The 493,231-nt window shown below is 35.8% G+C and overlaps 3 protein-coding genes and 1 pseudogene across 21 annotated transcripts; 3 read left to right on the top strand and 1 right to left on the bottom strand.

The window, feature by feature from the left end:
• Positions 1-6,738: 6,738 nt before the first annotated feature.
• MAP4K4 (mitogen-activated protein kinase kinase kinase kinase 4) lies at positions 6,739-284,076 on the top strand. Of its 19 annotated transcripts, none has more exons than XM_074192232.1 (32): positions 6,740-7,710; positions 8,407-8,472; positions 136,185-136,241; positions 191,627-191,752; positions 193,938-194,048; positions 203,928-204,018; positions 205,894-206,024; positions 207,897-207,951; positions 210,512-210,590; positions 215,512-215,687; positions 219,621-219,693; positions 223,087-223,297; positions 232,808-232,969; positions 236,016-236,102; positions 236,777-236,992; positions 237,880-238,041; positions 241,306-241,539; positions 242,426-242,532; positions 245,870-246,021; positions 246,483-246,580; positions 249,401-249,576; positions 250,041-250,161; positions 251,268-251,459; positions 253,830-253,947; positions 254,283-254,453; positions 259,773-259,916; positions 266,462-266,596; positions 271,070-271,170; positions 275,457-275,630; positions 276,250-276,409; positions 278,434-278,573; positions 279,831-284,076. In XM_074192232.1, exons 1-32 carry the CDS (start codon positions 7,654-7,656, stop codon positions 279,912-279,914), a joined length of 4,167 nt encoding a protein of 1,388 aa, XP_074048333.1. In that variant the 5' UTR covers positions 6,740-7,653; the 3' UTR covers positions 279,915-284,076. The 19 variants fall into 19 exon arrangements, with proteins under 19 accessions (XP_074048338.1, XP_074048344.1, XP_074048333.1 ...); XM_074192233.1 differs by having other exon boundaries at positions 6,742-7,710; positions 275,457-275,606; XM_074192237.1 differs by lacking the exon at positions 251,268-251,459 and having other exon boundaries at positions 6,739-7,710.
• A 94,407-nt stretch (positions 284,077-378,483) lies between these two features.
• Positions 378,484-387,524, top strand: LOC141491969 (zinc finger protein 770-like). The gene is given in 6 exon segments (XM_074192670.1): positions 378,484-378,500; positions 385,470-386,217; positions 386,219-386,300; positions 386,303-386,724; positions 386,726-386,911; positions 386,913-387,524. Coding segments are annotated over 6 exon segments (2,067 nt in total).
• On the bottom strand, positions 382,380-382,895 carry LOC141491529 (vacuolar protein sorting-associated protein 29 pseudogene; annotated as a pseudogene).
• An 11,176-nt stretch (positions 387,525-398,700) lies between the features above and the next one.
• Positions 398,701-441,347, top strand: IL1R2 (interleukin 1 receptor type 2). Its single transcript, XM_074192231.1, has 9 exons — positions 398,701-398,976; positions 419,365-419,489; positions 420,955-421,210; positions 426,264-426,444; positions 429,558-429,732; positions 433,102-433,164; positions 436,556-436,691; positions 438,816-438,958; positions 440,539-441,347. The coding sequence occupies exons 1-9, from the start codon at positions 398,963-398,965 to the stop codon at positions 440,703-440,705; spliced, it is 1,260 nt and encodes a 419-aa protein (XP_074048332.1). The 5' UTR covers positions 398,701-398,962; the 3' UTR covers positions 440,706-441,347.
• Positions 441,348-493,231: the final 51,884 nt, after the last annotated feature.

Below are 493,231 nucleotides of genomic sequence, written 5' to 3'. Positions count from 1 at the left end.
TTGTATTATTTCCCACCTCATCCCTTAAATATTGATGGCCTTGGGATGATGATTTATTTAGATTCAAAATAAAATTCACTTCCCTGGTGTACTTAAGGGGAGAAGTTGCTCTAAGCTTATATACACAGCTTATTTTTTCCCACCAAACTGGCTACTCAAAAGAAAATGAAGATTTTCACAGATTAGAATATGCCAGAAAAATACTCCAGTAAATGAGTCCTATCTTGAGATGAATCTTAGTCAACAAAGAAAGAAGCTCAATATTACCCAAAGACAAATTCACCAAACTCTCAAAGGAGGCAAGTTGGAAAGCAAGGCTATTTTAAGGAGCTGGCTTCTCCTAGATGCCCATAGCTTCTAAAGTCTTTCCTTCTTTCTCCCTGTAGTCAGTTCAAAAGACTGTCTGGAACCATGCATATTATCCTGCAACCTCTGCCTGGAGGAGGGTGTGAGAGAAAATCCATTCCTCATCCTGGCAGATTTCTTCTAAGCTCCTGAATTATTTTGTTTTTATCATTGTATGCCCAATGCCTGGCACAGTATCTGACACAAAATAGGTACTTTATTTGTTATTGTTTGAGGTAATTTATGAGATACTGCTGTCAGCATCCTCTCCACTATTAGGAAATTCTCATTCAATATATCCCAGCCTTGGCTATGACTTGGGTCAAATTTGGTTAATCATCTTTCCTTGGCACTGTGGAAAATCGATTCCATGTGCTATGATTGCATGATTAAGACCCAGAAAATATAATAAATTCTGGAGAAAGAATTTGTCAGAGATGAGGTTTGGAGAATTGATTTTTTGACCTTTCAGATAACCAGGAAGAAATGACTTCTACAAGTCTCTACAGAGAGATGGGACCAAATGATACAAAATCTGATACAAAATCTCTCTGAGATTCATAGAGTTTGCTGTCTACTCAGTATTTCTGTCTAGCAGGTAGATTTATGTATGTCTATACATCTATGTATTCTCACATACACATACACAAACGTACCTCAGTGAGCGTGGGGATATCCTGCTCTGAAACTTTTCTGTTGATAAGCATCAGGCTAGTGAATAATAAATTAAATTTTATCTGTTGAGATTGGAAAAAAAGTATCTGCTGATAGTAGCTACTAACTAGGGTAGGGAGATTCTCTTAATGCCTTCTGGAGTTAAGAGCAGCAAGGTGTCTTTCTATATAGCTAGAAGTAGGAAGGAGTTATAGAAATCAGTTTTGGTGCCTACAGAATTTAGAATCTTTGAGCAGGAAGAGATTTTATTTTTTCTTTTGTTTTTGCATCTCCTACATCTTCCTTGCTCTCCTAAACAGCCTTTCCTTAAAATCAAAAATTTTTAACAAGAAGAAAAAAGTTCCACAAAACTGATCAACATATCAAAAAACCTCACATTATATGTAGTAATATGTTGTGTATAATAACGAAAGTTATGGGCCTTCAACATTACAGGAATTGGGCATGTCCAGACCAATCCTGGTTACATACAGTCCTCCAATTCTCAGAGAAGTGGGAGATGTATCTTCTTAAATCTGATGACTTTTTAAATTAAAATAAATGTGTATATATACATACATGCATACATACATATATACATATATGCAAAATGTTCTGGTTCTCCATAAAACTATCAAACTAATGTCCAATGACTGAGAAAAATATGCCTGGATATTCAGCATTTGCTTAGTAGCTCCACATAATGGGTTCTCAGTTCAGAAATGAGATCCATATTTTAATCTAATCCCTTAATTTAATGCAAAACTGCATCTTCTACTTTATGATATCTCCCTCCTCACCTGTGGAATCTGTAGCTTTCAAAGCTCAGCTCAAGGATCACTTTCTGCATGAGGTTTTTTTCCCTGACATGACCCTCCCCCTAGTTCTTTCCTTGTTGTTAGTGCTAGTTCCCAGACGTTACTTTGCATATGTTCAAAACAAAATTCTCTTCCTTGGAGTTTATATGCTGTATCTCTCTAATACAAAGCAAGCTTCTTGAGGACACTTGTTAAATTGAAGCAAATTAAGTTAAATTTCAATAACATAAATTATTTTCCCAGGATCATTCACTGGGAAAGCAGAGGCCAGATCAAGATTATAATTCAGGTCTTTTTCACCTCTCAAGAAATGCAATAAGCCTTTTTGTTTGGATTACACTTTATAGTTTTCCAAGCATTATTAGATATGTTATCATATATAATCTTGAGAAAAATCCTGTAAAATGAGCATTGTGGTTATTATCTCCATTTAACAAGAGAATGAGTCTCAGAGAGGTTGTTTTAAGGTTAAGGGAAAAGGGCAATGGAGAGTGAAAGAATAGATGTGACAATGAGCAAGTCACTTCACATTGCTAAGCCTCCATTTCCATATTTGTAAAAAAATGGGACAAATAACTTATACTTTGCACTCCTTTGGGTTATTGTAAGGAAAATGCTTTGCATATTATAAATTTACTTCCTTTCAATCACTAGTTATTATTATTATAATTATTACTGTGGATGTACCTACTGATGAATGGCCCTCTTCAATTTAATAGGAGTTGCTATAGAATAACTGCTTCCTCCCCCCCCCAAAAAAAAAACCCCAATCAATCTCTCAATAATTTGATGATGATCCCTTCTGGATTTAGATGGGTTAGGCCTTGCAGTGACAGATCACCAGTCCACCACTGACTCATACTTAAAGCAATTCCTGTTTGATTTGTGTTGTTCTGTTGTCATGGTTTTTGAGAACACAAGATCACCTCCACATCATTATGAAGCATTGGAGTGGGATCTTACTGTTGGTAAACTTTGAAGCACTATAAAAAAATGTCACCAATAATGATAATAATAATAATAATATTAACTGCAATTATATATAAGAACACGAGGTCAACACTGAACAGTTTAGAGAATTAGGTTTGCTGACTTTGAAGTCCATTTCTCTTTTTATTTCCATTATTCCAAGATGGGAAAGGAAATGTGTTTCTTTTTATCTAAAACTCTTGTGCCCCCTTCCCCTTCACCTCAGTCTAACAATACAATCTAATTTAATCCATTCTAATATAATCCATTGCAACAAAAATTTATTTATTAAGCACTCAACTATGTACCTCATGCAGAAAGTGATCCTTGATGAAGGGTCTTGGCTTTTTTTAAAAATTTTTATTTATTTAAGGCAATGGGGTTTGAGTGACTTGCCCAAAGTCATACAGCTAGGTAATTATTAAGTGTCTGAGGCTGAATTTGAACTCAGGTCCTCCTGATTCCAGGACCAGTGCTCTATCCATGGTGCCTCCTTGCTACCCCTAGTCTTTGCTTTTTTAAGGAACTTGCTTGCTGGGGGAAATACAACATGAAAGAAAAAATCACTAGCTCTCATTCCAATTAATTCCAAAATGCATTTAATGACTACCACTTTCCCACTTCCTTTCAAGCTGGCCCAAATTTCCAAATGACCCTAACCTCTGAAAATCTTTCTTATCTCTCCAGAACCCTTGTTTAATCCATTCTGAGATAAAAAATATATTTTGACAATGGAAATTAGGAAATAAATAATGGGTGTAGATATAGACAGTTGACCTAATTTAAAACTATTGTTATTACATATGCATTGCTCTGACTGAGATAAAAATTCATTGCCTGTCTGTCTTGTGTGTTGTGAGGATATACATTTATATTTGTCTGCTTGCTAAACTCATTAGTCATCTCCTGGACCATCAAAGTCCTAACTATTAAATCCAGGATATTTTCCATTAAGCTTAACTAATTCTCAGGATTTCTGGGTTTTGTTTTCGGCCCTGTTTGAATCTGAGTAGGACATTCAAACATTCCGTATCGAATTTTCTTCATCTGGGCCTAAAACGATATCTAATCTATCTCCAGCAATAAACCTTCATGGGGGGGGGGGGAGCTAGTCCATGGCCTTAGTCTAATCTTTGTTTATACTATTTCTCTTGCCTAAGATAACCATCTGGTGATTAATTATTTCAATGCTTTGCATTGTTATTCATAGTTTCATGTGTTAGTTATATATTTTATGTCTTATAGGGTGAAAAGAGCACAAGAATTAGTAGATCTGGGTTTTAGTTCTTATCTGTCACAATACCTAGCTTAGTGTATGACCATAGGCAATTGGTTTAATCTCCCTGACCTTTACCTCTAAAATGTGCATAAATATACTCTTATCAACTCTCTCCCTAGGTTATGATAGGGAAAGGATTTTTTAAATTACTAGTAGTTACAGAAATGTGAGTAATTCCTTTATTCCTAGCAGTATTATAAACTCCAGGAAAAGGACCTCAGGGACAAGCACAATGCATTTCACAGTGGTTTTTTTTTTTTGGTAACTTTTTTACTATTTCAGGAAAGGTCAGGCTTGCTTTATCTCATTTCCTCCTCTCTGGCCTACCCCTCCACTTCTCCACTACTGCCACCCTGCCAAACATAAGGTACCCTTTCCTTTCATTTCCCAGTTTTGTAATCTTGAAACAGGAACAAATTAAATTCTGCCACTCTCCCTGGATGGAGTGTATCAATCTACTTCTCTAGGATGCTGTTCACTATCCCTGTCCTTTCCAAATCAAAAATAGTCCTCCTTTCTCTGTGTGTTATCTACCCCTGTAGCTGTTCAGTTTGTTTTTCAGTTCCCATTTGAGGTTTTCTTGGCAAAGATATCAGTATGGCTTGCCTTTTTCCTTTTTTAGATGAGGAAACTGAGGCAAACAGGATCAAGTGATTTGTCTAGGGTCACAGGCCAGATCTGGACTCAGGAAGATGAGTCTTCCTGATTCTAGACCCAGCAAGTACTCTGCTGTTCAGTTTCCTTCCACTAGAATATGTTTTTTGAGGGTGGGGACTTGTTTTTTATTCCATTTCTATCCACAGCAATGAGTACAAGTAATTAATTTTTCATTCATTCGTGGATTTATTTCTATATACAAGGAGTTTACAATTAAATTGATAGAAAAAGTATGTCTATTACTTATGAAAAGACAAAAAAAGGTGTTAAAATGGTAAGTCTAGTGAGTATTGTTCATTGCAACTGCTGATGTTTGTCCTTTGTTTTTGAAGAAGGTCAAGATATCAGGAAAGTGATGCCATGACTTACACAAGAATTAGATTTTAGTGAGGCAGTGCTATGCTCAGTCCTCAGTTTCACTTTATCTCCAGAGTCACCTGGTTCCAGTGGCCAGATGTGAATCAGGACTACTGGAGAGAGTTCTAGATTTGAGGCAGTCAGATTTAAGTGACTTGCCCAGGGTCACACAACTAGTATCTTAGGTCACATTTGAACTCAGGTCCCACTTCACTCCTAGACCAATGTTCTATCCACTGTGCCATCTGTATCAATCCATAGCTGCCCCTATACAACTGCTATGAGACTTTGGAAGGGGTCATTATAGTCCAGGGTGGTCAGAAGTTGAATTTAAATAAGCCTTGAAGACTGGATAAAACTTGGTAGGTAAAGGGGAAGTAGAGAGGTGGCAGCAAGGGAGGGGATATTAACGCAGAGATGTGGAAAGTCATAGGAAGATGAGATGTTTGGAGTATTTATTGTTGGAAAGCAGAGGGGGACCAATCTGAAAAATTAAGTTGGGGTGGTCGGATAATAGATGGTTTGGAATGCTAAGGAAGTTCATCTGTAAGCTGTGGGGAGTCCCTAAATACTTTTGAGCAAAGGAATACCACGATGAAAACTTGCTAAGAGAGTACTAAGCATATGGTAGATACCCAATAAATTCTTGTTTAATTGGATTGAATTGCCTGACAAACTTCCAAGTTTGCTAGGAGTCAGTTAGGACCTTAGGAGCCTGTTGGAAGACTTTCTGAGAAATACAACTCCTTATTCTGGATGCAAAATATTAAGGTTCACAGTTAACAAGAGTGGGCATCATAAAGAAAAGTTAAAATGACTATATGGTGGGTCCATTTTGGTTGCTACTTCCTGAAGTCCGTGTAATAATAGAATCTTGGAACTACAAAATCCTGGTAAGAAATAAACTTGAGGACAATAATTGAGTGAGAAAAATATTTAGGAAACCAGAAGTGGAGGCCTGAAAAGAAGAAGGCACATATGTCCACAAGAGGAAGGTGGGAATCAGGCAGAGATTCTCCAATCCTTAGAGAGAACACCAGAAGGCCCGGCCAACTCTCAGTGGGACACACCCACCGCCCGAGGTGACGGAGAGGGGGAGGGGTTCATCGTTTTCTGGTTCTTTCTTGGGGAGTCTTTGGGGGTTTTTGGTTTTTGTCTCTCTTTGGTGGCGGCCCGCATCTACATTGCTTCCATTTATTCTTGGTGTTTTAAAATCTGAAACACGACGTTCCAAACCCAGGTCCATCCGGCCTTGATTTCTGTCTGATAATTACCAAGCTCTCTCAATGTTTCAGTCGGGTCTTCCCTTGGATCTTCCTGTGTGGGAAGGCGACATTTCCCGGCAAGTGTGTGCGTGCAACACACTCTTGCCTTCCGGATTGTGTCTATAGCTTGGCTTTTTCTTTTCTTTTTCTTTTTTTTGGGGGGGTCTAAAACAACAACCCCCCCCCAAAAAAAAACCAAACAACAAAATTCAGAACTCCCTCCCAGGCTGGCTGAGGAAAGGCCGGGAATGCCGGGCCGCCGGGGAGTTACTAAGTATCTATTGTTCTCCGCCACACCCCTGTTGAATATTGATACATCCGTTCAAGTAGCGACTCCGAAGCCCAGGCTGAGAAAGGGGACTGGTTAGGATTTTTTCCCCTTCTAGTTTACCCAGAAGGGCTCTGGGGTGTGTGTCTGTGTGTGTGTGAATGTGTGCGCGTTTCCGCTGGCTTTTCCTGTTGGAGAAGGAAAGGGGGAGCTGTTTTCTCTCTCTCTCTCTTCTCATAATCTATTTTTTTGTATCCCTTCTCTCCTCCTCCTCCTCCTCCTCCTCCTCTGTCTCCTCCTCCTCCCGGTTATCTTTGTCTGGCTCACTCAGTCCCGAACTCTCCCAGCGCTGCAGCTCCGACCTCGGCCCGGGCGGATCTGTGCCGTGCCCTCCCATGCTACGGGGGCAGGAGCCGGAGCAGCGGCAGCCGCAGCCCCCGTGCCCGCTGCCGGCCGACTAGCGCCGAGAGGGGGGCATCGGCGTGCCCCTGAGCCCCGCTTCGCCTCGCCTCGCCAAGGCGGCGGCGGCGGCGGCCGGAGGAGAGGAGGGGAGCGGTCCGGGGCGACCCTTCCCCCTGCCGGAGCCTTCCCGGAGGCCCCAGCTGCCGCCTCGCCCCCAGCCGCCACCTTCCTCGCCCGTTTCTGGGGGGAGGAGAGGGGGGGTGTGGGTGCCAATGCAAGCGCGGCCCCTGGGCGTGGAGGAGGCTGAGGCTTGAGCCCGGGCGGGGGGAGAGCCCGGCGGCCGGCGCTGCCACCTCAACATGGTGTGACCCGCTTGGGCGCTCGCGCTCCAGGCTCGCCGGCCCCGGCCCCCGCGCCGCCCTCCTCGCGTCCCCCGCGCGGACGCCCAGCCTCGCCGCCCGCCCCGGGGGTGACCGGAGCCGCTGGGGGAGCGAGCAGCCGGCGGTCCCGATGAGCAGCAGGCTCAGCCTGGCCGGGCTCGGCGCCGCGTGAGGAGCCGCTGCAACCCACAATTCACTTTTCAAAAAATTCAAACTGAATTAAAAATTATATAAATATATATTTTTGCAAAAAGAGAAGATGGCGAACGACTCTCCTGCAAAAAGTCTGGTAGACATAGACCTCTCCTCTTTGCGGGTGAGTGCAAGCCACAATGAATCCTTCCCCCCACCCCCAATCCCAATCCTCCAGCTTCCAGCCCCACTTCCCCCCACCCCCCACCCCCGCCCATGCCCTTCTGCACCCTCCCCCCCTCCCCCAGTTAGCCTGCCCTCGTGGGTCCAGCCCTGTGCGTGTTTCTGGGGTTGGGGGGATGGGGTGGGGGTACACCGGGGAGGCATCGCCTGCCTCTGCCGGTCTCCCCTGGGTACCGCGCTGCCTCCCTTCCTGCCCCGCTCTGGGTGGTGCTGCCCGGGCGGGGGTGGGGGGTGGGGGTGGGGTAGGGGGAAGAGTTGGAGGCTGCTGGGCTGATGCTTTTCCTTTGTTTGCATGTATTGGCATGTGCGTGGAAAAATTAGGGCGCAACAGCTGCACCCAACATCCTCCAGGCTTCAGACACCGTTGTCTGTGTCTGTGTGTGTGTGTGTGTGTGTATGTGTGTGTGTAATTGTTGTTGTTTTTTTACAAAACTCCCCCCACTCCCACTCTTCCCTTTGACCCATTCCCTAACCCCCGGCTCCTCCACACACACTGACTTAAAACAACTTCTTTATTCCTTTGCGTTAAAGGCAAAACTAACTTCTTTTGTATGCCTTCTCATCTTTCAACTCCACCCCCCTAAAAAAAAAACCAAACCCCCTCAAAAAAACAAACCCTCCCTTCTTTCCTCTCCAGGATCCTGCTGGGATTTTTGAGCTGGTGGAAGTAGTTGGCAATGGCACTTATGGACAAGTCTATAAGGTTGGTTGGTGTCTGAACCCCTTTGTTTACCATGACATTTGGGGGGAGGGCAGGAGGAGTGTACATAGCTAAGTAGACCAGTTGGTCAAGTAAAGTTTAGAAGGTTTTTTGCAGTAGTTTTTTTTTCCACCCCCTAACTCCCCAAATAACAGGTTTATAGTCATATTGGCCTTAAAGGACCTCATTTCCTGACTTTCAGTTAGGGAAATAAACTATAGTGGGGGGACAGAAAGAAGAAAAATGTTTGCATAAGACAATTTAATTTTTTTAAAAGACCTACTCAGTTGAGTTGTGTAGGTTAATTAAAATTCAGGAATGTTTTAATAGGCAGCCATTGCTTATGTTCATTTTAAAGCGCTGCCTTGGCCTTCTTGAAATTGTCATTCTGTTTCCATGTTTGATTCTCTCCCAAGTGCTCAAGGTGCAGTTTGGTATTAACTGATGCTGCTTTGTAACAGCATCAAACACTGTATTGACTGATGTATATACCTTGATTGGGGTGGAGGGACAGGGGCCCGGGTCCAGAAAATTGAGGCAACAAGAACAGGAAGGATTATGGTTTGAACATTATAAAATCAGAATTCCAGGAATAACCTGTTTGACAAGTGCACAATTAAAACAAATCAGGGAGAGTGAGAAGCGAAAAGGATGCCCTTGTTTCACACTTATCCCAAGTCTTAACTTTTTTTTTTCCAAATGAACAGTGAATGGAACAGACAGGTCTTGAGACTGCATGACTCTGCAATGAGTAGCAGCTACTTGGTGTGACTTAACAGTTATCATTGTACGTTTTAATGTGGTCTTAATACTTGGTCTTAAAGAAGAAGCTATAGGAAATAATAGCTTATTTTATGTAGCATTTTAAGATTTGCTAATTCTTGCTAACATAGTTCTGTTAGCTAATGCAAGTATTGTTATAGGATCATAGACCTTGAACCAGAAGGAACTTAAAGGCTATCCAGTTCAACTCTCCTCTCCCCCCCCCCTCCCATTTCACAGATGATTAAAGGTCACAGATGTTAAGTCTCACACAGTAAGTCTGAGAGTAGGGATTTCTACCCAGATCTTCTAAATCCAAGAGCAGTGCTCTCTCTATTAAATTATACAACATGAGAAGTAGGAACAAAGCTTTGAAAACTTAAAGCAAAAGGTTAAGTTCTCCTTTTTAATCACTATATGACCATTCTTGTGAAAAAAAAAAAGTTATATAAGTTATATGACTATTTTCTTCTAACATATATTTGAAAAGGTACAGGAATAGTTTTAGATAAAAATATTGAAACTTTAGCTTTTGTACTGAAAAATACAAAAGTTTAGAATTGCCACCATATACATTACTCTGTCTTAATTAAAAGGTAGCTTAGATATTTATAACCTTAAAAGTCTAGAATAGGTGGAAGTGAGTCTTAGGGATTTCTTTATGCCAACCCCCTCATTTCCCAGTGACCAATCATTTCTTCTTCTCTATATTTACATCTGTCAATCTATCTAGGTAGATAGATATCTATATATGTTTCTATATATGTTTCTTTGCTCCTCCTTCAGTACTGTGATTTCAGTTAAAATATTAATGGATGTTTGTGGATGGTCTCATGAATGAATTAGCATGTATTTTGTTGTGCTAACTTATCTAGATCTGGGTAGGGGAATTGGGAACACTGTTGACTGTTGTAATCTGCTTTCCATCTAGAAACAAATTTGCCTAATTCAATTTAGAAGCCTTGGGAAAATGTTCTTTCTACTGTGTGGTAGCTTTTTCTGAAGACTCAAATAACTAACTTAAATGAACTGCCCTTATGACCAACAGAATGGTAACTATAGAGTGAGCGCTCACTCTAACCCATTTTTTCAGATCAAATTTTAAATTGTGAATGGATACGTAAAGATGATTTTGCAAAAATTTGTTGATCATCTGCTTATCCAATTCAGTTTGTTTTTTCTTTTAAGAGACTTAGGTTGGGGAGTGTGGGCCCTATGGAAGCTTATTTCTTCTGAAAAAGGATTTTTGCATCAGCCTGCTTTTAAAATATAGCTCAGTGAAAGAGTAGATTAACATGAACTAGAGGCAGGTCATGTGGGTGTACAAAAGGAAGATAACTTGTTGAAATCAGCAGGGTGGTGGAGAATGGGACCTTTTATTGCAACCAATAGAAATAGTTTAGACAGATTTATTATTATTAAAACTCGAGTCTGCAAGTGATTTGTATTCTTTTGTCTTCTGGATTCCTAACTTCTCTCTCTCTCTCTCTTCTCATCTCCTAGATCCTTTTTGATTTTGAATCAAATTGGATGAATATTTACCTTTGGGCAGTATTTGGAATTTTGGGGCTCAGGTCTTTATTTAGGTTGAAGGACTATTGCTAACCATGCAAAATATAAGCAATTCTAGGTAATTATGTAGATATGGCATACAATTTAGAAGCTAATGATACTGGCATAGAGACTTGGATCATGATGTTATTATGCCTCCTATGAGGAAAGCTCATATTTTCAATGTACATTTTCTTAAAATAATTTTCAAATTTATTTCTGAGTCCACTATCAGTGTATGTTCACTCCATTTCTTACGGATTTTTATTGTTATTTGGTGACATAAGTTTAATAAATAAAGGAACTGTGAACTGTGCCAACCCTTTACAGTGTTAATCTCTTGTTTGGGATAGTTATTCAGGGTCAGATAGATAGTAAGTTTCTAAGGCTAAATTTGAATGTGGGTCTTTCTGACTTCCAAGTCCAGTATACTTCAGTTTGATAATTGATTATTGTAGCTTCAACATTTGGTGGTTGCTAAAAATCCTGCTGGGAGTGTGCAGAATTTTTCATGTGGAATATGTGTCACCTTGTGTTACTTAGAACTTTTATTTTCAGTTCTGATTCTGGACTGGTACAAACTGTGTGATCCTGGGCAAGCCACTTCTCAGTGTATTGGACAACTTTATTGAAATTATAATTTGCAGAGAATGTACTGACCTGCATCTTCTCCTGGGAGGCCTCTGTGCCACTGAAAATCTCCTATCTATAACTTTTGATACTTTTTGCAACTAGAGCAATCTGTTGAGTGATCTCTCTCTCTCTCTCTCTCTCTCTCTCTCTCTCTCTATCTTTCTAATCTATACCTATACCTATACCTATACCTATACCTATACCTATACCTATACCTATACCTATACCTATCTATATATCTATAGCCTTGTTTGAAGACATTTCTCTTTACCATTCCATATTGAATATATATGTATGTATCTATATATGTGTACAAATGAATGTATTTTATCCTGTAAGCTTATAGTAAAATTCCTTGAATTTACAGCTGTTTTCATAGAAGAGATATTTAAGAAGCATGTGTACAAAAAGACTAGTTGGTGACTAAATTTTGTGTGTGTGTGTGTGTGCTTGTGCCTCTTACTTATACTAGTACTATATGTTTGAGAAAGTCACTTCCTTTCCTTGGCACCAGTGGGGAGGGCAATGATGTGAAAATCCAAAACAGGAAATTTAAAAGCTCTAGCTCCTGTTTAGATGTTGTTAGTATTCATTTGGTATATCCCCATACTCCTCCCCACATTAGGCTTATCTGACCATTTGTATTTTTTTCCTTAGGGGTTCTTAAGATTCTTAATGACCATTCTTGTGTATTTCCAAAGCATATACTGGTTGATAGATGTAGAAGGTCTAGAAACTTGGTGTGATTGGGGAAGTCAAACAGAAATTGAAAATTTGACACACGCAAGCTACAAAATAATTGAGATACAGATATGAAAGTGAATTTTATTATTGTTAAGGATATTAGGAGTTGAGGTGTAGAAGTTATTCCTGACTGCCATTGACTTCTGATATAATCTGGAAATTTACTTTTCCAGACAATTAAATGGGAATGACATCTGCCTACTTCCCTTTTCCTAACGGATTAATGAAGCATTTAGATTCCTTAGAAAATACTCTATAAACTCAGACTTTTAAAAATTGTTTTTTAAAATTTGGACTTGAGCAGTTGAAAATATGTGGGATCCTGTGTGAAATTCTTCGAATGTTATTTTCTTTCTTCCTTCAGTTGTTTGAATATCCTTTCTGTGTTATTGTTTTTATAACACAGAATGTTCTCTAAAGGAAATGATTGCAGAATGCTTCTCCAGCAGGTCATATCAGCTGATCTTCACTATAGTGACATGTGTGGACTTGTTCTTAAACATGGGTCCTTCTGAATGACTGTGTAAGGAGAAAACTCCAATAGCCATGTGTTCCCTTCTATTGTTTTGGTCATTTTGAACTTTAGAAAACTTTATGTGACTTAAAAGCAATATATAGATGCAAGGTGATATGATTGCCATTTGGTTTGCAATTGGATAAAAATCTATTCTAGCTACTCCAAATTTCCTATTTTTTAAGATTGGAAGATTAAAAAAAGGAGAAAATGACATTCTAAATAAAATCTCTGTGCTTTGTTAATGTACTTTTTTTAACTTAAGATGTACATACTTGCTACATTTATCTTTCCTTTATTTCTTCTCTTCTTCCCTTTTCCCCATTTCCCAAACCCCCAAACTTTACACTTTCTATATGTCAATTAAAACTAGTTTTGAAGTATTAATTTGTTTTAACATAGCACAATTTACTTAGCTATTCCTTTATTATAGGACTTTTATTTCTTTTTTGGCTAGGATTCCTAAGGTTTTTAAAAAAATTATTATTATTATTAATTTAAGTTAATGGGGTTAAGTGACTTGCCCAAGGTCACACAGCTAGACAATTCTTAAGTGTCTGAGGCTGCATTTGAACTCAGAGCCTCCTGACTCCAGGGCCAGTGCTTTATCCACTATGCCACCTAGTGCCCCCCCCATTGTTTTTTGCAAATCCGTAATGACTTATAGCTTTTAAGCTATAAAAAGATATACAAGTTAATGCAAATAAGATTTCTGGTAAATTGTCAAATATATTTGAAAAGTTTTAAAGTGAATTTTGTGCACAAAGGGATTCTATTAATGATAAACAGTCTTTGTTACTCTTACTGTGAAGTTTTACTAATAGCACTAGTTATAAGTACTCAATTGAAGGTAATTTCTGTTAAGTGATTTTCTAATTTAGACTTTAAGTAATTTAAATTCCTTTATGCTCAATATTAGCCCAAATTAACAAGTTTTACTTTGTACCCCTGAAAATGATGTTATTGTGAAACTATTCTAAAATAACATCCCTATAGTAAGATTATAAATTATTATCATAAAACCTTGAGGCATCAGTGGAATGACTGGCATTAAATTCTTTTCCTACCAAATTTCTTTGCTGTTTTGTAGTTTTGGGGGCAGCTAGGTGGCCCAGTGGATAGTCAGGTCCTGGAGACAGGAAGACTCCTTTTCTTTACTTCAATCTGACCTCATACACTTACTAGCTACCTGACACTAGGCAGATCACTTTACTCTGTTTGCTTTTCTTCTGTAAAATGGGCTGGAGAAAGAAATGGCAAACTACTGTGTTATCTTTGCCAAGGAAATTCCCAATAGCATCACATAGAATTGAACACATTGAAATGACTGGATGACAATAACAAAATAGGCTCTCTTTTGAACCAACTATCCTCACTAATGTTTTCATAGTTAAATGAAAATTGAGGGTAAATAAATACACACATGCTAGATAAATGTATGCTTTTCCTATTTGTAATAGGGATTGATTTGATAATAAAGGGATCAACAAAACTCTTATCTGTGCATGTCAGTGGATTTTAGATTGACAGATGGAAAGGAAGTACATCTACTCCATTAAGATCATTAGTCTAATCTCTTCATTTTAAATAGTCACTCAGAGAGTTGAGTAGGTTTTGAACCTGTAACTCTAACTCCAAATCTAGCACTCTTAATCACCATACCACCTGTGGCTGGGCTTGAGAAATATGTTTTTCAAACTAGAGCTCTACCTGAAATTTTGGAAATAGAAGGTTGGTTTATTGTTTTTTTGTTTGTTTTTTAGTTTGTGCAGGGAGGAAAACATATGTATTAGTTCCCAACCTTTGATCAAGGCCCAGATTGATTTCATCAAAAATCTATTATAGAAGAATTCTCTTGTATGAGATCAATGATGAAGGCTCTCTGCATCTGATCTTGGTGCTTCGAGGTTTGTGTATAGAGGATGTGAAAGTCTTGTGGCTTTGGGCCTCTCCTCCCTCCCTTCCTTCCTTCAAAGGCTTTATCTCCTCTGTCCTGAGCAGAATTTGAATAATCGAGTCAGGTGAAAAGAAGACTGAAGAATCTTTAGTCTGGATGTTCCCAATCTGTTGTCTTGGACTCATCTTCAAGTTGATGTGAAGCTAGTTTTGGGTGAGGTGGTGAAAGTGCTAACTGCCATGGTTACTTGGCATCTGTGATTTGTCAAGCCCTGCTCTTCATTGAATAAGTTGATTATCCCATCAGTAGGTCCAGGAGTATAGGGTTTGGGAACACTGTCTCTCCATTGTGTGTGTTAAAACAACTGATTCTCCTTTCAGCTGTTGTGTGAATTGGGAAGTCAGGGCACATGGCTTGTTGTACTATGCTTCATTTATTGTAGATGTCCTTGATCCTCGAGGTACTATAACTGTCCCCTATGTAGTTATTATCCTGGCAACTTGACACCTGACCCATAAAGTTAAAAGATTCCCTTCCCCACTTTTGCATCATCCTTACTGAGTTAAAAAATAATAGCTCAATCTCAAATCTTTCTGAATTGTGCCTTTGTTTTCCCAAAGCTGATTAGTTTAAAATTTTTTACTTCTCTTCCTCAAATGAAAAATGATTTGTATATTCTGGTTTTATTAGTTTAGTAAATTCATTTATCCTTAGGAAGATGATGGATTTATCTACAATTGTGAACTAGGGGCAAAGGGCTAGGGGTGAACAAGAATGAGTGAAACTTTCTGAAAAAAAACTAACCACATTATTCATGTGATTTGGGAGGCTGGGAAGGAGGGATTAAGAGAGAAATAGGAAACAAGTAAAAGTGAAAAGGAAGGGGAAAATTGGAGGACAAAGAAAGAATTATAGAATTAGAGCTGTAAGGAATTTAGAATCCATCTAGCCCAATTTTTCTCTTAGGAAATTGAGACCCAGGGAGATAAAATAACATACTTAATTAAGGTCATATAGATGTAAGCATCAGAACCAAGGTTTGAACCCTGGTTCTCTGGATTCAGAGCCAGTGGTTTTTCCATTGAACCATGCTGGGGGCTGGGGACCTAAAGAATTGAGGCAAGACCGATTCCACTCCTAATAATTAAATTGTGCTCTAAAAGTTGATGAACTCCATCGAATCAGAGACTGCTTCTCTGGTGAATCCTTGTATTTCTCCCTCATTTCCTAGTACAGTAATCTCCATGTAATAGGCACTTAATGAATGCTCATTAAAATTGATTTGATAGTAAACGATAGACTTTGGCAGGTATTAGGTTTTACTTGTAGAATAGACTGATCAAGGCATCCCTGTTAATAAGTTTTTATTTATCTTCTCCCCCCCCCCCCCCAAATGAATGTTTGAAACTGAAAAAGCATTAAGTGCCAGACATTGTCCTGGTTAACATTGTTGTGTTGTTTTCAGTCATTTGTGATTCTTCGTGATCTGTTTGAGATTTTCTTTGCAAAGATACTAGAGTGATTTACCTTTCCTCATCCAGTTAGTTTTCAGAAAAGGAAACAGGCAATCAGGGTTAAATGACTTGTTCAGGGTCATATGGCCTGTATCTAAGGCTGGATTTGAATTCAGGAAGATGAGTTTTCCTTATGTCAGTCCCAGCACTTTTTCCTCTTTGCCACCTGGCTGTTCTGTCATGGTGGGTGATCCAAAAATGAGGCAAGCTTTTTCCTCTAGGAGCTCACATTTTAGTGGGGGGTGCGCAGTGGGGAGCAACAAAGAAAGGAATTTGTGTCACTGTGATGAATGGAGCCATAAGGCAGTCAGTCCATTGCCATATCCTTTTCAGAAGCAATGATGGTATAGATTTGATTACTATTTCTAGAGCAAGACTTGGATAGGGATGGGGTTGGTGCTGAGCTAGCTTCCAAGTGTGCATGTGAAGAGTTATTTCAGCATTTAGGTGTAGTGGGTAATCACCTGCAGTAGAATTCTGCCCCAGGGTGGGCTTGCAAAGCCAAGTAGGTTAGCTTAACTTTAGGAAGGAGGTAGATTCTTTAGTCCAGAGTAAGGAAAGGGAGAGAAGCCTATGGGGAATCTAACAGGAATTGTAAAAGTAGCAGAAAGTTTATTTCCTGAAGTAGCAGGATAGAAAGAGGGAAAACAGTGTATAGACCATGCTGGTGTGCTTGCTTTTGAAAACTGAGCTTAGTGAAATTTCTTGGAATGCCTTTGACCTTTTAATAGTTAGTGTGTTAGTAAATAGTCTCTTTTGAGTAAAGAAAGCAGTGAGAGTTTCAAGGTATTAAGTGACACTTGATATAGTAAATACAAAGAAGGTTATAAACAAGCAGTATTTTTGTAAGAATTCCTGATGTTCCCATTAGTAAAAATCCTATCTTCCTGCCATCTCCTCACCTGTCAACGCCCACCCATTTTACCATAGCTTTTTCCTTTGGGATAGATAGGCCATATGAGTAAGAATCTATGATATTGTTGAGGGTCTCTGATTTTTCTCTACTTCTAATCCCCCTACTCCCATTAATAAATAGTCATTCTTGTAAATTCACATTTTTTTAAAATTAATACAGTTCCTTTTTTATCACTATAAAGGCAAACTGTTCACCATCTATGAAGTCACTGATATCAGGAACTCTTGGCCAAGCAGTTTGTCTCTCTTCTCTCCTTTTCTAAGGAGGATGCCATTATGTAAGAAGAAGCTAGAGGGTTATCATGTGATTCAGAAAAATGGTATTTTCCTTTACCCAGATCAGAGCCTGTTTTACAACCAGTTTTTTTTCCAAGAGCTAACTTTGGTAGAGAGGATATACATTAAATTAGGTTTAATTTTCATTTCAAATGAGAAACTAAAATTAAGGTTAGTGATTGTAATCTCCATTGCTTATGGAATTACTCAAAATCCTTTGCCTGACATCCATTTTCCACAGTTTGGCATCAGTTTGTGTTTTGTTGTTTATCTAACTATTCCTGTTCCTCAGAATCTATTCTTGACAAACTAGACTACTCACTGTTCCCTGAACACGCCTACCTTTATTGCCCTCTCTCCCTTCTTTACCTGTTGAATTCCGGTTCATTCTTTGTAACTCAACTCAGAAGTCACTTCCTTTATGAGACCTGTCCTAATTATTTTCTGTCACCTTTTTTAAATTTGGATCTTTCATAATAATTTGTGCCTCTTAGAAGTTTTGTATAGGTTATTTTTTTTGTTTGTTTCTATCCCGTATGTGTCTATGAGACTTAAGAGTAGGGTAAACACAGACTCTTTAGACTTTACATGTTATCCCTATTGTTTTGCGAAGAGGCCCATACTTGATGGACAGTTAAGTAAGTTTTTATTGAATTGAAATTGGAGGAAAAAACTATATACTAGGATATTTACCATGACTTTTTTATTTCTTGCATAAATTCATCATTTCATTTTTATTGGGAGATTGCCATGCCCGATCAACTTGGCAAAGCTTAATTTTTTTTTTATTTTGAATTTTGAAAACTCTTTTACTTGGGAGTTTTCACTTGAATTCTTATTAATTTAAAGGGAGTTGATTTTAGATTTTTAGAGAAAGCATATGGATGAAGTTGTTATTTGAATGCTAAATTAGAATTGAAAGAGACATTAGAAATGATCATATCTCACCCTCTTTTCCTTTTATAGATGAGGAAACTTGACCAAAGTTACATAGGAAGTAAGTAAGGGAGACAGGATTTTAGTATATTAACTCTAGAGTCAATATGTTCATTCCATTACCATGCTGGAATTTGAAGTTTCTTGATTTGAGAAATTCATGAGTAAACTATAATACTCTTTGGCACTTCATAACTGTACAGTTGATGGATTGTATATTTCTTCTTGTGTACCTGAATGTTTGTAGTTACTTGATGTACCTGTGGTTAATTGCTTTTTACATTCTCAAGGACTCAGCTCTAGTATTCACTACATTTGGCAAATCTGTAGTGTATAATTTTATAACTAATATATTTTGGGCAACACTCATAAAATAGTGTTTATTTGGATGTTGGAACCTGAACTATGTAACCAAAGGATTTTGATTTTGTTTCAGTTAAACTGAGTGGTTAGTCTCTTTCTTTTCTCCCTCAATATGTAAATTCAATTCAGAGAAGTGAAGATACTTGCTCAAGGGTTCTTTCTGAACTCTTAGATGGTTCTGTATTTAGGCTTGATGACAGAATAACTAGGTGTTTTTTTTATCTTATTGTATTATGGATGAAGATAATGAGACAGAGAGAGAGAGGTTCAATAACTCACTTAGAGTCACCCAGTTAGTGAGGCAGGATTCAAACTCCCTACTCCATGATGTATGACATAATTAGATCTGTGCTTTAGGAAAATCACTTGATCATTGAGTTATTGATTGTGAAAAATGAGAGACTAGAGGTAGGGAGATCAATTGGGGGGCTATTGTGGTAGTTCACTGGGGAGATTAGTATGCCTAGAGAAAAGAGAAGGACTTGGAAGGTAGGGAGATCTCTCTAGGATTTTGCAACCCATTAGGTCCTTATGGTAAGGAACAATGAAGACTAGAAAGATTGAGGTGGAGAAGTTAGGTGTCCTCTACTTAAGCTAAGAAAGGTGTATTTTTATTTATAGTGGAGATAAAATTGCTTGTACCGATCCTGGCTTTGATAATAGGATGTTTTTGATTTGATGTAGTCTTGGTGGATACCCTCAAGGAACTCATAGTCTAATGAGAGAGATAGTAAACTAACTACAGTGTTACAAACAAGATACATCCTAACTAGAAGATCTGCTATCTCTGAGATCTTCTCAGAGGGCGGGCACTAACTGAGGACCGGAAAGGCCAGAAAGGTCTTGCAAAAGATGAGATTTTAATTGGGACTCAGAAGAAATAAGAAATTGGGAAATATGCCATGTTTTTTGGTTCCCATTATACAATCACTAACTCTTTTGATGATTAGTACAAAGTTTGTGAATAGGCAAACTGCTTCTTCACTGAAATATATAGACTGACTCACCCCACTTGAATGGGGTCACTGCATTCATTAGCCCAAGTCCCACAGGATGGGCTGATGAGGACTATGATATCAGAAAGTAATCTGGCTGCATGATCAGATTATTTCATTGGAACATAGTTTCTTTGAGCAGATTATGTCGATTCAGTCTCTGAGGGCTCATTTTACAAATATACACTTGAATCATGTCATTTGAATAAAGGGAAAAATCACTTCTAGTAAATGTTGCAATAATGAAGTATTTATTCATATGCATTTTGAGATAGGTACTTCATTTAAAATGACCTAATTAGAAATTAACAAAGAAAACACATTCATAAAATCTTCAGGTTAAATAGGAAATAAAATTACTTTACAATTTTTGGAAAGAAGAAACTATTTTCTTGATAAAAATACATGGAAGGAGTTCTTTGACTATCTAGGTCAAATGCTTTTTTGCATTGTAAAGTTCATGGTATTAGCTAAATTGAATGGAATTTCTTTAAGGTGGCTTAGGAAAGAACTGGTTATAACTGAAAAATCTTTATCCTGGAGAAAAAATTAGGAACTTGGTAATGTATTAGCTTATTTTAAATGGAGGAATTATATAACTTTTTTTATCAAGGATGAAATTCTGAATTGCTGTGTAACATATCATTACTAGCTTACTAGACAGTTTGATTCTGCAAGACTTTTACTAGGCAACATCAGTAAACCATGTGGAGTATGAGAAACCTTGTTACTCTTTCCTTTAGATCTTCTACATTGATGCTTTTAAAGTCTCAGGGCAAACAATTTTGGGTTAGAAAATTAATTTTAATATTTCAGTTCTGAATTTGATTTTCAATGTGAAAAAATGAGTTACAGAATTCATTTCTCATTTTTTTTTTTTGGACCTTGCCATTATCTTTGGATAAAGAGATATCTTGGACCCTGTCATTGTAGTTATTCATATGAGTACTTCTTTCTATTTTTCTATTGTAGGGAATGTATTATTATTATTGGTAACTTTCTTGTAAATTAAAAAAAACACATGATTTTCTTAAAAATCTCCATTTCCCTGTGGTATAAATAAATGGTTAGATTGTGGTGTTCTGGGTGGGTAGAATCTATGTTCTTCCTCTTGTTCATTATGCTGCAGTTACTTGAAGTCATGAATAAGCAATGAAAGAGGTGAGTGAAAGCATGTTTTGAGCGTTAGGAAGGGAATGATAGAAGCAAATCCTGACATGTCTTTATCATGTTGTGTTATCAGAGAGATTTATGGGCACTCCCTCCATGAAACAAGACTGTGAATTAGTTTAATAGTCATGCCCTTAATGTATAGATTAAGGAGTCAGGGACATTGAGAAACTAAGCAATTGGCTATATTCACAAGGTCATTTTAAATCATGAGTTTTTGATTGGGCTAGAGAGCTTTATGTTTATTTCTCTTGGGGAAGGATTGGCAGGGGAGGGAGAGGTAAGAGAGTCAAAAGAGTCTTTATTTTTCAGTCAAGATGGAGTGTGGGCGGTTGGTGGTGGTAGCAAATGGTATTTAATATGTTAAACATTGGACTTCTTTGCTTCTATCTTTCTGATGCTACACAGGAGGAATGTTTTTAAAGAATACTTTACACTGCCTCTGAGAGGGTAAATCACACTTTTTTTTTATTTTAACACAGCAGGAATAGTTTAAATTGTGTAATGTATTGGTTCAAAACTTTTCCAAGGCTTTTATCATTTCAAGAAACAACAAATTGTCTTCACTTGGTCAATTGTAGAATTCTGTGACCTTATAAGATCTTTTCCTGAGAAACTTATAGTTTTAGGTGCTTTTGATTCTGAAACTAATAAAACTTGGAGTTGGTATATATATGTTGGAAAGGTTTTCTTGTTGGAATTGATTTAAAAAATGACTATTAAAATTTTGGACTTAGAGAATTTAGTTCCCTTTTCTTAATTTTTTTTTCTGATATGATAAATGAGGTAAGATGATTTCTGAATATTCTGGGATTTGCTGTTTGCTATTGCTTTCTATCTTCTTCTTGGGTTGTTACTCTTATTGAAAATATTTGAAGATTTGTGTGTCTTCTTGTCAGATCTGGAGGGATTTGGGTGGAAATTTAATGCAACCCCTTTTGGAACCCATTTGTAATTAGAGTAAGGTTTTCTAATCAGTGTTACTGGCTCTGGCTTGGCAGATTCATTTCCTGTGTCTCTTTGTCATACTTGGAAATGTTGATTTCCCATCCTGCCTTATGTATGGGATGATCTTTGCTAGAAGAAATGAGATTTTCCAGTTACAGTTTTTTAAAGGCCTAAGAAGAAGGTCTGGGAAGAAGGGTTGTGGAGGGTTGGACTAAGACTCCCTGATCTCTAAGGTCCTTCTTGCAAAAACATTTTATGACAGGATGATTCATGTGTTGCCTGTGTGGACCTGATTTTCTTAGTTTAACAGGAAGTGAGAGAGAGCCGGTAAAGGTGGAGAACGTCATGCATGCACATCTGGCCTCGCTCTGCCACCTCCTCATTGGGTGTTTTGGAAGATTAAATGAAGTTTATCTCTTTTCCCTGAGAACTGTGAGTGGGTAGAGGAAATGAGATAGTAAGTACAGGTAAAAAGACAGAAGACTGCCCTGGAGATCAGTGACTTGTAGAAAAGAGGCTAATGACTCTTCCTAATGTAGGAGAATGAACTGTAACTTTTTTTTAAAAGATTATTTCCTGGAAAGTACTATGATTGGCTTCTTAAGTGCCTTAAGTTAAAATTCTTTTGCTATTGAAGGACAAACAGGCAATAATGTTTGCTTATTTTTGGTATTAAAACATACACCTTTCTCCAACATTGGGCTTATTTATTGGATATTTAAAAAATATCTATTCTTCAAAAGGAGATAATATCTTCACACAATATAATTTTTTTAGGAGGTTTTGGTCATGGTCAGATAATACAGAGTTTACAATGCTTGACCCTATTCTTTAACCTGAAGGGGAAGGAGCTGTATGAAATGACTGGTAATGTAAACTTCATAGTTTAAGATGCATAGGAAATGGGAACTGGACTGGACAGATTTCATTGGTTTAGAGAATTTTGGGATAGAGAAAATTTTTTTTCTCTTCAGTGTTCAGAATGGCACAGAAGTCCATCTCAGTTCCAGAAATTTTCTCTGGCTGTCTTTCCCCATGCCTGGAATGCTCTCCCTCCTCATCTCTGCCTATTGGCTTCCCTAGATTTCTTTTTAAGTTTTCACTAAAATTACATCTTCTACAGGAAGTCATTCCTACTACTTCTTAACATTAGTGCCTTCGCTTATTTATCCTTTGTACAAATATATTTTGTTTTTATATTTTCTGTTGTCTCCTCTCTTATATTACATAGGGACTGTCTTTTGCCTTTTTTGGTGGGGGGGGGCGGATATCCTCAATGCTTAGTATAGTGCTAGCCTTAAAGTAGTTGTTTAATAAATGTTGATTGATTTATTTTAAGTCTTAGAGAGTTGTCTAGAACCCTGGGCAGTTGTGTAAGTGACTTGTTGGGGTCATATAGCCAGTATGTGTCAGAAAGAGGATTTCCTGGCTTCAAGACTGACTCTTTAAAATTACTGAAATATTGACCCCAGAGGCTCTTGGTAAATTGTAAGTTTTGGATTCTGATCCTTTTTTTTACTATGTTAAATAAAGTACATATCTGAATCACATATATCTAGTAATGACTATTGTATGACTTGGTTAAGTATAATATTAGTGCTTGGAAATCATTAAGTATTTTATATGTTGAACATGAACCTGAAACATTTAGTCAATGGGATATGTCTGGGATATGCCTTTTTGAAAGCAGTTGAAATATTGTTTTTAAAAATGACATTAATCTCATTTGTATTCATTGAGCCATATTTCAGAATGATGTAAGATTGTTGTCCAAAGGAATGCTTTTTTATAAGTGAATTTATCAGTTTGCAGCCAAATATATCTATCTATCTATTTATTTATTTATTTGTTCATATTTATGTGCTGTGGCATAGTGGACAAAGAGGTCATTTTTCAGTCAAGAAGACCTGGATTCAACTTCAACCACTGACATCTTGTATGACTGAGCAACATATATCTTCCAGTGTACATGGACTGGGTGCTCAGAGTCTCTGTATGACTCAAATAGAAAATGGGTATTATTAAGCTGTACATAGGGATCCCCATGGGTCACATGTCAGTCTACATATTACTATTATAATAGCTAGGAATTCTTATAGTATCTAATGTTTTATTGTATTTTTAATTATTTTTTGTTAAGTATTTTTCAATTGTGTTTTAATCTTGTTTGGGCTACACTTTGGGAGAGTTTGATATCTCTTTTATCATTAAAATAACAAATCTAGTACAAAAAACCCAAAACATCTAAATCTACATTTCTAAGATTCACATGTTGGCTTTTTCTCCCATCAGAAATATGGCATTGTATATAGTTTATTATGTTGGAGCTAAAACTGAAGTGCTCATAAGGACTGATAATGTATTTCTTTTCTAACATTTAAAAATGTGCCTGACATTGTGATAAAGTACTTTACAATTACTATCTCATTTGTTCTTTACAACAGCTTTGAGAGGTAGGTGCTAATATTATTTCCATTTTACAGATGAGGAAATTGAGGTAAATAGAGGTTAAGTGACTTGCCTAGGGCCACACAGCTAGTAAATATCTGAGGCCAAATTCGAACTTGGGTCTCTATGAGTCCAGACTGGGTATTCTATCCACTGCATAAATGGCTATATTATATTTTGCAGGCTATAATAACTCCCATTATGTAGCAAGTGCTTCTTTCTCTCATTTGATCCTCAGAATCATCATATGAGGTGTTTTTACAGATGAGAAAACTGAGGCTCAGAATTTGTCACTTCTCAGAATCACATTCACATCGACTAGTAAGTTTCTGAGATGGTATTTGAAATCAATTCTTCTTGAATTGTTCTCTCTGCTCTATAATATATTGATATACATGAGCTCTATTTAGCTATCTCCAAACTGATATTTTTGAAGAAGAAATATATTATCTCTAGCTCTTGCTTCACTAAAATGGGGATTAAACAAGTTGAGTTAGTTCAATTAACCAGTTACTGTCTCTGCCTTTGTGTTAAGGTTTAGAATCAGGAAAAGGGACATGTTGTCGGACCTCAGGGAACTTAGAGGTTGTCTTTCTTTTTTTGGGGGGGGGAATTCAGAATTCAGTGACTTGTCTGAGGTCATACAGCTAGGTAATTAAGTGTTTGAGGCTGGATTTGAACTTAGGTCCTCCTGACTCCAGGGTTGGTGTTCTATCCACTGAGCCACCTAGGTGCCCCACAGTATTGTCTCTTAAGAGAGAGATGAAGCATACACCTAAGAATAAGGCTAGCTTTATCTACTGGTAATGCTAAATTGTATGGGTAGACAATTAGAGAATAATTGGCTGGTATAGATAACTGGAAAAGTATTTATAGGGGAAGGATCATTGTGGAATGGATCATCAGAAGTGGTGAGAGAGAGAGAGAGAGAGAGAGAGAGAGAGAGAGAGAGAGATTAGTAATGTGAATTTGGCCTTTGGTCAAGATCTTATCTAGATGGGAGGGAGACAGAATGTTCAGGGAATATGATGATGAAAATGCCATTTGAGTTGAGCCTTGAAAGTCAGGTAGGATTTTGACATGTGGAGTTGGTTATGAAGGGGAAAGGGCATTCCAGTGAGAGAGAACAGTATGAGTAACAAAAGGGAGTCATGTCCAACATTTGGGAGGGGGAAGGAGGGATGGGATTGGAAATTTTCAGCCTTAGAATAATCCTTGCTTCCCTAGTATTCTAAGACAGAGTGATACTGAATTGTGGCAGATAACTGAACCAACATTTTGTTATAGCAGACTATCTCATTTCAACTGGGATGATCTCTAGTCCAATATATACTGTAAAGTGCTTCATGTAAGCAATAAATATTGATTGATGATAACTTTGGTTGACTAAATGCTTAAGATTGTTTTGTGGTTGTTCTTTCCATAATATATCTTAGAACTGGCAGAGATATTCAGGGCCTCTTGGCATCATTTCACAGATGAGGAAAAGACAACTTCAAATGGTGTGACTGGTCAATGATCACACATCACTAGATTTTTACCTTAGAAGTGACCAAACAGTTCAACCAGCCCATTCAGCTTTTCAGTTTTAGACTTGAGGTCTAGAGGAGTAACCTACTGAGGTTAAGTAGAAGTTTCAGAGAAGAGATTTGAAATCAGACCTAACTCTAAATTCATTATTTCCCCATACCTTTCATGGTTATGTATCTGTGCCAGAAAGCAGTGGTCACAAAGAATATTCCTTATTGAACTCTCTCAGTGATATATAGCATTTTTTTTGTAGCCTTAATAGGTGTCCAGTATCCTGATATGAGGTCATTTATTGGGAAGAGTAGTCACTATGAGTATCTGAAAGGTTAGGATGGTGTATTAGGAGGCTGAAGACTGTGGTAAAGGGGAGGAAGGAGTTTATTACAGAAAAGAGGATGACATCTGATTGAGGAGGTTCATAGAAAATCCTAGAATTGCAGGTTTATAGCTGGTAGGGACTTTAAAAATCATCTAATTCAACTTTTCATTTATTATACTTATTACAAGCTTAACATTTCAATAAAGATAGACATTCCAGTATTTAAAATACAAAAGAAGGGATTATGTTATGCAGTTTGTCTTTTACATTTTGGTATTGTTTGGTTGTCTCACTCTTTGTGACCCCCCCCCCCCCCCAGGGTTTTTCTTGGCAAAGATACTGCAATGGTTTGCTATTTCCAAGGCCAGATTGTTAAGTGATTTACCCAGGGTCATCCAGACTCTTCTCTTCTTGACTCTAGGCCCTGTGAGCCACCCACCTGCCTCCCTATTAAATTTAACTGGGTATTAAGGAAAATGCCTTTTTTTTTTTTTTTTTAAAGAACTTGTTTTTCTTCAATGTACTTAAAAATGTTTTTTGACACTTTTTTTTTTTTGGTTTGGTGAATCTGTCACTATAAATTAACTCCTCCCTCCACTTGAATGTAGTCAAGTAAAACAGATCAATATATTGTCTGTATCTGAAAATGTTATGTCTCATTCTGTCCTACTGCATTACTTCTCTTGCCAGGATGAGGGCCATGATTCATCTCCAGTTCTCTGAAGTCATGATGGGCGATTGTATTGATGAGAGTTCTGAAAGTCTTTCAAGATTACTTTCCTCTATATTTCTGTAAATTGTTCTCTTACCAACCCTTCATTTTCTAGAGTAGCGGGTCAGAGAGGATTAATGTCCATAGTCTAAATGACTAAGTCTAAAACAGTCACCATACCTTGTTGCTGCTTAGATTACCTAAATTATAGCATTTAGTTTCTAGATAGTTTATAGATGATATCATCTCAGTGTTGGATCTGATGGGGGGGATGGCGACGAAAAAGAGGCAGAGGCAATGTTAATGTGTGGTGTGTGCCCCACTCAATAAATTTTGGAGATATCTTGAGGTATAAAGAGAAAAATTTTTATTTGATTCCCATCGGAAGTGGGCATCAGCTCCACATCCCCACATCCATATGGTGGAGGGAGGCAATGGGTACAAGCAGCAGAAGGAATATATGTGATTCCTAATGCCCCCCCCCCCCCCCGCCCAACTTTATTCTCATTGGCTGAGAATGTGGTCTTACATTCTAGGAGCGAAATCTAATTCAAAGCAGGGAATTGGGGAGTAAAGAAATGTTTAAATGAAAACATACTTGGCCCCTTGGGGCCCAGCTGCCTGATGGACATATGGCAAGGGGATAAGATAAGCCACATTCTGTGAAATGTTTGTTCATTTGCTAAGAATTGTTTGTCCAGTAGGGCAGGAGGATGGAGGAAGGAGAAGGGCAGGGGAGAAAAAGACCCTGTAAGAAATCTCACAGCTTAATCCACTCATTAGTCTTTAAGTATGAAAGAATGATCAGGGAGCCAACAGGACTGGTAGTTGTGGTGACATTGTTAAACAGGGTAGTCATTCATTTATTCAACAAAAATGGATAGCTCATTGTGCTCAGACAGCATTGTCAGGTATCTAAGTGAGTAAGGCATGGACTGTGCTGTTAAATTAATTATCTGAAATCAATACTGATTTCCTTTTCACTCCCCTCAAGGAGCTTCAGATCTAGTAAGAAAAATAAGAAAAACATAAGCACATGTATGTGTATATCCATATACACACATATTTAGGGAAGGAGAGAGAGAGAGAGAGAGAGAGAGAGAGAGAGAGAGAGAAGCAGAGATGTTTCATTTTATGTTTCAGTATTTAACAGGATACTCTGAGATTTGGAGGAGGGTATGATCACACTCATTTGTGATGGGATAAAATAATTGTCATTTGAGCTATTCAAGAACATAAATGATACAATCAAAGATCTCAGACCTAGAAAGGCAGAAGTGATCTAGTCCAGACCTCTATTTTGCAGATAATGCAACTGACTTTCAGAGATGTTACCTGTGACTTTCCCAGTCACACAGTAGTGTGATTTGAACCCAAGTCCTCAGGGTCAAACCATTATAATCAGTACAATTAAGATGGAACATAGGGTAGACATTGGAAGAGGAAAGAAGGAATTTATTAAGTGGATAGAGCACCGGGCCTGGAGTCAGGAGGACCTGAGTTCAATACTGGCCTCAGACACTTAATAATTACCTAGCTGTGTGGCCTTGGGCAAGCCACTTAACCCCATTGCTTTGCAAAAACCTTAAAAAAATAAAAAGCTTACATTTTTAAAAATTAAATTTATCAGTTCTGAATTCATATCCTATAGTGTTTCCCTCTCCCACACATTGAGAAGGCAAGAAAACAAAACTGTTCGAAATATTTAGTCAGGCAAATCAAATCCTCACATTAACTATGTCAAAAACAAAATGCTTCAGTCTGCCCTCAGAATCCATTAGCTCTCTATTTGGAGTGTATATGATGTGCTTCAACATAAGCCCTCTCTGGTGGGGGTGATCATTGTGATGGTCAGAGACTGCAATGATATCATTAATGTATAAATTGCTTTATTTCTTCTCGTTCCTAGTCTTGGCATAGTAGTATTCTATCACTTTGATATATTAAATGAGTTAAACCATTCCCCCATTAATGCACACCTTTTCATTTCTAATTCTTTGCCCCAACTAATAGAACTGCTCTAAATATTTTTGTATATATACAGATCTTTTTTTGTTTCTTTGATCTCTTTAGGATATAGAAAGGAACTTACATTATATTGGAGGAAGAAAACACACAAAAAAGGAGTTTTAAGTGGGGAGGGTAGCCAGTGCAAGAGCATGAGCTTTTAAAAAAATTATTTTATTTTTAATTTCTGGAATAAAATTAGCATTTCCAAAACATAGTATAATAAAAATGATGATTGTCCATGAAAATGCAAATCTATTATGTACAACTTGCTATTCCTTTAAAAAATATAATAGCTATGTAAATTTTTCCTTTTTTCTTTCTTTTCTCCCCTAGAGATGACTGCTGTTAGACACAAATAAGTATTTTTCATATATATAATTATTTTATACATATCTATATTCATATTTATCAATTCTTTCTTTGAATGCAAATAGTGTCTTCTTATGTCTTTTATAGTTCATTTGAAAATTTATAAAATCAGAATGAAAGTCCTCCTTAAAACAATATTGGTTACCATTCTCTCTGTAATATCATTACAATGTTTTCTTGATTTTTTTTTTATTAGTCCAAAGGACCTAAAAGGAAAAGAATGGAGGCTCCAGGTGGACTTGGCTAATGGGAGAAGGGCCTTAGATCGGATATTCCTGACTGAGCTTGTAGCTGGCTGTTAAAGGGCAAGGAGAGACCCTGGGCACTCAGGGAGGTGTGAATAGAGGTGAATCAAACTAGTGATTGGAAACCATTCATGGAAGGTCTTAAATGGCAAGCTAAGAAATTTGGACTTAAGTTATCAGGCAGCCTAGAGTCATTGGAAATTTTAAGGACTCAGAATGAGAGCTTTATTGTAGTTTAGTGGGTGATGTGATCAGAGTTATGTAAAGGATGTAGAGTATTCAATTGTGAAGGTAGTGAATTGAGGCAAAAACATCAGTTAGGATGGTTGCTAGTACAGGAGACTTATTCTTAGTAATATGGAAGTAATTTCTAGGATTATCTGTCATTAATCTTTTTCTGTTTTTGAAATCGGATAATACAAAGAAAAACGTTGAATTCATGTACAAGTTAGTCTTCTCTGGTAGGGCTGATGTCATAAATAGCTTAAAATTTTCAGTTTATTGCATCAGACTGATCTTTAGAGAATAACATTCTTAGTACTCAATTTTCCTATGAATCACATTTAATCAAAGACATATTTTTAACAGTCTCCTCTAAAAGAATGGCATACTGACTGAAGTAACTTTGATTGAGAACTTTCTAAATCAACATTACTTTAGTTCTGTTATCCTGCAGGTTACAGGGTTTATTATCCTTTTTTTTTAAGAGATAATGTATTTGAGGTAGAGACACAGAATTTAATGTCTCTCTGTAGATCTCTGGTCAGAACTTTGAAAGACTATGAAAAGACTTTGAAAGACTTTGAAAGCCCCTTCCCCCTATGTTTTTGTAGTGAGACCTTGTTATAGAGAGTCCTCAACAGCAGGAGTCTTTTCTCTTGAGGTTTATAAGAGACCCCTTAGCACAATGCATTGGGCAATGACCCTGAGTTGCTGGGAGGAGTGTAGGGCTTGTGGTTTGTTTTGACAAACCAAAAGGACCTTAAAAACAAGGGCAGTTTTGATTTGGATTTTGTATCCCCAATAACAAATACAATGCTTTGCATATGATAGGTGCTTAATAAAATATATGTTGAGTCACTTTCATAGGATGTTCTTATCTGATTGGCTTTCTTCTTTTACTCAGGTTATTGTTAAAAGTTAATATGCATTTCTGGAGTATATACAAGTTGGAGGAAGTACTCAAGCCTGTGATGTTTAGGGATGGGTTGATGAAGCTGGTTTGAACAGAATAGTGTAGTAGAAAGAGCTCTGGATTTGGAATATACCAGGTCTGGGTTCAAATACCAGTTTGGCCACTTTGTGATCTTGGGTAGGCAATTATCTCAGTTACCACATCTATTAAATGAGAGAGTTGGACCTAGATGGCCTTTTAAAGAGTGTTTTGTCTAACCTTCTTCATGGAACATAGTAGAGTCTGGATTTGAATTCTGACTCTCAAATTCATTTAATTATTATTTTTTTTTGAAGTACAATTTCCTCAGGTACTTCTGGTTATTTTTACTCATATCTGTCATAAATCTTGATCCATTTTTTTCCCTTAGTTTAGAAATAACTACACCCACTGAGTTTGGTAAGGCTATATTATTTAAAATATATATGAGGTAGTAGAGTGGATACTGTCTAGGCCATTCTTATATTTGCATTAGGTCATCACCTAGTTTCCCTGAGGAATGGATTGGGATTTAGCTGAAAAACTAGTTAGCTTTTGAGTTGTACTTGTTCTTGCTGCATGCTGTCTGATCTTATGAATGAAGACCATGCTATCTAAAGCACTTATGTAAAGTGTTTTACAAGCCTCAAAAAAATGTTGTTATATATGACAGCTATCATTATTATTCCATAGCAGTTAAGCTGGCTTTCCAGTTATTTTGTTATATTAGCATGTTAGTATTATAGAGCTTTTAAAGGAGACACAAGTTCCTTCCTTTCACTATCCCATTTCTTCTTGTGAAATAAGCCTTTTTTAAAAAAATGTTTTTTCTTTATTTTCCAATTACATGCAAAGATGGTTTTCAGCATTCATCCTTTTACAAGTATTTGAATTCCACATTTTTTTTTACCACTTTCCCTTCCCTCTTCTCAATAATTTAAACATAGGTTTAACAGCAAACAATTTAAAGTAGGATGGATATATACAATTGTGCTTAACATATTAGTTATGTTGTGAAAGAAAAGGGGGGAAAACATGAGAGAAAGAAAAACCATAAGAAGCTTTAAAAAGTGAACATAGTGTGCTTTACTCTGCATTCAGAATTCAGTTTCTTCTCTGGATGGCATTTTCCTTAACAGGTCTCTCAGGATTGTCCTTTCTTTGAACTGCTGAGATAAGTTGCTTCCATCATAGTGGATCATCTCATAATATTGCTACTAATGTGTACAATATTCTGCTGGTTCTGCTCACTTCAGTCAATATCAGTTCAGTCTTTCTGAAGTAATGATTTCTTATAGAACAATAGTACTCCGTATCATTCATATAACCACAATTTGTTCAGCCATTCCCCAATTGATGGACATTATAAGGAGTGTTTCACAAAATTTCATAAATACATCTGTTAGCCATAGACTTTGCAATGTCTTTTTCTTTCCTTATCCCTTTTAATTAAATCTATTTTTTGTTTTTGCTTTCTCTGAGATCAATATTGTAACTTATGTTTTTTTTTTATTTCAGCTCCAACCTTTTATTTTTGCCTTGTGTATATCTCTCTATTTTAAATATATTGGATGTAAATAACATTGTAGGATTCTGATTTTTAATCTACTCTGCTATCCATTTCTGTTTTATGGGAGAATTCATCCCTTTCACATTCACAGTTAAGATGACTAATTCTGTATTTCCCTCCAACCTATTTTCTCCCTCTTTGTACTCTCTCCTTTTCCCTTATCCTAACTGTTGCCTCTCTCAATCTACCTTCTTTTTATCAGTCCTCTTCTCTTTTCTTCTTTCTTTACCCCTTTACTTTACTTTTCTCTTTAACTTTTTTTTTTTTTTTTTTTAGTTTTTTGCAAGACAATGGGGTTAAGTGGCTTGCCCAAGGCCACATAGCTAGGTAATTATTAAGTGTCTGAGGCCAGATTTGAACTCAGGTACTCCTGACTCCAGGGCTTGTGCTCTATCCACTGGGCCGCCTAGCTGCCCCTACTTTAACTTTTATATTAACTTTCTCCTTCCTTTTTATCAGCCTTACCTTTCTCTTTCTTTTCTCTTCCTTCCTCTTTCCCCCCTTCCCTGTAGGGAAAGAGAAATTTCTAAACCCAATTGGGAAAACATATACGCATACACATACATATACACATGCATATTCATACATATACACATGCACATGTACATACACATACACATACATATTTATGTATGTTATTCCCTCTTTTGAGCCAGGTCTTTTGAGAGTAAGCTTTACTCAGCGCTCATACCCTCTCTTCTTTCCCTTTATTAAAATAGATCCTTTGTTCCTCATTATTTCACCTTGTGATATTCCTCACTATTTCATCTTATTTGTACTCTAATGCCTTCTCCTAATATCATTTCTTTTTCATGTTTTATACCTTTATTGTATCCAGGTTCTCTGTCAAATATACTCCTTTTATCTGTCCTGATAGGAGTACAATTCTCAAAGATTGATTGATTTATTAGCTTCTCATATCATAATCATGTCATACTGAGACCCCTTGTCCAAGTATTTTTCCCTCAACTGTCCCATTAGAAATATAATTCTCAAGACCTATAAACATCATTAAATTACAATCAATTTATACTACACCTAAGTATCCCAATAGAAATACAATCCTTAAGAGTTAAAAGTTTGATCACATCACAGTTTTTACCCACACCCTCTAAGTTATACTCCTTTTGACTGTCCTAAGAGAAATACAGTTCTCAAGAGTTATAAGTGTTGTCTTCCCATATAAGGATGTGGACAATTTAGTCTTATTGACTGATATTTTTTCCTCTTTCTGTTTACTTTTTTATGCATTTCTTGAGTCTTGTATTTGAAGATCATATTTTCTGCTCAGTTGTGGTCTTCTTATCAGATAAGTTTGAAAAACCTTTCTTTCATTGAAAGGTCCTCTTTTCCCCCTGAAAAAGTATGCTGAATTTTGCAGGTTAGTTGATTCTTGGTTGTAATTCTTTGTCCTCTGAAATATCATATTCCAGACCCTCTGATCCTTTAATGTTAAAGCTGGTAAGTCCTATGTAATTTTGACTGTAGTTCCCTGTTATTTAAATTGCTTCTTTCTTACCTGCTTATATTATTTTCTCCTTTAGCTGAGAATTCTGAAATTTGGTTACAATATTTGTTGGGAGTTTTTATTTTGGGGTCTCTTTCTGGGGATAATCGATGGAATTTTTCAAGGACCACTTTATCTTCTTGTTCTAGATTATTAGGAACAGTTTTCCATGATAATTTCCTGCAAGATATTGTCCAAGTTCTTTTTCTGATCATGATTTTTAGGTAGAGCAATAATTCATAAATTATCTCTTCTAGATCTGTTTTCCAGGTCGATTGTTTTTACTAAGAGGTACTTTTCATTTTCTTCTATTTTTCAACCTTTTGGTTTTGTTTGATGGAGTCTTGTTGTCACATTTAGTCATTAGTTTTCATTTTATCAATTTTAATTTTTAGGGTTTATTCTGTTAGCTTTTGTGTTTCCTTTTCCAGTTGGCTAATTTTACTTTTTGATGAGTTATCTTCCTTTTCTAGTTGGTCAATTTTAGTTTTTCATCAGTTAAATTTCTTTTTCAATTAACCATTTTTACTTTTTAAAGGAGTTAAAGGGTTTTTTTCCAGTTTGGCCAATTTTACTTTAAAAGTACTTTTTCTTGTCAGTTTTTCATAATTCTTCTGCATGATTTTCATTTCTTTTCTGTTTCTTTTCTACCTCTTTGATTTTGAAAATCCTTTTTGAACTCTTCTTAGAGGTCTTTTTTGTATCTGAGACACTTTGAGGTCATACATGTAGATATTTTGTTCCTGCTTTCCTCTTCTGATATGTTTTTATCCCTATCAGAGTAATAGTAACTTTTTATGGTTAGCACTTTTTTTTGGTGTGTATGTGTGTTCCCCCCCCCCCCCCAGTTTGATAACTGAGGCCTGTTGCTGGAGCACAGAGAATATGGCCTCAAGCCTTTTGGTGCTTTTGGCCAGGGTCTAGTTCTTGGCTTACTGCTTGCCTAGGGTGTTGCTTATGTTTTAGTTGCTAGCGGTTTCTTCCCTGCATTGGGATAGCCCAATGCAGTCCTGCCTGTTGCTGCAGAGTTCCCTGGGGCTGCAACTTTGTCTTCTGAACTTGGGTAGGATCTGTCACAGCTGACCTGTTCCCTTGTGGGCTTGCTTTATTGGAACTTGAGCTGTAACTGAGTCTCCCCTCTGACTTTACAGCTTACCCACCAAACTGGGCTGTTACCCGGGTAAGACCAGACTTTACTGAAATTCCTCTGCATTATCTTGAGCTGACAATTTGTTTCATTCTTCATTTTGTAGATTCTGTAGTTTTAGGATCCCTTTAGAGGTTTCCATTGAAAGCTGGTTAGGGAAAAGCTCTGTGATCTTACTAGCTTTGTGTTGCTGACTTGGCGCCCCGCCCCCCCAGTCCCAAAATAATCTTTTTTTTTTTTTTGGATTATAGTCTTTGAAGCTTTTCTCATAGAATATGATGCTCTTGGCTGCAAGTTCATCTGATTTTTCTTTAGAGTAGGGGAAAAAAAGTCAGAAGTAGAAATTTGGCCCAATTAATTATACACCTGCTTTCATTTAAGTTTCCTTCCCTATGCTGTTTAGTTTGTCAGGTGGAAGGTATTTGTACTGTTGAATTAACTGTACCTGGTCAGCTAGTGGCTGTGATAGAAATGAATTAATTGAATGTTGAAATGTACTAGAACTAAAAGTCTAAATACCCTCTTAATTTTTTTCCTCTGTTCCCCAGACTTTTTTGAGCCATTTCACTTATGATTGTGAATTGTTTTGTGAGGAATGACAATCCTCTGGTTCTGATGAATTACTCTCAAGCAAGCATTTATGAGAGACTGTGGGACTTTTGAAGCCTCTTAATGTTTTTCCCCTTTTTCCCCCCTTCTGTGGTTCTGTGGTCCCTAGATGATTGGTCATCCTTTAACCCGCTTCCTCATTGAAAACTTATAAGTAGTTCTGAGGGTTTTTTTTGGGGGGGATGAGACAAATGTCTGTTTTAGTTAATGGAAGTTATTGGTAAAATTGGTACATTATGTTCACAACTCTGTTGGAAGTATTAATTTGGTAAAGCAGGAATTATCTGTATTGGATTTGGAAGGCTGTTCATGAATTTATCAAACATTTGTTAAGCATCTACTCTATGCCAAGTGGAGGGTGGGGATACAGAAAGAAAAATGAAGTGACTTATTTTGCACATCTAAAATGAATAATGATAATAACCACTATTTATGTAGTACTTTAAAAATTGCAGAACTTTTTACAAGTATTATTTTATTCTCACAACACCTGGGATTAGCATCATTTTATCCATGAGGAAACAGAGATAGACATTTCTGAGTCTTTATTAGAATTCAGATCTTCATGACTTGGTTTCCAATGCTTTAAGTAAATACATTTCTTGAGGAGACACCAGGAGCTTCCTTACAGATAAGGAAAGGATGATGGGTAGATCTGTGACTTAAGAGTCAGTTTAGAGGCTTCATTTAAAGTTGATTAGGAAAAGCCCTTTGGTCCACATATAGTTGAGTTAGTTTATGTATACACACTTTTATGTACAAGAAAATAGTCAGCACAATACAACTTCTTATATCTGGATAGTCTGCCTTGTTTTTATATACACAAAGAAAAGTTGTTTTGTAAGATGGTATAGCTGGGACCTCTCCAAGACCCTCTCCCTCCCAGTGCAAATTCATATTAGTGTTGTTATAAATACCAAGGGCAGAGATCAGATCTTGTAGTTATGAAGATTTATGAAGCCAGGAACTAGATAAAGATATTTTATATTTATCTTAGACCTTTAATGCATAGTCATGCAAAACCTAGGTTATCCCTTTGGCTAAGACCAAGAAAATCAATGTCTATTGTGTACTTCTGAAAGGAGGTGAGTGGATTGGAAGGAGGTGAGTGGAGTTTTTAGCTGGTGATTGAAGAGGAGTTGAAGTTAGTAGATTTCTGTCTGTTAGGTTACATGAACCTTTGCTTCTGAAGAGTTTCAAATAAAGATGCTTTTTTTTTGTATTTCTTTATTTTTTACTATAATATTTTTCCATTTACATGTGCAGGTAGTTTTCAACATTCATTTTTATAAAATTTTCTCCTTCCTTCCCTTACCTCCTCCCTCCTCAAGACAGTAGGCATTCTGATATAGGTTATACATGCGCAATCATGTTAAACACATCTCCATAATCATTATATTGTGCAAAAAGAGTAAAAACAAAAGGAAAACAAAAAAAAATTTAAAAAGTGAATATAGTATGTTTTGATCTGCATTTAGACTCTGTAGATGTGGTTGGTATTTTCTTTAACAAATCTTTTAGAATTGTCATTGATAAGAAGATATAAGTCTATCATAATTGATCATCACCCAAGGTTGTTATTACTGTGTACATTGTTCTGGTTCTGTTCACTTCACTGAGCATCAGTTCATGTAAGTCTTTCTGGTTTTTTGGAAATCTGCCTGCTCATCATTTCTTTTATTTAATTGAAGTTTTATTTTATTTTTACAATTACTTGCAAAGATAGTTTTCATCATTTATGAGTTCCTTTCTGCCACCCTTCCTTCTCTCCCCTTTCCCCATGGCAGTGAAAAATCTGATAAAAGTTGTACATGTACAATCATATTTACCATATGTCCTTATTAGTCATGTTGTGAAAGAGGAATTAGAACTAAGGAGGAAAAAAAAGCATGAGAAAGAAAGGAAAATCATAAAAGAAGTTTTAAACAAATGAATATAGAAAGCTTTGCTCTATATTCAGACTCATAGTTTTTCCTCCAAATGTGGATGGCATTGTCCATAGCAGGTATCTCAGGATTGTCCTTGATCTCTGAACTGCTGAAAGGAGCTGCATCCATCTTAGTTGATCATCTCACAGTGTTGTACAATGTGTATCATCTTCTCTTGGTTCTGCTCACTTCACCCAGCATCATCATTTCTTATAGAACAATACTATTCCATTACATTTACATAGCACAACTTATTTAGCCATTCTGCAAATTGATGGCTATCTCCTTAATTTCCAACTCTTTGCTACCACAAAAAGAGCTACTAGAAATAGTTTTGTACATGTGGGTCTTTCCCCTCCTTTTTTTCTGATCTTTTTGAGATACAGACTTATTAGTAGTATTGCTGGTTCAAAAGGTAGGCATGGTAGCCATAAAGGTATTTTCTAATTATATCAGACATTAATTAGCTTTTATCCTCTTTCCTTTCTATACAGTGGGGGAGGGAGAGACATGGTTTACCCTTAAAACACTGTTGGGGGTGGTAGAGGTAGAAATGGAATGTTGTCCTGTTCTAGTCATTGTGACCCCCTGTGTCTCACTAGTTGTTTTTCTTTTCTTCAACTCATGGACTTGGGGCTAAAGTAACTGAGTCCCTCTTGTTTTTCTCCATTCTTTTCTCAAATTTGCTGAAAAGCCATTTGATAAAAAGCTTATAACATTTAGAAAGAGAAGGCATATCTAAAAATTATAATTCATCGGTGCTTGTGTACTGTTTTTAATAATCTCATAATGGAAAAGAAAATTATCCTGATTAGAACTAAACTTCAAAGTAAGAAATTTCACTTAAATTTATAGGTTCCCATAACTATTTTGTGATTCTGGATGCTTTCTTTCTGGCTTAAGAATATACCTTATCTTTTTTTTTTTCCCCAAGGCCACACAGTTAGGTAATTATTAAGTGTCTGAGGGCAGATTTGAACTCAGGTGCTCCTGACTCCAGGGCCGGTGCTCTATCCACTGCGCCATCTAGCTGCCCTATACTTCTTTTCTTTAGCTTTTGTAATTGGTCAGAAAAGTCAGCAAGTTATATACAGGATAATTGGAAATAACCAACAAAAGGAAAATATTGATATTCAGTTTCTAAGTCATTTTGTCTGGTGAATTTTGTAAATATTCTTTGAATGAATGTTTTGAAATTAATGCTTTGAAAATGGTATTTTAGAAATAGTCTTATTGTGAAATGAAAGATTGATGAAGGGAATAGAGATTTAATTTTTCCCCATTGTAATCAGTTGGTTCCAAATTCTCGTTTTTATTGATTTGAGAAATTTTTACATTTTTACTAATACTCACTGAATGTTGACTCACTAATTTCATATATTTTAAAGTATGTTAAAAAATGTTTGAACCCAGAACAAAAACTATTTGCTGTCTGTCACAAGTATCTCCCCACTCAAAGTGATTTTCCTGAAGTGCAGGTTGTTTCATGGTCTTTATCACTTGAACTTCTTGAATTAAATTCAAAAGATTGATGTTGAAAGCTGTTTATAACCTAATTGTCTTTGACCCTTCTTGTCTTCTTACATCTTACTCCCTACCCTTACCATGTACTAAACTTTATAAATTGCATAGAGTGTGCTGTTCTGCAATGGTATAGAGATTGTATACTTCATTCAGGAATTCCATATCAGTAAAATCACTGCCTTACTAGTGTCACACACTTGTTAAGTGCTGAGGATACAAAGAAAATAAAACTGATCAGCTCCTAGAAAAGTAAGTTACACAAGCCCTTGGTGTAGATGAAATCTAGATTTCTAAGTATGATTATTACTCAGTCTCTGTACGTATCATTTTTTTAAAAAGAATCTTTACTGTAAACATCTAATCCATAATGATAGCCTTTGGGTATATTAACAATAGTCATAACTTAAAACCAGGCTGTGCCATTGGCTTCCATTCTACCAGATAACCTGAAAAGAGACATTCTCTCATGGGGCTCCTTTGCCAACATCAGCATCCCTACATTGTTGAGCTGTGAAAGATAAACAAGAAAACTCACATGGGTGGTAGCTGTGTTGACAATTTGGGAGGAACTTTTACACCTGTGAATGTGATATCATGATCATGTGGCAGAGTTACAGCTTTTGACATAATAGTGTTGCAAGATGATTAATAATGTGGTTCCTATCTCTTAACTTTATGGAACTCAGTCCTTGTATAAAGCAACCGGTTGTCTTTTATTTATTTAATTTTAACTTGGATCCTAGGTAGCAAGTCCAGCTCTGATGCTTTTACTTAATCCTAGGAAATCTTTTAGTTCAAACTGAAAACTTAATACACTATAGATTTTATCCTCAGAGGTAGACTGTTTTGAAGAGGCTACTTAAAGACTGGTTTTGGACCACCTCTGTATTCTTGACCTAGTTCTTCCTCCTATGGAGTCTCTTGAGATTCACTGATATTGATGAATTGCCTTTAGCTCCAGTTTGGGGAATGTATTTAATCATTTATCTATTTATCTAGCTTATGTGCCTAGATAGTAGGGAGGTAAAATATGTCTCAGCAAATAATAAATTATGTATATGCTAAGTGCTGGGGATGTTGTTTTTATGATACTCCTTTAAAAAATTTTTTTTAATGTCACTTCCCATTCACACTGTGCTCCCTTAAAGGATATTTGCAAAACAGATCTACACATTGGTCATGTCTACCAACATATGTTTTGTTCTATATAGTCTTTTGAAATCCCGATTGATTATAATATATTGATAGAATTCTTTAGTCCTTGGGTATTGTTTTTGTATACATTTATTGTGGTCATTGAGCAAATTATTCTTCCGACTCTTACTCTGCGTCAGTTATGTAAGTCTTCTGGAATTTATCAGGATTCTTTATATTCACTATTTTTATTGTATTCAGATAACAGTTTGAACAACTATTATTTAGGCACCTATTTTATTTCTGGTTCTTTTCTACTCAGAAACTATTTCAGTATGTATTGTGTGTGTAGGGGTGGGGTTGGGAGTTAAGGTAGAGTAATTTTGTGTGAGAAGAATGAGATAAAAGCTGAGAGAGGTCCAGGCAACGAACTATGAGAAATTTAGTGTTGGGTATAGAGTCATGAAAACCTGAGTTCAAATTTGATCTCAGATACTTGTGTGACTCCGAACAAATCACTTAACCCTATTTACCTCAGTTTCCTCATCTGTAAAATGAACTGGAGAAGAAAATGGCAAACCACTCCAGTATCTTTGCCAAGAAAACCTCAAGTGGGATACAAAAGGTTGGACAGGATTGGAACCATTGAACACCACCATTACTACTACAAACACCAACATCCTTTTTTGCTTGGGGACAAGATTGAGAGATTGGGCAGGGAAAATTTCTTGGAGAAAATACTTGGGAACTACTCTTTGTCTTTGAAATTAATATTCCAGGGCCTTCATACATCCTGGTTGACTTTATACTTAGCATTTTCAACTCAACACAGTTATCCCATTTGGTACAATCAGGGAAGAATACAATGCAACTCTTGCCTCACCTTGTTAGTCCTGGAAACTAATTCTCTCAATGAAGCCAAAAATCACCTTAGCTTTGGGAACTGCAATATCATATGCTGGTGACTCATAGCACTTGTATTCTATCAAACCTCCCCAGATCTTTTTCAGTTGAACTGATGATTAAGTAAGAGGTGAAGAAATGAAGTCTGGACCTGGGGTGGTTTTAGTGGGAGTAGAAAGGAACCAGATGCCAAATAAATTACAAAGGTAGAATTGAAAAAACTTGGACTTAGGAAACTAATTGGATGTTGGGAGTAAGTGAGAGTAAAGATTCAAAGATGACTTTGAGGTTGGGAACCAGGGTGAATGGGAGGATATCAACAGACATAAAAGGTGAGGGAGAGGGGAAAGGTGTGTTGAGATTTGGGTGTGCCTAGTTGGAGGTAGTGTTGGGGCATCCACATATTTTATATATGTACATACATATGTAGTGTATATATATATATATATATATTTACATGTTTATGCATGTATGTATTTGTAATTATCTTCCTAAAGATGATAATTAAAGTCATGGAATGGATATGATAGTCTGTTGTCTCCATTCTTTTCCTTGGCAAAAGATAAGCCCTTAGAGCAATACTCAAACTAAAACTATTTGTGTGCGTGTTTAAATGTTCCTACTTTTGAAAAAGAAATTGAAAAAGCCATAGAGTTTCCTAAGAAAAAAATTCCTAGAACCAGATGACTTTACAAGTGAATTCCAGTACTTAATAAACTATTCGAAAAAGTAGGAGTTCTACCAAATTCCAGTATGAAACCAGAGGAGGACAGGGTTTGAAGAAAAGGAAAGATTGTTTTATTAGGTCAGATTCTATAGAGATGTCAAAATGATGATAAAACAAAAGACACTGGATTTAAGCAATTAAGAATGTCATTATTTCATTATTTATCCCTAGAGAGAACAATTTCAGTAGAGAGTAGGTGTGGGTGAGGAATGAAGAAATAGAGGCCAGTTAGTGTTGCCTCATCTTTCTAAAAATTTGACCAAGACGGAGAGGAGTGGACAGTAGTCTGAAATCATCAATAGAAATAAGGGCTGAAGAAAATTTTTTTCCCATTTTTAAAGTATAGGGGAAACAATGTATTTTGTAGGCCACTGGGGAAGGAATTGTTAATCATTTGCATTTACACAGACTTTTCTGCTTTGTATGTTTTTCTCACTAACCCTTGTGATGTGGACATTAGTTACATTTTACACATGGGAATACTGAAAAGATTCATGAGAGATTGAATTCTAGTGTAGGTAGTTTAAATGGAAGCCAGAAAGTATGAGTGAGGATATGGAGAGGTTAAGAAGGAGCAGAGTTCTAACAGTTCATTTTTTGTTGACCTCAGACTTCTAGGTAAATTAGGAAATGAAGTGAAGCTTTGATAGTGAAAAGAAAGAAGGGAAAGAACAGGGAGGAATGGTGTTGTCTCTTGGTTAGAAGAGATGTGGAATATATGTTGAGAATAACATGAGAGGTAATGGGGGAGATGAATATAGTATTTTGTAGCATTGAGGACCCAGTTGAATTGAAAGAGCTAAAACTGGGGAAGAAGAACTGAGTTATTTGAAAAATCATTTATGGCCCCTGAGAACCAAGCATAGTTCTTTTGCCACACAGCAAAGGCAAGATTATTAAGGTAAAATGTTGTGTGTGTGTGTGTGTGTGTGTGTGTGTGTGTGTGTGTGTGTATACATATATATATATATATATATATATATATATATATATATATATATATATATATATATATGTATTGTTAGCTGCTGGCATTGAATAGAAAGTTTTTTGCTTAATTTTATTTTATTTTTTGTTACTAGAGGGAGAAGATTTAGGGGGGGGGTAGGAGGGACTTCCTTCTCCCACCTAGAAAATGACATAGTAAAAAAAAAAAGAATAATCTCCAACTAATTTCAAGTCAAATCTATAAAAAACAGACAAAAACCTTTTTCGGACCCAGATTGGCATGATTTTGTGATTTTTTTTTTTCCTCTAGCATTAGTAGTTGATAGGATTTAGATTCTCAGGGTTTGGGGTGTTTAGCAGAATGGGAACAAGAAAAGGTCAAGGGGCAAGAGATTGGTGGGCAGAGGAGAGACCATATATCAAAGATATTTACAGAGCTTTCCTTTGAAAAGAAGACCTTTGGAACCCTTTTTTTCTTTATAGTGTAGAGATTCAAAAGAAAAAGAGGGCTTTGTTTGGAATTGATTGTTGCTCAGATGATGATGCACAGGGTCATGGGGCACTGTCAAGGGGATTACCTAAATGAGCATGAGGTTTTAAAACCAGTGTGGCCATCTGTATTGGTACCACAGCTTGCGTGACCTTTTTGGAGTCTGAAAATTAAAGATTTAGCCTTACTACTCATAGCATAGAAGAGTAATTAGAAAATTCATGTCATTCTGTTTTATTTCAGTTGGAAGCTAATTGTTTAGCACAAGAGTTTCTCATTTTATTACTGGCTATTATAAATGAAACTTCATTCAGATTACACAGCCCTGGCACTTGGCCAAGTTCAGCTAATATTTTCATGTGCTTTGATAAAAGCTTAAAACTTGACTAAGAGGATAGCAATTAGCTTTTAGAATAGTAGCATGAATTGGGAAGATGCTTGATGGACTTCTTAGTTTTCTCTTCTCAATGAGTAGAATTAAAGAATGTTTTCTTCAAAGGGTTTAGAGTTTTAGAAAATTTTCTTTGTCACTGTATGACTTTTTTATCTGCATGAACTATTTTTATATCTCACAGGAATAGTGTGGTCAGAGTTTAGTCCTAATTTGGATATCAATCAGTCAACAAAATACTAAGTATTTACTACTATAACCTGTATGGTAATTGTAGAATTCACAAAATAGATCAAATTTGTTAATTATGTCTTTGTTTTAACTTTGACACACAGAAAGTGGATGCTCCTTTTGAAAGGAAACTCCATTCCATGAAGTTGCATGCTTTCTCTAGTGCTCTCAACTTAAATGATCCTTGTTTAATCATTTACTCATTTAATCCCTAATTCCTCACTGAGAAGAATACCATTCTGTGAGAGGAAAAATGTTTCAGAACCACTAGTCTTAGCTCAATGGCCAGGATTTATTAGTTTGATTTAGTTAAATTTAGCCAGTGCTTATTAAACATCTACTATGTGTAAGGTATTATAACCAGTTTTTTTTAACCAGATCTACCAACTTTTCATTTTTTCCATTCATCTTCTCTCGAGGCTTATCCTTCCCATTCATCAGTAAGATTAGGAAATGGATAATAAAAAGTCAGTGATCAGGACGACACTGGAGACAATCCAGAAACTTAATGATTCCTATAGGAGAAAAAATAAGGACCTGAAGGTGGGAACAAGGAGAGGAATAGATAGCAGATAATTTGGAAGTAGAACCATAAGCTCATATGTTTGGAGCAACTCGTTAAATGTGGGATTGGCTAGAAAGGGAAAAATTAAAGACTGAGTTTCATCAACAGAAATAGTGGATTTAGGCATGGGGCAGGTGTTTTTGGGGAAAATGCTTAGTCAAGTTTTGTAGGATGAAGTTCTGGTAACTCTCCAGACAGTTGGTTTGTCTCACCAGATCCTGGATGGAATAGTGAGGGTGGTCATAGGGAAGAGATGGGACAGAATGCTTTCTGTCTCAGTTTGGGACAAAATGTCATTTTCTTGAAATCTCTGATAATAAGAAATTGTTAGAAGCTGCAGAAAATGCTGCTAGTATACTTAGAAAATAAGATTAGATTTCCACAAAATTATATTTGCATCTGCCTGTTTTTCCTCTTCTTCCTCTCCAATGATTTCTGAAAAACGACTGCTTTCTGTTTAGTGATCTATGTAATAATACCAGGACCAGAAAACTTAGCTGTTTTCTCATTATAACAGGATTCTGTCAAGAGTATGTGTTTTTTGAATGTTAATGATTTTTAATATTCTAAAGGTTTATACTTTCTACAAAGCTCCAAAAAAACTTGTAGATTTTAAAATTACAAAACATAATTTTATGAATGAACCAAGTGTATAAACCTAAAAATATATATTGAGTTTTTAAGCCCATAAGATGACGTCAGATCCCAAAAGGGTTTTAAAGTATTGCAGGTATTTCAGTTTTTTGGGAGGAGAAAACTTTTTTTGTCTTTTGACTTCAAAATTTGCATCTTTTTTTTTATATTTTATTTCCTAGCTGAATACAGTGCTATGCCCATCCTTAAAAGGTGATTAGGGAATATTAAAATATTCTGATATTTGGGGAAGGGACCCTTCTATCATTTTAAGGGACTATTAAAGACTGGAAATTATTTCAAAACGGAGTATTTGTTATATTGTTATCACAATACTTAGAATCATGAGAGCCATTGCATACTTTTGTTTTGTTTTTGTAAGGTAATGGGATCAAGTGACTTGCCCAATATATCATGGCTAGGTAATTATTAAATGTCTGAGGCTGGATTTGACACCATGGCCGATGTTCTATCCACTGGGCCACCTAGCTGTGCCCATTACATACTTTGAACAAAAATACAAAATGTAAAACTAAATTTTAGCCCATAGATTAGTTGTGGCATTCATGAAAGACTGATTGTTTCAACTCCTTTTGGGTAGGATGTATACTGGAAATGTTTTAGCTTACTGATTAAAACTTCATGTTGATTAAAACATTGGAAAAAAAGTCTTTTTTCTCAGTAGGTGATTCGGTTTGTCTACAGAGTTAGACTTGGAGGAATGCAGATAGGTAGCTTCTTGGGTGACTCACCATCTGGTGACTCCTGATTTCCATTAGTTTCTGGAACATATCTCTTTATCTAAAGATGAAGTTAAAGTAGGTATTATCATAGGAAGAGGTTAGAATATTTAGCAGTATATAGCTAATTGTTAATTAACCTTGTCAGAGGATATGGGACAGGGACATGTGGGTAAGTGAAATTCACAGATTCACCAAATTTCATTTTTCACCTTCACTTGTCTGCTCACAATAAACTTACTTTCTAGTAATGGTTTCAAGGTACAGGTCACACATTACCTTTTGTAATCTCTCTCGTGTGCTCTCCGTTGACTCCCTTGTATCTATTTTTATTATCTCTCTCTCTCTCTCTCTCTCTCTCTCTCTCTCTCTCTCTCTCTCTCTCTATATATATATATATATATATATATATATATATACATATATTAATCTTATTTACTATGTACATTTTAGCCTCCTTGTAAACTTTTTGAGAGTAGAAACTTTCATTTGTCTTTTTGGCTGACTCAAAAGTAGGTGCTTGCTGAAGTTTGTCTTAGCTTCTTGAAGAAGACTGTGACATCAGGCTGGTGATGACATGACAGGCATGTGAATTGGATTTGAGTGAGGGGATGTTGTACTAAGTAGCCAGGCTCACTTTCTCCTGGAGTCATCTGGGTCCAGGGGTCAAATATGAATTAGGATGACTAGAGACAGCACAGCGGCAGTCAGGGTTAAGTGACTTGCCTAAGGTCATACAGTTAGTAATTATCTGAGGCTAGTGCTTACTAAATGATTGTTGATTGTTTGGTCTTAGTTCAACCCCCTGTTCATTTTCCAGTTTAGAAAAATTGAGCCCCAAAGGTTACAATAAAGTACCTCTAAATTCCATGATTTCTCCTACTGTAGTCCTGCTTGCTCCCTTGTCATTAATAAAGGTTGCCTAGATAAGAAGTCCAGAAGCAGATCTTTCTGACCTCATCACAGAGATCTGTCTTCAAGTAAATACTGATCCAGTGGTTGCTCATGGGGTGATCCAGTTACTTTTGTTTTTGAAGGCAATGGGGTTAAGTGACTTGCCCAAGGCCACACGGCTAGGTAATTATTAAGTGTCTGAGGCTGGATTTGAACTCAGGTACTCCTGACTTCAAGGCCAGTGCTCTGTCCACTGTGCCACCTAGCCGCCCCCTAAGAAAGGCTGTTCTGCTGCCATTTTGGCTCCACCCCCAATAGATTCTTACTAAATGCAAAATGAATTACAAAGTAAACTTTATTTTAAAAATATCTATGTTCTAATTTTTTCATTTTCTTGTATTTTTCTCATTTGTTAGCAACATGCCTAACATGGAAATATGCTTTGCCTGATTTTACATCTGACATCACATTTCTTGCCTTCAAAATGTGTGGGGGAGAGGTGGGCCAGGGCAAAAGAATTCAGAACTCAAAATTTTAAAAGAATGAATACTTAAATCTTCACAGGGCAGCTAGGTGGTGCTGTGAATCTCAGAGCATTGGCTGTTGAGTCAGGAGGACCTGAGTTCAAATGTGGCCTCAGACACTTAATACCTAGCTAGCTGTGTGACCTTGGGCAAGTCACTTAATCCCATTGCCTTACAGAAAGCAAAAAAAAAAAATCTTGGCCACAAAGATATCACTCAAAACTTTGCTGAATTCCTTGTTAAAACCCATGTGTTGATGGGACAGTGGATAGAGCACTGGCTTTGGAGTCAGGAGTTCAAATCCAGCCTTAAATATTTGCCACTTATTAGTTGTGTGATCTTGGACAAGTCACTTAATGCTGATTGTCCTGTATCCAGAGCCATCTCTGGATCCTGTCCTGAGCAATCTCTGTCCTGATCCATGTCTGGACACTGGACCCAGATGGCTCTGGAAGAGAAAGTGAGGGTGATTTAGCACAGCACCTCCTCATTCAACTTCATTTTATGTGCTTCTTATGGCATCACCTCATGGATGTCATGATCTTGGAGAATGAAGGCAAACATCTATCCAGTAACTCTGTCTAGGAAAAATAAAAAAGCAAATTGTTTATTCTGCCATGATTTTTCCCATCTTTCTTTTTTTCCCTCCAACATGTTCTTGAAAAATACATCCTGGCTGTCAGGGATCCATTGGAGCTTTTAGTTCATATTATTTGCTTATTTATGTTATATGTTAATATTTACAACATATATGTATTCATGTTTGTCTCTTTAGGTTGGTCCCCTTTTCATTAAGTCATCTAGAAATACGTTTGTGTCCTTAAATCTTTTGTTGAGTGTTCCATCAGATTTCCCTAAGTTGAATTTAAAATTCCCCAGTGAAATTCAAGACCTTTTTTGTTCACTTGTTCCTACCCATCCCTCCTTGAGAGTGTTCTTCTGACCCATTCCAGAAGCTTTTACTGACTACTGTGGTTCCTAATGAAATTTTCTTTTTTTCCAAACTCCTGTTGTACTTAACTACACTGTATCTGATGCCAGATTATAGATTGTATTCTCTAGTTGGTTGAATGAGTGTTAATCTTGTAAACCTAAGGCCCATTTTTCATCCCATTTCCTCTCCTTTCCACCCCCCTCCATTTATTATTAGTTTCTGGAGGCCAGGGATCACTTTATACTTGAACACATCCCTCATGGGATAGTGTAGTCTTGCCACTTAGTAGGTACTTCATAAAATAGAACACCTGCTGAATAATCGGAATCTGGCCTTGCTCTTTTTTTCTGCTCTTCCCTTGGACCTTTGAATGTGATTGAAGGAGGGATAATGTCTCCCGTGGGATGTCACCACAGGGAGAGGAGGAGTGGGGTTAAGGGAATGCAAAACATATTTTTGGACATAACCTAAGGGGAAAAGGTTTATCTTGTGACCTTAACTTGCATCATTACTTCATTTGTTTTTTCCTTTATTGAAGAGAAAGAAGTGAATTATGCTCAATTTTCAACCAGAAAATCTCTGTCACTTGAATGGTTTCTGAGGGCTTATGATTCTAAATACATGTTGGCTGCCTCATCAGTTTTTTAGTGGTGATATATGGAAGAAGGGGAAATGAAACCTTTCAGTGTTTAGCCATGTAACTCTGGCAAATCCTATAACTCTGATTCAGTTTGTGTGGTTTAGATTCTAGAATAGAGAGGGTGATTTCTGGACTTGTATACAGGCTCTGTGAATATAGACTCCATCAATACTTGAATACTGGGCCCTGATTCTTCCATGTCACTGTTCCCTACCTCTGCGTAGGCAGAGAGCTTTCCTACTTTTGAGCAGGTTGGAAGACAGGTTGCAGATTTTGTGGAGTTTGCTTGTGTAGATGACTCTTAACTGCCTGGAAAGGGTGGAGAGATGGTGATACTGACAGGTTTGGGGGTTACTTTTCTTAACTGGTTTCTTTAAACTCCTTTGACTGTTTTCATCCTTTTGCTAGAGAACCTGACTCTTGTTGTGCAATATATTGTGAGTCTATAAAGTAAAGCCGGTATGTGAGACCAAGCAGCAGGTCTAGACTGCTGCCTAATTCAGGGAGTTGAAGGGAGTGTGCTGGGGTGGGGTAGGGGATTGGGAATTGGGAGGAGAGGGGAGAGCTGACTGGGGTAGACTACCAGAAATGTTAACAAAAATCATTTTTTATGAATGTGGTTCATGGAGTATACATTTTCCTTTAGTATTTTGACTATATATATATATATATATATATATGAAATGTAATTTTTTTTCAGGTTTTTGCAAGGAAATGGGGTTAAGTGGCTTGCCCAAGGCCATACAGCTAGGTAATTATTAAGTGTCTGAGTCCTCATTTGAACTCAGGTACTCCTGCCTTCACTCTCTATCCACTGTGCCACCTAGCTGCCCCCTCTTAGTCTTTTTTAAATGTTTAAGTCTTTCTTATTTGGAACCTACAATATTAAAATAGCCATTCAAGATATCAGCTGTCAATTCTCAGTTAATTCTCAGTTTCATAGATGAAGAAGCTGAAGTTCAAGGTTAAATAATTTCCCCATAATCACAGTTATTAAGTGTCAGGAACATGATTTGAACCCAGCTTTTCTCACTTAAAAGTCAGTGTTCTTTCCATTTTATCATGCCACCGTAAATGTTTTCTGAGCTCCTAGGAATTTTTAAAGGAGGCTAAAACTGCTGATTGTAAATGAGGTTTGGGTGGTTGATTTTGAAATTTAGTTGTCCTTTGTGACTCTGAGCCTTATTGTCTTAGTTAATTGCAAGTTGATGTTCTCTAGTTTGCTGAGGTTCCAGGAGGGAGAAGAAGGGGAATGAGAGGAAGAGTATTTACTAATAATGTCTGGAGATTTTATTGGGGAGGGACATTACCGATTCTAGATCATAATACGATGTCTTTCTAGTTTTTCTTTGCTACTGATAAGGGGGTATGAGGTAGGCATTTCTAGTTTTCTAAAGTTATGTTGAAATTCTCAAAACAAAACTAGTTTTAATTCATTTTTAGAACTTTATGTGAAGAAGCACTTTTTAGAGGTTACAGATTGAAGGGAGGGAACTTGCTGTGAACTTTAAAAAAATGAAGCAAACCTTTTTTCTCAGGTTCTTTATAGAACTTGTGGAAATGGGGTGTTTGGAGGGAAGGATTGGTCAAAATTTGAAGGTGCTCTGCCTCTGTAGTTTTCTTTTGGGTTTCCTTTTTGAATAGAATAACCAGCATTGATTTTTTGAAAGATGGAGCTGCCTTTTTTTCCCATAGAAAAAATTTGGAAAGTTAATCACTCTCCCCTTTTGAGGTTTTATTCTTTTTTGGGGGGAGGTAATTACAAATTTATTTTATTTTCAATTCATGGAACAAAACAAGTATTTCCATAACATAGTAAAGTTAAAAAAAAGATTGCACATGAAGCTACAAATCTACCATATACATACAGCTTGTTATTTCCTCTAAATATATAACAAAAATCCCTTTTTAAAAAAGGTGATGTCTTTTCTAGCTATTTTGTCTCCTTCCCTGTTCTTTTCATCTATCTATCTCTCAAAATTTTGATTATTATTTAAGATTATTTACTATAAACTATAATTATCACTATACTAATTTATAAAAGCAGGAATAGGGAGGTGCAACAAGACTGGGGAGGAAAGAGACTTGTTATATGTGCTCCTTGTCCTTAGAGTAACATGCACCAAGTCAGGAGGACATGACCGGAGTACACTTTTTTTTTTAAACTCAGTGGGAGATTAAATGGGCATGTAAAGCCCACATAACTAGCTAGTATGTAATTTATAGTTACCCTGAGGCTGTAGTAACTTAACACACACCCTTCCTTCATAAAACTTTCACAGAGTTTTTCCCCAGTGTCCATGTTATTTGTTTCAACTGAGAATGCTCTTTTTTATGCTGACTGTCTCCATTTGGGAACCAGCACCCTGCAGGTGTGTAACCAAGAAGAGGTCATGTGGGGTGTGGCTGAAGGAAGGATGACAGGCAAGCATATGCAGGAAGAGTAGGCTTACTGTCTTTGAGGTGAGTAATGTTGAATATATAGGTTAGAGGAAAACAATCCTTTAAATTAGAAGGGTAGTGGTGGTGGTGGTGGTGATGGTATTTTTCCTCTGCTTTTTCTTTTAGATTCCCCTTGTTCTCACCGTAAGTACACTAAAAAAATAATAATGATAATAATAATTTGACATTTATATAATACTTTACAAAGTATTTTACATGTATTATATCATTTGACCATACTTCTTTTATAGTAGTGATAATAATAATTTGACATTTATATGATATTTCAGAGTTCCCAAAGCACTCACTTTACATGGATTATCTCATTTGACTTGATACTCACAACACCCTTGTGAGATAGGTGTTAATATTTTAACTTTGCAGATTATGTTAAATTAAAAATTGGAAGAGACTTTATAGGTCATCCAGTCCCACTGTCTCATTTTTTTTCTTTTAAATTAATTTTTTTTGTTTTTTATTTTAAGTTACCACTGTCTCATTTTAGAAGTAAACTGTGACTCTATTGACTTACTCAAAGTCATTGGAGTACTAAATGACAGAGTTGAATTTTGAATTCAGGGCTTTGGATTCCAGATTCAATACCTTTACTGTGCCACTAAGTGAAATCCAGTGATTTCTCTATGGCTCCACAGACATTTAGTAAATGTCAGTCATGATTTTCAACCTAAGTTACCCTGACTAAGCCTGAGATTCAGGTATTGCCTTTTCTATGAAGCCTTTCATGAATTTCCTAATTGAAACCATTCTCTAATTTCTTGAATTTTACTAAGAAGGTTTGTCTACATTCTTCAAAATACTCTACCTTGCATTATTCTTGAATTGATATCTTAGCTTTACCTTTTTTCTCTACTTCAACCCCACCAAATAACATATTAAAGAGGGATGGAAGCAAACAAGTATCAGAAAACAATTAATGATGGATACAGTTGCCCTTGGGTCTGGCACAGGGTTGGGGAGAGAGTCAAGTCAACAAATCTATTTACTAATAGTCTCCAATGTGCCAGTCACTCTGCTAAGAGAGGGATACAAAGAAAGGCAAAAACCCAGTTCTTTCTCTTAAGGAGTTCCTAGTCTAATGAGTGAGATAATATGCAAGTAATTACATATAAACAAGATATAATGGATAGGGTGTAGATAATCTTAGAGGAATGGCTCTCTAAGATTAAGAAGACTGGGAAAGACTTTCTGCAGAAAAGATGGGACTTGAAGAGACTATATAGATTATAGATGAAGAGGGGAGGGAGGGTCAACCAACAAATCACTGGATTACAGTGTATATGGAGGAGGAATAAAATATTTTTGGTACTGTCTTTATTTTTAAAAATATTTCATTTTTTCCAGTTTTCATGTAGAGTTAATTTTCAACATTGATTTTTTTTTTTCTGGTATGATTTTGAGTTCCACATTTTACTGTCTCCCTTTTTCCCCCCCTCCCTATGACAGTGAGTAAACTGACAGTTTAAATACTTGCACTAATGTCTACACATTTTCATTTTAGTAATATTATGGAAGAAAAAATCAGAAAAAAAGGGAGAAAACCATGAGAAAGAAAAAAACAAAATAAGTTTTAAAAAAGTGAGAATAGTATGCTTTGGTCTGCTTTCAAACTCCATAGTTTTTCCTCTGGATGTGGATGACTTTTTCAGGGGATTAATAAAATTAGAAAAGTAGGAAGGACCAGGTAATGGAAGGGCTTTAAAAGCTAAACAGAGGATTTCCATATTTAATTCTGATGGTAATAGGGCATCCTTGGGATTTATTGGATAGGGGAGAGGCATGGTTAGAATTTACTTAAGGAAAATTGATTTGACATCTGTGAGGAAGGATGCATTGGAGTGAATAGGGACTTGATGAAGAGAGACCAACCAGAAAGCTGGGCTGAACAGTGTTAAGAGGAGAAAGAGGATTACAGCTATCTAATTTTACTACTGCTATATTGGTATAATGATTAGTATGGACTAAAAGTATTTGTATCCCTATTTTGCAAATGAGACCCAGAAAAATTGAGTGACTTGGTAACATGACTTGTAAATGGAAGAGAAGCAAGATTTTGACTGCAGATATTGTTCCACTTCATCCACATTACTGTTAATTACACCTAAAGATGTCACAGAAGACAGTGTCAAAAGCATATTAGTTATAGATTTTCTGTTTCATGATCATGGCAAAATCACCCAGATGAAGCAAGGTTAGTGTCTAAGACTATCCTTACCATCTTCTTCTCTACTTACATTATCTCATTTATGATGTCTAAGTTGGAATGTTACAAGAGAGATTTTATAAGAAAGTTTATTCATCATTGAGGAATAATTTAATTTTTTTTAACATTACTCTTATTTATCCTTTCTTTACTATCATCCATTTGATTTACCAAGGTCTGTCAGGTCTACCTTCACAACATACTCTTGTTTACCTGTTTCATATTGGATAAATTGACATAAGTTATTTGTGAAGCATTTTGCAAACCTTAAAGTGCTATATAAATTCCTTCTACTACTGTAACTTCTATTACTACTACTTTTCTTCCTCTTTTTCTTTTCCAGTTTTCTTTCTTTTTTCTCCTCCACCTCCTTCTTCCCACTCTACAACAGGCTTTCATAACCATTTGCCTGGACTATTAAAATATTTTTCTTTCCTTCTCCTTTCCAGTCAATCTTTTATATTTATGATCTGGCTATGTGTCTTCGCAATTCATAATCCTTCCATGCTTTTCTATTGACTCCTTTGTCGATTTCAAACTCCTTTGCTTGGGATTTGAAATTCTGAAATCCTACAACATATACCGCCTTTCTTAGGTGCCTTGTATAGTAGATATGACACTGGATTTTATGTCACTGGACCTGAGTTTAAATTCTGATTACCAGAGCCTTTTTAAATGAAATTCTTAATGACTGAATGTCCATTTCTTTTTTTTTCTTTTTGCAAGGCAATGAATGGGGTTAAGTAACTTGCCCAAGGTCACATGGCTAGGTAATTATTTAAGTGTCTGAGGTGGAGTTGAACTCAGGCCCTCCTGACTCCAGGGCAGCTGCTTTATCCACTGAACCACCTAGTCACCCCTGAATGTCTCTTTCTTAACTTTTCTATTGAATTTACTTTTCATTAATAAAAAAAAGTATACTTGTTAAAAATCACAGCCATTTTCTGATGTCCCTATTCAACTCTCTTGTAACACGCTAAAACAGTTATGGGGAAAAAATTGATTCAGTGACTACAATATTCTAATACCTATTTATCCTTTAAAGTTCAACTGAAATATTTAACAAACACTTGTCCTCAGATCTCAAAAAAGACTTTGATTAGACAGTTCCTTTTAAACACATTAGATTGCGTGAGCTCCTGGAGGACACACTGAGTGTTTTTGCTTTTCTTTATATTCTCAGTACATACCAGAGTGCCTGGGACATAGGAAACAATAAATAATTGTTGACTAAAACATTTTAAATTATTAGTAGTCTTTTGAATTTTACACAGAAGATACTTTCTAGCACAAAGGTACTCTTTCCCATACATTTATTCCCTGAAAATATTTAAGTAAAACCTCAGTAAGGAGTATTTGTGACTCTTAGTAGATGTGGTTTTCTATTTTTATCCTTTACCATTTTAACACAAAGGATGTGTGGGTTTACACCTCTAATGCACTTACCATGAATTATTACCTCCTGTTATCTGTTTATGTATGATTTCCCAACCAGATTTCAATCTCTTATGTGGTAAAGGACCAGTGTTCTGCATAGTATCTTAATAAATGTTTGTTTTGCTTTACTTTAAAAAGGAAATATTTAGTGTCACATATGCTTAGGATTCTGTTCATAATCAAACATTTAGGAGTACTCAGTGAAAAATGTGACCTTTTGTATTGTTCCTTCTAATTTTTTCTAGAAGTAAGGCACGTGGGTCACAATGACATATACATGATTGCTAGACTGGGCTTGGAGTATAGAAATTTATTAGATTCTGATTCTGATTGTGACCTCTCATTTATAGTGTGATTTTGGACAACTGGATCATTTAAATTCTTTGGACCTTAGTTTTCTCATCAATTCAATAAGATTATCAGCCTTAATTTTCTTTCATTATTTGAAAAAATGTCTTTTATTAACATTTAGCTAATGTTATATGGGCTAGAAATATTGAACAGATATGTTCCCCACATTTATGAACTTAGAATCTTTACTTTTTGTTTCTTTTTTCCCACAAGGCAATGGGATTGTGACTTGCCCAAGGTCACACAGCTAGGTATTTATTAAGTGTCTGAAGTCTGATTTGAACTCAGGTCCTTTGACTTCAGGGCTGGTACTCTATCCACTGTGCCACCTAGCTGTTCCTTAGAATTTTATTTTTAAAAAATAAATTTTTATTTTAGTATTCATTCTTTTAAAATTTTGAGTTCTGAATTCTTTCGCCCTGGCCCACCTCTCCCCCACACATTTTGAAGGCAAGAAATGTGATGTCAGATGTAAAATCAGGCAAAGCATATTTCCATGTTAGGCATGTTGCTAACAAATGAGAAAAATACAAGAAAATGAAAAAATTAGAACATAGATATTTTTAAAATAAAGTTTACTTTGTAATTCATTTTGCATTTAGTAAGAATCTATTGGGGGTGGAGCCAAAATGGCAGCAGAACAGCCTTTCTTAGGAGCTCTCTCCAAAATATTTCAAAAACCTTAAAATTATGGCTCTAACTAAATTTTCGAGAGACAGAACCCACAGATAGATCCAGTGAGGCAGTTCTCTAGCCCTAGGTAATCTGGAAAATAGTGGGAAGGCTTTGTTCCATGTGGTTGGAAGGTGCAGCAATGTGCTGGAGTGAAGGAGTTCCAGCCTTCCAGGAACAACCCCAAGGTGCCTGGGTCCCTGGGAGCCAGGGGTAACTCGGGGAGCTCCAAGTATAACTTGGAAGGTCAGTGGGGGAGCTCTTTCAGAGTGAGTGTGAAGCCAGGCCAGCGTGATCCTCCTCAGCACAGCCCAGACCCCAGGAAACGGAAGCAGACACATAGAGCTGCCCAGCAGGGATCCCCTGACAGCTGCTTCCAGAGTGCTCAGCTCAAGGAAGGTAAGGGAGTGGAGGGAGACTGTTGAGGTCTCTCCTCTGTCCCTGGGACAGGACTCTGGGACTTGGTCCATATTCAGACCTTAGTCACAGTCTGGGTCCCCATACTGTCATAGAGTATGGACCCTCCTCCTCACAGCCCCGGGGCAGAAGGGTGTGCTTGTGATCATCCACAGACCAGAGCACAGGCAGGAGAGCAGTCAGAGCTTCCCATAAGACCTTGAAGAAGGTCCTTGCAGGGGTATCCCAATAATACTCAAAGCTTAGGAAGCACCCTCAAACCAGGCACATACTGGGGAAATGAGTAAACAGAAAAAAAAGAACCTGACCATAGACAATTACTTTGATCCCATGGAGGATTAAAATATACACTCTGAAGATGAAAAAGACCAAGCTTCTATATCTAGAGTACAAGAAATATATACATTGGTCTCAGGCTATGACAGAGCTCAAAAAAAAGATTTTGAAAATCAAGTAAGGGAGGTAGAGGAAAAATTGGGAAGAGAAATGAGAACAATGCAGGAAAAACATGAAAAAGAAGCTTAGTCAAGGAGATATAAAAAATGCTGAAGAAAACAACATGTTAAAAACCAGTTTAAGTCAAATGAATAAAACAGTTCAAAAAGTTAATGAATAGAAGAATGCCTTAAAAAGCAGAATTAGCCAGATGGAAAAGCAGATAAGAAACTTCTCTGAAGAAAACAACTCCTTCAAATGTAGAATGGAGCTAAAGGAAGCCACTGACTTTGTGAGGAATCAAGACACAATAATTCAACACCAAAAGAATGAAAAACTAGAATAAAATATGAAATATCTCATTGAAAAAACAACTCATCTGGAAAATAGATCCAGGAGAGAAAATTTAAAACTTATTGGGTTACCTGAAAGTCATAATCAGATAAAGAACCTTGACCTCATTTTAAAAGAATTTCTACAGGAAAATTGCCTTGATATCCTAGAAGCAGAGAATAAAATCGAAATTGAGAGAATCGACCTATCTCCTCCTGAAAGAGATCCAAAAAAATAACACCCAGGAATATTATAGCCAAGTTCCAGAACACCTGAGTCAAAGAGACAATATTACAAGCAGCCACAAGGAATCAATTCAAATATCGTGGAGTTACAGTTAATGTCACACAGGATTTAGCAGCATCCACATTAAGGGCTCTTAGGGCTTGGAATATAATATTCCAGAAGGTAAAAGAGCTTGGAATGCAACTGAGAATCAACTGTCCAGCAAAACTGAACATCCTTTTCCAGGGGAAAAGATGGACTTTCAATGATTCAGGGGAATTTCAAATGTTCCTGTTGAAATGACCAGAGCTGAACAGAAAGTTTGATTTTCAAGTACAGGACTCATTGAATCAGAGAGAGGCTGGATGAGAAGGGTAAATTATGAGGGATTTAATGATGATGAACTACATGTATTTCTGCATGAGAAGATGATGCTGACAATACTCAAATGAACTTCTCATTTATTAGAGCAGATAGAAGGAGCTTTTATAGTCAAAGCACAGGAGAGAGCCGAATTTGAAGGTATAATATATTGTAAAAAGAGAAAGGAGAGGTAGAATAGGCTAAGATATTTCATATAAAAGAGTCAAGAAATAGCTTTTGCAATAGTATGGAGGTGGGGGCGAGGTGAGGGGGAATGAGGGAGCCTTCATTCTCATTGGAAATGGTTCAGAGAGGAAACGGCATGCATGCTTAATAGGATATAGAAATCTAGAAGAAAAAAGCAGAAAAAAGGGATGGGAGAAAGGGGACAGGGGAAGGGGGGCGTATAGGTAGATAGAGGAGAGGGTAGATCATGGGAGGGGATAGTCAGATATAACACATTTTATTTTTGCAAGGTGGTGGGATTGGGTGACTTGTCCAGGACTGCTGAGTCTCTGGGGTTTGATGTAGGCTTGGGGCCCCTTGTCCCCAGGGCCAGTGCTCTGTCCACTGCAATACTTGGCTGCTCCACAGCACGGTTTTGAAGAGGGACAGAGTGAAGGGAGAGAGAAAATATAATAAATGGTAGTGGGGAGGAATGGATAGAGGGAATTACAATCAGCAATACCAAGAGTGGAAAAATATGGAAGTGACAGACTTATGATAAAGAATCAGAGACAGAGCTGATGGTATCAGAACACAGACTGAAGCACAGATTTTTTTTCTTTCTTTCACTTTATTTCTCATGAAATTTTATGTTTTTGTAATGGGAGGGGGATTATGTTTACTCTTACAGCAAGACTTTAGTAATCTGTAAATAAATAAAAAAAAAGAATTACAAAAATAAGAATCTGTTTTGTCAGGCAAACTATATACTCCCTCTGCTACCAAAACCCCTTAACTTTGTAAGGGGAATGGCAATATGTACATAAATTTAAAAAAGGGAAATTACATATATATATATATATATATATACATTTTAAAAAAACACTAAAAACCTAAAAACTGGAGGCAATGGGAAAAGTCCTATATAAAAAGCAGTTCTTAGGGAGAGACATCATTCCAGACCAAATTTGCAGAGGCACAAAGGTTGGAGGATGGGTACCTTACGGCATTCACAGAGAAGCTATTGAGGTCCTTCAGCAAACATTTTTTGCTACCACATAGGATCATAGATTGAAAGGTGGAGGGGACCACAGAGGCTACTATCTGACCCCCTCACGCCCAAATTTTGCAGATGAGAAAACTGAAGTCCTCCAACAAGGTTAAGTGACTTGCCCATGTTATCCAAAATCATTATTTCTTTCCCTGAAATATGTTGCCTCCCCATATTAAAACAGCCTGTAACTGTAATTAGTATTACTTTTATATAGCCAAATGCATTTTACTATTTTTTCTGTACTTTTATTAGTTTTTATTATCTTTAGTTAATATTAGTATACCTGGTAATGCATTAATATAAGGGGATGTTGATAAACATTGTTTAATCATTGAGACATAGAACTGTTAAAAGGACCTTTGAGGTTGTCATCTAGCCCAGGGGTTCATGTACTCATTTTGGCAGTCTAATGAAGCCTAGAGACCCCCTTTCCAGATTTATGTTTTAAATGAATAAAATGGAATATAAAAGATTTATAAATGAAGCCCATTGCATTGAAATTGTTATTTAAAAAAAATAAATGTAGAAGCAGGATGTGGTAAGTCATGCCTCCAGTTTCTTCTCCTAGGACGCAAGACTGGTTGGATTTGATTCTTCTAAACTTCGGTCAGTCTCAAGCCCATAGGGTATCTCCTCCACATTAAATTCAGTATGGTCAGTGATTTTAGGCAAGACTTTTTGCTTAAAATTCATTGTCTTTTTTCTTCTAATTACAAACAAAATGTTTCATTTCATAATTGGAAGTAATAAACAGTAAAATGTTGGTGCTGTAAAAAATAGAATTTGAGAGTCAATATACATTTATTAAGCATCTTTTATGTATTAGGCACTGTGGTGTAAGTGCTGGTTGAAGTGTAATTAAAGAAAGGGTCCTCTCAGTGGGAGTACCTAAGTTCAAATCTGGCCTCAGACACTTAATAATTACCTAGCTGTGTGGCCTTGGGCAAGCCACTTAACCCCATTTACCTTGCAAAAAACCTTAAAAAAAAAAGAAAAAGAAAGAAAGGGTACTCAGTTTAGCCAAAAGTTGACTAGAGAGCTGAAAAGTATTGGGAGGTGGGCATAGGGATGATGATGACTATTACTGCTCTTAAAAAATAGTTCATATTTATGCAGTTCTTTAAGGTTAAAAACCTATGTGTTTGTGTTAAAAAAAATGATTTTGCTTAACCAAGAGCATTGTGAAATGGTGCAGCTATTGTTTCCCCTCATTTAATAGATAAGAAAATGGAGACTCAGAATTTATGTGCTTTTTCTGTTTTGCATTGTCATACTACACATTAAACATGGAGTGGGACTGCTTTAGACAGGGAATAGATGCTTTTTTGGACTTCATTGTTTTTCTTTATAGACTGTTTATTTTCATCTCTGCTTGGACAATAGTATATGATTTATTTTTGAAAGGGTCTTCTGATCCACAGCTTTTCTTATTACACCCCCCACTTTGTCTCTCTCAAGCTGTGAGTACAATTTACTGAGTGAACACATAAACCTTAGGAGGAACTTAATAGCCTCCTGTTGTATCTGGGAAATTGGTTTTGATTGTGCTAAAGAATTGGTAGATTTTTTGGAGTTAAAGCCACTCCCAACAACCTAAGTATTCATACAGGGAGCTCTCTTCATCCCATAAAGAAACAAAACTTCAGTGAGTTAGAAAAGTAGGTGAATGTTTGTAGATGGTGTTTTATAGGTATGCTGTATTAGCAACCCAGAAATCAAAGATAATGTTTTCTTCCTGGCAAGTCAAAGGGTGCTGATAGCACCAGTGAAGATGACTGGTAATTTTATGTAGGGTGAGAAAAACTCCTTAAGAGAGAATTGTTGATTTTTTATTTCTCTAATGTTGTAAAAAAGCAACTAGATCATAGCTGTGCTTTATCTCACCTGTTTGAGAAAAGGTCAGATAATCCCCAAAGGAACTGAGAACAGGGGCTTTTTTTCCCCATGGAGAGTTTAAAGTCATGTTTGACCCTTTATCTTTACATGATCTGCATCTTCAGCACAGTAAAATAACTAAACCTTTTGAATACGATCCTAACTCATTTTGCAAACATGCAGTTATGTTACATAGAGTGTTTTTAAGACAGCCAGGAAGTTTTTATCTAATTTAAGAACTTTTTTCTATCAGCAATTAAGTAAAAAGTGTTACTCTTAGATTATAGAAGAAATTCAACTTTTTAGAAGGACACACAATTCCATTGTTTTATCTAACCAGAGTTTTTTAACTTTATCTATTCTGTGCTTAAATGAGACTGTCTGAGGAAGCTTAGAGAATTTGAGAACTCAAGAACCATTGGGAAATTAAGAGTTTTGATTATGAAAGTTAAATCATCATGACACAGTGGTTGCAAAATGTAAAAATGCAGATGATAAAGTAACTAATAAAATTTATTATTGCAAAATGATTTGTCATTTGGGAGATTTGCATTACTGATATTGGATGCTTTGATTTTCCTAGTTTAAAAAAATGGAGGGTAGTTAATCATTCTTTAAATAGTACTTGAGGATTTCATTAGTTAGTTCTACTCTAGGAGCAATGCCTTCTTATATTTTGTTTAGTTGTTACCATACAACCAACTTAAAAAAGGATCTTGAGTTCCATATTACTTTAACTATAGGACTTATCTAATTTGGTATTTCTCTTCTGGTTATTACTAATTGCCATTTCATCTGATGGATCAAAGTATAATGTTGAGAAATGTCTGATAGTAGTGTCTGAACAAAAGCCAGACCTGGAAACAGTCTGTAGGTGGAGTGACTCTGCTTTATAAACACTATGATTAACATACACGTAAAAAAAAAATCCTAGCACAGTCCTGTTTTCTATTCACTCCTATTTTTCTTAGGCCACTCCTTTTGGATTGCTCATGGCTATGATCCTATACTGAGTGTTTGGAACAGGTGACTCACATGAAAGAAAGTATGAAAAAGGAAGAAAACTGGCAGTTTCTGGTCATTTAATCTCATATTCTTTGTTTTTTCAGTGGCATTAATTATAGTGATCTTCTATTCTCTCTCCAGTTTAAATAACCCTTGTCAGTGACCAAAAGAAAAACCATCCAGCCACTTCTTGGGGTCTCCTTCAATGCAGTTTGCCTCAGATAATTAGGAATAATATCTTCTCCATTGATATAATTGTTACAGGGCAAAACTAAGCTTGGCAATCAACTTCATTGGGATGGGAGACTCCTCTCTAGTGACATCATTCAAAAAAAAATCTTGTTTATAGTATGGAAGACACATGAGTGTTTGGTGTATCTTTATCAACTTGAATTTCTAATTTTCATTGAAGTAGTATTGGTTGAAAATAATGGTTCTGACTTTCCATGACCATCAGTTAGTTGTTCCTATAACTATTGTTAATAATTGAGGGGCCAAGTAGAATGTTATAACTTTAAATCTTGTTGTATTAGTTAACCTTCAAAACCTTAATTAACTTTGTTAGATGTTTCATTGTAGTTTGTTTGGAGGTGATAATAGCATCTTGAAGACTATAAATTCTGATAGGTCCTATAAACAAGAAAAACTTCAGGTATTGACTCTGTTCATACAAAACTATTTACCAGATTGATGAACTTTCTGGCCTCAGCAGTTCTCTTTTTAAATTTTTTGATTGGTCCCAGTTCTTGATGACTATATATAAATTTTCTTTTGATTATTACCGTGTGCCCAACATAATTTAAAGAGCCTCTTTCTTAATTCAGTTACCTGTTGAATTATTGGTCTGTTGTTGTCTTTCAAGCTGTTTATTAGGACGGGACTGTGTTCTATAGAAGATGAGTGAATAGTCAACTACTTTGAAATTATGTATTGAATGACTACTTTTGAAATTAATATTGAAAAACTATTGTTGGCCAACAGTGGAAGAGCCTCTGACCCTGAATTACCTATTAATCATATAGGGCTTTTAAGTTTTTTATGTTGGGCATCTAATTTGAGTCAATTGGCATCTAAGCCTTTTGGTAGGTGAAGTTGTCCCTGAAACAGTGATATAGATGGTAAAGAATTAAGGGTAAAGGAAGGTTGCTTTTAAGGGGAAAGGAAGATTGCATTTAGTTGAAACCTCCAATTTCGTAATCTCTACTTCTTGACAATGCAAAAAATGACTAAACAGAATGACTGATTAAATTGATGCTGGTTAGATGAGACATCAGTGAGGAATATTGAAGGGAGTTATTTCATGTCAGAAAGAAAAGCAGACAATGTGGTGCCTACAAGTACCTGGAAGTATTGCTTATTTGCAATTCTAATAAATGGTTCATGGGGGCTGAATTTTAGAAGTATTGGTGGTTCCACTCTAGTATTCATCATTCAACAAGTAGCTGCAACTATTAAGTCTAAAGGAAGGAGATTCTTTTATTCCTTTCAGTTATGTGTTTAAGAAATGGAATGTAGAGAAAAATATGAGTGAATATGACTTTTGGCTTGTTCTTTACAGTAGGATTGAGTTCTGTATTTCTACCTTGTATTTGCCAGGGCAGAGCTATTCTATGGAAAACTTTGTTTTTGATATTTATTTATTATGACTTCCTAAAATTTTCTGACACAGTGAATTTGTAATCTGGTGAGTATAATGTATTTTGGGTTCTTGATGTTTTGAATTCATCAACTAATATTGAAATTTAGCATTATTTGGACTCTTGGGAATTGCCACTGAAACTTCACAGTTGGGTTCCTGTGGCTTGAATTATGTCTTGTTATAATGATATTAGCTTTTCATACTAAATGAGGACAAAATAAATCTGTGTTTTGCTTGCATGTTTTATAGTTAAATTTCCAGCCATTAATCTTCCTTAGTTGATTTGTAGCCTGCTTAATTCAAAATACTTTCTATCAGTTTTTACCCAAAACAACAGAAAAGAATTATTCTGCAGATAATATAATAAAATTATTTTCTTCTGACTTCATTTGAAGAATGATTGGAGAATTTAGGTTTTCCGTAAGGCAAACGGGGTTAAGTGGCTTGCCCAAGGCCACACAGCTAGGTAATCATTAAGTGTCTGAGACCAGATTTGAACCCAGGTACTCCTGACTCTAGGGCCAGTGCTTTATCCACTACACCACCTAGCTGCCCGAGAATTTAGTTTTGAAAGAATTAGAGTTGTAAATCTTTAGACTTTACCTGTAAATGCCATGCATAAGTGACTATATAAATTTTCCTAATTGACAAAATGGAATTAAACTTTATTTCATTAGTGTTATGAGGAAAAGCACATATAAATGTACTGTTTATTATGCTTCTTTGCACTGGCATATGGATTTTTGCAGTTGTCATAGCTTTTTTAATCCCATATATGGAAGAAGGTTTTTTGTTATTTTGTTTTGTTCTGTTTTAGTACCACTGGGAAGTCCTGATTTTTTTTTTTTTTTGATAGGGTGAGAGAGGAAGATATATTGCATAGATCTATACCTTAGGTTCTATGATAATAAATATTTAATGATTAGAGAAAAGAAATAATTGATCCTTCTGTGAAATCACGTTATCTTGGGTTCCAGACATTTGGCCATTGTAATTTAAAGCCAGTTTTAATTGGTCTTCATTCCCTTTTCTTTACTAACAATACCATCTTCCTAATTCATTTATTTTATTATCCTGAGTTTTCTGTAATAAAAAAAACATTTCTATAGTATGTAGGCTGGTCAAACTTTGAAGTAATGTGTTCTGACCTTGTCTGTTTCTGAACAGTGACTGTAAAACCCAAGCTAGTTGTGAAGACTGGAGAGGAATTTTAGTGTTCACAATGTGAGAATACATATTTGAAGACAGACTTTTGTCTGCATAATTTGCACTGTCAGCATTAGTCAACCCTTTCTCTTGTTGGCTGTCATGAGGGACATTCTTTTTTACCACACTCAAAAGATGTATTATCTAAACTGCCCCCTTTCAGATGCTATTCTGTATGAATTAAATGAGATAAACCTTTCCTGTTTCTCTTCCCCCATCCTCCTTATTTTCTTCCTCACCATACTCTCTAGTTTGTAATTTGAGACTTTTTTTTTGTTTTTCCCTTGGATGATCCCAATATCTCCCAGACATCTTTTAAGTGAGTAATCATTTATTTATATGACTAGACAAAAGTTTATTTAGACCAGGGGTTCTTTGTTTCATTTTTTTATCTTAATAGTATTTTTTTTCGTTTACATGTACAGATAGTTTTCAGCATTCATTTTTGTAAAATTTCTTCCCCTTTCCCCAACACAGGAAACAATTTTGGTATGTTATAAACTGCATAATCATGTTAAACATATTTTCATATCAACCATATTGTGAAAGAACAATCAGTAAAAGGGGAAAAAGCCAGGAGAAAGAAAAAAACAAAAAATTTAAGAAAGTGAACATTGAGTGCTTTGTTCTACATTCAGACTTCTTAGTTCTCTTTCTGAATATGAATGGCATTTTCACCTCTTACATGTCTTTTTGGCCTTGGGCAAGTCAACTTCCTTAGAATTCAGTTTCCTTTTAACTCTAAAATGAGGCATTAGATTGGATAATTCTTAAACTATTTCTTTCCCTCAATCTGTGATCCTGTTACTCTTTTAAGAGATCACTTTCTGTTTTTAGTAGGCCAGAATCTTGATAATCTGATTGTCATTATATTTGGGGATTATTTTTTTCTACCTGCAGAAGAGTAGGGGGGGAAAACAGGTTTGTAGAGCTCTTAGACTCAAACCTGATTGGGAACCACCTCAGTTTCCATTTTGGGACATTATCACTGGGTGGTATGCTTTTTAACTCCAAACAACTGTGTTTTCTTTTGAGTTCAGTCCTTACTTTGGGGAAGAGTGATTCACAGCCGGCATACTTCCTGTTACATCTGGAGTTTCTTTTGGAACACTCCCAAGCAAGTACTGACCAGTTCTGACTCTGGAGAGATTAGGGGAGTGTTGAGACAATAGCCTGAGGCAATGTTGATTCCATCCAAAAATTTACTGGCCACTGAGGGAGGTGTGTTTTTTTTCCTTTTTGGTGATCTTTTTGTCTTGATCTGATATTATTTATTTCCCAATTTTTTTTGATTCTATTTTTTCTACTCCTTTTTTTTAAATTTAGGGAAAGGTTGGAAGCTGGAGGGGTGGTGTAGATGTTTATAGTAAAGTTATTCTGTTTTTACCAGATTCAGGGGAATCCTTGTTTAGTATTTAAACATGATGAATTTGTTATAATCTTAGTATTTATGAATTGGGCAAGTTTCTTTGTCAACATTTATGGGTCCTCTTTTTCAAGCAGTAAAATGAAGAGATTGGAATATTGAAGAAGAGATTACTTTTTAACTCTTGGACTGTTGTTCCTTTCTGGCTTTTGTTCTTTAATTTTGGGATTGGGAGTGCAAGCTAGTGCTTCCTAGGAAAAGTTGATTATGAACAAATAGGTTTAGTCTTGGCAAATAATTAACATAGATAACTTAGAAATTCTGATTTCATTTCTTAGCCTGTGGACTATTAAAAATCCAAGGTTTAGCTACTATTTAAATGGGGGCGGGGTTACTGTAATTACAGTGATATACAAAAACACAAGCATATATATTTATACTTATACACTAATACTATTAAACCTTGTTTTAAGTTTCCATGTGGAGGACTATGACAAAGACCAATGAAATAAGCTTTTATATTTTTTTTTTTTAAAAAGCCTCCTTCCCCCTTAAACTAGTCTATCTTTATTATAAATTGGTTACTTTCACATTGACTGGCAGTTGTGGGAACTAGTTCCCAGTTTCGAACTCGTATATCTACAGTGTACTTTCTAAAATGGAGGGGGTGGGGGCAGTAGCACTGTATATTTTTTTGATTTCAGTGTTTTAAGCATTTCATTAAAATTTGGTGACTGTTCTCCCATCTCCTTCTCTGCCCCTCTGTTCCTTCCTCCTTTTTCTTTCTTTTACTTTCTTTTCCTCTTTTTCTTTCTCTTCTACCCTCCCTCCCTTCCTTCCTCTCTACCTCTCTTACTTTCTTTTTTTCTGTTCTCTCCCTCCCTACTTTCCCCATCCTCCCTATTTTCTTTTTGTTTGTTGTGCTTTCTATGAATAGTGACTTAAAAATAGAAATCTATTTCCTTTTTGCCATGGCTGAACTAACTCAATTTCTTTTTTACTGGGATGTTAAGGCAGGAATAATTTTACTCCCATCTTTCTGCTTCATTCAAGACTCAAGTGCCCCCTTCTGCATGAGACTTTTATGATTGCTGGTGCTTTCTCCTCCAAGGTTAACTAGTATTTGCTTTATTTATGCTTGCTGTATTGCCTGGTTAGAATGTAAGTTCCTTGAGGGCAGGAATTATTTGCTTCTGTCTTTGTCTCTTCAACATAAGTATTATAGTAGATGCTTATTCAATACTTGTTGATTTGTTGAAAGGAATATTACTATCTTGACTTCATTTTAATGTGGTGACAATAACTAAGACTTATATATCATTTTAGAGTTTGCAAAGCACTTTACAGTTATTATCTTATTTTAAAATAGTGGACAAAAAATGACTAGAGAAATGTAATTGCTCTAGTTTCTAGCCCAGCTTAGTAACTCTCTTCTGAAAATGTTAGTGTATCACAGAGAGCTTTAAATAGATCCTTTCCTTTCCCATTTAATGATTGTTATAAAATATAAAGGAATGGGCATACATGGGTACACAAGTAAAATCCTGTTACTGTGACAAATACTCTTGCAAGAGAGTTCTGTATACTTTATTTAAAGCAGAGAATGTCCCTCAGTAAGTATGGATCTGATTATTCATCTAGGAAGTATCTACTGAGTGATCAGTTCTGTGAAACTAATAATCTTGTGAAATAAATGTCTTTTTCCTGGTTCATCTAAACAGGATTGTATGCAAAAGAAATCTGATAATCTTCATACAGCTTTTTGTTTTGCTAGTAAGAAGCTATTACTCAATTCAACTGTTTTCACCTTAGACATTCTAAACATTCCTACTTTTTGCAAATGCACCCCGATTTCCCAACCATTTACTGAAACAGAGCACATCACTTAGAGAAAGATATATCTTACAATCTGACAGAAGGAAATGGAAATATGACACTTGACTATTTTTTCCTGATGTGTTTAGCTTTTTGTTTTCAGTTTGCTAGGGGATATGCTGGGTTCTTGATTCCTGAAGATTGGACTTGAGTGAGGGGTGGAATGTTGTAATGACTTCATCACATATAAAAGATTTAGATATTCTGTGGTGCTCCTCTTATTGAGAGATTTGACTTATTTCTACCCAATAACATCTAGACATGCTGATTTATTGGAGGACTTATTATTAGAGATTATAAGTTTGCCCTTTCTTTGGTTTTTTGGGGTTTTTTTTTTTTAGGTTTTTGCAAGGCAAATGGAGTTAAGTGGCTTGCCCAAGGCCACACAGCTAGGTAATTATTAAGTGTCTGAGGTCGGATTTGAACCCAGGTACTCCTGACTCCAAGGCCGGTGCTTTATCCACTGCGCCACCTAGCTGCCCCTTGCCCTTTCTTTGTAAAGAGGAGACAAGGAAAGTAAAACAGTCTGCAATTGGTAGAAAATATTCAGAAGAAAATACACCTTTTTTTCTGCAGCACTAAGATTTATTGTTTCCCTTTCATCTACATCTACTTTTTTTAATTTATTTTTTTATTGCTTTTTTTTTTTTTTTTTTTTTTTAGGTTTTTGCAAGGCAAATGGGGTTAAGTGGCTTGCCCCACACAGCTAGGTAATTCCCCAAGTGTCTGATGGTGGATTTGAACTCAGGTACTCCTGCTTCCAGGGCTGGTGTTCTATCCACTGTGCACCTAGCCACCCCACTCTTACTTTTTTTAATGCTAGATTTCAACTTGAAAATTTCAAAAGTTCAGCAGATTTTCAAAAGAAATTTTTTTGTTTTTTTCAGTGAACATCATAACTCAAGTAGAAATGTCCCTAAGACTTCCCTTGAGTATCATAGAGAGCTTTGGATAATTGCTGTGATTTAATAGGCACCATATATTAACTGACCTCCATAGCTACTGTGACAACAAATTTCAGGAAAAGCCTTTTTTGAATACCAAATTTTTTTTTTGGTGAATAAGACTGTATGCTTTTCTAGGCTTATTATCATTTTCCAAAATTGTTTGAAAGCACCAACCCACTTTTGTGTCAAGTACTATGCTGAACACTTTGTATAATTATGATTCTTGCTTGCAACCACACTATGGGGTAGGTTTTCATATTATCATCATTTTACAGTTAAGGACACTGAGGGAAATAGATTAAGTAACTTGCCCAGGGTCACTTGAGACTAGATTTGAATTTCTGACTTCCAGACTCTTAAGACAATTGCTAGATCTACTGCATCACCTAACACCCTCTATATTTCTGTTCCCTTCAACTTTTCTAGCTCCTTTAAAAAATATACTTATTATAAAAAAGATTAATAAATCTTAAGTGACATTGATCTATTTATGTTAAGAAAGAGGAAAGTTTTGAAGGGAAATAAAAAAGAAGGTAGTTCTTTAGTTAACCAATCACCTCTATCTACCTTTAAAAAATATCTAGAAAAGTTTTTTTCAAAATGACAATTCTCCCATTTACTTTGCTATTTCCTTGAAATCATCTTTTTTAAAATGTTATTTTATTTTTGAAATTACATGCAAAGATAGCTTTCAAAGATTATCATTTTGTAAACTTGTACGTTTCACATTTTTCTACCTCTTTCCTTTCTTTCCCCTTCTCATGGCAGCAAGTAATCTGATATAGGTTATATATGTGCAGTTATGTTAAAGATATTTCCATATTAGTCATGTTGTGAAAGAAGAATTAGAGCTAAAGTGGGGAAAAACCATGAGAAAAAGAAAAACCCCATAAAACAAGTTTTAAAAAAATGAAGACAGTATGCTTTGATCTGTATTTAGCCTCCATAGTTTTTTTTCTCAGCATATGGATGGTATTTTCTATGCAAAGTTTATTTGGAATTATCCTTGATTACCAAACTACTAAAAAGGAGTTAAGTCCATAGTTGATCATCATATAATGTTACTGTTAATGTGTACAGTGTTCTTCTCATTTGGCTCATTTCACTTAACATCAGTTCAAGCTAGTCTTTCCAGGCTTTTCTGAAGTCAGCCCATTCATGATTTTTAACAGAACAACAGTAGTTCTCCAGTGCATTCATAAACCATAATTTGTTCTGCCATTTCCCAATTAATGGACATTCCCTCATTTTCCAGTTCTTTGCTATTACAAAAAGGGCTGCTATTAATATTTTTGCACATGTGGGTCTTTTCCCCTTTTTTTGTGATCTCTTTGAGATACAGACCTAGAAGTGGTATTGCTATTGTACTTTTTATTATTCTTTGGGCAAAGTTCCAAATTGCTCTCCAGAATGGTTGGATCAGTTCACAACTCTACTAACAGTTTATAAGTGTCCCAGTTTTCCCACATCATCTCCAACAGTGGTCATTTTCCTTTTTTGTCATATTGGCCAATCTGATAGGTGTGAGGTGGTACCTCAGAGTTCTTTTAATTTGCATTTCCTTATTCATAATGATTTAGATAATTTTTATATGACTATAGATAGCTTTCATTTCTTCATCTAAAAACTGCCTGCACATATCTTTTGGTCATTTATCAATGAGACAATGACATGTATTCTTATAAATTTGACTTACATATTTTTGAAATGAATTGTTTATGAGAAATGTTGGCTATAAAAATTCTTTCTCAACTTTCTGCAATGAAGTTATGCATCTTTAGAACTGGGAAATATCTTAGAAGTCATCTAGTCTAACCCTCTTCATTTTCAGATGAGGAAAATGAGGCCCTTTGAGAGAAGTTAACTGATCTAGACTAGAAGTCCTAAACATATGAAGCACCAACTATTCTCCAGGCAATGCTAAACACTGGGGATAGCAAAAGAGGTAAAAAATAGTCCTTGCTCCTCAAGACTGAAGACCTTGCTCTCCCAATTGAATTAAAAGAGGACTCTGATTCTTACATTCTTTGAAGTAGCATAGTGTCCAGCACATAGTGGATGTTTACTAATACTTAATATTTTTTTCTTTTAAATGCCAGTTGACAAATAAGCTGTTTCTTAATCATATTGTGTTTAATTACCATGTACAACAGCAACCCTAGGAGAGTGGATAGGTAAACTGAATTGGGAAAACCTGGGATTAAGGCCTGCCTTTGATATAAATTAGTTTCCTGAAATCTCTAAGGCATAAATTGCAGAATAGTTGCTTATCTGAATTATTAAGGTTTCCTTGAAGGGGGGCGGGGGGAATGTCAGGACTAGATTTTAAAAAAAGCTAACAGTATTGCTATTGTGCAATATCATTTCAGTGTCCCATTTATTGTTCAAATCTGGCATTTCTGCCTGGGAACCTAATGTTTTTAACTTTTTCTTTGAGAAAAATGCATTCAGAGTTCTAAACAATGGCCATAAAAATGAATGTTGAGGACAGAACTCAATACATTAGACACTTGCTTTTTTTTTCTTTTCAGTTGCTTTGAGAAAAGTTTTTTTTTTTTAAATTTATTTTGTTTTATTTTTTCTGATTACATGTTATGGAAGATTTTTAACATTCATCCATCTGCATATTTATTTTGCACATTTTTTCTCACTCCCCCTCCCCTCATTAGTGAACAGTCTGGTAAAAGTTGTACATGTACTTTTGTGTTTAACATATTTACATATTAGTTACTTTGTGTATGAAGAGTTCTAGGACTAAAGGGAAAAGAAAGAAAAACTATGAGATAGGAAAGAAAAACATAAGAGAAATTTTTAAAAAAGTGAATATAGTATCCATTCAAATTCTGTGGTTTTTCTTTGTTTTTTGATTTCCTCTGGATGTGGATGTCTTTGTCCATAACAGGTCTCCCAGGGTAGCCTTAGTTCTCTGAACTGCTGATAGGAGTTGCATCCATGATAATTAATCAACTCAACAGTGTTGTTGTTTATGTGTACTCTACTCCCTTGGACAGAAGTTTTCTTTTGGTTTTTGCAAGGCTTAAGTTGGGCTTAAGTACCTTGCCCAAGGTCACACAACTAGGTAATTATTGAGTGTCTGGGGCTGGATTTGAACTCCTCCTGACTCCAGGGCTGTTGCACTCTATCCACTAGGCCACCTAGTTGCCCCAAGAGAAGTTTTTTGAAACAAATACTTAAAACACTTCTCTTGCTTTGGTGAAGATTTAAGAGTGAAGTTTTGAGAGGTCTATGGAATTGATTTCCCAGTTATTACTGCATCAGAGGGGTCAGTGGAAGACACCTTAGACTTGAAGTTATTTAACTTCTTTGGGCTTTGGTTTCTCACTTGCAAAATAAAATTGAACTAAGTGATTTTTGGGTTATATTTCATTTTGGATAATCTGCTTCTCTTTATTAATAAGAAGAATTCACTGAGCCTCCTTAATTTCAAGGTTTCTTCAAGACTCTTCTGAGAATTCTACCAGTGTCCTTGTTCTCTGACAGCAGTGAAGCCTCTCTTGTTTATTACTTTAATCTTTTAACTTTGGAATGAAGTTGGGGAAAGGGAACAGGAAAAGGTGGGTAGGGAAGGAAATAAGCTCTTATATAGGGCCTTCTATGTCACAAAACTGTGCTGAACTCTTTCTATAAATATTTCATCCTCAAAAGGTTGGTGCTGTTATTCCCAGTTGAGGAAACTGAGGCAAAAAGAAGTTAATTGACCAGGGAGGGTGACTGAACTACTGTTTGAGGTTGTATTTGAACTCAGGACTTACTGACTCCAGGCCCAGTATCTAACTTCTGTGCACCATTATCCTTTTCTTGTTTCAGTTAATTATCTAGGATATACCCCTTCTCCATTTCCATTGTTATTGAATAGAATTTTATACATGTGAACTGAATATTTTCTAGAGTTATTGTTCAGTGGTTATCTGACTGTTTGTGATCTTGTTAACCACACTGTTCATGTGATTTTCTTAGCAAATATACTGAAATGATTTGCCATTTCCTTTTCCAGTATTTTTTTGGAGTAGCCTGAGCCTGTTGTTTGGGAAGTTGATTTTGATACAGTCCTATAGAATGTGACTTTTATGAAATCTCCTGGAACTTCCTTTATAGCACCATTTTATATTTCAATCTATATTTGTTAGATCATACCATGTATATTGCTCAATATGAGACATGGGCATCATGAAAAAGATTAACCTGTAATTTCAGCAATCATTTATGAAGTACTTTTTTACGCATCAGAAACCCTGCCCATAAGTTTAGGTTCTACAGCTATTGAGGGGTTTTTGACGCCCAAGAAAAAGGAAGGGTTTTAAAAAAATAAATGAATGCAGATAACTCAGCTTTATAACATTTTTGAGACGGTGACTGTAGTATGTCAAAGTGAGAATTCAACAAACATTGTGAGAAAACATTTTCCTATTGGAGCAAAATGGAGAAATTGACCCAACAGCAAAGGATGGTATTCAAATCTTGTGGAGGAAAAATATAGTTCTTTAAAAGGGGCATTGAGAATGCTAAAAAATTGTCAAAGTAATAAATAGCTATGCAAAATAACTTTCACACTAGTAAGGACCTTCAAAAGTGAGATAGCACATAACCAGTTGCTATGGTAGCTAAAGTAAGCTTTCTTCTGTCTTCTTTCTGTGTATAGTTTTAGAGTATAGTTTGATGCATCATTCCCCCATTCCTGGGCCAAGCTAGTAGCTGGACTGTGCAGTTCTTTCTTCCTTAAAAAAAAAAAAGAATAGATACTTGATGGAAACTGGTTCTAAAATTTATTGAGAGAAAAATGATTGGAGAAGCTGATGGCCTTATTTCAGATGGAAAAACTCTCCTAACAACCACAGATATACAAGCACTCATACACTGCAACTTGGAGGCAGTAGGTCTTTGAAAGACTAGGTGGATATGAAAAAGAAACCCAGATCAGAATGATCTCCATGTCCCATTAACTATTCTTGGTCTTTCTGTGGTTCATTCTGGTCTATAATCATATGAAATTTCTACCTCATTGTAAATTTTATTCCTGGGTAACCCTGAGTTTTATAAAAGTGTGTAGTGATATTTCCTGGGATGTGATTCAGTTAGTTAACAAAGGGTATCAGCTCTTTTATGTGAGTGCTCCTGTTAGGAGAAATCAAGATTACCTTTTTTTTTTCTTACTCAGTGACTCAAACCATAAGAAAGTAACTGACTAATTGACTCTCACATCCTGCTTTCCTTCTTCTGTTCTTCCTTCCCTCCTTCCTCCCTCCAGTAGTTTTAAGTTTTGGGACACTCTGTGTATTTATATACAAACACACATAGATATATATGGACAAGGAATAAAGAGAAAAGATACAAAATTAATTAAATGGATGGCAGGGAAGGTACTGTGGTAGGTGACACACCCACATGCATATGTTTTGTTAAGAGCAATTAACTACTTTACTGTTGAACCATAAGTGGCTGCTATGTATGGATTCCCAGGACTGGGGGATTTTTTTTCCATTCTGTGTGCTGAGAAATGCTAATTTGTTTCGAGGTATTTCTTACAGTATTAAATCCTACAATACTTAATTCATCTTTAAAAGACCACTTTAAAATTGGTCACCTGTGGTTAAATAGATGAGCCATTTTCACCTTCAGATGTCCAGAAGTAAAAGAATTTTAACCTCAACCCTCCAATTAAAAATCTATTGGTCTTTTCTCCCCTTTTTGCTGCAGTGATTGTGTTCTGAATCAGGACTACTGGAGGGAATGATTTAATGGGGTAGGGGAGCAGGGGCTTGATTTTCTAAAAAATGATGGTGTGCACCTACCAAGATGTTTACTTCTGGATCTTGAAATAGTTGGGTGGGATGGGGAGTGGGAGATGCACATACCTGAAACTGGTCACTGAAGCCAGGAGAGGGGGGAACCAAGTGTGGAGTAATTAAAGACTTCCTTAAGTTACTGGTCTGCACCGTGAGTGACTTCAAATTTAAACAATTCAATTGGAATATAAAATCTGGAAACCACGCCCCAAATGGACTTTTATTTTGCATTTCCTTACCTTTCCTTTGCTTTCCTTTCCAAAGAGCTGGTGAAATTAGCTATGTACTATGGAGGTTAAAAAAAAAGCCTGGGGGGAGCGGAGTTAAGTGGCTGCTAGGGTGGTGCAGTGGATAGAGAGTACTGACCCCTGGAGTCAGGAGGACCTGAGTTCAAATTTGACCTCAGATACTAAATAATTACCTAGCTGTGTGAACTTGGGCAAGTCACTTAATCCCACTGCTTTTCAAAAAAAAAAGACTTGGGGGGAAAAAAGTCTGATAGAAGAATTTTTTTTTCCATTAGTGCAAGTCAATGAAGAACTTCCTTTGTTTACCCTAATCTAGGATCTTCTCTGAAGTTAACTTATGAACTGAAAGATTAAATATAGGTGAATTTTCAGAATTTGAGCCCAGGTCTGTCTTCTGAGATTATCTCTATTTTATCCCTTTATTGTTTATATTTTGATTTTTACCGATTAAACTGTTAGTGAGTAAGCTTACTCCTCGAGACAAAGAACTGTTTTTACTTTTCTTTATATGGACCATCAGTCCATAATAAATACTTTCCTTCTTACTTGACCTAATTTCACTTCTGACTCAGAAACTAACTCTATCCACTATTCCAGGTGTTCTTTATTTTTAAAAATAATAGTAGTTCTCATTTATGAAGCACTTTAAAATCCTGAGGTAGGTGCACATTTTACATGTATAGAAATTGAGACTCAGAAAAGTTGTTACTTTTCCTATATATGTCATGCATATGTCTCTAGCTTAGGACACTAGGCAAGTCACTTGACCATGAATTTAGTTTCCTCATCTGTAAAAGAAGTATAGCCTCTCAGGGCTGATGTAGGGATCAAATAAGATAATAATTATAAAGTGCTTAGGACAATGCCTGGCACATAGTAAATCCTTTATAAATGGAACTGCAGTGGTGATGATGATGATGATGATATGCAGGATCATGAAGATGAAAGATGGAGAATTGTGAAGTGAGGTCAATTTTGATTAGGCAAAGCAAAATAGTTAAATAAATTTGGGGGCAGCTGCGTGGTACAGTGGATAGAGCACCTGCCCTGGAGTCAGGAGAACCTGAGTTCAGATCTGGCCTCAGACACTTGTGACCTTGGGCAAGTCACTTAACCCTATTGCCTTGCCCCCTCAAATATTTTGTGTTTGTGTGTGTGTGTGTGTGTGTGTGTGTGTGTGTGTGTGTATGCCTTTACTATTTAAGTTTCTCAAAAAATTTGATTTCTTTTATTACAGAAATAAAAGTCCCCCAGTTAAGACATATTTAAAATATATACATAAATGTTTTATGAAAATTTTAAGTAAAAGAATAAAGAAATTAAAGATAATTGATGCGATTATTTTTGTTCTACTTATTTTTCTCAGCTGTGCTTGGGAAAATAGCAAGCCTGGATTCCAGGTATTTCTTTGCTTTACTTGTCATATGTTTTCAATTTTTTTTTCCTGCTAGCTATTCATTTTTCCCAACTAATAAACACTTTTTAATAACTACTCTTTGGATCTTTTGAGAGATTTTAATTTAAAATAATTTTTTGGTTCATTTTCTAATTCTGAATATTTTTCTTTGAATGATGCTTTAAAGCTTTGATTGCTTTACAAGCTGTATAATGTATATCTTTCATTTTGGAGAAGAAAATCAAGTAATGTCCTTTATACCCCCCGCCCCTGTGTGTATGTGGGGTGTGTGTGTGTGTGTGTGTGTGTGTGTGTGTGTGTGTGTTTTATTTTCCAGTTATCTGTAATAGTAGTTTCTACCTAGCATTTTTTGGTAGGGGTTTGAATTTTACACTCCCCCCCCCCCACTCTCCCTTTCCTCCTCCCTCCCCCCTACAGAAGACAATCGGATAATCTTTGATATGTATTGATAGGAATTGAATGTGTTGAGAGAGAAAAACATATCCTTGAGGAAAAGATAAAATATTAGAGATAGCAAAATTATGTAGTATATAAGTCAATTTTTTAAAAAACAATTGAAGGTAATAATCTTTGGTCTTTGTTTAAACTCCAGATCAGGATACAAATGGTATTCTGTATTGCAAAATTGTCTCTGATTATTGCACTGATGGAAATGATCATCACCCCCATGTTGCTGTTATGGTGTACAATGTTCTTCTGGTTCTTCTCATCTTGCTCAGCATCAGTTCAGGCAAATCCCTCCAGGCTTCCCTCAATTCCCATCCCTCTTGTTTTCTAATAGAACAATAGTGTTCCATAACATACACATAATACAGTTTGTTCAGCCATTCCCCAATTGATGGACATTCACTCAATTTATACTTCTTGGCTACCATAAACAGAGATGTTAATAATATTTTTGTAGAAGCGATGTTTTTACCCTTTTTCATGATTTCTTTAAGGTATAGACCCAGTAGTGGTATTGCTGTATCAAGGGTTTCACATTTTTATTGCCCTTTGGGTGTAATTCCAAATTGCTCTCCAGAAAGGTTGGATCAATTCATAGCTCCACCAACAATGCATTTGTGTCCCAGATTTCCCATATCTCTTCCAACATTGATCATTGCCCTTTCTGGTCATATTGGCCAATCTGAGAGGACCCACATGTATTTTTAATTGCTTACATTTTATTAGTAATTCATAATCTGATTTATAATAAAAATCACTTGTAGAGGTCTTTAAATTTACAAAGTGGTTTTTGAGGTAGTTAGGGCAGGTATTTCTGTTCTGCTGTTGAGGAAACTGGGCTTTAGGATAATTTTTCAGTCACACAGATAATATAATAAGCCAGTGGGACAGGGTTCTCTTGATTACAAATTCCTTCATCATTCAACTATACCATCTAAATTCACTTTCTCTTCCTATTATGAAAATGCAACATTATTTAGAATACACTTGATATATTGATTTAATAAAAGGTACCAATAATAAAAATACCTACTTGACCCTCTTTCCCTCTCCCCCCTCTTTTCTCTTCCCATTCTCCCTTACTTTCCCACCTCTTCCTCCCCCCCCCCCTTCTCCCCACAATCATACACAGATTATCTTCTGTTCCCTTGTTGGTAAGTGATTGTATACAAACTCGAGGATAAATGTAATTCCTTTGCTTGTGTGGTTACACCAGCATTAAGTTAATGGAGAATTGGCCTATATTCCAATGACCCACCTTAAGTTAGGTTATAATTCACCTCCCGTCTAGACAGTTTTTGAAAGTTTATAAATTTTTATAAGACCTTTGACAGAAAGAATTTGTAGACTAGTACCATTTGCCATTGGTTGTGGCTGGGGTGATTTTGAAATGCTTTAGAATGGAATGTATTCCAAATGAAGTGAATTAAAATTAAATTTATTTAAAAAAAATCATGATTTCTCTTAGGCTAAGCCTATACACAAAATAGTGCATTGCAGAACTCAGAATTTCCTTAAAATGAAAACATATCCCTCTAAAGGAAACTGTGGGATTCATACTTAATAACACACACAAATATACAAACATGCATATATATTTTTCCAAGTTTATAATTTTCCCAGGTCAAAAGGAAATTCCTGTTTTGTGTTATAATACACTGGCATATCCTTTAATGAATGTGAACTATGTCAGAGTTTCCTTTCCCTCAGCCCAAAGGCACCAAGAAGCAGCATCAGTACCTACCTACCTACCTACCTGCCATTCCAGTGATTGCTTCATATTTGGCTAAGGGGTAATACCACTCCCTGCAACACATGTACCTACATTTTCCTTGTCTCTGTTTTATATTCTTATTAAGCCCAACCCTTTGACTAATTACTGCCGTTGACTAGCTTGTATCTTGGCCAAAAATTACCATCCACATGAATCTCCTGTACCACTTTGTAGTCATGGGACATTATCACCTGCCCTTTATTGCATATACTCTTAGGAGTACAGAAACAACTAAGGTTGCTCTCCAGGAGTTGACAATTACATTGAGGAGATAAGATGTGTACACCACTAGCTAGTGCAAAAAAGTATTGCTTAAATGTTTGAGTGTTTAGGTGAATAAGCAAATTCAAAACTTTTGCAGACCCATTCCACAACATCTTCAAAAGCAGTTACTACTGTTTCTCTCTTCCTTGTTGGTGTGTTTGGTGCTAATCTAACCTGGTCCTCCCCTAGGTGTCTTAGTGATACTGAGGTTAACAAATGGATGATGGCAGAAGGAAATGTGATATTGAATGTTAGGAGCCAGGGTCGTGGGTGGAATTAGTCAGTGCTCATTGAATTGAATTATGGTTTGTTTCTGTTTTATATCTTACTTCTCTTATATACTCATTGTTAACTGCATGGTTGCTCTTTCAGTAAATGACCACTTAAGAGTATCACTATTATTTGAGGAAACATGATTTGTATAATGAGAGGATTGAATCCCATGATCTGCAGGGTCCTAGCTCTTTAATACTGATTCTAAACCGTCTTAGAAACTGCTTATTGTATGTTCGTTTTTAGCAAGCATTTAAGTAACATTGTTAGAAAGACAACTATAATGGGGAAATTATTCCCAGAGGAATTATTTATTTAATTATATGGAAGGGTTGCTTAGGTGTGGGGAGATGAAGAGAACAAGAGGAGGAGTTGGTTTTCTCCTGAAAGTCAGGTACTAAGACATGTTTGAAAAATTAATATAAATAGTGTAGCTTTCCTCTAAATTTCAAAGCAACTCTTTATTTAAAAACAATATTTCTGAAATTTGCCTTTGCTGAGGTTGAACATAAATAATAGTATTTTGTTGCTGAGAGGCCATGACATCTCCTTCCTCATAGGTCTTAGCAAAATAAAGAAGATGTATATCATGGGCTGATTGTTTAGATAGCTGCTTATTGCCTAATTCAGTTCTGTGATTTTATTTAAAAATAAAAACAAACAAAAAGACAGACTGCAAATAGCCCAAGTATGTACATATTACATACATACATATTGCATAGACAAGGGTATTACAAAGTAACGAGACTAATTTGTGCATTTGGATGGAATCAATCTCATAAAGTCTATCTGTAATTTATATATGGATCATATTCATAAACATTTTATTTGATAGGTGTGAGGCAAACCCTTTTGTTGTATAGTTGTTTCAGTTGTGTCTGACTTTGTATCCTCATTTGGGATTTTCTTTGTAGAGATACTGGAATGGTTTGTCATTTTCTTCTCCAGCTCATTTTACAGATGAGGAAACTCAGGCAAGCAAAGTTAAGTGATTTGTTCAAGGTCACACAGCTACTAAGTGTCCTGAAGTCAGATTTTAAACTCAAGAAGATGAGGTTTCCTGATTCCAGAATAGACACACTATACATGGCACCCACTAGCCGAACTCAGAGGTGGAAATTTAGGATTGCCTTAATTTGCATTTCTCTAATTATTGACAATTTGCAGCATTTTAAGCAATGGAGTAAGTGACTTGCTCAGGGTCACACAGCCAGACAATTATTAAGTGTCTGAGGCTGAATTTGAACTCAGGCCCTCCTGACTCCAGGGCTGGTGCTCTATCCACTATGCCCCCAGCATTTTCTTTTCAATATGATTATAGTTAACTTGGATTTCTTTCCATGAGAGCCTACAATTTATGTTACTTCTGCAGAGATTTTTTAAAAGCACACTTTCTCTTGAAATTGAAACTATTTCCAGAAAATTCTAGTTATGTCATCTTTCTTTTCATATGGGATGGGGTAGTCTTCGTTTGAGCATTTGTAACTTTAGGATTATTGGGGAATGGAATTATACTATTTTGTCAGTCATTCTTGTGGGGAGTGGGTTTGCAAGGTGATGGGGTTAAGTGATTTGCCCAAGGTCACACAACTAGATAATTATTAAATATCTGAGGGCAGATTTGAACCCAGTTCTTCCTGACTCCAGGGCTGGTGCTCTATCCATTGTGCCACCAAGCTGCGCCCTTGTCAGTCATTCTTAACCTTTTCTGTATCTTAGCTCTCTTTTTCACCCCTTCTCAGAATGATGGTTGTAAATGCAAAAATAAAATACATGAAGTTATAAAGGAAACTAATTATATTGAAATATAGTTAATAAAATCATAAAATAATAAAAAGCAAGTTTATTGAATATCCTTCCCCCCTTCTGCCCCCTAAGTTAAGAACTTTTGCACTGTGTTGGTGGTTTTATCCACATAGAGAGATTCTTATATTGAGTTTTTCATGCTACAGAGGAGCAATTATAAGATTCAGAGAGAGGAAAAGGTCAAATCTGTGTATAATAGTACATAGTGAAAGCTTATAAAACAAAAGTTTCCAAAGTCCAGATGATAATCCATTAAAACTAAAAAACCTCACTGATCCCTGGAATTTTTGCAATTTTGCAATATTGAAGGGAAAATAAGTTATATTAATGTAAGGAGTCTAGTTTTTGTGGCAAGTGTTCAAGTGGCCTTACAAGAACCTTGGTGATGAATGACTTCTTTGTGTGGACATCTTCTGTGCTGTGGGCCTCACTCTGTCTTTGACCCATGACCCTCTGTTTTCTGGGCAGGCAGACAAGTACCACTGGGGCCCAACTCCTTGTATCAAGGCTGCCAGTGGCCTTCCAACTAGGAATAGTTCTGCTACTGGGACCTTGTTCTTTACTTTTCTTGTTATTTTCATTTAGTTCAGATGAGGGGGGATAATTATTGATTTGGCATATGACTTTTTTAATTTTGAAGGAGCATGTAAAAAAGTAAATTGCATTTTTTCATTATTTTTTTATTTTTTATTTCTTTTATATTTATTCAGATGTTACTTTTGCTTATAATACAGTTGTGAAATAATTTGAAGGTACAAAAAAGAAAGTAGTTAAATCTTGATTTGAATTGTGGAGATTTAAAAAAAAATTGGATAGTCGTGTCTGTGGTATTGACTTGATTCAGGAAATAGTTACTATCTGATTTTGTGGGAAATAATTTTTAAGGATTGTGACCTCATTCTAGATACAACATGCTAAAAGATATGACTTGGGGGGAGAGGTATTGTTCATACATCATTTTCATTGCAACAAGGGAATTGGTAAATACTGACTTTGGCATGACAAGTAAATGAGGTTCAAGTTGCACAATAGACTGCTACAAGTGGTGAAGTAATGATTTTAATTAGCAAATAGACGTGTGTGTGTGTGTGTGTGTGTGTGTGTGTGTGTGTGTGTGTGTAAAAGCAATCAACCTTCCAGTCTACTATCTACTATTATGTGTTTGGAAAACAAGGGAATGGTTAGTTGCAAGAAAAAGGAATTTACTTAAATCTTTTACTGCTAGTTGGTACCATGATTAGAGTATTAGACCTGGAGTCAGGGAGGCCTGAGTTCAAATTTTGACTCAAGACAGTTGCCATGTGACCCATGGGTAGGTCATTTAATCTGTTTCAGTTTCCTTGTCTGTAAAGAAGGGGATTAAGTAATGGATCAAATGAGATAGTTGGTATAAACTTTGAAACATGTAATTGCCAGCTGTTATTATTATCATTACTGTTTTAAATTTAAATCATTTGGTTATTAATTATTTTTTTTCTGACCTTGGACCTCAATTTTTAAAAAATTTTTTATTTATTTAAGGTAATGGGGTTAATTGACTTGCCCAAGGTTATACCTTGAACTGCACTGTGCCACACCTAGCTTTCCCCCCTCAGTTTTCTCCTAAGTAGGGTATAAGGGTTAGACTAGAAGGCCTTTTTGAGGTCTGTTCCACTTTTAGTTCTATGATCCAGATTATATGAACTTCTCTGAGGAAAGAGAATAATAGGGGGAGGTTGTTGGGGGCTGTTGTAATATTTTTAATATTTGAACTGATTGAAAACTAGTTATAATTGAAATTTTAAAGGCAGTGATCTAAACTCAGCTTAGTTTGTTGGCATCTGATGTGATTTTATGAGATAATGTAGTCATCATGAACATTGACAATATTTTTAAAAAATCAGTATATCAATTAAGTAAATTCCAGGAGGCATTTTGCTTCCTTTGTAAAACATTGGAAGTGAACAATGTAAATTCTTTTCCTCCTAAGAAGAATGGGGAAAAAAAACCACCTTGTAGCTTTTTATTGAATTTGTGAAGGGCTAACATTGTTTCTTAAAACTTTTTTTTAAATTTTGGTGTCAGTTTTAAAGAAAAATTGGAAAGATAGTTGTATTCTGTGCTGAAATTCCTAAGATCTCCTAGCAAAAGCCTTTTGTTCACTATGCAGACATTTTTCAATTCACATGACCACTGCTAGGGGATAAATAATTAACTTATTTCCAGAGTTATGCCTCCCTCTCCCCTCTCTATAACAGATTTCTTTATTTGGTGTGGGCCAACCCTCATCTCTCCTCTGTTCCCTTATCCCCCACACCCTCCAAATTTAATTTTGCACAGAGGAAATACTCACAGTAATTACTACAGTTTCCCACATAACTATTTTAGAAATGTTAACTAGATAACTAAATTTTGAAAATCGAACTATATTTTGAAAATCGAACTGTATTTTGAAAAGTCTCGATGACTTCCATTTCAAAGTATAACTTATTAGAAGTCCCATTTTACTTACACACACACACACACACACACACACACACACACACACACACACAGGTACATTTTTGTCCTAACACTAGATTTTATGAACCTTCTACTTTTTAATTTTACAGTTCATGTGCCTAATGACAGGTATTACCTTCATTACCTAGCATTTGCTAAAAGTGCTAATACTGTCTACTCAATACCTTCCCTTGTATCATTGAAAGTTCATATTCTCAAAAAAGAGCACTGATGTTACCATTGAGTTTCATGTTTGCAAAATGGGTATAATAATACTTGCACAACTTGACTGGCAGGGTTGTTGTAAGGAAAGTGTTTTAAAGCCCTTTAACAAATGTAGATTTGCCTCTTGGTAATGACCATTTCCCTACTAACTACATGCTCAAATATTTTGAGTACTTAAATGATAATGATGATATAATAATGAATCCACAAAGTACTGCTAAGATTTGCAAAGTATTCTACAAATATTTTATTTGATCATCACAGTGACCTTGAGAGGGAGTTACTGCTATCATTCCCAGTTAACAGATGAGTAAATTGAAGCAGGTTAAAAGACTTGTCCAGCAAGGTCACAGAGCTGGCAGTTATCTGAGGCTAGAGTTGAACTTGGGTATTCCTGACTTCAGATCCAGCACACAGCCAAATTTAGTTATTTAAAATGACATTTGATTGCTTTCATTCCCTAGTTTAAAGTTGATTTGCTAATTAAAGTTCATACTCATAGTAGCTAATTTATATTTGCCTTATGGCTACTAATGAATTCAAGAAATAATCATAAAACTTTAGGTTTGTAAATTACATTATTTTTAAATTTAATTTTTCCAGTTAAGTATTTTCTTCCTACCAGATACTGGACAGTTTTTTTTAAGTCTTCTTATTTTCTTGCTACCACCCCACTGTGGTGGGTGGGAGGAATACTATTGTAGCATAAATGCTTAGTCAAGCAAAACAAATTCCTTTATTTGTCATTTCCAAAAGAAATTTCTTTCAGCACCTTTCTTTCTGCAGAAGAACTTTACAGAAAACATCTCATTTGGTCTTCACAACTTTATGAGGTATATTTTTATTATCCCCATTTTTCTTATTTTATTTTTTAGGTTTTTGCAAGGCAAATAGGGGTTAAGTGGTTTTGCCCAAGGCCACACAACTAGGTAATTATTAAGTGTCTGAGGCTGGATTTGAACTCAGGCACTCCTGACTTCAGGGCTGGTGCTCTATCCACTGCATCATCTAGCCACCCCATCCCCATTTTTCTGATGAAGAAACTGGATCTCAGAGAGTTTGAATTTCTTTTTTTCAGGATTATTGTGCTAAGTATCTGAGGCATAATTTTAACCCAGTCTTTGACATCAAGTTGAGTGCTCGATCCATTATGCCATATTTTTAAATCAACTTAAATTCTGAGCTTTCTCCTGACTTTTCATAGATGACTGTGACTTTGTGATTGAGTCTTAGGACCTGCAGTGTGTGTTCCCTTCTTTCTGTTGTATCTAAAAGTCCTTGGTAGTGTCAGTGGCTGCAACTGTCTTGAACAAATAAGTTCTTTTCATTAGTATCAGTTTTTCTTCTTTCATAATTTGTTTTAAAACCCTCTTTAATTGGTAGAAGGTCTGGTTCAGAGTCTCTAAGTGCATGTATGAACCATCTGTCTTTAATGACGTTTATTCCATTTTTCTTTTGCCAGACAGGAAAACTTTCAAAATTATGCCTAGAAATTTGCTGTTTCAAGTCCTCCAAGCTGGTTTTCTTCTCTTTATTGGCTACTCCTGACCACTGTTTGAGCTGTCTTTATAGATGCAAAGTTTGTTGTTCTAATTTCAAAATTTTAATCAACAGTTTGTTCAGACATCTTTCTCCTTGCCTTTTTCCCCTTCCCAATATCTTTAGGCTAAGTATTTCTTTTCAGAAATAAAATGCCTAGACCTATTAATATTTCACTTTTTGGGGGGATGGGGATTAAGGTTTGTCATTATAACCATATGTCAGGATTTGAGACTGAGCAGTGTAACTTAAATATATTGGGTATTACATCTCTGAGCTTTGCCATTAATTTTTATTGAAGGAGGGTTAGGTTGCTGCACATTCTTAACCTATATGCCCTCTTTCTATGCTAGGAAAGAAGGATTAAAATAGAGCTCGGAATTTTTTTCTTTTGGAAGAGAGAAGTTGTAAACTTGAACCTTGTTGATGCTTTTTGAAACTATAGATGCATACATGAAAAGTATTAATTCTTGGCAGCTGTAATTCTCAGGCTGAAGCACATAATTTTATAGACATGATGCAATTTAAAAATAATAATATGCTGTTTTCGCTATTTATTTTAAGTAGTGGCATAGTGAGAATTGGTAATAAATAGTTTTAATACTGGAATTATCTATTTTGGGGGGTGAGGATACTGCAGCTTGCTTACCCTTGAGGACTCAGGTTTTTTCCTCTTCTCTCTTGCATTTTTATTTTAATTCACAACAGCTAAAGCAAACAAAACCAGCAGGGTCTTGAGCTTGGTTTGAGACTGGTTTAGTTATGAATATATTATTGAGTGATTACCATACTTCTTCCTAGTCAGTAGTTTCAAAGATGTCAGGAGAGCTCATAGACCATCAGATACAGTTTGTTCATTAAAAGCATGGACAGTTTTTTTTTAATCTTAAGCCAAGCATTATATTTAGATAGAAATAGTAGCAGAAGTGTTATGTGGTTAGGGATGCAACAGAAGTATAATGAAGCTTGGCCAAAGAAAATCTGAAATTCATAATTTAGTTATTGAGTTCATAGTTGGCCTAATTTAATTTGTTATTTATTGTGAATGTTTTGTCTCTTGGGAATCAAATTTACATCCCATTTTAGTTCTTCTTTGTTGACTGTGACTTCTCTATCCTTTCAATGAAGAAATTCTTATATCTAACTTGGAAACCAAGTTACCTCTTCATGTCCCTACGTTTTGACTGTTTTATGTTGCTTGCATTACAGGGCTAATTTGTTACCAGGTTTTCTTTGGTTGTTACTTAATAAATTCAGCTTTTTGATCCAGAAGGGACTTTAGGAATCATCTATCTGGATGGTCTTTTATATGAGGAAGCTAAAGCCTAGAAACTTTGACTTGCCCAAGGTAACACAGGTATTTAAGTGAAAAAATAGGGGATTTCAACCAGGTCTTCCAAATCATTTGACTATGGAGTTTAGAGTTTTCCCCTACCACTTTTTGTCTTAAGGCTAATGAAGAACAAAAGTTTTTCATGCCCAGAGTCATCTGGTTACTATGTGTCTGAGATCAAATTTGAACCTTGATCTTCTTGACTTGAGGTCTGGTGAGCTATCTATTACATCACCTTACTGCTCCATTGAACTAGATTTCAGAGTTAAAAAAATATATTTATAATAACTATACATAATATAGAGTAGATACATAGGTAGACTGTGATACATTGAAACCTGACTCTGAAGATAGAGGACTCAAATCCTGGATATACATCCTTACCTATATGATGTTGACCAACTCATTTTCCCCCAGAAAAATGAAAATTGGACATTAGATAATCTAAGACCTCGTCAAACTCAAAATCTGTGGTCCCATGGTTCTTTGATTTTATTTAATAAATCTTTTTTAGTCTTTCTCATATTCACAGATACATGGTTTCTATTTGGCGTGATCAGAAAAGTGGTACTCTGCTTGGTTCATCAAATATTCTGTTTAATAGAGATCTGTCATTTCTTCAGAAGACTCCCTCTATCAGTTAGCATTGGTTGGAACTTTTCTGTGATTTAATGGATAAGAACTCCATAGAATTGGTTGAGGACCCTATAGAGTTAACTGACCTTCCTAGGGTCAAATTTGGGCAAGTTTATGAGTCACTTTATGAGCTCGGGTTTTCCTGATATCACATCCTAGTGTTCTTACTACCCTTCCAGGTTACTTCTACTCTGGTTAATATTTAAACATATATATCATAGGAGGGAAGGAGAGAAAGTGGAAGGAAAATGGAAGAAAGGAAGGAGGAACTAAGGAATGAAGAAGGAAGAAAGGAAGAAACTTTAGTTTTTTTTTAGTTCATGTTCCAGACACTCTACAAATATTATCTCATCTGATCCTTGCACAACTCTGGGAAGTAGGTTATTATTTCTATTTTATAATTGAGGAAACGGAGACATACAGGAGTTCAGTGACTTGCCCCTCCAAGATTGCCTAGTTATTAGTAAGTATTTGAGGTCAAATTTGAATCTCAAACTTCTTGATTCCAGATCCATAGATCTAGTGATCTAACTACACTGTACCACCTTGCTGCTCCATAGAACCAGAGTTCAAAGAGAGTTCAATAAAATATATTTAAAATAACTATATAGAATATAATGCAGTAGAACAAATACTGACAGAAGACAGAACACTTATGTTGGAATTTTGGTTCTTCATGACCTTGAGCAGCAGGTTGTGAAATTTCTCCAGGCCTCAGTTTCCTCATCTGCCATGAAAAAGTTGACTATGTGAACTCTAAGGCTTCTTTGAGCTTTAAATCCTATGATCCTTTTTTGATTTGGAAAACAGTTTAGATCCCATGTGCAATTCAGATAGGTAGAATTAGGGAGATTTCTTATAAATTTTATGCTGAGTAGCAAATTTCGTTAGTGAAATTATTTTTTAAAGTTACAGATATTTAGTTGTCTTTTACTGGGTGTAAGTCTTTTGCTAAATGCCTTGGAGTATACAGAAGTAAAGTATAAGTTAGAAGCAGAAGGTCCCTTTAATTGGTTCATCGGAAAGAATAGGTTTCCATTTCTGAAGAGAAAAATTCTAGCTGGGGAAACAGGACTATTTATGTAGGGACTTGACTTTGACCTTGCATTTGTCTAGATGTAAAATGGTGAAGAATGAAGTGTCTCAATAAGAAGTATATGAGAAACTAATGTATATACTGAAACAAATTTTATCAGTTTTTATCATTGGCATGGTCTCTCATTTCCATTAAAAATGAATGAATGAATGAATGCCCTTAGACTGAAAAATGAGAGAGGTGGAAAAGAAGAAAGACAGAGAAAGAGAGAGACAGGCAGACAGACACACACACACACAGAGAGAGAGAGAGAGAGAGAGAGAGAGAGAGAGTGTGTTAGTGTGCTAGTATGTGTTTGGAATAGAGAACTGCTTTTGTTCTCTGTGAACTTTATGAATATGCTTTTTATTCCCTGAAGAGCATGGTACTATAGAGCTTTTTTCTAAAATTAAAGAACCTTGGACTGGTAACCAAGAGACTAAGTTTTCTATCTGTACTCATTGGTGTGATGTGCCAGCTTCTTTTTAGAATGAAGTGTTGGGATGAAATAATTTTAAAATTCCTTCCAAGTGCCATGGTTGCTCTTAATTGGTTGATAGTGGAGAAGACAGAAAGGAAAGGGTGTTCTTTATTGTAGCTGGAAAACATTTATAAGCAGCTTCTTGGTTTTATGGATGGAGGCTCCCCATATATTGGGTGCTTAAATAAATAGCTATTGATTGGCTGAACAAGGGAGCCAGGAAAACCTGGGTTCAGATCCTGCCTCTGACACATTTGAGCTGTGTGACCGTGGGCAGGTTAACTTTCACATGCGTCAGATAACTCTCTGAGACTCTATAACTAAGAAGTTGGTGATCTGAATTGATGAAGTGCATTTCCTTTCCCATACTAACAAGAAAGATGAAAGCATAGGTCCATACTGGGATGATGAAAGGGAAAGTGAGAACAAGTTGTTTTAAGAGTTTTAGATGATCTGATTTACACAAATCATTATATCACTTTTAACTCATAAGACACATTTGTGCTTTGTGATATGAATTTTAGGATTTGTGAGATGATATGAAATAATGGTACTTTGAAATAGCCTTTTCTTTTGGGAGCTCAAGCTTTGTATCCAGATTGATTTCCTTCCTTCCAGAATTAAGTGACTTAACCCAAAGTCACACAGTTAGTAAATATCTGAGGCTGGATTTGAATACTGGTCCTTCTGACCCCAGGCCTAGTGTTCTATCCTCTGCAATACTTAACTGCCCTGATTGAGCTATTTTCTAAAACTTGGGAGAAGAAAGCAATCCTAGTCACTACTTCCAAGCAAATGAGCATATACAGAGGTAAAATGATTTGTAATTTGTTGAGTGGCAAAGTAGAACTTCAATGAACTCAATACTAATATCCCGTCCATGTAATGCTAGGGCAGAAGTAGAATGAAAACTATCTTTTTGGATTTGCCTTCATGCCTTGAGTCTTGTCTTATAGCAAAATATGGGCTTGAAACTTTGGGAAAGACATTATTATTTTTTTCTTTGTTAGCACTCTTGGAATAGGAAATTAAAGATTTTTGTTGTTCAGGTGTTGTCAGTTGGGTTCCATTCTTCATGTCCCCATTTAGGGTTTTTTTTGGCAAAGATACTGGAGAGGTTTGCTGTTCTCTTCAACTCATTTTACAGATAAGGAACTGAGGCAAACAGGGTTATGTAACTTGTCCAGGGTCACACAGTTGTCACACTGCTAAGTGTCTGAGACCAGATTTGAACTCCCAAAGGTGAGTCTTCCAGATTCTAAGCCCACATAGTTGCCCATTTATTTAATTGGGAAGTAGCACAAATACACTCACATAATCCCATTAATTAAAAAAAAGGGGGGGAAATGATTATGAGGTTGAGACATATTGAGAAGGACATACTGACATGGGAAATTATCATTTTGTATTTCGTTTTTGAGAAATGGTATCCAAAGTAGATGAATGACAAAAGGACAAAGTAATATACCTAGATGTCAGATTTTTAAAATTTCTCCAAAGCAAATCATAATATGTCCAAAGAATTCATTCTATATTCTTAATTAAATGTTGAGAGAAAGCAGGTTAGTCCTCTAGCACATTAGATGTGCACCCCTTGGGTAATTACGACAGGACATAGATAAAAATTGCATTGGATAGGCCAGCACTACTGAGTTGCCATCTGTATCTCTAGGAGGAATGCTCTTTTTGATCAGGTAACAGTTATTTTCTTAGGAGGAAATAAATAATTTGAATTCCTCAGAGAAGATTATGGTAGAGGGACAAAAAAAATTCTAGAGAATGTTTTGGAAAATTTAAAAATTAGCTTTTTCTGGTATATTTTTTATTTAATTGATCTTTCTTAGATGCTTAACATTATCAGCAATTTTCTGCATTTTTCATTTGAACTCTGGATATTTAAAGTGTGTGAATTCTTATTTTCTGTTTTTGGTTGATAGAGTACAAATGCTCCAATCAAATGAGATGTTGATTCTTTACTGTTCCTTTGAAAAAGAATGCTTGTTTCTCTGGTGTCCTTGGGCACTCTCCTAGAAAGAGGTCTTATCTATTTTTATTTTCCCTAATGACTTTTGTATGACACCATCCCTTTGGTATTTCCTCAGAAAGTTTGCTGCCTGAAGTTCTTTGACACCAGAGGAAAAGGATTGTTTATTAAGGACAGCAATAGGGAACAGAAAGATTTAAAGAGGTTTTTCTTTAAGTCTTTTTCTTTAGAACTTGAGGTAATTTTACTTAAGCTTTTTAAGACCTTCCTTGTTTTCAGTATTCCTACATGCTGTTTAGTATTGCGTCAAACCTTTGAATCCCCACTAGATAAGATCTTCTGCTTATGATTTTAAAATGACCAGTGTCTTTGAGAGGCAAGGATGAAATATCATTTGAGAAAAATAACATGCCTAGCCAGTTAATGTTTAAACTTGTGAAGTACAAGTTATGAAAACAGGTCAGCTTGAATTTGCCCAAAGAATCCACTCTTCCATTTGGAACTGTAGGGTCTTATAGCTTAAATTAACTTTTCTGCTATGATTTTCCCTGATTTTTTTTTTTGAAAGTGAGGAAAGTGTCTTTCCATTATATATCTAGTAAAAAACTGATTCACTGTTTTGTTTCATTGTTTAAGGAAGTAATAACATTGCAATCAAAAAGGATAAGTCTGTATTTTTGTGATGATGTCATTTTTTTTGTGGAGAAGGAATATAATTAGACTAAAAATCCAAATATCTCCGTCTACTACTAAGTAACTGTTTGACTTTAGACAAGTTCATTTAACTTATTCTTAGCCTCTTTTTTTCAATTCTTAATTTCCATGTTTATTAAAATGGTCTCCTTTTTTCTTGCATTGGTCTTTTCTGCTATGATTGATTAGACTTGTTTTTCTACCTTTTTCAGTTCAAATCATTTGTAAATTTAATAGAATTTACCAACCCATCCATTTGTTTATAACTTTCTCTCCCTTCCCCTTGCGCATATATATATATATGTATATATATACATATATATGTATATATACATATATATATATATGTATGTATGTATGTATGTAACACTTTTACCCTCTTGTTAAAATTTAAGAGGGCAACTAGGTAATGCAGTGCATGGAACACCCATTCCTGGGGGTCAGGTGGACCTGAGTTAAAATCTGGTTTCAGACACTTAATAATTAATTACCTAGTTGTATGACTTTGGGCAAGTCATGTAACCCCATTACCTTGCAAAAATAAAATAAAGTAAAATTTAGTCAAGAATGATGAAAACATGTATTATGACCCTTAAGAAGCTTAAGACCCTTGAGAAAAAGTAGGGAGGACTGAGCTTCCTTCTCAAAGAGGGTCAGAGGTGAGGAAGATTCTATCCTTTTTTAACTAGATCAACTTAGTTTCCCTTCTGTTCTACAACCAGAGATTCCATTCCTTCCACCATGAAGACAATTCATAAATGCAGGCCATTGCCCACTAGAGTGGGGGTGGAAAAGATCAGGTGAGAAAATATAGTATCAGGTTTAGAACAAATCTAGCTTCATTACTGTGAAACCAACCTGCACCACATATTCTGCTGATGGTGGTTCAGTGGATTTGTCAGTCAGTGAATATGATGCTCGTTTGCCAAGCTCTGAAATTATAAATAATGTAAAAAAAAATAGAAACAGGGACCCAATTATCAGTAAGCACACTTTTTAATAAGAGAAGGCAAAAATGCAAGTAATTAATACACCTTATCTATCTATCTGTCTATCTATATCTATGTCTTAATGTGTCCTGTGTGTGTATATATAGATATGTATACACATGTAGATATGTATGTATAAAATGAAAGATAATCTCACAGGCCAGGCTTTAGAATGGAGGGTGTTTGTGTAGAGAGGACCAACAAAGGTCTCTCTCTCTCTCCCTCTCCCTCTCCCTCTCCCTCCCCCCCCCAACAAAAGCCTCATGCAGAAATAGTCAATGAACTAAGTCTTTAAGGACACCCTGACATGAAAGTGAGGGGAGAATCTTCTAGGCAAAGGGGACAGCAGATGAGAAGGTCTGGAGTGTAATATGTGAGGAACTTAGCTAGAGCACTGAGTCAGTGTAGCAGGATTTTAGATAATGTGGAAAGGAGTAAAGTATAAGAAGACTGTAGAGATAGGAAGGAACTTTGTGAAGGGCTTTGTATTTTGGTGAGTGGGAAGGGAAAAACACATTTATGTTGAGTAACAGATTTTGCCTCCCCTCTAACCCCTCTCTATGAGTCAAGGTTGTATTAGACTGTTTTTAGAGATAATTAAGTCTTGTTGAGATAATTTTTATAAGACATTTGTCCTTAGACTTGATCTACTCTTCATTCAGGATTATGATCCACTGTAATTAATCAGTGTGGTGGTTTTGTGTGTGTGTGTGTGTGTGTGTGTGTGTGTGTGTGTGTGTGTGTGTGCTTAAACCCCAATGAAGGGGTTTCCCTTACTGTGGTCTAGTAGTTCTGGTTCCTGAGAAAAAGAAAATGAGAGGAATTTTCAAAGTCATCCCATCTGAATAGACTCTCTGTCCTGCCAGGATCCTCTCCTTCCCATTCATCTTTGAATACAGAACCACTTTTGATACCCTCTGCTGACTCGGCAGCTCTTGTGGAGGTAAAACAGTTAAGAGTGGCACCCGGGTAAGGACAGGGGAAGACTTATTAAGGGTATAACTGTCTAAATGGAGGCTCTTTTTACAAAAGTCTGGCACTGTTGAATTTCCTTACTCAAACTGACTGTGAAGTCAAGCCCAAGAATGTGTTGTACAATGCAGTTACTGTTGTTTCCAGTGGGAGCTTCCAGAGCCCCACTAGGGCTTTCTTTGGCTTCTAAAATCCCCCATTTACTATAGGCTTTACATACCTTTCCTCTGTGTGGGTGTAATTGGAACTGGGGAAAGAGAAAGGATTAAGGAAAGTAATAGTTTGTAATAGTTTGCCCCCCCCCCCCCCCAACTTCTAGCAGTTGATTGGCTGGTTAGGGAGGGGAGAGTGTGTTCTCTCTGTGTGTGTGTGTGTGTGTGTGTGTGTGTGTGTGTGTGGAGAGAGAGAGAGAGAGAGAGAGAGAGAGGTCCCCCCCCAATCCCTGGCATTTAGGTGATGCCTTATAACTAGGCCTGTTGTTAAATAGATTATCTCTAGGAGACTGATCATGGGTCTGCTGGATGTCTGCCAAATTGAAATTCATAAAACACAAATCTAACCATGTTCTCTCCCTTTCTTTACTTCTTTACCCCCCCCCCCCCCCCCAATCTTTAGCGGCTCCTGATTGCTTCTAGGATAAGATACAAACAAGAATGGTTTGGAATTTTTAAGCCCTTTACTATATTGTTCCCATCTACCATTCCAGGTTCAGTTTATATCTTTTCACACATTCTTTTTCCTTCAAACTGGGCTAGTAGTTGTTGCCAGTGCTTGACATTCCAACTCTTATCTTTGCACGTGGTTCTCCATGCTTAAGAAATAGACTCTTATAATCCCAAGCTTCCTAACAATAGCACACAGTTTAAGTGCCATCTCAAACAGGAAGTCTTTCCTGATTCTTTCTCCCTTCAACTCATATATACCCCATCTCCTTGAATTTATTCCTTTGAATTTAATTTAATTTATTTTATTTTTTGCTGATTATTTATAGGATATACAAGCATAGACTCTTTTATTTATTTACTGTTTTTGTTTCCTATTTTTGTGTTACCTATGGCATAAGGAGTGCCTTAGTGTAGCAGATGATTAATAAACTTTGTTGGAATTAATTGAATGTAGGAGAAATGGGTTGAGGTAGGGAGGATAGATTTCTTCTGGGGGAGCCACTGAGAGTTCCATATCTGTCAGTACTAATGAGCTATAGGAAAGACTCCAGATCATATTAAAGAATAGAAAAATTCTGAAATACTATGATGAACAGTTTTTCCTGTCCTCTACTCAACCCCCTTTCCCTCCCATTTAAATTAGTAGGGTTGTTGGAAAGATATTTATGGACTGTAAGCTCTGTCTGAACAAGGGTGGATGCTAACCTGTTATCTTGAATAGTGTCTAACCTTGTTGATGCTCAGTAAATATTTGTTAAATGAATGCAGACACTTTGAAAAAAGTGCTCTCGAGTCACAGCTAGATTTTTTCCCCCAAGGCAATGGGGTTAAATGGTTTGCCCAAGGCCACACGGCTAGGTAATTATTAAGTGTCTGAGGTCGGATTTGAACTCAGGTCACAGCTAGATTTCTAGAAGGTTATGTATACTGTGGAGTTTTTGTTCTTTAGGGTTTCATCTTCAAGACTCTCAATTAGCTTTTCTTTTTGGAGTGTTGAGTTTATTAACATTATCAAAGAATTCAGTAAGGTGAGCTTTACTTTTTATTAATTATTATTTGGGGAAAGCAATTAGTTAGGATATGCTATGGATAACAAGAATAATTGGGAATCTGTTTTACATGCATAGAAAAGCTGAATCTTAACAAGAAAACTAAAAAAATTTTTTAGAGGTTGAATTTATATGTTTGATTTATAGAGCATGTAATATATAATTTATATTGATTTAATGGGTAATATAAATTATATAATTTATTATATATATATGTATGTATATAATGGGTAATAATGTCTCTTGCTAATCAAAATCTCTTGGCTCTCCAAAAAATTCAGAACTTTTTATTTAAGGCAATGGGGTTAAGTGATTTATTCAAAGTCACACAGCTAGGCAGTTATTAAGTATCTGAGGCAGGATTTAAACTCAATTTTTCCTGACTCTGGGGCTGGTGCTCTGTTAACTTCGCCACCTAGCTACCCCCAAATACTGAACTTCGTAGGATTTCTCTACCCCCTCAAAAAATCGATGTGAATACAAATATAAGGTTTTGTTTTGGTTTGGTTTTTTTGTTGAGGGAATTTGGGATTTTTCTAATTAGAAAAATATTGATTGGTTTATAGAAACACACTTTTAAGGGCTCTTTTAAAGAGGGCTTATTTAATACTCTGTAACTTGTTTTGCAAAACAAAATAATCAATCTTTTTTCCTTTATCAGTAAAGTTTTTAATTAGAAAATTAAGAACCAATGGTATTGAAAAAGAGTGAGAGAAATGAAATAATGAAAAAAGAGTTGTCTTCCTAGCATGGTTTTGATATTTTTTTTCCCCCATGGAGAAAGAAGTATGGATTAGGGCAGACTTTTTGCTTCTCTCCTATTTTTATTTGGAGGACCACCAAACGATATTATAATCTTCATCACAATATCTTATCCTCAGTAAATGCCCAACACTGAGAGATGAGTCTAATCATCCACACTGAAAAAAAAAAGTGAATGAAAAATGCATCATTCAGACAGACAATTCAATAGGGTAGTCCATCATTAGGCATTGTGTTCTAGGTGTAGATGTTGACTTTTGGTATCAGGAAGACCTGGAATCAAGTTTTGCCTCTGATGCACACTGGTTTACTTTATTTTGACCAAGTCATTTAATCTCAGAGTCTTCTAGACAAAATATAAACTCTAGTCAGGTATCTACAGTTTGGTGTGGACAATTTCCACAATAGGAAATTGTCTTTTGGAATTATTTTAGAAAGAAAATCATGGATCTAGGAGTGGGAGAAATTAAATAAAAACAAAAATACATTGATTTTATAGGCATAGCAATAGACTTGTGAATTGTCCAGAACTGAGTAAAGAGAAATCAGACTAAATTGCATTTGGGAAAATATCTCATGCTTTTAGTTATGTAGGACATATCCGGGACAAAGCCCCCTTCTCTTTCAGTGATGGTATGTTGTTGTTTGTTCTTCATTCTTGAAGAAGACTATGACATCAAGGAGGTGATGCCATGACAAGCTCATGAATTGGATTTGAGATCTCCTTCAGAGCCATCTGGATCCAGTGGTCAGATTTGAGTTGGGACCACTGGAGATGGCCCTGGATGCGAGGCAGTCAGGGTTAAGTGACTTGCCCAAGTCACACAGCTAGTAAGTATCAAGTGTCTGAGGCTGGGATTTGAACTCCTAGCCTCCTGACTTCAAGGTCAGGGCTCTATCCACTGCGACAACTAACTGTCCTAGTGATGGTCTGTAGACACAGCATTTCATTTATTCTAAATCATGGAAGTATTTCAGGTAATATTATCAAAATATGTAAATAGTCCATAGAACAGTGGAAAGACATATTTGGCATAATTAAATAGTGTCATGTGGCTAGGAATTATTTCTATTTAAAAAGTGGTATAAAAGGTCATTGAGATGAGTAAAAAGGGAGCTAGTCTAGTTAGGTTATGAATAAGCATATCCTAATGTGTACAGTTAAGCACAATGATGACCTCAGGTTATTAGCCAAAGGAAGGTCTCCAACTTTTTGGATAAATCTTTTCTTGGGAGATTTATGAAAAAGAATTGAAGAGGAGGAGAAGCTATGGTCCACATAGCAGCAGAAGGATCACCTGCATGAAATCATTGTTTAATCAAAGAGCTAGGGTCATGCTGGAGTTAAATATATCTGGGGATACAGACAGACTTTATCTCCTAGAAAACAGTGAGTTTACTGTCTACTGTAGTGCTAAAGAAACGTTTCCAGTTTGAGTTAGATTTGATGTTTATAAAAAATAGTTTTACAGATTCTAGGAATGGAGAGATCCCTTTCATTTAAAGTCTTATTGATGGACTTTTTTTTAAATGCCACTTATATTGGTTTTCCCCCACCCTCAATTACAACCTTACACCAGTATTTGTATCCCTAATATTTAGCACAGTGCTTCCCACACAGGAAGTGCCTAATTAGTGCTTGATGACTGGATTAACCACAGATAGGTATAGGCAAAACAAATCACCTATGAAGCCAGTGTCCTCAAAGGTAGACTTTTCTTTTAACCTTTAATCCTGTACCTAACATCTAAAAGCGGTGTTTCAAAATCAGTCTTCTAAAGTCATGATGGGGCACTGTATTGATCAGAGTTCTTTTGTCTATCTCTTGTTTTCCTTTACATTATGAACAGATTCCCTTTGACAAATGCAGCCTAGATAATACATACCTTGAGTAGTTCTCAAATAAAGCTATAAATATATGTATATAAAACCTGTATAATATCAAGTCAATTATTAAGCACTTATTAAGTCCTTACTTTATTCCAGACTATGTGGTTAAGCTTACTATCTGGTGGGAGGGGCAACATGCAAACAGCTATGTACAAGCCATGTTGGATCTCATTTCTGTGTTCTGCCTCAATGATGTAGTAACATTTCACCTCCAAAAGTGAACCTGAACTGACAGCAGGGTATTTCATCTAATAAATTTCATAAATTTCATCTAATAAATCTAATAAAGTTCATCTAATAAATAATTCATAGCAACTCAATGCATCTTTGAATGTGCTTTTCACAAACTTAATAAATTGATAGTTCTTACAGACCTTGGGAACATTTGTAGGCAGGGACAGGCTAAATGTTTAATGGTTGGCTCTGGGGGAAACAATGAAATCCACTTAAACACACTTTTGAGTTTAATCTGATATATCATTTTCTCCATCACTTTCTCATGTGTGGACAATTAACAAAACTATAAATCAAGCCCTGATTTGTAGCATTTACCGATTTCTCAAATGTAAATATTAACTCTTTATATTTTAACAATTGACTCTGGCATACCCCTGATTTTAGGTACCCTGTGTAACCTGCCCTCTAGCTCTCAGACATCTGAGAAATACAGCAAATTGATAGCCTGGTATGACCTTGATTCAGATAACTGTTTGCATATGCCAGCATTTGAATGTTGGCTACTTCCAAGGTCTACAAATGAAGTGTGTGACAGGTTGTTTTAGACAGGAAGTACAGTTGAATGATTGTTGTGATATCCAGATTTTGTTAATAACTGTGCTAGGAGAAATTGTTAACTGTTGCTTATTTTTACCTTTTTTTTCTCAAGCTCTCCAGAATGAAATTATCTTTTGATCTGGGAGCTTTTCTTTGAATGCTGTTTTTCCTATAAAAGATTATGTTTGAAATTTTTCTTTGAAGAGGATAATATAATTACATATTCTCTTTAATTGATTTGCATCTAACTTTTTTATACATGGCTCATTATGATTATGTAAACTGTCTCCCTAAGTATTTGATTATCTTGAATCTTAGGAATATGTTCATATCCAATGAATCAGTGACTACTAAAATCACATTTTGTCCACACTTATGACCCACTCAAAGGATGTGATTTTTTTTCTTTAAATCAGAATTTATTTCTTGTATAGATAACCATTGGCTTTGGTTAATAGATCAAAATGCATAATAGACATGGATTGTTAATGCTACTACTAATAGCTGTGACCAAAATTTAGGCATCAGAAATAAAAAAAGACAAAACTGACTTGGAGGAAGAAGGGAATGCTTCATTTCTGGCCATAATAGGTTATTCTGTCAGTCACCAGACATGTAATGCCTATTTTATGCCAAACATTGTGCCAGGTGTTGGAGATAAAAATAAAAGGAATGTAACATTGACCCTGGACAAGTCACTTAACCCTGATTGCCTACCAAAAAAAAGTGGGGAGGTGGGGAGTGGGTGGCAGTTAAGTGGTGCAGATTCTAGATTCTAGAGAAAGGAGGATCTGAATTCAAATGTGACCTCAGACACTTGACACTTGCTAACTATGAAATCCTTAACCTTAAATCACTTAAACCTCCATTGTTTAGCCAAAAAAAGGAAAAAAAAAGATGAAATCCTGCCACCCTGAGTAGGGAACCCAACCATAATGTGTCAGCTATTGTTTCTTCTTTTTAATGTTTAATATCTTTTGTTTATCCTTCACTTTCATTTCCAAATACTACACTTCTTTTCCTTTTCCTGTCCTTTGAGGCATCCCTTGTAAGAAAATTTAAAAAAATAGGAGGGAATAGACAATTCAGTAAAACTAAGTGTATTAGTCAAGCCTGCAAATTCATTTGCTATTTGACATCCATGGATCCCTCCCTCTACAAAGAAGGGAGGTAAAGCACATTTACTTAATTCTATTTAGATCAGGGCCAGTTTTGGTCATTATTTTTTTTTTTTTTTTTTTTTAGTTTTGGTCATTATTAACAAGCATTCAATTACTTTTTAAAATCATTTTTGCATAGTCATTTGTTTGAGTGTGTGTGTGTGTGTCATTTTCTCATGCTTCTGAATTAGCACACTAATATTACACTACTTTCATATACCACATTCTCCAGTTAAATGAAGGTTAAAGGATTGGAAACAAAAGCCTTCATAAATATTTTGGTATTGGAGACCATTCTTTATGTCTTTGGAAGTCCTTGACTTCCTTTCAGTATATGACTATCAGTGGGGTGCTAGGGCAAAGGTTTTGGGCTTACTTTCTTAACATAGTGCCAAATTGCTTTCCAGAATAGATGTACCAATTACAGCTCTTCTAGCAGAATATTAATATGCCAGTATCTCTTTAACTCTTCTAGCATTAATTTCCCATCTCTTGTTTGTTTTGCCTATTATCTAGATATAAGGTGTTTTTGAATTTCATTTCTCCTATTAGTAGTTGGAGTTATCTTTCATTTGACTATTAATAGTTTGCAGTTCTTTTGAGAACTGTTTGCTTATATTTCTGTTCTTTGAACATCTATGTGTCCAGTAAATATCTCTTCCTTTAATTTAATGCCTGTCTCCTTTAAGAAGTTGTTTGAGGCAACTAGATAGCACAGTTAACAAAGTACTAGAATTAGAGTAAGACCTGAGTTTAAATCTTCCCTCAGATCCATAAATGCTGTGTGTCCTTTTTTTATCTGTAAAATGATATAATAATAGAATTTACTTCACAGGATTATTGAGAGAATCAAATAAGATAATATGTGTAAAGCTCTTTGCAATCATTAAAGCACTATATAAATGTTAGCTGTGTTGATGGAGGAGGATGAGGAGAAGGAGGATGATGATGATGATGATGATGATGATTCCATCACCCTTGCCTATATGGATGACTACTTTTTTCCTTCTTGGAATAGCACATTATTTTTGCAGCACTAATAATGTATACTTATAATTTAATATTACATATCATGTTCTTTGATTACTATCTTAGTGCCCTAGTAGAATGCAGATTCGGTGAAGGATAAGAACTGTCTTATCTAAATTTTTTAGCTCTTGTAATTATACATACTGTTTTGTATACATTTTGGTTGACTTAATGACAGGGGTGATATATCTGGGTATAGTATGGAAAAAACACTGAATTTGGAGCCCTAGGATTATAATTACAGACTACTACTTTTGTTAACTTGTATGACCTTGAGTCAGTCACTTTTCTCTGGTGACTCTGAATTTGGAATCAAAAGACCAAAGTTTAAATTCCAAGTTTGATGCTCCTTGTCTCCTATGTGACTTTGGGGACCTAGCTGGGAAGGTACCAGTTAAGGTACAGTGGCCTGACAGGAGTTCAAATTCAGCCTCAGACACTTGACCCTTACTAGTTGTGTGACCTTGGGTGAGTCTCTTAACCTTGATTGCTTCACATCCAGGGCCATCTCCAGTTGTACTGATTTATAACTGCCACTGGACCTAGATGACTCTGGAGGAGAAAGTGAGTCTGATGACTGAGCACAGCCTCCCTCCCTCCAATCCAGTCCATGTGCTTGTCATGGCATCACCTCCATGATGTCATGGTCATCTTTGAGAATGAAGGACAAAAATGAAATGACCTTGTTAGACAAGTCACTTGTCCTTTATTGCTTCATTTCATAGAATAAGGGGTTTAGTTTTGAAGATATCCTAGATCTTTTTGAGCATAAAGTCTTTGATCCTTCCTAGGCCTTAGTTTGTTCATCTATAAAACTAGGAGTTTGGTCTAAGTAATCTCCCTTAAATTCTATGAATGAAAGAACAGTTTGCCTTGTAAACGGGTGAGAGCAGAACTTCCATTTTAGATAGGATCTCTTCCTTCCTTTTCTTGTTTCTGAATCCCCCTTGAAGATTTTTGTGGTGGGCAGACTTTGTGGCAAGTGCGTTGTCCTTCTAGTTTATAAAAGCAGATCATAGGCATTTAAAATTTTTTTTTTCCATGAGGTAGAAAATGCAGTGATAATGTAGCCAACAGAGGTGCCATGGTTCCTTGGCAACCTGCCTCTAGGGTTAAAGGAGCTAGTTATATATCCAATAGAAAACCCAAGGAGGTATTTTAAATAAGTGGTGCCTTCTTCTCTCTGGGCAATGTTCCTTCATCTGCTTTCTTTTTTTCTCAAAGCTTGAATGCTTTTTATTCTTTCTCTCAGTAGTAAGGTAATAGTGCCAGATCTCAGTAGGGCACAGGATATAAATGGCCACAGAGGGTATTAAGCCTGCTCAAACCCTTCCTATTCAGAGCTGTGTTGGCCCTTGATTATAAACCTGAAAAGAAAATGGAATTTATGTAGGTCTGAAATTTTACTTATGTCCTACATTTGCTTCTTTCAACACAGTCACATCATCTTTACTTTTCATTTTTCTTATTGATCATTGAAGGTGTGAATTTATGTAAATAACTCCCAGTCAGGTAAATACAAAGTTTTATCATTTGACTTTAAAAAACTAGAATAAAATAAAATATATAGTTCTTTTTTTGGTAACTTTATTATTTTTAATTTTTTTCCAATAGTTTTCACCATTGATTTTTATTAAGATTATGAGTTTCACATTTTTCTCCTTCCCCCCTTCTCTTGACAGCGAGTAATCTGATATAGGTTATATATGTACAGCTAAGTTAAGCACATTTCCCAATTATTTATGTTGTGAAAGAAGAACCAGAACAAAAGGGACAATAACCATGAGAAGGGAAAAAGCATAAAAGTGAAAATAGAATGCTTTGATCCGCATTCAAACTCCATAGTTCTTTCTCTGGATGTGGATGGTATTTTCCATCACAAGTTTTTTAGAGTTGTCTTTTATCATTGTACTGCTGAGAAGAGCTAAGTCTATCAAAATTGATCATCACACAGTGTTGCTGTTAATTTTATACTTCTTTTAATATTCTATCTGTTGCATTTTAAAGTAGCCTTGGTTCCTTGTTTTGTTATAATTCATCACCATCACTTTGTAATAATTTCTCCATCTTTTAGAATCATTCCTTGTAACCATTTATTCCTCTGTTTTTTGTTTATGTAGTCTGAATTACATAGTAACTTTTTAAATTTTTAAGTGTTATGTGAAAATCTAATGTGCTAATAAAGTTTAAAAAATGTACAGGAGAAAAGGGAAGAGACTTTGTCCCTTTATAATATATAATAATGAAGAAAAAGATAGAGGAAATGGGTAAATTATTAAGGGATTACAATTTACTTTTGTTGGTCTGATATAATAATTAAATGGGGCCATTCCAATTTGGAACATGTTGAGTTATGATAAAATTATAACTTTGTGGTTTTCAACAGTAGAAACCTGGAAGCTCTAGTATAAGAAGTATTTATTTATTTATTTAGTGTGGGGTCTAATTTGAAAAAATAGAAAGACAAAGACCTTCAATAACAAACACCCCAACGAAACCTTGAATAAGATAGTTGCAACCTAAATTTTGCTGAGTTTGCTGTAAAGTAATTTTATTAGATTGTTACTTCCAAAAATTTTATTCTGGAATACTCCAGAGCTGTGACTGTGTTCTTGAAAGCATGTAGGTTTCACCCAGTTTTCCCATAACCATCAATTTCTGATTTTGTATTCATAAACTCATCATCTTTTTTCCTCTTTTATCAAAGAATTTTTGGTATTGTAGATTTCCAGCTAGAAGGGACATGAGTTAGAAGTCATCAAATTCCACTACTCCATTTTATAAACAAGGAAATTAGACCTTATTGTTGTTATTAATTGTTTTTAACTAGTGAGGTAAGATGAGAGAGGCAAAATAATAGATCTAAATAATAATAAAATAAATTATTAAATACAATAAATAAAATGAAATCCTAATATTCAGAACAACTTTAAAAATATTTTGTACAGTATTTTGGTAGAGATGCAAAATTCCCTTTTGTATTAAAAAATATGAACAGGAAAAATATTACGTGCCTTAAAAAATCTAAACAACAGAGAAGTTGGCCTAGTGCCTAGATGCTCTTTTTAGCTGTAGCACACTGGGGGCTTTCCCAGCCTCTTTTGTGTAGTATTGAAGAAGTATGTTCCAGATTAAGTGTCCCCAGGGATGTAGCTTTTTCCTGCACAAAACTACTTTTGACCTTCTTGAGTCCTTAAGGAAAGGGGGTAGATGTGAAGGAAGCCAGGATTTAAGAGGTGAAGGGAAGGAAAGAGATACCAGGCAAGGCTGAAGGTGCTGAGCCATTGGGTGGGAGATGAGTTCTGTAGTTGATTGGGACTTCATCCCAGTAGATCTCCATTGATCTGTTTTTTAGGGAAATTGATTTCTAACCAATATAAGGGGATGGCTTGGGGACACTACCAAGTTAAATATTTTACCTTATTCATTCCCTTTCTTTATCTACGATATCTTACTTTGTATTCTTATATTTTCTGTTTTCTCTATATTTGGGCTGTTGTCCATATTCCATTGGACACCATGCACTAGGTCTTGAGGGCGTGAATGACTCCAGAACTGTTCCTATTTTGTTGGCATTGAACACAAAGCCGCCATCAGCTGAACTTAGGTGCCCCCTTCTCCCAGTTTAAAATAGAACAGGGTAAGTGTGGGTGGCAGATTAATAGTTGTATCTTGGTTCCTGTTATTAATGAGACCAACACACCATTGCTGTTTGTTCATTCAAATCATGATTTAAGACACCCAGCTCAGTGATGAATATGTTGGTTTTAGGAATTGGAAACTGTAATCAGCAGACTCCACTGACATGGTTAGCTGCCATTCTTTAAATAACAACAAAAATTCCTACATAATTTCCTAGGATCACTCTGAGTGAAATACAATGGCTTGTTGCCTTGTGATTGATGGTTGAGAAATCTAATTGCTGCTGGTGGTGACTTTAATGACCATTATGCATACAGTTGGAATTCAGTACCTAGTGCTCACTATAACTTCTCAAGGCAAAGAAGGAGTAATTTGACCATATTTGTGGCTTTATGCATTTTAGTTTAAACTTTTGTGTAGAGTTTATGATTTTGTTTAGAGATGTTATCAGTCAACAAATCAAAGAATAACAAGGAAAGAGTTCTTTTCTATCGATTTGAACCCTCTTGCTGTTCTTCCAGTCATTAGCTGGCTTTGCTCAACTTCTTATCTAGTCTTGACTCAATAGCTTGACTCAAAAGTCTGCTATTTCAGTTGTGCTTATTTGATTGGTAGTCATCTATGTAGAGCACCCATCGCATTGGCTGTTGAATTGTTTTCAATTGCTCCCAAATCTTTATCACCCTCCCATTTGGAGTTTTCTTGGCGAAGACACAACACAGGGATGGTTTGCCATTTCCTTCTCAGCTAATTTTACAGATGAGGAAACTGAGGTGAGGTTACTTGCCCAGGGTCATCCAGCTAGTAAATGACCCTATGGGTCATCTAATCCAGAGATGTCAAACACATGGGATTCTTATGTGCCTTTTGACTTAGACACCACTGCTCTAGCCCAACTCCCCCCCACACAGCTAAGTAATTATTAAGTGTCTGAGGTCGGATTTGATCTCAGGTACTCTGGACCCCAGGGGCTGTGCTCTATCCACCACCTAGCTGCCCCACCACCTAGCTGCCCCTTGAGGCAATAATTCTTTTTTTTTTAGGGTTTTTATTTTTGCAAGGCAAATGGAGTTAAGTGGCTTGCCCAAGGCCACACAGCTAGGTAATTATTAAGTGTCTGAGACTGGATTTGAACCCAGGTACTCCTGACTCTATGCCACCTAGTTGCTCCAGAGGCAATAATTCTTACTAGCACCCTGTAAAAATTTGTATATCAGATTTATCTTAAAGATAAAGTAGTTGTCAGAAGTTAGGCAGCCCTGTTGCTCCCCCTTTGATATATATATGAAGCTATGAAGCTGTGTGTCCCCAGGTTAGGTCCTATTGCTTTTCTCTAGATAATTCTCTAAAACTTTTGAGTTACAGAACAGGTGCTTGTTCTTTGTTAGAGGGAATTTCTTCACATGGGGAAAAGATCCAGACTCTTCCATGTCCCCTGCCCCCTATCACTCTTAGAAAAGACTTGACTCCAAGTTTTCTATAATATAGCCAAGTTCCTGGTCTATTTGGAAATAAGGTATGATGATTTGTTTGGAACTTTGGGAGCACCCTATTGGGTAAAATGAGACTCACCACAGAATTAGTGGTTTCCTTAATAGAAAAGTGTTTTTCCTTTCATTGTGAACCATGTTAATTATGTGATTGTGGCTGCCTTTCCAAAGGTCTGGATTCAATTCCTTTCTGAACCTATAATCTCAAGTCAGAAAAAAAAAGTTCTAAAGTTTCCAATCCACTTACAAAATTCTCAGCTCCAAAGTTTTAACTTCAAAATATCTTGAAAAGTGAAAAAGTTGTCTCCATGTGAATAAATACTCTTTTTTTTTTTTTTGCTTCATGTTTCTTCTGTATTTGGTTTTCCTGAAGTGAAGGACTTCTGCAACATTATGCACATAGGTGTTTAATCAATTCTAGCTAAGTTATCAGATCCCTTTCTAATTCTGGTCCTTTTTGGGCATAGTTTATGTAGTTTCCCACCAGCCCAAGGAGACAGGAATTCCCTTCTTGGACAGACTAACCTCCAGGCAAATGCCACAATTTAGTAACCTGACTTCCTTCCCCTCCTTTTCCCCCCCTGAGATCCTGTAAAATGTGTGAGCTTTCTTGCATGACAGTATGATAAGAAATAGAAAGAGGAGGTGGGAGAGAGGAAAGAACAGTCAACAAAGCAAAAACCCTAAAGCGGATGTGTCTGTCTGAGGCACCTCTTGCTGAGCAAACAGGAAAGGAAGCTGAAAGTCTCAATGTGTGCTGTGTTCTGAATCAGTGCCAATGTAGATGACTTCATATCAGCTCTGGACAGGAAGTAGCTGTCCCTCAGAAGCTGTCCAGTTCTCTACAGGCAGGTGTCCTTCCTAGGTGGGATCTATGAAGGCAAACATGGAGTTGCATGTTTGAGGCTGAAAAATTATGTATGACAGTAGGTGTTTGATAGTTCTATTACTTAATTTTATTACATATATATATGTAATTAAATTCACAGTTTCTTGCATTAGTTAACTAATTTTAAGTGTTTCTTGTCAAGGTACTTTCCCCATTTGATCTCTCTTATAAACTTTCTTAAATGGTCTTATCTTTGCTGATGAAAATGCAGGTTTATTTATTTTGAGAATTACTCATGATACAGTGGAACAAGCACTGGTCTTTGAGTAGGATTCCTGATTTAGTTCCACTTTATAATTTTATAACACCGAGCAAGTAATCTTACCTCTCTGGTTTCCAGCTTTCATATCTGTAAAATGGGACTGATACTTGGAATTACTCTTTCATATCACACAATCACAGAATTTGAGAATTGACTGCAACTTAATCTGTTCTCTGGTCTTAACTCATTCACAAAAGGAATTTCTATGACACCATACTGGACAAGTCTGCCTCTGAGGAGACAGAACTCACTAACTTGGGTTTGGTAACATTCTACTTTTCTTTTTCATTTTTCTTTTTTTTCTTTTGATCTTTTTATTTAAGGCAATGGAGTTAAGTGACTTGCCCAAGGTCACACAACTAGGCAATTATTAAGTGTGTCTGAAATTTGAACTCTGGTCCTTTGGACTCCAGGACCAGTTCTCTATCCACTTTGCCACCTAGCTGCCCCTAACATTCCACTTTTCAAAAACTAATTGCTAGAATATTTCTTTTGACTGAACAAATTGGCCCCTTTAAAACTTTTATCTATTGTTTAAGACTTTACCCTCTGGAATCAAACTGTAGGAGTCTAATCCCTTCTTGTATGGTAAATAGTTTAAAACACTTAGCCTAGGGGGTAGCTGGGTGGTGCAATGGACAGAGCATCTGGAGTCAGAAGGACCTGAGTTCAAATGTGACCTCAGACACTTGAAAATTACCTAGCTGTGTGACCTTGGGCAAGTCAATTAAACCCCATTGTCTTGCAAAATCTACCCCCCCAACAAAAAAAAACCCCACCAAAAAACAGTTATCCTTTCTCTAGGTTAAACATGCCTAATCCTTTCAGTCTTAGCCTATGTTGTGAACTTCTTGACCTTGCATCATCCTGGATGCTTGATGATGATAACATAAAAGTGTGCTATTATTTTTGACAGTTTAATAAGTATTATAATTAGGGTATGAGTTCTCTTCTTTTTCTCTGAGTGCAATTCCTTCAAGCCTTGGTCAGTTTCTGTTATTTCGATGATATGTTTCTAATCTAAGAATATAGACAGCATCAGCTCAATCAGTCATTCAATCAAAAAGTATTTTATTAAGTAGTTGCATCTATTCTATACCAGGAAATGTGCTGGGGGTGGGCATGATAGATGATTTGTATAAATCATGTGACTTATATACAGTAAGGTTTAGCCACCAGAGGACTCTAGTCTTCATTATCTTCAAATTCAACTGATTAAAACAATTGAGTACTTGGAGAAAAACTACTTGTGCCTGGTATGTGACCATAATTTTTCTCTATAGTAATTGTGAGGCTTTCCAAATGTAGAGAATGTAATGTAACTAATACAACAAGAAATTTTGAGTTTGCAGAGAAATTTTGTTGAGCTCTCCCTTTGAGTTTCATCCTTCTAAACCAGCTAGAAGCCAACTGAGTACAGTCTGCTTCTGATTTCAGTGGGGGGATAGTGACTAGGACCTTGGAGGTCCAACCAAAGTCACAGGAGGAGAACCACCTGTTCTAGATATGTGCGTGGGTGATTGGTTGTCTATTTTTATCTTTGCTTATAGCTTGTCCTATTTCTTAGCAGCTATGTCTGTATCTAACAGTACTGTTTTTGGGCAGGAATGAGGAGTTGAGGTTTTGAGTGAGAGAGCATCCTAAGGATTTTTGTTAGACTGACTTTTTTTTCCTTTCAGAGAAAAAAAGAATCCTGTTTTATTGTGGTATTATGTATACCAGAACCTTGCCATGACCTTGTTGAATTGCAGTGATGATTTGAGTGGATATGGTCTAGACCCTTAATTTTGTTTTTAAACTTTAAAAAAAAAGCATAATAATTTGCCTGAATTTCCTCCCTTTAGAATAGTCTTGACTCAGCATTCATTGTGTGAATATTTAAGCTCCTACTGTGTATAGCACAGCAATCTGGTTAGTAATAGTTTTTCATCCTCAGACTTTCAGCTTTTTTGTATTCTTGTGAGGAGTTTATGATGTAATATTGAACGTTTTTATTTTGTACCTGTATTTTATAGAGGCATTTACCAAAATCTTCCCTAGTGTTAAATTCACTGCTTTGTACCTAGAAGGCACTTATTTGTAATTTTTCTTTAAAGAAGTTTGAAACAGCAACTAGGTTATGAAGTAGAGAGAGAAAACACTGGCCTTGAGAGTTTGGAGGACTTAAATTCAAATTTGATCAGTCACTCAACCCCATTTGGTTTTTGAAAAAAATTTTGACAGCTTTTTTTTTTAACACCATCAACTGTCTTTGGAATGGATAATATTTTTCTCATAAGTCCTTCAGAGTTCTCTTGGATTACAGCATTACTGAGAAAAGATGATCATCCTGCAATATTACTATTAGTTTGTATAAAATACATTTCCCATTGCATCTGCTCAAGTAAGTTTTTTTACTGAGGGCATCCTGTTCATCATTTCCTATAACAGAATAGCATTTTATCTCTATCATATACCACAATTTGTTCAGCCATTCAGCCATTCCCCAACTTCTGGGCATCCCCTCAATCTCCCTAGCACCAGAAAAGAGCTGCTATAAATCTCTCTCTCTCTCTCTCTCTCTCTCTCTCTCTCTCTCTCTCTCTCTCTCTCTCTCTCCTCTCTCCCTCTCTCCCTCCCTTTATTTATTTTCCCTCCCTTGTATCTCATCTCTTCCAGAACATAGACCTTGCAGTGGCACCGTTAAACAAATGGGTAGGCATGATTTTATAGCTCTTTGAGCACAGTTCCAAATTACTCTACATAATTTGTTATATACTACATAGAAAATATTTCTACATGCTTGTTGAATCATTTCGCACTTTCTCCAACAGTGCATTAGGGTCTCGATTTCCCTACATCCCTTCCAACATTTGTCACTTTCCAATCCAATGGTTATAAGGTAGTACTTCAGAATTGTTCCAATTTGCATTTCTCCTATTAATTGTGAGTTAGGACATTTTTTAAAAAAATGATTTAAATAGATTGCATTGACAACCTCATCTAAAAACTCTTCATATCTCTTGATTATTTATCAATTGGGGAATGGCTCTTATTTTTATTTATTTGAGGCAATGGGGTTAAGTGAATTGTCCAAGGTCACACAGCAAGGGAACTATTAAGTGTCTGAGGCTGGTGTGGAACTCAGGTCCTCCTGATCCAGGGCTGCCAGTGCTCTATTCACTGAGCCACCTAGCTACCCCCTTTTTTTTTTGTAAATTTGACTCAGTTCTCTAAGTTTGAGATATATGTCCTTTATCAGAGAAACTTGTTTTGATATTTTTTTCCCACTGTTGCTGTTGCTAGCAGTATTTCCCTCCATCTTAGTCCCCCACCCCCATTTATTCCATTCTCTCTTTTATTTCACCCTGTTCCTCTTAAAAAGTTGACCCTTTTTTATAAAATGATTTTAAAAAAAATCTCATCTCTTACATCATTCCTATAGAGGTAATAGAGAATATATACTGGAGAATTATAGAGAATATATAATAGAGAAAAGCAATTAAGAAAAGCACACTGATAGAATTACCTGAATTACCTATCTGTTAATGGGTTTGATATGTGCTGGGATACTGGTTTCCTGACCAGAAATCAATATCACCATTTAATGTGTATAGATTTGTGAAAACTCTTGTTCAATTAATTACTCAAAAGCAAAAATTTCCACAAATATAAATAAAACTCCTACTGTGCATATGGTACTACAGTGGGTCTTGAATTGTGTATTTTCATTCAGGAATTCTTTTAGAGGTTGGAATGGAGAATCCATAGGAAAGAGAAGTTGGAAAAATGCAGTGATCCATACATATAGAAGTTGAGCAAATTAACAGGAAGACATACTTCATTAGGTAACAGAACTGATCTATGGGCAGAGAGAGATGGTTACTGTTGGTGCAGTCCAAAGCACTTTTTTTATTTAGTTGTGGATTTCTTTGTCTTACTATAATAAGAGAATTGAAGCTTTTTGTTGTCTTTGTTTAATAAATAATTCATGAAAATCTACACCTTAACTTTACTTCATGAACCTCTTCCTTTTGAAGCTGAGAGTGCTGTCTCTAAGAGTCATTTCAGAAGCCCTTGTAGAAAACTTGCATACCTTAATTGAGGAGGACTCATTAAAATTTTAAAAATCAGTCATGACCATTTGTACTATTAGTCTAGCAGTCAACATTTAACACTTAGTGTGTTATTTCATCATCAGAGATTGGAGTGAAGAGAGTTATGGATAGATTGTTAGAGAGATATGAGATGAAGACATGGGTCCCAGTTTTTTCAATGAAGTATGAGGCTCTATATTCAGTAGAGAGAGCATGGGGATGTGGGAGGAAGTGTTGTAGGAGACTTAAGGAAGCAATTAAAAATTGGAATCCGTGTGGGTGGGATTAGAATGGGGTATGAGAAATAATTCTAGTGAGGCTCCAGTTGAAATTATCTTAATTTGTAACAAACCTGATAAAGTCTAGATTTTCTTTAGTTCAGCAGCACCTGAATGGAAGTGAATGGAATCTAAGAGTGGAGGCTTAGTATAGAAATGAACTGGGTTCACCAGGAAGTCAAAAATAGAATAGAAGAGTAGTCACATCTTTGGTATTGGCCTGGGAAACACAGATGGATGGAGTGATTGGAGCTTACAGTGAGTCATAGAGAAAGATGGAAAAATAAGAGATTAGGATCAGATGAAGGAAAAGCAGAATTCTTAACTGTAGAAGTAGAATATTTTTGACCAATGAATAAGATCAAGAGTATGACTATCCCTGTGTGACCGTGGGGGAATAGAGCTATAGATCACAGTAAATGAATAGAATAGGAAGTTAGGATATTTGAAGGAATTTTGTTGTTGAAATACTTTAGAATAAGAGGAACTGGAGTAGAGAGAAGACTGGGAGCTGAGCATTGAAACTTATCGAGGAATAGTTCTCTCATGTCTTGGGAGTTCGTAAACAATGTTTACCCCAGTCTAGATAGGGTAGGTAGTTACACCTTTGGTTCCAGTATTGTGCTTTTTTAAAAAAAAAGTTCCTTTGTGAAGGAAATTTTTTTGAGTGCTGAAATGAAACTTTCCTAATTATTTTGTGGAAGTAACTTTTAAAATGTTTTTTAGCTAGATGAATCAACTGTAAATAGTAGTAAAACACATTTGTATGAGTCTTTGACTTTGATAATGTCACTTAATAGAAACAGTAGTAATATCCCTGTTGAGGGATAATTAATAATAAAATTGAACTATGAAAGAGATACTTTTAGCTGCAATTTCTTTTTTTTCCTGCTTTTTTAAAAGAAGAAATAATGGAATTGGAAATTCGAATTCATTGAATTAAAATTTTGTACATAGACAAGATGGGTAAATTGGAATACTTTATTTAATTTGAGACAACTACACTGGGGAAGGGTTGTTTATGTTTGACTTTCTGAGTAGAGTGCCATTGTTGAAAAAATTGCAGAAATAGTTGATGATTGGAAACTAGATTTTATTAGTATTTGGAAATAAGTTGGTTTATTTGGAGGGGAAAGAAGAGACACAAATCTGTTTATAATGTTACTAATAGTACTTAAAGTACTTGAGAGCAGAATATTTTGAGTATACACTTGGGTGTCTTGGACAGGAAAGTAGGTAACATGAAAATTTTAATTAGAGACTAGATTGAATGTGATTGAGATGGGGTAAAGAGGAGGGACAGAGTGAAGGAGCTCAAGGACATCCTCTGATATTGTTTTGAGTCTGAAACTTCTCATTCTTGTGTTTTTCCAGTAGAAAAGCTTGAGTTAACTGGTCTTTCCTGCTAGAATTGACATCTTAATGTTGAGTTCACACTCAGGTTATAAATATGCCTAACCATCTATCTTGTTTCATTTTACTCTTCTTGCTGCATTCTCTGGTCTGTTGAAACTGGCCTGCTAACTGTCTCTCCCTCCCTGCCTACTCATACTTGGCCTGTTTTTAGGACCTAATCCTTTGCAAAGGTGGTGTACCATGTCTGAAAATAACCTTCCTCTTTGGTCTCATAAAATACTTAACATCAGAGCACAAATAAGACTCCATCACCTAATCTCTATCATCTCTCTTCTTCCCCTCCTTCATATCACTCTTCTATCCACTCTATTTGCAGCCATCCTAGTTTAGAAACTCATTGCCAGTTTCCTAAACTTTAGAGTTATTTTCCCTGTCTTCCCTATTCATTACTATTTTTCACACTGCTGCCAGAGTAACTTTTAATATGCAGATGTGGTCACAAGATTCCCTTGTTCTAACATCTACAATGGTTCTCCCATTACTTTCTGAGCATAATATATACTCTCCTTTCTCTCTTGGCCTTTGCTAACTCTCCCCTACCTTGGAACAATCTCCTCATATTTCTGCCTATTGCAATCTTTTCCTTTAAAGATGCAATATTTTCTATAAAGGCTTCCTTTCTCTTGCTAGTACTTAGAAGTGAACTCTGGGAGTCCTTGAATTTCTGAGTCCTTGACTTTCTCATTTAAGATTTTGTCTTAACTTTACCTGTACTTGGCCATATGGCTTGGACTCTAGGTATCTTTGTGGCTAGTTGAAGCAACCTTTTCTGTTGACCATTATTCAGAGGAGGGGTGTGTGTGTGTGTGTGTGTGTGTGTGTGTGTGCTTCTTTACTAGAGTTAAAAACTCCTTGATTGTCCTGCTTATGTTTACACCTCTAGAACTACATTAACTCAGTTGTTGACAACATAGTAAAAGCTTAATAATTGTTTTTCTGTTCCATTCTGTTCTTCATTTCTTCTCTTTTCTTTTTACCAATTGTAAACTCCTTGAGGCATAGTTAAAAGGGACTTTGTTTTTCATCATTGTGTCTCTAGAACCTTTGCATATTGTATGTGCTTAACAAATTTTAATTGAATTAACTTAGTTCAGGTTTTTGAGTTTTTAAAATTCCAGTCATTAAACACACATTCAGCCATATTAAGCCATTTAATAAGCAATATTAAGCCATATTTCTTGGTGCTATGCTGGACCTTGGGGACACAAATAGAGATGTAAGATAGTATTACTCCTTGAAAGAGTTTACTTTCTATTGGAGAGGGTACAATACATACATATAGGACATAAATAAAGTAGGATATATGTGCATATAGCATAATTAATACAGTATAAAAAACTTGATGACTTTTGAAAAAGACTCATTTAAAAGGTGCTACTTGACTTGATCCCTCAAGGGACTTGGAAATTCCAAGGTGATTGGTCATTAATAGGGACAACTTCCCAGTTACACAGTCAGGAAGGTAGGAAATGAAATATAATATGCTGGAAGGGGTAATAAGCTAGTTTGACCAGAGTTTCACAAGGTGAATAAGGGAAAGGTGTCAAACTCCCTTTGTTGTGATCTTCTGGAAAGATTGGCAAGTGGAGCCAGATTATCAAAAACTGAATGCCAGATTGAAATTTGATTTTTTTAAAGGTATGAGGCTGACACTTCTGAAGCAGGTTTTGCAAGGTGCTTTAGGAAATTCAGTTTGACAGCAGAGTAGGATGTGGGGAGTTGGAGAGCTGTAAGACAAGCAGTTCAGTTAGGAGCCACTTGGTCTATTTCCAGATAAATTGTGATGAGGTTTTGGATTAGGTAGGTTGGTGATGGTTTGATTTTTAGAACATTATTTTAAGAGGACCTTTAAAGGAATAAGCCATTTTGACTATTATAAATACCCAAATTAACTACAGAGGACATGTGAAGGAAGATGCTGCTGGTATCCAGAGAAAAAACTAATGAATGGAATTATATAGACACATATGCATGCATACACACACACACACAGACACACACATACACACACACACACACACACACACACGCTTATGCACACTTATTTGTTCCTAATGGTAGCTATCTAGAGATGGGGGATGGGGTGGGGGAGAGAAGGAAAAAAAGGAAAAAAATTTACATAGTAACTTTACATACAAATTTAAAAGGAATAGTAAGTTGTACATAATAGTTTTGCAGTTTCAGGTGAATGTTTTATACTGTGTTAAGGCAATGCTTGTTTTTATTCCATAAATTAAAAGTAAAATAAATAAAAATTAAAAATATTTTTGTAGATGTACATTGGAGATATTAATTAAGTAGAAGCAGTAATCAGATTAGCCAGAAAGGGTATTAAATATTTTGATAAGAATAGCATTGGAGGGGTGGCTAGGTGGCGCAGTGGATAGAGCACCAGCCCTGGAGTCAGGAGTACCTGAGTTCAAATGTGACTTCAAACACTTATCTAGCTGTGTGGCCTTGGGCAGGCCACTTAACCCTGTTTGCCTTGCAAAAAAACTAAAAAACAACAACACAAAAAGAATAGCATTGGATATTGAAGGTGAAAAAACCTATTTTTTTTTCACAGCAGTGTTATAATTTTAAACTTTTAATCAAGAATAGATTTTATCACTTGAGGAATTTTCTATTGAAAGGACTCTATGAGGAGATCTGGTATTTGGCAAGAGTGTGGATACATCAGAACCCTTCTCTCTCTTGCTCTGTTAAAAGTACACTTCATTTCAGTGAACTTTCTTAGGCAAGCTGTCAAGACTAGTTAAAATTCACTACTTGCTACTATTTACTGTATTTTCAGCTGTTGCAGTGAGAAGAATATTTTAGTAGGAGTTTTTTTTTATCTTAGTGAGACTATTTCCATCTCTTCCCATCATTAAACATAGTTATCTTCATCCCTGTTGAATTAAGCGACTTCCAGGATCTGTGCCAAAGGTGTGGCATTTATTGTTCTGGATTCATTATGGTGTGATCTAAATGCTTGGTTTTGATCAGATCATCAGAGTCTGTTCCATTTCCCCATGTTACCAGATTGGTTAGCTTCCTAGGTGCTGGGATAGATTGCTTTAAATGTTGTACAGCTGTTGTACAGCTCCTTGATCAGATGCCCTGTGTTTACCAGTTTGGTGGTAAAGTGAACTGTAGTATATGAACTTGATGCTTCTATACTTACTCATCTTTTATTTTTTGAATGGAGAGCCTGAGTCATTTGGTATTTCTTAGAAGTTCGTTTTTCTTTTATTTTCTTTGTTTTGCAGTAGAAGGAGGAATGTGAAAGGGCTGACAGAATCTTACTTCTCTGTAACTCCTATGGTTTTGATTTTCGGGCTGCTTTGGAATTGTTAGGACAATAGAGGTAGATAGTAAACATCAGTAAACATCTTGCCTCTGAATATTTCCTACCTGACCATGGACAAGTCACGCTCCCTCTAAAAGTCAATATGTAATAAAATTGGGTTATTGTGATGATTAAATGAGATAATATATCTTTGTGCATACTTCAGAGCACATAAGGTGATTTTTAAAGGCATCTTTTAAGCTATATATATATATGTATATATATATATATATATATATGTATGTATGTATGTTAGCCTCTGGTAAAATGTAATTACAAGGATCTCAAGGGTGCTCTTACCTATCTCCCTTATTTTAAGAGCCCTTCAAAGGAGAAATAAATATAAAATACATAGACTTATTCCTGCAAACCTGTCAGACCTATCTCATATTCTTTTATCCTGCTGTTACTAGACATGACCCTCCATCATGGATTTCTTTCTTCTTTTTTGTTAATAATTTCCAGTTCACCTGGATGATAGAAGGTTGAAGGCTTGCAGATAGACTCTGCATAAGTGGAAGTTGATTATGATATGTTTTAAAACTGCTTGGAGATATGACATGCAAATTCAATTACAAAAGTCTATCTTCCCTACAATGAGGCTGATGAATCTCTTCAGTTTGGAAGTTCTGAGCTAAGCAAACAAAACTAATCAGGTGTCCCTACTAAAGTTAGGCATTTATAGGATGAGTCTCTGTTTGATGCACCTGATCCAGATTGGGAAATTGTGTAGATCAAAGTTCTATTAATGATTGTAGAGGAATGATCCTGTGAGTAGATCCTATGTTTCTAGCTTGAATCAATCAGGGAGGTGAAGAAAAGGAGGAGAGTAGAGGGGGGAAAAAAGGAGGAAAGGAATAAAATAGGATAGGAGGGAAGAAAAGGGGAAATATGGGAGCATAGGAGGAAACAAAAAAGAAAGGAAGCAGGAAAAAGAAGAAAGAAGAGAAGGGAAGAAGAATAGGATTTCATTGTCCCCCCCCTTCATCTGGAGAAGTTGATGATTTTTTAAAAATTTAAATATTTTATTTATTTGTTTTTCCAACTACTTGCAACATCAGTTTTTATCGATCACATTTTTTTCCTTTTGCTAGATTTTGAGTTTTATGTTTTTCTCCCTCTCTCTCCCTTTCCCTCCTTCCTTTGACAGAAAGCAGTCTTAATATAGGCTAAATTTAAAACCATGCTAAACATAGATCCATATTGATCATATTGTGAAAGAAGAATTAAATCCAAATTGAAGGAAAAAACTATCAGGCATAATACATAAGACAATTTTTAAAAATTGAACATAGTAAGCTTTGGTCTTCATTTAAGCTCTGCAGTTCCTTCTCCTGATATAGATGGTATTCTCCATCGCAAATCTTAGAATTGTCTTTGATTATTGTACTGCTGTAATGAACAAATCCATCATAGTTGATCATCAACCAAATTTGTTGGTGTGTATAATGTTGTTCTGGTTCTGCTCATTTCTCTCAGCATCAATTCTTGTAAGTCTTTCCAGGTTTTCTGAAGTCTTAACCCTCATGATTTTTAATGAAACAATTGTGTTCTGATGACTTTTCACTTTATGACAAACTTATACACATCTCCAAATGTGCTATCTTCCACTCACTTTCTTCTAAAGAATTTGCTGTGACTGTGATAACATGTGAAAGGACTCTGAGATATTTAGAACAATAATGATGTTTAAGTCCTTATTAACTACAATCTTAGCAAATTTAGATGGCTCTTTGTGATGTTCTCTTGTTAACTCATGTATTTTTACCTGTCCCTTCTTGGAAAAGAGGCATTATTGTCTTTGGTTCAAGGCAGAATCAGTTGAAACTGAGTTAAACTGGTTACATGTACACCCTGACTTCTGGAATTGTTTAGGTGATACAAACCTTGAGAAAGAACCCAAAGTTCTTTCATTTTGTGTTAGAACCATATAATTAATCATCTAGTCACACAAATTTGCAGAGAAATAATGAAATTTGGGATTAGGAGATTTGGAGGAGAGCTATATTTTTGTACCTTGTGCAGTATATCTGTGAGAGTAGAAAATGAACCTGGTAGTCAGACTGTGCAGTATATCTGAGAGTAGAAAATGAACCTGGTAGTCAGACTCGTAGAGCTTATGTGGTCTTGGGCAATCTATTTAACTTATCATCTGTACCTAAATAATATTTGTTTTACCTGCTAGAAGAGACTATGAGGATTAAAAGGAAATTTTATAAGGGAAAAACAGTAAGAAATGCCAGTTAATCTTGGTTTGTCCCCAGTTCATCTGTTTTTTGAGTGTTTTACATTCCTGTTCTGAGAGGACCTCACCCCCTCAATACAGCCTTTCCAATGACATATTTTAAAGGGGGGGGGATGATTTTAGCCTTGCTAGAGTGTCATTAGATTTTGAAACTTCGAATTATAAAGCATTCAATGTTACAGTATAATATAATAGCATTTAAATATAATTACACTCTAAGGTGCTTTCCAGTTTATCCTGGACACACTTACCCATCCTATTTGTATTTTGTTGTTTACATGTTCTGAGTCTTTCCTCTTCATTATTATATGGATTCTGCACTTTATTATAAGTTTGAAGATGAAAAGAATGTGTAGGAAAACTGTGATTACTCTCATCTTCTCTTTTGTTTTAATCTTTGTCTTGTCATAGCAAGAAGGACTTTTTTCTGTGCTCAGGGAGAAAGGCTATCTTGGCTTGGATGAATTCCATGGTCTGTATGATAAGCAGCTCTTTCTGTTCTTGGTATGTCTGGGGAGTAGTGATGACATTTTTTGAACTTTAAAGGTAGTCACAGAGAGACAGGTTAGGATAAATTGGATTGTCACCAGATGTCATATGATAGAGCCTTGGTGATACAGAAGGAAGCCAACAGACTTCTGCTGTAGCCCAGCCATCTCTAGTAGTCTTGTTTCCTATCAATTAGGCTATGATGTGGAATGATTCTGGTTAATGAAAGTGAGAAGGATGCCTTGCATAGCATAGCTCTCATTATGATAAACATAATTGAGCAACTCATGAACCAATCACTTGGTTTGGTAGCTTAACCATTCTTGGTAATTGATAGCTCAAGTTTTCGGATGTATTATATTTTCTTGTATATACTGCATAATTGAGCATTTGTATTTGATTTCATTTATTATATTCATATATTGCATATCAGTATGCAATATAGCTCTATTCTTCAGTTATTTAAAATGTATTGGTTTTTACTTCTTGAATATTGATGATGAAGATGATTTAAGTTTTTGCAAGGCAATGGGGGTTAAGTGGCTTGTCTAAGGCCACACAGCTAGGTAATTAAGTGTCTGAGGCCAGATTTGAACTCATTTACTCCTGACTCTCAAGGCTGGTGCTGTATCCACTGTGCCACCTAGCTGCCCTAGACTGAGTTTTAAAGCTTGGTTTCCCTTAAGTTTTCTGCCCCTTAGACTTTCTTCTGTTAAAAGAGAGAGTAAAAATAGGTAAATCCTATGGAGTCTTTTGTTTTTACTTGTCCAGCAGTGACTTTGGACAAATCATTTAACCCTTTAGCTTCAGTTCTTTTAATTTTTAAAACATGGATGCTATTTGTATTTTCTACTTAACGAGGATTATGATGACAGTGTTCATTTTGTTTTTCTATCTGTACTTGCCACAGTGTAAAGCACAGGAATTTTAAATAATTTCTGGTGACCCTTGATTATAGTATTTCTTAGAGTAATTCATTTATATTTGTTTTATATATATATATATATATATATATATATATATATATATGTATGTATAATATGTAACAAAGTTTTATGATAGACACTCTTCAGCAGAGGTGTCAAATTTATAGACCAAGTTCAGGTTTAACCAGATTAAGATGCAATTGGTAAAGAAATACATAAGAAATGCAAATACTATTCAACAGAAATATTATTAATTTGTAGTTTTTAGTTTGAGTTTGATGCTCCTGATCTACCAGGTATATATAATTTAGCACTAGTGACCTTCAACTGAAGACTGGACGACCTCTTTAAAAAAAATTGTTTTGCAGCATCATAAACAGAGTTCTTGTCTTGAGAAAGATCTCCTGGGCCAGCTAATCCAAACTCCTCATATTACAGATGAGTAAATTGAATCCCCAGGTGGGATTTTGAATTGGTCTTCTTACTCCAATGCTAGTGCTCTTTCCATGCTGCTTCTAAATTCTTGCTTCTAAAGAGTGGGCTTCAATGACCTCTCTTAGCCACTTTAAACTACTGAAATCCCATGCTTTCACAGTAAATAGTTGATTTGATAGGATAATAAATAGTGAATGAGGTAGGGTACTAGTGAATATATATAGTATGAATACACATTGTGTGTAAGATTTTAGATGTGTACCTGGTTAGGATTCAAATTGTTCCTTTACTAAGTGAATTGTAAAATGTGCTAATTTAGAGCCATCTCAACTCCAAATGTTCAAACTATTGGTGCCCGAACTCTGGTAGAGCCTTCCATAATGGAAAAAAAAGCAATCCATTCTACATGCACCATATTTTCTAAGAACTTCATGTGTCAAGACTAGTTGTTTATCAGTGGGTTTACTGGTTGTAGAGCAAAAGTGGGCACTGTTCAGACTATTGGAGGGAATAATCCTTAAATAAAAAAGGCAGGGTTTTTCCCCTTACTCTTAAATCTGATAGGATTTACTTTTGCAAATATATTTCTAAATGATTATTCTCTGTCCTTACATTGGATCACTGAGCTGTATAACTATGAAGAGTGTTAAGATTCTGGAAAGATGTGAGAACACAGTATTCTGATTTTGAAATATGCTTCTGAAAACAGTTTTTACACAATTTTATTGATCATAATCTGTGATGCAAGGAAATTAATGTTCTTAGAGTTGGATCTGCAACAAGATTGGCGGAGTTCAGAGATTCTGAATCCACTAGGATTCAGGAGGAGGAGGAAAAGAGAATTAATTTTAACACTGTCTTTGTTGAGAGAGGAGCCCGGTATAGTTTAGTCTCTTAGATTTTTAAGCTTCATGAGCTCAAGTACTATATATGTCTTTGGATCACGCACAACCAAATATATATTTGCTGAATAAGTGAATGAGTAAGATTCTTTTAGCAAAAATAGCTGTAGGGTTTATGTCCTGAGTTGTATTTTGTTGTTACTGTGAAGCACAATAGTAAAACCTGGTTAACTTTATATGGATGCAAAAGTAAGAAAAAGATTAATTGACCCATGAACAGTATTGATTATCTTGTGTCATTAGGTACAGCAATCGATCTAAGTAAAATTTTATTAAATGAAGGAGATAGATTTTTTAGGTTAGACTTTTTGCCTGTACTTAATGGGACTTCAAGTATAGCAGGGGATATGATAGAAGTGAAGTACAAATGAGTATAATGAAAGGAGGCAGCAAAAAATTAGAATATAAACTTTTGAGTACAAGTATTTTAGTTTTGTATATCAATGGTGTACACTTTATAGAAGACAATTAAATGCTTGTTGAATGAATAAATGAAAGTGTGGTAAATGCTTTAGGTGACATCTTTTTCTTCTTTGGTATTTTAAAACATTCCTCTAACACTGTTCTCATTTAGCTTGTGATTATGGGATGAGGAAAGCCCTGCCTGAAGCCAGGGTGACACTGCCACAGTGGCCTATATTTTAAAGTTAGTTTGGCTTGAATTTTGAAGGAACATGTGTTCTAAATTTATTGCACTGTGTGCATATATCAGGTAGCTTATTTTGACTAGGTTGGGTTCTTGAGGTAAGGTTGAGAATTAGAGCATTATTCATATCTTGGCAGTCTGCCAAAAATAACGTATTTGGGTTTTCCTCTTTTTCTAAATAAATGTATATTTCTTTCCCACACAAGAAACAATAAATATATCATGCACCATGGAGCATATTTAATAGGGGGTTGTGGGCTGTGCCTAATGTGTTAGCTGCTGTTTGTTCCTGTGAAGGAATATAGTAAGATAATTTAAGCTCTTCTTTAAAAAACTTTCTTCCTTCCTCTCTCTCCTTCCCTTCCTCCTAATTTGAAATGAAAAAGAAAAAAAGTATGTTTTTTCTGTCTTCCATAACTCATAAATTATAAATACCTGTCCTCATATAGCATTGATTCATGGAACATTTACTGAATATCTACCCTGTGTGGGCCATATTGCTAAGTAATAAGTAATATAGAAACAAAAAGACAAAAAGTTTCCTGTCTAGTAGGTATCTCTGTGAACTTTTGTTCACTGTCAATTAATTCTTCTATTTCTCATCCAACTTTATGAATTCATTCCCAAAAGTTCAGTTGACTTTATAATTTCCCCTCCTGAGAAAGCATGAATAACTTGCTACTTAAGTTAGTGCTTCCACATTTGTTTGATTGCACATTTACAAAATCCTTGTTTATCTGCTGGAGAACAGGATTATTGTAAATAACAATTTTAATTATTCAATTAATTTGATCAATGTTAGCTAGCTTAGCAGATGAAAGGTACTATTTAATGGAAAGATACACAATACAGCTACCATTTAATAGGTGATAAGTCAGAGAAAACAGCTTTTCACTGGGAACCATGCCTCTATAGATACGCATAGATAATGAAAAAGCAAGATGCAAAAATGAGTTGTTTCTGAATTTAACTCAGCAGAAAATTTACAGTACATATCCCTTCCTCTTTCTTCATGTTGTTCTGCTTAATGCATTGCAACTATCGTACCCTAATTTTCTTATTCATATTTGAATATTTTTAGTTATGATTTTGTATGAGCATTTCAAATCTGGCCTCAGATACTTGCTATCTATGGGACCTTAGGCAAATCACTTAACTCTGTTTTCCTCAGTTCATCTTCTATAAAAGGAAATGGCAAACATCTCCAATCTTCATTTATTTATTTATTTACTTATTCATCCATCCATTTACTTACTTTTTTTACTTATTTATTCACTTATTCATTCATTCATTCATTTATCTATCTATCTGTTTATTTATTTGCTCATTCATTCATTCATTCATTTATTTATTTTTCATCTCCAATCTTTTTTGATAAGAAAAGCTTAGGGTCCCATTAAGTTGGAGTCAACCAAAACAGCTGAAGATTCCCATAAAAATTTAAACTATATAAAAAAGTAATTTTAAAGTAGAGGAGGACAGTAGCCACCTGGGAAATTAGAATAGGGCTTGTGAAGCAGGTAACATGTAAATTTCTCAAATTTACTTAACAGCCCAATTGTCAAACCTGGTTTATTACAAATTTGCCTTAGTTTAATTATCTTATTATCCTTTAGATTTTATGGTGGGCCACAGAAGAAGCAACCGCCCTTCACTGAAATAAAAGTAGTTTTAATGGACCAATAGCTGTCCCACTGTGTTTATTACCAAAAATCGTGCACCGACCTGTAACAGGGAGAGCCTGCAGGCAGTTGAAGATTTTCATTGACAATACATAGTCAGAGGAAACAGCCCATAAAATTAGTTCTTCTTGACCACACACTCTAGAAATTGATGTCGGGACGGCTAGGTTGCGCAGTGGATAGAGCACTGACCTTGGAGTCAGGATTATCTGAGATGAAATCCGGCCTCAGACACTTAATAATTACCTAGTTGTGTGGCCTTGGGCAAGTCACTTAACCTCATTGCCTTGCAAAAAATCTTAAAAAGAAAAAAAAGAAATTGATGTCTCTTTAGATACAAAAACCAACAACACAAATCAAGAAGTTGACATTCTTTCTGAGGTTATCAACCATAAGCTATGATACTCTTGAGTATCATAGTACTGCCCTTTGTCTTAGAAGGTGACATAGACACTCCCTACTAGTTTTAACCATATGGAAATTTGACAGAGCTGGGAGAATAAGTTTTCAAAAATGTTTTATTTGTTAGAGCTGGACAAGTAAGGTTTCATCAATGTTATATTTTCCCTCTTGCAGGCAGCTAGGTGACACAATAGATACAACACTGGTTTTGGAGTCAAGAGGATGAGAGTTGGAATCTGGCCTCAGACACTTGATATTTTCTAGCTTTGTGATCTTTGGCAAATCACTTAACCCTGATTTACTCCCATCCAGTACTATCTCCAGTCTACCTGATTCATGTCTGGCCACTGGATCCAGACAGATGACTCTGGAGGAGAAAGTGAGACTTGTGACTTAGCACAGCTGCCCTTACTCAAATCTAGTTAATGTGCTTGTCATGATATCTCCTCCCTGATGTTATGGTCTTTTTTGAGAATGAAAGACAGTCATCATAATTTTTCCTCCTATATTTCCTTACTGATATATTTGGTATTTATGTCAATTGTATTTTCCATTGTATCTCCCCACCCTATCTCTTATAATGAAGAATTTAAAAAAATAGAAAGAAAAAAAGTTTTGATTTTATTCAATATTCCATATCCTTGTTCCTCTACCTTTGCAAAGGAGCCAGGGTAGATGTCTTCTCATATATTTTCTTTGATTGTTAAAATTTTGCAGATTTCAAATTTTGATTGATTCAGAATTTTTGTCTGCATTGTTGTCAGGAGATTAAGGGATTTGCCCTGGTGGTAAGGATTGGAACCAAGTTTTTAATCCAAGTCTTTCTGACTCCAGTCCAGCAGATCTATCAACTAGTTTAGTTGTTTCCCAGTTTGTCTGCATCTGCCACCATAAAAAAAGCTTCTCTTATTATTATTTTGGCACATATGAGGAGTACTTACCCTCAGGTAATTGTTTGTCCTTTTATTTTGTTTTGTTTTTGCAAGGCAGTGGGATTAAGTAACTTGCTCTGAGGGTCTTCTAGCTAGTAGGTATCAAGTGTCTGAGGCCACATTTGAATTTGGGTTCTCCTGACTCCAGGACCAGGCTCTCCTAACTTTAGACCCAGTACTCTGTCTCAGTGCCACCTAGTTACTTGAAGAGCACTATGATATCAGGGAGGTGATGCCATGACATGCAAGTGAACTGGATTTTTAATGAGGGAAGGCTGTGCAGTGTCACCAGCTTCACTTTCTCCTCTGGAGTCATCTGAGTTCAGTGACCAGAGAAGGATGACTGAAGATAGCCCTGGATTCGGTGTAAGACCTTGGCCTTTTTAAGCTTGAGTCTTTATCAAGTCTCAGTTTGATTGAGGCAATGCCCTTCCTCGATTAAGGGAGGTAAGAAAGAAGTGAAGCAAAAAATGACCTCTTATGTGTAGGCAAAGAAAACAACAACAAAAAAATCACCCAAAACTCCATCCAGTTGTAGAGGGGGAAGACCTAGAGGGTTTCCGACCCCACACAAAAATAATTGCTATTTTTAGTTACTCTAGTAGGAAATGAATCAAGATACTGAAACTAGAGAGTAGTAGTATGTTTAGATACGCATTTTGGAAATGTTCATGTGATATGGAAGATGAATTAAAGAGAACAGAGACTAGATGCAGAAAAATGATAAGAAACTTTTGTTAATTATTCCTCCATGCCCACCTCCCTCTCCCACTAATGAGTTCCTACTGGAACCTTCATTTTTTGGAGGGGCCTTCATTCCTTCTACAAGACTATTCTTGATTTCTAGACATTTTAATGGGAGTCAGCAATATATAATAGAAACTGAATAGGGGGTAGAGAAAGATACCTGCACGTGGTAGAGAAAGGAGTTTAACCAGTCTGGACCTCTTCATAGTTCTTATGAATTAGCAGATTAATGAATGAAAATTTGAAGAGTCAGAATCGTTTCATTCATTTCATTTACAATTTTAGATCCTTCCCCAGTGCTTGGCTCTTAAGAGAAAATAAATCCTATTGACTGATTGAATTAAGGAAATGGTTGGATTCTATTTAAATTAGTATTATAAATATACATTTATTTTTTGGGCAAAATTCTTTTTATTAAAGATATTATTTGAGTTTTACATTTTTCCCCCAATCTTGCTTCCCTCTCCCCTCCCCCCCCACAGAAAGCACTCTGTCAGTCTTTACTTTGTTTCCATGTTGTACCTTGATCCATATTGGGTGTGATGAGAGAGAAATCATATCCTTAAAGAGAAGTCTTAAGAGGTAACAAGATCAGACAATAAGATATCTGGGTTTTTTTTCTAAATTAAAGGGAATAGTCCTTGCACTTTGTTCAAACTCCACAGCTCCTTATCTGGATACAGATGGCACTCTCCTTTGCAGACAGCCCAAAATTGTTCCCGATTGTTGCACTGATGGAATGAGCAAGTCCTTCAAGGTTGAACATCACTCCCATGTTGCTGTTAGGGTGTACAGTGTTTTTCTGGTTCTGCTCATCTCACTCAGCATCAGTTCATGCAAATGCCTCCAAACTTCCCTGAATTCCTATCCCTCCTGGTTTCTAATAGAACAATAGTGTTCCATGACATACATATACCACAGTTTGCTAAGCCATTCCCCAATTGAAGGACATTTACTAGATTTCCAATTCTTTGCCACCACAAACAGGGCTGCTATAAATATTTTTGTACAAGTAATGTTTTTACCCTTTTTCCTTATCTCTTCAGGGTATAGACCCAGTAGTGGTATTGCTGGGTCAAAGGGTCTGCACATTTTTGTTGCCCTTTGGGCATAGTTCCAAATAGCTCTCCAGAAGGGTTGAATGATAAATATACATTTTGTATTAAGTTTCACAGAATCAATCTAACCTTTATCAAAATGTTTTAAAACAATGGCATTTAAAATATTTTCAATATGTTTTAAAAATGAAATGATAGGGAAATGAAGATTTTAAAAAATTTCTATACTCAGTTACAAAGAATTCTGAAATGTAGAGTGAGGAATTAGAAAGATTTAAAAAAATTTTTTTTAACTATAATTCCAGATGACCTGTACATAAGCATCAGGTATTTACAAAGATGTGAGAATGAATGGATGAAATGTCCTTATCATATTTAGTATTTTCATTAAGGATACTTACTGACTTAGGCAACATTTTGTATACAGAGGATCCATTCAGTAATCAATAGCTCAAGTATTATTTTTACTATCCCTGGAAACCTCAAAAAATTCCTAATCTAATAGCATTGAGAAGATAGTTTAATGGAAAAAAGAACAGTGGGAAAATCAGTTAGAAAATACATTTATTATGATTTTATGTAGTGTAGGTCATTAACTTGTGTGTGATGGTAGCTAAAACTTCTGAAGTTCAAACAGATTCTGGTTCACAGAACTACAAGGCTCTATTACTCTGCTGCCAGTCCATTCTTTTATTGTGGATCAAACCCTGTAATATGTTCTATTAATCAATAGATTGTTAAGTGAATCAAAGATAAATTATTAAGACTATTGTTTCAATAGAACTGTCATTTCCTGTGAAAAGTATAATAATAGTAGAAACCACTTCATTTAAGGAGTTTTCAGTCTAATTTGGGAGAAAGGCCTAATCCTTCAGGAAATATCGAGCAAAGAAACATAAGCTAATCTAAAATTAGGTGTTAAATGGCCCAAATGGTCCAAGAACATGGTGACCAATGAAGGATTATAATATTTAAGGAAAACTTTAGGGTAGCAGGAGGTCTTAGGACTATAGAATCGAAGAAAGGGATCTTAGTGATCAATTGGTCCAAATCACTCATTTTATTTGAGTTGGATTGCAAAAGAGGGGAAAAAGGGGTTAGTCAAGAGCTAGCTCTCTTCCTTCATCATAATATCCCTAAAGAAGTGTACTGACAGAGGCAAAGAGTAATTAGAGGTAGAGCAGGGCTTAGCAGGTATAAAATCATAAATCCATCCTTTATTAAGCACTAATAGATAATTCATTTCAGAACTCGGAATGCTGAAAGGTAAATTTATTTTTCTTGGTGTGCTTTCCAACTGGCAGCATGGAATAATCCCTAATCTTACTTCTATTTTTGCTCAAGGAAAAAAGCAGGATTAATCAATCAACAAATTTATTTAGCAGTATGCAAAACATTATGCTAGTTGCTTTGGAGGATTCAAAGAGGCTTAAGTTTTCATCAAAGTATTTTTATTTCAATCAATTCTTTTGATGATACTCTAGAGCAATGTCAAACTCAAAATAGAATCTGGGAGTCACTAAACAAGGTGGCACAGTGGTAGAACACCAGACCTGGAGTTGACAAGACCTGAGTTCAAATTTAGCTCCAGATACTTGCTAGCTGTATGACCCTGGGAATGTGTCTTAACTCCGTTTACCTCAATGGTAAACTACTTCAGTACTTTGCCATGAAAACCTCAAATGGAATTACAGAAAGTTGGACAAGATTGAAAAATGACACATCAAACAAAAAGTATATAAATATTCCAATGGGTATCACATTCACTAAGAAAATCATGTTAGCATTATGTATGGATTGTTTTTTTTTATTTTATTAACTAGTTCTCAATTATAGTTTCATATGTTTCTAGGGCACTGGTACGTTTAACACTTTTACTCTAGAGAAAGTTATGGGATCATCTTTCTATGATGCATTACTCCATTCCTTCAAAAAACATTGTTGGGAAAAGGAGAGAGGTCAGAATGTTACTTTGCTTAGCATAGCTAATTGTTAACTGATTTTCTTTATAAAACTTGTGCTCAGATGATGCATGAAAGTATGTTGGTTGGTGAACCTGGTCTGTTCTGCTAAACACAAGCTCTGGCATGGACTAAATAGTTTCCAGTTAGGCCTGGTTACAGTAAAAGATGTTAATTTCCAAAAGGAAAATTTTTTTTCTTGTAACAGTTCTCAGAATTGTTTACTAAGTTTTTAAAGGATCGTAGAATATGCAGAATATCTATATTCCCCCTCTCCCTCCAATCCCAGATACTTGTAATGATAGTTGCTTAAATTCAAAAATCAAACTGAGGTCTCATGGCTATTAGTCCATTGTTCTTTCTCTCACTATATCATATTCTCTCAATAAAATTGTATAGTAAATGACACCATTCTGAAGTCATTCAGCATTTATTAAGCACCACATGTTTTAAGCATTCAAAGTACCCCTTTTTAGGTTTTTTTTTTTTTTGCAAGGCAAATGGGGTTAAGTGGCTTGCCCAAGGCCACACAGCTAGGTAATTATTAAGTGTTTGAGACCAGATTTGAACCCAGGTACTCCTGACTTCAGGGCTGGTGCTTTATCCACTGTGCCACCTAGCCGCCCCTAAGGTACCCCTTTTTGTTTAGTTGTTTTCAGTTATGTTCAACTCTTCATGACCCCAATTTGAGGTTCTCTTGACAAAGATAATGCTGCAGTAGTTTGCCATTTATTTTCTCTAGCTCATTTTACAGATGAGGAAACTGAGGTAAATACTGTTAAATGACTTGCTCAGGGTCTGATGCCAGATTGGAATTCATGAAGAAGAGACTTCCTGACTTTAGACCCAGTACTAAAGTGCCACCTAACTGCTCGTGAGATTGATATCCAAAAGAATTAGTGTAATAAATTTTATTTTATAATGGTTATTTGGTGAAATTCAAATCTTGGCTGCCAGAATTAAGAGATTTATAGGGAACTTAAGTGAAGTAAATGATTTGTTTATCACTATTTTATACTAAAACTTTTAATAGAACTGGAACTGGTTTGCAGGATTCAGTAGTTACAAATTTGATTCCTGCACAGGACTAGCATTAACAGTAGTCAAAGAAACTAGTATGTTGGCTAAATAGTATTTGAAATTCTGCCCTGTAGATCATACCAGTTCTGCTATTAAAATGCAACAAAATTATCTCTAATGATGAGATACTTCCTTAATCTTAGTTGTTAGAGAACTATCAACCTCTTCCCAAAGAAAACTATCACTAGAGAAAAGGACCCAAGATGGGCATCTGAATTGAAAGGTGAGGCAGCCAACCTGGGTAATGGGGAGAACTCTAAAGAAAAAACTTGATATGGATGAAGCTGGATTAGAAAAACCCTTTTTATAAGCCCCTTTTCCAGTAAGGTTTTGAATTTTACAATCTTTACTCCACCCTCCCTTCTCTCCCCCATTCCTGCCATAGAAGGCAGTCTGGTAATATTTACATTGTTTCCATGCTATATACATTGATCAAAATTAGAATGTGTTGGGAGAGAAATCATCCTTGAGGAGAAAATAAAATATTAGAGATAGCAAAATTATGTAGTACATACGATACTTTTTTTCCATAAAAAAATTGAAGATAATAGGCTTTGGTCTTTGTTTAAACTCTACTTTCTCTGGGTACAGATGGTATTTGGGTGCTCTAAAATTGTCCCTGATTATCATATTGATGGAATGAGCAAGCCCACTAAGATTGATCATAGCCTTCATGTTGCCATTAGGGTGTACAATGTTCTTCTGGTTTTGCTCATCTTGTTCATCATCAGTTCATGCAAGTCTTTACAGGCTTCTCTGAATTCCCAACCCTCTTGGCTTCTAATAGAACAATAGTGTTCCATAACATACATATACCAAAATTTGTTCAATCATTCCCCAATTGATGACATTTACTTAATTTCCAATTCTTTGCTACCACAAACAGGGCTACTATGAATATTTTTGTAAAGTGATGTTTTTACCCTCTTGCATGATGTCTTCAGGGTATTGACCCAGTAGTGGTATTGCTGGACCAAAGGATATGCACAATTTTTATTGCATTTGGGGCATAATTCCAGGCATAATTTGCAGCTCCACCAACAATGTTATTAGTGTCCCAGATTTCCCACATCCCTTCCAACAATGAACACCGAACATTGGCCTTTCTGGTCATATTGGTCAATCTGATAGGTGTGAGATGATGGTATGAGTGCAAGTAAGTCTCTCTCTCTCTCTCTCTCTCTTTAGGTTTTAAAAATACTTTTTTTTGCAAGGCAATGGGGTTAAGTGGCTTTCCCAAGGCCACACAGCTAGGTAATTATTTAAGTGTCTGGTTGGATTTGAACTCAGGTACTCCTGCCTCCAGGGTGGTGCTCTATCCACTGCACCACCTAGCCTCCCCCAAGCACAACTCTTGATATTAATTTCAAATTGTTAGAAATAGTATCACAGGATGTCAACACTAAAAGATAAACGTGGAGAACTCTCTTTTACAAATAAAGAAAATTAGACACAGGGACATTATGTGACTTTCCTGTCCATGGTTAACAAGTAGTTTCTGAGTTTATATTGTGAACCCAGTTTTAAGGTTCCTAATTTAGTATACTTTCCTCTGTCATGCAGTCCTCTACTTTTAAACTGGGTATCTTCTTCAAAGGATCATGGATGAAGGAAATCCTGGCAAAGGCCCTCTTCAAAAAACTTGAATACCAGAAATTTAAGGACCTTTTTTTGAACATATAGCAAATTTTAACTAGAAACTGTCTTTTATTTGACACCTTACCATATATCCTATTCATTGAACACTATGATTTTAATTAAGATCAAAGTTTATCAATAACATTATAAATTTTTCTAATTTCCATTAGTTTTGCTGCCAAGTACATTTAATTAGCTTTGATGCCAAATTGTTTTTTTCCTTATATTGAAGTACTCCAAAAACAAAAAGCCCACAGTTCAGAATAAAGTCAGTCTTGTTCCCTCAGGTTGAATTTCTTCCCACTGTCCTTCTGTTTGTCAGTCTTTCCTTTCATCCTTCCTTTTATAGGCCATCAAAGTCATTTTAAAACAGATTCTTCCCCTTCTCCTTACTCCAGAATCCAAATGGCCTGTAGCAAAGATATGACTTAGTTAAAAAAAAAACCCAAAATGCTACCCCCCACTTAAAAACCCCCAACGAAAACACAAATCCAACATTAGCCCCATACTACTAGAAAAAATTAACAAGGAAAAAAAATTGCTTTTATATTAAAATGTCTCCATACATTTTGTTGTAAGGGGGTCCACAAGTGATCCTCAGACTTTGAGATTTTGTTGTTGTTTTTTATTTTTTTTACTCTTGGGGGAGAGAAGGGATTTAGAGAGTAAAAAGTCATTCTTGAATTCCATGGGCAGGGCACTGGAGTGTCAGATGCTATAGAAGTATATGTCTTGCAGCTAAAAAGATACCTGTTTTTACAGATCAAAAGAATGGTAAATGTCTGCAGGCTAATAATTGGATTAGATCACAGGTAAACAGATGCTCCCCTACTCAAACCAGGAGGTAGGGGGGGGACAAATTGCCATTGTTTAACTATTCCACCTACCTTTATCCTACAAAGTATTAAGCCAGCTCACTCAAAAGTCTGATGCTTTACTCTTGGGGGTCTTGATACTTGGTCAAAGGAGTCTTAAAGCCCCTTGCCTGAGGGCCTGGGTACTCTGGTTTGAGAGAACACACATATAATATTTAGATAAGGAATGATGTGAGACAGCACAGATTTAGCTGAAAGTCTGTCTTAGGGAAAGCAGGATGAGTTTAATTAAGTAGAAATATCTGTACCTTAACTAACAGATGGCTAGATGTTAGGATCTTTGCTCTGCTTCTTTCTCAGGGGAAAGGGATGAGAGAATGAGCTAAGGGGCCAGGAGTTGCAGGTGACACCATAGGGAAGGAGGTTATTCTCATTTAGGAATTTAGATAAAGGCATCTCCAACTATGCAGGGACAGATGGGAACAATTCTCTTAAGGGTTGTGTTTTTACATTATGACAATCTTTTCAAGTATACCTTATCCCAAGGTCAAATGGGTAGGCAGGAATTTTTTCAAGCCTGTGTCTTTAGGCAGAGGGGAATTTTTCCCAAGTTTGTATTTCTATATCTCAAGGCCTCTCTTAGGCATAAGCTCCAATACCAAATTATAGTTTACTTCATCATAACTGACTGGATAGTGAAAGCAGTGACTAGTTGTGGTTTTGATTCTTAACCTGAGAGACATTGTGTTACTTGTGCTCAAAACAAGCCACTACATCTTGATAATTTTTTTTTGCCAACATAATTTATGAACTCTAATTTGCCAAGAATTTCTGCTTAACTTAAAGTAAAGGGCCATTTCAATCAACACTGTCCTGCAATCGCCACTGTCCTACCCTGTTTGTTCCTTATGTCTTAGGGAGAACATCTCAGTTATGTATAAACTGGACCAATAACCTAAGATTTTGCTGCTGCTGATCCTCTCTTGAAATTGAGGATTAAACACAGATTGAAAGTAATCTTGATTTTTTTTTAAAGCATACATTTAATGGAGACCCAAATAATGTAATTTGGGTTAAATAATACATTACTCTGTAAGATGCCTCTGCCACATGACTCCAAAAACCTTCTTACCCTGGAAGATTCCTTTTTACCTTCATGGCCCCCTCTTGTGATTGATCAGATCAGCATCTCTATTTTTAGACTGAACCCAGGTCAGCTATTTTTCTTGATTCCTTAGTTACTTTTCTAGACTCTCATCTTCTTTTTCCACCTTAGTATAGCAATAGATACCTCTCTTCTTCTCCTGTTCGGTTTCCTTTTTTGTGTTATCTTCTCTCAACTGTCTCATTGACTTTTTTTTTAAAAGAAGAGAGAATTTGCAAAAGAATTAATGAATCAGACAGTAACTTTTATATTCAGGGTTATTTGTATGGAAAGAAAAGAAAGTATATCCATGAATTGTTAATATTTCTTTCCATAAAACATACTTAATGTGCATATGTATCTGTATGTGTCTTAGGGAGAGGCCTGAGGCTACTGAACGATCTACATAATTTTTTGTGTAACCTTCCTTCCCTGGTCCATAGTAAAGATACTGGTGTTGTTTTCTTCTCCAACTCATTTTACAGTTGAGGAAACTGAAGCAAACAGGGTTACATGACTTACTCAGGTTTACATGGCTACAAAGTGTCTGAGGCTATATTTGAACTCAGAAAGATAAGTCTTCCTGACTCTAGGCCCAGCATTCATTGTACTGTGCCACCCAATTGCTCCCACTTTGAGAACTTAAGCGCTTGAAATCTTTTGATGCCTTTTATGTGTTACCCCTATACCAATAGCCTTCTGCTGCTTCACTGTGAAGTCAACCCTGAGTTGTCAAAGTTGATGCTACTGGAGTTGGTTAGAAAGTCAGGTTAGAAAATTTTCTAGGACTGGCCCAGTGACTCTGTCAGGTATCTTAGAATTTGCCTAGGAAAATTCAGTCTCATGACCAGATGTTCAGTTTCATGACCAGATGTTGGGCCATGGGGGCAGCTAAGTGGCGCAGTGGATAGAGCACTGGCCTTGGAGTCAGGAGGACCTGAGTTCAAATGTGACCTCAGATACATAATAATGACCTGTGTGACCTTGGGCAAGTCATTTAACCCCATTGCTTTAAAAAAATGGCAAAAAATGTTAGGCCATTAATCACTGAATTTTTGTGGTCATAATAATGTACAAAAAATGTGTGGCTGGGTTATCTCTGTGCCATTAAAGTAGTATCTGCTTTATTTGAAATCAGAGATCTTTAATTGATATCCATATCTCTTTTTGCTATGTCAGTTTTCCTGGGGTATATCAGGGTGATAGAGAAATGGCTTATGGATAGTAGCTGCATCCCTAGTTATGGAAGCAAATGTAAGAGAAGCAAGAAGAGATACTAGAACATTGTAAGTTCAGTTTCAAATGATCTCAGATATCTGTAGAATCTAGTACAATTGTGGAAGCAGAGGCATGGGCCAAAATTGCTTTGGTACAAAATATCCGAAAAGGGGTAGGCCTTAGTGGCTTAGAAGCAGAAATGTAACCTGACTGTAGCCACAAATCATAATACAAGCATAATAATAATATTAAGCATTTATATAGTGCTTTAAGGTTCATAAAGTGTTTAATATATTTATCTCATATGATTCATATAACAATTCTGTGGCATAAATGCTATTATTATCCCCATTTTACAGATGAAGAGACTGGCTGAGAGGAATTAAATAACTTGTCCAGTGTCACACAGTTTTAAGAATCTAAGAAAAGATTTGGACTTAGGTCTTTCTCAGTGCAAGTCCAACACTATTCACCCGGCCACTGGCTATCCCATGTTATAAGGAAAAAGAGCTGAGTTTGAGGAAGGAGTATATTCCCTATGTGCCTATAACCTTAACTGTATATAGCACAGCACTCCATTCATCTTTAATATGCATGCCTTGAAAAAATTAACAAATCTTCCTGGTAGCACACTCACTATTTAGAATGATATTAACTGAACAATAGGAGTAATTTACCTTTCTCTAAACAGTGTTTTTTTTTTCAATTTTTTTGTAACCCCAGCTTGCAAAAGCAAGTTTCAACATTTAGTTCCAAAATCCTGACTTTCAAATTTTCTCCCTTCCTCCCCACCCATTCGCCCCACTGAGAAAGCAAGTTATTTAGTGTAGGTTAAAAAGTGTAGCCATGAAACACATTGCTACAATAGTCTTGTCGTAAAAGTAAACGCAATCCCTTCCCTCCCTCCAAGAAAGAGAAACCTCAAGAAAAGCAAAGTGAGAAAAAAAAAGTATGCTTCAGTCTGTATTCAGACATCATTAACTTTTTCTTTGGAATGGATAGCATTCTTTATCACAAGTCTGTCAGAGAAATTGCTTTGATATTTTTTCCTCCACAGTTGCTCTTACTAGCTGTATTTCCCTCTACTCCTATTCTCCTCTCACCCCCGTTTCTTCTACTGACTCTCTCCTTTCACCCATCCCTCCTCAAAAGTGTGTTGTATCTGACTACCCCTTCCTCTGATCTTCTCTCTTTTCTATCACCTATGCCCCTCCTTCCCCTCCCCTTTTCCCTTTCTCCTATCCCTTTCCTCTCCTATTTTCCTCTAGGTAAGACAGATTTCTAAAACCAGTTGAATGTATAAGAAACAGTGTCTTGTAGTAGAAAGAGGATTGGACTGGGAATCAATAGAGAATTGAGTTTGAGTCCCGACATTAGTACCCTGTGACCATGGGCAAATTACTTGGCTAATTTCACTGAACTTTAGTTTCCTTATCTGTTAAATGGGATAATGAAGTAGGGGGTTATAGGGAAAATGCTTTATAAACATTAAACTGCTACATAAATGTGAGCTGATAGTATTTGCTGTTTATAAAATACCTTAGGGGGTAGCTAGGTGGTGCAGTGGGTAGAGCACAGGCCTTGGAGTCAGGTGTACCTGAGTTCAAGTCTGATTACTTAGCAGTGTGGCCTTGGGCAAGCCACTTAACCCTGTTGCCTTGCAAAATAAAATGCCTTAGATACATTCTCATTTGATTAAAGTAAGTCTTTACTAGTATCATGCTTTAGCGTCTTGTTTATGTTCTGGTGTTGAAAATCAGAACCTTGATTTTTTAAAAAAAATAAATTATATTTACTTACTTTGTCATTTTTTTTTTTTACCCTTAAGGATGTTTGTTAAAGGGAAAATAAAGTAACCTGAGTAGGGTTAGGACTTGATGGATAACAATTAAGAAAATAGAACTAGGGAATTGATGTTTTAGCAGAAAGTGTCAGTACAACTAATTGTCTTGTTGATTAAATGTGATTTATCTTAAATATCATTTTTATTGATATTATGAACTATATCTGTTGGAGAGTCATCATATATTTCATCATATATCTTTGACAATATGAAGAAAATCGAGGAGATAATTTTATTGGAACCTCCTTTCTGCTTTTAACTTCTCATTAATAGTGGCTATGGCAATTTCATTGGTTCTGATTGTATGTTCTTTTCTTTGTTTTTCAGGGTCGTCATGTTAAGACCGGGCAGCTGGCAGCTATCAAAGTCATGGACGTTACTGAAGTAAGTAAAGGTGGGGGGTAAAACCCAAGAGTTGAAAAATAAATTACTAAGTTGAAGAAAAGAAATAGAGACTTGTTGCACGCATGCACGCTCGTCTGTGTGTGTGTGTGTGTGTGTGTGTGTGTGTGTGAGAGAGAGAGAGAGAGAGAGAGAGAGAGAGAGAGAGATTGCATAAAGAGGGGAAAAAGATATTGTTCAAATCTACTTTTTCACATAAATGAAATTATTTTATCAAAAGAAACACTTTGTCAGATTGCCCCTCATGTGACATTACATCTACAGGAAGTTTTGGGGGCCAGTTTTCTTAAATTTTTGCAGATGACTTCTAGGGAACTAAGCATTAATAGTATCTTAATAAATAAATAAACCAAATGCTGACATCATGTCTTTGGCAACATAATTGCATTTTTTTTAAATGGAAAAAATAAAAGGATTTTTATAAGGCAAGATTAAAGTCATATGGATAGGGAATTATGGGGATGAGGAAGGTGTTCCCTAGTGTACTATGCCATTTCTTTTATTTTTAACATGAACTAATGGGTTCAGTGAAATTCTCAGTGGTTTGAAAGCAGAAACATCTGCTAGAATGATGAGCAGATTGTTGGCAAAGTTTAGCCATGTAAAGTAGTTGTTGAAATGTTCTCAGGGGAGAGTTAACTAGAGAACTCTGGGAAAAAAGGGAAAATTAACCTAGACCTAAAATAAGGCATATAATATGCATATATCTATTTTTAAACTTGCTTATTTTAAAAATAACTTTAATTTACTTTGTTCCAAAAATAACCTATTTAAATTTTATTAGAATAATTATAACATTTTGGAGCATGTCCATATTATTACATTTAATCTTTCATAATTATGACCATAATTCAAGAGAGTTGTTACCAGATTGACTTGTTAGATCACTTTTGTCTTGCAATGTCCATCTTTTTAATTTTGTACATTTGGTGACTTAACCAAATTCAACCCATTCTTAATTTCATATCTTTCTTCAAGGTCCCACAGAGAGACAACTAACTATTCTGGTGTTGTCTATAGTTTAGTGAAGTGCCCCCATCCAGTTTATTATAGTCCTTATTTTTAATACATCATATAACCTGTTGGTGTGCATTTTTTGTAATAGTAATTATATTCTTCAGTATTAAAGAAGAGAGTCTACTGTAGTTTTTAGTATAGGTGAACTAGTAAGACTGAGGTCTTTTTTTTGCATATTTGTTTTAACTATACCAAGGGAGAGCTATCATTTCTTTTTTTTTAGATTTTTCAAGGCCATTGCCTTGAAGTGGCTTGCCCAAGGCCACACGGCTAGGTAATTATTAAGTGTCTGAGGTTGGATTTGAACCCAGGTACTCCTGACTCCAAGGCCGGTGCTGCTCCACCTAGCCGCCGCCCCCCCCCCAAGAGCTATCATTTCTAAAAGGAGACAAACATTCCCCATGTACTAGTATGATTTTTCTTTTAAAATCACCAGAGTAGGTTGGACTCAATTCCATACTGCTTCAAAATTTAATTTTTAAAATTTTTAAAATTTTATAGATTAAAAAAATCTTTTCTTTACCATTGTGGGGTATATGGAAGAAAACACCCCAAACATTTGTTATCAAATAGACGATATAGATTTCTACATTGAGGGCGACCAAAATCTTTGTCTCTGTATGTGCCTTTGTCTGTGCCAGTGAGTATGCTTGTTTGTGCCTGTGTCAGGAGATATGTAGCATTATTTCATCATGAGACCTTTGAAATTAGGATCAGTAATTGTGTTGATCATAGTACTTGACTTTTTTCAGGCTGTTTCTGTTTTCAGTGTTGTATATATTGTTGTCCTGGTTCTATTCACTTAACTTACTGTTAATGCAAACCTTCCCAGGTTTCTTGGGGGGGGGGGGGGGGGAGATCATATTTTTTATACTACAATTGTACGCCATTATGCCATATACATAATTTATTCAGCCAATACCTAATTGATGGACACCTTTCTTAGTTTTCAATTTTCTTCCACAAAAAGAAAGTAACATAAATATTTTTGTATATAGTGGCGTTTTCTTCTTTCTTTGATATCTTTTTGGCATAGACCCATTAATGACTGAAGGATATGCAAACTTTGTAGCACTTTGATCATAGTTCCAATTTGATTTCTAGAATGGCTAGAAGAATTCATAGTTGTACTATATTATTGGGGATCTTTTCCCACATTTGTATTTTCCTTTTTGTCAGCTTTGCCTGCTGGAACCTCAGATTTAGTATTTGATATAACTATTTTGTGAGCCCTACTTTCAGGTAAAAATTATGAAGTGCTTTCCAACTGAACATAACTTTATAGACTTTCATGAACTGTTATTTCATATCTTAATCTCTATCATGACACACAACTGAAGATTTCTCAAAAATAATTTATTTTACTATTTTAAAAAAGGATTATTTGTTTTTGCAAGGCAGTGGGGTTAAGGGACTTGCCCAAGGTCATACAGCTAGGTAATTATTAAGTGCCTGAGGATGGATTTGAGTTCATGTCCTCTTGATTCCAGGGCAGGTGCTCTATTCACTGCACCTCCTAGCTGCCCCCTAAAAGTATTATTTGAAAGCATGATAAACAGTTACAAGTTAATTTAATTTGAATAGAGAGGCAAAACAAAATAAATTGAATAAATGATGAGTTGTAAAAGTGGTTGGATAGCATAAATAATACTATTAAACTATCCATGGCAACTAGCATCCTTTCTTATTGATAGAAAAATATAAAAGAAAGATCACAGCCATTTCTTAGCATTATGGTCAAAAGTGAGAGGTATCATTGAGGAGTAAATAAAAGTTGCAGAGTTCAGCTCTGCCTCTGCTATCTACTAATCTGTATGGTTAAGGACAAATCATGTAACTTCTGGGCATTATAACAACTCTAATACTAAGCTGCAGAAAAAAATCTGCTGACCATTTACTATTAAAAATGGGTAGTATATCAGGAACTAATAATGAATTCATGTCTCCCTTAATCTCCCCCTCCCCAAAGTTTGACTAAATTTGCATTAAAATATAATCTCCAAATAATGATAATTTTTTTAATAAAGCATTTTGAAATCTCCCTGTTTATCTTTTCTCCCCCCTCTGTGATTCCATGTTGGATGGGTTGTTGTAGCTTAGGAAAAAAAATTAGTTTTAGCTCTATCTATGTATGTTTAACTTTGAAAGGAGTAGTGACAAATTAACCATGTATAATCAGCTATGGCATTTCTCCTATTATAACACATCTTTTTTTTCAGGGTAGGATTTAGTATTCTGAAACTGTACTTGAAATAATTTGCGCGCGCGCGTGTATGTGTGTGTGTGTGTGTGTGTGTGTGTGTGTGTGTGTGTGTATGGTTTTAATTCCTTTGTTTGGTAAATTAGTAAGGGATGTTAGACACATGCAAAATAAAAATATCCTTAAAACATGAAATTAAATACTAACTCAGGATCCAGCATTTCTTTAGATCCAAGATTAAAGAAAATGAGGTGCTAGGTGTAATTCAAACCAAGAAATAGACTCCAACTTAACTTTACATACTTAATTATTTCATTGTTACTGTTTAATTTAAAAATAGTTTTTGAAATTAAATAGCTTCATCTCATTGCAGTCATTCCCTCACTCCTAAAATTGAGCCCTCTCTTAAGAAAAAAATGTATTGATAGGTAGACTCCTTCTAACTGTGTATGACTTTATGGTTGTTAGATTTTTGGGCATATCTATATTGAAGGGGTTGTCCTGAATTTTATTTGCTGCAAGCAGATGAGGTATTAGCTTGGTGTTCTTATGAGCAAGACAGTAAGATAAGATTGAGGAAGCAAAGATCAGTATAGTTAAACCACTAGGTATTTTTTTTTAACTCAATACAAATTTCTGATGATAGTGATTAAGGGGGAGTGAATTATAGCTTTTAAAACTCTGAACTAAATGTCATTTTTTATAGTATTTTTCTGAGATTGGTTACTGCTAGACCAGTTCCCTTTTTTATTTTTAATTATTTTCCTTAATATTCTTTTTTTTTCTTTTTGCAAGGCAATGGGTTTAAGTGGTTTGCCCGAGGCCACACAACTAGCTAGGTAATTATTAAGCGTCTGAGGCTGGATTTGAACACAGGTACTCCTGACTCCAGGGCCAGTGCTCTATCTACTGTGCCACCTAGCTGCCCCTAATATTCCTTAATAGTCTTGACCTTTTTTTGGTTTATTTTTTTCCTTGCTTTATCAAATTTCTGCTAGTTTGGTATGGCACTGCATAAGTAAGTTAACAGGCAGAAGGGTCATTTTTTATAATAATGACTCACCCTATTCATGGACAGTTGATATTTTCCAGGTGTTTAAATCTGACTTTTTTGTATGAAAATTTTTTTATAATTATGTTCATATAGTTCCTAGGGTTTGTCTTGGCAAGTAGACTCCCAGGTATTTTATTTTGTTTACAATTATTTTAAATGGAATTTTTTTTCCTGTCTCTTGCTGCTGTACAATGTTGGTAATATAAAAAAATACTGTTGGGTTTCTCATATCTTACTGGGACTTCAATTTTTTTAGTTGATTCTCTAAGGTTCTGTAAATATCAATCATCTTCAAAGAGTGATAGTTTTGTTTCCTAGTTGTTTTTTCTAATTCCTTTGATTTATTTTTCTTCTCTCATTCCTATAACTAATATATAGTACTATATAAAAAAAATTAATGGTGATAATGGGCATCCCTGCTTCACCTAATTTTACTGGGAAGGCCTCTAGGTTATCTCCATTACAGATAATGTTTATTGATGGTTTTAGATAGATATTGCTTTATTCATAGACTCTTCAGTGTTTTTTAATAAGAATGAATGTTGTATTTTGTCAAAACCTTTTTTTTAGCATCTATTGAGATACCTGAGCTAAATTTCTTTAACTTACTACTTCTGTAAGAGACTAAACAGAAGACTTTTACCTTTAGAACCTTTTTCTCTGTGCATTTAAGAAACTGACATATTACATTTTTTCATCTTGTGTACATCCCATAGTTTTACCAAAACTGGATTTTAGAAAAGCTTTGTATATCCTGTTCTCATACATTAAAAGAGAAAAAAAGAAATGTAATGGAAGAGTCAAAGGAAAAGTAAAGTGATAGTTTAAAATTAAATGAAGTGCTGACTCCAGTCAGAAGTCCATGGTCATAATCTGACTTTGCCACCTGTTTTATTTTTTGTGAGCTGCTTAACCTCTCCAGATCTGAATTTTTTCATCTGTTAAATGAGGAGGACTAGGTGGCTCAATGCATTGAGTGCTGGGTCAGGAGTCAGAAAGATTTGAGTTTATATCTGGCCTCAGACACTAGCTGTGTGATTCTGGGTAAGGTAAGTCAGTTACTTTTTATTTACTTTTAATCTACTGGAGAATAAATGGCAAACCATTGAGTATCTTTGCCAAGAAAACCCCATGGACTATCCATTGGAGTCCCATCTGACAGAAAAACAACAAGGACTAGAATAGTGGTATCAAGCTCAAATTAAAACAGGGACCATTAAACTGTACATAAGAATCCTTGTTTATACATAATGCCTTTGAAAACCATTGTTATTTATTGTGTTTAGTCTTATTTCTCTTTTAATCTGGTTTAAGCACCCTTCTGGGATATTGTGGACTTTATGCAGCCCTTGAGTTATATGTTTGACACTTCTGGAGGGGATGACCTCTAAGATCCTTTCTACTTCTAAGTATATGATTCTATGATCTTTATTTGATTTTTAAAAAGTTTTAAAAATTCCAGATAATGTGCAGATAGAGCACCAGTTCTGGAGTCAGGAAGACCTGAATTCAAATCCAGTGTCAGTGTCAGACACTTAAAGCTGTGTGACCTTGGGCAAGTTACTTAACCCTATTGCCTTGCAAGAAAAAAAAACAATACTAAATATTTTTATAATTTTTTATATATATTTTTAACTGTCAAGGCATTCCTCACATAAAATATTTTTGAACAATGACATTTTCCAACTGTTAATCCATTTCTTTTCTTGTTTTAAAATTTATTTTTGTTTAAGATATTATTTGAGTTTTACAATTTCCCCCCCAATGCTGCCCCCCCCCCCAAGCAATCTGTCAATCTTTACTTTGTTTCCATGTTGTACCTTGATCCAAATTGGCTGTGATTAGAGAGAAATCATATCCTTAAAGAAGAGACAAGAAGTCTAAGAGTTAACAAGATCAGACAATAAGATAATCTGGGTTTTTTTTCTAAATTAAAGGGAATAGTCCTTGAACTTTGTTTAAACTCCACAGCTCTTTATCTGGATACCAATGGCACTCCTTTGCAGACAGCCCAAAATTGTTCCCGATTGTTGCACTGATGGAATGAGTGGTCCTTCAGGGTTAATCATCAGTCCCATGTTGCTGTTAGGGTATACAGTGTTTTCCTGGTTCTCTTCATCTCACTCAGCATCAGTTCATGCAGATCCCTCCAGGCCTCCCTGAAATCCCATCCCTCCTGGTTTCTAATATAACAATAGTGTTCCATGACATACATATACCACAGTTTGCTAAGCCATTCCCCAATTGAAGGACATTTACTGGATTTCCAATTCTTTGCCACCACAAACAGGGCTGCTATAAATATTTTTGTACAAGTGATGTTTTTACCCTTTTTCATCATCTCGTCAGCATATAGACCCAGAAGTGGTATTGCTAGGGCAAAGGGTATGCACATTTTTGTTGCCCATTGGGCGTACTTCCAAGTAGCTCTCCAGAAGGGTTGGATGAGTTCACAGCTCCACCAACAGTGTAGTAGTGTCCCAGATTTCCCACAATCCTTACAACAATGATCATTATCCTTTCTGGTCATATTGGCCAGTCTCAGAGATGTGAGGTGGTACCTCAGAGAAGCTTTAATTGCATTTCCCTAATAATTAGTGATTTAGAGCAATTTTTCATATGGCTGTGGATTGCTTTGGTCTCCTCATCTGTAAATTGCCTTTGCATATCCTTTGACCATTTGTCAATTGGGGAATGGCTTTTTGTTTTAAAAATATGACTCAGTTCTATGTATATTTTAGAAATGAGTCCTTTGTCAGAATCATTAGTTGTAAAGATTGTTTCCCAATTTACTACGTTTCTTTTGATCTTGCTTACATTGGTTTTATCTGTGCAGAAGTTTTTAATGTAATTGAAGTCATCTAATTGGTTTTTGGTGATGTTCTCCAACTCTTCCTTAGTCATAAACTTCTCCCCTTTCCATAGATCTGACAGGTAAACTAGTCCTTGATCTTCTAATTTTCTTATAGTATTGTTTTTTATGTTTAAGTCCTATAACCATTTGGATCTTATCTTGGTAAAGGGTGTGAGGTGTTGGTGTAATCTAAGTTTCTTCCATAGTAACTTCCAATTTTCCCTGCAGTTTTTATCAAAGGGAGAGTTTTTATCCCAATAGCTAGACTCTTTGGGTTTATCAAACAGCAGATTACTGTAATCATCTCTTGCTTTTACACCTAGTCTATTCCACTGGTCCACCACTCTATTTCTTAGCCAATAGGAAACAGTTTTGATGACTGATGCTTTATAATATAATTTTAAATCAGGTAGGGCTAAGCCACCGTCTTTTGCACTTTTTTCATTAAGCTCCTGGATATTCTTGACTTTTTATTTCTCCATATGAATTTACTTACAATTTTTTCTAACTTATTAAAGTAATTTTTTGGAATTTTGATTGGTAGGGCACTAAACAGACAGTTTAGTTTTGGTAGAATTGTCATTTTTATTATATTAGCTCTACCTATCCATGAGCAGTTGATATTTGCCCAGTTATTTAATCTGTTTTAATTAATTAATCTGTTTTAATTTGTGTGAGAAGTGTTTTATAATTGTTTTCAAAAAGATTCTGAGTTACTTGGCAAATAGACTCCCAAGTATTTTATATTGTCTGAGGTTACTTTGAATGGGATTTCTCTTTCTAGCTCTTCCTGCCATATCTTGCTAAACATATATAGAAAAGTTGAGGATTTATGAGGGTTTTATAACCTGCAACTTTGCTAAAATTGCTAATTGTTTTTAGTAGTTTTTTAGATGATTTCTTGGGATTCTCTAGGTAGACCATCATGTCATCTGCAAAGAGTAAGAGTTTTGTCTCTTCCTTCCCAATTCTAATTCCTTCAATTTCTTTTTCTTCTCTAATTGCTGAAGCTAACATTTCTAATACAATATTGAATAGTAGTGGTGATAATGGGCACCCTTGTTTCACCCCTGATCTTATCAGGAATGCATCTAGCCTCTCCCCTTTGAATATAATGGTTGTTGATGGTTTCAGATAGATACTGCTAATTATTCTAAGGAACAGTCCATTTATTCCTTCACTCTCTAGTGTTTTTAATAGGAATGGATGCTGTATTTTGTCAGAAGCTTTTTCAGCATCTATTGATATGATCATATAATTTCTGATAATCCATTTCTTTTATTAAGTAGATTTCCTGAAAAAGTACTGTTCTTTGATGTTACTGAGTTGTTTTCAGTTGTATCTGACTCTCCAAGACCCCATTTGGAGTTTGCTTTACAGAGATATTGGAGTAGTTTGCCATTTTGTTTTCTAGCTAATTTTTCAGATGAGTAAACAGAGACAAATAGGGATGTAAGTGACATACCCAGGTCACAGAACTAATAAGTGTCTGAAGTCAAATTTGAATTTGGGAAAACAAGTCTTCCTGACTGCAGGCCTGGAACACTTTCTACCACATTACCTACCTGTCCTGTGCCTCTCTTTAGCTTAGATCTTAAATCCCATTTGTAAATATTAGAGTTAAAACCACACACACACACGCACGCACGCACGTGTGTGCGCATGCACCTATGTGTGTTTGTGTGTATGTATGTATGCGTATAAAAATCAGTCTATCCACAAAATTCTGATTGTTAATTCTTATTTAGTTTTCTGGATAGAAATTAATGAATAAACCCACTTTGATATCCTAAGGAGTACTTGAAAGGAGGAATGTGTATATATGAATGGATTATGAGTAAAAGAGGAATACAACTTTGAAAGATAGTACCTTAGAAGGAATACTGCATTGGAGGGATATTGCCCATATGGCATTGTAAGGTGGGTACTCTCAGATTCAGGCATTTTTTTCATAGTCCTCTGCTAAGAAATTCCTGTGTGGTCACCTTATGTTCCAGGTTGATTGTTTCTGGGCACCCATTTGCCTTTGGGTTGGTAGAATTCCCAGACCAAGAACTCCTCACAGGTCACATTAATTACAGGCCCAATGAGTTCATTAGGCCATCTGAATCTTGATCATTTCCCAAAAGCCATGGAAGTACCTATATATATATTTTTTTTGTTGAAGTCTCATAAAATTTTATTATGTGAAGCTCTGAAATTTGATTTTTTACAAATACCTCTATTTTATTTGACATAATGGAAAACAGAAAAAACTAACATTCTAACAGTTTCTATGACTTTGATTTAAGACTTCATAAGTTAAAATGCCATGATGCTATCCTTTTATACCAGTCAATTTTCTTTAAAAATATTTATTTCATTAATTATCTCCCAATTACATTAATTTTCTTTAGCATTTAAACTTTTTCTCTGAATTCCAAATTTCCTCTTTACTACCCCTACTCCAATTCTGATAAGGCAAGCAATATATTGATCATACATATCAGGTCATGCAGAGCATTTTCATATTAGCCATGTTGCAAAAGTATACACAAAAAAAACTCTTAAGAAAAATGAAGTGAAAAAAATAACCTTCAGTCTTCATTCAGAGTTCATCAATTCTCTCCCTGGAGATGGATGGCATTTATCATCGGGTCTTCAATAAAGATTTATTAAGGCACCTATTATGGGCTTGGTGCACAAAGAATAAAAAATTTGTATTTATAATGAATGTGCATCATCTTTTTTAATAATCAGTAGAATTAGAAGAATCTTAGATGGATTCATATATAATGCTCACATACATACACATCATCTTTACCTCCCTTTTGAAAGACATCTCATTTTAGTGTTTTAGCATGTATTTGACGTTAGTCCATGTACATAGCATGGAACTGGAAGAGGACCTAAATTTTGCCTCTGCCTATGGAATAGTACCATTGTTCACACCTGCCCTCCTCTAAGTGAGGGAGAGTCTCCACCTCCATCTCTGCTTTGCCCTTTGATCTAGAAGCACACAAAGTCAGCACTATCCTCTGTAGCTAAATACCCACAGCAAGTTTTGATGCCAAGAGGAAGCTTTTGTATCCCATGACCCCAGGATGCAGCTTGAATCAAAGGATGAAAACATGTTCTCTCCTGCTCCCATCCTTGGGTGCCCTCCCTTCTCCCCCTCCCTGCCTGATGGTGCTATAGGAACCTTGGCCAGAAGCCTGGCAGCAAAAAAGAAAGAGACATTTCCAGATGATGTTTCTCTTTCAGCCTTGGCAGGTGGGTAGGCAGGGACTTTTGATTAAGGACTTCTGCTGTTTGGAGCAAGAGAGAGTATCAAGTTGTGTTGATGATTTTAGTGTTGTCTGTTCTGATCACAGATGCTGGTTGGAAAAGTAACAAATGGGTTGCTTTGTACACCTTAACCTCTCAGTCACATATTTTAGTGAACAACTTCTGTTATGTGTTAGAAAACCTATAATAATTACTGCCTTTGGGGAGGCTAGGTGGTGCAGTGAATAGAACATTGGCCTTGTAGTCAGGAGTACCTGGGTTCAAATCCAACCTCAGACACTTAATAATTACCTAGTCGTGTGGCCTTGGGCAAGCCACTTAACCCCATTGACTTGAAAATTCTAAAAAAAAAAAAATAATAATTACTGCCTTCCCACCTTTATCATCTCTTTCAGTGAGTTTCCTTCTTTCCTTCCTTCCTTCCTTCCTTCCTTCCTTCCTTCCTTCCTTCCTTCCTTCCGTCCGTCCGTCCGTCCGTCCTTCCTTCCTTCCTTCCTTCCTTCCTTCCTTCCTTCCTTCCTTCCTTCCACATAATTCTTCCCATTTTTAAGTTTGTTTATAGCAAATAAAGTCAGGGAAAACATCTGTTTTGTGAAATATAAAACCTGTTCCTCTTCCAAGACACTCAAACTTATCATCATCTTTGATTCTTCCCTACTTTTCAGTCTCTACTGCTAATGCCTGTTAATTATGCGTTTTGAATTTAATATTTTTCTCTTCGTTCATGATTACCAGTCTGATTTAGGACCCCTATCAGCTTTGCCTTCTTGAATATCCTAATGACCTTCTAATTTGTGTCCCTGCTTTCAGTTTTTTCACTTTCTTAATTTGTTACCCAACTACCAAAATAGTCTTCGGGATTAACTAAGCCTTAACTACCTTAACTACCCACTTGCTCAAAAACCTTTAAGGGTTCCCTATTGCCCATAGGATAAAATGTAAGCCTTTTAGCTAGCTTTAAGGCCTGTGGTTGCAACTTGCTTTTACAACTTTATTTCACAATACTTCACCTACTCCAAGTTCTAGGAAAATGATTAGTGGCTAGTATTTAACCTTGACCTTTGTAACTCTTAGCTCCATGCATTTTTGGTAGATGGTCCTGAAAGGTCATGCTATCCTAATTCATCCTACTTGCCTTCATAATTAAATTCCAGGATCATTTTCTTCATGAAGCTGTGCACATTATACTACCTTATTGTACTCTCTCCATCTGTATCACACAGTACCTGCTGTATGTATGCTTATTACAATAGAATGTAAACTGTTTTGAGGGTCAGATTTTGTGCATTTTTCATCTTTATGCACTCCACATCGTATATACTTAACATATGTTTGTTGACTAGAACCCATTCATTCCTCATGCCCCATAAATCCAGGAGTAACCATTGAACATCTGTTTTGGGCCTACTAGTGTACTGGGGCAGGGGAAAGAGAAGAAGTAGATTGGAGATATAAAGAAGTATAAAAACTTAACCTGGATCTAAAGCAATTAAATGAGAAATCAATGTTGTCTTTGTAACCCTTTCTTTTCCCCTACAGTCCATTTAGTTATGGCATTATTGCTCTGTTGGTCCTATGCCATTCATGAACCAGCTGTTTGCTTTCTCTGTTTACTGCTCCACTGTCTTCATTGATTTTGCTTTAGTCATGGCAGATAATCTCAGTAGATCCTTAGGATAATTCCAGGCATATCACATGAGACTATATTGTTCCATCTGTCATTTTTGTCAAATAATTGCCTTCTCTTTCTAATTTTTTTTTCTTTTTCCTCATTTTTGCATCAATTTAAGTCTACTTCTCCTCTAACCCTAATGAGTAGCAATTTTACCTTTTAGCTAACATTTTTCATGTGGACCTTTCTTGATTTGTTGGTGGGGAGGTTAGAGGGGAAAATAGAGCAAGAAAGAGAAAGAGGGAATATCAATTTGTCAGACTTTGTTCTTTAGGAAGATCAGTTGGTTAGCTGAATGGAGGATGGAAGAGATACAGACCCTCCAGCAGGTTACTGCAATAATCTTGGCTTCAGGTAACAAGGGCCTGCAGTAGTGTGTGGCAGTGTCAAGGGAGAGAATGGTCCAAATATAAGACATATTAGGAAAGTGGAATTGTCAAATGATTGAATTTGAGGAGTGAGAGAAAATAAAAGTGTCATATAGGTTGTAGCCCTTGAGTGACTCACTCAAATTATTTCATCCTGTTTGGCCTTTCTACTCATACCCTTATTTTATATTTAACTTTGAAAAAACTCATTAAAGTACTACCAGGCTATGCATTCAAGAGAGATAAATAAGATCTGGTTCCTGTTGTTAAAATTAAAAGTTAATGTGAAAAAAAACGTATCCAATAATCTGGTCATTGTCTTTTCCCTAAAATCAACCATCTTCTACACCTTCTCTTTCTATTGAAGTTCTTGCCATCTTTCCAGTACCGCATGCTTGTAACTTCAAAGTCATTCTTGACTGTCTCTTTACTGCCAACATCTAGCCGGTTGCCAAGTCTTATCAATTTTGCTTACATATTATCTCTTACAACCATTCTTTCTAGATACGTGACCATCAAAGTCGTTTTTAAGTCCTCACTGCTTTTCATTTAGACTTTTGCAGTAGCTTCCTAATTAGTTTCTCTACTTTCAGATTCTCCCCTCACTATTCAGTCTTTTATGCAGCTGCCAAGTGATTTTCCTAAAATACAAGTCTGACCATGTTATACTCTGACTCAAAAATCTTTAGTGATTCCTTATTGTGTGATAAAATACGGATTCCTGTGCCTGACATTTAGAAAAAGCTTTATGGCTAGTCTGTTTTTCCAGATTTGTCACATTTCTCCCTTTTGCCTACTCTATATTCACTCCAAATTGGTCACTTTATTCCCCAGATTTAACATCCCAATGCCTGCCTCCTCTGTGTCCTTTAGAATCCTTAATTTCTTTCCTGGTTAACTCAATTCAAGACCTGTGCAGATTTCCTTGTACAGATTATTTTATTTTTATTATCAGTTTACATATCCCATCCCACAATGATAGAGCAGATTTTTTTTTGTTGTTGTTGCTGTGTTTTTTAATCTGTATTTCCCTGCACCCAGAACAGTCAGTGTTTGTTAATTTACATAGTACAAACTTTATGGAAATAACTAACACATCATAGAACTGGCTAAGTCTATGACAGTAATCAACAAAATATTCTAAGAATTTTTGAGGGGATTATTGTGGGGGAGGAGTTAGTGAAGGCTTTATAGAATTGGTGACTTTTAAGATATATCATTAAATATAGGTAGGATTTCAGCAGGTTGAGATGGGGCTTGAGGGTAGGTAAGGGATCTGGTTATAGAGAAAGACAGGTAGGAAACAAAAAAGTATGTTCATGGAATAATGACTAGACAGTCTGGAGTGTTAGTAATGTAAGATAAAAGTGGGTAGGAGACTATAAATGTGGATTGGAACCAACAAATGTGGAATGCATGGAATGCATTGAATGTGTTACTAAAGAATTTGGTAATTGGGAACCATTGAGATTTTTGAACAGGGGAATTAAATTAATGTGATCCTATTTGCGCATTCAGAAAATCTAGTAGCAGTGTAATGAAAAACGACTTTTGGCTATGAAAACTTCTTAGGAATTAAAAAAAAAGAACCACCTTTGCTTTTGTCACCCTTATTCCTCCAACTTTGTCATACTTTACTCCTACCGTACTGTCCAAAGCCTTCATGATCAAGGTAAATTCTAAATTCTCTGGGAAAGCCTTCTGTGACCTACCTACCCTTGCCTTAAGTGATCCCTTAACTCCTCAATTTTTTCTGGCAATTGTACATGTATCATTCATTTGACAGTGAATTATATATTTCCTTGTAATATCATTTCTAAAATTGCTTTTCTATTGGTTATAGTCTTTTGTTATTGTGTAACTTTTCATGTGTCTAGTTTGCTGAGTTAGATCTGTAAGCATATTTGTAGGCAAGACAAGTTCCTTATTCTTCTATATTTATCCCTTCAGTGTCAACCACATATAGTGCATTGCCATATTGTAGGCATTCAGCTTCTTGTTGATCCAATGGAGTAGTCTGCAGCCTCTTGAAACCCAAAACTGTTTTTGAGTTGATATCGTCATGGGAAGGATATGAATTCTTAAGTTGACTTTCTTTATGGAGGAGTGTTACAGATGTGTAGGTATATGTTTTGCTGTGTTGGCTTTTTTTAAAAAAACCAATCATGTTGCCCTTTCACACCTTGAATACATTGTAAGCTATATTTAGATTATCAAAAAGAAATTACAGTTTTTTAATATGTTGTCATGGTTCATTCTTGTTTAGAATGTGTGGTTTTGGAGTATTCAGTGTTCTGCCTCAACATTTAAACATTTCTGAGTGTAGAAATGCACATATGATGTGGGGTAAAGGGGAGAAGAGATTATATATTGAGGGAAGCATTATTATATTTTTATATTTGAAATAGCATTATGGAAGGAGGGAAATAAATAAGAATATTAAGTATCTCTGTTATATGGTTGGCATTGTGTTAAATGCTTTACAAATATTCTCATTTAATTCTCACAACAACCCTGAGAGGCAAGTCCTATTATTATTTTACAATCGAGGAAACTGAGATAGAGGATGAATAACTTGTTCAGAGTCAATGTAGCTGTTAATCTTCTGAGACTACATTTGAACTCAGGTCTCCCTGACTTTGCTTCCTGACTTAAATGACTAAAGTGTTTTGTTAAGTTAAGATGCCTACGGAATTGAACAACTCTAACCTTTTAAGTGAAAGTTCTCCCTTTTTCTAATAGGGTAATTTTATCTGTCAGTTTAATCTTACTAAATTCTTCACCTATTTTTCATTTTCATTCTTTTTTAATGAAGCTTTCTCAAATGAATAAAAATAAGTCAGTTCCAAAATTTTCAACTACAAATATACGTTCTTTTTCTTAAAAAAACCAAACAAACCTTTTTTCTGTCTCTATTGAGATAATCATGATTTTTGTTTTGTTTTGTTTTTTAATGTTATTGGTCTTTGGTTTATTTGTTCATCAGGAGTCTGTTGAAAGGCCTATTAAATCTTGAGGACAAGTTTAATCTGTGGTGAGGAGTTGTAGGGAAGCTGTGTTAAAGCATCATTTCCACATTTCTTTTCTTTTCTAAATAGACACAATCTTCTCCACTATTGTCCTTTTCTCTAAACTCCAAATTCATGTTTTGTTTTTATTCCACCTTAGTACTTCTTTTCCTGTTCCAATCCCCAGCAGATACATTGAGAAAAGATGTTTTATTAGTAGTATGATTGAATGGAAAGAAGGGGTAGATAATTTTTAAGAAGCTGATCCCAGGGCACTTCCTTTTGTAAGGAAGTTGTCACTATGGGAACCCATGCCATGCTGATTTAGACAACTTTTCAGCATTTAGAAACCTCTTGTTACATCTTTCCGTATTTTACCAGACTGTAAACAATGTTGAAAGTGTTTTAACATAATAGAGACTTTTTTCTTTGTGATCATAAAGGAAGATGTCAAATTTGGTTTGTAAACTCAAGTTCTTATGTTTTTAGTAGTATCAGAAAATAAAAATTTGAAGGATGCTGTTTCTTTTTCTCCATGTTCCCCAATTTACTACTCAGAGCAGAATATTAGATAATGATGATAGCAAGAAATCTTGTGCAAACATTAAATGGAGTGTTTTGAGGGAATTTTTCTTTTTTCCTTCCCTTCCCTTTTCTGTGTTCTTTTCTTCTTTTTCTTTTTTGTGATTGTTCACTGTTCCACAATCTTAAAAACACATAGTTCTAAGAACACTTTGATAAAATATTGGTTGTCTCAGGACTTAATCTTATTAGTAATTATCAGTTTGAAGTGGCCCATTTATCTTGAATTAAAATGAGAAACCCAGAATTTTCACCCTTATAGCTAGGCTAGTCTTAAATGTTTGAAGAAATAAGAGAATGGGATATTGGAAGACATTTATTAGGTAAATTGAAATCACTGGACAAACTATTTCCCTGGTATTTTATCTATATTTTGTCATCAGATATAAAATGAGATGATTGGTAAAGGAACCATTTATTGTTGATTTTGTTGTACTTTTTGTCATTTCTTCAAGGGTGAGATACTAATTAACAACAACTACAATAATAATAATAATTACATTAACAATGCATTTTTCTGAAGAACATGATTTTGAGATAAGTAGTTTGAGGTAGTAGAGAGAGAATATTCTTATCAGTTTTATAAATGAAGAAACCTACTCAGATAAAAGACTGAAGGCTCATTGGTGAATGGTTTATTTGCAAATGTCAGAACAAAGATTTGAATCCAATTCTCTCTCTTTCTCCCCATGATAATATATTGTGCTATTTCATAGAACAAGAATAATCATTTTTCTTTTTATTTTTTTTTCTTGCAAGGCAATGGGGTTAAAGTGACTGCTCACACACACAACTAGGTAATTATTAAATGACTGAGGATGGATTTGAACTCAGGTTTTCCTGACCCAGGGCTGATGTTCTAATCTGCTGTATCACCTAGCTGCCCCAAAGATAATCATTTTAAAAGGCTAACTGGATAATTTTCAACTTTATTTCACCTGTATATTTTATTAGAAAGGGTTCGCATCTCTTAATGTGAATATTACAATATGGAACCCAGAAAATAGGATCTTACTGACTTAAAAAGCATTGTGATTGGTTTTACTGTACTTGGGCCATGTACGATGCTGAGTTTTGAGACCACGTTTTATGAAAGATAGTTGTTGTGGAGTATGTTGAGAGGATGATGACCAGGAAGAGAGAAGCAGTCTTGTCTCACACGTAATGAGTGGGGGAATGAATTGGATGTTTACCCTGGAGAGAAATAGAAAACTTAGAATATGACAATTATTTTGAATATTTAAAGAGTTCTGGTGGGAAAGGGATTATTAGACTTGTTCCATATGCCCCTAGAGGGTAGAATAAGAAACAAGGAGGGGAAATTGTAGAAAAAAGTGAATTTTAGCTCAGTAATAGTCTGTGTAACAGTTGGGAGTTGTCCCAGAGAATAATAGGGTAGAGAAACCTTTAAACATGAAGAGTAGATATCTATTTGTTGGGCATGGAGTGAGAGAAATTCTTGTATGAGTGTGATTAGATTACATGACCACTTATATCTGATCCATCTGAGATACTCTTTTTCCCATGATATGTGACCAAGCAAAATTTATAACCTGTATGATCTAACCAGTACTCCCTCATCCTGTACTTGTGTTTATATTTGGCTTTTTGAATTCAGGTTTTTCCTTCTTCATTTCCATCTCAGTAGATTTTTTCCATCCTTCTAACCTATGGAATGTTTCTGATCAGGGACTTAAATATTTGATTTTGATAAATTTCACTTATGTTGAATTTGATGCTTTATCTTTTCTTAGGGTTAATGAAGTCTTAAACTAAATGATGGATTTTTTGGTTATCCAGATTTAAATTGTGAAAGGAATTTTAGCTTCATCAAATGTGCTGTAGCTATTTCTACATTTTCCCAAATGGCACCAAAAATGCAGGAAATTTTACAGTTTTGAAGTCTCCTTACTTTCTATATTTTTTCTTCATAATAATAGCTGGCATTTCTGTAGTTCTTCAAGGTTTGCCAAGTATTTTGCATACATTAATTATCACATTTGGCCATAGTTTCTGAAATAAGCATATAGTTTTTTTAACCACATTATGGACAATAGAAGAACCAGTCAAAATACTTTTTTAAAAAATACATTGCATCATTGCCTTTTGAAATTCTAGACTTTACCATTTTTCTATGGTTACTTTTTTCCCCTGGAATTTAATGAAACTTTCTGAACAACAAGCCTCAGTCTTCCTGTGATTTACTATCTTTGATGAAGTGTTTGCATAAGTGGTTTCTTTCCTATTCATTTACCTTACTAAAGACTATTGAAACTAAAATCATTCCTGGACCACCATTAATAAACACTCCCATCTTGTGTGTGTTCGTGTGTCTGTGTGTGTGTGTGTGTGTGTGTGTGTGTTCATTACATTGAATTTTTTTAAAAAGGAAAATAAGAAATTTGTTTGATTAGAGAGAAGTAGAATCAGCCAAACAACAGAAGAAGGAAACAAGTATTTTTAGGCTCCTGCTATGTGCTAGCACTGTGCTAAGCACTTTATAAATATTAACTTATTTGATCCTCACAACACTTCTGGACTGTAGGTACTATTATTTTCATCCTCATTTTATATTGAGGAAACTAGCAGACAAGGATTAAATGACTAGATTCACACAGTTAGAAAGTGACTGAGACTGGATTTGATTTTCCTGACTCCAAGCCCAAAGTTCTATCAGTAGTCAGTGCCTGGACATTAATAGACATTTAATAAATGCTTTTTCCTTCCCTTTCTTTCCCCTCATTCACTGAGTCATTTAACTGCCTTTGTGAAGCCTAGAGCTGGAGTTAAGAAGACCTGAGTTCATATTTAGTTTTCAGACACATACTGGCCATATGATAATAAGCCAGTGAAGTAACTTCCCTCATCCTTGGCAGGTAGAAGCAAATGAATTAATATTTGTAGATCATTTTGCTAACTTTTAAAGCACTACATAAATGCTAGTTATTGTTGTTGTTGTTGTTCTATTATCTGGACCCTATTTCGTTTTCTGATGCTTAGGATATGTTGCTAAAGATTGATTTCACTTGAACCATTTCATTTGAAAGCCAACCTTTATAGTAGATATTACCCTTTTTATCAATGTGATGAGGCGCGCTATGCAGGGGGAGATGATAGGAAAAGAAGTGTTTCAAAATAGCATGAGCTATGGTGTCAATTGGGGTTTGGTTTTGAAAAAAGGACTTCTTAGCACTGCCAACTCTTTCTGAATTTAATTTCATGGACTTTTCCATTTTAAATTCATTATTAAGAAAGAAATATAGTTTGTGGCATAAATTAAGCATCCCGTGTAGTTTGGCTTTGTTGAATTAATTGCCTGTTTTACTAGCTTGTCATGGTTTTATCAGTGGAATGGTAAGACTACCACTACCACTACCAAACCACCACCATCACCACCACCACCAAATTAATTCTTTAGTTTAAAGTTTATGTCTCAGGGGAAAATTTTTAGTAATCAGGAACCTAGAATCAGGAACATCCCCAAACTAATAGCAAAAAGGGATGAGGAGAATTTCCCATAACAGGATCTTTTATCTCTTTACTGTATTTATAAATAACTGAGTGAGTAGCAGAATGGGTTGACCAGAGACGAATGATCTTGAAATAAGGGAAGCTGGCAAATTGAGTGTTGTTTTTCACTTCTTCAATTTTAAACTTGGTATCAAAGGAATATTACAAATATATCATTAAATCATACATATGTTGTGCATTTTTTCCTTATAACAGTTTCCTTTCAGAAACTTTATAACACTAAGCCGCTTAATAACATGCCTCATTATTATAGAAATTGCAATTAAATTCATTGTGAACATCAGAAATTAATTTGTCACTGTCTTTTTCCCCTCCTAATTCCCCAAAACCTAATAACTTCATATAAAAGCCAATAATAACAATACCTGTTTAGTGTATGTAGTAGTCTAGACCCCACAAGTAGCAAAAGGCGATTCTATATTTTTTATTTTTACAAAAACTTTGGGGAAACAGCTGTATACTTTATATACATATATTATATATACATTTAGTTTGTGAAAATTTTGGATATAAAGATATAATTTTTATCTATACATATATAGAGAAATGTAATTTTAATTAATATTTATTAGATGATACTATCAATTGTTTACTCTTTTAAAACATGAAATTTCATTTTTATTTTTATTATTTTAAAAAATGTTTTATTTATTTCACTAAATTTTCCCCAATCTCATTGAAACACTTTGGAAACACTTTTAAAGATTAAAAGAATCAAATTGGCCTCCATCCCCTGCCACTTGACAAGCAATATGTGAAAATCAAAAAACATTTGCAAATTTGGTATGTTGGAAAAGAAAACACACACATGCACACAAAACCAAGGGAAAAATGGAAAAAGAATCCATCATTTAAAATATAGCATTATTGGGGAAGCTAGGTGGCGCAGTGGCCTGGAGTCAGGAGTACCTGGGTTCAAATCTGGTCTCAGACATTTAATAATTACCTACCTGTGTGACCTTGGGCAAGCCACTTAACCCCCTTTGCCTTGCAAAAAACCTTAAATATACATACACACACACACACACACACACATATATCATTATCTTGGGTTTGATTAGAAAGAATATTCTCCAGTTCCTTTCTTAACATACACTAGTCCCCAGTTGTGATTTTTTTTCCTTTGCATTTTAAATAGTCTGATAGATCCAAAACGGTCTCTAAAACCACTGTTAATACTACCTTATTTATAATCAGACTATGATGATAATACTCCTGGTGTTGCTGTAGTGAGAGGAACTTTGATTCAGTAGATAAATTATAAGCCTGGTTTTCCTTTCCTTTAACTCCTCCCACTTGTCTGTCTGGACATTTTCCAGACACAGAGAAATTGCCCATTCTGCAGCTACCCTCCCCCACAGGATAGCAACACCTGAATTTTTGTTCTCTTCCATTGTCCTCACCCAGTTGGGGCAACCAATCTGACAGGTTAGGAAGCTGTTTGTTTAGGAATGTGCATGCCTGTGTTTATATTGTATTCACTAAGGAACTCATTAAAGATGCTACTTCCTGAATTTTAAATTAACCGTGTCCCTTTAAAGGCACCCAAGACAAAATCACATGAGACTTTTTTCTTTTCTTTTTTCATTGAATGAAGTCTGATTATTAGTCCATCAACCACGACAGGTTTGAAGAAAATTTTTCATTTTATTATTATTCATCTGTTGAAGCTCAGGAGACAGTAAAATAATTTTAAGAGCTATTCTTTTTTTTGGGGGGGGGAGAAGACCTTTCCTCCACTTTGAAGCTTATTATCCAACTTCCAAGATAATCAGTGATGATTGGTTGGACTTTCTAACTTTATTTAAATGTAATATCTACCATTGTCCTACCTGTGTATGTGATTTTGATTAAACTCCTTAGCCTGACATTCAGTGTCTCCTATACTCTTCAGTCTACTTTTCTAGTGTTCTCTATCTCGGTCGCTGTCTTGTTTCTTCATAAATTATATTGTAAGTTTCATGAATCTTGTCTTAGTTCGCCATGCCTCTGGCATATTAATTGCTTTACAAATGCAAATTGAGTTGAATTCATTCAGTGTATTTAGAGATTGAATTTTAATCATAACAGCACCATTCAACACTAATATTAACTAAAAGTATCTTTCTTACTTTTTTCAGAAAAGGATTTAATTCTCCCTTTCACACTTAGAATATTTCAACTAAATTACAGTTCCATATCATTGGTGTCATACTACTCTCCTAATATTTCCATCCTGTATGTGAGACTGGTGTCCTGTTTGTTCTTTCCTTATCCTGTTTCTGTGTACGTGTGTGTGTCTGTGTCTGTGTGTATTTAGGGGGAGGCAGAGAGGGGCCTAGGGGTTAGAGGATCTTTTTACTCCAACATGTTGGCCAAATGAAGGTTTCTTTTCTATTTACCCAAATCTATTGTATATATGTGTGTGTGTATCAAATATTTGATTGATGATTGTATTGGCTTCTAGAAATGCTTAGTTTCTTGTCAGGTTTGTTTTAAAACATAGCCTTTGGTTTGGCACTTCTTCTTAGAACAAAGGAAAACAGTAAAAGTTGTCATTTTTATTAGCCTGAGTATTCATTTATTGGACTTTTCTGCTTATGAGTCATCTTCCCCTAAGACTCTTTGGTGATAGTATTTCTATTGTAAATGAGTAAGGAAAGAGAGTGCTTATATGAAAAAAGAACGGTTGCCTATTTTCAAATGTTGCATGTTTTGCATCTCTATGTTGATTGGCTTATATGAAAAGGCATGGGGGGGAACCAAGCCTGGGAAACCAAAACTGTCTTGGCAGACTGTGATTTTTTAAGTCCAGAGCCGTTTCAATAAAACTTAAATTTATGTTTATTTGTTTGTGTTTATCTCCTCCACCCCCTTTTTATGTATAAATGGAAAGCATGCTCCCTGTGTCTCTCCTCCCTCTTCCTCCACCATTTTTGAAAAGAATAAAATGGTCCTTTTGGAAAGGAAATGCATATGTTTTTGTTCAAACAGTAGGAAAAGAGTCAGAGTGAGCTGTATTCCCTTTTAGTGCTAGTTAGACTAGTATTGCCTCATGGGTACCTGCAGCCTGGGTCAGGGCAAGGATTTGTATTTTATGTTGTTGTTAAGAGTTGAAAGGAACCTTAGAGGGTATCTAGTCTAACCCTCTTATTTTATAGGTCAGGAAATTGACACCCATAAAGACATAAAGCTGGTTAAGGGGCAGAATGGGCATTCATATTCAGCAATACAGTCTTTCCACTGTTTTGTGTAATTAGTTGGCTGGAATTAATATAGTTTGATCTATAAAAGGATGAGATTGCCAAAACAGAGACCAGTTAACTGTCATCCCTTTTTTTGTTCTCCTTATACACTGACATGTTGCTATTGTTAGATGCATGACCTCATACTTGTCTTTAGAATGATTCTGTATCATATTTTTAACCTTATATGTTACTTGATGGTGTGTGGTTCTTATCCTTCATTATTGGAGAAGATCAAAATGACATAAATATATTAGAGATAAGTTATATTGTGTTCAACTGTGGCTGATAAGACCAGAATGCTCTACCACAGGTCAGGCACAAATATTCCAAGTGAACACCTGGGGTGGCTACTTTAACCTTATGTATGTCATGTTTTCTTTGAATTGCTTCCAATCTGCCTTGCTCGTAGAGCACAGCACCCTCTCTGATTAGGACATATCATGCTGGGTGGTTCTATGCAAGTATTTCCCATGCTGCACAATCAATTCCAAAGTTCTTAAGGATGACCTACAGGGTATCCTGGTATCGCTTCTTCTGAACCCCTTGTGATCATTTGTCCTGTGTGAATTCTCCATAAAATAGTCATTTTAGCAGGTGTGTGTCTGGCATTCTAACAGTGTGTCCAGCCCATTGTAGATACACTCTCTGTAATAATGTTGGAAGGCTAGGCAGTTTAACTTGAGAAAGGACCTCAGTATTCAGTATCTTCTCCTGTCTTGTGATCTTCAGAATGTTCCTAAGACAGTTTAAATGGAATCAATTCAGTTTCCTTACATGGTGCTGGTAGACTGTCCAGATTTCATAGGTATACAGCAATGAGGTCAGCACGATGGCTCTGTAGACCTTCAGTTTAGTAGCCAATCTAATACCTCTTCTCTCCTACACTTTCTTTCTGAGCTTCCCACATACTGAACTAGTTCTGGCTCTGTGTGTGTGTGTGTGTGTGTGTGTGTGTGTGTGTGTGTGTGTGTGTGTGTGTGATTCTCATTGTCATTGTGTACCTCCCTGGAAAGGACACTGCCAAGGTAAGTGAATTTATCCACAGTACTCAGATTTCAGTTCTCCATTTGTTGTAATCGCTGGTTCCACATATGGATGATGTAGTGTTGGCTGATGGAGCACCACCTGTCTTTTCTTGTTGTTACTGGGAAATCTAGAAAGCATCATCCACTATCCAGAACTCTGCATGCATGCCGTCATAAGACTGATAGACCATACTAATGAACTTCTCTGGGTTATCAAATTTTGACATAATTTTCCAAAAGCTCTCACAAATGATGGTATCAAAGGCCTTGGTCAGATCTACATTGTACACAGACCTCGGTTCTACTCCTGGCATTTTTCCTGGAGTTGTCAGGCAACAAACATCATAGCGACTGTTTCTAAACCTTTTCTGAAGTCACACTGACTCTCAGGGAGGTGAATATCTTATGGGTGAAGGATCAGCTTGTTGAGAAAGACTCTGGCAAGAATTTTACCAGTAATGCCTAAAAGAGAAGCGCCCCTGTGATTATCACAGGACAATCCAACTCCCTTTACCTTTATGGAGGATGATAGAGGCATCTTTGAATTACTTGGCAATAATCTCCTTATGTCATATTACCTGGAAAATTTTAGTCAGCTTTTGTATGAGTAATTGCCCCCCCCCCCCCAATAGATCTCAGTTGGGATAGAATCAGTACCAGTTTGCTTTGCCACTTGAAAGCAGCCTAATGGCATTCTGTTGGAGTTTCAACTAGGGGCAGAGAGACTTCAAGTTGAGGTAAATAGTCTATAGCTTCTAAATTAATTGATGATGGTCTGTTAAGAACACTATGGGAATTCCTGTCCTAGAAGAGCTGCTCGCAGAGAAGTTACCTGGTAGTTCTCCTAGTGAAAGAAGGAATGACCCACCAAAAAGCTGGCCCACTGTGTGCCCTTCCATGTGCTTCTTTTTTTTTTTAAGGTTTTTGCAAGGTATCTAGATGGGGTTAAAGTGGCTTGCCCAAGGCCACACAGCTAGGTAATTATTAAGTGTTTGAGACTGGATTTGAACCCAGGTACTCCTGACTCCAGGGCCGGTGTTTTATCCACTGCACCACCTAGCTGCCCCCAATGTGCTTCTAGAAACAGGATGGAGCAACAAAGAATGACTTGGTGGCCTTCTTGGCTAAGCCATGGTTCTCTCCTTTATTCCTTATAGACTTATGAAAGGTTTTGAAACAACTTGAAATATTTGACCCATTGTCTGCCTCCAGAAAGGATTCCCATTTTTCAAACCTGATGTGATCTAGTTGGAGAAAAAGAACCATACATGCTACATCTGTAGCTGAAGAGAAAGATGTCCAAAGATGCTTTTGGCCAGGGTTCTAAAGACATGTCTATCATTCCTTCTTTAGCAGGAAAATTGTCAGTGTGAAATCTCATCCTGCTCTTTGACTTTCTCAGTATTTTCCTCTGATCCTAATTAGATTATAGGCCTCTGGTGAAGAGTGGCTCGACACAATAGAATTCTCCTTATTTCTTGCAAGCAGTGCCATTTCTCCATCATGCTGAAATGCCAGGCTTCCATTCTTACCTCTCCCTTCTGCTTTAAGCCTTTTTTGTGGATGTCTTGCTCCTTTAGATGTACTCTCCTTTAGATGTATGCTCCTTGAGGGTAGGGCTTTGTTTTAATGTGTATTTATACTCCCATTGAGTAGCACAGTGCCTGGTACACAGTAGAAGTTTAATAGTTGTTTATTGGCTTGACTAGAATATTATTCGTATTTCCATTTCCCAAAAGAAAATTTCTTGATCAGTAAGTCTTCTCTCAATTTGCATATCTATCTCTGAGCATGCTCATCTGTCTTCAGAATGCCTATTAGAAACAGTTTTTTTGGACATCTACTCTATTCCAATCAGTATTGAAGTTTAATATTCCTCAGATATGTAGGGATAAATAGGTTCTTATAGTGGGCCTCAAACTTTACTATAACCTTCACTATTTGTTTACCAAGTTATGAGGCTCACACAAGATTGCTGACAAAGATAGCTCCATCCTATTTTGTTCAAATTCCATGATCAAACAAAGCACGGGCTTGTTCTTGATGCACTTTTATAGCTTATACCATCTTCTGCCTAATCTAGAAGGAACCCCCATCTATCTTAAGACAGTTTCATCAGTTGAAGATATTCTTTGCTTCACCAACTTATGAACTGTTGACATTTCATTTTTATTTTAGCTTTGTGGTGTCAAACTATAAATAAAAGATTACAGAAGAAAGGGAGCATCTCAGGTCATGAGGTAGATCTGAGGTCCCCATTAAAGGGGACTGTAGACTCTTTAAAATGAAGTGACTTTAATAAAGACTTGGAAAAAAAACACTATGGGAATGTTCAGTTCACCTGTAGTGTCATGTCCCTATCACCTAGGTGCAGCTTTGGTGGTACAGTGGATAAAGCACTGGCCTTGGAGTCAATAGGATAGAAGTTCAAATCCAACCTCAGACACCTGACACATACTACGTGAACTTGGGCAAGTCACTTAACCCTGATTGCCTTGCATCTCCAGTTGTCCTGCTCTATATCTGGATCCGATTGGCCCTGGAGGAGAAAGTGAGCCTGGTGACAGCACCCACCCACCCACCCCCAATCCAATTCATATGCTTCTCATGGCATCACCTCCCTGATGGCATGGCCTTCTTCAAGAATGAAGTACAAACATCAGGACCATGCAATAAATGTGTCTCCATCAGCACTGAGTAGTTGAGATGTACTATGGGTCATTGGCCCATTAAATAGTCTTCAAGTCATTATAAAAGCACTTTGGATTGTTACTGTCTGCATAAAACTGAATTTCATCTGCCTTCTTATTGAGCATCTCTCTAAGCTACACTTGGACTTTTCTTTTGATGGAATCAAATGCTATCTTGTTAGAAACGGATGACCTGGTAAACCCTGTGGAGTTCTTGATGTTTGTGAGTGTTCTGACCCAGATGAGCAAATGTAGTGCTGTACATCAAATCTCTGAAAATTTCCCAAGCTTTTTTTTCCCCACTATTGCCAGTTGTGCATCTCAACTTTTCCTCCAAGATAGCACCAAACTATTTCCACTCAGAGAAACACTCTAATCTTTTGACATTAATTCTTTGGGTAGCTGCTTTGCCTTAGAATTGTCACTTTGGTTGAATGTGAATAGTTAGCTTGAAAAGGATGAGTCCGATTAGTATAGCTCTCTGCACCTCACATTGCCTTCATCACTCTCATGTCCTGTCTGTCTCTTCTTAGAGTCACATAGTGTGTTGGTGCTAGTGTTTTCTGCGAGGGTGCATCCAGGAAGTTTTAATTCGTCTAGGTAAATGGAAGATAGTATTTGTGATGAGAAGGTACTAAGATGCAGAAGTCTTCCATAGTAGGTGACCATTGCTGTTGTTTCCAACTCAATTCCAAGAACTCCTTGCCATTTCTGGTAGTCTGGGACTACTCTAGCATTAAAGTCACTCAGAATTATAATGATAAGGGTCTCCAAGTCTTTATAAAATTTTTCTTTGACTTCATCAGGGTTCATCATGGTGGGAACATAGGCACTTATGATGGTGGTGTGGGTTTTCCTGTAAAGTGGCAATCTCATTGTCATGAACCTGTTATTCATTGTTTTTGAGAGACATTCAGACTTGTTGACTGGATTGGTTTTGATTTGCAAAACAACCCCAGCTTCGTGGCACTCCCCTTCACTGCAACCACTCCAGAAAAGCGTGTATCCATCCCTGACCTCAGGAATCTGATCTTCATTTGTCAGCCTTGTTTTTACTATTGCTATCTGGATATGATACCTGCTGAGTTCTCTTGCAACAAGAGATATTTCTTTCAGGTCTATTGGATCTTGAGTTGTCTATAGCATGTATACATTCCATGCACCTATTATGAGTGGAATATTTTTTAATTTAATTTTTTAAATTTTATTTATTTTGAGTTTTACTGTTTTCCCCCTAATTCCCCCCCGAAGGTAGTTTATTAGTCTTCACAATGTTTACATAGTATACATTGATCTAAGTTGAATGTGATGAGAGAAAAATCATATCCTTAAGGATGAATAATAAAGTAATAGAGATAGCAGAAGTACATAGTAAGATAATGGATTTTTTTTCTCCTAAATTAAAGGTAGTGGTCTTTTTTCAAACTCCACAATTCTTTCCTCTGGATACAGGTGGTGTTCCCCATCACAGATAACCCCTCCAAATTGTCCCTGATGGAATGAGCAAGTCCATCAAGGTTGATCATCACCCCCCATGTTGCTGTTAGGATGTACAATGTTTTTCTGGTCCTGCTCATCTCACTCAGCATCAGTTCATGCAAATTCTTCAAGGCTTCCCTGAATTTCCTCCTGGTTTCTAATAGAACAATAGTGTTTCATGACATACATATACCACAGTTTGTTAAGCCATTCCCCAATTGAAAGATATTTACTTAATTTCCAATTCTTTGCTACCATAAACAGGGCTGCTTTGAATATCTTTGCACAAGTGATGTTTTTACCCTTTTTTTCATCATCTCTTCTGGGTATAGACCCAGTAGTGGTATTGCTGGATCGAGAGGTATGCACATTTTTGTTGCCCTTTGGGAATGAGTGGAATCTTTTTTTAAAGAATTTTTTTTTACTTTTTTTTTTTTTTTTTTTTTGGTGTGTTTCAACCTCAGAGTTGAAATTCCAGGGGAATCAAACCAGGGTTGGGTAAGCAGACAATTTTTAGGACACTTTTTCTAGCCCCTTTTTCATAACAGGAGGTGAGCAATGTAATCCTTAAAAGGGCTGCTCAGTCACCCAGGGGGCTGCTGAATCCCACTGCTGCTTTCAGTGGGGAAATGACCTGATGCCCCTGTGTGCAGAGTTGTGACTGTCGCTCCCAGCTTCACAGCGTTTTACCCCTGCACCTGCTGCTTGTTGTCACAGGATTTTGAGATAGGAATGATGAAGTGGTGTGGGTAATGTATTTTGATTCGTGCGTAAATTGGATTTAAGTGAGGCAGAGTTATACAAAGTCATCAGCTTCATTCTCTCTTTAAAGTCATCATAATCCAGTGACAATGCAGACTCAAGGCAACTGGTGATGGCACTAGATGAAGTGGATGGCTTTGGCATCTTTGATGTCTAACCAAGCTCTAAGGCTCCACAGCACCTGCTTCAGCTGGCTTCATGGCCTTTGGAATAAAGTATTTTCATCTGCCCCTTCCACTAGTGGTGGAAGTAGACACCCTTTCTAACTCACTGATGTATTTGAGACCTCTCACATGGTTTAGCCTGGGGTGTGACTAATGTGCATGCTACAGCTTTTTGGAGTCACAAATGAGAGTTCAGGTGGCTCAAGTGGATATCAGAGGTGGAAAGCAGTCCTGAAAAGGACTCCACAGTCCTCACAGCAGAGGTACTAGTCTTTCTTCAACACACCTTACACCTGATAGTGCAATTGAATTCTGGAATACCTGGCTATCCTAAAATGGAATTATGAGTATATTTTTATTTGTTTTTCTTTTTAAACAATTATTTTCAGTACTAAATTCTCTCTCTCTCTCTCTCTCTCTCTCTCTCTCTCTCTCTCTCTCTCTCTCTCTCTCTCTCTCTCTCTCCCTCTCTCTCTCTCTCTCTCTCCCTCTCCCTCCCTCCCTCCCTCCCTCTCTCTCCCTTCCTCCCTCCCTCCCTCCCTCTCTCCCTCCCTCCCTCTCTCCCTCCCTCCCTCCCTCTCTCTCTCTCTTCTCTCTCCCCCCCCTCTCTCTCCACACACACACACACACACACACACACACACACACACACACACACACACACACCCATTTCCTATGAGTATATTTTTAATTTGAAAAATTTTCAGGATACGTGTTACTAATTTGGGGGACATTTAGTAGTGTGTCAAGATAAGAAATTAGTGATTTGGAATAATATTTTAAAACTCACAGAATGATAGGATTTTCAGAGCCATGTAGTTAATGAAAAGAAACTTGCTCTGTTTAGATTTTAGGTAGATCTAGGTTTAAATTCAAATTCTGTTATTTACTAGTAGTGTAACTAGTAACTAGTAGTGTAATCTCAGTTTCCTCAACTTTGAAATGAGCTGATTGAACCATCCTTTCCAAGAAAATATCCTGAACATGAACTGAACTCACTTCCTAGTATTTGCTAAGGATTCTGGATGGAATGCCAGACCAGAAAATTATAACCAAGAAATTATTTTCTAGGCTACTATACTACCTTGGGTTGTAATTTGGAACTAGTTTTTTTTTAATTTCTTCATGATATTTTTCTTTTTTTTCCCCTCCCACCTTATTCATATAACTTCTACCTCACAGCTCAAACAATTTGTTTGGATCTCATCTTTCTCCTTTGTGATATGTAGGTAATGGAAAGTTTATATTGGAAAGTTTATATCAATGGTATCCTGATCAGGAATCAGGAATTCCTAACCCCTTTTTAGTGCTCTGGACTGGACCTCTTTTAGCAGGCTAGTGAAGAACTCCCTTCTCAGCAAAATGTTTTAAAATGTATAAAACACATAGCATCATTCTCCAGCCAATCATTTGTGGAGCTGGGGGCAATAGGGTTAAGTGACTTGCCCACGGTCACATAGCTAGGTAATCATTAAGTGTCTCAAACCAGATTTGAATTCAGGTCCTCCTGACTCCAGGACTGGTGCTCTATTCACTGTACCACCTAACTTCCTGCACATGTATTACATATTGTATGTATTCTTGGAACATTTCAATGTAATAACCAGTTATGGTGATTTTTTTTTTAATACTCTAAAAATACTGTTTGTCATTTAGGATGGCGTTTTGGGTGGAGGGGACACTTGGGATAACTTGGATGATGTAAGAAACATGATACTAATAAAATCTTATTTTCAAAATATGTGTATAGCATTACAAAGGAATTATTGAATTACAAATGTTATATTAATTACAATTATCAAAATATTTTTTATAAAAGTTTGTTTTCCAGGTGTAGCATGCACATTAGTCACACCCCAGGCTAAACCATGTTGAGGGTAACTGAGAGGTCTCAACTACATCAGTGAGTTAGAAAGGGTGTTTTCCATACCTGAAATAGATGATTTGCAAGGCCTTTTTAGTTCTCAATCAGTAAGTATTCTATGATGTGAGTTTTATACAGAGAATCTTAGACTTGGTTTTGATGGATGGCTTTGGTGATATTTTGATTACTATCAGTGTGGAGCAGGAATTATGTCTGTCATGGAGACTTTTATGGGGTTAATGGAGTCTACCCATGTATAAAGAGATTCTTGTAGTTCTTTGCCCATATTTTGTAACTTTGGACTGGAAATCTGGTGGAAAATGGACCTTCCTATGGGAGTGGCATGATTATAGGGATTGAACTTAAATTATAAAAAGAGGAAAAAAACTCAGGAAACATAAACAAATTTAAAAAACTGAAATTAGTAAGCTTTCAGGGGCAGCTAGGTGGATAGAGCACTGGCCATGAAGTTAGGAGGACCTGAGTTCAAATGTGGCCTCAGACACTTAATATTTACCTAGCTATATGACCTTGGACAAGTCACTTAACCCCATTGCCTTGCAAAAACTAAAAAAAAAAGTAAGCTTTAGTCTGCATTCCAACTTCATAGTTCCTTCTCAGAATGTGGATGATTTTTTTCATCACTAGAACCTTTAGAATTTTCTTTGATCATTGTATTCCAAGAAGAGCAAGTCTAACAGTTTGTTATCACACAGTGTTGTTGCTAATTTATACAATGCTCTTCTGGTTCTACTCACTTCACTCTGCTCTGCATTGCTAGTCTTTTCAGACTTTCTTTTTTTGCCCTTTCTGGAATTTCTCAGCAGGATAGTTTGAGAGATAGATGGAAATAAAAATACAGTCCCTTTTTGGAGCTTTCTTAGCTTACTGGTGTTCATTCAAAGAGCACTTAGCATTTCGGACATGATTGCCAAAGACTCAAAAACTCCAAAGTCTTTGAATAATTTAAAAGAAATCAATTCTTTAATCTTAATTTGTCTAAATTTACAATTTATACATATAACCAAAGGTCTTTAAATCTGAAATTTGCCACTGAGATTAGTTAGGCACTTTTTTTTTATGTGGATGAGAAGGTTGAGTCTCCATACTTGGTGAAATCTCTTGCCCAAAGTCACTGTAATAGTTGGTAGAAATAGAAACCAGAACTCTTATTACTTCAGCCCTTTTTTCCACTGTGGCATGACTTGCCTCCAGCTGCTACCTCATTTTATCATATTGCTTGTACATAATGCTCAGTATAGTATTTTTTTCCTTCATGTATTTGTTTATATTGATGTACTCATGTGCTTTAGTTTGTAGGGCAGAGATGTTCATTTCATTAAAATGTTCTTTTAACTTGCTTTTTACTTTGTCTCTGATGGTATCATATGTGGAAAAAATTATTGATAAATGTGGCACAGTGTGTAAGTCCAGAGGAATGAAGTTAAAACCCTGTCTCATACATTTACTTGATAAGTGGCAAGTCATTTTACCTCTGTTTGCTTCAGTTTTCTCAACTGTCAAATGGGGAAAATAATAGCACCTGCTGCTCAGGATTGTTGTGAGGATCAAATAAGATTATATTTGTAGAGTTCGTAGTATAGTGCCTGGCAACGAGTAGGCACTTATTAAATGCTTGTTTTTACTTTGATCTTTGTGCTTTTATGTGCAGTCTTCTTTATTAGATTTTAATAATTACATTAGCTCCTCCTTGTCAGGTACTCAAGTGTTGTTAAGTCGCAATATAAATGCAACTTCTCTATCATTTTTGTTAATTTTGTTAATATATTATATGAACAGATGAAAAACGCTATTGGGAAGGAAAGGAAGATATTCTGTTTAATGTGTTTAGAAAACCTTGAACTTAGTTTCAAGTTTATGAGTTTAATGGTTTGGGCCTTTATCTTTATCTAGGATTGTTTCCATTCATTCAGATCCCAAAGCCTCTGTACCTCTATCTGTGTTGTCAGTTGCTAGGGCAGGGAAAAAATGGCATCTTTTGATAATGTACTTTTTAGAATTTGGTGAGCCTGTGTGGCAGGGGAGCAGAATAAGTGACTGGGATATTCTTGAGTTCCTCCAGTTTTATTAGACCTGTTGAATAGAGTTTGTGGTCCTAGCTGAGAATCTCATCTTCCTCACAACAAGGCTTTAACCCTTCATAACCCAACCTCTTCCTGGCTTGCTGTTTTCTCCTACTTATTTTTAAGATCCTATGCTAACCAAGAGAACAACATTGTGAGAAGAACAGCCATGATGAAAGCAGCTCCTCTCAGCAGTTCAGAGAGCTAGGAGAACTGTATTAGACTGGCTATGGACTATATTATTCCCAAACAAAGGAAGAAAAATAAAACAACAGCACACACATGCACACGCACACACCACAACCCTTCAGAATCTGATGAACACTTTCTGTAAACATATGTATCAAAATATGTATGTACAATGCTAACCTGACTGCTGCTGAGGGGAAGGGGGGTGGGAAGGGAGGGTGGACAGAAATTTTGTAACTTAAAAATATACATGTGCAAATGGATGAAAATAAATAAATAAAAATTTTTTAAAAAGAAAAAAATTCTAAAACACTGACCTTCTTGTTCTTGCTCACACCCAAGATCCTTTAGATCTTGATTCTGGGCATTTTCTCTGGTTTTTCTCCATACCTGGAGATCTCTCCCTCCTCTCCTGACTCTTTGCTTCCTTTAGACTCCAGCTAAAATCCTATCTTCTTCAAGAAGCCTTTCCCAATCCCTCTTAAGTCTTTCAGTGTGGGAAAAAATGTTTTTCCTTTTGTCCCAGTGCTGAATAATTTGGGCCAGATTTGAGCCAAAATATGGGTTTCACAAGGGATCAATTACAGTGTGGTTTGTGTTTCTTCCTAATTACCCTATAAATGAATCTAAAACACTTAATAACAAATAAACATGTATTTTTTCAGCATAACATGTTCCTGCACTGAACGTAAAATGCAAATGCCTTCTCTCTATTGATTATCTACAATTTATGCTGTTTTATTTGTATGTAATTGTTTACATGTTGTCTTCCCTATTAGACTATGAGCTTCTTCAGCAAGGAATGTTTTAATTTTCTTCTCCCTCCCTCCTATCTCTTTCTCTCTCTCTTTCATTAAAAATGATAAGAGTTTTCTTTTGCCTTCATATTTTTAAAGTTCCATTTCCATCTGCTTGACCTAAGTCCTGCTTATTACTTCATTGAGGAAACTGCTGTGTGGATTATTGTGATGTTGTAATTTTTGCATCTGTAACTTGGTTCTTTTTTTGTTAGGGAAGGACCATTGTTTTCTGGCAGGTAATTAGCCAAAAAGCAGCTCCCCTGCTTTTTAGCAGAACTGTGACATCATGTCTGTGATAGACGGGACCCCTGCATCTTGTGACTCTGTTCATTGTTAATTGACTCTTTCAGCTGTGAGGTTTCCATGCGTGCTTGGCAGCACCAACACCAAAAACATCTGGTCTAAGAATATAGTTCTCTTATGCTGGCAGCTGTATGAAAATTATTTTGTGCTTGATGGAGATGTGCCAAGTACACTTAGTTGTGATAGAGCACATGAGGATTGCACAGAGATTCAAGAACCCTAAGGTCTTTTGTTCTTCTCAGACCTAAGAATCTCTTTCAGTGTGATAAAGAAAGGAATAACAGCCTCACCCATTGTCAGTTCCACCATATATGCTTTTGTGTGTGTGTCTGTGTATACTATATCTGTGATATAAAAGCAGATCAGTTAGGGGAAACAGCTATGATGGAGTGAAACGAACATTTTTGCTGAGTTCTCATCACAATCCTGTAAGCTAATGAAGTATAAAAGAAATTTAAAAAGAAGATAGTGATTGGGGTGGCTAGGTGGCCACAGTGGGTAGAGTACCGGCCCTGCAGTCAGGAGGACCTGAGTTCAAATGCAGCCTCAGATGCTTAATAATTACCTAGCTGTGTGATCTTGGGCAAGTCACTTAACTCCATTGCCTTGCAAAAACTAAAACAAAAACCAGAAGATCATCATGATTTATAGAAATGGATGACCTTTTTTGTTAACCTCAGATTGTATCCATGGATTTTTCTCTTGATTAGGATTTTATTATACTGAACAAGATGGGTCAGTATGAAAAGAATGGAGGTCTTGTTTCTAAATAACTGTCCCTAACTGACTCTTTGCATACACTGTCTTTTTTTTAATAGGTTTTTTTTTTTTTTTTGCAAGGCAATGGGATTAAGTAACTTGCCCAAGGCCACACAGCTAGGTAATTATTAAGCGTCTGAGGCCAGATTTGAACTCAGGTATTCCTGACTCCAGGGCCAGCGCTCTATCCACTGCACCACCTAGTTACCCCCATGCACTGTCTTTTCAAGAGTTCAGATCTCCTTTCCTTTCCTTTCCTCTTCCATTATTAGGTAAGGGCAAATGAGGAAGATAGTGACTGGGAATGAAGTTGGAAGGATGAAGTCATTTACCCTAGCACTAGTTAAAGAGTCATAACTAAGCATACCTCTTTCTTGCTTTATTGACTGGCAGACTTGGTGGGAGTGGGGAAGTTGGGGTATTATTGTTTCATTTTGTTTGTGAAGAGGTGGTGAGGTGTGGTTTAGAAATCCATCTTCTTCATTTGTGCTTAGTTTTATTTTAGATTGTCATGGACCTCCTCTCAGGATGTCCAGTGGGAACCATTCCTTTGAGCAAGGAATTACTGACTTAAATCTAGTTTTGTTTTATTCTGTTTGCTCTTGAGAAGTGAAGTGAGTTTAGATACTACCTGGATTCCCCTCCCCACCCCTCCACCCCAATTTGAATGGGGCTTGAACGGGACCCAGCCTCCTATTGTTTTGTAAAATAAACAAGTTGTTCAATTTAACTTCTCTCTTTTTCCCAATTGTCTCCTTTTCTCTTGTCCTCCTTTGAGGTCAGAGATTTCTAACCTGCAATTTCCTGATTGTTAACCAGATTACACTATAGGATGTCAGGGAGATTGTGGGATCCCTATGATCTGTGAAGTTTGAAAGTAGGCACACAAATGTATTATTATTTCTCTGAAACAAATAATACATGCATTATTACTTCTCTGAAACAATGAAACAAATAATACATGTATTATTACTTCTGAAACTATGAAAACAATCCTTCTCTCCAGTTGTGCCCCAAGTCCTTTCCTTTCCTCAGATTTTAGATACTAAGTGATGTCCAATTTCTTGATCTGGTCACCAAAAGACATCTCAAAGCAACACAATGTATTTAAAAGTGCATTGAATTTGGGCAACTGAAGATGTATCTTTGCTGTTGAATTGCAGTGTGACCACAGATGTATCTTTGCTATTGAACTGCAGTGTGACCATGGGCAACATCTTTATCTCTAGATGATTTCTAAGATGACTTCAAACTCTTAAATTCTATAAATTGATAACTTATTAATACTACATGTTATAGTTACAATAATACTTTATATTTTTTTAGAATATTCTTCTTTAGAAAGTATTTATCTCATTTGAACCTTACAACTATTCTATAGATAAGATCTTGCAATAATTATTTTCATTTTACAGTTAAAGAAACTGAAACTTAGAGAGGATAAGCAAATTTCCAAGACTGATCATTTATTGAGAAAGCTGGAATTCTGGAGCTTGGGTCTTTCTTTACATCATAACAGACTGAAATCTCCTTTTATAGTAGTGCTAATGTCTAGTTCTTCTGGTTGTTTCTGGCTTTTTAGAATGGTCCCTTCCTTTTCCTTTTCAAAGTTTTCTTCCTCCTTTTTCTTTCTCCTTCCCTAGCTTTCCTTTCTTCTTTTTCCCTTTCCTTCCTCCCTCCCTTCTCTTCTTTCCCCTCTACTCTGTTTCTCCCTTTTTCTTCCTTCTCATAAATCTTTTTGTTTAGATACAAATGAAATCCAATAAGCTCTGAGTTTTTCCCATTTTTCCCACTCCTATAGTTTTAAAGTCTTTATATAGCCTATTGGTTTATATAATTGTTAAGTAGCAAAATGTTTTAGATAACCTCATTTATTCTACCATTTTGAAGAAAAAAATGAGAATTTTTCTTGATAGAAATGCTGTCTAGGAGTGATTTTTAAAAATCAAATCAGTCAGTGAGGTTATGAAGAAAAAGCAAAAACCATTTTTGTTCTCAGAGAGCAGATGGGGAGGCCACACATATGAAATCAGTCCATAAAAGATCAAGGGCAAAATATTTGGAAAGGTGACCTTAAAAGGCATCAGAGGCTAGTAATAAAACCTTGCTATGTAAGAAAAACTCTATTTTTTGTTAATAGTACAATTGTTATAAAATAAAAGGATTTAGAACTGTTATAAAGAGTTAAGGGATTTTTGGCATTTGTATGCTAAATTGAAATAGTATAGATCTCTCGTTTTAACAAGATGGCCTATGTTTTGTTGTTTTTAAAGCTGTTTATATTTTGGCTTTTATTAAAAAATTGAAAATTCATTTTATGGATTCCTTATTTTCCTATCCACAATAATTATATTCAAATAGATATTTTAAAAGTAAAACAGAAATAGTGTTCAAACTTTTAACTGTAGCATTATGCTGTGCTCAGAATAAGTCATAAAATACTAAGGTCCAAAGCAAAAATGAACAGTACCAGAAATTGTTGATTAATGACTGTGACTGCCTTCATCTGCCTCAGTAAATTTCCTTAAGTTTTTTTGTCTCTTGATTCCAGCCAATAGAATCTATATTCTGATTTATTATTTTTTGACATTCATTTAAATTTTTTTTTTGATTTCAGAATTCTTTCCCTTCTGAATGTCCCTCTCCCCAACTCATTGAGAAGGCAAAAAATGTGATAATTATACAAAACTTCTTTCCATTTCATCCACTTTAAGAAAAATAAGGAAATGAAAAAATTATGCTTCAGTCTGTACTCAGATTTCTCTCAGTTCTTTCTCTGGAGGAATATAGCATATTTCAAGTCCTTCATAATTGTCTTGGATGGTTGCATTGATCAGAATAGTCCTGTCACCTAAAGTTGCTGTTAACTTTATATGGGCTTCTGTGTGTGTGTGTGTGTGTGTGTGTGTGTAATTATGCTTCTCTTACTCTGTATCAATTCATATAAATCTTCCCATGTTTTTCTGAAACCATCCTGCTCGTCATTTCTTAGAGCACAATAATTTTTCATCACAATCATATAACAGTTTGCTCAGCCATTTCCCTAATTGATTGGTATCCCCTTGATTTCCAATTCTCTCCCCCTGCAAAAAAGAGCTGCTTTAAATTTTTTTGTTACATGTAAGTCCTTTTCCATTGGTCTCTAGGATACAGACAGTAGTATTACTCGATCAAAGGGTATGTACACAGTTTTATAGACATAGTTCCAAATTGTTCCCCCAAATACTTGGACTGATTCACAACTCCACTAGTGCATTAGTATCCTGATTTTTCCACATCCCCTTCAACATTTATTATTTTTCTTTTCTGTCATGTTGATCAATCTTATAGGTGTGAGGTGGTTAATTCAAGAGTTTTAATTTGTATTTCTCTCATCAATAATTATTTAGGCCATTTTTTTCTTATGATTAAAGACCATCTTTATTCTTCTGAAAACTTCCTGCTTAACATATAGAGTCATGGCAGAGTTAGAAAATCTCTTAATGATGAGCCAGTTAAATTGCTTCTTAAGGGCAAAGGTGAAGAATCTCTATCCCCAGTAAATGAACTGACCAACCCAAGCCCACCCTGTTAGTTTGTGGCAAAAACAGGAGTAACTCAAGACTCCTAACTTCATTTTGGTGTTTTTCTATCTATATCCAAATGAGAATCACATTAAAGAGTTTTAATGTTATTATGATAGAAGTACAGTTTTTGTTGTCTTTGTTTAATTGTTTCAGTTATATCTGACTCTATGATGCCTTTTGGGGTTTTCTTGGCAAAGATCCTGGAATGGTTTGCCATTTTCATCTCCAGCTCATTTTGCAAATGAAAAAACTGAGGTAAACAGAATCAAGTACCATGCCCAGGTTCACACAGCTAGTAAGTGTCTGAGGAAAGATTTGAACTTAGGTTCATTCTAGGCCCAGCACTCTATATATTACTCTGCCACCCAGAATATTGGGACTAGCAATAAGAACAAATTGGTAAGGTGACTTTATAAAACCCAAAGGAATTACAACTTAAAACTTCACTACAACTTCAGTAACACCTGAATAAGTGATTTGCTGAAATTATTAGTTTTTAAAATGCCAATATATCAAAACCCCTTTCTAAATTAGATTCCCACATTCCAGAACCTGAAGAAAAAAAATAACCATGCTATCTTCTTAAATCATTGAATGAAAAGATACCTTTAGAACGTACAACCCAACATGGGAAAAAGAGAAGTGTCAATTTTAGTCACCCATACATTCACACATGCATTCTTTTTTTTTTCTCTAGATCTTTTTGCACTAACTTTGGTAGTTGGATCTGGAATTTAAATTGTGGGGTTGGGATGTCCTCCCTCCATATAGTAAACCCAAAAAAACATAACCAAAAATTTTTTTTGTGATTGCTATCTTTTGGCTTATAAGTCCTTCTTTCCTTTCCCTCCTTTTCCTCTTCCTCTTACATATACCTTTAATATATGTAGATTAACAGTCTTTAGGGATTAAAATCAAGGAAAGATTTGTGCTTTATAAAGTTAATTCTGCTATTATCCGTGTTAATTTTGATCAGTTTTATTGCCCTTATATATAGTTACATGGATGCTAGTCTTTTGATCATCTTCTTGCAGTAGAGGTAGGGGTGTGTGTGTGTGTGTGTGTGTGTGTGTGTGTGTGTGTGTGTGTGTGAGAATGTTGGACTGCTTTGGCACTCTTTTTCAGAATAAATTGTTTTTTAAGTGCATATGGTACAATGCACAAGATTAAAGAGGAAATAAATTATATTGAAATAAAATTACCAAAATCTTAACACAACAAAGTTTATAGACTCTTAAGTCATGAATCCCTCTTCCAAGGGTCTTTACCCTCTGAATGCTTTTTCTCCCACATCTATGTTCCTTTCCCCTTCTTTACACTACAAAAAACCTTTAGAATTAGGAGCTTTTTGTAAACTTTTATCTTTCAGCAATTTGTGAAGATTAAAAAAGCAAACAAAATAGTGTCTTTAAAATCTAGGTGTGGATTGACTGTATTTGTAAGGGAGTAATAATCCTTTGGGAACATATAACAATACTCTTCCTCTGCTCAACACTATGTTTTGATATATGGGTATACTTTAGGTTAAGGATTATTTTTGGTGAAATTCGTACATGTGGTGATATACTCTCCCTGTTTCTTAGCTTGTAGTGCAGTCATTTGGGATTTGAAGCACGTTTTCTCATACAAATAATGATGTGTAGCATGGATTTCTATGGCATCTAACAGAAGTCTATTTAATCCTTAATTTAGTTGAAGTATCCCTACTACTATTGGTTACCTTGAGTCCCTCTGTGGAGGAAATGAGATCAGCTTCTTCTCATGGCCAAAGGAGGATTGTTTGGTGGCAAGAAGGGTGGGTAGTGAAGGTGGGTGAAGATTTTCACCAGCCCCTAGTATAGCCCAGGGATGATTCTGGAGGAAGTGGATATCCAGTGAGTAACAAGATCCTGACTAAACCGTTGGTAAGGTGGTAGCTGTCAATCATTTTTCCTGGCCACTTAAAGTTGAGTGTTCTTAATTCTTGATTAATTGTTTAGTAATTGATCAATAATAAGGTCAGATTATAACTGAAATAAAGCAGCTCCTTTTTCCCTTCCTGCCCTCCCACCCACCCACCCTTCTTCCTTTCTCTCTCTCCCTCTGTTCTTCCTCTCCTCCCACAAGGGAGGGAGTTGCATTTTTTCAGCCATTTTTCAGGTTTTCATACACTTCTTAAGGTATTAAAATATTTCACATTGGTATTAATGAAAAAGAGTTCAGAACAGAAATTAGTATTTTAATCATTTTGGGGGTGGGGATATAGGGGGATATGAGGAACACTTGAAGATATTTAGAGAGTTAGAATAATTGCATGAAATTTGTTTTTGCTTTTAAATTCTTCCATGTCTTAGAGTAATACATTGCCATTTCATAGATGATCTATTAATTTCTGTATAAAAGGTAATTATATTTGATCCATTAAAACTGTTCCAAAGCAAGCTATGATGTAGTAGAAAGACAATTAATTTGAGAAGTGAAAAAGACCAAGATTCTAGCTGTTCTGCCTTGAGAAAAATCATTATTTTTCTTGAACCTTAGTTTTTCTCCTTAATAAAATAAAGGTTGGGGGGGGGGAGTAGATTAGGTCTTCTAAAATTCTGTGGTTCTTAGCCTGGCCACACAAAAGAATTACACTGGGGAAAACTATCTTGCAGTTTGTTTACATATAGGCTACACATGTGCAAATAAAACTTCAAATTCAAAATGAAAAGGGGAAACACCACCTGGAAGTTATAGAAAGCTTTCAGGACTTGGGAGGAAAAATCATTTTTCAGGAGTGATTACACTACATGCATTCATACTTAAAACTAGGGTTTAAATAACTTAATATGTTTAACTAAATATCTCCCTGTTTTAGCTGAGATAAACACACACACACACACACACACACACACACACACACACACACACACACGCACACACGCACACACGAGCCATAAGCCCAGTGTCTGAATTAGTCAAATCACATCTCTTAATCATTATAAGATGATTCCCAAATTTATTTTATCCATTATTCTTCTCCAAGTTGTCATTAGCTCACTATAATACATCAGAAAAGGGGAAGATGGGACTAGAAGAATACAAAGTGAGGAGGAGAAGAATAAAAGGAAAAGAGTGAGGAACCCCAGAAATCTCCTAAGGGCCATAACTTCCCTTGGTGATAACAACTGAGTACAGGACTGTGTAATTGGAGGGCCACAGACCTTGCCTGGGTCTTCTCAGAGTGTGGTCCACAGTCTGGTCTCTTGTTTTAATTTGACAATGTCTATCCTTTTGGTTCTGGTATGAATTAATAATTCCCTTATAACTTTTAATAAAAACCACATATTACCACGTTGCTCACATTAATCTTGTTGAGGGCTTTGCTTACTTTCTTTTTGAAGTGAGAAGTAGGTGGTCTATGGTTTCTTTTGACTGAGTAAAGTGACTTATGGACCAAAAACATTTATACTGAAGTTTAAAATCCAAGTTGTTGAAGTCTTGATACATCGTGTTCTGTCTTTACTCATGGGCCAATATAAAGAGAAAATGGCATTTGTGAAGCTTTAAAAAAAACCCAGTAAAAAGCCAGTGATTAATTTCTACTCAACAGGAATTTTGAGTGTTCACTGTTTTTAGTAGTGCCTCCCCTATATTTTGCATGATAGATGCATATGTGTAAAGGATACAGATCTATCATTTCATTGATGTAGTGAACTCTCAGTATAGAAACTCCCTCTTCCATGTAGATCATTACTTAATCTATAATTTATAGTTTTAGGGAATTAACTCTTAATTTTGTGACTTGCTCACAATTGGGATTTGAATCCATGTCTTTGTAGTTCCAAGCCCAGTACTCTATTTAACAGGGTTGTGCTATCTTTTTAAAAAGGGAAAAAATTAAATTTTCTATAAAGCAGAATATTTAAATGTGTGTGTTTTAAGTATGGTCTGTGTATGTTTATGTATGAATGTGTGTGTATGCATGGAAGCTAGTTGGCACACTGGCTAGAGCCTCCTACCTGGAGTCAGGAAGGTCTGAGTATTCGTGGGCAAATCACTTAATCCTGTTTTTGCTTCAGTTTCTTCATCTGTAAAATGAATTGGAAAAGGAAATGACAAACTTCTATAGTGCCTTTGCCCCCATATCGGGTCATGAAGAATCTGAAATGACTGAGCAGCAACAAAAATATTCAAACCTTTAAATAGGTGATCTCTGATAGCCATCACATGAGGTAAGGTGAAGCAGAGGGCCAGACAGTCGAAGAGCTGCCACAGGAACTTGAAAGATTTAGGATCTTCTGTCTCCAGAGTATTAGAGAATAGTTTGTGGGCAGGTCTATTGAAATAGTTGCTCATCCAAATTAAGGAGCTCTATTTAAACACCTGTTTTCCAGGAACATGTATATAGGTGAATTGTGAGATGAAACCCTGTTTATATGGTGAAGATAACCTATGGAAATACTTTTTAAAGGAGGTGAGGGAACAAATTAGTCTTTTGTTGCTGGTCAACTGAATCTCTGCCTTTCCTCCCTCTCCTGCTCTAAATGATGAAACTGGCCATTCATTTTTGCTTTTCAAGTTATGATGACAGCTTGGGGCGGGAGGAATCTCTTCTTACTTGTATAGTAGCTCATAGCAGAGCTTTTCTTTTAGTTTCACAATTTTGCAAATGTATGGTTATCTGGCAACACTGTGACTACTGTGTTGAATACCCAGGTGAGGACTTTTACAGTTATCAATTCTTTATCTGACTTAGGGAAATTTAAATAGATTCTTGACTTAATTGGTAAATCAGGCTAGTAACTTTCAAGTTTAGGTATAGCCTTCAGGGTTTCTCTTGATATGTACAGTGATGAGATAGGAATGGAAAGAAGGTAGTTGGGAAATGGGAAGGTTGGTGATGTAGGAGGAATTTTTATTGCTCACATTTGCATAGTGTTTTGTGTTTCTCCCTGTCACAGTCTTCAAAACAAGTATACCAAGTATATTAATTTATCAATTACAGCCATGATATGAATAGTAAACTTTTTATATTTTATAATTAAAATATATTTAATTTATTTAAAATAGTTTGTTATTGATTTAATTATTAAAATATTAAGAAGTATTTTAAAATTCAGTGTATAAGTTTCAAATGAAAAAAAGTTAAGCTGAGCAAGAAATGCAGTGCCCACTAATTTATAATATTGGACACTAAAAGGGAAAAGTGGAGGAGCCAGAAGTTGGGAAAGAAGTTACTTTCTTTAAGTAGGATTCATGGGGAGACAGCTTTCTCTTACTCCTTCCAAAAAGAAGTCTTAGTCTAGTCACCTTTTCTTTTTTTTTGGCAATCATGGACATTTCCTTGTACTCAGTAAGTTGTCAACATCTGGAAAAAAAACATTTTGCATACTCAAAGGGATGGTGCCAACAAAACTTAATTATTTTTTTTTAGGTTTTTTTTTTTTTTGCAAAGCAAAAATGAGGTTAAGTGGCTTGCCCAGGGTCACACAGCTAGGTAATTATTAAGTGTCTGAGACCGGATTTGAACTCAGGTACTTCTGACTCCAGGACCGGTGCTCTATCTACTGCACCACCTAGCTGCCCCAAAACTTAATTACTGTCACTGCCACAATGACTTGGGAAAAGAAAGGAGAAAAAGTAGGAAACAGAAATGAAGCATTGTACTTAAATAGCCTTTCCTACAAATTATTCCAACACGTTCATACTACACTGTTAGTATTTGTTGACATCTCCTTTAAAACCAAATTCTTCCTGTTTTCTTGCCTCAGTTTTATTTTTATTTCCTTACTGTTCACAGTTTTGCAGTTCTTCCATGTTGATTTAGAAGTCAAAAAGTATAAAATGCACTAAACAGGCCATCTTGTGTTAGAATGCATTTTTGGATCATCCTTTTGTTTTCATTACTTGAGTCTAGAAATTCCCTATGAAGTTTTATGTATTTGCTTTGGGTCAACATACATGAAGAGAAAAACTTCAAATTTAGGGTTATTGGGTGGTGTTAACACTTGAATCCTGATTGCTATGTCCAACTGGTTGTATATAACTGATAATGACTATTACTATCATCTTAGGCCTTTTCTTTGGGGCTTGAATCTATTGGAGAACCCTGAATATGACATACTTAAGTAAATCCTGGAACTGCTTCCCTATTTCACCTGTCTCACCTGATAACTTTTTTTCCAATTGTTTCTATTGCTTCCTTCAACTCTCTGTCTCTCTCTCTATCTCTCTGTCTCTTTCTGTCTGTCTCTCTCTCTTTCTGTCTCTCTCTCTCTCTCTTCTGTCTCTCTCTCTCTCTCTCTCTCTCTCAACTACTTTAGACAAAACTTCCTCTGGGCCCAAAGCCCAAGCCTCCGCATGTTGTCCCTTATGTACTGGATTTCTCTTCTGAAGTACTAAAAATGTCTCCCACCTAGCAGCAGTTACTACTTAAGGTGTGTTTATAGAAGTTTCTTGCATGTGGTCATTGATTTATACATATGAAAGGATTAGCAAGTAGAACCAGTTGAGGTCATAATTACCAAAAATCCATCATTTGTGAATGAAGGGAAATTTATACTGTACTTTTTTTAAGCTGCTCAAAGTTTGCAAATCATAAGTTTCTTTAAGAAACTATTTCATTGATGTGAGTGATAGAGGTTTAAGGAGTTTGGGTGACTTGAGGAACTGATGCTATAATTCGATGAATGCTACCAATTTTGAGTTCTTTTCTCTGAAATCTTTATACTTCCCACTCCCACCCCCACCCCACCCCAGAGTATAGAGAATCATATTACTCCAAGAAGGAAAGAGAGAAAAGAAGAAGAATGTATTTGAGGATTAGTTTTGTAATATAGTGGGAATAGAAGATGGAGGGGCAGGGTGAAGTGATATGATATATTAGTTGGATTAGAGCTCACAGAAAATGGGAGACTAGTTTATTTAGGTGGCTTTGGAGCTAGAGTCAGGAACCCTCATCTTTCTGAGTTCAAATCTGGTTTCAGATATTAATTGCTCTGTACCCCTGGGTAAGTCACTTAATTCTATGGTCTCTCAGTTTTCTCATCTATGAAATGAAGCAGGAAAAAGGAAATCATTCCAGTTTATCTCCCAAGAACATCTCAAATGGGGTCATGAAGAGTCAGACATAACTCAAAAATAACTAAAAATACAACCCTAGCCTTTTTTAGCATGCTCTTTTCTTTTGAAAAAGTAGCAAATCAGGTAACAATTATTTTTTTTTATAAGAGGCCAATGTGAAAGATTCATTGTGATTATAGGAATGGATTGGAGGCTTATCAGTGACAATATCCAACATGGCATGGTATTGATGCTTCTAGCTTTTGATTCTGCTCAGAAGGGTTCCTTTTCTGGAGGTTTCTCAACAGTCCTGTTGGTCTTTAAACATGATTCTCTGATAGAGACCTTGAGGAGAAAGAATTATAAAGGATTCCAGGGTATAAGACTGGTATTTGTTACCCATCATTTTTGAAAAACATTGCTTTCAATTGTGGATGACCATGGCCAAAGCAATTCATACACAATCATCTTCTTTTGTCAAATGTTCTTGTTTTCTAACCATTGCTAGCCACATATTCTCCTCTTATGAATAGATTTGGATTCCATTTGCTCATGATCTGATTTCCATTTGCATGTTTTTTAATTGCTACTTGTTTTCTAGATGTTGTCTTTCTGGATCACAGACTCCTCCCTTTATGTTTGCAGCACTAACATAAATATGTGCTATAGGCCTTATTAAACATCAGTTTTTCTCCTACTGTTATACAGATGCACCGCAAGATAAATGGTGCTTGTCAAATAAGCTCAGGAGCTCAGACTTACTCTCCTCCATAACCTAACAATCTCCTCTACTCCTTTATTCCCCCTCCAATATTTCCAAAACAAAAAACCCCAACTGATTGATTCTTTAAACAGCTGGAAATCTTTGAACTCTGTTAAATTATGTCAGAGCACCTTTATGTGATGACCTTGTGTTTAGTTTGTTTTTATGTAGTGAATAGGAAACAGATCTGGTAAAGCCTTAATAATGGTGAGATACAGATATGTTGACTGGTGTTTCCAGTTACCCATTTTCTATTCAAGACTGTTGCTTGTCTCTGCCATTGGTAAGAGTGAAATTGGTGATAGTAAGTAGTGTTACAAAGTCAAGTAGGTGGCAAAGTGGATTGTGGTGCTAGACCCAGAGTCATAAGACCCCTAGAGCAAATCTGTGCTCAGACACTAGCAGTGTGACTCAGAACTGGAGAAGGATAAGGCAAACTACTCTGGTGTCTCTGTCAAGAAAACCCCAAATAATGAGGTCATGACGAGATGGAGAAAACTGATAAACAGTTGAGCTGAAATTAATGTTATTTTTATGCTTTAGAAAATTCTCACCAAGTTTATTTAGACTTGCGAAAAATTAAAATTGAGTCATTTTACTATCTATTTGCTTGATAGTTTGAATTCAGAGCAGCATATAAATTACATGGTTTGATATATTAGTTTTGGGGATTTGGGAGTTGCCACGGAAATTTGTTTTTGGTCTATCTGTAATTACCGAGGATTGCAGAACTGTATTTCACTAATCGTGGTAGCATGATTCTTAAGGGATTTGACACTAAAACTAAAAAGAAGGGAATGGGAATAACTCTTTGCCTCTCATTTGTACAACTAAACTTTGAATCACAAAGGGGGTCTGAAAGTGTCCTCTATTCTCTCAGTGCTCCAGAACAACCTCACCAATTTCAGGGATGCCTTTGTTAAGTAACTCTTCCTTATTAGATCATTCAGATATGGTTGGGTAACACAGGCATCAGAAGATATTCAACAAGTTATGTAGCCCATTATTTTCTGGAAGAACAAGGAAGGTAGATATTTCTATGGGCCTTTGTCCTGCATTTGGTAAGTAGGAGTGTTCACAAGGTTGTGTGTGTGTGTGTGTGTGTGTGTGTGTGTGTGTGTGTGTGTGTGTGTGTGTGTGTGTGTATTGGAAGCTACACAAGTAGTAGTGGTTTGGAAAAAAGAGAAATGTAAAAAAATATATATTTTTTTAAAGCAACCAAAAAGTTCCAGGTAGAAAGACCAAGACATATTCTATTATCAGAAGACCTGGGTTCAAATCCCACTTTTGACTTATTTTTGGGATTTTGGGGGCAAATCACTTAATTTCTCTGGGACTCAATTTTCTCATCTGTGAAATTAGGGTGTTGCTAGAGTTTAGTAGATCTCTGATAATGAAGTGACTTTTTTCCCTTCCTTTATTCCTTGAAGATGATGATGAGTGACACTTGAGAAATGTTCATGCCCTCCAGATGTGTCTTTTAATTTATGAACCATTTTCTTTCAAGTTTTCACTCTTGAGAAAATTAACTTTGAGGACTTGATGAGTAAAAAGTAGCACATTTCCAAATAGTTGATACTTATTAAATACCTCCTGTGGTAGATGGTGGGTGCACATACAGATAGAGAAAACATCATCTTTCTGTCTTCATGAAACTTATATAATATCTATATAAAGCATACTAATTAAAACAACTGTCTAGAATTAATATAGCTTTAAGGTTACCAAAAAACATTATAAATATTTTTATTATTTTATTCCTGTGACAGCCTTAGGAGGTGAGTGCTTTATGTTCATTTTATAGATGAGGAAACCAAGGCAGGAAATAGTTAAATGTCCAAGTCAGTGTCTAAGGCAGAGTATGATTCTAGGTCTATCACTGTCCACTATGTCACCTAGCTGCTTAAAGATAAAAATCAATCATGATAAATTTTGGAGGAACGCAGAATGTTCTTTCTGATGAGGAAGAGACAATTTATTACAGACAGGGTCAGGGAGGATTTCTTAAGGGATGGAACAGTTGGCTTTTATCTTCATAGATAAGTAGGATTTTAGCAGCAAAATTGGATTATAGGGAACCCGGTGGGGGGGGGGTGATTTCAGATATATACCAAGGAAGTTTGCTGGATGATGTTAAGTAGTTCAATTTGACTAAGGCATAGAGTTCATGCAGGAAATTAGAATGAGGTGAAAGCTGAAATTGAGTTTGGTGTTAGGGTGGAGAGGACCCCGAATCCCCAGCAAAGTCAGTAAGCATTTACTCAGCACCTATGTTATCTCCTTAATGAACTGGAAACATAAGCAAAGGTGAAAGAAAGTCCCTGCCCCTTAACGAACTAATATGAACTAAAGGGGAAGACAACATACAGTAACAATTTACAAATAAGTTATATAGATATAGAAGTATATAGGTATATAGATACATATCTATGTATATTCTAAGGGGGAAGACAATATGCAATAATTTACAAATAAGATATGTGTATATATATATATATATATATACTTAACATTTGCATATTTCATATATATGAAATATGTAAATGGGAGGAAGTCTCAGAGATGAGGCATTGCAAGGATGGTGTGCTCTGGGGAGTAATGGGAACGATAGACCAGGAAAGACCGAAGGTTAAATTTCAATTGAAAGAAGCCAGGATCCGGAGATCAGGAAGGGAAATCAGTCCACTTATGGAGGATAGATATGAAAGACCACAGTATTAGGAGGTAGATTTGACTTCTGCAAGGAAAGTCAATGAAGATAGTGAAGTATAAAAAGACTGGAAGGATAGGAAGAGATTACATTTGTGGAGGTCTTCAAAGGCCCCAAGCAGTGGAAGATGTGTTACGGAAAGATTAATATGATAGCTAGGTAAAATATGAATTAGAGAGGTCAGCCTCTGGAAGCATGGAGAAGCTATTGTAGTAAGAAAAACCTGGCAGCAGAGGGAATAGAAAGCACGGTGCCTGGTCTAAGGACTAAATTTGACAGAATTTGGCAACTGTGAATGGGTATAGGAGATGAGGAATTAAGAATCATAGAAATCACTAAAATTTCACTTATGAGAAGTAGGGTGATTGGTGGTGCTACTAACAAATAATAAATTTAGGAGTAGCAGATTTGGGGGAGAAGAAACAAATTAGGTTTTAGATATGCCAGATTTAAGACTAGACCTTGGGATAAATGTCCAGACTGGTGTTCACTTTTCTAAGTTTGTGCCTTCATTACCATTTTAATGTATTTTTCTTCAGCTTTTGCTTTACAGTGCTTGATAAAAGTTTACTGATTGATTGATCTAGTACTATAATAAATGCTTCTCTGTACCTGCAAAAACTCCCAAGGGTGCAAGAATCACATTAAAATGTAATTGTACAAATCTGTTAAATAAAACTTAAATAAAAATATAATACAACACAGATAATGTATATTTGTGGTTTTCTGAGTCAGTATGTCACCTACAGGGATCCATTTCTATTTGAGTTTGACATTAATGGCTTAAAACATTGTTAAATGGCTTTCCAGGGGTTGTGACATTTTGTAGCTTTGCCGGCACGACCTAGATTTGAAAAAACTATGGTAAGCAATTTGTTTGTTCTCCCCCTCTCCCGCAGTTTATCTTCAGTAAATAGAATTTCTTGTTCTATCAGGAAGTGGTGCATTCATAATTTGGGAAGTTGATTAGACTGACTTAGAATTCCAAGAGTACAGATGGTGCTACAGTCCAGTAAGCTGATGTGCTGAAGAATCATTTGTCTTCTTTCTTACTAGCCAAACAACTAATTACCATTACTAAAATGGGAATGTTCATCAATAAGAGTAGCATTTTAAACTTACTGAGAATTGTTGATAACCACTCTTACCTACTCCAAAGGACCCTCCTGTGATGATGCCGCCACTTATTTTTAGTCACATATCTGCAAAATAAAGATTTGAACACCTTCCACCGTCCCCCTTCCCTGTTTCCTGTCTGACCACAATAAAAGTGAGTGAGTGAAGGCAAATGAAAACTCCTACCCCCATTCTTATCACTGGCAGAGACAAAGATCTTTTCTGTTCAAATTTTGTGCCCATTGATTATAATCCAAAATGGTAATTGGCATCAGCAGCATCAGAAGACTGAATGGAGGTTACCAGCTGCCTCCCCTTTGGGGGAAAAAGTCCTAAGCCTTGTTTCACTCACCAAGAAAGGCAGCTTTTTTTCCCTTTTGAGTCATCCTTGTCTTTTTTTTGAAAACATTTTTTTTAACATGAGAATGTGCTTCCAGGATGGGGGGAGGGTGAGTGATAGCAAAAGTTTTTTTTTTTTTGTCCTTCATTCTTAAAGAAGACTGTGGCAAGAAATTAATTGTATTTGAGTGAGGGGGGTGCTGTGCTAAGTCACCAGATTCACTTTCTCCTCCAGAGCCATCTGGTTCCAGTGGATATGTTACTTTGTAGGGAGGGAGGGTGTGTGTGTGTGTGTACACGTGTGTTAAAAACCATGGTCAGAGTCATCAAATTTCTTTTTTAATTAAAACCTCTGATTCAAAGATATGAAACCAGAGGTTTCAATTCAGTATATTGACTTTAAACAACAAAGCAAAGCACAAAACTGGTAGTAGTAGTAGTAGTAGTAATTATTATTATTATTATTATTATTATTATTATTATTATTATTATGACTCAAATTCCATTTCCCAAAATACTTGGCCAAGTGCCTGTTGTAGATATGTTTTCTGCAGGCTGAATTTTCAGTCATACAGAGAACCTCTCCATTCTACAAAGTATATCGTGTGAGGATAGTGGTGATGCTAAGAAAGTGCATACAATTAGCCTGTATCCCTATTGTTTGTGAAACACAGTCAGAGAACAGTATTCTTGTTGTTGCTAGTATCTTCTGTTCCAGAAATTGTTTTCTGGTTTTGAAGTACTTTAAAACCAGAAAACATTGGCTTTCTGTTAGGTTCATTTGATTTGATTACTTTTAGAAGGTTGCAGTCATATTGGAGCAGCTACTGATGGATATTACCATGCTTGCTGGTATTTAAATTTTTATATTTTGCATAATAATTTGCTAGCAGTATTTATCACAATGTACTTTCTGTGATGATACTTATTATCTCTTATCTTAATTCTCTGCTAGATAAATGTATGAGAATAAGGTTCTTCCCTCTTTTCTTGAGGGTATAAAACTTATGCTGTGAAATGGACAAGAACATTAAACTAATATTAAGAGTCAATTTCATTTACAGATTCTCAAAATATTCAAGTTTCCCCTTAAAGACTTTTTCTTTGAGACTCTATTGTTAGCTTAGGATGACTATATAGTTTTAAAATTCTGGAGGGTATTTGTTACTATAACAAATTACAAAAAGTTAGATGAAGCATATTCTCTTGTGGTCAGTTTCTCTTGAGAAAGAGTCTAAGAATTTATTTGTTTTTTGCCAAAGATACAATTAAATATGGACCATGCCCAGGAGTACCATCACTCTCTTTCCAATTCGCTTGTTTATGGCTATAGCTTTATGTTGACTTTTACTTGGGACTTGTTAGACCCCACAAGGTTTGTTGGGCAAGCTCCTGTCAGTTTTTGGTCAGAAGATCCATGAATAATATCCAGATAGTGTAGGAGGTGGATTGTGATGAGTCAGGAGATACACATTCTACAGTAATACTGTGCCAAGTAGTTTGTGGTCACTCATCCCACTATACCTTTTATATTAATGAGAATAAATAAGGAGCAGAAAGTGAAGTATGAACATTGCAATTAGTTATCTTTTTTGGTTATGCTAGAGACAATGGCAAACTTATTTTTACTTTTGTTCACCCTGATTTTGCTGTTAGAGGAATGAAGTTTAATTCTTAGCTATGTATTAAAGTATTTTGTAGGGCATTTATATATATTAGAAAGTACTGAAGGCAGTGTATAACAGATAGAAGTGAGTGACTTTAAAATAGGAAGTTTCAACTTTAAATTTTGCCCCTTCCTAGCTGTTACATTTTTTGAGTAAATCACAACTTTTTAAGCCTCAAGTTTTCTTGTTTGTAAAATATGACCAATTCTGTAAAATATGACTAATAATACCCAGAATTCCTACTTCAGTGTAAAACTTAGAAGAGATGATTAATATTATTTTGAAAGTTAAAAATTAATAATAATTTAAATGACATTAAAAAGACCTGAAAAGGGGGTGGCTAGTTGGTGCAGTGGATAGAGCACCGGCCCTGGAGTCGGGAGTCCCTGAGTTCAAATCTGGCCTCAGACACTTAATAATTATCTAGCCATGTGGCCTTGGGCAAGCCACTTAACCCCTTGCAAAAAAAAAACTAAAAAAAAAGAACTGAAAATAGGGGTAGCTAGATGGCACAGTGGATAGAGCCTCAGCCCTGGAGTCAAGAGGACCTGAGTTCAAATGTGACTCAAGACACTAAAGAATTACCTAGTTGTGTGAATTTGGGCAAATCACTTAACCCCATTGCCTTGCAAAACAACAACAACAACAACAACAACAACAGACTGGAAAATGCCAGAAATACTTATTTTTTTAAAAAAGAAGCATATTCTGGAATATTAGTCAAATTTAGCTAAAACCTCCAAATTGATGCGTAAAATGTCACATTTATTTGTATATTTGAGTACTCCAAATCTTTTTACTTCGCCTATCATAAATTATTGACTTCTTGGACAATGAGAAATGATTGTGCATGAATAGTTTTTTAGGTTTACAAAACACTTGATAAATATTATTCCTTTTTTTTAAAAAATTTTTTTTAAAATTTTTTGCAAGACAGTGGGGTTAAGTGGCTTGCCCAAGGCCACACGGCTAGGTAATTATTAAGTGTCTGAGGCCGGATTTGAACTCAGGTACTCCCGACTCCAAGGCCAGTGCTCTATCCACTGCACCACCTAGCCGCCCCAATATTATTCCTTTTTATCCTCACTACAGCCTGGTCCCTGTCTTTCAGATTAGTACACTGAGGCAAAGTGGTTAAGTGATTTGTCCATGGTAAAGTGCCCGAATCTGGCTTTCATCTCAGTCTTCCTGATTCTAAGTACAGTATGCTGTCCCCTTTACCACCTAGCTGTCTTCTTGGTGTTAAGAACTAACCTAAGTGGCCATGTATGAATGAATTCTACGAGTAGCATTCCGTTAGTTGTCTGTAGTTGAATCTGAAATGGTCATTCGCTAAAATTTATGGAAACATATTCAAGATTCTAGGAGTCAAAGATTACCTGATACAGAAGCATGTGTGATTCAAGAACTAGATCTCAGTATGCCTGCTCCAAGATCATTTACAGTTTTTATTAAAATATGGGATCACAGAATGTTATAGCTTAAAAGGATCTCTTCCGTCTGTCATCTATTCCAACTCCTTTCTTTTACAGCTGAAACCAAGGCTTGAAAAGTGTAAAAAATTTGTCAGGTTCCACAATTAGAAAGTTCAAGAACTAGGGTATGACCCTGGATCCTCTGATTTTCATCTCTTTTTTTCTTTGTCCTACAAGTCAAAGCTTCCTTATGGTGCTTATTTCCCCTCATTCTTTACTGCTTAATTCATGACAGCATTCACTGAAGCTGAAAGTTAGAGTTCTTTTTTGAAATCTTACCTTCTCTCATGTCAGTGTCTCCATATGGGGTTAGGGATGAGATAGAAGAGATCAGATATCAAAAGTTCTCTTATCCCTTCCTCAATCTCTCCATCACTCTACAAGAGGGAGGGAAAAAAATAAACCAACAAATTGGAGATTGGGGTCTTTAGCTATGGATAGATAGAATATATTAGTATTGTTTGTGTATGGGGGCAGGAAGTGGGGAGATTCTGACAAATCCTATCATTATGTCTTTTCTGAAATTCTATTATTAAAGTATCAAAGATGAAAATAGGTACAAGTAGGAATATTTTTCCAGAAAACCTGGAGACATGAATTGCTCCTATTTGTCCATATATTTCTCCAAGGCTGCTGCTTCATTTCACAGTTAATTGTTTGATTTCATATTGAGGGAGGAGTAGGAGCCTTTGTCTTGACTTGCCATTTTCCTCTCGGTACTGGCAGATAAGCACTTAATAAATGCTTTTTCTATCTCACCTAGTCTACCCATGGATAAATTTCAAAGAGATCTATGAACTTGAATATCAAAGAAATGAAGTCTTCTATTTTAACTTATCTTTAAATGAAATTTAGCATTTTCTTAAATTATTTTAAAAAAAGTTCATCTGAGGAGTATAGGCCTCTTTTGATTGCCAGAATGTGTGGCTTCCATGCCACAAAAAAAAGATTGTATGCCATGGAAGAACAGAACACCCAAGTTGATGAAGTTCTGCCTCTTTACAAAAGGACCTCTAAAGAGGACAAGTAATGAAATTAGGACCTTCTAAATTTAATATAAAAAAATCTCTAGTATCAAGTGCATCTGGTCTTTATTTTTAGGCAGTTAGGCAGGCTGTAATCCTTTCTATGTTTTGAGTTCCTTTCTTTTACTTGATTATTCTTGAGAGAGCAAAAGTTTTGTATAGACCTAAGAAAGAGTCTTGTTAGTTTAACAACACTTTCTTAAAAGGTCTTAATAATAGAATATAGCAAATAGCTGTTGTTCGGTTTTTTTCTTGGTTAGTAGATCTTTATTCGAATTCTGTATCACAGCCTTATCTGTTCTATTTATTATATTAACTTCTTAAGGTACCTCTGGAGGGATATTTTATTTTGGATGGCTATAGTATGTTAAACCCTGCTGATCCAAGAAACCTGACCTTTGCTTGTGTTTGGTTATTTATCCACAAATATATTCTTGAGGGAAAAGTGTTTTTTCCTTCAACTCTAATTCAGATCAGAAGACCTTTTTTAAAGTCATAAAGGATCTCAGAGACCTGTTGACACTTTCATTTTTACACATGAGGAAGCCAAGGTCCAGCAAGGTGTAAGGGAACTATTTTTTGGTGCTTGGAAGACTGATATTTATCCTTTGTGATTTTATGTATTACTGCTTATTCTAAATTTTTAGCAAAAGAACAAGGGAATATACACATACACACATATCTTGCTGTTAAAGGAAGCTAAAATTTTGGTTTCCCTTTTATGTGAAGTATAATAATATTCATCCTTTGAGATATATATTTTGTATTTTTCCCCCTAAAGGATGAAGAGGAAGAAATCAAACTGGAGATAAATATGCTAAAGAAATATTCTCATCACAGAAATATCGCAACATATTATGGTGCTTTTATTAAGAAGAGTCCTCCTGGACATGATGACCAACTGTGGGTAAGCCAAGATTTCCCCGAAGTATTTTTTTTTTTACTCTTACCTTTGTGTTATTTTGAAAATAATAGATAGAAGCTATAGAAAGGAATACTAGTGGACAAGGGGAAAAGGGAGGTGCAGTAGTAGAGGATATTCCATAAATTAATGTATATTAAATTTTCATAAATTTTCCTGAAACTAATTAGACTATACTGACTGATTTGCTTCAATCTGTCATGAGAATTTATGTGCATTTTAAATTTAGGCTCAGATTTTGTACATAATGATTATTTTTCTTAAAGATATAATACAGTTTTAGGCAGTACAACAAAGAAACAAGAAATTCATTTATCTGGAAATAAAACAATGTAGTAAAAACTTTGGTCAGCAAAATCCAGGTGACTATTGTGGAATTCCCCCATCCCAAATCTTTTTCTGAGAAAATGGCGGGGGTGGGGGTGGGGGAAGCATCCTGCAAATAAACACGCTCATATTTGGGATTTAATTTAATAAAATGACAAACAACCAATTAAGCATCAATTTTGAGGGGAAGATCTGGGATACAGTTATCCTCTCTACAACAAAGGGCTTAAGAGGCTTTAGAGTCCCTACAATCAGGAAAATCCACTTAAAACATTTTGGCACCCTTTTGCACTGCAGAAGAATTATGCTATTAAAAGATAAAATACATATTTTATGCGTTTTGAGTTTCTAAACTTTTTCTCTGTTGTTTGCTGGTCTATAATGAATGTCTGTGACTTATGCAAAACTCCCAAAACATTCCCATTTAATTTCTTATGTGGACCTGCAATATATAGAACCTGTGGAAAGGAAAATTGTGATATGTACACTACTATATATTAATTTAGCTCAGTCTTTAACTTGGGAGTAATCAGAATAGTAACAAGGAAGACTAATATTTAATATTTATATGGCACTTATGATATGCCAGGCACAGTGACGACCTCAGAAGTTGGGTGCTATTGCTATCCCCATTTTACAAGTGAGGAAACTGAGCCAAACAGGTTCAGTAACTTATCCAGGGTTACATAGCTAGTGAGTATTTGAATCTGGATTTGAATTCAGATCATTGACAAAAGTAGAGGTGCTTAAATCATCAAAGAATCTACAAAATTAACTAAGGGAGAAAAGTACCCTTATATGTCAACTGGAGTAAGTGCCAGAAAGTTTTTCTGTCTAACTTTCAGTTAAGCTTAAAATTGAGCAGAATTATTCCTTGATCATTTTGAGTCATCTAGAATTTATGTGATTTAATGATAATAATAATCTTATTGAGTCAGAGTTTGAATTTATATTTGATATTGAATATCAAATTTGATATTCAATATTACTATGAATGTTCGTTCTATGCATACAGAATGGAGTGTATAAGCATACATGTACTCAGGCACAATTTATCTGCCCTTTAAAAATAATGTTTTCATCCATTGCCGAGCTAGGAGAGGATATAGGAATTAGTTACTGGCTAAAAATAAGTTACTTTTTTACAAACAGGACTAATCCTGTCCTGTATATTTAGCTAAGCACATGTTAAAGCAATAATTAGTTTTTGGTAATATAAAAAGTATGAGAGAATATTTGTATTTATAGCCTAATGAGTTCATTGCCTTTTTCCCTTCGAATAATGTTTAGAGTATAGATAGCTTGTTTTTGAGACTAAATGAGATGCTGTTGATAGGTGTGAAAGTGGGAAATATTTGAATGCTTTTGATCTTTGAATGTGTATTTGGGAAATGGGGCAGCAGACTGAGTTCCAGTAATTAGGTATTGAAGATGCAAATTGGCATGCTGTCTTCACTGCCTCATTAAATGAGAGAATCTGTAGGATGGGTGCCAAAGTGTGATCACTTAAGTGATTTTTCTCCAGATGTGAAAAGCAGTGTTAGTATTCCTGTGAAATATGCCATGGATCAGACTATATAGTGAATTAATCAGATGATGATGATGAGAATGGTCTCTGTCTACTTTAATAACCCTGAGAATTACATGTATAGCTCTTGTAGCAGGTTCTACTTTTTCATGTGGTTGAAGGTGAAAGGGGAGAAGGAAAGAGAGGGAACCAGCTGTTTTTTGTATGACTCTTTTTGTCCTTTGCTAAATTGAAAGCTACGTGCCAGAAACTGATTGCTGTCTTGGGTGACAGTGGATTTGTATTACTTAAATATATGTTTTGTTTGTCATTTAGCTGGTAATGGAATTCTGTGGGGCAGGATCCATTACAGACCTTGTGAAGAACACCAAAGGGAACACACTGAAAGAAGACTGGATTGCTTACATCTCCAGAGAGATTCTGAGGGTGAGTAAAGGAGGTACCTTACAATATTCCCAAATTATTCCTATCCTTATGAGTGGGAGGTGACAAAAGTGATGTGTAGAATGTTTCCTTACAGATTAGCAAATATCTGTATGAATCATAGTCTAAAAGAAATTAAATTGTGCCTAATACAAATTGAGCTTAAAAAGTATATTAATAGTATTAGTACCAGAGTCCTAGTAATTTGAAGTATATTATTGAAAATACCACTTTGAAGTGTTTTTTTTTTACTTTGATAGGCAAAGATATATCATTGTATTGACATTGGCAAATTAGAAGTTTACTTTAAAATGTGCAAATGAATTTTTTCAAAACAAGCTAACTTTTTGTAGGACCTGGCACACAGTAGGCATTTAATAAATGCTTATCAGTGTATTGACTTATCTTTCCCCCACTTCCACCCTAGACACAAACTTTTTAAAAACTTCCAGTATAGCCTTCTACCTTTTTGTTTTGTAATAGTGATTTTGTCTTTGAAGGTCAAACTAAAGCAAAAAAAAAAAAAATGAAAAATAATCCAATGACAGTTGTTTTCATGGGAACCCATTATAAAGGATTTTTAAAAAAATCGATGTTTATAGAGTTCTTCCACAGGGACTTTCACCATGTGAACTTTTATGTTACTTCTTCAGCATGTTGCAATATTAATGTGGAAAAGTTTTTGAGTCCTTCATTTGTTTATAGCTCATTGGAAAACTGGCTTATATATACTTGGAGACTAGGTTTCTAATAGGCATGACAAATATGCCACCTTTTTGTAACAGCACCTGTTGTGGTGTTTTCAGAAGATTTTTGAGATTTTCTAGAAGGAAAAATGTATCCCAAATGGATTTGCTTTGTTCTCTTCTCTCTGCTGCTCTCCCTTGCTCTATTTTCCCCATTCTTCTTTGCTTTCTTTACTTTCCCTTACTCCCTCCTCTTCTCCTCCCCTGCTGACCCCTTTTTCTCTTTCTCTCCCTTCTCCCTCTCCTCAAGTTTCTGTTCATATCTGTGATTCTCTCTGTGTACAAAAGAACTCTTTGGTTTTTGACCAGTGTGGATCTGGGGCACCAAGAGATGCTAACCCTTTGTTTTTCCCCACCACTTAAATAGTAGAGAAGCCCCTCTTCATTCTTTGTTTGAGAGCTAGAAGAGTGACATCCTGTGTTGAATGAGATGGGTTGAGAAATGAAGATGTCTAGTAGTCCTCCATTCTTTTCAGTTTCTTTTGAACATATGGGCTCTAACTTCTGGCATCTTTTTAGTATTAACCAATAAATACTTGGCCTCAGGAGACAGACTGTGGCTAAGCCAGGATAATGTCCCTGTGAATATGCTGGCTTAGGTGTTAGGACAGACATTCTTTTGCATAATGTTAATATATTGTGTTTAATAGGTTTCAAATATATGCAAATTAAAAGAGGGAAAAATCTTGAGCTTTCTACACCAAATTACCCTAATCATAACAAGCTGTTTCCCCTGGAGTACTTTACTTTGAAGTGACTTTCAGAAGGCACCTCAATCCTTTGTTTAGGCAAAGTCAATGCTGTGAGCCTTGTACTAACCTTGGGATAATGAGACATCTTGTTGTGTATTTTCTGATCTTGATAGAGGGTCTCTGATGGAGAAAGTTGTATTCCATTTTATGCTGCAGAACCTCAGATTTATGGAGGAAGAAACGGAGAAGCATAGGTGGCATGTCCAGGGTCACACAGCTAGAAAGTGCCTGAGACCAGATGTGAACTCAGGAAATTAAGTCTCCCAGATTTTTGGCCCAGTGCTCTATCCATTGCACCACCAAACTGCCCTGTTCCATATACTTATCCAAACATATGTGTGCATGTGTGTGCACGCATGTGTGCACGCACATATGCAGACACACATGCGTGCAGACACACAGACTTAGCTTCCCTCTCAGAAATAAGACTGGGCCTTAGATTAATTTTTGCTCCAAAAGTTACATTAGGCCTCATTTTCAGAGGATGTCTAGAGATAGGCAGTCATTAATGTGGGAATCATTACTTGATCTATTCTTCTCTCTTCAAGGAAGGTCTTCAGTCTTTAGAGAGGTGAGTACTGGCTGAATCCCAGATGAGCAGACTTCTTTGGCCACCATGCAAAGCAAGTGGCCGCATTAAATAGACCCCCTTCCTTATAACTTGTGTGCACCAGACCATTTCGGTTTCAAGAACATAGATGTCCTTGGTGATGATTAGAGACAGGACTTTCTTTTCATCCAGATGTTATCAGATGTGCATGTTGTTCATGCATTTTGTCTGTACTCTTGTTGGTCATTTGGCAAGGTGTACATGGGTATTTATAAATACTAAATTATAATTTATATTATCACTTATTTTAAGTATTAATGTCAATAATATTATTTTTAAAAATTAATTAAATAGTAATATTATTTTGTAATTCAGTACGTGTCATGTGTTGCAATGGACAAATTATATGCATCCGACTGGCTGACAATCTTAACTGGGGTTTATTTTTGGGATAGGCTTACTACATATTTTATGAGCATCCTGAAAAAAATCATCCTAGGGCTTATTTTCAGGGAAATGTGATCCAGGTTGAATGTGGCTACATGATTGTCCGTGTGTGTGTGTGTGTGTGTGTGTGTGTGTGTATGTATGCTTGGGTCTTTCAATTCCACATATACATATTTAATGTAAGTAAAGTGGACAGCCAGGTAGATAGAGCATCAAACCTAGAGTCAGGAAGGCTCATCTCCCTGGTGCAGATCTGACCTTAGAAATTTAGTAGCCGTATGATCCTGGACAAGCCACTTCATTCTGTTTTTGCCTAAGTTTACTTTTCTGTATAATGAGCTGGAGAAGGAAATGGTAACCCACTCCAGTATCTTTGCCAAGAAAACTCCAAAATGAGGTCATGGAGAGTTGGACTTGACTGTACAATAGCAACAATGACACAGACACATATGTTTGGGTATGTCTCTGTGTTTAATTCCACACAGATTTATATATTTATTCTACATATCATATTACATATATAATATTTCTTTGCACCCACACATCCATGGAGATTATGTCTATGCATGCATGCATGTATGTATGTATGTATGTATATATAGACGTGTATACAAATACTTATAGATCACTATAATAGTGGATTGAACCTGTGATTTGATTAATACAGAGAACTCCCAAGTGAGAAAACTTCCTTTCACATTGGTGCCTTCTCTTCAATTTATTCAACTAGAAAGTAGCCTAGAGGACTCAAAAGTTTTGAGATCTGCCTAGGCCACAGAGCTATTACCTGAAGAGGTGGTACTTTAGTAACAGCAGCAAAAAGGCAAAACCAAGGTCTCATTCATCTAGAATTCTATTGAGGAGACAGTATGCAAACAACTACTCAATACAATTTTTAAAAGAAATATAAATGGTAGATAATTTCAGAGGAAAGGCACTAAGAATGGAGATAAGTGAGGTGGAGGTCTCCTGACCATTGGGAATGACCTGGTATCTTGCTGAAGATAAGATTTGAACTGAGTCGGGGGGGGGGTGGGGGTGGTAGAGGTTATATAAGAGTACATTTTTTTTATATGTAAAGGAAGGTTCCAAGCTTGGTACACTGTGATACAGTTCTTCTGCCTCAAGAATGAACTCCATAGGGGCAGCTAGGTGGCACAGTGGATAGAACACTGGCCCTGGAGTCAGGAGTACCCAAATTCAAATCGGGCCTCAGACACTTAATAATTACCTAGCTGTGTTGCCTAGGGCAAGCCACTTAACCTCACTGCCTTATTAAAAAAAAACAAGTAAAAAAAATGAACTCCATTTTAAAAAGAAGTATATAGATTCAACAGGCACTTGAGCTTGTCTCGCCCAACAGGAAGCATTTCAAGATAACTAACCATATTTACACAGTCCCTGATGTGGTAGGAAATCACATCTAAAATATATGGATTAACATCTAGCATATTAATTGGAATTTTAATATGCATATTTAATCTGAATGGTATTTTAATTGTTTTCCCTTATTATTGCTACAGAAAAATTCTCATAGCTTTATGCCACACCTTTGCTTCTTGGAATGGTTTTTAACATTATTTCAGGAGCATAGAAAAAATTTTAAGGGTGCCACTGAATAATAGGATGTAATCAAGCTTTTTTCTTTATGAAAAGGTACCCAATGACTTCCTGTGTAATCATTTGCAGAGAGCCCCAAACTGTGTGGTGTGTGTGTGTCTGTGTGTGTGTGTGTGTGTGTGTGTGTGTGTGTATGGACTGGACTGATTTTTGATATTTCAGAATTAGATCTTACTTCATTTGGTTAGGAGTTTTCTTCCCCTTTCTTTAAGGCATAATTTAGGTATCCTCTCTTCTATGAAGTTTTCTCTTAATACTACTGTGTTCCCAACCACTAGAAGAGTTCCTATATTTTTTCACTTTAACTTAACTTTACCAAGCCATTTATATTCTAACTTGTATTATTACCTTAATACATTTAATCATCATTGCATGTGTTTCTTATTCCTTTATTAGATTATAAATTACTAGAGTAGAGGGACAATGCTACTTTTTCATCTTTGCACTTTATGGCATCAACCATAGGTGCTTTCTCATACATTAGATATGAAATGAAATAACTAAAATCTGGTTATCCCTGGAGAGCCTTTTCAGTGATTTATATTTTAGTTATAAAGAAGCTTATCAGAATCTCTGCTGTGGACAGCTTTTCTTTTTAAAATTGAATTTGTGTGGGAGTTGGGAGCAGAAGAGAAATAAGAAGACACACAGAGAGAAGGGGAAAATGTCCCTGAAAGTAGAGAGAGAAACACTTTGTGCTTCCCTCTTGTACCTTAGGCAAAGCATTCAAAATGCTTGATAAACTTTTGTTTACAAGTCTTTAGAATCAACATTTCCTTCTGTGAATTACTAATGACTTTTATTATTAAGCATTTGGGTTTTGAATGGGGATATTTGTCCTTTTGGGGTCTCTTGTCTTTACATAGATGTCCCAAGTATTGCTCTTAACACAGAGGGACACATATTATCTCTTCTAATCCTTACATCAAACCTGTGAAGTAGTTGCTTTTATTTTCCCATTTTATAGAGAAAAATGACAGAATTCATCTCAGGTCTATTAGAGTTAGGACATCATCCTCTATCCTCTTTCTTTCCAATTACTTGCATTCTTTTGCCTTCAGAATTTATATTATGTTGTATGTGGTTTTATATTTACTTTCTTAGGTTCACATTATAGCTCTATTAAATGTATGTTTCCTTAGATAAGTATTATTTTGTTTTTCTATTTGTATCTATTGTGCCTAACAGGCAAACTTCTGGTAAGTTTGTTAAATTGAATGGTAAAATAAATATATCTTAAATGTTTTTCTGGGCTTAAGGATGCTAGATTGTGTCTAAAGACCTAAACTAATAATATTGTTCCTCTGAAAGTGCTTGCATTCAGGGGCAACTAGGAGATGCAGTGGATAGAGCACCAGCCCTGGAGTCAGGAGGACCTGAGTTCAAATTTGGCCCCAGACACTTAATAGTCATCTAGCTGTGTGACCATGGGCAAGTCACTTAATCCCATTGCCTTGCCAAAAGAAAAAGTGCTAGCATTCAAGAGGGCTTATCATTCACAGGAAGAAGAATAAGGATTTACCACTATAGATTGCTGATTCCAAAGCAGACAAGTTTGGTTGCTTCAAGAATATTCATTTTGGAGTCACCATCTTCTGAAGAAGTTACGATGTGTCAAATGCCAATGGTGGAATTCTTTTTTGGGGTTTAGTGAATTTGTTGGCAAGCCTTATTCTTTCAGGGACCTTTTCCTTTTTTTTTTTCTGGGTGTCTTCTTATTTCTCTTCTGTTCGCAGCTCCCACCCAGATTCAATTTTATAAAGAAAAGCTATCTACAGCTTCTGATAAATTTATAAAATACCCAAGGATTAGAATGTTTGAGAATAGATCCTGTACCTTCTTGCTCTTGTCTTCTATTTGAACCCTTATGGTACTGACCCTGTTGCATGGATTACCTTGATCATCCTTTTACTTGCACAACATGAGGTCCTGCATAAATTAATTCAATTTAGTTCAACATTTGTTAACTCTTACTATGCCAAGTACTCCTTGATGGAGATTAAAAGACAGAAACAAAATATTCCCTGCCCTTATGTTGATGTAGAATGGTGCAGGATATGGCTTAAAAAGTGATAGTTGGCTGGTTGGTTGGTTGCTTGGTTGGTTGTTTTAAGGAATTTGAAGAGGACCAAATTGATATCACAGTATTGGGAGTTCAGGGTACTCTGTGTCTGACTGTGACTAATGAGACCAATAGGATCTAAGATTGTTTTACTACCAGTTAGGTACAAATAGAATATATGAACATTTGGAGTAAAATTGTTTATAAATTTAAGCATTTTAGGCTAGTCAAAAAAGTATTGGAGGAAAAGGAGATATCCAGGCAAATCAATTTAGGAGAAAAAAATTAGAAGTAAAAAATTTGAATTTAAGGAGAGGACTTGATAAAAGAGTTACACTATAACAGATAAAAAGAAAAGAAAAGAGGAACAAAAGTAAGAATGAATTTGAAATCATTACACAGTCTTTTAATTTTCAAAAATAATAGAGCTTAATACAAACAAGTTGGAAAATGCTTTTTTTAAATATATGTTGGCAGATGAGATGAAAAGCAAAGAAGGGATATATGATGCTTAAAGAAACAATGAAAATAAAAAATAGAATTTTCAGCAACCTGGGTTCAAAAAATATAAATAAAAGAAATGCAACTTTAGCCAAATATTGAAGGAAGATAAGGATTCAGAAAAACAGAAAAGGGAGTATATTCCAGATAGTCTTTAGGTTTTTAATTCCTGCTTCTCTGTCCTTAAGAAATGTGGCAGTGGTTACTTCTGCAACTTTGTTTGCCTAAAAAAAAAAATTCAGGGTAGGATTATTAATTCATTCTTTCACCTTTCTTTATAGAATGTACATTTTCTTGGACCCTGAGCAGGTCTGTATTTTCTTTAATGTTTCTGGTCAGTAAGGTTTATAATAACTTGAAAGACAATAATTAACAACAAACATGCTTTAAGGTTTACAAATTTCTTCTAAGCCGCTGACTCTTTGAGGGAAGATCAGGTGGTAGAGCAGGATGATAAAAGCAATTAGCATTGATTAGCATCCCAAAAGTCTTGAGTGTAATTTTAAGCTTTAATAGTTTAGTTATAGAACTTGGTGTGCAAAGCACAAATAGCAGAACTAAGATTTGAATGCTGAACTGCTGAGTTGAAATCTTTTGCTCTTTCCACTGTGCTTTGCTGCTCCTGGCATAGCTAGGTGACACAGTGGATTAAATTCTGTGCCTATAGGCAAGGAAAACTCATCTTTGTGAGTTCACATCTGGCCTCAGATACTTATTAACTGTGCAACTCTGCACCAGTCACTTAATCCTATTTGACTTCATTTGTTCATCTGTAAAAATGAACTGGAGAAGGAAATGGTAAACTCTAGTATCTTTGTCAAAAAAAACTCAGTGGGCTCATGAAGAATTGAACATGACTGAAAAACAACTGAACAAAATAAAATACTTCTATTCATAGTGCAAGTAAAAATGATAGATAAATGAATGAAAATGAAGAAAGGAACATTTAAGAACTTATTAAACTACACTCTTCTCATTGTTAGTGATGCAAGTATGAAAGTTAAAATAATCCTTGTTCTCAAAGAATTTTCAGTCTAATGGAGGAGATGGTTCACACAAAATTACACATGAGGGATTTTTGGTTTAGAAAGTTTCAGGAAGGGTAAAGAGAGACTTGACTTTTCCAGAAGAAAGACTCTGAAATATTAGGTATGTTGTTTAGTCACATTTAGCTAAGATAAGTAAATAAAATTGGAAATCCTTTAACTTCATTAGTTCGTATGTAAGAGGCCTGACTAGTGTTAGGAGTACCATGGAAGAGAAATCTGACTGTGCCTTAATAAACCATGTTTTTTTTCTTCAGATAATTCTAAATCTTGGTTGAACATTGAATATTTTAAGAATCATGCACAGCACATGTTTGGGCTACATAAATTTTGTCCAGGGAAGTAAAAATAAATTGTTTCTTAAATTACTTGCCAGCAGATAGTAAAATTGCATGTAAATACAAAATAATACACATAATGCTTTTCAGATCACTCACCAGTGAAGAAGTATATATTTGTTTGCTGAGATTATTTGAAGTTTAGGGAATGGAAGTAGCTGGGTCAATGGGAAATAGGATTTGTGCAGGTGTGTGTGTGTGTGTGTATGTGTGTGTGTGTGTGTGTGTAAAACATATCACACTCAGAGAATAAACTCTCTTGATGAGGCAGCAGCTTTTAGAAGTGATTTGTTCCTATTGTATGCTTTGTTGTATAAAAACTATATATATCCTGTGTTGGGGAAAACACAAACAAGAGACCCCCCAAATAAGCCCTGTTCTATTTCAAAGGCAAACTAGTAAATGATTGTTTTAAAAGCCCTTGTGTTAGAAAAATTAGTGTTCCAAAGCAGCTGTTGGGTTTAATTTTAATCCTGCAGCTGCAAATTTGAACACACACACACACACACACACACACACACACACACACACACACACACACACAAAACCTCTCTCTCTCTCTCTCTCTGTCTCTCTGTCTCTCTCTCTCTCTCTCTGTCTCTCTGTCTCTCTTCCCCCCCCTCACTACCCCCAATCCCCGCATTGCTTTTTTACATTGGCAAATTTTAAAGTTAAACTTAAATCTCTGTATTTTTTAGGGACAAAATGTACCTTCAATTCATGTAGGTTCAACTTTGAAGATTAGTAGAAATCAAGTCAGTGACTTGCAAAGATGTGATTTTTCTGTCAACTTCATCCACCATCAGTGATCCCTCTCTTGGAGGCCCATTTGAATGCAACATATGTTTTTCTTCTTCCACCACCCCTTATGTTGCACAGACATTTGGGCACAGGCCAGATTCAAGGCCAATACCCAGTAGGTTTTGTTTTCCCAGGAAAGAAAGATGTTTTATTTGAATGTGAAGTCCTTTTGCCAGCAGTGGTATTGAATGCTCAGAGAGGGATGTAGGGAAGAATGAGATTAAGCAGAAATTTTTTGATTTGTCAACCTACAATGGGATAATTTGCTCTTGTCCAAAGACTGGACTTTAAACCCCAGTCTCATTTATTCCCCTGGGATGAATCTAGTTCATATATACACATGTGGTCATCCACTGAAGAATTGACATTTAGCGTGGGAAAGGAAACACCCAGCATATAAACAGTTTAGATTTATTGCTGTGAAACTTCTCATAGTGACTCAAAATATCTTAAAGCTATAGCCTAAAAAGCACTGATGATGTTCAGATGTTGACCCCTACTGTATCCAGGGGTGGGGTGGGGGCTGTTTGGGGGGGGGGGGGAGGTGTATGTTGTGTACCTGAAAAAGAAGTTGGGTTGAACCACAGATAGAGAGCATTAGAATCAGAAAGACCTGCATTCATATTCTACTGAAGACATTAATTAACTGTGTGCTTCTGAGCAAGTGATTCAACTTGTGCCTCTGGTCCCTCATATGTTGAATGGGGATGATAATAACAGCATCTATCTCCCAGGGATGCTATGAAGATAAAAATGAGGTAATATTTATAGAGTGCATTGCAGAACTTAAAGTACTACATAGATGCCCGTTATTATGATCATTTCTAGGGTACTGCAAAAACATCTTTGCATGTGGAGGATTATATAAAAGTGGTTGGACTAAAGAAACATTTTGTTTTAGAAAGGTGTCTTCCCTTAATAAGTCTTTTATGTATTGATTTTCACTATTATATTTATTTATTTTAAATTTTTTTCCCATTATTATATTTAAAATTCCCATATTTCACTCCTTTATATAGGGGTTGGCACATCTTCATGCCCACCATGTGATTCACCGTGATATCAAGGGTCAGAATGTACTGCTGACAGAAAATGCAGAGGTGAAACTTGGTATGTAATAAGACAAGGCTATATCCTGTGATGCTTATATATGCTTTCAAGTCAGTAATGATTTTTCCTACCAGTCTTGTTTCTAGGGAATATGAATATATCTTGAATTTGTATGTAGCCTGCCTCTTGGGGAGTGAATCAAGCCTTTGTTCACATTTCCTACTTCACAGTGGCTGTAGGGTTGTTGCAGACTGCTTGCCAAGTCATGCAGTAATTGGTGATGGAGCTTCTTACGTCTTCAACTGTCCACCCTTCTTTGAGCTGAAACCAGTGAAGTTTCAGTGATATTTCAACTTTATAGAAGTCTACCAAAACTTTATTTCTATAAAGTGTTCCTGAGCTTTTTGTTTTCTACTAAAGTTCTGAAAATTTGAGGGTACAGTGTTTCACTTGTAAGCTGTGGGCCAAAGTTCATTACTGACCAGTTTTATGTGATTTTCTAAAGCCTAGAGACAGCCTCTTCTTGGCTTATTTGCAATTTAGTTTTGTAATAGAGATAATTAGAGCCAAGTCTGAACTTCAGCCCATAACCCAATTAAAACAACATCTCTTGGAATTATTTTATTTTTGCAATTATTTTATTTGCACAATCATTTTTCCTTCAACAGACTTTCACAAATAATTGATTAATGTTTGTTTGAAACAGTCTTGTCTCCCTCGACTCCCAACACAAAAAGGAAAGAAAATCTTAGTAAACTGTAGGATCCGTATACTATGTATAGAGATATATAGAATATATACTGAATTTTCCACATACTGAATTTCATTCATTTCATCTGCCTCCTTTCTGTACTGGTTTCTTCAAAAACAAAATTTTTCTCAAAATTTTTCTAGGAATGAATTGTTGCTCCTATTAACCTTAAAGTTCTAAGTGTCTAGCTTAGCAAATACTGATTAATTAGTTCTTTAGTAAACTCGATTAGCTTTTCTTGCTGGTTTTCCATTATCCTAGGTGAGAATAACCCTGTCAATGATCACCCTAGAGTAGGACTAGTTATCCAGGTGGTGGCTGGTCCCACCCACAGTCAGATATACTTGTGCTCAGTTTCTACACATGTGAAACTCTACTATAATTAGTGATGATGTTGGTAATTGCTCAGTTAGTCTAGGAAATAGAATTAGTTACATGCCCATAGACCTTCTGTCTAATCTCCCTAACCTCTTCAGATTTACCTTTAACCTCATTCTGAACATAAAAACCATCATGGATACAAGATAGTTGTATAAATAAATTATAAAAGCCACAATTTGAAAAATCAGAATCACCATGATCTTGAGACGATGGGTAATAAATCCTCGTATGTTTTGAGATTCAGGTTGTTTCCACATAAAGTAGACTCGGCCCGGCCCCTCTTTCTATTTTAAATTGCTTGCCTTTGTTCCTTTTTTTTTTTCTCTTCTTATGTATATCAAGTGTTTGAGAGTCTAAATCAAGTTCTTGAGGTCTTTTCTTCTGACCAAGGACTATTCTGGTGTTGTGGTCCTGTCACCAAAGTATTCCCAGAAATTCTCTTAAAATAAAGACCTTTCAGAACAATATTATTGTATGGTTTTTACTGTGTTTTGTATGAGGAATTCACATTTCTGGGAAACACTTTTTTCTGGGAAAAGCTTGAAACGTGGTTTAAAATGTCATTTTACCTTAAGGGAATGTTCATTCTTCTGACATTTATCTGAGATATTTGATTTTATTTACCATCTTCTATTTGTGGTACATATTGTCTCTCCCTTAAGAGTCCTTGAGGTCAGCAACAATTACAATTTCTGTCTTGGTAGGCTTAGTACCTTTGGCAATGTTTGACATAGAGTAGCTATTCAATGAATTTTTGTCAATTGGTTATTAATTACTCTCCCTCTTCCCTTTCCCTTCTCCAGTGGATTTTGGTGTCAGTGCTCAGCTGGACAGGACAGTTGGAAGAAGAAACACTTTCATTGGAACACCCTATTGGATGGCTCCTGAGGTCATTGCCTGTGATGAGAATCCTGATGCAACCTATGATTACAGAGTAAGAGTTCCTTGCTTATTAGTGATCCTGGAAGTCATTGATAGTACAAATGAAGACTCTGTTCATTTACTTGCATGCCTTTTGTGCTCGATTTGTTTTTTTATCTAGAAGGGCATAGTTAATGATGTGGATTAAATTTGGTATTTAATAAAATGAGAAGATGTTTCTTATGGTTTAAATAGTGTCAGTTTTACATCAAGCATGTTATCCTCAAATGATCTTTTGGCTCCAGAGGAGCTTATGAACAAATAGCCCTTCTAATGAAGAGGCCTATTAAAGGCCTAAATAAGATGATACTGCCTGAATTAACTACCAGCCTTTGAGCATATAAGCAAGATAAAAAAAAAATCACCAATTAGGGCCAATAGGCAAAGTTTCAACTATATATAACTTGTGAATGTTATTAAAATATATTACTTTTATAAACGTATGCATGCATGTGTTTATTCATTTATTAAAGTTATAGTGACCTCTACAGACTTGAATGGATAATACACTTTATTTTGGTCACTAAAGTTCTAATCATTATTAGCTTAAGTACTTTATAAAGTATAATGATAGATTCAACCTGTCCTTGTTTAAACCATTTTTATACACAGTGCACAGAATTTAGTTGCCATCTCTATCTTAGAACTTTTTTTATATTTTAGTATGTGTTATGATGGCTACCAAGAGGTAATATATGAATTGACAATTAGATAATTGCTTAATTTGTAAAAGTTAAAGTTTTGGCAAATAAAGTTCAAATAAAAGTATATTAAGTAAAAATAATAGCTAACTTTTATGCTTCAATAGAAGCTTTCAAAGGGGGTAGAGGCGATTTAAATTGGATCTAATGAGTGTGCATGTATATGCACATATTCTCATTGGATCTTGTGAAAATATAGATAAGCTATATTTAGGGGAAAATTTTATATATATATATATATATATGTATATATATATGTATGTATATGTATATATACTCATGTGATCCAGTGAGAGAATGAATAAAAATCATTTTAACTTTTTATATATTGACATTTGTGACAAATGTATTTTGAAAAGTTCTCTAAATATGTTAAATATGCTTACCTGTAATTTTATGTTATTTTCTTAAAGCTTATGATTATAAAAAATTGAGCTCTTGCCTTGCCTACAGTGATGCACTTTAGTGTTGTGGACTCTACTATCACAATTACATAATATAAAATAAAAAAATATTTTATAATGATGTGACTTAGAAGTCATATAACAAATAGTTACATTGTTAAGCCTGTCCTTAATTTCCTTATTCAGAATATCTGAATCTGTAGTTTAATTTTAATATTTATCACAGCTAACATTCATTTAGAACATTTTCAATTATTTATGTGCCAGTAAAGCACTAAACTTTAATTCAGCTATGAATTAGCCCCATCTCATGGACTAAACTAAGCTTAATCCATAATCAATTCTTAATTCATAACCATTACTTAGATGCATCATTTTCATATAAATTTTTATTTTTTAGGTCTAATGAGATAACTGAAATGATTACTTTTAGTGTACAAAAGTGAAAATAGTACTCTCATTTGTTCATTGCTTTAATTTACAAAGTAAATGCATAATAATCCTGCAAGTTAGTTGTGAAGTATAATTATTCTTATTTTGTAAATTAAGAAATTGAGGCTGAGAGAGGTTAAGGAATTTACCCAAGGTTACACAGGGAATAAGAATACAAAACTTAGTTTATATAAACTTGTTTATCTCTTCTGTTTTGCCTAGCAAACCCTCTTTCAGTAGATATGTGAATAGCTGCTTTCTTTCCATCCTAGACTGAATTAATAATAAATGAATTGGGCCCCATTTTCCTAAGGTATCTGCTAACACACTGTCCATCCTCTTTTGCAGAGTGACCTTTGGTCCTGTGGCATTACAGCTATTGAGATGGCAGAAGGTGCTCCCCGTAAGTGGTTTTCTTTAGTTTTTTCAAAGACACTAATTTAAGACTGAAATGTATAGTATAGAAGTGACTGGCTGTAATCTAAACCTAGGCATGAAGTTTTTAAAAAAGAAACAGCTGTGTTGACAGAGATATCACTGACAAAGCATTTCAGTGAGAGGATGGTAATTGCTGTGATGTTTTCGATGTAATAAGAATATTTGACATCTACTGTTTCTAGTACTGACCTTTTCACTGAAGGGAAAAGATCTTAGGATCTCTGTTGTCTTTAAGTGTTGTTGATATATGGTGACTGAGTTCATGTTACTTTTAGATATTGACATTGATTTTTCTAAGTTTAAAATTAGCTTTTGTTGAAATTTTGAAATATACTTTAATAATGACTTTTGTAGAGTATGTGTTGACTTGGTAATGTGAGAAAACATTTTGTCTGCTGAAAAAAAAGATACCTTCTTCCTCTGCAGTCTTTGTGTAATTTTCTTCTCTTCTTTAAATTTACTTACTACTTCTCCTGGGTTAAGTTAACTCAGGGTAAGAGAAAGTTGACAGTTGACTCAGGAAAAAGGTTAGTTCACTCAGGAAAGGTTAAAGGAGAAAGCAATAACCTCTTGCCTTAATTTTTCTATCAACCAACCAATCAACAAACTTTTATTAAGTATGTTTTGTGTGACAGGTGCTGGGGATACAAGAGACCAAGGCCATTAAGTGCTGGAGGGCTAAAATAGATTTGCCAGTAATTAAATCCAAGTTATTGGGGAAACTAGGTGGCAGAGTGGATAGAGCGCCAGGGCTGGAGTTAGGAAGATTTGAGTTCAAATATGGTTTTAGATACTTAGTTTCCATGTGACCTTGGGCAAGCCACTTCATCCTGTTTGCTTCATTTTCCTCAACTGTAAAATGAAATGGTAAACCTCTACAATATCTTTCCCAAGCAAACCCTTACTGGGATCATAGAGACACACCTGATAAAAAGACTTAGCAACGGATGCAAGATAATGCAAAATAAATACAAAGTGATTTTAGTATATAGTAAAACAACTGAAGTGGGGGATAAAGGAAGACCCCTTAAATTGTTGATGAGATGAGGCATATGGGATTAATTATTAACTACTTAATAATTCCGCTCAGTATAGACCCCTGAAGAAAAAGACAAGAGAGATGCTTGAGAGTCCTTTGCTTAAAGATGATAATTAAATATTATGTAGGAATTGATTAGGTCCCCAAGAGAAAGCACATATAAAAAGGGGTATACTTTCACAAAAGGTAGGGGACATACTATCGATAAACAAATAAGCATTTATTCCGTGCTTATTAACAATGCCAGTCATAGAGTTAGGTGCCAATCATATACACAAAAATGAAGCTCTCTGTACTCAAGTATGTATAAATTCTATCTTAGAAATAACATGAATATGAGCAAAGTACATTCAAAATAAATGCAACACAATTTAGGAAGGGATGGTGTTAGGAGCTCATCAGGAAGGGGATCATACAAGTCTCTTGTAGCAGATGGTGCTTGAGGTTCATAATGACCTTGCAAAGGTGACTGGGAGATTTGGTAAAATGAAAATGGTGGCAGAGCAGTTGTAAACATGCTGGTCAATTAAAAGCCAGAAATTACTGTAGGGGGAAAAACATCTGTCTTAAGGTACTTTTGACACAATGGAAACCTTTGGAAAGGTAATCTTGACTTATCAGTGTTCCAATTTTCTGGTCTGTAAAATGGATTTAAATGTCTTTTATATCTCTTCTTTATCTTTCTGATCTGTATAAATATAGAAAAAATTGATATTATGTACATGCTTCAAACATTGAAGGCAAAGGCTCAGTAAATATATCTGTCAGTAATAATAATAATAATAATAGTAATATTGAGATTTCCTACTTCTTAGTTTGGGTGAAGTGAAGGACTGAAGGGTAACCTGGCAGACTCATATTCTCAGCTTGCAATTATAAATGAAATGCTTCAGCATCTTTGGAAGTGTATATTGGGATATGGTTCATTTAAGACATCTGACTTTTTCTAATTTTTGAATGCATACACATAAGTTTGAACAGTCCTTTTCATCCAAAATCTTAGAAATCGAGTGGTTTATGTTAACAGTTGCTTCATCCAGGTAATTAACCTTCTTTTTTAGAAATTTTACATTTTGAGATTTCTAAAATCCTACCATCTTTAAGACCTGGTGTAGTCATTATCATTAGCTACTTTGCTAAGAACTTCATATATATCACTTTTCTAGGTATAATTTATAAAATAATTTTCCCTATCTGATTTTGAGAGCAATTTTTTTTTTTACTCTTTTGCTTGTTTTAGTGACTTGTTACTTTTTTTAAAAGGGGAATTTAGGGGTTAGTTTGTTTTGTATTAGTAAGATTTCAAGCAGATTTGTTCTAAAATATCAAACAGATCAGAATGTGGTGAATAGGACAACTGCATTTTTTTTAATGAATCATAGTAATGATGTAAAATGAAATTTTGTTTATAAATAAATTAAATTATTTTGAAAATGATGAGAAGTGTAATGTTTTCATGGATATTCTCTCTCTCTCCTCCAACTAGCTCTCTGTGACATGCATCCAATGAGAGCACTTTTCCTGATTCCCCGGAATCCTCCTCCCCGTCTAAAGTCAAAGAAATGGTAAGTTGTAGATATTGGTGTTTTATTTTGTTTATTTTTGTCATTTTCCCTTAAAAATAGCTTCTGGCTTCTCATTTCATTTAAACATAATAATAAACCCATAAAAACAGGATCTTAGCTTTACTTGATCTGTTTTTGAGACTGTGACCCAAAACATTAAATTAAAGGTGAATTGATTTTTTGTTTTGTTTTGGAAGTTATTGCTTCCTGAAAAATTAGGTCTTTGAAGTATGACATAGCAAAAAAACCAAGAAATGATGTTCCATTCACAATGGAACATTGCGTTATGATGACAAAGTACACAACAGCTACAAACTTAAATTTAATGTACTATGGCTAAGTGCCATAAATGAATTTTAAAACTTCATTACATTAAATGATGGTTTCACAAACTTTTAGTCCCTCAGTGGAAAGGAACCTTTTAGATTAATGAAGGCTTTTACTATAATTGTTATAAAAGACTGAATTTAAGCATTTTCTTCTTGCCAGATGAAAATCCATCAGCAGTACTGTGTTTCTCCTCCCATGATCAGTTGCATCATTTGCATACTGGTTTTTGACCCAAACATATCAGAGGAGTGGGATGACCTTTAATAATGAAAGCTTTCAGGGGTGGCTAGGTGGTGCAGTGGATAGAGCATGGGCCCTGGAGTCAGGAGTACCTGAGTTCAAATCTGGCTTCAGACACAATAATTACCCAGCTGTGTGACCTTGGGCAAGCCACTTAAGCCCATTGCCTCGCAAAAAATAAACAAACAAATTAATAATAATAATAATAATAATAATAATAATAATAATAATAATAATAATAATAATGAAAGCCTTCAGAATTCCAAAGCACAGCCAAGAGTTACTTTAGCTTTGGTGAAGGAAAGCAATTATTGTTGTGCTATGACCCAACCTTCATAAGAGAAATTTGCCCTATCATTTCCCTTCGACTTCACTCTCTTTCATGATTGTCCTTCCATACTTCTTGTCCATTTCTTTTGCCCTCAGATTCTTCATGTGTTTGAATTTCTTAGATTTATCTACCTCATATGTGGCTTTTATGCTCTTCTAAAACTACATTCACCCGAGTTTCTGATTACCCTGTTTTGTTACCTTTACTTTAGGTTCTTGAGGATATTACACTGGCATTTAAAAAAAAAACCCAATAACAAACCCTGAAATTTAATCCAATTCTGTTCTTTTCTGTTCGTTTCTCTGAAAATTAAAAGAATTCTATTCTTTCCTCCATGATTTTTCCATCAGAATTTTGCTTTCTAGTATTATAACTTGATGTTAACAGTGGATAGATGAATCAGAGAAGCTAGTAGGTGCTGAAAGCAGTAGGCTTCCAAGACAGAATGATGGTACAGTGGATAGTTACTTAATGACTTTCAGTCTCAGCTTCTTTATAAAATGGGGGTGGTAATAATAATAATAATAATAATAATAATAATAATAATAATAATAATAATCTCATATTATTGTAAGGTTCAAAATGAGATGAAGCCAATGTAAAGCACTTTTTACACCTTAAAGTACTCTATATTATATTCCTGACAAGATTTCATATCTTGAGTACATTTGATATTTATTCTCACAATACATTTAGCATGTGGCACTTAGTCTCACAATAACTTTAGATCTCGTATGGTTTCTTCATGGACTTCTTTGTACTCTTCCTCTTGTATATTTTTTCAGGCATCTTCAGCTTCCAAGCTTATAAAAGTAGTCCTTATGTGCCTATCTCTGTCTTCTTTCTCCTCTCTCTCCCTAACACTCTTTTTGTGTCTTTTCTCCCCCCTCTAAATTTTTGGACAAAACTTTCTATACTTATTTTTTAATGGGCACTGAAAATGGTTCTTTCTCCTTATTTTTCTTATTGGCAACAGTTTAGCTAGCTATCTCTTCTTTAGCTAAAATAACTTGAAATGTACTAAACAACTTACTTTTTCCCCCCTGCTAAAACACTTGTTTTTCTAAGAGCACATAATCTCAGAAGTTTCTATTCTTTTATGATTTCTATGATTTGTATATCCCTTACAATTTTAGGACTGTTGGTCAGCTAGCTCTCTTATGGAATGTCCTGAAATTCCACTCTGGGACTTGATTTGTGTCTCTCTTCTCTAATGTATAGCATAGACTTACTACTCTTGGTTTGGTAGCTTTTCTCCATGTGTTGCCATGATTGAAAAAATTCCCCATCTGACAGCCAACTCTCTGGTAAGAAACATTTCCAACCATATAATCTCCTGCTGGAACTATACCAAGAAGCTTTTTTTTTGGCTTGGTAGGACCTTCTGGAGCTTTTACCAACTAAGTCTTCCAGAATCCAAGGTGACTTTCTAGCTAGTATGAAGCATCAGAACAGGAATTCAGTGGGGGGCTTTTTTTTAACTCCCTTTAATTCTTTTAATTGATATTTTAATTTTGGGGAAGTATCTAATTCAATCACAGTGTTACATAGTGGTTTTTAATAGAATACAATTGACTCATAAAAGTGTTTTGAATTATTTGTCTTCCAGGGAAGTTTAGTTATTTATTGTTTATTTAGTTATTTTATTGATTGTTTACCAGATCCTTTTATAACATGTGTAAGTTTTTATGACACAGTGGACAAAGAGCTGGTCTCAAAATCAGGAAGACCTGGGTACAAGACCCACCTTTGATACCACCTGACCTTAGATAAGTTAACTTAATTAAAAGTTGCAGAGAAGGTGATAAAGTCCCTGGGAGATCTCAGTACTAATGAAATTGCCCATCTACACACACACACACATTTAATCTGGGGTAAGGGTGGGAATTTATTGAAATAAGTTTAAAATTTCAAATATTTGTCATGTTTTTTAAAGAAATACAAGTTGGAGCAGCTAGGTGGTGCAGTGAATAGAACACCAGCCCTGAAGTCAGGAGAACCTGAGTTCAAATCCAGCCTCGGACACTTAATAATTACCTAGTTGGGTTGCCTTGGGCAAACCACTTAACCCCCATTGCCTTGCAAAAAAGAAAAACCTGGAAAAAAAAGAAGAAAAAAGAAATGCAAGCCATCCCATAATTAAATGGCATGTTGGAAAATAGATAGCTATAGTTAATAAAACTTTCACTTTAAAAGATAATTAAACTAATATAATTTCAGCTTTGAAAGGGACATTATTGGAGGCACCAATAGTCATGAAACAGCACAGAGGATCTTTCATAACATTTTGTGTCCTTGGACCCATCATTTAACTCCTCCTGACCCTCTGCTTTCATGTCTTTAAATTAGGAGGTATAGACTAGATGACCTTTCAGGTTCCTTTCATTTCTAAATCTTAATGCTCCTTTTGAATGAGAGGTCACCTTTCCCAGCTCTCATTTTTTGTACATAAAGAAACTACTCTAGGAAGGTCAAATATTTGTCAAACTCATAGAGCCTGGAAATAACCATAATAAAACTTGAAACTCCTACTTCTGGTCCCATGTTTATAATGAAATGCTGAGGTCCCTGTGTTGTTGTCTCTTGTTTGTATATGAAAGGCTCTCTTGCTAGTGTGAAAATGTGTGGGCTCATTTATCAGTTCTGTTCTCTTAGAAATGCTCGTTTACTTAAATCATAATCTAAAGATCAAACCTTTACCTATAATGTCAGTACATTGTGAAATTAACATTATTGCCATAAACTTAATCTCTTCCTAGTTAAATGGGATGACTAGAATATGAAATAAGATTTCCCTAAAACTTCTCAGAAATCTTCAGAGAAAAGAGAAATGATGACTATTTAATAAAAACAAAGTCATAACAGAATTATGTCAGAAAAGTACTATATTAGTTTAATCTTTACTTATGTTTTGTATTGTGCTTTAAACTTTACAAAACATTCAACTCACAACAAGCCTAGGTGTGATAGGTACACAAATATTGTTATCTCTATCTTACTTATGTGGAGATGAAAAATAAGATGGATTATTGACCAGTGATCATACAACTAGTGAAAGAATCTATTTTAAAGTGAAGGAATAAGATTGTAAAGTCTTTTCCCTAATGTCCTAATGTATTACCTCATTTTAGTATAGAGATGACCCTCCTGATTTTTAGCTTTGCTAACAAAGGACAAGCTCTGACAAGTCTTAGTAAGTCTTAGGAAAAACTTCATCTGTAGGTCCAGTAGCGAGATTGTATGACTACTTGCCTAAAAATTGTTCTTGCTTAATTCAGAGTTGCTCACCCTCAGAAGATTGGCCTTGGGTGTTTTGTTTTGTTTTGTTTTGTTTTTTTCGGGGGTGGGGGAGGGTGGTGAAGACTCTTGATAACTCCTAAAGATCTTAAATTCTGCAATTGCAATGGGAGTAGAAATCAAGGATCTTTTGCAGTCTTAAAGTGGAGAAAATATAAATCTGATACAGTCTGTATTTCTTAGCTGAATAAATCTAGTTAAGAACAACTTTTAAAAAAAATAATACAGTCACAACTGTTGTTTTTATCTCTGTGCTTTGAAATTACAGAAAACTGAGAACCTTATCGATTTGGAGGGACTGATTGGATTAAATTGTCTCTCCTTTGATGTCATTCCTTTCTGATCTTTTTTTTTTCTCCCATGCTTTCTTGCCTATTCCAGTCCTAGTTCCTTCTCTTTACCAACTGATCTATATACATTAAGACTTTAATGTAACTTTTCCCCTTTTCCCTTTTATAAATACCAAAGGTTTCTTTCATTGTATATATCAGTGAGCTGGGTCCCTATATATTACCCTTTTACCAAACTTTAAGCAGTCCTTTTTAAACCTTACAAAATGACTTTTACAGTATTTTTAATTTGTCTTGTGTCTTCAGGTTCACTCATTCTCCTGGTTTGTTGATTTATTACTATGTGTGATTGTTTTGTGGAGGTGCTTTCTGCACTGGAGACAATGTTTCTTTATTATACAGATTTCTTAATTTTCCCCCCTTTCTTCTACAGGTCAAAAAAGTTTTTTAGCTTTATAGAGGGGTGCCTAGTGAAGAACTACATGCAACGTCCCTCCACAGAACAGCTTTTGAAACATCCTTTTATAAGGGATCAGCCAAATGAAAGGCAAGTTAGAATCCAGCTTAAGGACCATATAGATCGGACGAGAAAGAAGAGAGGGGAGAAAGGTATCAAATTTATTTTATTTTAATCTTTCTTTTTCAGTTATTTCCAGCTTTCTGTCACTTTGAATAGACTCCAATTGCCTATCCTTCTCTCCCTCTACCTCCCTCAGTGAGTAGTGCCAAATGGCCTTTGGTCAAGTATTCACATCCTTAGCCATGTTGGCACTAGACCTTAATTTCAGGCACAAATGCAAGAATAAACTTTGTAACCAAACTGGAGCCAAGGTAAGGCTGCCATTGTGCCTCCAAGCTGTTCCTAGTTCCTTCCAGTTTCTAGATACTCAAATTAAGGTATGATAGCTGGGGAAGTGAGCAGAGTAGTGAAGGTATTATCTTAGTTCTTTCTTGGGACTTGAAGATATCTTTGTTTCTGGTTTTAATCTGTTCTGTTACTACCAGGAAAAAATATTCTTTAATTTACTAAGTATTTATTGAGTAACTACCGTGTTCATTAATGTCTTTCTAAAGTATTTCAGAGCTTTGATTGTTCTGTAATCTCAGCCTTGTTGACAAGCCAATAATACAGATCATGGTCTATTCATGCCTTCTAATTATTTATAATCCCTGTCCATATCTGCCTATACATCAAAAGGAGAGGGGAACATTCCTTTAGAATCTTTGACATAGTATGATTACTCTCACTCTTACCTAGGTTTTTGTTTGTAAATATATTATAGACTTGTTCTTTCTTTTTGCTGCTTCAGCATGTGGATGTTTTGAGGATTATAACAGTTGCAGCCCTTCATGTCCATCATACATTTTTCCATTATTTTTTGAATAAAGGGCTTTACTTCTTTAAAGACTGTGGTCTTCCCTACCTCATAATTCCAATACATTTCCAGAAAGAATTTTGTAACTAAATAGATGGACTGTTGTTTCCCACAGAAACTTGGAGGTTATTCAAAGCTCTATTTAGTTTCCTCAGTTCAGTCTTCCCTCATCTTCCTATTCATATCCAGCACTGATTCCCTGTTCTTTGGAATATATGTCCAAATCTAGAAGTTTTGATGGACCAGTTCTATAGAATGCCCATCTAACTTCTTGTCATAGTTTGGACAGTAGGTATTCTTTCCTTCTATGGAACCTACAGTGGTTCCCTGTTGCCTATTGTCAAATCCAAATACTGATGTCTTTTTTACTTGCTACATACTCATTTCACATATGCTTTTGAGGTGTTATCTTCCTCTCCCTGGAATAACTTCTCTCTTCTTCTTTCCTATCAAGACCCAGTAAGATTCACCTTATCCTAAAAACCTATCCCTAAGGACTTCAGGCAGATCTTCTTTTGGCTGACCTTCTAAAGCAATTTAATAAGACCTTGAATAACTAAAAACCTATTAATTAGAATCTTTTTCTGTCCTTTGAAGGGAATCAAATGATAATAGCAAAATCTTATAGAAGGCATTTTATACAATTTGAAATCCAAGGAATGTCCTGGTACCTTTTAACTCTTTTCTTTAATCTGTTGACTCATAGTCCATTTATCAGTAGTGCTCAAATTAGCAACTTTGCTACACTACACTATTTCACTCATCAAAATACAGTAAGGTAAATTAAGTTAAAGAAGGTAGATTTTTAATTTACTGAATAATTATACCCAATGGATGATGTCATTCTTAGGTACAAGGGAGAGAGGCTGCTGATTTTAAGTCATTTCAATGAAGCCCAAAATGGCATGCTCATCAGTTTTACAGATTACATAAAGATAAAACCCTAGAGACTCTATAAAGATAAACAAATTGGTTTCCAGAGTGATCTTAATGACTGGGAAAAATGGATTCTGTCTCTTATGATGACACATAAGAATAGGAAAAAATAAAAATTGAAAACTCTTAAACTGAGACTTAAGTTAACTGAGAAAGTATGGAGTGAAGAATATGGAACTGGACAGCAGAGGTGAAAAGGACCTCACTGATTTTTTTAGTGAGCTATAATTGTTAACATCAGAAAACTAAGATCATCCCAGATTACATCATTAGAAGCACAGTATCCAGGACATTAGTCTGCTCTGTTTAGCCCACAACTGGAATATTCATTTCTGAAGACCACTTTTTAAGCAAGATCTTGACATGCTTGAGCATATGAAGAAGGTCGAAAGGAGAGGACTCTAAATGTCATACATGGATTAATTTGAATGAGCCCAGGATTGTTAACCTGGAGAAAAACATTTAGAGATGGCATGATAACTTTTTAAATATATTTGAAGGGCTGTTGTCTGTGAGATTAGGCTTATTCTTTTTATTTCTAGGGAGCTAGTACCAATAGATACAAATTAAAGAGGAATGGATTTTGCTTCAATATTAGGAAAAAAATTTTTCTTCAGAACATTAGTTTCATGTTTCAAGCTTTTGTATATGTTTGGGTTTGTTTGGGTTTTTTTGCCTTAGGATATTGTTGGTGCCTCAGAAATCAGCACATTTGAAAGTGAATTGCTTTTCTCAAAAAGCCTTAAACTTAAAGTAAAAACTGCAGTTTTCTTTGAATGACTTAATTTCTGTAAATGGCACCACCATTTTCCCACATAGAATGATATGTGATTCATTCAGTGTAGGTTCTTCCACTAATAAAGCTCCCATATTTATACATTTTTCTTCTCTTCTTTTATGACTCCTTCCAAATCTTACCACAGATATTTCATAAAGGTGCTTACCTATTGTTTTGGAAGATTTCCTCTTCTTTTTTTATACCTTGAGGAGAACATTGCATCACTAGGTTGTCCCACTAGTTCTCTCTTATTTTCACAGCTGACTGGCTCTGCGTTTTTCCAGATATATACTCTGTTACTCATATCTTTTTATTTCAGTTTTTCCATTGTTGTGTTTTGTGGGTAATTTAGTTGTTCTGCAATCATTGTATTCCATGTTTCAAACATGTTTAAAAGTTGGAGGTTTTATGTTGCAATCTGTAAGACAATGTAGTTTTCAAAATATAGAGTAACCTAAGGTTCCTGTTCATGTTCAAGTCATTCAGCAAGAGAATTTCTCTTAAGATAATATAAATTATTGAGTTGGCAACACGATTTTGGATAGAATGTTGGGGTCAGGAAGAGGAATTCAAATCTGACCCTGGATACGTAATAGTTGTGTGATCCTGGACAAGTCACTTAACTTCTCTCTTGGCCTCATTTTCCTCATCTGTAAAATGACAATAATAACAATAACAATAATAATAATAATAATAATAATAATACTTGCCTCATGACATGTTGGAAGGCTCAAATGAGATAATATATGTAAAATGCTGTGCAAAACTTAAGGGTGCCATATTAAATGCCCGTTATTAATTAGAATATATTATCTTTGAAACCGGTTTAGTATTTACTACATAGCTTTTTTCAAAAGACGTAAACAAGTGGAAATTTGTGGTTTTGTATCAAATACTCTGTTGTACTATGTACATGGAAATGCTCTTTTTTTGTCTTTCTGTATTTAAGTTCAAAATTAATGATATTAAGAAATTAGACCATATATTAGGATATAAATTCATATCTATAAAAATTACATAAAATCTGTTGTTATTTTTTTAGTCAAGTCTGATTCTTTGTGACTTCTATTTGCCATTTTCTGGGCAAAAAAAACGAATGGTTTGTAATTTCCTTCTCCAGCTCATTTTACAGATATGGAAACTGAGGCAAACAGCGTTGCATGACTTGCCCAGTCAGAAAACTTATTAGGTGTCTGAGGCATGATTTGAATTCAGGAAGATGACTTTTCTCACTCCAGATCCTAGTTCTCTTTCCACTCTGCTGTGGGAGAACCAGGACTAGCACCTGGCTCAACAGAAATCATAATGGCATAGGTAGATAAGCACATGCGATATAGTATTTTCAGTTGAAGCTTGGTGTGACATATGTATGGCTTTTCATATGAGTTTGCATTTTTTTACACAAATAGGTTATAATTCTTCAGCCCATCTCTATATTTTTTTCTTTCACAGATGAAACAGAGTATGAGTATAGTGGAAGTGAGGAAGAGGAGGAAGAAGTACCTGAGCAAGAAGGAGAACCCAGGTAAAAATTTAAATGTACATTTTAAAAATTTCTGCCTCTTGAAGAAACAAAGAGTACTTTCATCTTGGAATCTGAAAAATCATAGTTATCATTAAATCATAATTCTTGTGCTTAAGGAGAATTCTGGGAAAATTTTAACTTAACCTGAAAATGTTCTTTAACTTTTGTCAGATTCTATTCTTCATATTTTACAAAGGTATCTGTGAACATCTCTTTTCCTATTCAAACAGATAGATTTCTAAAAGCAGTCTTAACTTCAGTTAACTTAATTTTATTGGATAGAGAGCATGACAACATTTATACAGATTAGTAGGTACAAATTAATTTCAAGAGGATATGAGTATTAAAACCCAAAGAAATTGGAAAATGTCTTGTGTTGGCACTAAGTATTCCAAGGGGCTATGGAAAGGAAGAAGTGCATTAAAGGAATGAGGAAATGATGTGTGCAAAACCAAGAAGGTGGGAGAGAAAATGGCCCAATTTAGGAAACATCCAAGAAGTCTTTTTGGCTTAGAACAGGAAATTCTCCAAAGGGAGCAATGTGAAATAAATCTGAGAAGGGTAGATTAGAACCAAGAAAGGCTTTAAATTTCAAATGGAGGAGTTTCTTTTTTCAGGGAACTACTGAAAATTATTGAGCAGAAAATTAATATGGTCAGATTTATACTTTAGGTAATTTGACAACTGTGTGGTTCATGGATTGGAGAGGGAAGAGACTAGAAACAGGCAGAATGGTTACTATTGTAATGGTTGAAATGAAATATCATGAGACCATGGGCTGAAGTATTAACTAAGAGAGTAGAACAAAAGTAATAGACACATCTTGGCAAAATAGAATTGATTAGAGTGAGGGATCAAGGATGACTCCGAAGTCGTCAACCTGAGTGATTGCATGGATGATGTAGGAAACTGAAGAAATTTGGAGGTGGTGCAGATTAGGGGAGAGGAATGAGAGGGAAGGTCTTTTTTTTTTTTAATAAATACATTGAGTTTGAGATACTTACATGCCTTCCTGGTTTGAACATGTCCAAAAGGCAGCTGGTAATTTAGGACTGGGGATAAGAAAGGAGATTAGAATTATTAGCATTGATTCAAGGATCATGTGCATGGATATGATAATTCAACTCATAAGAGCTTATGATATGACATACAGGGAACCTATAGAGAGGTGAGGGGTAGAGAGAGAGAAAGAGATGTGGAACATACATGATGACACTTTGAATAAGAGGAGAAATGGTCAGTAGTTTAAAAATCAAAAGGACAAAAATTAAGAAAAAGACATCAGATTTTACAATTAAGAACTAATTTGTTGGTCTCTAGTCAAGTGGTATGGTTGGAAACCAGATTGTGAGGAATTGAGAAATGAGTAGGAGGTAGAGAAGTAGAAGCAACACATGTAGTTGGTTTTTCCTTTAGAGGAAATGCAGTGTTTTGCTGTTTAGGGATTGAGGAAGTGGGAGGAAGAGTGAAACTAAAGTGACATGGTATGAATTATACTTAATTCTGTATTCAGAATTTTGAAATATTCTTGGATATCTATAACTGGATTCAGATTTTGTGATCACTAGCTTTAAGTGTTAAGTGAAATTTTAAAGTAAAGAATTATATTTATATATATATATATAGAGAGAGAGAGAGAGAGACAGAGACAGAGACAGAGACAGAGACAGAGACAGAGAGACAGAGGTTTTCAGACACCTAAAAAAGTATTAGGCTTGAGACTGAGAGGTACAACAGCATCGTAAGATGGACTTCCCCCATCTTCAGAGTTTTCATTCTCCTTGTAGAGACATAAATTGTCTAAAGGAAGCAGAACAATTACTTTAACTTGCTAAAGTGTTAAACACATTAGCTGAAAGTATAGAAGTACAGAGAAAGGAGAGAGCAATTTTCATGATAGAGCTGCAGTAGGAGCTGTGCTTTTAAAGGAAGGGTAAGGGTGTAAGTATGCAGATGGTATTACACAAACTAATTTCTTTTCTTCTACTTCACCTTTTAGAATCCCTAGATCCTTCAAATCTCAGCTGAAGTCTGTGGTCATGTCACACCTGTGCTCAATAAGCTCCACTGACTCTCAGTTGTCTCTTAGAAACATATACAGCTCTATTTGGCGACTTGCCACTAAACTTACTTTTCCGGTTTTGTTTTTTTACTAACTCACTTTTTCCTCTCTGTCTCTGTCTGTCTGTCTGTCTGTCTGTCTCCCTCTCCCTCTCCTCACACCCCACATACACACTCTGTTTTCCTTTATTTACTTATTCAAGCAACTGACAAAAATAGAAAACATTTGCTATTCTTTATACCTTATATTTATGAGGTGCATGAGTTATACAGATTTAGAGACATTTCCACTTCAAATGTTCATATGGATCATTTGTGCCTGACATATGGAAAAAGTCTTTTGGACTCATGTTGGTCCGATTAGCCAGAATCAGGTACGTTTTACCTTGATTCCATCATATTGATGTCATTTTGCTCCTCTTCAAGAATCTGTTCAAGGATGACCATCAGCCAACAAATACATGATGTTCTATTTCTTTATGCTCTTTGTCTCTAGATCTGGAATGCATTTCCTCATCTACCTTTCAGAAACCTTAGTTTCCTTAGAACCTTAGCTTATGTCCCACTGCATACACCAGTATGATCCCCTCAGCTGTTAGTGCCTTTTCACTTCTCTCCTGCCACCTACCAATTTCCTTGTAGATGGAGGTTGATAAGATTTATTTTAAAAAGATGATGATGGTGGAATTTCTAATTGTAGCTATGCTATATGCAGTTAAAGATACAGTGCTTGATATGTAAATATTTATTAAATAAATGAGTGAAATGGTTTTTAATTATAATGAGATTCAAACACAATGGACAATTATATATAGATTATTATATTGCTACTAATGATTATGTCATATTAATGGAATGGTATAATAATTTTATAATTAATGGATGCTGCTATACAGTCAGTGGCCCTGAAGTGCAAGTGATAAACAAGTCATACAGAGAGATTTGGTAGTCTGTGTAGAAAGGATTGTGGAAGTCATGAAAATGAGGAACTCACCAATCGAATAAATTTAGAGTAAGAAAATCAGATGATTCTGACAGAGTTGATGTAATTCAGGTTGTGAAATAAAATACATTTTTGGGCATTACCAGTGTGCAAGTTCATTTTTGCGTGTTTACTTGACCATATATTTGTTACAAGTCCTTCCTTTCTGAGGGGGAATCTCAGAAAATAGATGACTTTTCGTTGAAAAAAATGAAACAGATGCTTGTCAGTTGAAAAGTAAAAATTACATTAAAGAAAATAAAAGGAGCAGGTGTCTGAGATTAGGCTTCCATAAGTTCACAAAATGATTTGTTCTTTATTCCTATGTGTGTGCATTTTTTTTTAAACAGTTCCATTGTTAACGTGCCTGGTGAATCTACCCTTCGCCGGGATTTCCTAAGACTACAACAGGAAAACAAGGAACGCTCAGAAGCCCTACGGAGGCAACAGCTGCTACAGGAACAACAACTCCGAGAGCAGGAGGAGTATAAGAGGCAGCTGCTGGCAGAGAGACAGAAACGCATTGAGCAACAGAAAGAACAGAGGAGACGCTTGGAAGAGGTGGGAAGGAGGATGGTCGCTTGTGGTCCTTGTCCTTAGAGGAGGGAACCTCTGGTGCCCATGCATCTGCACAAAGGATGCTCCACCCACCCAGCCACAGCTATTCAGAGCCTCAGCATGAGGTTTTTGACTCTACTAAATAGCAACCCCACTTTTTCATCCCCTCCTGTCCCTTTAAGGAAAAATTTTCTAAAGCATTGAATGGATTGATATTGAAGATAACATTTCCCTTCACTAAATGTTTTCAGTCAGAGAGCAGATGAGCCCCCCTCAGCAATATGCCAGAGAGAATTCTTTACATATAGAGAGATACAAAAAGAGAGAGAGAGATGATCCAAAGAAACAATTTTAGGGGCAGCTAGGTGGCACAGTGGATAGAGCACTGGCCCTGGAGTCAGGAGGACTTGAGTTCAAATGTGGCCTCAGACACTTAATAATTGCCTAGCTGTGTGACCTTGGGCAAGTCACTTTACCCCACTGCCTTAAATAAAATTTTTAAAAAGTCAAATAAACAATTTAGAGAGAGTTGGTAACCTTGGAGGGCACAGGCTCATTTAAATGTTGCAGTTCAAAGACAATTTCAAAAGGGCATGGGAGAGCAACTTTTTTTTTAAAGTTCTTAGAGTCAGGAAGACCTAAGGTCAGATCTGTTGTCAGACTCTATTTACTGAGTCTGTGATCCTGGACAATCACTTACTCTCTGTTTGCCCAAGTTTCCTCAATTATATTAAATAGCACGTACCTCTAAGAGGTATTGCGAGGGTCAAATGAGATAATATTTGTAATTGGCACAATGATTGGCAGATAGTGGGCACTATATAACTTTTTGCCTCTATTATTACTATCATTACTACTACCACTCTTTATATTTTTTTTTATTTACTTTTGGTAAATTGTTGGGATTAAGTGACTTGCCCTGGGTCTCGTAGCTGGTAAGTGTCTGGAGGTTGGATTGGACTCCAAAACTGGTATGCTATCCACTGTGCCACTTAGTTGCCCCTTTTATATTCTATTTAAATTATTTTATTAATTAGTTCTTTTTAAAAGTCACTTCCTCTTCCCTATGACTTCTTGTTTAATCCATAACTTTTATTGAGCTCCTTCTTTATGCCAAGTACTGTGTCAGTAGTACTGAGAATGCAAATACAAAGAATGAACCAATCCCTCTGCTCAGTGAGCTTGCACTCTGATGGGAAAGACAAGATGTATATGTGTTATATACAAGAATGTGTGTGTGTTTCTGTATATCTGTGGAATGAATATATAATATAGCTGTGGAATATTCTATCTATATGCAGAATAAATGTGATTATACATCAAATAGTAAGGGAGGCACGAGAAGTTGTGATTAGGAAAGAATTCTTGTAGGTGTGAGTGCTATCTTGAAATGATTTTGTGAGACAGAGATGAGGATAGAATGCAAAGGTGACCAGTGCAATGTCACCATGATGGTAAATGGAATATTGTACATAAAAAGTCAGCATGTCCATTGAGGGTAGAAAGGTAAGGTCAGGTTGTAAAGGGATCCAAAATTAAGTAGAGAAGTTCTTTGGGGTTTTTTTTTTTAATTTGAAAGTGATGAATAATCATGGGAGTTGATTGAGTATAAGCGGTCCTTATGAGAGTAAAAGACATTGAATTTGGCAGTGAGATGATTTTTGGCAACTTTAAAAGAGTAGTTTCAATTGAGTGGAATCAGAAGTGAGAGTCCACAAGCATAAATGATTTTTTCAAGGACTTTGCCTAAGAAAGAGGAGAGAATTATAGAATAACTGGAGGGGATGGAAAAATCTAGTGACCTTTTTTTTTAAGGCTAAGCAAGACTATTTTAAAAGCAGGAGGTAAAGAACCAGTAGTAGACAACAAAAAGTTGTAAATTAAAGGGAGAAGGAAGGAATTGAGATCGTAATCTGCTGGAAAAAAATGAAAATCATTTTGTTGTTCTTTTAGATTTTTGCAAGGCAAATGGGGTTAAGTGGCTTGCCCAAGGCCACACAGCTAGGTAATTACTAAGTGTCTGAGGCTGGATTTGAACTCAGGTACTCCTGACTCCAGGGACACCACTGAGCCATCTAGCCATCCTGAAAATCATGTTTAATCTCAGTCATTAAAACAGTTTTTATGGGCACCTGACATCTGTGCAGAACACTGAAGGATAGAAAATGAGCATGACATGTGCAATTGATCTGGAAGAAGATCAGTAGGTTTTAGTGACCAACGAATGGATATGAGTTAATGTGATGTGTGGTAATCACCCTTCCCCCCCCCCCCCCCCAAAGCTAATGTGACTGTGGATTGCATTAAAAAGAAGCATTTTGTTTAGGATTGAGAGTTGATAACCATGCTGTTTTCTACCCTGGTCAGACTACATTTAGATGACTGTACTCAGTACTGGGCACCATAGTTTAGGGAGACTATTGATTAGCTGGAGAGCTTTCAGAAGAGGTAGAAAGGACTATATAAAGATCATTTGCAATAAATGCAATGTTTGGCCTATAGAAAGTTTAATGGAAGATGTTAGTGGGAGATATGATAGCTGTTAAGAACTGATAGAAGGAAGTAGTATTAGGAGGTAGGAAGACTTATCTTCCCAAGTTCAAATTCAGCCTCAGGCACTTTGTGACCCTAAACAAGTCATTTTATCCTGTTTGCCTCAGTTTCCTTCTCTATAAAAAAGAAATGGCAAAGCATGCCAATATCTTTGTCAAGAAACCCCAAATGAGGTCACCAAGAATTGGACAGTACTGAAAGACCAAGGGAATAGATGTTTGCGCTACTAAGTAGGAAGTGTGCAAAGTATATGTAAAAAACCCCCAACAATTAAGTGTCCAAAAATATAATGGACTGTCTCAAAATACATATCAAGATCAAAGACTTTTCTCCCTTTATATTTCTGCTGCTTATCACAGTACCTTATGTAGCTTTTAATATATACTTGTTGACTTAACTTTAGATAAAAGCTGAATTCTGTTGTTAGATGTGTCCTAGTGAGGATTCTTACCTAGATAATGGATTGAGTAGATTGTATGTAAGTTCCCTTTCCAAGTCTGGGATTCTTTGATTGTAGATGAAATAGTCCTGGTTGTGGTGTGGTGTGTGTGTCTGTGTGTCTGTGTGTGTCTGTGTGTGTGTGTGTGGCTATTCACAAGCTAATATGGTTTTCAAAAGTACTTTCCATGTTGGTTATTGTTTTAGGGATGATTCATTGAATTTTAAAGAGCTTTAGTGACCTATTTTCCATTGTGACTCAGCTTGTTTCTAGCCAGTATACTCTGCTGCCTTGAACACAAATTTTTCATAGAAAAAACTAGTACTCAAGTTATGCTGCCCCTGAACCTATGTTTTATAGGTATTCAAAAATATGGATTGCTCTAACAAGTTCCTGTGTGTTGATCAGTAAAGTGTTGCTCCATGAACTTACTAGCTGAGTGACCCTAGGCAAGTCCTTAATTCTTTCTCAGTATTAGTTTTTCTTCATTTGTAAAACAGGGATAATAAACAGCACCTCTCAGTTGTTGTGAGGATCAACTGAGAGAGCACATTGAAGCATTTATAAAATCTTAAAACTGTATATAAATGTTTTGTGTTATTATTGTTTTTGTTGTTGTTGTTAATGACATAATTATTATCATATCAAGAACCCAGACTTATTTATTATTTATACTGGGATTTATTTGCAATTACAATTATATGAGCAGAATTTTATTTTATTTGCTGTTATTCTCCCTAATTTTGGATCTTGACTTTACTACTTTAATATCTGTGTGACTTTGGGCAACCTATTTAACCTCTCTGCACTTCAGATATCTCATTCTTTAAATGAGAGGATTGGACTAGATAGCCTCTGTTGTTTCTTTCCCATTGATTCTCTAATGTTCTTATTCCTTACCACTACAAATTTGTTTTAGTGACTCACAAATTCAGAATTGTTATGTTTTTGAAAAAAATCCATAACCCCCCCCCCCAAATGCTAGAAATAGAGGAGAGGAAAAACAATCTAGTATGGAATGTGAGTTTAGTATGAAGTTCAGTTGTAGGACTTGGGGAACTGAATATTTTAAACAAATGATGATGATGATAATAATAATAATACAAATGTGCCAAATACTTGTTAGGTATTTCTTGGCTACAAGTCCTGGATAGAAAGAAATATGGATGACTCTAACTTCTTTCAGGGATTTTTAAATACTATTTTTATGCATTCAAAGTAGCAGGAAGTATTTTCCTCAGTCACTTTTTAAAAATTCTTTGTTTTGCAATCTGTTTGCTATCTTTCATTTGGAGTACGTGCGTGCATGATTTAAATTTAATAGGCACTCAGATGCTAACAACTATGAATTTCAGGTGGTCACACAGCTTATTGCCTTGAATCCAGGCAAGGTATTCCTAAACTGTTTTAAACAGATATTGTCTATCCTGTTTCACATCTGGGATGGAGATTCTGCAGTCTCCCTGATAGCCTGTTCTAATAGTATTTTAGTCACCTTTATTACTGAACTGTCCTATTGTTTAATCATTTGTGAAAATGGAGAACATTTGACTTGGGAGAAACAAAAGAATCCCCCTCTTTTCCTACCCTTATTTAAAAGTTGTTAATTTGGAAGCCCAAAACCCAGTCTTTTCTAGGTTTTGATGATGCTGTTGATTGTCCTTCATGTTTGATGAGGATCAAAATGACATCATAATGTCGGGGTCAATGTACAGACTGTGACTGATCAGACCAATATGAGGTCAGACGACTGTACCACAGTCATGCACAAACAGTCCATTATGACTATTTATGAGGGAAATGTCTGCAAATTGGAGCATCTAATGTTCCTTTTGAGCCTCTACATTTCTGCTTTGTTCATATAGGTTTTCATGTTGTGTATGTATAGAAAGATGACCCCATATGATTTATGAAGAAGTCAGAATCCAAACAGATCACCTTGTCAAATAAAGGGTATCTAGAACTAGTGCTTTTGATGGGGTTGGGGAGGGGGAGGGGCTGTGAATGAATTCAACAGACTAAGAGCTATGAGGGACACAAATTTTCTTATGCTTTTGAATTTGTTTCTGCCTTTGAAGAGCCTAGAACTGTTAACAAGCATAGAGCCTTAGAATATAATGGCACAGGCAAAATGTTTAAGGACAGATTTACATTACTTTGGGGGCCTGTTGACCTTTTTTGTGACTCATTTAGTCCAGGATCCCAAAGCCCATTCCATACTGCCAGAACAGAGTGCCCCAGAAAGGAACCCTGAACTTCCAGTGATATGAAAGCAAAGCCATGTCAATACTGACCAAACTCTGGGAGCAAGAAACATATAATTCAGCACCAGGATAATGACTAATTATAACTATTCACCTTCTAAGACTTCTTTCCTTCCTTCAAAACAATTTTAATCATTTGTATTTTTTAAATTTTGAGTTCTAAATTCTCTCCCTGTTTCCCTGAGGATGGCAAATAATTTAGTATAGATTGTGTGTATGTGTATTTGTATTTGTATATGTATATGTATGAAATGAGACATGATTTCTTCCCTAACTAGTTTCTAAAGGAATATATATCCTACTAGTCTGAAGAAAATCCCATAACATACATATAGAAAGCCTGTCAACAAGGATTTGGCTACTTTTACTAATTTCCTAAGTTGCCTTTGGGAAATGATAGCAGCTTGGATGGTAGTAAGCAAGGTGTTTGCAAGTCAAAAATGGGAAATATTGGGAGTTTTTCATCCCTTTTTTTTATCAGTTGAGGAAGCTGAGATCTAGAAACAGAGGTCTAGAAACATAGACAGACTCTCCACTCCTTCCCTGGCCCAATATATCCCAGAACTTCCAATAGAAGCCTTGCCCACCAGGGGCAAGCTCCCTTCCCTCACTCTTTTGCTTCTTCCCTTTTCTAAAGGCTTAGATAAGAAGGCATGAGCAAGTTCATTCCTTCCACTGAGATTTCAAACCCTACCCTCTGCTCTGGAATTATCTTCCAAGATTCTCTAGGCTTTCTTCTCTGCCCTGCCTGCCTCTTATCTTCAACAACCACCCAACACTATGGTGTTGTTATGTAACCAAAGGAGTTCTGGTCCTTGCTATCTTCCCTCCTATTGAATTTTATTTTATTTGTTGTCTTCTTAAATTAGGGTATCAGTTTTTGTAGGGCAAGGATTGTTTTGCCTTTTCTATTTGTATCCCAAGTTATTGGCACATTTATTCACTAGTAGTTAAAACATTAATGGAAGACAGGTCACTTTTCTGCCTTAGACTTCTGGTCTAGGGTATTTTGGATGTAGGAACCATTCTTATAGAATGGATTATATCAGACTGAGTTCCAAGAAGGCAACAACTTCTTGCAGATAGATATTTTGCTAGTCATAACAGAGTCCTCATGCTGCTTTTGGAAAAGTATTTTATTAGTCTTGATGATAATTGAGCGCTCAATCCTAAAGAGTGGAGGATGCCTCTTTTCTTCTCTATTAGAATACAGTGAGCATTTCCAGCTGAAAGTTCTTGCAATATGGAATCCCATCCATGGCAGCCAATATCCTGGTACAGGCAGAAAGCCAGGTTTTCTTTCAGAGCCTTCAGAGTGGCAGCTTTTCTGGCTCTGATTCTAGCTCTTGGTTTTGACTCCAATTCAAGTCTGGCATCTTCCTGGAAGATTCAGTACCAACCACAGCAACTATAGCAACTAAGACAGAGGAGCAAGGTCAAGTGAGAGTGAGCTAGTTTGCTTTTGAAATCAGAGCTATTTCAGTAACCTCAAATTGTATTATGAAAATGTCAAGGTGATCCATGGCAGACTGTCATGAGTCATTGTTAATTTAAGAGTATCTGTGCAGTCTTTGTTGGTTATCTAGTGTCTTAGTTGGGTCCTTTGTTTCTGGAATCATAGAATTTTGGAATCATAATCCTGAAGCTCATCCTGTCCAGTCTTCAAACCATTGCAAAAATCTCTTCTTTCTGAATAGAAGTCAGCCAGTTCTTGCTGCAGTACTTCAAGGCAGCACATTCTTCTGTTAGACAAGTCTAGTCATCTAACATTTATTAAACGGTTCTATGTCCCAAGTCAATCTTTGTGGATATGGAGAAAGGCAAAAACAAATGGTTGTATCCTGGCTCTAAATCATTTGGTACCTGAATATCATTGGGCAAGCCATCTAACCTTTCCTGTAAAATGAAAAGGTTGGCCTTGAGAATAATCGATTGCTAAGATTCCTTGGAGCTCTACATCTAAAGGATTTGGTGATCCTTCTATGGAATCTAAATGCACTTCTTTTCTATTCTGTTTCAGTGTTAAATTCAAATAGAAAAACAGGGACCACTGAACCATTCATAAGTATTCCTGTAGGCCACATATCAATTTAATTTTAAACTGTGACTTTTATTTATGTTTTTATTATACTTTTATTTATGTTGCTAAATATTTCCTAGTTATGTTTTAATCTGGTTTAGACAGCATTCTAGAGTGTCTCTGTGTCTTTGATACCTCTGATTAACCAGTCAGAAAATAATGAATTCAAAGACCAAAAAGAAAAACCCTTTTTATTCTTTTTTTTTGTTTGTTTTTGGCAAGGCAACGGGGTTAAGTGGCTTGCCCAAGGCCACACAGCTAGGTAATCATTAAGTGTCTGAGGTCAAACTTGAACTCAGGTCCTCCTGACTCCAGGGCCAGTGCTCTATCTACTATGCCACCTAGCTGCTGCCCCCCCCCCCCCCCATTCTTAATGAGCTTCAATTCTTTCTTCATATTAATGTTTTGGAATGGAGAAAAAGAAAAAGAGAAATTCTCAAGTCCCCCCCCCCCCACCTTTTTCTCTCCTCTCTTTCTGTTTTCTACATTCTGCATTGAACAATTAACAGTAGAATATTTAGTTCCTTGCATCTCATATTTTAAAAATACATAGATTGAGCTAGTTACTGACTACAGGAGTATATGAGTTGGTGAAGGGAAACTCCCAGACTTTATGTACTTTGGCATGTGGACAATAGCCTAGTTGTGCTTGCAAATTTGATTTGGAGCTTAGGCTAGTGTCTTACTTTTCTTATTTCCTTTTCCTTGGAGGTCAGAGGCATAGGCCTTAGGTGAGGTACAAAAGGAGAACTGAGGTAAAGGTATTTTACTAGTTGGATTGTGAAAATAAATAATGAAAAGAGAAAAAGTATCATTTTGGATTGTTTTATTTTTTAAGATTTGGTATTAGAATGCGAGTCAACATGAGTTTTATGTTGGGGGAGAAGTCTGGATTTCTTGTATTAATTTTTATATACTTCAATTTTCCAAATTTTCCTTAATACATACAGAGTTGCTTTAAAATTGCCTAGAATGAATTGCTCAATGATAATCACTTATATAGTGCTTTAAGTTTTACAAAATGCTTTAATATATATAAACTCATTTTATATATCTATTTATATCTGTATAGCTATATATTTATATGTATATATTTGATACTCAAAATGGGAGGCTAGGTGTGATTAATTATCCCCATTTTACAGATGAGGAAACTGAGATAGGCAAACAAGGTAAGTAACTTGCCCTGGGTCACATAGCTAGTAAGTGTCTGAAAAGGAAGTTGAATTCAAATCTTTCTCACCTGTGAGTTCCTTGCCAGAGAACCACATAACTGAATCAGGTAGTACAACTATTTAATACATGAAGTTTTTTACTTCTGGGGAAAATTTGAAGGCTCAATTTAAAAAATAAAATGTTGATGCGGGTTACAAATCAAATAAATCATCAAGAAAGGGTTTTGGTATTGAGAAGAGCCTCATCAGATTGTAAGTTCATTTTAAATAAATTGGTTGTTTTGTAACATCCCAGGCTATCTTAACCAAAATCTCCAGGATCTACCCCTCCCCCATCCCTAGTCTGGTATCCACAATAAACATTTCCTTTGTCTTGCTGGTTGATGAATTGTAATACCTAAAGGAGGAGATGGTGTAATATGGTACACTGATTTGCTGGACTGGTAGTTAATATGGTAACCAAACAGTATCATGAATAACAGTAATTATTTTCAAGAGGTTTTTAGTTTAGTACAGTGGCAGCTAACTTAGAAGATGGTTCCACTGAGTGGCTTTTGAGATATCTTTCCAATCTTCCATTTCCTCTTCTCCTTTCTTCTATCCTCTCCCCTTTTCTCTACTCTAAGAGAATCTAACAAATAGACCATGATTTACTATGGAGGTCCAATTTGCCCCAAGATTTGAAACAGTACTTAAAAGAGTATATGTATTTCCAGGGAGACTTTAGGATGGAGTGTTTTGATTGAGGGGAAATGGGAATTACTTTTTTAAAAAAATAATTTCCCCCCTAAGTAGTAGTTGTCCTTACAGTTTACACACTCTTTCTCTCTTCCCTCCTGTGTATCTATGATTTGTAAAAAAGTTAATTGAAGTTACAGGTGTCATTTGTATCATGGTAACGGGCATGGCAGTGACTGATCTGATCTCACTTGATGCTATATTACTACATAAGCAAAAACTAGCATGAAAGAACCAAATGCCTAATTTCCCTTAATTCTCCAGCAACAAAGAAGAGAACGTGAGGCTAGAAGGCAACAGGAGCGTGAGCAAAGGAGGAGAGAGCAAGAAGAGAAGAGGCGCCTGGAGGACTTGGAGAGAAGACGGAAAGAGGAAGAAGAGAGAAGAAGGGCAGAAGAAGAGAAGAGAAGAGTAGAGAGGGAGCAGGTGAGTCCATGACAGAAGGTGACACTAGAACTATTTTTGAGGCTTGTTTTTTTTTTGAGAAGTGAAAGAGGTTTTTGGGTTTTCTTTTTAATTAGGGGAGGAAGTCATAATGCTAAATAAAGCAATTCAAATAAGAATATTATTAATTGAATCTTTTGTTTTTCTTGATAAATTACTCATAAATACAATATAAAGTTAAATGAAATTTATAGAAACCTTTTTATTTAAATTAATGGTTACTGAATAGTAATTTACTCCAGAAAAGATATCTGAAAATAGCCTTTAGGATTTAAGCATGTGTCTAAGAAACTGATAAATTAAGATTATGACTATAATTATTGGCTCTACTCTTTTGACTTAATTATAATAGCTCTCGTATTTCATTGAACAATTGCTGATAAAAATTGTGAAAGCGTTTCAGAAATTAATAGAGGCAAATTGGGTATTCTGGTGAGTGCACATGGAGGAGTGGTGAGATCATATAAGAGGAAATAAAAGCAAAATTTTTCTCTATTTTAAGTCAGTTTTTAGCTACTGCATTTTATTGAGTCAGCATTTAGAAATGATCATTATTTCTTGAAACACATCTAGTAGACACAATAATTTGATCATGATTGATCCAATTGTTAAGGTATATTTGTTTTTATTACAGAATTTTATTGGTTTGAACCAGATCACTAACATTATATTCCCTCATTTTTTTGTCTATTAACTTTCTTTGCTTTCAATTGCCTTTAAAAAAAGAGAGAAGAAATAGTTCAATAATGGTCTAAACTCACATTTGAAATACTTACCCTGCCTAATTGTGTCTTCTCAAAATTTGCTTATTCAGCTGCTCTACCTGTTTACTAAACTTATGCCTCAAGTTTTGTTAGAGTTGGGTTTGCATGTACATCAGATTGCACTTTTATTCACCCATTCATTCATTCATTCCACACATGTTTAGTAAAAACCTATTTGTGCATGTGAATCTTGAAGCTTAAATTTATTGTCCTTCATTGTGCTTGAAGCTGGTGGGTAGTACATGGTGTTTATTAAGTGTACATTTGTTTTGAAATGTCAGTTATATTTGAAATTAGGGGGTTTTAAAGAATTCTCAACCACATAAGCTTTCTGATCATTTCAGTAGTATTATCAGATTGATTGGCTGCTATATTCTAGATGGAAATACTAACTTATATTAAGTTAACCAAAGATCTGGGTCTAGAAGTGTTCTGTTAATGGTGCTTATACTTTATGAATTAATACATTCTGCACCTCAACTTATAAAAAAGTAAAGTTTAAAATATCTCAGTATCTCTTTTGTTATGTATTTCTCTTTCTAGCACAAAATTTAGTATGATGGCCTTGCTATAAGGAGCATGCTTTGTGTACATATGTGTTTGTGTCTGTAAATTTGTGTTCTGTGTAGTGGGTGAATACATGCTAGAACTTGTGTGTAGCTTGGACAGGATATTTCTTGAATTATTTTGAGATGCTAAGGATAGGAACAGATGAATGTACTCCTTGTAGATCTGTGAATAAAATTAGTTTCCTTTAAGCATTTATTTTGTGAGTGTTTGCCATTGCTCATGGTAATCCTTAGGGTATGCTTGAGGGTGATAAGGGATTTGATGGTTACAGAGATTAGGGATGTAGTGGACAGGTCAGAATTGACGCGTTTCAGCTAACGTCCATGGGGGAAGCTTGCTTCCGGACCAAGTGACATCTGTGAACTCCATTTGTATTTGCTGTATTAGGTTAGACTTCCTAAGGAAGTTTGTGTACAGTAAACTCTGTCACATAGCCCTTCATCAGTCAGAATACATTTCTAATCTATTCTTTTGTTTTAAACCTCTTTATGATCACAATAATGAAAACACAACATGGGGAAAAGAGGTCCCCAGAGATAAAAGTTAACAAAAATGGGAGTGTTTTCCCATGAAAAGAATTTTTAGGGCTTCAGAATAACCCTTTCTATCTTTTTATCTTCCCAGCTACTTGTCTCCATATCCTTTATCAGTGTAAGACATTAGGTTATTATCTCATTTTAAAAAAGAAATCTATATTTTTAAAGTGCTTTTCAGATTCTTCATCTGTAAAATGATGGGGAGTAAGGTCCTTATAACATCTTAAGTCTATGATTCTGCAATACGATCTTATATCTCATTTGAAACTCACAAAATAATTCTGTGAGTTAGGTAGGACAGGTACTATTACATTCATACCGCAGATGAAAAAGCAGCCAGAGAAGTTAAATGACATGACACATAAGATGTCATCAGTGGAGTTGAAATAGTAACCCAAGTCTGATTCTCAGTGCAATGATATTTTCATTATAGGATTACAAAGCCTGGGCTTGCAGCACCAAGATTGGCATTTCAACATTTAAAAAACATATTTAAGAGATGTTTAGTGGTTTTCATTATTTAATCATTTTCATTATCAAAAAACAAAAACACTCACCCAAAGAGGGTCACTGAAGACCTGCTTTTATTGTTTTGTCAATAGCACTGAGATCAAAATTGCAGAGCCGATGGCTTTTATATATATGTATATATTTGTTGACTTCAGAATCATCTAAGAAAGATACAAATATGATTAGAAGTGTTTAACTGCTTTGTTTTTGTTGTATGCCTTTAAAATGGATAATCTCTGCATGGTATTTATGTTAACTCTATTAACCAAAAGTTTTGATTAACCAAAACATCCCCAGTTTCCCACCTATACCAGATAACCAAGAGTTTGCTGTACCTATAAATTGAATTCTTGCTCTTCTAAAGTCCATCGTTCATTTCTCATTTGGATGGTCACATGTGTATACAAATACACAGTGTTACATGTATCACTAGATTATATGTCCCTGCATAATCATCTAAATAGGATTTCTTTTTGGCCCATCTTAAGAATCCAAGGCCTTTATAGAATGGTTTTTTCCAGGCATCTGTCCCTAAGTGATCTGTTGCCAAAGATGTTTGGGGAAAGTCGCTCTTGGTGCTTTCCACTCAGGTGGTTCTGATGCATTCCTTTTGAATCAATTGATTGCTGGGTAATTTCTATGTGACAGGAGTATATCAGGCGACAGCTAGAAGAGGAGCAGCGGCACTTGGAAATCCTTCAGCAGCAGCTGCTCCAGGAGCAGGCCATGTTACTGGTAACGCACTGTATCTGTTTTGTTCTGTAGCTTTAGGGTCCATTTATCCGGCCAGGATCTGCCCCCTCCCCCATCCCTAGTCGGGCACAGCTGCGCTCACTGTATGAACAATGGAGTTGGATTAAATGGCCATTTCTGTTAGTGTAGTGGGCTGACAGGCACAAGCCTCAGAAGAAGACTCTGTGGTCACACTGCTTTGGGCACATCCAAGGAGGAGGGCTTTATTAATTTATTTACTTCAATAAGTTGAACTGTTCTGGTTTTGGTGGTCAGGTTTTGGTTTGGTTTTTTTTGTTTGTTTATTTGATTATTTGCGCAGACCTTGATGCTCTGGATTCCAAGCACATGCCACACATTAAGTTACCTGGGGGCATTGGTTTAGTTTTGTTACATATGCAGTCTTTGTTCTAAAAGCATCACATTTTTTATGGAAAGCATTATCTGTAGGGGAGGGGAAGCCAGTTTGGTCCTAACAATCCAATGATTATCATGGTTAGCAACATTCTATCAGGTTTTCCTACAGGTACTATGCCATATAAAAATCCCTGTCTTTTGCTGCACCAAAATAACATAATAATAAAAGGAGAGAAAAAAAATAGGTGGTCTCTTTTTCCTCTAGGAACTTGATAGATTAACAACATCCTGTTGCTTTGATCATTCTCTCCTTCCCAAAGGAATACAGATGGCGGGAGATGGAAGAACACCGGCAGGCAGAGAGACTCCAGAGGCAGTTACAGCAAGAACAGGCGTATCTCCTGTCGTTACAGCATGATCATAGGAGGCATCACCAACAGCAGCAGCAGCAACAGCAGCAGCAAGAACGAAATAAGCAGAGCTATCATCCCCCTGAAACTAAACCTCACTATGAACCTACTGACAGAGCTCGAGAGGTAACTGTCTAGGGGGCTGACATGGCCCATCAGAGGTCACACGCTAATAGGAACCAAGCCAGCGTTGTTGTAGGACCCTATGCTACTGCCTCACTGGCAGGTTTCAGTTGAAAGATAAATTAAAGGTCAGAGAGACAGACAGGTAGATAAACTAAATGTGAAGTGGGAGTAAAGTGAGAACTTGAATAAATTTGTTTTTATACACCTTTCCGAAAAAAAGACCAGGAATATATTACAGATATGTTGGATGGCTTTTTAGTAGACATGAAATTACGGATTACAATACAGCATTTCAAAGCTAGGGAAATTCGACCATGTGACATATACTTTCATTTGAGTTAATAAGCAAATCCTTGAGTATTAGGCAACACAGAAAGAAGGCACTAGTTTTAAAGAATTGAGTCAAGGAGATAAGATTTGCACCTTTTCTCATAAAGAGTACATCTGTAATCTCACAAAAACATAACAGCCTCCTTAATTATCTGTTTATACTCTGGTTCTGGTTCCCCTATAACTTGATGATAGCTCTGCTAATTTTTAGAAGTCTGAAAAAAGACAAGTTTGTTGTTCTGCTATTTTTTTCCCTATTAGAAATGACTTTATTTGAAATGTACTTTAGTTGCAGCTGGCTGTGAAGATTATTTCTGGCTACCTTGTACAAGCAAACATCAACAGTCTTCACTTTTTCCACTTAAAAAAAAAACTTTCCATTTTCCTGAAGCAAATGCTTCAGGAAATGCTGCTTTTTACTTTTGCTGCCTTCCAGCTTTGCCTTTTCTAATAGCCAAGACTAATTAAAAGGGCCTTATGAAAGACCCAAGACATAGGTGGTTCCTATGGGTCTTTAAGCTCTAGTTCACTAACAGTAAGTTATGTCTTCTATGCAGGTGGAAGATAGATTTAGGAAAACTAACCAAGGCTCCCCTGAAGCACAGTCTAAGCAGACAGGCAAAGTTTTGGAGCCACCAGTGCCTTCAAGATCAGAATCTTTTTCCAATGGCAACTCCGAGTCCGTACACCCTGCACTCCAGAGACCAGTGGAACCACAGGTAGCAGCAGGAAGTATGGTTGGGTCAGGGGGACCTGTCCTCTTGGTCACAGAAAAATGTTGTTTTCACTTCAACTTAGAGAGTTTGAGGATGAGCAGAAAAGTCATTTAAACAGGAGGATACAGGTGATTGGAGTGGGGAGGGGAGGACTCCCTTTAACAAGAATCCTGCTAGCTGACAACAGTTATGCAACAAATTATTAAGTGCTTGTTGCAACATTAAGCTGGGAAGAATAATTAATCTTTTTATTGAGCTTTTAGTCTAGTCTAGTAGGGGAGATGAGTCTTGGATGTGAATTAGTGGAATACAAAACATGATGCTAAATGTTTAGTAAGAGAGGTACAAGAGCCTTGGTTCAGTAAAATTGTTTCTGGTCTGTGGGAGGAAATAGCATTTGAGCTGATGCTTGAAATGAGGACATACAGGATTTAGATAAATGAAACAGGTGAGAAGAGACTAAAAAAGTGGAGATGAGAAGTGTTGGCTTGCGTTTGAGGAATGTTAATACTTCAGTTTTCCTGGAACATAGTTTTGAAGAGGAATGGTGAAAATAATATTGAGAAACTTGGGCTCCCACCAAATCATTGATGAATCTAGTTGAAATTTAGGATTCATTTTAAAATATACAAGGTGCTTTATATGTACACATATTACCTTGTTTGACTCTCACAACAGCCTGGTGAGAGAATTTTTACTATTTATAGTTGGAAAAAATACAACTGCATGAACCTTAACCTTCTTCAGTCTCATTTTCTTCATCTGTAAAATGATTGAGATTGGATTCAGTGACCATTATGGTCTCTTTCAGCTCATATCTTTGATCCTCTTTGCTTGGGTTACATAGATCAGTTGTTCAGAGGCAGGATTTGAGGAGTTTGAACTCTATTTAGTAGTTAGTGGGAAAGCCACCAAAGTGTCAGGGCTATGCTTTAAGAATATTGGAGCAGACCAGTGGTACAGTAGATTTAGTACAGTCCTGTAGGGTGTCAGGAAGACCTGAGTTCAACTCCAGCCTCAGATACTTAATAGCTCTGAATCTTAGTCAAGTCCCAATTGCCTCCTTTCTGTCTCCCCCTTCCCCTTCCATCCCCACCTCCCCCAAAAGGGTACTCTGGCAGCCACATCTTGGGTGGATTAGAGATAGGAAGAACAGGTAGAAGCTTTTATTACAGTGGTCCAAGCTACAGAAAAAAAAGGATGGTGACAGTAAGAATAGAGGCAGCAAAGCAGATGGGTGGCAGATAGGACATAGGTAGAAACAATCAGATTTAGTAGCTGTTTGGTTGAGGGATGAGCCTATGATGACCCTAATTTTCAAACTTGGGAGTCTACCATTGACAGAAAAAAATGAAGTCAAGAAAAGAGACAGATTATATTACATTTTATGATCTTTACTGTAAAGTATAGGACAAAAGATTTCTTCCTGCACCTTGTCTTTGAAGCTTTTGAAGCTGAAGCACTGCCTACCTGTGTCCTTGCTGCTTGCTTTGCAATGCTACTGCTGGATATCTGTTTGCCAACACTTGCTTGTGCATCATTTGTCCATGTTGAGAGAGGGAAGGAGTAGACAAAAAAGTTTGTCACTGGAAAGAGGGATCCTTCTTTTGACCTATAGTAGCAGACAGGGCCTAAGCAAATCCCCTTAGGCTCTTTGGTAGAATCATAGAACAGATAAGGAGGGAGAAGGAAAGTTAGAATAAGAAAATGTCAGAAAAGGAGAGAATGAAAAAATTGAAAAGAGAAAAATATTATTTAATATGGTGAGGAATTTACTACTTGAGTATCAAGCAACAGATGCCACCTAGGAACCACTGGGGCCTTTAGCTTGTCTGTACACAGTGCCAGGAATCACTTGGCCAGGGTGTCAGTGTTTTTATGTTCCAGTGTGCATAAAATGGAAAATGAGGAAAATAGAAAGGTATTTTCCTAAAGTCATGAAGATTTATTAACTGTGGAAAGAAAACCTTTAGAGTCATTATGAGAATGCAAGGTCTCTTATGGAATTTGGAAAATTGGAGGAGACTCCTTTAGCCTATAGACTGAATTTTTCTTCCTTCTATTTAGAGTGGTTCCTATAGACAGAGTACTATCCCTCTTAGATAAAACTAATTCTTATCTATGACAATACATGGGGTGGGTTACTATACATGTGAAACTTTGGAAATCTACTCATGTGTAAGATACTTTGTTTTTTCATAATAAAAGCTAATATTTTGATTTTTAGGGTCTTTTCCAAAAAAACCCACACAGCACATTTTTCTAGAAGTTCTAAATAATTGTCATTCTCTAAATCTCATTTAAAAATGATGGAATTAATGAATAATACCATTAACCCTATGTGAAACACATGAAGTCTAACAAGTCTTTTTTTATGTTTATATGCATAAAGATGATCTGATTGATTTATTTTTTCTTCCCTTCTTTTTCATGTATTGTCTTAGTATTCTTTTATGTAAATTTAATTATAACTGGTTAAATTCAGCTAATTAATAATTACCTTATTTGTGAATTATGTTTCCCCTCCAAAAAAAAAACAAAGCAACAAAACAGCAGCATTGGTATTAGTTAAAATGTTAAACCTTAGAGTTTTAACTTTGAAAAAAAGTTAAATAGCATTCCATATTCCTAAAGAAGCCATATTTCTCATGTTGCAAAACTGGGTTAGGGATGTTTATATCCATAATTATTTGAAAAGAGAAGGGGACAGTGTTTGGAAAAATTGGGGGATTTTTTGTTTATATGTTTTTAGAATGAACTTTTCTCGAATTGTAATGTCATAAAGGCATCTGTTTTCAATTTTTTATATGAATGTGCTATTTCTTTGCTAATTGTGTCTGAAATTTAATCAAGCAGGTAATGTGAAGATGGATGTATTTAGGTTTGCATGTTTGGCAGTGGTCTTTATCTTGTGGTTTCTTCCTTCCTTTCCATCCCCCCTGCTTTGACATGTGTGTGCATGCACAGATGGTCCATTAAAATTGAAATTCTCTAGGTATGCATGGGGACCCAGAGATACCTAATCTTATTGCCCAGATGGGTGTTTTTGAGGACTTTCTTCTTAGAGACATACCTTTGTTCTTTTCTACATGTTGTGCCTCTAAGTCACTTTTCTTTTCTGATGAATGTCTTGCCTTGCCTTCTACCATCTCTAGTTTGTTTGTGTGTCCCTTGTTGCCACATCTTTGCTTTGGATTTGGTATTTGACTGGAAAGCCAGTTTTTATGCAGAACGCATTGAATGTTTTGTGTTTTGTTTTCTTGTAAGGTACAGTGGTCCCATCTGGCATCTCTCAAGAACAATGTTTCCCCTGTCTCGCGATCCCATTCCTTCAGTGACCCTTCTCCTCCCAAATTTGCACATCACCATCTTCGTTCTCAGGACCCATGTCCACCTTCACGCAGTGAGGTGCTAAGTCAGTGTTCTGACTCTAAGTCGGAGGTACCCGATCCCACCCAAAAGGCTTGGTCTAGATCAGACAGTGACGAGGTGCCTCCAAGGGTAAGGAGTAGAAAGATAGATGGATCAAATTTTTTTAAGGGTTTGGTGACTTTTCACCAGAGCTAATGGGGCAGTGCAACTTAATAGAAGGGTATATACTATATGGGGAGTGACTTCAGAAATAGGCAGTTTTGTCTCATCAGCGGCAGATATAGCAAAAATTACTTGAGGTCAAAACCTACAAGAAGTAGGCTTCCAGACCAAATATAATTAACTTCTGCAATGACAAATGCTTTTTTCTAGCATTTAAGAGCTATTTGATTTATTTGCACTATTAATAAAACATTAAAATATTCAGGAAAAGACTTCAAAGAAAATAGTAGGATACTCAAATTATAAGAAATTTTTTTTCTTTTCCCAAAGATATTTTTGTGTTTTTTTTTATAAGATTATAGAATGATGAAATTAAACAAAGAGGGGCATTTGGGTAGGTTTTTTTTTCCCTCCTCCACTTGGAATTTGCTTCTTCTGAATATTTCCTTGCTTCCTGCTAGCCTCTCCCTCCTGCTGACCCATGTATAGATCATTGTTCAGTTCCTTTGAGCATTTTTTCCTGGTTCTCACATTATCTCAGCAAAATGCTTTGTGTGTTCCCTGCCACTGAAGCTTCAGTCGAAACATCATATTCTTTTAAAATATCAGACACACAGGGAGAATATTTGTCTTGGCTCCATAGGTTTCTTAGACTAGGTTCACTGTCCTCCTCATTGGATGCATGGGGTACCAGAGAGAAGCTTTATTAGCAATAGGGAAAGGGGATGGTTGGGGTCCATTTTATCAGGTTGAGTAATAGAATTAGAAATTATTTTAAATGCATCCTTTGGTGGGGATAGCTTTTTCCCTCTTTTTTAAAAAGTAATATAATTGCCTTCTTTTTCTGCCTAAGGTACCTGTGAGAACAACGTCCCGTTCTCCTGTTTTATCTCGCCGTGATTCTCCCCTGCAGGGCAGTGGGCAGCAAAATAATCAAGCAGGTCAAAGAAACTCTACGAGGTAAGGGAAGAATAAATGTTAAGGTCAGGTATACTTTTTTCTCTTGTACGATTTCAGCATTCTTCATGTTATCTTTTGGAGAGAACAATGGAAGAAGAATACAGAATGAACAACTGTGAATTCTGAACTTCTAGACAAATACTGTTTCTGGAAATAGAAAAGCTCCTTTGAAATTCTAGTGAATTTCTTCTCCATAATCAGGGACAGGTGATTTTAAAGAATTGAAGACCTGTGAAGCTACTTTGTCATTTTAACAGTTATAAAATGACTATTAAACCATTGTTAAATTGGTATGAATGGGAGAATGAGACTAAAGACAAAGGGTTAATATTTCCTTAGCAATGATGAATGATACCATATGCTCAGAAAAGGAGCAAAAATCTAGGGTACTGGGGGCGGCTAGGTGGTGTAGTGGATAAAGCCACCGGCCTTGTAGTCAGGAGTACCTGGGTTCAAATCCGGTCTCAGACATTTAATAATTACCTAGCTGTGTGGCCTTGGGCAAGCCACTTAACCCCATTGCCTTGCAAAAATCTTAAAAAAAAAAAATCTAGGGTACTGATCTCCATTTGAAATATTTATTCCAAATTTCATTTGCTCATCATTTTGAGTGATTACTTCTGTGTTCAGAACCTAAGGTAGGAATGCAGATGTCACAAATAAAGTCTATCTGATGATTTAGTAGGAAAGCAAGATTCAGTTTAGTAATTACTCAGTTATTATGTACACGAAACTACTAAACGTTGGAGACAAAAGACAATACCAAAATAGTAAATGCTCAATGTATACAACATAATATGAAATAATTTCAAGAGGAGTACTGATATCAGGGGGTGGGGGGGAGGTAGGAATGGCCTTGTATATAAGATAGCTCAGGGCCCTGAGCTGTGCTTTGAAGGAAACTGGGATACAATAAAATAGAGATGAGAAAGAACCACATAAAGGAATTACTTCTAGAAATGATGGAAGTGAGATATGGCATGTCATACATGAGGAAGAGCTAGCAGGCTGCTAGGATACACATAAAGGAGAGTTATATAAAATAAGACTGGAAACGTAGGTTGGAGCCAGATTGCATCTGGTAACTTTTGCATGCCAGATTATGGTTTTTGTATCTTATCCTAAAAGCAGTAGGGAGCTATTAAAAGATTTTTGAGTAATAAAATGCAATAAATTTGTCAATAATAATGTCAGTAATAATAGCAGCTAGCATAATATTTAGCACTTTATAAATATAATACAAATACAGACACAGCACTGTCATACAACTAAGGCAGATGAATATGCCCAGGGTTTACAGCTAATAAGTGTCTGAGCCCAGATTGGGACTCAGATTTTTCTGATTTCTGATTGTACTATGTACATCTAGCTGCCTCAGCCAATGCCCACTCTTAGCAAGACTGGGGTATAGCTATGTAAGGAAATGGAAATTGTGATGCTGTTATCATGGGTCTCTAGAATTTTGAGCATAGCCCATGGAAATTTGAATATAATTAATATTGTGATTTATTTCTTAAAATAATTTAGCATATTTGTAGATGTTTGGCCTCAGTGTTGTAGCCCCTTAGTAATAGAATATTAATTTTTTGGTGAGATTTTAAATAAAATTATCTTCATAAAGTTCTTGTGTTATTTTAGTAGTATTAAATCATATTAAATTATAGGAATGGCAGAAACAATTTCAGGTTATGAAAGACTTTCCATAATCTGCACCTGTCTGTTGCTCTAGCCTAATTTCATATCCCTTCCTTTCATATATTTTGTGTTCTGGTTACATGTATACTAATGGCTATTCTTAATATCATCCTGCCCTCTCTTGTCTTAACATCTTTGGGCTTGATGTCCTCCTAAACTGGAACCCATTCTTTATCTTCTTTTAAGGTCTAGCTCACATGTCATCTCCTTAAAGAGACCTTCTGCTGATCCCCACAATTAGATGTGATCCTTCCCTCCCCCAAATATCTCATAAACTCACTTTATATCTTCTATGACTTTTTTACCTTCTGATTTGTATTTATGATGATTTGCACAACTCTGTCCCCCTACTCAATTATAAATTCCATATGGGAAGAATCATTTTTTTAACACATGACTTTAGGACTACTACTTACTTCTGTCCTTAGTTCTGTGAATATCAGAGATTCAAAGGTTTCTTCAGAGTAGGTGAACATCCTCTCCCCACTCATGTGTCAGATAAGATTAATCCTTGGTAGTTGTCTGAAACTCATAAAGGTTAAGTGATTTATTGGGCCTACTTAAGCTCTTAAGTATCAAAGACCAAATTTGAATCACTCTCTTCTTTGAATTCAGTTGATATATACACAACATATCTATTAATAAGTCCCTTAACTAAGATTCTGTTGAACTCTTATGAAAAATGATCATTTTTAATCTCAAGTAAAAATCCTGTCCCTTGATTTTAATGGGGATCAGTCAATATATTGATATACTGATTAGTTAAGGGTGATGTAAGATTACTAATATATATATCAGTTCTTTGACTATCAAATATATATTTTCTTCCTTTTTAATTTCTCTCAATGAGCAAAGGACCTAGTTATACTTGTTAACATTTAGTACCAACATTGGAATTAAGCACAATCTATGCTTACATAATCAGGGTGGACCTAAAGCATGAAGTCAGATAGGAGGGAAGAAGGAAAACATAAAAGTGCATGTGATGAGGATCCTAGGAAATAATCCAGAGTCTGTTTAGTTCAGCCTCTTCATTTTTACAGTGAGTAACTTGAGACTCAGAGAGGTTAAAGGACTTGCCCTCCAAAGGTCACACAAGTAGGAATCATCCGAGGGAGAAAGTAAGCCCATGTTCTCATAGTGAGAGATACAGTCTGTATTTAAATTAAACCTCATGATATTTTTAAGAACTAGTAAAAATAAAAATCACACTACTAGTTAAAAGAGAATAGCTGCACATGGTCAACCTGCTTCTTCTTCTTCTTTTTTTTTTTTTTGCTTCTTGTGTCTGACTTTAAGAGAATACCACCATCAGCAGTTGTTACAGAAAGTATTAGTGTTATAGGCTATCAATCTTCAGCCTGAATTATGTAACAAAGGAGTTTTTTTTTTCCTTCTTGATACGTCTCATCATTTCTTCTTTTCTCTAGGTGGTATGGAAAAGTAGAAAACTATTTGGTATGCTTCCCTACTATTAAGATACATTCACATTGTTTTAGATAAGTGATTCAGATCAATTCCTTACTAAGAGCTAAATGCAGTTTGATTTATATTTACAATTGGACTCCTGCACTTTGAGCTAAAGAAATTGACTTTTTCTGTCTCTCATCCTTTACCCCCCCCCCCTTCTCTTTCTAAATAGCAATATCGAACCCAGACTGTTATGGGAGAGAGTAGAAAAGCTGGTACCACGGCCTGGAAGTGGTAGCTCCTCAGGATCAAGTAATTCGGGCTCACAGCCAGGGTCCCATCCTGGCTCTCAGAGTGGATCTGGTGAACGCTTCAGAGTAAGATGTACGACTTCCTGTCTCTATTTTTTTTTCTTTTTAAGAAAAACCTTCATTTTGCTTTTGGGTATTTTTTTAAAATCCTAGAATATCACTTTACTAAGATTTCCATAATATCTATTTTTTTAGTTTTAATTCACTTGAGAAAGAAATTATCAGTGGAATTCCCTGTGCTCTTAAGACAATCAAGAGGTAGTTTTGTCTCTGTCCTTTTTGAGACTATTACTTGTGGAACATGAAAGTGATGGCAGAGTATTCTGAGGAGAGAAGAGTGAGTGATCAAAGGAATTCTCCTGATTGAATCCCAATTTTTGTTGAATGGTTCATTGAGAAGCTAGATAAGGCTTACCTTAGAAATTACTGTTTCATACTTTGGGAGTGGGGTTGGGTTGGGGTGATGATATTTAAATAAATAGTTGTGATCATATGTATCTTTCCCCTCCCATTTCTGTGATTTGGTTTTGACAGCATCATCAAAATCAGAAGGTTCGCCATCCCAGCGCCAAGAAAATGCAACCAAAAAGCCTGAAGAGAAAAAAGAAGTCTTTAGACCTCACAAACCTGCTGTAAGAAAATTAGATCCAAAATCCTTTTACCATTTTTTTTCCGACCTTTGTGAGGTTTTGTGTGGAAAGGCCAATGAAACACAATTGCTACTGCCTTTTATACTGAGACTGTGAGGTTGGAAGGAGAAGAACTAAAAGTGAATCAAACCGATAATGAAGTGATTTTACCTTCACATTTACTCATAGTAATCTTTATAAGACAGTCATTGTAAAGTCACCAATCACTTGTACCAGGCTCCATCTTAAATGTTGGTGATACAAAAAAAGGCAAAATTTGTCCCTGCCTTCTAAGGTGCCCATAATCTCAGATGACATAGAGAGCATTAACTTAAAGATAGGAAGACTTAAGTGTCTGCTTTGCCAAGGACATATTCTGACTGGGTAAACCCAATTTTTCCATAGGTTTTTCTTAATCACACCTCAAGCATGTGCTTCATTTTTTTAATTTAAATCAATTGATTTTAATTTTCAAATTGAATTTTTAAAAAAAAAATTTTTTAATTAAAAAAACTTTTTTTTTCAGATTGAATTTAAATCAGTTGACTTCTTGGTTCTTTGGATTACTTGCTAAAAGTCTAAGAGTGCAATTCCCTGGGGTATTCTCATTTATTAATTCTTGATTCTAGTGAATCATAGATCTATTCTATTTTGCTCTCTTTGCCATATAAAAAAGAGGGAGATAATCTATGCTTCTGTTATATATTTGCATCTACATCTCTGTCTTCTTATATTATTATATATATATATATATATATATATATATATATATATATATATATATATATATACACACACATATATATGTGTGTGTATGTGTATATAATATATATATAATATATATATATATATATATATTTGGGTTTTTTTAAATCAAATTTTGTGTGTCTAATAAAGGAATCATCAAGAGGTGGGATAAAATTAGTCCTTTCATTTATAAGCAAATTTGTAAAATTGCACAAGAATGTTTTTAAGCACTGACAGCTATTCATCCAGCCCACAGATAGAGATCTGCAAGATCCCTTTTTTTATGGCAGTGAGTATGGGGATCTTGCCTTACTTAAACTTTTATGTCTTCTAGTGTCTACCTCTGTGCTCTCAATATTGCAGGTGCCTAATAAATGTATCTTGTATTGTATTGAAAAGTTCTATGGTCTTTTAAAAATATCCCTAATTATTCAAATTCTTCAAGCAGAATTAGGTTCTATCTGGTAACTTTCCAGTCTTTGCTACTCTATATCTTTCATTTAATTAGTTAATAATCAGTGATTGATTACACCTTGTGAAAATCAGATTTCTGTTTTCCAGCTGATTTGATTTTTGTTTTTCTTCTTTTATGATGTTTCCTTTCACTGTGTCCTCCCCATGTGGTTCCACCATGGTGATCCCTCTGACTCAAACTACAATTGTACTGAATGATTCAGGGAGAAGTGGTAAGCATTCTTTATAAAAATTGAATGCCAAACAACCCCTTCCCTTGATTTTTAAATGTATTCCTTTTCTTGGCTTCTGTATCATTTCCTTTTTCATTTTTAATTATTATTTGTTCTTTCCAATTTTGAAAGTATTTTTTAGATTTTAAAAACTTCTTCAAATTTTCCTATAGGTTTTTCTAATTACACCACAAAAATGTACTTTATTGAATTTAAATTGTTATTGCTCAATGCCATTAGATCACATTGAGGTTTGGTTTATAGTATGGTTTCTTTTCTTTTTTTCTGACTTTGTTTTCTTAGTGACTATAATAATTAATTTTTGGTAAGTAGGGCAATTGTTGGGCAAGCATATTGCATCCTAAAGCAAATTTAGGCTGCATATTTAGATTTCTACAAGTTACTTCATAATGATTTTAATATAATGACAAGAAAACTTCTATCTCTCCCAGAAAAAAGGACAGTGAGTTTGAATTGCAAAAGGTCAAATTATATAGGGTGGTTGTTTTTTTCCCCCCCCTGAGGAATGGTTCCTTGAAATTTTATTCTAATAGCTAGAGATTTCATCTGATATTACTTTCTTCAGATTCTGGTCAACTAGCTTCCTGGTAGATTTTTAATTTCTTTAGTGGAAAAAATAAGCCAAAATAAAAGCCCTATAAATATGACTTCAGTTTATATGGAGGCATTATTAATTAAGAGGCAGAGACAAAGTTTTGGTTGTTTTCCTTCTTGCTCAAAAGAGATCTAAATGACATTTCTGTGTTGGGTTCAAGGTGCTAAGTGTCTGACTTTGGAGAGTCAGACTAATAGAAACTTATGAGGTTCTACCACAGGTTGGACGTGAATAATCCATATAAAAACATAGGCAGTTAGTGAGGGTATTTGAATATAAATCTTTTCTCAGATACCAACCAGCTCTGTTATTATAGACAAGTCACCTGTCTAAACCTTAGATTCCTTATCTCTAAAATGGGAAAAATAGTACTTTTTTTCCTGCTGCCTCATTGGATGGAGATGAGAAAAGTGATTTGAAAACTTCAAAGTTGTATAAATGTGATTCACAAGCAAATTCCTGTCTAAATACTCTTCTTGAGCTAAGATATTATGTCTGATAAATGCCCCTAGAGTTCATCCTCATAATGAAAAGATGATTGACAAAACAGACTAAATAGATACTCTTATCTAAAAAATAGTAGTTTGACAGAATATGTTGAGGTTTAAAAAGTTTTAAAAATACTTTTAATTTGGCATAATAGAAAATTACCAAAATAATTTCTACCTGTAAGGAAAGCTGCCCAAAGCTTCCTTCTTTGTTTCTCTACCCCTCTTTTGGTTTGTAATACCTGCTAATCCTTGTTTCTTCATCCTATTACTCCCTTCCCATTAGGACTTGACCGAGTTAGCCAAGGAACTTCGAGCCGCTGAAGACGTGCGACCTCCTCACAAAGTGACTGACTATTCCTCATCTAGTGAAGAATCTGGAACAACAGATGAAGAAGATGATGATATGGAACAAGAAGGGGCAGATGAATCTACTTCTGGACCAGAGGACACCAGAGCAGTGTCAGTCTTGGGTTTATTTTGAACAGGAAGAGAATGATTATGTGTGCCTTCTTCTACTTATTTTCTTCTTACTTTGATCTACTGTAGGCCTTTTTAAAAATTGAATGGCTAACTCTTAGTTTCTCAAGATAAAAGAATATGCAAATTTGGTACCTTCTTAAAATAATCAAAAGTCAATTCGATGTTTGATTTCTTACCTTATTTTTTAATTACCAATTCTGCTAGATAGGGAAATGCCAGATTGATTTAATCAAATGAAAATTTGTCATCTTAAATTTTGGTTAAAATCAAATTGTAATTTGATTACTAAAGGAAAGTCACACTTTTTTTTAGTAGAGAATTGGGAGGGGGATTCTTTTTGCTTCTATATCCTGATCTAATGACTTTGGAAAAGAAAATGACACCTTAAAATGAAAATATGTCTCTTTGGCTTATGGTTTTTAACTACTTATTTGAATAAACAGATCATCTCTGAATCTGAGCAATGGTGAAACTGAATCAGTGAAAACAATGATTGTTCATGATGATGTAGAAAGTGAACCCGCCATGACCCCATCGAAAGAGGGCACTTTAATCGTCCGCCAGGTACTGTCTTCTCTTCTGACTTGACAGATTCATAGTTTTTTCTGTTAGTCATTAACCCACTCGCTCATTCACTCATGCTGCTGTTTCTACATTTTATCTGTTGTCCATGTTAATAAGACCCAGGCTAGGAGAGTGGTTTGGGGACTCTAGATTCAGGTGTGTGGTGCATGCAGAGAAAACAGTAGCCTTCCACCTCACATTGCTGCCCTTTGCATGTCCATCAATGGTTCTCATCCAAGCACTTGTGCTGAGTCTCTCATAGTCTGTGTTCAGAAAGTGGAAAAACTCCAGGTGTTAAGAGGGTGCCCAGAATAGGCAAAGCACTCTCTTTCTAAAGCAGAACAATACACTGATTCTGAGGAGGACACTCAGCTCTGAATGTCTCTTGGGATACAGGGGGGTCAACATGTCCATGAGTCAAGCTAAGACATTGGAAGAGGTGGGTGAAGACACTAAAGCGAGAGTGACAGGTGGCAGATTTCTGGGGGGTCACGAGGTCTTTCTTTTATGTTCCAATTGTTAGTTCTCTCATCCTTGTTGCATATTTAAATAACTCCTTGTGTATCTGTGTGATCTCACACACTCTTTCAGTTTGTGTTTCTTAGTTATTATACCTGAATGTTAATCATCAATGACAAACTTATGCTTATTGCTTAAATAGCTAGAACAGTCCCCCCCCCAAAAAAAAAGTGGTTTGGATTTTTACCTGTGGGTGCATTTCAAGGTACAGCAACCTACTCAGGAGGGGGAAGAAAAAGAAATGAAGGAGAGTATCCGCTTCAGTTTTAAATTGGCAGATGCCTATAAGACATAACTGTTGAGGTAATGAGGTAGCCTAGCAGGGATATTAGATAAACAGTCAGGTTGTGCTGGCCGGAGGACTTATCTTGATTTCTGTTGGCTCAACCCACACCAACTCCCCTCGGGCATCTGGTAAAGGAATCCTAAGGAATGGGGCAAAATTAGCCCCCAGTTAGTCCTTTCGTTTGTAGAAAGTTTGAAAAAAAATTGCACAGCTCTTTTAAAAAATGGAACTGAGAATCATTAGGGTCATAGGCAATTGCAGCAGCACTTGAGCAAGACAAGTGTGCCTGTTTTTTCTACAGAGTACAGTTGACCAAAAGCGTGCCAGCCACCATGAGAGCAATGGCTTTGCCGGTCGCATTCACCTCTTGCCAGATCTCTTACAGCAAAGCCATTCCTCCTCCACTTCCTCCACCTCCTCCTCCCCATCCTCCAGCCAGCCGACACCCACCATGTCCCCACAGACACCCCAGGACAAGCTCACTCCTAATGAGGTATGTCTCCGCACCACAGCTGGCTGCTTTCATAGGGTTAGGCCAAATACTGCCTAGTGGCTAGTTTGCAGAAGAAATCTTGCCAGTTCCCTCCTTCCTATCCCCTCCCTTACTCCCCCCCTCCACCTTGCTTTATTCTATCACCTTACCTTCTCCTCAACCCCAAGTAACATGTTTCAGATCTGCATACAAACCCGTTAACCTAGCTCAGTTCCCCATCCCCCCCCCAAAAAAAACTTGCCAGTTCACTATTTTTACTTCTCTATAGTTAGTTTAGTTGCATGGCTTTCTTTATATTCAGTTCAAAAAAAAAATCTCAACTGGTTGCTGTGTACTCAGACCCATTTTATATTTGGAATGCTTGGGGGGGCAGATGTATTTTTGATCATCTGAGAAATCTGCCTTCTTCATTTTATAATGAAGGATGAAACTTGGTTAAGTAGACTTGCCTTACCTAGGAAGTTGTAGGCTTTGTAGCAAGGGACCTTTCAAAGCAGGCTGCCTTTTTCTGAGGCCAGCCCTATTATAAAGGGATTTTGATTTTAGAATACACAACTGCTTAGAGTTTGAAAGATGCCAAGCTCTGAGTTTGGCATCTAGCTGGCTTCCCAGGGGAACCTACCTACCTAGGGACCATAAGTAAGAGGAGCAGTGATCTTTGAGTGGTTTTCTTTCTTTCTTCCTTTTTTTTTTCCTGCTGAAATCTGGAGATTCTGTTTGCTCTGAGGGCTTGAGTGTGGGGCTCTCTCTGAGTGCTCAGTGGACTGAATCTGTGATCTCTTGAATGGAAAAGAAAGGTGATATGTGGCTAGAGTGCAGTTTCATTTTCTAAGTTAAAAAGAGAGGAAACGTTAATGAAGAATACTTCCACAACAACCCATTGCCTAAGCAAATTTTTGTTAGATTTCTGTGTATGGATTTGTTGGAAATAGGAGTGAAGTTGGGTTTCTAAAGGTAAGATGTAAATGTAAATTTGGCCAGCTTTGGAAAAACCAGTTTCATATCCCATCTTCCCTTGCATTGTTTGGAAAGTGAGTATAGATAGGGGTATAACCAGGCAAATAGGTAAATGGCCATTTCCAGTGATGGATTGGAGTAATCAGTAATCAGGCAGAAAGTCAACTTTGCCATTCGACTGGATTGTGAGCACCCAAATTACAGACTTTGATCAACTCTGCCTAAAGAAACCATGGCACTTTTAGGTGATGCGAACTTGTAAGTGGGTCCAGTGGGAGTATAGTAGATATTGGTGGTCCCTGGAATGTAGCACAATGGTGATGTGACACTCAAATATTCATCCCTGTATTTGAAATGTTCTAAGGCAATTTGAACAAACATTTTTCCTTTGTTCTACAGTGGCACCCCACCTACACTCACATTCCTCCATATAAATACATATATAAATATATATTATATATTTATATATGTCTATTTATATATATTTTAAACTTTGTACCATTTTGCTCTAATGTGTGATGTTATCACTATAACCTTTAACTCACTAAACTGGCAAGTTTATTTTATTTTTCTGTTTGTTCTGTTTTTAATTGTCATTCCATCTCACTTAACAATTTGTTTCACTTCTCTTTGTTTTTTTAACGTATTAAGTTATACTCTTTAAACACCAATGATTTTTTTTATTAAAAAAAATCACCCCAGTGGTCCTTATCTCACGATTTGCACTTTTCACATTAACGAGCCCTTATTTAATATACAGGTCTAATAGTTTTTTATTTATACATAATAACGTTGGATTAGCTTGCTCAGTTTTCTGGCCAGAGACTCAGTTTAAAATAAAAGAATGTATAAATGGAAAATGGGTTCAATTGAACGCTGAAATTTATTAAGCCCAAGGAGGAGCAGATATTATATCCTAGATGGATTTTATTTTGTCGTATAGAAAACTGAATGCATTATTTGGTGAATCCAGTTCCAATTTCAGAGACGTGAAAATCCTTTTGACAGTTTCAAATAGAAATCTTTAACCACCACCACCCCCAAATTTAAAAATCAAACAAAACACCTAAGAAAATAAAATACATATTGATTAGTACTAACTGATGACAGTTTCTTAGGTGAATCATTTCTATATTTTGGAAAAGAAGGATGGTCCTTTAGATCATTCCTGTTAGTTTCTCTAATACTCCCTTTGAGATCTGTGCTAAGATGGAGACTGGCAGTGAAAGGGATATGAGTAGAGTGCACCTAGTGTTGTCTCATTGGCACGTTTTTGGGAGATGCTGAAAGAAGGGGCAGGGGCTTCAAACTGTTGAATCAGTGCAGTGTAGGAAATTTGGTTTGAAAAATGTTGATTGTTGTCATTCTTATTGATTGTCATTTATATTAATAAAGTTGAAATTTACATTGCAGACTCAGTCCGCTAGTAACACACTCCAGAAACACAAATCTTCCTCCTCCTTTACACCTTTTATAGACCCCAGATTACTACAGATTTCTCCATCTAGTGGGACAACAGTGACTTCTGTGGGTAAGTAAAAGGGACAGCAAGAAAGCCACTGAAAAGTAGGGTTTTGGTGCTTTCAGTTGGTTACCCTTGAACTTAGTTGAGTCCTGACATGGGGATTGCTAACGAAGGGCGACAGTTTGAATGCAAAGAATGTTCTCATCATGCTTGCACTATTTGATTTGCAGAAACCTGCATAGTTTTATTTCCTTTTTCCATTTGCATTCCTTACAAAATTAGACATTTCTTTCTTTAATGAAGTGTCAGCCATTTACATATGAATGTTTTTCTTAAATTAAGGTAGAGCAATTTTAACCTGTTTTTAGAGGTTAATTTTAAGTGTACTTATTCTTTTTCAGTGGGATTTTCTAGCGAAGCAATGAGATGTGAAGCAATAAGGCAAGATCCCACCCGGAAGGGATCAGTTGTCAATGTGAACCCTACAAATACTCGACCACAGAGTGATACCCCTGAGATTCGTAAATACAAGAAGAGATTTAATTCTGAAATCTTGTGTGCTGCCTTATGGGGTAGGTGGTCTTATCCTCTTCATTCTTTTTTTTCTACCTTCTTCTGTCAAGATGCACAGTACTCTTGGTTGGCCTTTTTTAGGAGATTCCTATAGGAGTTTGAAGTCTATAGCCATCTAGTCCTAAAAAGGTTTGTGGTTTGCTTCCCCCACTTCCCTCCCAGTTATATACCAGGTCATTTTACTCGGGGATATGTCTACTATGTGTAGACCCATTTTGATGTATGTCAGCACATCTGTCAACAGAAGTTATGTAGGTCTAATTATAAGTGTTATTTTATACTTTATTGTTTTTGTTTATTAGTTGATTTTTTTGGTCAAGTTGTTTGCAGTGGTGTTCAACTCTTCATGATTCCATTTGAGTTCTTCTCAAGTGATTTATTATTTCCTTCTTCAGCTTATTTTACAGATGGGAAAGCTGAAGCACAAGGTTAAATGACTTGCCAGCATCATGCAGTTAGTTCGTGTCTGAGGCCAGATTTGAACTCTGGAAGATGAGTCTTTTCTGACTGCATAATAGCACTTATGACATGTTTGCAAATATCTCTTTCAATCTTTAAATCAACCATGGGGATGATATAGTATGTGCCATGCATCTTAAGACAAAGAAAGGCAAAACATCCCCTCTTCCTTATTGAACTTACATTCTCATGGTAGAGAGCACATATATAAATATGTAAATAGGAACATTTAATATCCATACAAAGGAGGTGAAAGAGAGACAGAGGGAAAGACATAATGAGCCCTTCCCTTTGGCAGTGGTATTATGGAGGATGGATTGCACTGGACAATAGAAATAATTGGAAGTTGTTCAACACCTTAGCTAGGATGTTGGCCATGTGATGAACAGTGGAATAAAGTTAGTAACAAGCTTTGTCAGCTTCTTTTGGTAAGTGGAGTGAATGAGGACACTGAGGGTTCCTCAGATTAGGAGTCTAGAGAATTTGGATTGAAGTGGGAACATTGAAAGTGCCCATTTAAGTCCCTAGTGACCTTTGAGAGCATGGTGTCAGTAGAGCAGGTGAAGATCATATTGCCCTGGATTAATGAGTGAGTACATGGAATCAGTCTTATCATCCCACTGTCCCCTGTCTTGTCAGTGAAAGAAAGAAAACTTAGAAGATGGCAACTAGAGAAAGGATTGGGAGTCATGAAAAACTTTTAATCTTCTCCCTGAATATATTTAAAATCATGGAAGGAAACTCCCAAAGAGAAAGAAGTTTATGGTATTAGAAAGGGATGAAGTCTAATATTGTCTTTTCTTTTGAGACCAGAGAAAGGATGACAGACTAGGTTTATTTAACAAGTTCAGATTCAAAGAAGATGAAGCTGAGGAACTTCATTTGGAGAGACTTCAATATTTGTAGTAACATATGCGATAATGATCTCTCATAGGAGGAGGGAGAAACGATCCCCAGCATGAGAAGAAGGTCTGGATGAACCATAAAAGGGGAATGATTATCACTTCAAGATTTTAAGAGCACTTTATATTTGATAATAATAGCTACCAATAACTAACATGATACTTGAAACACTTACAGTGAGCATTTAGGAAGCGCAGAGGATAGAGGATTGGGGCTATGGTTGGAAAGACCTGGGTTCAGATCCAATCTCAGACACTTATGTGTGACCCCGGGAAGTCAATTAACCCTACTTGCCTCAGATTCCACATCTGTAAAATGAATTAGAAAACGAAATGTCAATCCACTGCAGTACATCTTTGTTCAGAAGAAAACCCCAAGTGGAGTCCAGAAGAGTTGGACATGATTGAAAATGACTTAACAACAAGCACTTCAAAAGCTCTTTATAAATATCTCATTTTATCTTTGTAACATCTCAGGTTAGTATGCCAGGGAGCTAGTGTGCTCCTCATTTTATAGATAGGGAAACTGAGGCTGAAGATTAAATGACTTCCCCAGAGTCACACAGCACAGCCTTTGAGATTGCAATGTTGCCTCCTTAGCACAGTGAAGCAGTGGGAAAAGGCTTTCGTAGGAGGTAACATAGGACATAGGAAAGAGCGCTATCTCTTGAGTTAGTGACAAATAATTTTAACTTCCCTAGGCTTCGATTTTCTCATCTATAAAATGAAGAAATTGGATTAGATAAAGCAATTAATAACTTTTTAAAGTCTAGATCTACAATCCTATGGAGGATAAATATATTACATAAATTAATTTAATTAATAGTGATTTTTGGATGATGAACACATCAGTGATATTTTCCTCTTGTTTGAAGAATTATAAAAGTTAAAAAAAGGGGTAAAATATTAATTGGTAGCCAAATACATGAAGTCAATTCAAAGTATCTGCCACTTTATTTTGGAATATTGCTCTTCAGTCCAGTGCATTTAAAACTTTGATTAGTTGAGATAAAAAGGAGGAAGGAATTATTGAGTGCCTACTGCATTGCATACTGTACCAAGGGGTTCACAATTACTATATCATTTTATTATAACCCCTAGGAGGTGGTTGCTGTTTTGATCCCCATTTTACGGTTGAGAAAACTGAGGCAGAAAAAGATTAAGTGAATTGCCCAAGATCATATCTTAGACTGGATTTGAATTATCTTCCTGACTACAGGCCTATCATGCTGTCTACTCTATCACCCAGCTGCCATATTGTAAAGATGTTTTTCTCTCATCCGTAGTATCTCTCTCTTTGATTTGTATTTTGAACACTTTATTCAATTAATTTACTGCGTATTTTTTAAAATCTTAAACAGGGCAAGGGCTTTTGAAAAGTATTCTGGGATTTTCTCTCATTTTCCCATAGTCTTGAGAATCTTGAGTAAGCATACTTGGAGTATTTACCCAGTACTAGAAAATTTTAGTGTGAATTTTTAAAACTCCTACCATTACAAATTTAATTAAAGTTTAAGTTCTTAAAGATCACAAAACTGGGATCTAGAACATTGTTGCAGAAGGGAAATGCCAGGTTCATTTTTAGCAGGTACATGGTTTCCAAGGTTTTCACTTTCTAATAACTCCATATTTTATGTTTTCCTCTTATAGAATTATGCACTTTTAAAAAACTAATTATGAAAAAACCATGATACTTAGTACCAGAGCACTTCCATTCATTTGAACTGCAGATGGCACACTTTAGAGGACTGGTTTTTAAATTTTTTCTTTAAGACCTTATTTCTTTTTGTTTTCAGAAATTTGTCCAGAATATAGTAATTTCCAGCTTAATCAATGCCTAAGTTTAATATTTATGGCTACAAAATAAGTACTCCAGCAAAGAACTGGAAGAATGACTAATCTAGGGGGCAGCTGGGTGGCACAGTAGATAGAGCACTGGTCCTGGAGTCAGGAGTACCTGAGTTCAAATATGACCTCAGACACTTAATAATTTCCTAGCTGTGTGACCTTGGGCAAGTCACTTAACCCCACTGCCTTGCCAAAAAAAACCCAAATGGGGGAAAATTGTAAAACCTCATATCTTTAATAAAAATAAATTTAAAAAAACCCAAATGACTTATCTAACATCTTTCTACTCTGAAGGAAATAAAAAGACTTGGAATTTTAATATAGTATACAATATGTATGGAGAATGGAATCACTGAAGAATATTTGGGGTATCTTATAAGGTTGGGGGGTGGATATGTGTTATCCTCTAGCTGAGGTGGGAAATAATCGAAAGAGGTATGAATGCAAAATGATGAGTTTCTGTGTCTTGTGAAATCCAGGTATCTCAAGAAAATCCAAGAAAAGATGAATACAGGTGCTCCACTTAAATGGTGGAAGATCTGGGGGAAGTTCTCCAGTTAGATGGAGGGAGGAGTCCTGGGGTAAAGGGTGCTAAAGGAGATAGGAGTTTCTGAATTGAATTCATTTTGCATAATTTTGAATTTCTGGAGATCGTAAAATTCAGAGAAGATCAGCTGGGTGGGAATTTTCAAATCATTTAATTTTATTTTTAGAATAAATTGCATGGGAGAACAGTTAAAGAAAAAATGCTTCCTCATCCTGTCTCCTCTCAAATGCCTCCCCATTCATATGCAAATGTTCAGTATCTCAGCAACATTTCATTGGACATATACCTGGACTAGGTGCAATGAGAAGTTCTGAGCTCTGTAGTTCCTGTGTTCCATTTAAAGAGTTTCTGGACTACTTCAGTAAAGAACGCATGCACCAATAAAAAACTTTTTTTTAAAAAGCATTAATACAGAATATGTGGCAGAGATTATTAAACATCTTTTAAATTATAAAACAACTCTGGATTCATTATTATGTTCATGCAGGGTAATAGTGGAGGAAAATAGTAATAACAAAAACAACAATAATAAATAACTAACATTTGTATAATTCTTACTAATGTGCCAAAGAGGAGAACACTTAAATACTTGACAATTATTACTTAATTTGATCCTCACAACCTGAGGAGATGGGACCTATTATTATTCCCACTTTTATACTTGGGGAAAATTGAGGCAAACAACTATTAAGTGACTTTCCCAAGAACACACAGAGACTCAGTGAGTCTCCGAGGTCATATCTGACCTCATGCCTTCTTCACTGTACCACCTGCATGGTATAAATTTGCTGTTGTTGAGTCATTTTTCAGTTGTAACCCACTCTTCATGACCCGTTTTTGAGGATTTCAAAGCAATAATTAAACTTGTCACTATTATCAGATTATTCTTAAATATTTGATTTTGTAAGAACTGTTACAAAAAGAAGAGTTAATTGATGAGTAAAGGAGGAATTAAATTATGACATTGTTTAAAAGGAGAAGAGTAAAGAATCGGAAAGTATGTTTATTTGTTTAAGTTTTGAGAAACCAATACAATTGTTTAGGTTTAGAAGAACCCAGTAGAGAGAGAGGGGTGGAAGATGTTACAGAGAACAAGTAAAATTGAGATCCAGGAGTATGCAGGAGGCTATTGAAATATCTTTCTTTTATATTTCATGAGAAAGTTTACTAATACTTTATTCCCCCTAACTTTGTGACATTGATATTTTTAAAACTTAAATCATTTGTTGTAGGCATATTTTGTAGCTAGAATTGATTTCGTAATGAGTAAGCTTCCCCCCCCCCCCAACTCTTCATATTTATACCTCCTCTCCCATTAAAAAACAAAACAAAGCAAGAACTTCAAGACTTTAAACTGAACATAGTCATTCTTGGGATATGTAAGTAAATGAAGATTAATTATCTTCTTTTCATTTAGCAGGTAATTACCCTAGTTTAATGGATGAATGAATGAATGAATTAATTAGTTAAATGATTAATTAAGTGATATCAGAAGATTTTTTTTTTGACCAGTTCAAGAGAGCATGTTATGCTAAATACAGATTTTTGTTTCCTTTAAATAGGAGTGAATTTGTTAGTGGGTACAGAGAGTGGTCTGATGTTGCTGGACAGAAGTGGCCAAGGAAAGGTGTATCCTCTTATCAACCGAAGGCGGTTCCAGCAGATGGATGTCCTTGAAGGCTTGAATGTCTTAGTGACAATATCTGGTAAAGTGTCTATCATATCATTTATTTAACATGGTTCAAAATGCATGAAATTCCTAAATGCTGGAAAAAATGTTTCTTGTTTTGTATAAAAAAATTTGTGTGTGTGTGTGTAAAAATCCGAGATTATCCACACCAATTGAAAAAAAGGTAAATTAAAATTTAGTCATAGTTCTTTTGTTGCATATCTATGAATTATGAGTCACAGGAGTTTTGTTTTCCAACACACACACCACACACACACACACACAGTAACATTTCATGGCGAGGAGGGGAGATTACTTTGAGGAGGGGAATCCATCAGGTTCTCATTTTTAGGTAAAATACTACATATATATATATAGATAGATAGATAGATAGATAGATATTACAGGTTTGGTTTTCTGCTTCCTCAACTACAATTAGGTTTTTGTTGGGGGTTTTTTTTTTTACTTTGTTTTAAAATAGATAACAAAAGAAGGGTGTCATTGCAGCTAAAGGCTGGCACAAAATTATGCCAGCAACTAATAGCTGCCTTCCTTGCTGCTAGAAAGGAGAAACTATAAAAAGCCAATATGGTGACTCTAAAAATGTATTCTGGATCTATTTAGAAAAAAATAGAATGTCAGAGTTAGAAAGCTCTGTAGAGTCCATCTGTCATAGGCAATAACAGCCCTACCCACCAGGACAGCCTCATGTCATCATTGTATTTTGATCTTATTTATGACATTAAGTTGTGGAGAAAGGGTTGTTTTGTTTAGCATATTCAGGATACAGAGTTATGGAAATAAGTGATAGTTCTAAAAGTTTATCTTCAAAAATGGTTTAACATATTGATCATTAAATCTAAGTTTCTTGAAAAATTCACTAGTTGCATTCCTTAAAAGTCTTGTTAAATGTATCTGTAACACAACTATAGCTCAGTATAGTGGGGAAAAGTATCAAGTATATAAATGTTGAATTTCTCATGTGGTTTTAACACAATCACTGTGATTATGTGAAGCATAATCTTTTTAACTTTATATCAGGAAAATTCCCGCTAATGTAAGTTTTTTAAAGACAGGTAAGTCTAGAGCATTTAGGTGTTTATATTTTGTACATTTTAAGCAAATATTTTATTAGCATTAAATTGCCTAAACATTTTATTTGATTTTATGCACTTGAAAATTCTGCTTTTCTATGAAAAGGCAAATTATTTTGTCTAATAAATCTCAAATTGGATGAAAGTATACCATGTCATTCATTTCATAGAGCAATATTCTTTAAATTCAATAAACTTTCCTTAAGAAGTTGCCATTAGGGGTGGCTAGGTGGTGCAGTGGATAGAGCACCAGCCTTGGAATCAGGAGTACCTGAGTTCAAATCTGGCCTCAGACACTTAATAATTACCTAGCTGTGTGGCCTTGGGCAAGCCACTTAACTCCATTTGCCTTGCAAAATCCTTATTAAAAAAAAAGTTGCCATTAAAAAACACAGCCTTTTAAAAATTGTTCCATGCATATCATACATTTTATACATATTTACATACACATATCCCAATTGTATATGTAATTTCATTTATTTTATTTGCATATTTCATACTTATATGTATATGTGTATACATGCATGCATAAACACATCCATCTTCAATTATAATTGTCAAGGACATCAGATCTTTGAACTTGTGACAGGGTAACATGTAGAGTTTGGATCACTTAAAAATCCTGACCCTCTTTTAAAAACTTTTATTTAGTTTCTCTTAAGAAATTGCTGTGGTTCTTAACTGATTTTGTTTATTGTTTGACCTAGATTCTATTCCTTGTATGTGCCAAAAAATGTATAAGATTTGAGATCCTAATAACCCAGCTAATCCCTTACTATGTTTATTTATTGAAATTCACACAGATAGCTATAAGACAATTTGTGGTCCATGGATATTGAGCTAAGAGTTACCTTCTTCAGTTAGAAGGCAGATTTACACATTTGGCCAAGGAAGAATTGGTTTTGACAGTGATTTGATGCTATTTTCTCAAAGATGTAAAGGTTTCTAGAAGCAAGTCACTTGTCCAAGAAATAAAAATTTCTCTTCAGAAGCATGTAATGAAGTCTTTTTGTTAGGGGGAAAATGAGTTACATGTGGAGGCCCATTGGACCTCTTTTTTTTTTAAAGGATAATTTTTTTAAAATTTATTCTTATTTTTGTACAAATGATGTTTTTTTATATATTACTAAAATATACTTGTTTAAGAGTAATACCCCTCTCCCCTAAAAATATGGACCCACAGGAGTGATAAACTAAAGAGAAAAAAATTAAAAAAATAATAATAATGATAGGTGCAGCCAGGTGGTGCACCCGAGCCCAAATCCGGCCCCAGACACCCAACCATCACCCAGCTGTGTGACCCTGGGCAAGCCACCCCAACCTCATTGCCCTGAAAAAACAGCAACAACAACAACAACAAAAAAGACATAAAATGAAATGATGATGATGATGATGATGATGATAGTAGGGGTGGCCAGGTGGTGCAGTGGACAGAGCACCAGGCCCTGGAGTCAGGCAAGTCACCCAGCTCCATTTGCCTTGCAAACCTCCCCCACCCCCACCCCCCCCCGCCGCCAAAAAAATAATAATAATAAAAAATGTGCTTCAGTCTGTGTTCTAACACCTTCAGCTCTGTCACAGGTGGTCACATTCTTTATAATAAGTCCATCACAAAAGCTACGTCCATATTTTTTTCACCATTGCCATTGCTGATCGCAGTTCCCTCCATTTCTACTTCCCCACTACCTTATACTGTATTTTCTCTCTCCTTTCACTCTGTCCTTCTTCTTAAATGTGCTATAGGGTCGCTGAGTGGTGCAGCAGACAGATCCCCAGCCCTGGGAACAAGAGGCCCCAAGCCCACATACCACCCCTTAGGCCCAGCATCCACCTGGCCCTATGGTCCCAGACAGGCCATCCAATCCCAGCCCCTTGCAAGAAGTAAAAAAGAAAATGTGCTATATCTGACCACTCTCCCCCCATGGTCCATCCTCTCCTCCTTCATTCATATCCCCCCCTTCCCCCTGTCCCCCCCCTTCTTACTCCAGATATCTATACCCCATTGAGTATATATGCTGTTTCTTCTCCTAGCCACCTCTGATGAGAGCAAAGATTCCCTCATTCCCCCCTTGCCTTCCCACCTCCCATATCATTGCAATAGCTCATTGTAATAAAGGAAAATTTTATTATATGAAATATCTTGGCCTATTCCCCCCTCTCCTTTTTCTTTCTCCCATTATATTTCCCTTTTTTCTATTGACTCCATTTTTACACCATATTTTATTTTCAAATTCAGCCTTCTCCTGTGCTTCATCTAGCGAATCTCCTACCTGCTCTGTTAATTGAGAAGGTTCATATGAGTAATTATCAGTGTCATTTTTCTATGCAGGAATACATGCAATTCATCAACATATTTTCATATTTTCCCCCTCTCCTGCAATCTCTATGCTTCACCTAAGTCCTGTATTTGAAGATCAAACCTTCTGTTTAACTCTGGTCATTTCAACAGGAATATTTGAAATTCTCCTGGTTCATTGAAAGTCTATCTTTTTCCCTGGAAGAGGACATTCACTTTTGCTGGGTAGTTGATTCTCATTTGCATTCCAAGCTCTTTTGCCTTCTGGTATATTATATTCCAAGCCCTATGAGCTTTTAATGTAATTGCTGCTAAGTTCTGTGTGATCCTGACTGAAGCTCCACGATATTTGAATTGTGTCCTTCTGGCTGCTTGTAATATTTTCTCTTTGACTTGGGAGTTCTGGAACTTGGCTATAATATTCCTGGGGTGTTTTTTGTTTTTTTTGTTTGTTTGTTTTTTTGGATCTCTTTCTCAGGGAGTTTGGTGGATTCTCTCCATTTCTATTTTGCCCTCTGCTTCTAGGATATCAGGGCAATTTTCCTGTAGTAATTTTTTGAAAATGATGTCAACACTCTTTTCTTGATCATGACTTTCAATCATCCCAATAATTTTTAAATTATCTTTCCTGAATCTGTTTTCCATATAAGTTGTTTTTTCAATGAGATGTTAAACATTTTCTTCTAATTTTTCATTCTTTTGGTTTTGAAGTATTGTGTCTTGATTTCTCATAAAATCAGCAGCTTCCCTCACTTCCATTCTATATATTGAAGGATTTGTTTTCCTCAGAGCTTTCTTACCTCTTTTTCCATCTGACCAGTTCTGCTTTTTAAAGCATTCTTCTCTTCAATAACTTTTTTGAACTGTTTTATCCATTTGCCCTAAGCTGGTTTTTAACATGTTATTTTCTTCAGCATTTTTTTGGATCTCCTTGACTAAGCTGCTGACTTCATTTTCATGTTTTCCTGCATCTCTCTCATTTCTTTTCCCAGTTTTTCTTCCAATTCCCTCATTTGATTTTCGAAGTCTTTTTTGAGCTCTGTCATAGCCTGAGCCCAATTTCTGTTTTTCTTGGAGTCTTTAGATGCAGGAGTTTGTACTTCCTCCTCTTCAGATTGAGTATTTTGATCCTTCTTGGTATCATAGACAAAGTATTTCTCGATGATGTTCCTCTTTTTTCTCTGCTTACTCATTTCTCCAGCCTATGCCTGGTTTTGGGGTGCTTCCTGAACTTTTGAGTATTATTGAGACACCCCCACATACACACACAAGGATCTCCATGTGTGAGTCTCTGTCTTCCTTCCTGGTCTGTGAATGACCATATGCACCCCCCTCTGCCACGGGGCTGAGGTGGGGGGGGGGTCCTGCTGTTCTGTGGGGGGCCTAGACTGCGATCAGGATCTGAATGTGGTCAGAGTCCTGTTCCTGGGACAGAGGACAGACCTTGGCAGTCTCTCTCCACTCCCCTACCTAGGCTCAGCACTCACACCTGGGAGCTCCTGCTTACTGGCTCCTCCTGCTTCCAGTTCCTGGATCTGGGCTGCTGTAGCCACACTGCTTGCAGAGTGCCCTGAGGGCTGGGCTTCACGTGCTATGTGGCAGAGGTCCCCCCAGATCCCCCCAAGTTGTGCCCGGTGCTCCCTGGGGTTTAGGTCAGCCTGGGGCTGTCTCCTGGAGGCTGATGTTCCTTCACTCTGGTGGCCGCCCCTCCAACCCCATGGAGCAGAGCCTTTCGGGTCTTTTTTAGGTTACCTTGAGCTGGAGAACTGTCTCACTGGATCCATCTGTGGGTTCTGTCTCTCGAAATTTCAGTTAGAGTCCTTATTTTATAAGTTTCAACACATCAGAGAGAGAGAGAGAGAGAGAGCAAGCACCTAAGAGAGGATCCTCTCTTGTCACCATCTTGGCTCCGCCCCCCCAGGATAATTTTTTAAAAAAATAATTAGATTCTAAGTTTTTTCAGATATGTAAAATCTAGTTTCCTATATTAATATGTAGTTTCTCATTAAATTAAATTCTGAAATAAACTTATTACATGCGTGGATACTATTTAAATAACTTGATCATTTGGTTGAATTCATACTGCTAGCCTGTTTAAATAAAAGAAATCAGTTTTGTATTCATTCTGTTTTGACCACCCTATTAAAAGAACCAATCTTTTGACTTATTTTGTTTTTGTCTGTCCTAGCATAGTTAAAACAATGTATGCCTTGATAGATATTTATTAATTGTGAAATGCATGAGTAAAATGAAGTTTGAAAAAAATGAGAAAACTAAAATGAGATTTAGTCTTGACTTAAATTATGTTTCTTAATAGTTATCATATGCTTCCAAAGCCTAATTCAATATGGCAGCATTGCAAACTATATTATAGGCAAGTTTCTTTTTATTATTGTGGTTAGGTATAAATCCAAGACTACCTCCTTTTAGAGACAATATGGTCATGTGTATGTTACATTTGATAAGGCAAAAACTAAGATCATGCTTTTTAAAAAGAGCTTAAAAATCTTGTGACTTTATAGATGAACAAGTTGAGTCTGGACAGGTGAGTTTTGTCACATATCTAACAGTTATTGGCACTTTATGGTTTATTGGTCTATCTGTTTATAGCTTGTGAGTCTTCTCTCTTTAAAATACTACTTGGAAAATTTTTCCACAAACTATGTCATATCTAGTGATTTTTTTTTTGCAAGGCAAATGGGGTTAAGTGGCTTGCCCAAGGCCACACAGCTAGGTAATTATTAATTGTCTGAGACCGGATTTGAACCCAGGTACTCCTGACTCCAAGGCTGGTGCTTTAACCACTGTGCCACCTAGCTGCCCCATATCTAGTGATTTTCGAAGGCTATTCAGCATTAAGTCTGAACTTTATGTTGAAATAAAGACTGTGCATTTGCTTAACACTGCCAAGAAAACATTATTGATTTTTTTTCCCCCTAAAGATTTATTTAGGGGAAATAACATTAGCAAGTATTGCTCAGCACTTTTTAGGTGATTTTCCTATACTATTGAAACAACTATAAGAAAGTATTAATATTTTTCTCAAAATTTAATTTAGTATCCTTCTTAAGGACAATTTCCTGTGTGCCTCAGTAGTAAAACAGCATGAATATTTGATCTTCATTCTAGGGTCTCTCCTTTTTATGTACTAACAGAATTTGATGATGATTTTTTTTAATTTTTTTTTGTTAGGTAAGAAAAATAAATTACGAGTCTACTATTTGTCTTGGCTAAGGAATAAAATACTTCATAATGATCCAGAAGTAGAGAAGAAACAGGGATGGACAACTGTAGGCGATTTGGAAGGATGTGTGCACTATAAAGTTGGTAAGTTTTAGGAGGTATTTTTTTCCCCATCTTTGCGTATTTCCTACAGTTTTCACTAATGCCATTTGATATTGGTTTCTTCTAAATTCTGCTACATTTTCTCAGATGACAGAGTAATGCAGTCTGCATTCTGGGGCTTGTAGCATGAGTTGAAGTTTCAGACTGGGACTGTTTAAATTGTTAATGATTCTAATCTATATCCAACATGCTACTGTTTCTTTTTCTTGGATCCTATCCTTCTTTTCTGTTTTCCAGGCACCAATTTTAGCACCTTGCATCAATACTGTTAGAACAACCTTCAGACCCTGTGCTTCTCTGACTGACTGTCTTGCACTTGTCCTTTTCCTTCTTTATTAATCTGTATCTTTCAAGATTTCACTTAAAATAGCCTCTCCCTGAAAACTTTCCTTAATTTAGTCTAACTCTATTTAGGAAAAAAATCAATCACACACACACACACACACACACACACACACACACACGCACACATTCTCATCAATCACACGCACACAGACGCACACATTCTCATCAGTCACACACACACACACACACACACACACACACACATTCTCATACACCTGTGTATGGTTGTATGTGATTTTGTTTTGTATTTTCAACCGAACCCAGTCAGGGACTCTTCCTACTGTCCAGTAAAGTCTTCAGGAGTTACTGGGAATTTAAGGGACTCCTCAGAGGAAGACTTAAACTCCAAGCTTGTGGTTTGAAGACCTACTTTCTGTCATAAAGCACCTTACACCTTGTAGTAATCATAGTCATAATCGAAGAGGAAGGGGAAGAAATTGTTGAAGTTTGCAGAGCATATATTATCTATTTTTTAACTTCTTTTACCCTGTAAGGTAGTATTACTTCCAGTTGAGGAAACTGAGGCTGCAGGCCATTTATAGATTTATCCAAGATTACATAACCAATTAATGGCATAGCTGGATCTGTAACTCATGTCTCCAGGCTCTTAATCCATTGTGTTTTGCCTGTACATCAGAACTGTTCCAATCCTTACCTCCCATTTGTCTTTTACAAGTTTAAAATTCCATTAATTTATTCTTCAGTGCTCTTATGGGACTTTAACCTTCGCTAAAGTGGGCACATATGTTAGCTAAATATTTCATCTTGCCTAGTAAGTTCTTGTTCAGTCTATAGTCATATCAAACTCCTTAACCCTATTTTGGGGATTTTTTGGTGAAGATATTGCAATGTTTTTGCCATTACCTTCTCTAGTTAGTTCACTTTACAGATACCAAAAATGACACAAACAGGATCAAGTGACCTGCCCAGGATCATACAATGTCTGAGGTCAGATTTGACCTCTTCCTAACTTCAGGTTCAACATTCTATGCCGAATGGCCCTGTCTAGCTGTCTCAGTATAGTATTTGCCTAATATAGTACTCTGCAAATTTTTATTTGGACCAAATCTCTGATTTCATTACTATAGGAAGCCCTCCTTAAGAAACTCCCTTTGCTGATATAGGCTAGAGACTTAGAGAGTTTCTAGGATACTGAGAAGTTAAGTGATTTGCCCAGAATTCTGTAGCCATTATGTGTGACCATAGTCTCACTCCAAAGCCCTTTTTTCTCTACACTTTATTGGCCTACTTGTTTCTCTTCCTATAGTAGATAATATTTATTAAATTGTCCTTTCATGCCTTTTCATCCATATACACTTTTTTGTGTCCCTAAAAATATCCCTTCACAGTTGTTATTATCCTAGGCCCCTGTTGTTCTTAATTGTTATTTCATTTATTTGGCAGAGATGATTGTAAAACTGATTTCAGAAATGTCTGTGGTAGGCTCTTTCAAAGCAGAATTATACTGCACCTCTGCCTTAATGCAAATGAAATATGCATCCATGATTTATCCTATAGAGGGAGCTAGAAGCCCAAGTTTTAGAAGAAACATACTATGTGTGTTTGGCTTTTTCTTTCTGGCTCTGACTTCTTTTTGCTTAAAAGAACTATTTAAATGATACCAGTTGGCAGAGTTTTCTAAGGTGAACATTCAGGTTACAGCCCTTCACCCCTGTGCAAAGTAAATTCTAGTAGCAATGATGAGCTGGTTAATAAGTTTCTGAGGGGAAAAAGCAGGAAAATGACAAACTTAGACAATCCAAGGACTGTTTACCAATTATAAGTATAATTGACTTATTTTCCCACTTGTCTTACTACAGAACTTTATTTAATAGATACTGGATATTGTTCCGTGTACCTCAGGTCAGCCTAGGGCAGGGACTGTTCTATTGTTTACTTTGTAACTCCATCGCATAGCATAATCTTTTATTTCCTTGTTTTAAAACACCAGGGTATTTAAATTTCAGACTGGTGGCTATTTGAGATTTGGGGGGAGTCCTCTTGAGAAGAGTATAGTGTGCTAATTATAAAAGTTGTAGATGTAGTTGTGGAAGTAATAGTAGATGAAGATAATGGAAAGGATCAAAAGAAATAATGTTCTGCAGACTTTTAACACAACTGTTGAAATCATCTTCCCCCTTTTCTTTCTCGTCTTTTTTCTTCTCTCTCCCATCCTTCTGTTCATTTTCTTTTTTCTTATACTACCACTAGGTGCTTTTGCTGTAACATGCCTGTTTATTTCTCTTTTTAAAAGTAGGTACCTTAATAAATGTTTCTTAAATTGTGCTTTTATGAATTTTTCTATATGTCCCTTAATAAATCCCTTGTCCTGAAGGGACTGTATGCTCTTAGTCTTTGATATTTAAGCCATTGGTCAGTGATGATTGTAAAGATGCTTCCAAAATTTTCTAAGGTTGCTCTTTTAAAGCAGAAATCAATTATGTTGCTCTTCTACCTTAATAAGGAAAGTGCTCCCAGCTGCTGAGCATCAGTGATTTATCCTGTAGAGGGAGCTGAATGCACAGATCTTCTGGTGGACTATAACAATAATTTTGTGGTTGTTGTCTGACTCTTTATGGCACCATTTGGGGTTTTCTTGGCAAAGATACTGGAGTCATTTACCATTTCCTTTCCCAGCTTGTTTTACAGATGAGGAAACTGAGGCAAATTGGTTGAGTTACTTGTCCAGGGTCAAACAGCTAAGTAAATGTTAAGAGGCTGGATTTCAACTCCAGTCCTCCTGACCCCATTATACATTGTGCCACTTAGGTGATCTACAATAATAGTAAGCTGCAAGTTTGCAAAATGCACTTATAATAATACATTATTATTTTGTTTGAATTCCAGAATGATTTATGCACATTATACCATTTGAGCCTCAAAAGTCATAAACTAAAATATCTTATTTGATCTCCACAGGAACCCTGTGAGATAGATAGTGCAGGTGTTATTTTCTCTATTTTACAGATAAGAAAACTAAATCTCAGGGAGGATAAGCAGCTTATCTGTGGTCACAAAACCAGTGTCAGGTCTCAGGTTACTCCTGTATCCAGATCAAGTCAACTTTTTTTTTTGACTACCACATGCTACTCAAGAATTAGCTAAATATTGATAGAAATCAGCAAAAGAGTTTAAGATGAAGTTCAATATCACTTCATAGGAGCCAGGTTTCAGAATGGCTGGTAGTCAAGAAGTCACTCAATCTGTTCACAACCTCTAATTTGTTATTTTCACTATTTGCTGCACTCTAGAAGTGAAAAAAATAACATTAAGATTAAGAAAATAGGAAGGAAATGAGTGAACATAGTTTGTAAAGCTTTAATATAATCTTGGAGGAAGGATGAGGACAAAGTAGCAACTGAAGCTATAATATAAATATAGTAGGGGTTAGCAAACCTCACTCTGGGTCTTTTCAAATCACTTAGCTTGGTTACTTGGAAGACTTCATATCCTTTTTCAGTAATCTTATCAGCAATAAAATTGATATGAGAGGAGGAAAAGTGACTATTAGAAAAGCAATTGAATCATTTGACAAGTTTCCATAAGTCACTAATTTCATACTAATATGTTCATAGGATTAATAATTTTCAGAAAAGATTAGGGCAGCCAGGTAATGTAATGGATAGAGCACTGGGCTTCCTAATTGGAGTCAGGAAGACCTGAGTTCAAATAAGAGAGACTTTGGGTTAGTTATTCTTGGCCACAATTTCTTTTATCTGCAAAATCAATTAGAGAAGGAAATGGCAAACCACTGCAGCATCTTGTCCAGGAAACCCCAAATGGGGTCATGAAGAGTTAGACACAACTAAAAATGACAAAACAACAAATAGAATAAATGCTTTTTGCTTGTTGCCTTATTAAAGGGTATTTGTTATGTTCATGCTTTTGTTGCTAAGGTACTGTTAGAGAAAAAAAATTTGAATCTGTAATTTGACATTGGTTCTTTTACTGGTTAAACCAAATTTATTTAAAGAAAACTTGATATTTGTGTTATACTGGTTTTAGAATGTAGGGGCTTTGTGATCCTGAACTTTTTGCTCCAGTTGATTTAAAATTATAGGTTAAAGTTTGAAGTTGATACTAACTTCTGTTTATCTTGTTTATTTTCAGTAAAATATGAAAGAATCAAATTTCTTGTCATTGCTTTGAAGAGTTCTGTGGAAGTCTATGCTTGGGCTCCAAAGCCCTACCACAAATTTATGGCCTTTAAGGTAAAAATCATCTTTGAAGTGTACTTAAAACAAATGCTCTGCCCTTTTTGGGGGATGGTTTGTTTCAATATCTTATTTCAGTGCTTTAAAATATTACTTGTTACCGTCTTGTGAATTAAGTATAAAGAGTTTTGTTTTAAATTGACATTATTTCTTACTTAACAAAGTTCATTCCAGTTTATCAGACATCATGTTTAAATCAATCTCACCTATCTAAACTATAACCAAGACCTCAGAAAGCAGCACAGTAAACATTGACTTAAGGATGGCCAGATAGGTGCTTAAAGGGCCCTTGCATTTACTGCAAAATACACTTTCTTCACAGAAAAGTCACTTAATCCTCCTTAGAGAGCCTGATTACTATCATTTTATGTACAATTTGAAAGTTTTCTGTTTCTAAGTTCTTAGCAGATAAATACTAAACAAGAGAAGGACTAAATAATGAAGAGACAGGTAACAAACCAGCAAAGGCCAAAAAAAAAAACCACCCCAAACTCTTGGGAATGGAGGAGGGCACAGAGTTCTACTTCTGTATGTTCTGTAGGCTCCTACTAGTCATTTGGCCATATAACCCTTTTCAGTAGGTTATAAGGCTGTTATTGCCTAATCTTTTGGGTTTTTTTTTTTTAACAATAGCACCTATACTATATTCAGAATATTCTATTTAGGAAGGTAGGGAAAATATTTATATTGCATTTTAATATATTTCTATCAAAAATTAAATTTTTTAGAAAGTTTTATAGGAGGAGTAAGCCTCATTTATGAAAAATCTCACTTATGTGGAACATTTAACTAATATTCTTTTTTTATTCAATATATTACAGTGCACTTGGCTTAGAATAAGTGATCATGAATTGACATGAATGTTTTCCAAAGTCTAGAATGTATATATTCTGTCACAGAAGCACAGGAATTCAGAGACGAGACATTAAGAAACAGTAATTCAACAGAATATTAGTAATAGTGATTTATATGGGCAGCTAATGTCTTCTTGATTTCAAATCTGATCTCAGACACTAAGCTATGTGACCCTAACTGCCTCAGTTTTGCCATCTGTTAAATGATCTGGAGAAGGAAATGACAAACCATTCCAGTATCTTTGTCAAGAAACCTCAATATAGGAGCGGTTAGGTGATGCAGTGGATAGAGCACTGGCCCTGGAGTCAGGAGTACCTGAGTTCAAATCTGGCCTCAGACACTTAATAATTATCTAGCTGTGTGGCCTTGGGCAAGTCACTTAACCCCACTGCCTTGCAAAAACCTAAAAAAAAATCTCAATATGGGATCACAAAGAGTTGGACATGATTGAAAAATAACTAAGCAATAACAAAAGCATTTATATAGTGCTTTAAAGTTTGTAAAATACTCTGTTAGTAATGATGATGATATTTATAAGTGTCTATTATGTGCCAGGCTACAGTATTCTAAGTGCTTTAATAAATATTTTCCCATTTGATCCTCACACAAACCCTAGGAAGTAGGTGCTATTATTATCCCTATTTTACAATTGAGGAAACTGAGGAAAACAGTTCAAGTGACTTGACCAAGATCACACAACTAGTAGGTGATCTGTGATTGGATTTGAATTTGGTTTTGTCCAATTTCAGACCTAGCCTTCTGCCCTCAATGCCACATAGCTTCTCAAATGTGCTTTACGTAGTCTACCATCTTTGATTCTCAAAGCAACCCTGTGAGGTGTATACTGATAATATTCTCATTTTACAGATGAGGAAATTGAAGTTTTAAATAAAGCTATCCAGCTAGTAATGGAAGCAGGATTTGAATTCACACCTTCTGTACGCTGTCCCACCTAGCTTAGGAGAAATTGTTACTAGCTTAGGAGAGATTGTTAATAATAATCACTGGACAGTTATATAGATAGCACTTTAAAGTTTTTTAAAGATTTTCCTAACAACAACTCTGTCAAGCAAACATTATAGACATTATTTCAGTGACATCTTACCTAACAAGCTTCATTTCAGTTTATCAGACCTCATGTTTGAGTCATTCTCACCTATCTAAACTATAACCAAAACTGCAGAAGGAAACTGAGGGCTTGAGAGACTCCCAACTAATTTCCAAGTCTGAAGTAGGATTCAGATCCAAGTTACTAAAACTCCAAGTCCAGCTCTCTGTCCACCATGCTGTGCTGTCTCTCATTAAAGTGACTTATAAAACCAAAAAACATGACAATCCTGAGACCCAGGAGTTCTTTCTGCATCTGCCATTATCCTCATAACGCCTTTTTTAAAATGGTTAAAGCTTTGAAAATAAAACCTGATATAGTGATCCTGAACTTGGAAATTCCCATCAGACTGTTGCTACATTGCCCTTATAATCTCCAATTCCTCACCCCCCTCTCTACTAGACAAGGGAGATGACTAGGCCATCTCTCTCACTGTTCTCTACTCAAGCTTAAGACCACAGTCTAACACTTCAAGGATTCACTGACTATATACATTACACTATATACATTTTCTTCCTTGTACATTTTCTTCCTTTTTTTCCTCTTCAGGCAATCAGGGTTAAGTGACTTGCCCAAAGGCTGGATTTCAACTCATGTCCTCCTGACTCCAGACTCTATCCATAGCATTACCCACCTGCTGTCCTCCCATATGTTTTCCTTTCCCCTTTTTCATTCAATTCAACAAAGTCAATAAACACCTGCTGCTCATATTACTGATCCTGAAAAAAACAACCTTCACGTTTTTAATCCATCTAGCTACCATCCTAACTTTTTTTCTCCCATTTGAGCCCATATTTCTTGAAGAAGTTGCTATATCCAAAACCTGTTTTTTCTCCTGGTGGTCTAGCTTCCTTCCATCCTCATCACCAAAACTGCTTTCTCAAAAGTTCATTCCATTCAGGGGCCTTCATCTTCCTTGACCTCAGTGCAGCTTTGATTTACCAAGCTTGTTCTGGATAATTCCTCCCCTGGCATCAGAGATAACACACTCTCCTCTTTCCCCTCCTACTTTTTTTCTTCTTTGACTCATTCCATGGTTCTTCCTGACTTCCTAAGGTGCTCATTCCCCAGGTTGGATTCTCCACTCTTCTGTCCCTGTGTTGTCTCAATAATCTAATCTGCTAATACAGATTTGGCTAAACAGAGATCTCAACTGTCTTCAACCAGTCTTGTGTACTCTACTGAGCTCCAGACTCACATTTCTAGTCGCTGATAGGACATTTGTGGACATCTGTCTCTGGATGTCTCATTAATGCCTTAAATTAAACATGACCAAAACAGAATTTACTAAGTTCTTTCTCCAAATTCTGCTCCACCTTTTGATCATACTATTTCTGTCAGTGGTATTATTCTTCATCCCATCCCATGTTCACAATTTGAATATTAATTTTGAATTTTCCTCCCCCATTATCTCCCCATCATTTCAGTTCTGTCCCCACTATATCTCTTGCATTACCTCATAAATTCTGTTTCCATTGTCGCTACACTGCAGCTGGACTTCATTATAGCTTTCCTGATTTCCTCTAGTGGATTCCTAATAGATCTTCCATCTGTGACGTCTTCTGATTCCATAGATCAGAATCCTTCTGTGACTCCCTATTGCCTCCTGAAGAAAGCTCCGGCTCTGTCTTGGATTAAAGCCCCTCCATTATGCTGTGGCTCCTTACCTTTCTCTTCTGCGGGACTCTATATTAGAAAGCCTGCAGGCTGCACACAGCTCACAATCGTCCTGAATATGCCTGATCTAGATTAAAATGTAATTGGCAAATATTTAACAAAATAAACAAAAATGCAATATACAACAAGACAGATTATTTTTAAAACTAAGATAATATGTGACCCACAGGGATCTTTTTGGAATAATTATTGGCATCTGTTTCTATTTTAGTTTATTACCCTGTCTCTAGGCAGCTAGTTGGCACAATGACTCATCTTCAGATCTGATCTTTGACACTTACTGGGCAGATCACTTCACCCTGTTTGCCTCAGTTTCTTCATCTGTAAAATGAGTTGGGGTGGGGGGAAGTGCACCATTCCAGTCAAGAATATCCCAAATAGGGTGTGAAGAGTCAGACATGACTGAAAAACAACCACTACTACTCTACTACAGGCCAGTTACTTTGCTTATCACTATTTAGGGGAAGGTAGTAGTCATACTTGCTTTTTTTTTTTTAAATTAACAGGGCAACTAGACATTCCTTACTAGAATCTCCATGTTCTAGCTTGTGTGGTATAATTTATTTGAAATGTATTTTAATCAGCAAGACCTTGCTTTCTAATTAATCCCTACCTTCCCTTTCTCTATGTCTCTGTCTTTCAGTCATTTGGTGAATTGATACATAAGCCATTGCTGGTTGATCTCACTGTAGAGGAAGGGCAACGGTTAAAAGTGATCTATGGGTCCTGTGCTGGATTCCATGCTGTTGATGTGGATTCGGGATCAGTCTATGATATTTATCTACCGACGCATGTAAGAGCCCAGACTCTACCGTTGGTTGGTTGTTTTTGTTTTGTTCTTTCCTTTCCCTCTTCCCTCCCCTCAGTGTTTGAGCTTATATTGAGAAGCCTTTTTCTTCCCCTTCTTAGGAGGGTGGGTTGGATCTGTTCAAATAACCTCCCACATTCTAATTTTGAAGATGATCTTCAGTATATTCACAAACTGAAAAGCATACGTCTTAGAAACTTTGGAATCCTCTTAGATACTTTGGTCTGGGGCAAAAGAAGGCTCTCTTCTTAATGAAGTAGCTGGAAATCTAGTCTAGGTGAGGGTTTCAGAAGTTTGGAACATACTTGGTCTTCTGGGGTGGGGTTGGGGGGGGTCTCTCTTTTGATTTAACATACATTATGGTTTCAGAACCACAGATTTCTAAAACTTGATCAAAAGCATGTATTTTGAAGGCAGCTTGGATTATAGACAGCATTACTGTGTAGTGTCAAGCTACTTACTGTTGACCTAAAGTCTACTATCCAGTGAGCCCTGGAAATACCTATAATTCATATAGCTCAGAAATATAGTATTAATGCACTCCCTTATGCAGCCTTACTAATGTCACTCCAAAAAAGTATTTATTAATAGCAAAGTTAAATATCTTTTTTTTGCTTTTGTTCTATAGATTCAGAGTAGCATACAGCCCCATGCTATCATCATACTCCCCAACACAGATGGAATGGAGTTGCTAGTGTGCTATGAGGATGAAGGGGTATATGTGAACACATATGGAAGGATCACAAAGGATGTGGTTCTTCAATGGGGAGAAATGCCTACATCTGTTGGTAAGTATCACCCAGAGTCAAAGGCTTTTAAAATCAAAGACATCCCTCTTATATTGAAGCATTTATTTGAATGCTAAGGGCAGAGTTGGTTTTTTTTCTATTTTAATACTTAATGGTTCAGAAATCTTTGTAAATGACAGTATATTTTGAGCATACACATAGCTCTCTGAAGTTTAAGGAGCTACTTCCACAACAGCCCTGCAAAGTTATTAATAAAGATACCATTCCTTTTTTCCAGTTGAAGAAAAACATCTCTCTTCCCTCTGCATCCAATTCCCACATTGCTTAGTGCTAGGTTTTTTTAAAATTATTTTATATAGTCTGTGCTATTTGTCATAGAATCAACTTGATTATAGTTCAGTATATAAAACATATATGCTAGAAATATGAGTATAAAGGGTGTGGTAAAGTAAATAGAGAACTAGCCTCAGAGTCATGAACACAGATTTAATGAACATCATATGTCTGACCCTGTCACTTCACAAAGAACACTCATTGTGCTTTGCTAGAGGCATTAAACTCACAGAGGTAGCCAGATTAAAATGTAATTGGCTAGGTGGTGCAGTGGATAGTCAGGCCCTGGAGTCAGGTGTACCTGAGTTCAAATGTGACCTCAGACTCTTAATAATTACCTAGCTGTGTGGCCTTGGGCAAGTCACTTAACTCCATTGCCTTGAAAAGCCTAAAAAACCGAGAAATGTGTAACAAAATAAATAAAAATACAACACAGCATAAATAATGTGAATTTGTGCTTTTCTAAGTCAATTTGCAACCCATTGAAGTGTTTTACTATGACATCATTGTCCTAGGCATATCTCTAAGGTACAAAAACAGGTACTTAATGACATCAATAGTTCTCTTCCTCTTCCACCTCATTCAAACAAGTCTTTGCATGATTTTCTGAATCCTCCATATTCATTCCATTATATTAAAAAAATAAGGATCATTCCACATTCATTGGGTTTATAAATTTGTTTTGTCCTTGGTGCAATTTAATTTTATTTCCTTGGAAAGAAACAAATCCTCCTTTCCCTTTTTTTCTTAATTCTTTTTTTTATTCTTAGAATGATTAAGTCAGTTACATAGCTATCAATCTTGATATTCTCCATTAGTTTCTATATAGATATGTGTGTCTATACCTCTCTACTTATCTTTCATCTATCTATCTAAAGATGACTTTAGGGGCAGCTAGGTGGCGCAGTGGATAGAGCACTGGCCTTGGAGTCAGGAGTACCTGAGTTCAAATCTGGCCTCAGACACTTAATAATTACCTAGCTGTGTGGCCTTGGGCAAGCCACTTAACTCCATTGCCTTGCAAAAACTAAAAAGAAAAAAAAAGAATTAAAGATGACTTTGTATCTTTCAAACACCATCAACATTTTAGTCAAATGGACCAACTTGCTTGTTTCCCTTGATTCCAAGCAGTTGATTTTCTGGATCCACGTGCCTTTCTACAGGCTTTTCTGACTTGCCTAGACCACACTCCATCCTTACCTCTTAGCATCCTGAACTTCTTTCAGGGAGAAGTTGTTCCTGTTTATAGCCTCCTCCTCAGGTTATTAAGGATATCATTATTTGTTAACGGCCAGTAAAATATAAATTCCTTAAGCATCTGCACTGTTTTCTATTTTGTCTTTGTACCTAATAACCTCCATTGCATTTTGCACATACTGAGTCCTTGATAAATGCATAGTTTAGATTGCTCTCAAACTATTTTTCAAACTTTTTCTATAAGAAAGATTATAAAAGCTTATAAAGCTTTTTTTATTCTTGATATCTTTTGTTTTTTACATCAACTTCATTTCTGAAAAAGTTTTCCTTCCCTATGCATTGAGCCTTCTCTTCAAACAAAGTTTAAAAGCATGGCAATTATTTAATATATCGTTCTCATTCCTGAAAATTCCTCCCTCCACTCCCTGTCAAATTTTCTCTTACCACCAAAAACTAAAAGAGAAGAAAGCAATCAATCAGTTAGCATTTACTGATATTATATTTAACATTGTATTCATTTGCTTTCCTTACAGCATATATTCGATCCAATCAGATCATGGGCTGGGGTGAGAAGGCTATTGAGATACGATCCGTGGAAACTGGTCATTTGGATGGTGTGTTTATGCACAAGAGAGCACAGAGGCTTAAATTCTTATGTGAACGCAATGACAAGGTAACATTTTTTTCCTTTTCATACTCTCTTTGCTACCATTTTGTGATAGTTTGCTCTATCTAAAATGTAGTGGAACCCATTTTAATAGCAAATGAGTGTAATTAGTTAAACCACCTAGAATATTGTAGTTTAAATTGTGTGATTCCCCTTCTAACAGATTGTGCTCAGTCCCTTGCTTCCTCCCATTGAGATCCAAACTGTCAGGGTGAATGGTATTGTACCAAAACAAATTCTACTGTCAAGATGCAGCTCAAAGGAGTCATCCTGATAGAAATTATTTTTCAGTCAAATTGTGGTATAATAGAATCATAGACTCTGGAATGATTGGGGAATCCTGCCACCAGTACACATATTTCCTCCTTAAAAACCACTGAACAAAATTTCTAATCTCCCTAGAACTTAGTTTCTTCATCTATTGAGAGGGATGGGTGAGATGGGCCTCTAGCCTTCTTTTTTAGCTATAAAGCTATGATTTGGTAACACCTTTTGAAAAACCAAACATTTCCCCAAATCTTATTCAGATAGGACCTTTCATGTTTTAAACAATTATTTATCAGTTCTGAGATTGATGTGACTGAAGAAATTTATTTATTTGTTTGTATGTTTATTTATTTTGCAAGGCAGTGAGGTTAAGTGACTTGCCCACAGTCACACAGCTAGGGAATTAATAAGTGTCTGAGGTCAGAGTTGAACCTTGGGTCCTCCTGACTTTCAGGGCTCAGTGATCTATCCAGTGTGCCACCTAGCTGCCCCCATACTTAAATTTATTGCATTATAATAACCTATTTTTGCTCCTTTTTGGAATGACATAATAAAAATGATCTATTGTTTAGTCTTTTTTCAAACTTGTCCAACTTTGCATGACCTTATTTTTGAAGGTTTTTCTTGGCAGACATACTGGAATGGTTTGTTCTAAATGAGGAAACTGAGGTAAATAGGGTGAAGTTACTTGTGTCAGTCACATTTGAACTTGGGTCTTTCTAACTCTAGACCCTTAGCATTATTAACCATAGATATTCTTTTTTTAAGTTTTTATTTCATTTTTTTAGCCTGAACTTAAAAATCCAAATAAAAATGAGTATTTCCAAAAGCATTATAGAACAGGAGAGGATTGTACAAGAAACTTGAATCTCTGTTGTATAGACCTTGATTTCTTCTGCAGACTAATATAATTCAGGGGCAGTCATTGCCTTGCAAAAATTTAGAAAAAACAAACCACCTAGATTAATCTAATTCAAACTATTACTTCTTTCCTAGGTATTCTTTGCCTCTGTTCGATCTGGTGGAAGCAGTCAGGTTTATTTCATGACTTTAGGCAGGACTTCTCTTCTGAGCTGGTAGAGGCAAAATAATGATATGGTGATGAGTGGCACCCAGAGTCTTCAAGAGCTTCAGAACTTGGCATGGCTTACAACTGGAGTACAGAACAGCACCAGTGCAACGTGATGCAAGCAAGCGTGGGCAGAGGCATTGCTACTGTCAGGGCTCCTCTCTCTCTCTCTCTCTCTCTCTCTCTCTCCCCCCCCTTTTTCTATCTGCCCCCCTTCTTTGTCTCTCTATCTCCCCTTCCACCCTTTTATCTCCCCCTCTTTTCCATTCCCCCTTTTCTATAGCCCCCCCTTTCTCTTCTCTCTCTCTCCATTCTTCCCTCTTTTTCAAAAACCAACCAAGGCTGCTGTGCAGCTGGTGCTGTTCAGTTACAACCATCAGGTGCTATAAGTGTGGGGAATTTGGCATCACACTCGAAAGCAACATGCATCTCCTTCAGCTCCAGAATTCCTTTTTTGAATGACTCTGTTTTTTAAGTGTCTAAAGATGGAAACTATGAACATGCTCTTAGTTTGATTGGAGGGTAGGTAAGAGGAGGTGAAAGGTGGAGTGAGTCAGTCTTGCTGAAGCAGAGAGCAGAGTTAATATAGTAACATTAACAATGTATTTAATTGACATTTCTTTTTTTTTTGTAATGTGACAATATGTGGACAAAGAGGAAGGTGCAGGTTTAAGAAGTTAATATTTATAAAATGTGAAAGACACAGTGGCTAGATAACTTTTTTGTGTGGGAGGGTGTTTTAGAGGGTGGGGGATACAGGGAAGGGGGGGGTCCTGTTTTTGTTTCTTTGGGATTTTTTTTTTTTGGCCTGGCCAAGAGCTTAGTCATTTTTCTGTGTACCAGGTTTTGCCTAAAATGTGCAGATGACGTAAAACAATTTTTTAAAAAATTTGTTCATTTTCTATAATGATTCTGTGTTTGGCCATAACTTGGTTGTGTCACAGTATTAGCACTGCCTCAGTTAAAGGTTTAATTTTTGTTTAAACCTAAAAAGTGCAACAACAGTTTTACCATAGTCTGCACTTGCAGAAGAAAAAAAATTCCAAACAACATATGTTTATTTTTTTGCCTACCTCATTGTTTTTAATGCATTAAAATAAGAGGTGGATTAGATAATACATTTTTTAGAGGAAAACATTAATGTCTAATTTAATCTTAATACCAAAACTACCAGATTGAAAAGTCCAACTGTTAATCTGTAGCCAGTCTCAACAGGTAAAGAGAGTTTTTCATCGATATGAAGTGGAGGGGAGAATGAATATCTTTATGGCTTCATGACACTGACTAATGGACTTTGCTGACCGAGTTTTTGGAAAGCAAAGGGTTACATTTACCTGGTTCATCCTTAATGGCAAATATTTGGATGATTTTAGCCTACAACCAGAGAGATTTCAGTTTTCTAAATTCAAGGTTTAGTAGCAGACAGGTAACAATAGACTAGTTCTATAAACTGTTAAATGTTGTAGGAAACTTTTGGGGGGGAGCAATGTTTTTCTTTTCTAAGAATGCAATGCACTAAAACTATTTTAAGAATGTAGTTAATACTGCTTATTCATAAAACAGCATATACCTGTGTTTAGATGTAAGATCCAAGCTCTGGCTTTTTTCTCACTTTTCTCTTTCTCTCTCTTTTTTAAAAAGACAGTCAATTTTACTTTTATGACTGTGTTCTTGGCATTTGTAATAAATGTCTTAAGAGTAATAATTTGTTTAATGGCTACATGTTCATTACTTGAGAAACCTTTGAGTGTATATTATAATCTGTTGGTGATTTAACAATGCACAGTGTCATGATTCAGCCATCTGAATTGGACCTTGTTTATCTTGGGTGAGGGTGCTCTGCTGGCAGCTGCCTTAAACTAAGCTGTTCATTCACTGAACAGACTCTCAGTGTTCCATAGGCTTCATCTTCTGCCATGGTTAACTTTCTTCGATGGCAAGACAGCTGGTAATTTTTCTTAACTTGTTTACCAAGATGCCAATTGCAAAACCATTTTAACAATCAGTCACATCTACCAACCAAGAGCTTGGCTAATCTGCTATCCCTTCTTCTCTTGGGCAGCAGCTCTGACTGCTGTATTAACTCCCTGTTTTGAGTTCAGCATATTTGCCAAAGGCTTTCCTTTGAATTACAGGAATGATGGGGGGGGGGGGGGAGAAAGCAATTCAGTGAGAATTTTTTTTTAAATTAAGAAAGCCTTACATTTTGTGGGTAAAACATAATTTTTGCTGTTTTGTTTCTAGCTGTGTGACTTTTGGATAGCACTGAAGGTCAAGGCTGAGGGGAGTAGTTTCTTGCCTATTGACTTGTGGTTAGTAAGGGAGAGGTTAATAATGGAACCAAGAATATTCTTGGATACTAGCTTTCATTACAACAAAAGAACAACTGATCTTACCAGAAAACATTTTCCAAACTAATATTGATGGCTCACAACTGCCTTGACAACTCAGCAGTGAAATGCCCCACCATGCATAGCACAAACAAAAGAAAAAAAATTAGGGGGCACTGGTTAGTTTGGCAGAAACCTCAACCCATGGCCTTGGCTAACAAGTGCCCAGAATGGTGCCTTGCACTTAATGAATTTTTAAAAATTGAACTGAATAAAATTTTCTTAGAAGAAAAAATAATCATATAAACAGTTAATTCCAGTAAGAAAAAAAAATGATGTAGTGGAAGAACTTGGCATCATTTCCTTACCTTATCCACAGACTTGAAGTATCATGTGTTGTGGTCTGTACTTTGGGGCTAATATTTGATTGTAGTTAATATGAATAAATACTGTTTTGTGTGAAATTTATTGGTGTTTTCAGTTTATATTGGAATTTACTTGTAATGAATATTGCTCAGAATAAGGCAAAAATAATAAAACCTGACCACTCCCCTTAAAATTGATTGTGATAAGATTGAACTTGTATTAAGAATTGCATCCATAGTACCTTGCACAGGATGGAACACATTATAAGTACCCCCCCCCACTTGTTACTTGAGTCATGTTAAATGGAATCCATCCCCTGGCTTATTTTACTAAAACTCATCATCTGTTCCTAAGAACATTGGGTAAAGATCTTGTGTATGATTTAATTCTTCATGAGTGGTTTAAGGGGATGTCATTACACTGTTGGAGATGAGTTGTGTTCTAGTAGTAGATCCCTTTGACAATTTAGTAAATCCCAGGTCCTCATCTCAAAATCATATTTTTTGTTTATAGGTTTTTTGGCAAGGCAAATGGGGTTAAGTGGCTTGCCCAAGGCCACACAGCTAGGTAATTAGTAAGTGTCTGAGACCGGATTTGAACCCAGGTACTCCTGACTCCAAGGCCGGTGCTTTATCCACTACACCACCTAGCCGCCCCAAGAATCATATTTTTAAATGCATAAAATATACAGGATTATAAAAGAAACTAATTGTGTTGAATTACAATCAAAAAAATATTAAAAAGAAAAAAGTTCACAAATCCTAGGTTAAGAATCCTACAAATGATCCATTGCATTTTTCCTCTAAAAAGATTGTGGGCCACTGAAGTTCTAAATTCTTTTGGAAAGGAATACCCTATCCATTCAGCAGGGTCAGTAGTGACTCCAACCACAGAAGTACTAAAGTGGCAAAATTATAAATGTCAACAGTATTATTAAGTCATTACATACAAACTCTGGCAATGATGACTTTGAAAGCAAAAAAGGAAACCACAATGAGAAAAAAACCACTACCAGGTTTAGTTAAAGCTTTACTAAGTTATAATGTTGTGTATCTTGAAATCAGAGTAACCCCTAACTATAAGGCTGCAGTTTTTATTTTTATTTCATGCACATGTGCTATGTTGGAGAAAATGTTTACAAAATGATTTGTTATACTAATGTGCATCACATATTTATGATTTAATTGAAAGTGAATTTTCCGTGGGTTACTAGTTTATCATGATATAATAGTGATATATATTTTTTGGTGGTTTTATAACCCAGACTTCTGCTGAGTAATAAGTTGTTAAAACAGCAATGCAAATGACAATTTGTGTTTAAAAAATTACTAATCATAGAGTTGCATAACAGACTGGTAACAAACATTCAGCCTTTTTTTTTTTTTGCAGTGCTACCTAACTTGTCTTCTGTGTATTATAATTATTGTTGTTTCTCCCCCTCCCCCATTTTTCCTAAATAAAGTCAAAATGACACTTATTTTATGTGGAATATGTTTGAAATACTTTTTTCTGATCCCTAGATGAAAGAAAGAATGGAGAGTGGAAGTGTTTTCATATTGCAAGGATACAAATTTTTCTCTTATTTAACAGGATCTCAAGAGTGGTAGGAGAAGTAGCATCATGTAATTTTTAACTCACCTTCCTTTAATGACAGGTTGGAAGGTTAGACATCATCTCATACCAGCTTCCTGCATGAGTTACCCAAAAGAATAGATACCATGTCTCACAAGCAAAATCTTTGTTTCTTAAAGAACTGTCAGAATTCTTGTTGACCTGGTTATGTAACCCATTTTTTTCATTCATGGAACAAAAATTGTTGATTTTTTTTTCTTTGATAAAATAACAATTTTTTTAAGGCCTGTTCTGGTGAAAATTCTTTTGATATTTGTATCAGTAAAGAGCTGTCTTTGATGCTACAAAATGGTTTTTTCTCATCCTTGTTGTGTATTCCCATGTGTCCTCTATTTAATGCTTTAGAACATGTATGAGACAATTTGGTTAAGGGACATTCTGAGATGTTGATTTTGTTCTTTGTAGATTGATTTCCAAGCCTGATTTCAGTAATTCCAGTCCTTTTTTCAAACAATCAACAAAGGTTTAATTAATATGTACCAGACACTGCTAGATGTTGGCAAGCAAATGCAGTATGAAACCTCTGTTCATGAAGAGCTGACATTTTATGGAGGAGGCAATAGATGTGTATTGTAAGAATAAAAGGGAATAATGCAAGGTAGTTAGGGCATTAAGGGTTGGGTAAGAGGAGATAAGGAAAGCATTCCTGTAGAAGTTGCTTTACCATCATCTTAAAGGAAAAGGACTCTGCTGTGTCTTGATATTGAGGTGATGCATTCTGGTAATGGTGGCAGCCAGAACCCTGACATGGTGAAAGGAAATGGAAGGTATGGGGTTCAGGAGAAGTAAAAGCTGTAGATTGAGGCCAGGTTGTGACGACTTTTAAGTCCAAAGTTTTTATTTTAGATAGACTTAGAGGGAATAGGTAACTACTAGGCTATGTTGAATAACATAGATCTGTTCAGGAGAAAATCATTGTAGTGGGCAAAGAGAAATCAAAGACCTATTTAGGATTGTTGCGGTCTAGAGTAGAGGTGATCTGGGACTTGAATAAAGATGGCTGGGTGAATAGAGAGGAGTTTGACATGGGGTATTGTGCAGGCGGAACCAGAAATCTGACTAAATTGGATATGTGGGATGGGGAGAGTGAAGTTAATGCTAGGGTAATGAACCTGGGTGATTGGAGGCATGGTCGTGCTTTTGCTAGAGAGGAAATTTGGAAGAGGAATGTGTGGGGGAAAGAAGGGCTGTATTGTAAAATTTTCAAAACATAATTTACTAATGTTCACTTTTGTAAGTTCTGTGAAGCACTCTTTAGGATGGTTCTTGTAGTCACTTAAAGATATGGAATTCATCAACATTCATTAATTGCCATCTATGTACCAGGCACTGTTCTAAACTTTGTAGTTCAAATGAAGGGAATAATTCCAACTGGCAAAGAGCTTTATTTTTTAAATTATGTTAGCTCCAAATAAAAGACAGTTTAATTCAGAAGAAATCATCGGTTTTGAAAAAGACTCCTCTGATAATCTTTTTCTCTCGAGGTGTTTGGGCCACACCACTTGTGGCTCTCTGACCTATATAAGTGTTCCTCAGTCTCCTTTAAGTCCCTAGCCAGGTCAATGCCCTCTGACCTTAGGTCTCCCCATAGGGCCTTGTCCTAAATCTTCACTTAATGATCTCATTAGCTCCTCTGTATTTTCATCATCTTTATGCTGCCTTAACATCTTGTGTCTCTAGTTGTCTTTCAGACATCTCAAACTGGTTATCCAGTAGACATCTTAAATTCAGTCTATCCAAAATCGAACTCATTATCTCTACCTCTAAACGATTCTCTCTTCCAGAGTTCCCTATTACTATTCTGGACCATCCTCCTGGTCCCCTAGGCCTACCACCTAGGTATAATCCTCCACCCTCATTCCCCCATATCCCAGTCTATTTGCTAAGGCCTGTTGAATTCTCAAGAACACCCCCTCTTTCCTTTGACATTACCCTCACTTGAGGGAAGGCCACATCACCTGTCAGGGACTATTGCAATAGCCTCTAGTGGGTCTGCCTCCCTCGAATTTTAACCTCACTGCAATCCATCCTCCATTCAACTGCTAAAGTCATTTTCTTAAAGAATATATCCAACCATGGAAGTTGTCAAAAATGTCTTTTTAAATGTCAGAGTGCTTAAGATAACAGCCTGCATTGGTAAAGGGAGTTTCTTTATCATATAACAATGAAATCTTTTCCAGTCTCTAACCCTATTCCTTTAATCTTGTGTAGGATCACTGCTTCTCATAGGATATTTGCTGTTTCCTGAGGGTACCTTGGAAACACTTTAGATCAACAATTCTTTTTTTTAATTTAGTTTAATTTTCCCCCAGGTTACATGTAAAAAACAAGTTTCAACATTCACTTCCAAAACCCTGAGTCCCAAAATTCTTTCCCTTCAAATCAAAAAAGTTTGGCTATAGCTGAAACCCGGAGTATCTCATCTTATTCCCTCGGATAAGGAAATAAGCAAGTTTACCTCATAAAGGTTAAAAATGTAGTTTTGAAAAACATTACCATAGTAATCATACTGTACATTCTGTAAACATCCCCCCCCAAAAAAGGGGAACTTCAAGAAAAATAAAGTGAAAAAAAAATAAGCTTCCAGTCTATATTCAGACACCATCAGCTCTGTCTTTGGGATGGGTAGTATTCTCTATCAGAGTTCTTGAGTCACAACATGCGGAGAAAAGGTGGGTCATTCATAGCTGTAGTTCAATTCTTAACTTGATATCTTTCCTACCTTTTAAAAACCTATCTATGATGACCTATTCTTTAAAGTCCCCAATTCAAGTCCTATCAAGTAAAGAGGTTACTTGTATCTTCTACCAAAGTGATTTTCCTAAATTACAAGTTTAATCATGTCACAAGCACCACCTCCCTCCCCACCTCTTTTCCCCCCACTCAATAAACTTATGTAGTTCCTTGTTGCTTTCAGAATTTAGTATCAAAATAGCTCTAATTGGCATTTAATACCTTTCATAACCAACCCATCGCTTGCCCCGATGCCTTGCCAATCTTTACACCTTAAGTACATTTTTACAATCTGATATGATACATAATCTTCAGTCTAGTGACACTGCCTTCCTAGATGTTCCAGGAGCAAATTGTATCATTTCTTGGCTCTGTCATCTTCTCTGGCTGTCCCTCTCCACTCCAACTCCTTTACTCCCTGGCTTCCTTTGGGTGCCAATTAAAATTTTATCTTTTACAGGAAGCTTTTCCAACCCTCTGAATACCAGTGCTCTCCCTCTTTTATTTCCTATTCTGTATGTAGCTTGCGTTGTACATATTAACTTGCAAGTTATGCATATTAAGCTATTTGGACTGGAACTCAATTCTTTTTCTATTTTCAGTCTTCACAGTGTCTGGGACAGTATAGGTGAATAGTAAATGTTTATTGCTTGATTGATCGTGTTGGAAAAGCTGGGTTGAAATGCTATTACTTACCTGCTGTCAACTCCATTTAGTGTCCCATTTTCTAGGCAGGATTGAACTTTATCAGTTGTCTACAAATTTATTTTGTAATCACAAGCTTCATCAAAAATCAAAAAAATTAAACTCACACTTCAAATATATGTATTCTAACATACTAGTATCAGTATGTATATCACATAAATTACCAAAGGTATATAATAGGAATTTTAAAAGAATGAAATAAAGGTTAAATCTTTATTTTATATTTATATGTTATATAAAGAGTCAATAGGAACTATTGGATTTTATTGATAAAGGAATTGTTTATCAGACATTAAAGTGGTATATAACTGAAAACTCAGGAGTTTGCTTTTCAACTATAAAATGACTGGAAAAATAGTTACATATGAATGTATTGGAATATTGTTGCTCAAGGATGAAAAGAGTAGTTTCAGAGAAACCCGGGTGAAGTGAGAAGAACCAGGAAAGTCATTTATGTAATAACATTATAAAGAAAAATAGCTTTGAAAGACTTTAGTACCCTGACCAATCCAGTGACTGGTCATTATTCCAAAGGAATATTATTGTAGCATACTTCTCATCTCCTAAGAAGTGATAGACTCAAAATAAGAATGAGATACATTTTTTGATTTGGCCAAAGTGGAATTTGTCTTACTTAATTATATGTATTTATTGGTGTTCTCTCTTTCTCTGTTTCTGTCTTTCTCATTTCTGGATGGTGAGAGGGAAAGAAAATAAATGTTTATATTAATGGGAAAATTCTTTTAAAAAGAAAGTTTGGGGACAGCAAGGTGGCGAAGTGGATAGAGCACCAGCCCTGGAGTCAGGAGGACCTAAGTTCAAATCTGGCCTTAAGACACTTAATAATTTCCTAGCTGAGTGACCTTGGGGAAGTCATTTAACCCATTTGTCTTAAATAAGAAATTTAAAAAAGTTTGGAAATCACTGTCATGGAAAGTAATAAGGAAGCCTCGAAGAGGGATAAGTTGGGGGTTAAACACCATAGATATAAATCTCATTCTGTGCAGCTTAACCCTGTCCCACCCAAAATGGCAGCTGCAAAATGAATTGAGGAAAAATAGAACTTTCCCTGTTCAGATACAGTTGTTGAAATTAAAATCTAACTGGTTGGGGGTAGAGGGGCTAGGAAGGTGATCCTCAACTCAGAAAAAGGACAGTTTGAAAGTTTCACTATGGAGGGAGGGGATGGCATGTTGAGAATAGGGGTAGCTAGGTGTTGCTTGTAATGGAGACAGTGCTTTTCACACTCTGGTTGATTATATAATGGTTGGTTTCAGGCCAATTTTGGAGAGTTTGGAAACTAACCTGTAGGGTCCCTTTCAATCTTAAATCTTAATGCTCTTTCCATAATTCATAGCCAAGAATTTTCCTAAACTGGGACTTCTGTCCAAATCTGACTGCCTGAAGAGAAGACAAAATATTCCAAATTTAAGTTCATACCCAACCAAATAATGATCAAGAAATCTAATGGGAAACCATAGTAACTTATTCTACTTTAGAACATCACAAAATTTCAGACAAAACATCACTGGAACTAGGAAAAGGGTTGCATCCCCTCTTGCAGAGGAAATATCAATGTGATAAAAAATTGGGACATGTGTAGCCTGTAAGCAGGAGAAGGGAGTATAATGGTTAAAAGGGAGGACCATACAGAGGAGGGAAACAAATTTCCTAATATGGAAGGGGAGACTAAAAAAGGGAAAATAAAAGAACTAGGATCAAAGAGAATGCCTCTTAGTCAACTGGGAAATGACTGAACAAACTGTGGTATCTGGAATGTAATGCAATGTTTTTGTACTGTTAGAAATTATGAAAAAATGATTTCAGAGAATCTAAGGAGAACTATTTGAACAAGGATAATATTATAAACAGAAACAACTTTGAAAGACTTTAGAATTCTGATCAAAGCAATAATCAACCCTGTCCCCAGAGGATCTATGGTAAAATATTACCTCACTCTTAACAGATGGACACTAGGTATAGAAAAGCACATTTTTTTTTCATATAGCCATTGTATATTTATTTTGCTTGATTATATTTATTTCTAGTCTTTTTCCCTTTCCCTAGATCTTTAATTGGAGGGGTTGTTGAGCAATAGTGATGCCAAATTTTTAAAAAGGGGGAAGGGAGGAAGGACCCGCATATACACAAATATTTATAGCAGCTTTTTGTGATGGCAAAGAATTGTAAATTGATTGGATGCCCATTAATTGGGGAATGACTAAATAAGTTGTGGTAGATGAATGTAATGGAATTACTATTGTTCTGTAAGAAATAATGAGCAGGCAGAAAAGCATGAAAGGCCTGAAAAGTCTTATATGAATTGATGCTGAGTGAAGTAAGCAGAACCAGGAGAACACTGTACACATTAACAGCAACTGAGTGGTGATCAACTAGGATAGTCTTAGCTTTCCTCAGAAATACAATGATTCAAGACATTGCAAAAGACTTGTGAAGGAAAATGCCATCTACAACCCAGAGGAAAGCTATAAAGTCTGAATGCAGATCAAAGCATATTATTTTTCACTTTTAAAAAAAAATGTTTTTGTTTTTCTTACTCTTGTTTCCCCCTTTTTTCTGATTCTTTCACAATATGACTAATTTGGAAATATGTTTAACATGATTGTAAATGTATAAACTATCAGCTTACTTGCTGTCTTGGGGGGGGGAGGAAGGGGAAAGAGGAAGAAAATTTAGAACTCAAAATCTTACAAAAATGAATATTGAAAACTATCCTTATGTAATTGAAAAAACTAAGTGAAAAAATAAGTGATGCCAAGAAACAAAGAAGATCATTGTAACATTTTTTAAATGCCCAGAAGAAAACAATAGATAGTTTAAAAGGAAGTGCAGATAAGGAGGACAACTTTGAAAATAACACATAGAATTTGTCATATCTTTTTTTTAAAAAGTTGTGATGTGAAATAGTTTCATAGAGAATCCTTTTTATGGTGGTGTTCTTTATGTATCAAAATGTTCTTTTTTTGGTGTTTTAAGATAAGAATAAAATTTTTTAAAAATAATTCTGATGCACTAAATACATTTTATTTCCCCTAGTAGCTATTTTAGAGCATAATAGGAACTTAATTAATGCTCCAACCTTCCTATAGTAAGTTCCAAGAATAGTGAAATAAAAAAACCGCAATAAAAGTCTGGTCTTCTGTTGTTTTCTTAAATAACAGTGCAGGTCATATTCAGCAGGTTCTATATCCAAGAGGTTTAGAAAATAGGGAAATTCAGTTGGCTATCAGGTAGAGGGAATGCTAATAAATAGAATCTAGGTCAAAATGAGACTCTGGGAGTGCTTAACCTTAAATTACCAATGGAGTAATAGATATGGAAAGTGAGTACTCAGAAAACCAGGAGAGATTCAGGAAGGAGGAGGTGGAAAAGGAGAAATATTTTCCTGTTTCTTAAAGGTGGAGATTCTTACCCTTTGGAGACCATGGACTCTTATATGGATAGATTTCAGAGTTCCATGAGTTTGTATTGGGGAAAAAATTTCATCTTTATTTTCGCTTATCTTTGACTTAGTCCTATGTATTTTATTTAGTACATTTAAAAATTATTTGGAGAAGGGATCCATTTGTCTTTACAAGGCTACCAAAGAGATCAATCCGTTATACCAAAAAAGTGTAATAACCTTTTTTTAAGAACCTTTTTAAATAATCTTTTTTAAGGTTTTCAAGTACTTTCAAAACACTAAGATAAATAGAACAAATTTCTTATAGATGAGGAAACTGAAACAACCAGTTCTTGAGTTGTTTATAAGTTTTTAACCCAAGTCTTCTCTTAAGTCCATTGCTTGCCAGATCCAAGAATGGTCTGTCACAAGTCAGAACTTGTTGCAGCTTCCATCTGAACAGTGTCTACTGGGGTGTAAAGAATCAGTTACATTTGGAGCATGATCTGAGAACTGTATTTTAGGAAATACATTGACAGAAGCATGGTTATAAGTTTGTGGAAAATATGACTCAGGATCAAAAAATGAAAGGATTAGACTTCACCTGAATACTCTCATTGACATACTGTGATTGTTACTTTTAAGAAAACAATTGGGAAGTGCTTGACATGATCAGCACCAAAGAATACCATGCCTCCATCCCACACAACCCAAAATGAATTGTTTCCCTTAACAAATGGGAGTTGTTGCAGCCATTTCTAAATCAACTATACAGACCATGAACTTGTTAGTGCAAAGAACAAAATCAATTTAATTATACCAAAGATGAAAAAAACAATAAGATAGAAGAATCATAAGCAATTTTAAAAGCCCCAGCTGACATATTTAAGTAAACTATCAACATTGAAAAAAGTGATAAATTAATAAAAAAAAAGAACAATGACTCACTATAACCATTTCCTGAGGAATTTCAATCAATATTTATTGAGTTCCACATTTAGCACAATATTTGATACACAAGTAGGCATTTACTAAATATTTATTGACAAAGACAGTAAGAGTCAAGAAATTGCTTTAATTATTAAATATTTGTCAACTTATCAGATACAGCAGTCAAGGGAAATAGAAGTTTAAAATATGAATTTATTTGTAAAATCTTGCTGTAGTTGAAAGACGACTCTGGATGCTCTAGATCTAATTCTTGCCTCTGATACATTCTGGATGTGTTCTATCTGATGGTTCATTGCACTCACATAGTGCGCTAGATCTAATTCTTGCCTCTGATACATTCTGGATGTGTTATATTTGATGGTTCACTGCACTCACATAGTAGCTAACACTACTCTTTATAAGGCAATTGGCAACATGCATTAGTAAAGGCTGTTTCCTCATTGGAAGTCCTCTGCACAAATGATACTTGAGTAAGCAAACAAAATGTGTAAGGCATTGGCGATACAAAGACAGACCAGACTTGTCTGAGAAGCTTGAGGAAGAATATGGCATCAGCACAAATACATAAATACAAACTAAAACAACTATTACAGAAAATTTAGGAGGTAATAGGCAAGTACTAAAACTAGGAGAATACAAAAAGTGTTTGTGAAAATGGTGCCTGTGCTGTGGTTTTCTAGAGGACCAATAATATCACTAGTGATGTCTTTATTTGTGCATAAGTTGGATGTAAGTGAGTCATCAAAGTCCAATGGCAAGGCAAAAGTCAAGGTGATTGATGGTGGCTCAGGATGCAGTGGAGCTCTAAGTACTCTACAAGACTACATTTTACTCTATACTAGTAGGTTTTAATTGCATCTTCAGTGGATTTTGTAAACATTGTGTTTCTGTTCGTAAGTTGAAATATCTTAAAAAGTGATTAAATGTCACTAGTCTTAGAGGGCTGCTGAAAAGTTGCTGCCAACCACAAAATTCTGTACACTAATATCCCAAGTAACAGAAAGATGGAAAGGGAGTATTCCAGGAAAGGAGAATGGTCTTGAAAGAGAAACACAAATTGTTTAGGGAATTTTGATGGGAATGTAGAATGCATGATGAGAGGAAATCTGGCTTGTAAAAAAGGAGTGCAGCCAAATTGTATAGAAGTTTTAGAGGACAAAACAAGAATCTTAGCAATATTAGGAAACCACTAAAGAAAGATCAACAAGATAGTGATAATTAGACCCCTATTTTAAAATTATTTTGGCAGTTTTATGATGGCGAGGTCCATAGAGCATTGACTTTGGAGTCAGGAGGATGGGTCTTCAAATCCAACCTCAGATACTTGCCATTTATTAGCTTGTGTGACCTTGGGCAAGTCACTTAATCCTGAATGCCTCACATCCAGGGCTATCTCTAGTCCTGATTCATATCTGACCACTGGACCCAGATGACTCCAGAAGAAGAAGTGAGGCTGGTGACAGCACCCCCATATTTAAGTCCAATTCATGTGCTTGTTATGACATCACCTTCCTGATGTCATGATCTTCTTCGAGAAATGAAGAACAAACAATATGAAAATCAGAGACCAAAACCAAGAAGACTAATTAAGAACCAATTGCTGTTGTCTAGATGAGTAGTGACAAGGTCTTGAATCAAGTAATGGTCATAGGCTACCAGAAATGGCAAATGATTGGCCTGATTGAGTGAAAGTGAAGAGTTATGGGTGACCTCAAGAAAAAAGGTGGTGATGCCTTTGAAAGAAATAGTTAAGAAGAGAGGCAAGAGTATGGGGGGAAAGATTTTGTAGTAATTTCAATCAATTGTGCTCCATTATTTATGAGTAATTTATCATTTCCTCTCCGGCTCATTTGGAAACTGAGGCAAACAAGATTAGGTGATTTTCACAGCTAGTAAGTGTCTAAGGGCAGATGTGAACTCGGGAAGATGAGTCTTCCTGACTTCAGGCCTGACACTATCCACTGCACCACTAAACCTAGACACATAAGACAGGAAATATCAAGTTGTGCTTGATAGCAGCTGAGATCATTGCCGTCTTTTTCTGTTCCTTATATGAAAATGCTCACATTTGTGGGCAGTTGTTGAGTTCAAAGTACTAAAAAAATAAAATCTAAACAAAAAAAAAAAGGATTTTGAAGACAAGAATTTGCTAAACTTGGTCAAAAAAAAAGAAGAAAATCAAATTGTCAAAGTTAAAAGTGAACATGGTGAATATATAACAATAAGGAAATCAATATCATATTCATAGATTTTGGTCTAGAAGGGACTATAGAGGTTATTGAATTCAGCCCTCTCATTTTACAGTTGACAAAGGTAAAATTGAGTTGCCCAGGATTTCCAGATAAACACTGGCAGATGAGAATTATCAGAAATGGCCATGCAAAATTATATGAAGAAAAACTGAGAATTTGTTGTATGTAAAACATTCACACTTATAAAGAACTTTAACCAGGAATAATTGATCAAATAGAAAACCAAACAAAATAAATTTTGGGAGCAGATGGTCATTACAATGAATTTTATCAAATAGGAAGGAAGGAAGGAAGGAAGGAAGGAAGGAAGGAAGGAAGGAAGGAAGGAAAGAAGGAAGAAGGAAGGAAGAAAAAGAAAGGAAGGAAGGAAGGAAGGAAGAAAGAAAGAAAGAAAGAAAGAAAGAAAGAAAGGAAAGAAAGATGAAGATATTTAATACCTCTACCACAGAAACTTTTCTTAAAAGTAAAACCAGAAGGGATTTTATAAAGCAGATATGATCCTACACTAAAATCAGGAAAGATACAAAGAAGAGAAGACACAAAGAAAAGAATGAGAAATATATTTCATTGATGTATAATGATTCAAAGAACTTAAAGTCTTTTTTAAGGAAATTATAGCAATGGTTGCAAAAGAAGTCATTATGTCAAAGTCCAAGTTGAATTTATTCTAAAGATTCAAAGATAGTTAAACATTGATAGGAATTGTCATAGTTAATAATATAAACAATAAAACTACAAAATTATTTCAACATAACCCCCAAAATATTTGACAAAATAAGAGTACTTTTTTAATTTTAAAATATTAAAAAAAATAAATGTGCCTTATTGTGGTAGCAAAGATCTAGATATAACAAAGTAGATGTCCTTTGATAGTACTACGAATTGTAATCCATGAATGTAATGGTATGTTCAATAAAAATGTATGAATGTGAAGAATTCAGAGGTCTATGTGAATTATAGGCAGAGCACCTTTCTCCCTTCTTGGTTGAAGTGGAATTATGGGAATGGAACACTGCATATAATCAAAATCTATTGATTTATTTGTTAGTTTTGCTGAGCTTTTTTCCTCCTCCTTTTTTAATACTTTATAAAAAAAGGATGAAACAAATAATTCCCAACTAAAATCTTCCTTCTATAGAAAACTTTTCAAACCCTTCCTAATTCCAGTGCCTTTCCCTCTCATAATTATCTCCTATTTATCCTGTTTGTTTTGTGTATATTTGTTGTCTCTCAATATATTGAAAGCTCTTTGGGGGCAGGGATTATGTTTTGCTTTTTTGTATCCCCATTGCATAGCATAGTACATAGTAGGTATTTAATAAATATTTATTGGTTGATATTACAAAAATATTTTAAAAAGAATGACTCATTTGGTAGGAGGATGGAGGAGGAAAGAAATATATGAAAATAAAATTAATTGCAAAGACTAAAATTAGGAAGAGGGGTAAGGATAGGGATAGAGCCTATTTGATTTTATTGATATAGGGAATTACTGAGTGAAAAAAACTGCTGCTACCAGTTAAGAGCAGCATTCTCTCTGCAACTCAAGAGTACTGCAGAATTGTCTAGAGCAAAGAGTTTAAGGGACTTGTCAAAGATCTTGTAGCTATAGCAAAACAGAGATGGAATTGGAACTTCGGTTTCCTTTGCTTTGAAACTGACTCTTTCTCTACTATGCCACACTTACAAAGAATAACAAAAATTTCATAAATGCTTAAATATGGAAGTGTCCTTTTATAATATGATTAAAAGAATATATCTAAAGATCAAATGCTATCATTATTTGCAATGTAGAAATCTCAGATGTTTTCTCAGTGCAAATGAAGAAATTGTATTTTGTATATTATTATTTGACATTAGCTGTAGAAATGATAGCACTAGCAATAAGACAAGATATAAAAAAATTCAAAGTACAAACATACTCTGTATCTTGTAAAAGGAAATAAAATATCAGGAACCTGGATACCTAGGGAGAAAACTTATATAATGTCATTGAAACAAATCTATCTAGAAGGCTACAATTCATTTTGAATTGCTAAAAGTTACTAGACTACTGATAACCTTCTCCACAAAGTTCAACTTTGATCCCTCATCTTGGGATAAAGATAGATATCTTTGGATTCTCAAAGGCAAGGCCATTGGAAGACAAGTTCTGAAAGCTTAGGTCATGGAGAGTTCCTTGTCCAATAATCTTGAAAGAATTGAATCATTTATGTCTTGATATAGTATCACTATAAATGAAATCAGAAAAGAGATGAAAGGTACAGATAGTGGAAAGAAGACCCATAGATCCTTCCCTGACAAGCAAATAAAGTATTTGGTTTCATCTTGCTTACAAAGGCAATGAAACATTTAATTCTGGAATATTTTGGTCATTTTTTTGTTGCAATACTTATTTTAAGTATTTGAGGGGGGAAGGCCACCATAAAACAATTACAGAATAAAGTAACATCCATTGCAGACCATATAAGAAGGTGGATTAAGAACTAAATCAGATGAAGAACTGATACAATAGAAATATGTTTTTATATACATATGCATTTTTACATACATATACATATCTAATGATAGCTTCTCTAGGGATGCGTAGATAGGAAGGGAGGGAAAAAGTGCACAGCAGAGATAAAAGGAAACTTAGATGAAAATAAGGAAAAGCACGATGCCTTTGAAAATGATTTGTATTTACTATATAGTTTTGGTGGCTTTTTTAAAAGTAAACTGTGAAATAGAAATACATGGTTTTATAGTGAATTCTCTTATTAAGTTATGCTGTATTCATGTAATTTTTTGTCATTTTTGTATTTAAGTTCAAAATGAATGAAATTATTTTAAAAGAACTCAATTAGATTCTTCACATTAAATAAATTTAAAATACTCTTGTTGCCCATTTACCCTATCTATCTATGTTAGGGAGGTAGTGTTGAATAGTTGATAGAAAACTGATCTTGGAGTTAGGAAGACCTAGTCTTCTTAGAAATTTCCCAGTCCTACCTCCAACACATACCTGTTGTGTGACCTTGGGTGAGGCACTTAATTTCTCAGTTCTCCAGGTAACTGAGAGAGCTATTTTGTCATTGCTTTCCTCTTCTGAGAAGTATTTGGTTTCTCCAGGTAGCATCTAAAACTTTTAAGTGTCAACCTACATTGATAGAGGGAGTTTTTTTAACCTGAAAATGCCAGTGAAATCTCAGGTGGAGATCTCAGTCTTTACTTTTGCTTTTCCATTACTTTCATGTCCCCCCCTTTTGTATTTTCTACTCCCATATAATATCCATATAGTGGCTATGTGTGACCTTGCAGAAGTCACATGACTTCAATTTTCTAAACAAATCTCTAAATTTTTAAATTTCAAAGAAGGTGCCAATATGCATTGATAGTTTTCTCATCTAGGAATTTTCTTCATTAATGAAGTCACAGATTCACTCTCCTAGCTTTACACAATAATATTCAGTGACTTGAATGAAAAGGTGAGAATAGATGAGAACAGTGAAAAATATAATGGAATATGTGGATTAGGAATGTGAAAGGGTTCATACTAGTTCCCTACTTGCTCATTCTCTGCAATAGATAATTGCTTATTAACTTCATGATGGGTTTTTTCATCAAGATCATCTTCTAAGAATTAGAGATCAAGGAAGTGATCATTCATGTTGACTTTGAATACTTGATAGCATCATTTCTGTCAATTTCTCTATTTATAACTCTGTGGAGAATCTTTGACCCATTTGCCTGCATTTTTCTTATAACTCTTAGTTTTATTTATAGCCAGAATGTCAATAGTGATGATTCACTTTCTCCAGTGTTACATCATTTTGCTCATCGTTCACCAAAAATCTCACATTTTCATCTCCAGATATCTTGGAGGTACTTCAAGAAAGATCTGTTTCACTTGGGTAAAAGGGGAACACAGCCCAGGAAGAAAATAAGGAAGCCAGTAGGAAGCTTCCTGAGAACAGATTAAAAACTAGGTCCTGGCTCAACAGGCCAGCAAGATAGCAAGTTAGCAGCCCTAGGAGAGAAATCATACTGTAACCCTGGTGCAACAAGCAAGACTGGTCAAGCAAAGAGCAAGCTGCCAAAACCTGAGGACCCAATGTGGAAAGACAGTGAATAGACCTCTGGGCACCACACTCTTGGTCCTGTACCCTAACAGCAAAAGTCAATTTATAAAATGAACAAAAAGTCAAAAGAGGCATAACCATAGAAAGTCACTAGGGTGACAGGGAAGATCAAAATGCCATCTCAGAAGAGGAAAGCAATGAAAAAATACATGTGAAATCTCAAAGAGGATCATGAATTGGTCTCATATCCAAAAAAGTCCTCTTGGAAGAACTCAAAAAGGAATTTTAAAACCAAGTAGGAGATATAGAAGAAAAAATAGAAAAGGAAATGAGAATCATGCAAAAGAATTATGAAAAACTGGAAAAAGAAGCACAAAAATTATCTGAAGAAAACAATACCTTTAAAAGTAGAATTGGCCAAATGGAAAAGGAAGATACAAAAGCTAACTGAAGAAAATAAATGTTTAAAAATTAGAATTGGGCAGGTGGAAACCAATGACTCTAAGAGACATTAAGAATCAGTCAAATGAAACCAAGACTGGAAAAATAAAAGAAAATGTAAAATTTCTTTTAGGAAAAAGGACTGACCTAGAAAATAGATCTAGGAAAAACAGTTAATGAATTATTGTCTATCAGAAAACCATGATCAAAAAAATGGCCCAGACAGTATCTTTTAAAAGATATCAAGGAAAATTACCCTCGTATTCTAAAATCCTGAAAAAGATCCCAAAATAAAAACTCCAATAAATATTATAGCCAAATTTAAGAATTAACAGCTAAAAGAGAAAATGCATCAAGCAGCAAATGATTAAAATACCAAGGAACCACAATCATGATTATATAACTTAACAGCTTCTACATTAAAGGAACAAGTGTCCTGCAATTATGATATTCTAAAAGGCAAAGGAATTTGGATTGCAGGCAAGAATCAACTACTTGTAAAATTTATTTCAGAGGAATTTTGGATTTTTAATGAAATAGGAGATTGTCAAACTCTTCTGGAACAGAAAATTTAATTTTCAAATACAAGATTCAAGAGATGTATAAAAAGGTAAATGGAAAGGAAAAAATGTTATTCAATAAGATGAATCTGTTTACGTCACTATACAGGAAGATAATACTTGTAAGTCTTGAGACCTGTTTTTCTATTAGGACAGTTGGAAGGGTGTACTTAGAAATGTGGATATAAATTGATTATAATGTAATGTTCAAAAAATAAAGATTATACAGGGAAAAGAAGAGGAAACAGAAGATGGTAAATTATATCACATGATGAGGCATGAAGAACCTATTATGGTAGAGGAAAAGAAGGGAGGATGTAATCATTGACTGAATCTTATTCTCAACAGATTTGTCTCAAAGAGGGAATAGCATACACTCATTTGGAAATTAGAAATTTATCTTACCCATAAGAGATAGACAAGGGAAAAGAAAGGGGAAGGAGGAAGGGAGGGTACATTGAGAGAAGGAGGGGAAAACAAAATACTGATGAGAAGGAATAAGGTGAAAGGAGAGAAAAAAATTATAAATGGGGGAAATAAGACAGAGGAAAATATACAGAATTAGTAGTCATAACTGTGAATGTGAATTTGATGAACTCTCCCATAGACTGGAAGAGTAGAACAGAGTAAATTAAAAATAAAAATCCTATAATATTGTTTATAAGAAACACAATTGAAGCAGAGAGATACGGACAGAGTAAAGGCAAAAAGAACAGAATGGATTATGCTTCAACTGAAATTTAAAAAAAACAGGAGTAGTACTTTTGATTTCAAACAAAGCAAAACCAAAAAAAAAAGATCTCATTAAAAGAGATAAGGAAGGAAATTACATCTTGCTAAAAGGTACTATAGTCAATGAAGTTAAATCAATACTAAACATAAATGCACCAAGTGGTATGGCATCCAGATTCTTAGAGGAGACTTTTAAATGAGTTACAAGAAGATTTGGACAGTAAGACTATACTAGGAAGGGATCTTCAACCTCCCTCTTTCAGAATTAGATAAATCTAACCATAAAATAAACAAGAAGGAACTTAAGGAGATAAACAGAATTTTAGAAAAGTTAGACAAGATAACCCTTTAGAGAAAACTGAGTGAGTTAAAAAGGAATATACCTTTTTTTTTCCAGTGGTACTTGGCACCTACACAAAAATTGATCATGTATTAGGGCATAAAAATCTCACAGACATGGAAACAGCTAGGTGGTGCAGTGGATAGGTGCTGACACTGAGTCAGGAGATTCCAAATTCAAATCGGCCTCAGACACTTAATAATTACCTAGCTGTGTGATGTTGGGCAAATCACTTGCAAACAAACAAACAAAAAATCAGTCAAATGTAGAAAGGCAAAAATATTAAATGCATATTTCTCAGATCATGATACAATAAAAATTATTAATAAAGAACCCTGGAAAGATAGACCAAAACTTAATTGGAAACCAAATAATCTAATATGAAAGAATGAGTGGGTCAAACAAAAAATCATAGAAATAATCAATAATTTCATTCGAGAATGACAATAATGAGACAACATACTAAAACGTATGGGATGTAGCCAAAGCAGTTCTTGGGGGAAATTTTATATCTCTAAATACCTACATGAATAAAATAGAGAAAGAAGAGATCAGTGAATTGGGAATATAATTAAAAATCTAGAAAATACAAATTAAAAATCCCAATTAAATACCAAATAAATCCTAAAAATCTAAGGAGAGATTAATAAAATTCAAAGTAAGAAAACTGTTTAATTAGTAAATAAAATTGAGTTGGTTTTATGCTAAAAAAACTGGGGCATCTAGTTGGTGCAGTGGATAGAGCACCTGCCCTGGAGTTAGAAGGACCTGAGTTCAAATCCAGCCTCAGATACTTAATTACTTAGCTGTGTGACCATGGGCAAGTCACTTAACCCCATTGCCTGCAAAAACTAAAAAGAAAAACCCAGCAAAATAAATAAACCTTTCATTAATTTGATTTAAAAAAGAAGAAAACAAAAATATCAGTAACAAAAATGAAAAAAATGAATTTATCACCAATGAAGGAGAAATTAAAGCAACAATTTGGAGCTATTTGCCCAGCTATATGCCAATAAATCTGACAATTGAAGTGAAATAGATATTTACAAAAATACAAATTGCTCAGATTAACGGAAGAAGAAATAAAATACTTAACCCCATTCAAAAAAAGAAATTTAAAAAAATTATCCATTCTGCTCTTTTAATTTTTTCTTTTTTCTGTTTTTTAATTACATATAAAGATAGATTTTCAACATTTGTTTGCTCTAAGATTTTGAATTCTACATTTTTCTCCCTCCCATCTTTCCTTCCCCTCTCTCCTTGAGAGCAAGTAACCTGAAAAATATTATACATATTTCTATATTAATCGTGTTTTGAAAGAAGAATCAGAACAAAAGGGAAAAAAAACTTGAGAAGGGAAAAAATATATAAATTTTAAGAAGTGAGAATAATATGCTTTGGTCTGCATTCAGACTCCAGAGTTCTTTCTCTGGATGTAGATGACGTTTTCCATCATAAGTCTTTTAGAATTACCTTTGATCACTGTACTGTTGAGAAGCACTACATCATAGTTGGTCATCATACAATGTTGCTGTTAATGTGTAAAATGTTCTCCTGCTTACTTCACTAAGCATCATTTCATCTATGTCTTTATAGGTTTCCTCCAAAGAAGAAAGTGAACAAACCATCAAGGAAAAAAAAATTCCTAGGGCCACATGAATTCACAAGTGATTTCTACTGAACATTTAAAGAACAATTAATTCCAATTACATATAAACTATTTGGGAAAATAGATGAAGAAGTCTTACCAAAGTCCTTTTATGACACATATATGCTGATATTTAAACCAGTAAAAGTCAAAACTGAGAAAGAAAGTTATAGGTTAATTCCCCTAATGAACATTGATGCAAAATTTTTAAATAAAAATTAGCAAAGAAATTACATCAACTTATCACCAAGATAATATATACTATAATCAGATGGGATATATACCAGGATGTAGGACTAGTTCAATATTAGGAAAGCTTATCAGCATAATTGATCATATCATTAACAAAAAATACATCTATTACTATTAAAAACACTAGAAAACATAGCAATAAATGTATTATTCCTTAAAATGAAAAGTAGTATCCATATAAAACTGTCACCAAGCATCATATGCAATGGGAAGAAACTAGAAGCTTTCCCAGTAAGATCAGGGTGAAACAAGGATGCCTATTATTTACCACTATTATTTAATATACTAAAAATGTTAACTTTAGCAATAAGAGAAGAAGAAATTAAAGAAATCAGAAAAAGCAATGAGGAAAAAACCTATCACTCTTTGCAGAAGACATAATGGTATACTTAGAAAATCCTGGAAAATCAATTTTAAAACTACTTGAAACAATTAACAACTTTAGCAAAGTTGTAGGATATAAAATAAACACACATAAATCATCAACATTTCTATAGATTGTCCACAAAGCCCAATGGCAAGAGATAGAGGAATTTCATTCAAAACAACTGTAGTCAGCATGAAATATTTGGGATTCTACCTGTCAAAACAAATTCCAGTTCTTATATGAATATAATTACAGAACACTTTTCACACAAATAAAGCCAGATCTAAACAACTAGAAAAATATCAGTTTGTGGTTGGGTTGACCTAATGTAATAAAAATGATGGTTTTGCCTAAATTAATCTACTTGTCACACAAACTACCCAAAAATTATTTCATACAACTAGAAACAATGATAGCATAATTTATCTGGAAGAATAAAAGATCAAGAATAAAAATTAAGAAAAAGGATCAAGAATAAAAATTACATTGAGCAGCTAGGTGGTGCAGTGGATAGAGCACTTGCCTTGGAGTCAGGAGTACCTGAGTTCAAATCTGGCCTCAGACACTTAATAATTACCTAGCTGTGTGGCCTTGGGCAAGCCACTTAACCCCATTGCTTTGCAAAAAAAACTAAAAAAAAAAAGAATAAGAAATGCCAAGGAATATGGCCTAGCCATACTAGATCTAAAGCTATATTATAAAGCAACAGTTATCAAATCTATTTGATATTGGTTAAGAAATAGGGTGGTAGATCAGTGGAATAGGTGAGGTTCATGAGACACAATAGTAAATAACAATACTAATGTACTGTTTGATAAAGCCAAAAACTCCAGCCTCTAAGATAATGGCTTACTATTTGACAAAAATTGCTGGGAAAATTGGAAAATAGTATGGCAGAAACTAGGTATAGATCAATATCTTATACCCTATGCAAAGATAAGATCAAAGTAAGAATATGATTTAGGCATAAAAGGTGAAACCAAGACAAGTAGAAGAGCAAGGAATCATTTATTTCAAAGATCTATGAAGAGAAGGAGAATTTATACCAAAGAAGAGATAGAGAATATCATGAAAGGCAAAATGGATAATTTTGATTACTTTAAATTGAAAAGTTTTGCACAAACACAACCAAGATTAGGAGGAAAGCAGCAAACTGGGAAACAATTTTACAGTCACTGTTTCTGATAAAGGCTTCATTTCTACAATATTTAGAGAACTGAGTCAAATTTATAAGAATACAAGTCAATCTTCAAATGATAAATGTTCAAAGGATATAAACAGTTTTCAGATTAAAGGATTGAAAGCTATCTATAATCGTTTGAAAAACTTCTCTAAGTCACTAAATAGATTAATGCAAATTAAAACAACTGAGGTACTACCATAGTTGGAGGTGTTATGGAAAAACTGGGAGACTAATTCATTGTTGGTGGAGTTGTGAACTGATCAGTCATTCTGGAAAACAGTTTGGAACTATGTCTGAAGTGTATACTCTTTGATCCAGTAATACAACTAGTAGTTCCATATCCCAAAGAGATCAGGAAAAAAAAGAAAAAGAGACCCACATGTACAAGGATATTCATAGCAGCTCTTTATGTGATAACAAAGAATTGGAAATTGAGGGAATTGCTCATCAATTGGGAGAATGATCAAACAAGTTGTGGTGAATGAATATAATGAAATACTACTGCTCTATAGAAAATGATGAGAAGACAGATTTCAGAAAAACCTGGGTTTACACGAACTGATGCTGAGTGAAGTGAGCAGAACCAGGAAAGCCTTGAACACCTTAACAGCAACACCATGGGACAATCAACTTTGACAGACTTAGCTCTTCTCAGCAATATAGCAGTTAAAGATAATTGTAAAAGACTTGAGATGGAAAATACCATTCACATCCAGTGAAAGAAGTATAATTAACTTGAAAGGGTCATCTGGGGGGGGGGGTAGCTAGGTGGTGTAGTGTGGATAAAGCACTGGCCCTGGAGTCAGGAGTACCTGGGTTCAAATCCAGTCTCAAACACTTAATAATTACCTAGCTGTGTGGCCTTGGGCAAGCCACTTAACCCCATTTGCCTTGCAAAAACCTAAAAAAATAAAATAAAATAAAATGGCCATCTAGGAGGACACATCTTCAACAATTCAAATCTGGTCTCAGACACTTCCTAATTATGTAATCACTGGCAAGCCTCTTAATCTTGTTTGCCTCAGTTTCTCATCTGAAAAATGAGCTAGAGGAGGAAATGGCAGACCACTTCAGCATTTTGTCAGGGATTCACAAATAGTCAGACTGAATAAAAACAATTGACTTTAAAATTCTTAAAATTCTTTTACTAGGAAAACTGGATTTTATATTTTGATAGGAAAGTTGTATTTTTTGTTAGAAAAACTAGATATGGTAGACTTATGGAGGAAACTGAATGGGGATAGAAAGGAATATACCTTTTTCTCTGCAGTACATGGAACTTATACAAAAATTGACCATGTACTAGGACATGAAAACCTAATGATCAGCTGCAGAAAGGCAGAAATAGTGAATACATCTTTCTCAGATCACAATGCAATAAAAGTCATATGCAATATTGGGTCAAGAAGATATAGACCCAGAACAAATTGAAAACTGAATAACCTCATTAAAGAATGAGTGGACCAAAAAACAAATTATAGAAAGAATTTTATTATCCTAGATAATGACAATAATGAAACAACATACCAAAACCTATGGGATTCATTCAAAGTGGCTCTCAGGGGATATATTATAGCTTTAAATGCTTACATGAATAAATTGGAGAAAGAGGAAATCAATGAACTAAACACACAACTAAAAAATTGGAGGAAGAACAAATCAAAAATCCCAAATTAAATACCAAATTAGAAATTTTAAAAATTAAAGGAGAAATTAATAAAATCAAAAGCAAAAAACTATTGCATTAATAAATAAAACAAAAAGTTGGCATTATGAAAAAAACCAATAAAATTGATAAACCTCTGGTCAATTGGATTAAAAAAAAGAAAGAAGAAAACCAAATTGTCAGTACCATAAATGAAAAAGGTGAACTCAACACCAATGAGGAGGAAATTAAAGTAATAATTCGAAATTATTTTGCCCAACTCTATGCCAAGAAATTTGATAATCTAAGTGAAATGGATGAATGTTTACAAAAATATAAGTTGCCCAGGTTAAATGAAGAAGAGATTAAATACCTAAACAACCCTATCTCAGAAAAAGATAAAAAATCTTCAGGGCCTGATGGATTCACAAGTGAATTCTACCAAACATTTAAGGAACAATTGGTTCCAATTCTATATAAACTCTTTGGAAAAAGAGAGAAAGATGGACTTCTGCCTAACTCTTTCTATGAAACCAATATGGTGCTATTACCTAAACCAGGGAGAGTTAAAACAGAGACAGAAAATTATAGACCTATCTCCCTGATGAATATAGATGCAAAAATCTTAAATAAAATCTTAGCAAATGATTACAAGTTATCACTAGGATAATACATTATGATCAAGTAGGATTTATCCCAGGAATGCAGGGTTGGTTCAATATTAGAAAAACTGTTATTATACTCAATTGTATCAACAACAAACCTATCAGAAATCATATGATCATATCAATAGATGCTGAAAAAGCTTTTGACAAAATACAGCATCCATTCCTACTAAAAACACTAGAGAGTGTAGGAATAAATGGACCGTTCCTTAGAATAATTAACAGTATCTTAGAATAATTAACAGAAACCATCAACAAGCATTATATTCAATGGGGAGAGGCTAGAGGCATTCCCAATAAGATCAGGGGTGAAACAAGGGTGCCCATTATCACCACTACTATTCAATATCGTATTAGAAATGTTAGCTTCAGCAATTAGAGAAGAACAAGAAATTGAAGGAATTAGAATTGGGAAGGAAGAGACAAAACTCTTTGCAGATGACATGATGGTCTACCTAGAGAATCCCAAGAAATCATCCAAAAAACTACTGGAAACAATTAGCAATTTTAGCAAAGTTGCAACTTTTCTATATATGTCTAGGAACATACAGCAGGAAGAGCTATAAAGAGAAATCCCATTCAAAGTAACCTCAGACAATATGAAATACCTGGGAGTCTATTTGCCAAGACAGACAGACTCAGAAACTTTTTGAAAACAATTATAAAACACTTCTCACACAAATTAAATCAGATTTAAATAACTGGGCAAATATCAACTGCTCATGGATAGGTAGAGCTAATATAATAAAAATGACAATTCTACCAAAACTAAACTACCTGTTTAGTGCCCTACCAATCAAAATTCCAAAAAATCACTTTGACAAGTTAGAAAAAAATTGTGGATAAATTCATATGGAGAAATAAAAAGTCAAAAATTTCCAGGAGCTTAATGAAAAAAGTGCAAAAGAAAGTGGCTTAGCCCTATCTGATCTAAAATTATATTATAAAGCATCAGTCACTAAAACTGTTTGGTATTGGCTAAGAAATAGAGTGGTGGACCAGTGGCATAGACTAGGTGCAAAAGCAGGAGATGATTATAGTAATCTGCTGTTTGATAAACCCAAAGAGTCCAGCTATTGGGATAAAAACTCTCTCTTTGATAAAAACTGCTGGGAAAATTGGAAGTAAGTATGGAAGAAACTTAGATTAGACCAACACCTCACACCTTTTTACCAAGATAAGATCCAAATGGTTACAGGATTTAGACATAAAAAAACAATACTGTAAGCAAATTAGAATATCAAGGACTAGTTTACCTGTTAGATCTATGGAAAGGGGAGCAGTTTATGACTAAGGAAGAGTTGGAGAACATCACCAAAAACCAACTAGATGATTTTGATTACATTAAATTAAAAAGCTTTTGCACAGATAAAACCACTGTAACTAAGATCAAAAGAAATGTAGTAAATTGGGAAACAATCTTTATAACTAATGATTCTGACAAAGGACTCATTTCTAAAATATACAAAGAACTGAGTCATATTCCTTTTTTTAGGTTTTTGCAAGGCAAACGGGGTTAAGTGGCTTGCCCAAGGCCACACAGCTAGGGAATTATGAAGTGTCTGAGACTGGATTTGAATCCAGGTACTCCTTGACTCCAGGCCCAGTGCTTTATCCACTGCACCACCTAGCTGCCCCACTGAGTCATATTTTTAAAACAAAAAGCCATTCCCCAATTGACAAATGGTCAAAGGATATGCAAAGGCAATTTACAGATGAGGAGATCAAAGCAATCCATAGCCATATGAAAAATTGCTCTAAATTATTAATTATTAGAGAAATGCAAATAAAAGCTTCTCTGAGGTACCACCTCACACCTCTGAGACTGGCCAATATGACCAGAAAGGATAATGATAATTGTTGGAGGGGTTGTGGGAAATCTGGGACACTATCACACTGTTGGTAGAGCTGTGAGCTCATCCAACCTTTCTGGAGAGGAATTTGGAACTATGCCCAAAAGGTAACAAAAATGAGCATACCCTTTGACCCAGCAATACCACTACTGGGTCTATACCCTGAAGAGATGATGAAAAAGGGTAAAAACATCGCTTGTACAAAAATATTTATAGCAGCCCTGTTTGCGGTGGCAAAGAATTGGAAATCAAGTAAATGTCCTTCAATTGGGGAATGGCTTAGCAAACTGTGGTACATATATATATATATATATATATATATATATATATATATATATATATATATATATATATGTCATGGAACACTATTGTTCTATTAGAAACCAGGGGGGATGGGATTTCAGGGAAGACTGGAGGGATTTGCATGAGCTGATGCTGAGTGAGATGAGCAGAGCCAGAAAAACACTGTATACCCTAACAGCAACATGGAGGTGATGATCAACCTTGAAGGACTCGCTCATTCCATCAGTGCCAACAATTGCGAAAAATTTTGGGCTGTCTGAAAAGGAGAGTGCCATCTGTATCAAGATAAAGAGCCGTGGAGTTTGAACAAAGTTCAAGGACTATTCCCTTCAATTTAGAAAAAAAAACCCAGATATCTTATTGTCGGATCTTGTTATTTCTTAGACTTTTTGTCTCTTCCTTAAGGATATGATTTCTCTCTCATCACACTCAATTTGGATCAATGTACAACATGGAAACAAAGTAAAGACTGACAGATTGCTTTTAGTGGGGGTGGGTGGGGAGGGAAGTAAGATGGGGGAAAATTGTAAAAATCAAATAATATCTTTAATAAAAATAAATTTAAAAAAAGAAAGTTGGATTTTGTTCAAGGAAAGTGTTGAGGATTTTCTTCTCTTTCCTCTTTCTCCTGTAAGTCAATGAGTAGGGAGGATGTCCAGTAAAGTCCCAGGAAGCTCAGAGATGATTTAAATAGTTCATTTAGCACTTGTTAAGTAGATGGTGAAGTATTAGTTAATAATGAGGATGGAATTTAGATATGGCTCTTTTGGAAGAAGGGCAGAGGAATTACTAATGGAGTATTTAGAGAAAACTACTTTAAAAAAAAAAGTTGAAGAATTAGTGAAAAAAGAAAACTGCTCCAGACTTTTCCAACATACCTCAGAAACCCCTTTTTCCTGGAAGATCACTTCAGTCCTGAAATTCAAACCATAGAAGCACTATCTTCCTCTGCAGCCAAGAATGTTCTTGTAAGGTTAGATGAGTAGGCAAGTTATGTTTTCATTTCTCTTTCTCACCAGGTTGCAAAAGGAACTTCTCCATCATGCCTCTACAAAGTGACTTGTCCCACCTCTTTTTAGTTGCCATATATATATATATATATATATGTATATATATATATATATACATATATATATATATAAAATCTTCTTATATTTATACATATCTTCTTATATATTTATTGTTTTTTGTTTTGTTTTGTTTTTAGATTTTTCAAGGCAATGGGGTTAAGTGGCTTGAAGGCCACACAGCTAGGTAATTATTAACTGTCTGAGGTCATATTTGAACTCCTGACTCCAAGGCTGGTGCTCTATTCACTGTGCCACCTAGCCGCCCCATTCTTATATATTTAAACCTTTCTCATTGTGACTTTCTCCATTGTAATTTCATGGTCGGTATAAGAAATTAAATGGACATTTTTAAGGAATTTTGCGGAAGCTAAAGTTGTACAAGCAAAGACCTGTAGATGTCACAGAACCCATGAACAAATACTTAACCCAAATTTTACAATTTAGTACTGTAAATATCCTGTAAAAGAAAAAGAAAAAACTTCAGACTTCTTCTCTGATACAAGGGGTAGGCCAAAAAAGTTTACATGGATTTTCCAGATCTAGAAGGGCATCACACCCTTAACCTCTGTGATATGGAAGGAATAACTATTAGTTCCCTGAAGATGAGGACTGTCATTCTTTTTTCATTTTTTTGTCTTTGCACTCCCCCCAGAGAGTAAAATAGTTTATTGACACACAGCATGGGCTTAAAAAATTCATAAAAATGGTCCTAACATTATTAGAATTGACTGGGTCCACAATGTGGAGTTTGCTTTCCCTAAGAACTCCCAATCTTGGGAAAGCAAACTCCACACTGTGGACCCAGCCAACTCTAATAGTTTTAGCTCCATTTTGATGAATAGAAAGTTTTTAGACCAAACCAATTATTGTAGTTCCATCTTTTTTTATTTCCAAAGCTATCAACCTAGATCTGACTGTCATGGTAACATTAACCACTGAGGAATGTTCACATCCCTTAATTTGGCATTCAAGTTCTTATATAATCCCTTCCCACCTCTACCTTTCCAACTTCTTTCTCACTCACACTATTTTTCTATCACATGGATACACCAGGGTTGGTACTGTAGAACAGGTTGTGTTCTGAAAGCTTGCTATATTTATTATGAGCATTGTTCCTGAAAATTTATTTAGATTTCCATTAAAAATATCCATCACTTAATGTCTGAATATATTCACTATTCCATATTTTTTTAAAAGAACAATCAAAAAAACTACAAAAACTGTCAGATTGAATGAATATTCTGGAAGAAGCAAAATTGATGACTATATCAGCAACTACAAAGAAAGTGTTGGTATCTTATTTTCCTTCTTGAGATATGGCTATGATTTGAAGAGAGTGGGACATTATAAATGTATAAAGAAAGTGAGGCAATTATTTGACAATCTCTAGGATATAAAATAAACATTGACAATAATTAATAAATGAAATATTTTCAGATCAGAACCAAAACAGAATCTGCCCCATCTTGCTGGATACAATGTACTGATGCATTAATTTATTCCAGACAATGAAGGTGTTCATATGACTTACATAGACATCATTCACAATGAAGAGTGTGCTAATCCTGAGGATTCCAAGATTGAATACTAAAGCTATTTTATTACCACCTGTACAAACTTAAAAAAGTTATTTTGTCTCTCTGTTCCATTATCTTATTTGCAAAAGGAGTAAACTGGATGAGATGACCTTTAAATTCTATTTGGAATCTAATATCCATGATGAATTTCATGTGGAAGATATTTTTCAACATTTGATAACGATCAAAATAATTTGTAGATTGCCTTTAGGAACACTATCAAATTATCAAACATCAGAACTGGGGAAGACTGGAAAGGATACAATTTCTTCAATTTGCATGTGGTTCAGAGAGATGAAACTCCTCATTAGTCAGCTACTTAACTAAGATTATGTGGATAAATATATTTTACTATACCCAAACTATGATGAAATTGTTAATGGATATTACTAAAAATCCTGGGAATAGATTCTGGTTAATGTGGAAATAATAACATCTGATTTGAAATGTTTTGTTAGCAATGCAAATTTCATGGCAGAGTTGGTTTGGCAACTCAACTAGACTTCCCTTGAATAGCATTAACATTTACAAAATTTAAAATTGTATTAAAATTCCACATCATCTTTAAAAGGTCTTTTTTTAACTACAGAGGGTAAATCATGTTATCTGGTAATGACAGAGAAAAGAAATCAAGTTGAAGCATTTGCAGAATTCTATAGCTTTTTATCTTGGTAACTTTATTGGGTTTCCTTGATTATTGTTGAAGAGCTTCCTTTGAAATAAATTTAAATATTATATATTGGAATGAGAAATAGCTTGGAGTAGTGGGAAAAGAGGAATGAACCTGGAGAAAGGAATACCTGAGTTCATCTCTTTTGCAGGCTTATGGACAAGTTCCTTTTGGTCTCTACTCCTATGCCCTCCATCCTTGACTTTGGAAACTACAATCAAAGCAATACTGCCCTTGCAGGAAAGGGTGGGTTAATTGTCATGCTCATGGCTCTCCAAAGACTTTCCAGAACAAAAAATTTTTTCCCTGGCCACCACAGTTAGACCTGTTGCCTTTTCATATTAGAGTATGGAACTGGCTTGAGGGAAGGAACTAGCCAGTTTGAGTATTTTTATCTACAGAAGTCAACTGTGGTTATTGGCACATAACCAATATTTAAACACTTCTATTCACCTTTTAATGATCTCAGCAATATTTCTAAGTTAAAAATTATTAACAAGTTGTTGATTTGCAATATTGTGGGAGTTACCAATCCAGGAAGTTTCTTATCCTAAAACAAGCACAGTTCCAGAGCCAAAAAAAAAAAAAAGAGGAAAGAAAGAAAAAGGAAAGGAAAGAAAAAGAAGCATAAATTGTCAGTTTCATTATAGAAATTTTCTTATACTAGTAATCTTCAAAGCCACCTTTACTGTGAATGAGCTAAAACTGGGACTATTTTCAAGGCAAAACCTATTAGTTTGTTTTTTTGAAGAGGAAGAACATGCAAGACAGGATCAAAGAGGAAAACTTGCCATAGGTATAGGAAAATGAAATTGTTAAACCTTTGATTCAAGGAATAGACCTTGGTGATCCAGGTGATCCAGGAAATGTTACACTCCCAGGAAAAAAGCGAGGGGGCACTTATCTCAGGTCAGCACCCAGAGGGGAAAATAAACTGCTATTTTGTTCTGTGCTAGTTACAAAATTGATGACCAAGTAGGGATATTGTCTTGGATTGAACTGACTTAGGCATTGGAAGCAAAATTCATCTCATTTTTCCTCTTACTGGAAACTTACTATGAGCTTTGACATACTTGCAAACACAGGGATCCTAGTTTTTTTTTTTTTCCCCACCAATCTCTCACAAGGGAAACAAAACTGTTTAATTCAGTTTGTATATCCATCACTTGAGAGAATGTTGTAGCTTTAATGTCTGTGGATTCTAAGAGATAAATAACTAGATTTGGAAAAAAAGGTTTTTATGCATTTTCTTTTATTTGAAAGGGTCTTTAGTTTATTTTAAAAGAATAGTAAGGGGCGGCTAGGTGGCGTAGTGGATAAAGCACTGGCCTTGGAGTCAGGAATACCTGGGTTCAAATCTGATCTCAGGTACTTAATAATTACCTAGCAGTGTGGTCTTGGGCAAGCCACTTAACCCCATTTGCCTTGCAAAAACCTAAAAAATAAAAAAATAAAATAAAAAGAATAGTAAGGGGGAAAGACAAGAAAGAAGTCCCTTGTTCTGATGTAACCTACTTTTTTTTGGTTTTAGTGTTATCTCTAAAACAAGATACATAAACTATGATCCTGGAAGACCTTGTCTTTTGTAAGTTTGCATATAGAATCATTATCTATCAGTACAGTGTCCTCATTTTACACTTGAAAACTCTTTAAAGCTCTTTTCTCTCAAATCAGTCTTCTTTGAAAACTAGGGAAAATTAGGAGTTGTGATAGAAAGAACAGAATTTTTTCCCAGGGGGATGGGAAGTGGATAAAGGAAGAGAGAACAAATCCTTCTCTGCTGGTCAATCAATTAATGCTGCATTGAATGGTGAAGAAAATCCAGAGTTTGAAACTAAGAGACTACGACTTCCAGTCTGATCCTTGGTGCTAGCTATGCCACTATGTAGAAGTCAAGAAACTTCTTTGAACTTCATTTTCCCCATTTAGAGTCCCCATCTGGGCTACCTACTTTCAGACTGTAAGCTGGGTCTCAAAGGGTTCAGGTTCAAGGTATTGTATGCAGGTTCAAGGTATTCTATGGGTCCATACTTCTAAAAGTATACTCACAAACCACCATCAGAGAGAGAGAGAGAGAGAGAGAGCATTGGTAATGAGGAATGCATGTGTACAGTAATAAATTCTTGTTGACTGACTGTAGAGTCCTAGTATTCTTTCTGACTATATCCCCAAGTCTAGAACAATCCCTTGCGCTTTTAAGCAGGACTTGGATTTGTGATTTATCAATATAAAAAACTTCCTCCTCTCAACTACTAGTGCCTTTCACTTCCAAAAGTCACTGTATTTATTTTATATAAACCTATACATGCACATTATCTTCCCAAATAGATTATAAGCTTCTTAGAGGCCGAGTTATTTCATTTATATTTCTGTACTTTCAATCTCTAGGGCATACAAGATAGGTTAACTGGTCTGTAAACTATAGTCTTAGAGAATTGGCTTACTGGACAAAAGGATAGTTAGGTCACATGCCTATGGACACCTAGCTAGTAGTATATGTCAGAGATAGGACTTGAACTCAGGTTTGTTTTTGTTTCTAACTCCAATGCTGATCCTCTATATTTGCTGAAATAGCTCATAATAGCTGTTTTGTACATGGAAAGCACCTTAAAATGTTTGAAGGGAATTAAATAGATAAAAATAAAACTCTTTTCTGATGTTATATAAGCTCTTTGGTGATGGGGTAAAGATGTGAGAAAATTGTCTTATAAGAAATAAACAGGGGGCAGTTAGGTGGCACCAGCCCTGGGGTCAGGAGGAACTGAGTTCAAATCCTATCTCAGACACTTAAATAATTGCCTAACTGTGGGACCTCAGGCAAGTCACTTAATCCCATTGTCTTAAATTAAAAAAAAAAAGAAAGAAACAGAAATTTCACTGAGGCCACTTCTCCCACTGGGAAAAGCAGGGCCAGGTCTAGTTGGAAATGGTTTGGCCTTGGGTGGTTGGTTATTGTCCTTTGTTATCAAAAAGGATCAAAACAAATCACTAAGTTAGAGAAGTTAGTGTTCAATTGTATCTGATCTGACCAATACCCTCTCCAAATGCTTTCAGGCACAAATTGTCCATATGAATATTTGAGTTGGTTCCCTAACCTTATACATCTCACATTTCCTTTGAGCAACTTCACTTCTGCTGTGATCAGACAACATAGCACCCTCCCTGATGAGGGCACACCTTTCTGGGTGGTCCTGTGCCAGAGTCTCCCAAGCTGCACAATCAATTTCAATGTTCTTCAGAGAGACCTTCAGAGTATCCTTATTGCTTTTTCTGACCTCATTTGAGCACTTGCCCTGTCTGGGTTCTTCTAAAATAGTTTTTTTGGCAAGTATATGTTTGATATTCCAACAAGGTGGCCAGCCCATCAGAGTTGTGTTCTCTGTGGTTATGTTTCATTGCTTCAGTGTCTTCAGGTATCTTATCCTTCAGAATCTTCTAAGATAATTTAAATGGAAGTGATTGGTTTCCTGGCATGGTGTTGGTAAACTTGACCAGGTTTCACAGGCATACAGCAATGAAGTCAGCACAATGGCTCTGTAGACCTTCATTTGGTAGTCATCCACCTCTTCACTTTCACATAGATCAGCTAGAGTATGGAGAAGGAAGTGCACTAATTATTTCTCGTAAACTAGATACTAAACTTAGCTGCTTTTATATGCTCAGAAATTATGAGTACTATTAGTGCCTTCTAAATTTTACTACAATGGATCAAAATCTTGCTTATCTCACTTTTTTTTTTGATTCTGGGTGATATCTGGTGACCTTCAGGCAACTCAGAACATTCTCATCCTTGAGAAATGCCTTACAGCTAACTGCACTTTGAGATTAATCAATACTTCACCATGTTCTTCACTCAGGCCCTAGGATACCTTCTCCAGAACATTAAATAGAGATATAAGGGAAGCAACAATTGTTTCCTGAGTCTGGGGACCACTGCACAATCACTTTGAGGTCTTTCTCACTTGATATGACTCTCTCTCAGGATTCTTTTTCCTTAAACTTCAGCATAAATTAGACTCTCTACAAGACTGAACAAATACAATTGGCCTGGTGCAGTATCACTTACTGTCAGACTGTCCTTTGCATTATTACCTCCCTCATCCATCTTTGCTTCTTTCACAATAACCCTGTAAAGTAAATATTATTCCTATCTTACAGATGAGGAAACTGAGATTCAAAGAGCTAAATTAATATGGTCACAAAATTGGTGAGTTTTGGAACAGTGTTTCAGGTTCAGATTTCATGATTCCAGGTGTAAAATGCATTTCTATAATCAACATGAAAACTTTTCATTCTACATCGATCTCTCTGTACTCTTCCAAATCCATGCCTTCCCCACCCCACTCCCTTTGTCTCTGTTTCTTTCTCTCCCCCTCTCTCCATGGAAGTAGTCACTTTGGTTAGAAAGGTCCATTTATAAGGTCTGAGACATTATCTCTCCATTCATTAGAATTGTAAGAAAATTCTTGAATCTTTTTTCAACTCTTTTTTTTTTTTTTTTTTTTTTTAGTTTTTGCAAGGCAGTGGGGTTAAGTGGCTTGCCCAAGGCCACACAGCTAGGTAATTATTAAGTGTCTGAGGCCGGATTTGAACTCAGGTACTCCTGACTCCAGGGCCGGTGCCCTATGCACTGCACCACCTAGCCTCCTCTCAACTCATTTTCAAGGTGATCTCTAATTACTCTTCTAAACCAAGACATAATTCTCTCAGAAAAGTCTCTCTTCAGATCTCAAAAATGAGAAAAATTGTAAGGTTCTCCATGGGATAATAGGTAGTACTAACTGTTATTCAAACATTCTTATGTAAATATATGAGCCATTCTGTTTCCAAGAATCCTTCCTTCATTCTGGCAGATACTATTAACTCATATTATGAGTAGTGGTTAGTCTGCTACCTCCCTGTTTGAAAGAAGAGTTAAACTCCATAAGAAATTATGAAATAAACAGTTTCAGAGGAAACTAAGAAGACTCTTAAAAACTGGTACAGAAAGAAATGAGCAGAACTTGAAAAATGATTTGTACAAACAGTATTATAAAACAAAGCGATTTTCAAAGGATTTAGAACTCTGATCAATGAAATGACAATGACAAAATATTGGAGAAAAATGTGGGAATTTGTTTTGCTAGACCATATATATATATATATATATATATGTATATATATATATGTATATTTATATATGTTATGAGGCTGCAGACAAGCAGATTCCAGTATGCAATGTGTTTTATAAAAACAAATGGTTTAAGGGGTGGCTAGGTGGCTCAGTGGATAGGGCACCGGCCCTGGAGTGAGGAGTACCTGAGTTCAAATCCGGCCTCAGACACTTAATAATTACCTAGCTGTGTGACCTTGGGTAAGTCACTTAACCCCATTGTCTTGAAAAAAAAAACAAAAAAAGGGGAAAAAAAAGAAATAAACAAATGGTTTAGAAGTATCAGCTATTGTTGTTATTATTAGTTATTATAAAAGAGTGCTGGATCTGTAATCAGGAAGATCTGAGTTCAAATCCAGATTAGAGACACTATCTAGTTGCATGACCCTGGGCAAGTCACCTGTTTACCTTATTTTCCTCAAATAAGCTGGAGAACGAAATGGCAAACCACTCCAGTATCTGCCAAGAAAACCTCAAATGGGATCACAAAGAGTTGAATACAACTAAACAACAAAAATAAGATGTGTACACAAATATAAAATTGAAATATATAAAGTTCAATGAGAATTCAAAGACCTGAGTGAATAGAATTGACCCTATTCCTTTTTCTCACTCCTAACTTAATGCACCAAAGGGAAGAAGCGTATTTTTGTTATAAACCAGCCTTGCCCATAAGTTGACCTTGGGAACTATAAGTAACTAAGAGGGAATAGTTTGTTGAATCTGAAGTCAGGAAGCCTGCTTCAAATCTGACTTAGATACTACCTGTATTATTGTGAGCAAGTCACCCAATTTGTTTGCCTTATGTATAAAACGGAGATAATAACAGTACCTATCTCCTAGGGTTATTGTAAAAATTAAATGAGATAGTATTTGTAAACAACAGGTACCATATAAATGATAACTGATAAAACATTTTATTTTTTTCCTTACTCAATCATCAAACAAAAAATATACATGCAATAAAATGGGAAATTCATTGCTTTGGGAAAGGATAAGATAGGGCTCAGTGAAGCACTTGCTATCCAGTTATGCAAATAATCATATGCTTTACTGAGGTACTAAGAATTATGTACTGGCATAAGGTTTACATGATGAACATTCTTCCTATTCCCTTCATTTTTTCCCTGGCTCTGTTTCTGACTTTCTGGACTTTAAAACCATGCCTTCAGTATTTCTGCCTCATCCTGGAACTTCCCACATAGGCCCTGTTTGTCCTGGAGCTACCTACTACCCTAGTGGTCTACTTTGCTAGATCGCCCCCCTTCTCTCATTGGGGGGGGGTTCTTCCTGGTGCCTCTATTTTATTTGAGGGCCCAAGTTGGCCTGCCCTCACTGTCCTCCAGGCTTGTACCTGGCTTTCTGAACTTTAAAATCATGTTCCTGCTTAGGGTATCTTCCTCATTGCCATCCCCTTTCCCCTTCAGCTTCCTTTTTTGTGTTGTTTTCCTTCCTTCCTTCCTTCCTTCCTTCCTTCCTTCCTTCCTTCCTTCCTTCCTTCCTTTTTTCCTTCTTGTTTTTCTCTTCCTTTTTTCCTTCTTTCTTTCTTACCAAGCTTGTGAGTGCTTATAGCCCGGAAAAATCCTTGACATTTCAAGGAGGCCTGAGAAAGTGTCTGTAGACTCCTCCACAGTGGGAAGCACATATTTCAAGAACCACTGGAAACAAACCAACCATCTGGCTCAGTGTTGCAAAATATTCTTGGGTTTCTTAAATATAGGGCAAAACAATGGAGTTGCTGCCACTCTATCCTATAACCAAATTTGAGTTATAAAATGAAAAAGTGACTTATCTAAAAATGCTTTTGTGGTCAGATTTGTATACACAAACCACTGGGGAATGGAATGGGGTGAAACCCTTTCTCTGAATGAGGAAAAAAAGTATAGTTCCTTGAAGTAGTCTTCTTAGAATTGTGTAATGAGGTTATTTGATACCTAGTTCTTTTCTATGTAGTCATCACTGGTTTTCAGTAAGACTGCCAACACTTTGAATTTGGATGGGAATTTCCCTACTTTTCCAGCCTTCTGCATCCTGGAAAAGGATGCCTGAGGAAGAAATAATATGCTTGATCATCTTGTCTAAAATAAAAACAACTAAAATTTGTTTGCAAAGCAAGTCATCTAACTTCTCTGGGACTCATTTTCATTGCCTATAAAAATGAGAGAATTGAAGAACATTTCATCCAAAGTCCCTTCCTGTTCCTCTCCAATTCTGTGATTTATGGATATAATGCTGGAACTTATGATCATAGAATCTTAGAATTATAAGAGGCCTCAAAAACCAACTATCACAATCCCTTCATTATAGAAAAAAAGGAAAATGGATTCCATGGAGGTTAAATGACTTAATTAATAAGGTTAGAGGTGAACTTGGAAGCCAAACCCAACAATGTTAAAGTCAATGCTCCTTCTACAAAAGTGGGTTTAAAATAGAAAAAAAAATTAATAAAACAATTCTGTTCTCCAGTTTTCTTAGTGAGGTTGAGTTGTGAAAAAGATAAAAATAAAAAATTCTCTTCTCTAGTTTACTCTCCTAATGTGGTTGAGTTGTGAAATTGTTACAGTTTAGACCTTGATCCTTAACTAAACTCTATGAAAGTAGGAGCACAACTCCTGCCCCCTCCTCCATTCGTTTCAATTTCATTTTCATCTGGGTCTATGCTATTAAGGACTCCCAACGCTAATCCATGGTTAATCAAATGATTCTCTGTGCTTTTGTCCTCTTCCCATGCCCATCTCTATGCCATTTGCCTTCTTATCTTTCACTGTTTATCTCTGTATTTTCTTCGCTGTTTGTCCTGTCCACTCTTGCCTAATTAAAATGTGATTGTAGCCTCACTTTTCACTGTCATTGTGGTCTTTTCTGGTGAGTACCCAAAGAACTAGATGTGTATATTCCATTTCACAATTTCACAAATTAATTAGCATTTCATTGTCCCCAACATATTTTTCAGTCTTAAATGTTATTCGCCTTCAAATATATGGTAGTTGAGCCAAGCTAGATTTTTTTTATTATTCTACAAACTCTGTATTTCACCCCCTCATCTCTATGTCTTTAGATAGACTATCCCCAATGCCTAAAATTCATTGCCTCTTCACCTCCATCTCTTAGAATCACCCTTCCTTCAAGACTCAGCTCATGTGCTTCTTCCTTATTGCTGCTGGTGCCATCCTCTTCTGCCTTTCACCCTCTCCCAAGCCCCCATCATCTTGTATTTTATGTCTAACATATATATGTGTGTGTGTGTGTGTGTGTGTGTGTGTGTGTGTGTGTGTGTGTGTATTACCAGTTTCAATAGTCTTTCTCATAGAAACTAAGCATACCCTCTGACCTGAACTTTATTTTTAAAACCTATATTCTAATTCATATCTTTTGTTTTCCACACAGTCTAAATTTCCCTATATATTCCTCCTCCTTATTCCACTCAGAAAGTCTTACCATATAACAGATTTTTTTTTAAAGAAAATGAGTAAGATGAGAAGAAAATTTAGTGAAACTCATCTGTAGATTTTCATCCATTTGTGGCTCTATTTTTTCTTTCCCCCGAATTAAACTTTGTATTTCTTGTTCCTCTTTCTCTTGAAGCAATTATCTCTCTATAAGAGAGATATATATTGACTATATATTTGACCCTCAGGGTTCAGGCCAAGGAACTTAGGTGTCTGTCTTCTTATGCCCTCATTTCAAGTCTCATTTCTAGCTCATGCCCTCTCCCCTGTCCAAGAATAATTTGTGCCTTCATCAATATAGGGATTGCCTCTTTGCCCAAGTGTTTGATCTTTCCTTTCAGAAGAAGGAATTTGAAGGCTACAACTTTATGAATTTAGAAAGGTCAGAAGAGTCAGCCATCAGGGAGTCTAGGAGCCTGCTATCTTGTTTTGTTTGTTTCAGTTGTGTCAGATTCTTTCTGATTCTATTTGGGGTTTTCTTGGTAAAGATATTGGAGTAGTTTACCATTTCCTTCTCTGGCTCATAAATGAAGAAACTAAGATAGAGTTGTGAATTGCTCAGGATCACACAGCTACTAAGTGTTTGAGATCAGATATGAACTCAGGAAGACTCATCTTCCTGAGTTCAAGTTCAACAATCTGTCCATGGAGTCACCTAGTTGGCCCAAATAATAGCTGTTAATGGTTCAATATCAATGAGGGAAGAAGTCTCCAGCATAATACCCAGAGTTTCTGCTTACCCCTGTGCTGTTGAACATTTTATCAAAGATTTGAATAAAGTTGGAGAAATTGAGAAAAACAGGGGCTAAATTACTTGATCAAGTTCATGTAGCTAGTAATTGTCTAGGACAAGATTTGAAATCATTGACTTCAGGTCCAATGATCTCTATCCCCTGGTCTATTTGGCTGCCTAAGTATTGAAGTTTTTAGTGGTTTGCAAGTTGATTGTGAGTTAACAGTCATCAGCCCAAAAAGCTTATGCAATTTTGAGCTACATTAATAGAGATATAGCTTCAGGAATAATACGATACTGTCATTTGTATTGAATTCAGTTCTGGGGGATGTGGTTTAGGAAGGATACCTATAAAAAGATACCTGGTTGGGAAAGAACCTTGAATTTATGACATAGGAGAAACTATTAAAGGAATTGCTCAAGTTTATAATGGGGAAGAGAATTTTCCATTGGAAACATAAGGTCTTCAAGTATTTGGAGAAGTCATTAGACTTATTGAGGCTGTGAGAACAAAACCAAGAGCAATTAGTAGAGATGCCTAGAAGTCATTTTCTGCTTGATTGTCAGAAAGACCTAACAGCTAAAGTGCAGAATGAGCTCCCTTGAAAGATGGTAGTTTCCCCTCCCTTGGAGGTCTTCTAGCAGAGGTTTCTTAAATATAACAGGGATTCCTTCTGAGTATGGGTTGGACTAGAGCTTCATTCTTTTTAGTTCTCAAATTCTGTGGTTATGTGGGATTATGTTTACCATTACAGTTTTTTTCCCCTCTGACCCCTAGTGTTGCAGAAGCTCAGGGCTTTGCAGAAGCTCAGGACTTTGCAGAAGACCAAGAAACACTGATGACAATGGGCTTTTGATTAATTCCTTTCAGTTCCCAAGAGAGTGAAGTAATAGACTTTGTTGAGTTTCCTGAATATATAAAATATGTTTCCCTAATTCAGAAAAGATAGATTAATATGAAATTGGATCCAGGTGAGAGTAAAGGGTGAGTAATAGAAACGCAAGGGATGATAAACCTTGATTATTTTTTCTTCTAAGAATTATTAAAGTAGAAAGATATTATTAATAATTGAATTTGGGTAATCTACATATGTATTTTAAAGAGTTAATTATACATAATTGAGAGGTTTTGTGGTATGTTAGCTAGAGAATCAGCCTTAGATTTAGTACAGGTTCTAACTCCTAGCATAATTTGTCTAAGCCTGGGAAAGTCACTTAAGCTCTGTGATTTAAACAATAATCTAAAATTATAAATTTTAGTATAATTGATGACATGTACTGGGAAGAGATGTTTTATCTCTAGTAGTTCCTTAGATAAATGAAATCACCCAACCAAATAAGAATTACAGAGTGATTATTGTAAAGTTTTCAGTTACCTGCCCTCCCACATCTTTCCCAACAATTGCCATTTTTATTTTTGTCCTCTTTGCCTATTTGATGGATGTGAAGTACAAACTCAGTGTTTTTTTAAGTGGCAATCTTATTATTAGATATTCGGAACTTGTTATATCATTGATTACTTGCTTTTCTTTTTTTGGTAACTCCTTATTTATATCTTTTGATCATTATCTACTGGGTAAAGGTTCCTATTTGTATATATTTATATCAGTTCCTTATATATCTTGGATATCTAATATATTTAAAATATTTTATTTCATCTTTTGTGATACTCTCTGTGCCTCATTTGGTTAAGAAATATTTCCCTAGTCATAGTTGTAAAATGTATTTCTTTCCCTGTGTTCCTATGGCTTATTTATGCATACTTTGATATCTAGGAAATGAATTTAATATATTGAAATATTGATCTAATCTTATTTTCTGTCAGATTCTTTTCCAGTTTTCCCCAATAATTTTTAAGTTCTTTCCCCAATAGTCACATGGGATCACTTTGTGACTCACTATGTTCATTTCTTTCTGGATCTTCTGTTCCTAATCTGCTCTGGGGATCAACTTTTATATCTTTAATCAGTTGTAGAAAAAAAGTTTTGAGTATTAATATTTTGTGGCATAGTTTATGATATGATTACTACTAGATGCCATTCCTTCCCAACCTCTCCCAATCCAAGCTTACTTCCTTTGAGATTCTTAACCTTTTGTTTCTCCAGATGAATTTTATTGTGATTTTTTTCCTAGACCTTTAAAGTAGTCCTTTGCCAGTCTGATTGTTATGGAATTTAATAGACAAATTAAATTAATAAAAACTGTCATTTTATTACATTGTCATGGTTCAATTTGAGCAATTAATATTTCTGTAATTACATTCTATCTTTATAAACAATATTCTGTGGTTGCATTAATATAACTCCTGTGTGTCCTATGTAGGGGGACTCCCAAATATTTTATGCCATACATTCTATAATAGTTTTTTAAAAGGTTTTTGCAAGGCAAATGGGGTTAAGTGACTTGCCCAAGGTCACACAGCTAGGTAATTATTAAGTGTCTGAGGCCAGATTTGAACTCAGGTACTCCTGACTCCAGGGCTGGTGCTCTATCCACTGCACGACCTAGCCACCCCTCTATAATAGTTTTTAATAGGTTTTTTTCTTTCTACTACTTTCTATTGGGTTTTATTGATGATATAAAGAAAGACTTATGATTTATGGGGGGTTATTTTATTTCTACTTTGCTATTATTTCAATTTTTTAATTCCTTTAATTCCCTATATATATTCTATTATATGAGCTGCAAAAAAGTGTTAATTTTGTCTCTTTCATGTATTTATTTTCTCAATTTCTTTTCTTTTCTTTGTTGTAGCTTACCTTTGTTGTTGTTCAGTTGTTTCAGTTGTGTCTGACTCTTCATGATTTCATTTAGTGTTTTCTTGGAAAAGATATTGGAATGGTTTGCTATATCCTTCTCCAGCTCACTTAACAGATAAGAAAACTGAGGCAAAAATAGTTAAATGACTTGCCCACGGTAACAAAGTTGAGTTTATATCTGAGGCTAGATTTGAACTCAGGTCTTCATGACTCCAGGTTGGGTACTCCATCCACTGCACCACTTAATATTTTTTAATCTATATCAAACAGATATTGTGGTGCTATTCTTTTCTCCTGATCTTACTGGGATAAGTCTCTAGCATTTTTATACTTCAGATAATGCGATTCTTGATTTTTGATCAATAACATTTATTATATTAAAGAAAGATCCATTTGTTACTAATAGTTTTTTTTAAAAAATGGGAATTACATTTTTTCCAAAGCCTTTTTGGTATTTGTTGATATGATTATGTAATTTATATTATTTTGGGGGGGTTGCAAGTCAAATGGGGTTAAGTGGCTTGCCCAAGGCCACACAGCTAGGTAATTATTAAATGTCTGAGACCGGATTGGATTTGAACCCAGGTACTCCTGACTCCAAGGCTGGTGCTTTATCCACTACACCACCTAACTGCCCCTATTATTTTTCTTAGAAGCATAGTCTCTTAAGTTATAGCTTTCCTCTTATATAATAAACACCATATTCCTGATATAAATCTAAGAATATAATGTATAATCTTTTTAATATGTTACTATAGTCTCTGTTAATATTTTATCCAATAGAGTTGTTATATATACATACATGCATACTTAGGGATATAGGTCTATAGTCTTCCCTTTGTTTAGGTATCAAGATCAAGATCATAAGTTATAGAGTCAATGATCATAGTGGCATTATCTTACACTAGAAAGATGGCAACAGTGGTGTCCCTTGAAGTGACAAGGTGGATGACAGATAAAACACCTACAGTTTGGCCAACAATTGAACAGAATACTTAATTAGAAGGAATGGGATGGTTCCAAGAGAAGATGGCACTGAAGAGAAAAGGAGAGAAATGATTGAGGTTGGACTTCACTCAGTAGAGATGAAATGTAAAATAGTTAATTAGTGACCTTATAAAAATTGTTTCATGTCTCCTAGAATACTAACCTCCAAACTGATTGTGCTAATAGTTTTAAATTGTTGAATTCTGTTCTAATCATTCTGCAATGCGTGCTAATGGGCAGCGAGGTGATGCAGGAGATGGAGTATACCAGGTTTGGAGTCAGTCTGTAAGTTCAAATCCAATCTTAGACACTTACTAGCTATGTGACCCTGGGCAAGTTACTTAAACCCATTTATCTCAGTTCCTCATCTGTACCATGATCCAGAAAAAGAAATGGTAACCACTCCAGTATATTTGCCAAGAACACTTCAAATGAGATCATGAAGTATTGGACAGACTGAAACAAATGAATGAAACAACAATGCATGCCATGTTTCTTTAATGGCAATCAAGGATGTTACCCCTTTTTAAAAACTTTTTTTCAAGGTAGAAAATGGGATGGAATCCTTAACTAGAACCAAAAGTAGAATTGTCCCTAGAGTAACTGGGTTGAGGGATGATGAGTCAATGAATGTGAGAAATGGAAAGTATACTTTTACTATTAGGAAGTAAAATTTTCTCTTGGAATGAAGCTGGGATATAATCATATGGCTCAATATAGAGTAGAAAGAAAGTGTACCTTGAGACCTTATTAATCCTTGAAGTAGTTGCCTTTAACCATTAATAGACAAGTAAATCTTGCTTCAACTTAAAACTATAGAATAGGGAACCTTTCTAAAATTCATAATCTTTATTTAAAATACTGTGTTGGGAATATTAAGTAATAATAACAATAATTACTTTGGGTTAGTACTAGAAACATTTCTTGTGATAAACTGTGAATGTGTTTTAAATACCAAATGGTCCCAATCCTGAAAAATATTTATCAGGGAAATCTCACTGACAACCTACAACTCATCATTTTTTCTATCAGCTAAGAGAGACCCATCAAGGTTGTGAAACCTACCAGATTCTTATAGCTGTCATTTTCCCGCTTTGTCTAAATTCCCCTTCTCATTTCTCTTTCTTCACCATACCATAGCATTTTAAAAAGGGAATTTGAAATAGTTAAAGGGTTCCCAAAAGTAAAAGTGGAAATTTGCTATCTGGTTCCATAAGGCAGACAATATGGATGAAAATTGTAAAGAGGTAAATTTGGGTTTGATGTTATGAATAATTTCCTAATTATAGAATTATCAAAAAGTGGAATGGACTGCTGGAGAGGTGAGAGATGCTTATATACTGGAAGTTTTATTGAAAAAATTCTTTCTTTTTAATGTGAATTTAGCAATCAACAAACAGAAACATTTCAATAAACAAAGATCAAAATAGAGGATTGCATGTAAAACCATGAACTTCTGTTGTATCATAATTAAGTTGGTTTTATAAACATTATATAGATTATCTTTTTCAAGTGTTTTAGGCATTTAAAAATGTAGTGAAACCCAATCTGTGGATCTTTCTAAACTGCTTTTTGTTTTCCTCTGTGTATATTTTATTGTTGTTCTTTCTTTCTTTTTAAGTGTGTCTCTACTACTACTACTAATCAATTCACTATCCTGACATCCTTGTAAATAAAGCCCTCCATTATGACACATAGATATGGTCAAGTAAAACTCACTGGAAGTTTTTATGTACAATCTGTACAACCACTTGTCAGATAAATAGCATGAAAATTCCTTCAGGTCATGGGCTGGATTAGAATGTCACTGAGTTTTGTTCCAACTATCAAAATTCTGTGATTCTATATAACTATTTCCCTTCCTATATCCGTTATGTACCCTATCTTCCTGCACCCTTCCCTGGCTCTTCCCCTCGCCCAATACCACTTCGGTTATTCTCAAAATACTTCACCTTGATTCACTACAGTGGCGTAGAAAATTCCTTCCTAAGTCTCCTCCGTTCTTCCATTTTCCAACAAGAAAGACCTCTACCTAGGCCCTAAATCCATATAAATTCCTAGGTATTTTGGTCTTGTGATCTTTCTTTTAAGGAAGTCTCTCCATGCTTTTGTCCCTGGAAGCATTCATTTTGCTGTGATTTGGTCTTCTATTTTATTGTCTGGTTGCCTGAAGCAGATTTTAATAAACAGCTCTTCCTAAATAACATAAGCCATGATGAGGAAATTGGGTCTTTCATCTCCATATTACATTGGCCCGGGAGTTGTGACTCTGATCATCAGATTCCCATTGGTCTGGGACCATACCCTTTATACACTGAAGGTCCTTTCCTTAAAGATTCTTTTGTTTGGGGGCAGCTAGGTGGCACAGTGGATAGAGCACTGACCCTGGAGTCAGGAGGATCTGAGTTCAAATCTGATCTCAGACACATAATAATTACCTAGCTGTGTGACCTTGGGCAAGTCACTTAAACCCATTGCCTTGCAAAAAACAAACAAAAAAAAGATTCTTTTGTTTTCTAGTTCTGTTGCTGTGTCCAATTGTACAGCTAATCCACTTTTCCACACATTGTTCAGAGGAATTAAGAAACAAACTTTAGAAACTCAGATTCTAGGCATTTTTCTAGTTCAGGTAAGAATCCAATTAAATATTCACTTCTGGGAAATGTCATCAATATTTTTGTTCCTTACATCCTGCCTTTGTCTTCTGAATACTCTTATGTTTTTACCCAAAACTAAAATTGAGAGATAGCACTGCATAGTGGATAAAGATTTGGCTTTGAAGCCATCAGCAATTGAGTTCAAGTACCATATATGATCCTGAGCAAGTGATTTAGACTCTTAGTCTTCTAGGCAACTCTCTAAAACTGTAAATTTACCCAGAAGACACCAATCTTCATTGGTAGATGGAATTTCCTCTCCCAGGTATTCTGTATGCCCATAAAAATCACAGGTCCACTCTTATTCCTAATTACAAATAAGAATATGTATACATATAAAAATCATCATTTCACCTAATAATTGGATAGGGTCAAAATATTACTATATCAAAAGTTATCCAGTAAATCACTGAATGGAAAATATTCAATAAAAACATCCAGGAGGGAGGAATTAGAAGTAAGAAATATTCACAAGTGTTAGTATTCAGACAGAATGAAAATAAAGCAGTTTAACAGAGATAAATAAGGCTATGCAGAAATAATGAAATCATATAGCAACTAGATATAAAAGGGATCATTTAGTTCAATGCCATTTTGCAAATGAGAACATTGAGTTTCAAGAAAATTAAGTGACTTGCTTATGGTTATGCAGGTAATAAAGAACAGAGTTAAGATCCAAATGCAGGATCTCTTATCAGATCCAGGTCTATTTCCAATATACCAAACCACTGAATATTATCAATCATTAATTATTAGTGGCAATTATTTAGTGGCAAGAGTGGGCTGAAGTCAAATTACAAAAACTTTCATAAATGTAGTCAAATTCTGATAAATTATTCACAAAAGCAGCCACACATTTTCAAGTTACCCTGTCTTATGAAGATCAAGACATTTTCCAAGGTTTTCAAATTCAATTTTTTAAAATGGATATCTCATATAATTTATAGAAAAATGCCAAATTTATACAATATACTTTTCATTTCAATAGAACATTTTACATTTTTTGGTATAACCTTTAAAATATCAAATCAAAAACTCAAATATCTACTACTTTGAGTCCCATTTTCTTTAAACAAGCTTCAAGTTTCAAAACAGCACCTAGCCTGTGCTATCTACTTTTAGATTTACAGAGAGAGCAAAGTGAGGAATCTAGGAGAACAGAACAACCACCCACATGAATGAGATAAGATAAAACTGCACAGCAAAAGTGAACAAAGTTTAAGAAATCATTCAACACATATTACTGTATTAGTCGTGTTGAATAAAAAAAAACAGACTCAAAGAGGGAAAAATAAATTAAAAAAAAGAAAATATAAAATTGAGTAAAGAAAAGAAAAAGAAAAGATTTGATCAAATCTGGATAGAGAAACACAATAGATAACTAAAACAACCAAGCAAAGCAAAGAAAAAACAAAAACTAAGATAGAAACATGTTTTTAAGAGAACAAAGAGAATTTTAAAAATCTCACCATTCACCAGCCATCAATTTCTCTGAGGGATTTCATGTTCAGAAGGGATCCTGCAACCTTTCCTAGGGACTCCCTGCCCCTTAGGTTGAAGCAAGTTAAAAGTATGGTTTGCCTTATTTGAAGGGTGAGGGAAAGTGAGTGATTGGAGTTCATGTGAAGAAATTCCAACTCTATCTTCTTGTTCTGAATTCTAGTAGAAATAACAAAATTAAGAAGGGCAACAATTAAACACAGGTACCTGAACAGACAGATACACAAACAAAAGGTGGGTTATCTGAACAAATTTTCATATATTAGGGTGCCAAAAGCACAACCCCCAAACAACAAACTATAACAAACAAGGTGGGAGGTACCTGAACCAAGTCTCTCACACTATCAGGTGCCAGAAAACCAAGAGGCACAACCTCCACAACAATAAACATAAAAACCAGAGGCGTACTCAGAGGCCTAAACCATAGGAAATTCTCACCAGGGGCAAGAATTTCAGTAACTAAGAGGGGTACCTGGAAACCTAAACCAGTGGAAAATCCTAGAGAATTCCAACCAAATTCCAATTTCAACCAAAACAAAAGCTTGAAATCAGAGTTGAAAAAGTGGTAGACTTAAGTCATTCCAAGGCCAACTTTGCCTAGACTAAAAATCTATCCTAGATTTTTTTTCAGGGATCCCACTATGCAGTGATATTAAAAAGGGCCCCTTCCCAAGTCAAAATTGCCTAATCCCACATCAATCAACCAAAATAGGGGTTTGAAACAGAGCAGGGATTTGAAAAGTTATAGACCTCTTTCTTTCTAAGGAACTTATTTGGGAGGAGGAAGATGACCTGTCCCACCTCAAATTCTCATCCATATCTGCATATCATAGCACAAAAAACATACACCTTAAAAATTCAGATTAATATAATATGACAGAAAATAAATTAGACATGAAATTTATTTTCTAGGATTTACCAAGAAACTTATGGGTGGAAGCCATCTATATAAGATGATTTCCCAGAGCAAGAGGGAGACCAGGACATGAGCAAGGATAAACAAGACATTAAAACTCCCTGGAGATCATTCTATTATGTTGCACAAAATCTCATTAGAGTAGATCATCCTTATATAATGCTCTTGTCTAAGGGAGTTAGGATTTCTTCCTGAATCAAAGAACAAGGAGGACAGAACAAATTATTCTTTTTTTAAAGCATTTGCATTACTGAGTTTGAAATTAACATTTGGAGAGATAATATTCCAAACATTCCATTCCTCTCAATAGCTAAGAAATCCACTTTTGGCCAGGAATATAGTTTAAAAAAACTTATTACTTTGACAGATCCAAGACAATTTTAAATGACTCTTGATGAAAAATGCTATCCCTTTCCATAGAAAGAAATGATGAAGCTTGAATGCAGAACAAGCGCTCAATTTTTATTTTCTTTATTTTTTTAGTGTATTTTTCCCCTTTGAGTCTGTACCTTTTTTTTTTTTACAACATGACCGATATAATAATATGTGTTGAATGATTGAACATGTATAACCTATAAAAATAAATAAAAGTAAGAAAAGATGATTCAAGAGGGAGGAAACTGTTCACAAGGAGGAAGGATAGAGGACAGGAATTAGGAGGCTATTGTAATCATTCAGGTAAGATATGTAGTGATCATATGAGTAGAGAAAAGGAAATAGGTGAAGGAGAAGAGAGATAGAATGGACTAATGTTCCCATATCTGTCTTTTGTAGATAGAACAAACAAATAGAGAAAGGTCAAAAGGCTTATTTAAAGTCATACATTGAGCAAAGAGAAGGAGAACACAAACCAATCTCCTAATTCATGTCCAATGTTTTGACTTTGTGGCCTCATGGTCATGATGAACTTCTTGGCCAGAGACCACAAAGGTTCCCAAAGGGAAGGAGTAATTTATTTTGGAAACATCAAGTTCCAAGTTCAACCCTTCTGGATCAAGAGTATGATCATGTTTTCTTTTGTAGCACTGTCTGCAAATGTAGGAGCATCTGTGCCAATGCTAATGTAACATCTTGAACTAAGGAGTTGGATTTTAGCATAATTGTGGTCACCTGGACTCTACCCCTTACCATTTCATAACCTAGTCTTTTGTTGCATACGAGGAAACCACAGAAATTTAGCAGGCCATTATTTCTCAAGGGTTCATGAGAACCTCTTCTTTGTTCCCTGTCTGGGAAATAGTTAGGCAAGTACTCATGTTGAAACATTCTGTGACTTTGAGAGCAAGGAGAAGTTTCCTAAGGTTTTATCCTAATGCATGGCAAACTAATTGCTCGCTGTGTATATGTATATATGAATATATGCATATATATTTATATGTTCATGAAGATGTTAATTAACTTTTTAATATATTTTGTATGTATTCTGTATTAATTTGATGATTCTCCTCTCCTCCAAACCTCCAAAAAACAAGCTCTTTGAGAGTATAGCTAGCTCTTGGCAACTTGGAACAGTGTCTGAAACTTATTTGGTATCTAGCAAATGATCATGAGTCAAATGAGTAAATGAATGGAAAGAACCCTAGAGAACATCTAAACATGTGATGCTCTTTCTTTTGTTTTTGTTTTTGTTTTCTGTAAAGAAACAGAGCCCTAGAATGAAGATAGTCTCCTTGAGGGTAGGGACTGTTTCATTTTTGTCTTTTTGCTACCCCAGTTCAGCACAAAACTAGGCACATGGAAAGAACTTAGCAAATGTTTACTGATTGATGTGAACTTTCAGTTTTCACTTCACAATGTTGAGTTTAGTAAAAAATGCAAAAAAATAAAATTAGTAAATATTGGAGGAACCGTGGTAAGATATGTATACTAATACACTGTTGGGAGAGCTTTTGACCCAACCATTTTGGAAAGCAATTTGGAACTATGCCAGAAAAGTCACTAAGCTGTTCATATCCTTTGACTCATTCAGAAGTCACCAAATTATGTTGTTTAATCATGTCTGACTCTTCATGACTACATATGGGGTTTTCTTGGCAAAGATGCTAACACGGTATGCCATTTCCTTCTCCAGTGGATTAAAGCAAAACGAAGTTAAGTCTCTTGCTCGGGGTCATAAAGTTGTCAAGGTTCTGAGACTGGATTTAAACTCTGGTCTTCTTGACTCCAGGTCCAGAACTCTGTCCACTGAGCCACCTGACTGCCTCCAATACATTATACATACCCTTTAATTCAATGATCCTACCACTGAGCGTATATTGCAAGTAAGTCAAAGACTGGAAAAGATCTCTTTCTCTTCCCACATAGACAAATTTTGGTATATGCATATATACATATTCTTACATATATATATATATGCATTTGAATATATTCATAGCAGCATTTTATGCAATAATCTAGAAACAAAATAGGAGCCCTAAAATTGAAGGATTAAGGTATAGGAATAGAGGAATCTTATTATTATAAAAAATGCAGACATAAATTTGAGGAGATTTGCAAATCTGTTGCAGAACAAAATAGAATGAACTAAGACAATAATGACTACAAGAATATAAGGTAAAAGTACAATGGAAATTATCAGATCTCTGATCAAGGTAGTGAAAAGTATTGCCAGCAGAAGACAGATGGAAAAACATATCTCTCTTCAGAGAGGTAATGAACTTTAGTAAATGAAAGATGTTGAAGTTCAGGGAAAATATTAAGGTTCAGGATGCATGTTGTCTCTGAGAAGAATTCAGACTCAGATTTTCTCCAATTGAAGTGAAGGCTTTTGTCTGGTGGATCACACTGCTCAGGAGTGGGCTGGTCTCCCAAAGGGAGACAGTAACTCAACTGAGGAGAGCATGAGCTTTTAAAGGGATAGAAGATGAAGTAATCAGGGACATGTAGGTGAAGGGCAGTAGGTCAAAGATTTAATCCATACAGGTAGGACAGGGATGTGTTGTCTTGTTGATAAGGAGTTTTTCTTGTGCCTGGAAGCAGAGATTTTCTAAATCCTTGACTGGAGACAAGGTATTCATTGAGGTTCAAAGCCTTCATTAAATCATACTTTAAAAATATGACTAATGTGTTAATTTGTTTTATTTAACTAGAATGCTTTGTTACAGGAGAGAGCTCCATTTTATATGAGGGGTAAAGGGGGTCATTTGAAAGTGAGAGCAAAATTTAGAAATCACCAATAAAAAAAAATATATATATATATATATATATATATATATATATATATATATATATATATATGTATATGAAGAAAGGGGCAGCTAGGTTGCACCATTCCTGTAGTCAGGAGTACCTGAGTTCAAATCTGACCTCAGACACTTAATAATTATCTAGCTGCATGGCCTTGGGCAAGCCACTTAACAACTCCATTGCCTTGCAAAAAAAAAAAGAAGAAGAAAAAGATGGAAATAAAGTTTATACAACTTACTTCAAAACCACAAAGCTAATAATTGGCAGTACCAGGACTGTAGCCGATAGCTATTTGGGTTCAGTTCTGCCTATGAGGAATCATTATTCAGACCTGGGAAAGCATAGGTGGAAATAAAACAAAAATTTATTTATTTATTTATTTTTTAGATTTATTTTTTATTCTCATTTTGTACAAATGTTTTTTTACATTAATAAAATATTCTTGTTTACAAGTAAGAAAAATACCCTCCCCCCATGAATATAGATAGACTTGCTTGGACGAAAAAAGTAAAGGGGAGAGAAAAAAAATTAAAATTAAAAAAATAATAGTAATAATTGTAGGTATGGCCAGGTGGCACAATGGACGAAGCACCAGCCCTGGAGCCACGAGCACCTGAGTCCATATCCAGCCTCGTAAACCCAACAATCACCCAGCCATGTGACATGCAAGCCACCCGATCTCCACTGCCCTGCAAAAACCAAAGAGAAGAAGAAAAAAAAAAGACCCAAAATAAAATAAAATAGTAATAATAGTAGGGGTGGCTGGGTGGCAGACAGAGCATTGGCCCTTGAGCCAGGAACACCTGGGTCCAAATCTGGCCCCAGACACCCAAAGATCACCCTGCTATGTGGCCCTAAGCAGGCCACCCAGCCCCATTTGCCCTGCACCCCCCCCCCCAATAATAATAATGAAAAATGTGCTTCAGTCTGTGTTCCAACACCACCAACTCTGTCATGGGGTGGATCACATTCTTTATGATAAGTCCATCACAAAAGTTGCTTCCATATTTTTCCAACATTGCCATTGCTGATCGCAACTCCCTCCTTTCTTAATTCTCCACTGACTCTGCTGTAGGGTCGCTGAGTGGTGCAGCAGACAGATCCCTGGTCGTGAGGCCAAGAAGCCCTGAGCCCCCATACCACTCCTTAGGCCCAGAATCCACCTGGCCCTATGGTCCTGGGCAGGCCTTCCAATCCCAGCCCCTTGCAAGAAGTAAAAAAGAAAATGGTCCATCCTCTCCTCCTTTATTTACATCCCCACCCCTTCCCCTTGCTCCCCCCTCCTTCTTACTCCAGATGTCTATACCCCATTGAGTATATTTGCTGTTTCCTCTCCTAGCCATCTCTGATGAGAGCAAAGGTTCCCTCATTCCCCCTTGCCTCACCAACCTTCCATATCATTGCAGTAGCTCATTGTAATAAAGAAAAATCTTATTATATGAAATATTTTATACTATTCCTCCTCTTCTTTTTCTTTCTCCCATTCCATTTCCCTTTTTTTCTATTGACTCCATTTTTACACCATATTTTATCTTCGAATTCAGCTTTCTCCTGTGCTTCAACTATAAAAGATCCCTCTACCTGCTCTATTAGCTGAGAAGGTTCATATGAATATTATCAGTATCATTTTTCTATACATGCAGTTCATCCTCATTAAGTCCCTCATATTTCCCCCCTCTCCTCCAATCTCTATGCTTCACCTGAGTCCTCTATCTGAAGATCAAACCTTCTGTTCAGCTCTGGCCATTTCAAAAGGAACATTTGAAATTCCCCTGGTTCATTGAAAGTCCATCTTTTTCCCTGGAAGAGGACATTCAGCCTTGCTGGGTAGTTCATTCTTGGCTGCATTCTAAGCTCTTTTGCCTTCTGGTATATTGTATTCCAAGCCCTACGAGCTTCCAATGTAGTTGCTGCAAAGTCCTGTGTGATCCTGACTGCAGCTCCATGATATTTGAACTGTGTCCTTCTGGCTGCTTGTAATATTTTCTCTTTGACTTGGGAGTTCTGGAACTTGGCTATAATATTCCTAGGGGTTGGTTTTTGGGGATCTCTTTCTCGGGGGGATCGGTGGATTCTCTCCATTTCTATTTTGCCCTCTGCTTCTAGAATATCAAGGCAATTTTCCTGTAGTAATTCTTTGAAAATGATGTCAAGGCTCTTTTCCTGATCATGACTTTCAGGTATTCCAATAATTTTAAAATTATCTTTCCTAAGTCTGTTTCCCATATCAGTTATTTTTTCAATTAGATATTTCACATTTTCTTCTGATTTTTCATTTTTTTGGTTTTGAAGTATTGATTCCTGATTTCTGGTAAATTCATGAATCATGAATCTCCCTGAATTCTATTCTTTGTCTGAAGGATTTGTTCTCCTCAGAGTTTTCTTATCTCTTTTTCCATCTGGCCAATTTTGCTTTTTAAAGCATTCTTCTCCTCAATAACTTTTTGAACTGTTTTATCCATTTGACCTAAGCTGTTTTTTAGCATGCTACTTTTTTTCAGCATTTTTTTTGGATTTCCTTGACTAAGCTACTGACTTCATTTTCATGTTTTCCCTGCATCTCTCTCTCCTTTCTTTTCCCAGGTTTCTTCCAACTCCCTGATTTGATTTTCAAAGTCTTTTTTGAGCTCTGTCATAGCCTGAGCTCAATTTCTGTTTTTCTTGGAGTCTTTAGATGTAGGAGCTTGTGCTTCCTCATCTTCAGACTGAGTATTTTGATCCTTCTTGGGCTCATTTGCAAATTATTTCTCAATAGTCTTCCTCTTATTTCTCTGATTGCTCATTTTCCCAGCCTGAGCCTGGTTTTTGGGGTGCTTCCTAAGCTTTTGGGACACTCCCACAAGGGTCTCAGTGTGTGAGGTTCTGTCCTCACTCCTGGTCTGTGAATAACCATATGTGCCCCGCTCTGCCACGGGGCTGAGGTGGAGGGGGCCCCTGCTGTTCTATGGGGGGGCCTAGACTGTGATCAGGATCTGAATGTGGTCAGAGCCCCAGAGTCCTGTTCCAGGGGCAGAGGACAGAGCTCAGCAGTCTCTCTCTCTTCACTCCCCTCCCTCAGCTCAATGGGCTCATGCCCTGGAGGCTCCTGCTTAAGGGCTCCTCCTGCTTCTGTTTCTGGGTCTGGGCTGCCGAAAGACCAAGCTGCTGGCTGTGTGCCCTGAGGGCTGGGCTCCATGTGCTTGCTCTGGCAGAGGTCCCCCCCCAGTTCCCCCACTTTGTAACTGGTGCTCCCCGGGGTACAGCTCAGGAGACTCCCCTGCTGCTGTGAGCCATGGCTCCCAGCGCCCTGGGGCTGCCTCTGGGAGGCTGAAGTTCTTTGGCTATGGCGGGCCATCCCTCTGGCTGGCTGCCCCTCTGACCCCGGGGAGCAGAACCTTTCTGCTCTTTTCCAAGTTACCTTGAGTAGGAGAAGAGTAGGAGAACTTCCTCACTGGGTCCCTTTGTGGGTTCTGTCTCTCGAAAGTTTAGTTAGAGTCCTTAGCTTATGAGTTTTATCAGAGAGCTCCTAAGACTGGATCCCTTCTTGGCTCCGCCCCCCCCCCCCCAAATTTATTAAATAGGTTACAAGACATAGGAAGAGTTAGAGAGAGAGAGAGAGAGAGAGAGAGAGAGAGAGAGAGAGAGATAAAAGAACAGCCAAGCAGTGTTGGCGGGGTCATTGTCAGAGAATACTGAAGCGGCCCTGAACTGGAGTCCAGCTTGGGTTTTTATGTCTTGCCTCTCATTCAGAGGGCAAAAGGTGAACTCCCTTTCTCTTACTAGACCTAGAATTGGGTAGTGGGGTAAAACCAAGGAGATTAAACAATAATTCAATTGTACTTTAAGAATGGGGAGGGTTTCTATCCAAGATTACAATCATGTCTGTTAAAATCATAATTCTCTACTTCAAGTCAATTTACATCCCAAGGGTCAATTTACATTACCACCCAAATTCTTTCTGTTGCATTCAAATTTTCATCTTTCCCTTGCATCAGGACTAGAACTCTTGTCTCTTGAGGCCTGGTTATCTACACTTTTTCAGCTGCTGATATTGACAGTACTCATATTTTTGTATCATTTTAACATTTATGATAAAGGGCTTTTATTGAATCTATTTTTCAGAAAAATTAACAGAGGTTTACCTATGGACATGGCATACAATTAAAAAAATATCAGGTTTCAAACTCAATCTCCTAATTAAAAATCTAATTTCCATCATATCAGAATCCAGAGTGCTCAGCATATATCATATTACATCTGTGATGATCTAAATATGCAGGATGTGTAGTAGGGGGAAAATGTTAAGAGAAATAAATTCTATAATTAATCTGTTCCCTCTGCACTGACCATATATCTTACATTAACACTGACTTCTTCCTCCTTGCCCATCCCATTATCCAAGGTAGGAGACAAGGTCAAAGAACTTTCAGTAAAGTACCTTGTCCAGGATTAGATAAATCCCTGCTCCCAGGAAAAAAACAAGCCTCTATCAACAAAACAATGAATGCCTTAGTCTAAAAGGATTAAGTCTTTGTCCTACTACCCCTTATCTACATGTCCCTAGCTACTGTTCCGGTCCCTTTAAAAGCTTACTCATAAAGCAACTCCTCTGTTGAGTTGTTTCCTTTTGAAAGACTGCCTGCTCTAGGGGAGCATGAGCCCTCAAAATTACCTCTTACACACCTAGGTCCTTTTTTTCATGTATTTCTGATTACTTGTCTTAACTTGAAGCTGTTCTTGGGAAATGCAGTTCCCTACATAACCTCTTTCTCCTATGCCCCCCTTTTTTAAACTACCTTTTCCCTGATTGCTTCTCTTCCTTTGGAACCCAGCCTGCTCTGGGGAAGTGTGGCCCCCCAAATAACCTCTTACCCCCCCCCCCCCATGCCCTTCCCCTCATAGTTTTCCTTTGGGAAGGCAATGTTGGATCCAGGCCTGGGTTTCATTGTTGCCCAGTAAATCCCCATTAATTATCCTTTCCTAAAGACATGAACCTTAACTTCCATAGAAACTCAAAACAATGCATAATCTACCTTGGTGAACCCCTAAACAAACCAAATCCTCCAAGGAGACCCTACGACTCCCAGGTCATATAGAAACCTGCCTCCTATATCCAATACCCCATAAAAAGATTTGCCCCACTACCCATTGCTGGAGTCTGCTTAAATTCAGCCCATTATGACTTCTTTCAATAAACAGTTTTGAATTTATTTCCATTTATAGTGCCATCTTCCTTTTTACTGGGGGTATGGGGGAGTGGAGGTTCACCTTTTGACCTTTCATTTGGTACCAAAACCCTCTCTGGGGGAGTGTGATTCCCCCAAATACCCTCTCATGCCCCTAATGCCCTTTACTGCATATTCCCTGATTGTTCATCTTCTTTTGGAAGAGCAACCTGCTCTGGGAGTGCGTGAACACCCAAGTAACCTCTCATGCCCCTAAACCCTTCTTGTCTTCTGGTGAAGCTAGCCCACTCTTGGGGAGCATGATTCCCCAAGTAGCCTTTCATTCTCCTATACCTTTCCTTATGCTCATCTTCTCATGGCATCTTAGACTACTTAGGTTGCTTAGAGATCAGTGGTTTCCTGCCTTTAGTTTTTCTTAGCTTCTGCCTTATCTCAGATACTACAACAATTCTTAAATAAACTTTTTTGTCCCCAAATTTCTTCTGAATCAGAGAGGGCTACTCTCCCAAAGGAAAATAATGAGGGGAATGGCATAGGGGTATGAGAGGTTATTTAGGGGATCATGCTTCCCCAGAGCAGGCTGCCCTCCAAGCAATCAGGGATATAAGAAACAAGCACCTTAACAAGAACTCAGAACTGTCATAAGTGGATCAAAGAAAATCCTTTTATTAAAACATCCTTAAGGACAGGTGTCCATAATAGAAATGGGCACACATGTCATATCAGATTAGGGCCTTTTATCTCCTGTCTAGCAACTCAAGTCCCAGTTGGCTAGATATTGCCAAAATCAATGACCCTATCTGAAGTATCCAATTCTCTCCCCACTTGAATTCAAATTCTTTATCAAACCTCCCCTTCTGAAACTACACCTTCTTTGTTTGTTTTGTTTTGTTTGCAAGGCAATGAATGGGGTTAAGTGACTTGCCCAAGGTCACACAGCTAGGTAATTATTAAGTGTCTGAAGCTGGATTTGAACTCAGATCCTCCTGACTCCAGGGCTGGTGCTCTAGGTGCACTGTGCCACCTAGCTGCCCTCCAAAACTACATCTTCTTAAAAGGCACCATAAGAAATGAAGGTATATCATTACTAAACATGTATGTACCTAGTGGTTTATCATGCAGATTCCTAGAGGAAAAGCTGATTGAATTATAAGGGGAAATAGACAGCAAAACTTTAATAATGGGAGGCCTCATTCTCCCTCTCTCAGAACTAGACAAATCTAACAACAAAATAAACAAGAAGGAAGTTAAGAAGGTGAACAAAATCTTAGAAAAACTCAGATATGATAGACCTCTGAGAAAAACTTAATGGGGGATATAAAAGAATATACCTTTTTCTCAGTAGTACATGGCATCTTCACTAAAACTGACCATGTACTAGGGCACAAAAACCTTAAAATCAAATACAGAAAGGCAGAAATAATACACACTTCTTAGACCATGATGCAATAAAAATTACATATTATAAAGGGTCAGGGAAAGATAAAGCAAGAACTAATTGAAATTAAATAACTATCTTAAATAATAGGTGGATCAAACAGCAAATAAGAGAAATAATAATTATATCAAAGAAAATGATAATAATAAGACATACCAAAATTTATGGGATGCAGTCAAGGCAGTTTTGAGGGGAAACTTTATATCTCTAAATACCTATGTGAATAAAATAGAGAAAGAGGGTATGCATCTAAAAAAGCTAGAAAAAGATCAAATTAAACTTTCCCAATTAAATACCAAAATAGGAATTCTGAAAATCAAGGGAGAGATTAATAAAATGGAGAGCAAGAAAACCATTGATCTCATAAATAAAACTAAGATTAAAAAAAGCCAATAAAATAGACAAATATCTAATTAATCTGTTTTAAAAAAAAAGAAAGAAAATAACCAAATTACCATAATCAAAAATGAAAAGTGTGAACTAATCACCAATGAGGGCATCAAAGAGATAATTGAGAGCTACTTTGCTGAACTGTATTGTATGCCAATAAATCGGACAACTTAAGTGAAATGAATGAATGTTTACAAAAATACAAATTGTCCAGATTAACTGAAGTATAAATAAATTACTTAAATAATTCCATTTCAGAAAAAAGAAATTGAAGAAACTATCAATAAATTCCCTAAGAGAAAGTCTCCAAGTCCAGATAGATTTACAAGTGAATTCTACCAAACATTTAAGGAACAAATAATTCCTATTCTACATAAACTAATTTTTAAAAAAAATAGGAGAGGAAGGAGTTCTGCCAGACTCCTTTATGACACCAACATGGTGCTGACACCTAAAGCAGGAAGAACCAAAATAGACAAAGAAAATTATAGGCCAATCTCCCTAATGAATATTGATGCAAAAATCTTAAATTTTAGCAGTGAGACTACAGCAAGTTATTACAAGGATAATACTCCATGATCAGATTGGATTTATATCAGGCAGGCAGGGATGGTTCAACATTAGGAAAACACTAACACAATTAAACATATCAATAGTAAAACCAACAGAAATCATATGATTATCTCAATAGATGCTGAAAAAGCCTTTGATAAAATACAACATTCATTTGTATTAAAAACACTAAAAAGTTTAGGAGAAAATGGAGTTTTCTTAAAATAATATAGTATCTATCTAAAACCATCAACAAATATTTTATTTAATTGGAATAAACTCAGAGCATTTCCAGAAATTTCAGGGGTGAAACAAGGATGCCCATTATCACCATTACTATTCAATATAGTATTAGAAATGCTAGCAGTAGCAATAAGAGAAGAAAAAGAAATTAAAGGAATCAGAGTTGGCTATGAGGAAGCAAAACTTTCACTCTTTGCAGATGATATAATAGTATACCTAGAGAACCTGAGAAAAATCATCTAAAAAACTCCCTGAAACAATTAACAAATTCAGCAAAGTGGCAGGATATAAAATAAACCCATATAAATCATCAGCATTTTAAAAGCCCAAGAACAAGAGATAGAAAGAGAAATTCCATTTAAAATAACTATAGACAACATTAAATACTTGGGAATCTACCTCCCTAGACAAACCCAGAAACTGTATGAACACTATTATAAAGCTCTCCTTGCCCAAATAAAGTCAGATCTAAATAATTGGAAAAATGTCAAATACTCATGGATAGGTTGAGCTAATATTATAAAAATGATAATTTTACCCAAATTAAATTACTTATTCAGCACCATTCCAATCAAACTACCAAATAGCTACTTGACTGAGCTAGAAAAAAATAGTAATAAAATTCATCTGGAGCAACAAAAGGGCAAGAATAGCAAGGGAACTGATGAAAAAAAAATGTAAAGGAAGGTGGCCTAGCTCCAGATCTAAAACTCTACCATAAAGCAGCAATCATCAAAACTGCCTAGTACTAGTTAACAAATAGAGTAATGGATCAGTGGATTAGGATTGGTTCAAAAGAAGTTGTAGTAAATGACTGCAGCAATCTATTATTTGACAAATCCAAAGACATCAGCCTTTGGGATAAGAACTCACCATCTGACAAAAATTGTTGGGAAAACTAGGAAATAGTATGGCGAAAACTAGATCCACATCTCACACCCTATACCAAAATAAGGTCAAAATGGATACAGGGTTTAGACATAAAGAACAATACCATAGATAAATTAATAGACCAAAAAATACTCTATCTAATCTATGGAAAAGGGATAAATTTATGACAAAACAAGAATTAGAGCCTATTATAAAATAAAAAATGAATGATTTTTGCTATATTAAATTAAAAAGGTTTTGCACTAATAAAATCAATGATGCCAAAATTAGAAGGAAAGTAGAAAGCTGGGAAACAATCTTCAAAAGTTCTTATAAAGGTCTCATTTCTAAAATATATAGAGAATTGCATCAGATTTATAAGTTCACAAGTCATCCCCCAATTGGTAAATGGTCAAAGGATATGAATAGATGGTTTTCAAATGAAGAAATTAAAGCTATATATAATCTTATGAAAAAATGCTCCAAATCACTATTGATTAGAGAAATGTAAATTAAAACAACAATGAGGTATCATCTCACACCTATTAGATTAGCCCAGATGAGAAAACAGGGAAGATGATCAATGTTGGAGAGGTTGTGGGAGAATTGGGACATCGATGCATTGCTGGTGGAGCTGTGAATGGATCCAACCTTTCTGGAGAGCCATATGGAATTATGCCCAAAGAGCAATAAAACTGTTCATACTCTTTGACCCAGAAATTCCATTTCTAGGACTAAACCCAGAAGAAATTGTAAAAAATGGGGAAAGTCCTATACATGTTCCAAAATATTCATAACAACTCTTTTTTGTGGTGGAAAAGAATTGGAAATTGAGGGGATGCCTATCAATTGGGGAATGGCTAAGTTATGATGCATGAATACTATGAAATATTATTGTTCTATAAGAAACCACAAATGGTTGGACTCTAGAGAAGCATGGAATGGCTTATGGGATCTGATGCTAAGCAAAAGGAGTAGAGTCAAGAAAACAATGTACCCATCAACAACATTATGAGATGAACATCCTTGATGAAGCAACTTCTCTTAACAGTCCAGAGACCTAGGACAATTGCATTTGACTGGTTTTGGACTATATTATCCCTAAACAGAGGAAAACAAAACAAAAAACAAAACACACAGGAAAAAAAAACCCTTCTGAATCTGAACACTTTATACAAATTATCTCTTTTGTATCTCTCCCTTAATCCTAATTCCTCCAAAACCAGTCCCTACTGAATCTGATGAGCACTTTATAAAAAAGTATCTCTTGGGGCTGGTAGATGGTGCAGTGGATAGAGCACTGGCCCTGGAGTCAGGAGTACCTGAGTTCAAATCCGCCCTCAGACACTTACTAATTACCTAGCTGTATGGCCTTGGACAAGCCAATTAACCCCATTTGCCTTGCAAAAAACCTAAAATAAAATAAAAAAATAAAAAGTATCTCTTAGATATCTCTTTCCCTTAATCCTAATTCCTCATCTGACTATTCCCTGGTGAGGAAGGGGGGTGGGATGGGAGGGTGGAGGGAAATTTTGTAACTTGGAAATATGCATATACAAATGAATGAAGATAAATTTTAAAAAATAGAAATTTTTAAAAAACCTCCCCTTCCCCCCAATTTGGCTCCATGGGGAGAGAGAGAGAGAGAGAGAGAGAGAGAGAGAGAGAGAGAGAGAAGTTTCCCCTCCTCAGTAAGATGTAAATTAGCTTGATTTACATGTATAAAACAACATTCCTCAGATTCTATTATTATAACTTCTTTTCCTCATCTTTCCTAGCAGGTTCTCTGTAAGATATAAACTACTTTTCTCAGTTTCACTTATCACAGGGAATAAATAGTTTTGAAAAGGGGGAAATTGAAAAATGAGGTTATATAGGGAATTGTGCTTCATAATCATATTTGAATTCTTTCATGTTCTGTCCAGGCTTTAGCCAGTTAAATTGTTCTCTGGTATTAGGTGCAGCTAAGTGGTACAATGGTAGAATACTGGGCTGAGTTTAAATCTGGTCTCAGAAACTTACTGATTGAATGATCCTGTACAAATCACTTGACTCTGTTTGCCTAAGCTTCCTTTTCTATAAAATGAGCTGGAAAAAAGAAATGGTAACCCCTTCCATGTTTTTGCCAAGAAAATTCCCAATGGGATCATGAAAAGTCAAACACCATTGAAATGTATAAACAACAATGTGTGTACATGACCTTTTTTTAGCTTATTTTTGGATTTTAAAATGTGGATTTCCTTGCCTATAGTTGCTTTTCCTTCCCACCCAGGTAGTGTGTCCTTAGGGAATGAAACATTAGCTTCAACAAAATGGAATTAACACAGAAAATCTACAAGGATAGGGGTTGTTGTCATTGTTTGCCTGTTTTTAATTCTCTCATAGGACCAATGACATCAGGAGGAAGACTTCAAATGAATTGCATTTAAAAGAGGCAGAGCTACACAAAGTCATCAGTCTCTCTTTTCTCCAGAGTCAAAGAAGTTTAGTGTCAAATGATTGGCAAATGGAAAGACCATGACTTTTGTAAGTTATCAAAAATCAAAGATAAATTATCAATAATCAATAAAAATAAGATTATCCATAATCAAAGATAAGAATTGAATTAAAAGATGACCTAGTTTGCCTCTCCAAAAAAATCAGACTGGGAGGGGAAGACCCTCAGAGTTTCTGTTCAGAATAGAAACAATTGCTATTTGCATTCAATCAGAGCCATCAAAACTCAAATAATGGAAGAGTATGATTTGAATTAGGACCTCTTATTGATCAATAAATGAAAGCTCTGTTTGAATGGGCTTTATCAAAACCTGATTTTCTTTTACTTTCTTTTATTTTTTTTTGGCAAGGCATGAGGTTAAGTGACTTGCCCAAGGTCACAAAGCTAAGTAAATATTAAGTGTCTGGGGCTGGATTGAACTCAGGTCCTCCTGACTTAAGGGCAGGTTCTCTATCAGCTGAGCAGCCTCCCAAAGCCTGATTTTTCCAGAGCAGAAAAAGGAAGAATTTAGATCTGAAAAGTCTGAAGAAATCATCTAGTTAGCCTGTGCCAGAGATCAAAGTTTATGACAACTTTAAGTAAAATGTAGTAGCTGATGGGTTTTTCCCCCTGCTCTTCTTCCCAGGTCTCTGCTTCCATTGACATTGTTTCTCCCTATTAAATTCCTTTTAACTCCAAGAAAAAAGTTTTGGGGAGATGATTATACCTCTTCCCTCTTTCATTCATGTGGATCCTAGAAGTTATATAACTAAAATATTCTTTAAGAAAGCTTTTACTTTTCAAAAAGATGACTTGTATTAAGAAGACTTTCAAAGTGAAGAAAGGAATTGTGTATTGAGGTTGCCTTGGTATTCCTAGAAGTTCCTGCTTTAGATCTTCAAGGATGTAAAATATGCCTTATTCCTGCCTTGGGGTTGTAGAAGGGGAACTCCAGACACAGAATTGTTCTGTGGGGTTGTTCTCTATTACTTTTTGGTTATGCCCATTGGGACAAGAGAAGGTGTAGGCAAATGAACAACTGTTCATGCTCAATGAGTGCTATCTTAGCCACTCCTTGGGGACCCCTGTAGTATGTGCATTGGAGAATACTTGGAGTCCAGTGCTGAGTAGCTCCTCAAGCTCCATCTCACTCCTGTACAACCAAAATTTGTTTGAGTGAAGATCTACCCTGAATTGCTCTCTTTTTTCTCCTAGACTCCTGGCTGGGCTGCTTCTCCCTTCTCTTCTCTAAGCTGGATTCTTGTGATCTGGCCCCAGAGGCAGGATCTATGTTGATCTAAGTTTCTTTTCTTTTTCCTTTTAACTAGATTACTCCTTTCCCAGCTTGTAACTACCAATATGGTCCCAGTTCAATGCCACTGGAACTATTTTGATCTAAACGTCTTTTCTTCCCTTTCTCCTTTTAAGTGCTTTAAACTTTTTAACCACAGTTTCTATTACTCAGTCTGTCCTTCTCCAAAGAACTTAACCTGTGAATTTTTTGTATTTACCTGTGTACTTTATGTAGTAATTGATCAACTCTGGGGAGTTCTGATGTAGAGAATTATGAATTTAGGAAATTTGTAATTAGAAACAAATTTTAAAATCTTTTATGCTGTTAAATTTTGTTAAAGTGTAAAATGTTAACTGTTCCTCAGATGTAAATTGACTCCTATTGTTCCATTGTTAAATGTAAAAATTTGTAGCCTCTCCTCATTCCCAAACCCCAGCTTCCAACCTTCTACCTGGTGAGACCAGGTAGAGACACTTAAGTGGGGAGGGATTTCCCTTTTGTTCCTCAGTACCCAGATAATGGGCAAGACTATAAAAGCCTGATCTGCCCTTCAGCTCTCCCTGGCCCACTCAGCTCTCCCTAACTGTCTTTCACTCTCTGTACGTCTCTCTATCTTTCTCTGTCTCCCAAGCAACTTCACCTAGGCTTTTGATATTCGTGTCTGTCCTGTTTTTTTAACTAAGAGGAGAAAAGTTTTTAATCCGTACACTTTGTAACCTTCTATAATAAATCCTGAGCAGTTTTGAATCCCAGGGAGTACATGAATTCATTCACTATTCAAGACCTCTCAGTCTCTATTGGAGATCCCAATTCTCTCTCACTATAGTTCTTCATCCCATCCAATTCCATAGATTGATCTTTAGGTGCTCTTTCCTGAAGACTGTTTCCCTTCCATCTTAGTACAGTGTTAGCTGTACTTATTGGGCAATGAGTAAAGGTTATAAAACTCTGTTATTTCATTCCTGTGACCTTAGAGAAGTAATTTCACAAAGAAGTTAGTAAGTTCAGTATTCCTATCTCAGTGTTCCTCTCTGTAAAATGATTTTTGGATGATTTCCCAAGCCCCTTTTAGATGTAAAATTCTGTGATTCTCTGGGTCTTGCTCAGATTTGATTTTAGATGATAGTTGTTAATTAAAATATTAGCTGATAACTAGCATTATTTGTAGTGGAAAGAATACTGGTTTTGGAGTTAGGAGACTTTGATGATATGAATAATTTGTTGTGTGATCTTATGAGACACTTCTTTAATTTTAGATTTACATATATATATTTATAAACATATATTTCCATTTTAGATCACCTAGATTTATATTACAGATTTATAAATATTAGGAAACCTATAAATTAGTAAGATGGATTTGATAACCTTAAAGTCTCCTTCTAGTTCTAGAGGTCTAACATTTGTCAATAAGGTTTGATGTATTCAAGTGTCATTTACATTAAGAAGGGTATATGAAGATTCCAAAATATGAAGATTCCAAAAACTTTACGATACTAAGAAATAAAATTACAATGATAAAATAGAATCCCTTGTGATAGGGTTGATATTTGCAAGGCAAGAATATTTGCTCTTTGGTCTTGAATTCAGAGGAAATGAGAATGGTACTAGGTTACAGATAAGAGAGAACCCATAAAAACAAGTTTTCTTTAAAGAGTATTTCTGAAGACAGTATCAGTAGTAGAACATTGACTTTCACTCATATCATAAGCATGGAAATCAAACCGAAGAGGCCTTAAGAAGTGATTTAGACTGTAAGAAAAGTTCAGCAATTGGCACTTCCTCTTTCAATTCTTGATATTTTATATACATTAAAAGTTTGTAGACTAGTTTGTGATGAAGAATTGGAAAACTGAAACTGAGATCCCCATATTTTATTTTCAAAATGCATATAATAGATGTTTAATAATTATTTGTTTGAATGAATTTTATTTTTAAAGTAAGGATTACTTGAGTAATTCCATACAATTGTTCAAAGGTTTTATTTGAATCTCTAGATAAAAGTGCTGAGCCTCAAGTGAGGAGGACTTATCTTCAAGAATTCAGATCTGGCTTCAGGCATTTACTAGTTGTGTGTATACTGCTTGCCTCTGGTTTCCTTATGTATAAAATAAGCTGGAGAAGGAAATGGCAAATCATTTCAGTATCTTTGTGAAGAAAACTCAAATAGGGTCTTGAATGATATGACTGAAGAACAAAAAAAAATCTTTCCAGTCTTCTTACAGCATACTCCATGCCAATACTCTTTAATTCAGTGACGCTGGCCTCCTGACTGTTGCATGAACAAGACTCTCATCCCTTGCTTCCAGATATTTTCTTTGGTTGTTTTCCCATGCCTTGATTGTTCTCTCTACTCTTTCTCAAAGTACTGACCTTCCTGACTTATATTAAGTTCCAACTAAAATCTCATCTTCTACAGAAAGACTTCCCAATCTCTCTTAATTCTAGTGCCTTCTCTTTAATTAGTTTTTATTTATAATGTGTCTAGCTTGCTTTGTATATGTTTGCTTACATGTTATTTCTTCGATTAGAATGTAAGCTCCTTGGGGAGGCTAGGTGGTTCAGTGAATAGAGCACCGGCCTTGGAGTCAGGAGTACTTGGGTTCAAATCCGACCTCAGACACTTAATAATTACCTAGCCATGTGGCCTTGGGTAAGCCACTTAACCCCATTGCCTTGAAAAAAAATCTAAAAAAAAAAAAGAATGTAAGCTCCTTGAGGACAAGAACTGTGTTTTTTCTTTTTTTTTTTTTTGTATCCCCAGTCTTTATCACTGTAGTGGTCTATAGTAGGTGCTAAATAAATATTTATTGATTTGATTGGTAAAATATTGGTATTGAAAAATCAACTCTTTGTCATTATGGGAAACTTGGGATCAGTAAAAGTGCTTTGAAATTTCCAAGTCAAACTCCTTAAGTGATTATAGGAGGCTTTTTGGATTTGATGCAGTGAAAATTGTCATTAGCACATAGCAACTCCTGGAGGACAATTCACCAGGAATTCCTCTGTTGATGTTGAATCAATAAAGTTTGATGCTGTTTCCATATCCTAGATATCCTTTCTTCCTTTGGATAGCTTTAGATCAGTCTTTTGATGTCTTCAGAATTGTATTATTGTTGTTCATTTGTTTCTGATTCTTTGTGACCCTGGATCCCTTGGCAAAAATTTTGAGTAATTTGCCATTTACTTTTCTAGCTCGTTTTATAGATGAGGAACTTAAAGTTAAGTGACTTGCCCAAGGTCATACAGCTTGTAAGTGTCTGAATCTTCCTGATTCCAAGCCCAGTGTTCTATCTACTGTATCACTACCTCTAGGACAAATATCCTCTCTATATAGTTGCTTTTCCAGTAGTACAACTATCTACTTATTTCCTTGGCAAGAATCTAAGGTATTGTGATATAGTTCAAGTGTGTTGGTTTGCACTATCATGGATGGAGAAAAGTTTTCTCTAATAATTTTTACCCTTCTTTTCCATCTTTCTTCTATTTGTTTTTAAACTGAATGCCTTAGATATCTTAATATCTCACTGCTTTGTGAGAACTAGTCATCATTTTTTTATAAGATTTTTTTTTTAGGAAGCAATCAGGGTTAAATGACTTGCCCAGGGTCACATGGATATTATCTGAGGACATATTTGAACTCAGGTTCTCCTGGCTTCAGAGCTAGTACTCTATCAATTGTGCTATCTACTATGTTAGTTGCCAAATCAACATAAGATAAGATGATCTTCTTCTATAACATGGTTATTATCTTTATTAACCATCTTTTTCTATTTAATAAGTCAAAAGTTCACTGACTAAAACAATTTCTAGGCTATTTTGATCTTCTTGCTGTAGCACTTAATTTATATTGGTTTAACTTCTAATAAGAAATTATTATAGTAACTTTTTAATATTTAATATTTATTTATTCTCATTTTATACAAATAATGTTTTATACATTAATAAAATATTCTTGTTTAAGAGTAAACAAAATACCCCCTCCCCCAAAATATAGACTTGCTTGAATGATAAAGTAAAGGGGAGAGAAAAAATAAAATTAAAAAATAATAGTAATAATTGTAGGTATGGCCAGGTGGCGCAATGGACAGAGCACCAGCCCTGGAACCAGGAGCACCTGAGCCCATATCCGGCAGCATACACCCAATAATCACCTAGCCACGTGACACGCAAGCCACCTCAACCCCATTGCCCTGCAAAAAACAACAACAACAACAAAAAGACCCAAAATAAAATAAAATAGTAATAATAGTAGGGGTGGCTGGGTGATGGACAGAGCATTGGCCCTTGAGCCAGGAGCACCCGGGTCCAAATCCGGCCTCAAGCACCCAATGATCACCCTGCTATGCAGCCCCAGGCAGGCCACCCAGCCCCATTTGCCCTGCATCCCCCCCTCCCAAATAATAGTAATAAAAAATGTGCTTCAGTCTTTTTTCCAATACCAACAACTCTGTCCCGGGTGGATCACATTCTTTATGATAAGTCCATCGCAAACGTTACTTCCATATTCTTCCACCGTTGCCATTGCTGATCTCAACTCCCTCCTTTTGTATTTCTCCACTACCATGTACTATATTTTCTCTCTCCTTTCACTCTGACTCTGCTGTAGCATAGCTGAGTGGCGCAGCAGACAGATCCCTGGTCCTGGGCCAAGAAGCCCTGAGCCCCCATACCACCCCTTAGGTCCAGCATCCACCTGGCCCTATGGTCCCAGACAGGCCATCCAATCCTAGCCCCTTGCAAGAAGTAAAAAAGAAAATGTGTTATATCTGACCACTCTCCCGCCATGGTCCGTCCTCTCCATCATCACTCACATCCCCACCCCTTCCCCCTGTCACCCCCTCCTTCTTACTCCAGATGCCTATACCCCATTGAGTATATATGCTGTTTCCTCTCCTAGCCACCTCTGATGAGAACGAAGATTCCCTCATTCCCTTTTGTCTTCCCCCCTTCCATATCATTGCACTAGCTCATTGTAATAAAGAAAAATATTATTATATGAAATATCTTGGCCTATTCCCCCTCTCCTTTTTCTTTCTCCCATTACATTTCCCTTTTTTCTATTGACTCCATTTTTACACCATATTTTATCTTCAAATTCAGCTTTCTCCTGTGCTTTAACTATAAAAGCTCCTTCTACCTGCTCTATTAATTGAGAAGGTTCATATGAGTATTATCAGTGTCATTTTTCTGTGCAGGAATACATGCAGTTCATCATCATTAAGTCACTCATATTTTCCCCCTTCTCCAATCTCTATGCTTCACCTGAGTCCTCTATCTGAAGATCAAACCTTCTGTTTAGCTCTGGCCATTCCAATAGGAACATTTGAAATTGCCCTGGTTCATTGAAAGTCCATCTTTTTCCCTGGAAGAGGACATCCATTTTTGCTGGATAGTTGACTCTGGGTTGTATTCTAAGCTCTTTTGCCTTCCGGTATATTATATTCCAAGCCCTATGAACTTTTAATGTAGTTGCTGCTAAGTCCTGTGAAATCCTGATTGCAGCTCCATGGTATTTGAATTGTGTCCTTCTGGCTGCTTGTAATATTTTCTCTTTGACTTGGGAGTTCTGGAACTTGGCTATAATATTCCTGGGGGTTGGTTTTTTGGGATCTCTTTCTCAGGGGGATTGGCAGATTCTCTCCATTTCTATTTTGCCCTCTGCTTCTAGGATATCAGGGCAATTTTCCTGTAATAATTCTTTGAAAACGATGTCAGGGCTCTTTTCCTGATCATGACTTTTAGGTATTCCAAGAATTTTTAAATTATCTTTCCTAAGTCTGTTTTCCATATCAGTTGTTTTTTCAATGAGATGTTTCACATTTTCTTCTAATTTTTCATTTTTTTGGTTTTGAAGTAATGAGTCCTGATTTCTGGTAAATTCATCAATCTCCTTGAATTTTGTTCTTTGTCTGAAGGATTTGTTTTCCTCAGAGAGCTTTCTTATCTCTTTTTTCCATCTGGCCAATTTTACTTTTTAAAGCATTCTTCCCCTCAATAACTTTTTGAACTGTTTTATCCATTTGACCTAAGCTGATTTTTAGCATGCTATTTTCTTCAGCATTTTTTTGGATTTCCTTGACTAGGCTACTGACTTCATTTTCATGTTTTTCCTGCATCTCTCTCATTTCTTTTCCCAGTTTTTCTTCTAACTCCCTCATTTGATTTTCAGAGTCTTTTTTGAACTCTGTCATAGCCTGAGCCCAATTTCTGTTTTTCTTGGAGTCTTTAGATGCAGGAGCTTGTGTTTCCTCATCTTCAGACTGAGTATATTGATCCTTCTTGGGATCATAGATAATGTATTTCTCAATGGTGTTCCTCTTTTTTCTCTGCTTGCTCATTTTCCCAGCCTAAGCCTGTTTTGGGGGGTGCTTCCTAAGCTTTTGGGACACTCCCACAAGGGTCTCAGTGTGTGAGGCTCTGTCCTCTCTCCTGGTCTGTGAATGACTATATGCACCCCCTTCTGCTATGGGGCTGAGGCTGAGGGGGCCCTGCTGTTCTAAGGGGGGGCCTAGACTGCAATCAGGATCTGAATGTGGTCAGAGCCCCAGAGTCCTGTTCCGGGGCAGAGGACAGAGCTGGGCAGTCTCTCTTCACTCCCCTCCCTCAGCTCAATGGGCTCATGCCCTGGGGGCTACTGCTTACCAGCTCTGCCTGCTTATGTTTCCTGGATCTGGAATGCAGTGGCCACACAGCTGCTTGCTGTGTGCCCTGAGGGCTGGGCTTCACGTGCTCGCTCTTGGCAGAGGTCTCCCTGTTGTTCCCCCAATTTGTGCCCCATGCTCCCTGGGGTGTAACTCAGGAAACTCAGGAAACTCCCCCACTGCTGTGAGCCACGGCTCCCAGGCTGCCTCCAGGAGGCTGAAGTTCTTTTGCTCTGGCGGGCCACCCCTCCAACCGGGGGGAGCAGAGCTTTTCTACTCTTTTCCAGGTTACCTTGAGTAGGAGAACTGCTTCACCGGGTCCCTCTGTGGGTTCTGTCTCTTGAAAATTTAGTTAAAGTCCTTAGTTTCAAAGATTTATGAGAGAGTGCCTAAGATGTGATCCACTCTTGTTGCCATCTTGGCTCTATAGTCACTGTTAATGTCATTTCTGTTGTCCATTTCTCTTTTTTATTTTAAAAAGCATATTTAAATAATTCAGTGTTAAATCCTATTAATTATATAATCACATCTTTCTTTACCCTCCCCTTCATTATCATTCTTTCTTGTTTATCATTAATATTATTGGCTTTACATATAGTTAAAAAAATCAATCAACAAACATTTAGTAAGTATCCATTATATGGCAAGTACTGTGCTGGGTACAGGGACACAAATATAGAAATGAGACAGTTTCTGCTATAATAGAAATCATTAGCAAAAGATCTAAGGATAGTTCTAATATATAATTATCCCACTAGTAAAAATTCTCAGTGTCCAACTTTGGTTCTATGGAAACATTTGCTCCAACAGTGAAAAACTTCAGTGATCAACAATTTCATTATAAAAGTTAGTGAGACATTGACTCCAATATCTCATCTTCTTGCTTTAGACAATTGTTTCTTTTGACTATTTAAAAAATATTTTAGAAATTAAACAACTATCAATAAAACATACTAAACAGTAGGTAAAATTCCTTCCTCCTCCCTGAAGTCCATAAGTCTTTAAATAAGGCAGAACTAAAATAAACTACACACAAAAAAATAAGCTCTATTTATTCTGTGTTCCATTTCATCCCCCAATTTTTCCACCTCTGGAACTTTCAGTAACATTTCAGTGTCATCAGAACCATAACTAGAAACTCAAAGGCCCACATCAGATATGAAGATGAGTAAGAAGACATTTTGAAGGAGTTTTTCATGATGCAAGGGAAGGTTAAGGTTCTGGTAGGTTGAGGGTAGGGAGAAGGGACTGAAAACCCTGAGGCATTGTATGGCCAGTGCTGAGGAGATTGATTTGGGAGGAGAAAAAAGATGGACCTGGGCTTTGGAGAGCTTATTTTCTTTATGGGAAGGCCTCAGGATCTCACAAACTCATAATTCTGGTGCCTAGATATGTCAGGACAAGAGAAGAAATTTGTTCTCAGATGTTTATAATATCCAGAGCCCTGGAAAGGTGATGGTGGTGGGAAAGGTAATGGCAGGTTTCAAGGGTATGTATTCAACAGGTAAAAGGGGAATCCTTATGACATAAGATGGGCCTAGAAGAGGAGCATTTGGTGGCACTGAATGGTTGGGTTGGGAAGAATGGCTGGCAGGAGCAAGAAACCTGGTTAGGAGATCATCCCATCCTAGTTATATATCTCCGAATATCACTTTAGGAACATATTATAAACACAAAAGTCCTTAAAATTAGGAACAGTGTCAGACAGATTCTATTAAACTCAGAAGTTTTGATTCAGAATGTGTTTGGAAAGCAAAATGTTCTTGGTCTGCTTCTTGTCCAATGTCATACATCTATCTTTGAAACAAAGGAGTAGCAGGAGGAATCTGCTTGTAGACATCTACTTTCAAAATAATTCCCAAATGTTAGTCTTTATCATAAAGAACTAATTTAAACTGCTAGGAAACTGATGTAGCCCAATGAAAACTGTATACTTTGGACTATGGGGCTACTGCTGAAAAGCACAAGGAGTGTAAGAAAATCTATGTTTTGACCCAAATATAGAGCTTATTTTCAGTTTTCAATCAATCCTTCTTGGCCTATGGTTGTCCTTTGACAAAAAATCATGATTTTTCCCACTAAAATCTAATTTTTATTTTTTTACTCCTACCTTTTCATACCTTATAGAATCATAGATCTGTAGCCAGAGGGATCCCCAGAGGCCATCTAGTCTAGCCCTCTCATTTTACAGATGAGGAAACTGAGGCACAGAGAAATTAAGTGACTTGCCTGAGATTATACAGGTAATAAGTGAACTTCTGAGAATGGCAATAATGATGCTTTCCTCATCACTCTTCATTCTTTCAAACTATATAAAGATATTTGTCCATAGCAAATTTGTAAAGGACTAAAAGCTCTTAGAAAAGTTAGATGACTCAGTGTTGGGCCTGTAGTTAGAAAGATTCCTCTTCCTGAGTTCAAGTCTAGCTTATAGACTGTGTGAACCTGGGCAGTTAACCTTATTGTTTGTTTCAGTTTCACATTTTTAAAATGGTGGTAAACCACTCCAATATCTTTGCCAAGAAAATGTCAAGAAATGGCAAGCTATTTCAAAATATTTTTCAAGAAAACCCTAAATGGGATTGCAAAGAGTCTGAAATTGATTGAGCAAGGAGCAAAACTCTTAAATACTATAATAATTTTTATTGAATTTAATAATATTTTATTAAAATATTATAATAATTTGCTAAATGGTTTTCACTTGATCCTCCTTTTTCTTTCCTTTTCCTGCTTCTTTCATTGAGGATTTTTTCCTTCTCACTTCTAAGCTCACTTCAAAACTGAAGCTAGGCAGAACCAACTGATGTCAACAATTAGAATATCTTACTAACTCTTCAAAATTAGAGTGAGCTGGAAAAATACTGCTTTAGCTGCAGGCTGGGGTGGAACTGCAGATGTGTTTTCCTTTACCACCAATAAGGAGTTGCTTAGATTTTTACCCCTAAGAGAAGAATTTAGACGAACATGTTTGTTCAGGGACCAATTCAGTTCTTTCCATTAATCTTCTGGCAACTACAGTGACTTAACGCCCTGGAGAACATCACTATGTTCTACATTTGAGAGTAAGATTCTGACAAGAGTACTCCTGAAGACTTCTCGATATTAGGAAATTCTTTTATGTAGGCAGTATTCCTCATGGAGTGGGATAATATCATCTGTTCTCCATCTAGTGAGATTGAAAACCAAAAACCATTCTTCAGTCAGTAAGGTGTAACAACAACAATAAATGACTTTTGCATACATCTAGATTCTCTCTTATTACAATAAATTCCCTGAAGTGTTTGCATTAATGGAATAAAGTGAACTAGAACTACTGACAATATTTTAAATAATTTTGACTGAATAGTGTGATTGTCCATCCATGTGGCTAGATATACTTCTTTAAGAGTTATGCATATTAGTACTGAGCTTCCTTATAGAAATGCTGTGAGGGAGGTACTATGGGTATCATGATTTTTAGTTTACAGATAAGGAAAATAGTAGTCAGATATATTTACTCAGTTTGTGTATGATCACACAGCTGGTAATTGTCAAAGGCAAGATTTGTCTCTCCTTAATAGGGATCTCCTAATGTCAAGTCTTTATTTTGAATGGGTTTATCTCAAGCTTGAAGCAAAAGAAGGTGATCAGGGACCACATTTCAAACTTCTGGTAATCTTCCTAGTATCTATCTAGGGTTGGTCACAACACAGGAGCCCTTTAAGTCTTTGTTGAACGGAAGATATCTAGGAGTTTTAGGTGTCATAGTGAATGGAGTGTTGGATGTGGAATCAGGAAGATCTGAGTTCAACTTTAGCCTCAGTCCCCTATTAGTTGTCTGACCTTGGGCAAATTACTTAGCCTCTTTATGCCTCCATTTCCTCATCTCTAAAATTAGAATGATAATAGTATTTACCTCATTATTGTTGTGAAAATAAAATAAAAAAAGAAATTGAAATGAGATAACATCTGGAAAGTACTTTCAAACTGTAAGGTAGAATATAAATTTATCATATATATATATATATTTGTGTCACAGATCACCTTGGAAATTAGATGAACTCTGTAGACCCCTTTTTATAGTGATGTTTTTAAATGCATATAATAAAATAGTAGGATTATTGGAAACTAATTTTATTGATATCAACATATAAAAGTTATCAAAATATTTTTTTAAAAAAGGTTCACTCTTGGTTAAGAACCCTTGTTTTAGAAGCTGAATATTTGTAATGTGGAGTCCTAAGAAAAATGATCTTCTTTCCCTACCTTTGATTCTCTTCTTTTTCAGATTTATCCCATGACAAAAAGATAATACCTTACTCATATTGACAGCTACTCAAAGCTATGGTAAGTGAGAACATCCCTATTTTTGAATGTAATTGTAACCTTTGTTTCAAACCTGAGGCATTTTTACATAGTGTTATTGGAGCAGAATTTCTTATTTGGTGGAGAGTGCATAAATAGATCTTATAAAGAAAATATACATTCCAACCTAGTGATTAAAAGGCAAAGATGTCCTATAGGAAGGTCAAACAAACCCATCTAAGCATTGGTGTTCCTTAACTGAGCCTGAATCCCATTGCTGAACTCATTATCTCTTTTTTCCCTTCAAACTGTTGGATAGCTGAAGGAAGAAGAATAGACTGGGATAGGCCAAAGAAGGCTTCATTAGAAGTGAAAGATTTTTTTCTGGTCTTAAGGGGTGTTGCTCAAAAGTTGTGAAGCAGGACACAGGAAATGATCAAGTTGGACTTGAAGGTCTTGCCCTTTGGGACAGGAAAGACTGGTGTGTAGGCCATCCATGAGCAATAAATACTGTCTTAACCACTCTGTGGGTGGCCACCCCTGTAGCATACATATTGGAGAATACCTGGAGCCAGGTGTTAAACCACTCTCCAAGCACCACCCTTGTCCAATCCACTATGGAAATGCATTTAAGCAAGGTCTTTTATAGTGGAGCTCTCTTTCTCTCTCTCTCCTTTCTTTCCTCTCTTCTTTGCAGGATGACCACTTTCTCTCTGTAAGCTAGAACCAGTATGCTGCTGGAGAACTATGGTCCCAGCTCCATGTGGTTTGACTTACTGGAGTCTAAGTCCAACCTGATCTTCTGGCTGTTTTCCTTTCTCTCTTTTTCCCACAGCACTGTCACCTAGACCTTTGCTATTCATCCTGTCCTCAAGAAACTTATTGTCTCTCCAGGCTAGTGAAATAAAAATCCTGAGCTTTCCCAACTCCAGGACTAGTTGTGTTTCAAGAACTCTCATCTTTATGGAGGTACCACCAATTTCCCTGGCAGTTGGAGATAGCTATGGAAGGTTTACCCAAATGTGTGTGACCACTATTAAGGAGATGTCAGAAAAAGGCATCAGTTAGCCAGTCTATGATATAGAAAAAAAAAGGAAATTAGAAGCTAAGTTGGGGTCACAATCCTTAGGTAAGCATTTTTTTGAAAAAAAAAGTCAAACTATCTCAGGAACAATCTTCTTTCCCATAATTTTCTTCCTCCCACACCTTTTACTCCCTTTGGCTATTTACAATATATCAAGTAACTTAGTTACAATGGCCAAGACCTTTTTTTTTTTTTTGCTTTTTTTCAGTTAGGCTCACTTAGTTATTGATATTTTCCTATTAGTAGCTCCCATACTCAGCACCTTTTTTAGAATAATTATAAGAATACCCAGCATTACATGATGCTTTAAAGTTTATATCTAATATCATTTGATTCTTACAACTCTATGAGATAGGTATTCTTCTTCTTCTTGTTTTTAAAATGAGGAAATAGAGGTTGAGCAAGATTATGAGAATTGCCTGTGGTTCACACAGCTAGTGTCTGAAGCAGAATTTGAACTCATGTATGTTTGACCCCAAGTTTAGACTCTATCCATACCATATCACATCTTTAATAATAATTAATATTGACAATAACACTTTAAGATTGTAAACAAATGTATGCATGTATATATGCATGTGTATATATATTATTAAATGTATATATATATACACATACATTATTAAAGTAAAAACTATTTGCAATGAAAGATATAGAAAGGATCATATATTTAGAGCTAGAAAGAACTTCAGATGCCATCTCACTCAACACTCCCATTTTCCAAATGAGAAACTGAAGCACAGTGAGTTGAAGTGACTTGCCTAAGGTCACATAGGTGGTAAGTATAAACAAATTGATTGTAGTACAGAGAAAAGAATTCAAGAATGTGACTGAATTCTAGATCTGCCACTTGTTACCTGTATATGAACAAATCATTTAATCTCTCTGGGCATCAATTTCCTCATCTGTAAAATAAAGGGTTTAGAATATATGACCCCTGAGGTTTCAGCCACATCTAAATCTTTGATCCTATTGTTGAAGAAAAAAATGTTGGGGTGGTTTAGTTTAAGGTTTGAAAATGTATGAATGAATTCACTGAAAGGATTGACTTGACCTGGAGGTATTTAGGGACAAAAAAAGGTTTATTCTGTTAAGGTAAGAAAATAAAGGGATTAAATAGTAATGGGAATTCAGTAGAGGGAAGAGAGAAAGAACAGTGGGTCAACAGTAGTAGCTATCAGGTAAGCAGCATAGGAAGAGAACAGCGTAAAGAAATTAGGGACAGTTGCAAGGTGATTGCAACTGAGTTGAGTCAATAGCCCACAGCAGGGGTAAGGGCAGGATTTATATAAGGGAACGATGTCTGGTGTACATGCTGGCAAAGGTAAGAGAGGAGTTAGGGCATTTGCATCTCAATACCCTTTTTTGATGGGATAGTCTTTGGGGCTATCTTTGTCTAATTATCAAAAAACTCTTATATTAAGATATACTGGATAGGAGCACCAGTCTCTTCCTATGGGAAGATAGTTTTTGGTGTATAGGTTTTAGGTGACCCACCAAAGAACATCCTCTCTAAAAGAATCCTCTCTAAAAGGATACTAGAATGGAAGCTATTTATCTACATAACAATGGGATGGAAATCAGATGCCTACAGGATATGCAAGACCAGTACAGAAGGAAATAATATTTGGAAAACATTTTTCACTATTTAATATTTCCTCTTCTATATTGGGATCCCATTTGAACCTCCCAAAAACCCTGTGAGGTTGTCACCAGATTTTTTTTTTTAAGGTTTTTGAAAGGCAATGGGGTTAAGTGGTTTGCCCAAGACCACACAGCTAGGTAATTATTAAGTGTCTGAGGCCAGATTTGAACTCAGGTACTCCTGACTCCAGGGCCGGTGCTCTATCACCAAATATTTTTAAAAATCCTCATTTTAGGGGGAGAAATTCACCTCCCCTTAGAGGAGGTAAAAGTGACTCGTCACATTGTTGAATGTCTTCAAAAGTATAAATTCAAACAGATCTCTTGATTCCAAATCCAGTGCTCTTTCCATGTAATGTCCCACCTTCAATATCACATATTCTCTAACATATGGTCCCTAGGTAGCATGTACTCTGCAACACTTCAGAGTATGCCTGAGACAGATTAAAAAGCAAGAGGGAAATATTTAACAAAATACATATAAAGGGCAAAATATACATACAATTAACATTTAAAGCTATCAAGAATTCTTATGTACAAATCAGTGGCTCTTATTTCTATTTTAATTTGATACCACTGTTCTAAGTTGTTCTCTATTCATGGTAAAAGTTTTTGTTGTTTTAGCCAGTTTCTCCTTTCAAGATGAAATCTCAGGCATTCAAAAAAGCTGGTAGACAGACAGATGCACCTGATTTCCCAAGGGATTTTCTGTAGGGTACACGAGATTCTTTACTAACATTTTGTTGCTGCATGTCAAGAAGTTAGCTTGTTAGAAATGTGTGCCATCTCTGGTATTCCACATTGAGCTCTCTTTCAAAATAATGGAGGCTAGTCTTGCTCTTATTCATACTACCCATAAGATCAGTGGAATTAGATGCAGTATAAACCATTGTGATATCATATTATCATTTTTAGATTCATAGAATTTAAGGATTGGAAAGGACCACAACATTCATCTGTTCTACCCCATTGTATCAAGACAGTATCATTACAAAGAGCACTGGCTCTTGAGTCAAGAGGCAGAGAGGTATAATAGATAAAGAACTGCCCCTTGAACTCAGAAAGATCTCGGTTCAAATTCAGACTCAGAAATGGCATAACCTTGGAGAAGTCATTTAATTTCTTGAGGCCTTAATTTTTATATCTACTAAATGTGGAAGTTGAACTTGACCTCAAGTTCTTTTTCTCCTCTAAATCTTTTATCCTCTGAAGTCAAAGAAGTGACTTCAAATCTGGTCTTTGAAGCTGTTGTTTGGCTGATCTTTGGTGAGTTACGTTACTTTTTTGGGTTCTTATCTTTAAAATCAAGTTGAACTTGATAATCTCTGAAATTCTTCTATTTCTAACTTTATGCTACTATCATCCATAACCTAAAGGACCTTCCACTTGAGAACTAGTCACCAACATCTGTTTAAAGTCCTCCAGTGATGAAGAGGCTATCATATCTTGAGTCAGTTCATTCTATTCTGGAGTAGTTTTTGGCAAATGGAACCCTGAGTCAGAAAGACTCATCTTCCTGAGTTCCAGTATGGTCTTAGACACTATTGTATGAACCAAAGCAAATCACTTTACCCTATTTCCCTCAGTTTTCTCAGTTGTAAAATGAGACAGAGGAGGAAATGGTAAACCATTTCAGTATCTATGCCAAAAAATCCACAAATGGGGTCATGAAGGACATGACTGAGACAACTGAACAACAAAAACAATAACAAAACTGTTAGATGTCTTTCTTGACATTGAGATTGAATTTGAATATTTGTACTTTTATTCTAGATTGTTTTTCAGGAAACAGAGGTCCAGAAAATTAAGTTGATATGCCTAAAGTCATACATGTGAGGAATTAGCAGAACAAGAATTTTCTAATTCCTTACCGGAACTTCAGAGATCATCTAGTCCAATCTATGCCTAAACAAGAATCCTCTCTAAAAGGATACTTGAAGCAAGGAGGCATAATGGAAAGAACACTGAGTCAAGAATCAGAGGAGTTGAGGTCAAATGATGGTCCTGCCAGTGTGACCTTGGAAAAGTTCTTGGGGAACACTTCTTTTGGCCTCATTTCTTAGTTTGTAAAGAAAGGGGTTGAATAGATGATCTCTATCATTATTTCATAATCCTATACCTGACAAATGGTCAGGTTGGATCAGCCTTCGCTTGAAGACTTCTAGGAGTTTGCAGTAGCTTTCCCCCTTTGGAAAACTATTTAGAAGGTAAATTCCCTTTCCTCAACCTCAGATTTGTCTCTTTGCAAATTCTACCCATTATGCCTTATTCTGTCCTGGGTGGAGGGTTGGAAAATAGGGGTGGGTAAACAATATGAGTTAAATCTCTCTTCTATGGACAACTTCTTAAACTTTATCATATTTTCCCTAAATCTTCTTTCCTTCAAGCTAAACAACTCAGATTTCCCAAACCAACCCTTCATTCCATATTAATATTTCAGTAAAGAGCAACATAAAACTCACTATGTGCTAACTACAGTCTAAGCTTGCATATCATGTCAGCCTTGAATATATGACCCAAAGAGTCAGCACAAAGTGCTTTACCAGCTGATGAGAAGGATTCCAAGATCTGCCCAAAACTTGTTTAAATTCTATGTCTTACCACCCCCAGTTCTAAGGCCCTCCCCCCCCCCAGCTGAAGTATTCCTCTGTAGCCACCTCATGGCATGGAAGTATCCTTGAGTACTTGGAGCATATATCAGTAGATTTAGCTTGATTGTACAAAACTGGAAAGACTCTGCTTGGTGGCACAGAGGATAGAATTTTTATATACGTAGATTTAGCAAGACCCAAGTTTAAGTCTGGTTTCAGGCATTTACTAAGTTTATGACCTTGGACAAATCACTTAACCTCTGTTTGCCTCAATTTCCTCATCTGTAAAATGGGAATAATAATAGCACCCACTTCCCAGGGTTTTTGTGAGGATCAAATGAGATAATAAGTATAATGCATTTACCATGGTGCCTAGGACATAGTAAATTATTAACTATTATTATTATTATAATAGGCCTGTAAATTTGTTGCAAAGAACCAGATTAGCTAAATAAGGACAAGTTCCCTGTCAGGTTGACCTCATGGAGGTGAAATTTTCTTCCTTAACAGTATAATAGCCATGTAAAAAAAACTCCCTAAAATCTTAAAGTATTTTATGCAGTGATAATAACTCATATTTACAAAATACTTTAAGGTATATAAATAACTTTTGTTACAATGACTTCTGAGTTCTATAATATTCATTATATCTAATATACAGTTAAGGTTACTGAGACTTGGAGACCTTAAGTGTCTGGCTCTGATGAACATGGTTTATGTGTTAGAACCACTAAATGAAGCCCAGTCTCCTCTCTTTTGAAAAAATTTAATTTTCATTGCTAGTTTTTATTTTTATATCATCATTTCTGAATATATCTCTCCCTTTCTACAACCATCCCCTGTACTGAAAATTTTAAAAGAAACTAATGCATTTTAGTAAATTCAGACAATATTCTGACTGTATATAAGCAGCATAGGCAATAACTCAAGCCTCCACAAAGAACAGAGCAAAATTATATTTGCTCAACTCTTTTCTGGTACCAAACTTGGACATTATGGAGAGTTGTTTCATTTTATTTTTCATTTTTTTGTTCTTCTCAATTGCATTGTTTGAGTCATTGTTTTTCTGTTTCTGCTCCACTTTGTATTAGTTCTTATAAATCTTTGCAGGTTTTTCTGAATTTTTCATACCTATTAGCTCTCATGGGATTTCATTACATGTATACACTACAACTTAATTAGCCATTTCCCAACTAATGGATAAGTCCTTTTACTTTATTGCTTTGCTATGAATATCGTGGATAGGCAGATAGAAAGAATGAGATCAAATATTTTACTAAGACCTTACTATGTATTAGGAGCAAATACAAACAAGCAAACCAGTCTTGATAGACTTAAATTCTAATAAGGAAAATAACAAATAAAAGGGAATAATAAAGGAGTGGCATGACCTTTGGAGCACATTATGGAGTAGTCATTCTTGTTTGTAGTCCTATTCTCAGGAAGATAAGAAAGAATTGATATGTCATAAATAGCTATGGGATCCAAGGGCTTAGTCCAAGCTGTTGGTTTCAACCCAGAGGCAGCAAAATATGGAGCAGTATGGGAAGTGACAGTAGCTATGGAACCTTTCTCTCAATTTTGATCTGCATGAGATTTATTTATATCAATGGGATCTTTGGGTCAAAGGTTATTTTAGTTACTTCACATAATTCCATATTATTTTACAGAAAGTTTGATAACTATGCCAAAAATATACTAAGATGCTACCTTCCTGGAATCCTTCCTATAATGATCATTTGTATTTTTTCTCATTTTTGACCATTTACTAGGTATGAGGTAAAACCTCAGAGTTATTTTTGGTTATAATCCCATTATTGGTGATTTAGAATGATCTTTTATATGGTTGTTAATAGTTTGGGTAGGGCAGGGAGAACCTTGTCAACTGGGCTATCAGAAAAGATTCCATGTAGAAGACTGTTAAAGGAGAAATATTAGAGAAATATTCATTTGGCATTTCCTGTAATATTAAGGAAATATTATCTGTGCTTGTCTGGCATTTTCTGTGGGCTTCCTCATTATTGTTCAACCTCTACTGAAATGTAAATTCACTGATATCACCCTCAGTCTCTTTCTCCTTTATCCTTCTAGCACATATTCTAACCTTTTTTTATGTCCAGATGTATGTCTGACCCTGGTCACGTTCACTGGCTCCTTCCAGCATGAATGGAGGACCAGATTGTTTAAAAACTCTTTGCACCTCTCTGTCATATTCATCTCAGGTGTTATCAGCTGCTACCTTGTAACTTTTCCTTTTTTTTCTTCTCCTTCCCATTTCCTTTCCCCCCCCTTCTTAACTATCTGACTGAATTTAACTATCTGACTAAACTGCCTCTCAGCCTAGTTGCCTTGCAGCAGTGGTTCCTCTCTTAACTTTTCTATATTCTTAAAAATTCTCTCCCTCCCATATTACTATCTCTCCTTAAAAACCTTTGTGAATTAACTTGTAACTTTTTTTACAGTAACCTGTGAATTAAAGTTTATGATCTTTTATTGCAATCCTGAGATAGAGTGCCTTGTGATTTCTTCACTTATAAATGAACCCCTGCTGATCTTTATTAGCTTCCTCCCCATAGTACTTACCTCCTAGGCACCCTTCATCAAGATCAGGCAAGAAGGGAACTAGATCTTCCAAGAGGTTGAGGTGAGGAGGCAGAGCATGCTAGGCATGAGAGATGGTAAATGAAATTGTACAGAGGTGGGAAATGGAATGTTGTCTATGAGGATCAGCACTTAGGGCAATATGATTGGAATGTTAAGTGTGTGAGAGGGAGTAATCAATCTGGTTAGGGCTGTTCATTGAAAAGTTTTAAATGCCAGAGGAGTTTGCTTTTTAACCTGGGGGTAATGGGGAATCATTGGAATGTTTTGAACTGGGGAGAGGTAAGCTCAGCATTAGTAATATCAATTTGGTAATTTTATGAAAGATGGTATAGGAAAGGGAGAGACTGGAGAAAAGCAGATCAATTAGGAGGCTATTCCAATCATGAAGTAAATATATGATGACAATCTGAACCAGGAGATGATTAGGGGACTTGAGAGGTATGAATGAATGCAAAAGAGCTTGTGGAGATGTTATTTGTTGTTCATCTTTCATGCTAGATGAGAACCAATGGCATCAAGAGCATGATGTTTGATGTGCCCTTGAAATGTATTTGAGTGAGGCAAGTATGCAAAGTCATCAGCCTAGCTTTCTCCTTCAGAAGTATCTGAATCTAGTGACAAGACAAAGGTTAAGATGACCAGTGATAATCCAGGATGCAGTGGGTAACTTTGACCTTTCTTGACAGCTAATTGGATCTGTCAGGGAAGGAAAGGGGGTGTAAACATAAAAAAAATTGGAGATAGAATTGTAGCTAAGTCTGGAGGTTGGCTGGAGATGGGAGGGGTTGCAAAAACCTTTGGGGGTTCATTTATTGGTGAAGAAATCATATAGCTCTCCAACCCAAGAGTGTAAGAGTTTAAAAAGTTGCTGCAAGTGAATAAGTAACAAAGAGGGTTGGCCAGCTAAATTTTCCCATGGAGGGTAAAAGAATACTTAAGAAAAGTAGCCAGGCAGAGAAGGTATAACAGTTGTTATTGTAACTGGGCTGAAACAGGGGCAGTCAATGGCAGTCCAGTTGATCAGCCAGTAAAGAGGGAGAGATGGACTTTTTCACAGAACTCTTATGGGAGCAGGCAGGTGGAGTTAGGACAGAACCTGGGAGGAGTCAGGGAGAGGTTGGGTGGTACCTGGGAAGGACTAAGGAATGGTTTAATATATAACATAAGGATATATGCCTGTGCATGTCTGGAGATGCTATCTTTAAAGAATTTATAGTACCTTTACTGGAGCTGTCAGTTTAATGAGAGTCACAGTCTTTGTTAGTGCAAAGTAACCTCGAGGAATTTATGACCTTGGAGGAATTGAGAACTTGCATATCCCTGGGGGATGTCAGTGAAAACAGTTACAAAAACTCTCAAAAGCTTGGAACAGTGTGTCCTTCATCCTGAAAGCAGAGCCCCACCTTAAAAAAAGAATTAAAATCAAGTCATAAAATTGTGGATTGTTGGTTCTTGTCCTTTGTTATCAAAGAAGATCAAAATGACATCACTAAGTTTGGGATCAATTACCGTATGTCTGACTATGGCTGATTAGACTGATATGAGCTTGAAATGCTCTACCACAGGTTAGGCACAAATCGTCCATGTGAATACCTGGGTGGGTACTCTAAACCTACATATATTACATTTCTTTTGAGCTGCTTCAATTTACCTTCCTCATAGATCACAGCACCCTTACTGATGAGGGCATGCCATGTTAGGTGATCCTGTGCCGGTTTCTCCCATGCTGTACAATTAATTCTATAATTCTTTAATGAGACCTTAAGGGTGTCTTAGTATTGCTTCTTCTGATCTCCTTATGAGCACTTACACTATGAGAGTTCTCCCTAAAACAGTTTTTTTGACAAGCATGCATATAGCATTTTAAGAGCATATCCAGCCCATCATAGTTACACTCTCTATAGTAATGTTGGCATTCTAGGCAGCTTAGCTCAAAAAAAGGACCCCAGTGTTTGGTATCTCTTCTTGCCAGGTGATTTTTCAGAATATTCCTAAAACAATTTAAATGGAAATGATTCAGTTTCCTGATATGGTGCTGGTAGACTATCCAGGTTCCGCAGGCATATGGCAATAAGGTCAGCACAACAATTCTGTAGACCTTCAGTTTTGTAGTCAGTCTAATACTTCTTCTCTTTCATACTTCTTTTGAAGACTCCCAAATACTGAGGTAGCTCTGGCAGTGTGAGTGTCAACCTTGTCAGTGTGTACCTCCCTGGAAAGGACACTGCTAAGGTAAGTGAATATGTCCACAGTACTCAAAACTTTTCCATTTGCTGTAATTGATGGTTCCACATATGGATGGTATAGTGCTGGCTGATGGAGCACCTATGTTTTCTTGGTGTTAATTGTTAGGCCAAAATGAGTGCAAGCAGCAGAGAATCGATCCATACTTTGTTGCATCAGAGACTGCATTCTGCAAACAGAAGATCATCACCAACACTCCCTCCACTTTGGTCTTGGCTTGTAACCTTTTCAAATTAAAGAATTTGCCATCAATACAGTAGCTGACCTTGAGGCCTTGTTCATCCTTGTTGGAGGTATTTGATAATATGACTGAAAACATCATGATAAAAAGCATGGGAGCAAGGACACATCCTTGCTCTACTCCACTGGTGACTGAGAAATCTTGAGAGCATCATTCACTATCCAGAACCTGGGCATATATGCCATCATGAAATTGATGTACAATACTGATGAACTTTTCTGGGTAACCAAATATTGACATAATTTCCCATAAAACCTAGTGACTGACAGTATCAAAGGCCTTGGTCAGATCTACAAATGTTATATACAGACCTCTGTTCTGTTCCTGGCATTTTTTTTAAGAGTTGTAGGATAGCAAAAATCTACTGTTTCTATGTGCTTTTTGAAGCCATGCTAGCTTCCAGGTGAAGGATAAACCTATTGAGAAGGAAGCTCACAAGAATCTTCCCAGTAATGACTAAAAGAGAAATACCCCTGTGATTGTCACAGGACAATCTAATATTATTCCGTTTACCATTATAGAAATGGATGATGGAAGCATTCCTGAAATATTGGGGAATAACCTCTTCATGCTATATAACTTGGAAAATTTCAGTTAGTTTTTGGAGGAGCAATGGACTCCCCACACCTTGTAGATCTCAGGTGGAATAGAATTGGCACCAGGTATTTTCCACTTGAAAGGAGCCTAATGACATTCAAAACTTCTTCAATTGGAACTTCAGCTAGGGACTGATTGACTTCAACTTAAGGTAAGCTGTCAGTGGCTTCTGCACTGATTGATGATGGTCTGTTAAGAACACTATGGGGGCAGCTAGATGGCGCAGTGGATAGAGCACTGGCCTTGGAGGAGTACCTGAGTTCAAATCTGGTCTCAGACACTTAATAATTACCTAGTCATGTGGCCTTGGGCAAGCCACTTAACCCTATTGCCTTGCAAAAACTAAAAAAAAACCCAAAACAAAACACTATAGAAGGGACAGCTAGGTGGTACAGTGGATAGAGTACCAGCCCTGGAATCCAGCCTTAGACACTTAATAATTGCCTAGGTATGTGACCTTGGGCAAGTCATTTAACCCCATTGCCTGAAATAAAAAAAATAACATTTAAAAAAAAAGAATAATGGAAGTGTTCAGCCTATCTGTCTAGGATCAATTTTCTATCAAGTTTCTATCCTTAATCAATATGCATCTATCAGCACTGAGTAGCTGAGATTCACCATATATCTTTGGCCCATAAACAGCCTTCAGAGCATCCTAAAAGCATTTTGGTTTGTTACTGTCTGCTTAAAATTGAATTTCATCTGTCTTCTTACTGAACCCAGAGTCCTGCATCTCTCTCAGCTTCACTTGGACTTTACTTTTAATGGAATTAAATGCTGCCTTTTTAGAAATGGATGAACTATCTTGCTGGTAAACCCTGTGGAGTTCTCATTGTTCATTTAGCAGCTTCTGTATTTCCCCATCATTTTCATCAAATCAGTCTTGGGGTTTGTGAGTGTTCCGGCCTAGATGAGCAAATGCAGTACCAGATCTCTGAAAGATGCCTATTCCCTATCTGCTCCACTGTTGCCAACTGTGTTTGGCTCAGTTTTTCCTCCAAGTTAGCAACAAATTGTTCTCACTCAGCAAGACACTAATCTCTTGACATTAATTCTTCTAGTATTCATTTTGCCTTGGGGCTACTGCTTCATTGAATGTGAATATTTAGCTTAAGAGAGGATGAGTCCAGTACTCTGTACTGCACATTGCCTTTGTCACTCTCACATCCTTTCTGTCTCTTCTTACAATCACATAGTCTAATAGATGCCAATGTTTTTTAGTTTTATTGTGTTTAGGTAAGTGGAAGACAGTTTTTGTGATGAGATCATGAGATGCTCAAGTCTTCAGGAGAAGGTAACTATTGGTGTTGCTGTTTCCAACTCCATTCCTCCCAAGGTTTTCCTGCCATGTCTGGTAATCTGAACCTACTCTAGCATTAAAGTCACTCAGAATTATAAGCTTACCTTCCTTTGGTACATTGATGATAAGGGTCTCTAGGTTTTCATGACATTTTTCTTTACCTTCATCAGTGTTTGTCATGGTGGAAGCATAGGTACTGATGATAGTGGCATGGTGTTTTCCTGGAAGTGGAAGTCTCATTGGCATGAGCCTGTCATTCATTCTTCTTGGTTGGCATTCAAGAATATTGACTAGATTAATTTAAAATTTTTTTTATTTATTTAAGGCCATGGGATTAATTGACTTGCCCAAGGTCACACATAGCTAGGCAATTATTGTCTGTGGCCATATTTAAACTCAGGTCTTCCTGGCTCCAGGACTGGTACTCTATCCACTGAACCACCTAGCTTCCCCGGATTAGTTTTGATTGAAAAACCTGTCCCAGATTTATGACATTCCCTTTCACTATGACCTCTCCAGAAAAATATGTATCTAACTTCGCCTTCAGTAAACTGGTCTTCATTTGCCAACCTTGTTTCACTCATGGCTGCTATTTGGATAACATACTTGCTGAGTTCTTTTGAAACAAGAGCTGTTCATCTTTCAGGTCTATTGGATCTTGTGTTGTCTATGAGTAGACTAGGGAAATGAGCAAATAATAGAAAAAAATCCAACCATAAAAAATTATTTTGGTCCTGTGGAGGATCAAATACACACTCAGAAGATGACAATGTCAAAGTTTCTGTATTCAAAGCTCCAAGAAAAATGTGAATTGGTTTCAGGCTAGGGAAGAGCTCAAAAAATATTTTGAAAATCAAGTAAGGGAGATAGAGGAAAAATTGGGAAGAGAAATGAAAACAATGTGGAGAAAATCCTGAAAACCAAGGCAGCAGCAGCTTGGTTAAGGAGATACCAAAAAAAAAAAATTGAAAAAAAGATATAAAAGACCAATGAGGAGAAGAATGCCTTAAAAAGCAGAATTGGTCATATGGAAATATAAAATCTCTCTGATGAAAGTAATTCCTCCAAAAGTAGAATGGAGCTAAAGATAACTTCATGAGAAATCAAGAAACAATAAACCAAAACCAAAAGAATGAAAAACTGGAAGAAAATGTATACTATTGCACTGGAAAAAAAATTAACCTGGAAAACAGATCTAGAAGAGAAAATTTAAAAATTATTGGGCTACCTGAAAGTCATGACCAGGAAAAGAGCCTAGACTTCATTTTTCAAGAAATAATTCAGGAAAAACTGCCTTGATATTGTAGAAGCAGGGGATCAGATAGAAATTGAGAGAATCCACCAATCACCTCCTGAAAGTGATCCCAAAATGAAAAACTGCCAGGAATATTACAACCAAATTGCAGAACTCCCAAGTCAAGGAGAAAATATTACAAGCAACCAGAAACAATTCAGATATCATGGAGCTACAGTCAGGATAACACAGGATTTAGCAGCCTCTACATTAATGGCTCATAGAGCTTGGAATATGATATCCTGGAAGGCAAAAGAGCTTGGATTACAACAAGAATAAACTACCCAGCAAAACTGAACATACTCTTCCAGGGGAAAAGAGGGACATTCACTGAAATAGGGAACTTCCAAACTTTCCTGATGAAATAACAAGAGTTGAATCTTAGGTTTGATCTTCAAGTACAGGACTCAGATGAAACATAGAGAGGATGGACAGGAAGGGTAAAACATGAAGGACATAATGATGTTAAACTGCTTCTATTCCTGCATGGGAAGATGATACTGACAACTCAAATGTTCCAGTTATTAGGGCAATTAGAAATAGCATATGTAGACAAGATACAGGGGGCAGTTGAATTTGAAGGTATGATATATATATATATATATATATATATATATATATATATATATATATATATATATATATATATATATGATAGAGTTAATTGGCAAGAAAGGGAAAGGAGAGGTAGAATGAGCTAAGTTATGCTAAGTTATTTCATATGTAAGAGGCAAGAAAAAGCTTTTGCAATGGAGGGGAAGAATGAGAAGGTGAGGGGGGGGGTGTGAATGTTTACACCCAGAAGTGGCTCAGAGAGAAAATAACATGCACAATGAAATGAATGTAGAAATCTATCTTACCCTAGAGAAAAATGGGAGAGGAAGGGGATGGAGAAAGGGGATGGGGGGGAGGTGTTGGTGATAGAAGAGAGGGAAGAACATAGGAGAGGGTATTCAGATACAGCACACTTTTGAGGAGAGATAGGGTGAAAGGAGAGTGAAAAATGGAATAAATGGGGTGGGAGAGACTAGGATGGGGAAAATAGAGTTAGCAGTATCAATTATGGGAACAAAAATATTGAAGGAATTCCTCTGATGGACTTATGATAAAGAATGATATCCATCCCAAAGACAGAACTGATGGTGTCTAAAAGCAGTCTTTTTTTTTTCTCTTTATTTTTCTTGAGGTTTCTCTTTCTTTGTGGGGAGAGGGGGGATTATATTTACTTTTACACCATGACTATTGTAGTAATGTGTTTCATGGTTTCACATTTTTAACCTACACCAATTAATGTGCTTTCTCAATGTGGGGGGTGGGATAGGAGGAATGGAGATAATTTGGAACTCAAATGTTGAAGCTTGCTTTTGTATGTAGTTGGGGTTAAAATTTTTTTTAATAAAATAAAAAACTATATATAATTTTGAGACTATTGCTTATAGAGTCAAGGAATAATTGAACCAATGGGATCTTATGAGATTATTGAGATTAATAAGAAATCCCTGCTAAGTGTTCATATCTTATATTTTAGAAGATCCTCTCTTCCTCCTTCAACTGTTTAATTCTCATCAATTCTTATTTTTAATTTTTTTAATAAATATTTTTTCAATATCATTGTCACTTAGAGATATTTTATCACTCCCCATTCACTCCTTACCTCTTTATTAAGTATAGTGCTGTAAGTAAGAAAGCAAAACAAGCAAAGTGTCTGTGATTTGGTGAAGTATAAACAATGCTCCACATCCATTGATTCCTATTTCTAACCTTAAAAAGAAGGAAGCAATATTTGATATTTATTCCAAGAGAAACAAAATTAATCATTATAATTACTCGAAAGTCAATTACCTTTATGGTATTGCTATTTTTATGTATGTTGTGCAATAATATTGCACTATATTCAAACATATCACAATTTGTTCAGTCATTCTCCAAATGATGGAGACTTACTTTGTATCTAATTTACCCCAACTTTGTATATTTTGAGAATGTAGTCAATGATGTAATTACCAGGTATATAAATAAGAATAGTTGAGTGACTTTGGAACAATTTCAAATTGTTTTTTTTTGTTGTTGTTGTTCATAGGTTTTATAATATTCTGAGACAGGTGTCCTAACTTCAGTGAATGTTTTCCACCTCCCTCTCCCTTCCAACCTCTAGCTAAGTTAGTTACCTGGTGAGAATGCAAACCTATGAAACATGATTCTCAGACACAGGACTTCTTTCCTTGTTCATTTGTAAGAATTTTTTTCTTCTTGAATGAATGAATGAAACATTAATCAACTACTTTTGTTTGCTACTTCATCATTTTTCAGTTGTGTCCAACTCTTTGTGATCCCCTTTAGGGTTTTCCTAGTAAATAGAGTGGTTTGTTATTCTTTCTTCAGGTCATTTTACAGATGAGGAAACTGAAGAAAATTTACCCAGAATCACACTAACAATGTCTAAGACCAGATTTGAACTTAGGAAGATGAGTCTTCTTGACTCTAAACTGATTTCTGCCCCTAAAATCAACCACTTACTATGTGCAAATCACTGTACTAAGTCCTGAGGATGCAAATAGAAAATAAAGACACTATCTAATTTCAAGGAATTTGGATTCTATTGAGGAAGACTACACATATGGGAAGTTTTAGCTGCAAATTACATGAATATATCCCATGCTCCTCAGGATAGAGTAGCAAAACAATGCCTCTTCTTTAATGTCATTTCCACTGATAAAATCATATCAATTTCTGATGATTAACTTTCTTTTGTGGGAATTTGATAGCTGTGGCTGTAACACCTTCAGGAGTGGTTGCAGGCTACAACTATCCAGGTTACTTCCTAGGACGAGAGCTACAGGCATTCAACTGGAAACAATGGCATTCTCAAAGTTTTGGGGTTCAGCACCCTGGGCTGTTTCCATCAAGGTCTCGGAGGAGATGGCAGATGATGATGGTAAAAAAATAATGACAAAATTCATTTAGATAAAAATAAAGATCTTAAAGGGGAATAATAATAATAATAATAATAATAATAATAATAAATAATAGATAGGAAAGAATAGTTCCTTAAAATTCATTCTGTAGTATGAAGCATACTGAAGCAGTAGTCATTAAAACTGTTTGCTATTATTTAAAACATAGAAAAGTAGATCAGTGGAATAGATTAGACAAAGAGAAAACTAGAAACAATGGAACTCAATAACAGTGATAGATAAATTGGAAAATATAAATTATTTAGGAAAGAATTCCCTATTTGATTGAAAAACTGGGAAGCAGAAGTAGGCTTAAACCAATATGTTATGCTATATTCTACAACAAATAAAAAATAGATAAGAGTGAGAACCTTAGTTAAGTCAAGAACCTTAATATACAACATTAGAAGAGTAGAGGTCTTATATCTCTAACAATTTTGAGTAGTTCTGTATTTAACTAAGCAAATGAGCAGAGTCACAAAAAGATCACATTTCAATCACATTAAATAAATGTGACTGCATGAAATTTAAAAGATTTTGTTGCAAACAAAATTAGTGTATAATAAGGAAGTAGTCAAATGGGAAAAAATCCTTGTATGAAATTTCTCTGATAAGGGTTTGTTGTCCAAAATATATAAATAATTAAGACATAGGGGTGACTGCACAAGTATGTGTGCATGCAAGGGCACAAATGATATGTGTCCATGTACACATACAAGCAATTCTTTGATAGATAAGTGGTCAAAGTGCATAAATAAGAAGAATTGCAAGCTATTAAATACTTTATGGAATAGCATTCCAAATCACTAATAATAAGAGAAATGCAATTCAAAACAATTCTAAGATTTCTATTTATAATTAGCAAATTGACCAAGATAACAAAAGGTAGAAGTAATCAATATTGGAGGGATTGTAGACACACTAATGCATTGTTTTTTTTTAAAGATTTTATTTATTTTGTTTCAAAATTTTTTCCCCTATTCTTGCTTCCCTCCACCCCCCCCCATAGAAGGCAGTCTGTTGATCTTTATATTGTTTCTATGATATACATTGATCTACATTGAATGTGATGAGAGAGAAATTATATCCTTAAGGAAGAAAAATAAAGTATAAGAGATAGCAAAATTACATAATAAGATAACTTTTTTTTCCTAGAGTGAAGGTAATAGTCTTTGGTCTTTGTTCAAATTCCACAATTCTTTCTTTGGATAGAGATGGTATTCTCCATTGCAGACATCCCCAAACTGTCCCTGATTGTTGCACTGATAGAATGAGCAAGTCCATCAAGGTTGATCACCCCCCCATGTTGCTGTTAGGGTGTACAATATTTTTCTGGTTCTGGCTCAGCATTAGTTCATGCATATCCTTCCATGCTTCCCTTAATTCCCATCCCTCCAGGTTTCTAATAGAACAATAGTGTTCCATCACATACATATACCACAGTTTGTTAAGCCATTCCCCAATTGAAGGACATTTACTTGATTTCCAATTCTTTGCCACCACAAACAGGGCTGCTATGAATATTTTTGTACAAGTGATGTTTTTACCCTTTTCCACACACTAATGTATTGTTGATGGAGATATTTGAAAAACAATTTGCAATTATTCAAATAAACTGACCAAAAATTCTATAACTTTTAACTCAGAAATTCCTAGTAAGCATAAACTCCAATGAAAATTGACAAGAAGAAAGTCCCCTTATACAACAAAATATTTACAGCAGCATCCTTTTACTTAGGAATTCCCCTAATAAACATAAACTCCAAGGAAAACAAAGAAGAAAGTCCCTTTATACAACAAAATATTTACTGCAGTATATTTTTGTAGAATTAAAGAATTGGAAAGGAAATAGATACCCATTGATAGGGGAATAACTAAATAAATTGGGGTGTACATAGCAGTGTACTTGAATGCTATTATATTAATAGAAACCAATAATATGATAAAGTTAGAGAAGTGTGGGCTTATCTGAATCAAAGCAGAATGAAATAAGCATATCCAAGAAAGCAACATGTTCAATGTATACAATAGCATATAAGAAAAGAACAATGACCACAATCAAATGTGAATGTTGTAAGATTATAGAGAGCAAGCATGGGGTCAAGGAATATATGAGAAAACATGAACACTCCATCCCTTTGCTGAGGTGGAAGATGCATGAATGTGATACATTGCATTTCTTTTCAGACTTTCTTTAAGAAATAATTTGTGTTGTTATTTTTTCCAAAATATTCATTATATAATTTGTAGCTCTGGATTTGGGATTGATGGAGGGTTACTGGGAGAAATTTTGAAGGAAAAAAGCAAAAGATATCAATAATTTTTTTTAAAAAAGTAATGATTCTCAAGAATGTGCCTTATTTTAAAATGCATATATTTTTAAATTTTTTGAAGTGACTTGCCATTTCTCTCTCTGTGCATATTATCTACACCTGTTTAAAGTATAAGCTCCTTGAGAGCAAGGATCACTTTTATACTTGTATCTCTACCACTTATGGAGGTACTATGCTGATGGAACCAAAGATGACTGAACAAGGAAGGAATCTGGAGCTTAGTGTCTTAGATTCTCCTGGGCATGATCTGTGTAGAGAGTTGTAAGGTTGAGAAGCACTGACAATGTATGTGATAAATGGTAATTTGGACTTAGTTTTTGAAGAACCCTGGCAAGAAGAACTCACCAGTTTTTGAAGAACCCTGGCAAGAAGAACTCACCATTTCTTAAAGCTACCTATTTAATTTTTGGACAGTGTTGTTTGTATCTTTTCCTTTACAATAGACCTAAATATGTTATTTTTTGCAAATTTAATTGTTCTTATGGACAAGATTCATATGGAGGTTTTATGGGTTCATTCATGCTCAAGTAGACAACCATACCACCCCTCATTCTTCTCTTACTGTTACTAATTCTCATCTTCTTCATCATAGGTAACTAAGAAAATCTAAGTAGGTTCTAAAAATGTCAAGGGGATATCTTCCAATATTTTTTATAACCTAATAGAAATGCAAAATATCTCATGAAATAATTGGTCTCTGAGACCCCATTTTTATGAGCAAACTAGAGAAATATCTTTTCCTTTAAACTTATTACTTTCTAAGTCTCAAGTCCTCTAGTATTATATATTCAAACTGCATCCATAGTACTACTCAAATATATGTTTTTTCAAGGCAATGGGGTTAAGTGACTTGCCCAAAGTCACACAGCTAGGTAATTATTAAATGTCTGAGGCTGGATTTTAACTTAGGTCCTCCTGACTCCAGGGCTGGTGCTCTATCCACTGTACCACCTAGCTGTCCTCTACTCATATATTTTATTGACAGTGTAATAATATTTAATTTTTTCAACAATGCATCAGTAGGGAGAAAAGTCATAGCATCATCTCTTATGACAGGCTTCAATGGCAAACTTTTCCATAGAACACAATTCAATAATTCAAAGAAGACCAAGGTCTCCTCCCACTCTACTCTAGGCCATGTTATCTTGACTTATGTTTTGCCTCTGGACTCTATTGACTCTGGAGGAAAGAGTGAGCCTGATGACTTTGGGCAACTCTGCCTCACTTAAATCCAATTCACTTACAAGTCAAGACATCCTCCTCATGATGTCATTGGTCCTCTTTGAGAACAAAGGTTGAATAACAACAGCAGTAGACAACAACAATAGCAACTCTTAGAAAGGAGGTTAAAGTGTTCTCAGGAATTCTTCTTGGGACTTTTCCTTAACATGAGTTTCAAAAAAAAAAAAGTCAGAGAAAACAGTTAACTTGGTATCCTCAGGAAAAAACTCTTAGTCCTTTCTTTCTATACTTTTCAGTCTTTCTCAGCCATGAAAGTTAACAGGATCCTAGAGGACCTCTAAACTCCAAATTCTACTCTTTTATCTTTTAAAAAATATGAAAACAGTACTCATGAGCTCCTGGGAAAGAGTCATTGAAGCTGGTATTATACAACTTTTATTCATTATTCCTAGTTCTACTCTCTGAGATCAAACAGAATATACAGTTTCCTAGCTTTTTAAACATGAGGTTGTTGAGGTAGCTAATTCTAGAAGGATAATTCTTATCCTCCTTTAACATTCTTCCTGATCTCATCTTCATGTTAAAAATTTTTCCCAGTTGCTTCAACCTCCCCTTAATGACAAAATTTTAAAACCCTTCACCATTCTTACTGCATTCTTCTAGATGCTCCCCAATTCTTCCTCAATTGTGACATGTTTAAATGATTAATAGTGCTTCAGATGTGGTTTGAACAGAGTGAGTAAAAGCAGTGGGGCTAGGTAGGGGTGTGATGGAGACAGTTCTGACTATTGAGGAATGATTGATAAATTTTCAAAGTGAGCATTTATACCTCAGTCACTGGCAATTGCTATAAATTGACTTGATTATAGTATTGATTGAATAGGTAAGAAAATATTACTCCAAAATTAAAAATAAAAGCATGTATATATGCATATGTATGTATATATGTACACATATATATATTATGTACATATTTTCATCCCTCTGGATAGTTGAGTTGTTAAGCATTTACCAGTCCAATTATGTATTGACATTGTTTGAATTCAGCAGGACTCAATAGAAGGGTCAGAGAATGAAGTCTTCATGGACTGGAGTCCTGGTGATTGTAATCTCATTAACAACAATTACAAACAACATTTATATAGCTCTATAAGGTTTCCAGGGACACTAGATGGTACAATGGATAGAGTTCTGGGCCTGGAGTTAGGAAAACTCTTCTATGTTAAGTCAAATACAATCTTCTAACTAGCTATGTGACCCTGGGCAAATCACTTGTCCCTGTTTGCCTCATTTCTTCATCTGTAAAATGAACTGGAGGAAGAAATGACAAACCACTGCAGAATATTTTAGCTAAGCTAAGAAAACCATAAATTGGATCACAGAGAGTTGATTATGACCCTGGGTGCTTTGCATCTCTCTCTCTCTCTCTCTCTCTCTCTCTCTCTCTCTCTCTCTCTATATATATATATATATATATATATATATATATATATATATATATATACACCCTTCAAGATCTGTTGATCTGGAATTTTAATTAATGAAGGCTTTGTTGTAATGAAGATAGAGGGAATATGGTTTCAGGGAAAGGAGACTTAAAGATAAATGTAGGTTCATTTTGTGAAAAACTCACCAATTTCTCAGACTCAGCAGGGTAAGAAAAAGGTTTAAATGTTAGTTCACAAGTTACAAAAACAGTTTACAATTTACCACAAAAAACTCACAGATTAAGTTGTTTGGGGAAGCAGCAAATAGTGAGTTTCAATAGAAGTATGAAGAGGATAGGAGAGTTTGGGGAATCAAGCTACCCCAGAGCAGGCTAACACAACAGGACAAGCACAAAAGTAGTAGGCAAGATAGGTAATAGAGAAGAGCAAAGGGGTAGGAGAGTTTGGGGTGGGGTGATGCTCCCTCAGAGTGGGCTGCCCTCCAAAGGAAGGTGAGTCACCATGAGTACTAAAAAAGGGTAATAGGGAAGGGGGAATAAATCCTCTAGAGTGGGATGCTTTCCAAAGACAGAGAAGCAGCAAGGTATAAGCAGTAAGGAAGGACATAAAGGAAGGAAAGTTTGGGGAATGATGCTAGCCCAGAGCAGGTTCCTCCAAAAGACAATGAGCAGCTCAACTGAAGAGTGAGTTGAACTTTTTAAAAAATTTTATTTATTTTTTAATTTTACAATTTCCCCTCCTAATCTCGCTTCTCTCCCCCTCACCCCCCACAGAAGGCAGTCTGATAGTCTTTACATTGTTTCCATGCTATTCATTGATCAAAATTGAATGTGTTGAGAGAGAAATCATATCCTTAAAGAAAAAATAAAGAATAAGAAATGGCAAAATTGCATGGTTTTTTTTTTGAATTAGAGGAAATAGTCTTGGTCTTTGTTCAAACTCCACAATTCTTTCTCTGGATACAGATGGTATTCTGCATCACACATACCCCTAATTTGTTCCTTATTGTTGTATTGGTGAAATGAGCAAGTCTATTAAGATTGATCATCAACCTCATGTTTCTGTTATAGTGTACAATGTTCTTCTGGTTCTGCTCATCTCACTCAGCAACAGTTCATGCAAATCATTCCAGGCTTCTCTGAATTCTCATCCCTCCTGGTTTCTAATAGAATAAGAGTGTTCCATATATACATATACCACAATTTGTTCAGCCATTCCCCAATTGATGGACATTCACAAAATTTCCAATTCTTTGCCACCACAAACAGAGCTGCTATGAATATTTTTGTACAAGTGATGTTTTTACCCTTTTTCATGATCTCTTCAGGATACAGACCCAGTAGTGATATTGCTGGATCAAAGGGTATGTACATTTTTATTGCCCTTTGGGCATAATTCCAAATTGGTGAGCTGAATTTTTAAGAAGGATGTAGATGGAGAACATTTGTTGACTAGGGGCAGTAACTCAAAGAGTAGAGATGATGTAATGAGGGATATGCAGAAGGGTGTCTTCAGGGGAAGATGATCTTTTTTTTTTTCCTGGGTGGGGACAAAGCACTTTACTAAAAATTCATTGACCTCTCAAAACTTGGACAATTGATTCTCTTTATGGCAGAAGATGTATGAATAAATATCAGTAATTGACATTAGCTTCTTTCCAAAGAGTTCCTGTATTCAAAAGGAAGAAGTTTATGCAAAGAATCCCCAGTTAAATGCAGAAACTGACTGAAAAAAATAGATATGAAACTCCTTTTAAACTTCATGTTAGTCTAGGTCTAGACTAACAATGATAGTTTGATGTCTGAACTATTCTTAGGAAACTGTGGGTGTTGGAGGCTGAGGGTATGGTAGAGATAATTTGGAACAACTAGACAGGAAAGATGAGAATGTTTGTTCACATAAGCAACTTAGTTTTTGTTTTTGGTCTAGATCTATAATTTCATTAATGGAGGAAATTTCCCATTTATAAACCCTTTTCACTGAAGCAAATCAACTTCTGTAAATTAGTGCCTTAGAGAATTTTGCCCGAGTCATGTAATTACAGTTATCCTGTCCATATTTTGACTTTTCCTTTTGAAATTTGATATATACCAGGTAGGTATAAGAAATTGAATGGGAATATTTGGGGAGTTTTTTTTTTTTAGGTTTTTTGCAAGGCAAACGGGGTTAAGTGGCTTGCCCAAGGCCACACAGCTAGGTAATTATTAAGTGTCTGAGACTGGATTTGAATCCAGGTACTCCTAACTCCAGGGCCGGTGCTTTATCCACTACGCCACCTAGCTGCCCCTATTTGGGGAGTTTTGCAGAAGCTACAGATGATATATGAAACTCAGATGACACAGAAAACATTTACTTATATTTTCCAGATCATGTTAGGAATGGGGAGATGAGGGGCAGGAAGGGAGAAAGGGGAGGGACGAGCCTCTAATCCTTGCAGTAAGGAAGGAGATAACTGAAGTATGTATGCCAGACGTAGGACTTGAACCCAGTTCTTCCTGACCCTAAGGCCACCATTCCCTCCTGTCTCTTTAATTGACTAGTAGAGAGATTAAGTTCTCCTTTCCATTGGTCAAATAGTTACTAGCCTCACAGAACACACTAATAATTTTCCTCCCACTACTAGCAGTTAGCTTTAGATTTATCAAACACATTGGTACTGTGTTTGATTGTTTCTGGGTCATTTATTACTGTTCTATTGTTCATTTTTTCTCTTTTGTAGCTAGAACCAAATAATTTGAATAATAACTTTGTAGTTAGTTCAGTATCTTGTATTACTAGGTACCCCTCCTCCCGTTCTGTTTTGTTTTTTTAATCATTTAAAATTTTTTCTGTGAGATCCTCCACCTTTTGCTCCTCTGCATGCATTTTGTTGTATTTTGTCTAATTATATAAGGAAATATGTTGATAGTTTGATTGGTATTATATTAAATATGCAAATTAATTTAGATAGCAGTATCATATCCAATTAGCCTGGCTGAACCATTGATTTCTCATTAATTATTTGTCTTCCTTGTTTTTCTTTATTTCATTAAATAGTGTTTTGCAATAATGTTCATACAATTTCTGTTTTTATCTTGGTAGAGAGAGATTTTCAGATATTTTATACATTCTGTAGTTACTTTGAGTAAAATTCTTTTTTTCTCTTCCTATTGAGTTTGTTGGTAATGCACAGAAATTCTAATATTTTCATGGATTTATTATACATGCCATTTTTTATTGAAATGGCTAATTATCTCAATTAAAATTTTTAAGTTTCTTGAAATAAGTATCATTTGCAAAAATAATAACTTTGTTTCTTTTGCCTATATGTATACATCAAATTTTTCTCTTGTATTATTGTAATAGGATTTCTAGAGCTATTTTAAATAATAGGGGCAATAATAGACATCCTTGTGTTTCCCTTGATTTAACTTCAAATAATTGTAGAATATGCTAGCTCTTGGCTTTTTAAAGATACCGATTTCTATATTTAGGAAAAGTATACTTTGTAAACTTTTTTTTTTAACATAAATTGATATTCTATTTTGTCAAAAGCCTTGCTTGAATCTATGGATATAAGCATGTAATATTCAATTTCTTTTTCTAAAATTGATTTATTTAAATTATTTAATCAGGGTATTTTATATTATATTATTTTATTTTTTAAAAGATTTTATTTATTTTGAGTTTTACAATTTTTCCCCTCATCTTACTTCCCTTCCCCCCACCCCCACAGAAGGCAATTTGTCAGTCTTTACATTGTTTCCATGGTATACATTGATCCAAATTGAATGTGATGAGAGGGAAATCATGTCCTTAAGGAAGAAACATTAAGTATAAGAGATAGCAAGATCAGACAATAAGATATCAGATTTTTTTTTTTCTAAATTAAAGGTAATAGCCCTTGGTCTTTGTTCAAACTTCACAGTTCTTTCTCTGGATACAGATGGTATTCTCCATTGCAGACAGCCCCAAATTGTCCCTGATTGTTGTACTGATGGAATGAGCAAGTCCATCAGGGTTGAACATCACCCCCATGTTAGGGTGTATAGTATTTTTCTGGTTCTGTCCATCTCACTCAGCATGAGTTCATGCAAATCCCTCCAGGCTTCCCTGAATTCCCATCCCTCCTGGTTTTTTGTTTTTTAAATGAAAGCTAAGTGTTTATTACAGTATAAAGAGAAGAATAGTGTATACAAGGAGGCAATCTGGAACTCTTCTATTCATGCACTATGTTGGGAACAAAGGCTTGTATATTTACATTGAATATATTTTCAGAGGTAAACTTTTTTTTACATACATCCATTTATCATGCAGTATAAGTTATCCTTAGAAATCATGTCCTAGAAACTAAATACATTCTTATAGTTTACAATAAACTTGTAGCAAATTATGTATCATCAAATAAGATGTTAGTTTTTAATGCATAATACTTTAAAAATGTCACAATTTTGTGGTTTCTGAATGCTTAATTACTTGATTCAAACAAGGGAATGGAACAAAAAAGATCACCAAGAGGTCTGTTTTAGAATTTTTTTGTATTCAATTCATTCTACTTTCTCATCATCTCCAATTGTAGAAGCCTGGATATCCATCGATACAAGTGAAGGAATGATGTTTGTTTCCAGAGCACTATATGCTCCAATGGCAGATCCTGGGTTAATGTAGAATTTATTTTCATGTTCAAAGGCCTCAAATTTGTGTGTGTGTGTCTTGAAATAAGAATGTCCACATCAAACTGCCTTTGAAGCAATGCTAAACTGGCCATATCACCTCATGGAATTACTTGATGTCCGAGGATCAAACCAATTTTAAACTGTCCAATAGTCACCACCTTTTGTTCTGGATAATTCAGGTTCTTATCAAAGTCTCCTCTTAACAATGTGAACATCTCCAGCTAGAGTCTTTAGATAGTCAAAACTTTCTTTGGTGCAAAGGTTTCCAGTGCAGAGAATGTGCTGAATTTTTACGGGCACCAGCAGTTTTTTGAATTTAGCTGGCATCTAATGAATTTAGTTGTATCGGTGAGGGATGTGCAGATCTCCTAATACTAACACCAACATCCTGTCACTGGCCCCACTCTGCCACAGCAACTGTCGCAGCTGCCTCCTTCCTCAGCTTCCCCAGGAACCCTTGGTTTCTAATAGAATAATAGTGTTCCATGACCTACACATACCACCGTTTGCTAAGCCATTCCCCAATTGAAGGACATTTACTTGATTTCCAATTCTTTGCCACCACAAACAGGCTGCTATGAATATTTTTGTACAAGTGATGTTTTTTACCCTTTTTTATCATCTCTTCAGGGTATAGACCCAGCAGTGGTATTGTTGGATCAAAGGGTAATGCACATTTTTATTGCCCTTTGGTCTTGGTATTTTATATTTTTGTAAATATCCATTTAATTTGTTCTGGGGGGCAGCTAGGTAGTGCAGTGGATAGAATCTACCCAGGAGTCAGGAAGATCTGAGTTCAAATTTGATCTCAGACAATAATTGCCCAGCTGTATGACCTAGGGCAAATCACTTAGTCCCATTGTCTTAAAAATGTTCTAATATAATATAATCAAAATATTTTTCAGTAATTTCCTTCCTGTCCACTTTATCGCTTGTAACTTCTCTTTTTAATATTTTGATGTTGTTAATTTATTTTCCCTCTTTTGAAAATCTATCAGAATGTAAGGGAGAAGGAAAATTGCAAAATTCATAAATCTTGAAAAAAATGATTGGTAGAAATTACTATTAGTAAACAAATAAAATATTTATTAAAAAAAGAAAATCTATCATATTAATTGTTTTTCCTAATGAAAGATTTTATTTATTTTGAGTTTTACAAATTTACCCCTATTCTTGTTTCCCTCCCCCCACCCCCCAGAGGGCAGTCTGTTGGTCTTTACATTGTTTCCATGTTATGCATTGATCTAAGTTGATGAAAGAGAAATATCCTTAAGGAAGAAAAATAAAGTTATAAGAGATAGCAAAATTACATAATAAGATAATGTTTTATTTCCCTAAATTGAAGGTAGTAGTCTTTGGTCTTTGTTCAAACTCTACAATTCTTCCTCTGGATACGGATGGTATTCTCTATTGCAGATAGCCCCAAATTGTCCCTGATTGTTGCACTGATGGAATGAGCGAGTCCATCAAGGATGATCATCACCCCCATGTTGCTGTTAGGGTGTACAGTGTTTTTCTGGTTCTGCTTATCTGGCTCACATCAGTTAATGCAAATCCTTCCATGCTTCCCTGAATTCCCATCCCTCCTGGTTTCTTTTTTCTTTTTTTTTTTGCTTAATATGACTTTATTTATGCATTACTAAAATATTCGTGTTTAAGAGTAAACACAATACCATCCTCAGTACAAAAATATAGAACCTCATGAGAAATAAAGAGAAAAAAATGTGTTTCAGTCTGTGTTCTGATACTGCCAGCTCTGTCTCAGGTGGATCACATTCTTTATCATATGTCCACCACAGAAGTTACTTCCATATTTTTCCAGTTGCTGTTGCTGATTGTAATTCATGACTTTCAGGTATCCCAATAATTTTTTTTTTAGGTTTTTGCAAGGCAAATGGGGTTAAGTAGCTTGCCCAAGGCCACACAGCTAGGTAATTATTAAGTGTCTGAGACTGGATTTGAACCCAGGTACTCCTGACTCCAGGGCCGGTGCTTTATCCACTGTGCCACCTAGCCACCCCAATATCCCAATAATTTTTAAATTATCTTTCCTGAATCTGTTTTCCAGATCAGCTGTTTTTTCAATGAGATGTTTCACATTTTCTTCTAATTTTTCATTCTTTTGGTGTTGAAGTATTGTGGTCTTCATTTCTTGTAAAGTCATTAGCTTCTTTTAGCTCCATTCTACATCTGAAGGATTAGTTTTCCTCAGAGAACTTTCTTATCTTCTCTTCCATCTGGCCAATTCTGCTTTTTAAAAACATTCTTCGGGGCGGCTAGGTGGTGTAGTGGATAAATTGTTCTTATAGATATGTGTTTATAACATGTATATAATAATAACATAAATATAGAATTGTCTCTTTAGTACTAAAATTCTTTTCCTTCTAACTCTGCCTGTCCTTTCCTTCAGCTCTTCATAGCTGTCAACAAAGAAAATTATTCTCTTAGGTTCACACATTCTCACTGAAGTGTTAAATTGAATTCATTTCAAAGGACATTAATTACTTCCTGTGAACTTGACTTGGTGCAAGATGCTAGGGTTACAAAGACCAAAATTCTCCTAACAAAATCAAAAACAGGTAGACCATATAGTCAATGAGTTGATAATCCAAATAGAAGAGTTATACCTTATAGTCCTTTGCTGAAACCTGGGAAAGTTCTTTGAATATCTTAGTGAATAAATGAAATCAGGTTGAAAAATATTAGAAAAAGTGCAATCAGCGCTGGGTCTCATTGCCACCACTATCACCGCCGCCTCTGTCCTCCTTCGGTGTCCCTCACTTTCCTCCACTCCAGACAGAGGCCCTGGGTGAAAGGGAGGGTTGGTGAGGGCGGAGCTGAGAGGGAAGGAATGTTCATGATAACTAGTGCATGCAAAGCTCTTGAAGCTTTTGGAAACCTATGGAGTTTAAGAAAGCAATGGATTTCAGTGGAATTCACTGAAGAATATTGTGACTGAAGTTTTAAAATGGTAAAGGTTCAACAGTATGTTGTGTCTAGCAAGTTACCTAGAAAGAGACCATATATTTGTAATATTTGCTTCAAGCACTTTGAAACACCATCAAAACTAGCCAGACATTATCTTATTCACACTAGTCAAAAAATATTTGAGTGCCATGTGTGTCATAAAACTTTTAGACAACTAGTTCATCTGGAAAGACATCAGCTAACTCACAAACTGCTATTTAAATGCAATATTTGTCAGCGACACTTTAAAAATCTAATAACCTTCTTGAAACATCAGCAACTTCACAATAAAACCTATCAGAATGATGTAAAGCAAATAAAAAGATTGGTGGAATCCAAACAAGAGAAGCCATTTTATGGGGTACCCCGTTCTTTTTCAACAGAAGAGAGGTGGGTATTACATCCGTCCTCCAAGTCGGATCATATGTATGGCAGCGCACGGAGAAGAAAGAAAATCCATGCATGTGATACCTGCAGCAAGATGTTTCCATCTCGCTCAAAACTGGAAAGGCACTTACTTATTCATATTGGCCAGAAACCTTTTAAATGTTCTCTCTGTAGTAAGTCCTTTAGACAGACAACTCATTTGAAAATCCATCAGCTAACACATTCAGAAGAGAGACCTTTTCAGTGTTGTTTTTGTCAAAAGGGATTTAAAATTCAGAGCAAACTTCTTAAGCATAAACAAATTCATACTAGAAAAAAAAATTTTCAGACTATTTCATTCAAGAAAAAAAAATCCAGAGCCACGTGCAACACCAGTTAAATTAAATTCGAAGCAAGATGGTTTTGAAAATGGTAAAACACAGGAATCTGAGGAAAATACTCTGATGTTGACTCTATTTATATTGTCCCTTTTCAGTGTCCAGAATGTGAGCAGTGTTTTGAATCAGAGCAGATTCTCAGTGTTCACAAATGTTTGCATGCAGGAGACATTAAAAATACAAACAACATCAAAAGAAACCACAACTACAAAACTAATGTTAAAGGTAAAGTTTTGACTAAGCTTAGGCTTCATGGGGATAAGCAGTTAGATGCCTTTAGGTCTGAAAAAAAGAAGTTTAAAACTAGGTTCTTGAAAAATCGTGATCTTGGGGAGCAAACTTCTGATCAGAATGCCTCACCTAAAACCTTTAAAAGTCCTCATGGCAAATTTGGGTCTTACAAGAAAGTTAGTAATAATAAAAAGAAAAGACATTTGCCATTTTCCTGGCAAAAGCAACTGCAGAGTCCTAGGTGCAGAAATTGTTTTGAAAGGTACTATTAATAGTGAAGGTATTTTAAATGTAGATGAATCAGTGAATAATGACATAAGTTCTAGTACATCTGGTGAGTTCTTTGATGATCCTGAAGCACTTCAAGATGCGCTTTCAGCTCCCATTGATGATATACTTACAAGACATAAAATGTGCCTGTGTGACAAATGTGAGAAGGTTTTTTCCTTCAATATCCAAACTTCAAAGACACTATCTAATTCACACTGGGTAGAGACCTTTTGGTTGTAATGTTTGTGGAAAGTCATTTAGACAGTCAGCTCACTTAAAAAGGCATAAGCTAACTCACATTGAAAAGATCTCTTTTAAAAGACCTATCTACCAAGCAGAATTTGAAAATTTAAATAAACTTTTCACTCATCAAGGAGATAATTCTCAGTTAGTGGATTATTCTGAGGCTTCTGATGCTCAAGAGTATAAGGTGACTGACTCAAGTGAAGTATCAGAATTTAAAGTTACTACAGAAGTAGGGGATTTCATTCTTGTCACCCATGGTAGAAACATGCAGCCCTATCTGTCTAAGAAACTGATGGAGTCAGAGCAGAGGTGTTATAGCTGTTACCATGGTTATTCAGGAAGTGCTGAGAAGAACAAAAGCCTGCTTTACCAGTGTAGTGTTTGTTTTAAAAATTTCAGGTCTCCATCCAAACTTGAAAGACACTATTTAATACATGCAGGACAGAAGCCATTTGAATGTTCAGTGTGTGGTAAAACTTTTAGGCAGGCACCTCACTGGAAGAGACACCAGCTCACTCATTTCAAAGAACGACCCTAGCAAAATATGGTTTTCTTAAAATTGGTTTATGTGACTGACAGAATCACCAACACAATTGGTGTTAGGCAGACCTGCTGGCAGTTTCCCTGGAGAGTTTGTTTTTAAAGTCTGTTGCTTTTGGAATGTGTGATTATCAGTGGGTCTACATTAGCTGAAAGGCAGAGACTGTGTCTTATTCATCTTTATATGCATGCCTTTCAGCACCTAGCATAGTGCCTTGCTTATACTAGGCCTCAAATGTTTGTTGAATGGAATGGAATTGAAATTGAGTGAATTAATATGCAATTGCTTGTCATGCATGGTAAGGTTATAGGATGAGAAAATTGTAAATATATTGTTTATGAGTATCACCCATTTGAAAAATGAGTGTCCAGTGTTTTATTTTAATGTTGCAAATATATGTGGTGGCTATATTAAAAGTATTATTGAAAATTTAAAAAAAGTGCAATCAGATGGTAACCATGTCCAAAGTCACATCCTGGGAAAGAGTACACCTATTTAGTAAGAAACAGGGAGGGAAAAGAATAACTAGATGGTTTTTGTGAACACTCTCAATCTAGGATTCCATTCTTCTCTATGACTAGTTTTTCCCTCTAGGGCAAATGAGTACTTTGGATATTATTAATACAAGCGATAACTCTGCTAGAGTCTTTAAAGCTGTTGACTGAGAATGATCGAAATGGTATTTCCTTTTCATTGTGCTTTCAGGTATCATTAAGGATGACAGAGAGTCCAACAAATGTCAGGAAAGGTGACTCACTGGTTTCTCTTGTTGAACCAGGGGTCCATAAAAAAAATTGCAGTCATGAAATTTTAGGGCAGGTCAGAATTGTAGAAATAATTTTTCACAATTCTTTCATTTTGGAGAGGATATTGTTACTTTACAGATTCAGAAACTGAAGCCAATAGAAGTTAGGAGACTGACGCAGCTTTTTAGTGGCAGACCTTGCTGATCTGGGTCTAGTAACTTAAACCATAACACTTACGGTACCTTGGAGTAGATCTTCCAAAGCAGGATTCTCTAATGTTCTATTATTTTCCCAAAAAAGGAATGTTCAGGAGTTATAAAGACCCAGACTGATTAAGCAGCTAACAATTTGACCTACATATTTCTTTTTTTTAATGACCTACATATTTCAATGCAAAGTGTATAGAATATAGTATTTTAGAAGTAGAGGCACAGAAAGAACATTTCCCTTTTTGGCAAGGTTAACATAGTATAAATAATTAACAGCTCTTATTATTATCATTGTTTTTATTATGTGCCTAAATTTTATTATTTTTTAATTTTTTTTAATATAAGGTAATGGGGTTAAGTGACTTGCCCAAGATCACAAAGCTAGGTAATTATTAAGTGTCTGAATTCAAATTTGAACTCAAGTCCTCTTGACTCCAGCGCCAGTGCTCTATCCACTACACCACCTAGCTGCCCTATGTGCCTATATTTTAACCACAACTTTAACATAGATGGGGCAAGATGTGGGCTAGAAGTAAGTATAACAGCACAATTAAGTAAGTAGAATTATTTAATTGCTAACCCAATTAGGGTCTAAGTATTGGAGGAGGTTCTGATACCAGCAAGCACTCTCAGTTCAGATTTGATGTTGGACTAAAGTGAGGCACTTACAGATCAAGGCAAAGCCAACAAAAAAGTTTACTTGTTTCTTTTTAGGGAAAGCAAATCTATGTTGGAGGAGGAGGAAGACCTATCCTATGTTGGAAGTGTGAGGAAACTGATAGATTCTAGTTCTATCACAATAAGCATTAAAGGTTTGATTTCAACTTGGAAAGGAATAAATAGCAGAGGCTTATCATCTTTATTATCATTAAAGGAAGAGATATCCTTGGATGAAAAATCCAGAATCAAAAAAATCCTGGCAGGATAGATTTTTGAGGCTGAATGTAATAAAATGATATCTTAGCGAGTTCAAATCTGGCCTCACAAAACTTAGTAACTATGTGACCCTGGGAAAGTCACTTAACATTGTTTACCTCAGTTTCCTGATTTGTAAAATTAACTGGAGAAGGAAATGGCCAACCACTCCAGGGTCTTTTCCAAGAAAACCCCAAATAGAATCTTGAAGAGTTGGACAAGACTTAAAAGCAATTGAGTAACAAATGGGGATAGCAATAGTACCTACCTGTCACTCTATCACCACCTCTCTGCTTCTTCTATAAGACAGAAACAAAGTCAAATCAATGAGGATCAAGTGTTAGGTTATGAAAAGCTTTAAAAACCCAATATCTGATACTTGATGTAATAGGAAGCCAGTGAGTTTAATAACAAGGTGGAAGGGGAGACATGATTGGTGTTATCTTGGATGACAATGATAGACAAAACTGAGTAGAGTCAACATAGGGAGGGGATGGTGAAGAAACCTGTACCCATGCATAATCTTCTTCAAGAAGATGTGCAACAAGACAAATGTTTGCATATAACTCCTGTAGGTAGTTCATGGACAATATGGGTAGGATGTGGACAAGCCTCAAGCTCCTGTTTAGAAGACAAGAAGGATTTCAAATTCCATGGGTAGAATGGTCCCAGACCTTGCTTTCTACCCGGAGAAGGGAATTTTTTTTATAGTATCAGTTTTCAAAGTTTGCATGTGTAAAAATAACAAATTCAAGACTTCTTGCATACTTCTTGGAGAAAGAAATCAGCAGCTCACATATTTGGACTAGATCACCACTGAGATCTCTTCCATTTCTAATATTTATGATTCTTTTCTTGACAGTTTGTTATAATAATTGAGGGCTAATCTAATATGAAGAAAACAAGTGTATGGGGGAACTTCTAGTAAGGAAATTCTATTTATGAAGAATCTGATAGGTTGCTCTTCTGAGAGGCTATTCAATTACAACTTGCAGTTATCTAGGTGCATTGGGAGGTTAAGTGACTTTCCTCATGGTTGCTCAGCAGGTATGTGTCAGGCAGGGCTTGCCAGGTCTTTCTGACCCCAAAGGCTGACTTTTATGTAGTAGTCATGTTGCTCTCACTGTGAGTCATTCATCATTTATATGTTAATATAAACTAGATTACTCAGCCTGTGCTCCTCCTAACAATAACTGAGATCATCTGCTTTAAGGAAATGAGATATCAATTAATAGAGATTATAGGAGATATAAGGTAGCAGTTAGATGGTACAGTGGGTCCGGAGTAAGGAAAATTCAAGTTCAAATTTGACCTCAGATACTTTGTATCATTTGTTTGAGATTCAGTCATTGAAGATAGAATATTAGGGACAGGGTGAAGGTGATTTGGGGAAGAATATTTGAGTTCTCTTGAGCTGTCAAAGATCAGTCACTGGGCAAGTCACTGTTTGCCTCAGTTTCCTCATCTGTAAAAGGAGCTGGAGAAGGAAATAACAAATGACTTCAGTGTCTTTACCAAGAAGATCCCAAATGGGATCGCAAAGAGTCAGACACAACTGAAGAACAATAACAAGGAGAATAGAACTTAATTTTGGAGTATGGGCAACTTAAAGATAGCAGGAAAGAGGAGTTTTCTGGAAGCAAGAGAGTTAAAGACAAACAACCTATTTTACAATTTCCCTGAGAACTAACTAGTCCTGTAATTAATAATGATAGTAATAGTTTGCATTTATATAGTACCTGTTATGTGTCTGGAACTGTGTTAAACTCTTTACTAATGATATCACATTTTTCCTTACAGTTTACAGCTAGTTTCATAAAAAAGAATCATTTCAATATTATAGCAGCTTGGACAAATATGGTAACTGTATCTCTCCGTCTCATTCATTAAAAACTGAAATATGAACTTGAGGGTTAGATTTAGAGTTTGAAAGCCTCAGAAAAAGGAGAAAGTAGGTGATTTACTACCTCCATTTTATTGTAGGGAAACTAAGGCAAACAGATGGTAACTGACTTGCTCAAAGTCACATTACTAGTTAGAGTCTGAGGCTGGATTTGAACTCACTTCTTCCTGATTCCCAGACCCTATCTCTTGTGTCACTTAGATTCCAAAAATTGAATTTATATTACTGTTACACAAGGTGGTGGTGGTGGTGGTGGTAGTTTTACCAAACATCAGATCTGTGGTACTAATAGAATTTCTTGACTTAGAGATTCCAAGAACCTCTCCAAGAATTTCTCCCATCCCATCTTGGCCCAATGAAAGAACGTCAATAAATCAGGCATCAAGGCTAGAAGATAAAAAAAGTTTTATTAGTATAATTGATGGGTAAGGGCTAGAACAAAAGTCTTATAAATACACACAACACACACACACACATACACACAGAGGGTGGTAGTAGTGGTGATGGTGGTAGTTTTACCAAACATCAGATCTGTGGTACTAATAGAATTTCTCAACTTAGAGATTCCAAGAACCTCTCCAAGAATTTCTCCCATCCCATCTTGGCCCAATGAAAGAATGTCAATAAATCAGGCATCAAGGCTAGAAGATAAAAAAAGTTTTATTAGTATAATTGATGGGTAAGGGCTAGAACAAAAGTCTTATAAATATACACAACACACACACACATACACACAGAGGGTTTTAAACATAATTAGGTAATATTTTTTAATCAAACAAAAACTATCATGTGCTTTCCCTAACTGGGAGATTGAATTAGGGACAGTATCAGGTGATTTGAGGAAGACTATGTTAACCTGGGGGGATCGAATTTACTAACCTTAAGATTTTATGAGTTGTCAAAGATCAGTTTTCTTTCAGTGGTTTATCTTGTTAGAATATCCTGGTGGGCAGATAATCTAGAATAGTGGAGGCGTCCTTCAATATAGATATCCAGGAGGTTCATCCTGTTTTGCCAGTCTTATGGTCTCTATTTGCACAAGTCCCCTTTTGTTTCTTTAACCTCTAATGTTTCGTTTTCTTGAGAGATGTTTTCCCGAAACTCAGTCTACTTCCTTCACAACAGTTCTAGCTTTCTCTAAGATGAATTTCTCCTCTCGATCCTCTATTTTCTGATTATTTGCCTTTTCTACATTCTACCATTTCTATGGTTTTTACAGTTTCATAAACGAGATTCATTTTGACATATTGTAGCACTTGCTAAGATGGAAGTTTCCTAGAGAATATTTTTCAACCTCATTCAGGAGAAACTGAAATGTAAGCACTGAGTATTGGATTTTGAATCTGAAGACTTGAGTTCAAATCCTGATTCTGACATTTATGACATGGGACAAATTATTTAACTTCCTTGAGTGTCATTTTCCTCAACTGGTAAACCGGTGAATGTTCCCATTAGGAATAAGACATTTATACCAATAAAATAGATAGTATATATAAAACAAAATGGATAGGGCCTAGACCTCTGATTTCTAAATTCCCAGTTGGGAAAATTTCAATAAGAGATCTTAGCCAGCACCTTTTGGACAACTTATGTCTCAGAATAATGAGGTTAAATGACTTTTCTAGGGTCACACAACTAGTATGTGAAAAAAGGACTTGAATCTAGATCTTCCTATTTTCATGTACAGTTCTCTATCCTCTATACTACGTTGCTTTCAAACTATCCTTATTTGGTCATAGGCATAAGATCTGATTCAAAGTCACCTTAATCAGGATTCCTTTGTACAGAAGCCATATACTTTGCAGTAGGAAGGCAACTCAACTGTAGTAGAAGGAACATTGAATTTGGAGTCAGAGAATCTGAATCTGAATCATAATCTCTATGATTTGGGGTATTATTTACCTTCTCTGGACCTCAGTTTCCTTAGCTGAAAAAGGATTAGATTTAGATCTCAAATTCTGTATCTTCCTCTTATTTATGACTTTGAATCTTCTCTTGTTCCTTCTCTCTTACCCAAACAAATCTGGCAACTTTCTGAACTAAGTACAAGTCTGAATATCTTGGTATGAATGAATATGCATAATTTTGCTATTTTGATAAAGAAGCTTAAAGAAGCTCTAGTGAATTTTTCTAAAAGTAACCATGAATGGTTGAACTCTAGAGAACTGATGCTAAGTGAAGGGAGCAGAACCAAGAGAACACTGTACACATTAACTACATTATGAGTTGATCAGTTTTGATGGATGCAGCTCCTCTTAGAAGTTCAGAAAGCTAAGACAATCCTGGAAGACCTGTTAAGGGCAATACCATCCACATTCAGATGAAGAAAATTAAAAAAAAACAGACAAAAACCAAATAATAGAATCTGAATGAACACTATATTCACTTTTTAAAGATTTTCTTTTAGCTTTCTTTCTTATCCCATGATTTTCTTTCTTTTCCCTTTGTCCTAATTCCACATTCAGAAAATGACTAATAAGTAAACATGTTAAACACAAATGTACATGTACAATATTCACTAGACTGTTCACCATTGAGGGGCAGGGGGTGTTCAGTGGGAAGGGTGGTGGAAGAAAATTGTGTAACATAAATATGCATGTGAAGGAATGTTGAAAAACTTTCATAACATATAACTGGAAAAATAAAATAAAATATCAATAAAAAGAAGATCTAATGAGATAATAAATTTTGAAAAGTAAAGATTCTGTGTTTGTTAATATTGATAGCTAATATTTAACTAGAACTTGAATGTTTGCAATGTGCTTTACAAATATTGTTTCTTTTGATCCTCACCAAAATCTTATAAGGTAGGTGTTATTACTAACATTTTCTAAAAACAGATGATAGTAGAGGACTCCAAGATAGAAATCCAATAAGGCTCATTCTGATGTCTTTTTTAGTCTAAAGGTCACTATTTACACAAGTTCCCTCTGTTTCTTTAACCTCTAAGGTTGATTTTTCTTGAGAGAGGTTTTGTCTACTTCCTCTTCAGAGAAATATAGGAACTTTTCCATAGCCATACAGCTAGAAAGTATCAAAAGCAAAACCAGAACCCATGACTTTTTTAAATTTTAGTTTCACTTCTCTTTCCATTATATTATGCTACCTTTTTTTTCTCTCTGAAAGTCAATTCCTTTCTTCTGTAGTGATACGACCATATTTCAGAACATAATTAGGGTAGGATGATCAGAGTTCTGTCCCAGGATGCTGACATGAAGGAGGAAATACTTGTGAGGAGGTACATTTTCTCCCCAATATGATTTAAAGGTCAAACCTTTGTTTTTTGTGGTCTTATGCTATACAGAGAAACTTCATTTCCTTGCTCAACTGTAGGCTATCAGTCCCCTAGGTTTATACCATGACACTTGTCTCCATGGTTCAAATTTTCTTGGCTGCTCTATCCTATTTGAAGTGCTCACACAGTTAGCCTGGCTGCTGCAGTGCCCTTCCTTTCAACTATATTTCATGAGATGGAGGAATTCTTAGGTCACTAATTTCATTTTAGATCTCTAATCTGTTCCTTCCCCACCCTTCCTATCTCAAAGTGAAGTCAAGCAGGCTCATCTTCCTTCTTTCTTTTTTCTACACAATGAAAGGAAAGGGGCAGAAACTTTCGCTTACCATTTTTCCCTATGTATAAGATGCATCCTTTTCTGAAAAAAAAAATGGGTTCTAAAATCTGGAAGTGTCTTATACAGTGGTTATAGATTTTTTTACTTGTATTTCCTGCTTTTTTGTGCTTGTTGTCTTTGTGCTCATTGTTTTGCATTTGTTACTGGTATATTAGATTATGTTTCATCACATTCTGCCCAGAAATGACTCAGAAAAGATTTTTGTACAGTGCTGAATTCAAGTTCAAAGTGATCTAGTTTGCAAAAGTGAATGGAATTTGTGCTGCTTAATGGCAATTTGGTCTTCCTCCAACTGAGAAAACAATCTGAGATTGGTTATAGGAAGAAGAAACCCTACCAAAGACCCCATGGCAGAAGAAGGCCATGAGAGGCAAGTCAGTCAAATAGCCTGATTTAGAGAGGGAATTGAAGAGATGGTTTGAAGAGCAAAGGGCAAATGGAATTCTTGTGTCCATAAAGATGGTTCAGCATGAGGCCAGAAGAATTGCTGATGGAAAAGAAGTGACTGATTTCCAAGGAGGACACAACTGGTGCTTCAGGTTCATCAAACAGAATGAACTAAGCATTTGTCCAAAAGATGCCTGAAAGCTAAGAGCAGAAGGTCCTTGAATTCATGATGAATAAAACTTGAGTTCAATAACTTTATGTAATACATTTTTTCAGATTTTGGACCCCCAAATTAAGGTATCTTATACAAGGGGAAATATGGTACTTCTTTTCATTGATTGCTGATTCTTGAATCTATAAAATGAGGTGTCATCTTTTTAATCTTTATAGAAAGCATCCTAAATCGTTTTCTCCTGAATATCAGAGTCATTTCAACAATGCTTTTATACTTTGTAGGTCTTTGCTTTCCCATCACATCAGTGGGTGAGGGGAGGGGAAATTCCATTAAACTGTTGTGGATAATAGTGAAAAGGAACTATAAGGATGTCCCACATGACTCAGAGCCTGGCGTCAGAAGAGGTAGGCAACTGTTTGAAGAACAAACTATTTGAAGGACAAGTTCTTGGATGATTTTATGCCAGGAGCAATGTTTTAGAGATTGGCTTTTTGGGAAACTACTTCCTAAAAAAGATCCATAGAAAGAATTATGTGGACCTCTTTTTATAGCCCCACAAGATTTAGATCTGTGCCTTTGCAAGGAGACATTGATTATTGACTTAAAATCTGATGTAGGTACTTGATGGTGTCAGTTACAAAGACCTTGGAACAGTAGAGCTTGGTTGATTTTTGGTATCCTTTATCTCCTAGGATGGGCTGATGTCTCTGGGTGAAATTTTCTGGTGGAATGAATTTACCCTATCACAATAACTCCATTATTTATCTGAACTTGCCTTTTCCCCTTCATTCTTTAAATACAAATCTAGTAAATGCTTACATGAAGTGGACATACTCTTTACTATCAGAACTTTCAATCTAGATGGTAGACATATAAATACACACATATACACTTAGCCTGGTCCCTTCTTACATTTCCAGTCTTCTAACACTCTACTCCTCTCCACATGTTCTATGAACCAATGACTGAACCCATATCTATTCTTCAAATAAGAAACTCCATCTCTTGACTCTTTGTATTCTCACTGACTATCCCTCCTCACCTCTGGTATCCACGGTTTCCTTCAAAGTTCAACTAAAATCCCACCTTCTGCCCAAAGTCTTTCCTTAATATAGGTTATCTCCAATTTATCCTGTAAATATTTTGTATCATGAATAATTGTTTGAAGGTTATTTTTTCTCATTGAATGTGAGTCCCCAGAGGACACAGACTGTTTTTGCTTTTATTTAAATCTCCAGCACCTAACACCACCCATGACCTTTAACAAATAACTTACTTAATATACCTCCCTTAATAAATACTTGTTGACTGATTAAATAGTGTTTTAGTTTCCTCCTCTGTGATGATGATGTTTGTTCTTGTTTCTCAAAAAAGACCAAGACATCATGGAGGAGATGATGACAAGCACATGAATTGGATTTGAGTGAGGGGCTATACTCTAGAGCCATCTGGGTTGAGTGACCAGATATGAATCAGGATGAATGGAGATGGCCCTGGATGTGAGTCAATCAGGGTTAAGTGACCTTCCCAAGGTCACACAGCTAGTAAGTGTCAAGTGTCTGAGACCAGATTTAAATTTAGGTCCTACTGACTTCTGGGCTGGATAACGGGTGGGGGTGGGGGGCTGATCCAAATGACATCTAGATGTTTTCCTGCTTAAACATTCTAGAGTTTTTAGGACTCTTTTTATTGGGTGATATCTTATATGACTGGAACAGAATCCTGTCTTCTCTGGTTGGAAAAGGAATTAGGCATGGCTGAATTCTCTATTTTCTTCAGGTTGTGGTATTCATAGGGTCCTAGCATTATAAATTTGGAGTTGGAACAGAACTTAGAGGTCTTTGAGTCCAAACTATTCATTTTACAGAATAAGAAGTTGAGTAACAGAGAAGGGAAGTAGACCTGTTTGGTTTTAAATTTGCAAGATTTAGCTGTCTATGAAGCTTCTTTTCCTTCCCTTTCTGCAAATAGCACTAGGTTCAAAAAATGCATCTTTGCCATTTGTTTCAAATCCAGTAAGTATCTGAGGCCATATTTGAACTTCTTGATTCCAGTTCTATCTCTCTATCCATGCTAATTTAGCAGCCTATGTATGCTATCTAGTCCAATTCTCTTCCTCTCCCCCTTTCACAGAGAGGAAGACAAAGATCCTTAAGTATATGGTCCAAGGTCATCTATTCAGTAAGTGGCAAATTTGGATTTGAACCCATGGCCTGCAACTCAAAATTATGCTAAGGCCAAGATTAGTAGTCTTTATAATTTAGCAGCCTTCAGTTTTGATTGTTTGTTTTTCCCTCTTATATGACTGCTCTGAATTAGTCAATGCTTTCTTGTGAGGTTTGAAGGATATAATAGACATTAAGTGATATAAATGACATATATGTTAAGCAAAAATTCAAGGGCTTTAGAAATATTAGCTATTTTAGCTAACATGGAAATATGGAAAGAATAAAGGATTGGGAATAAAAAGATTTAGGTTCTAATCTCAGCTTGAACTCTTCCTAACCTTATGAGTTAAGAGCCTCGGTTTGCTAATCTGTAGAGGACACTGGGGAGTGTAGAGTACAACTCACAGGTCATCTTGTGATATAAAAGTGAGTTAACATTATTACTACTGGTCACTGTGGGCCAGCAACTCCCCATTCATTATCTCAGGATAATACCCTTCCTTATCTTAGATACTGTTTCTAGTTCCCTAGAGAAAATAAATAGTTGGGAAGGAGAGTTACTTCATTCAGGACTGGGCAACAGGGCACAGATTCTGAAGTTAATTGCTTTGTTCAGATAGATACAACTTGGGGTCTTTATTCCAAAACTCAGTTTTGGGGCTAGCTCCAAAAAACTCAATTAAAGAGATGCTAATAAAACTCTCAAAAATTCCCAAAACAGAATAAACAGACTGTTATTAGGAATCCCTGAGTAAAACAAATCCATCATAACCTTCTGGTGAAATGGTCCATCTCCTTGGAGACCTAATACTTTGGTGACTAAATATCCCTTCCATTGTGATAATTCGGGCTTTACTGAAATACCTTCTCTATCATCTGGCACTGTGCAATATGTAGTTCATCACACACACACACACACACACACACACACTTGGGAAACCTAAGCAGGAGTAATAAGTCACTTCCCTATCTGGGAGGGCAGAAGGCAGAGACGAGACATCCAATAGAGTGGTTCCTTGGAGAGGTACTCCTTTGGGGAGGAGAAAAAAAGGTGTGTCAGCATAGTCAATTTTGGGGCTGACACAAACCTGATTGGGAAACCAGGGAGTGTGCATATGTGTGCCACTTGTGCCTGTGTGTTTATGTGTATGTGTGTGTGTGTGTGTGTGTGTGTGTGTGTAGTTGGAGGTGGGGTGAGGTAGGAGCCTATAAATCTACTGCCACAAGAGCTGAACCCTTGAGCTGAAGGGAAAATCCTTGCCTGAAGCCTCCTGTTCACAAGCAGGGACAAAGTTAAAGAATGCAGAACCACAGGTAAGGAGATTTGAAGGTAGAAATGAAGGAGGTGGTGGAGAAATAGATGCTATTTCCATCAAGAAGACAAAAATTTCTCATGGGGTAGGGCTTGAAGAGGTGAATGGCTAAGCATATTAGAATCATTACTTCTCTCATCTCTTCTTAGAGTTCTTACCTTTAAAGAGCTCAAGAAATTATCTAAATGTAGGTGAATCTATTTTTTTTAAATTACCTTCCTTCAGCAAAATTGAGGGGGGGTAGTTGAGATTTGCTTGGGGATGTTTTCATCTCTACCCCTCGGTGATCCTTTCACCTTTTTACCAGTTTTATGTGTTTTGTCTTTTTCCAGGATGTGTTCTTTCAAGCAACTAGTAAAGGGTGGAATAATAGACAAAATGCTGGAGTAGGACTCAAATCCTCCTTCTGTCACTAACAATGTGACCCCGATCATTTAACTTTCTTAAGTCCTACTTTTTTCATTGTGAAATGGAACTACCAGCATCTGCTCTATCTAACCCACAAGATTGTTAAGGTCAAATGAGATGATGTATAACAAATAACTTTGTTAACTGTAAAGCTTCACAGATATTATATTATAGTAAATATAATAAAACATAATAGTTTAATCAGTAGAAAAAAATATCTTATGTATCATGTATAGTATAAGTATAAACATTATGATAAATATAATAAAATATAAGCAATAAATTATAGTGTAATGAACATATTATAATTAATATAATAAAATATCATATTGTAATATTTTTAAAATACCCCCAAACATCCCCATTTCTACTGTGCTGGTTCCCTATCAAGCTAGAAAAAAGAACATTGGACTTGGCATCAGAAACCTTAGGTTTGGAATTCTGAATCTCTCATTAACTTTGATCAAATCACATTAGCATTCTGGGTCTTAGTTCCCTCACCAGTAAAATGAAGAGTTTGGACTGGATGACCTCTGAGAACTCCTCTCATTCTAACATTCTGTGTGTCATTGTGGGGAGGGTTGTTTGTTTAGCATGCTACATGATTTTCCCCTTTATCTCAGTTTGCCTCTGTTCCCCCCTCATTCCCTTGTCTTCTTCTGGGTGCCTATGCTATCTAGTCCAGTTTTACATATCTTTTATTCTATACAAATTAATAGTTTACCTGTCTCAGGTACCATGATAGGAATGTTTGAAGTGTAACCCTTAATCAAAAAGAGTAGGAATTTCAGTCTGTGAGACTATGTGATCTAATTATCCTCTCGCAAATACAAATACTGTATAGATGACCCCTTCTTTGCCTTCCACCAGTGTCAAACTGAATATCCCATCAGTTGTTTCCCTGCAGGGCTCTTGGTTTTCCTTCTCCTTTAGAAGTGGAGAAATAAACAGGAATAGTTGGGCTGCCTAAAAAACATGCAACTTAAAATCAGTTTTTTTTAGCTCTCTAGTTCTCTCAAATCATTCTGTTCATTTCTTGTTTGTTTAATAAACTATAAGCATATGGAGGAACTGTTAACTATAGGAGAATCTAGTAGTTCCCATATATATATATTTAGGGAAATAAGAGCTTTGTCCAGTATATGTGACTCATAAGCATGCTAACCAAAGGGTCACTAGGTGGTGAAGTGAAAAGAATGCTAGGCCTGGAGTCAAGAAGACCTGAATTCAAATATGACTTCAGGGACTTACTAGCCAAGTCACTTGTCCCTGTTTGCCTCAGTTTCCTCATCTGTAAAATGAGTTGGAGAAGAAAATGGCAAACCATTGGAGTATCTTTGCCAAGAAAACCCCAAATGGAATCACGAAGAGTCAGAAATGACTCAACAACAGCAAGCATGCTAATCGTGGTTCTTCATGAATAAGCTCTTTGCGTTTCATTTTATTTTAACAGAAGATAGGGAACATAATGAAATAATGTTCTAAAGTCAACACTGAATTTAAGGAAATTATAAGTAAACTATTTATCTTCTGCTTACATAGACTTCTCCATCAGCCTCTTCTTCTCCTCTTAGTTCATTTTTTAAAAAATTTTTATTAAAGATATTATTTGAGTTTTACAATTTCCCCCCCAGTCTTGCTTCCCTCCCCCAAGTTCATTTTTTTGATGCCCTCAGGCTCTTTCCTCTTTTCTGTTCTCAAAACTATCCTCAAGTACACCCTGTACACCAAAGTATAAATGATAACATCTTGAAAGAATCAAATTATCAAAGTGCAATCATTGGCAGGAAGCTAGAGTTTATACAGATTATGGAATTATATCATAGGATAATAAGGTTCAGGGTTTGAAGGGCCTTCAGCAAGCATCCACAAAGGCCCTCTCATTTTACAAAAAAGGAAACTGAGTTCCTGAGTGGTTGTGAGCAACATGGAAAACAAAGAAAAATACAGAATGGCCTTCAGTCCTATGTGGACCCCCTCCTTCTACTTATACAGGATAGCAGAAAAGAGACCTGTGGAAAGAAGGGAAGGAAATAAGCAGTTATTAAGTGCCCATTATATGCAAGTCCTGTTCTGTACAAATATTATCTCATTTGATCCTCCCAACAACCCTTGGAGGTAGGTACCATTGTGATCCCAATTTAACAGTTGAGAAAACTGAGGCAGAGAGTAGCTAAGTGATAGTGCCTGCCACAAAGTAGGCATTTAATAAAGGTTTGTTGATTGATTGACTTGCCCAGGGTCACACAATCAGTAAGTGTCTGAGGATGAATAGGAATTCAGGTCTTTCTGATGCCAGGTCCAGTGGATTTATCCATGCCACTTAGCTGCTCATAGAGGACCTGAATTATCTTGACATTCTCAATTTTAATATAATGAGAAGAAAAAAGGAAGTTGGAGTTAAAGATTTAAAGAAGAAAAGAAGCTAAAAGCTGCAACATGGAAGAATGGCCACTACACACTTCTCAAGGAGTTGATCTTTCTCTTGCCACTAGGCAGAGTTGGTTCCAGAGGAGAAGAGTGAGACTGGTGACTTTGTACAGCCTTCCCTCAATTAAATATGATTCATTGCAAGTCATGTCATGTCCTTCCTGATATCATGGTCCGCTTTGAGAATGAAGGACAAGGGGTAACTAGGTGGTACATTAGATAGAGCCCTGGATCTGGAGACAGGAGGACCTGACTTCAAATCTTGCCTCAGACTCTTAATAATTAATAATTACCTAGCTGTGTGACTTTGGGCAAGTCACTTAACCTCATTGTCTTGCCAGAGAGAGAGAGAGAGAGAGAGAGAGAGAGAGAGAGAGAGAGAGAGAGAATGAAGAAACAACAATAAAAAGGAGTTGACAGAGTTGATTTGATAGTATGCCCCAAGGCAACAATAATGAGAAAAATGATAAATATAGAAAACTATTTGAAAGACTGGGATGTAGAAAATGTTTGTTTTACATTATTTCTTTGTATTTATATTATGTCTTAATTAAACTGGGACAAGTGGTTGTTGTAAAGTATAGGGAGGTTGACCAGAAAAAAAGTAGAATGGAAATTTGGTTTCCCCTTTCCCCAAGCTACCGCTAGGTGTCCTTCCCTTCCTAATCCAGTATCTTCTTGCTTTCCAAGTCTCTTTCCTCAAGATTGCCTCACACCTTGCCACTATCTCAGGGTTCTCCTTTATCCCCAAATAAAAACTTATCCTCAAATATATCATTATTACCATATTCAAGTCCAATATTTCTGCACTTTCCAGGATTATAGTTAATTAAATGTTTAAATTAATGAATGGATGAACAAAAGAATGAATGAAAAAGCATGTATTAAGTAATTACTATATGCAAAAATACAAACAGAAAATTTAATCAGTCGAAGAGCTTATATTCTACTCTAACACATATAAAAGGGTTCAGCTGCAAGTTAAACAGAAAAAATCCATGGTCTTTAGGATACTGCACCAAAGCAGACTGCAGCATTTCTTCTTTAATCTTAGATGGCACAGTGGGCCTGGAGTCAGGAAGATTTATTTTTATTTTCTTGAGTTCATATCTATCCTTAGAAGTTTACTTTATGGACTCTAGGCAAGTCACTTAGCCCTATTTGCTTCAGTTTCTTCATCTGTAAAATGAGCTAGAAAAGGAAATGACAAACCAGTCTAGTTTCTTTGCAAACAAAACAACAACACAAAAACAGCTTCAAATGGAGGCACAGAGAATCGGACATGATTGAGAAAATGGCTCATCAACAACAATCACTAGTAAAATAATAAGTTTCTGATGTCTAACCATCTAATAGTGCCAAGAATTTGATAGAGAAAACATCCCTTTCTGGATCTTCATTGGGTATTAATGCTGAGAAGATAGGGTTTCCAGGATTCATTAATACTATTGGGGGAAAAAAGGGAGAGAAATAGAGATAGAGTGAGAGAGAGAGGAGAGAGAGAGAGAGAGAGAGAGAGAGAGAGAGAGAGAGAGAGAGAGGAGAGAGAGAGAGGAGAGACAGACAGAGAGACAGTGAGAGACTGAGAGAGACAGAGACAGAAAGACACACACACACATACACACACAAACACACAGAGTGCAGGGGCTGGTTTTAGAAGGAAGAAGTTGGTTTCTAAAGTCAAGGCTTCCAACTTTGTCTTCTAATCCAAATTCCAATGGTAAAAATTTTATATTAGAATGGAATAATAAAAGAGACAGCTAGGTGACCCTTTGGATAATTTTTCATTTATCCCATATATAAACTTATTTATTCTTAGTTGTATGCCTGTTATTTCTTCCATTAGACTGTGAGTTCCTTGAGACTATCTTTTGCTTTTCTTTTTATCTTCCTAGCACTTAACACGATACATAATAGACTGCATGCCTAACACTTTGTTGACTAACTGGATAGAGCACAGGCCATGGAGTCAGAAAGACCTGAATACAAATTCAGACCTTTTTTTTTTGCAAGGCAATGGGGTTAAGTGACTTGCCCAAGGTCACACAGGTAACTTAAGTTTTGAACTTTTAAGATTTGAACTCAGGTCCTCCTGACTCTAGGACCGGTGCTCTATTTACTGCACTACCTAACTGTGCCACCAATTCAGTCTTAAACACTTACTATGTGATTCTGAGGAATTAATTTAACTTTTGACTGCTTCAGTTTCTTTAGTTGTAAAATGGGAATAATAATATGCCTACTTCCTAGCGTTGTTATGAGAATAAAATGAAATAATATTTGTAAAATGCTTTGCAAAACTTAAAACACTATATAAATGTTAGTTATTATTAAGGCATTTTTTCCCCCTAGAAACTTCATTTAATTTGACTTTTTCTCCAAAATTCAAATCCTGCCTAAGAAACTGACTTGCTGTGTGACCATAGACTAATTACACTCTCTCGATGCTTCAGTCTCTTTTTCATTCAAATGAGGAAATTGAATTCACATGGTCTCTAAGTTTTTAAACTGTATCCCTGTGCTGATGACCAGGGTGCTAGGATCCTTGATCCTTGTAACATCCTTCCCCACAGGCAGGATGCATTTGGAAACTTATCAACCCTGGTCTCTCTTAGGGTCTCACTATATATTTTCAACTGGGACAAAGGGATTAGAAATTGTGAAACAGGTTTTTATCACTTCAAGGGGTATCATACACAGAAAGAAGTAAGCCTGTCTTGTACTCTTCTGTAAGACAAAACAAAGTTCAGAGTTACCAACTTATAGAACTCTAACTGCATTCCTAAGAAATTATTGGAATCTTGGCTGGGAGTTCCCACTAATTGGTTTGTCCTGTGTTCTCTAGTTCCAATTAGTTCTGATGCCCACACCTACCACCTACATACATAAAAAAGAAAAAGAATGCTGGGTTGAAAATACAAGGAAACCAGTTTAGGTCCAGCATAAGTAATAACCATGGAATCATGAATGGTCATTCCATCAGTCATAATTCTTATGGTTTTTGAGGCTTGTTTTTTTATCTTATTTTTATCTAAATTATTTTCCTGGTTCTATCCATTTCATTTTTCATTTTATAAAAGTCCTCAAAATTATTCAATTTTATAATATTTTTGTTATAGTAAGAAAGAAAAAAAAGAAAAGAGGAAAAGATCCTTTAGATACAAAGATAATTATAGCAACTTTATATGGAGAAAGGGGATGCCCATCAGTTAATGAATAACAATAAACTATGGCACATGCATATAGTGGAGTATTATTATGCTGTAAGAAATGGGGAAATAGATGATTTCAAAGAGATATGGAAGAACAGATGAACTGATGCAGAATGAAGTTAAGAGAAACTCAAGAACAATTCATAGCATTAGCTATGTATTCTGAAATAAATCACTTTTTCTTTCCATTTCCTCATCAGAAATCACCAGGTGATTTTTAAGCTCAAATATTTTGTGATCTTCACATTTCTGGCATGGACATACAGTCATCCTTGTCTCTAATACTGCCTCTTTCTTTGATTTCTAAAAAGCACCTCACACTGGCTCTCATTGATTGGTCAACAATAGGTCCACTTGGTCATTGCTTGAGTCCTGTTTGTCTCAAAGTGAAGGAAAATAGAAATTGTTTTTGTTTTGCCCAGAAACCCTGAGGATACTCCCCTCCCTGAATGATTTTTTTTTTTGGACTAGGTTGATGAGGCCTTTCTTTACCTTATTATTTTTTTACTTAACCATTGAATAGACATTGCCTCAGTCAAACTGAGTCCTGTTAAAGACCCTAGCTTAAAAAGACCAGGGTCTCTCACTGTATCCAGGGTCATCTCCAGTCATTCTGTTCCATAATCTGGTCACTCAACCCAGATGACTCTGGTTGAGAAAGTAAGACTGATGATTTGCTCAGCACCCTCCCCTCACTTAAATCCAGTTCACTTTCATATCATGGCTTCACATCCCTAATGCCATGATCCTCTTAGAGAAAGAAGGAAAAAAACTGGTCCTGACTCACTTTCCACTGGTATTTAATCTAGAGATAGTCTGGGTACATATTTTCGCATAGTAACAGTCTAGGTTTTTTTGGTTTTTGGTTCCAAGAGGTACTGGACTGTATTGTACGGAGAACATTTGCAGCACCATAATGTGGAATTCATTGTGATAACAACCTATATATAGAGAGAACTTTTGTTTTTATGCATTTTTCTGAGACTGGACTAATGGACTATCTGGACAGAATTGACTTTTTCCTGAAGGAATAAAAATAATCTTAAAAATTTCCTCTGAAGCTAATTCAACTCAATAAAGCTATTTTTAACTCTTACCTATATGTACATGGAGTGAACTGAAGGTAGTCTCTTAAGGTAACTAGTTGGTACAGCCTTCATTCCATCACTAAATATATGCAATTATCCCTCTCATATCTCAGGAGCTGGGGGGATTTCCCCTCCTCCCTTTGCACCCCCCAGACCATTAATCTGGAAAATCCACATAAAATTTTTTGGCCCTCTTTTTGTATCAGGGAGAAATCTGAATTTTTTCTTTTTTTTTTTAAAATGGTGTATTTACAATACTTTTTTGTAAAATTTGGCTATATTTATGGCATTAAAAATAAAATGTCGATTTTATTCCATACGATAGTAGATATAGTTTGTACATTTCCAAGTTTCTAAATTTTTTCCATGTTGTCTGTTGGCTTTCACAGGTTGTCTTTGGATTCCACCAAACCCTCCACAAATTCTCATTTAATTTCCTATACCCATCTCTGAGATATTGAAATCTAGATAGGGAAAGTTGCAACCTGGAAAGGATAATTGGCAGGCACTGTGCTAAGTACTGGGAATACAAAAAGAGGCAAAGCAGCAGTGGATAGAGTGCTGAGAATGAAGTCAGAAGACCTGAGTTCAAATCCCATCTTAGATTATAACTAGCTGTGTGCCCCTGGATAAGTTGCTTAAATTCTCTTTGCCTCAGTTTCCTCATGTGAAAGGGGAAAAATAATAGTACTCACCTCCCAGGGTTGTGAAGAGCCAATGAAATAATGTTACCTTTTTTTAGATTTTGGCAAGGCAAATGGGGTTACGTGGCTTGCCCAAGGCCACACAGCTAGGTAATTATTAAGTGTCTGAGACCAGATTTGAACCCAGGTACTCCTGACGCCAGGGCCGGTGCTTTATCCACTGCGCCACCTAGCCACCCCTGAAATAATATTTCTAAAACACTCTCTGACTTCCCTATCCAAAATATTCATCTGTGACCATCACTCCACCTAATGTTTTGTCTTTCCCTATTATTATTCCTTGAGAGGAGGGACTATATATATATATATATTTGTGTTTGTATCAGCAGTGCTTAACATAGTTCCTGGCAATGCTTAATCAATATTTTTTCATTGGTTCATTCATTCTCTCCTTCATCTTTATCTTCCTCTCCTCTTTCTCCTATTTTTCTGCTTCTTTTTTATTCTTTCTTTTCCTTTTCTCTTTTCCTTTCTTCTTTCCCTCTCCCTCTTCTCTAAATTCAAATTCAGGGAACTTCAATAGCTCACCAATATCCCCTTCATGGTTCTCTTTCGAATGTCAGATCAGTTTCTAAATTTTTGTTGAATAAAATGTCCTTTACGAAATTATGTTCCAGGAAATAGTTTTAGAATGAATTTGCATAATTCTAATTCCCTTTTCCTCTTTACTTGATAGAGACTCATCATTTCCCAGAGACCCTATTCTGAGGTTTTGAGTAATGAAATCATTACTATCATGCTCTTGTGGTTCATTCATCTGAAGCCACTTCCTGGAAAGTTCACAATAGGGCCAATATTTCTCTAGAGCTGATGGAAACAAAACTAATATGGTTCTTCCCCTGAGGGTCAATTGAAGAATGGGAAAATAAATCATCTTTTCCCAAATTTTAGGTTTTTTCCTTTTCTTCTGTTAGAACAAAGCCTTTCTTCCTATCGACTTCATTTCTTGAGACAATTTTCCACTTCTCGGCCAGGAACTAGATCCTTAGACATACAATTTGATTTGAATTTTCTAAAATTGTGGGGGTGGGGACAGTGGGAACTTTAAAACAACATTAAAGATTAAATTAGCCTAGCCTACCTGCTCTGTTCATTTTATAGATGAGAAAATTGAGGTCCAGAGAAAGGTTAAGTGATTTGCTCAAGGGTATAAATGGCTGGAAGCAACTATATTCTAAATCTTGCTTCAAACATTCTCTCAGTTGTGAGATTTTTGGGTAAGTCACCAAATCTCTCTCAGCTTCAATTTTCTCATCTATGAAATGGGGAGAACAATAGTACTCACCTTACCGAATTTTTGAGGATTAATGAAATAACATTATGTAAAACATTTTTCAATTTTTAAAATATTATATGTTACTGTTATCAAATTATATCAGTAGTTAATAAGTTATTTATTCAATAATGAAACATTGTTATTATTGTTGTTGCTATGGTTGTTGGTATAGCAGTATTATTGTTATCAGAGTTAGGACTAGAACCCGGGTCTCTCATCTCTTACTCCAACACTTTCCAAATTTCAGTGTGAACTTCAGATTCTTTATCATTATTATTTTTAAAAATTTATTTCTTGGGGCGGCTAGGTGGCGTAGTGGATAAAGCACTGGCCTTGGAGTCAGGAGTACCTGAGTTCTAATCTGACCTCAGACAATTAATAATTGCCTAGCTGTGTGGCCTTGGGCAAGCCACTTAATCCCATTTGCCTTGCAAAAACCTAAAAAAGAAAAAATTATTTCTTTAAGGCAATGGGGTTAAGTGACTTGCCCAAAGTCACACAGCTAGGTAATTATTAAGTGTCTGAGACCTCATTTGAACTCAAGTCCTCTTGTTTCCAGGGTTGGTACTCTACCCACTGCTCCACCTAGCTGCCCCTTTCATCGTTATTATTGATGACTGGTGATTGGTTCTTTCTAAGTGAAAAAACTCAGATTCTCTGACACTGGAGTGCGGGCTGTGTAATTTAGTTTGACTCACAGGTGAGTGTGGCCAGGGTCAAAGTAACGGTCAAAAGGAAACATTTTATCAGTGCAGAAAACATTATAAAAATCAGTTCCCTATATGTTTATGTATAGATATATAGATATAGATATAATGACTAGATTTAAATATTTTAACAATGCAGAAAAGAAAAATTAGTTTCCAATTACAATATTTCTCTGTGCTCATTATTCCCTGCATCATTAGCAATTGAATAATTTTGTTGTTTTTTAGTCATTTCAGGCATGTACAACTCTTCTTGATCCCATTTGAGGTCTTCTTGGAAAAGATACCAGAGGGGTTTGCCATTTTACAATTAAGGAAACTGAGGCAAACAGGGATAAGTGACTCAGGAATGCATAGTTAATGTCTGATGCAGGATATGAACTCAGGGCTTCCTGATGCCATGGTCCATGTTCTATCCACTGTGACACCTAGCTGTCCCAATTAGGGATATATTTTCACCAAAGTTGAGAATAAGGTAGAATAAATTGCTTCAGGCAATTTTATTCACTGGGGTTGTTTAACAAAATCCCAAAGTTTGTGCTTTTTCCTGATCAAAATGAATATGAATTCTTTTGCAAGAGAAAAAAATATTTGATTAATTGATATTCAACAATGAATATTCATGAAGAAATCCCCCCTCCCCTCCCCCCCCATTCTCCATCTCCAAACCCAAACCAAAGTCAAGTGAAATAAAGCTGATTTTGGAGTCAGAGGACTCAGGTTCAAATCCCAGGTCTGCCATTTATTCCTAGAGTGATGTTGGGCAAATCTCTTCCCATCATCTGTTAAATGTAGAAGTGGCATGATAGGGTTTCTGAGATTCCTTCTGGCTCTAAATTTATGAATATTTGACTTTAGAGCTGTAACTAGGTGGCACAGTGGATAGAATGCCAGATCTGAAGTCAGGTGGATACATCTTCCTGAGTTCAATCAGGACTGAGTTCAATCATTTACTAGCTGTAAGATCTTGGGCAAGTCACTTAACCCTATTTGCCTCAGTTTCCTCATTGGAGAAGGAAATGGTAAATTAGTATCTTTTCCAAGAAAATCCCTAATGGGATCAAGAGGAGTTGGACACAGCTGAACAACATGATTTTAGTTATACTGTTAGAGAGGACAGGGATTTGAACAATCATTTTTTGTTTGGTTCCCTTCTTTCACAGATTGAAAATTGAGGTTGGGGAGAGGTAAAATGATTGAGGTGAGGTAATTGCAGAATAGGGAGTAGTCCAACCCTTCCTAAGGTCTCCCTCAGGGCTCTAGTTGCTTTAAATGGAAACAGGGCTTTGCTCAAATCTTCCTTTTCTTTGCCAACAAGTAACTTTTGCTATTTTTTCAACCTCAAGTAAGATTCTTTATGGTGGAAATACATTTTAGATCCCATCCCTGCTTCTCCCACTCCAATTTCCAAAATACATTTAGTGACTGGGTAAACTAAGTTTCTAAAGCATATGTGGAAATAGCTTCTGTTGATCCTGTGTCTTCTGTGTATGAAGGCCTTTCAAAATCAAAGCTTCATGCATTGATCCATGGTATGACTTTAAAAGGCAGTGTAGTTCAGTGGATAGCAAGTTGGTTTGGGAGGCAAGAGTTTGATTCTCACTTCTGATACAAACCAGCTGTGTGACCTTGAGCAAGTTACCTAATATCTGCCCTAAGCAATCTTCTAAGATGAGAAGGTATAACTTATCATATATATATATATATATATATATATAGATAGATATAGATATATAGATATAGATATATATCGCATATTTAGTCCCTCTTCCTGTAGATTCAAAGGAGGAGGATGAGTTGGAAGGGAAAATAGTGAGAATAGGAATAGTTTAAGGAAATTGATAATAGATGAAGAAAATTTTCAAAATATCATAGATTTTAGAGCTGGAAGGAATTTTACTCTACTTCAATTTTTTTTCAATTGAGGAAACTGAAGTCCAGAAAGAGGTAACCCAAGGTTGCCAAAGTAGTAAATGGCAAAGGTGGAATGTGAACTCAGGTTTCATTGGCTCCCAATCCAGTGCTTCTTCTATTGTTCCATACTTCTGCTTTATCTATTCCTGTTGTCCTGCAGCATGACTCCCTGACCAGAAGCCTAGAATTCAAATCTCTGTTTTTAGATTTTTAAGATAGCTCTTAGAAGAAAATGTGGCTAGGTTTCTGATAATCTGTTGTATAGCATCCCTTAAGTGAGGGTGCCTTTCAAAAGATTAAAGTCATTATTCACTCAAGAACAAAACATTGTTCTAACTTTGTTAGATCAGACTCCTTGTGATCTTGCTTAGAGCTTTCTTGGCAAAGATACTGGAGTGGTTTGCCATCTCATTTTTACAGATGAGGAAACTGAGGCAAACAGGGCTAAATGTCTTTTCCAGATTTGAATTCAGGAAGTTGAGTTTTCCTGACTCCAGTCCAGGAACTCTATGTACTATGGTGTCCCCAGTTGTATTTTGGACACAGGTAGTGGTGTGGGCAGAGGAATGAAGACACAGTCCTATAACATCATTGATTTAGAGCTGGAAGGATTCTCAGAGGCTATCTAGTCTAACCTCCTTTTTTTGTTTTGAGGAAAATGAAGTTGTCTAAGGCAGGTCAGTGACAGGAAAGTACCTACGTTCCTAGAGATTAGCTCAATTTGGTTGGAGCTTAATCCAAATGGAGGAAAGCACTCAGTGTGAAATAAGACTGGAAAGACAAGTAAGTACCAGACTGCAGATGGCATTAAATGAAATAGCAGACTGAGTGTGGACTTAATCAGTCAAAAAGAATACACCAAATGGGTTTGAGTAAATGTTGAGCATCATTGTATTCAAATATTTCCATGGATTTTGCGTAGTGAATAGAATGGGAATTTAGTATCAAGAAGATTTGAGTTGAATTTTGCTTCAAACACTTAGGTCATTAGGTGACCTTGGGCAAATCTCTTCAAGTTTCAGTTTCTTTATCTGAAAAATCAGGAGAATTATAACTTTCACCTCATAGGATTATTATAAAAATCAAATGAGATAATATATGTTTTATATATATATATATATAAAATTCTCTGCAAACCCTAAAGTATCACATAAAGGATTATGATTGTTTAGATATTTTGATGGAGTCACAGGATTCAAAGACTCATAATACCTCTGTATATCAACAAACTCATTCTATCACAAATAATCTGGGGTTTGTAAACTTAAAAATTTTTTTGATAAGTATTTCAATATAATTGACTTTTGGAGTATAGTCCAGTGGTATGTTATTTTATGCTTTTAAAAACATAATTCTTAGAAGTAGTCTAGGGGCGGCTAGGTGGTGGAGTGGATAGAGCACCGGTCCTGGAGTCAGGAGTACCTGAGTTCAAATCTGACCTCAGACACTTAATGATTACCTAGCTGTGTGGTCTTGGGCAAGCCACTTAACCCCATTTGCCTTGCAAAAACCTAAAAAAAAGTGGTCTACAGGTTTCATTTGGCTAATAAAAAAGATGAGACTTTTCCTCTTTTACTCAACAACTAACCACTCTGCCTCAATCACACAGGGGATAGGCTTGCTGCACCTTTACTATGACTCGAAAGCTAGCTTTTTACACTCCAGTAGTTCTCTGACTCAAGTCACTCAAGGGCTAGATATTTTTTCATGAACATAGTTTACTTATGGTGTCACTCATAATATAGACAGCTGGAAACCTACTGCAATTTCTTCCACAATCAGAGTTCCTAAGCTCTGATTCCAGATGATTCCAATGATGGGAGTGTTCCTTCAGCTATGCAAATAGCTGAATTGATGAGTTCATTAATACCATTTCATGCTACGTGTTCTGTCTTCCCATAAATCCTCTAGTGTGTATTTTTTCAACATATTGGAGACCTCTCTCTCCAACTTTCTTTTTTAATTTTGTTTGGGTTTTTTTTGGCTTGTTTTTTGTTTTAAGCTGGAAGTTCAGAGGCTAGAAGTGTGCTGTAAATATTTAACAACCAGCATTCTGGAAAAAAAGATTAACTTACATTATAAAAGTAATACTTTCTTTAATCTAGACTTGAGATGTTAAATAGAAATGAGACCTCAAAACCATTCAGACCTGTAAATCTGGGCGAGATATTGACTTAGAAAGCTACATATTAAATTACCTATGATCTATTCTATTTTATTTATTTTGCTTGATATTTCCCAGTTAAATCTTAATCTCAATAAATCTGGTAGTATTTGACAACAAATCAAGCTCATATATATATATATATATATATATATATATATATATATAGATAGATATAGATATAGATATACTTACTACTTGTAAATGCTCACATTGAAAATTTAACAATGTGTTCTTGGGAGTCAGTAGGAGCTGACTACAGCACATCCCTGATAATATAATAAGAATTGTTTGTGAATTCTTAGGAAAACCAAGTCCTTTGAGCTTTTGATAAAAACTGCCAGAGGTTGTATGCTTATTCAAGAACATAGTGTCATCTTGATGTACATGGAAGATAAAGAGGAGAGGCTAGAGGGAAAGAAATCAGTTAGGAAGCTGCTATGAAAGTCTAGCTAGGTAAATGATGAGGTCTGCGAGTGGTGGGAGTAGCAGTAGAAAAGAATAAGGAGGGAGAAGGAAGAGTGAAAGATAACATGGAGATGTCAAGCATGGAGAACTAGAAATCTAACCTCCCCCATTGATAACATGAGGAAATTTAAGTTTTAAATGACTTGTTTAAGAATTTGAAATTGAACCCAGATTTCCTGATGCCAAGAGCTGTGGTATTTCCATTATTTTGACTTTTTTCAAGAATTCAAATTCAGTCTCAGACTTACTAAGCCATGTGACCCTGTGCAAGTCATTCATCCTGCTTACTTCTGTTTCCTCATGTATAAAATGAGCTGGAGAAGAAAACTGCAAACCTGTGTGATATCTTTGTGAAGAAAATCTCAGGGACAGCTAGGTGGTACAGTGGAGTCAGGAGTACCTGAGTTCAAATCTGGCCTCAGACACTTAATAATTACTTAGCTGTGTGGCCTTGGGCAAGCCACTTAACCCTCTTGCCTTGCAAAAAAAAGTCTCAAATGGAATCACAAAGAATCACTCATAAGTGAAAAACAACTGAAAAAAAAGATAAGCGATTACTAAGTCCTGCTATAATTTTGAAGAAGGACCTGAATAAAAGTGGAAAGCAAGAGGACAAGTCATTCAGTCATTTCAAAGATCAATTAGCATCTCACAAACTAGATAAGCATGTTTCAACAAGATAGGAAACTATGTGTAGCCAATCTGACATGACTATAATAAAGTATAAGCTCTCAGAATTCAATTCTTACAACACATCCTGTACCATAACAGAATATCATTTATTGCCACTGTGACACATACCATGAAAGGGAAAAAAAAACCAGAACCATTTTGCTGTTATTTGAGATGTGCATTAAATCCTAGAGACTTTGCTGTGGTTAATCTTCAGTAAAAGCATTTTTGACTCATAAAAGCAGATTGAGTTTCCAGAAAGTGCACATTCACTTGAAATTAGCATTGGTTGGGAAAGATGCCAATATTAATAGATTTAATTAAGCAAAAATAAATATTAAGCACCTGTTGTGGACAGAGCATTGAGTCAGGTGCCAGAGATACAAAGATAATGTGAAAAATAGTCTCTGCCTTCCAAGAGTTTATCTTCTAGGGGAAATTTTCTGCTGGAGATTGCAATGAGGGTGATGAATTTTCATTAGCAACCCAAAAGAACCAAGCAATGGTTTTTATCTTAAAAAATGGAGCTTCTGCTTAAGTCTCTTTTTGTGTCTTTGTTTATGCCTGTCTGAGACTTTCCTTTCAACTTAAAAGTCCAGGAAAGTAAGCTAAAGCACAATTTATTGAGAAGTTAAGTGACTTGCCCAGGGTCACACAGTGTTACCCTTCCCACCTCTTTCTCTCTCATCTTTTCTCCTCTTGCTTTTTTTTCTCTTCCTTCTCCCCCCATTCCTCTTTTTCTTCTCTATCTCTCCCTCTCCCTGGTGAAGGATTATTCATTAAAAAACAACCTTGAAAAAAGTGAAGAAACTCAAAGAACTAAAATTCTCTTATTTAACAAATGAGGAAGCTGAAACACAAAGAGACTAATTTATATCAGGTGACATTGTAGTATTAAACTAGAAATCATGGTGGACCTCGAATCAGGAGTTCAGGTCCTGACTAAAACTTACCAGCAATTTTCCCTTTCTAACCTTTAATTTCCTTTCTGTAAAATGGTGACAGTAATACTTACATTACCCATCTCATAGAGTTATTGTATGTCTCATCCTACTAAGGTTTATGAGCCTTTGGTTTCACAGGTAAAATGTATGAGAGTTTGGATTCTGACCCATGTTTTCAGATACTAAACCTAGCACTCTTTATATGTGATATGACTATATATGAATTGTAGATGCCTTCTATTCCAAGCACTCATTGATTTTACCGTTTCCTCATTCTAGGGTCTACCCACACATGTTTAAATCTTTCAGGGTACTATTGTCATTTAGTATTTCAGTTGTGTTCAACTCCTCATGGGGTTTTCTTGACAAAGAGGCCGGAATGATTTGCCATTTTCTTCATTTTTCAAGTGAGGATCTTAGGCAACAGGGTGTTGTGACTTTGCCCAGGGTCACACATCTAGTAAACCCAGATTTTAACTCAGAAAGATGAGTCTTCCTGATTCTAGCCTGTCCCCCCAACACACCTCTTCTCCAACTCTATCCAATGTGCCACCTACTTACTCTAGCTCAAGGTACTAGGGGATCATTTAGTCACATGCGTCAGTCAAGTGGCAATAATAAATATAGCTCACATTTTTTATTTGGTGTTTCTCAAATGCTTTTGTCACAATAACCTGTGAAGTAGGCATTAGAATAATCATTTTCTTTTCACAGATAAGGCAACTAGAGGTCTGTGCCCATGGTCACACAGCTGGTGGCTATCTGAGGGAAGATTCAAATCCAGGCTTCCCTACATTTTATTCTCCAAACTTTACTCTCTTTTTGGAACATCTTGGCAATCTATAGGAAAACTATCTAGGTGACTCAAAAGAATGTGCCTTTCCTCAATATTTACTTTTATTGTTGTCAAGTTATTCCAGTCTTGTCTAGCTCTCCATGACCCCATTTGGAGTTTTCTCAACAAAGCAACTGGAATGGTTTCCTATTTTTTTCTCCAGCTCATTTTATAGATGAGGAAATTGAGGCAAAAAGGATTAAGCAACTTATCCAGAGTTACATAATTAATAAGTATTTGAACTCAGATTTTCCTGACTCCAGGGCTAAACTAGAGTTTACTATTGTAAAACACAATTTCCATATTTGTGCCTGTATCACCTCAAAAAGGGACTTTGTTAAGCAAATGAACAATTTATAAACTCACAGAGGATATGCATAGATTTTTAAACACTTGTTTCTTAAATACTTCAGAAGCATCCTCTAATATAATAAATATGTTCTCTATTTACCAAAGATCTCAAGCCTTCTTTATCACAAATTTATCTAAGCTTTGAAAGTCCTAGTTTGTAACAGAAAGTCCTTTAAAAAAATTACTTCTTTTAAAAATTTATAAAATGTAGACTTTTTATTAGTTTGGATTGACCTGTACCCCCAATTAGTCACCATCTCTATGGTTTGACCAGATATTTGTGATTCACTACTTAAAACACAAAATAAACAAAAAAAATGAACTATCAGAGAAGCATGGAAATGTTTTATGAAAGAGGGCATGCCAAGTTTTGAATGTTTATTATTTGTTACATTCCAAAGAAAGAGAATCAGAGGATGGGAAGACTGTAAGAGAGCTCACAAATATTCATATTTTGAAGGAAAAAACCCTCAAAATTTGTGTTTTGTTGACAAAATACGAGCTCCTTGAGGTCAGGGATTAGTTCATTTTTGTTTTATTAGTGTTCCCAGAGCTCAGTACAGTGTCTACCACTTAGAAGTTATTTAATATTATTGGTTAATTGATCTCCCAGGCACACATTAGTTAGTATGAGAACCAGGGCTAGGAAATAAGTCTCCCAAAGCTCTCCTCAATTCTTAGTCATCTCATTATGAAATGAGTGTATGGAGCTTTTTAAAGCGCACCACAGAGTCATAGTTTTACCTAAGAGCTACTGTCTGACTTATAATTATTAATATAGAAGAGTGCGAAATTTTGGCTATCATGCCTGGATTTCTTCTGACATGACATTTCTATCTCCCTCCACCAGATTGTAATTTTCTTGAAAGCAGTTGTTTTCAGTCATATCTGACTCTTCATGACCCCATTTTGGGTTTTCTTGGCAGAGATGTTGGAGTGGTTTGCCATTTCCTTCACAAGCTCGTTTTACAGATGAAGAAATTATAGCAAAAGGGTTAAGTGACTTGCCCAGGGGTCATATAAGTCAGTAAATGTCTGAAGTCAGATTTAAATTCAGGACAATGATTCATCTTCATGACCCTAGACCTGGCACTCTATCTACTGTACCACTTATCTTCCCTTTGATGGCAGATTTGTATTTTATTTTATTGTTTTAGAATATCATTCTACAATGGTATCTTATACATGGTGGACACTTAGAATCAAATAATCTTAGAGATGGAAAGGATCTCCAAGACCATCTAATTTATCTTTGGTTTAATGTTCTTTTTTTTTAAATTTAAGGCAATGGGGTTAAATGACTTGCTGAAGGTCACACAGCTAGGCAATTATTAAGTGTCTGAGGTCAGATTTGAACTCAGGTTCTTCTGACCCCAGGGCCGGTGCTCTATCCACTGTGCCACCTAGCTGCCCCCTAATTTATCTTTTCATTTTATAAATGTGGAACCTGAAGTCCAGGGAGTTTAAGTAACTTGTCTAAAGCATTCAGGTAGTAAATATCAGAGGCAGAATTTGAACTCATGTCTTCTTCCCCTAGAGCTTTCTTTTAGGTCTTTCAATTATACCACTTCATAAATATTTGTCAAATTGAATCAAACTCTTGACATATATTGATCATTCTTGTAGCAAGTTCTATCTTTGGTTTTATTCTTTGGAGTTTCTAGTTTTTGTAATCTGAAATTAATGATCTAAAGAGCCATTTCAACTCACTTCCCTTCCACTCACTATGACTTATTAGAGTTGTAGTTGTCTGAGCCTTGCTTCTAGCATTACAACTGACTCCCTATAATCTCTTGAACTTCCCTACTTTCCTTGTTTCCTAGGACAACTTCTAGAACTCTACTGGAAAATCACTTACTGTGATCTGTAGAGACTGTATCCTAATCTTAGGGGACTGAAGAAATTTAATTTCATTTATAAAATGCCTATGGGTATTTAAAGAGAAAAAAAAAGGAAAAGAAATATTTCCTGCCCTCAATAATCTTGCATTGTAATATATTAGTTCTCTAGGACCCTTCAGCCCCAGTGGTGGGGTCACATTCTTTAAAAAACTAAGATAAATGTGCCTGAAATCTCCCAGACCAAAGAACTGGCCAACATGTACCCACAACAAATGTCCTATTGGCAAACACCAACTATTCTATCCAAAGCTAGATATGGCTGCAAATCCAATCTGGTGGACAGTAATTGGTTTTTATCTTCAGTCTAATTTTGAATTCTCTTCTGACTGAAAACAAAGTTATACTTTAATCATCTGTGTTGAGCACCTTGACTTATGTGCTCCTCTGATAGTTCACTGTAGTAAGGAAGGGATGGTGAGTTACTGGAGACTCAAGGACAGTAACTACAAAGGCAGAATGAATTTAAGGATGGGACTGACCTGTGGTAGAGGCCTAGGCTAACTGATTTCAGAAAGACTCATTATCTAAAGTTTGACCACAAAGTCAATCAATTCCAAGACTATGACATCAGGAAGGTGAGGCCATGACAAGCATGTTAATTGGATTTGGGTGAGGGATCACCAGCCTCACTTTCTCCTCCCTAGCCCTCTGGGTCCAGTGGACAGATATGAATCAGAATGATTGGAGATACCACTGAATGTGAGACAATCAGGGTTAAGTGGCTTGCCAGAGGTCACACCAGCTACTTAGTGTCAAATTAGTGTCTGAGTTGGATTTGAACTCCTGCCCTTCTGACTCCAAAGTCAGTGCTCTAACCTACCTGCCCCAATTATAGTTCTCAATGCTTTATGCAATAATAGGTGGCACAGTGGCTAGAGAACCAATTCTGGAATCAGGAGGACCTGAGTTCAAATTCAACGTCAGACACTTGATACTTAATAACTGTGTGACCTTGGACAAGTCATTTAAACTTGATTGCCATCTCCAGTCATCCCTGATCCGTATCTGGTCACTGGATCCAGACAACTCCAGAGAAAAAAGTGAGACTGGTGACTTAGCCCAGCATGCTCTCACTCGAATCCAATTCATTTGCTTGACTATGGCATCACCTCCTTGATGTTGTGGTCTTCAAGAATGAAGGACAAAAAAAACTCCCATCAAATCTGTAATCCTAGGATTATATAGTGCTACACAGGAACCAAGAGAACCTTGGTCCAGCCTCGCATTTATTCTACTAGTCCCAGGGTCCTCAGGGGATATGGGCACACTTTGGTTGACATGTGGTTTCCTGTGTGACTTTTCTCACTTTTTCTAGATTTCTAGGTCCTGGACCTCAGATTTCATTTTCTGGCCTTCAGAAATTATTCGGACTTTTCTTCTTTTTCTGTGCATTGTCAGTGAATGTTTCTGCATCCACCATTCAGCCTGAGACAAATAAAGGTAAAAAGCCAAATCTGATGAGTGGAAACTAGTTTTTCTGTAGGGATTTCTTTTCCTGTGTGGAAGGGGATTAATTTATTTGAATATGGCATCTCAGAGGCTGCCAATATATGTGACAATAACTGAAAAAAAAAAGTAAAATATGAACAACTCAGTTCAGTAGGCAAATCCAATGCAACAAATGTTTATTGCCAGTTTACTACATGTGAAGACCATATGCTGGCTCCCACAGCTCAGTGAGTCAATCACCAAACATTTCTCAAGTTCTTTATGCAGGCCAGGTACCCACTAGGGATACAAAGACAGATATTCCAAGTTGCTCCAACCATAAGGGGTCAAACAAAGAGGGAGTTCCCAGGGGGAAGAATCCCTTCAGATGGAGGGAAAGAGGGAAAGGTGATCAGATCATTTGGTTATTTTCATTTTCATTTTCATCAGAACTGGCTTTGTCATTTATCCTTCTTTGAAATGTCAGAGCATTTTTTTTTTGAGACTGGATTGAACATGGTTTTGACATGGTTCAGACATGGTTAATATATTGTTGTAGAAATCTGTGGTCATAGATTTTTTTTTTTTTTAGGTTTTTGCAAGGCAAATAGGGTTAAGTAGCTTTCCCAAGGCCACACAGCTAGGTAATTATTAAGTGTCTGAGGTCGGATTTGAACTCGGGTATTCCTGACTCCAGGGCCAGTGCTCTATCCACTGGGCAACCTAGCCACCCCAACCATAGATTTTGAACTGGAAGGACTTCTGTCAGAAGAGAACTCAAATTTGGACCCTGTAAAATCAGGGATTAATAAATGTGAGTCTAGACCAAAGGATCTTTGAGTTCCTGTAGTCCTAAAATGAAGTATTATCACCCTAGAATATAGATTTTTGAATTGAAAAGGAGCTTTGAGGCCAATTTACTCATTTTACAGGTGAGGAAACAGACTCAGAGAGGAAGTGAGGTGTCTATGACCAGACAGATCACAAACTTCTCTGTATCCAAATCCATCATTCTTACTATAAGATTTGCCAAGGTCACATGGTTAGTAGAGACATAAGAACTGAACCTAGAAGAAAGGCTAAACATTGTTCCTGCCCTCAAGGAGCTTACATTAAGACAATGTGTAAACAAATGTATACAAAGCAAGTTATCCTCCTGATAAATAGGAAATAATTAGCAGAGGGGAAAGCACTAGAATCCAGAAGAGTTAGGAAAACTTCTTGTAAGAGATGGGATTTTAGTTGGAAGCAAATAGTTGGAGTGGAGGAGGGAGAACATAACAGGCATGGGGAGAATGGCCAGAGAGAATGTCTATAGCCAGTGACTTGCTTAAAGTCACACAAAGAAGCATGTGATACCCTGGGTATCACACCCCGGATCCTGGCTCCAATTCCAGAGCTCTGTTTTCACTGCTGCTTATTCCCTCGGGTGCAAGAAATAAAAATCAAATGATATTTCTGATTCTTCTGACTGCAGGAAGCTGCCAATACCTTGGCAAGTATTTTCCAAAACTCAAGGAGGAAGGAGAGCCTGTGGTCCTGAACAGCCCCTTCCCGAAGCTCCACAACAGGGTCTTCTTCAGCCTCCACTACAACCTATCATGGCATAAAAATGATTCTGAGAACATTGTTCCAGAAACTGGTAATTCCAGTCGAATGTGGACAAAGGATGATGCTCTGTGGATTGTGCCAACATTCCTGGAGGATGCAGGAACTTATATTTGCACCTTTAGGTAATAACTGTCTGTGAAGTAATGTTGGGGTTGGGCTTGGAAGGGGAAATGGATGTTTTGTGTGTGTGTGTGTGTGTGTGTGTGTGTGTGTGTGTGTGGTGTGTGTGTGAGGTGTGTGTCTCTGTATGGATGTGTAGTGTGTGTCTGCATGTGTGTTGTGTGTGTTATGTTATATGTCTCTGTGTGGTGTGTGTCTGCATGTGTATGGTATTGTGTTTGTGTGTGTGGTGTGTCTTCTTGTGTATGGTGTGATGTGTGTGTGTGTGTGTGTGTGTGTGTGTGAGGTATGTGGTATGTTTGTGGTGTATGTCTCTCTGTCGTGTGTCTGGTGTGTGTCTCTCTGTGTGTGATGTATGTAGTGTCTGTCTATATGCATATGTGGTGTGATATGTGTCTCTGTGTAGTGTGTATGGGTGTGTAACCCAGTTTCTACATATCTCTCTGTCAGTCTCTCTCCCTAAGCTGCCATGTAATAGAAAAACAACTCACTGCAACTTTTCTTTTCTTTCTTGGTCAGATTTTGGAGAGAGATATTTTCTAGATTGTTGAGAAAAAGAGACGTGCTGAGCCCGGATCAATGGCTTCTTCTCACTCTACCATCTTGACTCCACCTCCAGCTCTGTTATTTTAACACATGACTCCCCTTATTTCAACAGGACTGGCGTTGCTCTTCTTTGTAGTTATCTTGAAAAACTTGATTGAGGAGAAGACCTTCCTTAGGTAGAATGTCAGTTCTTGAGGGCAGCAACTGTTTCATTTTTGTCTTTGTATGTACAATATTGTACCAGCACATAGTGGTTGCTGTTCTGTGTATTTCTTTTTGCTCCCATTTGGGATTTTCTTGGCAAAGTTACTAGAGTACTTTGCTCTTTTCTTCTCCAGTTTATTTTACAGAATAAGTAATAGAGTTAAATGACTTATCCAAGGTCACCCAGCTGATATCTGAAACTGCATTTGAATTCAGGTCTTCCTTTCTTCAAAGCCTGGTACTCTACCCACTCTACTACCTAGTTGCCCTAGCACACAGTAGGCACTTAATAAATTCTTATTGATTGATTAGTGAGTGAAAAAAAGACCCTCACTTCCACTTTTTCCTCCATATCTCTTCCAACTCTAGTTCATTTTCCTTTCTGAATAAAGCAAAAGTGTTGCAAAACCTTCCTGGAAATTGCATTTTAAAAAACAGAAGAAATGCTTAACATAATTCTGTTCAATTTATTAAACTTTACTATGTAGTAGACTTTGGGTCATATATGTGGTGTGGTTACAAAGATGAAATAAACTGTGGTCTCTGCCTTCCAAAAGCTTGTAATGTAACTGCAGTGTTGCAATAAATATAACACAGGATGAATGCATGTGAGGTCAAATAAAAGGATATGTAAGTTTTGAGCATGATCATATCTCATTGAGAAGATCATGGTGCTCCCCAAAGTCTTGATAAAACTTTAAGTTATTAAAATTTATATGTAGGATAAATGTAAAGTAATTAAATACAAAATAATTTGTGAAAGAGAGCACTAATAATTGGAGGAAGGGGATCTAACACTTTCCAATTTCAGCTTATCCTTCAATATTTCAAATATCAATGACATATTTATTGTGAATATTTTTTCCATATATTCTTGCCTCTCTGGACTTTCATTAACGATCTTCATGAGTTTCTCTGATCATAAATTTTCAGTGGCCTACCCTCTGGTGATGAGTCTTTTCAAATTTAAGGAGGCTGATCCTTGACCCATGACCATGCAATGTTACCTGATCCATGCTAAGCTTTTTCAGCTGGATAGAAATCTCCACTGTCACTAGTAGAGGGGAAGAGGGGCTGCTAGGTGGTGCAGTGGAACCTAAAAAAAACCAAGTAATAATTAGTAGAGGGAAAGATTTCAATTTTCAATACAACATTAATTTAACATAACCACAGTATCCTGATTATTTATTTAGTTTTTGGTTTTTGCAAGGCAAATGGGGTTAAGTGGCTTGCCCAAGGCCACACAGCTAGGTAATTATTAAGTGTCTGAGACCGGATTTGAACCCAGGTACTCCTGACTCCAGGGCCTGTGCTTTATCCACTACACCACCCAGCTGCCCCTATATCTTTCTTGGTCTTAATAGAAATCACCTATTTTCTTATGGCATGTCTTCTTGGTGAAGGTTATAATTTACAATAGGTGTCTAGTGCCCATATACTGGGCAGTGTGCTCGGCTTGCAGTCAGGAAGTTCAAATGCAGCCTTAGATACTGAATTTGGATTTTGGACATTTCTCTTAAGCATATTTATCTCAGTTTACTCATCTGTGAAATGAGTTGGTGAAGGAAATGTCAAATCTCTTCCAGTATCTTTGCCAAGAAAACCCTTAAATGGGTATAAAGAGTTGGACCCAATTGAACAACAACAAAAATATTGTAATGGCAATTAGTTATTGTGATTATATATAATGTTTTAAAATTTGCAAAACAGTTTAGATCCATCATCCCATTTGATCTCCACAACAATCCTGTGAGGTAGACACTAGGCCTGTTATTTAACCTCATTTGTAAATGACGATAAGGAAATATAGACAGAATAATGAAAAGTCTTATACATGGTCATGTAGTTAAGAAATTTGAGGAGTTCAAATCCAGCTGTCAAGTGATTCAAAATTTAATCCTTTCTCCATTATCTTTGGGGTTTGTAACTTGGAGTATGTGAGTTAAAAGTAAATTTTTATAACTAGTTCAATATAATTTCCTTTGAAATCTTAAGTAATTTTTGTATTTAAAAATACACATAGGAAAGGGCTCACAGATTTCTCTAGAGTCTAGACTATTAAAGGGGTCTATGACACTAAAGAACCCCCATTACATAAGGATATTCTCAATGCAAGAGAATTTTCCCAAGCAGGTGATAACTGAAAAAGAGAAGACCCTGTGCCGAAAGTGGCATTTTTTCTCTCACCTTTAAAAATTCTTAATTTTAAGAAAATGCCTAATAAGAGATGATAGTTTTTGCTTTTTAAGATTTTTTAAAGGTATTAAAATAAACTAGGTTTTTAATTTTTTTTTTGACTAGGGATTACAACAGAAATTATCTATTGAATGTGTTGTATTTCTAGCAATACAAGATGAGGCTTACGCTCTCACTTCTTAGAGTATTAGCAACATTTTGTAAAAACAGACTTGTGATTCACCAAGATTTTTTTTTCACAGAAATGAGTTTTCCTGCTATGATTTTGCCAAGTCCATTCCCTGAAATGCTGGGTTGACTTCCAAGTTTGGGAAACTGGGATAAGGGAAATCTCCAGGAGGCTGAACTAGGTTTAGGATTGTAGGAACAAAAGACCCTTAACTTAGCCTGGGTCTATCATAATAAATATTAGGCTGCCGGGAAAACTAGCACTGATTTAGCCAGGATGATTGAGTAACTTGGAGTTGGGAGAGGGACAAGTGCAATTGTTTTAGCATATATATGTATATATATATATGCATATAGATATATACGTGATACAATATACATATATTCGGACATATCTATATTAAATAGATATTTTATACTTTTATTTTTTATTTTATCTATATATTTTATTTTTGTGTGTATACACACACAGACTCACACACATGATATGTTTGTAGATCAAAAGCTAAAGAAGACTTTCAAGACCATCTAGTTTAATTCAGCTACCTCATCTTGACAGGAGAACATGAACCACAGTGACTTACCCAAAGTTACAGAGGCAATATATAACAGACTATATATTCATATATATATATATGTATATATGTATGTATGTATGTATTTCTGCCTTCAATTCAGCCTGATTCATTTAAATACTGTGTTTAAAAACTGTTACCAGGAATTGGGCACTGAATAAGACTTGGAGAATAAAAAGACAAATAAGAGCTAGTTCCTGACTTCAAAGAGCTTTCATGCTAGTTGGGCAAGGAATGAACAACATGTATACAACATATACAATAAATGAAAAATAATTTTAGGGATAGATTAGAATTTTCTACTTGGCTCTGAGGACAGAACTAGAAACAATGAATGGAGAGTGTATGAAGGTAATTTTTGACTTGACATAGGGAAAACTTTCTAACAATGAGAACTGTGGAAATGTTCAAGAGTTGCCTTGGAATATAGTGACTTTTCCCTTATCTATCTATCTATCTATCTATCTATCTATCTATCTATCTATCTACCTATCTATCCATTCATCCATTCACCCATTTATTTATTTATTTATTCGTCCATTAATTCATTCATTCATTTGTTTATTTATTTATTTGTTTGTCTGTTTATTTATTTATTTAGTTTTTTGCAAGGCGGTGGGTTAAGTGACTTGCCCAGCATCATATAGCTAGGTAATTATTAAGTGTCTGAGACCAGATTTGAATTCAGATCCTCCTGACTCCAGGGCCAGTGCTCTATCCACTGTACCACCTAGCTGCCCCACTTTTTAAACAAAATCTGGAAGGCCACTTGTTTAGGATGCTGTAGAAGTGTTTGTACTTGAATAAATTACTTGTGAGGTTTCTTCTAGTTCTAAACCTTATGATACATTGGACTTCTTGTCAAAAGACAAGCAGAATGTTTTGAAGGTGCCCCTTTGTCATGTAGAAAGGTTATCTGTAATGTTAAATCCTCTCTCATGATATTTATTTTTTGATGAAGATGAATTATAAATTATAAAATCTATGCAAATATATGCCACATTAAACTCAAAGTATTGATAATAATATTCCTTCAATATTATCATGATGTATAATTTAATACATAATCTTATATTCCTCTAGACTTTCATAATTTAGAAAGCATCACCATATGCATTATTTCATTTGATCAACCTGATAAACCTGGGAATGAGATTGGACAATTATTATGGCTTCTTTATGAATGTGGAAACTGAGACTGAGAAAGACACAGTAATTAGGAAGGGTTTTAATAATTAGGAAATTGTAGAACCTGGAATTGAATCCAAGTCTTCTGATCAAATGCTTATTATACTGTTCTGTCTCTTTGACATTACTTCTACATGTGTATGGTATAACAAAATGCCATCTATCATCTTTTTTACAGGAATGAATCTTATTGTGCCACAATGTCTGTTGAGTTAAAGCTCTTTAAGAAGACAGAAGTATCTCTGCAATACATTTCCTATCGTCAAACTCTAATCTCTTCTGGTGCTGGACATCTAGTGTGCCCTGAAATAAGTTATTTTATCCAAGACAAAAATAACATGGAAATAAAATGGTACAAGGTATATATATATACCCCTAAAATTTGTATTCCATTTATTAGGTAAGAATATGGTTAGGTTGGAATATGTAAATTCATTATGTTGTTAGCCACATGATAATGCTTCCTATCCTTTTGCATTAACTTTTAATGTTTCTTGTCCTTTTAAAAAATACATTTAAACAAGTCCTTAAATATTAAGTAAAGTTTCCTTATTTAGGGAGGATAGATAAGAGCTAGGAGGAAAGTGAGCTAAGAAGTAAGGATCAATATTCCATAATAAAGCACTGCAGTTGATTGGAGTATAATTTAGCTCCATCTTTAAATTAGAAAATATGTGCTTATATTTTTTTAAAAGCATTTGCATCTAAAACATGAAAAAAATCATTTAAAAAATTCTTTGTTTACTGAAGTTTTTGTGGTTGTTTGTGATTGATTATTAAGTTCATAATAAAAATGTTAAATAAAAAAGAGTACCAAACAATTAACCTTATAAACGTTTGGTCAATTAATTTTTGCTAAGTGCTGGCAATACAGGCATAAGCAGAAAAAAAAGAGAGCCTTTGACCTTAGGGAGCTTGAATAGTGGAGGAGGACATGTAAAATGAACCTTAAAAAGTACAAGTAGAATAAATAAAAGTTTCCAATGAAGAGCCATTGTAGAGAAAGTTTGCAGAGAAGTGAAGACATGTTTAGCTTGGGTGGCTTTCTTAAAATAGAGAGTCTGGGAGGAACCAGTCAATCAGAGGGACTTGGTGTGGTAGAGGTGACTTTCAGTGTGAAAAGTCCACAGGGAAATGACTTTCCAAGGTAAAGAGGTTTCCTATTGCATTCCAGGCAAAGTCTGGAGAGTCAGGAGTGCAGCAGAGAGAAATCAAGATGGATGATATTTGTAGAAATAATTTTTAAACCAAACAAATTTAAGAAATTTTGTTTTCTCAAAGAGGTTTATATTATAAGTCGAGAAATAATGTGAATGGAACATACTGGAGTTCAGAAAGAGATGATGCTTTTAATTGCTCAGCTAGAGCTGAAGACTCATCTTCCTCTGTTCAAATCTGGCCTCAGGCACTTACTAGATCTATAAGCCTGGGCAAAGCACTTATGTCTGTTTGTCTCAGTTTCCTCATCTGTAAAATGAGTTGGAGAAGGAAATGGCAAATCACTCCAGTATCTTTGCCAAGAAAACCCCAAAGGGGGTCACAAAGAGTTGGATACAACTGAAAATTACAGAACATAATTTCTATCAACCTCTATTAAAAAACAGAACAATTAATAATATTTATTATAAAGAGAATCTAAAACAGTTTCTACTTTAGGAAGAATTAGGTCCTCACTGTTAAGTTTGTTGGTCATTGGCAAAATTTGGGGCTGTAGAACATGAGGAAATAACAATGGTCTTAGGGTTGCAAGGTTTTGGTTTAAGTCTCAACTTGTAGTCCTACTTATTAGTTGTTCCATCTTGGTTGTTCTTGTTTGTTGTTGAGATAGCCAGAGTTACATGTCTTAGTTCATAAAATGCTATGAAGACCAAATGAAATAATAAAATTTGGTAAGTGGAAAATACATGTAAATAATTATCATATGGACGGCTTAGATGTTGACTGGGTTTGAACAAGGACAGCATTTACCTTTAAACAAAATTTTTCATGGGCTTTCGATCACGGTCCATCTGTTATGCAGAGAATTGGGGCAATTGTTTCTTTTACTTAAAGGAAAAAGCAATCTTTTTTAGATATCATTTTCTTTCTCTTCCTGGACTGGAATATTTTTATATTTGTGATTTATTTTTGCATTCTCTTCTCTCATTTTTGTATACCTATAGTGCAGTAATCTTTATAAAATCTTCCTCGAGGAATTTATCTTGGTGTTTGAAATGATAATAACAACCACAATAGCAATAATTTATTTTTAAATTAAATTAAATTATTTTTGTTATATTTTAAGATTCAAGTTTTCTTTCTCCTTCCCTTCCTATTTCGCACTAGAGAAAGTATGTATATATACACAGTTTTGTATATATATATATATATATATATACTCAGAAATACATACATAGATATTATAATGTATATATGTATATGTGTGTATATGTGTGTATATGCATGCTATTAGTTTTTCCTCTGGAGGTGGATGGTATCATTTTTCATATATCCTTTGTAGTTGATTTGAGTATAGCTTCGTTGTTCATAGTTATTCTTTGAACAATATTGTAGTTGCTATATTAAACATTTTCTTGATTCTGCTTCATTATTTCATGCAAGTCTCTCCATGTTTTTCTAAAATCATCCAGTTTATCATTTCTTCCATGCAGTAGTATTCCTCCACATAACAGCAATAATTTAAATGCAATTATAATAGCTACAAATGTGATAAATTGAGAATATGAAGAAAAGAAAAAAGCAGGATCTGTGCCACTGAGGTATTTACAATTTAAAGGACTGCAAGTACATAGAGAAAAAAAGATTTGGAGTCAGAAATACCTTTATTCTAATTCTGCCTCAATTGTACTCTTTTTAAAAAAGATGGCATATTTCAAAGATAAAGGGACTTAATATTTGTGATTTTTTTGCATTTTCTTCTCTTGTTTTGTATACATATAGTTCATTAATCTTTTTAAAATCTTCCTCAAGGAATTTATCTTGGCATTTGAAATGATAATAACAACCACAATAGCAGTAATTTAATTCTAGTATAAATGGAAGATTGTTCTTTGTTTTTTTGAGTGGATTAATAATATTGCAGGGTGAAGTCTCACTTGTGAATTGGATTAGTAAATTAGAGCAGCATAAAGTCATCAGCCTTACTCTCTCTTCCAGTCTTTGAAGTCCAGTGGCAAGATAGAAGTCAGGATGACAGACAATAATTTCAGAGGAAGATATCAGCAGTAAGGTTTTGTTTATTATCTCTAAGAATTTCCACATTCTGGTGAAACTACTCCATGACTATACAACAAAAGGGACATTTAGTATATTAGAGGAGCAAATATTTTGCTACTGTCCAAAGTACCTAGTGCCTGATTCATGGTAAATACTTATTTGGTTTAAGAGTGAAGAGAAGCAGTAAGGTGCCAGTGATGATTCTATTTCTGCATGTCAAACAATAGAAGGTAATGCTTAAAAACATTTCTCAAAGGATTCAGTGCTTTTGGACCAAAGCAACAAGAAGTTTTCAATTTTGAAAGGATCCATTTACTGCCTCATAAACAATGTGACATTGGATAATTCTGGTTACTATACCTGTGAACTGCCTTTTGTCTATGAAGGTGTGAAGTATAACATCACTAGGCACGTTAAACTACAAGTCATAAGTAAGTATTGGCAATATATTATTTTTAATTTGTTTTTTTCACCTCGGCCATAATGAGTTTGTAGAATTGGAACATAAGAGGTCCATATATATATATATATATATATATATATATATATATATATATATATGTATATATATTGTAGTATAGCTTTGGCCACTTCTAGATGTGATAATACAGTAATCTGAGAGAAATTTAAGCTTGTAGAAGCAGCATTGTATAGTGGATAGAGGGCTGACCAAGAATTTCTGGAATCAGGTCCTACCTCTGAGAGATATTGGGCAAGACACTTAATCTGTCAGTGCCAGACAATTCTTTTTTTTTTTTAAATTTATTTTAGGCCTCCTCAATCAGTTCTTTTTAATTTTTTTTCTTTTTACAAGGCAATGGGGTTAAGTCTTGTCCACGGTCATACAACTAGGTAAATATTAACTGTCTGAGGCTGGATTTGAACTTAGGTCCTCCTGATTCCAGGGCTGGTGCTCTATCCTCTGTGACACCTAGCTACCCCATAGACAATTCTTTAAAACTATAGATTACACAAAAGATGCTGAATTGGGAGTTCCCTGGTCTGACAGTTTCATGAACCAATGAAATCACAAGTGTAGTCCCTAATTCTTACAATCAAAGATTTACTTTTGGAAGGAATATTAAATTAGGCTACCTAGTTCAACTCTTTCATTTTATAGATGTGAAGAAATTGTGGCCCAGAATATGGTGGGATATTCTATTTTGAGAAAACAATTATCTATTTGTATCTATATATCTATATTATTTATATCTATCTATATATAACAGTAACTTATCTCCCTTTTGGGCCATATCTAGCCAATTGTGACACTGGATTCTTCATTAGTCTTGTGAAGAATAGACCAGAAAATTTTATACTCTCAGTTTATCAGTGCTGGGAATAACAGTTATATATCTACACCTTTTAGCTTTACAATCTAAAATTACAAGGACTTTAGAAAACTGAAGAAATAAAATGTTTAATTTTAAAACCTGGGAAATTTGGAAAGAGACTTTTTTTTGTTTTACAGTAACAAAATAAAAGCTAATTACTGTACTTATTGTGTATTGTCACCTATTGTTGGTCAGTCAACAACTATCATGTGCCCAGTACATGTTAGGTGTTAGAGAACAAATATAAAGAATAAAACCACCCCTACTCTTAAGGAGTTAAGATCTATGATTTCAATAGTGTAGGAAAAGTCTAGGGAGGGTATTCCTTCTTTAACCCTTCTCTATAGGTGGCAGGATGGATAGAGTGCCACACCAGTATCTGACCTCAGACACTTAGGTTAACATTAATTTATTAACTAGACTGGGGGCTAGTTACTGAACCCTGTTAGCCTCAGTTTCCTCATCTATAAAATGAGCAGGAAAAGGAAATAGCAAAACCACTTTGTCAAAACAAGCCCAAATTGGGTATGAAAAGTTGACACAATTAGAAACGATTGAATTGAACAAAATTTATAGTAACAGAAAGTTTCCTGGAATCCTGAAAGGCTGGGTAACTTGCTTGAGGTCACTTGGCTACAATATAGCTAAGGTAGGACCCAGTCCCATGTCTGTCTGTGATATAACACTGCTCTGAATAATCATACCCCATCATATGTAAATAATGACTCAAAATCAAAAACCTGGAAAGGGCTCTAAGAGATCATCTAGTCCAATCTACGCAGTGATCTCTTCTATGACAAACTGAAGCTCAGAATAGGGGTGAGGGTGACTTTTCTAAGATCACTTAAGGAATATTCTGTGGAGCTGTTGAATCTACACCATACGCTTAAAGTACAGCTCTCATTCTTAGACGCCCATTATAGTGATATTGTCTTTGCCAACCCTAAAAACTGTGATTCTGAAATGATCTGGTCAGTGCAATATTGCCAAGGAACATGAGAGGGCAGCAACCATACGTTTTATTCAGTATAATGTCTCCAAGATGACTTTTTTGAGATTTAGTAAAGGCAGTGCTCCTGCTTGCCTCCCAGAGGCAGACTTTAAACCAAGAAAACCCTGAGAACTGACTTTTTTATGGTAATAGCTTTGAATGGAAGATAGAAGCATTACTCTATTATTAGATAACTAAATACATTGATCAACTGCTACCCAGCATTTATACATTTCCTTATCTGAAACATCTCTGTTTTAAGTGGGAGAGTAGATGGGCTGATGTATTTTGCGGGCATCACCTCATCTCCTGGTGGAACCTTTTTGACCTATCCTTGTAACTACTTCCTGCTGCTCACTGGATGAAATAAGATTCCTTGTGATAGTCCATGTGAAGGTCACTTTATCAGGTAGTACTCCATTCCTTTACCCCTGCAAAACCTTCCTTTCTAATGTTTCATTCCCTTGGGAATCTGTTTTCTGCTGTTCAAAATTAGAATTCTGGTAAATTAATTCTGGATGTCAATGAATGAATGTGATTTATATACCACCTTTCAAGAGAAATTGGATTTTGACAGAGGGTCTCTTTGAATCACAGCACCTTAGTTCAAAGACAAGAATCAGAAGTTGGAAACTTTGGGTGAGGGCAACAGCTGAGTTTTTGCAAGTGTGTGAATTTTTATAGTGGATCCTCCCAAATTTTATCTTTTAGGCAAATCTTAACTTCACAACTTATTGTTCTTGAAAAAGATTTGATAACTATATTTTAATGCATTTTTCCAATTCTAGGTATTTTATTTTATGTCTTTAAAAATCAATATCCTGAGAAGGGATTCATAGATTTCACCAGTCTGCCAAAGGGGTTCATGACCAAACAAGGCTACTTTAGAGGGAGCTTCTCTCTTGATTCTTGGGCAAGATTGCCAAGTGTTTGTATCTACTCAATATTTGGTTGGTTATTTTATTTTAGAAAATTGTTACTTCATTTTAATGAATCATTCTAATGGTTATTTAAATTTTTATTTTATTTTTTGCTAATTTTATCCAAAGTTGATGTTAACATTGCTGGTTAGTTTAACAACTGTAGTTAACTTTATGATCAGAATTCTTATAATAATGATACAAATGTAGCAGCTTTACAAAAGCCTGGGATGGGGAATGGTTAATTGTCTGCCATGGTGTCCAGAATGAGAGTTTATTATCATTTATTTAGCACTGACCTTTTCTGGTAATTACTCTTCTGGGAAAGGCAGTGACCCAAGTTGCTCCAGTCTTGTGGAGAGACTATTTCCTTTGCAAAAATAAAAGGATAAATCTGGTGATATGTACAGGGAATAAAGTAGAACCTAATTAAGGCAAACAATAGGACATAGCCACTAGCTGAAAATCCAGATGACAGCTGTTATCTCTTCTAACACTTTGGCTTTCCTGGAACTGCTATTTTCCTAATGAAATTTCTGTTTCTTCCCTTCCCAGAAAAAAAGGAGGAAACCATGCCTGTGATTATTGAACCTAATAAGACTGTATTGACTTCTCTTGGTAAGGCCCTTCAATGACTTCTTCAAACCCAAAGTGCTCATAATGTACTCATTATAATAATGAAACAAGAGTAGATTTCTCAGCATAAGATCATAAATTTGGCTCTGGAAGCTATAAACTATAGAGAAGGAGTTTTTAACCTAGGGTACATAGACAGATTTCCATCTTTGAATTTGAATGAGGGAACAATTGCATTTTGATTTTTTCTCACTTCTAACTGAAATTGAACATTTCCTTTAATTACTTTTTTTTTGTTAAAAAGTGTCCTTGGGTCATATCAGACTTCTAGAGACATCCAGGACACACACTAAAAGGTTAAAATCTCTGACTTAGACTAGTGATAAGTGATCTAGTCCAACTCTCTCACTTTATAGATGAGAGTTAAATTAATTAGGCATTGATTAAGGCAGCTACAAGGTGCAGTAGATAAGAGTGGTGGTATTGGAGTCAGGAAGACCTGAATTCAAATGTGGCCTCAAATACCAGTGTGTAATCATAGGCAAGTTGCTTAATCTCTGTCTATATCTGTTTCCTCATCTATAAAACGGGAATAATACTAATGGTACCAATCTTCTAGGATTTTTGTGAAAATCAAAAGAAATAGTAGCTGTAAAGTATTTTGTAACTTTAAAGAGTAGCTATTATTATTGTTATCATTTCAACAATCAGTAATTTTATTGATGTAGTTATTCTTTCCACCAAAACAAGTGGCAGGTCTCTACAAGTTACAGTGGCTAAAACAATGATCTCTTTAACCCGTCTTGGTGAATAGCCACCCTGAATTCAGCTAAGTTGGTCCTCAATTTGCATGCACACAATCTACTAGTAGGTTCACACTTGATTGTAGCAGTCAGAGCTTCCCTCCTCTCTTCTGGCCTAGTCTTTGAGGACCCAGATACCTCCAATTCATAGTGAGGTACCAGAATTGAAATTTAATAAAGGTTAAGGGTGTCCAAATTATAAAGACACAAAAATGTATCTTTCTGAGTCCCAAGATAGGTCCTACTTAGCGAAAAAAATGAATTCCATAAATCAGTCACATTTTTGAATTTGTAATGCATTTTTCCATCTGACTGAGACCAATGACCATATTTTTCATCATTACAGCTTCAAAAAGTATGAATTTAAATATATGCAACTTTATCAGGAGATTCATTATTTGCATTAATTTGGATCCAGCTGTATTTCTTGTACAAAATGATTCAACATAAGATTTCTGTACATAACCAGAACTGTTAATGGATAAAATTATTCTTTGTATAAATATTCCCTCTACACTCTTGACCAGGAAGATATTGTGTAAAGCAAAGAACCCTGGTTTTTATTGTGTGTCCACAGTGCTCTAAGAGCTGAATAGAACAAACACAATCTGTTCCCTTTCTTCTCAAGAGTTATTCTAAGTTTTTAAAAAAAAAATTTTCTAAATTTTTTTTCTTTTTTGGCAAGGCAATGGGGTTAAGTGGCTTACCCAAGGCCACACAGCTAGGTAATTATTAAGTGTCTGAGGCCAGATTTGAACTCAGGTACTCCTGACACCAGGGCTGGTGCTCTATCCACTGCACCACCTAGCCGCCCCTCAAGAGTTATTCTAAAGCTCCATGTACTTAAAAATTATTTTTAAAAATGAAACAACATAGGAAAAATTTATTGATTATTGGACTAGTGTCATGAAAATGCCAATTAACAGAATTTTTCATTCTCAACTAATGAAGTGGAGAATCAGTCCAAGGTGACAATGCTCCAATGGAAAGCACATAGAAGTTTTGGAGTGTGACCCAATAACATAGTGGTGACTTTAAAGCTATCTGAATATTCATGTGCATAGTTAGGTGTGACCTTAGGTAGGTTACTTGATCCTGTTTGCTTATCTGTAAAATGAGCTGGAGAAGGAAATGGAGAAACTATTTCAGGACCTTTACCAAGAAAATCCCAAAAGGGTCATGAAGTATTGGGTATGACTGAAAAACAAATAATCAACCACAACAACAACAAATAATAAAAAGTAATTACTTATACTTGTCAAGAGACCTACTTTTCATTTCTATTTCAGAATACATGTTCTTTATTTAGTAGCCCTAGAGTGACTATGCTTGGGAAGAATGTATTTTAAACAGACTTTGGAAGGTGGTAACCTAGGTGCACATCAGTTTTTATTTGGGCCAGGTGAAACATGGGAATTTGTCTGTGTGTGTGTGTGTGTGTGTGTGTGTGTGTGTTTTAAGATGCAAATTAGAAGGTAGGAACTGTAAGGGTGGAAGACAAAAATAGACAGCAAAACCTTGACAGAGAAATCTGGGTTACCAATACTGGGATCATTTCTTCTTTTATTGAAGAGAAAAAAGACATCAGTATGGGGAAGTGATTATGAAACTGAGAAGCATGTTATTTAAAACTAGAAGTCAGAGAAGAAATCTGATTGAAAGAACAAAAGAGCAAGCTCATTTTTTTCAGTTCCCCTGCCATAAGAGATGTGGATCATAGCGTTAAAACTGTAAAATACCATTTATCATCCTCCCCCACTTTACAAATGAAGTATTAAAGATCAGGGAAGTGAAATTATTTTCACAGGCTCACAAATCTGGGAAGAATTTGAGGTAGGATTTGAACCTCCTGGCTCCATGTCCATTGTCCTATCTATTACACAATACTGCCTCTGAAATTCATTCCTTCTTTTTTGTTATCTCCAACCCAACACCCTCCATCCCTGCCATCTCTGCTTCCTATTTCTTTCTATCATGGGCAGATAGATGGCTCAGGGGGTAGAGTATTAGACTTGAAGTCAGGAAGGATTGAGTTTAAATCCTGTCTCAGGTGTGTGACCCTCTGTAATTCACTAAACCTCTTTCAGTCTCAATTTCTTCAGTTGTAAAATATAACAATATATATAATATATATATATATATAAATATATATATATAACATTATAAAATATAACAATATAACAATAATAACCTCTCTCTCATGACTGTAGTGAGGATTGATTGAAGTAATAAATGTAAAAAAACCATTTCAAACCCTAAAGTTCTACAAAAATGTTAGCTGTTCTTATGATTATAAAGAGACCATATAAGAAATTGGAATATAGTAGACCACTGATAGAAATAAGTTGAGGTGGGAACTCAATAGAGAATCTGGAAGTTTTAGGGAACTGTTTTGAAGGATCTAACTTTCCTGTGCAAAAGAAGACTTGAGTGATTAAGATGTTTTTAGAAATTAAGAATACCCCCAATTGATTATTTTATTCAAAATATAGTACTTGGTTATGGTGAATCCACTTGAGAACATCTAGTGAGGTTCCTATTGGAAGTTATGACAGGAAGTGTTTGTTTATTTTTGTGTTTTTCTTTTACTAAATTACCCCTCTCTGACTAATTTCTCTTTCTTTATCTAGGTTCAAAACTGATAATTCCCTGCAAAGCATTTTTTGGCTTGGGTTCAAGGTCTACAATGCTTTTGTGGTGGACAGCAAATAACACTTTTGTGAATAATGTCTATAAAGAAGGCCGGGTTAAAGAAGGACAGCACCTGTAAGCTCACTTGACAGAATTTAGAATCTCATTAATCAGCCTTGAGCTGGCTTTCTTAAGGAGTGTTGGGAAGCAAATTTAGTTTATCATAGTTATAAAGGAATGTAATTTAAATATTTATAATTTAATTATTTAAATAATTTAAAAAACTTTTATTTTTATCTCCCTTACATTTTCCAGAAAGTTATTTCTTACAACACAGTTTAAAAAAAAGGAAAAAATCCAGGAAAACTAACCAACATATAAGAAAAGGGCAATATTATATTAGTACATTTTATAGTCCCCAAAGTCTTCTAAATGGTGAAAAATTAGGTATTTTTCTTATAACTTTCTTTTGAGGCCAAATTTATTCATTATAATCACCCAGTATTCAGTTATGGGTTTACTATTGCTTTTATTTCTGTATACATTATCATAATTATTGTATATATATATATATATATATTTCTAATTCTTATTTACTTTTTATCAGTTCCTATAAGCATAGGGAAGTTTACTAAAGAGAAAAGTCTGATTTCAAACATTTAATTCTAAAAATATCTAAAAAGTTTTGTTTCTTGTAGTGAAGGAAACAAGTGGAGTTAGATGGAAGGTCAATTGAAAGGTCAAAAATGATAAAATAGTTGAAAATAAGTATGGTTTAGATCATTCAAAACATCTTTACTAACATATCCTTATGACCTAATGCCCAATATCAATATTGTTTGGTCTGCATAAGGCAGCTTGAAGGAGAGATAAAGACATTATCCCAGGACTTGGGACATGCTGCATTTTTACTCTCTTGTGGGCCATCCTATGCTAGTCACTTTCCCTCACTACAATTCTTCTTTTGTAAATGGAAACAGCTAGAATATATGATGACTTAAGGTTCCTTTCAACTCAAATGGTCCATAAATCCATTCTCTAATAGATTGAAAAAAAAAATTGATTTGTAATTTGCATATTGCTGGCAGGTAATGGAGAAGCAACCTCAGAGTAATGACAAATAACCCTTCAGTGCCTTAGGTAATTTTCTTAACCTATAAGTGGCAAAACAGTTGTAGAATGGTATATTAATTAGAGAGAGATTCCTCAGTAGGCATTTCCTCTACAAATGAAATCATAGTTCTATATTAAATGAAATTTTTGGCAAGCAATTAGTTATTACTCAAGGATTTTGAGATGGTTCTATACAACTCTTATTATATAGCCCCTTTGTGTTTTCTCAATATTCACTACTTTCTAAATAAGGACTTGATGTAAGAGTCAAGGATCTATACATTTTTCGGGGGGGGGGGTTCTATTACCTTGAAGTGTAGTATCTGGGGTCTGTCAGAGGTTTCTCCTTAATGTTATATTATTTCTGATTCTCTGTGGTGGCATCAGACCTTAGAGGTGCCAACTGTCAGAAGGTTTTTAGTAATCCCATCCAGTATTTTGATTGCTACCTTTTTTTTTGTATGAGCATTGCAGGTTCTTAATCTCACTTTTAGTCTAGAAGATCATAAAACTATGCTCTTGTCTTTACCTCCAATAGACATTTGACTGCTCCTAGAACATGTGATAGAAGTCTCTAAAAGTTCAGAGAAACAGAATTGGAATCATTTCCCTGGTACTTATTCTAGTTACTCAGCTGAAGGCTGAAACCCAGATCCTGTCCATCAATATGCAAAAGATTTATTAGTGGCACTCTTAGATTTTCCCCAAATTAGCTGCTACTGGCTCTAATTAACTCCCCTATGCTTATAGGAACTGAAAAAAGTAAACAAGAATCAGAAATATTTTAAAACAGACTTTCCATTACTTAAAACAAGGCTACTGTAGTCACTTTGATCTTATTGCCCAAATGAACTTCAGGAAGAGCTTAAGTTTATCAAAACAAATTCCTGTTGTTAGGGTCAAATGCTCCTTTAAGAATTTTTCAATTGGTCTAAGTCAAATTGATGCATCTGACTGAGAGCAAGGATCATAAGCTCCTTAGGGTGGGTCAATTTCTCCTTTTGCCTTTGTGTTGTCATTGTCTAACACATCATTGACATATCCTAGGCCTTAAGGAATTCTTGCAGAATTGGAATGATAATGTTAATAAGATTAATTTGTTTGTTTTTTACATCCATATTTCTTGCAAACCTTTTTGTCACCCAGTGAATACTCAGAAAACAATAAGAGCTATATTGAAGTGCCTCTGATATTTGATTCAGTGGAAAAGAAGGATTTAAACACAGAATTTATTTGTACTGCCAAGAATGGATTGGGATACCAGACCTTGCAAGCAAGAGTTAAAGAAGGTAAGTAACCTCATTCACAGGGAGCAAACAGTACCATTTCTCTATGGACAAATGAACAGAAACAAGGAATTTGAGAGTTGGAAGGGCCACCTGTGCCCATCTAAACCAACTTACACCCTAAAAGTAGTCCCTCTTCTAATAAATTTGAAAAGTATTCATCTAGTTTCTATTTGAACATCTCTAGTGAACAGAACTCTCGCCCACTTTTACCTCTGTCTTTCAGCCCTTCCATTCTAGGATGGTTTTAATTATTAGAGACGTTTCCTGATATCAAACCTCAGTTTTCCTGGGTTCATCTTAGGAACTCTATTTCCCTTTTCAGCTTTGCTACTCTTGATTCTTTATATTTGTTTTGAATAGTCTTCACATGTTTTTCTATGTGTACATATTGGGTTCCTTTGTAGAATGTAAACTCTCTGACAGGGAAAGGCACAAATATTTATTAAGCACCTACTATATACCTAGCATTATGCTACATGATTTACCAATATTATCTCATTTATTCTCATTTGATCTCCATTTTACGGGGGAGGAAGTTAAGGTAGACAGTGATTAAGTGACCTGCCCAAGGTCACACAGTAAGTGTTTGATATTGGATTTGAACACATATTTTTCTAAGGCATCCTCTATCTCCCTGCCTCAGGGCAGAGAATGATTCATATTTGTCTTTCTATTTCCAGCATCTAATTAGGCTGGAACCTAATAGGTACTTAGTAAATCCTTATTGATTGATAAATTCTGTCCTTTGCTTCTGGATGTGCCCTAGGGACTACATCTAATCAACAATGGTCTAATCATAATTCATCCCCATAAGTCTCTTAAATATATTCTGTCATGACATTTTTGATGTTAAGGGGTCCTAACATTTTTTGTGTGTTCCAAATCTCTTTGTAATTTCCTTAAACCCATGAATTCCTTCCCAGAATAATGCCTTTATATGCATGAAATGAAATATATGATTTACAAAGGAAAACAAAAGTTAGTGAAAATAAAGATATAATTTTCCCTCCATATAAATCCACAGGTCTCTTGAAATGTATTCCCAGACTCCTTGTTTAAGAATCTCTGTGCATATTGTACAATGCCTGACATTTGTAACAACTTGAATCCTAACTTTTTAAAATATTTTGAGTCAGTTAATTTTCTCAAAATCCTTGATATAATGGATGAGAAGACTAGCTTTGAAATCAGGAAGATCTGAATTTACATTCAACCTTTGAAATATATTAGTTGCACGGTTATGAGCAAATCAATTAATCTCCCAGTGTGATGGGTAACTGCCTAAGAAATACAAGTTATATGCAAGTTGTCAATTTGCATAGATGGTGGAATTTTCCATTGGTAGGAATCCAAGGCTATGTCTTCTCCTTAAATATCTATGAAGAAGGGGAGAAAAGCACTGGATGCATTTCACTGATAGGAATATCTGAAACTCAGAGGTATAAAGTCACAGCTGTACAATGTCAAAATTAATTTTTTATTAATATAAAAATTAATTCCTGGAAAAAACTTATTGTAATTTCATGATAAATAATTAGAAAATGCGATGCTCAGTAATTAGGTTCTATGGCTTCTTCCAGAATCTACGTTTTCTTGGGGAGTTGCTATGGCTCCTCTCTCACTCATCCTCTTGGTCTTTGTTGGCATCTGGATACACAGAAGCTGGAAACAGAGCCCTGGGAAAGTATGCACTACTAGAAAATCAAAGATTATTGGTCAGGAATGTCAACCTTCTACTCCTTACTGAAAGGAAATGATATAATATTTATATGTTTATACATTTTTTCCCTTAAAGCAAAGAATTCTTCTCTTCTGGTAGATTCCCCCCCCCCCCCAATTTATCCTAAAGCCACTGGACACTCAGAAAAGGAAAATGAGTATATATATATATATATATATATATATGTATATATATATATATATATATATATATATATATGTATGTATGTATTACCTTTCTACATATGGCATTACAGAAGCCTTTTCCCCTCTTTAGCTCTCAGCTAAAATGAATGGAGTGAAAGTCTTGCCTTTATTGATCTTAATACATTGGTAACTGAATGGATTTGTGATCTTATCCATGTTGTTCATAGCCTGCCTGGCACCCCCCTTCATTTCATTTAGTCTTTGCCCCATTAGAATGTGAGCTCCTTGAGGGTAAGAACTGACTTTGTCTTTCTTTATAACCCTAGGGCTGAAAAAAACTTAATACATGCTTGTTCATTCATGTAAAGGAATATCTTCTAGGTTAAAAGTTCCTAACATGGGGGTCTGTGAATGTTTGTGTATATTCAAATATTTTGGTAACTGTATTTCAATTTAATGTTTCATTTATAATCATGTGTATTTTATTTTATACATTTAAAACATTATCCTGAATAAAACACAAGTTGTATAAAAAAAGACTAAGAACTTCATTTCTAAATCTTCAATTTTGTAATACTGGTCTACCACTTGAGTTTCTTTCTGTTAACTACACTTAAACTGCATGACCAGTCCAACTTCTCTTCTTTTCGAACCACATCTCCAGACCTTCAAAATGGATAAAAAAAAAACCAAACAAGGTTCTGAAGGATGTATTGGACTTGTGATATCATAGGAGGGGGCAATGGGATTCTTAGAATCAGAAGAAAATATGAAAAGCACATCTATGGGAATAGAAAGTGGTATTGGCTGAGTAGGATGGTCCAGGGATTAAACTGATTTGAACAAGTGGGTAGAGTTTTGTGGTAGAAGAGAGATCCTGGATGATTGGAATTGCTATCACATATAGAAAAAAATATAAAATAATTAAAATATAATATTAAATCTCAAATTCTTGGGCAGGAAATTGATATTCTTAAAATTTAGCTACTAAAATTAAATGGGACCCAACCGAACAATAAATAATTTAATTTCTTCCTCATACAGTTGCTGCTTGAATAATTCTACAATTCAGAGAGCAATTTGTTCCATTAAAAAAAAACATATATAAGTCTTAGAATTAATGAATACGAAAATCCTTTCAACACAATTTTAAGCTTAATCTACAACATTCACATTATACACATCACTTCTAGACAATCAAGAAAACAATAACTTAAGCTTGAATTATAGCTGCTACCGATTTCCAAGATCTAAATGCTAATAATGAAAATTTAACAATCTTTTCTCTGACTCATTTGGGATGAGGGGAGCGTTAGGGTTTGAAGAATTCTGAATTCACAACCTCCAGGATCACTCCTGACCTTTTTAATTGGAACAGGTTCCATCATTTGGGAATGAAATCTCCCAAGGGTCATTGTTCCTCTGTGAGTGGGCCAGAGACAAGTATATCCTTTTATCCCTATTATTGTTTTACTTTTATTCATTTTTTTCCTTCCTAATTTTTGGGGTTAGGCACATGGTAAAAACCTACAAAAGCCCCTCTGATTAGAGGACTGAAGGGTGGAACCAAAAGCTCCCCAAATCTCCAGTTAAAGAGTATGACCAGGCTAGCCATCTCATCCTTTCCCACGCAGTTGTACTCCTTTGCACTGGAGTCCACCATACCTACAAGAACCACATATCAGTAAGCTCGCAGTCCTATGAGAGTTCAACTGCCTTAGTACTCATACCTCATCAGTACCCTTGATGCCTTCTGGTCTCTGGTTGGAGGGCTGGAGGGTGGATTTTCATGCTAGTCATCTCTTCATTTTCCCAAACAGTTGTGCTTCACTGGAGAGACTCTGTCATGCCCCCACAGAGGGTGATTCCCCTCTCTCTTCCTCCCCCTGTCCCCCCATTATTATTTTTTTTCCAAATGTGTACTCTTCACAGCACTGGCATAATGTAGACATTTAATAATGTTTATTGACTATTGTTGACTGACCTGTAGGAGTTTTGTAAAACTTTGCTTTTTGAATTTGAGTCTTAGAGATCTTCATCTGGAGAGGTCTTTAAAATACTTTCTTCCTCTTTCACTTCTCCCCTTTCTAAGTGGACCCCAGTCAAAGTTTCAATGGTTTTGGGAGGTCTGGTTCTCTGAAAGGCAAATATGCAGGCATGGAGCAAGTCTAAGAGGGATGCTTCCACCTACTGGTAGGGGGAATGGGGTATGTGATTTAGAAACTCAGCTTTTTTTAATTCATATGGGCAGCTTCTGCTTGAACTGACCAGTTCCCATCATTGTTTTTTTGTGATAGTTTTATTAAATTAAATATATGTCCTCTGAAGCAAGAGGAATTTGAAGTTCTGACAAATATTGGTAAATTCCTTTATCTTCCCCACTCCCCAGAGGTGACATAAGGGGAAAGACCCAATCCAATCCCTTCCAGCCTCAGTGGGTCATTCTCTTGAACACATTTCTCTCATTCTCTCTACAAACTCCATTCACCACATACATATAATCTAATTTGATCTCCATTTAATTTCAATAATTAGGGGCAGCTAGGTGGTGTAGTGGATAAAGCACCAGCCCTGAAGTCAGGAGTACCTGGGTTCAAATCTGGACTCAGACACTTAATAATTACCTAGCTGTGTGTGTGGCCTTGGGCAAGCCACTTAACCCCATTTGCCTTGCAAGAAATCCTAAAAAAAATAATAATTTCAATAATCAAATGTTTTCTAGGTGCCAGATCCCAGAAATATAAAGACAAAAAGAAAACTTCCATACCTTAAAGGAGTACTGAAGAATATTGGACTGGAGAAAGATACAATACAGATTCATTTTTCTAAATGTAACAGTTTTGTATGATAAATAAATCATAATGGGGTGGGGCACTGAACAAGTGGAGGAAAGATTTTGTATCAGACTGAGTCTTTTTTAATTGATATTTTATTTTTACAAATATATGTTATGAAAGTTTTCCAACATTCATTCATAAGCATATGTCTATTTTTAAGTTACTAAATTTCCTTCCACCTTCCCTTCCAACACCCCCTCCCCTCAGCAGCAAACAGTCAGGTTAACATTGTACATAAATATTTATGATAAACATGATTACAGGTTAGTCATTTTCGGTATGAGGAATTAGGATTAAGGGAAAGAAAAACATAAGAGTTTTTTTTCTTCTTTTTTTAAAGGGTTTTTGCAAGGCAAATGGGGTTAAGTGGCTTCCCAAGGCCACACAGCTAGGTAATTATTAAGTGTCTGAGGCAGGATTTGAACCCAGGTACTCCTGACTCCAAGGCCGGTGCTTTATCCACTACAACACCTAGCCACCCCAAGAGATTTTTTTTTTATCATCAGATTCTGAAGAGTTTTAATTTTTTTTTTCAGTTTAATTTAGCTTTGTTTTGTTTTTCTTCCTTTGGATGGGGATAGCATTGCTCGTGGTTGGTATAATATGGTTGTCCTAGCTCTCTGAACTTCTGAGAGGAGCTGCTTCCATCAAGATTGATTATCTCATAGTGCTGTTGTTAATGTGTGCATTGTTCTCTTGTTTCTGCTCCCTTCACTCAGCATCAGATCCTGTAAGTCATTCCATGCTTCTCAAGAGTCCAAGCATTTATGTTTTTTTAATAGAATAGTATTCCATGGTTTTCATATACCACAACTTGTTTAGACATTCCCCAATTGATGGGCACCCCATCCCCTCAATTTCCAATTCTTTGACACTACAGAAAGAGCTGCTATGAATATTTTGGAACATATGGAACTTTCCCCATGTTTTATGAGTTTTTCTGGATATAGGCCTATAATTAGAATTGCTAGGTCAAAGGGAATGAACAATTTTCTTGCTCTTTGGGCATAGTTCCATATTGCTTTCCAGAATAGTTGAATCATTTCATAAAACCACCAGCAATACATCACTGTCCCAGTTCTCCCACAACCATTCCAATATTGATCATTTCTCCTTATTCTCATCTTAGCCAATCTGACATATGTGAGGTGATATCTCAGAGTTGTTTTAATTTGCATTCTCCAGTAATGATTTGGAGCATTTTTTCATATGATTATATAAAACTTTAATTTCTTCATTTGAAAACTATTGCTTGACTGAATTGAGTCTTGAAGGGAATTAGGAGACATTTGGGTAAAGGTAGGGAAGTCTGAAAAGGATGGATCATCACAGGCCAAAGGACTCAAAAAACCTTTTTTTACCTGTCACTTCTTCCTAGTTAAGAGGAAGAGGGAAGAATTTACAATTCCCAACAAGGTCTTCTTGAAATAGAAATAATCTTTAGGTGTTAGGGATAGTGAGCCCTAAAATTGTAGGAACTATAAAAACATAGGGTTAAAATAACATAACAGAAAATAAAGGCTAGACATTTTTGGAGTTTTATTGTGTAAGAACTTACCCCTAACCAATAGGTAGAGGCAATTCTGAGGTAATGACCACAAGGAATTGAGAAAGAAATAGGATTTTTAATGCAGAATCAAAGAATAAAGAAAATAATTAACCATCCTTAGTGGCCTAACCATGACTGGTTGTACAATATCTCTGCCCAAGATTACTTTTCAAAGAATAACATAAACTCTGGTTATCTCTTCCTGGGAGGAAGGTCCTTACATCTTGCTCATTGTCCTCCTGGGTTTTGTGATTAACATAGGGGGAGATCTTAATTTTTAACTAGGGAACAAGGTGACCCATATGAAGCCTTTCCATTATTTTAATAGAGTTTTGAGAAATTATTCTTTCACAAGATGGAAGCATGCAGCTTGTTATCTTTTAGTTATATTGATCCATTTTTATCCTGTTAGTTGTGGGAGAAAGAGAATTTGAACTGACGGCCAAGTGATTTAACAGAAATGAATACTCACCATCTTTAGTTCCATTAGATAGCAACAGAGTTTCTGGTTTTCTGGGATCACTCTTGCCAATGGGCAGTCCCAAAAATTCAGCCTTTGTGAAAAATTTTCATTGATCTCTATCAGTTAGGAGAGAATTCTATACCAATGGGTTTTGGGACTCTGAGCCTTCTTATGTGCGTCAACTAATCGAAATAGTAATTTCACCCCTCTCATTTCTCCTCTAGTATCTTCTTTTTCTTTTCTTTTTAAAAATTTATTTTATTCTAAACTTGGTAATAAAATAAACATTTCCATAACATGAGTAGAAAAGATGATTGTACATTAAACTACAAATCTATTATATACAACTTGCTATTCCTTTTTTTTTATTTTTTTGCAAGGCAAATGGGGTTAAGTGGCTTGCCCATGGCCACACAGCTAGGTTATTATTAAGTGTCTGAGCCTGGATTTGAACCCAGGTACTCCTGACTCCAGAGCCAGTGCTTTATCCACTGTGCCACCTAGCCACCCCAACTTGCTGTTCCTTTTAAAAAATATAATCAAGTTTTCATGTACTTTCTTTTTTCCTCTTTTTTTTCTTCTCTCCTCCTCCCTCCTAGGTTATCATTAGACACAAGCATGTGTGCATGTAAGTATGTTTGTATATACATATGTGTGTGAAGCCATTCTATACATATGTCTACTTATCAGTTCTTTCTCTGGATACAAATAATATTTTTCAAGTTTGTAGTTTGTAATTAATTTGGTCATTTATAAGACTCAAAATTACTTCATTTCTTAAGGTCATCAAAAGTGATGACATATTCTCTAAGTTCTCTGTCTTATTCTTTATTCTCTGTGACCTTTGAAAGCTTTAGAGTTCTGGGTGAGAAAGGAAAATCATTCATCTTTTTGCCCTCATTAAAATATTAGCACTACATTAACCCTTTCCCTTTGCTCAAATGTATTTATCTTTTTAGGTTTCTCTTGACTCCTATATATCTACATCAAAGAATTTACTTCTGTTTTTTTTTTATTAGGAATGTCTGAAGAACCTTTATTCCATTAAAGATACATTTGTTAATTATAATTGTGACATTCTTGGGAGTTTTCATATTGAGGATTCTTAGAAAGTAACCAGTATTTTCACTTTGTCCTCTGATTCGAATAAATTTATATATTATTTCCAAGATTTTGCCAATTTCTCTGGACCTCAAGCACATATATCCTTTATTTTTAATTTATGCATTTATATTAGTCAAGATGACTTAGTTGCAAAATGGCATTTTTAAAACAATATTGCTATTACTGTTTACAATATTCTCTTGGTTCTGCTCACTTAACTCTTCATTATTTTGGGCAAGTCCTTCCATGCCTTTCTAAGATCATTGAGCTCACCATTTCTCATAGCACTTGCTGATAGACATGATGAAACTAGAGGATGTACTAATTTCTACTTGAGTGTGAGGATGTGGGAAGCAAGGAACATCTGAATGAGGCTGTCTGCTGATGGGGAGAAAGAATTACCAGGTTGCTGTGACTGTCTCTAATTACATGCATGGCAAAGCACAGCCTGCCCCAAAGCCTTATGCTATATTTACTCATATAATTTCTCCCTTTCAATGTCTTCCTCTTCTTAAGTTAAAGGGAAAAAAATAGGATCATGATGCAGGGGGGAAAAGTAATAACAACCCTGCAATTGAAGTCAACTGTTAAAGTTAACTGTTTATCCTAGTTCTATAAATTGTGAGATTAAGAAAGTCACTTCCTCATATGTAGAGAAATATAAATCCTAAGATCTTTAAAATTTTTCACTTCAAATTTTCCTTTTAACCCTTACCTCCAGAATAAGTTGAAAGTTTGCACTCAAGTGTCTATTTTGATATTAGCAACCAGCTTCTTTTTTTCCTTTATAACTTAACCCCTTTTCTCCTCAGTTTCTACTGCAATAGAAAACTTAAAAAAAAGAGCTCTAACCCTGGAGACAACAAGCTTTCTTTGTTTGTTTGGTTTATAAATGTTTTTAGGGCCTTCTTCCAGGAAATCTTTAACTCAGCATCTGGGAATTCTTTTTTGTTAAAGGAAATTAGCAGCTGCTAAGCTGGGATCTGCCAAGAATAACGATTTTATCTTTGATCTTCTCTATGAAGATCATGTTTTCATATAAATGAAAATTTCCTAAATAAAATAATAGAATATTAGAGTAGAAAGGAACTCCAGAAACATTTAGGCCAACTCCATTATTTTACAGATGATGAAACTGATACTCAAAGACAGCCCAGTTTTCCCAGGTCAGAACACAAAATTGCTGTAGTATCAGACAGGACTAGAATGTAGATTTTCTGATTTTTTTAGGCTGAGTAAAAGACAATAATGAGTTTGAGAGATCCTGATTGACATATTGAGTAATTTTTATACTTTAATCCTATTACAACATTAAGTATTATTTGTCATTGAAAATCTCAAGCTTTGGATTATTTTAATAAAGAATAGTGCATTTTGGCACAATGGAGGGAAAAAAAAGCACTAAATTTGGAGCTATGTTGGGTCTATCTCTATCACATACTACCTGTGTGATCTTAGGAAAGGTCTTGGACCTCAGTTTCCTCATCTATAAAATGAGTAAATTGGACTGGCTGTCCTTTAATATTTTTTTCCTACTTCTAAATCTATGACCCTTTGACTTGTGACTAGGTAGCATTAAAGATATTTTCCACTTCTAAAGCCAAGACTTTGCAAATGACTGACTGACTGACTGAATAAAATACAATGTAAACAAATTAATGAATGAACATTTAATTATTATGCTTATGTTAAATGCCAGGAATACAAACAGAAAATTAAGCCAAGCTTACAATCTAATATAACAGGGCATATTCTATATGAAGAGAAATAAAACAGGGTATATTCTAATGTAAGTCAACACATATGTAAGTCAACACACCACACACACATATATATATATATAATGTAAGTCAATAATATAATAACTATAATAAACATAATAAACATAATATGATATGATATAATATAATTAATATGATATAGTATAATGTAATGTAATGTAATGTAATATAATGTAATAATATGATATGATATGATATGATATAATATAATATAATATAATCTGATATAATATAATCTGATATAATCTGATATAATATAATCTGATATAATCTGATATAACGTGATATAACATGACACAATATAACATAACATAACATAACAACATAACATAACATAACAACATAACATAATATAATATAACATAATAAATATAATAAATATAATATAATAAATATAATACAATACAATATAATACAATATAATATAATATAATATAATATAATATAATATAATATAATATAATATAATATAATATAATATAATATAATATAATATAATATAATATAATATATATGATATGATATGGTATGGTATGATATGGTATGATATGGTATGATATGATATAAATGCAAGTCTACACATATAGGAGACTCTAGCTGCTAGACACCTGGAAGGGCTACTGACCCTCACCAATGCCTCAGTGAGGTGATGGGGATGTTACCTTCTTTAGTGTCACTTCCATTGATAAAACAAATTATCTGTGGATCTCTTTGATGATGCTATGGACATTATTAGCTAGAATTTTCTTTTCCAGGTATTTAGTAGTTATGGCTCCTCAGGAAGTGGAGATTACAAGACAAACAGAGAAATTTTCCAGACTGAAACTCCACAGGTACTATTCTCTGGATGACGGCTTACAAGGGCCACACTGGAAGCCAGATTGGTGATGTGAGGGAAGCTTCTGTTTATAGGCCTATTAGACTTGTTTGGTTGTTAGTTATAGTTGGTTTTGATTGTGGCAAGGAAGACAGACTCTTTGCTGGATCAATCAATCAAACAATAAACCAACAAATGTTTGTTAAATGACAATCATGTGCTACACTTTATGCTAGGCTCTAGGTACCAAATACAAAAATGAGGCAATCCCTGGCCTCAAGAATTTTGTTATAAACATCTCCACCCTCAAATGTGGATGTCCCCTAAATATCTCTTTTTTTCTCTCCAGTCTCTTTTAGTATCTCTTTAGTTCCTATAGATCAGTAAACATTTATTAAACATTTACTATGTATTACACAAAATAGGTGGCACAGTAGATAGAGTACCAGGCCTGGAGTTAATAAGACATGAGTTCAAATTTGACCTCAAACACTTACTAACTGTATGACCCTGATCTTATTCCTGTTTGCCTTAGTTCCTCATCTCCTCATCTGGTGAAGGAAATGGCAAACCACTTCAATACCTTTACTGAAATTTCTCAGAATCACAAAGAGTCACACACTATAGGAAGGATTGAACAACAAAAACAACAATATGTTAGGCACTTGCCCTCATGGACCTGAAAGTCTAATGGGGACGATGACATATAGAAGATTTCAGCTGAAAGTCGGATGGAAGTTCTGGGACTAGGAGGATGATGTATAATCTAAAAGTTAGGAATAGGACAAGTCTTATGGGGGAATTTTGGACATATTGTAGTTGAAATTTTTTATGGCTATTTTTTAAATTTACAAAATAAAGAAATTTACAAAATCAAAAAAAATTGTCATGTGTACAGCAAACCATAAGGATTCATAATATAAAAATGATAAATTTCAGTTTCAAGAAAGCTTATATAAAAATATTAAGCATTGTGTTAAAAAATGTCCATCTTTGCTTCCTTGTAGGGTGCTGTGGATTATTTATTTTTTTCTTCCCACCTCCCACCAGGACAGCTATAATTAAGGATGGATATCTATCTGTATCTATCTCTATCTCTATCTCTATCTCTATCTCTATCTCTGTCTCTGTCTCTGTCTCTGTCTCTGTCTCTGTCTCTGTCTCTATCTCTATTTCTATCTATCTATATCTATCTCATCTCTATCTCGTTATCTCTCTCATCTCTCTATATATCTCTATCTTTATCTTTATATCTATCTATATCAACATCTATATATCTATATCAATGAATATGTATATGTATACTTAAATAAACATTTACCTACACCCATATACACATGCACACACCCACATATATATATATATATATATATATATATATATATATATATATATATATATATATATACACACGCACATAAATGTATAGTGTAGAAAAATATTTGGTTTATATGTATCTCTCATTTTTATAACATTTCCTGAAAACAGCATGTAGTTGAATTATTGGTTATATAAATAGGGGTAGAGATCCAGCATTCTGTTGGAAATCAGGAGCAGTAACTTAAAGGAAAGGTCAGGGTTCAAAATAAGTGTTTGGGAATGATAAACTGAAAACAGACTTCTGGATTTGATGATTGTAACCTTAGCAAACTTGAGGCTAAATCTCCAATTATATATATATATTTTATTCTTACTTACAATTTCTTTTGTGTTATTAATTCTGAACTTAACAAATACAAACTTCAAAGCCCATACATAATAAAGCAGAAAAAGAATGGAAGAATGTTTTATACAGCAAAAAATTTTTTTTTTGATTTGTTACATTTAAGTTGATTTTCTTTATAAATTTATAATAAATTCAAGTATAACTTTCAAAGTTGTCTTATTTGTTATTCTTTTTGTTCTACTTTTATTTTCTGTGAATTCATTCAAAGTGTCAATGACACTCTTTCTATTTTTTTGGGGGGGATACGTAATCTTTACTTTCCCTTTTATCCTCATCTGTACTGGACAAACAAATATGAAAATCTTGCAACACAAATTCTTTCATTGGCTGTGTCCAAAGTATATTTCTCATTCTGCTTACTGAGTCTCTCACCTCTCTTCTTAGAGGTAGGTAGCATGTTTCAAAAACAGTGCTCTGGAATCATATTTGATCATTGAATTGATTAGAGTTCTTAAGTCTTTCAATGTTGTTATTAGGACTTAATCTTTTCAATGTTGTTATTAGGACTTAATCTCCTGGTTTTGGTCACTTCATTCTATGTGATTTCATAGAATTCTTCCTAGTTTCTCTAAAAACATTCTTTTCATTATTTCTTTCAGTACAATAGCATTTCATACATTTATATATATACATATATAATTCCTTCAGCCATTCTTTGCCCAACAGGTACTGCTCTTAGTTTCTAGTTCTTTGCCACCACAGGAAAAAAAATCTATAAATAATTACTTTGTACATATGGAAAATTTTTCTATTTATTTGATATTTTTTTGGAGTGTTTTTCACAATTTTCATCTCTATTTTTTAAAAAATTTTATTTATTTAAGGCAATGGGGTTAAGTAATGTGCCCAAAGTCACATAGCTAGGCAATTATTAAGTGTCTGGGGTCAAATTTGAACTCAGATCCTCCTGACTACAGGACTGGTGCTCTATCCACTGCACCACCTAGCTGCCCCTCACCTCTACTTTTTAAGCAAATTGCAGTTAGTGGGTAAAACAGGGTCCATACCCTTGTCATTTAGTGGGGGAGATAAACATATATAGAAATAACTATAATGCAAAAAGGCATATGAAACACATACACAGTCCTTTTCTGAAACCATAAAAAACCCAGAGAAAATATGTTATCAGTATTTCAAGAAAGGAAAAATCCATCACAATTTGGGAAAGCTTTTGAATTAAGTCTTGAAGATGGATGGGATTTCAGCAGGCAAAATTTAAGCATAAAAAGATACTGTATATTTACATATAATGAGTAATAATTCAGACTCTCCTTTTGGAGGACATTCAAGAGATGCTTCCAGAGAATCATGATAAAGAAAGCACTTTAGAGTGATGAAAGAATGCATGGACCATCTGAAATTAGATCTGGTGGAGAACCAACTACATGGTGATGGCAAGGTTTACTGATTGATTTCAGAGGCTTAGAGCAAGATCTTGCTTTTGGCTCTCATTTCTGTGTTTGCATTTAGAGGATCTAGATGTCTCCTTCACTGAAAACATCTAGTCAAAGAATAAAGTAATAAGAAAAGTCTCAGAGCCTTCTTTTTCTCTGAGGAAATATGGTCCTGGGAACAGGATCTCCTTAGCCAGTTGGCTCTTTTACATACATATAGAGAGTGTAATCTCTGTCCTAGCTTTGGAGTGTGTTACAGGAACTCATGAATTGAAATCCAGTCTGAGTGTTGCAGGCAATACATCAATGCCCTCAGGAAGCAAAGAGTCATCGTACAAAGTGACCTTCAGGACCACAGTCCAACAGAAGGATTTATTTGACTCCTGTGGTCATGAACTTTGGTCAAGCACTAGGTGGGACTAATGTTTTGTAGAAACTGAGCTAAGTTTTGAACCTGATCTCTTCCTTCCTGAATAGATTGAAGTAATTATAGGAAGAGTTATTTCCCTGAGATGTTCAGAGGAACTATTTTTAAAATTTATTCTTATATAAGCCAATTTATGTTACATGGTTAAATAACTGAGATGCTAGTCTCTTATCCCCCTACAAATGGGTGGGGAACATAGGGCTTGAGCCAATGGCAGAGAAAAAGTCACTCAGGATACCTAGAACTCTGATAGGCACAGGGTGGGACCTTGACAGAGCAAGGTTATTCTGAACAGATTATATTTAACACTTTTATTCTCATTTTTTTCATTTATTAATCTCATTTAGTCCTCACAACAATCCTTTGAATTAAGAATGGGGTTCTATCAGTGTTATGCTCACTTCACAGATCATGAAACTGAATCCCAAGAAAGTTAAAATCAAAAATGCATACTTATGGGGCAGCTAGGTGGCATAAAGCACCGGCTCTGGAGTCAGGAGTACCTGGGTTCAAATCCGGTCTCAGACACTTAATAATTAGCTAGCTGTGTGGCCTTGGGCAAGCTACTTAACCCCGTTTGCCTTGCAAAAACCTAAAAAAAATGCATACTTATATAGCAGAAGAAACTATAGCCTTCTGATTCTCAGCTCTGGCTTAAAAAAACAAACAAACCATGCTTATTAATTAGATTAAAGAAACTGAAAAGGATTTTAGAGATCATTTCACCTAATCCATCACTTTTTGAATAGGAGCCTGAGAATCTGTCTAAGTGATTTGTTCATAGGTAGTAAGAGCTGAGATTCGAGGTAAATTTTCTGCCTCTAAAACCACTTCTACAAAGTACACTACTTTCTATAATGCCCAGAGAGCTATATCTCATGAAGTAGATGTTTATTCATTTCCCTTGTTTAAAACATATCTGGTAATCCAGAAAAAAACAAAATGAAAATGATATTTGAGTAGCCAAAAGAAATCTCAAAATTCATGCTCATGGAATTTCCTTACAATAATGATTCTCAGGCCATCTATTGCACATGTGTATGCATATACAGATGCAAATGTACATACAGATATAAACACATGTATCACATATAACACATATTTAATTTTATATGCACATATATACATGGTATGCATGCATGTAGATAGGTATATATTACCCAGTGCCTCCTTTTGGCTTTACTAAAGCACAGGAAGAGGACTTTAGGACTTTAGAGGACTAATAATAATATTTATAATGTTTGTCTTGCATTTTTGAAGAAGACCATGACATCAGGGAGGTGATACCATGCCAAGCATGTGAATTGAATTTGAGTGGGGGGAGGCTGTGCTAAGTCACCAGCCTCACTTTCTCTTTCAGAGTCATTTGAGTCCAGTAGCCAAGATATGAAACAGGATGGCTGGAGATAACCCTGTGAGGCAATCAGAGTAAAGTGACTTGCTGAAGGTCAAATAATGAGTAAGTGTCTGAGGTCACATTTGAACTCATGTCCTCCTGACTTCAGGGCCAATGCTCTACCCACTGTACCATCTAGACATAGATGAGTTTGGAAAAGAGACAGAGAGACTGATTCATACAGAGACAGAGAGAGATAGAGATATAGGAGTGGGGTGGCTTTTTCCTAACTCAGAACGTAGATTAAGTAATGGAAAGCTCACTAAAGGATACACAGTTCAAACCCCCCCCCCCCCCCGCTTTACTTTAAGGTGGGAAACTGAGACCCAGAAAGCTGAATGAACTTGCCAAGGACACAGGAATGTTAAGCAGCTGAGATAGGATTTGAATCTTTGTCTTCTGACTCCAGAAGTGGGGATCTTTCCATTTTGTTTCATGGGGAAAGACAGTTCATTTTCCTTTTCATTGTGCCCAGGATCACATAACTAGTATGTGAGTGAGGTCAAATTTGAATTCAGGACTTTCCCTCTCCAGGCCAGCTTTTTACCTGGAGGTATAGGGTATATATATATATATATATATATATATATTATATATGTATAATATCAAGTTGCCTCTAGCAGAGACTTAATAGCAGCAATTATATAGCTATATTAGCTATATATGCTGCAGATGAACTTTTTGTCGTTTTCTTTGAGAAAATATCTGTAAAGGGTGGTTCAGGAAAAAAAAATGGATCTCTCTCTCTAAGGAGCTTTAAGAAATTCTAAGAAACTTTTCCAGGAATCACTTGTCTACAGTTTCCTGGAAATGTTTAACAAACCTACCAGTAATGAAGTGATAATATTGTTTTTGTCTCATGAATCAAAGGACTGTATATATGTAAACATGCTGGATATTGTACTCTCCTTGGCAAGTATTTCTTTTGGATACTCTTCAAAGCCCATTAAAGACTTCAAGTTAGGAAACCATGATTTTAATTCAGAGTCATTAAAGTTTTTATCACCTCCTCCAGGAACCATGGCATTGTGGATCAAGAGATGGTCTTGGGGCTAAGAAGACTTGGGTCCAGATCCTTTGGGTGATACATACTATCTTTGTGACCCAGGGAAAGTGACAATTTCTCAATATTTTAGGCAATCCTATATACTATAGCTTACAAAGAAAGAGTAAGTTTCCTTACCTGGAAGTTCTTATGCCAATGAAATTGCTATAGCTCTATCATAATTGTATTTCAAATTTATGGAAGATGCATTTAACTTAGGAGGCAGCAGGTGGCTCATGGATAGAGTGCTGGTTCTGGAATCAGAAAGACTTGAATTCAAATTCAGTCTCAGACATTTAACTAGCTATGTTACCCTGAGCAAGTCTCTTAATTCTCAATTTTTGTCATCTGTAAACTGAACAACACTTTTAATTTGAAAAGCACTGTTAAGTGTATGCAGATTAGGTCTCAAGTCATTGAGGAACCATTATTATGTAACAGGATTATGTGTAACAGTATTATGTAACAGATTATATAACACAATTTGGTTTCTTGATTTTCTCTAGCACCATTCAGCTTTTTGTACTCTCAAGAAGTCTAAATTTATGGGGGAGATAACAGATAATTAAGTAAAATAATATATAAGGGGCAGATAAAGAATACATTGAAAAGAGAGTCAGACCTGGAATCAAGAAGATTCATTTTCCTTCCTCATACATTTACTAACTGGGAGCTCCTAGGCAAGAAACTTAATCTTGTTTTATCCCAATTGCTCATCTATAAATGAGATAAAGAAGGAATTGAAGAAGAAAATGAATGCTTAGCTGTGTGACCTTGGGCAAGTCACTTAACCCCATTGCCTTAAATAAAATTTTTAAAAAGTGATTGAAGGAAGGATCTTTGGCAAGAAAACTCAAAAAAGGGTCATGAAGAATCAAACATGACTAAAATGACTGAACAACCACAAGACAAGAAATAAACAGAAGAAAGAGAAGTAGCATTAGAAAGAAAGGCTTTAACGGTGAGGAAGATGAGGAAAAGACTGCTATTAAAAAATAGGCCTTGGACTGAGCTTCAAAGGAAGGCAGAGAAATGAAGACTACAGAGTTGGATGATTGTGATGTATATAGATGGGGGGGGATTGTGGATTCTCTTTGATGAAATCATGGACATTTTGAAGTATAGAAGTTACACAATGTAACATGTGTTATTTGTTCAAATGAAGTAATAAAAATACAGATCATCATCTCAGGTCTACTGACCTGAGGTCTGCTCTTATTTTCTGTGATCTTTGATCCAGCACTAAACTCAGAGTTAGAAGACCTGGATTTGCAGAGGTGGGAACTTTGGGTATAGAACATTGTAATATGATGCCAGATACAGTTGATGTTGTTTGATGTTGTTGAAATTTTTTCCTTTCCACTTTTTTTTTGCAAGGCAAGGCAGTTTGGTTAAGTGACTTGCCCAAGGACACACAGCTAGGTAATTACTAAGTGTCTGAGGTCAAATTTGAACTCAGGTCCTCCTGACTCCAGGGCCAGTACTCTATCCACTGTGCTACCTAGCTGCCTCTCCACTTTCTTTTTAAACCTTTGTTTCAAAGGTTTAAAGCCAGTGTTTTAAGCACGTGTCTACTGGATAAGGAGAAAGGAAGGAAATATCCATATTTGTAAGAACACAAGCCATTCCAGTTAAATAGTCACAGGATATGAACAATTAGTGTTCTGATGAAGAAATCAAAGCTATCAATAGGTATATTAAGAAGTGCTCCGAATAACTTTTGATGAGAGAAATGTTAATTAAAAGAACTCTGAAATATCAATTCACACCTATCAGATTGACCAATGTGACAAAAAAGAAAAATGATGAATGTTGGAGAGGATGTGAAAATACTGGAAGTTATGAACAGTTCCAACAATTCTGGACAACAATTTGGAACTATGCTCAAAGGGCAATCAAATTGTACATACCTTTTGATCCAGCATAAGAAAAGGGAAAAACATCTACATGTTATTTATGGAAGTCCTTTTCATGATGGTAAAGAATTGGAAATTGAGGGAATGCTTGTCAATTGGGGAATGACTGAACTAGTTATGATATATGAATGTAATGGAGTATTATTATGAAATAAATGGTGAATAGGCAGATTTCAGAAAAACCTGGAAAGACTTGCATGAAGTGATACAAAGTGATATTAGAAAACTAGGAGAACATTTATACACACCATCAGCAACCTTATGTAATGATCAACTTTGAATGACTTAGCTCTTCTCAGCAAAAAAATAAAATAATAGTAAGTTGGATCATAATCCAAGTATCAAGGACACACAAAGAAAAATCCTATTCATTTATAGATAAAGAGCTGATGGACTCTAAATGCAGAGCAAAATATATTTTCTTCATTTACTTTTTTCTCATCATTATTTTTTCCTTTTAATCTCATCTTCAACTGAGACTAATATAGAAATGTTATACATGATAGCACATTAAAAATTTTATCAAACTACCTACCATTTTCAGAAGAGTAAAAGGGAGGGAGGAAGGGAGAAAAATTTGGAATGCAAAATCTTATAAAAATGAATGCAAAAATGTTTACAATATGTAATTGAGAGAAAATGCTAATAAAAATTTTAAAAAAGTAAAAAAATCCTACCTTCTATAGGAAACCTTTGATTTTTCTCCCTTTAAAATAAAAATTACCAAAAAACCCCCAAAAGACATCAATAAATTAAATAAAAAAGCTGGATTAGAATCTCAGTTGGGTTTAAGAGTTTCATGCTGGATAGTTTTCCTTAAAATAAAAAAGTAGTAACTATCTAAAACCATCAACAAATATTATAAGCAATGGGGATAAACTAGGAGCATTACCAATAAGATAAGGGGTGAAATGAGGATGCCCATTATCACCATTACTATTCAATATAGTATTAGAAATGCTAGCTTTAGCAATAAGAGAAGAAAAGGAAATTGAAGGATCAGAATTGGCAATGAGGAAGCAAATGATATGATGGCATACTTAAGAGAACCTGAGAAAATCATCTAAAAACTACTTGAAACAACAAATTCAGCAAAGTAAAAAGATATAAAATAAAGCCATGTAAATCATCAGCATTTCTATATATGAATAATAAAGCCCAAGAGAAAGAGATAAAAAGAGAAATTCCATGTGAAGTAATTGCAGACATTAAATACTTGGGAATCTATCTCCCAAGACAAACTCAGAACCTACATGAACACAACTGCAAAGTACTTCTCATACAAATAAAGTCAGATCTAAGCAATTGGAAAAATATCAATTGCTCATGGTTAGGCTGAACTAATATTTAAAAAAATAATAATTCTACCTAAATTCTACCTAAATTAAATTACATATTCCACATTCCAATCATACTACCAAACAACTATTTTGCCAGGGTAGAGAAAATAGTAACAAAATTCATCTGGAGCAGCAAAAGGACAAGAATATCAAGGGAACTGATAAAACAAATGTAAAGGAAGTTGACCTGGCTCTACCAGATGTAAAATTATACTACAAAGCAGCAATCATCAAAACTGCCTGGTACTGGTTAAGGAATAGAGTAATGATTGATCAGTGGATTAGGATAGGTTCAAAAGAAACAATAGTAGAAGACTATAGTGTCTACAATTTGACAAACCCAAAGACATTGGCTTCTGGGATAAGAACTCACTATTTGACAAAAATTACTTGGAAAACTGGAAAATAGTATGGCAAAAACTAGGCATACACCAACATTTCAAACCCTATACTAAAATAAAGTCAAAATGGGTATAAGATTTAAACATAAAGTGACACCAATAGACCAATTAACAGACCAAGAAATACTCTGTCAGAGCTATGGAAAGAGGAGAAATTTATGACCAAGCAAGAGAGTACATTATAAATTGAAGAATGAATGATTTTGACCACATTAAATTAAAAAAAATTTGCATTAATAAAACCAATTGCCAAAATTAGAAGTAAAACAGAAAGCTGGGAAACAATTTTTCCAGTTGGGGGTTGTGATAAAGGTTTCATGTCTAAAATTTATAAACAATTACATCAAATTTATAAGGTTACAAGTCATTCCCCAATTGATAAATGATCAAAGGATATGAACAGCCAGTTTTCAAATGAAGAAATTGAAACTATAAATAATCATATGAAAAAATGCTCTAAATCATTACTGATTAGAGAAAAGCAAATTAAAACAGTTTTAAGGTTTCATCACATACCTATCAGATTGGTTAAGATGACTAAAAGGGAAAACAAACAATGTTGGAGAGGTAGTAGGAGAACTGGTACATTAAGGCATTGCTGGTGGAATTGTGAACTGATCTAACCATTCTGGAGAGCAATATGGATCTATGCTCAAAGAGCAATAAAACTGTTCCTACCCTTTGACCCATCAATACCAATAGTAGGTCTATATCCAGAAGAAATAAAAAAAAATGGGGAAAATCTCACATATACCAAAATATTCATAGCAGCTCTTTTTGTGGTGACAAAGAATTGGAAATTGAGGGGATATCCATCAATTGGGGAATGCACAAGTATATGAATGTTTTGGAATACTATTGTTGTATAAGAAACCATAAATGGTTGGACTCTAGAGAAGTATGGAATGAATCACTGGAACTGATGTTGGGTGAAGAGAGCAGAACTAGGAAAACATTGAACATATTAACAACAACCTTGGGATTTGAGCAACCTTGATGGATGCAGCTCCTCTCAGCGGTTCAGAGAACTAGGTCAATTCCAGGAGATTGGCTACAGAAAATGCAATTCCCATCCAGAGGAAGAAAAACAAAACAAAACCAACAAACAAAAAATCCTTCAGGATCTGAATGAAAAATATATTCATATTTTAAAATTTTGTCTTATTTCTTTCCCATCCCATGGTTTTCTTTCTTTCCCCTTAATCCTAATTCCTCATATCAAAAATGACTAATCAGTAAAATGTTAAACAAACTGGGTATGTACAATATTCACCTGATTGTTTGCTGCTGAGGGGAGGGAGGTGAGAAGGGAGAGTAAAAAAGGTCATCTTCTAAAAGTTCTAGAAGGATATTATGAAACTTAAAAATTGACATATGCATGTGGATAAATTTTGAAAAACTTTTATAACATGGAATTAGAAAAATAAAAAAATCAGTTAAAAAATTAAAAATAGATAAATAAATAAAAGAATTCTGTCCTGGGTCCTCTTCATTTTCTCTGTCTCTGTCTCTGTCTCTGAATCTCTCTTATCCCCCGACACTTTCATTTTTCTTTGTCTCTCAGTCTCTGACTCTCTCTGTCTTTTTCTCTTTCTGTCTGTCTGTCTGAACTCTCTCTTGGTAATGGAGAGATGTGCACTAAACAATAATATAGTTAGATTCATTGCTAGTTGGATGATAAGACTCAAAGTGCTATTGTTAATATCTCAATGTCAGTGGGGCAAGAGATGTAGAATGGAGTTCCCTAGAGTTATGATTCCACAATGTTTAATATTTTTATCAATGATATGCTCATCAGATTTGTAGATGGCCAAAGGCTAGAGGTATAGCTAACAGACTAGGCAATACAATTAGGATATAAAAGTATTTTGAACAGGATAGAACATTGGACTGAATTTATTTTTTCATGTTGTTTAGTCCTGTTCGACTCCTTGTGATTTCATGGACTTTTGTTCATGGGATTTTCTTGGCAAAGATATTGGAGTGGGCTGCCATTTTCTTCTCCAGTGTATCTTCATGTTTAGATAAATAACTGAGACAAATAAGGGTTAAGTGACTTGCCTAGGGTCACACATCTATTAAGTTTCTGAAACTAGATTTGAACACAGAAAGATGAATCTTCCTGATTCTCAGTCCAATTCTTGCATGATCTAGTTATCCCCACTAAATTTAATATCATTGAATTGAATAAGGAGGAATGTAAAGTCTTACACATGGGTATCAAAAATATCAACTTCCCATGGATAACATAGCAATTCTTCTAAAAAGTGCAATATGAGTCAGGAGATTGATATGGCAATCAATAAAGTGAATACCATAGGGTACAGATGATCACACTTTATTCTGCCCTTACAATTTTCACTTAAGAAGAATATCGAAAAACTTGGGGTATCAAGGGCCTTGAGCTTGTGATATATAAAGATTAATTCAAGGAAATAGACATGTCTCATTTGGAGATAAAGACTCAGTGGTGTCTTAACTATCTTGTTATTATTTGAAGTTCCATGATTCAGAGGTAAATATCTCAAGAAAAATATTGGTTTGGAAAAAAAATGGCCTTTAGTATCAGTAATTATCGAATGCAATTTCCCCAATGCAATCCAGCCTTTTCTATCTTCTTTACAAACTGGGGTTATTGTAAAAATAAACCTAGATGATGTGAAAGTACTTTCCACTTTTTGGATTCCCAAAGATGAAAAGTTTCATATGACTATAAAAAAATTTCATTATTCACTCATATTCTCTCAATCACTTTTTCCCTTGCCTTAAAAATGTCTCATAGGCAAGGGGAATTTTCAATTATCATTAAATCATTGAAGTGTGACCTTTTTGAATTTGATAAAGTAGTGAGTCATTTTTAAGGGACTTTCCTTGAAGTCTTTCTGGCAATTCTACACATTCTAGAAGAAAAAAAATCATCTTCTACCACCATAATCAGATAAAAATAAATCAGTGACAAGTGTAATTCAGGAGACTATTCTAAGAACACATTTTATGAAAATATTTTCAATTTTGTATTAAATGTACTGATTTATGCAAAAGTAAAGAACACCATATTTAAACTCTAAATATATGATCTTGAATTTTGCCTTTCTTGGTGGATACCTGTTAATGTGACACAGTGGATAAAGTGCCTGGCCTGAAATCAGGAAGACTCATCTTTGTGGCTCAAATCTTACCTCAGTCACTTATTAACTGTGTGACCTGGGGCAAATCACTCAATAGTAAATAGTAGCCACTTAATAAATGCTTGTTGACTAAGGATATGGTAAAATGAACCTGGATCTGGAATTCAAGGACCTGGGTTCAAATCTCACATTTTTGTATGACCTTGCAAGACATTTGATTTCCCTGGACCTCAATTTTTTTCACATATAAAATAAGATCAATATGGCCTGTAAGATTTCCAATTGATATTTTATTTTATTTCTTCAATTACACGTTATGAAAGTTTTTCAATATTCATCCACATACATGTATATATATTTTTAAGTTACATAATTTCCTTCCACTCTCTCTTCTCACCCCCCTTCCCCTCGGCAGCAAAAGTCTGGTAAATATTGTACCTACACATTTATGTTTACCATGTTTACAGATTTGTCATTTACTGTATAAGGAATTAGAATTAAGAGAAAGGAAAGGGGGTGTGGCTAGGTGGCATAGTGGATAAGGTACCGGCCTTGGAGTCAGGAGTACCTGGGTTTCAAATCAGGTCTCAGACACTTAATAATTACCTAGCTGTGTGGCCTTGGGCAAGCCACTTAACCCCATTTGCCTTGCAAAAAAAAAAAAGAGAGAAAAGAAAGAAAACTGTGAGATAGGAAAGAAAATTGCAAGAGAAATTTTTTAAAAGTGAATGAAGTGTTCATTCAGACTCTGTAGGGTTTTTTGTTTTGTTTTGTTTTGTTTTGTTTTTCTTTCTCAGGATGAGGATCATGTTTCCTATTATTGTCCCAGTTCTGAAAACTGTTGTATCCATCCTATTGTTGTCCTAGCTCTCTGAATTCATGAGAGGAACTGTATCATGCAAGGCTCATCAGCTCCCAAGGTTGTTGTTAATGTGTACAATGTTCTCTTGGTTCAACCCCCTTCACTCAGCATCGGTTTCTGTATTTCATTCCATGCTTCTCTAGAGTCCAATCATTCATGGTTTCTTATAGAACAATATATTCATGTACCATAACTTATTTAACCATTCCCCAAATGATGGGCATTCCCTCAATTTCCAATTCTTTACCATTACAAAAAGAGCTGCTATGAATATTTTGGAACAGGTGGGACTTTTCCCATGTTTTATTATTTCTTCTGGATATAGGCTTAATATTGGTATTGCTGGGTCAAAGGGCATGATCAATTTTATTGCTCTTTGGACACAGTTCCATATTTCTCTACGGAATGTTTGGATCAGTTCACAACACTACCATCAATGCATTAATGTCCTAATTCTCCCCCTACCTCTCCAACATTGATTGTTTTCTCTTTTTGTTATCTTAACCAATCTGATAGGTGTGAGGTAGAACTTCTTAGTTGTTTTAATTTGCATTTCTTTAGTCAGTAATTATTTGGAGCATTTTTTTCATATGATTATTTATTGTTTTAATTTTTTCATTTGAAAACTACCTATTCATATCCTTTGGCCATTTATCAATTGGGAATGATTTGTAACCTTATAAATTTGATGCAATTGTTTATATATTCTATAAATTAGACCTTCATGTGTTCTTCATAATTAAAAAAAAATATCATTCTTTGCCCTAATGTTCTTATCTGTTGGGTGGAAGGGTTATTAGATGGAATGCACTTTTTTGAATGACAATCTGGGTTTATTTATTTTATATTATTACAATAATCTTGTTGTGAGAGTAAACATAAATTCCCATCCCCCAAAATGATAGAGAAACCTCAAGAATAGTGAGAGAGAGAAAAAGTGTATTGCAGTCTGTGTTCAGATTCCAATGGCTCTGTCTGTGGGATGAGTTGCCTTCTTTATCATAAGCCCACCAGAGAATTTGCTCCAATATCTTTTCTTTTCTTTTTTTTTTTTTTTTGCAAGGCAAACGGGGTTAAGTGGCTTGCCCAAGGCCACACAGCTAGGTAATTATTAAGTGTCTGAGACCGGATTTGAACCCAGGTACTCCTGACTCCAAGGCCGGTGCTTTATCCACTATGCCACCTAGCCGCCCCTATATATTTTAGAAATGAGACTTTTATCAAAACCTCTAGATGTGAAAATCGTTTCCTAGCTTTCCATTTTCCTTCTCATCTTGGCAGCTTTGATTTTATTAGTGCAAAAACTTGTTAATTTAATTTATTCAAAATCAGCCATCTTGAAATTTATAATGTACCCTATTTCTTTGTTTGGTTATAAATTTATACCCTTTCCATAGATCCAATAGATAAGGTATTTATTTCTTGATCTGTTAATTGGTCTATGGTATTGCCACTTATGTCTAAATTCAATACCCATTGTGACCTTTTTTTGATATAGAGTATGAGAAGTGTGTCTATGCCTAGTTTTTGCCATACTATTTTCTGCTTTTCCCAACAATTGTTGTCAAATTGTGGGTTCTTATCCCAGAAACTAATTTATTTTGGTTTCTCAAACAGTAGATTACTTTAGTCATTTAATATGTTATCTTTTGAACCTATTCATTGATCCATTATTCTGTTTCTCAACCAGTGACAGGCAGTTTTGATGACTGCTGATTTTTAAACTTCCAAATTCTCTCCCTTCCTCCCTACCCCTACCTCCCCAATGAGAATTAAAACAATTTTATGTAGGTTGTATGTGTGTAGTCAAGAAAAACTTTTCTGTAATATGTCATGTTGTAAAAGAAAACATAGATAATAATAAAAACTTTAAGAAAAATAAAAAAGTAAAAAAGTATGCTTCAATATGCATTCAGACAATATCAGTTCTTTCTCTGGGAATGAATAACATGTTTCATCATAAGTCCTCCAGAGTAGTACCAGATCATTGAATTTCTGAGACTAGCTAATCATATTACAATATTGTCTTTACTTTGCACACATATATTTACATCTGCTCATGTATGTATTTCTAGGCTTTTCTGAGAACTTCTTGCTCATCATTTCCCATAGCAGAATATTACATTATTCCATCACAATCACATTCAGCAAATTGTTCAGTCATTCCCCAATTGATGGACTTCCCCTCAATTTCTAACTTCTTGCTATAAGAAAAAAGTTTCTATAAATATTCTTGTACATATAAGTCCTTTTCTTAAAATCTTTTTTGGGGGCATATAGAACTAGTAGTGGCATTGCTACTGGGAAGGTATGGTTTTAGAGTCTTTTGGTCATAGTTCCAAACAGTGTTACAGAAAGATCAAATCAGTTCCCAACTTCACCTACAGTACATTAATGCCCATTTTTCCCACATTCCCTTCAGCTTTTTTCATTTTCTTTTCTGATCTATTAGAAAATCTAATAGGTTAGAGGCAGTATCTCAGAATTTTCATTTTCATTTCTCCAATCAATAATGAGTTAGATCATTTTTTCCTATGGTTATAGATAGCCTTGATTACTTCATCTGAAAGCTGTTCATATCTTTTGGTTTTTTTATTAGTTGGGGAATAACTCATGTCTATAAATTGGACTCAATTCTCTATATGTTTGAGAAATACATTCTTTATCAGAAAAAAGTGCTTCAAAATTTTTTTCATTTACTACATTGCTAACCATATTTATCTCCATCCTCTTTTCCCACCTGTTCATTCTTTTCTCTCTCTCTCTCTCTCTCTCCATTCACTCTCCTCAGTTGGGTTAAGTGTCTGACTATCCCCTACACAAATCTGTCTTCCTATTACCACCACTCTCTTCTCTTATCCCCTTCCTCTTCCTTTTTCTTGAGGGTTAGATGGATTTCTATGCCCAATTGAGTGTGCATGTTATTCCATCTTTGAGTAAAGTCTGATGAATATAAGGTTCATTCACTACCCTCATCTTCCCTCTCTTCCCTACCATCTTGCCTCTTTTATGAAATAATTTGCTCTGTTCTCTCTCCCTTACTCCCAATAATTTCTCTCTCATTCCTTAAGTTTATTTTTTATATATCATCCTTTCATATTCAACTCACACCTGTGCTCTCTGTCTCTGTCTCTCTCTCTATATATACATATATATATATACTACTTTTAATTATCCTAATTATAGAAAATTCTTATGAATTACAAATATCTCCCCATGTAATAATGAATAGTTTAACCTTATTAAGTGCTTTATGATTTCCTTTTCCTAAAGCTTACCATTTTATGTTTCTCTTGAGTTTTGTATTTGAAAATCAAATTTTCCTTTCATCAGGAAAGTTTGAAAGTCCCTTATTTTATTGAATAACCATCTTTTTCCCTGAAAGAGTATGCTCAGTTTTGCTGGTGAGTTAATTCTTGGTTTTAATTCAATCTCTTTTGCCTTCTGGAATATCATATTCCAAGTTTTATGATTCTTCAATGTAGAAGCTGCTAAATCTTGTGTTGTTCTGGCTGTGGTTTGCAATACTTATGTTGTTTATTTCTGACTGTTTGAAATACTTTCTCTTTGATTTGTCAGATCTAGAATTTGGCTATAATATTCTTAGAAGTTTTCATTTGGGGATCCCTTTCGGGAGGTGATTGGGAAATTTTTTCAGTTTCTATTTTACTCTATGGTTCTTGAATATCAAGTCAACTTTTCCTTAATGATTTCTTTGAAAGAATTTGGGCTATTTTTTCCTTTCCTTTCCTTTTTTTTTTTTTTTGCTTATTTTGCAAGGCAATTGGGTTAAGTGACTTTCCCAAGATCATACGTCTAGGTAATTATTAAGTGTCTAAGGCCTGTGTACTATCCACTGTACCATCTAGCTGCTTATAAGCTCTTTTTTTGATAATGGCTTTCAGGTAGTGCTATAATTTTAATATGATCTCTCCTAGATTTATTTTCCAGGTCAGCTGCTTTTTCCAATAGGATGTTTCACTTAGTCTTTTCTTTTTTGTATTTTTTTAGAGGCATTGTTTCATTTTCTCATACAATCATTAGCTTCCATTTGCTCAATTCTACTTTTTAAGAAGTTTTTTCTTCAGTGAATCTTCCTGCTTCTTTTTCCATTTTCCAAATCTGTTTTTTAAGACATTCTTCTCATTGACTTTTTGTGCCTCTTTTACTGTTTAGCCAATTGTTTATCAAGATGCTATTTCCTTCAGTTTTTTTGCATCTTCTTTACCAATCTGTTAACTTGTTTTTCATGATTTTCTTGCATTATTCTACTCTCATTTCCCTTTCCATTTTTGCTCTACCTCTCTTATTTGATTTTTAAAAATCCTTTTTGAGCTCTTTCAAGGACTGAAACCAATTCATTTTTTGGGGGGAGGCTTTGGTTGTAGGAGTTTTGACTTTCTTATCTTCTCCTGAGTGTATTTTGATTTTCCTTATCACTATAGTAACTTTCTATGATCTTTTTTCCCTGTTGTTTGCTCATTTTCCCAGCCTATTATTTTATTTTTTAACTCTGTTAAAGTAGGACTTATTTTTCCAGAGTGGAGTGTATCTTATACAAAACCTTTAGGGGTTTTGGGCAGCTATTTTCAGAGATATTTCTAGGAACCTGTAAGCTTTCAGTTCTTCCAAGGTGATAATGATTCTTCTTGCCTATGCTCTGATCAGAGTGACTACAAACACTTTTTCTTCCTGGAACAATGAGGAAGGTCCACTCCCCCTTGTGACTGCAAGCTCTGGTGTGCTAGTGTTCCTCCTGCCATGGGATCATTACTCAAGGACTGGATCTGAATGTGAATATGGACAAAACAGCAAAGTCCTACTTCAGGGCTAGCAAAGAGACCCCTGTAATCTCCTTCTGATCAGTTGTTCAAATCCTTTACCATCTGTATACTGAGAGCTCTGGAAGCAACTCTGCCACCACTGATTCAATGGCTCCCACATTCTAGTCCTGGTTTGCTGGGACAGGGTCTGCACAAACCTGAGGTGGACTGTGTTCTCCTCTCATCCATGTGCAACAGACTTTTTCTGCCAATCTCATAAGTTGTCTTTGGAGTTGCTGGACCAAGAAATCTGGAAACCACCATTGCTGACAATGATGCGGTCACCCCCAAATCTCGCTCCTGGTTTGCTGGGACCAGGTCTGCTGGTGTAGTCATTCCTGGGCAGCACTCTTCCTTCACCCTGTTGAGACAGACCTTTCCTACTGACCCTCTAAATTATCATGGGCTACAAAATTTTTATTCTGCTCTAGAATTTGTTTAGAATTATTATTTTAAGTATTTGGAGGGGTTTGGGAGAAAACTGCGTTTACTCTGCCATCTTGACTCTGCCTCCTATGATGGCTTCTTAACACCAAGAATGGCAGTGTAGAGTAGTAGTTAGAGAACCAACCTTGAAGTCAGGAAGACTTGGCCCTTGGTCACTGTCTCTTTTTCCCACTTTCCATTGTCAAGTCATTTTGACCTTTGTCTTGTCACTGGACTTTGATGACTCTTAGAGGAGTGAGGCTGATGATGGAACAGCTGTAACTCACCTAAATCCAACTCATGGAAAGTCAAGACATCACCTTCCTGATCCTCTTTGAGAATAAGGATGAACAACAACTCCCCTAACAATTCTATCAATCCTAAGACCTGACATATAAAACTTTCTGCTATCTAAAACTCTTTCCATCCAGGGTTGGTGTTATCACATGAGGAGCAGAGAACAACTAGGTCTGCTGCCTCAAAACCTGAGGTATAGGGGAGAGAGATGACTGGGGGAGCAGTGAGAAGGGAGGAGAAAGTCGTGTTAAATGATTTTGGATACAAGAAAGGGAGGGATCAAATAATAATTCTTAGTATGAATTTTAATAACATGATGAATGAACCCCGAGAATAATTAATTTTGTATAATTCTCAACCATTTCTGAAAATTCTGATAGTTTCTCCTTCTTTTCCATGCATACCTTTACATATGAGGCATGTAGAATTGATTTTCCTACAAGCATATATTTTAAATCCTGCCTCAAACACTTATTAATTTAGCCTCTCTCAGCATCAGTTTTCTTCAACTACAAAATGGGCATAATAATATCACCTAATTCATAGGATTGTCATTACAATCAAAGGGATGAAACATACAAGTTCTTTTTAGTCCTTAAATTGTTTCATAAATGCCAAATCTATAACTAGGAATTTTCATACTCTAGTTAATCAGTTGAGGGTAGAGGTAGTTTTCCCTAAGGGCAGTTATTTCAGGAGGGAGAGAATGAAGACCATGCCTCAGAGAGTAGGCTTGTGTCCATGCAGAATGACTTTCCATTCCTGATATCTCCTTTCCTTTAAAAAGTCTAGAAAGAAGCAGAGGAGGAATGTATGGAAAGAGAAAGTCATATAACAATGGAAGGACTTTGTGGTCCTTGGGTCCTTGCTTGGGGTAAAATCTGAATTCATATCCTTTCTGACACTTTCTGCCTGTGTATTGGGTTACTTCTTTTAAATTCTCAGTGTTCAAACACACTTGTGTCAAACTGATTTAGAATATTAGCATATTCATTTTATTGTATTTTTATTTATTTTGTTAAATTGATAGAGTGAATTTTCTCACCAGAGTGAGGATGTTCCCAATTCCAATGAATGATAGATACAATCCCTTTCCCACTGGGTCATGGTAAGTTTGTGTTGGGATACACTTCATACTCATATTTTGCTCTTACTAGATTCTCCTTTTTTGTGATATTTGTCCAAATAATTTTTCAGATTTGAACAGCTTTTTAAAAATTTTATAGGACTCAAAATGGTAGATTTAGAGGTCAAAGGGGCCTTACCTGTCTTCGGTTCAAATTCCCTTATTTTACAGATGGGGAAATTTAGACCTAGAAGTTATGTCCTTGTCACATAAATATTATCAGTGAGGTGATGCCACAGTACACTGAGTACTGGACCTAGAGTCAGGAAGACCTGAGTTCAAATGTGGTCTCAAGCATTTGTTAGTTATGTGTCCCTGCACAAGTCATTTAACCCATTTTCCTCAGTTTCCTCAACTGCAAAAGGGGGATCATAAGAGTTGCTGCCTCCTGGGGTTATTGAGAAGATCAAATGAGATAATATTTGTAAAGTGCTTAATATAGTGCCTATTACATACTAGGTACTGTATCAATGATATTATTATTATTATCACATTTTACTATTATTATTCTCTTTTGATGCTGGATTCAACATTGTTTTCCACTATATTCTACTATCTTCCATGCTGTATGCTTTTTTTTTTAATTTCCCCAATTTTACAAACAAAAAAGGTACTGTGAAGGGCAGCTAGGTGGTGCAGTGGATAGAACACCAGCCCTGGAGTCAGAAGGACCTGAGTTCAAATCTGGTCTCAGATATTTAACAATTACCTAGCTATGTTACCTTGGGCAAGTCACTTAACCCTATTACCTTGAAAAAACAAAACAACAACAACAAAAAGGTACTGTGTAATAGTATATAGTACTTATATAGCCTTTAAGGTTTGAAAAGTACTTTATACATATTATCTTGTTTGATCTTTACAATAATCCTATGAGTTTGGAGGTATTATTATCCCCATTTTATAGTTGATGAAATTGTGTCTGAGAGAAATGAAATGATTTGTCTAGAGACACAGACCTAGTAACTGTTTGAGGTAGGATTTGAAATCAGGTCTACCTTACTCTAATTCCAACAATCCATCCCTTATACCACCTAGTTTTCCTTAGTTCTTCAGGGAATATGAAAGAAACTTGAAAAATCCTCCTTGTCCTTCTGATATAAGCTCAATTTCCCTTGTCTTAAACCATTCATTTATTCATTCACTAAATCTACTAAACTAAATCTATTAAATCTATTAATATTATTTTCTTGCCTTTATTTCATTCATTCATTCAACAAATGTTTGGTGAATACCTAGGGCATGAGATTTCTCCAGATGCTTCAGTTGACAGATGCCCTTATAAGAAATGCATCTAGCCTTGATAGTGCAGAGCCTCACAAATGAGATTCATAACTGGTTCAAAAGAGCCTAACAATTTGAATAGGAAAAAAAGTAGATTGATGAAAAGACTTATTTATTGTCCTTAACTTTTGTATGTGGAGGGACAGTCAATTGAGCTGGTTTATCAGTTGATATATCTTGGACTGAGGGATAAAGGAAAGAGAAAGTAAGCATTTTTTAAAAGCACTGATTGTGTTTGAAGTACTGTGTTAAGTGCTTCATATATATTATTATCTCATAACCCTGGGAAGGAGGTGCTCTTATTATCCCTTTTTTTTACAGTTAAGAAAACTGAGATTAAATGATTTGCCTAGGGTCAACTTGTCAGATCTTTCTGACTCCAGGCTATTTCATATGAAAAAAGGATTGATCTCCCCATCCAGAGGGATTATTCACATGAATGAGATGACATTCTATCCACTGCACTAGATAGACAATGAGCTGGGTCCAGAATTAGATAGGAGAAAGAGAATGAGCTGAGCTAATCTGAACTCCAAGACAAAATAAAAAAACCCAACCTCAAAACAAAAGAAAAACAAAAATACCAAACCAAAACCTCCAAATTCCAAACCTCTTTTAAATAGCAACATTTTTCCCAGTGGTCACAAATTGTAACATACAAAAATATCAATAGAATGGTGGTAGACAGTAGAAAGGGATGAATATAAATAAGGTCTAAAGAGAACATGTGTGAATGGAATGGCATAAATGACATCAATCAAATTATGCATAACCAGAAGATGAAGTTACATAGTTACAGCAAGTTGTGCACTGCCCAGAATTGCCATGTTGGAGTCCTAGCAGAGGAAGAATCGAGAGTCCTTGAGTGGACACCCTTGGAGGAGTTATGGGATGGTATGGACAAATTACTAGTATGAAAACAGAATTGCTCTCTATATCCAGAGAGAATACTTAATGAGTGAGCTGACAGAATCAAGCTAGCTTCAGTAGCTTTCTTTAAAATTTTGCTTTTAATTGAGACAATAAAATTACACAAAATGACGCTGTGGTTTGGGAGTAGTTTTGTCCAAGGACCAGTGAGCTCATTGTTTTTTTGTCCCATTCTTGTTTTATCTCAAATAAAGAAAACATCCACAGTACTTTCTGCAATTCCAAAAGTAGAAAAGTGGGGCAGCTAGGTGGCGCAGTGGATAAAGCATGGGCCTTGGAGTCAGGAGTACCTGGGTTCAAATCTAGTCTCAGACACTTAATAATTACCTAGCTGTGTGGCCTTGGGCAAGCCACTTAACCTTTTTTTGCCTTGCAAAAACCTAAAAAACAAAACAAAACAAAAGTAGAAAAGAGACCAACTTCTTGTTCTTAAATAAATTTTATTGATATCTTTTGGTTTATTTGTATCATTATAATTTTTCCCATTATCCTCCCCTATCCCCCTCCCAGAGATGTCTTTTTTAATTTACATTTTTATTTATTTACACATTACTATAAGAGTAAACATAATCCCCCATCCTCCCACAAAAAATAAAAATCCTCAGGAGAAATAAAGTGAAAGAAAGAAAAAAACTTGCTTAGTCTGTGTTCTGATACCATCAGCTCTGTCTCTGGGGTGGATTGCATTCTTTAACAAAAGTTCATCAGAGAAGTTATTTCCATATTTTTCCACACTTACTGTTATTGGTTGTAATTCCCCTCCATCCATTCCTCACCTATACCATTTATTTGTATTTTCTCTCTCCTTTCAATCTGTTCCTCTTCAAAAATGTGCTGTGGGACAGCTGAGTGGCACAGTGGACAGATGATTGGCCCTGGGACCAGGAAGTCCCAAGCCAACAACCCACCCCAGAGACCCAGCAACCACCGAGCGCTGTGGTACTGGACAGGTCACCCAACACCCTTGCAAAAAGTAAAAAAAGAAAATGTATTATATCTGACTATCCTCTTCCATGATCCTCCGTCCCCTTTCTTCAATCCCCTTTCTCTCCTTTTTCTTCTATATTTCTATACCCTATTAAGTTTATATGCTGTTTCCTCTCTGAGTCACTCCTGACGAGAGTGAAGGTTCCCTCATTCCCCTCACCTTACCCCCTTCTGCTCCATTGAAAAAGCTATTTCTTGACTCTTTTACATGAAATATTTTAGTCTATTCTACCTCTCTTTCCCTTTCTGTCAGTACATTTCCTTTTCCCCTGTTGATTCCATTTTTACAATATATTATACCTTCAAATTCAGCAACCTCCTGTGCCTTGTCTGCATATGTTCCTCCTAACTGCTCTAATAAATGAGGTTCATGAATATTATCAGTATCACCTTCCCATGCAAGAATACATGCAGTTTATAATCATTAAATCCCTCCTAATTTACCCTTCTTGTCCACACTCTCTACACTTCACCTGAGTTTTGTATGTGAAGATCAAATTTTCTGTTCATTTCTGGTTATTTCAACAGGAACATTTGAAATTTCCCTGTTTTATTGAAAGTCCATCTTTTCCCCTGGAAGAGGATGTTCAGTTTTGCTGGGTAGTTGATTCTTGGTTGCATTCCAAGCTTTTTTGCCTTTTAGAATATCATATTCCAAGCCCCATGAGCCCTTAATGTGGATAATGCTAAGTCTCATGTGATCATGACTATAGCTCCAAGATATTTGAATTGTTTCCATCTGGCTGCTTGTAATATTTTCTTTTTGACTTGGGAGTTCTGGAACTTGGTTATAATATTCCTGGGGGTTATTTCTTTTTTGGATCTCTTTCAGGAGGAGATGGGTGGATTCTCTCAATTTCTTTTTACCCTCTGCTTCTAGAATCTCAGGGAAATTTTCCTGTAGAAATTCTTTAAAAATGAAATCAAGGTTCTTTTCCTGATCATGACTTTCAGGTAGCCCAATAATTTTTAAATTGTCTCCTCTAGATCTTTTTTCCAGGTCAGTTTTTCTCCTCCTAGTTTTTCATTCTTTTGGTGTTGACTCATTGTGTCTTGATTACTTGCAAAGTCATCAGCTTCTTTTAACTCCATTCTACATTTGAAGGAGTTGTTTTCCTTAGAGTGCTTTCTTATCTCCTTTTCTATCTAGCCAATACTGATTTTTAAAGCATTCTTCTCCTCATTAACTTTTTGAATTGCTCTTTCCATTCAACTCAAACTGGTGTTTAACATGTTATTTTCTTCATTATTTTTTTGGATCTCCTTCACCAAGCTGCTGACTTGGTTTTCATGTTTTTCCAGCATTGCTCTCATTTCTCTTCCCAATTTTTCCCCTACCTCTCTTATTTGATTTTCAAAATCTTTTTTGAGCTCTGGCATAGCCTGAGCCCAACTCCTATATTTCTCGGGGCTTTAGATGCATAAGCCTGGACTTTTTTGTCTTCTGAGTGTGTGTTTTGATCCTCCATGAGACCAAAGTAATTGTCTATGGTCAGATTCCTTTTCTTCTGTTTATTTATTTCCCCAGCCTGTGCCCTGGTTTTGGAATGCTTCCTGAGCTTTTGAGTATTACTGGGACACCCCAACAGGGATCTCAGTTCCTTCAAGATCTTAAGAGAGGCTCTGACTGCTCTCTTGGCCTGTGTTTTGGTCTGTGGATGACCACAAGCACACCCCTCTGCCATGGAGCTGTGAGGAAGGGTCCTGCTCTATGACAATGGGGGGCCCCAGATTGCAACCAGGGTCTGAATATGGACAAAGCACAAGAGTCCTGTCCCAGGGACAGAGGAGCAACCTCAACACTCTCCCTCCACCCCCTTACCTTCCACAGACTGAGCACTCTGGAAGTAACTGCTGGGCAGCTCCCTGCTGTGTGGGCCTGCTTATGTTTCTTGGGATCTGGGCTGTGCTGGCTGCACTGAGAAGGACCACGCCGGCCTTAGTTTTGTGCTTGCTCTGGCAGAGGTTTTCCCTCTGATCTTCCAAATGGGGTTCCCTGGGTTGGCAGGTCAGGAAACTGCCTCTGCTGTCAGGAGCACCAGGGATCCAGAAGCCAGATGCCCCATGGGCTATTCTCAGAGGGCTGTAACTCTTTCACTCAGGTGTGGTGATTCTAGTTGTGTTGCCACCCCCTCCAACCCTGTGGAACAGAGTCTTCCCATGATTTTCTAGGTTACCTTGGGCTGGAGAATTGCTTCACTGGATATTTTTGTGAGTTCTGTCTCAGAGTCATAATTTTAAGGTTTTTGAAATATTTTGGAGAAAGAGCTCCTGGGAAAGGCTGTTCTTATGCCACCAACTTGGCTCTGTCCCGAGATTTCTTTAAAGACCAAAACCAAAACACCACAGCTCCTGCCAAGAAAACAAACAAAAGCCTCAACAATAACAAAAAAGAAAATAAAAAGGGGGAAAATAGCATAACCAATCAATGCATTGTAAAAGGTGATAATATGCATTATGTGCAGCAGCTGTGGACATCCCACTCTATGAAGGGATAGTTTCAGGGAGTCCTCTCATATAATGTTGACTTCTTTAGTTTTGGGCATTAATTGAAAATATATAATAGAAGGGATCTGTATGTGTTTGTGTTTGTGTGTGTGTGTGTGTGTGTGTGTGTGTGTGTGTGAAAGAGAGTAGTGAAATCATTAGCTCTTCAAATAATCTTTTTTAATGCATAAAATATTTGCATTTATAAAGGAAACCAATTATACTGAAATATAGTTATCAAACTGTTTTTTGATAGTAAAAAACCTCATGAACCATAGCTAGATTATTGAAGACTACTACATTGTACAATGCATGGGAAACACTAGTTTTAGGTTGGAAAAGCCCTCATAGACATAGATCATTTAATCCAATCTCCCCTTCCTCATTTTTATAGTTGAGGAAATAGGCACAAAGATTGAATGACTTGCCTAAGGCCTCACAGTAAATGGCAGTAAACATGTACTTACATGGGTATGTACATGAATATACATGTATATATATATATGCACACACACACATATATATTTATAAATGTTTATAGCCAGAAGTTTTAAATCTTGAAAGAAAAGAACCAAGGCAAGAAGGGGAATGTCTTCAAAGTCATACTTGGGAAAGTTCTTCCCGGAACTTTCTCTTCCAGATCCTCTCATGAAAAAGCTACCTGATTGCTTTCTGCTTGACTTTTCATTAATTACACAATATTTAAAAGACATTATCAAATTCCACTTTTAGAGGCCCTTAAAGGGCCCATCCTTTCTTATTTCAATCATTTCTTTCATTCACATAATCATAGAATTGTGTTGGAAGGGGCTTCAGTGGTTCTCTAGTTCAATCCAAAGGAACCTACATGATAACAAATCCAACAGACTTCAGCTCAAAAATATCTAATTTGGGGAGGTTTCTGTCATCTCCTGAAGTAGCTAATTTCTCTTTTGTTTGATTCTTGGGTTTTTTTTGCAAGACAATAGGATTAAGTGACTTGCCCAAGGTCACACATCTAGGTAATTATGAACTGTCTGAGGCCATATTTGAACTCAGGTCCTCCTGACTCCAGGGCCAATACTCTATCTACTGCACCAACTAGCTGCCCTCTTTTGGTTGCTTCTAATTGTCAAACAGTTTTTCCTGACATCAGGCCCAAACTTGCCTCTTTGTAACTTTTACCATTATTCCTGGTTTTTCCCAGAATGGCTCAACAGGACAAGTTTGGAAGAGAACTATTTTGTCTTCTCTTTGACTCTGAAAAGACTGAAGTCTCTTCAAATGGTCCTCAAAGAACTTGAACTCAACACCCCTAGGAATTTTGGTTGCCCTTTTCTGGCTATTGTCTAGATTGTTAATGTCCTTTCTAAACTGTAGTGCCCAGAACCCCAGATCATTCTCTGGAGCATGAAGCAGAACACACCACATATGGTATAAAACTTTGATTGGTTCCTGATGAAACCAGGGTCTACTGTGGGGAGATACTGAAGACCCAGTAACTATTTTTTGTTTCAGTTAGTTTCTGAGATTGTACTTAGGCATTTACAAGAATGATCTTTGTTGTAAAGCCACTTTTGGCTCAGGTACTTTTTGCCTTTCCATGACATCAAGGGTAGAATGAATCAGCAAAGAAACAACTGTTTGGGAGTGGTGGAGGTTTGGGACTTCCCTTCATACTCTTTATACTCTGAGTCCTTATAAAGAGACTGAGTCCTTATAAAGAGAAGGAGATACCTTCCCTTCATTTAGACTCCAAAGCAAAAAGATCTTCATCATGAGAGGCTTATTGAATATGCTCATGTAAGAATCTTTACTCCTTCTGGGCAAAGTTTTGAGAACTGAATAGGGTGCTTGTCAGAGGAGAATCAAAAGGTCCTGGTTTGAGTACCAATGCAATTCTTTTCAACAACATTATCAAGTGACTCTGAGTCTCAATTTCCTCATTTTTAAAACTTAAAAAAATTGCTTAGTTCCTACCTCAAATGATTGTTGGAGGCTCAAAGCGAGTAACTTTGATCTGTTACATGTGGATTACAACAACATGGGATCAAAATTAGAACTGGAAGGGATCTTGGAGATCAAGTCCATCCTCACCCCCCTTTTCATAAATGAGAAAATTGAGACTCAGAGAGTTTTAGGATTTTACTTTGGTCACAAAGTTACTGAGTATCTGAGTCAGTATTTGAACCCAGGTCTTCCTAACTCTGAATAACATTCTGCCTATACAAGAACAGCTCTCAAACATTTTGATCTCAAGACCTACTTACATTCTTAAAAATTATCAAGGATCTTCGATATGGATCATATCAACTGATATTTACCAAATTAGAAATTAAAATACCTTGGTATGTTATGAAAACAGTTTAGACCTAAGAATATATAAAATTTTGGGGAATCCCCAGGAGTCTCAGGACTACACTTTGAAAACTACCATACCATAGAATACTGCTTCCCATTAAATACTATCATTAGAATAGATTGGATGAATTTTCATGAATCCAAGCTACTGGTTTCTCTGATAATGATGATGAAGATGTCCATCCTTACTTTTTGAAGAAGACCATGCTATCAGGAGGTTGATACCATGACATTCATGTGAACTGAATTTGAGTAAGAGGTTACTGTGTGAAGCCACCTGACTCATTTTCTCTTCCAGAACTGTTTGGATCCAGTGGCCAGATATAAATCAGGATGAATGGAGATAGTTCTAGATGTGAGACAAGCAGGGTCAGTGTCTGAGATCAGATTTGAACTCAGGAACTCCTGACTCCAGGGTCATTACTCTACTTACTATACCTTCTAGTCTCTGTAGTGACCGAGTCAGTATAATTCTTTTTCCCACCCTTGAAGGGCTGTAAGAAGCAGAAACAATTCAAGTAACATTAGGAAAATCACAAGCTGCACCCCCCCCCCGAGTAAAATCTTCACTCTTAATGAATAATACTGTCAGTACAGAAAGAGGAAAACATCTTAAATCCTCAATTCTTTAGCTTGCTCACTTGCTGTGAAACTAGAAAAGAGGAAATATCTACCAAGTTATCCTTTTCATTTTTAAAAATGGGGAAAGGGTTTTCCATTAGCATGTTTTGTGGTTACTACTGCCCTGACACATACACACACAAAGACACACTCACATTATCAGCTTTGCACTCAAGAAATGCTGAAAAGTAGTTCCCCTTCTTATGACTTCTGGATAAGAGTCTAAGGAGCACTATCTCCTCACTCATGGCAACCTTAGAAAAGCTATCTATCTCTGATTGATACTTCATGGGTCCCCATCAAAGCAAGTACCTTAATTACTCAACCATATGCTATATTTAATTCAAAGCAAAGTTGTTGAGTGAAATATAGTAAGAAAAATAGCAAAAAAAAACCCTTCACCAATCTAAGTTTCTTTATCTCACAAATATACATACTTAGGTCACATGAATGGAAAGGTGCACGAGTGTTCTGGATTTTAGAAATACAGGTTGCCATGGAAAACATGTGGAGAGGGCATAGAGATATGTGATTAGATAACATGTGGAGGGGCAAATTTTGCCTGTGATGACATAACACTAAAGTCTGATCCTGCAGTGTCTGCCAAACATTCAATTTCTGCCAAATGTGTGGTAATGGTGTGATGACTCAGTGACCATTGCCCCTTCCTGATTTTGTGGTCACTGTAAGGTGGTGTTCTCCTGGTCTCAGGACCTGTGCTATCAGTTTCTTGACTTTATCTTCTCAGGATACCTCCAGGTTCTCTTAGTTTCTCAGATAATGATGGGCTACCTGTTCAGCTAAGGGCCAGTGAGTGCTAGGCACCCTAGCTCTTGGCTAAGATTTTTTTTTTTTTTTAAACCCAACTTCCTCCAAATATGAAGAGTCTTCATCCCACTCCCAAGTCTTTCTCTGGCTTAGGATGAGAAATTAAGTTCTTACTATTATAGGCTTAAAGTATATAGATCCTAGGCTGGCCTAAGTCTACTTTTGGGGGTGTGGGTGGGGGTGGTAAAGGAGAAGAGGATGGTTTTGCTAAAGAAACTACACAAGGGGCAGCTAGGTGGCGCAGTGGATAGAGCACCAGCCTTGGAGTCAGGAGTATCTGAGTTCAAACCTGGCCTCAGACACTAAATAATTACCTAGCTGTGTGGCCTTGGGCAAACCACTTAACCCCACTGCCTTGAAAAATCTAAAAAAAAGAAAGAAAGAAAAAAGAAACTACACAAGAATTATGTGTGTCTTGGGCTCTTTTTTTTTACAAGTCAAAGATCCTTTGTTCTTGGATCTCTTAGACAATGAAAGGAAGAGGTGAGAAATGAAGGAGAATCAATAAATAAAGACTCTTGCAACTTGATTGTTTATTCCAAAGTCTTGCATGTGTATGTGCGCACACAGACACATAAACACACACAGACACACACACACACACACACACACACATACACACACATAAACATACACACCTGCACATATCCATAGCAACAAACTACCCCATAAATCTTCTTTTCTAGGGAAAGGGTGTTGGAAAATCTCAGTAAGGCTCTAAACTATATGAGTTGTGCCAGGGAATTCCTATTGTTAGAAATTCAGTGGATAGTACAGTGAACAGACAGGAAAGTTGAGTTCAAATTGTTTTTTTCATTTACTAATTATATGACCCTGGGAAAAATCATATTATTTCTCTTAAGTGGCACAGTGGATAGAGTACTAGGTCTGAGTACAAAAAAACAAAAAGACTCATTTCCTTAATTCAAGTCTGGCCTCAAACACTTATTAACTTTGTGACTCTGGATAAGTCACTTAACCCTATTTATCTCAATTTCCTCATCTGTAAAATGAGCTGGAAAAGGAAATAGCAAACCACTTCAGTATCTTTGCCAAGAAAGTCACAAAGATTTGGATATGATTGAAAAATGACTGAACAAAGGCCCCTGTGAGGCCCCTATTTTTATCCTTGAGTAAAATGGGATAGAAACATGAGAACTGGAATATAATGATTTAGACACAGAGGGAAAAGTAAGTTATTTATTTAAATACTTCTGTCAGAGGAGAGAAGCATTGAGAGGATAGGAATAGAGTAGGTCCTGCTGAGCTAGCTGTGTGTGTTTCACAATCTGTACTGAGAGGGAATGAGAGTCCTCAGGTGACCCCTTTGGCTGCTCAGGGCTCACCCAATCTTCATTTAAAATCCACAAAGAGATGATTAATGGTGGAAAGGAAGGAAGCTATGATATCCTCTAATGAAGTCACGGACTTCATGGGCTGCCTGTTTAGAAAACAGGAATGTTGAGTCAAAGAGATAAATTACTGTATTGCTCTGTCCTGAGTAATCAAGTGAAGGTCTTAGTCATCCCTAGACACACAAACAGAACTCAACTTGACATCAGGTACTGTATCTTGATTTTAGGGCTGTTTACTTTTACCTTCCAGTTATTTTCCTTTCCAACTTAACAAAATGATGGCTATTTGGGGAATGGTTTAGCAAATATATGTAGGTGGTAGTTTCTAATCTGTTCATCACTAAGGAAGCAATGTAGTATAATGGTAATAACACTTGCTCTTGTATCAGAGGCAGGAGTTCAATCCCAACCTGTTGTGCTTACTACCTGCATATCCTTAGAAAAGGATCTCTCTCTAGCTGCTTCATTTTGCCTTTAGTTGACTCATCTATAAAAAGAAGAGATTAGATTAAATGACCTTTGAGTTCTCTTTTGGTTTTTGATTTATGTTGCTATGATTTATTCCCACAGAAAGACAGGTGATGAAATCAGTGAAATACATTTTACTGAAATTCTACCCATCTATCTATCTATCTATCTATCTATCTATCTATCTATCTATCTATTCCCTGAGAAGACTATCTCATTTATCATATTTATAGTACACAAATGTAGTATGAGTTATTGTAGGGGAATAATTCCAACTGAGTTCTTCAAATCTTTTTATGCCAGCAATAAAAATTCCTAGAATTATAATTGACTGGGGCATTGTGACAAAGTGGAAGCTCATTAATATTGGCATCAGAGAACATGGATTCAATTTTTGACTCCAGGGATGAGCAGGAGATAGATCTTACAGACTGTACAACTGACTCTTTGTGAACCTAAAGGTACTGGAGTGGTTTGACATTTCTTTCTTCAGTTCATTTTACCGATGAGGAAACTGAGGCAAACAGGGTTCAATATCTTGCTCAAGGTCACACACCTGTCTGAGACAAGATTTGAACTTAGGAGGATGAGTCTTCCTGACTCTAGGCTCTCTCCACTGATTCACCACCTACCTGCCTCTCCACAAGCTTGAGAAAGAAGAAATAGGAGACAGCAAGCTGGAATGACTTCACTGTCAGAATAAGTTAAGTGATCCCAGAAACTGTATGCATACTAATCCATGGCAAGCATAATGAAAACTGACAGTTTTGAGATACTCAATATATGCCAAGCCTCTTAAAGGGAATTAATGAATGAAGGCCCTATTTGCAAAATCATAGAAGTGGAATTGAAAGGTATCTCATAAACTACCATCCAACCTACACCTGAATAAGCACTCTCATTACAAGTAGTCATCCAACTTTGTTTGAAGATTCCTAGTGGCAGGGAAGTCACCACTTAATGAAGCAGCTGATTCAAATTTTGAAGACTTCTAATTGATTTGGTGAGCAGAAACTTGACACTCTATGACTTTTCATTCATTTCTTCTAGGTCTGTCCTCTGTGACCAGAGAAAGCTTAGCCCTTCTTTCACAAGACAGCCTTACAAATATTTGAAGACACTATATATATTCTCCCTAATTCTGCTCTTAACTTTTTCTAGGATCATAGACTTAAAGGGGAAAGGAACCTTTGAAGTCAACTAGTCCAACTCCTTCATTTTATAGATAAGGACACTGAAGCCCATGAAAACAGTAACTTAACCAAGTTTACACAGATATTAAGCTTCAGAATCAGGATTTGAATGCAAGTCCTCAGATTTAAGAACTAAGGTCTTTATAAGGTATTGCTCTCAGATCTTCCAATTGATCTTCATATGGCATGGTCTCTAGTCCTTTTACCATAGTGGTTTGCTGTTCTCTATGTTCTTTTTAACTTGGCAGTCAATCCTAAAATGTGATTTGCAGAACTGAACATAATAATCTAGACATGGTTCTCCCCAGGGTAAGGATGATCATCTCTCTTGTCTGTACACTATGTCTTTTTTGTCACCTAATTTTTTTGGCTCTTCTGTCATCTTGTTGACTCATATTGGACTTACAGTTCATTAAAAATACTAAATAATTTTTACAAGAATTAGTCTATTTATGTCTCATCCATCCTATGATTGTTAGTTGTTTTTTTAAAAATTATTTTTCCAATTATATGTAGAGCTAATTTTCAACATTCATTTTTGTCAATTTTCTCCCTCCCACCCTTCCCTCTACTCTAATATAGGTCAAATTATGAAAGAAGAATTAGAACAAAAAGGGAAAAACCACAATAAGGGAAGAACAAAAAAAAATTAAAAAAGTGAAGATGGTATGCTTTTATCTGCATTCAGACTCAGAGGTCTTTCTCTGGAAGTGAATGGCATTTTCCATCACAGGTCTTTGATTACTGTACTGTTGAAGAGACTTTAATTCCATCATAGCTAATCAATGCACAGTGTTACTGTTAAGGCCTTCTCACATTATAAGATTTTTGTCTTGCTTCTTCTGAGGGGGAGGAGTTTGTACGTGTGATTGGAATCTATGTTTCTGCGTTGCTGGGACTGAAAATGAGTCTCATGCATTGAGGGTAAATTTTCTAGACTAGAACTAAGACTTGGACAACTTCATGTGGTGAAATCACATAATGTCTTTTAATCATGTAGCCTTTCTTTTAATAGCTGATCCATTCCTTGACAACCACTTTGTATTTATTGTAATCAAATAAGCAAGAATGCATTTATTAAGCACCTACTATGAATCAGGTATTATACTAGGTGTTGCAACTACAAAGACAAAAGTGAAAAGAACAAAACTTGGTCCCTCTCCTCAAAGAGAGGACCATTCTCTAGGGGAGACAACAAATCTGATGTATACAATAATCACCATCATATAAATGTAATATATATATATTATATATATATAATATATATATATATATATATATATATATATATACCATTACAAGTGTATTCTGTGTGCATATATGAATGGAATAGGGATTACATCTTTGATTTCATGGATATTGAAAAGTCTTGGATAAACAAACTTGAAGATATCTTACATTCTCTATCTTACATTCTCTTTGGTCAAGCAACCTGGGAAAGAATCCCTTCAGTGTTCTTTGTAACCTCCAAGTTGCTTGACCAAAATCTCAGTCAGTTTGTATCATTGGCAGTATTTGAACCCACATTTCCAGGTTCTAAGCTTCTCTTTATCAATTAAGTCATACTGCCTCTTGTGTGTGTATATATGTATGTATTTATGGGAATATACAAAAAATAAAAATAAAACATTTAAGATAAATATATATTTAAGAATTTTTTATTTATACTAGGGTGGAGGTAGGGAATCAGGAAAGGCATAATATGTAGGAAGTGACATTTAAGATAAATTTTTGAAAGAAAATAGGAATTCAAAGATGATGAGATGACACATTCCAGGTATTAAATGTCTTTTACTATTATTTTTGATGCTATCTGGTTTGATCTGATGAATAAGTCACTGGGGAGGGCCCCACAGTTATAGATTTGCATGTTTACCCAAAAGAGCTTTGAACCTGGGGAATAATAGTGAAAAATCCCCTAGTCAAGTGGCAAACTCTGGGAAATAGAAAGAGGTTCCCATAGCTATCTGAGATTGTTTGAGGGCCCCATGTTACATGAAGTAGGAACTAGCCACATAACACATGCTGCATGTGGAGTGAGAGAGACTCTGCTCAAATCTTAACTGTTATTTACAATCTTCCCTACTTTGGGCAAATCTTCTACCTTCTTATAGTTTCCTCATCTGTAAAGAGAATAGCTTGAATGAGATAGTTGGAAAGGATCATATTTCATTTATTTAGAAGTGGGTGATGGTATGGCAAACTCACCTTGAAACAAATCCAATAGTCAGTGTAATGGGAAAAGTTTATTCAAGAGGGATTGTGCAAAAAAAGACATGACTATTTTATGCTATGCAGCTATTTTTCATTTCTTGAATTCTCTCTCTATATATAACACTTCCATTTTTATGACTCTTTGGAAGCTGATGCTGAGTATGTAGTTGGAGGATAAAGATGAGAAAAAAATCATCTCTTTGCTTTCTTGAGAAGATTGACAAGTGTGAAATCATCAGTTAGAGAAAGTAGAAATTTTCAGTAAAGTAGATATTTTCAGTAGGAAATCCTATTTTTCTAAGAGAAGTCACAGAGATCTTTGCCTACAGTGACCATAGTCAAATCATCATTAGTCACCTAGCAGGTGCTTTCTACTTAATTCTAGCCAAGCAGATCTGGGAAGAAAATATGAAAATATGGCCTGGTCTGGTAAAGCCTATTTTAAAGAAGTAGGTCTCCTAAATAGAGTTGCTGTTAATTATATATACATATATGTGTATGTATATATGTATAAATATATATATATATATATATATGTATATATAATTAGGGTCAAAATCAAAAACTCTTTTTGACTCAGTTTATTTTCCATTGCATTGATAAATGTTATTTCTTCTCTATCCTGGGAGAATTAAGAATCTGCTTGATCTTGTAAAATGCCTATAATACTTTTATTATGAGGTAGAGAATAGAGTAGACTGAGGGGAAACAGACTTTAGAAGCCATCTTAGTTACTCAATGTGTCAGACACTGGGCTAAGTGCAAAAGATACAGAAAAAGGAAAATAATGATCACTGATCTCAGAGAAATGTTATTTCTGAGGGAAATTCCTGGCTTCTCTCCACCATCTTGGCTATGTCTCAATACTATAAAACCGGTACAGCTCTCACTCATTTACAAATATTATCTCAAGTGGTATAATATTTATAAAGTTCTTCACAAAACTTTAGAGGTCTAGGTAAATATAAAAACCAGCTAGCTCTTTTTTTTTCTATACAGAAGGAAATGGAGATAGAGCCATTTCAAGAAACCAGGGGTCTTGTGATTCTTAGGTCAGTGAGTTTTCTTACATTGTTTCTTCCCCATTCATTAAAAAAAATAATCTGCTTATCTTCATTTTTTTTGTGGTTGTTCTTTCTAACAGAAGAAGATCACGACATCAAACAAATAATGGCATGACTTGTACATTATGTTTATTATAGTGAGGGGAATGACTTGCAAAGACATCCTTCTCCCTTCCTTTTTCGGAATTGTTTTACTCCATGTCCTGATTTAAAAGGACTTCTGGTGAAGGTCTGGATACTGTGGGAGTCTTTGACTATAGATTTGGTTCCCTCCCACATCAGCGAGGCACCACGGCTCTCCAGTCATACTGGACAAAAGTGCCAGGATGTGATTTTCTGACAACAAATTGGCAACAACACACTATATCCAAAGCTGTCTTATGATGATCTAATCATCCGTATGGGCTTTTTTCTCTTGGGAGTGTAAGGCTTTGTACCAAGCAAAGATCCCAGGGTCTCCTCATTCTTGGGCAGTGAGTTTTCTGACACTGCCTTCTTCTTTACTCCTTCAAAAAATCTTTGATTTTCATATATGGATAAGACTTTGTGCCAGATATTGAATAGGTTAAGGATGAAGGGGATGAGATCTGGATGACTTGGATCTTTTGACCAGGTGTCTGTGTGCATTGACTTTGGTCAAGTAGCATAAAATGAAGAATGAGCTCTGATCCAGATGTCCACTATTTAATCTCAGCACAGGAACATGAGCCCTCCTGTTTGGTACACAGATATAATAGAGAAGTACTGTATTTCCCCATATATAAGGTGAACTTTAATTTTGGGGTTCAAAATTTGAAAAAAATTACACAAAGTTATTGAATTCAAGGTTTATTCATCATAAAATTCATAGAACTCCTCATCACTCTCAAAATTCCCATCCTTGAGCTTGTCCTCATCTGTGTTTGATGACGAATTATCATCTTAGGAGAGGCTCTGACTGGTCTCCTGCCTGTGCTCTGGTCTGTGGTTGACCACAGGCACTCCCTGGGCAAGTCTGGTGCATGGATATATGCTTAGCTCATTCTGTTTCATGAACATGAAGCACCAATTGTCCCCCCCCCTTTGAAATCAGTCACTTTTTTTCATCAGTTATGCTTCTTGCCTCATGCTGAACCATCTTTGTGAACACAGGAATTCCACTTGTCCTTTGGTCTTCCATCCATCTCTTCAATTCCCTCTCTAAATCAGGCCATTTTGTTGACTTGCTCCTCATGATCTTCTTCTACCTGGGCATTTTCAGTGGGTTTCTTCTTCCCATAGCCAGTCTCAGATTGTTTTCTCAGGTGGAGGAGGATCAAACTTAAGTCCAGCAGCATGATTTCCATTTATCTGTGCAAATTGGATCACTTTGAACTTGAATTTAGCATTGTATGAAAATCTTTTGTGAACCATTTCTGGGCAGAACATGGCAAAAACATAACCTAATATACCAGTAACAAATGCAAAACAATGAGTGCAAAGAGAACAAGACTGAAAAAGCAGGAGAAGCAAGTAAAAAAAATCTATAACCACTGTATAAGATGCTTCCAGTTTTAGACCCCAAATTTTCCAAAAAAGGGTATGTCTTATACACGGGGAAACATGGCAAGTTGATTATATTTCTACATCACTTTAAGCTGAAAATATTCTTCCTCACAACAAACTACATAAAGTAGCTAATGAAATATCATTATCCTTGTTTTACAGATACAGAAGGCTCAGAAAGGTGTGTAGTAATGAGCCTAAGTCACCTAGTTAACAGGACTGTGACCTGCAATTTTGTCAGCCAGGTTAAATAGCACAAAATGTGCCTGAGGCCCACAGGAGGAAACACAGAATGTAATTTGTTATCAATTTTGTAATTTATGATGTAGAAATAAAATTGGACGACAAATTCAGTTGAGGGAGAAGGACAAATATGAAGCAGAAGGCAAAACTTTGAAGCTGGTACAATGAAACTACTGAAACAGGAACAGATTAAGGATTTATAGTGGGTAGAGGAGCAGAATAGAGTGGGAAGCAGTTTACTTGTAATGGAACTCTCTGACATTTTTCTATTTTCACTAATTGATCTTGCTAAGTACATGACAAGCTCAGTTGTCTATGCTGCTGAAAAAGTACAAAGGCTGGTTGGCATCAATATAACAAATATATAACAAATTTAAAAAATGCACAATCTCTTAAAATCATTATTTAAAATTTTTGCATTCTTTAAGATGTTTTCTGGTCATCCCATCCCAATTAATTTCTCCTCCAGATAGTAAATGTCACAGGCAACAGTTGAAATGTTCAGGCCAAGGTTTTTTTTTTTTTTTTTAAAGTATATATATGTATTTGGTTTTTGCAAAGCAATGGGATTAAGTGACTTGCCCAAGTTCACATAGCTAGGTAATTATTAAGTGTCTGAGGACAAATTTGAACTCAGGTACTCCTGACTCCAGGGTCAGTGCTCTAACCACTGTGCCACCTAGCCACCCCTATATTTATATTTTATATTTGTTTTGTATTACCTAAATTTCCTCCTATATAAGCTTATTCTCCCAAGGAATTATAGAGTTGTTTTACAGATAAGGAAATGGAGACTCAGAGAACTGTTAAGTGATGAAGTTGGGTCATCTGTTAACAGGTCTCTAACTTACAATTTTGGTTTATGATAAAGAATGTTTAAAAAAAGAAAAAATGGAAAAGAATTCTCTCCTTCCCCAGCAAAACCAATCAATACATTGAAAAAAAATTCACAATGCAATATTCCATGGCCAGGACCTCTCACTTCAACAAAGGACTAGTGAGAGTTGTTTTCTTAAATTTCTTCTTGGGGTGAAGTTTGTTCTTTTTTTAATTGTGAGATACTAATTTTCTCCTATTTTATGCCCCCCCCATGTATGATGTTATAGTCATTGTATATATACACAAATACATACATACATACATACATACATACATACATATATATATTTAGAGAGAGACAGAGACACACACAGAGAGAGAGAGAGAGAGAGAGAGAGAGAGAGACTTTTCTTGGCCCAGCTGATTTCACTTTGTATCAGTTTTTCCATGCTTCTCTTTGTATTTATGATATTCATTGTTTCTTATAGTACATTATATTCAAGTACCACACTTCATCTATACATTTTTCAAATAGTGGACCTCTACTTTGTTCCCAGTTATTTGCTGCCAATAAAAGTGCTGCTTTAAATATTTTGATATATATGGAGTCTTCTATTTTTATCAGTGATTTCCTTGGGGTATATGACCAGCAATGAACACTGTGGACCAAAAGGTTATAAACCTTTTGTAATTTCAAATAACTTCCTCAAATCAGAGCACCTCCATCAATGTATTACTGTGCCCCTCTTTCCATTTACTGGAAAACTATAGTATATTTCTATACAATATCTTTTCCAACAATGGTTATCCATTTCTTTTGTCATCTTTGACAATCTTTTTTTTATTTTTCAAGGTGAACAGGGTTAAGTCACTTATTCAGGGTCACACAGCTAATATGTGTCAAGGATCTGATACTGAATTTGAACTCTGGTTCTCCTGATCCAGGACTGGTGATCTGTCTATTGATTACCTACCTACCTCTGTCAGTCTTCTTGAAGGGGAAGTGAAGCCTAAACTTCTCCTATTAATGATTTGGAACATTCTTTCATATGATTATTAAAAGCTTATCATTCTTCTTTTGATAGCTATTTGTTCTTATCTTTTGACCACTTATCTTGGGGAGTGACTTTTGATAGACCACTGCTCTTTCTTTTTTTTTCTTAATGAAGAGTTTATTTATTTTGAGTTTTACAAATTTTCCCCCATCTTGCTTCCCTCCCCCCACCCTCCCACAGAAAACAATCTGTCAGTCTTTACTTTGTTTCCATGTTGTACATTGATCCAAATTGAGTGTGATGAGAGAGAAATCATATCCTTAAGGAAGAAACAAAAAGTATAAGGAATAATAAGATCAGACAATAAGCTATCTGTTGTTTTTTCCTAACTTATAGGGAATAGTCCTTGAATTTTGTTCAAACTCCACGGTTCTTTATCTGGATACAGATGGTATTCTCCACTGCAGATAGCCCCAAATTGTCCCTGATTGTTGCACTGTGAGATATTTATGCCACATGATCTGATAAAAGATTTAGCTTGAATTGCTAGGAAGGAAAGTTTTACATCAATTGAAATCACAAAATCTAAGCTTTTTGCCTTAAGAAAATAGTTTCTGTCAGTCCAGTAATTGTGCTAAAGAATGGTGTTGGGATATAACTATTTAAAAAAACACAGTAATAATGGCAGAAGTATCAAGGGCTTTTAGCATCACAGAGCTTTTTCCCCATTATATTGTCACACTATGAAAAGAAAAACAACACCATGCATTTCTCTTCATAATGTGCTAAATTGTTCAACATTCAGTGGCCCCTCATTAGATATTATTAACTAATTTCCTGAGGAACATTTAGTCCATGACTTGGCTAAATAAAGTAGCAATGCTATTAGCTTATCCATTTCCAAAACTCACCAAACATATCCTTAGAAAGAAAATAGAATCCAGATATAGCAGATATTAATCTGCCAACAAATTTGTTAAAGACAGAAATTTTAGCATCTTTGGCCAACAGAGCACTTAGTTCATTACAACTAGAGAACTAAGAATTTCCTAGTTCAGTGTAACTTTATTTACACATGTCTATATTATATATATATATATATATATATATATATATATATATATATATATCTATATACACACTACATGGACACATATGATTCTTGTATAGAATTGTTAATAATAAACCCCCCAAGTATGAGGATAATTATTCTTGATTCTTTTTTTTTAAGGTAGAAACTTTTATCTGTTTAATGGGACATGTCATATGGTCACCCAAGAAAAATCAAGCAAGGGAGCTCTCCTTGATCTATCAGAAAAAAGAGGTAGAGCAGAATTGAGACAGAGCTGTTTTCTAGGGGAATGAGAATAAATTCAGGAGAGAGAGACCCCATGAGATCTGTGTTTTACAGTCACATTTACTACTTCTGTTCTCATCAAATAACACATTCCCAATCATATTCCTACATGCTATACTATCTCAGTTCTAATCTCTTGAAGTTTAGATGAATTATCTTATTTGTTACATTTGAAATTCTGACAGATTTGAAGATCAATAGAGATGGCCCTTCCTTTTCCAAGTAAGAAGGCAGTTTTGAACCAAAGTGGTTCTGACTCCATAACAAAAAGCTAATCTCAATCTGGCCCACATGACTCATTGATAAATTTCCCCAAACCTACCATATTGACCAAATGAGAGAATAATTGTTCATTCTTTTGCCTTCAAATCTTCTTTTCCTGGTTCCTTTAAATGATGAAGGGTAAATTTAGGTAATGGACATGGTCTGAATAAGCTTGTGTGATATAATTTTGTGTATTGGGATGACAAATTAAGGGCCCCAAAGTGACTAATTAGAATATGCTTGAATCATAGAAGGTTTGAATAACCCATCTGTAAATATGAGAGAGTACCCCCATTTGAGAAAACCCCTTTTGGATTCCCATGAAAAATTTTTTCTTTATAAAAATAACTCTTTATAATGCTATTTAAGCAGGGTGTGTGGTAGATTAAAAACCTATCCAACCAGGAAAATCTGTGTTCAAGTCTCACTTCTGATACATAATAGCTGTATGACCCTGTAGTAGTCTCCTAATTTCTCAAAGTCCTAGCATAGGCAACTCTCTAAGGATATTAGTTGCTGACTTGCATTAGTAGAATTTTCTCATTAAATAGTTTCCTGTGCCAGTGAAACCACAGGTCCAAGTCCCTTTCCTATCCTTTGCTTTGTATGATGTATTCACAAAGGCAATGTCCCCTTTAGAAATTCTCTCTCTCTCTCTCTCTCTCTCTCTCTCTCTCTCTCTCTCTCTCTCTCTCTCTCTCTCTCTCCCCACCATTAAATAAAATATATGTAGGAGAGTATATGTATAAAGTTTTCCCTTACTTGGTAACATTCTTGACATTCCTGAAAGGGCTTAATATTATAATATATTTTGCCAAGGTCACACCAGGCTTAGGCCCTATGCCAAGAGATCATGTCAAAAACAAAGCTATATCCTATCAAAAGATGAAAATATCCCATAGCAGAATCCAGAAGCAGAAAAAAGTGGATACTACTACATCTCTTCACAAATTAAAATGCCAGAAAGTCAAAAGCAAACATGAAGAAGTTGAATTTATGAATAGCTGCCCTTCAGGAAGTTCAATGCTATCCATATGGCCTCTGTTCCTGAACACGATTCAATATATTGCAGTACAACTATAGAATCTGGGGGAAAAAAGCTCATCAGGGAACAAAACTAGCACATTTAGGAGGTGGAGAAGAAAGGGAACAATTATTTAATAAGCACTGTATACAAGATACTATGCTGAATGCTTATTATCTTATTTGATCTTTATAACAACTCTGGGAGGTAAGAACTATTAATATCCCCAGTTGAGGAAACTAAAGCTAAGAGTTTAACTGAGTTGACAGGGTAACACAATTGCTAAGGATCTGTATTTAAATTTGAATTTAACTCTTTCTGTCTACAGGTTCAGCACTCTATCCAGTCAATTAAGAAGAGATGGTGTTTAGAAGAACACAGACATATTTTATCTTTAGTAGCTGCAGACTGTGAATCCTTGAAGTTATTACTAAATAAAAATGGAATCATGAAGTAATTGGTTATTTTGTGACTAAAGCAATGAACTTGGAATCAAAAAAACCTGAATTCAAATCCTACCTCAGCCATTTATTAGCTATATGACCCTGGGCAATTCACTAGCCCTCTCAATACCCATTTTTGTTTTCTGTAAAATGGGGCTAAAAATAGCACCTACCTTATAATTCATTGTGAAGATTAAATGAACTAATATATAAAGTTTACCTTTACAAACCTTAAAGGGATATATATATATATATATATATATATATATATATATATATATATGCTGACTTTTATTATTATTACTAACCTTGGGTACATCTCATTGGGCCCATTGGTTTGCTGTTGAATAGATCTCAAAGATGGCAGATTCTAAAAATCTGTTCACTTTTTAAAAATCTGTTCATTTTTTTAAAAAAATTATTTATTTGTTTTTCCAACTACATGCAATAGTAGTTTTTACCAATCATTTTTTACAAGGTTTTGAATTTTACAATTTTTCTCTCTCCCTCCCTGCTTCTCTTGACAGAGAAAACTGATATAAGCTCTATTTTTATAACCATTCTAATAATAAATCGATATTGAACATGTGAGAGAAGAATCAGATCCCAACGAAAAAAAACATTAGAGAGAGAAAAAGAGAGATAAATTGAAGATAATAAGCTTTCATCTTCATTCAAACTTCACAGTTACTTCTCTGGATATGGTTGGTATTTTCCACCACAAATCTTTCAAAATTGTCTTTGATGATTTTGCTGCTGAAATGAACAAGTCCATCATGGTTGATCCTCATCCCATGTTGTTGCTAGTATGTATAATATTCTTCTGCTTCTGCTCATTTTGCTCAGTATCAATTCATGCAAGTCTTGATTTCTTATAGAATAATAGTGTTCCATCACATACATATACTACAATTTGTTTAGTCATTCCCCAAATGAAGGGCTTCCCTTAATTTCCAATTCTTTACCACTACCAAAAGAGCTGCTATGAATATTTTTGTACATGTGGGATTTTTACTCTTTTTCATGATCTCTTCTAGATACAGAACTAGTGGTGGTCTTGCTGAATTGAAGATTATGCACATTTTTATTGTCCTTTGGGCATAAATCCA

This window comes from Macrotis lagotis, chromosome 6, assembly GCF_037893015.1.
Source record: "Macrotis lagotis isolate mMagLag1 chromosome 6, bilby.v1.9.chrom.fasta, whole genome shotgun sequence".
NCBI classification, from domain to species: domain Eukaryota; kingdom Metazoa; phylum Chordata; class Mammalia; order Peramelemorphia; family Peramelidae; genus Macrotis; species Macrotis lagotis.
Note: the sequence above shows the minus strand (reverse complement) of the source record. Positions and strands in the feature narration are given on the sequence as shown.

Coding starts and splice junctions, on each gene's coding strand:
- MAP4K4 (XM_074192232.1), top strand. CDS start 7,654: ATGGCGAACGACTCTCCTGCAAAAAGTCTGGTAGACATAGACCTCTCC. Junction 7,711..8,406: donor TAGACCTCTCCTCTTTGCGG/GTGAGTGCAAGC, acceptor TTTCCTCTCCAG/GATCCTGCTGGGATTTTTGA. Junction 238,042..241,305: donor AGAGACCAGTGGAACCACAG/GTAGCAGCAGGA, acceptor TTTTCTTGTAAG/GTACAGTGGTCCCATCTGGC.
- IL1R2 (XM_074192231.1), top strand. Junction 421,211..426,263: donor ACTTATATTTGCACCTTTAG/GTAATAACTGTC, acceptor TCTTTTTTACAG/GAATGAATCTTATTGTGCCA. Junction 438,959..440,538: donor GCAAGCAAGAGTTAAAGAAG/GTAAGTAACCTC, acceptor GGCTTCTTCCAG/AATCTACGTTTTCTTGGGGA.